Source organism: Peromyscus maniculatus, chromosome 3 (genome assembly GCF_049852395.1).
Source record: "Peromyscus maniculatus bairdii isolate BWxNUB_F1_BW_parent chromosome 3, HU_Pman_BW_mat_3.1, whole genome shotgun sequence".
NCBI classification, from domain to species: Eukaryota; Metazoa; Chordata; class Mammalia; order Rodentia; family Cricetidae; genus Peromyscus; species Peromyscus maniculatus.
Genome location: NC_134854.1, coordinates 56,025,687 through 56,580,763, shown reverse-complemented (window position 1 = coordinate 56,580,763; position 555,077 = coordinate 56,025,687). Strand labels below are relative to the sequence as shown.

Here is a 555,077-nt window from a genome sequence, read left to right as displayed (position 1 = left end):
TCATTTGAGTTGGGGCTGACCATTTATTGTAAATTGTCAGTACACTGAAGATCTTTTCATAACAAAAACGTAATATCCATGTAAGTAGAGCACTGTGGTCACATAACTACAGTGTCAGCTTATAACCACTACCCTGTTCTTTTTCTTCTCTCTCCTCCATTCCCCACTGACTATGTTGAAACAAAACACACGGCAGATGATACGTTTTGAAAAGACAGAGTGCTTAGACGGTCTTTTCAGGTAAAGAGAAAGTTGCTCTTTGCTTGTGCCTTCCTGGTGCTCTATAGAACACCAGAGCAGTACTTGATACAGAGAATGTAAAAGGCGGCTGGGGCAGAGCATGGCAACTCAAGTTTTGGTCTGTATGTGGGCTCTATTATTTCTGGTTGCTGCCAACAGGCCCCTTAGCCTGTTAGGTGTGGTTTCTGGAGGACCGTGTGGGTACCTCCAACATGAGATGTGTTTAGGGGTAATGTTGCAGAGACTTCTTAGCTTGTGTGTGATTTGTGTGGAATGTTGTGATTACCTTCAGATGACACTGTAGAGACGAATGTGCCCCTGAAATGCCTTTCTAGTATTAAAGGTGAGTAAGTTGACCAGTATTGTGAATCTGACATCATTATGGGAGAATAGAGACAAGACAGAAGAAGTCAAAGTTGGACCCTTTGCTACTGTTTTTGAACTGGAAGCATGTGTATGAACATGTGTATGTATTTTCATGTGTGTATTTTCCCCTGTTGCCTCCATCCCTGCCAGCTTGCTCTGGTTGCATCCTCTGAAAGGGCCCTGCAGCTATAACCCACTAATCCTTAGCATACCTACTTCCCTCTGATCTTAGTTCCTCGGTTCTTTTACACACAACTGGCAATGTTTAGGGAAATGGTCCCAGATCTGAAACAGATGATGTACAAGGTAAGCCTGAAGTATCTCCACCAGGCAGAAAGAGAGACATATCCCAACTGATGGGACAGAAAAGTTGACTTGAAGGAACAAATTCGGGATAATTTAAGAAACTAATTTTAAAAACAATGATGGTGATGATAGTGATAGGTTATAGGATATTGAATTTTAAAAACAACCAATCAAATGATAGATTTTAAAGAGAGAAGCAAAATGCTACAATGTCCTAAAATAGAAAAATAATTGACAGGAGAAAACACTTAATCAACGCAACTTTGTATGGAATTCAGTCCTTGACTTTTGCTTTATTACATGAGGTGACCAGATGAAGGCAGCTGGTTTCTGTCCCCTTTGTCTTGAACTTTCAGTCTTTGGTAGATACGGGAAATAGAAAACTTATTGACATTTATTCTATAGAACGTATGTTATATACTCAGGCAGGTCAGATGGCTGCGAAGGTAAGGACACTTCCTGCCAAGCCTGCGGACATGGTAGGCAGAGGGAACCAACCCCTCAGTTGTCTTCTGACTTCCATGTGCATGTTGTAGCACTCACATGCACACACACACGCTAAAGAAATACAGAACAAGAAGAGGTAAAGAGTCTTTCACTTTTTTGTTTCTTTGTCTTTGAAACTATAGCTGTGTATCAGACCAAATTAGCTTGTCTGCTGATGTCACGCATCAGAACATGCTTATGGTCAACATCACCTTTCAGTTGACTAAATAATGGAATTTCTCTCCTGATGCAAATATTTCTATCTCCTCTCCTTAGTATATTGAAGGGACATGACTTATTGGTGCTATCCAGCGGCACCTAAATTCTGCTTAATTGCTGGGCCTCCATTTCCTTGGATTTGAGCTCCTGCAGTAGGCACTTCTCAGATGTCTCTTGTATTATCACTCAGCTCAGTGTCATAGTCCAGCTTGAATCTAAGTGACTAGAAAACAGCCATCTTCCCTGCTGCTCCATGTCGCCTGCTGCTGAGACTTCTGAGGGCCTGTGGCCTGAAATGGATGTACCTTTTTGCCTACAACAGAAGCCAGATAGATTCTGACAGCATTAAAGGTTTTGTTTACAGTGCAGCTGGGCATTAGAATTTGTGTGTTCAGCTTTTTTGTCACTGGCCTGAGGAAAACAACTTAAGATTTCTTTGGCTCAGAGGTTTCAGTCCATGATCATTTGTCCCCATTGACCCCAGGTTGTGATAGGGAGAACATCATGGCAGGAAGCATGTGGGAAAGCAGAGGTAGCTAGCTGGAAAGGAAGAGGGCGAGAGAAGTGGGGAGAGGCCAGAGACAATATACACACTTCAGAGACATGCCACCAGTGACCAGGCTCAAAACAGGCTCACACCCTACAACTTCTATCTCTCAATAGTCCATTCAGTTATATCTCTGTCAATGCATTGGTACTTTTTATTGCTTCAGAACTATTCAGTTTCAATTTAATTTTAGTTTTAAAAAAAATAAATATTAAATCCTCCCCACCTTTCATTCTTTTCATATTTTCCCCACTGCTATTCCCTTTTAACCGTGTGTGTGTGTGTGTGTGTGTGTGTGTGTGTGTGTGTGTGTGTGTGTAAATTGCACTGAGTCTACTTAGTGTTGCCATATCATGTGCATGAGTGTGGGATCATCGTGGAGCATGGGTAACCTCTCAGGGACTGCATCTCTGAAGAAAACAGATTATTCCTCCCTAAGGAAGGATTTCATGACTCCCTCACCTACCCATGCTGAGACTTTTTCTGGCTTGCTTATGTGCATACTGTCCCAGCTGCTCTGCGTTTATGTGTCAGCCTTCTTATGTCCAGAAAAGACTATTTTGTTGCTGTCTATAACTGCCTCTGCTCTTACTTTCTTTCCATCTCCTTGTTTGTGATGATTTCTAAACCTTGAGAGGAAGAAAAGGTGCCACATACCTAGTTATAGTACATGGAGGATTCAAGCTGGTACAAATCTGGAAGTTTCATCCCTACTGGCTAACTTTCATAGCGATGGAAGATGCTATGCTCACTACTGGAGACAAAAATAACAGTTTTACCCAGCTGTGAATCCTGTAAGCTACAGTAACATTTGGCCTGGCAAGATATGCCCACTGGCACAATAATGGCATAAGTAACCAATCACTTTCTGATTGGATTCAAGACCCACTCCAGAAGATGTGACCCATGCCTGGTACTGTTGTGGAATAATCTTTTTGTACACTATGAAGATGTGTCATTCTTATTGGTTTAATAAAAAGCTGAAAGCCAATAGCTAGGCAGGATTTTCAGCCATACAGGATACTGTAAAGAAGAAGGGGGAGTTTTACCAGACAGAGAGGAAGCAGCATGGGCAGTACAGAGTAAAGGGAATAAAGCCATGAGACAAAAAGTAGATTGATTAAAAAAAAAAATGGGTTAATTTAAGTTGTAAGAGCTAGTTAGTAACAAGCCTAAGCTATTGGCTGAGCTTTTATAATTAATAATAAGTCTCCATGTCATTATTGGGGAGCTGATGGTCCCAACAATAAGGTTCGACTACAAATGGCATCTGATGTCCAGCCATGCATATCCACATAAGAACTGAGAAAGCTTAATAAAAGGTTCTAAACACACAAAAGCAGAACTAAACGTGGCTTTCTAGTCTTGTATCTCTCATGTCTGCCGCAGTACAGAGACACAGCTCCTGGCAGCTGCCTGTGTGCTTGAGCCACCAATGTGCCATGAGCTAAGCCACATGGCATGTTTAAGGCTTTGCTTGTGCAGACAGAAAGGTTACAGATATGCAGTAAAGCAGGTTCAGATGGGAAAAAACCTCTAACCAGGTTACAGTGTGATTAACAATGGTCATAGACTTAAGAAAAAAATTGGGTATAGACTAGAAAAATATTTTTAAAATAATAGAACAGTCTTTAAAGAAAGAATAATAATTAAAAAAGAATAAGCCAGGTAGAGATGGGAAATGCACAGGGAGTCTGGATCCCGTATGTTATTGTGCTGTTTTTGAATTTTTTGATTGCTGATGAACAAATGATAGCTGCTGAGAGACACTGGATTATGAAAACTGCTAAATTAAACCAACCTATATATTTAAAAAATGTCTTGACTTCAAATTGGAAGTAAAAAAAAAATATGTTGCATTGGAGAAGTGGTTATGCTTTTGTTTCCATAGAAAACGAAAGGCCATGGAATCATTCAAGGTTGAAGAGGATCAGGTTTAATCAGGGGAGACCTGAAAATTGTGGCTACAGACATAAAGAAATAAACCTAGAAAAACTATAAAGACAGGCAGCATGTATCTTACCTGTTCAAACATAAAACAACAACCAAAAAAAAAATCTCTGGCTGGCTTCTGTACAATGCACAGTATATACTTGTTAATGCAGATATATATGTTACCTTTGAAAATTTATGTGTTTTCAGAGCAAGGGGACCAGACACCAATGAATATGGATGACCCAGGTGATCCAGCCTTTCAGAGTGCCTCTGTTACAGTTTCCTCAGAGTTCTGTATCCAGAACAACTTCAAGGCTTCTGGCGGGGATGGTCCAGCCCCACAGACTATTCTAGCTAGAACTTGACCATTATCCTAATTTTCTCAGGGTCCCCCAAAGATTCCAGCACTCCCAGACAACAAGAAGCATTCTAGAGAACACAACACCCACATTCCAAAGAGATGGGATGGGTAGTTTTTGGTTGTTAAGAGGATTATGGAATTTGTCATCATTTATGGGGGTTGGTTAGAAGTTGTTATTTGCCATGGTCAGGAAAACTAAATAAAGGAGTTAGATTCAAGGATATCTTTCTGAAGGAAAAAAGGGGGCTATAGTATAGAAATGATGAGATAAAAGGGTGGATTGTTGAGTCTACTTTTAAATATTTGACTCTCAAATATTTTACATTGGTATGGGTTTTTGTACATTGATATAAATTTAAGGTTATTTTTGTTATGCTGTATATATGTTTCTATTCTTGTTTAAAGTAGTATACCTATGCAGCTCATTTTAAAAGGTTATGTAAAGTTTTAGTTTTGAAAGCTATTTAGGATAATAAATACAGGCTAATAGTCATCAATAACTATCAAACTTATGGTGAAGTTAGGTATATTTTCAAGGTCATACAGAGATATATTTTAGATATATAGGTGATCTTCAAATACTTCAAAGACCTATAGAATATGACATTTAAAATGTTTTAATAACGTAAGGCTTTTCATGACAGTGAGACATGTCTGCTCCTGGTAGCACCAGTTTACTTCAAAAAAGGAGGATGAGCATTGAGGAACTTCCATATGGAGTTTGCTTTGTGGCAAAAGCTAGCTATTTGGGCAAGAAACTGCCTTTGCCTCGACTGCTGACAGTATGCTGTCCGAACTGGACCAGCAGGATACAAAGGAAAAAGACTGATGAACTTTGCCAAGACAGGGGAGGACAGTCCTTCAAAAACTCCTGATTCACAGAAAAGTCTGTCAGTTATTCTAGGCCTGTAAGCCAAAGAAGGATGCCCCAACGTTGCAGAGGAACCTTGGATGATTGTCCAGGTAGTCAACTGTTTCATTTCTTTTAGTTTTGGAAGTTGATTGCTCTGCACTTCCTGTTTACTCAGGTAATATTATATCTTTCTGGGATCTTTGATGGAGTTGAAGACTAGATAGTTATAGTTTTCCTTAGTATGATAGAAGATAAATTAAGTAGAGAACTTTGAACTCACCAAGATAACATAAATAATAAAACATTTACTCCAAAATTGTCAAATACAAATGGACTAAACATTGTGAATGTAATTCTTACCTGTAATTGTTCTCATTATGTATAGCTTTACTGTGTTAGAATTGAACCCTTTCCTTTTTATTTAGACAAAAAGAGGAAAACATTGTGAAATAATCTTTTTGTACACTGTGAATATTTGTCATTCTGATTGGTTTAATAAAAAGCTGAAAGCCAATAGCTAGGCAGGATTTTCAGGAACACAGGATGCTGGGAAGAAGGGGGAGTTGACAGACAGATGGAGAGGAAACAGCATGGACAATACAGAGTAAAGGTAATAAAGCCACAAGACAAAAAATAGAGTTAATTTAAGTTGTAAGAGTTTGTTAGTAACAAGCCTAAGCTATTGGCTGAGCTTTTATAATTAATAATAAGTCTCCATGTCATTATTGGAGAGCCAGTGGTCCTGATGAAAAGGTCCAACTATATGGTATCATTAATTTGGCCAAGAACCCATGGCTGGGTAGATCATAGGCTCTAGAGGAGAACATACTAACACACAGTATGTTAAATGTACATAGTACTAAACTGCCCCCTACTTTTACTACTTACCTTTATACCTGCAGATTGATGGATCTATCTACCCTCATCAAATAGGCTTCTTTTTGCAATAGATGGCTATTAATGCAGAAACCCACAATTAGTCACCATACAGAAGAAGAGACTGAGAAGTACTCAACATTTTTATTATATTTATTATAACGGTACATGCATAACACAGTGCATGGAACATTGGGGACTGGGTCCTCCCCTTTTACCATATGAGTTCCAGGGATCAAACTGAGGTTATCAGGCTTGGTGGCAAATACCTGCTGAGATATCTTGCAGGCCTTCAGTGCATTCATCTGTTTAGATCAGAATCCTCATGATCTAATTACTTCCCCAAATCCCCATCTTAAAAAACAAACAAACAATTATTTTCTTTTAATTAAAATATAAGCACATAGTTCACTCCTCCCCTTTCCTCCCTTCAACCCCTCACATCTCCTCTCTCTCCAAAACCTCCCATGCCCACTGCCCTTACTCCCTCTCAAAGGTCATGTAATATGTGTATATGTGTGTGTGTGTGTGTGTGTGTATAATGCATAAGTATATAAATATAACCTGTTGTTTACTGTTGCCCATATGTACGTGATTTCAGAGCTGACCACTTGGTATTATACAACCAATTAGGGGACTAATTCTCCCTCTCTCAGCAGTCATTAGTTGCCTGGCGTTCTTAGTCTGGGGTTGAGGACCCATTAGATTTCCTACCTTTGTTGGCATGTCTGTTGGTATTGTAACTGTTCACCAAAGCCCCATCTTAAGTTGAGTCTTGCAGCAACATTTCACATCAGAACTGTAATATCTAAAGTCTTCTCATTTTGAAAAATGCAGTTTATGAAAATGCATTGATTTCCTTGAAGAGATGTGTTAAGTCAGCAACTCGCAGGATGTGACATCAGTGTATGTCCAAAGTACCAAAGAACCAGTGTCCCAAGGTAGATGTCATTCACTAGCAACCCTGTTGACTCTTAGCCAGGATGCTAGATGGCTACTTCTCTCATGAATAAGCCACCACAGCAGAAGTTGTCTTGCTGCCCAGTTAACTCACGATTTTATGAATTGCATAATGGTGGCTGCCACTCAATTGAGAAGGGCACTGTAACACAAATTACTGAACAGTCTTATTAATAAAAACCCTGGAGCCAGATATTGAGGTAAAAACCTGAGAGATCAGAGAGACAGAACAAGCCACAGCCAACCTCACCTCGCCAACTCCTCAGCTGATCTTGTTTCCTCAGACTGGAAGCCTGAGTCCTCACTGGATTGGATCTCAGCTGAACTACTGCTAAAAAGTCTCTAGTTCCTGGTCCTCAGCCTCCAGAGCATGAGTTCCTGTTTCCTCACACCGTATATACTCATGTCTTGCCATCTTACTTCCTGGGATTAAAGGCATGTGTGCTTCCCAAGCAAAGACATGAGATCTCAAGTCCTGGGATTAAAGATGTGTGCCACCACTGCCTGGTTCTGTTCCCAGTGTGGCCTTGAACTCACAGAGATCCAGACAGATCTCTGCCCCCGAGTGATAGGATTAAAGGCATGTGTGCCACCACTGTCTGGCCTCTATGTCTAATCTAGTTCTGGTTCTCTGACCCCAGATAAGTTGTATTAGGGTACACAATATATTGGGGGACACAATATATCACCACAGGGCACATGTGCCCAGTCGCCTTGCTTGGCCTCTACTTAAAAGGAAACATCACTGGAAGGCTTATTGAACTAGGTGGGCTGTTAGATGGAGCTGAGATTTGTATTAGTGAAAGGAACTGCAGAGAATCTACTGTTCCATGATGTTAAGACTAGGAAGCAGCTGAGAGTGGGCCTTGGCAAATGTAAGCACTGCACCAGAAGGCAAAAGCTAGCACAGAGCTCTATGCCTATAACTGAGGCCTTGAGCCATTTGGACAGAGTGCCCCAGGCAGCCTCTAGCCATAGCTTCACTACTGGTAGGTATCTTTGTTTCTGAAGTGTTCTGGATCCTGACTCTGATAGCACAGTGTATATGCAGCCAGAGGAGAATTGAATCATTTTTATTTCTGCACATGGACACTGGGGGTCAGTATTTATTCACAAATGCTCCTGTATTTGGCTCCAACCCTACCTCTGGCAATCTACTACAACTGGTCATGTACAGAGAAGCCTGGAATTCCTCTGGGGGATTTCTTTCTGTGGTCACATAACTAGAGAGCTCCGCCTATGTAACCATAAACACAAATAGAAACACTGGATCCCCATGAGATTTCAGCCTGGGAAAGAGGCAGCTAATACCAAGTCCTTCCCGGTTTCTGGAGACTTGTCTGGCAACACCGGCCATCTCAGGATGTTCAGCCAGCATCCCAGCCACCACCCGACTTTTCTCCTGATTAAGTGTGGTGTCATCATCCCACTTACAATTTTATCACTTCTCCATGCCCATTGCGCCTGCTTGAATAAAGCCTTCATCTCCTCCCCAGAAGTGTTTTCAGCAGCTTTATTGTCAAATCTTTGCCTCAACTTTTCCCACTGCTCTCTGGACAGGCGTCAGAGTCACACTTGCCAAGCCTGGCCCTGCACAGCCTCATGCAGACTCCCAGAAAGGCTAGTACCCTGCTAGGCTCTTCCCTCCACTTCTCAGCTCTCCCCATCCCGTGTGCTGTGTCATGTCTGTTCATCCTTCGGGACTGATAAGAGAAGTAGATAGGGCTGGGGCTAGATACCATGGGGAGGGGCAGCCCTGCAGTTCACTCTCACACAAGTTCATTTGGACGCTTGTCTCTTTGCCTGGCTGGCCAGGGAAGTGAGTGGATTCATGTCTGGGTACCAAAGCCATGCAAGCTTGCCCTCTAGAATTCCCCATTTATTCCCCTGCAGCGTCGGTGTGGTTTTTAAGGCATTTCTTATAGCCAGCCCTCGATCTTTAACCTGTCTAGACTCTGGTTAGCTACCCTCGATGCAGAAATGATCCCCTTGCTGCTGGTGAACCAGGAGCAAGGGAACCCTAACATATCATCAGCTCAGAGGATTTCCCCTCAGGCAGCTGCTGTAACACCAGCCAAACAGGGTATTTGCAGAGATCTGCCATGTTGTCATTCAAATTACAGAGTTACATAACAGTATGACTATTTGGTGAGTGGAAGGGATTCTCTAGGTTTGTCATTTATTTCATTATATACATTTCACGTGGATCCATACTTAACTCATATTCCATATTGCATTCTTTTATTTATCATAAGCATCTCTCCATGTTTCAGAGGCTTTATCCAAACGAAGTACACTGAATATTGTTGTAATATTTAAATAGAACTTAAAATGTCCTAGAGGCAGTACTTTCAATTTTTCTATAATAATATTTAAGAATGTCAATCAAGCAAACATACTGTTAAGTTATATCTATATCTATCTATATATATATCTTAAAAGATACACCTTCATAGTAAGATTTTAAGGTATGTAAAGCCATTTTATATGACTGTAAATCAGCAATGATGGCTGGTCTTCTCTGAAGAGGGTTTGTACATACTAAGACATGTGTGATCTTTATGTATGCCTGTGAGTACACTCGGCTGAAGAAATAGCATCAGCAGTAACTCCAAGGCAGAAAGAGTGTTTAAGAACAAGATAACTCTGAGCATTCAATCCCTAACATTACAACAGCAAAACGAAAAAATAAAAACAGATGACAGAGTCCGGAGAGGTGGCGCCTAAAGTAAAGCCCTTGCCACACAAGCCTAATGACCTGAGTTCAGTTCCTGGATCCATGTGAAGAAGAAAGGAGAAGATTTGCTCCACAGAGTTGTTCTCTGATCTACACAGTGTGTGCCTTGGCAGATGCACACACACACACACACACACACACACACACACACACACACACACACACACACACACATCTTCATGCACACACATATGCTCATACAATAATAAAATTTTTTAAGTAAATAATTGTTAGGATCAAGGTAGTGGCACACGCCTTTAATCCCAGCACTTGGGAGGCAGAGGCAGGTAAATCTCTGTGAGTTTCTAGGCCAGCCTGGTCTACAGAGTGAGTTCCAGGAAAGGCTCTGCCAAAAAAAGAAGGAGGAGGAGGAAGAAGATGATGATGAAGGTGAAGATGATCCGGGTAGTTTGGACTGGCATGGAATGGGATGGAATGGAGAGATTGGCCAAAGCAGACAGAACCATGGTCAGTTGTGTGGAAGAGGAGCCAGATCCCTCAGTAGAGGAGAGGCCAAGGGGCCCAAATCATTTTTGTCAATAAAGAGCTTCACCATTTAAGAATGCAGCATCTCCAACTCAGGGTAATATTATACCCCTCTATTATGAGATATAATTTCTATGAGAATTGGAAATCCTACTGTACTTACAAAGAGAGTAACAGGGAACCTTTAACTCTTCCCTGCCTCGAGCTGCACCATTTCCAAAGAGCATCCTAATGCTAGTGGAAAATGGCAGGAACTATTTGTATGACTGTTAAAGTCAGAGGCAAGCACCGTATTTAAGATCTTGATTTTAAGGGCTGGGGAGATGACCCAATGGCTAAGAACGCTTAAGAGTTTCTTTTTAAATTTTACTTATTTATCTATCTATCTTTTTATTTATGGTGTGTGTGTGTGTGTGTGTGTGTGTGTGTGTGTGTGTGTGTGTGTGTGTGCGCGCGCGCGCCATGCCATACCACATGTGTGGAGGTCAGAAGACAACTTGAGATAGTGAGTTCTTTCCTTTCACCATGTGGGTCCTGGGGATCCTCAGACTTTTAGGCTTAGTGGCAAGCACCTTTACTGGCTGGACCATCTCACCAGCTCCTCTGTACTGGTTTTAGTAGGGAAAGAAAAAAGACATCCACCCATGACTGGTCGAAGACTAAGGCTGTCCAGTGCAGCTACCACGAGCAGTTCCTTTTTCATTCCCTTACACATCAGCCCAGTGCCCCTTCAGTCCCGCAGGACGCTGTGTGGAGCCAGAGAGCCGAGATTTTCTCCTACATGAAATTGAAGTCGATGCTTTCCTGAGTGGCTACAAGTTTGCTTTCGTTCTTTTCTCAGATTATCTGTTTTGATATTTGGAGAATCCAGATCATGTGTGTTAATGTCTGACTGAAGTATAGAAATAGGTAGAAGTAGATGTACAAAGTGTTTGATATTCCAAAAGGGAAACAAAACAAAGCGAAACCGCGTTTTTTCTGGCATGGAGGGTGTAGAGGCAGTAAGCTCCAGCCTCAGGAAACCACCAGTGTCAGGACACTGAGAAATGGCAGTCACTGCCCTAACTGCTCTAAACTGACAAGGACATTAGGAGGCTCACAGACCCCCGGGGATGGCCACAGAGTGATGCCTGGAAGGACACACAGCTGAGAGCTGACTTGAATAACACCATAGGATTGCTCGGTGCCCCACGTGCCAGGCACAGATACTGCCCTCCTGCTGGCCATGATGGGCACTGGGTTCCAGGCACAGGCACAGGCACTGCCCTCCTGCTGGCCATGCTGGGCACTTGCTCTAGAAATTTACTGTTGCTATTCACTTAGCAGTGATTACAAAAATGGCCACACATTCCTTTCTCCTGTGCCCATCCATTCTCCCTTCTTGTGGAACTTTGTTTTCTCAGATGACATGGGACTCAGACACAGAGCCACCTTCTTTCTCTCTTACTGAAAGGCCTGTGCTGAAGCCAATAGCAGGGTTGTGAGCAAGGACAGGAGACTAAGACGCTGCTGCCGTGAGGGCCACCTACTGCTCTGCAGCGCCAAGCCCTTGGCTCAGCAGCTGCCGCACACACAGGTCCTTTGTCCAAAGTCTGACTGCTCAGGGTCCCCCAAGCTCCCGGCTGCCATTCACTTTTTCCAGCTACTTTCTTCTACAAAGTTAAAAGGTAAACTCCATAGCAAGAGATCCTGGGCAATGCAGACTGCCGAGGGTGCTTGTTTCCAAATCGGTGAGATGAATTTGCTCATGGACAGGCTTCGACCTCAGAGGCAATGCTGTGGTGGCAAAAACTGCTGGCCCTGCCCACTTCCTTCGCTTTATTCCGACTCCGACTTCAAGGCCGGCCTTGCCCAAGGCTCCTGCTGAGACCTGGACCTCAGTAACTCCAAAACACACACCCTTTTCAGAAATCTGTAATTTCATCATTTCTTGACCAAATGAATCTAGCCGCAGAGAGACACACACTTTCCATTGGGATTTATTTTGCCGCTCTATTTTGGCGAGTATGATTTTTTTCCTCCTCTCTTGCTTTGGAAACCCTATTCATTACAAGAAATATAGGTTTTTCCAAAACTGGCTTTTAAAGTAAACTTATTATTAAACACATACATCTTGCCTTTCTGTCTTTTAAATTGGTTTATAGGTTTGAAGGCTGGGATTCAGAACAGTCTATGGCTTAGAACATGAAATTCAGGTTGTATTTGGCCCCAAAACGCTAATCTGTGCTTTGAAGTCTAAAGAGCCAGGATGATCGCCTCTCCTTAGTCTCCAAAGCCAGACCCTGCTCATTAAATCAGGAACCTCAGCCCCCAAGCACCAGCAATCCAAGGCTTCCAGCTTCCAGCCGCAAGTGAACACTAGGAAATTTAGGAAGCAGGGTAGAATTGTTTCTTGTACAGATAAATAATTTATAACAATTAAGAAGTATGAAGTTAAAAAAAAAAAGCAATTAACCCAGAAGCAAGGCTTGTTGCAAATTTTCATACCAAAAGGGACTATAGGATGCAGATGTGAGGCCGTTTTAGAGAAAGAAGACAACGCAGAGCAATTATTACATGTGGAATAAGCTCCCTCCCACCTCTCTCTCTCTCTCTCTCTCTCTCTCTCTCTCTCTCTCTCTCTCTCTCTCTCACACACACACACACACACACACACACACACACACACACACACACACACACACACACACCATAAGATAGAAGGAATTCAGGAGCCCTGGGTAGGAGAAACAAGGTAAAGAGGGCAGAGATGTGCAGGGAGCACAGGAGGGAAGGGGAGGAGGGAAGGGGGAGGAGGGAGAGGGCAGAGATGTACAGGGAGCACAGGAGGGAAGCGGGAGGAGGGAAGGGGGAGGAGAGAGAGGGCAGAGATGTGCAGGGAGCACAGGAGGGAAGGGGGAGGAGGGAAGGGGAGGAGGGATGGTGCTGAGATGCTCTGGCACGTTGAGGCCGGCTCCTGGCTGGCTCTGAGCCATGCTGAGGGGGAAGGAGAGAATGAGAACTATAGGCTCTAATTAAGCCTCCCCCGCCACCCCCACAGTGTTCTGAGCTCACCCCTCAGCCCCCACAGGGAGGAGTCTCATAGTGTTCTCATTATGAAGCAAGAAATGAAGACTGACCTGACTCTTCCCTTCCTGCATTACTTGAGACCACAGGGGAGTTGGCAGAAACTGGGCAAGTTAAGATTCAGAGTCTCACAGGAAGAGGGTGGGATGGAAGGTGGCATCCCACCCGCATGTCCCTTTGACCAAGCAGAATTCCAGTAAAATGCACCGAGGGGATTTTGAGAACTGGCCTTGGTGACTCAAGCCTATAATTCCAGCACTAGGGAGGTTGAAGCAGAAGGATTTTAGCAACTTCAAGTCCAGCCTGGGAAAGACAACCTTGCCCCCACCAAAACAATCAACCAAGGGTTCGTCAAGTTTTACTCCTAGGTCCAGATTAAGAGGGAGAGATTTCTGCCTTTAAAATGTCAGAATGGGATTCAGTCCTAGAACTACCTGAGGATGCCTTGATTTAACACCTGATATCATCTTGAGATTTTCCACTACCTTAGGGAAACCATAGAAGACACCTGAAATTGTGTTAATCAGTACAGAAATCTTTCTGAAATCGCTAGAGATAAAACTTCGTAATGATATTTATTATTTACTTATCTATCTGGTGTGTGTACCAGCATGTATGTACATGCACAAATGCATTTGGGGCCCGCAGAGGTCAGGGAAGGAGTTACATCAGCTGAAACTGGAATTATAGATGTCCACGAGCTGCCATATGGGTGTTGGGAACTGAACCCTGATCCTCAGCAAAAGCAGCAAGTGCCTTTAACCACAGAACCATCTCTCCAACCTCTAGAGATAAAGTCTGAACAGCAAAAGCAGAGGAACAAGCGTCCTGAACACAATGAATAGGGAGCCAGCTGAAGCACAGGAGAATTACTAGCCACAGATCCCCCTTCTTGTGACAGAGAAGGGTGCTGATGAGGAGCGGTTGCTGCTGAAGAAAGATCTGGAAACAAAGTTGTTGACTAGTGGATTTTACAAGGGCTTGGCCTTGTTTATCTTCACGTGGGGTGGAAAAGACAGAACAAGATATTGCCAAGCTGGGTGTGTCTGTCTCCTTTGTCTCCTGGGCTGTTGGGGACAGATAATCGTGTTTGCTCCTGTGAGCATCTTGGTGCTTTCTTTTCCAGTGCCTTCCCCCACCCCAGCATGCCCCCATGGCATCATGAGTTGAGGGATATATGTTTCTGAGGCAGTTTACAGCACAGTAAAATGAGGTGAAATGTGCCTGGATACAAGGAACCCAGGATCTGGGTTGTGTCTGGGCTCTGCCACTGAGGGACTCTTGGCCAGTTGTTTCGTCTCTGAGCCTTAATGCCTCAAAAGTAGTGGCTCTAGCTGGGGCACAGGTCTACAATTCTAGCTTCTTAGGAGGCTGAGGCAGGAAGGTCACAAGTTCAAGGCATGTCCCATCTCCAGAGTGGGTTCAAGGCCAACCTAAGCAACTTAGTGAGACCCTGTCTCAAGTTTTAAAAAATAAGGAAAAGGAGGACAAGGAGATAGCTCAGTGGTAGAAAGCTAGGCCCTCATTCAGTCTTCAGAACTATAACACACACACACACACACACACACACACACACACACACCCCAAGAGGTGGCCCTAGATGCTGTTTCGTTTTGTTCTGTTTTGTTTTTCCTTCCCAAATTGTGGCACTTTCTTAAAAAGTAGGCCAGAGGATTCCAGAACTCCACCCCGATGCAGAAGGTAAAAGTCCGAATATCCCGTTTCCTTCAGCCCTAGCAACAAGGGTATCCCATAGGTTCGGGGCTCCTAGTGTACTGTAGAGCAGGCCCAAGGCCCATGCACAGGATCTAGGGCACGCTGATGCCAGAGGGCTTGGGCTCATCAAACAATGAATTTCTCTCCTGGCTACACAAGATGCCAGAGGGCACAGGAACTCTGGCATCTCCATTAAGAGTTCTCTGAGTAGGAATAGCTCGTATTCATTACAATCACACAATTTCCTGACTTCTTAATCAGACCTTTTTTGCTGCCCTAGGTGACCTCAGGTCCCTTTCTCTCTCTGCCATCTCAAGGGACTTAGACAATAAATACAGCCTCTGATGTTCCTACTGTGTGTCACAGTTGGCTCCTGATCACCTGATAGAGGTGTCATCCCTTCTTAGCCTACTCCTGCCATACAGAGAATGGAGAATGTCTCTCAACCTTGAGGCTACTTGCTGGCTCAGTTTTGGAGATAATTTTGGATGTGTCAATCAACCTTGCTGTGTTCCTGCCTTCTCTGTTGGCAATAAGCATTTATTGTGAACCTACCCTTTGGGAAGGCTGCTTATTAATCACCAGAGGGGGTAAGTGACATAAAATGAGACCTAACAAAACTTTTCCTTCTTCTTGTTGCCTTGTGAAAATCAGTCAGGCAAAGCCACATCATACATAGGAAAGAAGCCTGCAGACCTTCAAATGCCAGAGTGGGTGAGACAAAGTTGGTTTTGAGCAAAAGGATTTCTTCAAAGAAAGGTAAAGGAGGAGGAGGCCCCAAACTCCCTGTGTGTCCTATTACCCAGACACACAAGCCATGATGTGGATCTGGCCCAGGCATTGCAGCCTTTTCTAGGAGAAACAGCCATAAGGAATGGGAAGGACTGGGGCTGAGGATGGGTGGGAGACCCAGGGGCCAGCATTAGTCTGCTCTCAACTTGTCGGCAGTTTCTAGATGGGTGTACAGCCACATGGTCTGGATCCGCTGACCCAAACAGTCCGAGATTCTCTTCTCTCCTTCAGCCCACTTTGTTCTTGAAGCAGAGTCCGGCTTTAATCATCACACACACACACACACACACACACACACACACACACACACACACACACACACATTAGTGTATAAAGTATGTGCTATTATTAATGCCACTTTATAAATGGGGAAACTAAGGCACAAAGCAGTCACATCGTGATATAGCTTAGCTTCAAATCTAGGTAGTGTGACTCTGGGTCCCATAAACACTATGCTTCACCAATTCTGTGTTAATTATACAAACAATAACAGCAGAGGCTCAGGAACACACATATGAATTTCTCAGACATTCTGAATGAGGAGTCTGGAGCCCTTAGGAGGGAGCCACCAACAAGGAGATGGGTGGTGTGCTGTTAAGTTTCCTTAGGATGTGCTCAGAGGCTCATAGCCACTGTTTACATGAATTGCTGACATTGTGTCTATTTCTCACTTAAAATTAACAGCTACAAAGAAATATGAACATTTGCAACTAAAGTCAGAGAAAGAAGGAGAGGGGGGAGGAGGGAGGGAGAAAGGGAGCACACGCTATAGGAATCTGGAAATAATATCCCCTAACTCAGGGGACTAATGGCATTGGTTTAAAAGGGGCTGACTTTAAAGCTGGTATGTGAATTTACTGGGGCCATTGGCAGGGATGCTAACAATTTATGGAATGCGTTTTTGGAAAGGATTAGGGGGAAAACATGTTGTGTCTTACAAACCCAGAGTTAAGAATACAGCTCTAAGGGGTGAGCATTAAAAATCACGCGCTCAGCATGTGTAGTTTTTTTTTTCTTTTCTCCTTAAGGGAAATGGTTTGCCTTCTTTCTTTTTCTTTTTTTTCAGATCTTACCCTAAGGATCAAATTCAGGCCATACCGGATATGCCCAAATCATTTCCATCTGCTGCCCAGGACGACCCAGGAGGCCTGGCCTTGAGGAGCAGCTCCCAGTGAGAGCTGTTTATGAAGGGACCACATTAGAATCACGTCATTCCTTTCTATTCAGCCGGGTCCCGGGCCCCACCAGCCCTGGCTGGCTCCTGCCAGTTGAGTTTTAAAAATGAACTGCTTTGCCTTTTAGCCACAGATTAAAATAAGGAAAAAGAAGCCCTTCATCGCTATTCTGCCTCCTTCCCGTGCTCCCCTCCCCGGGATATAAAACGTCTTTCCCACAGAGTAGACGCTTAGAGCAGATGGGTAACCTGAGCTACAGAGTTTGGCTTGTGTGTCCTGGATTGGTCATAGATCTCTCTGTTCAAAGCAAAAGCCCAGGAAGCTATAGGAGTGTTAAACCAAAAGAATCTCAGGCCTTTTAACAACAACAACAACAATTTTGAAGAAATCCTTCTGTGGCTATTTCTAGAAAAGCTTCTGGGAGCGTTCCTGCCCAGATTTGTACTCATCTAACACAGAAGCTGTCCTAGCTCCCTGCTCACCTTCACGTTGATCAGACATGACCAGACAGAACACTCCTGGTAGGAAGGATCCCCAGCTGATGGCTCAACAGTTATTTCTAGGTGGCAAACTGGCTGTAAGAGCATGGCCAGCCTTCCATGTCATGGGATCCAAAGCCACTGATTCAAACAGCCTCAGAGTAAATGCATGTGCAGAAAAACTGTGTTTACGCTGACTATAACCAGACTTTTCATACCCCCTTTCCTTAAACACACAGCTCAACACCTGTTCCTTCAGTGTTACCATTGTATTAGGTTAAAAATAACCTAATATATATTTCAAAGTGTGTGGGAAGAAGTGTGTAGGTTATAGGTAAGTGTTACCTTTGGGATATGGGATTTGAGCATCCCAAGATTTTGGTATCTGTAGGGAGTCTTGGAACCAATTTCCCAAGCAGGTATGTTTATGAGGAGGGTGGTGTCTAATCCGAAAGGAACCTGGAAAAATGACCAGCAGCCCAAGGCTCTGAGCAGGACATAAATAGCTCCCCAGCCTCTGCTGGGTGGGGTCTCATAGAAGCTACTTTTTCTACAGCCCATAATGGCTCTGAAACAGACCTCTACATCCAACCTTGAATTTTTCTTTTAATATAAAAATTTGATGCCAGGACTTTATTTTCTCTCTGAAAGAAGGTCTCACAGTATAGCCCAGACTAGACATCAATTCTCCTGTCTTTGTGTCATTTTTATTTCTTCGTTTTAAGAGACGGTCTCAAAGTATTCCAGGCGGGTCTTGAACTCACTATGTAGTTGAGGTGACCTTGGACTTCTAATCCTACTGGCTCCACCTGCAAACACTGTGATTCTAAGTGTGCAGCACCACATGCCCAGTTTATGAGGTGCTGGTTATCAAAATCAGGGACTCGTGCAGGCTAGACAAGCACTCCACTGAGCTACATACATCCCCGGCCCCTTTGTGTTATTTTTGAGAGTAAAATGTTACCATTATTTTCAGTGATTTCGTTTGGGTACCTAAACTGAGAGACTACAGTGAGTTCTCTATGTCACATAAACCAGTCTTCTCAGTGCTGGTCACACTCCCAATCATCTAAAACTCAAACCACTTCAAGACCTATTTATTGGCGCTGGATAGACAGTTCAGCAGTCAAGAGCACTGACTCTTCTTGCAGGGGACCAGATTCACTCCCCAGCACCCCCATATCAGCTCACAACCATCTGTAACTCCAGTCCCAGGGGATCCAGTGCCCCCTTCTGACCTCTGCAGGCACCAGGCATTCACACAGTGCACAAATGTACGTGCAGGCCAAGAATTCATACACACAAAAATTCTAAAGTATTTAGAAAGCATCGCTTATCTGCCTTATGCCAGGGGAATTGGCAAGGAATGGATGGATCTCCACGGTGGTTTTTAAACTTTCTACTCTGAAATAATTTTTTGAGTTCAAGAGAATTGCTGAAATTCATGCCGAGGGTTGCTCTGCACGGTCCTCCACCTCAATTTTCCTCCAGTGAGGGTCACGCAGAACCATGGGATAGTGTCAAAATTCTTCTAGAGTTACAGGTTAAAAAAAAAAAAACATTCAGAACAGCTGAGAACTTGCCCAAAGTCTTACAAATGAGTGAGAGCTTTTGGTGATCTCCAGGGACACATCTTTCACCCCATTAGGGTAGGTGAGATGTGGTTGGCAATGTCAAAGCTTTGTTTGAATTTAGCTTCTGTCGTTGGTGAGCTGAATGATGCAGACCAAGTTCCTTAAACTCTCAGAGCATGGGTCTTATCTGAACAATGGAATTAAAGACAGTACTTTGTGGTGGTATTGTGTTCCCCAAAATATTGTATACTCTAATAAATTTATCTGGGGTCAGAGAACAGACAGCCACTAAATACAAAGGCTAGAAAATGGTGGCACTCACACCTTTAATCCTAGCATTCCAGAGATAGAAATCCCTCTGGATCTCTGTGAGTTCAAGGCCACATTGGAAATAGCCAAGCATGGTGACACACACCTTTAATCCCAGAAAGCCAGCCTTTAATCCCAGGGAGTGGTGGTAGAAAGCAGAAAGATATATAAGGCGTGAGGACCAGAAACTAGAAGCATTTGGCTGGTTAAGCATTTGGCTGGTTAAGCTTCAGGCTTTCGAGCAGCAATTCAGCTGAGAACCATTGGGATGAAGACACAGAAGCTTCCAGTCTGAGGAAACAAGACCAGCTGAGGAATTGGCGAGGTGAGATAGCTGTGGCTTGTTCTGTCTCTCTGATCTACCAGCATGGACCCCAATAACTCGCCTCAGGTTTGATTTTATTAATAAGAACTTTTAAGAATCCTGCTACAGTACTTAGCTGGAGGGATTGTTCCAAGAACAGCAAGAGGGCCAGGCAGTGGTAGTGCACACCTTTAATCCCAGCACGCGGGAGGCAGAGGCAGACGGATCTCTGTGAGTTCGAGGCCAGCCTGGGCTACAGAGTGAGTTCCAGGAAAGGCACAAAAGCTTCACAGAGAAACCCTGTCTCAAAAAACAAAACAAAAAAGGAACAGCAAGAGGTATGTACAAGGCACATAGAACAATGCCTGGCATATATCAGGCACCCATGTGCCTGGCTCCTTCCTCTGCTGCTACCATGGTTCTAGTTGATTATATATTAAATTATTTTATCTTTATAGAAAGCCTAAGGACACAGTTATTATTTTCGTCACCAGGAAACTGAGGCCCAAGGATGTCAGAAGCATCATGAGGGTCGGGGCTGGCACTCAAATCTAGGCCATCTGGGCTAGGACTGCCCCCCCCCCAGGTCAAGTGTATGAGCATCAGGGCTGCAGTGGCTGTCCCTGCATAAGGCCTCTCACCTGGGGGCACTGGCTTGCTGGGGCAGCTTCCCAAACCTCTCCCCGTGGGCGTGGGTCACGTGAGTGAGCTGCAGTCTAGGCACAGAAGTAGTTCCAGGCTGTTATCATCCAGCCAGCCGCCACTAGTCTTGAAGTGAAGCAGTGTTGCATTAGTTCTTCCAAGCTCATTGACAGAGAAGAGGCTCCTCCGCAACCAGTGTCGGGAGCCCCACTTTCCCTTCATCAGAAACTCCTTTCACTGCCTGGCCCCTTGTGTTGAGCCCTCCTTGTTTCAGAAGAATTCTCCATCGAATGATATGTTAATCAATGGATCCACGTTTCCATATCTAAAGACAGTTGTTCAAAGGCACTCACTCATCTTACCAATTAGAGGAACCGAGCGGCAGGGCCAGCCAGCACCATTACGCTGGGCTAACGGAATGCCAGCTCAAGGCAAACAGCAGTTGGCATTTTCACGAGCCTATGCAGGCTTAGCAGGCAGAGCCCGGGACTTCAGGACACCTTTACAAAACTCCTGAAAATAGATTGAAGACTCCTAAGGGTTTAGAAATCCCAGGGACTTAATCCAGTCCCTAAAGAGTCTAAAGATTTTGGAAAATCCCTCTTGAAATAGAAGTGCTCTTTATTATATGTGCTTTATGTCACATTAAGTCCCCTCTTCAATACCTTAATCCTATTGCCTTAAAGCTTGATCTTTACATGGGAGTCTCTGAAATTTAAGGCAACCTGACTGTACCAAAACATCTCCATGCACATGTGGAACCCAGGTGCTCAGTAAGTGTAGAAACTGTTACTTTAAAAATAGTGGAATGTATGCTCTTTGCTGGCCAGTGGGTTCTCTGCCTGCCCTCATGGCTTCAGCCAACTTCTGTCTCATCTGCCTGTAGTCTCTCTCCCAATCTTTCTTTAGGAAAGGACTGAGGTTCAGTGAGCACGTGTGTGTGTGTGTGCTGGTGCATGTGTACAGAGGCGAGAAAACAATCTCAGGCGTTCTTTCTCTGACACCATCCATCTTAACGATTTTTAAAAGTTTTATCTTTGACAATTTCATACATGTATACAATGTATCATGGCCACACATCCCCACTGCTGCTCTCTCTCCAGAACTCACTACAGTACCACCTCTCCCACCACCAACCACCCACTCCAACCCACCCCACCACCAACCACCAACCCCACCACCAACCACCCACCCCAACCCACCCCACCATCAACCACCCAACCCACCCCAACCTACCCCACCACCACCCACCCAACCCACCCCAACCTACCCCACCACCAACCACCCACCCCAACCCACCCCAACCTACCCCACCACCAACACCCACCCACCCCAACACACCCCAACCTACCCCACCACCAACCACCCACCCCAACCCACCCCAACCTACCCCACCATCAACCACCCACCCCAACACACCTTACCACCAACCACCCATCCCAACCCACCACCCCATCACCACCCACACTCCCCACCACCTACTGCCTTCATGTCCCCTTTTGCTCTTTGGTTTTTAAATAACTCACTGAGTTCCATTAGTGCTGTGTGCCGGCATGTAGGGCCGTCCACTGGAGCATGGGTAGCTTAGCTGGGACCATACCCCTGAAAAATTGACTTTTCCTTCCCCAGCAGTCATCAACTGCTAGTAGCTCCTCAGATAGGAGTGGACCTTTCTGTCTCTCTCCCATCATTCCGTCCTTCCTTCCTTTTTTCAAAAAGCAGGATCTTTCACTGGCCTGGACCTCACTAAGTAGATTAAGTTGGCTGATCACATTTGCTTCTCTCTCTCTCTCTCTCTCTCTCTCTCTCTCTCTCTCTCTCTCTCTCTCTCTCTCCCCTTTTCCTATCTTTTTTTTTGATGGGTCCCAGGATTCTTAACTCAGGTTCTCTGAAACATTTTGCTGACTGAGCCATCTTCCCAGTCTCAATGAATTTCTTAATGAATAAAATTTCAGAGCTCTGAAACTGGATTGAAATCATGCTATGCCATTGAGTAGAGAAGCCTCTAGAAGGTTCCTGAAGGATGGCTATTTTGCTTTCCCGAGCCTGGATGTAATAACATTTCCCTGGAAAGATGAACCCTCTGGTCAGAAGTCTTTCCTATTTCCTCACGTGGTTGTCACAGGCTCTCCTCCTGGAGTCATTCTGCAGCTATATGAGGCCAGATTTGACCCTTGGGAGGATCAACCCCTCTGGGACGTAAATACAGAACCATGGAAGACATGGGCAGACTGTTAGTTACAAGGTCCCTACTATTACAAATAGGGACTGAGGGTATTTTAAGAGTGAATATTCTGTTTAGTCAAGAAAACTCAGAGGGGGCCCCAGACAACCCCAGTGACAAACAAAATGACTGATAGTTTGCCTTCAGCCAGGTATCTGTAAGGGCCAGAAGGAGCAGCCTCTAAGGGTCAGGAAAAGAGACTGTCTTCTGTCTGGCCAGTCACTGTCAGGTGACAGGGTCACAGGGCCACTGAGCTCTGTCTGTTGAATTGTGAGTGACTTCTTGGAGAGAAGAGGAGAAACTCCCAGAAGGATGCCTTATCAATACTCTGGGGGTGACCCCAGGTGGCTCTGGCCCCACATGCAGCCAGTAGAACACTGCTGTGGATCTTAGGAGAGTGATAAGGACTCTCCATTTCTAATAGTGGACATGTGTGTCAACCCAAGACTATCCTATGTTGACACAAGCAACCAAGCCATTCCTCATCACCCTCAGGGGCATAAAAAGCAACATAAATACCCTCCTCCACACTCACATGCTGGCAGTCACTCTTAGCAATCACAGTTAAAGTCTTCTCCCCAGTTGACAAAGCACTAATACCCAGAAAGGGGAAGTGACGTGCCCCACCCAGGTGGGGAGCAAGGGAGCTAAGAAAGGCCACTGGGTTGATGGGAGCTGCTCTCTGCCCTTCACTGCCTGTCTCTGCTTTTGAGTTATGGGCTGGAATGAAGTGATAGATGCCAAGTGATCCCGCAGCCGGGACTTTAATCCTCTCTGTGACATATTTGGGGCTTACAAATCATCAAGACAGCACTTAGGCTTTGCCTCCTTTTCGACCCCAATACTGATGATTTTGTAGGACTAAATTACAAGAAGAGCATAAGGTGTACTTTGACCCCCCAACTGGACATCTGTCTTCCGGACATTGTTCTATAATCTATCCTCCACATTCTATGTTTGGCCTTCCCATTAAATCTATGGCTATAGGGCATTGTAGTTACAAGCATGAGAGCTGGGGACAGAGTAATGGTGCCCGGCCCTACCACAGTCCCTGTTGGCTGTGTGGCTTTGGACAAGTTTCTTCACCTCTCTTATAAGTTTACTGTATATGAACATTAAAGAAAACAAACCAGATCCCCATACGCAGACAGTGGTGGGGAAAGTCATCAAAAAGCCTTTTCTCTCAACTACAAACCAGATCCTCTTGTTTCTCTTGGCTTTGCTTCAGGGTGCCGAACTACAGAGGGAGAGGGAGGGGAACACAGGGACATTGAATTGCTGCTTTTAAGGAAGACAAAGTGGATGAGAATTTGGCCACAGCCCAGGTTCCCTCAAGCGTCAATGGAGCAGTCACTGGCTATGGATTTGATAAAGAGACTCATATCAAACCAGGAACAGTGAGACCAGCAAAGTCTGAAACCTCGGGCTGCATCAGCTGGGGTGGCCTCAGTAATGACCAAAGTTGCTTCAATACTAGTTTGGAAGCCATTTGAATTCAGGAACTTAAGTCACTGGGGAAGGACCAAGGGGTGTAGGTCTTAATTAGCACCTCAGAAGAGTTTTAGGTTAAGTTTTAGAACCTACGGTCCCAGGAACCTCTTGCTTACAATGAGGACCAGCTCTCCTTGATTTCTTTCCAGGCTGGACTTGTTTGCTAGAGAAAGAGATCACTCCCTCTGGTAAGGTGCCATCTCAGGGAGACAGGAAGTCAGCGGAGAGCAGACTATGGAGACAGGAAGTCAGCAGAGAGCAGACTATGGAGCGATGGCTTGGATGTGTCCCGGGTTTCAGACAATAGCAGGTCTGCTTTCCTTTTACTACTTTGTTAATGCTGGTGTGAACAGAGACTCTGGTGGTAGGAAAAGAAGAGGAAGACATCCTGAGGAAGGGCCCTCACTCCTCACAGGTCCTGTGCCTTAGAACAAAAGGACCCTCTGCCCCCAAGGGTGATGATAAACAGCTTGGTTACCAGAAGCAGCTGCATCTTCGGGCTCTGGCCAGCAGAGGCCCAGATTCTCCTGACAGCCTTCCTCTGAGGTCAAGGGCTAAGAATGAATTGCAAATAAAAGCACCAGCCTTCTCTGTAGCTGGCTTACTCCAGGTACCCTGGGAGTAGTCAAAGCACAGTCGGCCGGCTTGATTTTGGGCACGCACAAATTAGGAAATGTGTAGTACTAGATGGGCAAAATAATAGGTCGACTTGTTAACAGAGTGGATAGACAAATTTGGCGTTCTATGTGCTCAGATCTTCAAATATTTACAACCGAGAACCTTCAGGAGTGACCTTTCTTTAGAGACTTCTGCAGCATGAACTTCAGAGATCCCTTTGCTAAGCCTTTCTGTGATGCCATTCCACACTCTGTCTAACAAATATTGGCTAGATTTTCCTGGGCCACTTAGGAAACACTGGGTGGCAACATTTTGAATGTTTCCAGGCGCTTAGGCTACACCCAGACCCCAGTGGTAACTACTCAGTAAAGAGGTCTCTTTGCTCAGCAAAGCAGACAGGACTCAACCTATTGCAATTTTACACTCTCCAGAGCACTTTGTTTGAGGTGGATGCTGGAGAGACCTTCTAGGAAGTCCAGAAAATGTGGAATTATTTTGGGAACTATGAAACATTCGTATCCTTTTAAAAAAGTCCAAGATACCCCAGCTCCCAGTAAGAACTTTTCTCTAGTTAGTACATTGACTGTATCCCAAAGGACCATATATCAAAGGTTTTGTCCTCGGGATAATATGATAGAACCTTTGAGAAGTGGGGTGCAGTAGGAATTCCTTAGGTTACTCAGGACATGTGGGACTCTGATCTTCTTTTTGATTCCTAGCCATGAGGTTAGCAGTTTTTCTCTACCATGTTAAAATCATGACATGCTATCTTACCACAGGCCAACCCATGGGCCAATAGGTCATGGACTGAAAACTTCAAAACTGTGAGCCCTCCTCCCTGCCAATAAATGGATTGTCTTTGGGCTAGATGGGTGTATCAGTGGGTAAAGTGCTTGTGGAGCAAGCATGGCTTCCTGGTTTTGGATCATCAGCATTGGAGTAAAAAGCTGGGCAGTTGCATGTGCCTACAACCCCAGTGCCTGGGGAAATGGAGACAAGAGGATCCCGTAGGCTTTCTTGCCAGTCAGTCTAGCTGAATCGTGAGCAGGTTTAATGAGAGAGCCTGTCTCAAAAAGTGAAAAATGGAGAGTGGCTGAGAAAGACATCTAATATTGGTCTTTGCCTTCCACATATTACCCCCCAACACACACACACACACACACACACACACACACACACACACACACACACACACAATTTTGTTAAGAGTGATAAAAAGCTGACTAACAGAATGTTTCTTTGGGACTTTGGTGAGATTGAGAACTTGACCTTGCCAGTGTACCCTGGGTTGGGGAAGAGCTGACTGATAACTAAGTACACCACAACAACTGCCCCAAACCCTTTTGTCCCAGGACTCACCAGTGAGAGTTCTTAGCCTCTCCTGGCACACAGACCTAGGAGAATTAAGCAACTTTCAGGGCTAGAGATCTGATGGATGCCTCCCAAACCCCCAAGCCATGCTGTAGTAGATGATAGATGATAAGTGCCAAGTGGAACATCTTTGAGCAATTATGAAAGTAATATGATGCTTTTGATTATTGAAGAATGCTCTGCTAAGCCTCAGATCCCTTATCTGTAAGGCAGGGCTAATAACATCCACTCACAGCATCCAGATCAAAACTGAGTGAGATAACAAGTGCATTGAGCTCCCAACGTTGTTTCTTGGCTATAGAAGACTCTTAACACTCAACAGTTATGATTTTTTACTGTTAGAGTGGAAACAAAGAGCTGGGTTAGTTGAAGAGTACAGAGAAAGGGTGGGGGATCCTAACAAGAAAAAAATCAATGAGCTTTGGTGCTGTGGGATGTCTTTCTGTATGCTATGAATATGTTTTGCTCTGGTTGATTGATTGATAAATAAGCTACATTGACCTGTGGCAGGGCAGGATGGAGCCAGGCAGGAAAATCCAAAAGAGAGAGTGAAAAGAGAAAGAAGAGTAAGGGGAGACAGGCGAGCCAGCCGCCCACGGAGCAGCAAGATGCCAACAGACTGGAAATGCCACAGCCACGTGACAAAACATAGATTAATAGAAGTGGGTTAATTTAAGATGAAAGAGCTAGCTAGCAAGAAGCCTGCCATAGGCCATATGGTTGGTAATTTATATAAGCTTCTGAGTGGTTATTTTATAAGCGGCTGCAGGACCTCAGGGCCGAGCGAGACACAGGAAAACTTCCAGGTACACTTTGGGACCTGAAAATAAATACCAACTTCTCCCACTGAGACCTGACAGCTCTCTAAACCTACTGACCAATGTTAAGAATCATATTCAAGGGGTGGTTGCAAGAGACCAGATAGTGATGTGCTGTTTGGAATAGTCAAGCAGTCTGTAGAGCTGGGAACACAAACAATAAGGAGATGGAAAAAACTATAGTTGCCAACGTACCAAGGCCAGAAGGAGAACCCATTCTTTGTTTAACAAGTTGTAAGCATCCTGGGGCTGGGGGTGGGGTGGGGGGGGGGAGTTCTGCCCCTCACAGAGCAGCACTCCTGGGGTTGGAGAGATTGCAGTCGATTTGGGAAGACAGAAGAAGAGCACGGTAGAGTGTCCAGGATCGCCGAGGACAGCAGCGCAGCTGGAGGGCTCTGAGCAGAACAGCTTCCTCCCCTGATGAATGTCCCCCCAAACACAGCTGCGTTGCTAGGAAAGCTCCTGCAGATAGATAGGGTTTTACAGAAATGGTGGTGTTTGGTGTTAAATGCCGGTGCTGTCCACTTGCTTATAACACGTTTATTCCCCCTTAGCAGATCTACTGTTAGAAAGATGTGATTGTTCCTAACAGTCAACAAAAAGAGGGAAGCATCGAGGGGGGTGTTATTTTTGGTCCTCTTAAACTTACGCTGCTGTTGGAGTTCTTTAGAAAGGAATACAAAACAAAACAGTTTGCAATTTCAGAGTGCCTGGTGCCAAACATTGTACTACCCACCTCTTTGGAGTGAGTGCCTGGATCCCCTCAAAACAGCTCCCAAGTTTTGAGTGTCTGTAAGCCAGGGACCCTAGACTTCCAGAATCTATGAGCCAGAATAACTTGGGGAATGTGGAGGCTAACAAAAGGTGGATGTCACCTCGTTTTGCCAAGTCATCTGTTGTGAAAATTCCTTCTCATAAGGTTCCCCAAACAAAGGAAAGTAAAATTCCACCTAAGTTCCTCCTGGAGAACCAATGAATTTATTAGAGTTCATGCATTGTCTAACATTTAGAAAGTTTTTGGTATCTTTGGAGGGATAGGTGCTAATGTAAGTCCTCAGAGAAGGTTTAACACACACACACACACACACACACACACACACACACACACACACACTCACACACACACACGTCTTATTATATTAAAAGTGACTCTTCTTTTTGTAAAAACAAACAACCCCCCCAAGGATATCAATTTAATTTGAGGATAATATGGATTACTAGTTATTAATCTGATAACCTCCCTAAGGAATACTGCTGTGGATCAATCTTTTTGTATAATATAAATATTTATTACTCTCATTGGTTAATAAAGAACTCACATGCCCATAGCTAGGCAGGATTTTCAGGGCAGAGGAATGCTGGGAAGAAGAAGGGCAGAATCTTGGGAATCTCAAGAGACGCAGAGGGAAGCAAGATGAATGTGCCATGTTGAAATAAGGTATCGCCACATGGCAGAGAGTAGATAAGAAATATTGGTTCATTTAAAATGTAAGAGTTAGCTAGTAACCAGCCTGAGCTATTAGCCAAGTATTTATAAATAATAATAAGTCTCTGAATGGTTATTGGGGAGCTGCTGCTGAGACACAGAAAAACTCCACCTCAGAATACATATCATACATGGACACAGTCCATTCAGTACTTTTTCAATGATTCTGCTATTGGTTGAATGACCCTTTCACTATATAAGACTTTGGTCTAAATGATATAGCTTTCTTTACAACTCAAACTATCTTCAAATATGAAGTAGATATTGTGGAGTGAATAAAAGATCCCATTCTTTCTTTTCTTCCTTCCTTTTTTTTTAATCTTTTTTTTTTTTTGTCAGCTACATATTTTTGGGTAAGTACCACCAGAGGGCTTTGGTTACTTTGTGCTTTGGAAGTCATATGGATCTCTGAGGGGCTTCTGGTGAGGAGTGAGATAATGTATAAGCACTGCGATACACGGTGTGGTGGGGTGTTATTGATATTTCAAGTAATATGTATAGACTGACGAAGTAAAGATTTCTGAACATGTTTGGGCTCATGAATGTAAGTTGGAATAAATTTTTTGTCTTCACAAAGCAAGCAGCTTTTATTTGTCTTGAAGTACTAGCAAAAAAAAAAAAAAAAAAAAAGCTCAATCACACTATTACAACAGAGAGATGCTGGCAACTTGACAAGACCTTTAGCTGTTCTTTACCATTTACAAACACAGGAATGCTACTGAGGCTGAAATAAACGGGAGGTGCAGATTTAAAATGGAAAGTACCATGACAGGCATCTGAAGTGTCTTTAGGATTAATCTCTGATTAAAGAATGGAAAATACTTTTGCAATGAAAAGTCTTGTCGTGAGGCCAAAACCTTTACTGGATTAACTTCCTCAGAGGAGTCGAAGCTTGATCTTGTCTTAGCACCTTGTCTCTCTGGTGACTGACACGTGCAGCCAATGACCTCGGTATGGGAATCAAATTAAAAACTAGACTAGGTTAGGATTAAACTGCCCACGAACAACCCTAGATGCCTTCATATTCAACTTGTGTTTTAGTTACAAAAGTATAACATTTTGTGCATTTTGTATAATACATGCATGTTTAATTAAAATATGTTTACATGTTTAATTGCAAAAGAATCATTGTATGCTTTTCTAAAAATATGTTTGTATGTTTATTTATAAAAAACTTGAATGAAGAAAAGCATAAAGCACAAAATAAAAATTATCCATAATCATACTCTATTTTAAACTTACCTTGTAGGCCTTTTATATGTTATTTGTATATATCTTATATATATATATATGCTATATGTAATATAGACTTTTAATAAGCTTATATTTACAAATGGCTAGGGATGATCTTTTTTTGCATGTGTATGTGTATGGTATACATACATGCATTTGTATGTGTGTGGAGGTTCAAGGTTGATGATGGGTGTGTTTATTGGTATTCTCCACTTTATTTATTTAGTCAGGGTCTATCACGGAACCTCAAGCTTACAGACTTGGCTAGTCTAGCTAGCTGGCTTTCCCCAGAGATCCAGTCTCCGCCTCCTGAAGGCTGGAGTGACAGATAGGTTGGCATGCCCACTCAGCTTTGGATGTGGATGCTGGGGATCCAAACTCCTATCCTCACATTTTTATGGCATGTGCCTTATCTACTGAGCTGTCTCTGCAACCTGGAACTATTTATGTAGATCAGAAGCATTTCTCCAGGTCTTTGATAGTCTTCCTCTAGTGGCTGTAGAATACTCCTTCACAGCCGGGCGTTGGTGGCGCACGCCTTTAATCCCAGCACTCGGGAGGCAGAGGCAGGCGGATCTCTGTGAGTTCGAGGCCAGCCTGGGCTACCAAGTGAGTCCCAGGAAAGGCGCAAAGCTACACAGAGAAACCCTGTCTCGAAAAAACCAAAAAAAAAAAAAAAAAAAAAAAGAATACTCCTTCACACTGAGTTCTGCTGTGCTCTCTCTCAGGAGTTCAAGGAGCCCTCCGCCAGTCACACTGAGTCCACACTTGGCTGCCTACTCTGTGCTCTGGAGAATGTATGTTCAGGAGAGGGCGTCCCATGGAGGGCTGGCATGCTCTGCTGTCCCCACTGTCCTGCTCCTGGGCTACCCCGTGAGTTCCATGGAATCCATGAGCAGTTGCAGGGTGTCATGACTGGGGACCTTTACATCCTCAAATGACCTCTTCAAGGAGGGTCAGGGAGACTGTTTTGGGTTGAGGTTATCCTGCATATGAAGAGAGGTAGCCTAGTCCAGGAGTTAACATCAGAGGCTCAGAAGTCAGGCTGACTGGATTTGAACAGCTGTGCTATCGCAGACCAGCCGCTGAATCTTGGGCAAAGCTCTTACCCTCACCAGCTGAGGCAAGATAGTAATAGGAGTGTCTATTTCATAGAGTTTCTGCAGCAATTGACTAAGAAACCCAGACAAAATATTTTGATGATGTCTGACAAATAGGAAGAGACCAGTAAATGTGAGCTAGGATCATTGTTACCTCATTGTCTGAGTGGGGAGGAAAGTTTGATGAGGGAACAAGGTGGTCTGAGAAGAGTCACAAGAAGAAACCAAGTCTGTAGAGTAGACCCTGGTGGGAGGTACAGTTTTCTGTTTGCCATGTTGACTAGAATAGGCAGCAGTTCTAAGATATTTGGCTAAACAAGTCTAGATAGCACGATATAGTTCCTAGATGCCTAACATTTCAGTTATTAGACTTTGAGTAGATTGTCCTCCAAGGTGTGAGTAAGCTTCATTCAGTCCGTGGAAGGCTGATGGGGGGTGGTGACGTCCTTCCAAGGGGAATACATTCCACCTTCACACTAACTTCGAACTTCGAGCCGCGATATCAACTCTTCGGGGATTCCAGACTGCCTGCCCTACTGATACTACTTGGCAACCCCCACAATCACATGGCCCAATTCCTGAGAAGAAATCTCAGTCTCAGGTAGGCAGATAGATAGACGGGCAGGCAGACAGACAAACAGACAGACAGAGAAATAGATGACTGCTATTTCCTATTGATCTGAGTCTCTGGAGACCCCTGACTGAAAAAAGTAGTCAGCTCAAATGAGGAAAAGGGATGTTTTATTGAAGTCTGTGGAGGAAAGAAATGAAGGGAGAGAAGGGGATTGTTGGATACAGCCAGAGTAGGGAGTCAACTTTGATGTTCTTTGTAGCTCAAATACAGTTGCTGGTGTGTGAGCGCCCACTGAAAGAAAGGAGAAGGGAGGAAAGAAAGAGGACATAGGCAAGAGAAGGAATTTTCCAGAGTTCTGAGGCAAGACTCTGTTCTGGTTGTCACTTTCTTTTTCTAGTCCTTGAAGTAACGCAGTGTTCCCTTTCAGCATACATTAAAAAAGGAGCAACAAACATGGGTAACTTTCAATGTCTTCCAACTCCTTTGCTCCATTAGACACCTCTCTCATCTCTGCCACTTTGATACCTGGACAATGAGATTTTCTTTTTAAATGACTAAGCCTAGACTCTGCCTTGGCATTTCCCTAATGTGTTGATGATTATGGATTAGGTAGAGAGGTAGAAATAGGAAGATTAATGCCCAGATTGCTAGGCAGCTCTATCCTGACCACCAGGACTCCCATCAAGCCTTCACTTGATTAGACACATTGCCTTCTGTCCCTATCACCATCATCACCTGTGACCATCATCACCTGTGACCATCATCACCTGTGACACAGCCACATTCTTGCACAGGGTCCCGAGGATATGTCCCTAAGAGAACATCCCCTGCTAAGGCAGCCTAAGAAGGTCTGCTGGAGTGAAAGCAGAAACAGAAGGGGACAAGTTAATAACTTAGGGTTAGCTCGGATCCTCTTCAGAACCCCGGGATGGATTTCTCTTACGATGATGACATTGTAGCAATCTGGGGAGCTTGATGCTCAGACTCTTCTTGCCTTCTAGTCAGAGAGGCAATATTTTGGCTAAGATGGGACCTGAATTGAAATAACTACCCCTGGGGTGGGAATGGGGGGCACTTTCCAATGGAAGCAGGCGTGTCGAGTGTGGGGTTTTCACAATGGAGACAATGAAGATCGGAAAGGCATCGAGACCCGAGGGTGAGGAAAACACATCGCTTTGTGGATTATGTTTTTTCTGGGATCCCTCTCACTCCCTCACTCATGCAATTCAGTTGAGTATTTGTTAAGCCTAAAATAAGCAAGATGATCAAGTATGTGCCATTAAGGAAAAGGGTAGAAAAATGTGAAAGGAGCTTTAAACTCTCTTTCTATTGATAAATGAAGTTCTAGAAATCACCTAGGATTATTTCCAAACAAGACAGCACCGAGAGATAAGTGGTCCTACATCCATTCTCCTCTCTCTCTCTCTCTCTCTCTCTCTCTCTCTCTCTCTCTCTCTCTCTCTTCCTCATTTCCTAGATACGCAGCAGAACTGCTCTTTGCTAGTTCTGTTTCTGTCTACCTGAAGTCTATTCTTAACAGTCAGTTCCCATTGCAATTCAAATTCACCCACCACGGTCCTGATCCTCATCACTGGGAAGTAACCCTCAAGGACAATGTCCTTTTAAGAAGTTTAGTTGGTAATGCAGCTGTCTCCCCAAAGTCTGACCCTTCTGACTGACAAATGATGGTAAATTATAAATATGCATGTATGTTATGCATGTATATAATAAAATATACATACTATATTCATAGGCATATTTGCATACACATATGGCAGAGGGCTTTGAGGGCTGCAGAGTGTTGGGCCATACCGTATTTCTAAGAATACAGGTTTTATGGGACAAGAGCCCCGGGAGATGTGAACAGGTGTACTATAAAGGCAAAACAAAACAAAGCCTGAACTTAAAACAACGTAGAAAGTATGACACACCTTTCCTGGGGAATCTCTCCTATCCCAGTTTACCATGGAAAAATCTTAATTCCCCACAGTGAAGAAACTAATTAAGTTTTGGTATTGTTTCATACCAAAACTTCAACAGGGAGTTCTTTGACCCTTTATGGAAACATGGTCCTATAGGCCAACAGCTTGGGAAATACACACCTGTTTTAATGAATTTAAGAAATAAATAGAAACTGTGATATTTCAGATGACTTGGGAAAGTAGAGAAGAACATCTTGGATTGAGAGGGCTAGTTATAAGGGAAGGAAGTGTAGCAAGAACCTTAAAAGGTCTCATTAATAAAAAACTCAGGGGCCAGGTATTGAGGTGAACGCTAAAAGATTAGAGAAACAGAACAAACCACATCCAACCTCATCTTGCCAACTTCTCAGCTGATCTTATTTCCTCAAACTGGAAGCCTCTGAGTCCTCATCCAGAATGGATCTCAGCTGAACTGCTGCTCAAAAGCCTAAAAGCTTAAAAGGCTTCTAGTTCCTGGTTTTCACACCTTATATACCTTTCTGTTTCCTGCCATCACTTCCTGGGATTAAAGATGTGTGTCACCATGCCTGGCTGTTTCCAGTGTGACCTTGAACTCAAAGAGATCCAGATGGATATCTGCCTCCAGAATGCTAGGATTGAAGGTGTGTGTGCCACCCTTTTCTGGCCTCTATGTCTAATCTAGTGGCTATTCTGTTCTCTGACCCTGAGATAAGTTTATTAGGATACACAATATATCAACCACATTTCCCCTTTTTTGTTTAAAATAAAAAAGTTATAACTAATATAAGAAAAAAACTATATACAGTAAGTATATACAATAGATACAGTCAAGAATTACATTAACAATGTTTAGTCCATTAACGTTTGACAGATTCAGACAAAAAACTCCATTATATACTTTAACAATATCCAGTCCATTAACATTTGACAAATTCAGACAAAAAAAAATTCATTACTTATCCTATTCAAGACAAGTAGTTTCTTTTTAAAAGTAGATTCAATAATCTACCTTTTTATCTTATCAAGGAAGAGATTCACCACCGATTCAGTAGTACCTTGATGCCTCCTAGGGTGGACATCCTCCTTCACTTCCAACCAACCTGCCTATCCTTCTGCAAATTCCCCCCAAGCCTCCACCGCCTCTTCTGATGTCAGCCCCCTTTTCACTCAGGAGTCCATCAAGGAGCCCCCTTCTCAGCCCGCGTTGCTCTTTCCAGGCCAGGTTCCTTGGTGCTGGCACCAGCCGTGCTTTCAGTTTCGCACGCCAAGGGAGAGGGGGCTCGTTGTTTTTCCTGATTGCTTGGCTGGGTGCCTTTTTCTGGATACATTGTCGTATGTTACCCCCAGAGCACGGCTATACTTTGTTTCCAAGATTCCAGCAGGATGGAAGGTTAGCTTCATTTTAAGATTGTATGTGTGTACTTCAACTATTTAAAAAAGAAACTATGATGAGAAACACACACTCCTGTTTGACACACACCAGGTCTTAGCATCCTGGAGACCACCATTACAGTGGTTTTACTGCTGGGCAAGCTTGGCTCAGTTCAAACCCCAGAAACAGCATTTCTCTTGACATCTGTGTACATATTTGAATGTTTTATTGATGTGCCTTTGAATAGAGTCTGTATTTCTATCCTGATCTGTTCCTAAATTCATGTCTGTCCATGTCCCCTCAGGTAAATTATTCCAAGAGTGCACTCTTCATTAACACAGGAGTGGCCACACTCCATTATATCTTAGGAAAGCTTGGATTCATATGTTTAGTTACTGTGTTCTCTCAAAAGGTGGAAAATCAGCTGCTTAACAAGAGGACATGTAGCACATTGCACTGTGATGGTAGCATTTGTAGTGGTTTAATGAATCACATTGTCCCCTTTTTGTGCCTTCATAAGCATTATACATAAATATGTCAATGTGTGCAGCAGTTTATTTATTTTTATATTTGACTCCTTTCTACATTATATTTTATAACAGAAAAAGAATCAAGATTAAAATGACACATCTGACTAGAAACTGAAAGCCATTTGTGGGAAAAAGAGGTCACATAAAGACAAGCTGCCCATTACAGTTATTTCTCATTTGGGGTCACCTTTCATGTCCTCAAAGTCTCTGGACACACTTCACGTAGTAAAAATGTGCAAATAGTTTCCTGTGCCTGCCAAGGGAAGGCCTGCTCTAGTCTTTGGACACAGAATATAATGAGATTATTGGCATCCTGCAGTGTTACTGGGGCTTATTGTTCCTGGACTATGAACCCCAGTTACAGCTGACCATCAAAATCTATATGCCAAGTCAGAGTGGATGCTCTCAGAAAAAAATGGAATGTGCCCCTGGGGAAAGCTTTGCTAACTGTTAATTAATCATGCAACTGACAGCTGTGAAAATTCAACCACTACCATCTCCCAACAGGAGTGCGGCATGAAATTTAGAAGTGTTCACCTGGAGATCTCACTTCTGTGACATCTGCATAGCTCCAGCATGTGACATTTCGATTTTCTTTGGTATTATAAATCCACACAAGCAAACATGGGAAAGATTTATTACCTTGTAAAACTCTTGACATGTGCACAACAGAAGAAGACTTTTTTAGGTGTTTAGATGAGGTTTTATTATATTGTCAAATAAATTGGCAAAAAATATAAGCCAGCTGAACAAGCACCATGAAAACACTAGCATAGAAAATCCCCCAATGGAGACAGTCACACCAACGCCATTATCTTCTGAGCCTACAATCTCCTTGGGTGAGTGGGTATCCTCGGCTATTGACAGAATGACTGTGCCTTTCAAAACTGGTTTCAAATTGAGTTTAGGAAGGAACAGTAATGACACTGTGAGCTTTAAATTTTATTTATTTATTTATTTATTTATTTATTTATTTATTTATTTATTTATTTATTTATTTGTTTATTATTTGTGTGTGCATGCGCGCACACACACACGCACAATCATGCCATAGCGCATATGTGGCGGCCGAAGGGCAACTCTGTGGAGTCATTTTTCCCCTTCTATTTTTTCCGCTCAGGTCACCAAGCTCACTCAGCAAATGCCTTTACCAGCTGAGCCATCTTGCCAGCCTTACACGGTGTACTGGCTAGCGAGTTTTATGTCAACTTGACACAAACTAGAGTCACTGGAGAGCGGGGAGCTTCAGTTGAGAAAATGCCTCCATAAGATCCAGCTGTTAGGCATTTTCTTAATTTGTTATTGATGGGGAAGGGCCCAGCCCATTGCGGGTGGTACCATCCCTGGGCTGGTGGACCTGGGTACTATAAGAAAGCAGGCTGAGAAAGTCATAGGAAGCAAATCAGTAAGCAGCACCCCTCCATGGCCTCTGCATCAGCTCCTGTCTACAGGTTCCTGCCCTGCCTGAGTTCCTGTACTGACTCCCTTCAGTGATGGACTAAGACGTTGAAGTACAAGCCAAATAAACCCTTTCCTCCCCAACTTGCTTTTGGGCATGGTATTTCATCACAGCAATAGAAACCCTAACTGAGACAACACTATGAGCTTTAATGTTCAAGATAAATGATGAACCATAGAATTTACATTTTCACAGCAAAGATCAACACCAAATAAGACAAGAATTAACTGTTTTCATTTATTTATTTGTCAGTATAAAAAACACACTACACTGTCTCTTGGTTATAACAAGTTGGAGCAGTGAAGTTTTGTGTGTGTGTGTGTAACTCTTTTTTTATAAGTTTTTTTAAATTAAGAGATTTTCTATTCATTGTACATAACAACCACAGATTCCCCTGTCCTCCCTCTACCTGCCTCCAGGCTTCCCCCCCAACACACCCCCTATTCCCACCTCCTCCAAGGCAAAGTCTCCCATGGGAGTTAGCAGAGCCTGGTACATTCAATTGAAGCAGGTCCAAGCCCCTCCTCCCTGCACCAAGGCTACGCAAAGTGTCTCACCAAGGCACTAGGCTCTAAAAAGCTGGTTCATGCACTAGGAACAGGTCCCAATCCTGGGGGCCCCCTAAACAGTTCAAGCTAAATAACTGTCTTGCTTATCCAGAGGGCCTAGTCCAGTACCCAGGGGGCCCCTCAGCTAGTGGTCCACAGTTCATGTGTTTCCACTAGTTTGGCTAGTTGTCTCTGTACTTTTTCCAGTCATGGTCTTGATATCCCTTGCTCATAGAATCCCTCCTCTCATCGATTGGGCTCCTGGAGCTTCGCCTGGGACCTGGCCATGGATCTCTGCATCTGCTTCCATCAGTCACTGGATGAGGGTTCTATGATGGCAGTTAGGGTGTTCAGCCATCTGATCAACAGAGCAGGTCAACTCAGGCACCCTCTCAGCCATTGCCATTGTAGTCTATGGTGGAGTCATCCTTATGGATTCCTGGGGACTTCCCTAGCATTCTGCTTCTCCCTATTCCCATGGTGTTTTCATTTAGCATGGTATCTCTTTCCTTGCTCTCCCACTCTGTTCCCATTCCAGCTTGAACCTCCCACTCCCCCAGGCTCTCATCCCCTGTCCTTTGCCCTTCATTACCCACCTCACCCCTGGTTTGCTCATGTAGATCTCATCCATTTCTCCATCACTGGGTGGCGATCCATATGTCCTTCCTAGGGTCCTCCTTACTAGCTAGCCTCCCTGGAGCTGTGGGTTGCAGTCTGGCTATCCTTTGCTTTATATCTAGTATCCTGTCAGAATGGCTAAGATCGAAAACACTGAAAATAGCTTATGTGGAGCAAGGGGAACACTCCTATGCTGTTGGTAGGAATGCATATTTGTTGGGAAATCAGTATGGTGATTTCTCAGAAAAGGGGAATCAACCTTCCTCAAGACCCAGCTATACCACTCTTGGGCATATACCCAAGGAATGCTCAAACATAACACAAGGACACATGCTCAACTATGTTCATAGCAGCATTATTTGTCATAGCCAGAACCTGGAAACAGATGCCCCTCAACTGAAGAATGGATAAAGAAAATGTGGCTCATATACACAATGGAGCACTACTCAGCCCAGAAAAATAATGACATCATGAGGTTTGCAGGCAAATGGATGGAACTAGAAAATATCATCCTGAGTGAGGTAAACCAGACTCAGAAGGCAAACATGGTATGTACTCACTCCTAAGTGGATTTTATATATATATATATATATATATATATATATATATATATATATATCTTAGTTAGAGTTTCTATTGCTGTGAAGAGACACTATGACCACAGCAACTCTTATAAAGGAAAACATTTAATTGGGGCTAGCTTACAATTCAGAGTTTTAGTTCATTATTGTCTTGGCAGGTGGTATGCAGGCAGACATGGTGCTAGAGAAGGAACTGAGAGTTGTGCATCTTAATCTGTAGGCAGCAGGAATCTGTCCCACACTGGGCATAGCTCCAGCATAGGAGACCTCAAAGCCCACCTACCACAGTGACACACTTCCTCCAACAAGGCCACACCCACTTCATCAAAGCCACACCTTCTAATAGTGCCATTCCCTATTGGGGGGCTACTTTCAAACCACCACAATACTCTATACATATAGGTATAAATTGAGTCTTATACATATTATCTATTAAAACTAAACTGGGCCAGAGAGATTGCTCAACAGTTAAGAGCACTTGCTGCTCTTCCAGAGGACCCAGTTTGGTTCCCAGCCCCCACATGGCAGCTCACAACCTTCTCTAACTTTAGTCCCAGAGGACTGAATGCTGTCCTCTGGGGCATCTGGCTTCAGTTACACATGTGGTGTACAGACACACATGCAGGCAAAACACTCACACACATAGAGTAATAAAATCAATCTTTAAGAAATAAAAAATTTCTGTTGCTCTCTAGATTACGTCTATTGTACATTCTAAATTATTGAATACATATCCTATATTTAATTTCATGGAAGAGTGTTGGCAGAAAGTGCAGCAAGCTCCATGTGCCCTTCCCTCCCCCTTAGTGTCCCCTCACATCAGCATCTTGCACTAGTGTGGTATATTTGTTACAATTGGTAAACTGAGATTTAGAATTAGTTCATACTATCATTAATTAATGCCTATAGTTTGTCTTAAGGCTCCTTCTGTGTATGTTCTATAGATTTTGACAAGTGTCTATAATGGCATACGTGCATATCTCAGTGACCTACAGAATGGTGTCATTGACCACAAGATCACTGACATTTTAGTGATCTGGAAAATCCCAACAGAACTGGGAAATCCATAACCCTTTGCTCACAGGGGCAAATGAAGAACAAGCAATGAACTCAGAGCACACATTCCTCCCACCTGACACATTGTTCAACGAGTTTCATGTTTCTGCTCTGATCTGGAAGATAACAGGGAAGTGGGTAGGAAGTGGAAGTGGGTAGGAAGCAGAAGTGGATCGGAAGTGGAAGTGGGTAGGAAGCAGAAGTGGGTCGGAAGCAGAAGTGGGTCGGAAGTGGAAGTGGGTAAGAAGGTTGTGATGCAGTGCATCAGCCATGACTACACCTTGATCCCAGCTCATCACTCACCTCCCATCTCAGATTCCTGATCAACAGAGGGAAAGGTAGGACCTCATAACGGCAGAACAATTCCAGCTCCACCTGAGGGAAGGCATAGAGATTACAGGTGGGGCTGATGTGTGTTGAGAAGATTAGAAAACATTTTTCTTGAGCCCCAGGGATATTTTTTTTAATGCTGACCACATTTGCAGATTCCACTGATTTTAAAAAGTAGCCAAAGAGAACATAAATATAGAGTTTTATATTTTGTGTGGTTACAGACTTAACCAGGAAATAATATGCTTAGGCAATGGCTAAAATAAAAAAGTAACCATATAGATTATTCATAGTTAATAACCCAGAACACAATTATCTTCAGTTCACTTCAGTGCATGTATAGACTCTAAGCGGACCTTTTTCTTGTGACAGAAAGCAAGCTTGTTAGTAATTATGAAGATGCTCCCAGAACATGCACTCTTCTTTGCTGACCTAGTGAGACCATTCTAAAGTTGCTCCACAGTAAAGAGCATGAAATCCAAAGAGCAATCATAAATGCCTACAGATTCTGAAGCCCTAGGTTCTGTATCGAAAACATTTTTAATAGTTCTCCGCTGCGAAAGAACAGCACATCCAAAGAACCATGTAAACATAGACAGTTAATAGCAACTAACACTCACTTTAAGCTTTGGGTCCTAAGCACTTCACATGGATTACGCCCTTTTATCCACTCATCCATCTTATGAAGTAAATACTATTATTATCTCCATTTTATAGACATGGAAAGCAAAGCAGGAAGACATGAAGTAGCCTGTCCATGTTCTGTCTGGGACCTAAGCCTGGGCTGCCTGACTCCTGATCCCTGGTTCTAAACCACTAAACTATACTGCTGTAAGCTGTATATTTATATTTATGTCAACCTGTTTATTTAATGAGAAAGGAAAGACATTTTTATAAAACCATGTATCTAAAATGGGAGCAGAAACTAGTTGCCAAATAAAAAATGGTCTGTTAGGGACTTGGTCTAGGTTTAGAAATGCATGAACCACAGCCTAGTTGTTTTTTAAATTGAAGTGGGTCACTGTTTGGAATGCTTGCAATCAGACAACTTGGGCTATTGTTATGACTATGAAGAGCAAAGTCCTTCATGACCCAAGAATCTTGTGTCTTCTTCCAGTATTCACACACCACTGCGTTTAATTTGCTGGTTTGCAAGGATGAAATCGCAGGTCCTCAGAAGTTCTTGACAACTATGTGGATTTTTAATTTATTTTCTAAACATTTTGTCACCATTACGTAGATATTAGACCTATATGGACAACACTTCCCAAATGGGTCCTATTAAAGGAAAGACTCGTTGGGCCTGGAGGCACAAGTAGGTAATCCCAGCTACTTGGGAGGTAGAGGCAAGAGGATCGAAAGGTCAAAGTCAGTCTAGGCTATACAGTGAGGCCAAGACTAGCCTGGGTAACTTAATGAGACTATGTTTCAAACAATTTTTAAAATAGTCTAGGTGTACGACTCAGTGGGAAATACTTGCCTAGCATGCACAAGGTCCTAGGTTCAAGTCTCCATAGTGCAAAAAGAAAGTGAAAGAATGAAAAAGTGAAGGAAGGAAGGAAGGAAGGAGGGAGGGAGGGAGGGAGGGAGGGAGGGAGGGAGGGAGGGAGGGAGGGAGGGAGGAAGTTTGGGTCACTTTTGCTGAGAACCTAGTAGACTTTCCCATGCCTTCACAGCTGCTTTCTGTAGAGCACAGTATTATTCTGATTTGACAAATTAGGTTCAGAGACATTAATATTTCTCCCAATCCTGTACAGCTAGTAAATGTTAGAGCTAAGGTCTGGGGCGGTCCAGTGTTCTTTCCGCCCCCATTTCTTTTGATTACTATAATCTTAATTTTCTAACCAAATATGAAAAGACATTAGGAAATGAAAATCAATTTTAAAGAGAAACTGTGAGCTTTGGACAAAAAATAAGACAAGAGAGGTAGAGAAAGAATGAAGGGATAGGGGAGGCAGAGCAGGGAAAGTCCTTGCACCCTCACAGGGCAAAGGAAGAAAATTTCTAAAAGCCAGTTGGGGAGCAGGCAGGGCCATGGGACCGGAGGAATTCAAGGCAGTTCGAGAGGATTTCAAATAGGATACTCAGGACAAAGATTAAGAGGAGGCAAACATCCAATCTAAATAGAGTATCACCCCAACCATCAAGTAACAAGGGTCAAGGAAACAGAGTCCCCTGGAAGGATAACAGGAGGGGTTCAAAAAAGCTCCAAAGGGTGAACGGGAGCCGTTCTTCGAAGCACTAGAATTTTCTAACGGCTGCAGCCTTTGGACACCACCAAGTGTGTTCGCTTTGTTCTATGTGGCCACCATTAGCCTTGCCTTTGACCTTGAGAGAACTTCCAGGGGAGTGACCAGCAGCTACCTTGCTGGAAATGAATTTGAAGAGTTAGTTACCTGTTCATAACCTGAGATGCTCAGAACCAATCACCAACAGCTCCTGCAACGGCTTTGTATTTCCTTGCCTGTCTTGATTTGGTAAACTATGAATTGTGTGGAGCCTCGGAAACAATAAGAGTTGGATTTTTAACTTCCGTGTTGGATGGTATGTGTGTTACAGCACATGCGCAGTAGTTTTTAGCATGCCACCTGCACGCGACCCACTGCGTTCTCTTCTGTCTGGACTCACACCTTTCCTAGCAATATTCAGATGCCCGCTAACGATGATGGCGGGTGGAGTCTTGGGTAGCTCTCAGATGTTTTGTTTCCTGGCAGAGCGGGAGTGAAATAATTTGGGGAAATTTCACTTGGGGTGTGTGTGTGTGCTGCAAACAATGATGAATGGGTCTCTTATTCTGATGCATGGTTCTGTTTCCTATGGGGAAGGGGTGTAAAAGAACCACCCAGACAGACAGCTGCTAATCTGTTTTCACGAGCCCACCTTCCCCTCCAGTAGATCACTCACTGTCACGGTGCGTGGAGGTGAAGCAGAGTTTCATGTTATTCATTAGGCTTGAGTCCTCATTAGTTACTTCTTTATCAAATAAACACTGGACTCCACAGCCACAGGGAACAAGAGGCCACTTCATACTACACACAATGATAAATGTCTCCTGTGGCCCTAGATTCCAACTCTTAACATCTGTGATCTCCCCGTCTCCATGGCAATATAAAGTAAATAATAAAAATAGTCCAAATCCAGGAAGAGCACAGCAGGGAATGTCTGTCCTCAAGGAAAACAAATGCTCACATACCAGCGAGAGGACCCGTATGAAACTGAGCAGTTAATGGATGGGAAAACGTCCGTGAATGGAAAACAGGGACCGCAGCAAGCAGACCAAAAAAAAAGTCAGATTATTTGACAAAGCATTGTCTTCTTTCAGTGGGAGGCCTGAAGGGAACTCAGCTTCTTATATTCATGGGCTTGTACAGAATGTATTTTACATTTTGCACAAATGTGTTTTGAATTATAGGCTTGTTATGTTACATCGGGTTTAAAGGGAGCCGTAGATTATAAAAGTAATAGTATCAAACAAAGGGTTGAGATGCTGGTTTGGTCTTTGCCGCATAACTTCTTGCAAAGCTGTGCTCTGCCAACAAGACATCTGCGTCCCCCTGCCTTCTGCCTGATGCCCGGGACTCTTCCTGGAGTTTTGCAGAGGTCCTGGGTGCACACAGAAGCCTCTGTGGCTTTTCCATCTTCCCTGTGGTTGGGGCGAGAGCAATGAAACAGCCTTCAGAAGAGAAGAATGTGCCATTGGGGTGCAAGGGAACCCTGGGGATGGGCTAGTTTAAGAATGGAGATTTTAAATTAAGTTAACTTTCTGATTAACTATGTGACTTGGGACCTTTGCACGCAATGACCCTAGTTCAGCTCATCTAGAGAGGGAGGGAGGGGGGAGGAGTTGGGGAGGGGAGAGAGAGAGAGAGAGCATTCCTTGTATTCCTGCCGGCCCTAGAATTGTATAGCTCTATGACTTGAGCATGCTATATGATTTATTTTTTTTCAGCCTTTTGACTAAAGAGCTTGTAGCTTCTGGACTTACTATTTTACTATAACAAAAACTATGCATTGAATGCAACTGGTGTGTGTGTGTGTGTGTGTGTGTGTGTGTGTGTGTGTGTGTGTCTGTGTGTGTGTGTGTCTGTGTGTCTGTGTATAGTGAGAGGTGGGTGTGCCTTAGGGGAAAGCTGAAGGGTCTAGAAGCAACCCCGGCGACTAGCTGTGTATTTTTGGGAAAGTTACTCAGTCTTCCTTGGCTATGTGTCTTCATACCCATGGGGACAATGGTATTCACCTGGTAGCATTGCTGTAGGGGTAACTGTGGGGTTTAAAAGGCAGTAACTATTCTCTCTTAGCCGACTGAAGGCTAATACATCAACATTTCCATCATACAGACAGGATGCTAGGTATTTCTCGCAGGCAGCCTCAGTGCTTTGTGATGGGGTTTCTTTCCACTGGACCATGAATGTGAGCCGGCACTAAAGATCCACTGGTGGCTCTTCCTTTTGAGCTAGCTTTTCACTGTAATAGTTTCCCTCTTTCCCTTAGAAATACAGTGTAGTTAAGACAGCTGTAAGAGCAGTCCAAGGCTCTTAGTAAGGGGAAGCTTTCCTGTACGATTCCTGTAGACACGGGAGGTTTTCCCATGGAGCATTGCAATTGGAAGCCGGCTGGAAGAGAGGACACCTTTCCTTTGCTTCCTTCTTCCTCTCTAGAGTTTTCATTTCTCTCTCCTTTCTTCCTTCTAATCTTCTGGTCTCAGCATCATCTTCTTTCCCGCGCTGTGCTGTGTGCTCAGCAGTATGTCGCTGTCCTAAATCTTTCATTTCTCATCCCTCCTCCCTACTGCTCAACATGTCCCTCCCTGTTTGTTTCCTTTGTGCTGGGAGCCCTTTGGGGAGAGCAATCTTGGACAAATGGGCATGCTCTTTCTTCCTTCCTTCCATCCTTCCTTCCTTCTTATTCTTTTTGAATACAGGAAGATTGAACTTTCAAAACTGAATTTCCAAAGGGAGCCTATGTCTGAGAACCCAGCTGTTTTGGGTCTAGACCTATCACACTGAGACCTAACAATTGCCTGTGGTCACAGTGATCCAGGAGCTACCATACAAGGGAAGAGGGAGTCAGAGGGACTGTGGACTAGAAGGATGTGGTGGCTCAAACAAGAATGCCCCCCCCAAAGGCTCATGTATTTAAATACTTGGTTCCCAGTTGGTGGAACTGTTTGGTAAGGATTAGGAGGTGTGGCCTTATTGGAGGAGGTATGACTATGTTGAAGGAGGTGTGTTGCTGGGGTAAGTTTTGAGGTTTTAAAAGCCCATGCTATTCCAGTTAGCTTCTCTCTGCCTCCAACTTCAGGTAAGATGTAAACTCTTAGCTACTGCTCCAGTGCCATGCCAATTTGTCTGCTGCCATGCTTCCCACCATGGTCTTGGATTCATCCTCTGACACTATAAGCAAGCCCTCCATGATTTCTTTTACAATCTGTCTTGGTCATGGTGTCTCTTCACAGCAATAGAAAAGTAACCAAGGTAAAGGATAGGCGTTAACTGCAGAAGAGAAGAAAGTTGACTCGAGAGACAGATTTTTTTTTTCTTTTTTGGTTCATGGCTTCAGAAGTTTTGATCCATGATTTTTACCTCTGCTGCCTTTGGCAAGGCAGTACATCATGATGGCAGGAAGGAGAGAAAGAGGGAGAGAGAAACAGGTTTCAATATCCTTTATAAGAGTACAACCCCAGGGACCTAACTTCCTTACTAGACAAACCCCAAAGCTTAAGGGTCTTACCACCCCTCAGTACCAACATAGGTTGACAATCAAGCCTTTAACACATGGGTAACATTTAAGATCCAAACCAAAGCATTTGCATAATTATAACAGGGACTAAGTGAGAACACATATGTAAAATGCATCTAGGACATGCGGCATTTCTGTATCCAGGCCTGAGCTTTTAATATTTTAGGAAATTTTTATCTTGTGGGCATTGAAGGGTCAGTAGGACTTAGGGTCTTCCCCTAGTCCTCTTGTACCTAATTTGAGTTAGAAGTGAGATGGTGAGCTCTCAAAACCAGCCATACTTGGTACCCTCTGTCTTCGTTAGCTTCCCATTGCTATGTCAAAACATTATGACCAAAAGCAAGTTGGGTAAGGAAGGGTGTATTTCAGTTTACAGTTGTGTCCATCACGACAGGAAGTCAGGGCAGGCACTCAAGACAGGAACTTGGAGGCAGGAACTGAAGCAGAAGTCATGGAGGAGTTTTGCTTACTGGCTAGTTTCCCATGGCTTGCTCAGCCTGCTTTCTTATTATAACTCAGGACCACCTGCCCAGAGATGGCCCCACCCATGGTGACCCAGGCCCTCCCATATCAATCATTAATAATTAATAATCAATAAAATGCTAGGCAGACTTGCCCACAGGCCAGTTTTATGAAGACATTTTCTATCTTAAGAGTCCCTCTCCCCTAATGACTCTAGCTTGTGTCAAGTTGACATAAAACTACCCAACAAACCACCCCCATTCCCATCTGATTGACTAACAATGTAGGTTGTCAAGGCTAAAGGATCAGAAAACTGCAAACTCAAGCCGGTACTAAACCTCATGCCTGGTCTGTGTGAAGCCCCTTAGAAGGGGACAGCATGGCCTCCTAGGTGACATGTGGCATATCTGGAGACATATTTGAAGGCCCCAACCTTGGGGGTGGGGACCATGTTATTGGGGCATGGTGGGTGGCGGTTAGAGCTGTTGCTGGGCATTCAACGGGATGTTCCTGTACCAAACAACAACCATGCTGATATTAAACAAGCCCAGTTAGAGGTAGCAAAATCATTGAGGAAACAGAAAGATCCTCTCAGTGTCCATGTCCTCCTGGTTGTTAAGTCTGAGAAAAGCCTTGGAAGAGGACGCTTTCGATGGGATCTGCAAACCTTTTAACATTAAGCTGCTGTTATGAATTCAGAGGACCATGTTTGCCTTTTGAACAAAAACAAAAGATCTGTAGCCTCTTAAATGCCAAAAATACGCACAGGGCTTGCTCTGCAGTAGCGGAGAATGTGTCCATAAAAGGGATGGACTTTGCTGCCAGAGGGATTCCCTTCAAGGGTTTCCCTTGTGAGCCTGAAAAATCACTGGGAAATAGCGGGGCTAGCCAGCCGCTGAGTTCCAGCTGCTCGCCATAGCATGTTTAGATTTTCCCCCAGGGTGTGAGTGAAGAGGCTGCAGGGAAGGGAGCACTCTAGCCCTAAAAAGGCCTTGTTGAGGAACCAGCTGCTCTTTTCTTGGAGATTAACTAGCATTGCTGGGAAAGGCCGTTGAGAAAGGAACCCGGGATGTACACTCAGGAAGTTAGGAATGTAGACACATGGGGTTTGGGCTCAGCAAGATGAAGGTCTGGCCTCCAGCTCTCCAGAGCTGCGTCGTGACTCTGTGACCTTGCACAAAGAAAGGAAAATAACCAGAACGACTGAGCACCTACTGCAGGCCTGGGTTCATGTTAGTGCTGCATATGCAGAATGAGTTTGCTTTGTTTTTACAATAATGTGTTGAAGTGACTCGGTTAAATCATGCTGTCAGCAGCTAGCTAACTCAGCCTCGTCCATCTCCAGGGACCATGATTTTCCTCTCTACAATACTACCTCCCCAGATCCTCAGCCCCTCTGTGCCTCAGTTTTCTTTCTTGTTAAATGGACATATCTCGATACCAAAGGAGGGTAAGGAAAGAAAATCGAAAAAAAAAAAAAAATGCGTCGGTGTGAAGTTGTGCCTCCAGGGGGCGCTCAACATGCGGGCCTTTCCACCTTTCTCCCTCTTCTGCCCTGGAGGCTGACTCTGAGAACGTTAATCAGCCACTACAGGTGGAGGGAGGTATCAGTATATGCACAATCAGGGTCTTATGGTCACCCAGGCTTCTGGTGTCTGTATCTTCTTCCTTCATTCTGCATTTTCAGTCACCCCTCCTGAAACTAGCAGTTTAAGGATACAGATGAATTGCATTATTCCTGTTTCCTGACCAGGCATGATATTAGTAACCCCCCCCCCCCCGCAACACACACACACACACACACACACACACACACACACACACACACACACACTCCTAGGTTGTGCAATGCTCCCGCTTCTAACAGTTGGTGCCCTATGCATGTCAATCCTCTGTGCTCTGGTCTCATCCAACAAAATTCTACAACAAAAATGACAGGGAGGGTCAACTTGTTTCCAAGAGCAAAGGAACTCCTAATCCCCGGAACCTGTAAACGTTATCCCTCATCCCTAATGGGTATAACGGTCTTAAGAATCGAGATGAGCTCATCCTGGGTTATCTTGGTTGTTTATCTAGAATACCATCTTGGATGTCTTTCTAAGAGGCAGGCAGAAAGATATCAGACCCACAAAGGGACAGGGAGCTGTGAAGACAAAAGCCGAGACTGGAGTCATATGCCCAAGGAACACCAGATGTTACCAGCAGCTGGACAAAGCAAGAACTAGATTCTCTCTCAAAAAATTTTCCTGTATTTTCGCCGCTTCACTTAAAGTTTATAGTTTCTCTTTGTCAGCATCACTACTTTCCCTTCAGTTGGTATTAAATAAAAGAAGGCTACTTAACAGAAGGACTAAGATACTGTCTTAGTTAGGGTTTTATTGCTGTGAAGAGATGCCATGACCATGGCAACTCTTATAAAGGAAAACATTTAGTTGGATGGCTTACAGTTTCAGAGGTTTAGTCCATTATCATCATGATGTGACATGGTGGCATGCAGGCAGACATGGTGCTGGAGAAGGAGCTGAGAGTTCTACATCTTAATCCGCAGGCAACAGGAAGTGGGTATAGTTTAAGCATAGGGGACCTCAAAGCCTACCCCCACAGTGACATATTTCCTCCAGCAAGACCACACTTACTCCAACAAAGCCATACCTCCAAGTAGTGCCACTCCCTATGGGGGCCTTCTTTCAAACTACCACAGATACTAAGACAGTTGATCTGATCGTCAAATGCCCACAAAGTGACTAATGGGCAAATAGTGTAGACTGTGTGGACACCGTGGAAGGGACAGTTAGTTTATGTCCTTGGTGGAATGGCAGAGCATGAGATTTCATTACACAACATACAGAGTAGCAAACCATCTAAACATGTAGAGATGGTTTGTTTCTAGAAATTTCTTCTGATATATTCAGACAGCGCTGACCACAGATATGTGAAGGGGCCCTAGCGTGGGTGTGTGCCGTGACTGTGAGTCTCTGCCATTGTCAACCCCGAGTGGAGACATCAGCACCTTAGAGCCCATCCTACCTGCCTCAGCTCAGTCTCAGGGGATTGCAGGGCTCCAGTGAATGACGCCCTTTGCCTTCCTACCCGAGTCCTGACCAGAGGAAGTTCAGATGGGAGGAATGGCAGTAAGAGCAAACTAACAAGTAATTATTGATAAGAATGAGGGTTCCTGGTGTTGATACCAGGCTTTGAAGCCCCGCATTTGAACGACTCCCCTGAAGGCCTTGTCCTGTTGGACACCACAGACCTGGCCTCTCTAGACCTGCTGCTGAGAGAGAGGAAAGCTCAGCATGAAGAGGCAGAGGTGTGTCTGTTGCTACCCAAGAGCAAAGGGGGTGACTCTGAGGCTCAGTAGTGCAGAGAATCACTTCCTGTCTGAGTTACATCCAGGTAACTCAGCTCAAGTGTCTTTGGGACAAAATATTTTCTCTTGGAAACCAAAGAAGTGTTTCCTGATCCTCAATCCTCAATACTTCAATGCACTCATTGAAATCAGACACTCTATTTTGGATACTTATACTTTCTTCTTCTTCTTTTTATTATTATTATTAATTGTGTGTGTGTGTGTGTGTATTTGTACAGCACACTTATACCACAGCGTGCATGTGAAGGTCAGAGGACCACTTTAAGGAATCAGTTCTCTTCTGCTACCTTGTGGGATCCAGGGATTAAACTCAGGCCATTAGGACTGTGTACAAGCATCTCTTACCCACTAGTCCCTTTGTCAAGCTATACAACATTTTCCCCTCCTCTTCAGTGAAACACATAATGGATTTTATTATTGATAAGGCTGTTTCTGAAGAAAGAAACTTAATGATATCAGTTAAATATTATCATAATCATATAATTACTATACTTAACTCATCATCTTGATATCTAAGACAGAATATATGATACATATTATAAGTTTAATATATTAGTATACAAAATTGTAAGTAAGCATAAAAAAGTGTTATACAAAGTTATTTTTAGCAAGACATTATATTAAACTTTAAAAAGTTGCTGATATGAGCACTGTCGTGGCTGGTGCTATCAGACAGAAAGACCCTACTGGAACATATGGAACACAAGGAGATTGGTGGGAGAGAAAAGGGGCAACAAAGGCCATCATTATATTAAAATGTGTCCTATGAAGAACCAGTTCTTCAAATCATACTCAACATGCTGGATTTTTGCTTCTTTCGTTTTCTTTCCAATATCCATGAGGAAATCCATCCATCTTGTTTTTCAAGCATGCACCACATCGTACCACCCAAGACTCTTTGTTTAATGCCAACCATCTGGAGATGTGTTTGAGATGACTGTTTTCAGTTTTCATGAAGATGTGTGGTGTCAAGTAGATGCAGCCCACGCGTCTGTCTTTGAAGTGCCTGGGTACTGACACATCACCTCGGACAGCACGAGATTCCGAGTTTAGACATGTTAGTGTATTTGAAGGGATTTCGATGGAAAAACTCACTGCACATTAACAAACACCATTCTGTGTATTTGAATAACTGAGTTTAGATGGCTGTACTACTATGTAAACCTTAAAACTTATACTTGAGTGGTGATGACCACACGTGCATGTGATCTGGTGAGTGTATGTGTGTATCATGCAGCACACTTATTTGGATAATGCACAAATGTTCCTAAGGGGGTGATTTAATCCCCCCCCAGCCCTCCAGCCTCTGCATGTGTATGCTCCACCCTCTGCATATGTGTGTACAGCCCTGGAGGGAACTTCTTAGTGAAGCAAATTGACATACAATTGCCATGGGATTGCCAAATACTGCCCCAGGAACTCAGTTTACCATTGTTATTTCTCTAAGGGACATTAATGTTGAATTTAGAACTTATGATAACCTTTGTACCATCTGGTACTAGACAGTGCTGGGAAGTAGAGAAGGGAGTCCCTCAGAAGAAACTCTTGAATCAAATGGGTATGTCATCAAAAGCATGGCAATATTCCCAAGGATGTGACTGCATCTCTTGTTTCCCAGGGTGGTACTTAGATGAAACAGCCTCCAGGTGGAGTGAATAGTGCTGCACAAAAACTTAGGTCTTTGTTTTTTAATCCTCTGATAAAGGTATTACTTCTGGGGTTCCTGTAAGCCTAGCTGGGGTACTCACTACAAGGGGTCTGATGGAGTCTTGAACAGTATCCTATACAAAACACATCATGGGTGCTGATGCATGTCATGTTTTTGTGGTGACATTGGTTGAGGGATACTTATCCAAGAAAAAAAAAGAATCCCAACAAGACACTGATCAAACATGAGTAAGAGTCTTCATGGTGGACAGAAAAGGGTGCTGAGACGGGATCTCACTCAAAAGGAAACATCCTTTACCAGGGACTTGCGGCTCCAAAGCTTCTAGCTCACAGAACCTTCCTCGGGAAGTGGGAACATAAGCCTTCTCCTGGTATCTAACAGTAGAGGGGAACTGAAAGCAAATGTTGCCCTCCCTTTCATTTTGAGTCACAGAGACCCCAGAGTGAAGTCACATATTCTTTCAGGTAAACAAAATGACTTCCTTTTCCCATCTCCTAATGAAAAGCTAAATGATGCCAATGGTTGATGGAGTCTGGACTGACTGATGGTGACGTCAAGATGAATTTAACCATGGCCTTCAATCCTTACAAAACTGAGACTGATCATTCTTTGTCGGTAGGTACTTTACAGAGAAAGTGGTTCTCGATACATTTTTAGGTATGTTCCTCGGGGTTCACAACCTCTTCACTCTGAAGAATCAGTGAGTGATGAGATTTCTGACTCAGTCAGAAATTTCTGACTTTTCTAATCTATCTCCTACTCCCCATTCTTTCTTCTTCACTTTTAGAAATCCCTTTAGATTTGATCGAATCTTGTCGTACTTTCTTTTCTATTTTAACTTCTAGGATTTCCATCTCCTTATTCTGTGGGCTCAATTCTCTGTTGTTTTAGCAGTCCTTCTTCAGTAATTCCTCTCCAGCTCTCTCTACTCTTCTGTTTAGTCTAGCTGGTGGATTTTCCCCTGTGCATTTTGTTTCTAGGCTTTCTGTTTGGCTCTTTTAAACATCTGTCCTTTGGTCATGGTGCCCTGTGTTTTCCTTTGCTTTTGTGACATCCTTAATTGTTCTAAACATGTTGACTTGGTACTCTCTTTCGGATTACTCTGTTACTTCAGCTTCTCTCGAGGAAGGAACTGGTGTTGATGAATTCTGCCGTCCGTGGCATCCACTGGCTCTTGATGGATTGTTTCCTTCGGCATTTGTAATGTCTTTTATTGTGATCTCATCTCATGTGGGGCTGGAGTGTTCCTCCGACGTTACCTTGTAGTTTGAGTTGTAGAATGTCTCTCTAGAGTGTTTTTATAACTCCTTTTGCCAGACATTCCAAAATATTATTAGCCAGGGACCAGTTTTTACATTAATTTCTTGGCTTAAAAGTTTCTGGGCTATTTCAGTAAAGTAGTTTCTAAAACTAAATTTGTGTGAAGACCCAGATTTGTGAATTCCCAGCAAATGCTTTTTTTTCCCCCCACAAATGAGTTTCCACTCCATCTTGTGCTAGTTGCGGCCATTTCCTTCGCTGGTGCATAGACTCTCTGACAATTCATAGGCTCCCTGGCAGTTCAGGACTGCGAAGCTCTCACTTTGGGCAGGAATCTCATATCTTCATCTGTGCAGGCCCAAAGCCGTGTGTCCTACGGTCATTCAAATTCACATTTGATGTGAAGATGTGTGACCTGCTCCAATTCCAGGGAAAGATGAAGCGTCGACTCAGGCTTCCTTACTTCATTCCTTCTCCTGTGATTTCCCTTGCTCTCTTGTCATTTCAGTTTTGATTTAGTTTTTTGTTTTGTTTTGTTACATTTTTATCCTGCAATACTAGTCATAGCTGAAGGGAAAGTTTTCAAGTTATGTCAGCCTGCCATACTGCCATAATTCATAGATTCTGGGCTGTGCTTTGTGGGTTTTATCTGTACACTATTAGATTAGGATCTTATGACTTCATGTTAAGACTTCTATCGTAGTCCTCTGAAATACCTTCCTTCAAATAACCTGCGATAACATCTCTCGGGTGGGTCTTTCTCAAATACCACTTTAGCCATGTAATTTGCTAGTGTAGAGTTCTTAATGAGCCCCATGTTACTTGTGGAATCAAGTCTAGAGCCCCTGTCCTTGCATTTAAGGTAGACTATACCCAGACTCCAAATAAATATATTTTCTGTTAATTTGAGTGATTTTTCCCTCTATTAACAAACTATGCATACATTAAATGGCCAGATGGATCCTTAACTATAGTACTACTTTTTTTTTTCTATTTTAGAATGGATGATATCAAGCCTTGCGTTGCCCTAAATCTTAACACATGCCCTGATCCCAACAGTCCCTCCACCACTACCTGTTTCCTTACTCATTTTAAGATAGTCTATGTATTCCAGACTTTCACGAACTCTGATTTTTCTGCACCTGTTCAATTGTTGGTATTATAGGCATGTACTACCATGCCCTACTACAATAACTACTTTTCAAATTTAATTACAAATGGGCTATAAGTCACTAGATTGGAGGTCATGGACTTCTCACACATGGGGTAGAAATTCATCTTGAATAATTTGAGAAGCTTGACTGTTTTCTATAATCTGTAATAAATAAAAACTATGTTGAAAAGATCAGTCCATAGATTGTAACACGAATAGTTACAAACAGAACTCCAGGTATGAATAAAGCAGGCATGTGCCTGATGACAATACCTTACTTTAGACCTGGTTGTAGAATGTGTATTTGGGCAGTAGTACAGTGCAGCGTTTGTCTGTAGAGCCTTGATAAATAAAGCCATACAAGATTAAAGCAAACACACAAGGAAACAAGGCAATCAAGACAAATATACATGAGATGTGTGAAACTGCCAACAGGGTAACACAGTACACTGCTATACCAAAGCATTTTATGAGTAGAAAGGGCACATTCTAAAATTATAATTAAAAAGGATGGTCATGGGACTGGGGAAATGCCTCAGTCAGTAAAGAGCTCGGCCTACAAGGGTGATCACTTGAGGTCAGGTACCCAGAGCATATGGAAAGAGCTGGCTATAACGGTGCACATCTGTAGCCTCGGTGCTGGGAGGCACAGAGAGCTGGCTCCCTGAGGCTTGCTGACCAGCCAGTCCAGTCAGCTGGTCAGGTCTAGGTTCACTGAGTGTCCCTGTCTCAAAGCAATATGGTGGAGAAGCTGTCATGGACATCATCCACTGTCAGTCTCTGGCCTCCACATGTACATGTGCACATGTGAAAACTCACAGAAATACCCACATGCACAAACACACACACACACACAACATACATATACACACTAACTTGCCAGCCATACCCTCTTTTTGATAGTACATAAGCTATCACACGATATAAAAACTTTGATATGCCAAGGGACACATGGAAGGAAACCTGTCAATCAGGAACACTTAATGTGACTTTTGTGTGAATGGGGAACATACTTCTATCATATTCAGAAATTAGGGAGGCTCTTTGTTGAAGCAGATAAATAACATGCCAAATGCATCCTTAATGTTGAATCCTAAAATGAGACTGTAAGAAAGACAATCAAAGCTGGGTGGTGGTGGATGCCTTGAATCCCAGCACTAGGGAGGCAGAGACAGGCAGATCTCTGAGTTTGAGACCAGCCTGGTCTACAGAGTGAGCTCTAGGATAACCAGGGCTACACAGAGAAACTCTGCCTCGAAAAAACAAGCAAACCAACCAACCAACCAAACAAACAAACAAACAAACAAAAAATGACAATCAAATTATCAAATGGTATAATTTTAGCTGGGCATGGTGACACCCCTAATAATAGTAATATCAGCTCATGAGAGATAGATGCAGAAGAATCAGGAGTTCTTAGGCTAGCCTCAGCTGTGTAGCAAGTTTGTAGCCTGGGCTACATGAGACACTGTCTCAAAACATAGGAAGAACTCATTTTATTCTTAAGTCCCCTGTTAAACGATGCCACTTAGGTTCCTTATGAATGACTTGTATGTAGAAATTGATATCCTCTTAAATATTAAAAGAAATATTAGAACCTCAGAAAAAATAAAAATTCACTGACATTCAATAATCTCATAGACCCGGTGTATCTTGACATCAGTAAGTTATTAAACTAGGTATTGTTAGTACAAGAGTAAAATCAGGGTACCACTCAATGAGTTCAAAGCTGTTTGGAAAGTCTCATCAAAAGGACTAGTGAATATATTTAAGTATGCAGAAGGTTCTTCAACTGAACTGCTGGGCTAGTCTTTCAGCCTTGTTTTGATCAAAATATTTGACGGCTTCCCCCGCGAAAGATGTAGTAGGCATGCTGATGGAATATACTGAGGACACAGTCTGGAGGGCTTTAAAGAAAGCTATCAGATAGGTGACAGAATCAAGATTTGAAACCATCTTGACATGTAGATATGCTGGGCCAATACTAACAACATTAAATGTAGTAAGAATAAACACAAAGTCTTGGTTTTAGGTCCAACAATAAATCATAAAAACACAGGATAAAGATCATGTAACTTGGCAGTGATTGATGTAAAAAGGCCCCAAGGGTCTTATTTGACCCAAAAAGCTTGATTTGAGCCAATAATGTGATAGGGCTCTATAGCTAAAGTTTTCCTGTGTCCCCCTGGCCCACAGTCAGGACAAATCTCTCTCACCCGCCAGTCCTGCAGCCACTTGGACCCAAATAAACACACAGAAGCTTATATTAATTAACAGGGCTCAGCCATTAGCTCAGGCCTACCACTGACTAGCTCTTACATTTAAACTCAGCCCATTTCTGTTCATCTATATGTTGCCACATGTTCCGTGGCTTTACATGCTGCTCCCTGGATGGTGGGCTGGCGTCTCTTGACTCAGCCTTCCAGCCTTTTGGCCTTCCCACTATTCTCTTTGTTTGCTTATCTCACCTATACTTCCTGCCTGGCTGCTGGCCAATCAGCATTCACAGCATACAGAACGCTATCCACAGCAGGGCTCCATGAACTTAGACTGTATTAGCAGGAGCATGGTGTGGTGGTTGTGAGAAACACCAGGCTCTGAACTCTTCAGATGGAATCTGGAAGCTGTGTTTAAATTCTATGATGTTGGAAGGGTGACAAACAGAGACTACATAGTGGAGGCATTGAGGATGGTGAATACAGATGTCTTCTGACTCTGGTCCCAAGTATGCTGATGGCGACCTTTCAGTACATGTCACACTCCTCCAGCATTGTGACACACTAGATACCACCCTCTATTAACAAAGGGTTAATAATTTCATCGCCAGATGCTTAACAGTTACATTCATTGGGTCTTTACCAGATGCAAGGTACTTCTCTAAATGTTTTGTATGTATTATTTCATTCCACTGCAGTTTCATGAAACAGACTCTACAAGGGGCTCAACTTTATGAATAAACTGAGGTCTACAAGATGAAGTTTCCTAATAAATTATGAGGTCAGGAACAGATTCAGGCAGCTTGGCCTCTACCATCAGCATTCTTTATCCAAATGCTCTATGAATGCTCAATGAAGCTCAGAAACTCTCCAGCCTCAAGCACTCAACTCATGCACCATCGTTTTAATGGAAGGCACACACATAGCCCATAGAAACCAAGTCACAGAAAACAAACGAAGAGAGGCAGGCTACTTCCTGAGCTGTGTGGGTACTTGACTAGTGCCCACTGTGTAAGAGAAAAGGTACACACATGGTTCTGACACACCTAGACACCTATATTGACAGTCATATCAGCAAGAAGAATCTGATTTTTCTTCACAGTTAGCTTACATTTGACATTTTAAAAAAAAACCAAAACCCTGATGTCCTGTAATCCTTCAAATTGCCTTGTGAGCTCAGCATAACAAAGTTTGAAATGATGAAAGAAGCCCAGAAATGCTACATTTATTCACCCACTTACCTATTTATTCAATAAATATTCACTGTCTATTTTGTTTCAGGAATTTTGCAAAGATCACACGCACAGTACCAATGCTATTTCCCTTTCACAGGTAAAAATAAAACAAACAAGCAAATAAATAATGGGAGCACTGCATATTGTGTTAGCGCTGACATTGATGTATGGAAATGGCTATTGATGTTCATGGCCACACACACACATATGCGACATGTCCAAGACCCATGTTTCTAGAAGGGGTAGAATTGAAGCAGTCTGCCTTGCTGTCTCACGGCTAGATTTTAAGCACTAGTGTGCTGTGAAGGAGTTGGAATAATATTTAGTGTTTGAATAATTAGTAACTGAGGTCTTGATGCTTATTGTGATGTTCTCATAGCTGAAAGATAGGCTGTGTGAAAAAAATTCAATATGACATTCATGCAAAAGAAGGTCATTGCTAACAAAAGGGATAAATATAGAAATAATGAGATCACTCTTGGAGAAAGCTTTGTATCTTTGGGGAAATGTAATTGGTATGGGGAGGGGGGAGTTGTAGGGAGACATTTTCCCCTGTGGGCTCCAGGCACTCCAGGATTCCAGCTTTCCCAGCTGTCGAATGTCTCAGAATGTGTTTGAATCCCAGTGTGCTGTGAGCAGGAGAACAATAGGCCCTTGCCAGCAGGAGCCTGGTGGGACCTGTCCAGGATCTCTGATGTAACTTAGCAGGCCCAGGCCTAGGAGATAGAGAGTTTAAAGAGTCAGCAAGGTGGCTGAGTGAGTAAAGGCCTTTTCTACCAAGGCTGATGACCTGAGTTTAATCCCTAGCACCAATATAGCAGAAGGAGAGAACCAACTCTTGCAAATTGTCCTCTGACCTCTACATGCATGCTGTGGCATACATGTGCTGCACACACACACACACACACACACACACACACACACACACACACACCATAAATAAATGTAATAAAACTTTCCTAAAGAATAATTAGAAGCGTAGATGTTGACATTGCAGGCTCCTGGGAGCAGGGATCAGCTGGAGACATAAAGCAGACACAGATTTCTCTGCCTTTCTTACAAATATCTGCCACCTCTACTTAATTGCCAGCAAAGGCCATTCCAAGTGACTTCCCCAGCCCCTTCTCTTCTGAAAGGCAGAGTGGGTGTGTCACCGACCCTCTTCCTGCAAATGAGCATTTCTCTAAGGTTAGGACTGCAGAGAGAGCTGGGCAGTGGAGCCCCATGAGAGTCAACAGTGGGAAGACAGGCAGAGCAGGGCTCCCCCACCTCTGGGACTCCTGCAGCTTCTCCCTGCCTCCCTTTTTTGCCTCATTTTGCTTACCCTTATATAGCTGTGACCTGGTCAGTTCACACACACACACACACACACACACACACACACACACACACACACACACACACACACACAGGTTAATATAAAAATCTCCCAAGAAAGGTCTGATAAGCTTAGTAAAGATTTCCCCTACCTCCTTGGAGACCGTAGTCACTTCCATATTACTTGGAATTTCTTTTTTGTTTGTTTTTGAGAGGGAGTTTCATTTAGCCCAGAATGACCTTGAACTCACTATGAACTAAAGAGGACCTTGAATTTCTGATCCTCCTGCCTCCACCTCCTGAGTGCCCAGGTGACAGGGACATGGCACCATGCTTGGTTTATGAGGAGCTAGGAATCAAACTCAGGTTCTTGACCACGCTAGGCAAGCACGCCACCAACCAAACTACCTTTGCAGCCTTCTCAAGCATCTAAGCAGAGACTCAGGGAGGAAAGACAACTGTGTGGGTCAGCAGGTAGTCTTGGGGTTTAGCTCCCTGGCTTGGTCAGCTTCCTCTACAGGGCAGCATCTTCAGCTTTAAGTGCCAGAGAAGGTTTTGCTCCTAGTGAGAGGAGGAGGAGATCAGAGAGGAAATAAAAGCACAAAAATGAACAACAAAGAATTCCTAAAGGTCTCATAAGTAGTTCAACTATGTACCAAGATATAAATATTTAGCCAAATTAGTACTTCAAGTGCATCCCATTTCCAAAATGGATGTTTCTAAAACTTTGAAGCTTTTCGGCTCTTGACAACCTCAGGCAAATCTGAGAGGATCGGGGGCTTGGGGTTCACTTCTTCCTCTCAGAACTCAGATAACACTGACTTCTCCCCCATCTAACTCCCGGCAAAGCAATCTGGTTGATTGTTGGCCATTTCTTTCCAAACAGATGACTTCTGTCCGCAATGACTCAGCTTAGCATTTTGTCAATGAATAAGCAACACATAGCCACTCAGCTTAGCATTTTGTCAATGAATAAGCAACATGCAGCCACCGCTAGAAAACATTAGTGTGGAGCCAGCCGGCCATGCTTTAATAGTGTCAAAGGACATGATTACCATTGTGTAAAGACTTTAATTGGCTTTATTTTCAAGTCTAGAATTGGGCAACACTTCATTCCATGGGGGAGATTAAGTTGTCTGCTGTGTTCAGCAAAGGAGGTTGGTTTGTAGAGAACAGAAAAAAGCAGAAACAAAAAACAAGAAGCAGGCTAGTCATTTTCCTTGGTTAATAAGTGAAGGATGCGGAAGGGAGAGAAAAATGTGGAAAAATAACTAATTGGTTATCATTTGGTTATGCTTCTTGTGTAAGGTTTTAGGCAGAGAGATCTTGATTATCATAGCAATTGAAATTGCTGTGCCTTAGAAGGTTAGATTAACAGTTCAGTTTAGACCAAATGAACTCCATTTTTAAAAGTTTTTATTCTGGTGTATATACAAGAAGCTTAGTCCCAAACTATGGCAGCCTATAATGTTAAAAAAAACAAAAAAAACCAAAAAACAACCAACTATTCATTTATTTATTTTGTGTGTGTGTGTGTGTGTGTGTGTGTGTGTGTGTGTGTGTGTGTGTGTGTGTAGCTTTCTCATCCCACCAGCCAGCTCCCAAATCACAACACAGAGATTTCTTATTAATTACGAAAGCTCAGCTGATAGCTTAGGCTTGTTTCTAATGAGTTCTTATAACTTAAATTAACCCATATCTTTTAATCTATGTTCTTTTACATGGCTAGGTTATCTTTACTTTATAAAGCTCATGCTGCTTGCTCTGCATCCCTGGTGTCTCCTCATGTCTCCTCCACTCTTCTTCTTCCCAGAGTCCTTTCTGCCCTGAAAATCCTGCCTAGCTATTGGCTGTTCAGCTTTTTATTAAACCAACCCAATTGAAACATCTTCACAGTGTACAAAAAGATTATTCCACAACAATTTTGTGTGTGTGTAGAGGGGCTGTGTGCAACTAGGCATACATGTGGAGAGCAGAGGACAACCGGCAGGAGTCAGTTCTCTTCTTCCACTGTGTGGGTTCTGGGAACTGAACTCAAATCATCAGGCTTGGCAGCAAGCACCTTTACCCACTGAACCATCTGACCCTCTCTTCTAATTTTTAAAGCAGTGGCCATTAAACTACCTGTATTTCATGTGGTGTGTGTGTGTGTGTGTGTGTGTGTGTGTGTGTGTGTGATGTGTGTATGTTTTTGTATGTGCACACGTGTGTGCATAAGTCAAAGGTCAGCAACAGAAGTCTACTGCTCCCCACCTTATTTTTTGGATGGAGTATCTCACTGAACCTGATGCTCACCAGTTGCCTAGGTTGACTGGCCACTGAGCTCTAGGGGTCCTCCTTTCTCTGTCCCCCACCCCTGGGATTACAAATGAGTCCCTTTGACTTCTCATATGAGTGTTGGGGATTTGAGCTCAGGTCCTCTTGACCCCACAGCAAGGGCCTTCCCAGGGAAGCCATCTTCCCACCTCCAAACCCCGTTACCTGCATCTTCATCTGTGGCAATGCTGTAGCCTCATTTCACTCTCGCTGAATTTACCTTCAGGATTTGCATGGCTTCATTCCTGCAGTTTCTCCGGAATGTAGGATTTACCTGATTTGGCAGGGATCACTAGTTTCCTGTACAGAAGTGTTAACATTCATAAAAACAAGGAATATTTGCATATGATCTTAAAGCAGTTGATTAATTTCCCCACTACAGTCTTCAGGTAAATTCAGAAAGGGAAAAAAAAAAAAGGTCAATTGGATCCACTGTTAAGTGTTCAAGTCTAGATGGAGCTGGACCCCCCCCCCTTTTTTTTTTCTGCAGCAGCCATGGTTGAAAGTGAGGTCAAAAAAAGAAGGTACAAGAACAAAGCCCCCATGGTGAGCCCCTTGGCTGGTGGGACCTTTTCTCCAGTAGCACATCATTGTTCTTCAAAGTCAGAAGAAACTCGGTTATTCAAGAAGACAATGGTGCTGTTACACACACACAACTATTACTTTTCTAGAACAAGAAAAGTGGCCAAGAAACTATTCAAGTCGGCATTAGGGAATGAAATCTTTTGCTTTTATTCCCAGGATGCAAAACTAAGGTCTGCCTCCAGATGTTCCCTAATGGATGTAGTGTGGGGCACATCATGCTGGCTACTTAACAGAAAAAACTGGGGATTCTGCCTCTTTAGATGGTTGGGAGGATGGATACATTTCTCTCAGGCAATATTCCTGGTGTTCAGGGTGGGGAGTGATGCAGAGAGGGGTGGGTGGAGAGAGCTTGAGAGAGCAATTTCATTGTGGGGGGGGGCATATTGAAAGCACGGGTACACTGGAGTATATAGGCATGACTGGAATCAGTCTGAAACGACCATGGCAAGCTAATCAAAGCCATTTCAATAGAACAAGATGCTTTACCATGCATGGATCCGTCTAGTACCGTGATAACTATCTGCAAGTGCTTCCCTGAAGGGGTCTCATCTTTTCTTTGGTAAAATCTTATGTCCCTGCTCTGCTTTGGGGTGGCAGATGCCTTTCTCTCTTTGCTCTTGTGAGGGCAGTTGGAATGTCTTTTCTTGTAGGAACACCTACTTCCCTGGACTTCTCTGCAGACCCACAGAATCTGACTTGCGCCTCTTCTGACGTCTATGTCACTGAAGTATCTAGCACAGAGATTCGTGTTTGCATCTTATTTCTCCTGGTGATTTGCAAGCCTTCAGATGAAGCTTTCTGATACATTGTAGAATGCATATCTTTGATATTTTTAGAACCTGGTACTTTGTAGGCATATTGCAAGTTCATGTTTCATCAATAAATTAATGCATCTGAAGCCAGCTCTATAACAATAGCCTGTAACCTTTTACAGAAAAGAATAGAAAATGATTAAAACTCCATGTTGGCAGCTAGATGTAGTCATTCACAACAAGAATCCCAGTACTTGGGAGACTGAGGCAGGAGGAAGGTTTCCAGTTCCATACCAGCCTGAGCTACAAGTGAGACCCTGTCTCAAGAAAACTAGCAACAGAAACCACTATATTCTCAATTAGTCAAACAAACGCCTCTTTTTCCTTCTGTCACAATTCGGAATCAAACATTTTATGTCTGGTCAGAATTGATTGAGTAGTTTAGAGTTTAATAGTTTAAGTAAACATTTTCTTTTTCTTTCATTTTTTTCCCTCTTCTTTTGGAACAAATGAAGCTTTGCTGGACAAAAAGAAAAAAAAAATATCTGGGTTGGGAGAAACTGGGTGGGGTGAGTTAAGCTTGCATTCCGCTACTGGGTTTAGTTGAAAAATACCAAGCTCCGTCCGGATGCCTCCCTCGCACTGAATTCAGAGGTGTCTTCCCGAAGAATTGAAAGCAGAGAGATTTGGGGGCTGAAACTAATCTGAACAAAAGGTAACGTTTTAAATCAAAACATCTGCCAGAGTGCCAGAGGGGTGCATTTACCTCGGATTCCAAGGGGCTGCTGCAACTCAGCTCTCAGCCCTCACATTCTTCTCTGATAAAATTTCCATGCTTTTGTTAAATAAATAGATAAATAGATAGATGGATGGATGGTCGGATGGACAGACAGATAGGAAGGGGAGGTGTCATTTTGCCAATCTGCAGAAGTAGAAACTTAAAACACAGATCAGCTTCTTTTTGTGTGCTCTTAAGTCCCACCTCCCGTGTGCTGACTAGTGATGTGGTCACAATATGCAAACAACTCCTGTTTCCTGCTCAGCATCCAAGATTTGGAATGTTGTAGAAACCTTTTCATTGTAGGGATGACAGCAGCTATCTACTATGCTCTTGGGGTTTGATGCAGAAGCTTTGGTTATTTGGGGTTGGCTGGAGAGTCAGTGTGAAGAGTTGAATTGGGGTGGATATATCTCTGGGAATAGTACTTCTGGGGTTCAAACCTTGTATTCATATGTACAGCACTGATGTTTGCTATTGGGTGTTTCTCCATGCCACTGTCTGAATGCTTGCATTCTCTTAAAACTCATATGCTGAAATCCTGTTCCCCAAGGTGGACGGTGTTAAAAGATGAGACCTTGGGGAAGTGGTAGGTCATGGGGCAGAGCCTCATGAGTGGGATTCATGTCTTTATTTTCATAGGTTAGAAAGTGACCCCTTAGTATTTCTACCACATTAGGACACACACAGCAAAAGAGCCTTCAACAGGCCCCAAATCCACCTTGATCTTAGTCTTCCCAGCCTCCAGAATTATGAGATGTAAATTTTTGTTGTTTATAAACCTCACTGCTCGTGGTATTTTGTTATAGCAGTTCAAGTGAACTAATAAAAGCAATGTGGGGCTAAGGAGTCAATGTACTGCTTTAACACCTACCTAAAATACCAACATAATTCTGGATGCTAATCAGTAGAAGCTAGTAACATTTGGATAACCATGCTAAAAAAAATGCCTAAATTTGTTATGTGTGGACAGTTGGTGCTAGTGGGAACTCTAGGCAAGCTTCAGTCTTCTCAGAGAATGCCTCATGGTCTAGAACAGAGCTTGATAGAAATATAAATGGTTATGGCCATTCTTATGACTGACATCTCACACAAGGGAATGTTGGGAACAAGAGAGTCAGTCCTTGTGGCAAAATGTGGAGAAGTAGGCTGTTGACATCTTCATCCTAGAGTTTTGTTGAAGGTAGAACTTATAAATCATGAGAATGGATGTTTAGCTGAGGCAACTTCTAAGGACTGTGTTGAAAGTGTATTCTGCTGTCTCTTATCTGTCTATGGTAAATTACCAGAAGCAATAGGAGACATAAAGATAGAATTATTAATTAATAGGTGAGCAGAACAACATAGCTCAAAAAAATTATCCATCTGTTTACATTAAGAAAATGATCAAACTTGTTTGGAAGAGAACACAAGTGAAGCTGAGAAGTGTTTCACAAGAGGATTGTCCTGGTTAGATTTAACTGTCAACTTAATACAGCCTAGAGTCACAGGAGAGTCACAGTTCTCAATGGGAGAACTGCCTAGATCAGCTTGGCCTGTGGGGAGTCAATGGGGAGTTATCTTGATTGTTAATTGTTGTAGGAAAGCCCCACCCACCCTGGGATAATAGTCCTGAACTATTTAAGAAAGCTAACTGTTGTTTGTTTTTTAATTCTTTTGCTCTTTTGATGGGCCTGCCACCCAGCTCCCAAATAAATCACACACAGAGGCTTATTCTTAATTATGAATGCTCAGCCTTAGCTTGGCTTGTTGCTAGCTAGCTTAACTTTAAATTGTCCCAACTACCTTTTGCCTCTGGGCTTTTTTTTTTTTTCTATTCCTGTACACTTTTCTTTCTTACTCTATGGCTGGCCCCTTGCTTCTTCTTTGGTCTTCTCCATTCCTCCCAGTTTTCTCCTTCTGTTTATCCTCTCTGCCTGCCAGCCCTGACTATTTCTCTCTCCTGCCTCCATGTTGGCTGTTTGGCTCTTTATTAGACTATCAGGTGTTTTAGACAGGCACAGTAACACAGCTTCACAGAGTTAAACAAATGCAACATAAGCAAAAGTAGGTGGTGGCACATGCCTTTAATTTTAGCTCTTGGGAGGCAGAGGCAGGCAGATCTCCAAGTTCAAGGCCAACCTGGCCTACAGAGTGAGTTCCAGAACAGCCAGGGCTACACAGAGAAACCCTGTCTTGAAGCCCCCGCCAAAAAGGAACGTATCTTAATATTCTACAACAGCTAACTGTGTATAAAATCCCTGCAAGCCAGCTAGCAAACAGTATTCTTTGTGGTTCCTGCCACACTTCTTGAGCTGTGAAATGAATTCTTTGGATGAAGGTAATGCTGTTCGGAATAACAAGCAGGCCTGCCTTCAGGTCTCTGCCTTGACTTCCCTCAGTGATGAACTGTGATGTGGAATTATAAGATGAAATAAACTCTTTCCTCCCCAGGTTGTTTTGGTCAGAGAATTTCACCACAGCAACAGAAAGGAAACCAGAACCAGGATGAGTATGGATGAACATCACAATGGTTCTAGATGACCGGGAAACTAGCCAGGACCTGTAATCCAAGGCAATGGAAGCATCGGCCAGAAGGCATTCAGAGATTGTTAGGAAGTGCCAAGGCCTACCTTACACAGCCTTGTCAGGAGAGGGCCTCTGCAGCCCCGTGCGTCCTCACATCCAGTATGCCACCCCTTGATGTCACTCTCCATCACCACATCTCTTGGCCACACCAGATCTGCCTCAAAAGGACACGGTGTGGTAGGCCTTGTGGTCAGAAAAGGCATGGAGGTGTGAGAACTTCTACCTAGATTTCAAAGTTGAGTCCTGGGGCCCAAGCCAAAGACAAAAAGAATGTCTCCTGTTAGGATAGTGACCAGTAGAGCATCGTAGAGCAGAATATAGACACCAGGACCAAATGTGAAAGCTATCAGCTTAGGAACTGCAGCGTCTCCTCATAACTCCTTGGAAAAGCTGGTTCTCTGCATTAGAGCCATGTTTCAGTGATTACAGTTAACACAGTATTCAAGCTACTTCCAGGCACCTTCTCTCAGAAGGGAGCGTCATACCTATGCTTCTTAATATTAAAAAAAAAAAATCTGTCATCTGAAAGTCCAAGGCACTTGTGTGATTGTCCTTACACTTTACATTCCTAGCTGGTAAAAACTAGCCTACTTCCACTTTCTTCTGAAGACAAGACACAGTGTTGAAAATTCTCCCCACATGTGATTCCTATCTATGAGCAGTTGTAAGTCTTACTTCTGTACTACTTTGTCAACTCTTGGGAAAGTGTGACGGATTTTTCTCCCTCTGACCGGAAGTCACCTGTGCTCTTGTCTAACTGTCCACCACTGTGGTTTTCCCATCACCAGGTTACACATGAGGAAACCTTCCTGATGCGCAGGGCCATCCAGGCTCGCCTGTTGCTTGAGAACAAGGCATGCTCTTCCATCCCTTTGTTTCACCTTGGCGTTCCTTCCCATCATCTCTTTGAAAACACATGCTGCTGCGCTCTCCAGCTTATGCTGAACTTTATCGTGCACACTTGCCAGGTTAGGGAGACACTGTGGACTAACACAGGCTTTGGACTTGATTGACCGTGTCAAAGTCCCTGTCTTTCTTCTGATCATCCATATGTGTCCTGATGCAAGTGGCTTAACTTCTATCAGCCTCATTTTTTGAATCTGCAAAATAGAAACAATAATAGTACCTGTTTGACAGTACTATTTCTAAGATTAAAGAGATACTTCAGGGCTGAGGATGGGTCTAAGAGTTAGAGCATGTCTAGGATGTGCAAGTACCTGGGGGGTTCAAACCCCACGTGAAAGAGAGTTATTATTAATATAAAGATTTGGAAGCTGTATTATTTCCATCTTCTTTCAAATATTACTGAGGTACACATTCCCAGGTACCTCTCATATTCTCACTCACTGGCACAACTAAGCTTTGCTTGCTTCTGCAGGGACCACTACCAAAAGTTTATCAAAGTGGTGGTCTTCCGCCCCCTTTAATGTTTTCCCATCGCCTCTACTAGTCTCTGGCTTTTTCTGGCAAGAGTCTACTATTGTTTATATTTCAAACCATGGCTTTAGCTTCTAAATCGTAAATTTCATAATCATCTCTTTGACTGAATATTCAACTCTTCCTTTCCTCCCCAAGTCTCCACTGTCTGTTGAGAACGTTATCGGTCTATCGTCTGTAGGGTGAGTCCTTCAATTCCTTGATCACTTCTTATCAAACAGCATCATTCATGTGGCATTTTGAACTCAAGATGTGCCAACAGGAGACAGCAGGGAGCAAGTTAATGGGGACCCTTAAGCAGCAGTTGCATCAACAGGAACAGACCTAAGGACTTCATGGGGTAGCTCTCAAGAGCCTGGTGATCTGTCTTGGGTCAGCAACTTAAAAACAGAATGCTTGTTTCATATAGGCTAAAATGGGGAGTGTGGAGCCTGCCAGCTGTCTGCACTAGGCCAGGGAAATATATTAGAAAAAAAAAGATAAAATAATTCCCAAGCAAGTTGCTTCACATTCTTTGTGTCTGCCTTTGTTTATACAGTTCAAGACTATGGGGGATAAATGATTACTTTAGCATACAAAGGTTTGGCTTTCATGTGGGTTATCCCAAACCATTCAAATTAGGAAAGGAAAACTATATACTGTACAGCGGTGGCCTCATAAATTCATTCCTAAGAGGCAGAGAAGAGGTATCACGAGTGGGGAATTTCACATGTGTCCATGCATGCGCAGAGCTCAGGCTCCCAAAGATAAACGTGTCAAGAATGTGCAGTTGCTGCTGACTAATTACGCAACTTACATTTCTGCCCATAAATGCTGAGGCTGATTTATGTCAGATCAGACTATAAATCCATTCTTTGCACCAATTATCAAAAGTATACTTTACAGTCTTGCGTATATTGCTTTCAGAGAGATGAGATGTGAGTTGGATCTGTGCTGAAAACTCTCAGGGCTTAGGGTGGGACGGAGTGTGTCTTGAGAAGACACATCTTAGAACTGAGCATACCGACATGGTGAGGACTTTGTGAACCTTAAGCCAGAAATCTCCTGTAAGAAAACAGAGAGAGTGAACACCTTGATTCTTCTGGGGTGGGTGGGCAAATAATTTCATTTATTAAAGTAAAAAGGTAAAATTATTCTGAGGAAATGGATTCCATCGTGTATGGAGGCAACATGTTCTAAGAGTGGCCATTGCCCACTCCAGATTTGCAGGTTCTTGGCAGGGCATCTCAGTCCTGGAGAATATCTGGGGGAGCTTTGAAAAACCTCAACATTTGGCTCCATCCAAAAAAATGTTAGTTTCACTGGTTGGGAATCAGCCGGGCATTTCTAGAAGCACTGACCCCGCCCACCTGCCCCAGAAGTAGCCCCGGCCAAGCAAGGACATCTGCAGGGATTCAGACAGAGCCATAGGTGCCATGCTTGTTCTCTCCTTGTTCTTTTCTGTTCTTCTCCATGTTTTCTCCTTAGTTTTCTACTTGACAGCATTAGCTCTGGGGGTAGAGGTGCATGCGAGCATGTGTGCATATGTTGGGGTGTGTATTCATGTGTGTGTGTGTGTAGGTCAGCAGTCAACTGTTGGTGTTATCCTCAGGAACCATTCACCTTGCTTTTTGAGACAGGGTCTTTCACTGGGACTTGAGGCACATCAATTAGGCTAGTCTGGCTCGCCAGCAAGGCCCAAAGATGTGCTTGTCTCTGCTTCCCCGGTGCTGGGATTTTACACACACACACACACACACACACACACACACACACACACACACACACACACACACACACGGCACATCAAGCTTTTCTATGTGGGTCCTGAGCATTGAACTCCAATCATCATGTTTGCACGGCACATACTTTACCAACTGAGCCGTATTAGCAGCCCAGCATTAGCTCTTCACTGTGGATTGTCTCATGTCTGCTAACCTATAATTTTGTGCTAGGCGATAGGGGGCCTGTTCCTCACTGCACTGCTCAGACGTCACAGCTCTGTCTTTCTGAGTCTGTGTCCACTCGGTTGTACCTGGTGACCTCCAGAATCCTCACCAGCGTGGCAAACTTCTTTAGTTGCATTGATATGAGGCAGGCTTCTGGGTTGGCCCTCCCAGTTGGGCTCTGCCTTCAGGTCCCTCCCTTTGCATTGTCAGCTGTGACTTCCATGAGATGGGACAAAGTTCCTGGTCTGTCCATTCCAACAGCAGCCTTCTTGTCATAGGGGGTAGCAGCAGAGAACCTCTGAATGAGACTAACCTGGCTCGAATAATAGGTTGAATGATCTCAACAGAGGGAAAAGGAAAGAGACCAGGTAGTCAGAAAGTAGGGGCTTGAGTTATGGCAAGGAGGAACGTAAAAAGGAAGGGGGAGAAGGATCCATGGGTTCAAGTCTCCTTTAGGGAAAGCCAGCTGTGTATTGCAAATGTTAGTGTGAGCTACTGTGGCGTAAACAACTGCTGTTGCCAGTTTGAAGACTCTATATCATACCTTCTTTTTTGGCTATGAACTTCAGGGCTGCAGCACGTCTTGTTCATGACCATTTATAGAACCCTGTCTAAGGTGAAAGCACAGAATAGATGTATAAATTGAAAAAAATAAATGAACCAGACGTAGTGACTCATACCTTTAATCCCAGCACTCAGGAGGCAGAGGCAGGCAGATCTCTGTGAGTTCAAGGCCAGCCTCGTGTACAGAGTGAGTTCCAGGACAACTAGAGCTAGAGCTATATAGTGAGACCCTGTCTTAAAAACAAACAAACAAACTAAACTAAACAAAAGACGCCACCAAAGACAAAAAAGAAAAAATGAATAAAACCATGCATATATTCTCACTTCCAACAATTTAAACTGAAACACACATTGACCCTTAAAATTAACTCCTTTGGATCCAAGAGCTACTTCTGCTAAGGGACGTGTACTCCTTGTTTTACATACATGTATATGTGTGTTGAGAGAGATGTAATCATGCTTTATGTATGTTTTATATAAAAGGTATCATCCTATAATATAGCTTATTAAACTTCTCTCATATAACAGCACATAAGACCCACCACATATGGACCCCATTTGCCATTCTACTAAAATACCGAACTCTTAACTATAGAGAGTTAAACTGTTTCCAATTTATGTGACAACAAACAATTTTGCAATGAATGGCTTGTATGTATGCATGGAAGTTTTTCTTTAGGAAAGATCAGAAGTCCAATTATTAGGCAATAGGGCATATGTGTGGTTTATTTAAATGGGTATTGTCAAATTTACTCAAGAATGTGAGAGAATATCATCTCAACCTACTAAAGATTAACATTTTATTCTAAAATATTCCCTTTTTATGCTTTTAAATATCTTTTATTATTGGTGTGATAAAAATATACTTCCTTGTTGTTTGAATTTGCATTCATTAATTTCAGGTAAGATTAGACATTGATTATTGTTAGTTGGATTTTCCCTATAATGAATCTACTTTTCACATCCTTTGTCCATTTTCCTAGTGGATGGATTGTTTAGCCTTTCCTTTTATAGATATGTGTGCATTTTAGTCAGAGAAACTTTGGCACATAGTTCACATTGTCATTTACCCAAATTGCTCCCCCTGGTGGTGGGCAGTATGTAGCCTGTAGCTATAGTTCTAGCAATAGTTAATCTTTTGTGACAAATGCGTAAATATTTTATCTGTATTTTGTCTCTTGTCTTTTAACTGTCTTATGGTATTCTTCATAGTGGAGAAGTTATTTTTTGCTTTATCTATCTATCTATCTATCTATCTATCTATCTATCTATCTATCTATCAACTATTTTTTTTTTTTATATGTGTGTGCCACTGTGCACTGGCTGAGGTCAGAGGACAACTTTCAGGAGTTAGAGCTCTCTCTTTCCTTCTGCCATGTAGGTTTTATGGAAGGCTCTTGATGCTCTGAGCCATCGCACTGGCTCATGAAATCATTTATTGTAGTCACATTTATTAGTCTTTCCTTGTGCTATTTCATCCTCAGTCTTGTTTCAAACGGTCATTCCTACTCAAAGTAATAAAAGTTCCCTGCATTTCTTCTGATCACTTTCATAGCTTTATTTTTATGCTTATTATTTTAGTCCACATGAAAAATATAGGTGCATAATGTGCAATCGTGATCTCGACATTTTTTTTTTTTATCCAAGTGGAGAGGCAGTGGCCTGGATAGAGCTCATTCCCTTTACCTAAACCTCCTTCACTAGAAAGTTTTCACTTGTATCCTGGGTTCCATTTTGGAGCTCTGCTTTCTGTTCTCACAGCTCAAAGGATATTTGGAGAACTTGCTTAGTTAGCCTCATACACTCAACAAGTAAGAGGTTGAGATGGAAATACAAATCCTCTCTGCCTTGACTTCAACTTAGAGTCTGTTTATATTAGGCTGCGTATTCTAAATTACACAGAATTCTTCCATCTGAAAGAAGATCAGTCAACACCAACAATCCATTGTCATCATTATAAAGCCCCATATTAGAGACTGCTTCCTAGGTATAGCTGTAAACATACTGTGAGCCTCGTGAGCCTCACACAATTTCCACCCCACCGCCAGCTTCAACACATATTTAACCAGAGTAAATATACGGTGTTTTGCTGCATTTGAACAATAGCAATCTGTGCCGTTAGCTCTTTTTGTTGCTTATAGTTATCCAATAGTTATGAGATATTTTCCCACCTCCAGGTCTGCTCCTCACCCTCCCTCTACACTGCTCTATGCAGGAAGCTGTGGCTTCCAGATTCCTTGCCTTCCAGCTTCTAGAGAGAGCTGCCCAACATGAAGTATGGGGTGGGAAAGAAAGAAGGCTATCGCTCCCCCATCCCCTCCCACCCTTGCTTCCTACTCTGCTTCAGGGAATATCCCTGGCAGTGGCTCTGGTTCTTTTCATGCTGGACAGCCCTGCCCCTCATGGCTTGGCCTCTGAGTGCTTATCATACTATAACGGTTAATGTTGATTGTCAGCTTGAGAGGATCTAGGAAACAAACCTCTGCACATGTATGTGAAGAATTATTTAAATTAGGTTCATTGAAGTAGAAAGACCCTCCTTTAACGTGGGAGGCACCACTCTGTGAGCTGGTATCCTGGACTGCATTCAAGGAGTGAGGTAGCCAAGCCTGAGCATTCACCACGGCTTCCTGACTGAAAAGAGAGTGGACCAACAGCGTCCTGTTCCTTTCACCCAGCCTTCCCACCTTGAACAGTCATAAGCAAAAGATAAGACACAAGATCGTGGTGTCCATGGAAATGGCCAACTTGTTTTTATTTCTCTCTAAATGCTACGCCTAACTTAATAACCCTTTACTTGATTTAACTATATTCACAACGAGTTCATACACGTAAATACTATAGCTTTTACCTTTCAGTGAAGAGATTGTTGGGAACAACAGTCCAGAGATATTACAAACATGAGCCTTTCTGTAGCAGGAATCTTACAAGGTCTTATTAGTTAAATAAAACCTGAGGCCAGTTATTGGAGTGAACACTGGAAGATCAGAGAACCAGAACAAGCCACAGCCACCTCACCTCGCCTCGCCTTGCCAGATCCTCAGCTGGTCTTGTTTCCTCAGACTGGAGGCCTCTGAGTCCTCATCCAGTATGGGTCTCAGCTGAACTGCTGCTCAAAAGCCTGAATGCTTAACCAGGCCAAATGCTTAACCAGGCCAAATGCTTAACCAGCCAAATGCTTCTAGTTTCTGGTCCTCATGCCTTATATATATCTTTCTGCTTTCTACCACCACTCCCTGGGATTAAAGGCTCGCTTTCTGGGATTAAAGGTGTATGTCACCATGCCTGGCCGTTTCCAATATGGCCTTGAACTCACAGAGATCCAGAGGGATTTCTACCTCTGGAATGCTAGGATTAAAGGTGTGAGTGCCACCATTTTCTAGCCTTTGTATCTAGTGGCTGTTCTGTCTCTGACCCCAGATAAGTTTATTAGGGTGCACAATATTTGGGGGAATACAATACTACCACACCTTTCCATAATTATTATCGCCTTTAACTTTTGGTGAAGAGATTGTCTAGAACAACAGTCTAAAGGTATTACAAACGAGAGCTTTTCCAGGTGCCGTCAAAATGCCAACCCATGGCACAGCCTGACAGACCATAGATAGTGGCTAAACAGCTTGACTTGGCATCTGAAATAAGGTAGGCTAAGACGCAACTTTGGAAACACGTTTTCTTTCTTCCTTCTACATTCTTTAGCGGTTTGCTTCATCCAGAGTATCTGTTCTGTTTGCTCCATTTTGAAGACATGGTCTTAGAACTTGGCATGAATTTGGCCTTCATAGCCAGAAAACTGAGTTCATTTAATTCTTCTCTCTGGCCTTTATTTAAACTTAAGACTTAGACTAAGTTTATGGTTTGTTTATTGTTAAGTTATTGGTTATAAAAACAAAAGGAAGCCTATTATTCTCCAGATTGGCTTTCCATGTGTTCCAATTCAGTGGAAATTGGTCTGCCTTTGTTCTCCTTCCCTCCCAGAGAGAGTAGAATGTGAAGGACCAGCCTCCACAGCTGTGCAGTGAACAGCCGGGCCTTCCCTCACCGCATTTCCACTCGGTGCATATTTCCCTAGTGGGAAAGAACTACCCAGCTCTCCTTGCCTGGCTGTCTGTAGTGTCCAGTGTTCAGTGTCTCTGCCCCGCAGGTCTGTGGTCTTTGAAGACCTCTGTCCACAGCCGAGGTGACTCTCATGTCTCGATGTCTTTGAGCACTTCCCAGCCCTGCATTCTTCCGGGAGCTCGAGAGGCCTTCTGTGTGACTGTTTGAAAGTTGGCTTTAGAATGGCTGCCACAGGATGATGGCCCGCTCACTTGAATGAGACACCGTTCTTTTGGCTGTATGAGTCTGCCTACTTGATGACAGGACCAGGTTCATGTCTTGAGGAAACCTTGGGACGTGACTGGGAGCAGTGATTCTATTTAGTCAGGGTAACAAGCGTAGTTTGTATTTACCCCCCAAAGTATATACCACATGCTGGTCTTTCTGAGTGGTGCTGGCTAATTTGACTAGTGAGTGGTAACTTTCTTCCTAAGGCATGTATGGGACAACTCCCCGTGGTGTGTGTGTGTGTGGTGTGTGTGTGTGTGTGTGTGTGTGTGTGTGTGTGTGTGTGTGTGTGTGTTTTAAAGAATGCAGGCTGGGAGGTTACTGCCCATTAGAATGATGGGAATGGTTTAAATGGGAAACATTTCCCAGCTACATGTGGGATTCTAGCTGGCTGTTCTTGACTCTGGAGTCTGTTTTATTTTGTGAAACAGTTTCTTATCACGTTTATTTATTATTCCTCCAAGGGACTCGGGAAAGGATGGCCTTTGTTGCAGTGCTCATGTTAACATGGGAGAAAGCCGAGTTCACAGAGAGCTTGTCATGCTCTTCCTGGGAACAGACACTTAAAATAACCCAGGAGACCAGTGGGCTCCTGTCGCTGAGCTCAGCAGGCTCACCCAGCCCTTCTCCTCTTACCCTTCACACTGATGAAAATGACGTCACACGGAAAGTCCCCACAGCCAGCGTTGTTTATAAATCCCCATGAGGGACTGATTAGGCATTATCTCTGTGTGGATATTTCTGAATGCTAAAACAGCTTTGGGGAGATTCTATGGCTCTTTCTAACTAGTGCAATATGATCTCCATGTGTAATTCCCCCAAAGTACTTGGACATCAGACTCATTAAGAGCCACTCAGCAAGCTGGTTCTGTCAGCCGAGCTCCAGCACTGCAAGAGCTTACAGCCATGTCAGCGAGAGGCTGAGGCCTGTACCAGGCACTGCAGAAATGATGATTTAAAAAAGACAGAGCCACAAAGTACAGAATCGATGCTGAAAAATCAAGCGGCAGTTTAAACACAATGATTTTAGATGCTCACAGTGCTGTGGAGTAGGAAGGTACTTAGCTCAGACGGAGGCAGTCAGAAAGGCTTCCTAGAGGAAATCCTGAGGGGCCAGCTGGACACAGACATGCAAGACCAGTGCTCAGTGCAGACAGAATTGTATGTGTGGAAACCTGAAGACCAGACGAAGCAAGATACATTCAAGAGCATGGAAGAGGCTTTCGTGTGGCTAGAGCTTGGAGTGAATACTGAATGTGTGCATGGGCATGCAGGAGTGGGTGGGGTAGAGGAAGACCAGGGTGCTGCTGTAACGATGACCAGGAGGCAGATGGTGAAGTTCTCTTTAGATGAATAACCTTTATTCATAAGTCAATCATTTATTCATCCATCTGTTTACATAACCATGCACCAAGAACCAGTGCAGAGGATATGTCAAGGAGTAAACCAAAGACCATGGCTTTCGGGAGCTTCTGTTCTCATGAAAGGTAGAGGGAAGCCCACAGGCAAGCAATCCAATTAGATATATGCTGGATAAAGGGGCAGAAACTAACTCAAGGTGGGAGAAGCAATGTCTTCAATTTTTTCTTTTTCTTTTTTTCTTTGCTTTAATAGGTAGAGGCAGTAAGGTCTGGTTGACATCACCGTATTCCCCAGAGATCTGAGGAAGTGCAGGGAGAAGCCAGGCAAGCAAGGAAAGGGGAAGAACACTCTAGACAGGGTAAAAGCAGTCATAATGGCAACACAGTACTCACTCTGGAGGAAAGGGGTCAGTGGTCAAAAGGGATGAGGCCTGGGTGGGGAAGGACATTCACTCTAAATGTGGTGGAGAGCCAGAGGACAGTCCCCACCAGAGAGGTGACAGGGCTTTGCTGGGTTCTCGCTGCAAAAGAAGCAGTGATGGGGGGTGGGGGGCGGGTTGAAGTTGAAGAAGCAGAGGATGCAAAAAGAGTAAGTTCAAACAAAAAATTGGGGTGACCAAGCAAGTGCAGAAAGGGAAAACGTTACAAGTAGAGGCAGGAGAGTCAGAGACAGAGGGGTCAAAGACAGTAAGAGGCCGCCGGCCCTCTCCCTCGGGTCACACGTTTGCACGCAGCGTGAGAGCTCCCCTACCTTTTGAGTTTAAACTGGGGAATCACAACAAGTCAAATTCTGCTGCTGCTGTTGTTTTTTGTTTTGTTTTGTTTTTTTGTTTTGTTTGTTTGTTTGTTTGTTTGTTTGTTTTTGGTTTTTTTGAGGGGGGATCATAAAGGCATAGCAGTTGGAGACAACATTAAGAATCAGAATGCAACACAGCAATACCATTTGCACACATTAAAAGGCTTGCATGGACAACACTGCCCAAAACCTTGAAAGGGAACATGCAAAATAGCAATGGCACAGAAGAGGACGGTTGCTGAGAGCAGGTGAGGTAAGATAAGGGGTTGTTATAAAACAAAACAACAGAATTCTAGAACACAAGGATTTTTGTAGACAGAAAAATACCAGACATGATTGCTTCAGCAACTCGTAGTAATCCATCGGTGTAGTTTGGCACAGTTCTGAGAAAACAAGTCATGGGACCATTAGGTCCTGACAGTGACTGGTAGAGGGTGGGAGGCCAGACAAAGAATGCCAGGAGAGGGGTGTGCATGCAATCAATCAGGATGAACTCTTTAGAGCCTTAGGACATTCTATTTAAAGCTGGTTCTAAACACATTTTTATTTTTATTTCTTTCCACCCCAAATTCCCTGACAAGCACTTCCAAAAGATAGTCTATTCTGATAGTAATGAAAAACTTTGTGTTTTCCTCTCAGTGCTCAGTGGAATTTCACCAATTTCTTTGGAATGACAAATATCAGCAAAAGCTCTGTGGCTGTGAAACCAGTGTTCCATAGTCTACTGAGGGTCAAGGTCCCATAGCCAGGGAATTGGCAGTTATTAAAGTTTAAAATAACAAAACTCAGAAAGTGAGTTGGATTTGTATCTTCGGCTTTGTGTTAATGCAATCACTCATAGCTGAGCAGCCCTGTTTACAAGTATGTTTGCATTTATTAGTGTTTGTCCTTCATGTCAAGTCTGTGAGATGGCTCTAAAACTTTTTTACAAATGAGGAAACTAAAACTCAGAGTACTTACTCAAGTTGCTTAACTTGTAGTGTTCATGCTTTCTGTGTTCTAGAATTTTCTATGGCCTAGGTTAAGTTCTTCAACTGTCTTTGTTTCTCATCATATCATTTGCCTACTGACTTCATGGAAGTCAGATGCAAATGGGGACAATATTATTACTTTTCTCTTACACGTAAGAGAAAAGTAATAATAATATAGATGGCCCAGCTTCTTATTTTCAAAGATGCTAATAAGTTAATTAAATACCAAAAAAGGTAAGATATATTTATATTTTTAATATTTTGAGGCATTTGCAAGCATATCATTGTAGTTTACAACTACCTTAAAGAAACGGTATTTAGCATGGAGGTAGGAACATTGAAACTGGCTTCCTGTTCTCAGGCACCTTTCCGACAGAAGAGATACATAGAAAGGCCAGTGCTCAGAGAAAGATCCTTTATCTATTAGACTGAGCCTTGGTCTAAACCCAAGAAACATCCCATTGAGTTTGACTGAGCTAGAGTTGAATCTTGAATCTTCTCATTCCACTGAGAAAGTCCATTCCAAAGCCCATCCCAGCAAAACAAAGTCTTTCTATGACACCAGTGTGGGCAGTAGGAAGGGCTGGTCTTTCTTCTGAGAGTAGCCGCCGAGCTCCTTATTACTTGTGCCTTGCAAATGTCTCCATTTGCATCTGACTTCAGACAGATATGCTCCAAGGCTTAGGACCCTGCTTCCAAGAAGGTAGAGACCAGTATTCTCGAATTTAGCCAATTTCTAGTTCCATATTCTTCAGGGAAGGGGAAAAAATATTAGAATGCTAGGTTGGAAGAATTCCTTGGAGCTCCCTAGCTAATAATGCCCAAAGTAAGAAGGATCATTTAATCTGAAGAGGAGATAAAGAAGGCAAAATTATTTGAAAATTCTCTCATTCCATGATATTCTGTGCTAGTCAGACACTGAGCTGTGGAGACTAACACTTACTCATCTGTCTCCATTCTTACCCATGTCTGTATCTGTGTGTGAATCTCTACCATCATGTCTACTAGAGAGTCACAGACTGCGAGTCAACAACTGAGTTGTTGAAGTTCCCAGAACTTCTCCATTCCACAGACTGACTTACAGATAAGACTTACAAGGATAGATTCGCATAGAACCCCACATCAATTGAAAACAATACATAAATGCAGGATCTATAACTAGAAAAAAAGGCCAATAGAAATGGCATGCAAATAAGAGGCGGCCATTTTAGAACTTTGGGAAGAGCAAACTAGCACTTCTCCAGTATCATTTTCGGGAAAATAGATTTTTCCCAAGTTTGGGGTCTAGTTCATTAGACAGAAATATCACAAGGAGGGAAAGGTCATCAGCTACCCCAGGTTGCTGGGCTTCTTCCTCTACATCTACCACCTCCTTGACTCTGGGTCAAGGCTGTTACCATGCTTCACATGTATCTGGAGGGGAGCCACTATTGGGCAGGAGTCTGGCCATCCACCTCAGTTTCCTCTCTCACAATGCAACTCCTACTTTATTGGTTAATTGGCCCTCAAGTGTCCACATCAAGCCCTGGCCACACTTACGTGCTTTCTATTACTATGACTATCATGGTTATTCCTCTCCTACCTTTCAGAAGAATTCTGAGAACAATGTGTCTCCAGAAGGCCATACATGGTCTGTTCCATCTGAGGTATGCCTGGTATTCATGAGCATGTAGGAGGACCAAATCATTGGCTCCCCTCCTCCAGCCACCTGCACCTCTTAATTAGGGTATCGACAATGAAACTCCGGGGTTCCTGGCCTGCACCCAAACTCACACTCATCATTCTCAAAGTGCTGACTTCAATGCTAAGTTCTGGTATCGAGTTTACATACAGTTGAATATATACAACCTGTCAAAATATCAGTATTTTTTGCATTGCTAAATTATAGCTCAAAACGGTGGTTGAAAGGAAGAGAAATGTAAATGGGTACATCAGCAGTGATTATATAATGTGGTCCCTGTTTTTAAAAGTTCTGTGTTCTACTTTGCCAGCTACAATTCACCAGAAATGAATAGAATTAACAATACTCAGAAATATGTATTAATTAGGCATCATTCAATCAACTATTAATTAGCAAGCTATTACTTAATTAACCTATATAGAGACATCCTTGAATCAAAGCAAATAATTCAAGTCAGCAGATGATTAAGGCGCTGACAGTATTCCTAAGGTCATAGGGAGTCCAAGGATTAAGAGTTGAGCTCTGGAATTGGAGGGATTGGAGGAGGGTGCCTGGACATAATGGTGACAGCTGGGAAGGGTTTAAACAACTATGAAGGAATAGAAGCCCCAAAACATGGGTCGTGGAGGCAGGAGGAGCACTCTGTGACGAGGGGAAACGGGGAACTAAGCAGATCAAAGTGGAAGGGAGAGGGTCTGTGCTGGGAACTGTGAGAGAGGCAGACAGAATGGGTATTAAAGACCACCTAAGGAGCACAGCCGACCTTCGGCTTCATCCTGTTGGAAAAAAGGTGATATTGGAGACTTGCACAAGGCTGTGAATTCACGATGAGAGCAAGGAAGCAGGGGTAATGTGACAGTCTTTCTTTTGGCCACCAACCAGCTCTCAAATCATGACCCAGAAGCTCAGTACTAGTTATGAATGCTCAGCCTTGTTTATGCCTGTCCCACTGCCTCTTATAACTCATTTTAACCTGTTTGTCTTCATCTACATTTTGCCTTAGGGCTTATTTATTTATTTATTTAGTTAGTTAGTTATTTATTTAGTTATATATTTTGGTTTTTCAAGACAGGGTTTCTCTGTGTCGTTTTAGAACCTGTCCTGGATCTCACTCTGTAGACCAGGCTGGCCTCGAACTCACAGAAATCCACCTGCCTCTGCCTCCTGAGTACTGGGATTAAAGGTGTGTGCCACCACCGCCTGGCGTTGCCTCGGGGCTTTTTACCTTTCTTTCATTCTGTGTGTCCTACTCAGTGTCTGGCTGGTGGCTGTCTGGCTGGTGGCTGCCTGGCGTGTCTCTCTCTCTTTCTCCCTCATTCTCTTCTCTCTTTCCTTTTGAGCCTAGATTCCTCCTCTTATTCTCTCTGCCCACAGCCACATCCATCCCTCTACTGTCTAGCTATTGGCCATTCAGCTTTTTTTTTTTAGACCAATCAGGTGCCTTAGGCAGGCAAAGGCTCACATCTTTCCATCATTGAGCAAATGCCGCATAAACAGATATAACACATCTTTGCCTAGTTAAATTAATATTCCACAACAGGGTAATAGGCATATTGTTTATTCTATCATGCCTAATCTTAGCCAAAGGGCTGAGACTAACTATATAGTCATAATTTGTACCACAACCATCATCACCGTCAGGACTGAGAAAAATTTCCTAAGAAGTCATTGCATTTCATAGCTGTCACTCGAATAAATAGGTGGATTTCATAGATATTTGACCACATTACATCAGCCCTGTGAAGTAAACAGTTGCCACACTGTATTGGTCTCTAAGGAAGAGATCAGGTGTGGGCAGTGGGGTGTGTCTGCATTTAGGGGAACAAAAGCACAAATATAGCAAAAAATGAGTGTCAGGAGACACCAAAGACAGAGAGAACCAAGGAGGCTTGGGGGCATGGGACAGGTCAGCCACATAGAGAGCACCCATGAGAAGAGGCCTGAAGACAGAATGGTCAGGGACCAAGAAGGGAGGTCAAGGAAGGTGGGGAGGCAGGTCTACAGCATAAAATAACATGGAGAAATTTGACACTAAAGAAAAGAGTGAATCTAAAAGAAACAAAAGTCAGGCAGAGGGCATTTTCCCTTTCGCTTTGGACGTGGGTATGGGGGGGGTCAGTGGGAAAAGAGGGAGTCTGGAGTAACGAAGGTGCGTGGGAAGTGGGAAGTGGGGAGGCTGCAAAGGTGTGTCGTTTCTCACCGCTCCCCAGCCGGATATAAAACGATCAGCGTCCCTGCACAGGCCCACCAGTGGTTAGACACACGCGTGTCACGTGGTTAGTCTGTTGGGTCCACGCAGCCATCTTTCTCCTGTCACTGGGCTCTGATCTCTTTGAAAATATGTTTTCCCTCCTCATTTTTGGATCTTGGAAACAGTCTGCACCCCAAGAGAACTAACTGTGTTCTTGCTTCCCCTCCCCAACGACAGCCTGGGAGGCCAAGGCCACAGAACCTCACCCAAAATAGATCAAATATTTTAAATGTTTTCTCCTTTGCACCCCTTACAAATATGCCTGCAATGCAAAGCCAATTATGAGATTGGCTTTTCTCCCCTCGAAAAGAGTGAAGGATGTGTTTTTTCTGGTTGGGAGGTGAGGCCATGCTCTGCCACATGGTCTTGGTTGGAGTTCAGACATTAAGCCTGGGCAGGAAGACACAACATGCCCAGCTGGGTAAATACGCGCATGCAGAGCACAGAAGTCTCTCAAGACTTCTGGTCCTGATGCCATTTTACAGCAGTCCGAGATTCCCCATTAGCAAAGCAGTTCTTTAAAAGCAGGCATGTATTTTTAGAAGATGATTAAAGGCACGGAGCCTAACACTACACCTTGTAGCTAACACATGCTCAGATGGTAGAAAAGATGGATGGATGGATGGATGGATGGATGGATGGATGGATGGATGGATGGATGGATGGATGGATGGATGAATGAATGAATGAATAAATAAATGAACAAACGAACAAACTGAGAAAAATCCAGCTTAGCGTAGAGTGCCTCAGATGCTCACTGGAAAGGAATGTCTCATTTCTGTATTTTCTGAAGGTTGTATAAATCCAGGAGTTGATGCAAAGTGTGAAGACTGTAGAGACACCTATGACCATCCAGATCAAAAGTAAGGGGCAGAAGTTTCCCACAGGGAGGTCAAGGAATTGGCTGGTCCTGTTCTGTGATGGGGGTAGGGGTGCGCCATTTGTCCCAGGTGCCCCCATGCCAGGGGATATTTTCTGTTTACACGTTCTCTTTATTGTGTCAGATTGTCGTCCTTATTGCAGAAACCCTGGGCTCTTCTTACCCAGGAAGACACTGGACCCCTTGACTGGGTCTCTGCAACCTCATTCCAGCTGCGCTTTTCCCTCAGAAAGCTATTGTTTAGCAGTCCTCCCGGAGTGACTCTCACTGTGTGAGGTCAAAGTCTTGATGTACATGAGTGGCCACATCAAGGACTTCAGGCAGCGCAGGTCCACTCCTGCTGGTCAGGTTCTGCTTCTGGTCTGAGGAGAAAGGATAGTGGTCTTTCCCAGTGCCACGAAAGTGACCAGATACCAGTAACCTGAGAAGAGAATTCCTTGCCTAGGTAGTAGTTTTTTTTTTTTCCTCTCAAAAACATAAATCAAACAAACAAACAAAAACCCAGAAGTTAAAGATAATACAACAAATACCTGTATGCATGGCCTACAAGATTAATAAATGTGGTAGTTTTATTATAGTTACTTAATCTTCTTTTATACATGGTAGCTACACGGTGTGTGTGTGTGTGTGTGTGTGTGTGTGTGTGTGTGTGTGTGTGTGTGTGTGTGCATGCACGCATTTCCATGTCTGCACATACATGCAGAGGCCAGAATGGATGTCGGCTGTTCTCCTCTCTCACACTCTCCCTCACTCCCTCAAATCGGGATCTCTCACAGAGCTTGGATCCCACGCGTTCAGCTAGGCTGTCTGGCCAGGGAGATTGCAGGATCTTCCTGTCTCTGCCTCCCAGCACTAGGGTCCAGGCACCTGTAGCCATGTCTGACTTTTTACTGAGTGCTGGGGATTTAGACTCAGGTCTTCATGTCTGCTAAACAAGTGTTCTTGCCCACGAAGCTGTCTCCCCAGCCCCAGATTTCTTAATTCTATGATCAGTACTGTTCTCCATCCTTACACCACCAGCCACCATCTTGAACTTGGTTCCAGTTCTCTGATGCACCCATCCATAGATAATTCGTACAAAAAGGACCATTTCAGCTGCACTTGCTGCCCTGATATCTTTCACCTGGTATGCATTCAAGATCTAAGCACACATAGTTCGCACATTTTAGCTGCTGTGTGTTGTTACATCCTATGCACTATTCACACCACCGAGAGGAGACCTGTGGGATGCTCTTGGGATGCAGTCGTCCTCACGGTTGCAGACAGCCCTGGAATGAGCTCCCTTCGTTAACTATGACAATTTCCCAAGAGGATGGACTTACAGTGGCATCCCTGGAGAAAGAAAGCACATGACAATTGTCATGAGATGTCTCTAGGAACTGAACACACTGGTTGATTTCTTTACCTGAAATGTGTAAGAATGCATTGCTCTGTACCATCCAGGCCATTTAGTTTAGTATGATTCAAACTTATTTCTTTACCCATTTGTTGGATGTGAGACAGTTTCATCTAGAACTCGAGTTTTCCTTATTATGGACAAAGTGGAACCAGTTTGAGACCAGCTTTTGTGCTTTCTAATGTGGACTGTGGGGACAAGGTGGTGACTGATTAAGGGATGGGCTGCTAAAGTGGATAATTTTATCCTTCTTTCCTCCCTCCCTCTTCCTCTCCTTTCTCTTTTGGACTCTCTGTCTCTTATTTTTCTCTCTGCTCCCCTCCCCTCCCCTTACTTCCCCTCCCCTCCCCTCCCTTCCCCTCCCTTCTCCTCTCCTCTCCTCTCTCCCCCCTCTCCTCTGCTCTCCCCCTCTCCTCTGCTCTCCCCCTCTCCTCTGCTCTCCTCCCCTCTCCTCCCTTCTTCCTATCTCCTCCCCTCTCCCCTTCTATCAGCCTCTCCCTCCCCCCCATCTCCCCATCCCCATCTCTTTCAACTGACATATATCCTTTTATATTCTAGGCATTTCTTTTTTCTCTTTAAATTGTTTTGTCTTTTTGAGACAAGGTTTGTCTGCATAGCCCTGGCTATTTGGAAACTCACTCTGTAGACCAAGCAGGCCTCGAACCCAGAGATCTGCTTGCCTCTGCTGGGATTAAAGATGTGTTTAACACCCTAGGTGTATCTAATCTCTTGTCTTTATATATTAAGTTATTCCCTCTCGGTTGGTCTTTTTACTTAACATATGGTGGCTTTTGGAAACAGATATTTTTATAACTTAGTGCAACCAAATATCTTTTCTCATTCAATTCTTAAAGCATACTTATAAATATCAGCCATTTTTGTTGTTGTTGTTGTTTAAAAAAAAAAAAGACTCCAAAATCTTGGTGGCCTACAGCTAGAGCAGCTTGTCTCTTGCGCCTTTCCCAGGAGGCCTGGGCACAGAGCTCTCTGCTGGGCTTGGCAGCCTCTCAGACCCAACTCAGTTCCATGTGTCTCATCTTCTCATGGTGGCAACAGAGCTGGAGAGCGGCTACTAGCTGGGGTGTATTCATTTCCCGAGCTGCTGTCCCAAATTAGCACGGGCTGGGTGCCTTCAAAAAGCAGACATTTACTCTCCCCGAGTTCTGGAGGGAAGGACTCCAAAATCAAAGCTTGGGCAGGGTTGTGGCTTTTTCTGGAGGCCCTAAGGGAGAATCCATTCCATGACTCTGTCTTCGCTTCTGGATGATTGCCGAACGTTCCTTCTCCCCTGACTTGTCCCTCTCGAATCCCCCTCTGTCTCTGCTTTCCTTGTAAGGATCCTGGCATCAGACAGAAAGGTCCTCTGTATTGCAGCACTCAGGGGGGTGTGAGTTCAAAGCAGTATGAGTTATAGAGCAAGTTCTAGCCCAGGTTTAACTGGCTTTGTCTCAAACAATTGAATAAAGAAAAGGGAGGCTGTCCTTGTTGGATTAGAGCCCGCCTCCATGACCCAATGTTGTCTTCTTCTGAGTCTCTGTTAGAACTGAAAATACTCTATTTCTAAATCTAAATCTAGGTTCCATATCTGAGAGAAGGCATGCTACCTTTGTCATGACTCTGGTTTATTGCCCTTACCATGATGATCTCCAGCCCCACCCATTTTTCTGCAAATGCCATGCTTTCTCCTTTACCACCAAACAAAGTTGTGCGTGGATGCGTATGTCTTCCGTATCCACTCACTTGTGATGGATATCTTGGCTGGTTCCGTTTCCTAGCTGTTATGAATAGGGAAGCAATAAACACAGATATGCAGGCATCTCTGTGTGTGCTGATTGAGATTCCTTAGGATATTTACCCAGGAGCGGAATAGCTGGGTCATGAGTTGAGGAACCACCTACTGACCTCATGTGGCTACAGCAGTTTACTCTACCACCAGTGGCGAAAAGGAGCCCTGCACTCTCTCCAGCCGCTGTTAACATTTGTCTGGTTAATAATTAGTCCTTCTGGATGCAGTGGGATGGACTCTCAAGGCAGCTTTACTTAGCATTTCTCTGATAACTGAGGATGTTAAACACTTTTCCCCCCAGGTACTTATTGGTCATTTGTTTTTCTTCCTTTGTGAACTATTGATTGGATGATTTAGGGGCTTGGGTGTTTAACTTTGGGAGTTCTTTATAAGTCTTAGCTACTATTCTTCTGTTTGATACATAGTTGTTGGCTCTAAGTTCTAACACCCGGTTCAAAGCAATGCCCCTTGGCCTGGAGGAAACAACAGTTGTCTCCTGTCTCCACCATTCCCATCTTGTCATGTACTGTACACAGGGCAGGAAAATAACTTCTTCCCCTTGAGCTCAAAATCATCCAGTGGCTCTCTATCCTACTTAGAACAAAACCCAAAGTCCTTTCCAGCACTCGGAAGCTTTGGATAATTTGATGAGCCATGGGCTATCACTCCTCCCTGGTAACCTGGACTTGGCTTTTATTTTAATATAGTCTATGCACCTGCCTTTCTTGGTTAGGAGATCCGTCTACTTTGTATAGTCTCACTGGTGGCTGCTTATTCGCTTCTCTGTCTCTCTCTGTCTCTCTGTCTCTCTCTGTCTCTCTGCCTGTCTCTCTGCCTGTCTCTCTGCCTGTCTCTCTCTGTCTCTGTCTGTCTCTCTGTCTGTCTCTCTGTCTCTGTCTCTGTCTCTGTCTCTGTCTCTGTCTCTCTCTCTCTGCTATGTGTATACAGAGACCAGAGCAGTTCCTTGTCTTCTGCTGATCTTTACACTATTATCTTGACACAGTCTCTCAGTGAAGCTGAAAGTCAAGTTTTGGCTAGGCTGGCTGACCAATGAACTCTCAGAATCCTCCTGCCTCCACCTGTCAGTGCTGGGGTTACAGGCATGCTCAGTCATACCTGGCTTTTTATGTGGGCACTTGGTTACCAAATCACATCCTGATGTTTGCTGAGCAAAAGGAACCTTACCCCTTAGCCATTTCCCTAGCTCTCTGCTTTATTTATGCCTCTATTTTGAAAGTTCTTAAGAGAAAACTTCCATTTATCTCTTGACTTTTAACCTATCTCATGTTTTTTTTTTTTTCTTTATAGTACTTACCACTGAGTGATGTTTTATTGTTACGGATTAGTCAGTGTTTATCATTCCTCACCATCAGAGTGTACTTAGTTCATAGCATCTAGAACAGGCCTTGGCATATGATAGAAACTCAATAAATATTTGTCCAGTAAGTAAATAAAAAGTGAACTATTTTGTTATTCTTTTATGGATTTAGCTTCATATTCTTGAATAATACCCTGACTCTTTACTACGTTTTCAAATTCTCAATAGCAGACTACCTATTGACTCCTTACTAGACAAAACTTTAGCGCTCCTACCCACCGAAGTGCTGTCTGTGGGCACCTTCTTGTCGGTAGTCCTCCAAGCTCATTACATCATCATTGTTTGGGTGAAGTCAATAATTATGGCTCTAAACCTTCCTCATTGTTGAGCTACACTGTCCAGTGGTTACTGTTCCTTTCTTACACAAATGTCTGTCTTTCTGTTGGTTACTTTTGTTGTTGTTGTTGTTGTTGATATGTGAACCTGACACAAGGTAAGGACACCTGGGAAAAGGAAATGTCAATTGAGAAATTGCTTCCATCAGAATGGTTACATCTGTGGGGCCATTCTCTTGATGTGGAAAGGCATAGCCCACTGAGGGCAGCGCCACCTCTGGGTAGGTGGTCCTGGGTTCTATAAGAAAGCAGCCTGAGCAAACCATGGGGAGCAAACCAGTAAACAGCACTCCTCCATGGCTTTTGCTTCAGTTCCTGCCTCCAGCTTCCTGCTGGAGCTCCAGCCATGGGCTTCCTAAAACTAAAGGCTACACATTTCTGGATTCAGAAAGCTGTGGTCTCAATATGTGCCCCAAAGTTCCGGTGTTGGAAACATAATCCTCCAATTCCTGTGTTAAGGAAACTTGAAGGCAGGGGCTCTGGGAGGTAACTAGGGTTAGATGAAGCCATGAGGACGAGGCCTTCAAGATGGTATTAGTGGCTTTAGGAAATCATGTTCACTATTTCCTTCCCCCATTCTCTCTCTCCCCCCCCCACTAGGTATTGAATTTTTAAGTATCTTTTTAAGTTTTTATTTTATGTGTATGTTTATATGTGTACTTGCATGTGTGTATGTTACCATGTGTGTAAGTTATCTTTTTAAGTTTTTATTTTATGTGTATGTTTATATGTGTACTTGCATGTGTGTATGTTACCATGTGTGTTTTGTTGCCTGTAGATACCAGAGGAGGGAGTTGGATTCCCTGGGACTGGGGTTACAGGGAGCTGTGAGCCTCTGGTGTGGGTGCTGGGAACTGAACCCAGCAAACCGTCTTAGCCACTGAGCCACCTCTTCATCCAACTGTTTCTTTATTTTTAAGCTTTTTTCTCATCTTGCGTTTTTCTTCTATTTTTCTGCAGGATTATTTTTTGTAAGTTTATTTTTTACTTTTTGAATTGAATTTTCAAAAATTTCTGCCATAATGTTTTTTTTATTTACAAAAGATTGTTCTTATTCTCTGAAAAGGACCTCTTGATTTTATTTTTAAAGTATATTCATATTGTTAATGGACGCATAATAATCGTACATATTTATTGGATTCAGAATAACATTTCAACACACACACACATGCACACACACACACACACACACACACACACACACACACGCACGCACATACATACTGTGTGATATCATAATGGTAACTGGCACATATACCACATCAGACATTTGTCATGTTTTTGTGTTGGGAATGTTTGAAGTGTTGACTATTGACTATTTTGTAATAGTCAGTTCATTGTTGTCAACCATGATCATCTCATTTTACTATAGATCTAGCTTCTGACACAGTGCGGGGTCATGATGCACACATAGGCTCTATAACCGAATGTGAGAACTGAAAAAAAAGAGAGAAGAACTGTATGTACCATTAAAACACTGTGATTCTCAGGACTGCGTGAGTGGGGGTGTTTAAAGGGTAGAACTTGGGGGCCTTGACCCGCTGAGCCACCATCAGCTGAACTTCCATTCTGATGGCTTTTTGTTTTCCGCACAAAGTCTTCTCTTTACGTGATGTTCATATTTAAGTGTGAGGTTTTAAGCAATTGATGGGAAGTTTCTGAATGCATTTCACTAAAGGCCTCCAATCATGAGCCAGAAATGTCAGTTCCTGAAATGTCTGTCCTTTTAGGTATACCCCGCCCCCATGACATGCCAGTTTCCCTGGAGTGGAATCTTCTGGATTCTTTTCCTCTGCAGAGGACAAGCCTAGCTGGTAGGGTGCTGAGAACCCTGCACGGCGAGGGTGGGTGGGGGTCTGAGGATGTTTCAAGGGTTCTGGGAGTTGGTTTTCACTGGAATGCTTGCTCACCCTGTCTACTACCTCACCCTGTCTACTACCCTGGACTCTGTCACTTCTCTTCAGAGAATAAACAAAACCAACTTCCTGTTTTCCGGCTGATTCTGAGAGGACATTCACCTGGTTGTGCCTGGGGAGAGGAGGCCGTTTGGGTTTTACATGGACATTTGGAACCAAACATCTTCTCTGAGCCACTCCACACTTTGAGAGATTCCCAGGACTTCACAATCCTGGTTCTGAAGCTCGAATTGGCATCTTTTCATTAGCCTACCAATCCACAGGGCCAGATTTCAGCTTCTCGGCTGTTAAGTCAATTACCAACCATCTGTCCAGTTTCCATATTCCAAAATTTGGCTGGAATCTGGACCTCTGCTGGTTCCTTTCCAGGGCTCTTTGCCTTGTAGGATTTATTTCTGATCTTTAGGTCTTTGCTATCATTTTGTCAAGCTGAGAGAAGGAACAGAAACAGTTAAGTGTTGCTCCTTCAGTTTGCCATGTCTAACCGTATCCTCTAGTATATCAATATTTTCATATGTATGTAACACGAATTCTAAACGGCCTTTTAATAAAAAAAAATCCCAGAGCCAGATATTGGGGCAAATGCTGAAAGATCAGAGAGGCAAAGGAACAAACCACAGCCACCACCTCTTACCTCACCAACTCCTCAGCCTGAAAACGCCTCAGCCAACAGGCCTCTAGCCGAATGAGCCTCCTCAGATGAAAAGGCTTTCATTTCTGTCTCCTTACGCCTTATATACCTTTCTCTGCCCAGCCATGTCATTTCCTGTCTCAACCTTCCTAGTGCTGGGATTAAAGGTGGGTACCACCACTGTCTGTCTCTGTTTCTCTCTTAGACTGAATCAATTTCATGTAGTCCAGGGTGGCTTTGAACTTACAGAGATCCAGACAGATCTCTGCTTCCCGAGTGCTAGGCTTAAAGGTGTGTGCCACCACTGCCTGGCCTCTGTGTTTAATCTAGTAGCTTGTTCTGTTCTCGGATCCTCAGGTAAAATTATTAGGGTATACAATATATCACCACATTTTTGTGTTTTTATGTTTCATATCCTATTAAAAATATTCACCTATAATCTCTCATCATCGTTTCCAGTTCACCCAGTTTATTGCAGTCTGGGGTAAGAAGTTTGAAACCAAATTTATTGTTTCTGCGTAATTGTGACCTTTCCATTCACAGAGCAGTCATTTTTCATCTAATTTCAATGCTTCTATGACTATTTTTGTGTATGTCTTTGGGTTTGCTTCTAGGTTTCCTACTTTATTATGTTAATTTTTTCATTTATTTTTATGCAGGTAGCACTTGCTCAAACCCAAACTGCTCTATGACTATTACATTACCTATTCTGAGAGCTCTGCTTTTCAGGTTCGCTATTATTTTGTTATGTTTTACAAACTGTATCCTCTGGGAATTTAGTTGGCAAAGTTAATGTGTAGACTACTTTTCTATCATTACAACTTTGAGAGTTGTCATTTGTAAAAATGGCATGCATTACCATTTGTTGTTTTTCGTGTGTTTATTGGTTTCTGCGTTGTTTTTGAGACAAGGTCTTACTATGTACCCTTCACTGGCCTGGGACTCACTATGTAGACCAGATTGGTCTTGAATTCACAAAGATTACCTGCCTCTGCCTCCCAAGTGCTGGAACTGAAGTGCTCAGCTTTATTTGGGTGTTTGATGGCCTTAAATTAGGTTTGGGAACTTTTTATGCATCTAACTACATTAATTCAGGATAATATATTCTTTTTGTTGTAATTACAAACAGCATAAGTTCCCATTTTAAAAGTTAGAGATGGCTGGTTACAGGTGCTCTAGATTCTTGTACATTGAATTTTGCTAAGGTCTTTTTCTCAGCTTCAATAAGTTTGAAGTTCTTATGGTGGCTAATCTTGGCTGTCAATTTGATATACCTGGGAAGAGGCACTCTCAATGGAAGAATTGCCTCCATTAGACTGACCTGAAGGCACGTTGTGGACATTTTCTTGGTTGCTGAATGATGGAGGTTGGGGCCACTCCACTGTGGGTGGTGCCATCCCTAGGCAGGTGAACCTGGGCTGTGTAAGCAAGGCAGCTGAACAAGCAGATAAGCAGTGTTCCTCTATGGTCTCCACTTCATTTCCTGTTTCCAAGTTCCTGCCCTGTCCTGCCTGCCTTCCTTGTATGGTGGTCTGTAAACTCTAAAGTAAATAACCCTTCTCCTCCCCAAGTTGGTCTTGTTCAGTGTTTTATCAAGGCAACAGGACACAAACTAGAGCAATTCTCTTCCATTTTCTAAACAAATAATATTATCATAGCAAATAGAGACATTTCCTTTCCTTCCCTACCCCCGTGGCTCATCTTTCGTTCATAAAAGGGGCAGTAGTGATTCTTGTCTTTTTAGTGGTTGTAATGGAGTCACTTTTAACATGTCCCCAGGAAACATGGTGTGCTTTATAGATCACTGCTAAGTCTCTCAACATGTTTATAAAGATCTTCTAAGTTTTCTAGGAATTTCTCTACAAATAATTAATAATTTTACCAAATACTATCCTTTATCTTATACGATGATTTTTTTTCTTTCTTAAACATTTAAACTGCTAATGTATATTATATCAAAAGATTTTCAGATTTTGGACCATCTCTACATTGATTCTTTTTTATACTGTTGGATAAAATTTGCTAATTTTTAAACTTTAATTTCATAAGTGCAGATAGTCTAAACTCTCACTCACTCAGTCTTTTTGTGGGTATGCATGTATGTGTACTTTGTGTGTATAATTTGTAATCTAATTTTGACACCATGATTCTAATTTTATGAGTTTATAAGCTTGGGCATCTGGAAAGATTTCATTTGACTAAATGAATGTGGGAAGGGGTATTTAGCGCTAAAAAAATCTTGTCTGTTCAATAAAGTAGATTTCTCAAAAGTTGGAATTATGTCTATTTTTCATGAAGTAAAGGAAGTAAATTCCTGTTTTGAATGAAAAACATGTCTGTTTTTACTTCTCAAAGTCAAACAATGAACAAAATATAGTTGCTAGCTACTGATCAATATGACAATAAGTTCTAGGAACCGAAGAAGAAAAAACATGTAAAGAGTCATGGAAATGTTTCTAAAGGCCTCTTTATATCCATTATGGTTGAGCAGGTCCTGTGATAGACAAGCTGTTCTTTATCTGGGATGATCCTGGTGGAAATATATTCCATTGAAATTTCCTACATAAATCCTATATTTATATATATTTTTAAAAGTATTTTTAGTGCTGTTTACAAATGACCTTTGGAAAAAATAAATATTATGAAAGTGAGATTCCCATGGCAGAGATTGGGCAATATGCAAGCATGATTTTTTTCATTCCTTTTAAACACTTCTGCTTTTTTTTAGAGACAAAGAAAGATTTGTTTTCTGTTACATATATTTACATGACATGTGTTGAACTATTCTTCCAATCTATAGTTCTTCCACAGGAGCTCTCCTTCAGATATACAGATTGAACATCATGGCTCTCCATGTGCTATACTCCATAGATAAAATATCTAGGACTTATCTAAGGAAGCATACTTCTTTCCCCCAAAAGGCATAACCCAAAATATTCAGCTACTTATCTTCTACAAACCATATGAAATGCACATCCCTTCCATGTTTCCTGTTGATAATATTTTTCCCTTTTGCAGCACAACTTCTCTTTCCTCTGGAAAGCTAGCACTAAATAAATGAATTAATTAAAAATGAAAAAACCTCATAAACTACAGAATTTTGCCCTGCTGCTCATCACCCAAGGTGCATTCCTGGCATCAGTGGGGAACATGTTGCTTAGGATGTCATCTGCACCAGGGATGGAAAATAGCCCTTTCACACAGCCCTCTATGATCTGGGCTTAATAACATGCATCCAGGAAAATCTCTGGGCAGAGGACATATTGATGTGACTGAGATGTCTGAAGAACCTGATGTCTGTCTGCTATTGTCTTTAAGTTCATCCTTTTGCCAGACTAAGAAGTATTATTCTGTCTTTTCAACCTGTTGTGCCAGATACCAGATACAGAACTTCCCTAGCTGCAAAACTGGCTATGTTAAAAAAAAAAAAAAAAAAAAAAAAGTTTATTTTCAAATCATTTATCTGGGATCTGAAAAGATTTTCCCAGAAGAACAATTTTGTAAACAGTTGTGTTCAGTGATGCCTGGTTGAGCTACTGTGAACTTGAAATGCAATACCGACAGCATGATTCCCACCAAACAGTTATTTATTTTGTGTCTGGGGAAGTACATTCTGAGTTATGATTGAGAATGCTTGAGGCCCACATCTCCCTGGGCCCAGCAGTCTCTGCTGTCGCTTTTTGGGCCTGTATAGTAGAAGAAAGCAGGAAGAGCAGAGGAGGTATGTTGCCTTCCTATAGCACAGGGAGTCCATGTAGATATTTCTGGGCGACTGGTTAACAACTCAGGGCTGAAGAAGAAACTTACTGGTGTGGCCCAGCTGCTTCCCAAGTGTTCCCAAGGAAGCAGAAAGGGCAGGAGCTGCTTCCTAAATAGAGACACCGTCTATGTCAGAGCTTCATGAATAGAGAAGGGCTTTTCGGTAAGACTGTGTGTGTTGATTAAGCTTCTGGATTTGTAATTAGCCAGGGAAAATATTTAAAGCTTCTTGGTCAATGATGAGACAGGGTCTAAACACATACTCATAATGAAACATGGATTTTTGTGCTTAGCCCCAGGCCTGACAAACAGTAAGTATTCCAATTTTTTTAAAAAGTAAGTACTGACTGGATTCCAAAAAATACAAGACCACAATTGGATGCATGTGTGGGCCAGTGACCTGCGTTGTAGTTCAGCAGCTCTGAAGGATGACTCTCCCTTAGCACAGGCTTTCTAGAACTCACCAGAACATCTGTATCACCTGTGAGCGCATATGTGCCCGGCTATGGCTGCCCCAAAGCAGGTGTTGGTCTCCCCATGCACCTTCATTTCTAGTACAATCTCCCCATTGCTAAGACTGAGGAACCAGAGGAAGGTGGGTGTCGATGGGGAAAACCAGCAGAGCTATGTAAACCTTAGGATCCCATCTGACCAAACTGCTCACCCTCCCTTTATTCTGGCCAACATTATCTACTAAAACAACTGATACATTTTATCTATATTTTCTGTCAGTTGTTTTCTTAACACAGACATATTCTTGGCTAGAACTTAGCCTGGACAGCAGACCTGAGTCTTATCCGCTTCAGGTTTTTAACTTGCAGAATGATTTAAATTCATTTTGTAATGCAACTACTTTGAAAAGAAATACGCTATTAAGGCTTCCTCAACTACAAACGTCTCCCCGACTCCACCCCCAATCTCACCCCCATAAGTACGACTGACTGTCCACTTCGTGTTTCATGAACTGTACTTTCTTTTTAAAGCTCTATTTGTGTTCTACGAGACATCCTCCTTCTCCAAGATTAACGTTTCTTATGATTGTTCCTGACAATGGATTCACTTCCAGGAGGCCCTGCTTAGGATCACCAAAAAAGGGCATGGAGCGGGCTGGTTTTGGCAGCCTGCTCACAGTTTCAAGCTTTTTAGGACTTGGTTTTTCTGATGAGTGATGTCCTGAGCATGCCTAGGGAATGACAGGCATCTGCACGGGCAGACAGCATCACCTTGGCCGGGGTGTCGTCATTGGCTGCCTATTAGAAAAACTACAGCACAATGCATACCACCGCCTGCTGACTGTAAACATAGGGGTATGTGTTCACTTAGCATGGACTTCTGGGAGGGGCCAAGGAAGGGCGGTCTGCAGTTTTATTGAATAGAGCAGTGTGCATTAGGCGGTCTGCCTGCCTAGCTGCTTGCTCTCTTGCTGTGTTGCTTAAAGGGACCTCTGCTTCCTTTCTGACGGCGGCGGGCTCGACGATCTCCTCCTTGGGAAGAAGCTGCTGCCTGAGAGGTAGGACACAGGGTCTTTCTTTTTCCGCCTTCAGGGAAGCGGGAGCCGCTCCGCAGGTTTCAGGCAACATTCCAGGGAAAGGGTGCTGGATATGCAAACCCTTTCCAGGCAGGCAACAGACCGTGTAAATTCCCAAAGCCAGCCTGGACTTCCCTGACCTGCGGATGTTCCCAGAAGGTCAATGTGATGAAACTTCAAGTTTTGTTTCTAGAAATGGGACAAGAGGAAAGATCTTATAGTGACATGTTCAGGGAGCATGCGTGCCTTTGCCCAGGATGCGATTTTGTTTTCAAGAGGGACCTTGACTGTATACCTGGTATCCCCAGGATAGTGCCCGCGAGGGAGCTCTGCTGGTCCGCCCCTCAGGCAGTTTCTTCTCCATCTTCTACCAGCAGACATTTAAATAGGTTTCAGGTTTCGCTTAAAAAAATAACAGCAACAATTTTTGATATTGTTAAGACAAAGAGTGATTTTTTTTTTCTTAGCTAAATACATTTCTGTTACTTTGCTACTAGGATTTTAGAACTGGGCTTTCAGAGATAAAAAAAAAAAAAAAAGAAATAAGATCAGAGTTCTACACTAACACCGACGGAGCCAGTGGCCCTCAGCTGCGATTTGCTGAGGCAGAAGATGCTTACTGAGTCTGTCTTCTATAAAACTGAGCAGCAAGAGAATGCATGCATGTGTGGGTGTGTATGTAGAAATCATGGTCAACGTCCCACCAAAATATTTCTTGAGAAATCTTCATTTCTGTAGGAAGGTATGCCCAGAGGCTCAGAAAAGATGTCCGTGAGGAGAACGTTCCAGAAAGGAAGAAGAGGGGCTTTTATTTCCAGACAGACGTATTTGGGCATCTCAAACAGTAGTGCAAGTTGGTATCAGTCGGTAATTCCTTTTAGAAAGAGCTGGTTGTAAAGGGCGGGGGAGTTTCAGTGCTGTGGCAATACATGGTCAAAAAAGCAGAGAACAAAGTGCTTGGCATTCACAGATCCCTCCTGGTACTAAGGCTGTGTATATGGAGTTGTAAACGGAAACAGTGCAGCCCCTTAGTGTTAGGCAAAAACCAGACACGCATGGCTAGAACTCACTGAAGACAAGGGGCCCTGCAAAAGGAAGAATGAGTCTGATCATTTAAAAAATAATATCATATATTAAGGACGAGGAGCTCCGGATGACTGCTTCCATTTTATGCTATGCCGTAGACTATGATGGTTTGGACTAAGCAGTCCTGTGTTTATAAGTATTGGGCTAATTTCTTGAGAAGGGATGCATGAGAGCAGAGTGAATTTCCTCCCCTGGAACAGCTCTGGGTAAGAGTGAGAAAGGGTGCAGACCAACTCTCTATTTGACTATTGTCCTTCCCCGGGAGACATCAAGTTCCAAACTTTTCACAGGGTTTTTAGTGTCAATCAAAACATGAAGAGCAATTTCTTAAGTGTTCTCTACACCATGTAGGGAATGCAGTTCGGAAGAAAATCTATAATCTTGGATGTGAGGATAAATTCCATTTTGAAGCCAGCATCCCCTGGAGTCCCCCAAAGGGCAGTTTCTCCCATCCCCCTCATGAGCTCCCCACACCCAATCACTACAAAAACACATTTTCTAAAATAACACCGTATGTGTTCGCTACACAGAGAGTGAGGGAGTTTAGCTCACTGTGAACTTTAGGCAATTCTTGGTGCCATTTCCTTCCTGTGGAGAATGAGCTGGGATACATTTCCCCAAATAGGGAGGTAAATAAAGCTCAATGAAGCCACGGGCTGGAAACTTTTATTCTATTAAAATCATTTAATGAAAAACATAAAGGCAAAGTTCTGGGTAAAAAGAGAAAACGCAGGCTAGATCTTAGAACACATGAAGAGTGTACTTGACTGGTTTACAGGTTAAGTTTGGGCTTATTACCATATTTGAAAGTCAATAGAATGTGTATTTTAAAACATTCAAATCAAAAGATTGCCCTAAGCTTTTCATTTTTGCATCAAAGAGAGAAGATAAAGGATCCCATCTCAGACTGAAGGGTTTAAAGGAGACCTGAGACTGTATTTCCTGACAGTGGGGGTATTCCCAGTTCTCACTGGTTCCTGGGACTACTGGTCCCAGTCCTTTCCTGTTCTCTGCAGGTAGAATAGGTTGGTTTGGAGGTGTGTCATAGAAAGTTCCAGAATCTAGCTTGGGTAGTCTCTGTTCTATAGGCCTTTTCTTGAAAGTGCATACAGTTATGTCCATTTGTCATTCACGGTAGCATGATTCCTGGTTAGTCATTCTCCAATGAGACAAGACATGGCTTAGAGATGGACATGAGAAGGGTTTCCACCAGCTCCCCATGGCCTGGGTGTCTGTTGTGTGGCTTGGAAATGTGGTGGGCTGAGGGAGGTGGGGGTGGGGAAACCGCTGACGAAGTGGAATGCAAATAGCATGGTAGGACTGGGGAGGAGGCTAGGGAGATGCTGCCAGAAGGGTTTCCAAACCTTAAGAAGGCGTTCTCTGGGTAAATCTCAGGACGCCCCAAAATAGCACCATTCCCTTCTTAACGAAAAGCCCTTCATCTGTTCACCCCATCTAGACACTCATGGGCTCTGAGGAGCTGGCACATTTAAAGAGATACTCTTAGCTTATTCTTAACTCAAGAGCTCCAAGATGAGGCCTTGCTTCTGGTTCTGGTTCCTTTGTTTCAATAACCCTGACCTTTAAGGAAGGAACTCGACTCTTTGGCCTCCCCTGGCACGGCTGTCAGCATGCCGTTCTTCCATCCTGTAGGCGTTAAGATGTCCAAATGAGATGAGAGATTTTGTCTCCTTTCCCTAGAGGCCCATAGAGGCTAAATTTGAATCTTCAGGGTAGTCTACTAGCTAGCTCTAGGTGGTAGCCACCATTTCTTATCTTGTTTCCCTGAAGATCTCTCCTCCTTTCTCCTATTTGAGAATCTTGCATGGTACTTTGTAGAACCCCAATCCTAGAGCCTTAAGAAACTGGTCTACCCCAATGTTATCTGAAATTTGGCTTTGAGGATCAGAGACCAGGAGCCGAGAGAGGGTAAGAGAAGGCCCCCTGTGGCACATAGCAATATCCCGGAACCAGGAAATGCACAGAGCCAGGCCAACAGACCAATGACAAAGTGCTGACAACAGACAGGCCTTAGTAAATGAGGTGGCTTCCCTGCCTCCAGCCAAAAAGGATGGGATTAATCCCAGCTTGTCAGGCCTGGGCCTTGTAGGCAGGATGAGGTAACCAGCAGCACCTGGCTGGGGTTCCGGCCTTATTGAGAGCAGATTTCTCTAGGAGCTGTCTCTTACCTACGTTGACTTCATCGTCCAATATCTCCAACTTTAACTAAAGCCCAGCGCTACCCTCTTGCCCTTACCCCTTAGATGTCCAACTGACCAGCTCCCCAGCCGCCTAGCCAGACATGAGCGTTCCTGCGTTTCCAGACTTGGAAGCCAACGGGAGCTTAGCTGTGGGCTGGGACCCAGATGACAGCGAGTGTCAAACCCAGATAGCCTTGCATAGGGCACAGCCAGTTGTCTTCTAGACAAGAGAGAAACGGTTTAGATGACTTCAGATAGTGTCTCTTGCTAGCTAATCTAGTCTCCTTAGGAACTCACTAACCTCCTGCCTCAGCTTTCCAAATGAGCGCTAGGGGTGGAGATGTGGGCCTCCACACCCAGCTCAGGGGTGTCTTTTGTTTTTAAGATCTGGTGTGGGGGGGGGCAGTGTGAATATACAGATATGTAGAAGAAGTGTGCCTCATACAGCCTCCATTCCAAAGAAAAGGGAAGAAGTGCCTTTCAAAAGGAAGTTTGTCAGTGTTAGAGAAATTCAGAAATAGCTACTTACAAAAGTATCTCAAGAGAGCACCGAGAAATTAATAAAAGGCTTACTATGGAGCAGTGAGAAATGGTTGGACTTTAAAAAATATTTTAAGCAAATTGGGTGTTCTTTGTAAGTGCTCATCTTCATGAGTGTTATATACATATCACACACACACACACACACACATTGCACATACACAGCAATGATGATAGTTTGGTGACTGTTTTTTTCTTGTTTCCTGAGCCTTCTGGCATTGTGTTGTGACTATGCGGATGAAAGCACTTGATCACCAGGAAATCATTTTACTTGGAGAGGAACATATTAAGTAGGAGTACATAATTGGTTCCTTTTAAGCCCACATGGGACATTCCCTCTCCTGTCCCCTGAGACATTTTGCTGGGGGAGCTATATAGTCCTCACCTATGGACAAAGACTAGCAGGGCCAAGGTTAAGTAGCCACAGGGACGAGGGCCAGTTGCTTCCGAGCTGGAATGGAGAGTGTGCCAGCCTCGGCCAGGATGGGTAGAGATTTCAAAATAAGCTATGTCATGACTTAGAGCTGGGAGAGTAGAGAAGAAATAGTAAAAGCCAGAGGTCAAGCAAACTTCCAAACCAGGATCTCTCTCAGCAAGGCAGGGCCCAGAGATACGGTGAAGTACAGAGACAATTGGACTCAGAATCAAGGACCAGCGGGTCCTTCTGTTACTAAGCTTCAGTAGCTCAAGCGAAGGGGTGGGGTTTTAAAATACAGATGGAATAATAAAGTGGTGGGGGATTCAGAAGTCAAACAGGACACAGTCAACAGGGAGGGGGTTAAGATCCAGATGGGTCAAGGAAACCAGCAGGAAACTGTGGCTCTCAACGCTGTGTTCCCGTCATTGTAAACTCAGCTATTCGAGGCAGCTGTTCTAGCACCTGGAGAATTCCTTGTGCGCTTCAGGTCAGATCCTGAGAGCGGACATTGGATTGGTTCAGGTCCCTTAGCAGAGCAGATGGTCAGAGGCTCTGGCGTATCTCGGTCTGGCAGCCACCCTCCCCCATTGAGACTTGTTGTTGGCAAAAAGCTCTTGTATAATATGGCTCCTCCCTTAAATGAAGACAATCTTTCAAAGCCAGCAAATTAACAACTGAACAATTTTAATAAAGAAAACTTGGGGGTTTGGGAGATGGTTCAGTGGATATGAGTGTTTGCTGTACAAGCCTGAGGACTTGATTTAAATTCTGAGTATGGCCAGCTACCTGTGTCCCAGCACTGCAGAAGGCAGAGACAGGATCTCTGGGGCTTGAGGACTGTCATTCTAGCTACAGATCCAGTGAGACACCTTGTCTCAAAGGAATAAAGCAGAGAATACGAGAGAAGAATACTTGATATGCCCCTTTGTTCTTCGCAGGGGTGTGCACCACCCCACCCACAACACACACACATACACACACACACACACACACACACACACACACACACACACACACACACACACACACATACACACACACACACACACACACACACACACACACACACACACTACTTACATACAACACAAAACCTCACTTATCTCACTGTAAGTCACAGTTCTTCAGTAAACGGAATGCATTAAGCTAGTGTATTCTTAATCAGTGGTCTAGGTGATGCTTACCCTTCTGTCTCTCATTCACTAAACACTCTTAAGATGTCTATCAGGCAGGGGAACAGATGCTCTACATTCTCCCAGTTCTGACCACATTGGCAGCACCATGCTCTCTTCTGGGCCCCTCTTCAGATAAGCATCAACAAATATACAGTCAGGAATGAGCATCAAAGGCCAGATCAGGCGAACCAAACAAACAAGGACCAGCTAGGAAATCTGAAGGTCGTTATGCACAAGGAAATGGATGTGCATACATGTACGCATTCTGGTATTCGGAGTGCCTTTGTAGAGGGGTAGGAGAAAATACCTGCCTCAAGAGAGTATAAGTTCATGGAATTTTTAAGCTGCCGGTACTTTGGGATATTATTTAGCCCAGGGAGTGCATACTTGGGCTACCCAATTGTTAAGAAGGTTTCCTATGCCGTGTCCAAGTTCCCAGAGGTGAAAAATACTCCCGCTGATAGAGATCACAGAAAGAGGCTTGGCTGGTGAAGAGCCACGCTTGGCACGTTATCAATACAATCTGTAGGTTCCCAGCCCTGGGCCTGATCCTTGGAAGTCCACAAGTTATTGCAAAAAGCTAAACACATCTATATACATGAGAAGTAATGTTCGCAAACTGAGTAAATAATGTATCTCTCCTCAGCACATTTTTCTAATTATAGAGCTACATTATGATGATGAGATGCTAAATTATTAAGGAGTAATTGAATTCATAGTCACTTCCGTTTTTTTGTATTTTCCCAAACACTGGACCTGTGATATGTACTACTACTGTGCATAGGAAAAATCATAAAGAAGTTTGGGAGGTCTTAAGAAGAAAAAGATTTTTTTAAAACATAAAGGAACTAGGCTTGTGGATGTAGTTCTGTGGTAGGTCACTTGCCTAGAATGCAGAAGGCCTTGAGTTTGATCCCTAGCACAGAAAGATAAACAAATAAATATCATTAATCTACTTTTCATTTTCTAGATGAGAGACCAAAGTCTAGCAATACACACCAAGAAAAATTGTGTATGTACTGGTAGTGCCTTTGAGTAATGTTTAGCTGTTCTGTTAGCTGACAAGATGCAAAGAGCAGGCAACAGCACTTTATTAGTAGATGTTTAGTTGCCTGACATATATAGCATAATCCCAATAAATATTTGTTGAATGGAGGAACAATCCAAGTGAGTTGATCAAGGCCATGTTCTTTGTTAGTGGCAGAAATAATTCTGGAACGCACAGCTTTGAAGTTCCGGGCAGTTCTGGATAAAAGAGGATGCTCCACTTTAGCAATGCACAGATTCAGCCTGCCTGTATCAGTGGTCCTTAGGCAGCATCACAACCAGAATCAACGTCAGAACCTTTTGAAAAATACGTCTCTGGGACTCAACCCTGGAGGTTCCAATTCAGTAGGTCTTGCTGGAGTGGGCTCCAGGCATCTGCAGTTTGTAAAGGCTCCTTCCAGGCTCTGATGAAACATCCTGCCTCAGAAATAATTCTGGTCACTGGTGTTTACAGTAATTTATGGCACATGATGGAGGTCATTATTCCTCAGAAACTTATTTTTGTTTAGATGGTTCCCCCCTAAAAGTTACAGCTGTGGATCCCAAATAATCTGTTTCTCACCAAGCCTCTTTGGAAGCGCTAAAGTATTTCTCTGAACTCCTCTGTCTTTCTCTATCCTTTTTTGTCTAAGCACAAGACTATCAGTCCCATAAGGTCCAGCTTGCTGATGAGATTTCCAGTGCTTGTCTTTGTGAAGCACTGGAAATATGGCAAGAATAAAATTTCTCATGGTGTTTCCACATCTTATTCCAGTCACTGTTACTATGTGGAATTTAGGCTTTGGGGGAGGTGATTCCGAGAAATTTTTTCTTTATAAGTATTTATGTCTTCGAGCAACTTTAAAGATCAATTACTTCAGATAGTTCCCTTACACCTTCTCTATCTATCTATCTATCTATCTATCTATCTATCTATCTATCTATCTATCTATCTATCTCTATCTCCCTTCCCTCCCACCTCTCTCTATGTTTTTCTTCCTTTCCTTTTTGTAGTAAGGATAACAAATCCCGAATGCAACTTCTCCTGTACCTATGTCTCCAGACCCCCTAAATCTGGGACCGGCACACCCCCTGGTTTAGATGCTCTCTCTGGAGGCCCTTGCAGAAGCAGTTGGGCCACAAGGGACAAGTTTGCTTTTGCAGGGCAGAAAGTTCGCCACAAAGGGTTTCTGGTACTCAGCAGCTTAGACTATGGTATTGCTCAGAAGAATGTACCATATTCAGAACACAGAATACACATTCAACATCCACTAGAGATTTTACAGCTTAATGTCTCATGTGATTGGCCTGGTCCATTAAGAGGGTCAGGACTGAGCCCATGAGATGGTACAGAAGGTAAAGGCGCCTGCCTCCAAGTCTGACAACCTGAGTTCAATTCCTGTAACTTACCTGTTGGAGCAAGCCAACTCCTGAAAGTTGTCCTCTGCACGCTACACGTGTGCCGTGGCAAGTGCCCCATTTCCATACAAAGAAATAAATCCGTAATTGAGAAAATGAAGAGAAGGCCAAGACTGGTTCTATTTTTACACAAATGCCATTTGCTTTACAAGAGCAGGTGCTTTCAGGGTGTGCACGGAGGCAGACCTGTGGAAGAGAGGCTGAAAGGGAACTAACTCCCACAGTTTTACACCACCATCCCCTCTCTCTGTCACTGTCCGCTCTTTTTATGTACCCTAAATTCAGAGTGCCTCCCCAAATCTGAAAGTTAAACTTTCAAGAATTTTGGCATCTAGCTGTGAAACATTCATGACCAGTGTTCTAAAATTGACCACATAAGCTCATCATTCTGTATGTAATATTGAAAGATAAGTAGCAAACACTCAAAACTTACCCCTTCCTGATTAGTCTACTATATTTGGCTTTATCTGTCCTCTGGAGATCAGTTATATCTACCCAGTCTATGATGGGTAGATATATGATGAAAATGCATATGATGTAATGCTATGAAGCTTCTCTTCCCAGTTCCCTGTTCAGTGATGCCATGAAATTTATCACGAGTTACACAGCAAAGAAACTGGCACATACTAAAACACACACACACACACACACACACACACACACACATCCCACAGAGATTATAATTAAACATTTCCTGGCACACCATTGACCCTAGGGCGTGGAGTGTTAAAATTAGCCTTTGCACAAGAGAAAACCAGTTGTTCAGTGCTTCGAATAGTGTATGGCACGTGCCAACCAGTCTGTAGAGATTATTTGTTGGGTAAAAACTAGTGTATTTGTTAGGTAAAAATAAAGAGTAGTCTCACCAAATAATTCTACAAAGGAAGAGACCCAGTGCCGACTGGATGAAGTGACATCTAAGGTCACCACTGTGTGGAAGAAACAGGATTCCCACCTGGATAATCTGTCTCCATAGACCATAGGTTTAATAGCTATACTCTATTGTCTAGCTCAAATAAATCCAGGAGATGGGGACTCAATTTTTGCAGGTGACTCTTGAGGTGTGACTATTTGAGAACGAACTTTGGAGTCAGACAGACTTGAGTTTAAATTCCAAACTTACCACTTCCAGCCTATTTCTTCACTTGATTATAAATCAGGATAATCATCCCTTCATTCTAATGGTTAGAAGTAATAACTCTAAACTGCCTTGAACGTGACTAATACTAAACTACACGTTATAAGTTATCTACTGTGACTGCGTAGAAAGGCTCTCTAGAGGCACGTGACTCCCTTTACACTCCCCACCCTTTGCCACACACTTTCCTATATTGCTTCCTCCTTGGCCATCATATAGACAGAAGAAGCAGAGTTGATTTCTTTAATGTTTGGGCTTCCCAGGAAGGCAGACAAAGACCAACAGATACAAGTTCTAGGTCACCCTGATTCAGGTTGTCAAGAGCACGTTCTAACCAGGGCTGTCTCGGAAGCACAGGTCTCCCTGCTCTGCAGAAGACAGCCTCCACTGTCGCTGTCACCTGCACGGCTACGTTCACCCTTGTTAATAATGGGCCTGGAGCTGCCTTTTACAGTCTAAGAATTCTTCATGTAGTATGTCTAAAGAATTTTATTTTCCCTAGAGCTAGGGTTTAGATAGTAGATAGATAAATAGATAGATAGATAGATAGATAGATAGATAGATAGATAGATGATAGATAGATAGATAGATAGATAGATACATACATACATACATACATACGATACATAGGTGATAGACAGATGATTGATAGGTATAGATGATAGATAGATAGATAGATAGATAGATAGATAGATAGATAGATAGATGATAGAAATAGATGATAGATAGGTAATAGACAATAAATAGACAGATAATAGATAGATAGATAGATAGATAGATAGATAGATAGATAGATAGATAGATAGATAGATAGACAGACAGATAGATTTTTCAATGTTTTAGACTTATAATGGGAAATAGAAAAAAGGAGGAAGGGGACGGAGGAAGGCAAGGAGAGAGAGGAGGAAAATGAAGGGGCTAGGATGGGTGAGAGAGAGATGAGATACTGGGAAAAAACTCCTGAAGTTGAGAACAAGCTAGAGAGAGGACTATCACTGAACTGCTGGCTATCTTGGACCCTTCAGGTCCAGGATGGTTGCAGAGATGAACTATTTCAGCCAGCTACCCTACTGGGATGCCCACTGTGTGTCAGCACTTTCTCAGCAGAGGACTACCATCCAAGAACAGCAAAGTAAACCAAATAGCTGGCCCAAAGTGACATAAATGGCAGATGGCAGAGCAGGAGTCAACGCCCCTCCCTGACTCCAACCCTACGGCTGTCTGTTCTGTGTCTTCCCTCCAGAAAGTGATGGAAGCCAGAGCAGAAGGTTTCCGTAACCAATCATTAGAACTTGTCATTGAGCCATACTGCAGTTCAGCTAGACAGACAAGCACACTGTCACTCCCTGCCATATAAGGAAGCAGAGCTAAACGCCATTCCTTATACTACTGACTCAAGTCAGTAGCTCTGGTTAGAGGCAGATAAGAATTTTGGCTGGCAGCGACTAGGAAGAAACGAAAATTGAGGGCTGCAGAAATGAGTTTGTGTTTTCTTTTCTTGGTAGCCCAAAGATGTCAGCAAGTGGGTTCTATGCCTGACCAAAGGGAGACATCATGGAATTAGGTACTGAAGGATTAAATGACTTGGACAAACATTTCAGCTGTTTGGGTGTTCCATTGTGCCAGATTCAGATATTCAGAAGACGGAGCCGATTGTGTGAGAACTGGAGGGAGTGTTGAGGGCTCTGCCTTCACCCAGATGAGGAAGTTGGAGTTCGCTTGCCTTGCCGTCCGCTCTCAGAAGGATGTTTACCAATCACTCCACGTTTAAATTAGATCCCCTTCCCTGACTCAGTGCATTTGTGTGATCCCTCTTCAACGTTATAATCAGTCACAGTCAGCACCTAAGACTACAAGTCCAGTAGCCAGTTTCACTGGAGAAACTGAGGCACACACAATTAGAAGTATCTGTTCAAGATTGACCAGTCTAATCTTGCTGCAAGGAATGCTCACTCTTTCCGATAATTCTAAGATGACACATGGCCTCTTCAGGGAAAGTTGGGGTGGGGGACTGAACTGTCCACCCAGTTCCTCCTAACATGCATCCTTGGCCACATTGCACCTGTACACTCATCTCCAAGACCCACCCTAACAGAGCACTGCACACGGAAGCCAGTTTTGTCACAGGGCATCCTCAGGTGGTTCCTTTCCTGGCTGTGAGGAGGGCTATGCTGTTTCTCACAGCTGGATGGCTGTGTCCATGCTCCTGTGGCGCTGTCTCTGTATGAGCCCGGGTTCCCATCACCTTTCTTCGAAAGCTGTCTAAGGTACTGCAGCCCATGCTCATGACCTCTTTTTAACCTGATAGTCCCTGTAAGAACCTGCAAGACCCAATTTTGAGAAGGGATTAGCGCCCCAACAGATGAATTCAACCCAGAATATGTCCCAATTCAAAATCGGGCTAGAAACCCACGTTGCATATTTTCTGAAACTCCAGTTCCAGAAGACCCCATGCTGACTGGATTCTATCTTCTTTCTAGATCTAGGGCACAGCTTTGCTAGAAGTCGCATGACCTTTTGAACTTGCCTGTGATATTTACTTTCAGCCTTTCACAATATGAAATTCTGATCTAGTGAAAAGTCCAAAGAGGTCTCTGAAATGACGCACTGAGGCACAGCTTCGCTTGCTGTGGCCTATCTGTGGAAGGCTGGGAAACCACAGTGCAGACAGTCTGGTATGCGGCCATCAGGAGTGGGGGAGGGGCTGGTGGGAAGGCTGAGCCAAGGCATGGTCTGGGAGAGAGGTGAGCTACCCCGGAGCAGCCTAGGAGACAGTCACCACGGGGGCTGTGTGGGCGTCTGCAAGGGCTAGAAGGAGCCGGTGGCCATTTTCAGTCAGTTTTACAAAGGTTGGTCTCGGCCAGTAATCCTGTCAATACGGGGGAAAATATTAGGAGCCTACACATATTTGTGCTATGAATCATTCGTCTTTGTTTCTTCTGTCTCTTCTCTATTCAGGCTTCAAGCTCTTGCACGCTCTGCTCTCGCGGGTCATCCTGACTTTATCTGCGTTTGCTCTTAGCTTGTGTCCTGTCTCCGTTTCCGGATCGTTTCCTGCAGGGTTGTGCCCCTCTTTCCTTTCCTTCTCCGTGTGTGTCTCAGTTTCAGTCCTGTTCATCAGTCCCGTGGCTCAGAACAGAACTATGGAGGAGGGGACTGTGCCAATTATCCTCCAAACTGGGGGACTCTGGGAAGGGACAGGAAAAGCTATTAATAGCTTCCCTAGAATAGCAACCATAGGCTGGGAGTGCCCCCGGCATACTGGGAGGGATGTCCATCCTCCTAATAGTTTAGTCTCTCTTCTCCCTAAATCTCTCTCCTCTTCTAGTCACCACCCACTTTCTGTATCTTTCTTTAAAAAAAGCACTTATGTTCTGATTCTTTCCCATTTCCATTCTAAGAAACGGCGCACTGAACTCCTCACTCTCTCATTTTCCTCTTCGCACCCTTCACTGGCTCCCACACCCCCACTCTGTGGTACAGCCTTTTGTTTGGGTTTGTTGAATGTCATTTTCTCTCTCGGCTTTTTGGTGTGTGTTTTTTTTTTTGTTTTGTTTTTCATTTTGGTTTTTTTTTTTTTTTAATCAAAGGCATGCTATGTATACCACTTCAGGGTAAAGCAGGAATGGTACAAGTTGCTTGGGGTCCCAGGTGAACCCCAACTGGTCTATCCACCATCTCAGCACCTCTGCTCAGAGGTTGGAACAGTCCCTATACCACCAAAGTGCCTAAAACTCTCACGCACAGTTATTATGTATATGTATCTTGGCTCCCATGGGACATACTTTCTGTATGTGTACATATGTGGACACTAGAGTTGAAAATGACAGAAATATATGGCTTAAAGATGGAGCCCCCTGATTCAACTAGGTTGGCTGACTGGGGAGCTCTAGCAATAATCCGCCTGTCTCTGCCTCCCCAGGGCTGACATTACAGGTGTGCAGTGCCATGCCTGACTCTTTACCCAGGTACCAGGGATCCAAATTCCATCCCTCACGCTTACCCAGAGAGCAGTTTACTGACTGAACCACCTTCCTAGCCCCTCAAATAGGATTCTTTTTATGATCTAACCATGTGCAATTTCTATTTTGTTCTGAAAAATCCTTTTAGCTGTCAAGATAGATGTTAGGCTTTGGGTGGCCCAGGGACATTCTCAGCTCCCCCGTAGCTCCAAGGGGAGAAACAAAGCAAGAGCGTGATCCCTTTGAAAGTCGGTCTGTAGCTGTCTGAAGTACTCAGTGGTCCAGAACCATGTCAGCTACAAGGAGCCATTTTCTTCTGTTAGGTGCTTACTTTGGAGATTTGACCAAATAACTTCCTTCCTCCTGTTCCTTCTCTCCCTCCTCCTCCTCTTCTTTTTCAAGCATCCTTAAAATGAATGAATGAAGGAGACAATAAAGTAAGATAATTTAGGAAGGAAATAGGTTCTGCTGAAATTGCCTCTCTTCCCCACTCCTTCCTTGGTGCACACATCCCCTTCTGGTTTCTATTTCTTCTCCCCATTGAGACGTTCATGGTTGGAAATGTCCTGTGACCATCAGGGTGCCTTCTGCTTTAGTCCTGATGGCCGGTGGCAATCTTGTTTACATATATCTTTTTACAGAGGTTGATGATAAAAAGCTCTTCCCCACACTCTTCAGGGTAGGTATGCAGTTATGGAAATGGTGAGATGGAAATATCTACCCATCATTCTGAGACTTGATGACGTAGTTAGGATCAGCTGGCCTGGAGCTGCTGGCCCATCTGTGTTTGTATAAATAAGAAGCAAGGAGTGTAGGAGTTTGATGGTTGTTTTATTATTATTTTTTCCGTTTCATTAAACTTTCATACTCCATATTTTGGCTTTTACGTGTGCTGTTAAAAATACAACAGTTATTCTTTCCACTGGGAGTGGGTTACACCCTGATAATTCCTTTTCAAGGTGTCCCTGGTCAGGGTCAAGCTTTTGACACCTGAATTCACACTTTGTAGGGCCTCGGGTTCCAGGTAGTAGCCTGTGGTGTAAGAACTCCAGGTCTTTCCTCCTTACCATAAGTAGCGACCTGTGTGACTCTGACGGCCTCTTTGTGCCTGACTGTGAACTCTCCTTAGCCCAGCTCTTCCCTGAAATGCCCAGGTAGGGAGCAGAGAGCTTTCATAAAAAAAAATCTTCAAGCAGTAAGGTGTCTTCAAGCCCAGACATGGTTTTCCTCCCCTTTCCCTTTGAAATCTGAAGACTCTTGCTGGTTGGTTTGAGGGGTGAAAATAAATCAGATATTCAGTTTAGATTGAAAGTACAGATTTGAGGTTTCCAGCCATCATCCCACATGTGACAGCTTCAGAGGATGCCTTTCTCTAGGGTGCCCCAAGCCCAGGATCAAAAATTTGTAAAAGATGCGATGTATGTTTACTATAGAGACTCAGAAAACATAGAGGGTTACACTGTCACTACTGATACTGTCTTAGACTGTTTCCTCCACATACTTAATTCCCTTGGTTGGCACGTGATTTGCATGTGTTTACGGCCTCCCATATGCTGATTCAAAGCGCATAATTCAATGCACATATAACATTAGGGTTCTGGTTTTACCCTGGTCTTTAAAAGTCAGTATTAACAGGTGTGGGCCAGAGAGACAGTGCCGTGGACAGCAGGTGCCTACTTGCCATGCCAGCATGAAGATCAGAGTTCGGATCCCCGGGACCCACATACATGCTGGGCAGCTGAACACGTGCCTTCTGCCAGGAATGCTAGTGCTCAGGATGGGGAGACTGGGATCTCCTGGGACAAACAACACATGGACACCACAAACACGTGTAAAAAATCAAATCATATCAATATTGACAATCATCTTTGGAGATACTCTGAAACCTTCAGTACTGCAAAGGGACGGTTAAGACCGGTTACCATCAGATCCAAGCTTTTCCCCCGACATACACATCAGTGTGAATCTTTTTAAGCTTTGTATGAATACAGCACACGTAGTGAACAGCTGTAAGATCTTCAGAGTCTTGTTGTACTCAGATTTGTTAATATGTCTTTTGTCTGCATTTGAAGTTCTGAAACGTGAAATCACATATGTGAATATTCTTATGCTTGGCAATTGCTGTGACTTTAATATCTTATAGCTGAATACCTTCAAGTTTTAAAATACTCTAAAAGAATAAAATAAAAACATGTTGGAAGCCAGCAACCGTGCTTGGAGTTAAGCTTGCATAAGCAATCATATGGGTGGGTCTTTTTTTTTTATTCTTTAAATAAAATTTTATTTTTAAATACTTTTAGGTTTACAGTTGCAAGAATATTACAGAATTCCCATACCCCACACTGAATTCTATCCATTTTTAACTTTAGTATACTATATTTATAACAAATAATAAAATGATATTATTACAGTATTATTAATGAAACACCATGTTTTACATGGATCTTCTTAGTTTTTGTTCAGTGTCCTTTGTTTTTCAAGGCCCTTGGATCAATGTCTTTTTATGGGAAATTTTTAAAATGTACACTGTAGACCTATTGCTAGAACTCTACTACACAAGTGAAAATCATAAAAGACAACCCATTCCTTGAACAGATGTTTGCTGGACAGGCCATTTTCTTGAGGAATTTCCACCTGAAATGCTCTAGGTCTCCTCTGGTCTTCGGTTACCTTGAGACCACCAGCAGATTCTTCTGCCTGCTCCATTCTGATGCTAGACACTAGGACTCCTTCAGTAACTGAGGCTAGCCATCCCAAGACCACACCCAGACCCCGTAGCTTCCTCCTCCACACCTCGCCACTTCACAGTCGGAAACCAAAGCATCAGCATGAAAAGGTGTACGTGGCTGCGCAGCTTAAACTTTACCCTGAAAGTTTACATCGCATTGTACCCTGGTTAGTAACAGAAGAAAAGGAGAGAGGAAAGAGGAGAGGCAGGGTGGTAGTGTAGGGAGAGGGGAGTGGAGATCCATGTTCCCTCACATCTTGAAATCAAGGCTTCATGAAAAAGTACCTATTACTATCAAATAGGCTACAGAAGGGCCTGCTTTCTAGAAATTATTTCAATGTTAGTCATCCATCTGCTGATCTTCTCAATTATTTTTGGACTGTGAATTGACAGCAGACGACAACAGAAACAAGCCGTTGAATTCTATTTATACCTTTGAACAAGCTGATGGCATCAGGTGGGTGACTCACCTTTCCCTGACGTCAGCTCATATAGTGGAAGACTTAGACTAGACATCTCTCTCATCTTGAAAGTTGTTTGGTTCAGGGTGTCCAGCCTCCCGCATAATCTCAATGTTGTGCTTTTCTCCAAGGTTGCTTCTTTCCTGTTTGCTCTCACTGGCAGATCACTTCCGGGAGAAGAAAAAAACAGTGTAGTTCAGGTATTGGCTACAAATGATCTGCCTTCAGGGAAGCAGTTACTTCATTTGTTATAGCTGAATTGATACTGTGTAGAGACGCAAGCTAGCGTGCATATGCACCTGAATAAAGGTGAACCTATACTATAATGAGGAAATGTGTCTCTGTATCAAAAACTCAACTGGGTAGGAGGAGGCCTACTTATCAGTAAGTCAAACAATATTCTTTACGAGAAGAAGTTTCTTAAAATCTGATAGTAACAATATCAGAATGCTGAAATGACTAGTTCAGCATTAGTAAACCTACTAAGAGATCCCTTTCCTAAGAGAAGGATTGTGTCAACCCTCAAGTAGGAAGCCAAACCCTCCAAGTCAGGGAAGAAAATAAGAGCTCAGGGCTCGGGTGGAAATGGTTACTGGGTTTGGCACATCTGTTTTGGTCTTTTCTGGTCCACATGTAGCTATATAGTTTACATAAAAATATCTCCCCAGAGAATCAGAAAGGACAGATTTATGGAACCAGATGTGCGTTAGCATTTCTACAGGTGTGGTTCTGCAGCTGAAAGAACATGTTGTACCAGGGATGGAGTTTCTTCTTATGTAATCAATATAAATTACCACCCGACTTTACAGAGGTTGGTAAAGCAAACATGTGCCATTTGGGTTGGCCTTCTGGCATATAAAGAGACCTTGATTCACCTGGGGTCTATGTAAAAAAAATGTACCATTCAATATGTATAAAAGAAACTTAGTAAAGAGTGCCACAGCCATGATCAAGCAAGGTTGTTCCAGGTTGGGGACAGAGGGGATATGCTGGTGAATTGTTAGATGCCACTTTTATGTATCTTTCTTCATTAAGAAAAGCAAGGAATACTTGGTAAATATTTTTGAAGTCTCTTGATATCTGATAGAAAAGGGTCAGGACTGAGGACAATAATAATCATATCAAAGCCAACAACAACAAAAAGCAGAACACAAGAACAGAGGCACACTAGAAGAAGGAGGAGGAGGTCCCTTTGTTAAATGTAGAGGCTTTACAATAAACAAAAAATGAATACTTTCACTTGAGGATTTATAATTTGTTTAAACCCTTTTAATTATTATGTAAATCTATTCCTGTTAACTTTAAATTTCTTTTTAATGGTATCAGAGTACTTTTATAATACTTTCAAATGTTTTGGATACAAAGTAATTTAGTCTTATTTCTAATATTTTAGATTTTCTTTTCCATGGATATTCTTTGATCCCCTGTTTTCTTCTTTCCTTAGTTTTATTTACTCCCTTTTAACTCTTTGGGAGTGTAAACATTTCATTCCTATTTTTCTTCAAATGCTCATTTGTTTAGAGACATGGTCTTACTAAGTAGTTCTGGGCTGGGCTGGAACTTGCAGTATGTCCCATCCTTGCCCCCAACTTGAGATCCTCCTGCTTCATCCTCCAAGGACTAGAATGATAGGTATGTATCAACGCGTCCGGCTTTGTTCCTCTTTAAAAATTTAACAAGCAAATATGACAAAGTCCAGGCTTTGCTAACTTTTTAATATGTCCTATTCATGTGCAAGTGATCATTGTTTAATAATCTCTTTGCTTTGTTTTTAAATCTAAGAGGTTAGTTGCTGGCTTTATCATCTATCTATCTATCTATCTATCTATCTATCTATCTATCTATCTATCTATCTATCTATCTATCTACCTACCTACCATCCATCCATCCATCCATCCATCCATCCATGCATCCGTGTAAAATAGCCAATACTTACAATAATCTACCAATGCATTTTTATTGATGTAAATGGTTTATCCTTGCTTCCAACATACCACTAATCTTTTCTGGATATAAGCTCCACACTCCACCCCAGAGCTGGGTACCAAACCCAAGGCTTTTCACTTGCTAGGCAAATGCTCTTCTACTGAGCTACAACCCCTGCATACAAGTTCTTATTTATTCTTTAGAAATTCCTTAAAACACAATTTGGGGCAGTAAATTATTTGACCTTCAAAAAATGGATGTTTTGCTTTCTATTTAGTGCATACATGTGAATATTAGTTTATCTGTGTATAAAATATTTTGCTTGTGACTGAAGACATTTCACTTTCTTTTAGTAAGTATTGTTGTTTAAGGGAAGTTGGCTGTTATTCTCTTCACTACCAGTAAAATTTTTGTTCTCTGTCTTGTAGGTTTTTGTTGTGTTGTGTTCTGTTTTGTTTTATTTTTTCCCAGGTTGAAAGCTGTCATGTACCACTTGGGGGAAAGTATCACTTGGGAGGCATGTTCTAAGAAATGTGATATTGGGCAGTTTTGTCATTGTATGAACATCTTAGAACATATTTAAACTAATATGGCCATGATGTCGCCGAGTGTCTCAAGCACCATTGTATGCATATTTCATCATTGACTAAAATGTCATTATGTGCATGCACACTGAAAATAAAATTTTCCCATGGAAAATATTTAGAATTTAAATACACTATATTTATATTGTATTGGGAAATCCCAGTTGCTTACCTTGCAAAAGTTAAAAAACGACACACTCACTTTGGAGAACAATTTGACAATTTCTTTCACAAAAGTAAACTTATACCTAACCTTAGGCCCAACACTCACGTACACATACACACAAGATTAAGGTTATGAGAATTCCCTAGTCTCTTATTGTTTACCCTATTTCTTTCTACATCACTGTTTAACTTGCTGTTGTCATGAATTAAATATATCTATTCTTGAAATTCATATAAATAAAATTAAACCTTGTATTGACTTTGGCATAGTCTATTTCACACAGTGATTTTATGATTCATCCACATTGTTGCATGTATACCAAGTTCTTCTTGTTTAACTGATGAAAAAAAATTATATGCATAGTCTATTTTCCATTGTCCTATTAAGGGTCACTTACATTTTCACTTTGGGATAGTGTAAATAAAAATACTATAACATTCAAGTACTTTTATTCATGTAAAGGGTGTGTGTGTACAAACATACATTTTTATTTATCTTGAACAAAAACTTAGAAATGAATTTTTTGTGCCTAAGATTATATACATGTTTAAGTTAGTAAGAAATTGCCAAAATATGTTCATGCCATTTTCAACTTTTAGAAGTAATAAATTAGTTTCATGCTTTTCATGATATTTGAGGTATTTAGTCTCTTATATTTAAACCATGGTTTTCTCTTGTGGTTTTGCTTTGCATATGTCTAATGACAAATTACCAATTTTAAATTATTATTATTGCCATTAATACTTGTGTGTGTGTGTGTGTGTGTGTGTGTGTGTGTGTGTGTGTGTGTGTGTGATACGTGTGCAGGGGTGTGCATGCCACGGTATGCATGTGGAGGTTTGTTCTGATTGACTTTATGAAGCAGGTTATAATCAAGTTATTTGCACAATTTTTAAATGGAACTTTGAAGAAGACAGAGTTCTACCATGTAGCCCAGGTTGATCTCAAACCTACTATGTAGTACATGTCTGGCTTTCAACTCCCAGTGGTCCTCCTACCTCAGTTTTTCAGCGCCGGCGTTACAGGTATAGGCCACCATGCCTGGCTTAATTTTGACTTAGTTATTTTGAGGGAGTATATTTCATTGTACTTTTAGATATAAATCAAAATTATGTATTATGCATATTTTCTTCAAGACAGTAACTTGCCTTTCCACTTTTCAATGTTGTCTTTTGATAAACCAAAGCTTTATATTTTCATGAGATGCAATGCATCATTCTTTTAAATGTGACTCGTGTCTTTTCTTTTCTCTTTGAGAAATATATGTACGTGCCCAGGAGGCAGAAAGTCTCCTGTTTTCTAAGAAGTTTTATTATTTTGGTGTTTATGTTTAGGTCTATATTCTAGAGAGGATTAATATTGAAACATAATACCAGGTAGCCACTGAATGAAATTTTTCCATTAGCTCTCAACTGTTTCAGGACAGTTGACTGCATTCTTTCTGAACTGCATAGGCTCTTCTGTTGAAAATGAAAATGTTGCCTCCTATGTAGGTGTACTCTGACTCCTGTAGTTCTTCTGCCTGCTGTCTGTTCTCACTCAGAAATCACACTGTCTTGGTGGACTGTAGCTTTGTTTTGTGGGTAATGTCTCACACCACCTTTGTTTGGGAGATAAGGTTTAGCATACCTCTTTAATACAATCTCTCCCTTCTAACACACTGTCCTCCTTAGCCTTCAAACATCATTCTAACACATGAGTATTGCTCCTAGATGACCACATCCGATTACTTTTAATTGCTTTTATTACTACCTCTTACTTCCCCCACGATTTCATAATCACCGCCCTTCTCTTACTAGATTGGTTTTTTGTTATTACTGAAATCCCCCCAAGAGTACCTGATGAGTGTTTTTTTTTTTTTTTATTGCTAGTACAGCTAAACATACAGAGAAATTTGTCAATAATTATCTGTCTACAGCTACCTTTTCTGAAAACTTCTGGAAATTTTCTAGGTTTGTTGCACAGCTCTCTATTGTACGTCTTCACTTCTCAATCATCTCAGGAATTTCCTTTCTAAGAGTGAGAGGAATTTCCTTCATATGTGGGTGGAAATTTGAATCCTCCATTTCCTGGTCCCCACTCTCCCTCTCTCTTTAAACTCTGTTTTGATGGAGAAGATCACCCAGAAGATTCAGTGGATAAGCAAGCGTTCAGTGAAGATATCATTTTTAAGAACTTAATTAATTGTCCTCATGTAATGGAATTCTAAGGCCAGTGGTGGGGGTCCCAACATAGCAAGTGTGGCCACTGGATCGCAAAGAAAGCATGTGAAAGTGATGGTAAAGAGACAGGAAAGATTTTATTTTGCACAATAGAAATGAGATTAAACATCTCAGCACGTTCTCTAGGTATTGACTTGAGCTTTAGGAGGAACTGGGGCAGAGGGCAAGAGGTATGCTTTATAAGTAGTCTTGGTCAAGGTGTGGTCTGGTTGATCATTATCTCAGTTCTGGTTCTGCAAGATGGTTTAAAGAAGTCCTTATTGCCTGAGGTGACAATCCAGTTACCGTGAGATGATTGCTTCTGCTTGGGAGTGATTTCATCCTGGGTGGTCTGCCGGAGAAATGCTGTGTCTTGGATTCCAAGGTGACTGCAGGTTTAGGACAGTGAATAGAGATATTGTGCAGGTTTGGAACAGGAGATATAAAAGCTGACAGTAAGGTTCTTCAGTTACTCTGACCTTGAAGGAAGAGGAAATGAGTGGTGTCTCAACAGTTTATAGACATACACTCCTGGAGTGATCAATGCGTCTACATGTACGTTCAGTAGGAATTGGACCCAAAGTAAAGGAGACAGATACATCATGAAGACATGGATGCCAGGTTTTTATCCTGATTTTAGTTACCTTGTAGGTCCAAACAAGGAGTCAGTGGTTTTTAGCAAATGCACTTGCTATGTATTGACTCTATATCTTTATCTGTATTTATCTATACCACATACTTAAATAATTATTTGCCTGAGTATAGAATTCTAGACTGTAAATACTACCCCTAAAAATTCTCAAGACATTACCTGTATTATTTCGCTACCTCCTAGTTCCAGTGTTGATCCTAAAGAACCTGACGCCATCTTGATTACTGAGTATTTGTGTGGTGCCTGATTTTCCCCCCTTCTCTTCCTTTTAAGTATTTCAAAACTTTCTAATAGTATGACCTAGTTGTTAGATCTCGAGCCTGGGACGAGTCTCAGGCACCTGTGGCTTTCTCCCAGCACTCCTCACTCCTCCCCTACCCTAAACCTCTCCCTCCCAGCCTGATCCCTAGCTGAGTCAGCCATTTTGGCTATGGGGTCTCTTGGCCTCTTGGTCTGGGCCGCCTTTCTTGGTCAGCCGCTCCTCTCTTGTTCTCCCTCCCCCTCTCTCCTCTCATGGTCCAGTTTAGTCTGTCAGCTATGTTCAGCCTGGACTCTTCCCTCTGCCTGCTTCCTCCCTTAGAGCTACAATAAAAGTCTGCTCCATACTTCAGGAGGAGTCGTGTCCACCTCCTTTGATTTCATTTTTCATTCATTTGTATCCTTGAAACTCGTATTCACCCTGATGAACTCTTCATGGGCTTATTCGTTCTACAAAAATCCAACATGTAGCTCTAGGGTAAAAAATGTTTGTTATTTTGGTGACTATGGCACTCTGCTCTCTCATCTTATTTTGATATTTCTTTCATTCACTAATCTCATTTCCCGTGTTCTGCTTCTCTTTCTCTGGAATTATTGAGAAGTTGTTGGGGGGCGGGGCTGGGTAAGTAGGAGAGTTGCAGAAGGAGAAGACCCTTTTAGACTTAAGACAATTGCCTCTTAGAGGTGACCCAAGCTAACTTGCCTGCATACCGTTCTCCTGCATATTGTCTCCTTACGGGGGATGCCAATAATCTCCAATTTTTAAATGTGTGCCCTACACTCCACCTCAATACCAGTTGATCAGCTAAAACAGAAACAGGTCTCAGAGATTAAGTTCTGCCACATATACAAATATTTATTAGCAAAGAGGCACAAAAACAGCCACAAGATCTGCTCTTTGACCAGTGGTAAATTCCCCACTCTGTCCTTGTAAGTGGTCTGGTAAGTACTTCCTGCAAAAGGATCACCCTGCTGTCAGACATTACCGTATTCTGATGGTGGGCCAGCTCACTGTTCTAACAAGGCCACAGTCTTTCATTAAATAGATAGAGGCCTTAAACCAAATCCCAGATCTACAGCACAACTCCATGGTGAATTCATCAGATCTTCAGACCCCGTACACACCAGGATGAGAAGGTCTGAACCAACCTTTCTAGCCAAACCAATCACATAAGTTCAATACCCATTCATTTGCCTAGTGAAAAGTTTCTGCATCCTTTAGGCCAATTATAGACTTTTTGGGGTATGGATTCAGACAGTGGTATTTAAAACTCCAGTTTACTGTTTTCTGAAGTGTATACTCTTGAGTGGGTCATTCAGCTACTAACAACACTCCCCAGAATTAGGCTACAGTTAATTCTGCACACATGTGTAGATTACACTGTCTACACGAAAGTATTTAAAAATAAACTCCAAACAGCCCTGGTTATAATACTAATCCTAACTATGAATATAAGTGATTTAAAAAAAAAAAAGAATGATTTTAAAAAGTAATTAGAGCCTGGTGACATACCTCTGTAATCCTGGTACTCAGGAGGAAGAGAGGTAGAGTATGAGTTTGTGGTAAGCCTAAACTACAGAATTGAAGCCCTATCTTAAAACTAATGTAGCTTAAGATTTTATAATGAGAACTGAACAATTATAAGAAAAGAATACAATCAGTAGAAATACTATAACTCAAAAGGGGAGAAAATCTATATTTACTGAGGAAAGAAAGTGCAGGCTAAAACCTTTGAGGATTTTTGTTTCCTTCTTACCCCCAAATTTAAAGCTAAAGTCACAAATACATTTTCTGGGAGACAACTTCCTATAATACTGGACATACAAATAGCATAGAATAGCAGACTTACCCGTAGCTTGCTCTAGTCTCTTGAATCACAGCATTCTTCCTCATGGCTTCAGAACACCACAGTGAAGCAGTCTGAACATCTGCAGCTGACAGATGAGAACGTAGGAGAGAATGTTCATGTGGTGTGAAAAGCCCAGGAGAGTCCAGGCAGATAGTGAAGCTTTGTGCTCCCTTTTCCCCCTCTGTAGAACTTGGGAGGAAGATTAAATGAAATAAAATAAATAACTTAGCCCTGGGCCTATTGGGGCCCAATAAGCTTTAGTTCCTTCTTATAAGTTTTTTTTTTTTTTTTCATTTCAAGCTGGGTTGCCTTCAACTTGTCTTTCCTAGGAGAACTCTGTCTAGAACAAAATGTATGTTTCATTGTTGTCTATATTTTGACATGTCAGTTTTGGTCATGTCTGTCAATTTTTATTTTCCAGCATGAAAAGAAAAGTTTAGTGCAGTCTCTTTGGAAAACAAAGAAAATAAGATTAAAATTCCCTCAGATCAACTTTGGAGCCTCTTAGATAGCAATGCCTGGACAGCTTCCTCCCAAGCACCGAAGGCTCTGAGCCAGCTTGGAGCTTTGTGTTACAGAGGTGATGAGAACTTACTCTCACTGCTAGAAAAAAAATTAAACTATACAGACAGAATGGGACATGGGAGCCAAATTCCGCAAGAACACCCTTGAGTTTGGTGTTGTTTTTTTTTTCCCCTCCTTCTTTGGACAATGTTTAGAAAACCAGAGACTAAAAACTTGTAAAAGGAATCTTGGATGGCTTACAGAAATAGGAAGGTCACCAAAACACTTAGTAGATATTGAATTTTTATAAAGGTATTTAAATTGATTAATATTATTCTCTAAGGTAGAATAAACATTAGCATCATAAATGCTCACCAGAGGTGAACATATTATGACTAGCTGCTGGTGACTGAGTGTCTAATCAACTCAATTGGCCCAATCTTGCCTTTCCAGGGACTAGATTTAAATCCTATCCATATGAAGTAAGTCAAATGGTTGGAGAAAGCAAATCTTCCAAGTTATTCTCAGCTGTCTTAATCAGTGTTTCCTAAATCCTCCCATGTCTGATGAGCCTTTGAACGGCCAGATTAGGCCTGGCGGGGGATCTAGTCCCTGCTTTTCCATTGATTGTAATTATACCATGATTTATTTACAAGAATATGGGCTGTGATAGTCCACGTTTCCAGTGCCCCAGGATAACACCCGCCCTTTTAGATAGCTCCTCAGTGGGGGAGCCTCAGCAGGGACTGAACTGCTTAATGAGGAGACAAAACCATTGCCTTCATGAGTGCCACCCCCAGAGTGGCTGATGGTGTCTTATATCCACAAAGTGTGTGCCAGTGTTATTGTTAAGTGTCCCTAAAGCTTGTAGTCTGATAGTGGTACTTGAGGGTGGTGGAGCCTAGACAGAAGTCTTCCGGTCATGGATGGGATGAGGAGTTGGTGGGAAGCAAGCCCCTTTTCTCTGTCTGTGACATCTGGCTTGGAAATGAGTGGTTTTGTTCCACTCTGTACTCTGGCCCTGTGACACCACCACAGACCCAAAGCAATGGGACAAATGGATTGTGGAAAGAAATTTCTAAAACTGTAAGCTCACATGAACTTTTCTTACTTTTTCCCCCTGAGACAGGGTTTCTCTGTGTAGCCCTGGCTGTCCTAGAACTCACTTTGTAGACCAGGCTGGCTTTGAACTCAGAGAGCTGCCTTCCTTGGTCTCCCAAGTGCTGGGATTAAAGGCACGCACTATAAGAAGTATAAATTATTTTAGGTGGTTTTTTTTTTTTTTTTTTTTTTTTTTTTGGTTTTTCGAGACAGGGTTTCTCTGTGTAGCTTTGCGCCTTTCCTGGGACTCACTTGGTAGCCCAGGCTGGCCTCGAACTCACAGAGATCCACCTGGCTCTGCCTCCCGAGTGCTGGGATTAAAGGCGTGCGCCACCACCGCCCGGCTCTTTTAGGTGTTTTTTATAGTAAGGGGAAGCTAATGCAGTTTTTGAAGCATGGAGAGTTTCATGAAGCCTGAAGCTTTCTTGTGAGCTCTGCTTGGGCCTTCCTTCATTCTGTCTCTCTTTTCAGTCTAAGAATGCCTCCCCATTGCCTTTTAGCTGACAGCCCAAGTGTGTGTTGTGTATGGGCAAGCCTCTTGGCAACCCCTGGGCTGCAGAGGAATGCCTAACCACCCAGGTTGCCCACAGGTTTTCCCAAGCACACATCAATCAACATGTGCTGTCAGCTAAGGTTTCCTTGGTCTTGGATGCTTTTTCCTCGCCCTCTATTGATTGAAAAATCTATTTATAATTTATTTCATAGACTACACCTTGTTGCTGCTTTTACTGCTGACAGGATTTATTACTCTCTTCTCTCCACCTTACCAGAAAGCAGAACATTTTTTATTCACTGATATTTGAGTATAACCCACGTTCAATTCCTGTGTCAAGTACAACATGGAGCACAAAATACTCAACAGTGCCTAATGCAAGTCAGTTCGATGGGTTGAAGTCGAGAATGTTCCCTGACACTTGTGTGATGCCCAGCCTCCCTGGGAATATGGATTGGGGAGAAGGCCCAGGAGAGCAATCAGAATCCATTGAGTTTTTCTAAACTACAAAGATGGAGAATGCAGATTGGTTGAAACAACAAATTGATTCAAAACTAAACATAACATGTAAAGAATCCAACATGAGGCAATGCTGCCCCCTCACTGCAGCCTTGACTCTAAACATACGGGGTGTGTGCTTTGCACCACACATGCCTTCACATTGTGCCATAACAGTGAACGCTGCCTGAAACACCTCAGCTCAGATTCCAGGCTGCTGCACATTATGAACTGTGGGTCTTGTACACATGGTAAAGCGTAATGGCTCAATTACAGAAAACAAAGTCTTTCACTATTTTCCTGCTACCATTCCTCAGCGTGTGAATATTAAATTAGTATATCTTTGGGTTGTCTTAAGTTTCTGTCTTGATTTTCATAAAAATCATCTGATGGATTTGGGCTTGAAATTAGGACAGTTTCCAACAATTTCTGCAATCTCCCTCAACGTAATAATACCATTTTGTTTTGTATGTTGATATGAAGCAGCATTCTCAACACTGGCAATTGTAAAATGAGAGTATTGGTCAACTCCTGAAAATGTTGAAGATGCCCTATGTCTGTATCAGCAAATATTCAGCCAAGATCTAATTCTTTATGTAAAAATTAACAAACATATCCATCCCATTCATATGCAAATTGTCTTTGATGGTTAATCAAAAGTAAAATTATATGTATGCCCCAAATTAATCTCACTTTAAAATACATTTTTTATGATTTATTATCCATGAATGTTTGCTTTTTTTTTAGCTATTTTATATACCTATGTACCAAGGGTTGTATGAAATTTCTTGAGTGAAAAGGGATCACAAATAGACACTGTTTAAGAATCTCCAGTCCAAACTGTCACAGCTCACTCCTCACCAATGCTTATCCTGGTGGGGACTTCCAGAGAACTCTTTCTGCCCAGTGTACATCATTCACAATCTTTTATTTCCTCATTGTTTTTTCTGAGAACTTCACAAAGCTCATGTTTTTATCCCATTTAAAGATGAGCAGACTGCTAATTCCAGCACATTAGAAATACCTAGATGATCATAAATTACATTTAAACAAAACTATTTACAAGGGGTCCAGTGAAAATCTAGTCAGATAGACTACTCTCCATGTTTCCAAACAAGTTATAGTTGGTGGGCCAAATTTCCCCTCCCTGTTCATCACTCTGGCAGTCTTTGGGATATGTTCTAGACCCGATTTCTCTTACTCACTGGTAACAGAGAAGTGTGTTTTTGTTTGAAAGGGTCAAAACATTCAGAATCTGACATCCAAAATATGTGCCTTTTTTTCCCCCTTCTTGAAGTCAAAACCCCTGCAGTATAAATCCTTTTTAAATGAAGAAAGCAGGGCCAGAAGGAATGAAGCATTTTTGGTCCCTCTCCAAAAGAGAGAGATAGCATTGAAACAGGAAGTGGATGATTTAAATATCCACTCGGCATCTTGGCAACATATTTATGTTTAAGAGACTTAAGGTTAAAAGGTTTTAGTCTGGCCTGGGAACGCTCTATCTTCCTCCTGGATTTAGGGCTTTGGGAAAACTTTTAAGCACTGAGCAAATATTTGAAATTAGCTATTTTTCTGAGCCCGAACTGTGACCAAGAATGCCATGGGGCTGTGTTTCTGATGTGCACCATGCCATCCTTCCTCTTCCGATTTTTAGGATCATCTACGGCAATCTGGCTCAGTGTGGTCAGAAGCCATTGTTTTCTTTTCCGCGAAGGAAGAAGAATGCAGCCCTAGTTCTCATAGTGGATTTTCCTGGAGTGGGAACAACACAGAGCGTGTGAGTCCAGTAAGTGGAGAGTCAGCTGATTATGTATGTGCTGTAGTTCTCTGGGACTCCTGAGGGGCCCCATGTTTACGACTAGAAAGGAACCATGGTGGAAGTGTTTACACGGGGAAATCTGACCTTCCTTCCTCCTCTTCTTCCACCAGAGTTGAGAGCTTACTGTTTGTTATATAATCTACCATCACACCACTGGAAAGTGTCAAAAATAAGCTTAAGGTTTTTGGTCTAATAGAATGGAAGAATAAAGTTTCAATGAACTAAACTCAAGAAAAAAATATAGAAGGATGAACAATGGTTGTCTAGTTTAGTTTTATTATTATTATTATTTAAATGTGTAGCACAGGCTGGCCTCAAACTTGTGATCCTCCTGCCTCCACCTCCTTCAGCAAATCCTATTGGTGTGTGCCACTACAACTGGCTTAGTTTTAAACACTATATTTGATGTGACATTTAGACATCTCTAAAACGGCATTTTGGAGAGAAGTTCTGATAAAGATACATGCCAAGACTTAAGATGGGCTCAAAGTAATGGATATGATGGATGAGTCCTGTTTTGGGGTCATTTTTAAGGTACTCCACATCAGCATAAAGACTAGAAACTAGCAAAAGAAACCAAGAACCACTGTAGGTAGGAAGATAATCAAGAGAGTATGGTGTCCTAGAAGCCACGTGAAGAAAAAAACTCAAAGGAGGAAATGAATTGTATAACAAGCTAATAGATTAGGTAAGACAAGAGATGAGAATTGATCACTGAGTTTGACCATGTAGAATAGGGATAATCTTGAAATAGTAAAGAAAAGGTGTAACTAGCCTGTGATGAAGAGGTGATAGGCAGGGAAGAAATTGAGACAGACAACCCTTTGAGAACTTCTGTTGAAAGAATGGAGGCTTGTAAAAAAAGCTGGAAGTCACATGGCCTCATGCAGATCTTCTTCTCTTTTCTTAAGATGAAACCAGATTTTGGCATGCCCATACAATGATGGGAATAATCCAGTAGAGAAAGATGAATTCACAATATTAAGGAGAAGTGGTGATTGCAAGAGCAATGGCCTTGGGGACATGAGAGAGGAAGCCTAGAACTTAAGAGGAGGCGTTGACTTGGGAGAGCAGAGAACAAAGTAGATCTAATTTCAGGAAGGCAAACTGTCAGGATTCAGCGGAGGAAGACTGGGGAGTGAGGGGGTGACTGCCTCCATTTTCTAGGGGAAAGGGGAAAGAAATGCATTATCTGGGAAGGAAAGAAGCTGATATTTAGAGAGTTTTAAGAGAGCAGAGGAAGTTTGAATTTGGACACCAGAACAAAATTGCCGGGTAATCCTAACATTAGTGGCAATGAAGTTGAAGTAACAGCAGTCAATGGACATGTTTGCTTTCTCCCAACTGAGTTCAGCTGCCTGCTTGTTGCTACACAGAACACCGAATTCATCGTGGTGAATCATGGGATGTCAGTTGAGAAAGGAGGGTGGGCGGCTGAGGTATGTCGGAAGATAACATCGCAGAGCTTAGGAAACAAAGAGGCTGGGAGGATCACGCAGAGGAATACTGAATTATTGAGAATTATGGCAGAAATAATCTCAAAATAGTTACAAGCAGAGGCTAAGACTATAGAAATGAAGGAAAGTAATTCCGGGGTGGGCAAGAGGCTGAAGCAAGCACGAACAGTGAACAGTCTTGCTACAGAGGAGTGAAGGATGAAAAGGGCATCTGGGGAACGAGGAGGATGCTTCCTCCACCACTTAGCCAGCTCGGATGCAAAGTCTATGATGTCAGAAGGGCTTCTGAGGTGAAGAACAAAGCATGACGGGAAGAGTCAAAGAAGAGTTTGAAACACAGAACTTGACTGATGGCTGCCTCCCAGGGCAACCAGGAAGGGCATGCAGATCCTCTTAGGCAGGAGTAAACAGGTACTGCAAACAGGTACTCTTTGGAGTCCTGAAAGACCCAGAGTGCCATGTGGTCCAGTGGTTCTCAACCCATGGGTTGTGACCCCATAAGGGTCACCTAAGACCATCTGCATATCAGACTATGATTCATAACAGCAACAAAATTACGGTTATGAAGTAGCAACAAAAACAATTTCATGGTTAGGGGTCACCACAACATGAGGAACTGTATTAAAGGGTCCCAGCATCAGCAAGATTGAGAAGCACCCATGTAGACAGTCCTGATGGCCTCTCCATCCGTCTGACCATGGCAGTGAGACTTGCACAGTTGCAAAGGAAGGAAGAAATAAAAAAATTCTTTTCAGAGCACAGCCTGCTGGGGCTCCCCCTGACCGCCCCCCCCCATTCCCCTGAGGACTGGGAAAGAGTTGTTTACTAAAGTACCCCTCATTCCTTTGTGATAATCGCTCCCTTGCCAGACTTGCCTTGTCCTTGTTTTTCAGTCTTACTTAACACAAGTTGAAGTTCACTTTGCTCAGGTCTATGTCTCTCATTCTGGCATTCTTCTGGTCTTTGGAATATGCCAACAGGAATGAGTGAATGAATTAATCAAGGTTCAGGTGAATAACACACACACACCCCAAGCATTGGGGGGGGGGAATGAATTAGGAACACAAGAAACTGCTTCTGACCCCATTCAGGTCCCTTCCCAGCAGACTTCTATTGCCTCTTGTACTTTCCTTCCTTTTTTCCTTCTTCCCTCCCTCTCTCCTTCCCTTCCTTCTCTCCCTTCCTTCCTTCCTTCCTTCCTTCCTTCCTTCCTTCCTTCCTTCCTTCCTTTCTCTCTCTCTCTTTCTTTCCTTAAGATAGGGTCTCATGTATTTCAGGATGTCCTTGAAGTTCCTCTATAGTCAGGGATGCTTTGAATTCCTGATTCTCTTGCCTCTGCATCCCAAGTGGTAAGATTATAGGTATAAGTCACTCCACCTAGTCTTTCTGAATTCTTGACTCCTACCTACTGCCTCACACCATCCCTTTGTCTTCTGTTTTTCTGACTGGCAAGGAGAGGTGACTGCGGTGTCTAAGCCTTCAGAGCTTGGACACCCCACTACTCATCCAACTTGGAGAGACCAGAGATTACATGAAAGCTTTGCTTCCCACTGGTTGTTTTCAGAACAAACTCTGGTGAGCTATTACCCAGGGAGCATATTGGTGATCAAAATTATTTCCTGCTTCTTCTTTTCCACCTAAGGCAACCAGTGCTCATCATCATTGTTAACCTTTAGATACATTTAGTTAAATACAATATCTTGTAAGAGAATAGTATTCCAATTACCTTCAACTTGAGATCTTCAGAACAGAATAAGATGGCCAGCCAAATTTAGGAATTTGATATGGCTGACACTTGAGATTTATAAAAGGTTTAAGTTTTATATGTTAAATATAGGTCTTTTTAGAATGCTATTGATTGATTGATTTTATGTTACAGTAGCCTAAGAGATTATAGAGCAGAGAAAAGCTGATAACTGAGTGTTTGAATCTGAATGGAGACAGATGTTCATGCATAAAATGATAAAAAGAAGATACATCATTAAGTGACAGGAAACAGAGGGCATTAAAGGGAAGCTGTAGAACTTATTGGAGGTCATGGAGTTTTAGCTAGACCTTGAAAATGAGGTAAATACAGAAGAGGATAAACATATTTGGATGGAGGCATTTGTTCTAAATGCCAACAGTGCTGTAAAAGTGTGTTAGTCAGCTTTTCATTATTGTAATGTAAAGACTGACCCAGGCTACTGCAGAGACAGGATCATTTCAGAGAATGGAGGGCATGGTATCTTCATAACTCAGTTCTGGAAATGTCTCCATGGTGAATGGCAGATGGCAATGGTAGAAATTACTGTTGGCCAGACAGTCACATCTTGAGCTAAGCAGAGAGAACTAGAGTAGATAACACCTAGGTTCCCAAATCTGAAGTTTTTAGCTCTTCATAGTTCCTCAGTTTGCCCTATGACTGCTCCTGGCCTTTATACTTTATCTTCAGTTTTGTCTTGGCTTTACTTTTTATTTCTTTTTCTACAGAAAGAAATGATCATGACCTTGTGGTGAACGTGGGTTAAGCTGGAGTACCTGGGGCAGATCAATGCCCCTTAGCTATATCCATACTGTGTCTAGACATGTAATGCATAGAATCCTTAGCCTTTGGGCTGTAACTTTTGCTGGTCTCTGTGAATGAAGGGATCAGATTCTAACACACATAGTTATGGTTGGTGTTTATACTGTGCATAGTGTCTGTGAAGCCAACATCAGTTTGCTTCTATGTGTGTGAGACAGAGCAAGCAAGGAGAAATGAGACGGGGCAAATTATATATGTTGCCTCTTCAGATGGTTCTCAAGTAGACCATCTTTCTTTCCCAGTGCTAATGTTACTCTCAGAGGAATTTCCTATCATTGTTTCTAGGCAAGAAACATTCTCACTGGGATTTTAGTACACACCATTCTTGCCTTATGAATATTTACTAAGCATAGCTTTGTCTGTATATGTACTATGTATATATGTATGCACACTATGATACTAATCACCTTTCTGAAGTCTCACTATTGAGCATTAGGTGTTGTCTTCAGCTTATAACCACCAGCAATGATTTTAGAATGAGCAGTTAGGTAATGGCTTCACAGACCTTACTGGATTGGAGGCATAAGCATCACCATTTCCTAGACGTTTGAGGGTTAAAGTAGTGGTTCTCAACCTTTCTGACACTATGCTGTGACCCTTCAACACAGTTCATGTTGTGGTGAGCCCCAACCATAAAAGTATTTTTGTTGCTGCTTAATAACTGTAATTTTGCTACTGTTATGAAATATAATGTAAATACCTGTGTTTTCTGATGGTCTTAGGTGACCCCCTCGAAAGGGTTGTTTGGCCCAGAGGGGTCATGACCCACAGGTTGAGAACCACTGGGTCAAAGGGTTGTGTGGCTAAATCTAGTCAGATGCTTCAACTAAATGCATAGGAGACAATGAAAACACAAGTAGCATACTCACCACAACTCACACGCGTGTGGTATTTCAGAAGAGCCTACTACCAAAGAAAACATTTTAAATGCATCTATTAATTTTTATTTTATTAAGGCTTATTTTTATTTTGTGTGCATGAGTGTTTTGTCTGCATGTATGTATGTGCATCACGTGTGTGCAGTGCCTTTAGAGCTCAGAAAAGGGCATCAGATCCCGCAGAAGAAGAGTTAGAGATGGTTGTGAGCCACCATGTGGGTGCTTAGAACCAAGCAGGGCCCTCCGCAAGGGTAGCAAGTGCTCTAACCCCCCAAGCCCTCTCTCTGTCCCCTAACTCTGTTAATTTTAAAAACTGACCTATATTCCTGTGTACAGTGTTAATTACCAAGGATCTTCCCTTTACCGTGGCGATTGTTTTAGCCGGGGTGACTTGGTTCTGAACTTACCACCCCTTGACACCATCCAGAGTGCTAGTCTTGTTCATTACTGTCTGTTTTCCCTCAGCCTACCCACTAGTTTAGTTGGTTATATAATCTTCTTGTGGTGGGAACTTTTCTTTAGCCCTAAATTTCATTTTTCTGGAAAAATAGAAGTACATGTGCACCTTTCTCTCTCTCTCTCTCTCTCTCTCTCTCTCTCTCTCTCTCTCTCTCTCTCTCTCTCTGTGTGTGTGTGTGTGTGTGTGTAAATGTACATCACTTCTAATGCTCTCAAGCAGAGTCAGAATTGTCATGAGTATTTCAGGAGAAATACAAGGTAGACAGGTTTGCTAGAAGGTTTCCATAAGGCGGCCGTATGTAAAGGCATACATACATATATCCATAGTATGTATAGACCCGATCTTGTGGTCTCACTATGTCACTATGTAGACATTCACTTTCTTGAGCAAGTTAAAAAATCATCTTTTTCTTAGCCGGGCGGTGGTGGCGCACGCCTTTAATCCCAGCACTCGGGAGGCAGAGGCAGGCGGATCTCTGTGAGTTCGAGGCCAGCCTGGACTACCAAGTGAGTCCCAGGAAAGGCGCAAAGCTATACAGAGAAACCCTGTCTCGAAAAACCAAAAAAAAAAAAAAAAAAAAATCATCTTTTTCTTTATTTGTTCTTCATCACTGACTTTTTTTTCCATTTTGATGTCTGATTTTGAAATAATTGTAGATGAACAGGAAGTTTCAAAAATAGCATAGAAAGGTCCCAAGTACTCATATCCAAGTTTTCCCCAGTGACGACATCTTACATAACTGTAGTACAATATCAAGGCTCAGGAGATTCCAATCAGTGCGGTCTAGACCCTTACTCAGACGCCACAGCCTCTCCCTAGGACTGCCACTTTAATGGGAAAATACCTGCTTGTTTGTTGCTTATTCCACACACTTTGCAGAGGCAAACAAAATTATCCTCATAAGTCCAGACCCATTGCAGACAGATCAAAGCCACTGTTCTGCTTGAGGAGGTACTCAAAAGCTGGGGGATGAAACCCTCTACTATGGGGGCAGAGGTCTGTTGACACAAAGTGTCTGAAAGCTTAGTGAGCAGGAATTTCATGCTCATTCTGTAGTGAAGAGACAGAATATATTGGGTTTTTTCCCCATATGGGAGGAGCCTGAACAGTCACACGTGTGGAATTTTCAAATTGAGTTTTTGATACTCACCCTCAACCCATATAGGCATCCGCTCATCTATAATGAACCCAGACTGAAGCTTTTTCCTCTGTTTTCTTGGCTAACTCTTTTGAATTACATATTCACATTTCATATTCCTCAAAGAAAGAGGCAAGACAAACACACAACACACACACACACACACACACACACACGCACGCACGCACGCACGCACGCACGCACGCACACACACACCTTGTTATATTATTCTTTTTTCTTACAGTGTTCTGACTACAAAGAAAAATTATTATTATAAAGGAAATAGAATATTTTACTTATCAAGATTTGCCTTTCCTTCACAGTAAACTTAGCTTAGGCTAAGATGAGCACCATAAATGTGGAAGCACTCCCTTCAAGACAAAATGAACTCTGTAGCTAACATCTAGAATAGATTTAAGACTAATGTGAAGTTTCAACTAGAGTGTCGGTTCCAAACTGACACACTTTCTGCCTTGTAAGTCTCGATGATGGCCAACCAAAGAAGGAGGGACTCATTTCTGATAATGGAGCCTTTCAGGAAACCTTCTCCTTAAAGCAAAGATGCATTTTTATTCCTGTGCTTCTCTGTTTTTGGAGGGTTCAGTGTTTATTTGGGGGAGGTCTCCATCAATTATGTAATCAGAAGCAGGCCCCAGACTGCCAGTGATATTCTGGAATGCGTGGTCTACTTCAAAGGAAGCTCCACGTCTCCCTCCCCAGATGAAGCCAATTTTTTTGTAGAGAAGAACAAGGTAATTAGATTTTCTTTTTCAGAGAAAAAAAATTATTTTTAGACTGAATTCAATGGGTCATATTTCTCTGCTCAGTAAAAATCTTGCAATTATCACTATGCTCTGGAAAATATAACTCAATGACCCACCATTGTGCAGGGCTTTGGGTCACCACAGAAACAGGTCAGGTGGCAGCTGTGTCCAAGAGGCAGCTGGATGTGGTATGGACTCAGTGTCTGTAACACATTCTCAGCATGGAGACCAAGCAGTCAATGGTGGCAAGTGCCCACCTGCCAACAGTTTTGTTTGTTTATAATAGAAACCTTTAGGAGGGGAGACCAGAAGTTGGGTTCCAGTGTGCGGTAGATATTTCAGCCATATTCCTTCACTGAGGAAAGTCCAAACTGGCCCCCTTCAAAATGGGCCTTTCATTGAAAAGAGGGAGTAAGTACACAATTCCCTTGTATGCTCTTCAGATTTTGCACAAGGCAAAAGCTCCCAATGACAAGGAATCTGCCCTAGGGCAGGGGTGGGGAGTGGTGTGGAGGGGGGATGTTGCTAGGTAAAGCCAGGGACAGAATAAATGTCCTGAGTTGGAGACCACACTATATGTCCCCATGAGTGACACTGTGGGAAGTTACAATTTCCCGCTCTGTCCTAATGACTTCACTCAGTCAACTCCCATGCTTCCCTCTAGCCTCAGCTTTGATCCTACTTCCTCAGAAATCTCACTGTACTCTTTGACGTAATCCCTTTCCCTGTGCTCCAGTGAGGTCGGAAGCTTCTCCAGAGAAGACTACTAGACAGCATCATTAGTGATCTTTTTATATCTTTATCAGAGTGGAAGCTTAACAGGCATGTGGCCATGTCTCTCCTGTTCACAGTTTTATCTTTTTTTGTGTTGTGTCAGGCACACAGCAAATGCTTAATATGTTTGTGTTGCTTTGAGCCAATATCTAGAGCCAAATGAATACCCACATCCATAATGTCTGAAATACCCAGATGACTGGAAAGTGCCTAAGTACTTTTGCACCCTCAACCCAGTTCAACAGTGATGAAATCACCCCGCCCCCCACCAAGTTTGTAAAACTCATCACCAAGAAGCCATCATGAAGGGCGTTGTTGTAGTCCAAGATGGATGCACATAAAACCTCTGGACTTTGAGAAAGGATTAAGAAAATCATGAAAATTCGCATTAGCCTATATGTTCCACCCAGCTGAGACAGTAGATCTAACAAAATCAGGCACATCTTGAAAGCTTGTCAGGTTTATTTCACCTTCCTATTTATATGTTTTTCATGAAAACTCAGAGGGAATTTTGAATTCATGTCTACACAGATGGTGATCAGAAACTTCCAAGGCATTTCGCAATGCAAATTTCAATCCATCCGTCCTGCTTTGGGTGGCCTATGCACCGTGCCACAGGCTGCAGTGTCTGATGTGACAGGCTTGCATATGTAAGGACCTAAAATCTGTGTGTCTTTAGAGCCATTCGCTACCAAATACATTTGTTTACTCAGGGAACCAGTTCCGTTTTGTCAAAAAGAGGAGCAGCGGCTGGAGAGATGACTTTGTGGACAAGGGTGCTTGCTATGCCAGCCTGGAGGCCGGAGTAAAAAGTCTAACACGGCTGAGGGTGCCTGAAGCCCCAGTGACACACGGGACAGTGTTAGGAAGATTCTGATAGCTTACCGGCCGGCCGGCTTAGCCAATGTGGAGAGTTTCTGGGTCAGTGAGAGATCCTGTCTTAGAGGAATAAGGTGGAAAACAATTGAGGAAGGTGCCCAGTGTCCTCCTCTGGCTTCTGTATGTGCATACTTCTGCACAAGCAAGCACATATCCATATGCATACACCAAACATATACCACACACATGGGGGGGGCAGGGGGGCAATGATATCTAGGAGAAATGTGTCATACATAAAAGTACATAGAACATTTTGTTTGTTTGATTGTTAGTTTGTCTTTTTGAGACGGGGTTTCTCTGTGTCGTTTTGGAGCCTAACCTAGATCTCGCTCTGTAGACCAGGCTGGCCTCGAACTCACAGGAATCCACCTAGCTCTGCCGCCCGAGTGCTGGGATTAAAGGCAAGTACCACTACCACCAGGCCATAGAACATATTTAATCTCCCAGACTAGAACAAAAGTGCTTCCAGCCTAAGAGCTGCTGGCAGAAACATGAGCATCTATGCACTGGTGAATATGCCCAGGTGCCATATTTAAAGAAATGGACTAGTTCAAGGAGAAAGCTCATCTTCCCTACCTTTAAAGGCCCCAAGCCACTAAGAAGGTTGAGATGCTCTGAAAATGTACTTTGCACTGTAGCTAGAGTTTTTCTCTCCGGGTCCCACCAAGCTCTGGCAATCCCGTAGCCCACTTATAAAATAAATATACAGATGCTTATATTATTTAAACTGCTCAGCCATTAGCTCAGACCTACCACTGTCTAGCTCTTACTCTTATACTCGGCCCATTTCTGTTCATCTGTATGTCGCCACATGTTCCATGGCTTTACCTGCTGCCTTTACATGATGCTCCCTGGACGACAGGCTGGCGTCTCCTCCTCTCCGCCTTCCTGTTCTCTCAATTCTCCTCTCTGCTAGTCCCGCCTATACTTCCTGCCTGGCTACTGGCCAATCAGTGTTTTATTTATCAATCAATCATCCACAGCACTGCACCTTTAGAAATCTCATTTAAAATGAGATTCCCCTCATAAACACAAGGAGCCCAGAGTTGCCCAATTAGAAAAAGGTTCCATGTGTTTGTTTGAAACACCAGCCAAGGATTTGGCCTGGGGTGGGGAGCAGGCCATACCAATGGATGGGGAAGAATTTCAGAGAGTGCTGAATTCAAAATACACATTCTTGTTGTAAAGAAACATCCATCTTAAGTTTTGTAACTTCTTTTTTTGGGGGGCAAGGGTTCGAGACAGGGTTTCTCTGTGTAGTTTTGGTGCCTGTCCTGGATCTCACTCTGTAGACCAGGCTGGCCTCGAACTCACAGAGATCCGCCTGGCTCTGCCTCCCGAGTGCTGGGATTAAAGCTGTGCACTACCACTGCCCAGCCAAGTTTTGTAACTTCTAAGCTCTTTGTTAAATATATGTAGCTAATAGTTTCCAATTAAACTGTTTTGATCTGCCCATCTATTCTATATATTCAGAATTTCACTCACCAAATATTAACAAAAATTCCTTATGAATATGGATATAAGTAATTTTATAAATGGTCTTTGTATTCTTTAGATGTGCCCACATATTTTTGTAGAAGAGATGGATGCTTGTTTTAGCAATTAATTCTTGTAAAAGAACTGGGAAACTGCAGCACACTAAACTCTCCTGTTGGTCAAATGGGAATTATAAACTATAGCTTAAGGTATCAATTGAACCACGCAGACCATGCCCCAAAACTAACTGTGTGGCACTCACTGATTCTGGTTGGAAACATTGCTGGTCTCCGGTCAACACTTTATTACTTAGAGCATAGTTCCTGCTAAATTTAAGTTCTATGCTAAAAGGAAGTTAGAAAGGTTTAGATTTTAGAATTTTCTCTTTGATGAGGTACCAATAGCTCTCTTATCCCAGTGGCTCAGCCTCAGATGGGATTTACTTATACCAGGAAGTAGAGTTCTCTTTGCTTTATGGTGGCATCCAGCTTGCTTGGTAAGTGATGATGGGAAAATAGGATGAGGGAGACTTTCTAGAATTTTTCGGATCATGTCTCTGAACATGAATTGATTAGCTAAACTGTCAAGCCTGTTGCCCATTGGAGTATAAGTAACACAGTTGGTAAGCTGACCCAAGTTTCATTATGCAGTTGAAAGTCAAAACAGAGTGGTTTTTTCAGAAGAAATCAGACAAAATGTAAAGTTCTGTAAAAATTGTGTTAAAATAACATGAAAATATTAAGTTGCCTAGCAGAGTCCCAGAATGTCATATGCTAGTTCAGTACTTGTTGTTATGTGTGGGTAACACTCACTGTAAATAATCTAAGATGTTGAGACTTCCTTGTAAAAATATTCCAGGTTTCTAAGACATCTCATTTGAGCACTTCCTTTTCAAATGTCCCTACTCCAAGTCCCAAAACAATTTGTTCTACTTCATTTGGAAAGACGTAGGTGACTTTTGCATTTCCCACACTTCACTATCCCTGCTGTAAAATACTTGCCTGTTTGTCTGTTCCTAATATGGATGGTATGTTTTATTGGAGGCAGAAATTATGCCTTAATTTCCCTTTGTTTCCCTGCCTCTCTCTGCTGACTATAGTACTCCATCTGTGGGTGCTCTGAACTCAACACTTGTAGGACTGCCTTGCAATGAAATTGATGGGTGAGTCCATAGGAAACTGATTTCTCCATACATTACTCTGCCCACTCCAACTGTCCCCTCTTCTGCTGTCCTTCAAATGCCAGAGCTGCTGGAAGCTTGAGGAAATGTTGTTTTAGCATCCTTCTCTGATAGATACATAGACATCATCCCCAGAGAAAGGTGTCTACGAGACCAAAATCAAGCAAGTAACTGAAGCCCTAAGAGCTCAATAGGACCACTAAACTATCTAGATACTGACATGCCCTACCAGTTCATTTTCACCACTGGGCAGCAAACGTGCAGGCAGCATCAGAAGTCCGGCCATTTGGATGTCTGACTCTGAAGAGCCAAACACTGGGTGTCGTGTCATCCACACGTCTGGTTGATTGACTCTGAACTTGCCCCCTTTTGTTCCAGATGGCCTCAGCGACAGATAAAGCGTGGAGACTTTCCCACGTTTTACATGGTGCCTGTGTTGTAGACTTCAGCTTTTGTGCCGTTCCTTTTCGCCCCCTTGCTCTTGCCTGGATCTCATTAAAAACCATTAGTGATGTTATACTAACCCTATGGAATCTTAAACATGCTTTTTAAAACCCCGTGGAATAAAGACGTCCCCTACCAAACCCAAAATGCAGTGGGAATAGACAAAGTTACATTTCTTTAAGAAAAAATGACTCATTTCATAGTTTCCAAACTGTTTTGACTGAAGCCTCTCAAAATAAACTGTCTTCAATAGGCAGCCTTTGATGTCTGGCTCTGAAAAAAAATCATTTCTCAAAGATACATTTCAATCCTTTTTGGGTGTTCAGATATTTCTTTTGTGCAGAGTAACTCATTTTATTTCAACCAGTGAATGACATGATATTAAATAGCCATCTGACTAGGATGCTTGAAGTGGTCTTAACTCCTACATAAACCAAATATAAAGAACATGCCATGTGACTTTTTTAAAAATTATCACAAAAATAGAATCTCCACAACATTACCAGAAGAGGGATTTGGTCCATTAAAGATAACAAAACAAGTTTAAATGTCACGAAAGTGGAAGATGAGGACGGTAGGTAAGCTTCCTAGTGATATTTTTGATTCATATGCTATTTCCTAGGTTAGGCAACATTTTTAATTTTTCACAGTCTCAAACCTTAATCTTGGAAGGGTAATTCAAGTTTGAGAGCTCCCAGACGGCAATTTGTTTGGAGTGGCAATTTGCCGTTGACTTGCCTCTGGGCTCCTTCGTACTCTTACAGCTAGGGGACTGAAAGGTAGCCATTCATTAAGTCCAGGTCTACACAAGACCATTGAAACAAAGGATTTTTCAATCAAATCTTTTTTTCTTTTTAAAGAATAAACCAGGTTTTTTTTTTCAGTGGACGGGTTTTTAAAAAGACATCATTTGTTTCTGTTCAAACAACAATGAATGAAATTATAGAACTGAGCAACCTTCTCTTTTTTAGGTGAGAATTCCCCCTTGGAGGGGCAGAAGAGAAGATTAAGATTTAAATTCTAGTCATAACCCTAATGTTTATCTGATGTTTACCCAGTTTCTTAACTTCTCCAAATTCAATTTCTTCATCTACAAAGTGGAGGGGAAAAAAGAAAACCCCACTCACCCTGTGACTTGTTGGATCATTAAGTAGGAGATGCCTTGACTCAGGCACCCTTGGCCCGTGATAACGGTGAATTTCTAGTCTCGGGTCTTTGTTTCTTTCCCTGTCTACTGCAGTGGTCACTCCTCCATGAAAACACGAGAGGGATGCTTCCCTGGGTCAGATCTGAAGCCATGATGAAGAGACCGTGGTTGGAACTGGTGTTTATTTGTCCCTGAGATCCTAAAGCCCAATTTCTTTCCATTTCCTGTGACCACCCCACCCCACCCCACCTCACCCCCCACACAAATGCCTCTAGATTCTCCCAGAACTATGTGTATTTTAGGCCTGGTACCAGCATTTAAAGTAACTTATCCTGAGTGTTTAAAACCCACAATGTGAAAAATGTTCTCCTGTTGTTTGACTTGAAGCTATCACTTTGAAACGTGGAGATTTAAAGGAAGTGGGAAGGAGTGGGTATTGGGGAGACAAGCTTAAGAGAGGAAGTGGATGAACTAAAACACTTCTGGGAGACCCGAACTTGAGCTCCCGTTCTCTCCTTCTAGAATTTACTATTGTTCTGGAGAGATTCCTTGCTTATGTTGAAGCAGATCTGCTTTGTTAAATTGTTAAGTTTGCAAGAAGCTTCAGTTTGCATCTATTCCTTCGGAATGTTTATTCTAATAAGTGACTATAGTGACTGGAGTCTTTGGTGGCTACAGAATATCTAACAATTAAAGAGGGATATGGAAATTCATATTTTCCCTCTGTGTAAAGGTATTTTCATAATCTATCATTCATGTTTACAGGATATATATATATATATAATATATATATATAATATATATATATATATATATATATATATATATATATATATATATATCGTTTTGGAAAAATATGAAGACTTCCTTTCCATTGAAGTCATTTAGGGCTGACTGTTGGTGTGTACAATTTATAAAATTGTATTTGGTTATGCAATGAATGTACAGGCTACCGACCACACAATAACCCAAGGTCATTTTACACTCAAAATAAAAAATTGCCTTGGCCCTCCCCATAGATTAATCTCTGAAGTGATTTATTGGTCATTAATAACTCAGTACTTAGACAGAAGTCAGAGGTCAGGGTGCTGCAACCAAGAGAGGAGCCCTCTCCTGATTGAGCCGAGGAGGCTGAGGCATGCTGGGGAGAAATAAACGCACAGTTCTAGATCCCGCACACGCTCTGATGCCTCCTTCTCCACAGTTTCACTGTTAGCATCCTGACCCAGGTTCCAAACGTCTCCATACCAAACTCTGCACCTCTGGTTGAGTGCCATTGCATTCTGTATGCCCAAACTTTGGGTCTCTATTATCTGCTCCAGAGTAGAGTGCAAAAGTGACATCCAAGGACACAGTCAGTGCCCCTCTCCTCCCAGCCCCGACTCCCGGGCGTTTCCTGACTCCAGCTCACCTCAACTTGGCCATGTTTCTCTTCAGGTGGCTTTGCTCTTCCGTGTGTCTAAAACAGTCTCCGTCCTCTCTGATCATCCCCTGGATTTTAGCTTGCTAAGCCTCAGTCTTTCTTTTGAGGCTTTCCTACGTACTCTCCTCTACCTAATCAAAGAGAGCTGAGATTGCTGACCACACTCTGCAGCCCTCAACATTTGAAGAGGCTCAAGCAACCTGGAGAGTTTATGACTTGCCCAAGGTCACACGTCTAGTTAGGTTAGTAGTGTCACCAAGACTTAAAATTGAGGTCTTGTAACCCACATACTTTCCACACATAGCGACTGCTGTCCAAACCATCCAAGTAGCAGACATTTTTCCTGTGATAATATTCATAAATATTCAACCCAGAAATGCCTGAGTTATTTCTGGATGGCTCTTTCCTTTCAGATGCAAATAAAAATGGCGGCAGGATCTCCACCTTAGTATTTCTACGTACCCAAGAAAGAAAAAGTAATGAGTTGCCTCATGTCTTCCTGCCACTTCCTGTTCCAAATTTCTGTCACTTGCCTCACAGCCTCAGTCTTATCCTAAGACTAGAAAAGTACTTTTTCCTTCATTCCTGCAAAGCCACTGCTGTTGACAGATTTTGATGGATGGCTTGGGGTGATCAAGGGACAGAGCAGTGCAGCCCAGGCTGGATCACAGCTTAAAATTGTTACTTCAGCTCCTCACCTTACTTCTTTCCAAGGTGATGTGTGGGGTAGCTGGAGCCGCGCATCCTCACAGCCCGGCATAAGGTCAATGTGTTTACTGTGCATCTTTTTTTCACTTTGAAAATTAATATAGCATCACTGTGCAGAATGACTTGAAGTTGGAAAGAGGGTAAAAACAGAAAATGGGCATTGATGGCATGGCTGAGCCTTTTCCTGTCAGGCACCACTCTGGCCATTAATGTCACTTAATTCTCGCCACAGCCGTGCCAAGTAGATCTTTTCTACTTTCCTTTTAGTCTCTCAGCTAGCAAGTGACAGATCCAGAATTCAAACTTAGACTCTCTGACCCTAAGGTCCCTGAAGTGCCTAGCCAGATGACCATGTCTTTGTAGAAGAATATTGAAGAAAGACAGAAATAACATGGGAAAGGCAGCCACAGCCTCTGACCAATGCAGCCCAGACAGAATCCTCCTACTTGGGGATACTCGGTTGTACCCATGGTGAGAGAGGTGATATTCAGAACACACTGAGGTTTCAAACCCCCTAGAGCATGACAGTAAGAACTGTCAAGGAGAGACACTAAGGAGCTAGTGGGAGGGGGTGACTTAGGCCATGATGGGCCGAGGTACTGAATGGGTGTGAGACTTTCCTTTCATCTCTACAGCTCAAAGCTATGTGACTTTTACATAAACTCCGAGGACACTCCCACCTAAGCAAGCTGGGCATCCTCCAGTCACTTGGTTTTTATAACCCAAGAAGGGCAACATGTTCCTTAGACTCTCACCGAGAGCTTTATGGAAAGCTTTTATTTATTCCTCTTGCCCATGAGTGGGCATGGGGGCAGGTGTCTGGTTTTTGTTACAGGGTAGAAGAGCCATTACGCCTTCACTCATGTGGAGGAAGAAATGCTGAGTGTGAACTAAGATCACATCACATCCAAACAGAGGACTGTGTGGCACTTTTCTTGTTCAAAAGTTGTTAAGTGTGGCAATCCTTGCTCTGCTCCAGCCAAACATTTTCTTAGCCATATTAGGTTATATGGACATAAGCCAACATCGTGGCTGATGTATGCGTAGGACTTCTGACTTTTTTTTTTAGAACTTTTTTTTTTTTTTACTGGTTGAAAAGGAATGGAGACAAATGTGGCTCAGAGCAAATCTTGAAATGTGGCTGGAAAATGAAAACTCGCTGCTGTGAAAAGAATTAGATGGAGCAGCTGAGAGCAGTATCCGATTTTTTAAGATGAGAGGCATGGAGAAATGTGGATCTATTTGTCTCCTATGGAAAGGATGGAACAATGTATTAGAAGCTTAGCCAAACCTAGTACGGTTAGGAGAGAGGAGATTAGGAAAAGATCACACCCACTAAGCTCAAAATTCTCTTATTACCTAGTCTCCGGGGCTAGAAAACTAATGTGAGTTCTGCATCCGAGACATTCTGAGTGATTGGAGACTAACTAACCAGTGATTAGACTGCAGCTAACCTCATTGTCTGTCCAAGGGGGATGATGCGCCATCTCTTGTTGGGTTCTTCTGAGAATCAAAGGAGATAATGCCTGGTCTCAACAATCTCAGTGAAAGCATGTTGACATGCCTCCCATCCCGTCCTGTCCAAGCTACAAGTTGTAACAGCAGAGAAAATAGCTTTCAGGTTTTACCCCGAGCTGCCTTTCGTACTTTGCACATTCTGCTTTGACAGCTAATAAATATTCATCCGTCTACACCATGTGTTGACTACTTAGCAAGTGCCAGGATCTTAATGAATATCTTGTTTGCACATATATGATCAACTCATGAAGTCTCCCATTGTCTTATCAGAAAGTCTTTAGAAATAAGTTGACAATAGCCATTCATTCATTCCATATACGTGCATTTTTTTGAATGACTACTATGAATAATTATATGGCAGGCATCTGCAAAACACTGAAGAATTAGTAATAAGTAAACCAGACACATCCTTTAGAGCTTTCAGTCTTGTGGAAAAAAACAAAACAAAACAAAAGCAGGTATGGTTTGAAATGTCCCCTACAGGCTTATGTGTTCGAATAACTGAGAAGTGGTGGAGGCTTTGGGACAGAAGACCTGACTAGTGGATGTAGATCACTAGGGGCACCTTGGAGGGTTGTTAGCCCAGCCATCAGTCTGGTCTTCTCTCTGCTTCTTGATTTGCTCAAGATGTGAGAAGTAACAACTGCAAGCTCCCCACCTTGGGCCAAGGTGCTCCACCAGCTTTTCTGCGCCATGCTGGTACAATCACCTCAAACCATGAGCCAAAATATAGCCTTCCCCTTCAAGTTCCTTCTGCAGGTATTTGTCCCAACAATGAGAAAAGCAATGGCAAACATGAGCATCACTATCATTTTTGATTATCCATGAGGACAAGTGATAAGTCCTGGAAGAGAGAATAACACCGAGATTAAACCTTGAGACCCCGTGTATCTATGGCTACAATATTTAGTTTACTATGTTCTGGTGATAGGTGTATAGGATTCTTAAACCTTTATCACTGGTCTTGTGACAGTGCTTGAACACAAAAATTAGTGTTTTCTGGGTGTTACATTTCCTATTCAAAGGTTGTTAGTAGACTTGTGAACCTCGTAGATCTAAAGGTTTAAGATTATACAAATAATATGCATGTGATTCTCAAGAGGTAGTGTGGGGAGATGGTTTCTATCTTAAAGGACACCATGCCCCACGCTGTGTGGCCTAAAAGAGGTGGATCCATGCAAGACATTGAGGGAGCTAATGCAACTAGGTCACAACTGAATAGCATCCGAGGAAACAGATAGGTAGGCAGAGCTAGGTAATAACTAACCTAACAGGTCATAGGTCACAGGGAAGGTTCATATCTGAAGTCTGCATGCACTGTGAAACTAGTGAAATGTTTCCAGCAGGGCAGTTGATGTGACTGGGTGAATGTTTTTTACGAAGGTAATTGTTTACAGATGGTCAGAAAATTAGAACAGAGACCTGTAAGGAGGCCCCTGGAATGGCTAATATAGAATGATGGTGGCTTGGATTACAGTGGATGCAATGGTGATGAAGATAAATGGACCATTTCAAGCTAATATCCTAAAAGGAGAATTATGAACCTTTAGTCATTCGCTGTAGGAGGTGTGCTGGGGACAGGGTGGCGAGGAAGAAGGAAGTGTCTGGAAAGGCTCCCATGTCCAGAGCCTGAGCCGCCAGATGAATGTCGGTGCCATTCGCCGAGATGAGAAGAACACGGGACCATATTCAGTTGTCTTCTACTTCCTTTGAGAAGAGAGGGCCATGATGGAGGGTTGTGAGTTGCAGAGAAGAAGCAGGCATATAAAGCCTGATCTTTGTCTTTTGGTTTAAAAACCACTGCTGACACTTTTTTTTTGTTTGTTTGTTTGGATTTGTTGTTGTTGTTGTTTTCGAGACAGGGCTTTTCTGTATAGCTTTTGAGCCTGTCCTGGAACTCCTGTAGACCAGGCTGGCCTCGAACTCACAGAGATCTGCCTGGCTCTGCTTCCCGAGTGCTGGGATTAAAGGCGTGCACCACTACTGCCAGCCTGTTGACACTTTCTTAAGAGGCTTTCAAAGCAGGGCCTCTGCTGTGATGCTCTGAACCATTGCACTCCCAAAACTGACTCTCCGCCCTCTCCCCTCTGTGTGCCTACACACAGGGTGCTTGGCTTTAATCACTTAATCTGCTACATTTTAAAATCATCTCAGTTTTAAGAACTGAGTCTTTTTGTTTTAGCTATCTATAGCATGGGATAACAACTATTTTCTACAACAAGTTGGATATTTTTCAAAGTAACTAGAGAGAGCAAAAACTCCAACACATGGAAATGATTGATGTTTCAGGAGCTGGAAGAGCTTGGTACCTGATTATATGATTATATACTGTGTATATCAAATTATCATACTTTGTTCTATGCATGTGTATAAATATGATATCTCAATGAAAAAGTACAAAAACATAGATCCTGAGAACAAGACAGTTAACACAAGAGTAAAGGAATAGATGTATGTATAGCTAATGAAAGAAAAATTCTGAAATAAACCTACTAAGTTAGAAAAATGAAGGTTTTTAAAAGTCAAGTTTTTAAAGGCAACTTACCCCCTATCCTCTCCCATAACCCTTGAAACTTCTATATTCTTGTTAGTGGATGGGTGATACCAGAAGCCTTTGCTATTTTGTCTTATTATTACTTGTTCTAACTCAATGCCAAAGGTTTGGGAGGCATCACAATTAATGTTCTAACCCCCTCCAATTGTCTATTTGGAAATAGAAAGAATTTACAGAAAGGAACATGATCAGTTAGAACCTCAAGAGAGTCACTATTAGAACACACTGCCGTGTTTAACCACCCAAAAAGCAATAGATTTACTAATAAAGATTTATATATAAAGAAATGCATAAAACATTACTACAATAGCCTAATCCTGAGATATTCTCAGTGCCTAGCAGGAGAGGAAAGGGGACATGAAGCATGAATGTGTTAAACATACTAGTGAATGGCCTAGGAAAAACATCTATGAGAAGAGCTAAAGAGCTTAATATAGAACATGTAAAATTTGACTTTAAATAGAATTGCTTCCTACACATATGCCTGCGCATTGTGAGTTTTCCATAATGAGGTGCATATTTATATATTTTCTATAATAAAATATATACCTTTTGTCATATTCAGAGATAGATAGGGCCATACAGATCTTATTGAAACCTTTTTTTAGTAGTGAAATAGAAAGGAGTCTTGAAAGAATGTCAGTTATTTATTCCATCAAGAATGAATCCCTGAGCTAGGCATGTAACCCAACTGGTAGAGTGCCTGATGCATGAAGCCTTGGCTTCCATCTCCAGTACTCTATGAACATGGGGTGATGGTACACACCTACAATCCCAGCACTCAGAAAGTGGAATCAAAGTGTTGTGGAATAGTATTTTAAGATGTGTTCCATTTGTTTGTGCTGTGGAACATTGGTTTAATGATCCAAAGTTGTGTTGCATTCTCTCATGTTGCATTTGTTTAACTCTGTAAAGCTGTGTTACTGTGGCTGTCTAAAACACCATGATCTTGTCTCTAAAAGAACATTCAAAAGTTTTCCTTGTGGGGTGTGAGACATGACTTCAGTCTCATATACCAGTTCCATTCAGGCTATTGTTATGTCCACTTCTCTTCAAGCTGTGTCTGCATCTGCCATGGGGTCCACTGCAAAATGCTTTTTATTAATTAGTTGATCTTTTTCATTTAATTTAATCAACTCAAGTCTAAACGTTGAACCTAATGAGAGTCTGTTGGTGTTTTGCTGGCAAAGGAATAAGGAAACAATTACATTTCAAAATGCCTTCCTATGGACATACTGTGAGGTGTTCATTTTAGATATTAACGTAGAAATGGGTTTCATTGGCTCATCTATATCTGCATGCCATCGTTCACTTGGTTAAAAACATATTTTGGGGTCAGCAAGATAGCTCAATGGGTTAAAATGCTTACAGCTTGCCATGCACCCCTGGTGACCTGAATTCAATTTCTGGAACTATAGTAAAGGAGAGAACTTCCTCCTGAAAGCTGCATTCTGACATCCACACATGTGCCACAGCACAGGCATGCTCACATTCACATAACACACACACACACACACACACACACACACACACACACACACACGCATATACTTTAGAATTTATTTTTTAAATTATATGTTTATGTGTGTGGTTTGTTCATGTATATGCAGTGGCCACAGAGGCCAGAAGAGGGCACTGGATTCCTCAAAGCTGGAATTACAGGCAGTTGCAAGTCATTTCATCTGGGTGTTAGGAACAGAATTTGGGTCTTCTTCAAAAGTAGCGTGTATCCTTAACCACTGAGCCATCTCTCCAGCAATAATAGTAGCAATATTAATAATAATAATAACAATTATTTATTTATTTAAAAAACCATTTACATTTTTAAGAAAGATAGCTGTTTGGTTTTAAGTTGGGACTATAAGAGATTAAAGCTTGGATACTGTTCACATCTTATCATTTAGCTAGTGGAATTACCAATAAAAAGATTGGCACCAGACCTCAGTAAGAGATGGCTGGACACTTGGAATCAGCTTCATTCTGGTTGTAGGAAGGACACTGGATAATGATGTTTTCATCTGGATCTAAAAAGGGACAAGGATCAGCATCTGGAGACTTCGTCTGATACACATTGAGCAACTAATATGTGCTCAGAGTCATGCACGGCTCTGGGGAATGCAGAAACGAATGTGGCGTAAGTAGGTTAATACTTATTTCCCCGTGGAAGTCAACACTAGCTGTGTGAGAGCAGGGAGCTCACCTCTCTCCGCCCCTGCTGTCTTTAGCGAGTTCCATTTAGTGGCTGGAAGTCCAGTCCAAGCAAGACTTGACTCTGTCTCGTAACATAAGGAGAGTACAAGGTCTGTTGTTAAATTGTTTAATCCCAAGGATCAGTCTTCAGGTATAAAACCCAGAGTCAGGCATTTTTCCTCCACACAGAAAACAATGATGCAATCAAGTGAAAGTCAAGTTTATAGGATAATTTTGAGTCTTTTTCAATCACGTGGAACCTTGCATTTCTGATGGCATGTGTCACACATGACTTCTGCTGGGGATTTCACATGGAAAACACCTCACTGGAGACCTGTTCTGGCATTCGAGTGCCTTGAGGCCAGGGCAGGTGTGGAGAGTACCCACCACTTGGTCCACTCCCTGCCCCCCTCCATGTGATTACTGAAAAGACAAGCCAAACTTGAGAAATCACAGAGCATTTAACTCTTAGTTATTTTGAAAATATTTAGATGGTGATAGTGATTAGGAATCAAGAAATGAACTGATCCAGTAACTAGAAACAGAGGTTGCGATCTGTCCCCAAACATCAGGCAGCCAGCTTTTGCTAAGTGAACTTGGTTGACAAGTGGTCAAGGCAGAATGACATTCTATAAAAGAACAGATTTAGGAGCTGGAGAGATGGCTCAGTTGGTAAAACATTTACATATAAGCATGAGAGAACCTGAGTTTGGATCCTCAGCATCCATGCCCCCCCACACACACACACACAAATCAATGCTGAGACAAGTAAATCCTTAGAGCTTGCTAGCCAGTCAGGCTATCCAAATCAGCGAGCTCCAAGTTAGGTGATAGACCCTGCCTCAAAACAAGGTTCAGGGAGACTGAGGAAAGCAGTATCAACCTCTGGCCTCTGCACATGTACATCCCCATCCTACCCACACCCCACACCCCCTCACACACACACAAGGCAGGGGAACAGATTTATAATGCAACTCTTTCCACTGCCAGCTGAGAAGACTTGGGCAAATCATTTAGTCTCTGTTGACCTTCCTAGATCCCGTCATAAAATGCTTCCAGTAATATTTGTCTTACTGACCTCTGGAGTTGCCATTAAAATCCCTTGAGAAAGGGTGTACTGGCTAGTTTTATGTCAACTTGATACAAGCTAGAGTCATTTGAGAAGCAGGAACCTCAGTTGAGAAATGACCACACCATATTGGCCTGTGGTACATATTTTCTTGATTGATAATATAAATGGGAGGAGGACCCAGCTGGGCTGGTGGTCCTGGGTGCTATAAGAAAGCAGGCTGAATAAGCCATGGAGGGCAAGCCAGTAAGCAGGGTTCCTCCTTGATCCTGTATCAGTTTCCCTCCTCCAGGCTCCTGCCTTGAGTTCCTGCCCCGACTTCCCTGGATGACAGACTATAAGCTCTAATATGAAGTAAACCCTCTCCTCCCCAACTTCTCTTTGGTCATGCTGTTTTATCACAGAAATAGAAAACTAAGACACAAGGGACCCAAAAGTTCTGTTCATCATAGCTGTGTTGTTCTTACATTCTTAACTCGTTTGTGATGCCCCAAGTGTTGCTCAGAAATCAGTCCACAAAGGGTTGTTCTCATATGTGACAGAAGCGTAATTGCCTAGTGACCAGCTGCTTCATCCCCACCAAGCATTCCAGACATTTTAGTGCAGGAACAGGGTCTATGGGAAAAGTCAAAAGGAGACCTGTCGGAGGAATTCCACTGGCCGTTCCCAGGGCCCTGTGCACAAAATGGCCCCCTGCGCCTTGTTATTTTACTGTGGTTGCTGATGTCTACAGCTTCCCGGAGGAGAGCAAATGCATGTCTGGGTGAGAGTGAATGGGCAGCGAGTGTAATGCTAGCTAGTTTTCTAGTGCAAAGGTCGTGTATCTCATCTATGGGACTACAGCCTCCACTGGGTACTCTTTAAACTGTAAATGCAAACAGCGCTGGGCGGTCATTCCTTCAGATGAGCGGAGTGAGCGCTGGGCAGTCAGTCATTCTCTCAGATGAGTGGGGTGAGTGCTGGGCGGTCATTCTCTCAGATGAGCAGAGTGACATCTACTAGCGAACTTTCTCAATGCTCCACACTGGTGACTTCATCCCGTGCTATAGGACAAGGTGACCCTAGCTTCTGACTTAATCCTTGAGTCTTATAGCAGGCCAGATTGCTTATGTACAGAGCTGTGCTTAGCCTGGGACACCTTAGTACACAGTTCTGTAGTGGATGGCTACATGGCAACCCTGGGAAGCCCCTTCCATCTGGTTAAAGTGGAATAAGATTGCCCCTCTCTGGGTGCTATTTGGCTTGGCTTTTGGCTTGCTTTAAGCAACCGGACATCAAAGAGATCACAATATCTGGTTCTGTCCTTAGGTACTGACATTTGACTGTGAGTCAAAACCATTACTAGAAAAAGAGTGAAGACTTTGCTTTGTGGGCTGGAGAGACGGCTCCGTGGTGAAGAGCACTTGCTCCTCCCGCAATAGACCCGGGTTTGGTTCCCAGCACCCACATGATGCTGCACAGCTTTCTGTAACCCCAGTTCCAAGGAATCCAATGCCCTATTCTGGCCTGTGTGGGCACTGCATGCATGGTGTGTGTGTGTGTGTGTGTGTGTGTGTGTGTGTGTGTGTGTGTGTAGATAAAACACGCATACACATACAATTAAAAAGAATACTTTGTTTTGTTATTTTCTTTTTCATTGCGTGTGTCTATGTGATGTCATTTTGTGTGTATGTGTGATGTATGTGTATGCTGTATGTGTCTGTGTGTGCATGTGTGTAGGTGTGTATGCCAATTTGTATACATGCTTGTGGTAGCCAGAGGTTGTATTAGTACTTTTCCTTAGACTCTTCCCATCTTAGCTGTTGAGATCAGGGTCTCTCACTGAGCTTGAAGCTCCTTAATTCAGCTAGCCTGGCCGGCCAGTGAGCTCCAGAGATCTGTCTGTCTGTCTGTCCTCTAAATGCCAGGCTCTGTTTAGTCTGACCTTTTACATGGGTGCTGGGATCCAGGCTCAGTCCTCATGCTGTGTGCGAGCGCTTTCCTGACTAAGCCATCTCCCCAGACTCTGTGTTTTCATTTTTGGAGGTAGGCCTTTGCTATGAGGCCTAAGCCAGCCTTGAACTCATGGCAATCCTCTTGCCTCAGGGTCCTCATTGTTGGGATTGTATGAGTTCACCATCACGCCTAGCCCATGAATATTTTAGACAGAAACATTCTAGGAACATAAAAAATCTACACAGAAACTGTGCCTAAACTCTTCACTAAGTTGAGTGAAATGAATGAATTATCCAAGTGCTTTGATCACATATAGCTGTAAAGTAATAAGGCAGTACACTGCTTCTTTGTAAATATCCAAAAGTCCTCAATGCCAGCTTCATCTTTGAGATTGTAAGTACATTGGGAGTCATATATAAATAAGGAGTCCAATTTAGTTATACTGCTAGTTACTAAATGTCTTTTATTGGCTTCCGATTGTGTCAAATACAGCAGATAAAGTATCCATGATACATATAGTGCTTGGTTTTCCTAGACGCAAGTCATATTTTCTTGCTTTGCATTTTCTCAGCTTCACAGTTCTTCCTCTGAATTGGCTCTGTTAATTTAGGAAACGACACAGAGACGATTGGACAGAGGAACAAGGAGGATTGTATACATTGAATTGTTTTTTTTTTTATTTGTGGTGCGTGTGGTGTGTGTGTGTGTGTGTGTGTGTGTGTGTGTGTGTGTGTGTGTGTGTGTGTGTGTGTGTCTGTACACGCGCACATGCCACATATACCCATGCAGGCCAGAAGAGGGCACTGGATCCCTTGGAACAGGAGTAACAGGTAGTAGTGAGCCATCCATTTGGATGGTGGGAACTCAGGTCCTCTGGAAGACCATTAAGCTTTCTTAACTACTGAGCTATCTCTCTAGTTCTTCTGATATATATAAAATCAGAACATTCAAGACCTCACAGGTTCAAACTAGACAAAATCCCAGCATGGAGAAGGGGAAGTGGACAAAGTCCCACCTTTAACCAAGAAGCGATTCGTAATTAATACCTACTGGGAAAGAGAAAACCAGTTTTCTCCAAGGGAGTGTCTCTGGGTGTACCCACCACACTCCATGGCAGGCCCCGTGCCCAGGAGTCATCAGCCAATGCAAAATGGACTCCATGTTTTCTTGTGTGCTTTGTTTTGTGTTAGAATATATATATATATGGTCGGGCTTTTCTGTTTTTGTTGCTTTGGGGTGTTGAGAGAGAGAGAGAGGGAGAGGGAGAGAATGAAGTTGAGTGGGTGAGGAAGTTGGGAGGCATTTAGAGAGGGGAAAGAATATGAAAAAAAATTTAAATAAAAATCAGTTTTTAAAAAGAACCAAATGGTTAAGAACTGGTAAGACGACTCAGTGAGTGAAGGAATTTGCCATTGAAATTCTGACAACCGGAGTTTGGGACCCAGGTGAAAGTTTGGGTAGCATTAATTTTGGACTTACTGGGTTATAGAAGGAAAAAGAAGACATAAAGTTGGGCAGGAAAATGGAGGGGACCCGGTAGGGGCTGGAGGGGTGTGGAGAGTGGAGAAGATCCAAGCACATTGGGTACATATATGAAATTCTTGAAGAATAAATAAAAATTTGTTAAAGTGGAAGGTGAGAACACAGGAAAAAGTTGTCCTCTGACCTCCACATGTACACAGTGGCATGGGTGCCCCCCCCACCGCTCCCCAACACACACCATACCTACATATACAATAATAAATTTAAAAATGAAGTTCATTATTTCTTAGCACATTGGAACCCAGGCAGTTAACATCACACAAATGACCCGTGAAGGTTCAGCACTCACTGAGAATGATAAGGCAAAGGTGATCGATCATCGTATAGGAAATCCCCACCAGGGTGTCTCCACAGCCCTTGTGTCTCCACATCCTCACTTCATCCCTCGGCATGGTCAGTGGTGTGCTAAATGCCAGCTTCAGGTAAACAGTGACTCTGAATCGAAGGATGGCGTTTTCTCAGAAGTCTGCATCTTGCCTGCTTGTTTCCACAAGAAACTTATCAAGCACTGACATCAGCCACTTTCCCATGAGAAATCTAGAAATTTCATCGTTGCATAAATGACTCTTTCTTCCCTGTTTGCTTCCAACAAGTAGAGAACTCTTCATAGGGCTTTAAAAATAAACATCTGACCTTCATTCACCCTGCTCTGGATGCATTCTTACTGCTTCTCCAATCAGAAATCATCTTGCCTAGAAAAATCTACCCTCGTTCTTCTGTTAAAAATGGAAAGACCTTGGCTGAAGAAAGAACAGCATGAATTATTCCCAGTCAGTGGAAAAATAGAAAAGGGCGCAGCAAAGAGCCTCCTTTTAAGACATCAAAGCCCTTTCTCCGCATTGTTATGTGATCTTATTTTATTCTGAAAAGGAAAGAGTTCCCCTTTCTTCACACTTTACAAATAGGCTCCTCTGAAAACCCAGATCTAAAATCCATCCTTTGCCTTCCTTGAAATTTTAAGAATTTGGCCAAGTTTCCTTAGCTTATATCACTTATAACAGTCACGTGAGGACACAGAAATAGACTGGGGGAGGGGGCAGCTGTTCTGTTTTCCAGATGCAGAAAAACAATGAAGAGTGAAAAGAAAGAAGCTGATACTCATGGGGGGGGGGGGGGGTCCTAGTGTGCTGAGCTTCATGCTAGGCTCTTTCCCTGTCACCTTGTCCATTGACTGAGTCATGTACCCAACAGGCTTTTGTGAAGCATGTGCTATAGGCCAGGGAATGTGCTAACTACCTTGCCATCGAGAAGCTGCTACCTGGCCAGGTGGTGGTGGTGCACACCTTTAATCCCAGCACTCAGGAGGCAGAAGCAGGTGGATATCTGTGAGTTCGAGGCCAGCCTGGGCTACAAAGCGAGTTCCAGGACAGCCAAGGCTGTTGACACAGTGAAGCCTTGTCTCAAAAAATAAAATAGAATGAAAAAGGAGGAGCAGAAGCTGGTGCCTGGGGCCGAGGAGGTGGCTCAGTGGGTAGTGTTTGTCAGGCAAGCATGAGGGCCTGACTTCTGATTTCCAGCATCCACGTAAAAAGCTGGATGCTATGGAGGTGCCTAGTGAGGGGGGAAAAGATAGGAGGACCTTGGGGCTGGCTGGCCAACCAGTCTAGCTGAACTGGTGCGTTCTAGGTTCAGTGACAGACTGTCTCCAAATAATAAAGTGTCGAGTGAATGACATTGGCGTCTGACTTTGACTGACTTCTAGCCTCCCCACACACATTCATGTATGACGACACATGAACACACACACACATACACAGAGGAGGAAGGGAAGGAGGGAGGGAGGGAGGGAGGGAGGGAGGGAGGGAGGGAGGGAGGGAGGGAGGGAGAGATGCAGTGGGGGGAGGAAGGGAGAGGAGAGCAGTACTTTTACTTAGTGGTCCTTTCTTCCACTGAGGCATTAACAAAATGCTACAGAGGCGGAGGGAGGAAACACTCAAGGTGACTGTTACAATTTTCAGTAATAATTTGATACTGAAGTAACTGATATACAAAACGAATTTCCCTAAAACCACAGTTCTGTTAAGTGCAGTCTATATGACCCTACAGCCTGCATTCTTTCACAATCCCATGATGCTTCTTAGGGAAAGATCTATGCCCAATCCAGCTGAACACTTTGATGAATATATTCAATGCAAAAGGCCATGAGAATTCTCATTTTTATTAAATAACTATTTTTCTTTATGAAAATAATTTCCATAATTTCTTGCTGCATTAACTCCTTGGTAGCCGAGTTTCCTATATTAATTACCCTATTAATACAACTAAGCCTCTTTTCTACTCATTTATACGAATATTCTCATGTACGTAATTCCATAGTAACACTAAAAATGTGTTCCATGAAAAACAAGAGATTCTCATTCAGGCCTAAAAACCTATGCTGCGGGGCTGGAGAGATGGCCCAGTGGTTAATAGCACTTAACTGCTCTCACTGAGGACCCAAATTTGCTTCCCAGCACCCACATGGCATCTCACAAACCCCTGTCACTCCAGTTCCAAGGGACCCAACACTCTCTTCTCACCTCCTCAGGCTCCTGCCTGCAAATGATGCACACAAGCTTGTACAGACAAACACACACACACATATCATAGGACAGATAACTAAAAATAAATTTTAAAACATGTGATGAAATACAAGTCTACAACAGATGGAGTTTACCCAAAATACACAAGCAAAAGCTAAATATGGGTGCACAGTTTCCAAAGCATGGATAATATCTTGTTTAAGGTTTTGACACATATGTGGGCTGCTGGAAACTGGTTTGGGAAGGTGCTGGTGACTATGAAGAGGAGACATGGTAGACAGTGAGCATTGGTGGTGAAGCCTGGGAAATTCTGGAGCATCTTAAGATAAGAAGTAGTCCCGTATCTGAATTGTTTTGGAATGGACCAGTTGCAAAGATAGCCAGTATTCCCCTTCTAAGGTGTGGCAAGCCAAAATACATATATGGAAAGTTCACCAAGTCATTGGTGAATAACCCAGTGTCGACTTTTAATTTAGAAGTAACTGACCTAATTGATCCCAGCCTTCCTTCTGTGGCATTGATTGGCATTGCCTTGAAGTTTTCTCTCATTGTTAGACCTTCTTTTTACCCTGTTATTTTACTACTGATGTAATAAATGGCTGACACGGAACCTTGGTGACTTCATATGCTCTGAGCTCACAAACTCCCTCTGTTTGTCATCCTCGAAGACTGAGGCTTCCTTTTGGCCTAGGCACATGCAATACAAAGAACCCTGAAATGACATATAAATGCAGAAAAGCACACAGCCCATAACTGCATGGTATGATGACTTTTCACAGAATAGATATGCCTATGCAGTCAGCATCTACAGTACCACTAGCACCTAGGAGCTCTTTTCATGCCCTGAGAAAGTCATGTCTTCCCTGCCATCATTGCTACCCCATTATTACCTTTTTCTGATCTCTAATGCCCAGTGTTCACATTTGAATTTGGATTGATGGACTATGGTGATTTTTGGTGTCTCATCCAACTTCATGTCTCTCAGATAAGAGAGAACCTGAGGCCTGCAGAGAACATTCTCAGTGCCATATTGTGTTTCATTCTTTGCTTGACAAAGTTCCTCTGCTTCGTGGTTGATGGACATTAAGGTTATTTTCACTGTGACTATGATGAAAAGTGATGCTATGAAGATTCCAGTCCATGTTGTCTGACAAATATCTATATGTATGGGCTTTTTGCTTGTAGACCTAAGAGCAAGATTTCTGTCTTCTGCAAATGCTGTCAAACATTTCTCTTGAGCCATTTTGGTGGTTTGCAACCTCACAGCAATGAATGGAAGTTCCAGTTGTCCACCAACACTGAGGGACTGGTCTTCAGTCTTATTTTTTTTTTATTCTAGAGGCATATGATCTTAGTGTACTGTCTTAAAAGATGGGGCTGAATGCTTCTTTAGGTGCTTACTGTCCATTTTAATATCCTCTTTTGTGAAGCACCAATTGGAAGTTGATCCATTTTCCTATTGGATTATCTATTTCTTATTGATTTTCAGAAATTCTTTATATATTCTGGATTCATGTACTTTGCCCTATATATATAATTTTTTTTTGAGTCAAGGTTCTCACTATGTAGCTCTGGCTTTCCCAGAACTTGCTGTGTAGACCAGGTTGGCCTCAAACTCACAGAGATCTGCCTATCTCTGCCGCCTGAGTGCTGGGATTAAAGGCATGTGCTACCAGGCCCAGCTATTAGCCAGATGTTTATTAATCTATGCACAGACCTTTGTTTGTCTCTGTGGTTCTTAATTTTGATGTAGTATTTTTTTCCTTTATACATACTGGCATTAATTTTTTTTTTTTACTTATTTTTACATCTATTTGTTTGAGGGGAAGTGTGACAACTTGTGAGATCTGATCCTCTCTTTCTGCCATGTGGGTCCTGAGGATTAAGCTCAGGTTGTCAGACTTGGCAGCAAGTGCCTTTACCTGCTGAGCCATCTTGCTGGCTGGGTATCTGCTTTTAGTTGGTTGAGACGTGCATGTGTGTATCCAATGTGTTTTGATCAAGTCCACGGCACTTCCCTCTCTTCCCATTCCTCCCTCATCTCCTCTCGACTGTATTTCCCAACATCATGAGGTATTTGTTTGTTTCCCGCTGAGTCTGCTCAGTGATGCCTGTGTGGGAAGGGGTTGAGGGCCAACTACTGGGACATGGGTAGCCTCTAAACCAGTGTTTCTCAATCTGTGGTTCACGACCCCTTTGGGAGCCTTTCATGGGGGTCACCTAAGACCATTGGAAAACACAGATATTTACATTATGATTCATAACAATAGTAAAATTACAGTTGTGAAGTAGCAATGAAAATAATTTTATGGTTGAGGTCACCACAACATGAGGAACTGCATTGAAAGGTCAATCAGGAGGGCTGAGAACCACTGCTCTAAGGAGATGTGTCCTTGAAGAAAACCCCCTCTCCCGGCAACCATCAGTAGCTAATAGCTCCTCAGCCAGGGGTAGGAGTTTATGGCCACCCCTCCATTCCATGCTGGGACTTTACCTGGCCTGATCTTGTGCAGATCTTGTGCGTGCTGTCACAACCATTGTGAGTTTCTGTGTGACTGCCCTGCTGCATCCTGAAAGAAGGTTTCCTTATAGCCACCCACAGCTTCTGATCCTTACAATCTTTCTACCCTCCTCTTCACCCAAAATCTCTGAGCCTCAGGAGAAGGAGGATGTGTGATAGAGACATCCTGGTTAGGGCTGAGCACTTAGTAGTCTCTCATTCTCTGCATGTTGACCAGCAGAACACCATCTCCTTCTATAAGCAGCTTCTTTGGCAAGGGTTGAGTGATACACTAAGCTAAAGGAAATAAATTGTTAGGAGTTGGTTCAAGTTACACTATAGAGCTATAGTAATAAACCAGCATGGTACTGGCATTTAGACAGACAGATTGACCATAGAAATAGAATTGAGGTCCCAGATATAAGTGCACACACCTACATCCACCTGACCTTTGACTAAAAGAAACACACACACACACACACACACACACACACACACACACACACTGTTGAAAAGAAGATATGTTGAGCCTTGAAGTTCTGGTTACTGCAGCAGCTTTCCGATGCCGTAGGAATGACCTTCTTATATTTTATCCCAGTTTTTCAGTTGTTTCCGATAATAACATGGGACTGCTCCATGCTGATCTACTCTCGGTATCTCCGTTGGTCAATCTACACTCAAAACAAACTCATCAAAAGCCTGCTTCACAACAGTTTTTGTAACCAGTCTTAGAAAAGCCTTGGAAGCTATGAAAACTCCAGGGGTTCAGCCAGGGAGAAAGCTTTGGAGTAAGGCATTATGGGTTTCATTTCAACTCTATCATTTATTAACTGTGCAACAATGAGCTTGAATCCGTTTCTTTACTTTCAGATGGAAAAATTAAACAAGAGAATACATACCAGGTTCCTTGTACATAGTACACACTCAGAAAGCTCTCAACATTGTTATATGGAATGTTTTTATTTCTCAGGGAGATATAAAACATATTTATCTTACTTTAAGCCCAGCATTTGGGAGGCAGAGGCAGGTGGATCTCTATGTGTTTGAGGCCAGCCTGGTCTACAAAGTGAATTTCAGGACATCTGGGGCTGTTACACAGAGAAACCCTGTCTCAAAAAAACAAAAAAGAAAGAAAGAAAAAGAAAATGAAATTCAATTTCAGAAACATGTATCCTAGGCCAGGCATAGTAGTTCAATCAATTGCAGCACTTGGGAGGCAGAGGCAGAAGGATCTCTAAGTTCGAGGCCAGCCCGGTCCACAAAGTGAGTACCAGGACAGCCAGGGCTACACAGAGAAACCCTGTCTCAGAAAACACACACACACACACACACACACACACACACACACACACACACACACACACACACCTCTTAGAAATGACGGGGATGGGATAGGACCAGGTGGTCTGGGAAAGGAGAGTGCAGTTGGCTTTTTATTTATAACTACAGGGTCTTTCACATGTGTTGAGATACATAACACAGCTCTTTCCTTAAAAGATCATATGATCATATATAAAGCATCTGAGTTGAAGATCTCTTAAAAACACACTCCAAATACTTCATATTGAGCTGAGAACTGAGAGACCAGGGGTGGTTAAGTGACTTGTTCAATATCCATCTACTCATCGGTGTTTATTTAAATGGCCTGAATGCCCCAAAATTCCCTAGAATTCCCTCTATTCTAACAGACTTCTAACTTCCATACCCAATTATAATAGTGAGAAAGAGACAAGCATTAATGTTTTATTGCCACCGACTCATTTGGACTGAACTCCACAGATCTATTTTTAAATATTTTATTTTAATATCCATCTCCACAAGGTACTTGACTTCCTGCCAACTGAGACTAAAATAGCTGCCTCCCATTCCTTTCCCATTTCAAGCATTGTGTCCCATAGCTCTCACCCCTGTCATTAAATAATGTTCCATCTTATTATCTAGAGTGGAAGACTCAATGGAATTTGTGTAAAACCACACAAAGCACTCTTCTTGTTTCCCAAGTGTGGAGAAGTGCCTCTCAACATAATCTACAACACAAAGTATTTGTCGTCCTTCTGGGCACTAAATGGAACCCTCTTATGGGTGGGACAATGTCACCAGCCACCCATACCCTCGTGTTTACCAGCAAAGATAACACTTCTGAAGACCCCTTCTGAGTGACTCTCCCTGAATCCCTGGGGGGACCGAACATTGTGGATGAGTTTCACAATCACAGTAGTTTGATAGAAATCATAATGTTGACATCAAGGGGCCCTAATTCAGCTGTGGAAGGTAACATGTTAAATTCATTCTTCAACTGGTTCTTCATGATGGCTAAAGCACCATCTATTTCTTATTAAATTCCTAATTTAACTTTTGCAGTGATCCCTGGTTACAGTAAGTCATTATCTGAAACTCTCCCTTGGCATCCATTTTGAAAATCATACCTAAGAACATTCTTAATAACAGAAAATTCACATATGATTATAGAGCCCCCTGCATATGGTTTTAACCAATTTTTACCAAGAACCATGCTAATTGCTACTTCTTGTGTCACCAAAAAGTTCACTTAGCCACTTCTTCAGGGCCCAAGAAAATCACTGTTTTAGGAGAGCTTAAAATCTGATGCGAAGGAGACAATCTCTCCTTTGCTTTCATTGCACACCTCCGTTCCCCCATAGTGAATGTTTTCATGTAAAACCCATTTCTCCCCACGCCTGGGTAGATGGTTATGTCCAAGGAGCGATAAATAGTGCCTGGCTGTTTGCCACCAGCTCACTAGGGTCTGGGGAAGGAAGACAGGCTCATTGGACGTGTGTCTAGCTCCCTCCCTCCCTCCCTTTACCTTAGCCTTTTCCTTCCTTAACTACGTCTGGTCTAGACTCAGCTTGGCAAGTGCTTCAGAGGAAGGTCAGCCAGAATGTCTGTGCCGGGCACTGCACCGTCAGCTGTGGCTCGAAGTGATAAGGTGAGGGCTGGTTCCCACTGACAGCGATTACCCTGAAACAGAGCAGAAAATCCATCGACTCATTTTTAGACGTGCAATATGAGCCTAGCACTCTCTTGACTCTCTTTTAGTTCCTTTGTTATTTACTTTGTTTTTCTGTCTCACTCACAGGACAGATCACACACACGCACATACCCACTAGACCAAAAATGGGCTTTCCACCTACACATAGCATTTTCTTCCCTTTACTAACTCTGTTTTTTAAAAAAATTAAAATACCAAAGGTATTAGGAGCAGAGAAACAGAAGCTAGACAAATAATGTTGGTCCTGTTAGAGCAGATACACAGCCATGCATCCTCTTAGGCCTCATCATTTAGATTCTGTAATTATTACATTTATTTTCTTTAAAGTGAAAATGTACGATAATCCCCTCCTTGTGTGTGTGTGTGTGTGTGTGTGTGTGTGTGTGTGTGTGTGTGTGCAAGTGCATATGGCTTATTCATGTATATGTGATGCATTTGTGGAAGTCAGTGGACAACCTTCCTGCCAATTCTCACCTTTCCACCATCCTTGACCAGGGTTTCTTTGTCAGGCTAGCTGGACAGACAGCTTCTGAAGATTCTCGTGTCCTCAACTCCTATCTCCCCGGGATTACAGTCCCTTGGATGGCTGCCTCTACCTTCACTTGGGTTCTGAGGATCCACACTCAGGTGGTCAGGTTTTCACAGCAAGCACCTTTACCAGCCCAGCTATCTCCCCAGTCACAGTAAGCATTTGTATCAGGCCTGTGTTCTCTCCTCAGCGTCCAACTACCAGTGGTACCCGAGAGGGAACGGGTGTTTTAAACACACACGCTCTAGAGCTGCTGAGACGGCTCAGTGGGTCCAATACCTTGCCACCAAGCCTGACGACCCACATTCAATCCCCAGAACCCTCACGGGTCCAAGCTGTCATCTGCCCTCCACTCATACGCTGTGGCACACATGTGCCCACACACTCACAAAATAAATAAACAAAGGCACAGGAATGAATATCTACTCTACACGAACTACAGGTTATTTATTCTACTTATCTTCCGATCTTCCCTTTTATTCCAGATAATCAATAACAGATTTCAAGATCATCCCATTCAACCCACGAGAGTTGGTGTTCAAAGACTCAGAAGTAGGCATCTGACTGCTTCCCCGTGAGTAGAGTTTGTTTCTTTGGGCTCTGCTTACAGGAGTTGTACAACCTCTTTACCTGACTTGCTAAATTTTTTGCATGCAACGGTACATCATGAAAAACCAGCCTGCCTGCTACAGCCCTGGTCGTTTAGTTAGCACTCAGTGGATCGGGTAGATGCCATCGAGGTTTTAAGGAATGTTTTCCTGTTTTGTAATGACTTTCTGTCTTATTTCTCCTTTTTCAGTAATGGACTCTTTACTCCCTATGACTAATACTATCACCTTGAGGCAATAAAGAGGATAGCAGAGCCACGTGGAGCCCATAAGCTCCCTGTTGCAAAAAGGCTAGTGATTTCCGGAGCAATACGCGGCAACCAGTTACTTTTCTGTTGTTGTGATAAAATACCTCAGCCAAAAGCAGCTTGTAGACAAAAGTGTTTGTTTCGGCTCTTTGCTCCAGAGGGGTGAGAGTCCATCATGCAGGGACACATGGCAGCGAGGCAGGAGCAGGAAGCTGAAAGATCACATTTCAAAGGTAAACAGGAAGCAGAGAGTGAGCTGGAAGTGGGGTCACGCTAAAACCCGCCCCCAGTGATATACTTCCTCCAGCGAGGTTCCATGTCCTAAAAGTTCCATAACCTCCCCAAACAGCACCTCCAAACAGGGACCAAGTTTTAAATACATGTGACTAGTAGGGGGCGGGGGGACGACGGACATGTTTCCTATTTAAATCGCCACAAGACTGCCAGCCAAAGCACTGGAGGAGTGCAAAGAGGAGCTTCCTTAGACAAGATAGAGAAGGCAGAGGAAATGGAGGGAGGTAGGGTGGCCTTAATTGAAAGAAGGTTTTTTTCAGGAATTTAGCACCATTCTCCGGCAATTATTGCTTCAGGATTATATCAATTGTCCCCTATTCTTCTTCCTTCTTTCTTCCTTATGTCCTTGGTTCTCTTTTAACAGAACCTCTCTTGAGGGGTGGGGTGTGTGTGTGTGTGTGTGTGTGTGTGTGTGTGTGTGTGTGTGTGTGTGACTATTGGCAGGAAAGGCTATCTGAGGTCTACAGCACCTTCTCTGCATACTCCCACTCTTTCAATACCAGCTTTCTTCAAGTACTTACTCCCACACTTCCTTCCTTATGGTCCTAAAGTAGCCAGGAAGTAGATGCCCATTGCTGGGGAGGTACCTCAAAATGCCACTGACACTTGGTTCTGGAATTTTACACAAATTTCTATTTCTATAAAAGAGGAAAATTTGGAAGAAAGAGCTGTGCCGGGGCCTTGCAGTGAATGGTGGCCGGCGGCCAGCATAGGTTCCTCCCAACTGTGCCTCATTAAGTCCAGTCACCTGACAGGCTTGAAGGAACAGACCACTTTCCTGTGAGCATGTGAAAGACGGGCTTTGAGTTGTAAGCACCCAGAAACCTTTGCTCTTGTTTCAGAACATCGTGAATGAGAGACTTTATAACCACCATGGGCCAGTATGTTAAGAAACAGTTGAGGCTTCAGATGGAAAGAGAAGTTTGGGAATTTGTTTTCTTCCATTTTCCTTGAATTTTGCAGAATGAGTTCGCTTGGACATGCCTAACAAAGTGTTTGGTCTCTTAGCTCAGATTTGCTCCAATGTGTTATATATAATAGGATTTAAATGTAAAATATGGTGTTTCCTAGTGGGAGTGTTTGTAGAATGAGACTTGTCGGGGAAGGCCTGGAACCCCATGTCTATCTAGGAGTCTCCCCTACAGGAGGCTGCTCCTGGTCTTTACCGTGAGAATCAAAGCAGGTCCAGAATGAGCCTGGATGTAGCCATACTTGGCTAGGGATTGAGGAGAACGGGAGCTCGGGTTCTCAGGGTCTTCCCACCTGGTTGGTTAGGAGAGTGAGAAGAAATCCTAGCTTCTCACGTGGACACTTGTAAGCTTGGCTAAATGGTGGTGTTTCCCCGGCCAAGAAGTCATACTTGGCCTTCAGAGGAACTTCCATGAGAGCTCACACCCTTGCCCAGCACAGCTTCTAATGGAAGAGAATGCCAGGGTTTCTGGGCAGAACGGGCACAAGCAGCCGGGGATAAGGCAGATGGATGGTACCAGGAGCCCTGTCTACAGTTCCTTTCCAGCCCTGGTTCCCATATGCGCAGTGAATATTCAGCAAAAAGAAAGGAATGATTGAGCTATTTATATCTGAAACATAACCGTCGGAAGTCTCACCTGGAGTTCCAAAATGGTAAGCTCTGACTCCATGGACTCCTACACTTCTTTTACCTCTGTCCTGACTCAGCGCCACAGCCCTCCAGTAAAAGAACAAATGCTCAGCTTGGATCGGGGGCAGTGGGTTGAGACAGTTTCCTTCCTACTATTCTCTATATCCTAAGTCCAACAATGCCAAATTAAATCTTAATTCCATTGAGTTTTCTGAGAGGAAAGGGCAGAGTTGCATTCCCTGAAATGGATATTTTGGGCTAAAGTTATTACTTGGAGGGAGATCCCCCCCCCTTTTCCTAATTTTAAACAAAAAGTCCATCATTCATTCTAACACCAGCCTTTAAGAGCTGGAGACAAATGGAGTCTGAATATTCACGCCAGTGTGGTATAAATGAGCTGTGATCTCAGGATGTTGGCTGCTCTGCTGACAGGGAGAAAGAGTGGTTTAATATCTTTGGCTGAAAACACTTTCTTAAAGGATGGAGAAGGCCAACATTAATATCGAGTCCTGTTATTTAATAACTAAAAATGATATATTGTGGATGGGGGCATCCGAAGACCGGAGGAGAGCGTATTCCTCAAATCCAGAGAACGCAGAATGGGAGCAGATGCCAAAGTGCTGGGCTTGAAGGCAGGAACCATGCTAAGAGCATTTTCCTTGAAATCTTCAAAGACTAACCCCCATAAGTATTTATAACCATGATTTTTAACTTGATTTCATTACAGATTTTCAAAATTTATAAATGCAAGTGGTCCCTGACTTACAATGGCTGCATTTAGGATTTCTTACCTTTCCAATGGTACAAATGCCACATGCATTGATTAGAAATTGTGTTTCGAGTTTTGTGCTTGGATCTGTTCCCAGGCTGCAATATGCAGTCTGATACTCTAGCACTGCTGGGTACCACAGCTCCAGTCCCACCTGTCCATCATGAGATCCAACAACTGATGCATGAATGGACGGAAACACTGATGCTTGGTAGGCCAGAAGTAAATACATCTTCAAGTTACAACAGCTTTATCAGGATAATGTAAATTAAGGAGAGTTTATCTAAAGACATTTGTCACAAAGGGAGACTCTGGGGACCTTTTAAACTGCCTCTCCCAGATAAATGGCCAGTAGTTTGTAAATTAAAGTCGTAATTGTAAGTTGAGGGTGGTGAGGAAGGCTGTGGTTACCATTAGCTGAAGCTTCCTCCGGCATTCATCTTGCTTGTTGAGTCATTCATCCGACAGACATACATTGAATGGGATCAGCTTCACCTCAAGTGCTATTTTAAGTCTGGGCTAGCAATTCTAGTATTCTTCCCTATGAAATGAACCCTTTTGAAAACTCAATGCGAGGGAGAACTTAGTGAATCCAATAATGTACTCACTGATGTAAATTGTGGTGTCTGATACTCTTTACATAGTTTTCATCAGCCTCATCTTGGCAAAAGGGTCACAATACTTTAAATTTCCATGTCCCCTCATCCACCTATAATACATCATTGTGTGGTTATAGGCAAAACATTGTCACAAAACATGTGTCATTCTTTTTCTGAAGTCATTTTTTAAAGTGACATCCAATTGTCCCTACATTATTTGTTCCCATAATTCTGATATCTGAATGGCATTTAAGAGGACCATAATAATTGTTTCTAATGAACTGAAATAAAAAGGAGAGGAAGGCTGCCTTGGCATTTGAGTCAAATGTTCATTAAAATCAGAGGTGAGGGACCAGAAGCGGCCTCTTGTGAAGGCGGTGAGTCCTCTCATTGGGATGGGGCCCGGCCCCAACTCCAGATCTAATTTCTTCCAATTAATGTCATATCCTGTCTCTTAAATGAGATGTACAAAATAACTCACAAACCCTAGATCTCCCCAGAAATGGACACAGATGAACTCCCCTGATTTGGATTCATGTCAAAAGCTAATTACGTGAGCATAGCAAAGACGTGGCCGAAGTGTGAAGTGTGGTAGTTTGTTTTCTTAAGGTTTTAGAACGCATTCAGCTTATTTTCTCAAGTGTCTCCCACTTAAGTGAAATAATAAATCAGTTTGCCAAAGCACAAATGAACACAAATAAGAGATTCATTTTTACTTCATTAATAAACATCAAGTATGAAGTTACCCTAATAGCAAGCAAGCCAAAATCCTCTGACAGGAAATGGCTCCTGGGAAGATTGTGTAGGCACATCTAAACTCTTCCAGACTGTCATATGATCATTTCATCACTGAAGTCCTTGTTCCTGTCTCTCTTCTTTAATCCATTTGCAGGTCTTGTGTAGCTGAGTGGTACAGTTGAAAACACACACTGTGGGACCAGGTTACCTGATTATTAATCCCGAGTCTACCACTAACTAGCTCTATGACCTTTTGTAACTAACTCACTTTCTCTGAGTTTTGATATCTGTGTATAAGAAATGAAGACAATAAAGATTGTTACAAGGACATAACACTGGCATTTATAAACATCTATTAGCTAAATCAATGTTTTGGTCTGAGTTAAGCTTGTATAGGATTATATTGAGTTCATATGAACACATCATTATGAGTCTGTTCTTGGAGCTTCTTACTGAGGTGGGACTGGCCTATGGTTAGATATCATGAAAAATAAGGGTCACAAACCAGCAACTGGAAGTCCATGGTGCCCTGAAAATGTGCTTCCTTGCATAGTATGTTTTTGATGTTTTTTTTTGGATGGGTGGGTGGGTGGGTGGTTGGTTGGTTTTGGTTTTGGTTGTTGTTGTTACTTTATTTGTTTGTTTACATTTTGAATTGGGATGTTCTTGGGGATGCATATGTTTTCTATTTCTCCAAAAGCCACCCCTTCTAAAATATTTACTTCTTTAAAAGCATTTTGTTTGTCATGCCTGGTATAAATGAATGATGACATGATAAGCAAGTATTCCTAGGATGAGTAGCAGTTTTCTAGCTCATAGGAATAAGGAGATGAGCTGGATGAGAAGTGAACTATGGGGTACGTTAGAGTATGCCCCAATGCTCTAAGTGCAGTGTGCCAATGAACCCACCTGCCCCTACTTCTATACTAGAAGCTACAGGAAGCAAATGGGAACTAGATGAGTGGAATAAGTACTTGCGTGGAAGCAAAGAAGCACATTATTCAGTGTTTTTCAATAAATCCAACTCAGCAAATATTTCCATGCGTCTACAATCACCTAGCAAATACTCAAGAATGAAAGGGGATATCAAAGCCCTAACATTGAACAGCCTCAGATACAGTCAAAGCAAAGAGAAATTAGGAAATACTTGAGTAGCCAAGCTGTGTAGTATTAAATATTAAGAACAATATTGGCAACTGTGGTCATGCCTATAACACTAGCATTTGGGAGGCAGAGGCAGGAAGATGGCTACAAGTTCCTGGTCTATACAATGAGTTCTTTGTCAGCAGGGCTGACATGTCAGTGGGGAGAAGGGGAGCGATGTTCTGTGTTAATATAAGAGTTGAGCCAGATCCTGCGGGGGGTTGGGGGGTGGGGGGAATTATGAGATGTGGGGGGACAAAAGAACATTGGGCTCTTCAGGACACAGGAGAGCAAAAACAGGGCTCAGAGGTTGAAATGAGAATAAATCGTTCCAAGACGCATGAGTTCGGTCTGACTGAGAGTTGCGTTTGTCTCTGAGGGTGGAACATGAGAAACAGCCATGGGAAGGCTACTGTCTTCAGAGGATGGTGGCCCATGTGAGGGAGGTTATCTGTTCTCAGCTGCCTCCTCAGACACCTAGACCTCCCAGTCACTAGCCCTCTCAGTGATATGCACTCTCCAAACCAGGATCCTAGGTGCCCCACAGCTCCCCTGACCTATGAGGCTTCACTAAATGGGGACAGTAGTGATCCTCAAGTTGCCCCTGCTTCCTGTTTTCAGGTGTGTTTTGATCACTCCTCCTGCTACCAAAGGATAGCCAAGTTAAAGTGAGACAGCCTCTCCTTGCTAGGGTCAGTGCAAACTTTTTTTTTTTTTTTTTTTTTTTTTTGCTATGTGACATCTGTTTTTAAAATTTGTCTGAGACCCTGACTTAAATCTGTTTAACTAGAAAAACAGCAAAAGAACATCTTGTTTTCGTGAATGTCCAGGGCCTGTGTGTCAACAAATAAAAGATCTGTTTGTAGTATTCAGAGTGGGAAAGCTGCTTGTGAGATATCCTGCCACACGGATAAATTTCTTACGAGCTGTTCTTTTGCTGGAATTGGGAAGCAAACTTTGAAAGCATGATGGACCAGCTTTGTCTCAATCAGCAAATGTCTTCTTGCTGGTAGGTGAGAAACATGCTTGTAATTGTCAGAAGGTCATTGACTTGGATGGAATAGAGAGCTGGCCCCTCTTTCCTGCCTCTTACTCTAGCTGATATCTTACATGGATTCCTCTTGTCGGCATGAATTCTAGCAGACAGTGTTCTGTGGGTCATTATTTTTGTATTTCTTAGGACCTGAAGTGGAAAAGGAGATGAGAGCAGATACTGTCCCAAATAGTTGCCCCCCCCACACACACCTACATCCACTTCTTTAGGAGAGAGGAATGGAAAGGATTTGTGTTTATCTGCACTTTGAGGGCCAGGTCTAGCATGTAACATGTGCCAATTTATATTTGATAAATGAATGCAAACTCTAGTGTTTACATTCCCTTTATGAGTGCCGCCCTGGGTATGGATGGAGATTACCCGTGTTTGATAAGCAGCTAGCACCCAAAATTCATTCTAACACCAAGGACACCATTAGGCCCTTCCCACAGCTCACTCTCATAGCAGCTTGTACTTAACTCAGTTTTTGTTTTGCTCGTTGCCTGTCTCCACCATCAGCTGCAAGCATGGTGGGTGCAGGTGGGGTAGCTACATTCACCCCTCACATCCACGCCATAGTTTGTTTTGTATAACTGCAATAAAACCTCATGACCAAAGCAACCTGGGGAGGAAAGGGTTTATTTGGCTTAGACATCCCAGGTCATAGTCCATCATTAAGGAAAGTCTGGGCAGGAACTCAAGACAGGAACCTGGAGACAGGAACGTGGAAACAGGAAGTAAGGCAGAAACTATGGAGAAATGCTCACTAGCTTGCTCTCGGGCTCACTTTCAGCTACCTCCAAAAACCACCTGCCCAGGGCTGGCACTGCCCACAGTGGGCTGGACCCTCTCACATCAGTAATTAGTTGAGACAATGCCCCCAGAGACTTGACTAAGGTTGATCTCATAGAGGTATTTTCTAAACTGTGGCTCTCTCTTCCCAGATGGCTCCGTCTTATGTCAAGTTGACAAAACAAAACAAAACAAAACAAAACAAAACAAAACAAAACAAAACAAAACAAAACAAAACAAAACAAAAACCCACAGCATATCACACAAAGCGTCTGGAACATGGCTGGCACTTCATAAGTATTTGTTGACTGTCTTTTGCTGACACTTTCCCTGTGGTGACAATTGTAGATCCTCAACTACTCTTGATTATAGCTTGGTTCAAACACAGTGAGGAAGACAATGGAGCTTATAATGGAACTGAACATATAAGGACTTTTTGTATGATGACACATTCATATTCATCTAACCATACATTCCTTCCATTACAAACGCCTACTGAAAATCATGGTAGGATGAGTTAGTCAAAGCTATCTGTATTTTCTCAACCTAGACTTGTCAGGTTGTATATACTATACAGGCTATAACTAATGTTATAAGATATCAGTATTTTCAGGCTGCTTAAAAACATTATTTATTATATTTGTGAGAGTTTCACCTACATGTATGTATGTACATGCACCATGTGTATGTTCAGTGCATGAGGAAGTCAGGAGGGGTCGTTGGATCCCCTGAAACTAGTGCCACAGGCTGTGGTTAGCTACCATATGGGCTAGGGAACCGAACAAGGGTCCTCTACAAGAGCAACCAGTGCTCTTAACTGCTGAGCCAACTCTTCAGGCCCAGCTTCAGATTGTTTTTAATCTCTCAGACAGTTAACTCATTCCAGTGGAACTGGATATATGAAACTTTATCTTTATTATCAAGAAATCCTGGCCTAGCAGCCAACCTGGTAAAGGCAATCAGTAAGATATTTTGGCAACTGATGGGCAGATGACTTAACGTCCACATCCACTTGTTCCGTGGTCATACTTCACTTTGAATGGGAACAGGGTAGTTCATTCCCTCCGTTTCATTTTCGCTGCTTATGTAGACAGGGTTGACATTGGAATGATTTGTGAGTTCTGACAGTTCCCAAGAGAAATGCTGGTTTGTTTACAAGAGGTGAAATTCCACAATAGTTTTATTATTGTTATTATTATTTGTATATTTGAAAACATTCCCAAAGAAACAAATGTGGATGCAGGAAAAATATTGGGGGGGAGAAAAGAAAAATAATACTCCGAATTCTGACCAATTCTATTTTAATAGGTCGAGCTGACTGCCAGCTGGCCACGGGGCTGACTACTTGTAATCTATACTTTTGGTAGGCCACATGTAGTTCTTGGAACTGTTTATATTAAGCTGCTGAAATTTAATTATTCTAAAATTGGCAGGACTCTCTTTGATTACTTAATACAAAATTGCTTAGTCATCTTTTTACATAGTGTGGACAGCTTTTGTTTAAGTGTGAATAATTGAAAAATGCAAATGAGATCCGAAAAAAGTTTTAGGTCAGGTAGAAAAACAAGAAATGATCTTAAATTTTTTTTTTTTTTTTTTTACAAAATCCTTTAGCAAGTGGTGGCCACATGTTTTAATTTGACAAATGAGGTACCTGTCAAATCGAGGTCCTTAATTACAAGTTCCTTTTTCCTCTTTCCTTTGTGGCTTTTGTCAGAAGCCAAACCTGCTGCCTGTGGCTGCTTAGGTTGTGTTCTGCTCCTACATTTTGCAAAGCATGGGCTTTCTTGCAAGAGGATAGAAAAATCAAGCATCAGTCCTGAGCAAAGAGCTTTCTTGTGCTCAGAGGCGAATGGGTATGTTACTGCGAGCTCGGTGTCACGGAGACCCCACTTTCGACTGTCTTGGATTGAATGTGGATCTTACCATCCTGGAAATGACTTACGTTTCAAATGCAGAGCAGCTTTACAGCCTGGGAGGAAACAGGCAGGCACAATGGCACTCTTCCCTGTATTTTAAAGTCTCCATGGTACCCAAGGTCTCCATTTTCTTTCTGGGAATGCCCATGGCAACCTCACACTCTTCCAGTGAAGATAAGAATTCTGTGACCACTGGTAAGTCCTGTGTGGCCACTGAGTAGTGAAGCCTGGCCTAGAAATGGGAGGCTCATAAGCAAACATTCAGAACCATGCCTTCTGTTTCTAATTACTGAGCATGGTTAGAGAGCGAAATCAGGCTACACTTTTTTTTTCCATACTGATGGAAGCATTTAAATGAGCTCTCAATGTCAGTGTTTTCTAGTTATGATGGAGGAGTGGCATTTCCAAAGGCCATGGAAACTCGAAGCTTTTCAGTTCAAGCCCGACTCCTGTCTTTTCTTATAGATGAGTGTCTTCTTTTCCTTTGTATCCTCTTCCCCTGATACAGATGTCTGCCTATACCCTCCTTCCCGAAACTAGGATGCTCTTCTATCTAGCACAAGGTTATTCCTCTACAGAGGAAAAAAAAAAAAAAACCACCACTGTAATCAAAGTATAAAACAGAGCTCCATTCGACCACCAACACCAACACCAACACCAAGGTCACTAGGGGTTACATTAGAGATGTGGCCTTTAGAAAATGTCTTCACTGTTCATCTGTGTACCAGTTAGTTTCCGTGACTAAGTAGTGCCCTGTAATATATTGCAATCTACTAAGCATGAAGGGTAACAAAAGTTATCACCTGAAAGAAGCCATCATCTTCCAGGGAAGATAGACGTGTACCCAGTAAGTCACATGTAAGCTATACATGAAGTGCGTGGTAGGAATATGTTACTGGTTCAATGCTGGCCACAAGTCAGTGAGTGTGTTAGTTGTAAGCCAATGTGAGCCATTTCTTTTATGAAGAAAAGTCTAGATATTCCCCACTAACAAAGTAGTCGGACCTGCCGTTTGAGGGGCTCATGTGGAAAGAAGAAAGCACTTTCTAATTCATCTCATCTGTCAGTTTGTATGCTTGACTTATGCAACTATTGTGTCCAGAAGACTTAATGGATCATGTCTGTTGGTTTGGTTTCAGCGCTTTTCATTGTAGATTATAAATTTCTCGAAGACAGTTTCTAACTGGGTTCATAAATTGCAGAGATGCATTTGATGATCAAGACAAGTGGAAGTTGAAACATGTACTAAGGCACAAATTATGTGTGATTAATAGACTATCAGCCCTTCACAAAAACATTGCCCTAAACAAAACGCCCCTGGGATACACCTTGGAGTTGTTCCTGGTAACATAAATGGGTCTGCATCTTTCCATCTCCATTCTCTCTCCATTCCATCTCCGTCTCTGGCTATGAATCTGATATTTGGTCACCAAATTGGTAGTGTTATAGAATAAAACAAGCACAAAGAACAGACACATGTGAGTAAGTGGGCAAGTAAAATTATCACATATGACATGCAGGGGCTCAGAACCTTCTGCTCTTTATTTCCAAATAACCCACTCTGGGACCTTGTCACTCATTTGGAAGAATGATCTTTATTCAGCAACACCCTAGCCTCTTTTGAATTCGCCAATCATTTTACTTTCTCAATTGCAAGTACCTTATCCAACAATAATGACCACCCGAAAGACCCTCTACAGGACTACAGAGAGGGTACCAGAGGGAAAACCGAGAGAATACTTGGTGCTTCTGGGTGAGGATCTGTCCTCACACCTCACATCTGATTAATTCTTCCACATATGTGTATTTGCATTACTGCGTGTGCACATATGGGTCCACGTCTTCTTGGAGGCAAGAGACAACCTCGGGTGTCATTGTTCTGGAGCTTGCTACCTTGGTGTTTTTGAGGTAGAGCCTCTCACTGGGGTCTGATCAAACTAAGTTGTCTGCCAGGAAGCCTCAGGAATCTGCCTCTCCTGCCTCCTGAGCACTGGAATTATATATGATTGACCATTGACCTTTTTTTTTTAAACTCAAGTGCTCATGGAGTAAGTTACCTTTCAGCCCTAGTTTTTTATTTGTTTGTTTGTTTGTTTGTTTGTTTGTTTGTTTGAAGACAGGGTCTCACTATGTAGCCCTGGCTGTTCTGGAACTTACTATATAGACCAGGCTGGCCTCAGACTCACAGACCTGCCTCTGCCTCCCAAATGCTTCGATTAAAGTGTGTGTCACTATACCTGGCTTCATTTTCTTAATTTTTATGCCACCTCTAAACATATGTGATTTCTGAGCACTTGAAATGAGGAAAATGTGACACTGAGGAACTTAATTTTTAATTTCAATGAATTTTGATTTAATTTACATTTAAATGAACTGACTGGACAGCACAGACTTACATGATTAAAAATCTTCTTGACTTCAACTCTACACAAATGGCCGTATCACCTTGTATCAGTTATTTTTCTCATTGTTATGACAAAAGCAACTTAGAGAAGGGAGAATTTATTTTGACTCAGTTTAAGGAGGGATGTCGACCACTGTGACAGGGAAACCATGAAGAAGCAGGTGGCTGATCACATTGTGCCCACACTCAGGAAGCCGAGTGGACTACAGTGGAGCTGCCTATCAAACCTCAAGACCCGCCCCCAGTGGCTATGTCCTCCAGCAAGGCTCCACCCCCTAAAGGTTCCACAACTTCCCAAAGCAGCCCTACCAGCTGTGTTCAAATGCATGAGCCTAGGGGGACATTTCACATTCAAACCACAGCCCACTTCTACCCTACTCTGGCTAGGGATGGGCGTTCGCATCTCAGTAGTATCTCACTCTCTCAGTTGCAAGTACCTAATCAGTGAGAATCCTTATATAATTAATTCTATTGGTGCCGGCTCTCCCTTGACATCTGGATTATGTCTAATCATTGTGTTTATGCTTCTGCTATTAACATATACATTTAGAGGGTACATTCAGACCTTTTTCTCCTTTTTTAGCAAACCCGAATATTAATTTAAATCACATTAGTAGAGAACCTCTATCTTTGCCTCAAGGCTCCCTTCCGACACTGACTTTTTTCTGGGGTCCAAGAAAATATCTGTATCCATGCGCTGAGTCTTATTTGGTGTTAACCTGCCCCTTTCAGTCTAACTCTCCTTGAGTATATTAAGGAAAAACAACTCAACTTTTAAACAAGGGACAGAAGCATAGTTTTCTGTGTTTTCCCTTCTCCTCTCATTCTAAGCAACTTTCAGGTTGGTCCAGGGATTAGCCCAATATCAGTCCTGATTTCCTACTTATGTGCTATGGTTCAGAAGCTAGTGCCAAAGTTACCTATTTCTCAGTGTCGTTTCTTGAAATGGGAATGAATGTCCTCTTCATACGTGGGCAGATCAAATAATTTTAATCTCAGAGTTCTGAGAAACATAGAAATCCATTAACCATGTTGTCTTTCCAAGGGAGGGGATACAAACAGCACCATTACACAGTCCCACATTGGCCAACTTCCGGAAGGTGAAAGAGAGGTCTCAGAAATATTACCATGAATAGTGTGATGGCCAACAAGTCTCCTGCTTCACAGATGGAGAAATGCAAATGGAGAAAAGGGGCTTGGAGTAGACTGAGCAGTGAGAAAGGGAAGAGCAGGCCATAGCCTGTTAACCTTCTCTTAGAGGGCTTTGTACATTGATGCCCAGTGGTTACAGAGAAGAAACAAAAATGAGAAAGCAAGACTCCTTGGCCTGACTGTTTCAATTCTTAAAGCCATGTTGCAGGTCTTGAGAAATGTGGTCTGGTGATGACTGTATTTTTCAAGTAGCACATATTTTTAGAACAAGACAGTAAAGGTTGAGCTAAAGTTAAGTCCAAATTGTTCATTATAACCCATTTGTTTATTTGAATTTTTTAAGTCCCCAAAGAACTATTTGGTTTGGAAAGGAGCAAAGCAAGTTGATAAATTGATTTTTTTTTAAAGAACAACAAGTCTATTTTCTAAAGTCATAAAGCAAACATTGCAGATTTACTGTGGAACTAATGCAAATGTGCATTTACATAGCTTCTGAGATTCATATATAATCTAGTACCAAGGTCTTTGATTCACTTTATAAATGCTACAGTTAATAAAGTGCAGAGAGATAAATTTAGTATAGGAATTATATTGCTAAACTCAAAATAATGAAATCTAGTATAAAAATACATTGACTCAAACGAGGTGCAATTCCTATGGCCCAATCATGAAGGGTTTGTTTTTATATGACTATGTCTATTCTTAAGTGGCCTCAGGGATGAAAACACATGAAAAGTAAAATATCAATAAAGTGCTAAATGCTACTTAAAGAAAATAACTGATGAGCTATAGCAATGATGAAATTTTCAATTGTCAAAATGAGTTATGGATCCAAGGAGGGGGGGTGTTACTTTTAAGGAAGGTCTTCATTGGGCATCATGGAAGAAGAGATGAAATTTCAGTCAGGAATTAATGACTGGATAGAATCTGGATAGTGAAGAGAGAAAGGGAGCTCATTCCAGATGGATGGGACAGAATAAATAAAAACACAGTATGAGAAAATTGTAAAACACACTTGAAAGCTAATCCTATATATAGATATAGATATAGATATAGATATAGATATAGATATAGATATAGATATAGATATAGATATAGATATAGATATAGATATAGATATAGGTATATGTATATGTATATGTATATGTATATTAATCTCAGATGCCATGGCACTGTCAGCTTGAAAGAAGAATTAGTGATTTCTAAATCATAAGATTTTTAAAAGAATTCACTTTGTGTTTAAATCATTTATACTTAGAGAAAATATGGGTATGCAATGCTTAGCTCTTCATCCTTACTAGACAGTAGACCAGGAATAAAGCCATAGCATTCTATGGATTAGGTTTAGTCTTCAAATGTCATCTGGTCCAATTATCTCACTTACAGAGAAGAAAAACTCAGTGAGTTGGGGTTTTTTTTTTTTCACTTCAGTATCCAAAGTCTAAGTTCGGGATTTGTTTGGTAGAGGCTCCTAAAGGGCGACAGTTAATAAGTGAAGTAAGTAAAGATACTCTGGAGAACAATGACGGAGAACCTCCTGGGATGTCTTGTAACCAGAAATCACCCAATATCTATCTGATGAAGAAAGTATTACTGAGTCGCAGCAATGGCATGCTGATAGTAAAACAAATTGGAACAGACAAAATACGCCCCCAGCTTTCTCCCATGAAGCCCTGTATTCTGAGAACAGAAATCAGTGATAGGCATGACCCAAGGTTGACAGGTAGAAGATCTACCTGTATATTAGTCTAAGTTCTTCTGCCATAACAGAATGCCTGGGGCTGAATGTTTATAAAGAAGGAAGTGGCTTTCGCCCAGTCATTCTTGTGAAGACGTCATGGTGGATGGCATCACAATGGCCAGAGTACCTGTAGGTAGAGCTCTTCCCATGCTAAGACAGGAAACCAGGGAGCAGGAAGGCACCAATCATACTCTCATAGCTGCTCAGGTGAGAGAACAGCCAGGGTCCTTTGAGAATGACCTTAGTTCTTTTCCAACTTCAGGGTCTCAGAGACCACCTAACCTTCTACTAAGGCCCCCCTCTTAAATGACACCACCTCCTAATGCCACCATATCAGGGACCAAACTTGACCAAACCATAGCAACTAGAGTCAGACAAGCTTGAAATATGGGACTGAGAGAAATGTAAAGAAATATAGCATCCAGGAAGGCAATACTTCTTCACATTATTGCTGGGTTCTAGTGCTCCAGTTTTGAGTCCACCATGGTAATGGCGTGTAAATTGTTTATTGAATATTGTTTATGTAAGTGCTTTTGGGGGCTCCATTGGATGCAAAGCTGGTTTGGGTGTTAGAGTTAGATCAGAACCTAAGAGTGCCTGCTGCTCTGACAGAAGCCCCAAGTTTGGTTCCCAGCACCCACATTAGAAGCTTGCAAACGTCTGGAATCCAATACCCTCTTCTGGCCTTTTCCAGTACTTGACACTCAAGTGCACATACCCACACACAGACAGACACTCATACCCTTTTTAATTAAAAATAAAATGTCTTAAACACTAGCTTAAAAAGATCTTATTTAATGATGGTCATAAGTGTTCAAGACCAGAATTCCTTGCAATGGTAGAGAGATGGTTACACTGAGGACAAGGACATATCAAGTTAGCCAGAGAAGACAGACGTGATAAAGAAGATGTGATACCAGAGAAGAAACTTCAAGATATCAAAGATATGACACTTTGAGATATACCACTGTAGTGTCAAATATCTTACTATCCCATAATAATCCACACAAAGCACCAACAAGAGATCCTTTGTGACTTGTTAACTCTCTGATTTAAGTGGATGTAAGGTTGAAGGTAGGGCTGGCTTTAAAGAGCGTTCTGATCTCAGCTCTACAGTCCAAGAAGTAAACTGGAGGACTCTGACAAACATCATCTCAGAACTGTTCAGAGGCACTCCTAATCATTGAAATGAGAAACCGCTACCAGATTAGCCCAAGAACAGTACAATGATTGAGTACATAGTTTGACAATCTATATGATGGGGATGGTTATAACGGCTACCTCATAAATTGCCTTTTTTTTTTTAACATAACAGAGCTATCCAGTTATGGAAAGACTTGGAAGAAGTTGAACACAGTGGTGCATGCCTGTAGTCCCAGCACTTGAGGAGTTAAGGCAAAAGGGTCCATTCAGGCCGGGTTGGGCTACACAGTAAGTCTGAGGGTCTGAGCTATATGAGACTCGGTCTCAGAAAAATAAAGAGACACAGAAGAAATGTGAAGTCTTATTGTTAGTGAAAGAAACCAGTCTGAAGAGGTCATCCAAATAGTGAGTATTTGAGAATATGACATTCTGGAAAAGCCAAAGTTACAGAGGCATAAAAAGATCATAGACCAGGGTTAGGTGTGAGGAAGAAGGAGATAGATGGAGCATGGGGGATTTTTGTGGCAAGGAAGCTATCCTGTATGATGCTGTGACGGTAAATATATGATAACATGCATGTCACAAAACTGAAGAGCGTGTTCTCTATGGACTTGAGTATATACTAGCATCAGGTGTTAACTGTAGCACATGTACTATAGTCCTGCAAGATGTTAGAAACAACACGTTTGTTTCCTGTGGCTGCTGTAACAAAAGCCCCACAGCGCGGGAGGTTTGAGGTTGGAAGTCAAGTGGCAGGCAAGGCCACATTCTCTCTGAAGAGGAAGGAAGGATTGGTGTCCCTCCTTACTTTGCATCTTCTCACGGTGTGCTTTCTCTCTGGGTCTTCAAGTCATCTTTCCTCTGTGTGTGCTTCCCTTTGTACCAAATTCTCCTTCTCTCTTTTTCAATGAGGATACCCTTGTATTAGAACAGGGTCTGTCTTAATCTCCTTACCTTAACTACATCTGCAAAGACTCTATTCCAAATAAGGACACATTTTGAGGTATTGGAGACTAGAACTTTTAACATTCTCTTTGTCTGTCTCTGTGTCTGTCTGTTGTAGCTAGAGTTTTCCTGCTTTGCCCACAGTCAGGACAAATCTTTGTCACCCGCCAGTCCCACAGCTGCTCAGACCCAACCAAGTAAACACAGAGACTTATATTGCTTACAAACTGTATGGCCGTGGCAGGCTTCTTGCTAACTGTTCTTTTATCTTAAATTAATCATTTCCATAAATCTATACCTTGCCACATGGCTGGTGGCTTACCGGCGTCTTCACATGCTGCTGGTCATGGCGGCAGCTGCAGTGTCTCTCCACCTCAGCCTTCCGCTTCCCAGAATTCTCCTCTCCTTGTCCCACCTACTTCCTGCCTGGCCACTGGCCAATCAGTGTTTCATTTATTGACCAATCAGAGCAATTTGACATACAGACCATCCCACAGCACTTCCCCTTTCTTTTTTTTAAAAGGAAGGTTTTAACTTTTACACATCTCCAAAGTCAGCTTGGTATATTTGGGAATTTGGGCGTAGCTTCTCTTACTACTTCCTGCTGGAGGGGGGCGCTGTATCTTATGGGGACACAAAGAAAATTTTAGGATCATGGAGTAGTCCGTGAGACCATATCGTCTGAGCCAGTTGCCTTGAAACAATTCTGGATGTTGGATCATCTGGGCCATGGTGTCATCGGAGACCTTTCAGGTGGTCTTGGCTGGTCAAACCTGATGTATCTTAATCTGGAACAAATCCATAGCCTCTGGCTTTCTGTGGAAACAAAAGCAGAGCCTCTTTTCCAAAGCAACATATCCTTACAGCCAAATTTTGAAGTCAAGGTACCTTTAAAATATACATTTTGGCATAACTCAACAGCTTTTGCAATCAAATGTTTTTCTTCAGTTACGAATATCAAAGAGAACATAATCCAGATTCTCTCTGTGGTAGCCATCTTTATGTGGCTTATTTTTTATATTACCTTGAGCCTATTGCTTTAAACTGCAGCCTTTTAAGCCTGAAACGGTGCTGTGGCTGCTGGCTCCGCCCACTTCAGCTTCCCAACATGGCGGTGGTACGTTTTCCGCCAGCTATGGGAGCCATCGTGGGTCTATGCTTTTACCCAAGCAGCGTGTAGCCCAAAAACCTCTTTTTTTGTTTTGTACTAGCAAAGGCTAAATCCACTATGCAGCTTAATGTGCCACTTGCAGAGGCCTCATTCCCGCCATACTGCAGATCAAGCTTGCATGCTAGGAACCCGCCAGTAGCTCAAACCGGCAGGCTGCCGCTCATTTGAGAGAGACAATTAGGAAGCTGTTTTTAGCTCCATTTTAGAATCTTTTCTCAGGTTTTAGGTAGAAACTCTTGCCAACACGTTGGGCGCCAGTTGTAGCTAGAGTTTTCCTGCTTTGCCCACAGTCAGGACAAATCTTTGTCACCCGCCAGTCCCACAGCTGCTCAGACCCAACCAAGTAAACACAGAGACTTATATTGCTTACAAACTGTATGGCCGTGGCAGGCTTCTTGCTAACTGTTCTTTTATCTTAAATTAATCATTTCCATAAATCTATACCTTGCCACATGGCTGGTGGCTTACCGGCGTCTTCACATGCTGCTGGTCATGGCGGCGGCTGCAGTGTCTCTCCACCTCAGCCTTCCGCTTCCCAGAATTCTCCTCTCCTTGTCCCACCTACTTCCTGCCTGGCCACTGGCCAATCAGTGTTTTATTTATTGACCAATCAGAGCAATTTGACATACAGACCGTCCCACAGCAGTCTGTCTGTCCGTCTCTCTCTCTCTCTCTCTCTCTCTCTCTCTCTCTCTCTCTCTCTCTCTCTCTGTGTGTGTGTGTGTGTGTGTGTGTGTGTGTTTGTGTGTGTGTGTGTGTGTTTCCTCTTGCTTCAGTGGTACAATTTAACCTAAATGTAGAAGAAAAGTGTAAGCAAAGAGAGAGGGGGGAGTGTAAAAAAAAAAAAAAAAAAACTCTGCTCTTTTTTTCTACTTATTCTATGCTCTGAGAAACAAAATTTATTGATCAAAAGTTTAAAGAGCAAAAAAAAAAAAAAAAAAAAAAAAAAGCCCACTATATCGTATAGAATAGATCTAGCAAGTGCTCCCTGGGGAGGCTGCCATTGGCCTCTTCAGTGGCCCTGAAGCATCAGGTTTTATTCTAAGACAGCTGAGGAAATGGCCCCCACATCCTGAGGACTTTCTCTATGCCTGTCCATTATTTGATTTCAGATGTTTTGGAAACTGATAGGGCATAACTCTCTACAAAGGCCCCATTCCCTAACAATTGAGTGCTAGGTTGGAAACTCACCTATTCGTGATCTTTTTTCTGCTTTAGTGAGTTTGTGCGTGTGTGCAGGCATGTATGTGTGAACACACACGCATGTCCAAGGTGGCTTGTGCATGCCACATATCTTAATCTATAAAAAAGCAGAATCAGATTCACTCTTTTAAAAGAGTTTCAGGAAATAAACACAGTAAGGCCATATGCCCATGGAGGAAAACAATAATGATCTTTTGAGTGTAAAACAGATTACTAGATTTCTTAGGGCTGAGGAGATAAACTGTTGGTATAATGCTTGCCACACAGGTGAGAGGACCTGAGTTCAGATCCTAATCTAGGGAGGGAGATGGAGAAGTCAGGCAGAGGCAGAAGGATCTCTGTGAGTTCCAGGCCAGCCATAGCTATGGGGGTGGGGCATACACAAAAAATCCTACCCCCTACCCCTTTATGAAGGGGAAGCTCAGGAGACCCTGAGGTGCTGGTGAGGTGTGGAGGAAAGGACTCGGGTCCCATCCTGCCTCTCACCTGGACTGTGAGCTCCGCAGAATCTTTAGGCAAGGAAAAGACAGTGTGTCCATGCTTTCTGAACCCTGCAGCACCCACTTACTCCTTAATCATAGAGCAGACCAGCCCTTTAAAAACCCAGTGTGAGAAACCGTATTGGAAAGACAAACACAGCCCTAGGTAAGAACATATCTGTCTTGACAAAGACTGTTCACTTGTTAACCAAAGCAGTCCCATTATAGTTTTTTTGGTTGTTTGGTTGTTTTTCGTTTTTTTTTAACAGCATGACAGTAATCGCTGTCCCACATTTAGATCTCCCTAAAGTTTGTCAGGAATCTCTGCCACATCCATGGATACCTCCTTTCGCCTGCCTTTCTCTCTCGTGACACTCAAGAGCTTCATTGTTGCTAAGCTCTCTCTGCCTGGACATTTCTTCACTCTACTAGCTGGGGGAGGAGAGAAAGTGAGGCATTACTATCGGGGGACATGTGTGCTGCTGCTGCCCGAAGAAGGGGGAATTACTTAAAATTCTACTCAGACATGGCTTCTCCTACACAGGAGTAGAGTGATGTGAGGGTGTCCTGCATTAAGACCAGCCAAGATCCATTTTCATAAGTGCACCCCTCTACTATACACCACACACACACACACACACACACACACACACACACACACACACACACGGTGCACAGATGTGTTTTCATTTTTCCACCAGATATCCACAGAACACAGTCCACAAAGACATTGGTCCACAGAGTTACATGAAAGAACACGCTTCTGTGGTCCCTTCTCCCCGCCCCCTCCCCTGTGCCCACAGGCACATACTCAGTCTATACCCAAATCCTAAGTTTTTCTATGGTTAGGAAAGAAAACTGGCATTCAAGTAAGTAATACAAGGTGGGGCGTAGGAGGGCAGAATTGGAGAAAGAACTGCGGGGCACCACAGCAGCCACGTGGGGTTGTTGACCTGTGCCGGCTGTCCCTGCAAACTGGTTCTTTCTGGTCTTCTCGGGACCCAGGGCTCCTTGTTCACTGTTCTCTGACACTTCCAAGACACAGGTGTAAGTATAGCACTGGGACTGCCAAGATGCCTGCTGAGATTTGGTAGGCAGGAGCACCAACCATCTCCGAGGGGGCTCTCCCACTACTGAAACCTTTCAAAGCTTACAGGCAGGCCTCTTTCTCCCAGGCCGGTCTGCTGCTGCTGTAGTTATTCAAGATGTGGTTTTATACAACCAAAGACTGTATTAGAGGAAGAAAGCAGAGTCCCCCTGTCTCACTGCATCAGCGTCCTGGGTCCACTGTCCCCTTGGCTGCTTCCTATACCTATGCTTGGTCAGGAGATGTTTTCAGAGGGCCTCACAGAGACCTCCGATCACTTTGATTTTTTATTCTAATAATTATAGGGAGTTCAGACTAGAAAATGTGTAAAATTGTAGGGGGCTTGGTAGGAAGAGGGTTTTTTATTTTCCTCTCCAAGACAGGGTCCTACTCTTTAGGCCAAACTGGATTTGAACTTACAGTCTTCTTGCCTCAGTCTCCCAAGTCCTGTGATTACTTGTGTGCTCCATCACATGTGGTCTGAGAAATACCTTTCTGGTTGGTGAAATGTGAAAAGAAAACCATGTTTCCTCCATGACTGGAAGGTATTGGGAACACTCTCGTCAGAGTGAAACAAAACAATTGAGATTTTAAAACCTCCAATAAAAACCCAAATTCAAGTTTCTAGAGATCCATAAACAGTTTAATACCTTAGAGGATGCAGAAAGTGAGAAAAAATCCAAACATCACATGGTTTTGTTTTTGTTAGCTGAGATTTTATTTTTTTTTTTTTATGAATTATACAAGTGGTGGGGGCAAAAAACTTTTATGCCAATTTATTTCAGGTGTTTTTTTCCCCTGAACTCATTTTCAAACAAAGCTGCCATCCTGTGACGGCCCTGGGTTTTCCCACCCCAATTTTCTTGCGCAGGACAAGTAGCTCATCTCATCTACATAGAAGGCACTGGAAAATATTTTTGTGATCTGAGTGCAGCCCGAGCGCCTAGGAATCCAGAGGAAGTGGAGGCCTCCTGCTTCACAGGAAACCATCTTCCAGCAGGCCTTAAATGCCAGATTCCAGGCTAGTTTAACTAACCACTGACAGCTCTGTAAACAAAGCGAGGACAGGAGCCCGCTTCCCCTTTCCTGGGAGTCATTTTGGGTTTGGGGGCTGTGGGGGAATTCTGGAACATTTGACTGCATCCTGCAGATACCCAGGGGAAGACGGCTCGGCATTTGCAGAGCTGGAAATTCTTCCCAGAACCAAAACCGTCTCGGAGGAGGTAGGAAAGGGTAAAAAGGTTGGATTACATCTGGAGAGAGCCGGGATTTTTGAGCTCCGAAGACGGCTTGATCACAATTTAGCTGCCTTCTAAACTGCTGCTTCCTGGAGATACTTTTTTCTCCTATGATTTCTGCAGACATTTAAAACAAATCCCGACGCTAACACTTTCAGAATCTGCAAATGATGCCTGCTCTCCACATCTTTCCTTCCTTGCCAGTTTGCTTTTCCTTGTTCATTCCCCTCCTGCTTTTCTCTTTGTTCATTTTTTATGCAAGTGTTGTCTGGGGTTCAGCAACTGACAAAGGACAAGACCATCCAGTAGTTCTGAAGTCGCTCTGTCAATATTTCTGTCTCCCGAGAGTACTTCTTACCTTCTAAATGTAATCCTGGGCTCTTTCTTATCTTTAATAGTTTAAGAATGAGAATTGACCACTGGCGGCTTTATCAGTATTCCATGATATTTTTTTCTTAAAAATCAAGAAAAGATGAAGGGGCAAAAATGGGAAGGGCTAATACAGGGGCTCATGACTCCTTGGTGATCCTGACTCCGCCTCTTTCCTCGTAGATCCAGATACTGTCTGGGCTCCCTAAACTTGCAAACCTCACGATGGACGATTTTGAGCGTCGCAGAGAACTCAGGAGGCAAAAGAGGGAGGAGATGCGGCTGGAAGCAGAGAGGTAAGGTCCACATTGATAGACATTATCAGCAATGGTGGTTTCCAGTCACAGTGGCTCTTCCCTCTAAAGGGCCAAATGTGGCCATATTGTACATCAAATGATTTGTTAAAAATAGTTATGGATGTAAAAGCAGTTTTCTGTTAAAAGTCTAAATTTTGCATTCGCAAAAGAGAAAATAAACAATTTTCAAGAAAAAAAAAATGAGATTAGAGAAGAATCAAATAATTGCATTTTCACCCAGGCTGTGCATTGCAGAATTTGTAATGGTAAAAGGCAATGCATGGGCAAAGGCTTAAAACCACTAGTAATACTGAAATAATAATAATAATAATAATAATAATAATAATAATAATAATAATAAAATCTGAATATTGACTATTGGAAGCAGTCTAGCAAGCCCCAGGTGAGTCTTATTTCAGATTTTATTCTTATTAGAAAAAGCATCTGTGCCTGGTCATCTGCATCAGAAAGGCTACTACTGATGGTCTGAGTTACTGGAGAGGGTGCCATTGGAAGCTGTTGTAATATATAAGGTCTTTGAGGTGGTGACCTGGAGGGCAGATTAGAAAAATTAAGCATTGACATGTGACACACAGGGTGGAGATGTGTGTCTTAACATCCAGGCCTCAGACCAAAGGACAGTGGCATCTAACGTGCCTTTGATCAAATGTTCAAGGAAAGCAGACCAAGCATTCACAGGAAGAAAACTGTTGCATGGTTTTGCATGCCAGTAACTCCAGTGCACAGATGCAAAGCATGTCCCCCTTACAACCTTGTAGTACAACACTGAAAACCTAAACCTGTAACAGAAAGTACCCTGGGCTCATGCTCTTCTATCCTACTGCCCTGTATGAAGAATCCCAAAGAAAGTGGAAAATCTGGCCTTGGATGAACTTAGCTATTCATGGGAATGTATGTCTGTGAATATACTCATTGCACTGTGGACTGGGGGCACATCGTGGCTCTGCCACTTAGCCACATTGCTCTGAGCAAGTGACCTCCAAGTCACAGCTGTCTTACATACAATCAGCATAATAGCCACACAGCTTCTGTGGTTGTTGTGAAGATTGTTGAGCTTTATGAATGGCCTCACCCCATAGCTGACATGTAGTATGCCCAGCTAGTCAGCTGCCATTATTGTTATTAATGGTATTCTTAACCATCACCACTAGTTAAGTAATAACCAGCAGCTACATAACTGGAACTAAATATCAATGCCAAGAGAAGGAAAGACCATTGTCATCCTGAGATGAAACTAGTCACAGAATACTTTGGCAGGGAGTGGTACCCTGTGGAAGAAGCAAAGATGGCGATGAGAAAAATGGAAGCTATCCAAATCAGGAGAGGGAGTGTGAGAAAAGGAGGAAGGGGAGATGGGGGCAAGTGTCCACCATGCAAGATGTATCTATCCAAATTAAAAGTAATAGTTAATATGTAAAATTTTAAAACACACAAAACTAAGGAAATAGCCAAAGGACCCGTGGTTGCCAGGAGCTGGAGAGGAGAGAGGGAGGAATGCGTAGATGGAACATGCCATTTCAGACCAGCAAAACCATCTGTGAGATGCTGTGGTGGCAGGTGCGTGCTGTTGTGCTTGAACTTAATGCAAATTGTGGGGTCAGGGTGAAATGACATATGAATTTATATATAGCCATCGTCATCCACCGTGACAAGTATAACACTGTGTGTGGGATGTAGATAATGGTCGAGGCTGTGCATGGGGAGGGGATAAAGGGAATATGGGAACTCTGTCATTTCCACATAACTTTTCTGTGAACCTAAAATTACCATGAGAAATGCAGTTTATCAATAGAAAAAAAAAGAGGCGGGCAGAGGAGGCTGATTAGGTGAGAAAATGAGACACATGAAGCTCACAGGGGAAAGGATCTGCTGCAGGGAGGCTCTGGAGGGCTTGAGAGAAAGGTCTGAGGCATCTTGGGACCTTAACAAGGGAGCTGTGTGGGAGGCGAGTGTGGTGATAAAAGTCGGATACAGAGGACTGAGATACAGAGACGCCGATACCAGGAGAGTTGGTATCAAGCATTGGGTCATGAGAGCCAGAATCAGAGCAGTGACTGGGGAAGGAAGAGATCCCGTGTGATAATTAGCAAACTTGTCAGGAGAGGAGAAAATCCGAAGACTCTAAGTCCTAGATTTTGAATGGCAGTATAGTGACTTAGCCTGAAATAGAGTGGTTCCAAGAGTCAGGGCTACGGACGCATTCATCCGTTCCCAACACATTTTTATCAGGCATCGCCAAGAAAAGTCTCTGCCTTGTCCCCAGTGGGGAAAGGTGAGAAGACTCCATTCTTGGTGGTCATGGGACTAGTGTCAAATTTCAGGTAGAAACCACATCAACATGGGGATTTTCTCCAGATGTTTGAAGATAGGAATTTGGAATTTTATTTAGAAAGGAAGAGAAACTCTTATAAGAAAGGTCCATTGGGGGCAAACCCACTGTTGTGGCAATATAAAGGGTGAAGTCATATCCCCCCAAAAGCCAATATTAAAGAGTAAGAGGTCATAAGGGCATAATGGAAACTATCACAGGAAGCTAATTAGCAGAGAGATGGAGGAAGCCCAGGGATGGATTAGACCTGAAATTGAGTGGACATTAGAGGTGTGTGAGCACCATCCAGACAGGGGGAGCACACCTCTTACTCTGTCTAATGCAGTGCTAGCTGGCCTTGGTTTCTACTGGGCTCTCTCTTTACCCAGCAAATGTCTGTTGAGAACCAATCAGGTTGCAGTGTCTGAGCAGAGATGGGAGAAAAGATGGTGATCAGAAGACAGACACTTCTGTATCTCAAAGGATTGTAGGAAACAAGAGGACGGAGAATAGGGGAGCAGCGGAGCAGCCTGAGGAAAGCTGGGGCTGGAAGCACTCGGGAAAGAGTGGAGTAAGCGTGGCTTTACGTGGAGCTCTTCCGTTTCTTTGCTAACCACCTCATTGGGCGGTTAGGGAACCGATGGGAATGAGAGGAGTTGCTCACAGTGGTTTGAGCCATACTGTGATTTAGAGTGAATACGCCTAATTTCCTTACTGCCGGGACACTACTTAAGCATTGACCACACAGCTGCTTGAGTCCTTCTTTCCAGGGTGGTGGTGATGCTGTGTGAACAAGGATTTAATCTTCTGTTAATGTCAGCTGTAAAAACCCCACGCACCAAAGCTTAATTAGGTTCCTTAATAACCTAGAACAAATGTATACAAATTCATCCAAATATTGTTTAGCTAACATTTCTGTCTGTATTTCTGCTTGTGTTTAACTACGGCCTTATATTTGTACCGAATCTCCCTGTCTGTGTTTCAAAGTGTACTATGTAGTTCAGCTATGCTGGAATTAGGTAGACCCCTTCAGCATTTGGTAAAAACTGGTCAGTTATAGCAGTAGTGAAAGTTGGGCTTTATGGTGCAGCCAGCTTTCAATGCAAGTGCAGGGTGTGTCCAGGAAACAGATGGTCAAGCCAGGAATCAAGGGCTATCCAAAATCACAGTTCAGATCTGAGGACAAAGGGCATATGAGACCCTGGACAAGTCCCTCTTCCTTTGACTCTAGACCTTGGCTTCCTCTTGTCACAGCACTGGGTGTTTTCCCAGGGGAATTAGGGTTTACTTCCTTTGGCTTTTGCTATTGTCTACTGTATGCAATAGGTCATATATTGTTTGATTTGAAATCAAACAAATAATATGAAATTATACATTTTTTCAAAGTAATTCTAAAGCCCTGCATGATTCACCTAGGGCCAGGCTGGAAAAGACTTAACTTTCCATTGGATATGGGGAACAAGAAGAAGTCATCCCAGATTGAACGGTGGTAGAGTGACTTACCCTAAAATAGAGTGGTTCCAAGAGTCAGAGCTACAGATGCATCCACCCGTTCCCAACACATTTTTATCAGACATCTCTTCTGTTTCGGGCTCTACTTGGGGTACTGAGGGGAGGATGGAACAGAAGAGTGCAAAATTAGGAAGAACATGGGGCATGCTTTTCAACCTATATAAAACTAAGCGATGACCAGAAAACTGTTTTCGTCACCCCAAACATAATATGTACCCTCATACTGGTTTGTTCACTAAAAATAACATATGATCTTTGTATATCTCACCCCTGAACTCCCTTACAGAAAGTAACATAGCAGAACAACAACAACAACAAAGAATCTATTGGTTCTCCTTACCCACTAAGACTTGGCAAATAAAATATCTTGTTTTAGTTTGGTCTTACTGACTTTGATTAGAAGATATAATTCTGATTTTCCATGATAAATAATTAAAAACTTGTATTCTCATTGAGTGTCACAACCACAAATTAAACTAAGCCAGATTCCTAAGCATTTCGTTCCTCAGGAAAGAGTTTTTAAATGATCATTTTACAAGCCAGCAGCGAGGCTAGAGGGACCGCTAAGCATTTGCTGATTGATTGTAAAGACCGGAGCTTCCGGCACCCATGTCAAGCAGGTTACCAAAGCCTCTCCAAGGGATCTGACACCATCTTCTGGCCTCTGTGGCACCCATACATATTTGTGAACAAAGCCTCACACAGACATATGCACACAGATGTACACACATAAATAAAATAAAATTTAAATAAATGTAAATCTAACTCTAAACTGAATTTATCCAAAGCTCTCTTCACTTTGTCACACCTGGGACTCTAGGGAGCTTTTTTTTTTTTTTGCTGGTGATCCTTGTTTTTCACTTGGCTTTCTCACTCTAACTTTTTGTGATGATGCCTTTAGATTTGCTAAAAGGAGACACAGCATTCAATATATAGGCCTGTAATCTGAGATACCTTTATGAACATTATGAGTTCAAGGCCAGTGTGGGCAACTTAGTAAGATCCTGTTTCAAAATAAAAGTAAAGAGAGGACTGGGTATGTTCCTCATAGTAGAGTACTTGACCAGCATACTCTAGGCTCTAGGTTCAAGACCCAGTACCACAAAAATAGATAGGTGGATGGATGGATGATAGATAGATAGATGATAGATAGATAGATAGATAGATAGATAGATAGATAGATAGATAGATAGATGGATGAAATGTTATAATAAATACACATATACATATACAGAGAGTACCTATAAAGTGTAAAAATTCGCAATTGTAGAGACCAACAGTCATCTGCAGGGGTAGTAGTGTGCCAGGGGTCATGAAGCTCATATCTGAGGTGGAGTAGAGAACTCTTAACCAAAACAGAAGAAAGACTTTTCAGTTGGCAGAAAGGAATCTGTGGATCATCAGAGGAAAATTCTTAATGTATTGTTTCTAAGCAAAAGACATCATTTGTACACATTTCATATTCAATTACTTTTTTTTTATTATCAATTACCTATTTGAACAAATGAATGAGTAAATCAGTCAGAATTCACTTTTGCTGCTTTTACTCTCCACTAGCCTGACGGGAATAAAGCTACCCAGCTCCATTCTGCTCTTTCCGGGTTTTACTTCACACACCCCAGTTCTGCCGGCGACTCTGGCTTTCTAGGGGTGCCTCCTTGTATCTTCACACAGCTAATGCCACCTGCTTCTGCGTCACTTTCTCTTCGTCCCCCTGGATTCTCTGTGCTGATTGTGGATGTGCAGACATTTATGTCACGGAGGAATGAGTACCATCAGGGAAGGAGCTATACATTTTCAGAGGCCACTCTTTCCTACTCAAGTACAGAGAAGCTCTGGGCCTTTAAAATGTACCCAGTAAATATGGACCAATGAAAACACATGAGCAGGCACAGCTGAAAGGCAGAGGTAGATATAAATACAGATATATGTTGCACGAATCCTAATTGGTCTTATAATAAAAACCCAGAGCCAGATATCGGGGTAAATGCTGAAAGATCAGAGGAACAAACCACCTCACCAACTCCTAAGTGGAAAAGAGACTGAGCTCCTGTCTCTTCCCGCCTTATATTCCTTCTCTCTGCTCAGCCATATCACTTCCTGTCTCAACTTCCCTAGTGCTGGAATTAAAGGTGTACGTGTCTCCCAAGTACTGGGAGCAAAGGCATGAGATCCCAAGTGCTAGAACTAAAGGTGTGTGCCACCACTGCCTGGCCTCTATGACTAACTAGTGGCTGGCTTTGCCCTCTGATTTTCAGGCAAGCTTTATTTGTTAGCGCATAGCCAAAATACCATCACAGATATATAGATAAATATGTATGCTCTGTATAAATGAAAGAACGCCAAGAGGCATCGTGATCGAAGATGGCAAGCTTAAGCAGCTATGGTCATGGGCTTTGACATTAGGTCCCGTGGTGCCAATCCCGGGCCTGTCCCTTATTGGCTGCCCACTCTTAAGATGAACAATCTTTCAAATTTTTCTGCTCGTCCCCGTGTAAAATGAGGACATTGAAAGTATCCACTTCATAGATTTTTATTGTATGAGAAAAGATAATAATATGAAAGCATTTACACAATGCTTACCATTTTACATCAATAGAGATCACTATTAACTTGATTCTCTGAAACACACACACATAAAAAAACAAAATTAAAACTATGATTGTCTTTTTAATTGTTATCTTTTTACATCTCAGAGAATGCAAGCACCCTCCTAGGAAGCCAGAGTTTGCTCTTGTGTGATAACTGTGCGCGAGTGTGATGGGTGACAGGGTCCCATCAGATGGAAGAGTTAGCGAGTTCAAACTGAGCTCTTCTTTCACGTACAGAGGACAGGGTTCTGAGCTTTAATGTATCCCGAGAAACAACCTGCCGTGATACTTTTATCTGTGCGGAGATCTTTGGTGGCCTCACTCGTCTGTGTCTGGCCTCCTTTCCTCCAAGCAGAGGGCAATGCTCTCACTGTTCAAGTCATGAACTCACTACATTCCCGGCATACGCTTTCCACACCCAGCGCCAGCGCCTCTCTCCATCAGAAGAAAGGCCTTCATTGTAGAATTGTTATCAGATTCCAAGGCTCAGAGACATAAATAAAGGGAAGGAAAACACACTGGCTGTTTTCATCATTCATACATTTTTATGGGCTTCTGAAATATCCCGATGATTAGACATTTGAAAGTAAATATTTTTACTGCTCTAGAAAAACAAGCAATTTTTAAAAATCCATTTGATCCACAAAAATCCCCTTCTAGAACGGATCATTGACATTTTTTTCCCATGATTTAATACCAAGGCCAATCGACAATTAAACTACAGACAAGTACACATAAAAACACTTATTCAGAATGTTTAGATCATGACCTTGAGTCTCAAGTACAAGTCTTTTAAAATACATTTTAAAATGTCTGAACAGAACATTATTTTCCATTAGGAAGTTAAACGAAACATTCTTTGGAAACTGTATAAATCATTAACATAGTTACATTTGCCCAAAAATGTTCTCTTAGAAGACTGATTACTCCAGAAAGAAGCGGGGGAGGGGAGGCTAGCCTTTGGTATCAAATTTTGTTTCTGTATTTTAAATCAAAGTTCTTTCAGTAATTAGATTGAAAGCTATTTTTAAAACATTTCTGTAGAGTTTTATGCATGTTTTCTGATTTATTTTTATTTATGTGGTGTGTCCGTGTGTGTATGACACACATGTGTGTTGAGGGAGAGGAGTGCCCTCAGAGGCCAGAAGAGGATGTTGGATCCCCTAGAGCTGGAGTTATAAGAGCTTGTGAGCCACCCAACTAGGTTCCTTGGAAGAAAACAGAGGTGCTCTTGAAAGACCGGAAGTTGAGCCATCTTAACGGCTGAGGCGTCTCTCCAGTCTCCTTTTATGAATATTGTTTAGTTTTAGTCCAACCTGAGTGTAGGGAAATGGGCAAAAAGGATAATTTCCAGTTGCGGTTTGAGTGCAAACTCTCTCCTCCAGGCTCGTGCACTTGAACACTTAGTCTCTGGCTGGCGGAGCTGTTTGGAAACGTTGTAGAACCGTTTGGACATGGAGCCTAGCTGGCGGAAGCAGAGACAGAGCAGGGCTTGAGCGTGACAGACCAGCTCCACCTCTCTCTGCTTTCTGACCCCATGAGATGAGCAGGCAGGCTCACACTCCCACTACAACAGATAGGAGCTGGGTCCACTGCCTCGCCTTTCCAACCACAATGGCTCAAATTCCCTAAACCATGAGCCGGAATAAACCCTCTTCTCTTATGTTGCTTTGGCCGGACACTCTATTTGTACCTAGCCACAAACGAATGAAGTTAACATGCTCATGCCGAATTCCTGTCTTTCATTCCCCTCCCCTTTTTATAGATTGACAGCACCTTTACTCCTGGCATTTCCTAAGTCATGTGACCTGTCTAAACCAATCGGTACTAACCTAGTAATTCCTCTGGTCCCAAGAGTACCCTACACTGTAGGTAGCTCAGCGAAGCATCAGAAAGTGAGGCTTTACCTAAGCAGCACGTGTTAAGCTGTAATACCAGAACTCTTGGTATAAAGGAATTGAAATTCTTAAGAGCCCGACACGCTGGTCCATAACTTGATTCTCATCGGGGGGAAAAAAAAATCTGGCATGTCAGCTAGCCAAAAAGTCTTTAAACACTGGTGAATTTTTCTCTATGGCTTCTATATATGATGCTTGTGAGGAACCAGGCCTGGATCATCTGGGGAAAGACAGAATGGAGTGATGTTTGGGTATTCGGGCGCTAAAGTCCAACAGACCTGATAGCTACTACTATTTATCTTAAAAAACTAGGTCAATGTCTCTTGCTCTTCTGTCTTTAACAATAAGTGAGAATAATAAAATCTCTCTCAGTCATGACAGGTTTATTTATCCATGTAGAGAAATCAACGCGATGACAGACATAGATGTCCAGTGTTACTAAAATTACATTGATGCTTTGATAACGAAGTAAAGTTTTTCGGAATTTGAATATTGTGGCTTTGCTCACCGCATCCTCCCAGCAAAACTTCCTCCCTTCAGTGAGCTTGGTGTCCACTAAGATGTGTCTACGGGGGTGGGAAGAGCTAAGCCTTTTGGCTGTCCATGTCTAAGCTTGCTGTACGAGAATTGCAAAGTCATGTGTTGTAGTTGTGGTTAATTCTCAAATGCTTTCATGACACGTGCTTTATTTTCAGTATAATGTCTATCACATTGTTCAGAAAGTCACTTTAAAAACTCAGCTCAGCAAAAAAATTGTTCTTAAGCGGAAATAAGCACCAGCCAAAAATTTCATTTACTTTTTGGAAAAAGGAAACTGTCATTTGTTTACAATCAATCATGTGCCAGGTTCTGGATCACAGACCTCGGCTACATTGTCTTCAGTAATTGTCAAAGCAACCCTAGACTTCGGGCAGTGTTCTCTGGATCTGAAAGTTCAAATAGCATTTCCACTTCATTCATCAGGGGATGCAGTTCTGCCTGCCCACCCCAAAGTTTAGAACCTTCCTCTATAACAAATGTGGCAGTGGATATTTTCATGTTTTGAAAGGTTATCGTAGCTAAAGGTCCATCACCGCTCCATCTTTGCCAAATAACTTCACACAATGGAGAAATCATTCAAGACACTTGTGTGTTGACAGGCTGAATGAACTGTTCTTCATGGTCCCTTGGATAAGCTGCTTAACTGTGTAGACTCAGTCATTGTCCTCCTTGCCCTAAAACAAAAACAAAAACAAAAATAAAAAACCTCCTATGTGATTACCATGTCATAGAAATGGAGATAGAGAAGGTAAGTTTTCTTCCCCCAGCTAACCAAGGCTGTTGACTGTCTTAGAATGCCACTGATTTTTTTTTTTTTTTTTTTTGACTGTGTTCAGAACAGAGACTCTGTCACATCACTCACAAAAGTATCAGGCGATCCTTGGCCTTGTGGACCATCTACTACAGTGGAATGTTACAATTTCATTAGGGGGCCACAGATTACTTGGAGATTCTGACAAATACTATGGACCCTGCTCCAAGAGAAATGCCTATCTGTACCCACAAATCATGGCTGCCTACTTTTCATGGTACTGTGGAACTCTGTCCACAGACCTCCTGGCCCTATCAAGTCAATACCAAGAATCTATGATCTTGGGAATTTGGGCAAAACTTCATTTTACATTTGAAAACTTGAGTTTAAGGAGACTGGGTCCCTCAAGATCTCACCTGTCTACGCTGTGGCAGAGCCTGATGACAGGATGGATGGCTGATGGCACCTTGATTTTTCTGTCTGTAAGAGGCTGTTGTTCAGGAAAATGGGGCGTACTTTGGGGAAGAATTTACACTAATTTATTTCATATAGCCTTTTTTACATTTAAAAACAACTTACAGATAATATTTCTAAATAAAATTATATTAGGTCATATTATAATGAGCAAAGAAATTAAGGTTAAATAGGTGCTGGATCAATGGCTCAATGGTTAAGAGCTCTTGGTCCAGTTCCCAGCATGTACATCAGGTGGCCCTCAGCCACCCAAAACTCCAGTTCCAGGGGCTCTGACGCCCTCTTCTGGCCACCAAGGCATTGCACACATATGGTGTTCATATAGACAAGACAACACACACACACACAAATACATAAATGCGTAATTCTGTTAAGGTAAGAGGATAGGCCAAATGGGAGCAGCCAGCTGCTAGAAATCGAGAATCAAGCCTGAGTGATGAAGAGGGAAAAGAAACAGGGTTTGCAGTTGGAACTCTCTTTTCACCGATTTTCAAGTCTGTTGCTTGGCGTGATTTCTTTAAACAGTCCTCCATTACAGAACTAAGTTGCCAGAGTGCTCTGTCCTTACCCATTTCACAGCAACAAGTCAAACCCTCCAAGGGGCTTGTTTCTCTAAATATGTAAAAGGTAAGAGCTACTTAGATTCCTCACCAGTAAATTTATCTTTCACCTCTGTTGGAGGAGGGCAGAGCTAATGTGGGGCAGAAACAGACACCATCCAGAGAGTAGGAATATAATTACTTGGACTCAGGTTCAAATCCTGGCAAGGTTACCAAGTTGAAGTCCACTCATCCTCCATGACCCCATGTTATCACCTGGAAAACAGCTTCCTAATAGTCTTCTCCCACAGTGTCATGGAGGTAACAATGCCCCTGACATAGAGTACACAGTCAGCACTTACTCTTACTGTTTTCTCCATAGACTAAATTAATATCTTTCAAGAAACTGGGCCGATTGACAGTTGCCCTCCGGGGTATCACTGAACTGGGCATTGTCCCTGTGTTGTTAACCTAGTATCTAATTGCTACTTGGTTCAAGTCTGTTTTAGCCTGCTTGAAAGGAGCTAGAGAACCATGTATGTGAAAGAAAATGTACCTTTTTATTAAGAGTCTTTACATTGTTCAGTGGTTTGATGTTAAGGCAATAGTTAAAAAAAATAGTGTAGTCCCTAACACATTAGGCTTTATCTCCAATAAATGAATCTTTGTTTATTTTCATGTATTTTCTTTATATGTTTCAAATAAATTTTGCCTTACAAAATCATAATTTGCTTTTTCACATTATATAATCTGTGGCTTCAATACTATCAAAGCAACAATTAGAAATTTCTCAGCAGCAACTATATATATTATATATATATCTACATACGTGTATATATACTATACTAATAAAGTTATGTGTCTGATTTTTACAATTAATTTTGAATCATTTTATTCCAAGTAACTCTTTTTACCTATTTTAATGATGAAAAAGTTGACATATCCAAAATAATAGGATATAATAGAGATGGAGGGGTTCTAACTCATCGTAATGCACACCCCTGGGACTTCATAACTTCACTTTAGAGTCAGAACATTTGCTATGCCACTGAACCCCCTGAAGAAGGCTCCTCTCCAATGCCTTCTTTTGACTGTTCTCCCCAGAGTCCTGAATAATCCATCAAGTTAAAGCAACCTTCTGAATGAGGTCACTTGACTTAAGTGATGGCTTTGAGAGCCTTGTTGTGAGGCATTCAAAAAGATTGCCTGGAGGCTCCCAGGTAAAGATGTTAATGACTGTCCACTTGCCTGAGAGGGCTTGGAGATATGCCTTTCTGAATGCATAGAAGTAAGGGATTCACGTGTTATCTCCAGCTAGGAACGTAAGGTAAGCATGCAGTCCTGTGAACAGAAAATTTTCATCCAAAGGCAGAAAAAAAATGTAACAAAGAGTATCAAGATCTTTTTTTCCTCCTTTTTTTTTTTTTTTTTTTTTTTTTTGTCTATCAAGTTCTTTTATCAAGTCTATTACTTTGAATTTTCTCACTGACCAGTACATCTGAGAGATTCTCATTGGTGACTGTCATTTGGCCAAATGGACGGAGCAGGCAAGAATGATTGTAGAATATTCTAGAATGTTCATTAGGGGAACTCTCACTCAATTGCTTGGGAATGTTCTAGGAGGTTCTTGACCTTATCATCTCTGAGGTCCAGAACAGTGCTGCAAGACAATACCCTGGGGCTTGAAACCCTGGTGAGCTGGAAGGATGCAGCTGTAGAAGTGGGTTCCCATTCATCTGGGAAGAAGGTGAAAGAGCCCTAAGCGTGCTTTGTGAGTAACATCAGAGCCCGGCTCTGGCTGCCTGTGCCATGAACAGTGTTCTTTGGCAGTCTTAGAGACGTGCTTTAGCTTGTCATAACTCTGCATTAATTCCGACACCTCTGGTTTTGAGTTCTTAATTATTTATAGCAGGACTGTAGGAAAGTGTGACTTGGAACTATATGTAAATAAAGGATTTGATTAACATGTGAAATATGTAAGCTACATTCCAAGGCTTTGTTTTTAAACATCTGAGAGCACAGCCTTGTAAATGTTTTAAAAAGCCCCTAGAAACACTCACTTTTATTGAAAAGCTGTCATCCTGATCAGAAGTCGATTTTTCCCTTGCTCATTTCTTTCAACACACAACTGTTTCTATGTTAGTCTGACGAAAGTTACCAGATATGCTTGCATATTTTTCAAGGCAGTATTTCCGTTAACATGTCTCATCATTTATTCTGGCCTCTTCCTCCAGATAGTCTAGATTAGTGAGGTCTCTGATATTACATTGAAGGTTAGAACTGAATAACTAGTTTAGATCACAGGAGTCTCATTTCCATCTCAGCACCGCCTTACCTTACATACAGTTCCTTTGTTGGAATAAAAATCTTGGTAAAGTACACACCAGTCACTATAAATAGCACCGTAAGCCTGTGCATTTGGGAGAGTCTCCAGAGCGTACATTTTAAACCCACATTGTTTAGAATAGGAAATTTTTCTGGTGTTCATATTTTCCATTGTGGGTGACATGGATTGTCCCATGTCACATATCTTCCCTGGCTCCCATCTTCCTGTGCCACTAAGGAATCCAATTAGTGGATTCTAGAAGATCGCTCAATATGTACTTCAGATTTTTCCATGGGTGCCTTGGGAATTTCACGTACATCTTGGGGCTCTGCAAATGACACCTCTGAGAACTCACAGAACAGAATCTGCAGCTGCTAACAAAGGAGGCCTTTCTTTTTAGAGATGGAAGCTCACTGGTGGGCCTGCTGGGAATACCCACAGTCAACTCCATCTTAGATTCCCACGGCAAACCTGTGCCGTTGGTGGGTCTTTCTGGGGAACTCAGGAGACTAATATGGGAACTAACCGAGCAGGAAATGGGTGAGCACACAGGCGGCACGGGATGACAGGTTATCAAGCTGGTTCCAAGACCAGGGGCATCATCAGGTCTAATTACACAGCACCTTTCCCAAGGCGCTATTGGCAGCTCCAGCAAATATGAACCTCTGCCCACTCCTTCCTTGAACGGTTCCTCTGTTTCTATAATCAAAGCCGTTGTGTAAACCTTTATTTTTTTAAGTGGAGGCCTCACTTGGGGAGATGTAATGTTTCCTCTCTATTCCTCTTTCCTTGACAAATAAGAAAAGGACTACTGTTGAGGGGACTCAGCTTTGTTGGTTTTTAATGATGATATAGACAGAGTTGACATAAGCTTTTAATAGCCTTCAGCCCTCCTGTCTTACCATGAAAGCTAGCCATACCAATTAAATGTATTTCCTCTGAGCCAGTATCTGCATGGTATACCCTGGCTGCTCGGGAACTGTCATCACTACAGCTGCTCGGTGGCTCCTGAACTGAACAGAATGGAGATTTTGTAAAATTAAAGACTGCAGCATGGTGGAAATTCCCAAATCTTAAGCACCCCACATCATAGGCAGCTAGATAACAATGGCATCATTGCAGCACTATGGCAGAGCTGGACTGGGGGTGTAAGGGGCCAGTTTCCCTGAGAACTGTCTCAGGACTACTGATAAAGACTGATTCTGGTGTTCTACTGCTTATCGGGTCAGAAATGAACAAACTCAAGCTAGCAATCTCTGAGAAGGGGCTGGAGGTCCAAAACATTGGGCACAGACTTAGGAAGCAATAGACCAAAGAGCGGCCAGGAGCTGTGTAGGCCTCTTAGCCTACATGTTCTCCATGTTCTCCAACTCTTACTAAAGAAGGTGACTTTTAGTCACCATGCATAAAATTCCAGCTCCAAGGGATCAGACGCCCTCTTCTGGCCTCTGTAAGTAGCTGCACCCACATATATGCACATACCCACACACAGACATACATGCATACACATAACTAAAATGTGTTGTTTTATGTATATGAAGTATATGAAAATAACCTTTAGGTCAAGAATGACACAAAAGAGAGTAGATATAGCTTTAGAAGACCTGAGCTTTCTCATTTACACAATTAACATCTTTTGGGTAGCTGATGATGTGGAAAAATACCACCTAAGGTATAAATGGTACCATATGACCCAGCTGTTTCTCCTCAGAGCTTATACACAGAGAACTTCATACCCTCCCATAGACATCATGGAACCCATGTTCATTGCTACTTTATTTCCTACAGCAAAGAATTATAATAAACCTAATTGTCCATCAAAAGATGAATGGATAATAAAAATTATATATACAATGCAATACTATCCAGCTCTAAAGAAAAATGAAATCACAAAACTTACAGGAAATGGATTGAATTAGAATGTTATAGAGGTCACACAATCTCAGGGGAAAAAAATATAGGTTCCCCCTCATGTGTGGAATCTAGTCAATAATATACATCCATATGTAAACAAATGACACATGGGTGTAGAATAACATGAAGAAAGGATAACAAGAAAGACTAAATATTGGGGATGAGGAAGGACTGAATACAGGTAATGGAGATGAGTTATGAAAGATGATATAAAGCTAATTTCTCCCTCTCTATTTTTTTGGTTCTAACTGTCATAGATTTTTTATTTTCAGTGGTGGGTAAGTGTATAAAAATATATTTGCTAAAGAAAGTGTGAAATCCAATGTAAGACTCCTCCACTTCCATTCTGAATGGCTGCTATAACCATATATAATTTCCCTGAATTATGTTGTTTTGGAGTCTAGTTAATTGCAACATGTGGGGTTGTTTTTGTTTTGTTTTACATTTTTTTAATAAGAGGTTTTTTAGTTGTTTTGGTGTTTTGTTTTGTGTTAAGTGTGAAGGGTGATACAGGCAGACCTGCATTGTGCTGAAGAGGCTCGGTGATTCACTTCCATCAGATTCCTTTCTGTTTAACTGTGTTCTGGAGAGCTGCAGATTGTGTTCTGGTCGTATACTGTGTTTAAAGGAAACTAGAACTTCTCAGCCTGTTTTCTTCATCCATCTCACGGGCCTTCAGGCATTCCAGGTTGGGAGCAGAGAAAATGCTATCAAATGTCACTGCCCCTGGAGCTCATTACTTCTCCAAAGAGCTTAGGACCCAAAAGTCATTTTGTCTTCCCTTCCCTGGAGTTTGGAATGGAGGAGCAAATTAAAGAGCCTTGAAACAGCGAGGGCTATAGTGGTGCTCTTCGCAGTTATCCGTCTAGCTTGGCGTCTGAGCAGCCAGCAGCAGAGAGGAGGGCTTCGTGCCTGTCCCTACCACCAACCTCCTGCCCCGGCCTCTCTGCAAATTCTCCGTCACCTTGTGGGTTCAGACAGACACAGAGGGACTGATTTCTCTCCTTGGGCCTCACGTAACACTTTTAACTCATGGGAATTGTTACTGACAATTTTGTATTCGTTAGGTCCCAAAGAAACCCAGAACAAGCCTGCTGTGGTGGCACGAACCTTTAATCCCAGGCAGAGGCAGGCGGAGCTCTGTGAGTGCGAGGCTAGCCTGGTCTACAAAGTGAGTTCCAAGACAGCCCAGGCTACTACACAGAGAAACCCTGTTTCAAAAACAAACAGAAAAGAAAGAAAGAAAAGAAAAGAAAAGAAAAGAAAAGAAAAGAAAAGAAAAGAAAAGAAAAGAAAAGAAAAGAAAAGAAAAGAAAAAGCAAGCCAGCCAGGACAGTGGTTAACTGAGGTGACTATTCAGCATATCAAAGCAGACTCTGGCTGCCAGTCTCCCTAGGTCCCTGCTGAGCTTCCCTTCCCTCCCCCATCTTCCCTATAACTCAGCCGTGTTGGTCCTTTTGGTCTCTTGGTCTCTTCTCTTCCTAACTCACTCTCCCCTACCCCCACCCCACCCCCTTGGCCAGGTTTAATCTGCACCTTTCCATATGCCTCTGGCTAATGCCCTCCCTCATCTCTACAATAAGCCTTCTCCTCCACCATATCTGGGAGCAGTCATGTCCTCATTTTTTCACTCAGTATTCATGTTTATCCACAGACCAAATAGAAAATAGACCCTAGATCACAAACTACAACTTTCTCAAGCCTAGCACAGGACACTGAATGAATACAAATACTTCCGTATTCGGATCTGTGTACAGGCAGAAGAGTCAGAAATGTTAGCAACCTTTGGAGTATCCTCAGAGGAGTAACCATCAGGGTCTTTCCTGAAGTTCCATCAGGAACCACTGGATTTGAATTCCCTACCTGTTTCTCTGGACATATGAGGAGATGGGCAGCATTTATTCCTCGGATTATGGTTGGACTTTTGTATCTTATAATTTTGCGCATTTGCACTCAGTTAGTTGCATTGTGGGAGCACAATGATAAGAATAAAGGAAGAGTCTATTTCCTTGTTTGGCTGTAGTACTTAAGCCCTGAGTACTATTTGCAATTGCTCTATGCATTGTAAAATCAGATAATCATCAAATTGCAGGGTTCAGACCCAAGCCTCAGGAGTCCAGCAGTGAGCAAACTGTATAATCAAAGCTTTCTCTGATGAAAGGCCAAGCATGCGGTGGGAGCAGCAGAGTGCTTCAGCTAATCCCAGGGGGACGACGGGGAGCAGCAGATGATGACCTCACGCTAGTGCTTACCCACTCTCTCGGAAATACAGAACATCTAACGTGCGAGTCGGCTCTACAGTTTAGACTCTAAATGGTGCACTGTTTTCTAGTGTTGAGAAATTAGGATGGACGGAGTAGGAAAAGAACCAGAGGAAAAGCAATACACTGGAACTAAAACTTAAAATAAAAATCAAATTGTGCAGACTTTCTTCTTAGTGAGGAACTTTTTTCCCCCTTCTTTTCATAAATAGTCCTGCTTGTACTAAAGGGGAGGGTGGTGTCTAAATTGAGTTTCTTCATTACGAAAGTATACCTTGTTTAATTCTTTAACACAAAATCTGTAATTAAAGTTAATGAGCTAGAACACTAAGCAATGTGGTCCTTGGAACACAATTTGAAGAGCCTCAGAATTGTGTCTGTTAATTTTTAATTTAAATTTTGATTCTTGGACCCTGCTGGGAAAGAGTCAGAAGGAAAGATAATTTGGAGGTGTCCTAGAAAGGTTCGGGAGTCTGCAATGCCCGGGAGAATCTCAGGTTACTTCAGTTCTCTCCTCTTTGAACCATATTTTAAAAAGCTGTATTCGGATTCCATGTCATTGGCTCTCAAATTTAATATTAGTGCACGCTTTTAAAAAGTATCTCCATTTTATTTTCTTTAATTTGAAAAGCTTTCATGTGAGTTCTGGCTTATAAATGAGAAAAAATAATGGATATGACTTTGTCTCCAATGCCCTGCCCCCACCCCACCCCACCCCACCCCACCCCACCCCACCCCACCCCTGCCTGGGTCTGGCAAAACAAAACAAAACAAAACAAAAGCACCTTCCTAGTCCTAGTCTACAAATGAACAAGCGGGCTCTGGACAGATGGCTCAGCAGTAAAGAGTGCTTAGTGCTCTTACATAGGACCCTAACTGAGTTCCCAGCACCCACACTGGGCCGCTGATAACTGCCTTTAACTCCAGGTTCAGTACAGTCCTACACACACACACACACACACACACACACACACACACACACACACACACACACACACACACACAATTAAAATTAAAAACGCAGTCTGTAAAAGTAAAAACAAATAAATGAACAAAGAAAGTTCTCATTTGCTTTTCCTTCTTTAATAATAATAAGAATTTGATTTTATTGCTGAGTAATTTCAAGAAAAATTGCATTCTAATGTTGAAAATCTTTCTTCTAGTCTGCTTCTAATCTCCTGCTGGGGTGGGGGGCAAGAAAGGCACCTAGAAATTGTACAAAGGAGAGTTTTTGATGAATCTAACATGTGAAGTTCCAACGATACTGACAGGCCAGCCTGAAGCGAGTAGAATCCAGTTGTAATTTAGCAAATCTAAAGAAAGAGGGGATGAGAAGGAGCTACCAACCAAAGCTAGGGTTGGCACTGGACATGTCAGGATACCCAGATGACAGACTTTGAGTCCTGGGATTTTCTCATTCTGGTAACATCAGAAGCTATCACTCACTGTGAGATGTGTTGGCTTGTGTCTCTCTTTGCATGGGGTGAAGTATCCTTTGGGCTCACTTTTGTCCCTGTTCTGATTCCATATTGAGCAAGAAGTCTTTCTGCAGCTTCCTGGTATTATGGATTGGGAAACAAGAGATGACGTGGCCAGCGAATGAGCTCTGCAGGTACTGAAAAGCCAGAGCTTTTCTTCTGCCTTCATTATTGACATCATGATACACAGCACCATCTCCCTCATATGATACACAGGGCCATCTCCCTCATATGATACACAGGGCCATCTCCCTCATATGACACACAGGGCCATCTCCCTCATATGATACACATGGCCATCTCCCTCATATGATACACAGGGCCATCTCCCTCATATGATACACAGGGCCATCTCCCTCATATGATACACAGGGCCATCTCCCTCATATGATACACAGGGCCATCTCCCTCATATGATATACATGGCCATCTCCCTCATATGATATACATGGCCATCTCCCTCATATGATACACAGGGCCATCTCCCTCATATGATACACAGGGCCATCTCCCTCATATGATACACATGGCCATCTCCCTCATATGATACACAGGGCCATCTCCCTCATATGATACATACAGCCATCTCCCTCATATGATATACATGGCCATCTCCCTCATATGATATACATGGCCATCTCCCTCATATGCCATCAACCATCCTCCCTGAGACCTGTACACTCTGGAACTCCTAGGATTCAGTTCCTGAAGCAGCAGAGTTTCTAGGTACCATAAAATGCTAAAGCTGTGGTCAACTGGCCTTTTTGATGCAGTGACTATATTTTTGTCTCTCTTCAACCCAGGGAGCAAGTGTCAAATACTTAGTGTCTAGCTGCTGTATACTTGATACCATTCTAACCGTTATCAGGTGCCAAAAACTCTTAGGCTGAATCTCAGAAAGCAAAGAAAAAGTATGTAGAGAAGATGAATAAATAAGCAAGGTTGCATATAGGTACACATTTATTTCTAAAGATGCCATAATCATATATTGGCTATATGATATAACATTGTGAAATAGGATAGCACCTAACTCATACCACAACACATACAATTAAATGAAATGTCATTCATAGTAGATGAATAATGACCACAGCAACTATAGTATTCAAAACACACAGTAGACTATTTCTCTAGAAACAAATATGCTTTAATCCAGGTCTGATTTCCATAAAAAGAAATCAATGTTTTTTAAGACCTTATATAGTGTCAGTGGAAAAAAATCTGGATTTGATTAGAGCTATAAAAATCATGTGTAAATTTAATATCCAGGTGTATAAACTGGCCACCAGAAAAAGCACTTGTGGTTATGGGAATATCTATACACTTTGAATAAAAATAGTCCTCACCAATAATGTTGTGGTTTCTTCAAAGATATGGCCCTTTCTCCTGCATTGTAATATATCCTTAGCATCCCTGTGATTAGCTCATGATTTCTTTTGCCATTTAGTTGCATCTATGTACAATAAATCTACAAGGTACAATAATCTACCATATAACACTATGACTTGGAATCAGTTTCCTGTGTATGAAAGTCCTATAAACTCTCCTTTCCTAGAATCATACAAAGTAGATTACTATGATATGATGATGATGATGATGATGATGACGATGATGATGATGATGATGATTTTCACTGGGATCAGAACCAGGGCTTTGTAACAACCATTCATTCAAGAAACTAGATTGGGCCCTACCATTTCCACTGTTTTAAAAGGTGTGTTCCAAACTGGGGAGGGGGGTGCCAGAGGCTCGTCCCTTTCTTATTTAGTGTTGCATGTGTGCTGAGGTCAGAGAACAGCTTGTGAGCATTGGTTCTCTCTTTCCATTGCATGGATTCCAGGGATAGAACTCAGGTTGTCGGGTGACAGGCACGTTTATCCACTGAGCCATCTGTCCAGACCAGTGGTCCTTTCAAGATAGAAACTTTTCTCTCCAAAGTGGGAAGAGTGAGAAAGGGGAAGGGAGAGTCAAAGGAAATTATGCCTAACGTGCAATATATACCTGTAAGGAAAATTTAAGTGAAAATAAATAAAATTTCAATTAAAAAAGAAAGTAATGTAACTGGTTAAAACCTCCAGATTTAAAACAACAACAAACAAGCCTTGGTGAGAAAACCTAATTGGTGCAGAAGAATTTAAACAGAAAATCGGGGCCTTGAAGCAAGTTAACATGAAAGGCTGATTCATACATTGCCACATAAGTATTTCTCAAGCGCATACAAACTGGAGTGGTCCCAAGCTTCAAGCTCTCTCCTACTAGGGTGAGCAGTGACAAAGAAATAAAGTCCAACCCAGGAAGACTTCATGGAGCAGAGAGCCAGATACTGCTTCTTCGAAGATTGCTAGAACACAGAGAAATGGTGGCTGAGGAACATGCTGTTCTAGATGGGATGCCTCTGTGATTATGGGGGTGTAGGCAGGAAATTATCCCATTTCATCCTCTGGCTATACCCTCTGGTGGTTCTCATGGTGACCCTATGGGGTGGGGCAAGAGATAGGTACCCAGGAAGAGCAAGAGACTAGCCCCACCAGATCCGGGCGAAGAGGTGGCGCTGCGTGCGAAGGATGAAGGTGTTATCGGAGGGACTTACAAGGGCACTCAGACACATGTTGTGCAAACAATTCTGTAGTCACCATTCTTTGGGGACAGACATGCTGCACTGGGGCTGTGATAAGGCCAAAGAGAGTAAAAAGAAAACTGGAGATGTAGCTCAGTGATAGAATACTTTGCAAGGCCCTGGGTTCAATCCCCAGGACTATCACAAAACTGAGTTTCTTAAATTGTTATTGTTGCCTCTCAAGTGGGTAGATTTCTGTATAAAATGAGCAGGTCCGTGTGCATACGTGTGTGTGCATGTGTATGTATACGTATGAGTATGTGGGGGTGGGATGCAACTGTGTTCATGAGAAGGCATGCACATGCACAAATATGTGTGTGTGTTCCATGCATTAAAGCAATGGACACAATACTCCCACATACCTCTTTTCCCTGGGGAATTGTTTCAACATAGAAGCTGTTCCTAAACAACCATTGCAGACCAGGAAGTCTGGAACAGATCATATGGCCCAGGCTCCTACCTCCGTGAAGTAAAGTTATTTTTTAAATCATATTTTATTAATAAAGGACCACCCTGTGGTGGGAGCTGTTCCTTTTGACCATGCTGACCTTCCCAGCCCAAATGTTTCTCTTTGATGAAACATTAAACAATAGAATGTGCAGACATGAAAGCAGCTATGAGCAATCTGAAGATTAGTTTCCTCTAGTTGGGGTCCTGACATATCATCTTCTGTGTGATGTCTACTGTCCTGATGGATGATGACTAGTGGAGTTAATGGTGGAGGTGGATGGTCCTTAGGTCAGCTCTCAGCCATACCAGTTCTGTAGGCTGGGCCCTCTCTGGCAACTACCAAAGCACACGTGCCTGCACAGGACCTGTGCCCACCCTCCCAGCTGATTCCGCAGCTTTGCCCCCTCCACCCCAGGCACTGGCTCTCTGATGACCCCTGGAAGCTAACGCCCACCCCATCCCGGCTTTGAGTTTCCTACTGTCTTATCTTTCTGCTCGCTCTGCCTTTTGTCTGCCCATCACTGACCTCTGTGCTCTTTGTGGTCCTTGCCGGTGTCTCATCCAGGTTCCAGACCCTCTTTTCACTATTCCCATTTCTATGCCTCCTGGGGTAGCACGATATGACACCAGTGAGTTTCACCATTGGGTACTTAAGACAGACAGACATTCCCTCCATGTTAAAAGCAGGAGGCCAGCTTGAGACGATTCACATGGTTTTCCTTTCCCTGTCTCTACAACTACAGAAATAATTGGGTGGATATTCTTTCTACAATTGTTCGTTAGCAGACCTTCAGTACATAAATGTTGGTGCGTGAGCAAAAGAATGACTGCATTCTAGCCTCCCAACCCTCCAGTAATGGCAAGGAAAGAGAGACAGACAGAGACTAAGACCACTAGCTTATAAAAATCACAGTTTTTTTTAAAATCTCTAGGCCACTGCATTTTAGAAGCCTATTGTGGATGTGTCAAAACTATACTTGCCACTCCACAGAACTGGAATGTGTAGGGATGGGAGGAATCAAGAGCTAAAATTGACTTCCAAGATTAAATGTTCTCTGTATTACTGCTGTGACACATAGCTACAGGTGTGCTGGTTTTAAGCACCTAGGACTCACCATCCTCAGGGCTATAGACATTTGACACAGATCCCAGCAGGCTGAATCTAGGTGTTGGCTCACAGCATTCTTTCTGGAGGCTGCAGGGAGAATCCATTTCCTGCCTCTGCGCATGCCCAGGGGCTATCACATTCCTAGCCTTTTCCCCTCCTTCCTCCAAAGCCAGCATCCGGGCTCCTGGTCCCCTTTCTCCTATAGTCCTAGATCCCTGTGAGCTCAGGCGGAAAGCCTTCTCTGTTTTTAAGCACCATGTGATGAGATTGAGCACATCTTGATATACCAGAGTAAGCCCCCCCCTTTTCTGCACCCACCCTTGAATCACATCTGTAAACTAACTTTGTAAGATACAAATATGAAAGATAACCTATTGTCAGGTTCTGGAAATTAGAGAATGAGGTGTGGACATCTGTGGGGGGGGGGGCGTGGGGGGACACTGTTCTGCCTATGACGGCAAGTCCCTGAATTCTATAAGCAGTAAAAGAGAATAAATGAACAAAATTAGGTAGGAAGGAGAGCAGCAGAATGCCTCAACACACATTTACATGCCGGCTCCGGTGAGACAATGGGACAAGCCTGTAATGCCAACCATCTCATGTAAAGGTAGACACATGTCACAGTTTGTATGAGTGTCTGCCCTTTAGTTAATATGTTGAGTGATAAAACGTATGGTTGGCAAAATACATGTACAGGAGTAATTAACTTTGAAGTTTACAGAATTACACTTACCAACTGTGGCGCTGATGACAGCCTGGGGAGCAAGCAGGAAAGCGTGGTCCGGCTAGTTGAATGAGGAGATTCAGCTTAATTGAATTAAAACTGCAGTGAGATGCGCATGAGAGAAGTTGGGTAGGTCCGCTCCCTGACCCCGTTTGCCAGTGTTCTAGTCTGTGTTCTTGTCTGTATGGGATGTGAAACCGTCCATCAGAGATCTCTGCAAAGCCCCTCAAGGACCATTGCTTCTGCTATTCGCCCCAAGAGTGAGGGAGCCCTTTGAGACAGTTGTCCTCCGACCCCAGTACCTTCGCTGCTATCGGAGATGAGGAAATGTATGCATACTGCAAGCCAAGATGGGATGTCGTCTCAGATACAGTCAACACCACCCTCTCCTCAGGAGCTGGAGTTTGGCAGCTTTCCAAGCTGTCTGCCACCAGCCTCCTCTGCCAGATTTGGTGATGAGGTCACCATCAGAGTGCCACCGATGCAGCAGGGCCTGCTGCTCTGGCGTGCTCCCAGGCCGACTACTGCCCTCCTCTCTCAGGAAAGAGCAAACGTGGGACACCCTGTAGGGTCCGGGCCATCGCTGAGAGACCCTGGCTCTTCCTCCTTTGTGTGTGGCTTCATTTTTCTGTCATGCATCTTTGCCTGGATAAAAGAGATGGCGGGCAGGAGGCGGGGCGGGGGGGGGGTCCTCAGATTTGATTTCTCAGTGGGAACTGTTTGCTTTGGAAGCCACCTACGCCAATGCTAATTGAGAACAGAGCTCAGAATGAGGGCCTGAGAACGGCACTGGATGAACTTTTTGGTGGGCTGATTTCTGTTCATCTTGTCAGAACTGGGCTGTGAGTACATGCCATAGTAGCAGGATCCACTGTTTCCCAAAGGCTGTGCACAGAGAGCAGCAGGTTTTCCCTTTGACTTGCTACCTAGCACAAATTAATTATTTACTTCTAATAGTTAAGCGTATAAAGTCTTCATTAAGAAAGCTCCAAGTCAAACCTGGCCCCTACGGGCCAGCAATTTAGAGTCTGCAACTCTCCAAGCACTCTGTATCCTCCAGGTCTAAATTTGATGGGCTTCTATTAGAGAGATTACAGTAAAAAATAACAATCAGCTCTCAGATGATCCTGTGTGGAGGGGAAGGGTGGGGAGGAGTAGATTTGGCCGAGGACAAGCCCAGACTTTCGTCACAGGGACAGACCCAAGTGTTAACACAAAGGGAAGACAGGAGCATCCTGCACCGCGCATTTCGGCCACAGATAACATGGCCTGTGCTCTGGCCCAGCCCATGCTCTGACCTCCAGGCCAGGTCCCCTACCTCAGCCACTCTCTGGCCAGCTCTGACCAGCTGCGGACATGCTTAGCGGATCCGGGTCCCAGGGAAGGCGCTGCCTGGCCACACTCTCTCAGTGAGTTCTGCACTCTGCTTCTTCAGCTTCTCTTCTCTTTCTTTCTTTTAGTTTTTTCCTCCAACAAAAGTTTTTTTTTTTTTTTAAAATTGTGGGAGTGGGGAAAAGAGAGACCGAGGAGAGAGAGGGAGAGGGAGGCGGGGAGTGTGTAAAAACTTTGTAATTTCAACTGCTGCGGGAGTGGTGTGGAGTCACTGGTGTTCTGGTTTTCTTCATTTCCATGTTCATGGTGCCTTAGCAGGGGTTTTACCTAGGACGTGGGTTTCTCTCTTCCAAACCCAGGCCACAGGGCATTGTGCTGCTAAAGATCTGCTGTTAATTTAGACCTGAGCCCTCCACCTCAGAGTCATCATCTGCAGAACTCGGAGATTTCCCTAAGCCGAGGTTGCCCAATCCCTAAAGTAAACAGCCCAGAGCCCTCAGCACACTGGCCATCTGACTGGCCAGAACAAGGCCCAGAGCATATGCTATTGATCAGGGGACTGCGCAGATAACAGGGGCTCCGAGCCTTTAGGATTGTGAAATCCTGGAATGTGAAAGTGAGAAGGGGCCTCTGGGATCCTTCGGGGTGATGCTGCCTTTCTGCAGACAAGGAGCCCAGAGAGATCACTCAGCTTACCCAAGCCAGGCCCTCTTCACACTGCCTTCTGTGAGGCTGGAAAACCCTACTGGGTCTTGGGAAGAGGGAATATGGAAGAGTAAGGGCACCCAATGGCCTTGCGATGAGTTCTCCCTATTTCTGAGAGTTTGGGCCCCATTCAGGATCACAGGCACCGGTCCAGTTGTCCCAGAGTTTACAGCGGTTGGTCAGATAAATAGAAGAGCTTGGTGGGGTCCTGAAAAATGAGACCCCCACACACACCCCCACACACAGTATTTGCAGGTTTCTTGGTTAACCAGTTTTTGTAAGTTGGTCACTCAAATGGAAGAGTTCAGAGGGACCTGGGAGGTTGTCTGTACAGTTCAGTGCTTGTTAAACTTAAAAAAAAAAAAAAAAAAAGAATCTTTTAAAGAGTGCTGTTATGTAACAATGGTGTTCTGGCGAAGTGAGTGTGATCTAAAGTCCTGAATTCCCATTACACTGTCCTGTCTCAGCCCATTGGGCATCTCTACCCCACTCTCCTTCCTGCCTCAAGCCAGGTCCAAGCATCCCTCTTAAAGCTTCCTTGGTATCCTAGGAGTCCCTAGAAAGGCTCAGGAACCACCGATCCTTCCCACCGAAGGAAGGCACATGGAGGTGGAAGGCACATGGAGGTGGAAGGCACATGGAGGTGGAAGGCACATGGAGGTGGAGGCCTCGTCCAGCCCCCACGGCTGGTCGGCAGGCAGCAGAGTCTGGGGTGCTATGGGAAGGCTTCCTGCCTCCTTCCCCTGCCCCCCCACTCTCCCTTTCACACCTGGTCTGCCCCTCACCCCTCCAGCAAGCCTGTGGTTCTAGCAATTTACTTTCTCCATGCTTCTCTCACTTCTACTCTGTCACTTCCTGACTTCCTGGTCTTGCACCTGGATGATGGAGATTTCCGTCCATCTGGTCCGTGGCCCTCCTCTGCCCGTCCAGGCCCCATCCTAGCCCATCTTCATCCGGGAGGCTGCTGGAGTCCACTTTCCTTAATACAGCGAAGTTTCCCTTCTCATTGGGAGCGCTCCTGCTCCAGCCAAAGTAGATAGATTGCTTGTTGCCTCCCAAACCAGCTTGTTGCCTCCCAAACCAGTGCTTACCTGCTGCCCCTGCCTCACCACACATTTGCTGCCTTCCCCACTGAGCATCCCTGATTCCTCTATTCTTTCCACCCTAACAACCCATGGCATCCTCCTATTGTTAGCCTGGTATCCAAGGTAGTGGACAACATGTCTGTCTTCTGATAGTAACTCATTTGATGGTAGGAACTATTTTGAATCTTCAGCATCCAGGATGGTGCTAATACTGGTTTATACACACACACACACACACACACACACACACACACACACACACACACACACACTACATATACACACATACCATACACACATATACACACACTACACACCACACACTACACACCACACACCACACACTACACACACCACATACACACATACCACACACACATACATACACACCACACACACACATACACCACATACATACACACACACACCACACACACATACACACACAAACACCACACACTACACACCACACACCACACACCACACACCACACCACACACACACACCACACACTACACACCACACACACACCACACACACATACACACACATACACACCACTCAAACACCACACACTACACACCACACACCACACCACACACATACACACACCACACACTACACACCACACACACACTACACACACACACACACACACACACACACACACACACACACACATAGATATGGATTCATATATAAACATATCCTTTAAGTTTTCCATTATGGAAGAAATCCAACTACTCCACTTTTTATTTCCATCATTTGAATGTGTATAAGGCCTCCGGACATTTTGCTTTGTAAGAATTATTAGACTAAATGCTAAATAAAGCAGGTGCTCAACCCAGTGAACTAGAAATTCCTGTCCATTTCTATCAGCTCATTTATCTCAGTTTCATCACCTACGGTGCAAGATTAGCACTGATCTTTTTTTTTAAGAGGTGCATTAAAATTCCTGAACACCAAGAACTACGCAAGGGCCGTGGTATGTTCTGGAGCAGGTGTGAATGGCTATCCAGTTCTTAAGATTCTGCACTGTGTTGAACTTGTCCCCAGGAGCTTAGTGACACATTCTGTCCCTTCCAGCTCCGTCTCTCCCCTGCTGCTTCTGATCATGTCCCCAAAGTTCATGAAATTTACTTCAGTCAAGAGTTGGGGTTTCCCAGAAGTATTTATTTTAGTTCAATAAGAGTTGTATTTCGTATTGACTTTCAGGGTGAAAGATCAGAGTTTGGTTTTTGTGTGACAAATGTGGATAGACGGACTTAAAGCCATGGAACCAGGGACATGGGGAAATGGTGTCTGAGGGAAATAATCTGAAAACATTGCAGTGAATTAGTAAATGACCGGCATCATTTTATAAGACTTTTTAGAAGTGACAGAACAAATTGTACCCAGAAATGTCATTGTTAATAGTACTGGGGGGCTAGGAAGATGACTCCATGGTTAGAAGCACTGGCTGCTCTTTCAGAGGACCCTGGTTTGATTCCCAGCATCCACATGCTAGCTCACAGTGGTCTGTAGCTCCAGTTCCACAGGATTTGAAGTCCTCTCCTCTCCTGGGCACCAAGACGCACATGGTGCACAGACCTTCTTGCAGGCAAAACACCTATATACATTAAAAAATTAAATAAAGGAATAAAAAAAGGATAGGAATGCCTGTTTCACCCACTGTGTCCTGGGAATATAACATTTTGATATCCCAATAGTTTCTGTTATTATTGTTTCCTAATAATAACAGAAACTATTTCTTTCCTCTTATAAACAATATTACAGTACATTGAAAATAATTTCCAATTTCTGGGCATCGTCATCATCAGCGTCATTCTTAGACATGCTGTAAAACAGTGATGCCCATCCCCAAATGTGCCCTCCACCACTCTGGATTACTATCGTTGCCTTTTCTAATAGCTGGCACTCCACTTGCTTCTCATGTCCCAGTCTGCTCTGCAGGAGCCCGGGCTATCAGGAAAACCATAGGTTAGAGAGACCAGAGTGAAAGTTAACAGTCCAAAAGTAGTGGCCTTTTCTCTTACAAAGAAAGGGCATGCACAATTTGTGACGGTTGCTTTGTATTACAAACTGGATTTTAATATATATATATGTATGTGTGTGCATCATATCACATATATCATATATATCACATGATATATATAATACATCATGATATATATATCTTTAAAAAACTTTTATTGTGTGTGTGTGTGTGTGTGTGTGTGTGTGTGAGAGAGAGAGAGAGAGAGAGAGAGAGAGAGAGAGAGAGAGAGAGAGAGAGAGAGAGATGTGATGTGTGTAAGTACAGGTGTATATATGGAGGTAGAGGACCACCTTTGGGAGTCAGTTCTCTCCTCCCACCTCGCTAAGGCAGGTCTCACTTGTTTCCACTGCCCTGTGCACTCCAGGCTAGCTGGCCTGTGAACTTCCGGCCTATTCTGTCTCTAAGTCTCATCTTGCCATAAGAGTGCCAGGATTACTGATGTGAGTCACCGCATCTAGCCTTCTGTGGGCTCCAGGGACCAAACTCGGGTCCTCTGGCTTGTGTGACAGGCCCTTTTGCCAGCTGGGCCATCTCTCCATCCCCAAAGATAGGTTTTAAGTGGTCGAGTTTTCTGGGCCTCTTCTTTGGTGCAGAGTAAAATGACACTATTTATGAAGCATAGGAAAGAAGGGAATAAAATGGATAATTTTGCTTTGATTCTTCTGTCAAGACTGTTGCAGAAATGTGGTTGTGGGGTTCCTGCAAGCCACCATGGAGACACTCTTGATTCTCTGCATGTGTCTGCCCTGGGAATGGCCAGTTCTAGGTGCCTGGTCGCCACAGTGGATGCTGTTTCTGTAGGTCTCTTTTCTTTTCCCTGCCTTGGTTTGGGGATAAGCCCTCGTTTTAGGCTGCTTCTCACCTCCCTCCTCACCCGTCAAAAGTGGTTCTGCAGAGGCTGCTGCAGCAGGCAGAGGGTACAGGCGCAGAGCTCAGCTCCCCTCAGGATGCTAACTTCCTCACAGGGGGGCGAGGTTGCGTTTCCCACCGGCACATAGCTTCACTTCTCTGCCCTAGTATCTGCCCACATATCTTGGGCTGAAAAGGTGGCTGTGGACTCTCTGGCCTGAGATCCCAGCTACCATGTGGAATGGTGTTTGAAGCGCCAGAACACAATTTACAAACGAAAGTTTTGGAAAGGCCTTCCTATAAATGTAGCACTGGCTGGATTTATTTCCAACCCTAATTGAATTTTTAAGAGGAGTCTTTTAAAATCTGTAAACCTCCCTCATTTCCATCTATTCATTCAACAAATATTCACTGAGAATTTCCTGTACTAGTTAGTCTTGTTGTATCGGGCACCAAGAACATCAAAAGGGACAAAGCGCAGGCTATGTTCCCAAGCTTTTGTCATTTTGCAACCTCCCAAACACTTCATAAGTGTTTGTCTAGCCATCCCCTACATCTACCATCCAGTACAAACACACACACACACACACACACACACACACACACACACACACACACACACACACACACACGTCCATTTAGGGCGGTGGCTTCAGTCAGAGTAGCACAGGTTCATAGTCAGCATTATCTACACCAAGGGTCCCAGCTTTCTTTTCTCATGACCTCTAGAAAGAAATTCGCTTTTCTTTATAGCCATATATGTGAGTGGACATACTATCTCTGTGTATAATATAAATATGTCAGCAGTGTCAACTTTTGCAATGTATAATAGCCTTTGATATTTTCTATGCCACTCTATTTCACATTACAATGTTGGTCCTGACCCACTAGAGAGCTTTCATGAGCTGCAAACAGGTCACATACTGAAGGGTGAAACATGGAGCATACTGAATGAACATCTTTGCTCTGGTCCCTACATTTTATAGCAGCTGGTGAACCTCTGTCCACCCAGGCTGTAGGACGAAGGGGTCAGCCTGAAGACGGAGGAAAAGGGATTTGAGATGGGAATCAAAGAGCCTCAGTTCTGGACTAACTTCTGTAATTGGCACCATAATCTCCAAAAAGTCACTTCCACCTGCTGTGACATGGCTAGGCTACTATAAAGGAAATGCTATCGCCTGCTCTGCCCAACTCAAGGGTGAACAGGGACATCCAACATCAAGGTATCCATGGAAGTATACAGAAAAGCATTAAGTACAAAACCAGCAAAGTTGTTGTTCAATAACCTTGCTTTCCCAATGAAAATTTAATACCAAAGGAACACTTAGGGAGCGCGTGTGTTCTCAATAGAGCTCAGCAAGATTTCTGAAACTGGTTGCACCACGACGCAACTTCCTAAGTGAAAATCTCAGGGTGGCAGTTGGTTGTGATGTTGTAACTAGCTTCATGGCTAGGTCACCTCATCCCTCTGCCCGTCAATACTTCTGCTAGTTATAAAATCAAAGAAGTAACTAGGTGGCCGGTGGGTTGTAAGTTCTGAGCCAATTTGTGCAAGGCACACTCTGCCTGATGTTATGTTTAACCCCACAAGGTAGGTCAACATTAGTTTCCACTGTGTTTAAGGCCACTTTTTTTTATTAAAGGCAACCAATGTTAAACAAAACTGTCTGGTAGGGAAAGTTTAAAACAATAAACTTAAAGATAAAATATGGCATTTTTTTTCTCATTGGTCTTTCACATTTCCTTTCTAATTTATTCTAAACCTCATCTCATGCAGATGCTGAGTAAAATGAATGTGTCTCTCAACTTGTGCTCAGTCCCTCCTTAGAGTTGGAATCATTCTGGACATTTCCCCGTCACAGGCTACCTCTGCCTGCTCCATTTCATTCTCTGTCTCTGTTTTCCCTTCCCACGGCTGCTTGCTGACTGTGTTCCTCAGCTTCTCATGCTCTGTGGCAAAAACCCCTGAGCTAATGAACTTTAAGTATGCAAAGGTCTGTGTTGGTACATGGCTTCAGAGGTGTTAGTCCATGATCATTTGGCCTTGCGACTTTGGGCCTGTTGGTGGTTGGTGCATTGCGGCACAAGTGCATGGTGGGAGAGAGTCTGCAAACTTAGCTGCTGGGAAGCAGAAAGACGTGAAATAGACATTCCCCTGCTAACTTCCTCCAAGTAGGTCCCACCCACTAACAGGAGTACCACCTACAGACTGGGACCAAGCCTGTAACTCATGGCTGCTGAGCAGAATGCCTTCAGTCATCTTTTCTAGAATTTCATCCAAACATTGCTCTGTCTTTCACTTTGGGAGTTGGAGACAGAAGATAAGGTAACAACCAAGTAAGAACTGTCTCCCCATCCCTAGGAGAAGAACAAGCAATGACCCCCTTTTGCACTTTAGGAAGTGAAACGCTGTTCACATAGAGCACTGAACTCTACCAAAGGCAGCTCATCACAACCCTGTTGTAGAATGCTATCTTTTGGGCCACCAACCAGCTAGCTCCCAAATCATGACATGGTGACTTCTTAATTATAAATGCTGGGCCTTAGCTTAGCTTGTCCCACTAGCTCTTAAAACTTATTTAAACCTGTTTCTCTTCATCTACGCTTTGCCTTGGGGCTTTTTACCTTTCGTTCATTCTGTATGTCCTACTTTCCTGCTTCCTCCGTGTCTGGCTGTCTGGTAGCTGCCTGGGTGGCTGGCCCCAGGCATCTCCCTCTCTTTCTCCCTCATTCTCTTCCTCTCTAGCCTAGATGCCTCCTCTTATTTATTCTCTCTGCCCACCAGCCTTACCTATGCTTCTACTGCCTAGCTATTGGCCATTCAGCTTTTTATTAGACCAATTAGGTACCTTAGACAGGCAAGGTAGAACAGCAACACATCTTTATATAATTAAATAAATGCAGCATAAACAAATGTAACACGTCTTTACACAGTTAAAGTCATATTCCACAACACCCTGTGAAGTTTCCAGGGGAAGAGAATAAAACGAACACTGTTAAGCAGTGAGTCTATGATGGCTATGATGTGTCTCCACACACACTCACCCAGCTGGTGATTGCTGTTTTTATGGGTTGTAGAAACTTGAGGAGGTGGAGCCTAAATGGAAGAAGGCCACTGGGTAGAGAAGGTGGGGATAAGGGGAGGTTTGGGGGATGGGTATCTTGTCCTGGCGGTTTCCTGTTGCTCTCTGCTTCCTGTCCACCATGAGGCAAGGTGAAGAACATCTTCCACTACATGCTTTCACTTCCATGATGTTTTGCTTGAGCTCACAGAGCCAAGCAAGCATGCACAGAATCCTATGTGAATCAAAAGTCGAAATTCTTCCCTGAAGGTATTCTCTCAGGAGTTTTGGTCACAGCCACAAGAACATTAACAACAGCAAATAAGGTGTTAATTTCACTGTGTCCTGACTTCTCTGTCTATGGAAAATAACATGCATTCCCTGCCTTACAAGCTAGCAAAAGTTAGAGGGACCGGCCAGCTCCCAGAGCACATGAGCCCCAGTGGAAGCTTAAATCAGCCTGGCATTACACCACAGCACTGCTTTTCTCTCTGAGCATTCCACTCCTCAGAGACCCCAGAGTCACTGAGGTTGGGGCAAATGCCACACAATTCAGTTTATGGTTGACCTGTGCTCATTATAATAGTCTACTGTCCAGAAACTTAGAGTTCTTTGTCTCTGATTTTCCTTGCGTTGTTTACTCACTATTGGAAAGGAGATTGCTCACAGCCATCCTCAGGGCAAGTCTAGTCTTAAGTACATTTGTTAAAAACTGACTTTTTAGGTAAAAGAAACAACAACAACAAAAACCCATAGAGTTTCTATTTTTCTTGTCCTAGACGGCATACTCTGGGAAGGAGAATATGGTAAGATTTGTTTGCTGTCAAATGCCACCAGTTCTCAAGTATTCTTGACACGTGAGGAGAGTATAAGTTAAAAATCCTGACTTCAACACCCTGAAACTCTTGGGGCTCAGTCCCATCGGTTTATTAGCAGTATGCCCCAGAGTGAGGCACTTAATGCCTGCGAATTTCTTACTACATTCATCTACAAAAAGAGGAAAATGGCTGTAGTTAGCACAGCTCCTGGTGTTTAGTAAGAGTTCAAAAGGCCTGGAGAGGGGTCGGGGGTGGGGGGGGTGGGGAGTGAGGGGGGAGGGTTGGTGGCTTACACTGAGAGCCTTTTGCAGGAGTCTGTTCACAGGGGATGAATGGAAGAACTGGACTGCTAGGTAATCCCCAAAGCAGGGCCGACTCTGATAAGGTGAGTTAGTTTCCTGGGACTGACGGGGCAAAGTACAGAGGCCAATGGGTGACTTCCAACAACAGAAACGTATCATTCTGGAGGCTGGAAGTCTGAAATCAGCATGTCAGTGTCTTTCTGGAGACCTTTAGGGAAGGGTCTGTCCTGGCCTCTCCCAGCTTCTGGTGGCTGCAGATATTCCTTGACTCATGGCTTCATGGCTCAGAGAGTTTCACATGCCATTCTTGATATCTCTTCACACAGTCCTCCCTCTGTGCATGTCTGTATTTGTGTCCAAAGGATACCAGTCGTACTGGATTGCATGCCACTCAGATGACCTCATCACCACCTCATTACATCTGCAAAGACCTTCTATCTAAGTCATGTGAGACACTGTGGGTCTAGGATATCAACATACCTCTGTGGGGAATGCAATTCAGCTCATCAGAGAGTGTGTAGACCTCCTAGAATTACATGACACTCAACAGGCTCAGCCATACTTTGAAAGTTTGCTAATGTCTCCACAAAATGGGCAAACCTCATGCATCCTGGAAGGGGCCTTTAGATAACCTTTTGAAAAGTGAGTGTTTTCTAACCACCAAAGTTCCCTGACCTAAACGCAGGAAGGGACTTTTCTCTTAGAAAGAAGGACACCCAGGAAGTACTTGTCACCTCTGTTAACTTCAAGGCAAAAAGCAAAGCAGACACAGGTAAAGCTTAGGCTTGTGTGAGCTCACACTCTCCTCGCTTTCCCTGCATCTATTTTAAATGACTGACCTCGCTTAAATATGCACTTTGATCCATGAACGATGAGCAGCCTGGGTCTCAGCATTGGTGAGTTAGGAGGAGACCTTGGAGAAACCGCTTCCCCAGAGAGTAGAGTATCCCTGTTACCCAACTTCTCCCAGGAGGCCTGGAAAGCTAAGGATTGTGAGCTCTGCTCAGAACTTCAGGTTAAACTCCCCAACATCCTCAGGTTTGGGAAGACTACAGGAACACAGCAGAATTGGAAAGTGAGCATGTGAAAAGATACAGTACAAGTTAGAGGCAGCATTTTAAGAATCAGGTAGACTGAGTACCAATACAATGTAACTAATCTTTGTCCTAAACATGTTGCGAATGTTCATTAACAAAGCAGAAGTGCTCAGTCCTTAAACTGGGTTCTGCATTGGCTTCCTGGGGACCTCCCTAACAAAGCGCCACACACTGAATGGCTTCAAATTATAGGCAAGCAGTCCTTACCTGGGTGAGTGGGTGGGTATGTGCCCCTCAGTGGGTGAGCAGAAGATACAGCCAGACATTGAAATATTATTCACTACTGAAAAAAAAGGGCTAAGTCATGAAGAAAACATGTCAGAAACCTAGGAAGTGAAAGTAACTGGTTTGAAAAAGCAACACATGATTTCAACCATACTTCACTCTGCAAAAGTCAGGACGAATGGAGACAGCAGAGAGATCGGTGATTGCCAGAGATTGCAGGGAGAAAGGAAGAGAGAGAGATTTAGGAGGGGTGAGTAAGCAGAGCACAGGAGAATTCTAGCGAGGGCGTATACTGTCACAGTAGTGACGCCTTGCTCAAATTCACAGAACATACAGCACCGAGACCGAAGCCTGACATGAACTAAGGACTGGACGGTCCTGCTGTGTCTGTCCATTCAGGCTCACCACTTGTTTTTGGTTTTGAAGCCCAGTTAGAATTTATTAAGAAACTGTTTCCATACATATTTAAACCCAAGCATTAAGGAACAGAACGGTGCTCAGGAAAAGATCATGTGCACTCAAGACCGAGTTTCAGGGTGATGAAAGAGCGAGTCCCACCTGGGTCCATCCATTGTAACAAATACTCTTCTAGTGGGGACTGTCTCAGGTGGGGTAGGCTATGGGTCTGGGGGAACAGGGGTGTCTGGGAAAGCTCTACCTTCTTCTGAGTTTTTCTTGAAACCTAAAACTGCTTTCAAAAGTTCAGTCTTTAAAATAAGTAAGTTCCAAGCACAGTTGGCTCCTGTGGAGGGCTGCTTCCCAACGTCTATCATTCTGCTAGCAGTCTCCAACATTCCTCGGCTTGCAAAAGCGTCACTCTGACCCTCTGCCTTCAGTGGCCTTCCTGTCCCATCTCTTCCCATAGTTTACTCCCTGTCCAGATTTCGTGCTGGATTAGAACCCACCCTAATGACTTCGTCCTAAGGCCTAATTTCCAAATAAGGTCACATTCCAAGGTACTGGTAGTTAGGTTGTCAACATCAGGTTTTTTGGAGGTCACAATGCATGACAAATACTGGAAGATTGTAAAATTTTAACATGACATTTCATAGCTTAATTCTTCAGCTATAAGTGGGGTAATTATTGAGTCTATTTAAAATGTCAGCTAGCTGGAGGATGATGAGGCAGTAGGGATAGCTGGAGCTTTCCCTGGCAGCCCACTGTCTAAAATCATTCCAGGGAGAGTTAGGAGCAGGCCCCTCCATGAGGCCTGGTACTGTGCCAGCTGCAAAGAGGCTCAGAGGAAGGGATTAGCCTCTCCCCTTTTTGGGAAGGCAAAACTCTGTTGTTAAATTCCTGTCAACACGTTAATGAGAAGTGGCATGGATTAAGGTAGAGACAGAGAAAAGAAGAGATAAAAAAGCATTCCATTTAATAGATTTTTAAAAAGCAAAAACAAAACCAAACAAGTAAAAAAGCAATTTCCCCTGTCTCCTTTTCACCCTCCAAAAAACAAAAAAGGAAACTGTGATGGGAAATTTGAGCATACACACAGGAGATAAGATCCACCCCCCTTAGATTTATTCTATGTTAAAACTGTAGTTTCCCAATTTCTCTGATATTAATGTTATCATTTAAAAGGAATTTGAGGTCCCTCAGTTGGAAAATTCCTTCTTGGGGCTCTGATGAGATGGCTCAGTAGGTAAGAGTTTGCTGTGCTAGCAGGAGTCCCTGAGTTCAAATTTCCAACCCCCAGATGAAAAGTCAGGCGTGTCTGCTTGTGCCTATAACCCCAGCACTGAAGGAATAAAGATAGGGAGGGAGGGAGAGAGAGAGAGAGAGGGAAGGAGGGAGAGAGAGAGAGAGAGAGAGAGAGAGAGAGAGAGAGAGAGAGAGAGGAAGACACCGTGTCCTCCTCTGCTCTTTGTACACACATACACAGGGGTGTGTGTACCAATACATATATCCCCACACACATACTACACACACAAGTAAATAAAATAAGAATCAATTTTTAAAAATCTTTCTTGGACAACCCTTCCCTTCTCATTGGGAAGCAACAGCATGGAAACCCTCCCTGTAGACACAGAGCCCATTTGATGATGATGATGATGATGATGATGATGATGTTGACATAAAAACGGCTAACACTCATATAGTATCTCTGTATGCTAAGCACTGTTCAAGGACTTTGAAAATGCTAGTTCATTTGATTATCAACACCACTGCATGGTAAGTAGGATTGTCTTCATTTTATAGAAGAGGACAATAAGGGCACAGAGGTTACTTCTCTTGCCCATCTCTCCGCAGCCTGGGAGTGGGTAAAGTATGGCTGCTGGTGACTACGCTGCGCATTAGAGCTTGGTGCTGAATGAATGCTGCTCCCTGTGTGTTTCCACAGCTCTGGCCTCTGGCCTTTGCGTGGTAGATCTGGCAGTAATTGTATCATTACATCACTTCCTGACTCGATGAGCAAGCTTCTTCTCCAGGAGGGGCAAGGCTGGAGCGGATGGAAGAAAATGGATCCAGGACCTTTGATCTTCCTGGATTCAATCTAAAATTACCAACCCAGGGGACAATACCCTGCCGCCAGGGGCCCAAAAAGTGATCATAAGTGTACCTCTTCCCCCAAGTGGGAGACCTAGACCCCCGCTGTATGAGTAGCTCCTTTAGTTTGACTGTTAGCCACACCACAAAACTTTTGTTATACCAATTAAAATGAATTCTTCTCTTAGCTTTGAATTTGCCCAGATCTTAACCTCTAAACCCTCTGCTGTCATTGTTAGAGAATGGACACCTAGAAAGAAATGAGTAAGTAACATCAAGTACGTTGAGGTCAGCTAGATGCCAGCTTCCAGACTCCTTACTTGAACAGAACCCAGAATTTGGACATCTTGGTTATAAAAGAGAGCACTGATCAGCAATGCTCAAAATGGTGTTGAAGCCTGGCTCTCAGTCTCAGTCCCTTGGCCCTTCAAAGCCCGTCTTCTCAGTTGTGAAGTAGACATGGCAAGAGCATCCATCTCTCTGGCATTATGAAGATAGGATTCCATGCTGTATGTGATGAAAGTGCTTTGTAAAATAGTTGTGCTCTGTGACAGCTTGGATGGCCCTGAGTTCAAGAATTGGCCCCAGAAACAGTTTAGCCACCAAACAGGATGGGATTAACAGGCAGCCCTGCTGACATAGATCTTAACAAGGAGATGTCTCATTCTGACTTGGAAGCACCTCTCAGTTGTGTTATTACTGTGTAGGAGAAAAGTCTGGCATGAATAGTGGTTCACTGTGAGATGAGGAAGAGGATGCAAGCCAAGGCTAGGGCCGGGGCCAAGAGAAGGTCATGGTGTGAGCAGGTGACAATCTGAAAGACAGAAGAGCCGGGGCCTGTGTCCTACTTCAGGTGTGTGTGTGTGTGTGTGTGTGTGTGTGTGTGTGTGTGTGTGTGTGTGTGTGTGTGTGTCAGAGAGGGAGGGAGGAAGAGAGAGAGAGAGAAAGAGAATGAGAATGACATCTCTAGGTAATATTCTCTGGCTTAGCATTAAGACAGACCAGTGTGTGTGAACCTCCCAAGACCACCCCTTACTGAGAGCAAAGCCTGGGTGCTCACAAATGTTTGCTCAGCTCCCTAGAACCCTTCAGATTACAGTTCTCTTAATTGCATTTCTCAGTTTCAAAAACACCCTTCCTAAGAATGCATTTTTTTTTTATTAAAAAAAAATCAGGATTGTGTTTTAATTTTGGTTTGGCCTTTAAAGAAAGTTTTGTTTTCCAAAGCCATAATTGTGGCCTTCTCGAAACGGATTGTCCTCTGTAGAGTGAGGATTTAATGTTTCCAGCCGCCCTCCCCCTTCTCTGTGCCCATTACTCTGGCTTCATTCTTATGAGCTACACATGTTGTTGAAGCCACTCCTGGGCCCTCAGACAGGAGCAGCCTCTGCCCTGCCCGTGCCCTAATAAGGCAATGTACAAGCTCCTGTGGGTGAGGTAAGGGGAACCAGGCGGTGGATGGTATTTTTGCTGATCAAGGAGGATAAGGTGTGGTTTGGCAGGTATCTCTGTTGGTTTGGCTGGCTCCTGACTTGGTTTCTTCTTTTGACAGTTCAAATGCTGTAAAGCAAACTTTAAGACTTGTCCTTCCTCAGCTCTTCAGCTGAGCTTGGAGAATATCATCCTGACACAGTTTATCTATGATTGGAAAAAAAGATTTGCGGTTATAGGTTAAATCCCCTGGGTCATCGGAATACATGATAATGATGTCAAATTTGGTTATGGAAAGAACCAGAGACCTGCTATTTGGTTTGTTCAACCAACGTTTTTTTAGGTTTTAAGAATCTATCCATGCAATGGTATTAAGACCTACAATTGCTTTTAAATATTGATATAAGTCAATTTAAAATGGAATGGAGGAAACAAGAAGCCTGGCATTAGGCTTATAAAGAAACAGGGATCATCTGTGTCCCCTCTGATGGCTTGAGTGGCTGCCTGTACCCCCTCTCAGTTCTATTATCTGAATGACTCTGTGCTGCCTTCCATCATAGCTGCATCTGCTCCAAACTCTTCCTGTGGCACTGGCTAGGTAAGGATCAGTGTTTCTCAACCTGCCTGCAGACTGGAATGGCTAAAGCAGCGTTGAAACGTCCTCATGCCCGGGCAGCAGCTCTGCTTGAACCGGGCTGGGGCACAACCGCTATCAGGGACTTTCGAGAGCTGCCCCAGGTGATTCTATTGTCTAGCTAAGGTTGGTGACCTTGAGATCCAAGTCCCCAAATGTACCAGGTGTTGTGTCATCTGCTTCCCTCAAGGGCCAGACTCTTTCTGACATTTTGAAACCTTTAAAGAAAATACAATATGTACAGGGAACGAGTTAGACAGGTTTCTTCTTGGGCCAGTAGGTTCAAGTCCAGTTGTTTTAAACTCAACAATAGAGACTTGTAGTTGAAATCAAAATCAGCTTCTAGACACATGGATATTGTTTAAACACTGTTTTCCACACCCAGAAGGAGTAAAGCTTGCTGCCAAACAGTTGAAAACGTGTATTCATTTCAAAGCTGTAATGTAGTTAGATTTTTCAAGTTTTCTCTGTTGTCCCGTAAGTTATTGATCTCTTGAGATTCAATTTAATTAATACATACTTCCTTGATTTTCTTCTAATAGTAAGCCAACTTCACATTGTGAAATTGTAAAATTGCTGTATCTAGCAAAGATAAAATGATACAACCAAGGGATTTTTTTTTTTAAAAAAAAATACTTACCCTTCAAAACTAATAGGTTATGAGAATACAATACGGCCTTGGGAAGAGTTAAAACTTTGAAAACTCATGGATGAGTCAGGTGTCTGAAGTAACGCTTTACTCTGCACTGCCTGGCTGGGTAGCCCATTTTCAAGGAAGACGGGAACATTTGGAAACTTGGCAGAGCAGACTAAGCTGGGACTATAGGTTGGACAATTAGCAGCCAAAGTAGACAAGCAGGTTAAAGGCACAGTGACATTACTCAGGGAAAGTGTGTTGAGCTAGAAGAGAGTAGAGAAAGAAACCCGTTACAGGATACAAAGGAAATTATAAAGCAGATGGTTGGCAGAAAATGTCATAAAGGAATGTGTGATGCTTTATGTGTAAACTCCACATTACAGCCTCACATTTTGAACACTTCTTCTCCAGCTAACAGTTGTGTCTTGGGAGGTGGGGCAAGTTTTGGAGGCAGTGGGCTGCTGGTGAGGAAGACATTGAGAGTTAGTGCCTGGTCCTACCTCCTTCCTGAGTTCTCTGTCTGCTTAGTTGGTGACTTGTGACAAGACCCAGCTGCTCTCCCCTTGCCATTAACTCTGCGATGACCTTCCCACCATAATGAACTGGACCTTTTCTTTCTTTTTAAATGAATAATTATTTTTAAAAAATAACTTATTATTTTTTTTAAATTTATATGTGTGCATATGTCTGTTTATCTGTATGTGTATGGCATGTGTGCAGTGTCTATGAAGGCCAGAAGAGGGCATCAGATTTCCTGAAACTGAAGTTACAGTCTGTTGTGTGTCACCCAGTGCGGGTGCTGGGAACTGAACCCAGGTTCTCTGCAAAAGCCAACAGCCATCTCTCTAGCCCTCACTGTAACTTTTCAAACTGAGAGCCAAAGTAAATCTTTCTTCCCAGAAGGGGCTCTTCCAGGATAGGTTGTCACATGTGCTAGAAAAATAAATAATACAGAAGATCTCATCAAATGAAAGGTTCTATGTAAAGTCCACTAAAAAGAGGTATTCAGGAGGTATCCCTGACTTAGGGCTTCACCACACTGATTTTTAATTACCCCTGATCACCTTTGCTTCAAAAAGTATTAAATTGAAAATTCTAGACATGACATTTATTATAGTATATCATTCTAGTTGTGTTTTGTTATTGACTATTTCAACATAAGTAAATACATAGAGGGTCTCATGCTGTATGTAGTATCAACCATCAGTGGGAGGCCTTAGACCCCATCCCCACAGATGAGAGGAAATAACTATATAAAGCACAACTTTATATACTTTGCTCCAAAGTATAGCTGTAAAGAGTACAAGACAATGTACAGTCTTACTCTGGAGTTATGACTACTAATACCTGGGTTGAGGATACCACATATAGTCAGTATAGTGTTCTAAGATACTTAATAGCCAGCCTGAACTGATCTTTTAATATTTAGATTGGCCAGACAAGTAGTTAAAATGAATGGAACTGAACAAAAATCCCTGGCCTCACATTAATGCATCCTAAAGTAAACCTGCAAAGTAGATTATACTAAGTTAAAAACATAGCCCTGGCGGATCTTTGTGAGTTTGAGGCCAGCCTGGTCTACAGAGCAAAATCCAGGACAGGCACCAAAACTACACAGAGAAATCCTGTCTCAAAAAACCAAAAACAACAACAACAAAAACAAAAAACATAGCCCTGAAATAAAATGTGAAAATTATAAGATAGCCCATGCTACGATGGAACTAGTCATCTTTGTGTGTCTTACAACATCCATTGGATTACAGATCCAGTTTTGGCTAGGGCCCATTAAATATTTCTAAAGGATTGGCTAAGTCCAATACACTGTCACCCTGAACTATTTTTTGCCTTCTAAGACATCACAAAAAGCCAAACCAGTGCCAGGCTTGCTAGTGGAGAAGAGAAAGAGAGTGTAGAGAATATAAGAAATCAGCAAGGGAGGATGATGTGGGGTCTTCCTCTTCCATGGAGAGGAATGACGTGGCCTAAAGCATCAAGAAAGTGAAGTACTGCTCAGTATTCATGAGCCAAGTCATGACCTATCACATGACAGAGAGAGACAGGTGGGTGGCTCGTACACATTCATATACAAACACACAGGAAGATAAGCCCTTGAAGTGGACCAGAGTCCACAGTGAGAAAACACCAGTTGACCCAGTTTGCCTTAGCTCTAATTATTGACTAGAGTCAAATCTGATATCTTTTCTGTTTACCACCACCTGTTCTTTTGTTGTTTGGTTTGGTTTGGTTTGGTTTGGTTTGGTTTGGTTTGGTTTGGTTTGGTTTGGTAGGGGTTTGGGACCTTTCCAGTTCTGAGCTCCAAGGGCATTTGAATAACTACCTCTGCAGAGAAAGAAGCATAAAAATGACAAACATATTTATGATAAATCCATTAAAACATTTGCATTCTAGACCAGTCTGCAAAATGTACCAGTCACTTATCCAAGCAAACACTGGAAAGAAAGTTTGTGGCCATAATGCTGTCAACATTTAGAGGGAAGGATATGAAAGAAGTGTGATGTGTTGGGGTTCTCGCTTTCAACATTTAGAGAAGAGAGTTTGAGAGAAATGTGACATGGTGGGGGAAGCTCTTGGATTTGTTGTGGATGTCTCCTGGCCATCAGGCCTGGCTTTGAAGCTGCTGCTGTCACTCTGTTGTGGTTTAATATGATTCTGCTTTGTCACCTCAGAGTCATGACATTGAAACTTGAAAGATATTTCTCCCCTCAGTGAAATTTCTCACATTCCAGGACTCTTTAGTTGCCTCGTTAGGTGCCATCAATCATTGTTTAAATGCCCTATGCTTTTCTTTAATGCACTTATGCATTCTTAATGAATGAATATAGGATGCAAAAGTGCATGGTGGGGAGCTAAACATAGAACTTCACTCTAGCTTTCAAAAAACATGTGACAACTGTAGTTGGACTTTCTTTTCCGCCACCAGCCCCAAATAATGACACAAAGACTTATTAATTATGAAAGCTCAACCTTAGCTTAAGCTTGTCCCACTAGCTCTTATAACTTTAATTAACCCATTTAACCTATGTTCTGCCATGTTACCTTTCTCTGTACTGCCAATCCTGCTTTCTCTGTGTCTGGCTGGCAACTCTCCACCTCTCTTCTTCCCAGAGTCCTCTCTATGTCCGGAAGTCCCACCTATACCTGCAGTCTAGCTATTGGCTATTCAGCTTTTTATTACACCAATCACAGCAATACATCTTCACACAGTGTACAAATATCCCACAGCATTTCCCCCTTTTTGTCTAAATAAAAGTTATATACAATAAGAACAATCAAGTAAGAATTGTCAACTAAGAATTATATTTACAATGTCCAGTCCATTTGTATTTTGCAAATTTGGAGAAATCACTCTATTATCTGTCTTATCTTGCTAAGTCCAAAGTTTTATACCTAAACCATTTTCTATCATAACTTTTATTATCAACCTAAAAATATCTTTTTAACTTAATACATTTTCTTAGGTTAAACAACTTAAGCTTTTATGTCTTTCAACCTTATATATTTTACACTTCATTTGTAAGTGTTTTTAAAATTTAGTAACAAGGAAAACTGTAACTATAACTATCTAGTCTTTAACCCCATAAAAGACTTGAGAAGGATATAATATTAGCTGAGTAAACAGGAAATACAGAGAAAACAACTTCCAGAACTGTAAAAATGACAGAACTAGCTGGCTGCCTGGACAGTCACCCAAGGTTCCTCTGCAATGTTGGGGCATCCATCTTTAGCCTACAGGCCTATTATATCTGACAGACTTTTCTGTGAAGCAGGAATTTTTGAAGGACTGTCCTACCTTGTCTTGATAAAGTTCATCAGTCACCTTCTTTTGTGTCCTGTTTGTCCAATTTGGATAGCATACTGTCAGCAGTTGAGGCAAGAGCAGTTTCTTGTCCAATGGCTAAATTTGTCACAAATGAAAGCAAACTCCATATGGAAGTTTTTTGATGTCCATCGTCCTTTTTTGAAGTAGATTGGTGCTTCCAGGAGCAGACATGTCTCACTGTCATGAAAAGTTTTAGGTTATTAAAACATCTTAAATTTCATATTCTATAGGTCTCTGAAGTGTTTGAAGACTACCTATCTATCTAAAATATATCTCTGTTTAACCTTGAAAACATACCTAACATGACTACAAGTTTGATTATTATAGGTGACTAACTACTAACCTGTATTTCTTAATTATACATTACATTTTTAAATGAGCTGAATAGGTGCAATACCTTAAACAAAAGTAGAAACATATATACAATATAACAAAAATAACTTTAAATTTGTACCAATATAGAAAAATGTCTTTAACAAGAGTAGAAACATATACAGAATATGTTCTAACAAAAATAACCTCAATCAATATATAAAAATCAATACCAATGTAAAATATTTGAGATTAATAGTTGCTTTTCAGTTTAAAGTAGAATCAATAATATACTCTTTTATACTTTTATTCTCATATTCCCCTTTTTTTCAGAAAGAGATCCTTGAACCTAATCTCCTTTGCTCAGCTTTCTTCCTGACCATGAACAATAACAACTTGTAACCAATTCCCCTAAATGACAACAAACATCTATAACCCACCAAATGACCAAAAACCATCCATCCCACCTCTAGGGAATGTGGGCATCATGTTCTCTAGACTGTTTCCTGTTGTCTGGGGGCACCAACACCTTTAGGGAACCCTAAGAAAAATGAGATAATGGTCAAGTCCTGGGAGAGCTAGCTGTATTATTATTATTATTATTATTATTATTATTATTATTTAGTCTCTGTGTTACAGGAAGGTGTAGAGCTTATCTGAAGTCTTGGCTGGAGTAGTCTGTGAGACTGGACCATCTCACCTAGCAGCTTTGAAGTTGTTTTGGATGTAGAATTTGGAGGAAACTGTAGCAGCGGCATTCTGGGAGGCTTGATCACCTTGTCTTGTCTTGTCCTTATTAATTTCTGGTCCTTTTGTTCTGAAATCACACAAACTTTTAAAGGCAACATACATAGCTGCATTAACAAGTATGGAATGTAGAGTGTGCATAAGTTAGCTAGAGATTTTTTGTTTTATGTTTGAGCAGCTAAAAGGCATCTGTTAACTTTTTAAGTTTGTTTGGACTAAACCTCTATCCATGCTATATGAAAGGATGGCATGTACTAATAAGTCACGAGGACTCTGGAACCAACAAGATTTATCATGTTTCATCCAGTCTCAGAACTGTTCCCATAGTAGAGGGATCAGCATATATCCCTGCCCTGTAGTCTTTCTTAGTTTCTTTTTTCATATTTATAGCCAAGATTTTCAGAAGATCTCCCCCAATTAAATCTGATCTTCATTAATTTTGAAGAGACCATAACTTTTTGTTTCCTGTGGAAATAAAGGTATAAACTCTCCCCCAATGCAATGTATATTCTGACTTCCATTTTGAAGTTAAGACATCATTAAAAATATATAGGTTGGTTTAATCTATCAGTTTTCATAATCCAATGTCTCTCAACAGCTATTGTTTTTTGTACATTAGCATTTACAAAAGTCAAAGTCAACAAAGCACCATACAGGATCCTGTGTATTTCCCATCTTTATGTCGCTTCTTCCTTTTCCTTTTATATTAGTTTACACTCTTTAAAGACTATTTTTTAATGACTTTTTTAATGACTGTCTATACTTACTTTCTTTCTTTTTCCTTTCTTTCTTTTTTTTTTCTTTTTTCACCTAAGCATGTTTTTAAACATACCATACCTTTTTAGAGGTTTTCTGTGTCTGGACATAGCTTTCTGGAAGTCTGCTGTGTTCTCTGACCATGGGAGACAAGCCTTAAGTGGTTAGGCTACTGCCACACAACTCTGGTGACTGGCTTTGCCCACCTCAGTTTCCTGAGAGCCTAGGCTCATGCCAGTGGTACTGGCAGGAACCATATTTACCACTCCAGCTCTGGGAAGTTTCTGGGTCCACATTGTAGTAGGCATTTCTACCGAGTCTCTCACCACCGAGTAGTGCACTTTCTGCTGCTCACAAACCCCATTCAAGTGCTCAGTAGCAGGGCCTCTTAAAAGAGCCTTGCCTCAGTACACCGCTAGCACAGAGCCTGCCTGAGAGACCATGATCACCAGAAAGCTTTCTCAGGCCTTATGGGTATATGTGGCCCCGTGTTGTGTGCCATTTGTCCTCAGACTTTCTTTTCCACCACCAGCCTCAAAAGTTGACACAGAGACTTGTATTAATTATGGAAACTCAGCCTTAGCTTAAGCTTGCCCCACTAGCTCTCATTAACTTAGATTAACCCTTTATATTAAGGGATGCGTTGAAGTAGAAGCAGTAAGACGAGGAATAGAAAATGGAGTTAAAGGGCAAAGAATTAAAGCTTTTCTGGCGTTGTCATACTTTCTGGCTGTGGTATCTTGCCTCCGTCCCTTTTTCTAGCCATGTGTCGTCCTCAGGGAGGAGCATGTGCTCCATCCCCAGAGGGAAGATCAGGGGTTAGGATGTGCAGCACATAGTGACTCACGGCCCCTTTATTCTTAGCTGGGTCAGAGGGTTTACATGCAGTAGGGCTTTCTAGTTTAAACTACATTTGTGAAAGAGACTTATAAATTGTACTTACAAATGTTCATGCAGAGGCTACAAGCAGAAGGGAATTTGCTCAAAATACAAGAAAGGATACACACAGGGAGAGAATGCCCACCCTGTGGAGTGAACTTGGAGGAGCACTTCCCCAGCCCCTCACCCACTCCTGTCAGCAGGCCATGTGAGGATCTAACAGCTTTTTCCTGAAGTTCGTAAGCTTTACTGAAACCCAATTGTTACAGTACACAGTTCACACACTTCAAATGTGCAAGCCCATGGTTTGTAGTCCCATTGCACGCCCATCACCATAGTCACTGCAGACCATATTCATCATCATCAGAAACTCGCATGGTGGAAAATTATGTTGAAAATAGCCCTTTCATTTCTGATTTTGTTATTGAAAAATATATAAAGGTGGTCTATTAAACAATCATGTCTTCATACTTAGCCTTGAAAAAAACTATTTCAAATCTCTCAAGGAAATCATTCAATAGATGTTGAAGCAAATTATTTAAAACAGTAAACACTTTTGCAAGGTTTTGAAAGGAGAAATGGAGGACATTAGTACAATTAGTACAGATACACACAGGTACTGGGGAGATTTAGTGTGTTAATGCCATGCTTCAACACACCAAGTGTTTGTTTCTTCCAGTTATACACATACAGTTTTCATAGGCTTGAAAGTAAAACTAAGGGGCTGGAGAGCCAGCTTAGCCTTTGAAGAGCAGTTGCTCTTGCAGAGGACCTCGCTTCAATTCCCAGCACCCACTGTGGCTCACAGCCATCCATGACTGCAGTTCCAGAGGATCTAACACCCTGTTCTGACTTCCTCTGGCACCGGACATGTACAATGGTGTTCAAATATAAGTTCAACCAAACACTCATACATAAAATTTTAAAAAAATCTAAAATAAACAATAATCATATAAATAAACTAGTCTGCAACTGTCATTGAAAGTTGAATGCAAGAGTAAATTGAACCTTGTGTTAGCTGGACCTTCAAATAACTGGCCATAGTGTGTTAAAACCAAGATTAAAGAAGTAATAGAAGCTTTATGAACATTGACCAATCACAATTCACTTTAATAAATCTGTTTCAGTATTATTCTTTTGCATTTCTTTTTGTGTTTTATAATATTATAACAATATCATAAAATAATAAATACTATTTCAATAGTACTGGATGTGTTTAGTTTGTAAGTAACTGAATCTATATAAATCAAGAGAGGTAATTAGTGGCCCCTGGTTTTCTGTAGTTATTGTGTTGTGTGTGTGTGTGTGTGTGTGTGTGTGTGTGTGTGTGTGTGTGTGTGTGTTTGTTTGTTTTTGAGACAAAGTCTCACTATGTAGCTCTGGCTGGCCTAGAATTTACTATGTAGACCGGGCTCAGGGAGGTCCACCTGCCTCCGACTCCTGAATACTGGGAATAAAGATGTATGTCACCAAACCTAACCCTGTTTAATTTTTGATGGGAACATACTACAAAAATTTGTTTTAAAACCATTGATATAGATCAATGACCAGCAAATAACCATGTCTGATTAATATGTTTTTTTTTAAATAGTGTTTACTTTCAAATCTGGGTGCTATGCAACTTCTGCCCTTAAACTCAGCTCTGAAATTGAAGTCCCAGATGAATCACAGGCCAGATGATAATTGTTCGTTCCCCCTAAAAATAACTTACAGAAAAGATGCATGGCCTGGGTTTGACCTGCAGGCTGTTGTTTGGCAGTCCCTGGCTTCCATGATGGAAGGCCTTTGTTAACTGGCAGAACACCTTGAGAAAATCCCTAGGCTAGGAAGACACCAGGGATGGGAACTGAAGACCTGGGCCAGTGCTGGTGCTGTAATGAGTGCTGTGAGTCACTGCCCCACCCAGATCCCAGCCTACCATGTGCAAAGGGGTGCTTAAATTAAAATAACCTCCTCAATTCCATCCGATTGTATCCACCTGGGCTCCTAAGCTTTGAACACCTTAACGCAGAAGTGGAGGTTCAGTTGGGAGTCTGCTAGGGAAGGAGTGAAATGAAAGTCTGTTCCGTGGGTACGCAGGGTGGGAGTGAGGCAGCGGAGGACACATCAGCAAGAAAGAGACCAGCGACTCCATTCACAAAGAATTGAAGGCCTAGCTTACTGCTCTTGAGAAGTCTGCCACAAACTACTGTTCTGAATGACCCAAGGATTTGCTGAGCTGAAGGCTCCTCTTGCTGCTGAGATTTATGGAGCTCTTAATATTGCGTAGCTGGCCCCATTTCTTTTATTTCCTCAAGAAAGCTGCAGAATGAGTTGAAACACCTGGAGTGGAGACAGAACTAGAAAATTCTCCTCCATATACGCTGCCATCCATTTAGGCCACGTTTCCATGGGGCTGGACCCTTTAGAGGGATCCTTTCTCAAGATCTGCAGATTGTCTGGTCTGCTCTTTCTCTTACTAGAAGCCATGCTTGGGTTTGTAGCATACACACCAGAGCTTCACTAATGCCCTTCATGCCCTGTGAGCTCTGGCCAGACTGAGTTGTTTGCTTTTCCATGTCCACATTTCCTAACTTTACAACCTTTCATTTGCACTCTATGAATGAAGAAAGGGCCTCTTCCCCCCTACAGACACCCAGCCCTAGATCTGGCTCAAGTGCCACTTTCTCCATGAAGCCTTCTCTGACCCCACAGTTAAAACTGTATTATCCATCCATTTCAATCTCTGTGTCTGTGTCCTTTAATATTTACCACATTTGAACTTCCATTACATCTTTGCACATTTCTTGGCTCACCTATCAAATTATAATTCCATTTTAAGGCATTTGTTCCTCTTGGCTTCCTTTCTCCATGGCTTGAGCAGAACTGTTCCGTCAGCGTCTTCTTAAGGATAGGTTTATTCTAGCCACCTGGTAGAGTGCATAGGCAGTCCCAGCCAGCATCCTATGCCACAAATCAAAACTCCACCTTGGTATCTGCCATATCCCCTGCCTCTGCCTCACATTCTAGGTGTCTACCTACCCCATCCTGCCCACGGTTCATTGCTCTGCTCACTCAACTAAACCAAACTGCCTTCCTTCAGAGTCAGGATCCAGATGGCCAGTGGTTTGGCTACAGAGAGGAATGTACACAAAATTAGAAACCCATATGCTGATGCTGCTGTTGCAAATGGTCATTTGTAATTAAACTATGTGACAGTTTAATAGTCTGTTGTCTCCATTGCTACAGCAGTGGTTGCTTTCGTGTCTAGTCACAAAACAGCATAAGCCTTCCGGGATAGTCATCTTTTGGAATATAGATCTACAAGTCCACATGAGGACTCTTCAAGATACTTTAAGTGCTCTACAAGAATTTCTCTAAGGCTCATATCGCCCTCTCAGAAGCTTAGTAGTTCTCTGGCCCTTCATCTGTCAGTGCTGCTAATTTAATTATATTTACAAATATGCTGCTTGGTTTTGAGTGATACCTCGTCTGTTAAAATGAGGACATTTTCACCTTGAAGGGCATCTTCAAATATGGAAACAGGTTGTCTTTGGTTTAGCTTTTACCAAGCGTAAATGAGGGTCAGCTCATCTCTATTTTGAGCAGGCCCTGTCTTAAGTAAAGTTTCCCCTGACAGGACCATAACCCACTAAGAGCAGAGAAGAATCATTGACTTCCTTTCCCAACAGCAGGGAGGCTAGACCCAGAGGTGGCTGCCAAGTCCCCTGCAAAGATACATGTCCTTTCCTTTGGGCCAAGTGTCCAGGATGTGGTCCTTCATTTTCCATTTCCTGTCTCCCCTCAAGGTTTACCTTCACTTGTAAACAAACCTTTGAAATGCTAGCATGTGGAGGGTAGATGCAAGCCAGTGGATTCTAGATGAGTTTGTGGGAGCTCTGGAGTCAGGGAGTAGGAACCACCCCAATATGCTTTCCTGTTAGAATGACAATCACACCTTTCACTGGTGATACTAGGAACCAGGGCCCTGGTCTCATGCGCCAGTGTATCAGAACTGTCTGGTTCCTGAGGGGAGCTGAGGGACACACAGGGAATCAAGAAGGGAGGCTGTGCCACCCGAGTGGAAAGGACGACTCGGGAAGGAGGAAATGAACAGTAAATCTTTTTCCAATTAAAACCGAGAGTGGAAGCAGAAAAGCTCTGGAGGGCACTTTTCATGGAGGGAAAGATCATAAAAGGTCTGTTATGAAAATCCATTATCCATAAATTCCCCCACATTAAGCACCGCCTGTCTGTCTGGGGAGGATGCTGACAGAGGGTCTGTAAGGACAGGGCGGCCTCCGCCTGCTGTGCACCATTTCCTCCGGGTCTGCAGTACCACTTTCCTTTGCAGGGATTCCCTTTAATTACTCACAGCCTTAGAATCTCCATTTAAGGATATCTTGTCTTCGTTTTTTCCAGTTCCTTTGTTTCTTTTGTCAAATGTTTACCCATGTGATAATGGTACCATAATTGAAAGCAAAACCATATGCAATTATGGACCTGTGTATTGCATCACATGAATTCTTCAAGTCTGGGAGAATGACTGGAGTTTTTAGATCACTCTAAGACTCATCTAAGATGACTTCATGTCTTTTACACGGGAGGATGGAAATGCGTGTTTGACAAGAATTTACTTTCTGATACATCTGTGGTCAGTTGTGGATGCAGCCACGTGGGCTCATGGAACTGTGGGAATCTCCCTACAGCCTTCGTTCAACAGGTGTTAGTCAGCTGTATATCATATCTAGCCTTTTCTGCAAGAAAGAGAGAGATGATAAATATGGTATTGCTAGTCATAGGCACCTGGGTTTTAGTTATCTTCTCATGTTTGACTTTAAAAATTGTCTACATTTAGCCTTATTGTCCACGCACTATATACATTAAAGCAAGATCCTTTGATAAGTATGACAGCCAGAGAGTGTTCCCAGTCTGATTCTACCCCTCTTCCTAGTTTTACTTTAGATTGCCTTTTTTAAAAGTCAAAGAACATTAAGATCCATGTTTTCATAATTCACATGTTCATATTTATGCTATTTGTATTTATTATTCATGATGCTTATTAGAGAATCCTAGGTTGGGATGTAAGACAAGCTAATGCTTGTGAAAACACAGGTAGTAGTTGGTATTAGCTACATTTATTTTGGTTGAATGTTAAAGTGGAAAGTGAGTGTGGTTAATTTCCTTTTAATTAGCTTCTCATCCACTTAATCATTTCCCTTTCTCCTTGTAATTCATTCTGACCAAAGTTTAGCTCAGGCACCAACTAAACAGTCTTGTAGATCTTTTCCATCATCAACCCTCTCTTCCTATACCTACTGTCTTAGTTAGGGCTTTATTGCTGTGAAGAGACACCATGACCATGGCAGCACTTATAAAGGAAAAACTTTTAATTGGGGTGGCTTACATTTCCAGAGGTTTAGTCCATTTTCATCATGGTGCGACATGGTGGCATGCAGGCAGACATGGTGCTGGAGAAGGAGCTGAGAGTCCTACATCTTGATGTACGGTTAAGAGGAAGTGGTCTAAGCTAGTTGTGGCTTGAGCATAGGAGACCTCAAAGCCCAAGCCCACAGTGACACACTTCCTCCAACAAGGCCACACCTCCTAAGAGTGCCTCTCCATATGAGCTTATGGGGACCAATTACATTCAAGCTACCACACCTACCTTTTTTTCATTTTGTTTTTTAAAGACTTTAAGTGTGTGTGTGTGTGTGTGTGTGTGTGTGTGTGTGTGTGTGTGTGTGTATACATTTGGGCAATACCTGCAGAGGCTAGAGGTGATGGATACTTCTGGTGTTCCAGGGTATTGCAAGCTACCAGAAATGGGTGCTAGGAACCGAACTTGGGTCTTCTACAAGAGCAGCTGTGCTCTTAACCATGGGGCCATCTCTCCAGTCCTCCTACTAACCCTTTGTAAACTTTACAAATTAAAAAGTGAATGTTTGTGCCTGAACAAACTTATTGTTTGGATATGGTAGGTTAGATGGGGTGGAACAAATTCATTCCTCTCCATGAGAACATGAATAGATTTCAGTTTATCTCAGGAAACTGTTATGGAATGGCCCTCCCAAATCTGAATTTAATGATACACTTGCTTTCTTTTCAAAAGAAACATGGGAAAAATAACAACTCCATGATAATATAAATCCAGGTTTTTATCCATTTTATTTTCTACTGAATATCATAAGCCATATAGGTTTTTTTTTTAAATTAAAGAAAGTGGCATTAGTTGAATAAGATTCTAGTCATTTATCCCATCCAAAGCTCCAATCTCAAGAAAGGTTTGGAAAGCATGCTTGGGTCCCATCTATCTTTATAAACTACATAGATTCCTATAAACACCAAGGCATGATGCTGTGTGAAAGTCATCAATCATGGTTTGCATATATTATTATTATATGAAGTTTTTAATGGGAAATACTTTTAAAATGCATTATTTGGGAATGCACACCATGGTGCTAAAACTACAAAACAAAAGCAAGAGGGCAATACAAACACTGGAAAATTCAGGCAGGTGTGATTGGGAGACAAAAGAGAGAGGAATGGTATTTAAGAGACGTGCATAAGCCTCTAATTAGCCTCTGGCCATATCTGAGTTGATAGGCATGTACATGTCAGTTTGTCAGTTCTATTATTACTCTTTAAAGTGCAGTTATACTATATTCATTTGCAGGTACAGCACAATTTATGATACAAGTTTTTAATCTAAAAACTAATTTCAATCTATTAGAATATTTTATTTAAATTTTCTAGTGACTATATGCATTGATTCATAAATACTTTGAGAATCTGTTTGTCCTAGGGTAGGACCATTTTAGAATGTTCTCAAATCTGGTGCCCTTGATTTCTTCTAACCAAACCCAATCTATTGGTCAGTTTACCCATAATGCTGATGTAATGGTGCTAAGAACCAGCCTTCTGGTTGTATATAGAGGTACATAGGTGTATATAGAGACAAGAAGATCTTGTTTTTCTTCCCACTGTCTATTGCTCTGTAGCACATAGCCTCATCATGGTCCATGGTTAGAGAAATTTATGTAACTATGGGATACCATCTTTGTATAAAGTAAATGATGGGCTGGTGGTGACAACTGATGAGGACATACATAAGAATGTGAACGTGAAAGTTTGCAAATATTATGGAAACCCAAGTAAATATGGTTGGTATACAAACTTTAGTGACTCAAATATATTCAAGGGACATGGGATGAAAGGAAGAGATGAATTGTGAATAATTAATTAATAAATAATTAATGAATAATTAATTGTCTTCAAAGTAATCTATCTCCTTGTGTGCCTTGACACCAGTAAATATGGCTGAACAGTGATATGATAGGTCAATAAACTCTATAATGAATATATATAGCACATGTTACTTTTCTAACACCACCAAAAAAAGTTCCTTTCATTCAAAGAGGCTTTTTTCCCACTCCTTTATTTTTACACACAAATCTGTTTTCTTTCCCATATTCTGACTGAAAATATTTTTATTTTCTTGGGTTTTATTTTCCCCCATTAAAGCTTTTAATTTCTTTCCTCTTAAGGATGCTAAGGAAAAACTTCAGAATTTGACTTTATATGTATTCAAACCACAATATTTTGCCAACACCACATGTAAACAAAAATATATTTAAGATCCTGGAATGTTTCAATAAACTTCTTTTAACTTCCAAAAATGCACTAAGGCTACTGAACACATAGGACTCTTTTTTGATGGCTCAGGATTTCCCCCTCTTGATCACAGCCTGACCTCAGACTCTCTGAAAGCAAATAAGCCATTTACAGTGCGGGTGAAATGTGCATGGAGAATCTGCTTGCATTTCATATTATGAAAGAAAATCCCTGGGGTTTTGGTAGAAAAAAAAATTAAAAAAAAAATAATAACGGATGTACGTGAGTCATGTTGCCTCCAAACAGTTGATGAGCATATTTTCAACCCACAGAAAGTTTTAACTCTTTAAATCAGATCCTGTCATAAGAACCTCATTAAGACAAGGACTTTGGCAGAAGCAGTAATTAATAATAATAATCCTTCTTGGAAGTTGTGAGGCCCGGGTCTCCTTCTACTAGATGTAGCCTGCATAGAAAGTCTACAGCTGTAAGAAGCTGGAAACGGGGCAGTGACATCTCAGTGACAAACCTGAAATCCCTTTTAAGCAGTATCACTTTCTCTCAGATGAATCACATGAAAGTGGAGGTTCAGTGAGATGCAGAAATATCAGAGCTGATCTTGGGCTCCATCAACTCTCTACCAGCCTTTCAAATCACAAATGATAGATTTCCATAAGATTTATTGTTACAGATGAGAAACGTATTCAGTCTGTTGGCATTTTAGGTGCATTGTTTTTAAGATATGGGAACATGGCAGGAACGATTAAGAAAAACAGATTACAAATTTTGATCTGAGTTAAGTATTTATAACTGATCTCATTATAATACCTTGAGCCTCTCATTTTCTGAGGCTTTTCTCATTGAACCTGTGGATTTTAATGCTCTTAAACATGTGAGGAAATTGGCTCCCTGCCTCCAACAAAAATGGTTACTAATTTTTCTTTTTTTTTTAATTAATACAATATGTTTTGATCATACTCTTTCCCTTCCCTCCCCTCCTCCCAGTTCTTCCCCACTTCCCTACCCATCCAACTTTATGTTCTTTCTCTCTCTGAAAGAAAGAAAGAGAGGAAGAAAGAAAGAAAGAAAGAAAGAAAGAAAGAAAGAAAGAAAGAAAGAAAGAAAGAAAGAAAGAAAGAAAGAAAGAGAGGGAGGGAGGGAGGGAGGGAGGGAGGGAGGGAGGGAGGGAGGGAGGGAGGGAGGGAGGGAGGAAGGAAGGAAGGAAGGAAGGGAGAAAGAGAGAGAAGGAAGGAAGGAAGGAAGGGAGGGAGGGAGGGAGGGAGGAAAGAAGGAAGGAAGGAAGGAAGGAAGGAAGGAAGGAAGGAAGGAAGGAAGGAAGGAAGGAAGGAAGGAAGGAAGGAAGGAAGGAAAGAAAGGGGTAAGGGAAAACAAAACAGACAAATTAAAAATCAGAAAATCAATAAGACAAAAAAAAATACAGAAACCAAAACAAAAATGCACAAAAAATATGGAGTCCTTTTTGTATTGGCCAACTCCTCCTGGGCAAGGGGCCTGTCCTGGAGTGTGGTTTATGTCCCCAGTGACACTGTGTTGGAGAATTTTCCCTTTCTCAGCAGGTATCAGTTGCAAACAGCTTCTTGGCTAGGGGTGAGGTGTGGTGTCCACTTCCCCTGCCCAGTGCTGGGATTTTGTCTGGTGTGAGCCTGTGCAGGTCTTGTGCCTGCTGTCAGTCTCCAGGAGAAACTGTAGGTATATTTCCCTGCTAACAGATCAGGGTTTGTTTTACTATTGTTGTTGTTGATACAATGCTGTTGACAGCATTTCAATGGAACTTTAATGATACCGTCCTGTAGTCTCAAATTAGAAAATTAGCAAACTGGAAAAAGCAAAGAGAAGCAAGAGTTAAATTTAAAAACAACAACAACAACAAAAAAAAAAAAACAAAGGGAAGAGGGGTATTTAAAAAAACATATTTTCTCCTTCATCCCTTTCCTCCCTCCCTCCCTCCCTTGTTTCTTTGTTTCCTTGGTGGTGGTGGTGGTGGTGGTATAGTGTGGTGGTTAGTGTGGTGGTGGTGGTGGTATAGTGTGGTGGTGGTGATGGTGATGTAGTGTGGTGGTGGTGGTGATGGTGGTGATGGTGGTGGTGATGGTGGTGGTGGTAGTGGTGATGGTGGTGATGGTGATGGTGGTGGTGATGGTGGTGGTGATGGTGGTGGTGGTGATGGTGGTGGTGATGGTGGTGGTGGTGATGGTGGTGATGGTGATGGCGGTGGTGGTGGTGGTGGTGGTGGTGATGGTGGTGGTAGTGATGGTGGTGGTGGTGATGGTGGCGGTGGTGATGGTGGTGATGGTGGTGGTGGTGATGGTGGTGGTGATGGTGGTGGTGATGGTGGTGGTGGTGTAGTGTGGTGGTGGTGATGGTGGTGGTGGTATAGTGTGGTGGTGAGGGGGTTAGTGCTGGTGGGGCTGCTACTGGTGGTGGTGGTACTGGGAGTTAAACCTACAGCCTTACATATGCTAGGTTAAGCACTCTACCACTGAGCTATATCCCTAGCCATTATTCTTCAGTTTTTATTTCAAGACCGCATCTGAATTGGTTGCTTGGACTGGCCTTGATTGTATAATACCACCTCAGCCTCCCAAGTACCTGGGAGTACAATGTGTAGCACTATACCCAGACTATCCTGTAGATACTGTGATAAGAATTTCCTCCATGTTGTGCAAGTCATGAACAAAAGTCAATGGTGACTATGGAAGGAGGAAACACGGGAGCAAGAAGACAGAGAGTATGTTGCTGAAGCCAGCTCTATGGTTCCTTTCTCTCGTCTGGTGTAGATTTAGTTCTTGATGGACTGATACAAAGAAGCTGAATCCTCAATGATTTCCCTGCTCATTGTATTTGCAATGATTTTATTTGTTTGAACCTATCAATCTGAAAAGCCCGGAATTTAACAAGGTCATATACAGAAGGTAGCAAAGTTCCGGTGTTAGAGACTCTTGGAACAGCCAGGCATTATGAAAGAGTTTTCCTGGCGTGGTTGTCTTAGTTTTCTTATCAAGGCCCTGACAGCAGGGCCTTTAAGCAATGGTTCTGAGAATGAAAGAAACACCAGCCCTTTACTTTTTCATGCTGTGGACACACATGTCAAGTAGCATGTAATTATTGTGAGCTTTGGGGATTGTTTGCACTAGTTTGTAAGTATTACATTCGAGTACGTGATAGATTCCCTCCCTTTGTCCCAAATATCTGCTGAGTCATTTTGCTCTCAGCAATACTGACCTTCCACTGGAAAGGTCCATCAACTTTCCAGGTGTTTGTGACGAGAGATGAGCAGAGGCAGTTGCCAAGAAACAAAGCACAACACTCCATTGTAAACCCTCTCACAGCCAGCATGGCTCAGGAGCTCATGGACCCCCAGATGTTTTATTTAATAGAGTGTTCCTTGGTGGACTTGGGGCTTGCCAGTTTTTTAAAAGTCACAATGACATGCATTTGATTAAAACTGTATAAAATGTAGTTGAGTCCTTCTCAGTTGGTTCAGAGGACCTCAGGATCCCACAAGGCTCCCATATCATCTGGGAAAGGTGGTTGCTTGTGTGCCGTGGACACAGTGGATTGGCTGATACTGGAATCTGCTGAAATTTCATGGAAGTAAAAATGGGTTGGTATGCCTCTCTGACCATCTGGTTAGATAGGAATTTTCTCAGTCAGCAGCATTTCAAACAAGGTTAAGGCTGATGTGTGGAAAATCAGAGCTGCTAACACTCTGTCTTTAATGGAGAACAGAGTTACTGCTATTGCAGATGGAGTAAGGATCCTCGTCCTTGTCTGTCTTTTTGGACAAATTCTGTGTCATGGTGAAGTGGGCATGCCCACATATCACTGGAATTATGTTAACTTTATCAGTGCTTCAAAAGCCTCCAAAGAAAGTGTCTTCAACTTCATAAACACAGAACTTCTAACTTCTGAGAAGTTTTGAAGTCCTTGTACCACTGCTTATAGGGGCATAAAGTTAGAGAAACATTTAATAACCAGCAGGAAAAATATTAGGGTATAGTATACCTACATAATTACCATCTGGTGTATGTAGATATAAAATACTGTTTTCATTGACGTAGTTTGTTAATGTGTTAAAATGTAGCCATGACTAAGTTTAATTAAAGGAACTGTTCATGAAATAATACATATAAGATGGCCCTACTTTATTAAAAATGTATTATTTCCATACCCAAGAACATATGTATAGAATACATCAAATTTGTATCATGTCAGAGCTTAGTTGACATGATCCTAAGCAGTTGATTTTCACTTTTATCTTTATACATTAGGTAACAGCCTAGTTTTAAAACACAAGAGTCCATTACGTTCAAAATCAGAAGAGCAAACCACTTGATTTTTTTTTTCAATAAGAAAAAAAAAATCCTAGCTGGGTGTTATAGCACATACCTTTAATCCCAGCACTTGGGAATCAAAAGCAGTTGGATCTGTGTTGAGTTTGAGGCCAGTCTGGTCTACAGAGTGAGTTCTAGGACAGTCAGAGTCACTATCTCTGAACCCCCAAGCTGCCCCCCCCCTAAAAAAGAAAAGAAAAGAAGAAATAAATCAGTGGTGGAAGTATAAAAGACAGGCTAATTTTAGAAGCCATAAATTACTTGGCTGTCTGAGGGCCAGTGTAGGAGTCTCACAGTTGAGGAGTTTGTCATCCACACAGTTTGACTTATAAAGTCAGCTGATAGGTTCTTTTTTGGCTGTGTGTGTGTGTGTGTGTGTGTGTGTGTGTGTGTGTGTGTGTGTGTGCGCGCGCGCGCGCATGTGTGCTCATATGTGTATAGGTTTGTGTGTACAAGGAGACCAGATTGATGTCGAGTGTTTTCTTCAGTCACTCTCCACCTTGTAAACTGAGGCAGGGTCTCTCCATTGAACTTAGAGCTTACTGATCCAGCTATTCTAGTTAGCTTGCTCTGGGCATTCCCCTGTCTTAGTATTTACATGGTGCTGAGGATTGTAACACCAGTGCTTACACTTGTGTGGCAGATGCTTACCGAGAGTGTACCACCTGCCTTGTCCTACCTGATACGTTCTTCATCCACAGACTGGGCCCGTTAGGACTGAAAATAGCCTGAAACCATGACGGTGCTTCTGTTGTTGTTTGAACGTGGTAAACAACTGTAATTCCTCATTTTATTAGCATCAGTAAAAGATTGTTCCCAAGCAATCTCCGGTAGCTGTGTCCCAGAAGAAGGGCTATAAGCAGCGAGTGGGTTCCGCACAGATCTTCAGTTTCAATAAGCAGGAAGAATTAGAAGAGACAGTGGAGATGGTCCATTTGCTCAGGTCACTCCTCCAATGAGAAATACAAGAGGATGGAAGGCTGGCCATGACCCGGCCATGGAAACAAAACAAGTTTATCTCCCAGCTAAATGCTGTCAGCACCTAGGAAGCTTTCAGAGTCGGTAGGAGAAAGAGAGTGGCATCTCAAATATCCTGGGAAACTCTGGCTTGAATCTGATGGCTTTGCAAGAGGGAGAGTTTTGCTTTTAGCATGGAGATGTGCCTTTCACATCTCCTGCTTGTCTCAAAAGAAGGCTTCAAAACAGACAGTGCTTTCATGACTGATCCTGAGATGGAGAGACCAAATAAAAAATTCCTCTTTAATTAGCTTGAGGAGCAGTTGTTAAGTACTCTTCTCTCCGCTGTGTTTGGAGCGGTCTACTGAGAAATAAGCCAAGGAAATAGTAGGCCAAGAATCAGGAAGCCAAGCCACTGGGAAGGGCTCTCTCCTGCATCATACCTGAATTAGAAGGGAACATTTGTATCATGTCATGTTGTCCCTTCACACTCAACACGTCTAAAACCAAACTCATCTTTGCTCACAAGGCCGCTCCTTAGCTGAACTCTACTAACAACAAACAAGAAGATGCCACACTTTACCGCGCTCTATTGTAACAGCCATTATTTCTAATTGATTGCCACTCTTAGGGACAAGGAAACTTAGGACAGGTTGATCAAAGGGCCACATATTCCTAAGAGATCAGTCTTAAAACCAAGTTTTCTGACTATTAATTTAGTCATACATTAATTCTACCATGTTACTCTTCCCTCCATATTTGTGGAAAATTACCAGTCAGTTTAATAGAATACATAGTAGATATATAGATAGAACATATACATACTTTATTTATATTGACATTTGACACACTAGCAGATTTTAGTGAGTATGAAGTCAGATTTTTCTGAAGTAACAAAAAGCAAATAAACAAACCTTCAGAAGTTTTAACATTCATAGTATTATTGAAGTAAAAAGAGGACACAGATAGAAGTACTGGATCTAAGGCCAAACATGCCTGGTTTGTAGATCTAAAATGAACAATCTACCACCAGTCACATGTGATGGACTGTTCACATAGGGTTCTGGTATTTGGTTTTCTTTCATTGGAAAATGAATTTATCTTTATAATTATATACAAATTAAAAGTTTGTGCCACTTAGGGACATCTCTTGCTTTGGGGTTGAGGAGATTGCTCAGGGGTTAAAGCTCCCACCGAATAAGGAGGACCGAGGTTCAGATCCTACATAAGTACAGGTGGGGTGGCCCACCTGTAATTCCAACCTGGAGCAAGTTAGCTAGCTGGCCGTCAGCAGACTCCCTGCTTCAACGAACAGGTGGAAAGCAATCAAGAAACATTCCTAACATCAGCATAGGGCCTCCACAGACATGTGCACACATGTGTATGTGCACACATATACACATGCAAACACACATGCACACACAGCACAGCATGCAGGTGGTGGGATATAATACATGGTTTAGTAAACAAGACGTTTTCATGAAGCAAGAACGAATACATGTTTTAGTGAACAAAAGGTGGTTGATATGCTCTCACAATGCACACACTGTGAAGCCACCTACCAATGGTCAATGATACACACACCCTGGAATAACAAAATCTGACCAAAGAAGATGTTCGGTGTCCTCAGTTTTAGGGAACAACTTGGGCTTATTAGCAGCAGAGTCTTGGTTTAATAGTAATGGTAACCGGATTCCTTTCTAATCTTTGTGCCAGTGCTGCCTCTAGTTCACACAATACACTGAGTCCTTTTTAATACATGTGTTGATTATTTGAGTTCAATACTTGCTCTTTCCACCTCTAAATCTTGCATGTGACAATCAGCTCAGCATGGAAGTCCAAATATGCTAACCTACAGCCTCCAAAGGCAGCCTGCTTTGGTGTAGATGTTCTGGTTTGTTTGATCAATGTAAATCATTCCCTGAGTCATTGGCTTAGTGCTTTTCAAATACTAAAACGTTGGAAAACAAACGGGTTGGGTTTCCAAACTTAAGAATGTGGACCATACTTTTAGAACCTGGCTCATTAGTAGCCATTCAAGGCTGCTGGGCCAGGACATTACTGACAACATTTGTCGGCTGGTGTGCTCAGGACCCTGTCTTTCTGATGTTGCAGAATCGCCTATCAGAGGAATGATGATGACGAGGAAGAGGCCGCCAGGGAACGGCGCCGCCGAGCCCGGCAGGAAAGGCTGCGTCAGAAGCAGGAGGAAGAGTCCTTGGGACAGGTGACAGACCAGGTGGAAGCCCATGCCCAGAACAGGTACTGTCCTCTTCTCAGTGGGGCATCTCTGCGTGGGTCTTAGCCTACCCTGTTGAATGGAGTTTGCTAGCAAATCATTGCCTTCTCAGACCAACTCAACCATGATTGTTTGGTTGGTTGGTTGGTTTTGGTTGTGTTAAGATGGGTCTGATTGGGTATCTATCCCAAGCTGGAACTCACTGTGTAGCCCAGGTTGTATGTGGTTTTGCTTTCTTTTATTTAGTGTATGTTCAGAGGAGGTTGCTAATAGCTCCATTAACTTGGTCTATTTAAAAAAAAAAAAATCTTCAAGGGAAGTGTCATGGCCTCTTCGGCTCATTTCCCAGAGTGGTCTTGCAAATGTTGAAGCGCAAGACAAGTTTAACAAGAAATTTAATGTTTAGGTAGAAGGTAGCAACCTTGGTCTTTGGTGATTAGTTCGGAATTGGGGAGGAAGTGTTGTCAAGAGAATGGAGGGGCAGGTATGATCACTGGGTTTCACTCCCTTTCTTTGAATCCCAACTTAACAAAGTGTGTTCCTTCACTGTACTAAGTACAACCATAGCTCCCTTTGAAGACTACTGCTCAGCTGCAGAAAGATGAGAGTATGTGTAAAACACCCAGTGCCCTGCACGCAGTAAGTCCATGATACAGTGTGCTCTTGGCAGAGTCTCACAGAAAGGGGACAGAAGCCCCATTCGCTGCCTTTTTTGTTTCCAAGCTGAAGGAAGGGGGCAAAATAGTTTTCAAAATGACATTTTGAGGCCTTTCCTGAATCTGGTTATCAGTGAGTGTTCAGCAATGGTTTTAAAGGTTACAACTGATTGTTTTGTTCTGCTTGCTTCTGAAAACCTTGCTTCTGGACTGAGATAACAGTGCTGTGCAGGTCTAGCATGTAAGGCTCTGGGTTTGAGCTTCGGCTCAATAAAAAAAAATCAACAGCCCATACATAGGTCTTGTTTCTACTTACATTTCATTTCTGCTTTAATTTTATTATTAGCTATTTTATGAGACTACCTAAATTTGCAGGTTCTTTTGCCAAGCATGATGGTGCACGCTTATCATCCTAGCATTCAAAAGGTTAAAGCAGGAGCAGGAAGGAGTTCATGGCCAACTTGACTTTTTAGTGAGTGCAAGGCTAGCCTGGGCTACATGTATCAAAAGAACTAAAAAAAAAAGTTTTTTTTTTAAATGAAATATATTGAGGTCTGAACATGTGATTTCTTGCAGACCTATTAATTATCTATAAATATAAAGTGCCTTCTTGGGGCTAAACAGCTCTAACTGGCACTTAACCATCTGCTGATGATTGTTACCATGATCTTTTTTAAAAAAAAAAAAAAGCAAAGAAAGGCTCAGTAGAATCTGTTGATTTCTTAACAGTATTTTTGTCAGGATAGCACTTTGGAATTTGTGGTACCTTTTTAAAACATCAGAACTCAGTTGATCCAAGCATCCTGTACATAGACCTTTTCCCTTGAACTCCCAGTTCTTTGTATTTCTGTGGACATGTCATCCATATGTGACTAATTCACAGAGACAGTGTCCCGCAGCAACAGCAGAGGCCAAAAGGCTTAAAATCTAGGATTTCCTTGGCCATATTTTGTTGTTAAATATGAAATGTATTTTTCCAAAACCAAGTGAACTTGAACATCAGAAGAGCCAAGTTTGGTATGAACCATGAAATTTGATGGAGTTTCTAAACATTGCAAGACATACGCTTCCAGCTCTGGTCACAGTTCTGGTCTCACATGACTGGTAATTCCAGCCAGGAGTAGCCAACGCCCTTGGTCTGGGCAGTGTCCAGCACTGGAAGAGTGAGGAGATGATAGACATGCTACAGTTTGGATTTTACATTTCTTTTCTTTTTAAGTAAACATTGGATTTAGCTAGTCTTTACCAATTGGAAAGAAGGAGAAAAAGTTCTTTATTCTTGGAAACCTAGACAAAGAAGTTAGATCAGCTCGATTAGTTATGGTAATGTTGCTATAGCAATTTCAGTATTTTAACAGTGTACTAATGCATTGTGTAAATTCTTGTTTACTAGATCAGATGCTTTCCACCTTATTTTTATTTTAATACTTTCATTTTTTTTATTATTATTTGTTTGAGACCAGGTGTTGTAGAATATTATTTTAAAGTGTGTTACTTTTTTTGTGTTGCATTTGTTTAACTCTGTGAAGCTGTGTTACTGTGCCTGTCTAAAACACCTGATGGTCTAATAAAGAGCTGAACGGTCAATAGTGAGGCAGGAGAGAGAAATAGGTGGGGCTGGTAAGCAGAGAGGATAAACAGAAGGAGAAATCTGGGAGGAAAAGAGAAAGTAGCCAGAGAAGGAGGAGGACTCCAGGAGCCAGCCACGCAGCTACACAGCAAGCCACTGAGTAAGAGTAAGATTTACAGAAGTAAGAGAATGGGAAAAGCCAAAGGCAAAAGGTAGATGGGATAATTTAAGTTAAGGAAAGCTGTCAAGCAACAAGCCAAGCCAAGGTCGGGCATTTATAAGTAAGACTAAGCCTCTGTGTGTGATTTATATGGGAGCTAGATGGCAGGCCCTCCAAAAGAGCAAAAACAAACAACAACAGGGTCTCACTGTGTATCCCTCGTTGTCCTGGAACTTACTATGTAAACCAGGTAGGCCTCAAACTCACAGTGATACATCTGCCTCTGTCTTCCAAATGCTGGGATTAAAGGTGTGCACCACCACACCTGGATGTCCACTTTTTTTTTGAAGACAGGGTCTTTCACCCAACCTGGAGTTCACTGATTCAGCTAGACTGGCTGGTCAGTGAGTCCCAGGATCCATCTGTCTTTCTTTCCCCCATGACTCTGTTACCCCATAAGGATCCAGAGCCTGCTGAACACCAAGGGAGCTGGCAAGCAAAGAGAATATACACTTGTTCAATTGCTTTGGTCTGCACACATCATTTATGTTCACATTTCATTGGTCACCTGGTCCTGTCTAAGTACAAAGAAGGGCAGAGGGTAGAAAATGCCATCCTTGACTGGCAATCACTACCCTATGAATTGTGGAGGACATTTAGATGTCTCCAAAGTGAAGACTGCTGGCATAAACGTCGAATCTCCACACTGTACATACTCTTCCTCCTCTAAATACCTCAGGCCCCACCAATCCAGATCAGGAATGCCTAGGTGGCGTGAATATGAAACCATGATGCTCACAGAATTCACTCATTATTCTGATTTGAGCCTTGTCATACTTGGGATCCACAGTGACCCAGATTCTGAAATCACAGTTTAAGTACAAATAGTTTGTAAGGTAATCCAAGGAAAAATGGTAGGGCTGTAGGTAAGTGAGCCAGGGCGGGCAAGGCAACTAAGTGAAGGTTGCTTTTTGGCATAAGTGGCCACTGTGGTTATCTGGAACATAACTCTGGTAAGAGCCATGACTGTAGAATTATCCTTCAAAACAGAGAAAGACCGAAGAGTTTATATGATGACACTCCTTAGCTTTTGTTGGATGACATTAATACTCAAAGCTCCTACAGCAGATTGAGGAGACACAGTGACCTGAGAAAGACTTGGTTAGGTGCAGTTGGAAGCCAGACAAGCAGGCATAGAGTGGTAACATCTAGGGGCATGTGAGCTGGACACTGCTAGCTTTGCTCTGGTTATGGGTGACTCTAGATGACTGGTTAACCAACAAGCTGTCTTTGGTGTTGTTCCTTCTGTCATCCAGTGTCCCTGATGAAGAGTCTAAGCCAGCCACCACGAACACTCAGGTAGAAGGTGATGAGGAGGCTGCCTTACTGGAGCGCCTGGCTAGGCGAGAAGAGAGGCGTCAAAAACGCCTCCAGGAAGCCCTCGAGCGTCAGAAGGAGTTTGATCCAACTATCACAGATGCCAGTCTGTCCGTCCCAAGCAGAAGAATGCAAAATGACATGGCAGAAAATGAAACAGCAGAGAAGGAAGAAAAAAGAGAGAGTCGCCCAGGACGATATGAGGTGGAGGAAACAGAAGTCGTCACCAAGTCCTACCAGAAGAACAGCTATCAGGATGCTGAAGACAAAAAGAAAGAAGAACAGGAGGAGGAGGAAGAGAAGCTGAAGGGAGGGAGCCTTGGCGAAAATCAGGTAGAGAAGACGGTAGAAGAGAAAACACCAGAACCCCAAGAGGAAGCCGTGGTAACGGTACTGGAAAATGGGCAAGTCAGTGCAGAAGAGTCCAAAATAGAGGGGGAGGGGGAAGAGGACCCAGAGGAGATAGCCCGTCGGCAAAGGATGGAGGAGGAAGAAAGAGAGAGAGCCGAGGCAGAGAGGCTGAGGTTGGAAGCGGAAGAAAGAGAAAGAGCCCAGGCTGAGCAGGACAGGAAGCTAGCAGAGGAGAGGGCAAGAGTTGAAGCTGAGCAAAAGGCTGCTGCGGAAGAAAGGGAAAGGAGGGAGGCAGAGGAGCGGGCAAGGGCTGAGGAGGAGCAGAGAAGAGCAGCTGAGGAGCAGCAGAGGGCCAGGGCGGCGGAGGAGGAGGAGAAGGCTAGGATAGAAGAGCAGAGGCGACAAAAGCAGCTGGAGGAGCAAGAAACCAAGGACAAGGGGGAGAAGGGAGTGGAGAAAGCAGAAAGGAAAGGAGTGAACGAAAGGAAAGCCCAAGAAGACAGACTCCAGACAGCTGTCCTAAAGAAGCAGGTACAGTAAGCACTGGGCACCCACTGTGTGATGCCTGGGCACCCACTGTGTGATGCCAGGGTCTCAGGAGCCATGCAATGCACACCAAACTGGGGGCTGAGGCCTCGTGCACATCACCTCACGTGCTTGATCATTTGGCAAGCTGTTCATTTTTTTTTTCCAGGCCATAGCAATACCCAAGCCTGAAGCAATCCAACTATGGCTAAGTATGCAATTAGCCAAATTCATAGGACAACCATTTATTAATGAGAAATTAATTGCTCTGTGCTTGGGTGTTATGGCTATATAAAAAAAAATGAATTAACCCAAGATGATGAATGTGGTAGGGCTGTGTTGGCTTGTCTCTGCGTCTGCATCTGAACCCCCTCTTTCTGATGTCTTTCCTGGGTGTACATGAGGCAAGAGGCCTATACTTCTCACCTCACTCTGGCGTTTGATAGTAATTTTTTTTTAATTATAAAATTAGGGGTGGGAGTTAATAAAGAATTAAGTTCCGACATTTAATATTAGCAAGACAAAAATATCCTTTGAAGTCAGCTGGCATAAAGGAGGGAAAGGAGACTGTTGGGACCTCTTCCCCCCCCCCCAAAAAAAAAAATACCTTCAAAAGCCTGACTTGCCGTCATGTAGACCCGGGTTTAATGTAGACTTGCAGGAAGTCATTCAGCGGGGTAGTGCTAGATAACAACTGATGGACAGTTAGGAACATGCAGTTTGCTCCTGTTTGCCATGAGGGCAGCCCAAGTTCATGTGGCTCTGGGAGGGATAGGAATAGTCGTTGGGTCGGGAAATGTAAAATATAAAAGTTTGGGGAGTCTTTTTTTCTTCTCTATCTGCAAGACTGCATTTACAACCCCTTCTAAGAGCTATGAAAGAAAACAGAAATGCTTGCACGTTCACCTTTGCAGAGTGAACCCTCCGTCACTGCAGTGTGCTGATGTGTTTTCCACCCCTGCTTCCCTACCAAGGGCTCATGCACACGGTTGTAATTGAGAAGGTCACGGGCAGGCTGTACACACACCTGGAACACAGTGCCATGTCAGATTTCAGTGAGCACAATGGGAGGCGCAGGAGAAAATAAAATAAGGTGGGGTGGGACATAGCACACACGCGGATAGGACCACTAGCACCAGGTACCACTGGCACCAAGAGGTCTGAGCATGGCATTAAGACAGCCACAGAGACATCAGAGTCCACGCGGAGTGATCCGAGCACCCTCTCACTCTTGCAAGCTAGCAAGGGCTTCTGTTCACCTGAGTGACCTTCACCATTCTTGACAAGGAAAAGGAGGAAGAAAAGGGAGCCAAAGGACAAGCTCAAAGACAAAAATCCCAAGACGACAAGCCTGCCCTCAAAAAGGAAGAGGTAAATGCTGTCAGTAATCAGACCGAAAGCCACACCCAGAGCAGCATCCCGGGGCTAATTGTAGCCCCTCTCCCGTGGTTTTCAGTCAACAGCTCATGGGTCATGGAATGAAGTGATAGTGTAGAGTGTCTCATAACTAATTAATCCGGCTGGAGACGTGGCCCAGTGAGTAAAGTGCTGGTCATTCAAGCAGGAGTACTTGAGTTGGATGCCAGCATGCACATTTAAAAAAAAAAAAAAACTGGGCATGGTGTAGGGGGGTGTCTGTAACTCCAGTTTTGGGTGGCAAAGACAGGAGGATCACTAGGGGACCCTAGGGACTCACTGGCAGCCATGCTAGCCAACTAGTGAGCTCTAGCTTCAGCAAGGGGCCTTGTCTCAAAAATTAAGGTAGAGAGCCATAGACAACACCCAGAATCAACTTGTGCCATGCCCACCCCCAAAATCAACCTGTACCTTGCACACACCCCAAATCAACCTGTACCTTGCACACACCCCAAATCAACCTGTGCCTTGCACACACCCCAAATCAACCTGTGCCTTGCACACACCCCAAATTAACCTGTGTCTTGCACACACACACACACATTCATACACACTCATACTCCACATACATGCACACATGTGCACGCACATTCCTACACACTCAAACACCACACACGTGTATACTTGATAATCACTAGTTCAAAAGAAAGAACGAAAAAGACATGGAATTGAAAGCATCTGTGGGCATGTAGACAGTAGTATAGCATTCTCATACAGATTGTCTTTCTTAGTGTGTCATAGTCAAGCACGCAGACAGCCTTGCTCCCCAGTCTTTCCAGCTTCCAGCCTCTGCAGTGTGACTTTCGTTTCCATGAGCCCCTCTCTGCTTGCATTTCAATCGTGGAAATATTTCCAGCTGGCTTTGATTAATGCTTTAACTTTTTCAAGAAAATACACCCTCCCCCAACCTAAATCGCAGTAGACAATTGACAAGCTGAAGGTGATAAACGATTTTCAAAAGAAAAGTTTGGCCAGATACCCTGCATTGCATTCGTGAGGCACACACACAGGGGAGCAGACGCCAGGGTGTTGGTAGGTAAGTAAATGAGGCTTCTGCACACTGAGTGCCACGGCACTCCAGCAGACGGGGCCGTGCAGAAAGCCCGTCTTGTTCTATCCATCCCGACCATGCTAGCCTCAGATGACACTACAAATCGCCATGCTCTCCAGTAAGTTCCAGGAGTTTGGATATGGAAAACAGAACCACCAGAGGTAGAAATGCCTGAGTTATGTTGCCCAAGAGACTGATGAAGTGATCTGTGGCCATTGGATACTGGCCCAAATGGATTCTTGCTACATTTCTCTGTTAGAGCATCCATTAAGAAAATCCAGAATTGCAAAGAGAATTCCATGTGTAGAAAATAGATGGCCGTACTAGTCGCAGGAGGGTGGTTTTCTTCAGTGACTTTGTAAAATTCACATAGGAAGGAAGAGCCTATCATTCACACAGCATGTTATACTTAAAGACTTTTGCTCCTCTCTGCTTCCATTAGAACTGGTGGTTTGAACATGAGCTCTGGCTAGCTAAAGGAGGGGGAGAGTGTAAATGCTGATGACCCCGAAACTGACTTTAGCTCTACCAGGCAGCTAAGAAGACAGCTGAACACACGGGAACATCTTCCTACAGGGGAAGAGGGTGTGAAATTCGCAACTCTGGTGAAATGTGGGGAAGGGCAGGCCGTAGTAAACACCCTCTGGTGGTGTGAAAGTTAATTCATTTCGCCAAGATAATGATTTTACTTTTAATGCCCAAAGCATCCCATGCCTGTGTATGGTGTCTGAGTCAGAAGAGGCTCATCCTCAGTCATCATCTGCCTCTTTTCAGATAAGGCCAAGTCCATGGTATCAGTCCAACACTCCAGGGGATGGCTGGTTTCAGACCTGCCATTATCCCTTTCCTGGTTTACCCCACAGCACATTCCAGCTCTCATAACTTCTGACTTCAGTTTTACACCAGTCTAGATAATCTCCTCCAACCAGGCTTTTCAGAAGATCAATTTTAATATTGTATAGATAAATTGCTGTCTATGGATAGAGCTTCCCCTTCCCAACTAGCTGGACTGGTGTGTTATATATAGGCAACTTTAAATCATTTTTTGCAAGATTCAGTCATTTTAAATAACCCCTTCCTTCTTTTTCTTTCTTTCTTTTTTTTTTTTTTTTTTTTTGGTCACATAAAAGCAAACAGAAACCTTCCCTGGCAGGAATCCACACAGCATAAGCAGGATAGTTCAACCACAAGTAAACACAAACATTCCACTGACCTTCCAGGGGAAACATTTCCCAAAGTCCCTCCAGTGCTTTAAAACACAAACAAACCAACCCCCTGTCTTCCTCCACTGCAGTTGAACTCTGTGGCAGCCCTGGAGTGCAGATGCTCTCCAACCTTGAACATTAACTTTTCTGTCTCTCCTCCTCAATTATGAGCTGTCTCTTTTTAGTTCTTTACTCAGTATCTATTTGGTTTTTCCCTCGGCCTTTAACAGAAAAAAACAAACAACAAAAAAACAAAACAAAACAAAAAAAAAAAAAAAAAAACGTTTCTAGCAGAGAGTTTTTTGTTGAACCTGATATTCCTATCACCCAGGCCCATGCGTCCTGAACCTTAGTGCGCAGATGCACCCTGCAATTTGGTTAAAGATGATTCAACTACTCCAAGCCAGGGTCTAAGCTCTCTGCTGAAGGTTTGAGCTGTCTGGGAACCAGATTTCAGGAGCAAAGAGTCAGGAGAACATCCATAGTGTGGAACAGGAAGCCGAATGAGGATTTAGGGTCTGAAGCTAACAAAAAATGTGCTAAATGTGGTCGGAAAGCCTGTAATTGATACCCAGTTCTTGCTACTCTGGAACTTTATCATGCAGAGGAGTAAGACAGAGACTGCTAGCTCAGGAAGGTCCGTCTGTTCCCTTGGTCTTTGGGGTTATGTCTAGCTTAAGGCCATGCCTTGTAAATACCTGCACCCCTACATGCTCATGTTTTCTCCCACTAAGTAGCCCAGCTGTATGGAGTCTCATCCAAAAAATGTCTGGAGGCGGTCTTAGAAGCACACCCATGTTACCTGTGAATGAAGCATGTTTACTCTTTCAGCATTCATGACCACTGAGTAACCCTTTAGCGGAGATCTTTTTCTGTGGTAACACTGCAACCTAAAGAATCTAGTTCTTTTCCTAGGGGTTCACAAGGCTGTGGGCTTGCCATGACCTTGCCAAAGAATCTAATCCATTGTATTCTTTAAACTAAAAATTGAAGATCCTGTAGAGCTGTTTTATTCATTTCTCAGGAGAAAATAATTCTCAGTCAAACTCAAGCCGTCATTATTAGATTAAGAATGTTTCTAAGAAAGTTTCCCACTGAGAACACGAGTAGGCCACCCACCATAACCCTTCCCAACAGAGGCATAGCCTGGAGAAACAGGGGTGGGAGGCTGCTCTTCTGATAGACATCCATTCTTTTACAAATCTATTTGAAGTAATTTTTTTGTCAGGAAATCTGGTAATACTTTAAAGTATTTTGGACTGCAAAATAGAAGAAATGAGTTAAAAGAAATTTATCTATGTTGTTGCCCCCATAAGCCATGAGATTTGACTCAGAATTTATCACATGGGTACCCCGGAAATAGCACCCCTCACCTCTGTGTGTGTATTCCCAGATATTAACCAGGATGGGAACTCTAGCCCATGGTTTCTGGGGCTCTATTCAGCAGTGACAGGCCAAAATGGAACTATACTGTCTCTTCCTACCTATTCAATGAATACTGATGTGTTCTAGGAGGCAGGGACAGCCGCCAAGCAGCCATGATCACACTGGTATACAGGCCCTGAGCTTCCTGCTCTTTGCTCATACCCCAATCAGGGGCCAAGAGGGCAATGACAGGGTGGGATTTGGAAAGGGATCATTTCATCCAGCTATGTCTTGATGAGCTTCCCAGAGAAACTGGGTGGCAAACAGCTCTAGACTCGAACACTCTCCTTAACTGCAGACAAATCACCCAGAGAGGACATAGCAGCAACATTACAGGTTCCCTCTTTAGCATTACTAAGGGACACCCAGATATACCCCACCTTAGAGGAAAATCAAAGTCTTAACTAGAGCAATGTCAGTGAATAGTCCACCCAGGGTGATTTAGTACCGTTTAAGGAAGATTATTAGGCAAAGGACTATAAAAGGTAACCTGTAACACCACGTTCTACCTTGTAAAACATGCCTTTTAGGGGTAAATATTCAGAGGGTGTCAAAAATCGCTGGAAAGCAGTTAGTAAAGGGAGAGAGTTCTCGGCAGTCAGGAATCCCTACGTTCTTATGGTCTACCTTTCTCTTCCAAGTGTTTCTGCAGAGCACTAGTTCTTTGCAACTGTCTTGAAAAGAACAATGGACACCACTTTCTCCTGTTCACATTTTAAGAATGGATGAGATAGTAATGTGAACTCTTTGCCCACCTCAGAAGCCACTTTGAAATAATCTGTTCCATCTGCCATGAGGACTTCACAACACAACCCCCACAAAAATGCTAAAGCTCCCAATTGCTCCACATATCCTTCCACTCTGTGTTACATAAAAATACTAAAGCTCCCAATTGCTCCACATATCCTTCCACTCTGTGTTACACAACAATCACAAACCCATGTCTGGAGGTCTAAATCTTTCCTCCAGTGGAAATCAACATGCACCCTGGGACTGTTTACATGGCTTCAGTCATGCATGGTTCTAAGTCCTTCCCCTAAAGGTAGGTTATGTGTTCCCTCTTTGTGTCCCCTCAATCATTTGACTGAAATACCTGGATCATAGGCCCCAGAATTGGCAGATCTGTGTCACCTGCTGGCTTTTCCCTTATTTCCTCCTTATTGGGCCATTATCAAAGATACTCCTTTTAGCCAAGAAGAAACTTGGCCAAGCTACACGGCCACTCTTCCATCCAAACCACACCTGAAATTACTTTTCTTAGTGAGAACTGCAAGCAACTATTCTTGGGTGGAAATCCTAGAACTTGATAGTTTCCAAAACTAACAACAATACTGCTTCCCCAAATAAAAACCCCAGTGAGATCAGCGATAGCTCTTGACTTCCTAAAATTAAGGTTCAGGTTTTGGCTCACAGGCCAAAGAAACATGGCTTCCTCTCCAATAATGTTCTTGATTTCCTTTCTATATCATGTTCTGGATGGTTGCTCTGCGTCAAGTCCAAAGACTTCTTTAAAAGTTGGGGTGTTGGTAATAACCTGCCCAAACCTAGTAAGATGTTTATAGTTATTTATCTTCCTGATATGTATCCTTGGTTAGATCAAAGATGAGAAGATTAAAAAGGACAAAGAACCCAAAGAAGAAGTCAAGAGCTTCTTGGATAGAAAGAAAGGATTTACTGAAGTGAAGGCACAGAATGGAGAATTCATGACTCACAAACTTAAACAAACCGAGAACGCTTTCAGGTAAGTTGTGACTATTTAACAGCCGCTGTCTCCCCATATGTGGGAGGGAGACTGGGTCTCTTTGTCCTACGCCTCCAGACAGAAAGGATCTGACCAGGCAACATTCTTCCCATTGTCTTAAAGATACAAAGTCAGCAAATCTTGTCTCCCTGTCACTAACAGACCAGCAATCATTGCTCAACCATAGCTTAATCCTCTTCTAGTTCTTCTTCTTTTTTCAATAGCAAGGCATATAATGCTTAGTCTTCATGTTTTGACAATATGCTCATATTGTATCAGTATAATAAGAAATATTATGACTGAGATTAATACCAGTGGTTCATGCTTTAGGTAGTCCAGACAACTTTCTACAAATCTTTCTCAGTACCATTTTTAAGAGTTCATTATGGTAAAGGTTGTAAATAAGTGTTTTGTGAAGCTCAGATTATTCTGTGGTCCAAAAACTTGGGGCACATTAGGTTAAACCAAATCACAGCCCTTTACCATAGGACTTTAAGAGCCCTCTATGTAAATTTGCCTTCATTTACCAATTTAGAAACACACATACACACACACACACACACACACACACACACACACACACACACACACGAGAGGAATCTATGAATATGATTGATATATATATATATATATATATATATATATATGAGAGAGGAGAGACAGAGAAATAGGTTACTACAATGTAATTTGTTTTTGTCAGTGTCTGCTAGGAGTTGATACCCATACAAGCAGAGAATGATACTCCATATACTCACACAGTGAGGAATACAGTAAGAGTCTCTAGCTAAATGCTTATTTACCAGCTGAGCTAAAAAGCAAGCTGTGTTCTTCATGGGCAAAAACCTGGTATCTGATTTTCCTTAAACCCAAAAAAGCCAAAGACAAGACAGAACTTTCTGGAAGGTATTCCCATATACCACCCTGGTGCTACAAGCCTGTCAGCATGTTTAGGCAGAGGCAGTATAGCCAAGGTCTTACTCCCGTTTTGGTGAAAGTTGACTTGATTCTTCATTTTTAAGATTAGAATCTTTTTTTTTAAATTCAGCCACCAGTAACATTTATCCCAGACATTCCTCTATGTTTACAATAGTTGAGATACACACACACACACACACACACACACACACACACACACACACACACACGGGATCGTACACTATGCATATGAGTGAATGCAATCAGAAAGGTGTATTTTAAATGGGTCTGGTACCATGAATGACAGACAGTGCTACAGAACCAGCTTTCTGTGCCAGTCAATCTAAGTTTGCACTTAGTGATGTGAGCGCATGCTCTGCAAGATGACTGTTGAACCAGAGCCTCGCCACCAACCGGCACTTTGATGACACAAAATAAAGACTGAGCGACACCTAGTGGAACCCAGAGAAGATTCCATAGGCCAGCGTCTTCTCAGGCACACCACAAGATCCGAGAGAATAAACCAGTTTCCAAAAATGCAAAGACCTTCCTGAGAGAGGAGTCAGAAGCTTGTGACTCTGTAACACTGAAAGCAATGTAAGGCTGTAAGAAACCCTTTAACCTTGTTTGAGTTCAAGATGAGAGTTCATCTTTAACCATCAAGAACCTGTTATACTTTATTATCTCAGCCCGCAGTAACAAATTGGATATCATAACCTCCCCCCCCAACATACATGTTTATAGCTAAAATAAGTTGTTTCAAAACATGGCACTGTCTTTACCTCTACACAATGCACTTTGATGTTTTCTCTTTCACTTTTTAAAATGTTGAGACCAATTTACTAAATTGATTTTATTTTTTAACCTAAAGCCTGAAAACTTTGTCCTAGAGGAAACAGTATGTTCTGAACTACTTCCGTGTTCAAAAGCATAAGGTATATAAAATAAGATCAGTAAGCCAGGCGGCAGTGGCACATGCCTTTAATCCCAGCACTGGAAAGGCAGAGCCAGGTAGATCTCTGTGAGTTCGGGGCCAGCCTGGTCTACAGAGCAAGATCCAGGACAGGCACCAAAACTATACAGAGAAACCCTGTCTCGAAAAGCCAAAAAAAAAAAAAAAAGAAAAGAAAAGAAAGATCAGTATTGTGCACTGCATTTCCTCGGTCACTCCTTGTTTCCTTCATTCTCCTACTCCATAGCTGGAAGCATTGTGCCATCCATTACACAGAATAAACATTAAACAGTGCGATTCATTGTTCCTGAGACAAAGGTGTCAGGCGTGGGATTCCTGTGCCTGGATCTAGTTAGTAATGACCTCACTGTGTGTTCATAAGTATTTAAACAGAAGCTACTCTACATCTCTGTCTCTAAGCGAAAGACTCCCTGTATCAAGACCTTCAAGAAGAACACCACTAAATTCTCCCCCAGTCCAGTTCTGGGAGGATCCAGCTTGTGTGATGTCACTAGCGAAACAGAGTATACTCTGTTGTTCCTCATTGGGCATCCATCTTGGTTTTGAGACAGGGTCTCTCACTGATCTGGAGTAAGCGGGGCTGGTTTTCCAAGCTGGCTGCCTGTCTCTGCTTCTTATCATGCCCAACTTATGGGTTCTGGGGGTTGAACTCAGGTCCCCATGTTTGTGTGGCAAACACTTTACTGAGTGAGCCACATCCCAGCCCTCAACCATGTTCTACAGTCTGGACAAAGTGTTTATTCTCTCTCACTTTACTCATAAGGTAAGAATTTTGTGAATACCAACACCTCCCCAGTTATCATGACTATTTAATGAGATAATACATTTGAAAACATTCATAAGATATAATGAATGACCCCTTTGATCTTCAGTAACCACCCTCATCACACCACATCTGTAATAATTTAGAGTTTTAAATCCTGACAAAGGATGCTCCAGTTGTGTTGGGGTCAGAGAGGGTAGAAATACATATTTTGAATAAGAAAAATTTCCCAGAGGCTCTATCAAAACAGACATACCTTATTGGGTTTAACTCATCCAAGAAACAATAGGGCCCAAATAGTGGTAAACAGCTGTAATCCAGCATTTAGGAGGCTGAGGTAGAAGGATTATGAGCTTGAACTAGAGGCCAGCTGTAGAGAGATCCTGTCTCAAAAAACAAGCGAACAAACAAAACCCCTACAGTTTGGTAGTGCTAACTGTATTCTCAACGTCCTCAACAGAGCTCCACAGTCATTTCATCCTGCAGAACTGGGATTCCACAGTCACACAGCCCCTCCTTGGCCACCGCCTATGCCCTAGAGAACCACCATTCCTTTTCTGTTTCTATGAATTTGATATTACCATAGATTCCTCATACAAGTAGAATTTTGAGGTATTTGTCCTTTTATAACTGGCTTGTCTCATTTAATGTAATAGCTTCAAGTTTATCCACATTGTAGCATGTGTTGGTATTTCTTTTGAAGGCTGAATAGTAGTATATCCATGGTGTGGATATACCACATTATGCTAATTCATTCATCCCACAATGGACTCAGATTGCTCCCACCTCCTGGCTCTTGCGGATAATGTTATGAATGTAGGTGTTCACCACCTCAAGACCTTGCTTTCAATTCTTTGGAGTGTGTGTCAAGTGGTCTGTCCAGATCATATATACAATATCATTATTTTCAGGACTGCACAGGACTATGATGTTTTCCACACACTAGGTGCTGCACCATTTTTACCTTGCCCTAGTAGAGGCTCTCATGAAGTCCTTATATTCCATGTAGATCCCCAACCAGCCCCAGGGCTGGTGTGAGGATCAGGTACCTGGGTATAGCGCCTGCAGACAGACATCCCCCTCCCTCGAACGGGGGCTGCAAGACAGAACCAGGTAACTACCTTGCCTTTTCTCCTCCCTCAGCCCCAGCCGCCCAGGAGGCCGGGCTGGTGGGGACAAGGAAGCTGAAGGTGCCCCACAGGTGGAAGCTGGCAAGCGGCTGGAGGAGCTGCGCAGGCGCCGCGGGGAGACGGAGAGCGAAGAGTTTGAAAAACTCAAACAGAAACAACAGGAGGCGGCCTTGGAGCTGGAAGAGCTGAAGAAAAAGAGGGAGGAGAGAAGGAAGGTCCTGGAGGAAGAGGAGCAGAAAAGGAAGCAGGAGGAAGCTGACCGCAAAGCTAGAGAGGAGGTGAGGGCTGCCTGGCCCAGCCGGGGGAAACCTGGATGTCCCCAAGTCCTTAAGTGCATGGCCCATGACCTTGTAACCCAGAGAGGAACAGTCCCTTCAAGTCCCCTGCCGCTCCTCTGAGTGTACACTCTTGAACATATAGTGTATCAATAACCAGCCTGGTAGCTCAGTCAGTAGAGTGCTCGCTCAGCATGCACACGGCCCTAGATTCAACCCACAGCAGTACATATACCCAAGTGGTGGAGCACCCCTGTAATCCTAGCCCTCAGGAGGTGGAGAAGAATCAGAAGTTCCAGGTCATCCTCCTTCACTCCATATCAAGTTCAAGGCTAGCCTAGATTATAGAAGACCCTGTCTCACAGTAATAATAACAGTCATTTATTATGATGGTAAACTGGCACGTTTCTGAACCCGGAATACTTGTGTCCCCATTTTCCAGATGAAGAAACTGAAGCACAGAGGAGTGTGTATACTTGTCCCACTGAGCCTCTTGTCCTATAGAGCCTCTCAATGAGGAACAGTGGGGAATCAGAGAGAGATGAAAGGTTTGCCACCTGTCACAGAACCAAGCTGGGAAGCAGAGTGGGTGGGTGGCTTCATGCCTGGAATCCTAGCACTGGAAGGCTGAGACAGTAGAATGTTGAGTTCAAGGCCGGTCTGGGGTCTATAGTAAGTTCCAATCCAGCCCCATTACACAGAGAAATTCTGCCTGCCAACAAAATACAACAAAAAGAGAAAGGAAAGAAAAACCTAGCTGTTGCATGATATCTAATATTCAGAGAGTCTTTGTAGAGATGTTTATAGATTATTATTGCTGGTGTGTGTGTGTGTGTGTGTGTGTGTGTGTGTGTGTGTGTGTGTGTGTGTGTACTATGTATGCATGTGGTGTATCTGTGTGTGGTGGTCAGAGCACAACTTTGTGGAGTTGAGTCTCTCCTTGCACATTTTACATGGGTTCCAAGGATCAGTCTCAGGTCTCCAGGTTTCTACCACAAGCACCTTTATCTGCTGAGCCATCTCCCTGGCCCTCAAGTTTCTCCAAGCAGATTAGAATGTACAGAGGCTGGAACGGTATCTGCTTTGTTCTCTACAGTATCCCAGGACCAACAGTGGCTTGCTGGGCCACCAGAGCCCTGCCACTGCTGGCAAAAACATTTGTCTCATTCTTAACACAGAACAGATCAGGTTACAAGGGGGGAAACGACCTCAGCACATGAAAAACCAGCTAGGTCAGCTACAACGTAGATCACTACGGTTTATAAAGTGCATCTTTCCTTTCATCCTAGGATACGTTCTTACTTTACAGGGAAAGAAACCAGGAATCAAATAGTTAGAGTGACTTGGCTGAAGATGTTTGACGGATAAGTGATGGGATAAGTGTGAGGACTCTGCTTTTCCAACTCCTGAGGCTAGAACTTTGCAGGCCTCCTATTCCCTCCAAATATGTGACAAGATTTTCACTCTTTCTTTTTCTGAAATGGATGGTGTACAGTTTCCCTAAGTTGTATGGAAAGTTTGGATGAATTATTCCAATGTCTCTTCCAACTCCCACTTCCAATGAGGCCATGACCTCTAACTGAAAAGTGACCGTGACAGAAGTTTGTAAGCTGACAGACCTGGAATTGTGTCCCGACTCTGCCACTGACAAGCTGGGAGCTTGGGACACCCTGAGCTACCCTGTCTTATTTTCCTTGTCTGTGAAATAGTATCTATTTTGCAGGATTTTTTTTTTATGACTAAGTAGATGGCTGTATTCACAGTAGCTGACACATCACAGGCACTCAAAAAGCAGGAACTGTCATGCGACATTGATTGCTTACAAGGGAATATCAGGACAGTAACACAAAGGATTCCTTCCATCTTGACCACCCTTGCTGGAAACAGGCAGGGGGAGCCTTCATATTCATTTACATATTCAAAAGTGGAAGGTTTTGTCAAGTGACTTACAAGATGGTAACATATCACCTTTAAAGGAGACTTGTCCAGCAGGATGGCCGTCTAAACATTTCACACAATTTTTTTAAATTAGGTGTCATGAACTTAGGTGATTGCTTGTGGTTCTGTTTTATAAATGAGGAAACAGAGGCAGGTAGTAAGTAAGATTAAGGTCACACTGATGGAAAGTACCCCTCCAGAGTGCAAACCCAGCCAGTGGACTCCAGTGCTCAGGGTTACTCTCTTCTGAGCACCCCAGAAGATTGGATAACATCCAATGTAGAGTTAAGCCGCCTCTGATTGCTGCTCTTGCGCCCACAGCACTAGAAGCAGATGGTGATGTGTTGCTATTTGCTCTGTCTGTCTCAGGAAGAGAAGAGGAGGCTAAAGGAAGAGATTGAAAAGAGAAGGGCAGAAGCTGCTGAGAAACGCCAGAAGATGCCGGAAGATGGCTTGTCCGAGGACAAGAAGCCGTTCAAGTGTTTCACTCCTAAAGGCTCATCTCTCAAGGTATGTTTGTCCTTATTAAAATTCTTATTAAACTTCCCTTCTGGTATCATAGTAATGTGATTGGAGCCCCTTTGTTTTTTGACCATCCAAGACTTCCTTTGCTTCATTTAACTCTTTGCTGTCCTATGTTAATCTGTTCAGGCTACTATATCAAAACATCTTTTTGACTTGGTAACTTATAAGTAACAGAAATGTATTGCCCACAGTTCTAAAGGCTGAAAAGTCCAAGATCAAGGCACTAGCAAATTCAGTATCTGGTTCTTTGTAGATGACACCACTTTCTTGCTCTTCTCATACAGTGGAAGGGAAAAGAAGGGGCCAGCAAGCTCCCTCTGGCCTCTTTACGAAGTGTACTAACCCCATTCAGGAGGAGTCTACCCTTTTATAGAGCACTTTGGGGACTGGATAGCACTATATGAATTTTAGAGGGCTACAGACATTTGACCACTGACTCTTTCAGATGCTTTTCATGTTAATGTTGTGATTTCTAAAAGCACAACTGGAATTAGTCCAGTGCAAACTGCAAAGCTCTTACTGTAGGAGATGAGCTGCAACGTGGATAGGGTCCTTTTTCCAGGAGAGGTAGGTCTTACTACCGCCTTCATGGAACAGCCTCTAACTCTTAGGACAGAAGTTCTTGTCCAGAGAAGAGAGGAGGAGCAAAAGGAGCTGAAGCCAGGGAGACCATGGAGTGGTTGAGACGTGGGGGGAAAGGCTACAGACTCCATCGGTCATTTATTACCAAGTCTCTGCTTGGCTTTGAACGCCCAGTACACTCACTACCTTATGTATTGAAGGTATTTGAGAAATATTTGCAGATGAATACTGAGTGAGTGAAGCCTCAGCGAACCTTTAACATTCCTATCCTGTCTTCACCCACCATTAGCCTAACTAGACTACAACCATCAATAATGGACAAAGCCAGTGTTGAGTCTCAACGAGGCCCTCATGGCTACATGTACATGGGTGTGTGAAAGTGAACAAAAGCCAGTCCCTCCACTTTACAGTTATGGCCTCTTTGTCAGAATGGTTTTTATGTGTATGTGAGGGTACACATGTGTGAGGGGACATGTATGCATGAATGTACATACCTGTAGAGGCCAGAGGTAAACTCGTGTTGTTCCTCAGAAGCCATCCATCTTTATTTTTTTGAGTCAGGTTCTCCTCTTAGCCTAGAATTGCCTGTCTCCAGGTTCCCAGAGCTGTAATTATAAACAAATGCAACCTCAGCTGGCCTTTTACATTGGGACCTGGGGTTTGAACTGAGGTCCTCAGGATTCTGGGACACATACTTTACCAGATGAATTGTTTAGCAGCCCTCAGAATTCAAATAATTTCACTTAGTTTTTATGATGATGTGGATGCTAGTCACAGGTTGGTTTGTTCCTTTGGAGACATTGCCTCACTATGTAGCCCTGGCTGTCCTATAACTTGTTATGTAGAGCAGGCTGGTCTCAAATTCACAGAAACCCACCTGCCTCTGCCTCCTAAGTGCTAGAATTAAAGGCGTGTACCACCATGCCCAGCTTGGTTGCAATTCTGATACTTCCTAAAGTACCATTGTGAATTGGGTAATATTTGGTTAATCACAGACCATATGCACAATACTGGTACATAATGACATTGTAGGTGTCTTAGTTTCTATAAGTAGGAATAAAGCATGATGCTCACACAGTGAAATCACCCAATGGACAATGTGTTTCTCAGAAGGTATCCTTGTTGCATGGAAATCTGTGACTTTTGTATTTGGACACTCATCTTAGGATCTACTATGGGAAAATCCAAGACCTACACTTAACAAAAATCCATTTGGCTCATACTTCTACATCGTTGTTCTTCATTGCAGAAAGTCAGGACAGAAGCTCAAACAGGGCAGGAACCTGGAGGCAGGAGCTGTTGCAGAGGACATGAAGGGATGCTGCTTACCAGCTTGCTCCTCATGGTTCACTTAGCTTGCTTTCTTATAGAACCCAGGGTCACCAGCCCAGGGATGGCGCACTCACAATGGGCTGGGCCCTCCCACATCAGTCACTAGTTAGGAAAATGTCCTACAGGCTTGCCTACAGCCTGATCTTATGTGGAGGTATTTTTCTCAACTGAGGCTCCTTCCTCCCAGATGACTATACTATAGCTTGTGTCAAGTTGACACACAACTAGCCAGCACACCAATCTAAGCCAGAGTAGGAATTTATTTTTTAATATCTGATATTTATAACATAACTAATCCATGCTGCATACTGTGAAAAAGAAAAGTACAAAATGAGGTTGCTGCCCCTTGATGGGAATCTAGTTGACTGCCTCACGGAAATGACTCAGGACTCACAAAGGGAACAACATCCAAGCCAGTGAGCCCTCAGAGCACAGCACAAGGCCTCCAGTAAGCCAGCTCCATCTCTGAACACTGAAATTTGAATTTTATGTAATTGTTTTATGTCATGAAATAGTTTTTCAACCTCTTAATAATGTAAATTTTTGTTAAAAGTGGGGACTGGAGAGATGGCCAGGAGTTAAGAATACTTGTTGCTCTTGCAGAGGATCTGGGTCCCAGCACCCACTCAGTAACTCCAGTTCCGGAGAGCCTAACACCTCTTCTGGCCTCCATGGGCAATGCATGCAGACATACATACATGCATGCAAAACACCCATACATATATAATTTTAAAAAAAAAACCTCAAAAAGAGTGCTTAAGGCTGGACATGGCAACACACTCCTATGATCCCAGCACTGGGAGACTAACGCAAGGGGATCATCAGTTTATGGCCAGCCTGAACTACCTGCCTAGTGAGTTCCAAGCCAACCTGAGGTACAGAGAAAAACCCTGTCTCAACAAACAAATGCAAAACAATAAAAAAAAATGTTTTCCTTTGATTGTTTGGGAGCTTCATGGCAAACCCAGTCTCGACCGTGGCTTGAGAATCACTGATCAACTAACCAGAAGAACCCTCCCTCCACTCTGCTTATCTCTGAGCAGTCACAGGGTGCAGCCTGTCCCCAGGTCTGCTCTCTTGTTCCTGGATCAACAAATAAAGAAAACAATGTTCTCTCTTCCTTTCTTAACATCTCTCCCAAGTTGAGCCTTCCTCGAACAGTCCTGATAACAAGAGAGCAGTCACGGAGACTTCTCGATCCTATCTACTCTGACTTCTGGAGAGGCTGGGCTTCCTCCCCTTTTCACTCTTCAATCATCTCCTTTCTACCAAGCCCCTCAGTGTCCTCGTTTCTCATGTCTGTCCTTCAGCTACAATCTCCTCCAAACTATTTAGGAAGCCCCTTTCTGTGTTCTCTCTCATGGAACTGCACATATCAACAGTCATTTAAAGTCAATGCATAGAAAGGACCAGAACGTTTTTAATTTCCACATAATAGGGATGAGCATGTAGGAATACACTATGTGCCACTTGTCTCGATGGCATGCTCCTTAAGGAACTGCCTGGGATTTTCCTAAATGCAGCTTATCCTGTAATGGAACCCAATAGCTAGCCATGCTCTCCAGACCACAGCTTTGGTTGTAACTGTTCTAACATAGGTGGTACTGTATAATGCCAATGGGAGGGGAACGTTTGAATTTTGACCTCAAAATAATACTGAATGGTATATTTTTGTATCACTTATGATTTCCACTGTCTGGGAAATTCTAAACATGAGTTCTCATTGCTTGAGTATGGAAGCAATGAATGATAACATACGCAAAGAATAAATTTTAAGTAGATTAAATCTAGAGGTCTTTGATGTTGTTTGTGTTTGAGTTTATTGATGGAGAAGTGGAGTGTGAAGTAAAGAAAATACACAAACTAATATCTAAAACTAGCAGTATTCTCTCTTCCTTAAGTCTGTTGAGACAGTACTGCTAGCTCCTGGTCATCAAGGGCACCAACGTCCCTCCTTAAATTCCTTAAGTATTGTACAGTGTTTAATTCATAAACTCCCCACGAACTGATTAGTTAGAGCAGACTGTTAAGGTATTTCCCAGCAAGAGTCAGTAAATGGAGGGTGAGTCCTCACAAAATTAGAAAATGAAGTCACGCTGGATTGACTCTTCAGGAGGAAGGGGAGTGTGACAGGGCCTGCGGCTTGAGTTGGTGTGACAGCAGGATGACTCACGTCACTAAGATGCTGCCAGAGCCACACACAAAACACAAGCCTCGGCTCTGCTCTGTACTGACTACACTGTACTTCCTGCCATCCTCCGTACTCTAAGTCTCTGTAAAGTATTTGAGTTACAAAAAAATCCCCTCTAATTCCTGCGTGCCTCCCCTCACTTTCATAAGTTCACTCGAGAAATTGTAAACCACAGAACTCAGTTCAAATATCAAAACTTCTGAAAAGCCTTCCCCCCCACCCCACCCCACTTCGTCTTATGGATGTAGCATCATGTTCCCATCTTTAATATGGCACCTACCACTGACATTTAAATGTTTTATTTATATGCTCTCCTAATATACTAAATGTGCATTCTCCTTAAAGGACCTCTTGTTCTCTTAGTCTGCCAAGGAACACACATGCTGAAAGGCTCCAAACCCTACCCTGTCCAGGAACCTACTATAGTAACCTGCCTAGGTCGATGGACTTCAGTGCCCCCTTCTCTCAAATCAATCCAGATAAATAGAACAGATTACTACAGACTGGATAGTTATCATTGCTGGGTGTGATGGCACATGCCTACCCATCAATCCAGCACTTAGGACACTGAGGCAAGAGAATCAGGCATTCAAAGACAGCCTACACTACATAGTAAGACATTGTCTCAAACAAACAAACAAACAACCAAAAATCCTCAAGCAGCTAAACTGAGTAAACATTTGTTTTCTACAATTTTGGAGACTGGGAAGTGCAAGGTCATCAGTATGTCAGCTCTGCTGATTCTGGAAAGGGTTTTCCTCCTCCCCCCTCCTCTCCCTCCTCCTCCTCCACAAATGGGCACATTCTTGCTGTCTCCTCAGGTGACAGAGACCAGACAATAGGCAAGCTCTCTTGTCTTTTTCATCAGTGTGCTAAAGCCATTCATGAGGACTCTACCCTCCTGACACAATTACCTTGCAAAGGACCCATTCCAAATGCCATCACAGGAGATTTGGATTTAAGTATATGAAGTTTGTCATTGGTCTATATTATGTAAGACCATCTTACTAGCTGTTTCTTGCTTCCAAAACTTAATGTCTCCCCCCAACCCCTGTCTCTGCATTCTTTATCCTCTTCCAATCCTATTCTTTCTTCCCCAGTGTCAAATACATTATTCCTAGTTTTCTCCCCATCTGGGTGCTGTGCCCGCCGTCACTGTAATGCCCTCACATGCTCTGTGGTGTTTTGATTTACTAGGTTCAGGAATGATAGTGGTGTAGTTGAAGGGCACTGTGAATAAGCTACAGGCCACAGAGCAGGACCAAAGGAGAAACTTGGGCCATTCTGGGCACGCCTTGCCTTCCAGGAGTGTTCTGAAGCTTTTTCAAAGGCACATCGGTGTAGTCTCCATTTAGCCATGTCTCATTCTGTAAGGCTTCAGAGCTTCCCACTGTTAGGACTTTGGCACATACTGTTCCCTCTGCATATTCACAAGGCTTCTTCTTTTCTATTTCTAGATAGAGGAACGAGCAGAATTTTTGAATAAGTCTGTGCAGAAAAGGTAAATACAATTGACTGTTCCGTTGAGACTCATCAGCTGTCACACACATGGAGAGATATCTTTTGTCTCTTATTTTCATGTCTGTGCTTATTTGGCAGTGGTGTCAAATCTACTCATCAAGCAGCAGTAGTCTCCAAGATTGACAGCAGGCTGGAGCAGTATACCAATGCAATTGAGGTGAGTGCTGTTCCCTGGGCACAGTCCTGTAAAATGGAAACAGGCTGTGATTACATATGTGGGTACAGGAACACTCAGGGTGATGAATGAGTCTGGCACCCTGATAATATTACAATATTAATAATGATCTCCACAACTATGAACTAGCTGTGGAGAAACACAGTAAGAAAGATGCATTAGGGACTCTTGGGTAGATTGTTTTTAACACTTATAGTCTACATTTTCTTTGAAGTGAATGGATTCAATAAATAGGTTTTCTTTTAGATTTTTTAATTTTATGTATATGAATGTTTTGCCTGCATGTCTATATGTGCACCCCTGGAACTGGAATTATAGTTGTGAGCCACCATGTAGATGCTGGGAACTGAACCTGGGTCCTTTGCAAGAGGAGCAAGTGTTCTAAATCACTAAGCCTTTTTTTCTCTAGTCACTAATGAATAGATTGATGGATGTATACATCACAAGTAGTCACAAGTACATCTTGAATTTTCTTTGCAGAAACATCCTATTAATAAATATAGTAGCATGAAATAACATCAAGATGAGAGCCAACTTGTGTTTAATCATCATCCATTTTACTTGGTTGGTTAGTATTTAAAGGGTCATAGTTTTATGCTTCTATCAATTCTGTTTTCTATTCAGTTGACCTGGGAATTTGATGATGTTTGGAAATAATGTATCTTTCTCATCAGAAGCTGAAAGAGTAGCATCACTGATCAAGATGTGATGCTGGGCTGGTCTTTGCATGGCCTTGAGTAATGGTTTTAACCTGTATCGAGCATCCTCAGTGAAGTGACTGGCTTGGATTCATTTGCTTCTTTGCCTCTCCTTTGTACCCAGGGCAGAGATGCCTATAAAGTAGCTCACAAATGGGGAGAGAGGTTGAGAGAGGGGCCTTATGATTTATCAAGCAGTTAATGAAGTACTAACACCCAAGATGTGATTTTTATTCACAAGATTGGTGTCCACTAAAATATGACAAACTATAGACAACTCATTTCTCTGGTTGGGATTGGTCCTGGCACTGACAAATGAAGCTAGGACGGTGGCCTCAGACTTGGCACAGATGTGTAAGGTCATTTTCTTATGGCTGCTGAAGATGTTACTCATCCCTGCCAAACTACTGGCTACAGATCAGGACTGATGGAGAAACTTGTGCCATCTGGGCTTGTCTTTGTTGACTGCGGGAAAGTTTCTCAGAGACACGCCCTTCTTGTGTGTATCCTTTGTCCCTTCCAGTGTATTCTCCATGCTGTCCTGCCTTGGCCTTTCAGCCTTGAAGAACTTCCCCACTTCAGGGCATCTGCACATGCTGTTTTTCTCCATAGAATGAAGACCCTTCCTATTCCCTTTCCCACTTCTGAGTCGCCAGTAGAATCTGGTTATTAATCTTACTTCCTCAGAGTATCCTTAGCCTGACTGATGTCCCCAAACTAAATACCATTCTCCTGTTAGGTGCTCTCTTCTAGGGCTATACTGCAATCCATTATTTTCATAGTGTTTACTACAATGCAAAATAAGTGCTAGTTAGTATACTGGCTACTGTCACTTAGCCTATCAAAATATAAGCTTACTGTGGCTTATGGAACAAACTGGCTGGCTTTGACAAACTCTACCAACGTTCACATAGTAGGTGCTAAAAACCTATCTGCTGGGTGATGGCTCAGCAGGTTGTGTAATCATGTGGGACTTGCCTTGTAATCTGAAGGCTGGAGTTCAGACCCCCAGCACCCATCTAAAAGCTGGAGGCATGGCAGCCTGCGTTTGGGAAGCAGACACAGGGACCCTGGAGCAAGCTGCTTAGCTAGAGCAGCAGAATCAGTGGCCTCCAGGTTCAGTGAGAGACCCTGCCTCAGTGTATAAAGTGGAGAGCAATCAAGGAAGACACTGGACATCACCCCTGGTTTCCACATGCACACAAACACACACACACACACACACACACACACACACACACACACACATGCACACCGCACACACACATACACATTTAAAAATAAAACAGAGCAGACTACCTTAGGCAGCAACTGCACAAGCAAAAGAGCCTAAGTTTGAGCCCTAGGACCCACATGAAAAAGCTAGGCATGGCTGCACACATGCAATCCAGTGCTAAGGGGGCAGATACAAGTGGATTCTTGGGTGTCGCCGGCCAGGCAGACTAGCTGAATCCATGAAACACCCCTCCCCTCAAAAAAAGTGGATGGCTTCTAAAGAACAGCATCTGAGTTTAAGACTTGGGTCTCCTGCGCGCGCGCACACACACACACACACACACACACACACACACACACATACACACACACACACCTCTGGCCTCCACATGCATGCACACATACACACACAAACATGCAAACATGCATGCACATTAAAAAAAAAAACTATCTGCTGAAGAAATGGAGTTCTCTGTCACCTTAATGATAACTAGAGCCCTAAAAAGCATATTTATTTTCTGAAAGATCATCTTCTCCAGCTCTGATGGTATGTGTGGAGAATCACATCATCAAAATGGAGTTGTACAACAGACACTACGAATCCCTTTCGATGACGTTTACACCATGGCATTTTTAGTTGATTGTGTAGAGTGAGATCAGCTTGCTGTGATTTTATGAGGACAAGCTTCTTAACGCTGTCTTAAAACATTTCCACATTTCAGGGAACAAAAGCTTCAAAACCTACTAAGCCTGCAGCATCAGATCTTCCTGTTCCTGCTGAAGGTGTCCGCAATATCAAGAGCATGTGGGAGAGAGGGAACGTGTTTTCATCCCCCTCGGCCTCGGGAACACCAAATAAGGTATGAGTGTGGCTCTCATCATCCTCAGTTTTGAAAAGTGGATTTTTCCTCCATTTGTATTAGGAATAGCCTTCGTTCACAACAAATGCAATCAAGAATGGACAATCAGCACTTTGATTTGAAAAAAAAAAAAGGCAAAATAAAGCAAGCCCACAGAGAATGTATTCATGGGGCTAGCCTGTGTACTCAGCTGTGGCATGGACCACTAAATGAAGTGCTTGCATTTAATTATCAGCCATTAGAGTTGGGATGGGATGAGGGGACATGGAAGAAAAACTGATACGCCTCTTTTTTAAAGATTTATTTTATGTGTATGGGTGTTTTGCCTGTGTGTATGTCTGTGCGCTGTGTGCACTGTGTGCATGCCAGGTGCCTGCAGAGGTCAGAAGAGAGCATAGGATGCTCTGGAAGTGGAGTTACAAATGGTTGGGAGCCACCAGGTGGGTGTTGGGGATTGAACCCAGGTCTTCTGGAAAAGCAGCCAGTGCTCTTAACCACTGAGCCACCTTTCCAGCCCCCTAATATTCTTTCCAAAGGGACAGAATCAATACAATAAATATACATTATTGTAAATTGACTTATGTGGTGGAGGCTGGGTCAACCATGGCTGGCTGCACGCTGGAGAGGCTGAGCACCCACTGAAGATGGCTGTTTAGCCCACAGCCCACTGTACTGGGTGCCTCGGCAGTCCCAATCTGGCGATGAAGGCCTGGGGGATGCCTGGAGAGCTACTGGGCTTTAGTCCACATTGGAAGCGTGAAAAACTGGGTTCTTATGTCAGCGAAGGAAGGCTGGCTACCTAAACCACCGGAAAGATGTATTCCCCAGCAAGCCGTGAGGCACACAGGCAAAGCAGTGCTTCTCCACATGCAGGGGTGGGGCAGCGAGTGTCTTCCTCATCTTCTCTAGTTACTCCCTCAATCAGGTTGCTAATCAACCACTGCAGATTTAAGGATACCTTGAAGTCGCTCGGAGGATTTCCTAGGTAAATGTACTTTTTTTCTTTAGTATTTGCGATGACTGGCTTTATTTATTTATTTATTTATTTTGCAGGAAACTGCTGGCCTGAAGGTGGGAGTTTCTAGCCGGATCAATGAATGGCTAACTAAATCACCAGATGGCAATAAGTCACCTGCTCCAAAGCCTTCTGTAAGTGGCTTGGGGGCATTTCTGAGTTTCTGGGATCTCACAACCTACACAGCAGAATAAAAGAGCAGTTAGTTGGCTTGCCTGCCTGGAAAGAATGGCTTTCTTAACCTCTGCCGCTGCTGAGCAACACACTGGTGGGTGTGCAGACCTAGAGCAGCCTGAGCAGCTGCACCAGGAGTCGAGATGAAACAGAGCCTGGCCTCTGCCTGAGCGAGAGGGAAGCTTAGCCCTAACACATGATGCTGGGGCAGTTTAATCAAGACCCGCTGCATTTCTCTCCTTTTTCCTTTGTTTATTTATTTACTTATTTATCTGTTTATTTGGCTTCTAGTCTATAAATCACACACAGGAATGTATAATCAAAATGCCATGTTAGTCTGGTTACTTCTCTATTACAAGTTTCAAAACTTATTCCCAAAAGATTGTATATTTTGAGCTAGGCCGCGGTGGCACACACCTTTAATCCCAGCACTTGGGAGGCAGAGCCAGGTGGATCTCTGTGAGTTTGGGGCCAGTCTGGTTTACAGAGCAAGACCCAGGACAGGCACCAAAACTACACAGAGAAATCTTCTGTCTCGAAAAACCAAAAAAAAAAAAAAAAAGTTGTGTTTTGAGGCCATGTTTTCTAATTTTACCTAATTTCTAAAACTTAACACGAAATAGTTATTTAGTAGCTTTTGAAATAATTGCTATTGTATATAATATAAATTGAATAATTTTTTATCAACACCTGCAAAGGAAAACCATAGAAAATTGGAATATTCCTCCCCCCATACACCATAACCAGTAAAAATGAAAATTACAAAAATTGACCTCATATTATTTTAGACCACTAAAACTTTCTTATTTGCTAAGTATAAGCTAGTTATACAAATACTCCTTTAACTCTTTCATTGAATACATGTAATCACCTTAGAGTTGTTACTAGAATAAATGAGCCATTTGTGGTCCCCATTCAGCCCGCTCTGCTAAACTGGCTCTGTAGTTTTATTGGTATCAAGGGAGCAGAAAGTGAATTGCCATAACCCACATTCATTGTTTTTAAGTGATTTAGAGAGAGAGAGAGAGAGAGAGAGAGAGAGAGAGAGAGAGAGAGAGAGTGTGTGTTTGAGATACAGTCTCTCTTCATAGCCCTAGATGTCCTGGAAATCACTATATAGACCAGGCTGGCATTGAACATAACTTTCATTCTTTAAGAAGAAAAATATCCCAGATACCAAGCCTTTAAAGAGTTAAGCCCCTGTAGCATTTCACTGCATCTGCTGGCTCTACATATAATCTCCAAAGTCACTAAATCCTAGCACTTCCCAAATTATAAAGGAGAGACGGAAGTGTTTACATTCCCTTCTTGGGTGCAACACGTTGAGCTTTTTAGTTAATATTCTACCTGAGTCTTTGCATAAGGCTTCACAGGAGGTATATGTCAGAGTGAACTCAATTTACAGTTGTGAAAACATTATACGTTGAAAAAGATACCCCCTCCCCCCAAGTAGGTAAAGGAGAGTCAATAAAAGAAGAAAGGAGGCAAGACACCACACCCAGATGTCTCTTTGGAGCCTCAAGTTTCACTACCAGCCATCTTGACATGAAAGTATAAATTACTTTTAAATAGAAATTAATTATGGTCATTTCTGTCAATGTTATGGCTCTAGACCCATGATTACTATTTTTTTATTTTTGAATTATGGATCCCTTTCATAGCCAAATAAAACTAAAGACCCTTCTATAACTTGTAAATTTGGGATGTTCATGGACACATACCCTTCTTGAGATACTCTCATGAGAGAAAAAGGAAAGACACAAAGATAAATGCTTTTTCTTTGAGTATGGCATCTTACCGCTATAGAGGAGATGATCATTCCTTTCCTCCCATGTTTACAGCATGTGTGGTCTAGTTCCTTCCTGTACCAGGTTGTCCTCGTGTGTTTGGTCCAGTGCTTTCTCTCTAATCTGTTATCAGTACCAGACATGACTAACTTCCCATCTTATATATTGCCATCCTAGTGGAAGGGTTTAAAAGATTAAATATAAGTGGAGTTATTATCATAGATATAATTGTATTAAGGATCCCACACCAAAGATTAGCAATAACAGTTCCTGGGGTTATTGATGGCCTCCTAAAAAGTGACAGGACAGAAAAGTAATACAGGGGACTTATAAAATCAATGGCTACTTCACCTCCTATTTTTTGACTTGTTGACTTATCTAAGAAAGCAAAGAAGGAAAGAATATGACAGTTAGTATAGATTTTAGTGATCACCTTCTTCTCATTGGGTTTGGTGGATTTGTGTGGCCTCAAATAAGAACCAGATTAGAAATAAGAAATACATATTTTATGTCATAAATAAAATACTAGTTTGGTTATACTCATTAAGCCTTTTTAAGTTTTGCACACATTCCTCTGGTAGTATTCCCTCCTATAATTTAGACCTAGCACCCACCATGTCAAATTACAGCTAGTCGTGTGGCCATCTCCTGGAAGGAGATAATGACTCGGAACCCAGCAAGGCAGGAATGGTGAAGCACTGATTCTGTGGTTCCAGCAGGAGGGAGGTAAAGTTTCAGTGTGGAAAAGGCCACCAGAATCCTGCAGATGTGTAGACTGTCAGACAAACCATCCAAGGAAGGTAGGATACAAAGATAGGTCAAACAGGGATCTTAGGTCCTGTCCACGAGGTGTCACAATGGTGACCTGCAGCTAAGTTCTGACCCACGCCGTGGTGGTTTTTACTTTTCAAGATATAATTTGGGCACTTTTTTGAAGTATGGAAACATACATTCTTAAATGTATTGGTTCCAGTCCTTCTTTCTTTTCTTATACCAGCCTCTTCCGACGTGTGTGTTTCCATCTTGGCCCTTCAAGACATCAAAGTTTGACCTTTGGGGCTCTGGTTAGACTGATCCTGAGCCCAGGATGTCAGAGCATTATCTGCAAGCAGCATCTAATAGGAGAACTCCTGATAGTAACTTCTGATTCTGGATGAGATACAATTCTCAATCCACTTTTTATTCTCACCATGGGTAGATAGAGGAGAAATCTTAGGTTTGTTGTTTGCAAGTATTTCTCTTGTGGCCATGAGAACAAAGTCAAAGAGAGATTTTTAAACAAAAGTCTTTATCCATAGTGAAACCCCCACAAGTAGAGGAGTAATCCACAGGACTATTGCTAGTGTGTTGAGTTCTAAAACTCCAGGGGAAAAGCCACACAAGACTTAATAGTTATGGCCTCATTTTCAGAGATGCCAAGAATTACAGGTGCTCAAAACTGTCATCATTATCCCCCAGAAAATAAGCATATTTAAAATTAAACATCGTCCTGCCTTGTGTATTTTTCTGGGACATTCAAGCTACTTATGAGTAAAATTTATAGACTTCCAGTATAACTTTGTAACTGGAATTCAATTCTGAATGTTTTAGCTGGTTTGTCTATTCTTTGTGTCTAAACTGCATGTCATGCAGCAATTGAAGGGCTAACTTGTCTTTCTTTTTGTTTAAAAAGAATGATGTCTTTCTCAGCTGGCTTCTCTTCTTCACTCTTTCGTCTCTGGTTGACTGGAAACCTGCCTTTCCTGCCTTCATTTCTCCCTCTTCTCCCAGAGTGGCTCTTTCTCTAACATATAGTCTGGTCAGGTAATTCCATTTATATTTCCTCTTTGACTTGAAAATACTGGCTTACAATGTGGATGTTGATATTTTCTTAAAACACCTTATTTAAACTCTTTAAGTGATCTTGAAAGATTCATCAACACTACTTCAGGGAAATGCAATCTATTTTCTTAGGTAGGAACACTCATGTGAAAGAAAAATATTTGTCATCTATGAATCAAATAAATAAGCGATTATGCCCACTTTTCAGAGCCTCTGCCAGCATGTTCCTTACTATACTTGCCAATGGTTTTAGGTCTTCCAGACAATTTGGCAACTTTTACCCACATTGGCAAATGTAGTGGAATTCTTTTTTTTTTCTTTTTAATATGATTTGTTGCCTAATGTTCCACGTTAAATAGGTATCGCTTTCTAATAGAAGATTAGGAATTCATGCCACAAGCCCATAAACTCAATAAGAGTATGACAAATCTTCATATGGCATTATTTAACAGTGTACATTCAGTATTGAGAGGCCAGTGCTCTGTCAGAAATATGTTCATCGAAACTGAGTATGTTCATCAAAACTGGTATCTATGGAAAACTACAGTTGCTAGCTTTCCCTTCCTAATGAGAAAAGGCATTGCCAAAGTAAGCAGTCCTATTTCAGTAAAACACATTCATTTTCTCCAAACTACCCGTGCCAAGTACTAATATAAGCAAAGGCTGGAAGAAAAGTAAGTGGAAACAGAAATTTGGATCCCTATCCAAATGAAATTAATTATGAGATAGTAAACAGGAACCCATGGCTGTATAACTATTATGGGTCATATTTTACTGTTTCCTTCCCAGGATTCATACATGTTCTTAACATACATCATCAATTGCCCACTTCTCTTAGGGTTACCATTTGTGACACGTGATTATTTTTGTGGGGCTAGGTTCTACTAATCCACCTCTGAACTATGCATTTGGCCATCAAGAAACAGAATGATTTTACTGTCTTCCTTCAGGTTGCCAGACCCTAAGATAGTGATCCTGTATAAGGGAGTTGTTAGGGCATGAATAAAACACTACAGGGAATGAGCTGGGGAGATGGGAGCCAGCAAAGAATGTATTAGAGAGCACAGAACTATGGGGGCCAGGAGAATCTAGTTCCATGCAGGCACTACAGAGGTCAGGTGCTTCCAAGTGCGCTCCCTAAGCCACAGTGGGCCTGAGAAGCACTCTAACCTTCCAGCCTGCCTCTTGGGTAGGCAACATGGACGTCTGTAGCCAGAGAGTTGTTAGTGAAGAACCCAGATGCTGTTTGCATTTCCAGCCCATTCTCATGAAACAGGCCAAGGTCTGTTCACAAATCAGAAGCTAGCGGTTCTTCCATTTTGGACAATAGGTGTGGTAGCTAGCTTACGTAGGCTTAGCCAGAAATCATGAATGGTCACCTATCATCTTTTTTTTTTCCTGTTTTCTTTCATTAGGACTTGAGGCCAGGGGATGTATCTGGCAAGCGAAACCTCTGGGAAAAGCAATCCGTGGACAAGGTCACTTCCCCCACTAAGGTAATATCCTGGGGGGGGGGGTTCCTGTGTCAGCAGTTGATTTTTTTTTTCCTAATGAATCATGGAATAAGATGTCCTGGGGTCAAATGAGAAATATTGCTGACTCACAAATCTGTGCTTGGACGGCCATCAGTTTCTAAAAGTCTTGTGTGTGGCTCAGAGAAAGGACAATTTACAAAGTCATTGACACTGCCTGTTTGTCAGGTTTACAGCATCAATGGCTCAGTCACGGAATGGTTTCCAGTAAGACAGTTTCTGAAGAGTTGTCATAGTTGTGGAAAAGCTGGCCAAGAGGCCCATAGGGGATAAGCATGGGCTATCTTTCTTGGCAGGGTCCCTGATTGGCTACACAGTTATTTAGGGGAAAACAAATCTCTTGGGACAAATTGTATGTCGCCTTCATTGGCTCCATTTCTAGAACTCTCCCAGGAGACAATGCCCACAGCCTCAGACTTCAGGCGGCTATGGGAAAAAAATGTTAAGTAGACAAAATATGCTATCCAGTGAAGACTAATGGCTAAGAATGCTTGGTCCTCTAGGAAAGGGGTTTGCATATTTTTCAGAAACACACTCTGGGTGGTGTTTAAAACACACTCAGAGAATAACCAGTACTGCTGGTTGTATAAGGAGGTAATGCATTCCAAATTGTGGCCTTTCCCCATTTCAAGAAACAGATCCAGCCTGTCCCCCAATAGGAGAAAATTTAGAAAGAGAACTCAGCTCAGTAATAAGGTAAGAATAGTCTGCTTCCAAGTACTGTAGAACCCTAGGATAGAGACTTCTTCAGCAAACTCCAGGCTAATGAGCTTCGTGAAGGCAGCTAGAGGACCACTGCGATCCACTGCAGTGAGGAGGGAGGTCCCCTTTTTCTGCATTCTGCACTCTCTTCAACCTGGTGCAGCTGCCCAAGTGTGCCGCTCCACCTTCTCCATCGGTTATAGATTGCTCTTTTGATCCAGTGAAAGCCACCAGCCCAGCCTCTCTACTCAAAGTGACTTCTAAATACTCCCATTATCCAAATGATTGCCAAGTATGCTAAAAAGGACCCAGTGTTGATCACCTGATCACCACTGCCAACCCCCAAGACTGAGGGAACAGCTACTGTTTGGCAGGCACCATTACTGTCTCATGTGATCCTCCAGCTACTTGTGAGAGGCAAGTGGTAGGATTATTCCCATTTTATAGCTGAGGAAAATGAGGCACTGAGAAATGAAATAACTTTTGTAAAGGAACTTGTTAGACAATGTGCGCTGAGGGGCAGGAAAGACGGCTCAGTTGTTAAGAGCATTTGCTGTTCCTGCAGATGTCCCAGGTTTGATTCCCGGCACCCACGTAGCAGCTCACAAACCTCTGTAACTACAGTACCAGGGATCGGTACCCTCTCCTAGCCTCCAAGGACACTAGGCATGCAGTCAAAACACAAACATAAAACAAAAATAAAACTTTTTATGTTCAAAAAATACCTACACTGATACTCAAGCACTCTGCTCTGAGCCTACATTCTATTTATTATTTATTTATTTATTTATTTATTTATTTATTTATTTATTTATTTATTTATTTATTTATTTATTTATAGACAGGGTTTCTCTGTGTAACAGCCCTGGCTGTCCTGGAACTCATTTTGTAGACCAGGGTGGCCTCAAACTCACAGAGATCAACCTGCCTCTGCCTCCCAAATGCTGGAATTAAAGGCATTTGCCACCATGCCTGGCTTCTGAACCTACATTCTTAACCATTATCCATATTGTTTTAGAATGCACATTCAGCAGAAAATGTAATATTCCCTTCATAATTTTCTATTGGTGGCAGGGGAAGTATGTTTTTTTTTTTTTTTTTAAACACAAAGAATGAACTTGTGGGCCTAAGACTCAAATCCTGGAAGCACAGATATATATCTTCCAAAGTAGTGGTCCAAGTATTATGGCAGCTTCCTTTCTGAGCAGGGGATGTTGACTATCTACTGTCACAGGTATCGGAGGCCCTGTGGTCACATTCGGGCTATGGAAAATAGAGCAAAACCACTCTGGAATGGTGGGACTGAAAGGACACCTCTCACATACATGACAGCATGGAGGGTGCACCTGGGATTGTGCAGGATGGTGGTCCGAAGTGGAGGGGTGCATTTCATGCTCCATGCCTCCTTCGCTAGCCTCTCCCACTGATCTCTTACAGTGGTTATAGTAAAACTCTAGACCTAGCTGATTTAATGAGCCAGCAGGTGAGGGGTTCCTGCTCCAAAACATCAAACTCCCTACTTATTGTGTGACCATTCCCTTGAAATGAAAATACACTGCACTTTGAAAATGCAATCTGTCACACATTAATATGTTATTGCCTCAGCAGGGACTTTTAGCACCTGGATGAAGGGGAGAGGAATGGGTAAGAATAGATTAAGGGTCAGATAAGTCTCAGGGCTCAGTGTGTGGGGAGGGGTAAGGAAAAAAAGATGGCTAGGGGTAGATGGGAGAAAAGCAGGGAAAAGCATACCCTCTGTCATAATTACATGTTGATGTGGCCTTGACTGAGCTAACCAGTCATGTAAAACACTGGAAATTCCCAGTCCACATGATAGAGCTTAAAAGCCATCTTGACTTTGAGTGTCCTGAGAAAAGATGAAGGTCAACATAGGAAAGGAACATCCAGGAGAAAGAAAAGGTGACCAAAAAATCAGTATAAAGATGGAGTGAGAGGTCCCATTTGAACAGAATGCCAGTAGTACCCTTCCCTTTCATGTTGCTTATATTTACTCCTATCATACCATGAGTCTTTTTAGTTTATTTTTCTGGCAAAATCTGTCCTACTGAAACACTGTGGGCTGTGATTTAAAGTTCTCTTCTCTCAGCAGGTTTGAAACAATCGGAGAAAGAACCCAACTGCAAGACGTCTTGCTGGGCCAGCTCAGTTGTAGGGGGCTAATTGCTCTGTTTATATTTATGTTGATTTACTAAATTGGGTTCATTTCCCTTTTTTTTTTTAAATTTTCCAATATCCCAGTAAACCCATGTATATGCTCACTATATTTAATAATCACAACTAGAGATGTTCATGGTCAAAGTACTGCTTTTGCAGAGGAGCCTGTTTCTAGAGAAACTCATGCTGTGAAATAGACTCGCTACTGTCTACTGTCATCTGTACAGTGACACCAACCACATTGGAAGTCAACAGAAGGAATTCGAGGTTAAGATTATCTGAGGAATGTATGCAGTATCTGGGGGGGGGGGGAATGAACCGTAGGTTTTGTTTTGTTTCAATAAAGACATCATGTTTCTGCACTTTAGACTAAAGCATGGAAGAAATTATTGAAGAAGGCAATTGAAAATATCTGAAAGTAACCCATTTCAGATCTGATATGGGGCAATGATTGTCTTTTTTAAAAAAAAAGATGTACTGTTGAGATATTGCTTTTTTATGTGCTGATTCATAGACCTAATTGGATGATTATTTTAGCTGACAGTGGTACTGATTTTTTTTTTCAGGTTGATTGCTTTGTGGATTTCTTTGGTAGTGATAGTAGCCTGAACCACATTTAAATAACACAACTATGTAATGTATGTGCATACATGTATACAGACACACTAATGGTAGACTTCTCTTAAATGTGCTAGACTATTATATTTAGTAGTATGTCCTTGTAACTAACCAATATCACAGCTTTTGGAGGTTAAATCACAATATTATATTAATATTTCATATTTGCCAGTAGAAACATGGAAGTTAGATATAGCTATGTTTTCAATGCCCAATGACTTATAAGAAAAAAAGTATTTGAAAAAGAGATTAGAAGTGTCAAAATCAGTTGAAATTTCTTATAAGACATAGTATTTAGTTTATAATTGAGGGCAGTCTTGAAGTCCAGTGTGAATTTTATTATGTCTACCATCTGGACCAAGCTCAAGGCCTACTTATTTGTAACAGTGAAGTTCCCCAAAAAGTGACCTACATGATATCTAAGGTTTATTCTTTCTCTACTTAAAGCCAAGCATTTTGGTGACAGTATTGCACAAATCAGAATTCATGTAGCCTAAAAAAAGACCAACTTTACCTCGTGTAGAAGCAGACAGGTAAAGTGAGCAAAGGCATGGCAGGGCTTCTATCTTTATGTACTCAGACTTTTTAAATTAAAATCTTCTGTCTCTATTAGTCAGTTGGTACTGTCCTAAGTTGACAATAGCTTTAAATTTCAAAACTGTATGTAAATTTTAATAGTGTTACTTTCCCCCTCAGGGGTCTTTAGGAACTCCACCATTAAGACATCATGTCTTCATTCTTCCTAGTAGATAATGAAAAGTACTCCAGCATCTTACAAAATGTTCTTATATAGGCCATCCTATGCATACAGTGTCATTGTACAAACTCATACCTCAGCTGACTTAACCCAAATTATCTTAGTCTCCATTCCTTCTGCATTGGGAGAGCCTCCAAAATAACCATTTCTAACCCACATATTTCCCATCAAGAGGGAAGGGTTGGCTTGAGGGGAAACTGCTGCCTTGAAAAGTCTATTTTTCTCATGAATTAGTAAGAGTTAGTTGGATTCCTTAGCTTTTAGCAAACTTGGGCCAAAGGAAGGAAAGCCACTAAGACTACACAAGTCATCTACCCATGACAGAGTAGACACAAGTCTATGATAAGATAAACTAGAATGCACATGGTGCACCGTGGAAATGACTTCCATCATTGGAGTAAAATGGATCAAAGTTCAATTTAAGGCTGATGGTGAGAGAACATGTGTTAGAGCTTTGAACAGAGGTCTTCTGACAGCTATTATCTAGATTTTTTTGTTTTTGTTCCTTTTAAGAAAGTTCAAAGTTGTGAAAGAATGTCTTGATCCTAAATTTTATTCCAATATTTGGATGACATGAGTTTTAGGGTAGAATTTTGTTCTGTTTGGATTTCATCTTTGGGAAAGCAAATTCCTCATTTACTTGTTCAATTACAGCTCTCTGTTATCTTTAAGAGAGGAAACTGCACGTTGAATAGCGTGTTCTGTGAATCTGCCATTGTTAAAAACATTATAAACACTTGGTATTTTTCACTGATGACTGATCGCTGCAATAAAAATATATTGTGAAATGCATCCACAATAAATGGAATTCTTCCAAATATCTCTGCCTCATGCATTTTTCTTTGCTCTACTGATTGTGAGAAATGTGTCTATAATAATAAAGAGGATGTCAAGGTGCTTGCACTTCACATTGAGTGTTGGTTTCACTCTATAAAGGAAAAAAGCATTTTGAGACAGGATTTCATGTAGCCCAGGCTGTCCTGGAACTCATTATGAAGCCAAGAATGACCCTGAACTCTTGACCTTCTTGCCTCCTCCTCTCAAGTGCTGAGGTTATGAGTAATTGTTAGCATGCTTGGCACAGATCAGATTTAAAGTATTTCTTTCTACAGGGAATTTTCTAACCAAATGCTCAAAAGTGTCCTGAGGTAGACAACTGAGAGAACATTTAAAAAATTCTCCTTCTAAATAAAAGTAAAGGCTAGGTGCCCAGCACAAGCTTGTGATCTGGGGTACTCGGAGGCTGGAGGCAGGAAGAGGCATTGTCTTGTTCCCAGCTTTAGAGTTTGTGTGTCAGCTCATCCATTCTCAGCTCCACAGATAATACTGACCACTTACTTCACTCCACTTCAGATTTAATAGCAGAATTTTTGCTGCGGCATGTTGTTTTAAGGAACACTCAATATATTTTATAAAATATGCACATCATATTATAGGTCTGGACAGGTCCCTGAGAGTGCATTTCCAACGATTCTGATGCTATGGTGGCTCTGCTGTTTTGCAAATGTTGCTTTGAGAAGCCAGTTCTTCCTCCCCCTCCCCCTCCTCCTCCACCCCACCTTCCTCCCCCTCCTCCTCTTTCCCCCACCCACTTAGGAATGTGTGAGAATGTGCTTCAAACATTGTCAGTGACGACAAATGAGAGCACTGACTAAGACCAACACTTAATGCTCATAACACTATTAGGTAGGTGACATTATATTCCTGTTTACAAGGAAACTGTGGCACAGAACGGTTAAAGAATTTATTTCAGGCCACCCAACTAGGTACCATAGTTTCAGAGCCGACACCTCTCCTGCTGTGCCAATGGCTCTCAAAATGGAGGTTACAACCAGGTCACCTGCCAGACTTGTGGAAACAGATATTCCCTCCAGTTTCTGATTCTATAGGTCTGGGGTGGAGCCTGAGAATTTACATCTTAAAAAAATAGCAAATAACATTAATGCTACTGGTTCCATGTCAGGATACCTGGAAAACCACTGTGTAATGCCAGAAGAGAGTAACAGCTGGAACTTGTCCTTCATGTTACGTGAGTGAAATAGAGGTAATTGCTTAGAACTTGATGTGCGCTTCACCCTTTTAAGCCTCTCAGTAATCCTACAAGAGAGGTACTAGTCTATTATCTCCATTTTGCAAGTAAATTAATTGAAACATAAAGAACTTTTAAAACTTGCCAACAGTCAGTGAGCTGTTAAGTCATAGAATATTTGACCACTAGTAATAGATTCCTAAACCCACACTCTTAATTACTACACTCCCCACTCTGGCACATGAGATTGCCAGATAATAACTGTGCCTTGAAGAGAGCTCATTGTGTGTGCAGATGGGGAGAGGAGGCCTGAAGAAGTTGCTCTCCTCAGGAAGTCCACAGACAAGCGTGTGAGACCAACCCTGTACGCAGTAACTTGACCAGGTAAAGAGACCTTTGTCCTTTTGGCCCTGGGATGTCTTAATCCCAAACCAACAAGAGGCAAAGACTCTTGAAGGGAAAAGAGAAGAACATAATGAAGGCAAGTTTATGGAATGATCCTTAAGTTGAGTCTTGGTTAGCTGCTGGGTGGGACAGATCTCAAGATCTGGGTTTGGGAAGACTTTGAGGGGTTTGGCCATTGAGTGGATCATCCTAAAGCCAGACAGTGCAAGGAAGGGGCAGCCTCTGCACCTCTGGCTGCATTCTGGCCAGCCTCTGGCTCCCCGTTCCCAGAATGGCTTCATCAACTAACCTGTGTGAAAAGACCTCTAAGTCCCCCTGATACCTAACTTTATGATGTCACAAAGAATGATTGCTCTGGTCACTTTGTTTTCTTATCTAGATCTGTGTTTAGTAAATTCTAGATGATGAATTATTCAAAATAAGTTATATTCCTAACATAACTTACATTTTTGCCATTTTACCAAAATGAATTTTCCTCCTGATGCCCATGCCGGAGATTATGCCTTCGCAGTAGTACAGCTTTAGTTTTCTTTTCCTTTCTTCTTATTCTTTGTTTTTTTTGTTTGTTTGTTTTTTTTTGTTTTGAATATTGTGAGTGCTACTGCTTTAGGAAAGTAGAATAGGGAAAGTTACTTCAGGCTGCATGTGCCTCCGGAAAAGGTACATACTGGCTGTATGAGTCTGTCCAGTAGCTTTCGGTGGTGAGATCACACACAGAGAAGGGAACAAAACTCAGTAAGTCTTCATGAGATTATTCCAGACCTCATTTTCATTTTAACTTAAGAGCAAAAAATTTAATTTCTAGCATGTGCTACTGTCTGAAATCAATTTAAAAAAAACTGTTAAATTAAAAATGTAAAACTAGGAGACAGATCAGTGGGAAAAGGCACTTACCACCAAGCCACACAACCTGAGTTCGATCCCAGGGCCCACATGGAAGGAGAGAACAGACTCCTTCCAGTGGTCCCCTGATCTCCACACATGCATTGTACCATGCATGCCCTCCCACAAATGCAATATAAATAATTTTTAAAACTCATTTTTTAAAACCTTTAAAGCAAGATGCTTCAAAAGCTATTTTAAATTTAATTGGAGAGGAAAATCCATATGACTTATCTTTCAAATGACACTAGCCCCAGCTAGGTTCTTTCATAGCCTCTGTACTTGCTGCCTTTTCCCCATCAGCAAGGTCTTCTCTAGTCATCCCCATGGCTTATTCTCCTGTTCAAACACCGCCTGGGCAGAGGTGATCATCCGAAAGAACTACACTGCCATGCCACTCACCTGCGGCACTTGCTATGTTCTTTACTTCTCTTCCTAGCGATTTTCATCTGCATGGTTCTATTGCTTTCTCTGCTTTTTTCCCACTAGAATGTAATTCCATGAAAAACTCTTCTGCTCCCTGCAATCGCCTTGTACTGCCAATAGTCTGTGATGTGAACTAACCAGTCAAGATCGGGTACATAGTGAATGAATGTGATTCTCAAAGTCTGGCTGAATTTCTCAGTCATTCTCTGATGCACTAACATCACTCTTCTCTATAAAGATTGTTGACATTATGCTAATGTGCATATATGGGCATATAAATGTAGATATAGATATAATTTAACTCCTGTCTTTGCCTCTTCCATACCTGGTTGCGTCATTTCTTAGAGCTTCGTCTTGTGAACCTGACAGTCTATGGCCTTTACCCATGACTAAAATCCAACAGGAAAGAAATAGATTCCATATATAAAGACTGTCTTTGCCCATTTACTGTTTCTAATAGCACAATACCACTGGCTGTGTAAGTTTAAAGAAAAACCGTCCAGTTTGGCTATGGTTCTAGAGATGCAGGTCAAGGGAACACATTTGGTGATGGTCTTGCTGGCAGAGTTCAGAAAAAGGAAGCATGTCTCCTCTGGTCTCTCTTATAAAGCCACTAAGTATTAATTATGAGGAGCCCACCTTGATGGCCTTTGAATGGCCCCACATATAAACACAAGTAGGGTTAAGTTCTGTCCTTACAATTTCGCAATGGCGAGTAAATTTCAGCACCTGGACCTTTGAGATTACCCTCAAACCACAGTAAAGATTTTCTGAGCAGGTCACCTTTAGTGATGTACATATGACATAAAAACCGAGCTCACCTAACTATGAAGACTAATTTTCAAATGATCATGATCTATGGTACACTTTATTTCCTCAGGTCAATGTCCAAAAAACCACTAAGTCCCAAGCTTTTGGATTGCTGACCCAAACACATTTTCAGAAACTTACCAAATCTCGAGATGCTAACCCATGCTTAAATAAAAGCGCTTTGTCTTTATTTCACTTTTCAAGCCTATTACCCCTGTTTCCACAATATTACAAGTCTGAGAGCATATAATGTGGCCCATGAGGGCATCAAACACCTATTCGTTCTTTGTCTTTATGGGTTTTTAACTCTACTTGGAAAATTGTTCCAACTCTATTATCCACCAAATTTAAAGATGACTAATAAATCAGGATGAGATGTATGCAAAAAAAACCCTCTTAATGTCTGTTATAGGATAGCTCATTGACTTAAATAAGGTTTTTTAAATTTTTTTTTTTTTTGCGTGTAAAATGTTGGCTAACAAAGAATTTCTAATTTAATGAGACTTTCTGAGAGTCTGCCCTCATATAACCATGACTCCTCCAAATCAAGCATTTAAGTCTCATTTCCAGGCTAAGGACGGATTACAATTATGCAGAATGGAAATCAACCTTTTAACTCCAAGTACAATTACTGCATTCTTTTTCTGGATGAAGAAAGTTTAGTCCAGAAAATTAATTAACTTGCCCACGGTCAGGCTGTTAGAAGTCAAGCGAGCCTCAAGACACAAGCCTTAAACAGCATGTTCTACTGCCTTCTCTGCGCAGGGACCCAGCAAACAAATTTGCTGTCACTCGGGACAAACTGTTGTCCCGCCTTCCCCAGTGCTAAGTCCTCTCTCCAGCCTGCAACACTCCAAACCTCTCCAAACCTCCAGAGTTCCCCTCGTCGCCCTAGCGTCCCTCTCCCGCCAAAAGCCTCACGCTTTTGTCAATCCCTGGAGCTGCCCGAAGTCTCGCGAGAGTACAGCCGTCGCCATGGCAACAAGCGGCCCGCTCTCCATGGAGGGCGTGGCTGCGGCCGCTGAATTGCCATGGTGTTTCCTCCGGCCCCGTGGTCTCCGGGAGCCTGGGGCACGTCCTGAAGTACTCTCCCGGCAAGGGTGGAACGACCTGGCTGGCTTGAAGAGGCCGAGGGAGCGAGGCGGGCGGCAGGGGAGCGCGGGAAATGCGCCCCTCAGCGCGGGGCGGCGCGGGGCCCAAGTAAGCGCGGAGGCGGCTCGGCGCGGGCCCCGAGCTCCTGCCCTCGGAGAAGGCGTGGCGCGGCCGCGCGGCTCCTCGTTCGCGTCCTCCTCAGGCGTGGCCCGGCGGCCGCGAGCTTCCAGCCCCCAGCGCTAGCCCGCCTCACCCGTGCGCGTAAGGAGCCGGCGGCGACCGGGCGCCTGGCCGGTTGTCCCTATTTCGAGCTGTCATCCGGGGCTAGAGCGTCAGCGTCACTCTGAGATGTCGTCTAGGAACAGCTGTCTCGGTTGCAGATGTTGTTTATGATGAAGCTTGCGAGGCCTTCTGTGCGGTCAGCGCCCCCCAAACACGCTCTTCTGTAAACCAAGGGCTGTGAAGTCTTGTCCGTTGCGTGCAGCCCACGCTCCTAAACTCTTGTTCTTATAGGTAACATAAACCAGTAGTTGTTAAATTGGTCAATTCCTTTGGTACCCTCCAAAGTGTAAAATCTTGGCCGGGATTTTTGATCATTTCGTTGCTTGGTAGCAGGCTTGCCTAGAAAGCAGCCGTGGTCATCTCCAACAGAACCTTCAGGTACATCAATGCTAATGATGTAATTGACTATACAGTAAGGATCAAAATTAAAGAGAAACTCAGGTTGTAGACACTGAAACTTTTGGGTCAATTGAAAGTTAAGGAGGAAGAGAAAAGTTTTTAAAGTATTGCAACATTTTATTGCCTGAATAATTATACTTTTTCTTGCTGCCTAATTTTTAATGCCTGGGGATAATCCTGAATTTATTATTGCTATGTAGTGTTTAATTACAGATATAAAATGTAAATGGTTTGGCTATGCACTGTGAAAGTTTTTCAACTAAATTATTTACATGATTTTTTTCAACAGACTTTTTTCAGTTTTATTTTTGTTCATAAAACATATTAACAGGATATAAATTTAGTCCCTCCATCTCCTTCCAGATTCACCTCCCCATTCCCTGTGTACTCATCTTTGTGTCTTCATTTTTTTTATTTAGTTAAAATATAATTACATCATTTACTGTCTTCCAACTCTCTCAGATTCATAGCTTCTTTTTCATTATTATTGTTACATGTGTGCAAATATATAAATGCAACATGCAGAAGTCTATTGAATATTGCTTGTATGTATATATTTACAGAACTAACCATTTGGTATTCGATAACCACTTAGGGGGTTTGTCTTTACTGTAGTAGTGGATAGTTTCTTCAAATCTTTGAAATTGTAATTAATTTCCTGTATCATCATTAGTTTAGTTTTTAGAGATCTGTCACTGTTAATTAAATACAATTGTATGTGTTTTGGAGTACTCATTTAATGTAGGATATATACACCTTAGCTTAAAAGAAAAGCTGTCAAATAATTTCCTTAGGACTTTGTCAGCCTCCCCACATAAGAAAAGAAAGTTCAAGGCAGACATTTGAAGACATGTCAGAAGATTCAGAGGAGGAAGACTATTCAGACAGAAGTATCAGTGATGACGATGAATCGGTATGTCTTTCTCTTTTCCTTTACATAATTTGAGATAAAATGTATTATAAATCATATATTCCCAATTAAAACATTGTAGAAATAATGTGATGTAAAAATAAAATGGAGGATGAAATCATTGTCATGGAAGTTAGAAAATAACTTGACTGAAAAACTTATTTTGTAATATACCCTAGCTAGAAAGAAATAAAAAGAATTGATTTTTCTTGAAGAGGCTGGCAACTTGAAAGTGTGGAGGGGGAATGGGAAGGGTTGGGAGGGATGAAAGGGGGTAAAATTTTACATCTAATTCTATTTCAATTAAAAACATTTTTTAAAATAGGAAAAAGGGATTTTTCTTGAGAAAATACTTGGGTAAGATTATTCTGGATTTTATTAAATTTACATATGTAATCATTAGGGGTTTTATTTTTACAATCCATATCTACCTAACTCCCTTATGTGCTAATCATGTTGCAGCATAATATGCACCCTCCTAGGACCACTGGTGGTCTTCCCGCCAGTGCTCTCGTGTTTCCCCAGTGTGGGAATGTGCCTCTCTAATAACAGGGGAAGGATGTGGAGAGTAGAGAAGGAAGAGGATGGGTGTAGTGTTTGTAAACCTGTAGCTGGTCCTACAACCTGTGCTAAGAGAGGTCCTTTTAAAAGAATAAATTATAATATATTTAAAGTCCCCAAATCATTCAAACGATATATAGTTCTCTAAGTCCATAACTTTCTGTGTTTTTGTGTTCTCGTTCTCCAGTTGTTTTTCCAAGGGTTTTCAGGATCTTTAAGCTTTATTCCTTCTCTGCAGTCATTATCATGGCCGTACCCTGTGGAAGAAGAGAAATAAAGATGCAAATTTTAAGGTTCCAGTGGATTGGAACTACTGCTTTGGGGCCAGTTACGCAAATAATTGTTGGAGTCTTCCATTTATTAAAGACAATCCCAAGTACTCAAGTAGATGTTAAACAAAACTCTGGATTTTGATATTATTGGCTCTTCAATTTTAAACTTCTTTTGTTTCAGGATGTGGATACATTCATGAAATTTGTAAGTGGTGATATTCATCAGTGTACAATACTAGCAGGTTTGAACTCATCTTATTTGTCTTTTCAAACTTCCTTTATCATGAAACCTTGAGTGGATAAAAAGTAGTAGAAGGAAACTGAAAAAAAAAATCCAGATTTAGTAGAACAGTGCTTATTTTGGTGGGTAGGGAGGAAGAAATATATCCACTTTGGAGTTTTAACTTTTCAAGATGGTTTTAAAGTAACCCTGGTTAATATTAGAAAGTAATGAATGAAATTAAATGAAAGCAGTGATTATTTGTGAAGGACTGTTCAACATAAGGAGTTACCTTTTCATTTTATTCAAAAAATAGAACTGTTCTTTAAAGGCATAAGCTATAACAAACATAAAGTATTAGAAATACATATTTATTTCAGTAATATATAGTTGGATAGTAGTTTTAAAAATAAGGTTATTCATTTTCAAGTATTTATATATGTGTGTGGGCATCTTGATTTATTCTGAATTTTTTAAAATGTAAACATTTATAGTTGTACTGACAAATTGTAAAATATTTCCGGTAAATATTTACATATCTAACACAGTCCAATACTGATGTTAAAGCCTTTTCACTTGTCTTTTACCACCATTCTAAAACAAATCTTCCCTTTTAAGATACTCTTCTTAAGTTGGTATGTGTCATTGCTAGGGTTTCTGTTGCTGTGACAATACCATGACTAAAGGCAGCTTGGGAAGGAAAGGGTTTATTTCATCTATTACTTTCAGGTCACACTCCATTACTAAGGGAAGTCAGGGAGGAACTCTAGGAACTGAGCTAGAGGCAGCAACCAAAGCAGAAGCCGTGGAGGAATGTTGTTTCCTGGCTTGCTGAGCTTGCTTTCTTATACCATCCAGGACCACTTGCCCAGTGATGGCAACTCCACCAGTGAGCTGGGCCCTCTTCCATCAATCATTAATCAAGAAAATACTCCACAGACTTGCCTACTTACCAGTGTCGTGGAGGCATTTTCTAAGGATTCCATCTTCCCAAATATCTAGCTTTGTGTTGAGTTGACAAACACCAACCAGCATAGTATGTATTTTTCTAGATTTTTCTCTTTACAAGTGTATATATGTGTATATACATACATGTGTATTTTATGTGCATATATAAAGTGTGTGTGTATATATGTATCTATATACATATACTATAGTAGTAGAAATTATATAGCACTGTTCTGTGGATGCTTCTCTGCTACCCATTTGGTTTTTTGTTTATTTTGTTTTTGTTTTTTTAGCTTTGCCATCTAATGGAAAACAGGATGTAACTCCTTGTTTTAACTGGTATATTGTCAGAGAAATTGAGAATTGTCTATATTCCTTTTTATGAATTGCCCATTCATGGTAATTTTTTGATTTTTGCTTATGTTGCTTCCATCATTTATAATTATTTTGGTGTGGTTGTGTTTATCAGTATTCATCTATGGCTCTTTATTTTTATCTTATTCAAATTACAAAATACTCTACTCCAGGGTCATGAGTATACTCATCAAAAAAATCTTAAGTACTTGTCTGTGTTAATCTGAATTTTGATATTTAGTTTCTCACATGAGTAGGCTTTATTTTCTAATATATAAATAGCAAGAGTGTCATTTTGTATTCTGCAGTAATTTTTATTGAAATTTGTCAATTTTTATCATTGATTTCAAATGACACCTTTACCACATGTTAGACATGTTAATTTTATCATGTACTAAATCCCATCTCTCCATCCCTTTAAATGTGATATTTTGGTTTATGTATATGTATTTGGTATAGGACAAGTATTTCTTCAGACTCTCTTTCTAATTGAGTCAAAAGTTAGAAACAATCTGAATATCCAACAATAGGAAAATTATTAATTAAATCACATCACATTGTATTCAAGGTATATATTGTACTATGCACTATAAGAAAAGCTTCTACAAGTGAAGATATAAGTAGTAAAGAGCCACAGATGAATTCTTATAGCCATATCAAAATAATTCTAAAGGATCAATGTAGATATTTATCTGTGATACATATTAAATAAAGTCACAGTCATATGTTTAAGGTGGTCCAATTTGGGTAAATCCTATTAAAATGTAATTTTGACACATTTAAGGAGATGATTTGAGCAACAACGATCCACAAATTGGGTGCTTAAAACCAGAAAGGGTTTGGAAATACTATCTAAGCTACAAATAAGGGAATGACTTAAAGAGTGACTTCATAAGCAAAGCAAAGATTTGATTGTTTAAAGTGGAGCAGAGAACTTAGGTGGATCCTAGTGGAATGTCCAGGTTAGTTCACAGGTTCAATAGTTATATAAAAGAAGGAAAATAAACTTAGAATTTCACATCAAACCGATGCCATACAATTACACACTGACAGAGAAAGGGCCACTGCACTGGCTGCTGAGAGGGTAGGCCCATGATAACTGTATGAACCACACTCCTGAGGTTGGGTCACACAGTGAAAAGCTTATGACTAAGAGAACACTAGCAACCTTTAGGAATGCAGTTCCAATAAGTGGTGAAGTTATAGTCAATGACTATATTTAACGCACTGGACAATTAGTATGGTTAAGAAGTCAAATATAGGGCTTGGAGAAATAGATCATTCGGTAAAGTACTTGCTTCACAAATATGAGGACCAGAGTTCAAACCATAATGATGCCTGGCATAGTGGTTTGCTCCTGTAATCCCAGCAAAGGAGAGGTCTGTGAGACAGAAAGATCTGTAGGCTCCCTGGAAAGCCAGTCCAGCCTAATTGGCGGGTTCTGGGCCAGTGAGAGACCCTGTCTCAGTGTAGGTGGACAGTGTTCTTGAGGATGAAACCAAAACAAAGGTCCTCTGGACTCCATAGGCTCTCACACACACATTTAAAAGTCAAATTTAGATGATCTGCTAGGGAAGCTGCAAGAAACAGACATTTTTAAAGTATTGGTAAGAAATCATTATAAATGATACTATATATGTTAACAAACATTTTTAGCTATTATGAAGATCAGTTGTCACAAAATTTCACTTCGATATTTAGAATGTTGTGAATTATTAAATAGTTAATATATCTATAAATACGTATAAATTTAGTAGATTAAAATGAAAAGAACTATGTGAAACATGTAGGAATTAGGGATTTCCTTGTAGTCACTCATGATTGTGTTTCAATCTTTTTTCAGCTGATGCTATTGGTGACCCATTCTTCCCTCGAACTACACAGATTTTATTGGAGTATAGGTTAGGAAGATGGGTACCACGCCTTCGTGAACCAAGGGATTTATATGGTGTCTCTTCTTCTGGTCCATTGAGCCCGACACGGTGGCCATACCACTGTGAGGTCATTGATGAAAAAGTCCAGCATATTGGTATGTTTCTAGAAGTTTGGGGAATTCAGACATTAGCAAATTTATTTTATTAGTCTGATGTTAATGAGGAGACTAATGATCTAACAACTGCATTCCAGAAGTATAACATAAGCCATATGTATATACAAAAATTTCCTACTAGCTATACAGCTTTAAAAGTGGAATTAATTTTAAAATAATAGTCCATTTAATTGAAGTATATAAAAATATTTCACTATCTTTTTGCTCAGAGTCATCCAAATCTGGTATGCATTTTATACTTATGGACATTGTAGTTCAGACAACACAATATCATACAGAACTCAGACTCTTCACATTTCACTGTGCTTAAATAGAAGGATTTAAAATGTATGCCAGAACTGGGCATAGTGGTACATACCTGTCATTCCAGCACACAGGAGGCTGAGGCAGAGGATTGTAAGTTCAAGGCCACCCTAGGTTGTATATCACTGGTTCCTATTTCAAATAAACAGAAGTCCCAGATCTATATTAGCTCCGAACAGTTCCAAAAGATATGACTTCCTAGTCAGACATACGGGGCCTTTACCAGTGTCAATACTTGTGAACTGTAGTCTCACTCACTTTTGTACCTCCATCCTTGCCCTCAGTCTCTTTTCTTCTCAGTGTATCTTTGCTGATGCTTGTCTTTCTCTTGTTGCCATTTCTGTTCCTCTTTGATTATCTAACTCCTTAAACCCCTTTGTCTTTGCCTTTTTTCCCACTTCTTGTTTCTTTTCTTCAGTGGACACGGATGGGCTGTAGGCTTATTTAAGTGTATTTTTTGTTTGTTTCTTTCTTTATGTGTGCATTCCCAAATTCATTTTCTAGTATCCTAGAAAGAGCTCATAGACTTAATGTCCATAGTCAAAGACAGTGGAATAAAGACAGTCAAAAAATCCTCATTGCTCTGCACCTTCCCACTGCTATTTTTCTCTTGTTGATTGTCGAGTCCACATATGCTATTACCATGTAGAACTCTAATAAAGTATTAGTGGTGGATAAAATTTAAAACTCTGTAATTATTACAGTGCCTACTGAAGTTAAATGCCACTCAGAAAGTTTTTTGTTTGTTGATTTTTTGTTGTTGTTGTTTTGGTTTTGGTTTTTCAAGACAGGGCTTCTCTGCATAGCCCTGGCCATCCTGGAACTCACTCTGTAGACCAGGTTGGCCTCAAACTCAGAACTCAAAGACCTGCCTGTAGGTGGTATTTTTCTGTGTCCCAGCAGCCACTCCTCAAATAACCACACAAAAATTTATTACTTATAAATGCTCAGCCAATTGCTTAGCTTGTCTCCAGCCAGCTCTTTCAACTTAAATTAACCCATTTCTGTTAATCTATACACTGCCCCAAGGCTCATTTACCTCATCTATGAAATTCAGTGTTGCTTGTTTTGTGTCTGGCTTGCAACTCCAGACTCTGCCCTTCTTCCCAGTGTTCACTCTGCCCGAAAAATCCTGCCTAGCTATCAGCCAATCAACTTTTTATTAACAATGAGAACAACACATTTTCACAGTGTACAAAAGGATTATTTCACAGCATTTCCCCCTTTTTGTCTAAAAAGGAAGGTTTTAACCTTAATATAGTAAACCTATAACAAAAACAGTTATCAGGTAAGAATCATAGTTACAATAAGTATCCCATTTGTATTTGGCAAAATTGGATAAAATACTGTACTTAATCTTTGTAAGTCTAAAGTTTTATGCTTAACAAGACTAAGGAAAACTATAAGTTTAACTATTTAGTCTTTAATTACATCAAAGACCCAGAAGGGTGTAATGATACCTAATGACATGGACATCTGGCTGTAAAATATTTTGAGATTAATAGTTGTTTTTGGATAATCTATCCTTTTTTCCTTTAGAAAGGGGTCTTTGAATTTAACTCTTTTGTTTAGCTTTTTTTTTCTGACTGTGACAAATTAACAACTTATAACCAACCCTCTTTAATGATAACAACATTCATAACCCATCTTTTGGGAATGTAGTTGTTTTCTCTAAACTACTTCCTGTTTTCTGGGGGTACTAGCATCCTTGGAGGACCCTGAGAAAATTCAGGATAATAGTTAAGTCTGGGCTGCAGTAGTCTGTGAGGCTGGACCATCTCAGCCAGCAGCCTTGAAGCTGTTCTGGATGCAGAACTCTGAGGAGACTACAACAGAGGTATTTTGAGATGCTGGATCACCTGGGCCATTTGTTTTCATTGGTGTCTGGTCCCCTTATTCTGAAAACACATAAACTTTTAAAAGTAACATATGTATCTATATTAATACAAGTATAGACTGTGCATTGTACACAAGTTAGTCAAAGATGATTTTTTGTTTTATGTTTGAGTAGATATAATATGCGTTAAGTGTTCTGTTGTTCTTTTAGGTTTATTTCTTTATGTAGCCAGGATTTTCAGGGGGTCTTCCTTGACCAAACCTGATCCATATCAACCTAGAATGAATCCACAGCTTATCATTTCTTGTGGAAATAAACGCATAACCTCTTCTCCAAAGTAACATATCTTCTGACTTCCATTTTGAAGTCAAGACATTTTAAAATATGGTTGTTTAATCTATCAGTTTTCATAATCCAATGTGTTGTGTCTTTATTAGCAATCAGAAAATCTAAAGACAACACAATAATATACAGAATCCAGATTCTCTGTTTATTTCCCATGTTTATGTGGCTTATTATATGTTTTTTATTTTTATTTTACTTCACTCCTTTTTAAGGACTTTATTATTTTTAAACTATTTTTTAATCTGTGACTGTATATACTTTTCTCTCTCTCAGGCTTATGTATATTTTAAACACATTGTAACCCAGTTAGAGATTTTTTTTTTCCATCTTGATCTGTCTTTACCGAGCATCTGAATTGTTCTTTGATTGCCTCAGGTGAATCCTAACTGCTATGTTAGCAGCCATTTGTGCAGCTTAGCTTAGTGCCTGGTGGCTGGCAGCTGACTCCTCCCAGAGGCAGCTGCCAGGAGATGCATCTCTGTACTGTGGCTGATATGAGAGACATGAGACTAGGAAGCCACGTTTGGCTCTGTTTCTGTGTGTTTAGAACCTTTTAAAGCTTTCTCAGGTTTTATGTGAATCTACATTGCCCAATGGTGGGTGCCATTTGTAGGTGGAGTTTTTTGTAGGCATGTGTAGGCAGCTGCTCCCAAATAACCACTCAGAGACTTATTAATTATAAATGATCAGCCAATAGCTTAGGCTTTTCTCCAGCCTAACAACTTAAATTAACCCCTTTCTGTTCATCTGTGTGTTACCCCAGGGCTCATTTACCTCATCTATGAAATTCCCATGTTGGTTCTTCGTTTGGCTTGAGACTCCTCAGACTCCGCCCAAATTCTTCCCAGTGTTCTCTCTGCCCAAAAATCCTGCCTAGCTATTGGCCAATCAGTTTTCTATTAACAGTGAGAGCAACACATTTTCACAGTATGTGAATGATTTTTGGGGGATAGGGTTTCTCTGTGTAGCTTTTGGAGCCTGTCCTGGAACTCACTTTGGCCTTGAACTTACAGAGAACTGCTTGCCTCACATCTTTGGTGCATCCTGTTCTTACATTTATTGTAGCTAGAGTTTTTCTGCCTTGCCCACAGTCAGGACAAATCTTTGTCACCCGCCAGTCCCACAGCCGCTCAGACCCAACCAAGTAAACACAGAGACTTATATTGCTTACAAACTGTATGGCTGTGGCAGGCTTCTTGCTAACTGTTCTTATAGCTTAAATTAATCCATTTCCATAAATCTATACCTTGCCACGTGGCTGGTGGCTTACCGGTGTCTTCACATGCTGCTGGTCATGGCGGCAGCTGGCAGTGTGTCTCTGCCTCAGCCGTCTGCTTCCCAGAATTCTCCTCTCTCCTTGCCCCACCTACTTCCTGCCTGGCCACTGGCCAATCAGTGTTTTATTTATTGACCAATCAGAGCAATTTGACATATAGACCATCCCATAGCAATTTATAGTACTTAATTTTCAACCTCCATTTAGCCCTTAGTGATTGACATCCGTGCCTCAGGATGGAGAATGTCTCTACACCCTGATTACTTGATACACTCCCAGTTTTATGCTTTCAGGTACCAATTCCAAGTGTGTGTGTGCGTGTGTGTGCGTGCGTGCATGCATGCATGCGTGCGTTACTAAACTCCTGTTTTCACCAATAGTTAGATTCTCTGGTGCCATGTTTCAGGTGTCTTGCGTGTTAAATAGACTTTGAGCTTTATGAACCCAGCGTCCCCTATGAATGAAGGTACAAACACTCCACAATGCAGGTGCAAATGCAGCCTTTCTCAGCACTGCTTTCCCAAGATCCCTAGAGTCATGGTGGAAGTTTTGCTGTTACTAGTGACACACTCTGCATGGTAGAATCATGCAGGGTGAGAGCTTTGGTAATGGCTGTGCCATGTTGTTTTGTTCAGTCTGTGTCCTATAATATTTGCAGGTTGTGCAGGTTATCAAACTGCAACATCTACTACATTCTTTATGTAGGAAGAATTGTAAATTAGCTCCTAGCTGTCTTGAACAGCTTTTGCTACATGCTGTCATTTCAGAAAGTCTTTTCCACGGTCTTATACATTCCTTTGAGATTGCTTTTTAAAACAAGATTAAATATTTGATAGGACATGAAAGACTAAACAATTTCGCTTGTAGATTGCTTTTATTTAAAGTTAGAAGAATGGTATAGCAAAACAAAGAGGCAGCCGGGCGGTGGTGGCGCATGCCTTTAATCCCAGCACTCGGGAGGCAGAGGCAGATGGATCTTTGTGAGTTCGAAGCCAGCTTGGTCTACGGCGCGAGCTCCAGGAAAGGCGCAAAGCTACACAGAGAAACCCTGTCTCGAAAAAAAAAAAAAAAAAAAGCCCAGAAGACATCCTGGTACAAGCTTCCCAGAGTCTTTATTCACACACACACAAACACACATGCACACACACACACACACACACACACACACACACACACACACACACAGAGAGAGAGAGAGGGAGGGAGGGAGGGAGGGAGGGAGAGAGAGAGAGAGAGAGAGAGAGAGAGACTGAGACTTCTGATTAAAACAACATGTATGCAGTGAATCACTCTGCCTCAGAAACTAAGGCAAATCAAAACTAAATTTTGTGCCTCTCCTATCATGTGGTTAAAACAGTGTGTTTAAATGTACTGCCAAATGAAAGCCATCAGTTTATAAACTTTTGGGGGTTACCAGAGCAGCCTAAAACCTTAAACAGTTCATCTACTAATGTTTCTGTCCTTTTCTTAGCCAAGAGTCAAAGCTAGACATCCAGTGTGCCATGTAGATAAACAAAACAAAAAAAGGGGGGCTTTTCTTCAGCCCAGTTGTATACACAATTGTCTATTGTGAAAGTCTTTCTATATTTGCTCATATAGACCAATATTTTATGATTGTTATGTTAGATTTCATTAAGTAAATGAACCATAATTTAATTGGTACCTTATTAATGTGTTTAGAACAGAGCTTAAAATATCACAAAACTTGATTTCAAGATAAACTACGAAGTTGCAGTAAGCAAAACAACATAGTAGACCTGGGGAAGTAGCTGGCTTACCCGTGCAAGGCCCTGAGTTTGAGCACTACGAAACAAACGGGTGGCACGGTCAGAATCAGAGGTGACCCAGAAATCCATCTACTCACAGCTAACTGAGTTTTTTTTTACAAAGGTACCAAGAACACACCCACGAAAAAAATGATCTTCATTAAAACAAAACAAAACAAAAAACAGGTGCTTGGAAAACTGGAAATACGGATAGAGCTATAGAGATGATGGAGGTGTAGATAGAGATACAGGTACAGGTACAAATATAGATAGATATAGGCATGGGGCAATAATAAAAAAAATCTCTGCTTTTTACTATTTCTAGAAATCAATTAAAATTAAATTCATCTTAACCTCGTTTGTTGTTGAGGCTTTAAGATTTATTTCATTTGAGTCATTTAGCTTCAATATTTGTTTGGTTCTTTTTAATATCTTAATTGTGTTGAGTTTTTTGGTGAGACCATGAATTGTTTCCTTCATTTTCCTGAATCGTCTATTTTCTCACATCTTATTGAATTTCCTCAGGATCATTATTTTAATTCCTCTCAACATATGGGTCTTGACTCCTTTGGAGTCAAATGACCCTTTTACAGAGGTTGCATATCAGATATTCTGCATATCAGATATTTAAATCACAATTCATAACAGTAGCAAAATTACAGTTATGAAATAGCAATAAAATATTTTTTTTCTTTTTTTGTTTTTGGGGTTTTGTTTGTTTGTTTATTTGTTTTGTTTTTCAAGACAGGGTTTCTCTGTGTAGTTTTGGTGCCTTTCCTGAATCTCATTCTGTAGACCAGGCTGGCTTCAAACTCACAGAGATTCACCAGGCTCTGCCTCCCAAGTGCTAGGATTAAAGGCGTGTGCCACCACCTCCTGGCTGCAATAAAATAATTTTATGGTTGAGGGTCACCACAATATAAGGAACTGTATGAAAGGGTCATAGCATTAGGAAGGTTGAGAACCACTGCTTTAAGGCATTTTTAGATGTCCTTTACTATAGTTTGTTTCCAGGCAATTTTTATGTGTTCTGCTTCTTTTCTGTGTTGATGTTTACATATCCGTGAATCCATTGCCTGTTCTAATTTTACAAATAAGCCTTCATAGTGAAAGGCTTTTTCCTATGATGAGTCAGATGTTGGTTTAATTTGGTGCATTGGTTCTTGTTTTACGTGGCACAGAAGTGTAATCTCCATGTTAATTCTCTAGCAACTGTCACTGTCAGCAGTATTTGGAAGTGTCTCAAGGGTTTAGACTATGGAGGTAACTGTGCAGCTTTGAAATAGATATACAGCAGCAGAGAGTAGACTAGAACAAAACTCAATTCTCATTAGAATGCCAACTAATTGCTTTCTAAAACTTGACATATCAACCCTAAGATTTATATGGAAACTCAAGAAACACTGAGTAGCAAAAAGTAAAAAAATTAAAAAATCAAATTAAGGACTCATATCTCCTTTCTAATTTTACTGTAAACTGACAGTTATTTAGACAGTTTGGAACTATTTTTCCATGAGAATATATAACAGACAAGTGGATAAAATTAAAAGTACAGAATTGCTGAACACGTGTGGTGGCACATGCCTTCAATCCCAGCACTCAGGAGGCAGAGACAGACAAATCCCTGAGTTCGAGGCCAGTCTGGTCTACAGAGCTAATTCTAGGACAGCCAGAGCTACACAGAGAAACCTTGTCCTCAAAAAAGAAAAAAAAAGTGCAGACTAAACCCACATGTTGGTGGTCACAAAACTATTCGGTAAGAGATTAATCTTTTCAACAATCGTACTGAGACAGCTGGATAAACAACACATGCAGAAGAATAAAATTTGATCCTTACCACCTAACACCAAATACAAAAAAAAGTATCCAAATCTAAATATACTATAAAAGCCAATTATGAAGCTGTATAGGGAAACATAAAGGAAAAACTCCAGAAGTTTGGGTTTGAAATGGATTCGAGATATGACTCCAAAATAAGAATAATGACAAAAAAACAATAAATTACATTTCATTCAAGTTGAGAGCATTATACTTTCAAGGAAACTATTAAGGTAGTAAAAATGCTTTCTGAATGATTTCCCCTTTATTCCTCCAAACATCATATTCTATTTCCTTACCTTGGGAAATCCTCTCCTCTCCTCAGTCCCTTACTAGCTACTTAACCTCTGTTTTATTTAGATTGTGACACGCATATCAAATGCTTAAAAGTTAGCATCCACATATAAGAGGAAATATATAATAATTGTCTTTTTAGGCCTGGGCTACCTTCAGAATATTTTTTTAATATACGTATATGAAAGGAATATGAATTGAGTCACCAAATAATAGGGAGGCAATGTCCCAACTAGATCTTAAGCCACCAAGTAAAACTTCCAATGCCAGAAATGGGTTACATCCTGTTGAGTTGTTGACCACAGGGGTCCTATAGCACTCCCCAGACATCACAGGCTACTGCCAAGGCTATTGGTTGCTCTCCACAACCTGATGGTAAGGCCCTGTTGCTGAGACAAAATACTTATGTCATTGAACATGGAAGAGTTGAGTTGGTCCCTAACTGGAAGTTTTATCACTAGAATTCCTAGTACTGGAAGGTACTCTTCATGCTTCTCGAGGAGGAATGTAATTATTATCAATATCACCCAGCTACAAACCCTGCAACCTACAACAGAAACCTGCCTACAAGCTATACTTGTTATTCATTAAGTGGCACTGTTTACTGTGTGAGGAAAGCCACAAGCTACAACGAAACCCACTATAAGAGTTTATTAGGAGAAGGAACAGAGGGGAATGTGCTTTAGGCCTATGGGAGGTTGTGCATGGAGAGAGAGGAAAAAGGAGAAGAAAAGTATCGGGGACTATTGGGGTCCAGCCCCTAATAGTCTCCTTTCCAGGGTCCGCGGAAGAATCTATCAACCAGCTGAGAATCTATTCTTTAAGGTCGGCAAATCAATCTACGCACGCAGAGTTCTTTGGTCCAATTCGCTTTAATCCTCCTTCTCGTCCCTTGCTTTACAGTTATATATCTCCCCAAAATCACAATCCTCCCCTCCACCCAGGACACTCAGCCTGAACTTCCTCAGGCAGTGATTGTCCGCTATCAGGATCAAATGGAGGGTTGATAAGAATTACAAAGAGGGGCACTAGTTGTTAATTACCATTTGCAACCCAAAGGGGAAGTGACTAATGAATTAACTAAAGGCTAAATACGGGTAATATCTAAGAAGAGGGATCTTATGTGCACAACTATAATCTTAAATGTGTTTGGTAAAAGATGTTAAAAATCTATAAGTTGCTAGGTCAATGGGAGAAAATAAAACTGTCTTCTTTTTTCCTGTGGCTCCTATCTGTCCAAGTTGTCTGCAGTTTTTTCTGCAGGGTGGGGGAAAGTGTGCTCAGTCTCTAGGCAACCTGTGTACAGGTAGATGCCTCTAGCGATAGTTAAAGGGAGATCTGGAACTGGAGGTAAGATTTGGGAAAGGAGGAAGTTAAGCTTAATTGGCACATCCGCCAGGCCTTTTCAAACAGGTAGCCTGGATGCTTAAGTCTGTTCTTAGAGAGTACAGAGGTATCTCTGATAAGGTACTTTCCTCCATCCGGTGATGGACCTGGCCGGATGCTACCAATAATGATAATTACAGGGAGGCTTGTACTGGGAGTTCTGGCTGAGCATAGCTGTTAGCGCAGAATGTTATCTAAATATTCCTAGAAGTGGTTAGGTAAGTAGTTAGAGGTCTATAAAGTTAGTAAGGCTGTAAGAAAGGAGGGGTCTGAGCTAAATTGTGTAAAGCTATTACTTAATGTCTACCTGACCTAGGCGGTGTCCGCTTGTGGAATTTACCTTAAGTCAGGAGACTCACCTGTGGGTTGTTATCACTGTTAGTCCTCGGAAATTGGGTGACCACCTGGGTAATGTCTCCTTTAGTCCTTGAAAGTGGCTAGAGGAGATATCTGATTCCAGAGAAAGCCTTTCCTGAGGCTGTTCTCGAAATGCCTGGAATGTGTATGTCTAGAGAGTGATCAGTTCACATTGTTAGCCCTTCTTAAAGAAAAATCAATTGGGAAAACTATGAAGGCACACATGATTTTCATAACAGAATACAGCTGATATATAACAAGCCAAGTAACACCAAAAACTCCTTGGGATTTGGCTTCCTCTGGAGGAATTCCCTGATCCCTCCAGGTAGTGACTTTGCCATAACCAGCTGAGTTCTTATGATATATTCCTGCGGCCCACAGCAGAAGAGGGGAGGAGTCTGTGACCCATTTTTTTTTTATGGATTTCCCTACACATGTGCATGTGGGCTTACAGAGCTACACCATGCATGCACATAGATTGCATGATCATGCTGCGCACAAATTACGTGATCACGCAGTGCATGGATTGCGTAGGATGTAAAGCCCCCTCCTTGGCTACTGAACAGCACATGTACAGTCATGTAGCAACAATACTGGTGCAATCATGACACAAAAGTTTGTGGGAATGACCAACCACTTTTTATTGGATTTAAGGCCCACTCCATGAAATGGAACCTATACCTGAAACTGCTAAAGTGGCCAAGAACCTGATACTAGATAGGTCATGGTCTTAGGGGAAAACCTAATATATTTTAGTTCTGCTATAGAAACATATAAATGTTCCTATAATAAATGACTCCTAAAGACATACTGCTGTCATCAGTGCCTCTCTTTAAAAATCCATGCAGAGGCCGGGCAGTGGTGGCACATGCCTTTAATCCCAGCACTCGGGAGGCAGAGCCAGACAGATCTCTGTGAGTTCCAGGCCAGCCTGGGCTACCAAGTGAGTTCCAGGAAAAAAAGCTACACAGAGAAACCCTGTCTTGAAAAAACAACAACAACAAAAAATCAATGCAGAGAATCCAGTAAGACATTTCTTCATAGAAGTTGAACAGACTGCCAATAAACACTCGAAAAGATATTTGACATCTTAGCTATCAAGCAATTGATATTACACTGGGATACCACTTTACAGGAACTAGGATGGCTAAGACCAAAAAGTCAGATCACAGTAAATGTTGATGAGGATGTAGAGAAACTAGAAGCCTGATAAGCTGGAGAGAATGTAAAGCTGTGCATTCACTTTGCAAACATTTTGGCATGAAAATCAAAGAGATTTGACTCAGCGTTTTCATGTTTAGGTACACCCAGAAGAAAAGAAAATGTGTACAAACAAAAACTCACAAATGTCAGTAGCAGTGTTATTCATAATATCCAAAATATGAACACAATCCACATGTGTATCAAGAGATAAATGGATAAACGTGGTGTAGCTATATAATGAAATATCAACTAACCATAAAAAGGAATGAAGTATTAAAAACATGCACAAGATGGATGAATCTTACAAACATTTCTGAGAAGGCAGAAAAAAAAAGATAAATATTGTGTGATTGCATTTGAAGATACATAAAGACAAAATAACATGGATAGAGCAGTCACGATGGCTCTGTATAAAGGCACTTGCTGCCATACCCAATACCATGAGTTCAATCCCCAGAACCCATGTTGTGGAAGGTGAGAACTGACTCCTACAAACTGTCCTCTGATCTCATGTACCCTGTAGGATATGTGTGCCCACATATACACAAAATACATAAAACAATGTAACAAAAATAATAAATAGCTTACATGGTTGCCCTCTACTCAAAGTTTGTGCATTCTGCTGTTCCCTTTCTCCAGATGTACTGGGTGTTCTAGATTATGTATCTTGTTCTATAGGGAAAAAATAAATGGCTCTTAATGGAGTTTTGTTAGAAGTTAATGAAGGCCAAGTCCAGAAGCAGGTGCTAACCCTCTGTGTCCTATATCCCCCTCCCTGAGAAGGGACTTTACACACTCAGGATTTATGTTAGTCTGTGGCTGTGCTCTTTTAACAATCAGTGGAGTTGACAACATCTTAGACAGACAGGTACTCAGGGTCTACTTTTGACTTTTAGATGCCCAGCTGCCTTTTCCCAGATTTTGAAGTACCTAGGTAGCCTGCAACTTCAGTAGATTCAATAAAATAATTTGGATTCATCCAGTTTGATTTTTTTTATTGTGAGGACAATGTCCTGTTTTTCTTCTATATGTCTCTTAGCTGAAATTGGAAGTATGACCGTACTTTTCAGAAATGTCATAACCTAAGTGTAATGTGCAATTTTAAAGTGGCTCCTTTTATTACTGGTACAACTGGTAAAGTCTTTATTGGGATCTTAGGATTAGACAGTAGTAACAAACCAAAATTATGGTCTTGATGGGTGTATTAATGGTCGTATAGGAAGATCTCTTCTTTGTTAGAATACATAAGTATTTGGAAAGGATTTAGTACTATTTTGGAAATCTCATTTTTTTTTAAAGATATCAGTTATCACCAAACTAATCCATAGATTCGGTGTAATCCCCAAAAAAGTTGCAATTGGAATTTTTGTGGAAGTCTAAGAATATTCACCCTTCCCGGAGAGAGAAGAAACAAATGTGTTTAGAAGTTTAAGGGATGACCACCAAACGGCTGAAGACAGAGGAAGCAGAAAATAGGAAGAATGAGCAAGACACTTAGAGGTGGGGTAAAATGGCAGGGAGGACTCGAGAGACGTAGAAACGGGACAAAATCACTGCTGCTGAACGGCACAGTAATTTAGAAGGTACACATCCGATCCTGAGTTTTGTTACAGTGTGACAATGTTATTTCTTGTGATGAATCCTTTGTAGAACTCTAGCCCTACATGAAACATTGACTTTTAAACTAGGTATATATCAATTAGTAATTTGAAAGCATATATTAAAATTTATGTTGAAGTCATATGCAAATGATGCCCCTTCTTTTTTCTAGAGTGGACTCCTTTTTTTCCTGAGCCAGTATATGTCCCGACAGGCCTGGAAGTAGAACCTGTTTACCCAAACTCCAAGGAAGATACTGTGGTTTATCTAGCTGAAGATGGTGAGCATACACTCTAACACATTGCTGTAAAATACACTTTGGTGCCTGGTTTGATGTCTTAGACTTTATCTGTAGAGGGAACTTCAAAGCACTAGGAAGTCCCTGATGTCTTTAAAATGTATGGCTACATATTAATGCAAATGTTTAATGCTGATTATTATTTTGAAGACACATTTAAAATATGCTGTCCATTAAATGGAGAGTTCCATACAGAATGAATTATGTTTTGTTTTCAAATATAAATCTAATGATGGTATCTACAAAATCATTATTCCCTCTCTATGTGCAGTTTACCTTTGTAGAATCATTCAAATGATTCGCTATTAATTTCATCCCTGTTTTGTGATTTTTTTTTAATGTTACTATCTTTGAAAGAAAAGAAAATAGTCCACATTGCAAATAAGATCCAAGATTATAGTCCAGGAATGTGTTCTTAACATACAAAATTAGCATTGGCATTTTGACAGCTCTACAAATACAAAATTCTTATCTGCCTTTATAATAGTGCATGCTGATAACCCAACAGAAGTCTGAGCCAGTGTCCTAATCTGTCCCTGAAGCACTAATATTAGGAATTATGGGACTTTTATAAAATTTCATCATCAGATTTTGATGTCTTATTGTTTCTATATATTAAAATAGTTTCCAGGGGATAGGCAAAAATGCCAAAAAAAAAATTCACCATGACTGTTTCTATACAGTGACAATCCTAGAAATCACATATTCACACATATACAAACACTAAGTGATAAGTACCTCTCAACTTTTAAACTTTTTTCATATATTTATTTGACTAATCTTAGATCTTCCATACAACTGAAATGAGATCACTTAACTATGATTAAGTGGTGTAGGTTAGTAAGGATCCTGTCAAAGTTTACATAAAGTAACTTAAGAGAGCTTAATGAAACTTACTGAATTTACAACAGAGTAGATAAAGCTGAGGGAGACAGTCACGGGAGCAATGGGAGGCTATCAGTAGAACAATGGCCTGGCTTCTAGGTCTGAATGAGTAAGAAAGTGTCATATGAAAGTGAAATATGCCATATTTAGTGAAAATATGAAAGTTCCTATTTGTCTACCTGCTGGTGAATTCCCAGATGTTCCCCTGAGCAAGTGTTGTTCTGATTTCTGTCAATGATCCTAAGCTTCCTAGAGATAAACTCATATAGCAAGCATGCCTTTGTGTGTGGCTTCTCTGGCTCAGAACTGTGTTCTTCAAATTCACCGTGCTACTTGATGCTCTTAGATGCCAAGTAATTCATCCCTGTCTAACTATGTAACAACTTGCTCCCTTTTTATGGTTGTGATCTATTTTGAATTTTTGTTTTTCGAGACAGGGTTTTTCTGTAGTTTTGGAGCCTGTCCTGGATCTCGCTCTGTAGATCAGGCTGGCCTCGAACTCAAAGAGATCACCTGGCTCTGCCTCCAAAGTGCTGGGATTAAAGGCGTGAGCCACTGCCATCCAGCTTGAATAATTTTTTGATGCATGACTTAGAATATAAAAGTTAAGGTTTATTTCCCCACATATATGTTTCTGAAAAAATTTCACCATGAACCGTTGAAAAGACTATCCCTTCCTCCATAGAAATGTCTAGCTACCTTTCTGAAATGTCAGCGCACAGTATACATGTCACATGTGAATCTATTTCTAGACAGTTTGTTCTGTGCTGATGTATTGATGCTTGTGCTAATAGCACACACTGATGATGTAGCTTTATCCATAGCAGAATACTTTGATATGAAAATAGCCATTTGAGCTTTCTTTTGATTAGTATTTATATACTGTATCTTTTTTCATTGTTTAAAATTTTTTGGTTTTTTTCTTTTTGATGTTGTTGTTTTTTATATGAGGCAGGGTCTTACTGTGTAATGTTGGCTAGCCTGGGACTTTCTATGTAGACCAGGCTGGCCTCAATCTCACAGATTCATCTGCATCTGCTTCCCAATGCTGGGATTAAAGGCATGTGCCATCATTTTATTTTAACATATTTTCTTCATTTTTAAAATTTAGGCCCATGCAGCATATAGCTGTGCTTTGCTTTTTATATAGTTTGAAGATATGTTTTTAAATTACTATAGTAAATATGTTTTGATGCAATTGGATTCAGTACTTACCATCTTGCTATGTTGTATTTTTCCTGTCTTTTTTATTATTACATTTCATCTTTTGCGATTAATTTGCATATATTTTGTCCTATTTATCACAGCTATTGATATATGGATACCTGTTTGGGTTTTTGTGTGGCCTTAGGTTTTTCAGTATATGTCTTATAAAAGATTCTCCTTGCAGCTTAGTGTTGGTGGCACATGCCTGTATCTTAGCACTTAGGAGGCTGAGTGAGAAGATGACAAGTTCAAGGCCAGCCTGAGCTACACAGAAAACTTGTCTCAAAAGTAAATTAACTGGAGATGGAAAGATGGCTCAGTAGATAAGAGCACTTTCTGCTCTTGTAGAGGATCCCAGTTAAGTTTGCAGCACCCACACTGGGTAGCTAACAACCACCTGTAACTCCAGTTCCAAGGGATACAGCACCTTCTTCTGGCCTCCATGGGCACTAGGCATACACATACATACATACAGGCACTCAAATATACATATAAAAGTAAAAATAAAAATAAATCCTTAAAAACTAATAATTTTAAAATAAATATAAAAATTACTTTCAAATCTTGTCATTTCATATATAATATAAAAATCTTATAAAATGCATTCCCAATTTTCTTTTTATCTTAGTTTCAATTTTTTTTTTACTTTTTCATGTGCTAGAAAAGTTACAGTTTCCTTCATTAGTGATCTTTTAGATCATTTAAAAAAAGAAAAATGACTATTTTACTTTTAATTTCTAGTACTAACTTCTTTGTGTGTTTGTGTGTGCATGCATGCACATATATATGAGCCTATGCATGTGTGTGGAACATAGAAATAAACCTGTGCATCATTTCTCAGATGCTGTCCACCTTGGGGCTTACAGCAGGCTGTCTCATTAACCCAGAACTCACTGACTAGGCTAGATTGGCTGGCCTAGCAAGCCCCAGGGATCTGTCTGTCACTGCCTCCCCAGTGCCTGCATTAGAGGCTCTGCCACTGCACCTGACTTAAAAATGTGGGTTCTGGAGATTGAACTCGGGTCCTCCTGCTTGCTCAGCAGACACTGCACTGACTGAGCCATCTAGCTTCCTGGCCTTCAAGCATTTTATCTATCTATGTATCTATGTATCTATCATCAATGTATCTATGTATCTATCTATCTAATTTATTGTGCAGATCCAAGTTTCTATCTAATAACACTTCTGCCTAGAAAACTTTACTATTTCTTGTAATGCAAATTTATTCTCTGTCTCAGAAAAAAAGTGTCTACTTGGCAAATTTTATCTTACAGCACTTGAAAAATGTCCCAAACTTGTAGCCTCTGTGACTCTTAATCCTTATTCCTACATAGATATGTTTTTTTGTGCCTTGAACTTTTTAAAACTTTGATTTGGTGTCAGTGACTAATGTCAGAATCTCAAGTATTGTTTCTTCATACTTTTCTTCTCCTAGGATTTCAAAGTGAATGTGTTAGGTTATTTGATACTGTCTAACAAGTCTTGGACCCAACATTCTTGCTTTGTTTGTTTTGTGTTACTTTTGTTTTTAGAAACTCCTGCTTGAGTTTGGGCTGTTTCTGTTCACCATCCTCATGTTTGTTGAGTATTTCCTTTGCGCTGTAAGTCTCCTGATGACCTCATCAGAGGCAGTTTCAGTTTTTGTAACTGCTTTTCACTTGTCATGTTCTATAGCAGATGCGTTCTTACATTTCCAACTGATCTCACATATTCTTTTACACTTGGTTCTTTAACTTATCTTACTCCTTCTGAATTTTTTACCTGATTGACCCAACATCTTCATTATATTAAACTGATTATATCATTTTCCCTTTGGACCCAGGTCTGTGGAATTGTCTCTGTGTATGTGCATGCATGAGCATATGTGTTGAAATTCTCTGTTTGGTAGCTGAGGAGATTATCTAGGTGGTAAGGAAAAGCAAATAATTTTTATGTGTGAAAACTGAAAAAAATTCCAGAGTCTAACTATTTAAGTATATATTATGAGATTGGGGGGTATTGATTCAGTCAGTTTGGGGATTAAGTTAGTATTAGATTTATTCTTGGTCTTCTTACCTTTATAGCACCACAGGATTCAGATTCCTCAACATCACCATTTAGGATGATGCAGAGGCATCATCTCAGTTCTGGACCATTCTTAGCTTTATATCTTTCCTTTATACTACACTACAGGGAAATACTTCTGAACTCTGCATTCCCCAATTCATAAATCCTTGTTATATTTTACTCATGTCCTCTTACGCTGTTTGGGGAGACCACAGAGTTCTGATTAAACCTCAGTCATACACCTTGTCCCTAGTTCTCACACATGAGGCATTTGCAGTGTGCCAGTGTCAGCAATAAAACATCTGGTTCCATCCTGTAATTCCTGCCTTTCCCCAAGTAATAAAGGATTTGGGATTTTTGAAAACAGTTTTCTTTTCCCAGATAATGTATATGAACACTAGTGCCCTAAAGATAACAGTGTTGGCTGTCCTTACTTCACAAGGTTTTAAGATTTTGTTACATAAGGAGGAGGGAGAAATGATCTAGGTAGGGTTTTATGCATTAGCCCACACTCAACCTTTTGATGACTAGTTATAATTTTTAAGAAGACTTATTTTTAAATTATGTGTCTCTTGTGTGAGTATGAACACACAAAAGCAGGTGCTAGTGGAGGTCACAAGCATTAGATCCCCTGAAGCTGGAGTTACAGGCAGTTGTGAACCACCTAATATGTCTAAATGCTGGTAACCAAACTCAGGTTCTCTAAAGAGCCGTATGCCCCTTAACCACGGAACCATCTGGCCAGCCCTAACTGATTATGTTTTAAGATGAATGTTCCTTGCTGAGGTCTGCACCAAGTAAGCCAGTACTCATGACCCATCTCTCCTTTAAGAGGGCCTTAGATTTTGAATTGGACATTTGTCCTGCAACCATAGATAATAGAATTTTCAGTAGTTCAAGAATAGTTGTAAATTTACTCACAGCATTTTTTTTTTCTGTTACAAGACTAAAACAATGCACTTTCCAGTGTTCTGTGTCCTAAGCAGAATCCAGAATTTGTTCTCCAATTTAAGTCTTTTGTAGTGTTTAAAACTTAGGAGCATTTAAAGCTGTAAGCTTTTCCCTAAGTTATAGCTTTTACTCCAGCCCACAAATGTTGATGCAATGTCTGATTTGCCATTCTGCTTAAAATACCATTGCCTATGCCTGTGATGCTTTTCTGTAGAGACATGTTGTAGATGAGATTACCTGGATATCTTACTGTCACTGATTTGGTCTTCTCTCATCAGCTTACAAAGAGCCCTGTTTTGTGTATTCCCGAGTTGGGGGTAACCGAACACCCTTGAAACAACCTGTGGATAACTGTGACAACACTTTGGTGTTTGAAGCGAGGTTTGAGAGTGGTAATCTACAGAAGGTAGTCAAAGTGTAGGTTTTAATTATTTTTATTAGAGGAAGTAGGCCATTAGCTATTTACTGTTTTTTAGATTAGGTATGTTAAAGTTCTTAGTTTCCATTACTTAACTATAATTCTTGAAGTATAAATGCTAACTAATTAGGGGTATTAAGGGTTTATTTTTATTTAACCCATTCCTAGGTCAGTATTTATAACTCTATGTATTTGAACATTTATAAAAAGCTATTTGGTAAGGAAACGTCACAATCAGAAAAGATTAGCGTGTAAATAAATCTTACAGTGAAAAGTGTTTTGCCTTCATTAAGTATCTTCAGTGACTAAGTATGGGTACAGATAGTTATCAGATTGCTTGGCTGCGAGTTCAGATTTTGAGACGTATGTAATTGTGTTACTTTACATGTCTTTCAGACCTTTCTTAGTGATAGTTATTTTATATTCCTAGAACTGGAATTATTAGAAAATGAAGTATGTGCTTGAAGGGGAAAAAATCAAACACTGATTTTTTACTCGGTTTCAATAACTCTTTACCTGTTTATTTTATAGGAAATAATTGCATTGAAACATACAAGATTTTATTGAATTTCTGCATTTACAAAGGAAACAAAGGCTACATATTTAAATATGATCAGTTTCTCATGAAATAAAACTTTCCAAACTTATTTTTTGTGGTTGTTTGCTATCAAATTCTAAGTATACATTGTTTCTTCCCAAAAAGGCTGTCTATAACTATATAAAATAGATAAAAATAAGATTATTTTTCTAATGTAACTGAAACTGATATATCATTCTTATGTGCTTTTTCCTTCCTTTTTGTGTATTAGGGCAGATTATGAATACCAGCTGACTGTGCGCCCAGACCTCTTCACAAATAAGCATACTCAGTGGTACTATTTCCAGGTCACTAATACTCAAGCAGAAATAGTCTACAGATTCACTATTGTCAACTTCACCAAGCCTGCTAGTCTCTACAATCGGGGTATGAGGCCACTGTTCTATTCTGAAAAAGAGGCCAAGACCCATAACATTGGCTGGCAGAGAAGAGGAGACCAAATCAAGTATTATAAAAACAACCTTGGGCAAGATGGGCGCCATTTTTTTTCTCTTACATGGACATTTCAGTTTCCACACAGCAAGGATACTTGCTACTTTGCTCACTGCTATCCATACACTTACACCAACCTTCAAGAATACCTTTCTGGCATCAACAGTGACCCAGTAAGATCAAAGTTTTGTAAAATACGTGTCTTGTGCCACACACTTGCTAGGAATATGGTGTATGTCTTGACAATCACTACTCCCTTGAAGAATAGTGACTCAAGAAAGCGCAAGGCTGTGATTTTGACTGCAAGGGTCCATCCAGGAGAGACCAACAGCTCTTGGATCATGAAAGGCTTCCTAGATTATATTTTAGGAGACTCAAGTGATGCACAGTTGCTTCGGGACACTTTCATCTTCAAGGTGGTACCCATGCTGAATCCAGATGGTGTCATTGTGGGAAATTACCGATGTTCCTTAGCTGGACGGGATTTAAACCGTAATTATACATCTCTCCTAAAGGAATCTTTCCCTTCTGTTTGGTATACAAGGAACATGATCCATAGGTAAAATAATCTTCAAATTGCATCTCTGCTTAATTAGTAAATTTGGTAATAAGAACTTTGCTCATACAATCTCATTCATTTCTTTTACACTAACTTTCCTTAAGGTAGTTCATAAGCAATTTTACTGTCTTTCTAATTCTGATCATATACCTTTCTGGCACTGTAAACAAACTCTTTCCCCTTAAAGATGAAACAGACTCAGAACATTTCAATGGCTTTGTGAAACTGTGAAGTTTGCATATTACAAACTTGATTTCTTACTAAAGCTTATAGTAGCCTTGATGGTTACACTGTATTTTTTATCATTTATATATGAAAATTACAGACCAAAGCCTTCTGGCATTTTGCTGATCATACAATGCTGAATGAGTCCTTAGACTATTAATTGGTATAGTTATTTAAATTTTCATGAATAATAGTCTCATTTGCCCCCAGAAAAATTTGAACACTTTTGAAATTTCTAAATCTAGGACAGTAAAATCAACTTAGTGCTTTAGTGTTTTTTGAAGGGTGAATTATCAGATAGAGACAAGTAATAACAATCAGGAATAGAAAGTCTGTTGGGAACATGACATCCATTCTATAAGCCTGGGGCTTAAACATACTATATTGGAGTTGACATTACATCATTTGCTACCTGTACACTCTTGTGCAATTTAAAAACCAACACAAGTGTCAGTTTTGTTGTCTCTAGAGTGGAACTAATATCACAAAGTTGAGAGGATTAAATGAGAAAAGTATTACAAATATGCCCAAATAAGGAACAGAACATTGAAAGCTCTAAATGTATTCATATGATTATGATTTCTCACATGCAAAAAGAAGTGTTATTAAAATTATATAGATATGAAAACTCATTGTAAATATTTAGTTACTCAGTTGTTATAATAACAACTCCCATTATAGAAATTACTGTCTTCTTATCCAGCTTTCATACCAGGACTTCTCACAGCTACAGACACAAGGTACTTGTTACAGAATTGAGGAACCAAAGGTCACTCCCAGCTCCTCAGAGAAACGGACAGAAGGTAGAGGCTTCTGGTGTGGTTATGATTGTCTCAGACAGTCTAGCCTCAACTTTCACTTTCAGATAAATCTTTTTATCTGCTTTGGAAAGTAAGAAGTACAAAACCCCATGAAAACCTGAAATCCTGTTTTTTATATAGCCTTTGCAAATGTAGATTCCAGGCCTCCTTGTAGCTGTTTGAGGAATGTTTAAGTAACAAAAGAGTAACCTATAATTTCTTTTATTCTGGGGATGTGAACAGTAAGAAGGGCTGACTACATGTAATATGTCCAGGATTCTGGCATAGAATTAAGGACATTGGTGGAAAAACTAATGAAATCAAAAAAGTTGGGAGGTTAGTTCATGGCAGTAATGTGCCAAGATTGGCTCCTTTGTTTTAGAGAGCATAACAGTTATGCAATATGCTAAGCAAAAGAGAAACTACAGAAGTAGACTAGAGCACTACTTTTAAAGCTTTTGTGTCACTCTTGTTATTTTAAAATGAAACATATATATAAAGGTAGCTGATGGAATGCCTATTACATTATCTATGATGTCTATTTAATGATCCTTGACATTAAGAATTCCTGGTCTCACACATGATGGATTACAAGCCAATATAACTTGGCTTGCCTCTATGGAAGCTAATTTAAATGTCTCAGTTCTCAAGTTGCCTTGTAGAGAGGTTAGGGCAGGAGTCAATTCAATAATTTCTGAAAGAATTTCAAGAAAGAGAAATACTTTTAATGCAGTTAATCAAGAGCAGGCAAGAAAAACAAGAAGGCAAGCACTTACGTATAGGAAGGTGACAGGTTGTAAGTCTACACAATATTAAGTATACTTAAAGCATGTTCACATAGGAGTGGATATTAGGACATTGAGTTCAAACATTTATAATACTTAATTACCAGTGGACAAAAAGAAAATCCAAACTGTTATTTTAATTAATGCAAGGGAAGAAATACTAATATCTCACTTTACTTCAGAGGTAATATTTCTTTAGGAATTAATTTGCATAGATGTACAGTTTTCTAATGATGCTCTTGTAGGAAGTTGAAATATCACCAAACCTCTGAATATTAGATTTAAAAATGTATGGCATGTTTCATATTTAATGGTCATGCTTTAAAATCTAGTTTTCTAAGAACTTGTAATGATGTGTTGATTGCTTTGTGTTAAATGGATTTTATCAAATAAAGTAGTAAATTAATGCACATCAAATTTTATTTTTAAATTTCATAACCATTGTTTATAATAAAAGTGATGTTTGATTTTTTTATAAATATATATGTATAATACCATTGTTAACATTTTAGTGTTTACCCTTCTAGCTATAACAAATAACACATGTAACTTTGATTAGGTGATATAGAAATGCCATATAAGGCCTGAAAATAGGACGAAAGAGGCAAAAATGCTAATAGGACCACCATAGTGCCACTTTTAAAGCCTCTTCTGAGGCTGGAGAGATGGCTCAGAGGTTAAGAGCACTGACTGTTCTTCCAGAGGTCCTGAGTGTGGTTGCTGAAGTTCAATTTCCAGCAACCACATGGTGGCTCACAACCATCTGTAATGAGATCTGGTGCCCTCTTCTGGCCTGCAGGGATACATGCTGTATACATAATAAATCTTTAAAGCCTCTTCTGCCAATGCACTTCATCATCAGTTTGAGAAGTTTGCTTTTTAATTTAAAATAACCCGAGTGCTAAATTGTACAGGAGATGAGTTGTCCTTTTAATGTATACATGATATTTCTTTTAAGTATTTATTAGAATTTTATTAGAAAAATTCAGTTTAAATTTTAGTGTCATTTTTCTCAGAATGGTGTTTTCAGAGGTTAACTATTCATTGTTTCCAGGACCAAGTTCTGAGGCACTCAATTTTTAACAAATATTTGGGTGCTTATGTACATAGCACTGTTCTAGGTGATTTTTAATCATTCCTCATCTTTAACAAGCTTAAGTACCAAACATGAAAATTTCCTAGACAGGTGACAAGGAAATAGTATGATTAAGGTGTTGCCAAGTTCCAGAACCATATCAGTTCTGCACTGAACTGGCTGGGTAGACACAAAGCTTGGTCTGAAAGCTGAGAACCTAAAAGATGAAGGAGGAAGACTGACTCTCCTGTCAAGTAGAACGTTTGTTAAGGTAATGGGCAAAGGAAGGGGTGATCTGTCTTATGTGGACAACAGAAAACCAAAGTACAAAGCAGAGAGGTCTGCTACAAGTCTTGGGAGTAGAAGAAATTTGCTGTATTCATGGAAAACTAGAGCATAAAAAGTCAAAAAGAATATATATTAAATTGTATTTGTTTATTAACTTGTAAATCTATAGTACCTATAGAAGATTCAGAGGTTAAAATTTAGTGACTTAGTCCTTTTCTTTTTGACAGGTTAATGGAGAAACGAGAGGTTATTTTATATTGTGATCTTCATGGCCATAGTAGGAAACAGAACATTTTCATGTATGGCTGTGATGGTAGCCACAGATCTAAAACAAAAGGATTATACTTACAGCAACGAATCTTTCCACTCATGCTGAGCAAAAATTGCCCAAATCAAGTAAGTACCTTTAAGAGTTTACCTTTCCTTTGGTAAATGCCCCTCATGTGGGAAAGTGAAGTGGGCCATCCTACTTGCTAACCTTTACTTTTTTATGTAGGTTTTTTTTATTGATTTTTACAAAACTATGATAAAACAACTATTGGAGTCTGTTTAATGCCCAATAATTTGGAAATATTTTCAAAAAAACCCAAAGCTTCCCTATTCTTACCTTCCAAGACCAGCAATATTTTACCTTCTGAAGTTTCCTCTATTTGTCATTTGTATTATCAATTTCAAGACCTAACATTTTTTAAAGATTTTTTGTGTCTAAATTAAACAGTCTAAAGATTGTAATCTTAAGAAATATACAATAATTTATTAGAACTTTTCAAAAAAATTTAATGACCAATATTCAAAAATACATAGAAAGTAGAATTAGAAGGGAATACAGTGTATTTATTTTTGCAAATGGTGAAAACATTGGAGCTGCTCAATTACCAAATTTTTGAAGTAATTTTACTTTTTTAGAGAAAAGAATTAATGTAACAAAAAAATCCTATAGTTCTTCAAGTTCTTAACCAAGCATTTTAATTATAAATAACTTGAGGGAAACACTGTTGTCTGAGGCTAATTGGGGCTCAAACATACCAAAAAGAAAGGATGACCTGATAGAAATAGCTATTTATTGAAAGACAAGGTTGGTTGCTCCAAGAATATTTATCCCATTGGAAAGATCAGAGAAAGAAACCCCATACCCGAATCTATTATTATGTTATGTCAGTACTCATAGGTGGAATTCATTATTCCTAAAAAATTATCCCATTTCTCTAAGCTATTTTAGCATATGTTTATTGATATGTTACTTAATTTCTTCAATTCTAATTAGTTGCGCCTTAAATGAAATGGACCCATTTTTTGAACACCATAACCAACCAATCTGCATTTAAACAGATGTTCCACCCAATACAGTGATTGTTTAAAATATAGACACCCCCAATTCCATATTCTTTCTAAAACATTTTCTCATTACATCTTTAGTGCAAATCTGCAATCAAAAGTGTAGATTTAAAATGTTTTTCTCAGTAAACAAGAACAGGTAGGTAGAAAACAGGTGAGATGTGGGAGCCCACAGAGGCTTCCTAGTGAGAACTTACTCAGGATCAGAGAATCTGAGCTTGCTTTACCCAGCAGGGCTGCATAAGGAGATGATTTGGCCACGGGTGTGTTTACCAGGTGTTTTGAAGGGTCTATGCTTGGCTGTACAGTGTGCTTTGATCTTGCAAGGGAGAGGTCTTTTGCCTCTCCCCTTGGCATATTATAAAAAGCCCTTTTGAATAAACCTCTGGGTTGTTGGGTATTGACCCAGGCACTCCCGAAGCTACCTTGTATTTCTGTCTTTCTTCTTGTCATCTAGATCTCTCTATCTGATATTTTCTTATCCCTCTGTCCTCCACCTAAGAACCCTTCAAAAGGTGGGAGTAGGTCAGAGCTGAACTCCACAGACTCCCACAGTGAGAAGATAGGTAAGAACTGACCAACACCAACTGGATTTGATTGACCGTTACAGAACAACTCTGCTGAAGAGCAGGATATACAATATATGTAAATATGCATAGAATAGTCATCAGTACAAACAAGATCCTGCCTTAAAATAAATCTTAACAAATAAAAAGAATTCAAATCATAAAGTATCTTCTGTGACCATGAGGGAAATAGACTAGAGATCAGTGAAAAAAAATGTCCAAACTCTTGGAAATTAAACCACATTTCTAAAGAGACCAAAGAGAATTTCAAAGAAGATTAGAAATGTACTACATTAAAAAAAAAATTCTGACCGGGCAGCGGCGCACACCTTTAATCCCAGCACTTGGGAGGCAGAGCTAGGCAGATCTCTGTAAGTTTGAGGCCAGGCTGGTCTACAGAGTGAGCTCCAGGACAGGCACCAAAACTACACAGAGAAACCCTGTCTTCAAAAGAAAAAAAAAAGAAAAGAAAAAGATAAAGAAAAAATATCCTGAGGTTCAGCTAATGTAGTACTTTACTGCTTAGAATAAAATTTGCAGTAAGAAAAGTTTATATTAGAATAAATCAGATTTCAAGTCAATGTCTAGGTTTCTACATAAGAAACTAGAAAAGGGAAAACAAACTAAACTGAAAACAAGCAGAATGAAGCAGACAATAAAGAAAAAGTTGGTGATGTTGGAAACAGAAATAATGGAGAAAACCATAAAACAAAGCTTATACTGGGAAAGGTCAATTAATACTGATAACACTTTACCAAAACTGACCAGAAAGAGAAAGATGACAAAAGATACTAACTCGAGAATGGAAGAGAGATATTAGTTTGAGCAGATTCTGCAGACAAGCACAATAAAAGAGTATCCTAGTGGTTCTATTCAAGAACCCTTGGATTTTTGTAATTTGATGAAACTTTTCTGAATTGTTATAAAACATTGAAATATTGTTACATATATTTCAATGAATAAATTTAGGAGACTTATACCATATTCTCAGAAGTTATATCGATTTTCTAGAAAAAAAGACAGTCATTCCATATTTAAAATTCCTAGGCCAACAGATGGCTCAGCAGGTAAAGGCACCTGTTGCTAAGTTTGATGATCTGAGTTTGACACCTGGCACCCATATGGTCGAAGGAGAGAAGAAACTCACCCAAGTTATCTTCTTGCCTCCACACTCATATGGTAGCATGTGCCAACGAGGACCTGAGGACATGGACTCTAGGGGAAACCTACTGCTATTATTCTGATAAATGGCCATAGCAATAAAACTACTGATGTCATAGCCATAGCTATACTCATAGATCCTTACATTGCTCAGTCCTTATCAGAAAAGCTTCTTGCATTAGATGCTAATCAACCCACAACTCTGTGTGTGTGTGTGTGTGTGTGTGTGTGTGTGTGTGTGTGTGTGTGTGTGTGTGTCTGTCCTCTGTCAAGGTACATGGGAAATCTGATGGAAGACCTTTCAGTAAATGGTATTGAAACAATTGGGCAGTCACATCTAAAATATCTTCCACCTAAATCTTACATTTTAAATGTTATATATAAAACTTTTGTCACATGAAGATAGGCAAAAGTTATATTTAATGACCAGAATATAGAAGGTAACATCTTCAGCTTTGAGAATTACAGTTTTTGCTGAGATGCTATTTTATTTTGTGTTCTGGTTTTATTTTGTCTGCTTAATTTTAATTGAAAGAGAATGACATCACTTTCTCCCCTCTTTTTTGCCTCCAGCCACTCGCAGCTACTCTCCCTTAAACTTTTTTATTTCCCCCTATACTTGTGCATATGTATCTGTATGTAACAAAATTAAACAAAAGGGGGCTTGTGTCTGTGTGTGATGATAATAAAGGAAAACAGGCTACCTGCTTGTTCCTCTTCCCAAAAAAGTATCCGTGCCATTTTTAATCACTGCTTCTCAGTTTTCCTTCTCAGCTTGCAAGTTTAATGTTCAGAAGAGCAAAGAGGGCACAGGAAGGGTTGTGATGTGGAAGATGGGCATCAGGAACAGCTTCACACTGGAAGCCACCTTCTGCGGATCTACTCTTGGTAATTGTCCTCGATGACCTCCTCCTGAACAGTGAATCAGTCTAGGCTTTGCTGTAAGAGTAATGACATGAACAGTTTGCTAGTGAACATGTTCTTCCCACTTAAAGGTACACCTTAGTTTGATCAGTCCTATAAGCAGGATGAATACATTTCTACTGTATGGTATCTCTATGTCATCATTTACTTTTGTTTATAAAAGAATGTTCTGGGGTGCACTCTTTCATTACTAATCTTCAAGTATTTGATGTTGCTGTTAAGGGAATTCCTATGGATTTTTAAAAATGGGAATTCCTGATGATGTCAAGAAAAAGCAATGTACTTACTTAAAATGTTTTTGTTTGATTTGTTGTTTGCCAAGCAAAAAATAGACTGGCTGTTTGCATTGTTTATTTCTTTGGTTGGTTGGTTCATTCCCTCATTTTTGTTGTCAGTTTATATTTGAAGGGAAGCCCTTGGTTTCTGCAAGGAAAAATGAAGCTATGCTCTTCAGTCTCACATAAGAAATAATTTGTCATACTTCGCATGTATTAGTGAAGTTAGAATATGGTGTATTACAGTGATTTTAACATTCTTAGTAAATAAAATCTAGGTTGTATGGTGGTATCTGCCTGTAATCTCAGCACTCAAGAGGCAAAGGCAGGCAGATCTTGAGTTTGAGGCCAGCATGGGCTACATAAAAGAACTTTTCCCATTTTGAAAAAGGAAAATGCTGGAAATCCATATATATAAACATATAAATAATTTCTACCTAGTTGTTGTTTTTGCTTTTGTTTGAGACAGAGTCTCTCTACATAGCCCTGGCAGTCCTGGAACTCACTATGTAGACTAGTCTGGCCTCAAACTCACAAAGATCTACCTATCTCTGTTTCTGAGTCACTGGGACTAAAGGTATATGCCACCATGTCTGGAGATCCCCTAATTTTATATAACCTGAAACTGAGGTAACATCATTCATGATGACAAAAGACATTTTCTTGTGGAATTTTTCTGAGTAGTTATCACTGTTAGTAACTGGTGACCATAACTGTAACTGTCTTACTGACTTTTCTTGTGCCTTGCAATACACATCAATGTATATTCAATAAGCTCTGCTCCAGGTTGTGGGAAAGGAATGAGCAAAAACCTGAAGCTGTTAAATGACCTGCTCCAGAGAAGAAAATCCAAAGGACAGAATGTGGAATTATACCCATGTTTTATTTATAGTGTCTCACAGTTTAGATTTATCTGAGAAGAAAAAATGAGTAACTCATTCTCCAGGGTGAATAAATTTTTTGATCTTTTAGGAAATAAACGAGGCACTCATTTCAGCACAAAAGACTTAGAGTCAATGGGATATCATTTTTGTGATTCTCTATTGGACTACTGTGATCCTGACCGGAGCAAGGTAAGTCAAATCAATTTGGGTAAATATCAGATTCAAGCTGTAGATGAATAACCTGTCTGCTGTCCTATGGCATGTTTTCCCTTTTAATATCCTAATGGCTTTCTGGGTTTCAGTGTATGTAGTCACCCAGTAACTCTTATTATGGATATATATGATCATTAAATTAGTTTAATTAGAAAGTAATGTTGTTCTTATAATGAATTCATTTATAATTTTTCCTTAGTATTTTCAGTGTCTGAAAGAATTAGAAGAAATGGAAAAACATATAAGCTTGGAAAGAGTCTTTGATGATTCAGATAACTCTCTAGTAGAAATTTCATTGGATGTAGAGTCTAGGTAAGTCAGGTTCATTGGAGTAATTGTTACATTGTTTTACTGAGCTTTTATCATAATACTCGGATGTTACTATCAGTTCCACACAGAAAATGCTGGCTAATATTAGGGAAAGTTTTCACAAGTGTAGTATTTTTGTCAAATATATCAAGGTTCATTTGATTTATTCAATGTGAGCACTGCTGTGTGCCATGTGTTTACTATATGTGGAAGACACACCAAATTGTTTTTGCACTCTCTCTCATTTAGAGTATTTTATATCCATAGTGAAACTAAGTAAACATGAGAAAGATTTCCCATATGTCCCCCATTCCTGTATGTCCAGAGCCTTCTCCTCCTTCTCCTGTTATCAACATCCCAGGATGATATATAGGTTTCAATGAGTGAATTTCATTAACAGACAGTTGTCACCCAGTGTCCAGTTCACATTAACAAATACTCCAGTCTGGACAAATTTATAATGACATGTGTCCTACCTTCAAAGTATAAGACAGAGTATCTTCACTGCATGGGCTCATACCTCCATTCATTCCTCCTCCTTAACAACTGGCAACCACAGATTTCTATCATTGTCTACTTAGTTTTACCTTTTTCAGAATGTCATTTGATTTGTATTGTGTTAGCTTTTCAAATTGCCTTTTGAAAATTAGTAACTTGCTTATAAAATCCCTCTGTCTTTTCATGGTATGATGGCACATTTATTTTTAGCTCTGAATAGTAAGCGTCATCTGAATATACCACAATTATCCACTCAACTGAAGAACATCTTAGTTGCTGCCAAGTGTCAGCATTATAAATAAAACTTCTATAAACATCCATGTGCAGGTTCTTCTGTGATATATTTTCATCTCTTTTTATTAGAAATCAAGCAATGTGATTGCCAGTGTAAATGTATAATTTATAGTATTGGCTTACTATGTTTGCCCTTTATAGCAATACAAGTATAGTGTTATAGATTTCACATACAAAATTCCAAGATGTACTTTGACTCGGGGCATATGGTGAAGCACTCAGGTCATGCAGAAAGGGCTTCTTTACTCAGAGATGTTTAGGGTTTGTTTTGGCTTGGGTTTATTTGCTCCTTTTAGCATTGGGGTTAGATATTTTCTCTTTACAATTAAATTTCAAGTGTTAAGAGCTTTTAAAAGATACCTACCTTCAATGAAATTTTAAGTTGACAGTGTATCATTGTTGATGATTGGTACAATATTGTACTATAGAACTCTAGAATTTACTCTTCTTCCTTAACTGACCTTTGTGTCTAATAACTAGTAACTTCCATTCCTTTTGCTTCTGCTCCTAACAACCACCATTCTCTGATGCTCTGGATTAGACTGTTTTAGATACTTAATATAGTAGAATTGTGAACTGCTTTTGAAAATGTTTTTATAAAACATTTTAGTGCTATTATCATGTCAGCTCTAGATTTGGGTTCTTGGATTGATGCCCATTCATGGGTATCATTAGTATTAGTCAGAGTTACTATCAGATTACCTAGTAACTATATTTTAGTTTTCTAAGAAACCTCCATACTATTTTTAATAGTAGCTACATCACTTTGAACTTTTGTGTTCGCACTATAAAAGTCCAGTTTCATTCTTTTAAATGTAGATATACAGTTTCCTAGAACCCTCTGTTGAAAAGTCTATCCTTTCCCTGTTGTATACCCTGGGTTGAATATTGTTGACAGTTGTGAGATTAATGCTGATTGTTAAATTGATTGGCTTTAGAGACATCTAAAAGATTAGTAAAGCACAGCCCTTGGTGCAATTGAGAGGACATTTCCAGAGAGGATTAGGTCCTAAGGGCTGTAACACCAGTTCAATCTAAAGATGGATTCAATTTGGGACTGTTGGGAGATGGTAGAACTGTAGAAGAGAGAGCCTAATTAGACTGTTGGGACCACAACTTTGAAGAATTTGTCTTTGTCTTTGCCTTGGCCCTTGCTCATTCTCTTCTCAAGAGAGAAGGACAAGAGGATGTTTATTTGTGTTAGGACAGAGATATTAAAACATGATATAATTAAGTAGGCTGAGGGTGACTCATTGTAGACCTTGAATGCCTCATTTGTGTATAGAAATTCCTAGAATTAGATAGAAGAATGCCACATATAGTCAGAACATTAAATACTCCCCAACACTGACTTGGTGTTACAAATAAAAATATCAAAAATTAATTTAATAATAATTAGTACAGCCTTGTCTTGGTAATCCAATTTTAATTTTATGACATGGACAGGAGGGAAGTCTATGATGAGAATTATAATTGCTTTATGAGAATACCATTTTCTGTCTAATACAAATTCTTCTAAAAGTGAGTCAGTGAATAATAGTACATGTTTTCTGTCTATTTCCTAATGTAAATATTTTATCTTCTTAAGATCTATTGTTAAATTACACAGTAATCATTAGGTTTTGGATAATCTAATGGAGTCTTTTTCATGGCTTAAGAACCATGTGTTATTGGTTATGCAATTTTTGTCAAATTCTGTCAATCACAAGTGCTACATACTCTCTGTTGACTTTTCTCACTGTTAGTTCTTATTGTTAGAGTTCTTTTTCTTCATATAGTTTCACCTATTACTACTACTATGTTCTTGCTTTCTTAAGCACAAACTACAACTATGCCTTTTATATACTAAGTTCCTCAAATATTTGGAAGTTTTCTTCTGAACTCTTTGCAATTCTCTATTAAAAACATGGTAGTTCTCATGTTCCTCTTTTAAAAAAGACAAATACGCATTATTACTACACAGAATATTACTGCATTTCACGAGTGAAGTTTCTTCATTGTGTATTACATAGTATACAGTTTCCAAAAGGAAAAATACCAACCAGATAATTCTGCATTCTATAGATTCTTATTGATAAGCATATTGGCGCTAAGAATGCAAAGTAATGTCTCAAATTTTTCAAGCAAAGCCAAGCTGTTTAAAAAGCAGTTTTAGTTAGGCATGATAGAACACAACTATAATTTCAGGACTTGGGAGCCAAAGCAGGAGGATTATGAATTTCAGACCAGACTGGACTACATCCTGATACCCTGTCTCAAAAAACCAAGGGCCATTCTAGACAACACATGATTACACTTTATTTGTACAGTGTTTTATGGTGCTAGATAATAAAAGATTTCTTTGTACATTAAAATGCTCAATCTCACTTCTCTTACCCTGGTTTAGAATTGCTATTGAGGATAGGTAGTTTTCCAGTGTCCTATCAACAATGACAGACATTGAGACTATGGAATATTATGTAGAAATAAGGAAAATCTGTATATGCTGATAGTCTGTTTTAAGTACAGAAAAGTTTTATATAGGTAGAATAATATCTTTTATAAGGAATAAGAATATAAAATGCACTTATTTATTCATATTTTAAAAATAAAACAATAAAAGGATAAGTCTTAAAACTAATAAAAGAAAAAAACCTAATGAAAATTTAACATTTGTCATTAGGAAATTGCAAATTAAAACAATGAGATACCATGACAAACATTTTAGAATTTCTTAAAATTCAAAGCACTGACAAAACCAAATGCTAGTAAAAATGTGAGAAAATAGGACCTCTCTTTTGATGGGATTATGTTATGTGACTCTTCCTGAGGAGATGTGAATAAAATTCTGTTCATCACAGATAGGATACCAATAACAGACCAAAGGAATAATTCCACTTAAATTTAGCTTGGTTAGCCTATGATATTGGAATTAGTAACAGAAGTATTAGTGACTCAAAGGCTGCTGCAGTACCAAAAAGCCCTTCACAGCATGCCTGACAACTCACAAAAGTTGCATCCATAGTGACCCCTGACCAGATTGTTGATATCTTCCAAAGAAAGTCTCCTCCTTCCCAGAGGTTGACTTCTTATGTAACCTGAAGTAGGGGTTTTATGAATCTTGTAACTTTCTGAGTTTCCTGAGCCGTGTAAATTTTATGGGCCTTGAAAGATTTCTTAGCTTCCTAAGTCTGATGAAACTCTTTCCAGGAGAAATGTTTTCATTCAGAGGAAATAGCTGTCCAGACTCCACCTTTTCCTCAGGCTCTTACATTTTTTCCATCTTCTCTTCCGTGTTGTTCCCTGAGCCTTGAAGGGAATGTCATAGAGCTTCCACAGCAGTCGTCACTGATTCTCAGCAACCTAACCATTTGTGAGTCTCCACTGTAACTATTGCACACCAAAATAATGAAGTATCTCTCTACATCAGTAAGCTATCTACAAAGAGAAGGCAGATGAACAGGTACATCATATTTGATTGGCAGACAGTTGCAGTTCAGATGCAGAATATTCCCTAATTGTCATGTTTCCTATACAGGCTATTATTAAGGCCTTTATTTTCATGCCGAATAATGGATTTTCCTCCTTCTATATTAAAGGTAGATTGAGAAGTATCTTCTATCATGTCACTTTATTCTCTCCTATTTTCCATTTTTCCTGCAAAATCATAGACTGACATGAAAAATAGCACCCATGTGTCTTTTCTTTATAATCCTTCCCTTAGTTGGACAAGTTCTTTATGGGCAGACAAATCAGTCTTAATTGCATGTCTTATCATCCACAGCAAAGGCTAAACCACTTATGCCATAGCCTCCTTACAATTCTGCCCCATACATGCTACTTTCTTTATTTTTTAAAATTTAAAGGAAAATTTATTGCAGATCTGAAAACAACTCCTACAGTAGTGACTTTTCTATAAAATTGTACGTACACAATGCATTGCATCTACCATATTAAAACATGCATTAGACAGAAATATGAACCTACCATTCTTCAACAATTGAACAAAGATAAAATGTGTAAGGAACAACAAGGGTGACTTGCAAAGGATGGGCTTTTTAAGCACGTTTAACAAAAAGAAGCACAAATGGATGAGTGTTCAATTACATGCACTGAAGTGAACCTTAGGCCCTAGGAATCAGCATTTTGTCATAGAGGAAACACATATTATAAAAGTGCATAGTGTCAAAGGAACACTACCAGCATTCAAAAGCAGCTGTGTCAACTAGACAATAATAATAATAATAATAATAATAATAATAATAATACTCTAAAGCAGTGGTTCTTAACCTGTGGGTCACAACCCCTTTGGAGGTCACATATCCACTATCCTGCATGTCAGATATTTACATTCTGATTCATAACAGTAGCAAAATTACAGTTATGAAGTAGCAATGAAATAATTTTAAGGTTGAGGGGTCACCACAACATGAGGAACTGTATTAAAGGGTCACAGCATTAGGAAGGTTGAGAACCACTGATCTATAGCATGTCTCTATTGTCCATCATTGAATACACTGGTAGAAACTTTGAAAGAAAAAAGAAAAGAAAAAAAAGAAGCTCCCTTTATTTTCTCTGTTTAAAATCCAGCAGAAAATAAACATCAATTCTGTTATACACTAACATCTTCAAAGTACATCATTTGTACAGAAGGACTAAGAACCAAACTCTGTTTACAGAGATCCAAACACGAGTGAGAGCACGCCCCTCACACGGCTTTCCGATGATACTCAGGAGGAACCACTTCGTAATCACTGGCACTGAGCACAGTTGCAGAGTTCTTCGCCAGGTACTTGAGGAAATCATGAAAATCTGAGAGACTGCAGTATGCTGAAATTCTCACAGAGCACCCTGATGCACCCATGTCTCAGGTCCATGGAGCGCCACATTTACTGAAATCATTTGCCTGGGCATCAAGTCCCAGGCATCCATGAGCCATGGTGGCAGCTTTCAGGACTCTTTAACTTCAACCCTGTTCACAGATGTTTCCTCATTTTCCACAGTAGGATCCACTTGGGCCCTCTTCCTCCTAGGAGGCTGAGGTGTCTCACTGGTACTGTCATCATCTCCATTTCCTGGAGTTTTCTGTCTGCTCTTTGTTGTTGTCACTTCCACATTTTTCTGTTGCAGGCCTGATGTCTTCTTACTGGGAGCAGCCCCTCTCCTCTTGCCCTCTGATTGCCTTGCTCCTGATCGATTGGCCCTTAAAGTTCTCACTGTTTCTGCAAATTGGTGTTCACGTATTTAAGTGCCCTGCTTTCTGGAACCCATTCATCCCAATATCTGTTCCAACCACTGTGATGTATGAAATATTTCCCTGTTTGTTCTTTTGGCCCTTTACATACTTTGCTTCATAGAGAAGTGGTCCAGGAAAGCACAGCACTCGCTCACTCTCCTGGAATTTAGACTTCGGGTCTGCTTGGGTACCTTCTCCTACCACACCCAATTACCACCACCTACTCTCTACCACATGCTACTTTCAAAGGCTGCAATTATAACGTCTAGTCCATCTATTTGGGGGTATCCTGATACTTGTGTGATAGACCCCATTAATCAAGGAGACATGTCACTCCATACCATTTAGAAGAAAATGGCCACTGGAATTGTTCCACTCTCAGATGTCTCAGCCTTGGTCGCATATCTTATCAGTCATGTAACTTCCACTACAACAGGGAGGTATATCATCTTAACCATGTATAAAATGTAGCCACATTAGAATTGCCCCTTAGAGTCTTTGCCCTTAGGCAGATCAGCCACAGTTGTATGACCCATTGTGGGGGTCATGAAACTACTACACCCCAGCTTATCTTTGTTTCTTAGGTTTAAACCAAATAAATTGAAAACAAGTTCCCATAGTATTTAAACAGCTTTATTTATAATTGCCCAAACTGGAAGCAACCAGATGTCCTCCAATAGATGAATGATTTTTTTAAGTATGTCCATATAATGGACTGTTATTCAATGATAAAAATAAGTGAGTTGCCAAACCATGAAACAATATGACAGAACAGAAACCTAAGTCCATATTATATTGCAATCACATACAGTGGGTTTCATCTTGATGAGTACAAAACCAAAACAAACATGGCCAAGAAATAATAACTAAGAAAGATTTGTTACCTGTAGCAGGTAAGGAGAACAAAAAGCAAATGGCTTCCTCAAAGACAGTGTGGGAATTTTACTTAGAAAGCCTGTAAATATTAATATAAGAAAGCATTTAAGGGGTGGACACTTTCCCGAGCATGCTCAGTAAATGAGTAGATTCTTGAACATGCTCAGTTTTAAGTCATGCTTTATGAAAGAAATATGACAGACACATTGATACATTCATGGCCCAGGGTCATAAAGCAGATTTGAAAAGGTAAAAATGGCAGACAGGAACACTTTGAGACTGCTCATTTTGCATACTAAAGATGGCACACATGCTTACTTTCATCACAAAGATGGTAGACAGAAATGCCTCTACGTGTATCTATCTAGCTTTGTTCATAAAGCTTCAGTTGAAACAAAGGAAAAGATACTTGAGTGGTAAATCAGTATAGGAGTTTGTCCCTAAATGCCTGCTTCGGTGTTCGTAACAGTATTGTTAAATGAAAGAAATCTGAACAGGCTGTGAGACACAATGGGCAAGATGAAACTAGAAGGGGAAAGGGTCAGTGGTTGCCAAGAGTTTCCTGGAAACAGAATGAATCATGGATAGTCAAACAGAATGTCTGAGACAATGTTTGATGCTGTAGTGGTGAAAGATACCTGTCTTTATAAATTTGTAAAAGAAGCCAGGCAGTGGTGGTGCACACCTTTAATCCCAGCACTCGGAAGGCAGAGGCAGGTGGATCTCTGTGAGTTCGAGGCTAGCCTGGGCTACAGAGGGAGTTTCAGGCAAGGCTCCAAAGCTACACAGAAAAACCCTGTCTCAAAAAAAGAACAACAGAAAACAAACAAATTTGTCAAAGCTTACAGAATATATGTTGAGTCAGCTAGTAAACAATAAATTTGCTCTCAGTTGTTAGCAAATTACCATGTAGCGTAACAAGCTAATAGCAGAGGAAAGTGTGCGCAAGAGAACTGTGAAAAATCTATTGTGAATTTCTGTAAACATAAAACTGCTTTTAAAAAGTAAAAATCTAGCTGGGCGGTGGTGGCGCACGCCTTTAATCCCAGCACTCGGGAGGCAGAGGCAGGCGGATCTCTGTGAGTTCGAGGCCAGCCTGGTCTCCAAAGCGAGTTCCAGGAAAGGCGCAAAGCTACACAGAGAAACCCTGTCTCGAAAAATCAAAAAAAAAAAAAAGTAAAAATCTATTAATTAACAAAATATATATAAGAAATACAACCCAGAAATATTTCCTTTCATGAGTTGTTTCTCAAGCAAATAAATTTTGCCTACCACTGTATTAAGTGATTATAATTAGAAATAGATTTGTGTTTGACCTTTTGTTTCTTAAGGTACTATGCTTTGGGTGGCCCTTAACTGTCTGTCAATAATATAGAAATATAGTGACATAAAAATTAATTTTAAGAGTTAATGATACCCATAAGAGTTAAGGAACTTCACAGATATATTGCTTATTTGTTTACTTATTAACAAAGAATATTGAGCCTCACTGTGTACCAGGACCAGGTGTTATTCCCACCCTAATGGCATAGCAATGAACCAGACAGAAAAAAATAAATGGTACTTTCATGGGGTTTACATCCCAGCAACATATTCCCAAGCATTTATAGTTTCTATCATTCAGAAAATAAAAATACCATTTCTGAGTTATATGGGACCTCCAAATGATAAATAACTTTTGTAAATATCATTCTCTTTCTAATTAGAATTGTCCTTTCAAATAAGATGATAAAGTGAAAGCAGTGTTGAAATTTTAAATTCTCAAAACTGTAATTATTATTACTTTCCTTTTTTAGTAGTCGAGGCTCTGAAAGTTCAGAGTCCAATGACACTCAGACTTATCTTCTCAAGTTGACCTCTCAGGTATGATTAACAAGTTTTGCTTCAGTATGGATATGTTAAGCAGGTACACTGATTATTGTTGTTACTAACAGCCAGGAAAAAGGTTTGTGCATCTATCATTATTGTGTAGTAATAATTGTTTTTCTGATTATGTGCATATTTTAAATCATAGAATTTTTATTCCAACCCCCTTACTTCATCTATGAGAGTATTAAGATCCAGGAAGTGAAATTAATTCTCAAATTCAATTCCACACCACTTGTTAATGTTACATGTGGTACCCTGACATACATCACCTTGTTATTAACCCAATATTCATTTATTTAATTACACATTTATTGTTAATAGTGTGCTCAAACCAAGCACTGCCTAGGTGCCGGAAACAGAACAGTGAAAACAATGAGTCAAAAAATCTTTCCCTTTGTTTTCATATATTCTAGTTGGGAGAGTGACACAACAAAATAAGTGAAACATGACTTAATAGATGAGATTTGTTTCCATAAAGAAACAATTAAAGAGTTTATATGGAGATCACAGTTGGCATGGGCTTACTAAAGAAAGATGATACTTAAGTGAGGGAATAAGCTCCTTTTCACTGTGACAAACAATTTCAAAACCTTAGTAATTTACAGTAAGCCTTTTATTTTCATAACCATATTCACTAACAATCCACTAGCCACAGTAAGTCATATGGCTAACCAGGCTCAACATTCAACAGAATGAAGAGGTATATTCCACTTATCATGAGAGGCCCTACAGAGCTCCACAGTGAAGACTAGGGATGCATAATCCAATTATAGAGGGCAAAACATGTGGAAGCAGTGGTTTAGCATTACACAGTTCACCTCTAGGTCACAGTTATTAACTTCCTGCCCAAATGCTAAATTTACTAGTATTTGTTCCCTTTCCAAAACACCCAACATCTCATCCAGGCATGGTTATCAGTCCTCCATCATGACTAGACCAGGCCTGGACCAAAACCTATAAAATAAGGCAAGTTATAAGTGCCCCTCTTATGTACATCTATAATAATGGAACAGAAGTTGGGAAATTATAATAGACATCCAATTAAAATTGAAGAATGGGTAGTCTATAACAGTCATAGAACCAAAACAATTCTGAGTTTGCATGCATGTGTGCTGTGTGCTGGGGACCAAAACCAAGGCTTTGGGCATGCTAGGCAAGAACCACAAATTTTTACTCTGCAGATATGAATAATCTTCTCTGCAGAGAAGAATAATCTTCTCTCCTGGGGATTAGGAGACATTTCTAAAGCCCCATTACTTTTTCATAGATTCTTGTGTTTGCTTTGCATGCATCTAGGGTGCACAGTTGCAGTGGGAAAATTACTCCATCTTCTAGGAAGTGAGTCTCAAAATGCCTGTGTTTAGACACTCAAAGTGACTATCTTTGACATATTCATTAAATTCTAATTTAAAATACTATTTTACCCAGGTAAAAAACAAGAAAAAGTATCTGAAAACAAAGAGGGAAAGAAATGCCACCCTAGCAAAGCGCCAGAATAACACAAGAGAGGTAAATCTTGATTACTGTAATGATTTGAAATGTTTTACATATGAATGCAAGAGAATAGCAAGTCATGTGGTCTCATTTTTCTTCAGAAAAAAAATCAATAGGACTTTGGTCATATTATTTGCTGTTTACAAAAACCCAAAAGATCTTTGACAGGTGATTGACAGGTCTTACTAAGATGCCATGTTTGAATTTCATTTGTATTTATTTTATTTCAAAATTATTTGAGAAAGCTTACAGAATGAATCCATAATATTTAAAAAGAAATGTAAAAACAAGGAAACCTAAAAGAACATGAAGGAATGAAAATAAATGGCGCTGAGAGATGGACAAATGACAGCCAAGACCTCGACAAACCCTTTCATTAGCAAATGGCAAACACTGCTTAACAAAGAAAGAACAGCCATTCAAAGGCTAAGGTTAGATGTGAAAAATAAGGTCAAAATGAAAAGATAGTCTCCTCAAAATCCTGACATTCATTGAAAATAGCAATCTGAGAATCCCAACTGTTCTTGTTCCACTCCTAGCTCAGTAAGGCAGAAATGCTACTGCAGAATAGTGCAGCCAAGAAAGTAGGTGGCACCTTTCCCCACAGCTACCAGAGATCTCTTCCCAGGAGGAACAAGGCATTGGTAATCGAGGGGAGTGCAGAGAAAAGGACAAAGAGGCCTACTCCATCCGCAGTTTGGGGCTAGAGGTTTCATCTTGGGTGCTGCACCACTGAATAACCGGGCCCTGGTCATTCTTGCCTTGCCTTGTAAAGTATGAGTTCAGTTCCTGGAGAGGCAATAGTGGAGACCTAAGGCTACTGTAGCCGGGTTCCAATCAGAAGAATGTCACTCTCTCCAGCCCCAAATCCAGAACTAAGGCTTGGGATGTTTGCCTTGAGGGAGAGCTGGGCTGTACAACAGAAAACCTTCTAGTCTCTTCCCAAAGAATTGATTTCATTTGCAACAGATGAAGAAAGCTAAAGCTTGGGAAATTCTTAAAACCTGTGCAAATATGGTAAAAAGAAATTAGGCAGAGATTGGTAGGTTGATTAGAAACACATACTAAACTGTAGCCTGGCTACTTTGCGAGAGAAAACTGGGGAGACAGCTGGGAGGAGCCCTTCAAAACTCAGAACAGACCTCATACACAACTGCTAGACCTGCCTATTCAAAGGAGATTTTAAAAAATTAACCTGAACATCAAATTATGACTTGGATAGGGTTAAAGACATTAGAGCAATCAGCCAAAAGTTAGTGGGAGTTGAACAACTACATATAGTCAGAGAAAACCCTTATCATTCCAGCAAGTACTCCTAACTACTAAGCAATTTCTTCAACCCCATAATCAAATTTGATTTTTATCTTTTTCCTCATTTCCATAGTGTCAATTATATATACAAAGAAATGGATTTTGTGTTTTAACTATTTCAAGTTTTGTGTTTGTATTCTGTTGTGTGTTGTTTTATATGATTATTTGTTTTATTGAAAGGTTTCACTTTGTTGCCCAGGCTGGATTCAGAGCTCTAGAATCATAGATGCTACACATTAACTCTATTTCATAGTCTAGTGTTGCTGAATGGTGTGTGCTATATGCTGGCAAAAATGCTTTTCATTTATCTTTCCTTCCTCAGACCCTTTTAGAAAATTCTTTATAATGTTAGACAAAGAAACAAAAGCTTGAAAATGTTTTTGGTCAGTGATTTGTAGATTATTCAAGGTTCACAGTCAAAAGTTCAGTATGTATCTTTTAGTCCAGTAAGTCAGATTTGTATTTACCCTCAAAAAAGAAAGCAATATACTTGAAGTTTTCTTTGTTTTGGAGTTCTTCACAAAGCTCAAGAAAATATCCTTTACCTTTTGTATACAGGCATAGTTCTGAAATTTGTTGGTAGATTTTTCACACAACTGTTTATATTTTCATCTTTCATACTTTCAACTTCTAATTTAAATAATTCTAATTTTAACATTTTTGTCTCTGTCAAGATACATGAATTCTATATGAGAAAAAAAATTCTCTTAGTAATGAATAAAAATATGGATTTTTCCTGCTCATTATTAATGCAAGACAGAAATAAAATAAAAAATAAATGTTTGTTGAAAACATATCAAATCATAATCATATAAGAAGCATACTACGGTTTCATGTTTATACTATATTATCTTTTCTTTCCAACTCTCTGTTCCATTAGGCTTATAGTAAAGAACGTTTACTCCAAAGACAAGAAGAATCAAATTCTGATGTCAAAGGTAAACTTCTGTCTTACCTTCTTACAAACAGTTCATTTATTCAACAACACTCATTTTATGCCGTAACTTTGAGGTCACCACTGTGCTTGGTGCCAAAGAGTCTAAGATGTATATACTGGCTGACGAGATGGCTCAGCAGGGAAAGGTGCTGGCCACACATGCCTGGCAACCTGACTTTGATCCATAAGACCCACATAAAAATGGAAGGTGAAAACTAAATCCACAAAGTTGTCCTCTGACCTCCACACACTCTCAGTGGTGTATACTCCCCCCATACACTTACTTCATGTATGTACACATGACACAATAATAATAATAAATAAATGTGTTTTTTTTTTAAAAAAGAAATATATGATGCCAGTTCTTCCTTTCAGGAGCTCCTCTTTTAACCAGGGAAGAAAAGCAAGTAAGCCAGCAGTGTGTTGCAGGTACGAGGTCTGTAGTATGAGCCACGTGTCCTCATTCTACACTACATGGAGCAATGACAGGAGCAGCAGTGCCGGAACAGCAGAGCCCACATAGTTGAGGCCACTCTAAAGGTTATGGAAGGTTGTCCTCAAAGGGAATATAGGGATTTCATGTTCTTAAACTGTCTGCTCCTGTCCTCTCATAACTTAATAGAAGTATGACCCCAGGGAAGAAAGGAAATCTGCAACCTTCATTTGTTTCTGCTGCAAAATGCTGTCTGATCTATGTCTTTAATTGATCTAGCTTTGCTGATATTTAACTTCTGTCACCTTATCCTTAAAGCCCCTTGAAGAAAAGTCGTAATAAGGTATATAATAAATATATAAGTATATAGATGTGTACTTTATGTAATATATGTCAATCGTGATAATTTACCAAAGATAATTTTTTAATTTTATGTATATGTGTGCTAATTTATTATACATTTATACCACTGTCATCCCCCCAAAAGGAGTTGAAGTAACCTAATTAAAATGTATATGTACATAAATTCAGTCTGTGAAGTAGGAAACTAAACAATGAAGATAAAAACCATACCAAGAACAGGAGAGGTTAGATAATATTCATTTCTCTAGAACTTTAAACTACCCATTCTTTTTGATAGTGATCACCAAGGAATTCAGTAATTCTTTATATATAACTTTTGTTTAAAATGTCAGAAATTAGAAACAAAGATAAACACAAAAGGGGCGAGGAAGACAGCTCCATTGAGTAACATGGTGGCTGCACAAACATGAATTTCTGATTTTGGATCCTCAGACACAAGAGCAAGCATCTGTAATCACAATATACAGGGTAAGGTAGGAGAAGTATACAGGAGAATCTCTGAAAGCTTGGATGCCAGCTATCTTGACATATGGTACATGCAGAAACAAACAAGAGACCCTGAGGTAGTTAAGGCATGTGCATGCCCACATGCATGTGCGCGTGTTTGTGTGTGTGTGTGTGCGCGCGCACACACACACAAAGATTTTTTAAAAGATAAAAGAAAGTAAAAATAATGTTTTAGAATACTTTTTACCTTTTTCTAAGATGCCATATCTTAATAAATGGCATAATCTTGTTATTTTCCATGTTCCTTTTTCATTTAAAATTAAAGGTTTTTTTTGTTTTTGTTATTTTGGGGTTTTTTAGTATTTTTTTGAGACAGGGTTTCTCTGTGTAACAAACAGCCCTGGCTGTCCTGGAACTCGTTCTGTAGACCAGACTGGCCTCAAACTCAGAGAGATCTGCCTGCCACTGCCTCCTAAGTGCTGGGATTAAAGGCATGCTCCACCACTGTCTGGCAAAATTAGAGCATTTTATAAACACTTTTGCATGTGGAAAAATGACAATAAAATATTTTAGTCTGTAAATCTTTTTTTTTTTTTTTTTTTTTTTTTTTTGGTTTTTCGAGACAGAGTTTCTCTGTGTAGCTTTGTGCCTTCCTGGAACTCACTCTGTAGCCCAGGCTGGCCTCGAACTCATGGAGATCCGCCTGGCTCTGCCTCCCAAGGCTGGGATTAAAGGCGTGTGCTACCACCACCTGGCTATTCTGTAAATCTTAATTTGTATAGCTAGGCCCATTATTCAACTTTTATTTTGTTTCTAAATTTCCTCTATTGTAAACAGCATGAAAATCTATCCATTTGTGTGTACAATTATTTCTTTCTAATAAATTCCTAGAGAAGGAATTATTGTCCCCAGAGGTATAAATACTTGAAATACAGCAAAAAAAATTATATTTGAAGATGTCATATGTTAATTTCATTGAGTTAAACTACTATTCACACACTGGGTATAATAGCATGTGCCTTTAATTCTAGCACTTAGGAGACAGAGGCAGGCAGATCTTTGTGAGTTCAAGGCCAGTCTGGTCTACAAAGTGAGTTCAGGACAGCCAGGGCTGTTACACAGAGAAACCCTGTCTCAAAAAAAAAAGAAAGAAAGAAAAGAAAAAAGAAAAAGAAAGAAAGAAAGAAAAGAAAAGAAGAAACAAACAAAAGAACCCCCTACTGTTCACACATTATTTGAACTTTCCATTTTGAAAGGAGATACAAAATATGAAGGAACTATAATCATTCGTTCATTTGCATTTGCTATGATCCTTTACCATCTTTTCTAGATCCAAAGCCAACTGTACCAGATGTTTATGTGGCTCACTGTTTCAAAAGACCATTGCCTAATCAAGGCTTGGGTGAGTAGAGAGGGCTCAGAAATGTGTGACCATCTACAATCTGAACATGTGCAATAATAATAATAATTTTTACTGATCAAGGTCTACATACTTTAAAGAATAAAATATTATCTTAAAATCAGATTACCAACCAGCAGTTCACCTTACTAGAGATTTAGGAGCTTATTTTTTTGCTTCTGTCTGACTCTAGAAATGCATAGAAAAAGCCAACAGAAATTGGTTATACATGAATTTGTTTTTAATTTTGTATTAACTTTCATTTGACAATGAAATATATTTACATACATATAAATACAGTTACTCTTAGCACCTACCCTCTTTTATCTTCCTTCCAGCCCCATTAATTCTCCTTCCTCTCTACAAATCCCTTTCCTACATTCATGTCTTTTGTTGTGTTTTGTGACTAAGTTTAACTGGAACTGACTTGATAGCCTTAGATTTATAGCTATCTATTGGAGCTTGTTTGGATTGACAGTGGGTACACAACTGAAGACAATGACTCCCCTTCTCCCAGTATCCAATAGTATCTATCAGTAACCAATAGTTGAACAGAGAGGGGTAGGGCTCAATGAGCCCCTCCCTATCCATGACTGATTATGGACATAGATCTGTTTCTTATAGTTTTATACTACCAAAAAGAGAACAGAATATTATTTGCATTTACATCTCATCAAATTCTAAGGCATAGAAAAACTTTGAGAGTACTCTAGTCTTATCCCTAATTCATTAGACCTAATTCATCAAGCTCATACAACTTTTTATTACACTTGATCCAAGTAGTTTATTAAATTGCAATATGGTTCATTCTGTTGCTAAAGAGTTTCAGCACTGAAGCAACTATTATGAAGCAGTTTTCAGTCAAGGATATTGAAAAGATAATGAGTACCATCCCAAGGCCAGTTGCCCTGTGCATCCCTTGAGAGAGAAGGCTAAATGACTATGTTGTTTTACTGACAATTAAAGGGCATATGTAACTAGTTAGGAAGATAGATATCTAAAAGTAGAGCCAGGTGGACATGGTAAGCCACTGTAATCCCGGTGCTCTGAAGGCAGAAGTAGGATCCCCAGAGTAAGCTGGCTGGCTTGAGTAGATGAATCATGAAGGTCTGGGTTCAGATGAGAGGCCTTATCTCCATATACAAAAATAGAATAAACAAGGAAGACACAGGATGTCAACCTCTGACTTACACAGGCACACACACATGCACACACAAACAATAGAGGTACAACATGTAGAAACTAATTTGAGATTGTCAAGGAAGATAAACTAGAGTAGAATTGGTTTGGACACTTAAAATGAACTAAGGAGACAGATCTACTCTCATATACATCCACAGTTAAATCTTTGAACTCTGTTCAAACACAAGTTACCCCCTAGATGAAGATGATCTTAGTACCTGACAAACTTCAGATTCCTAAAACATTGTTTATTAAGTTCTACTAAGTTTTCACAATAGATTCCACCCCCAAATACCCAGAGAGTGATACATACCCAATATACTTTTTACAAGACAGTTTAACTTAACCAGAACAAATCATTTCAAACTCTTCATGCAGCTTAAAACTAGAAATGTAGCCATATTTTGTAAACCTCAGAGCACTTACTCTGGGTTGCTAGACTATGTCCCAGGTGGCCATCCTCACTTTGAGTTGAATAAATCCTTCGTTTTCACATTTGGCGTGCCTTCATTTGCCTGTTAAGTTGACAGAGTCATCCTAAAGGAAAAGAAGTAAAGTAGACTTAAATCTTATGAATCTGGGATTGGACAAACAAGAACTGAATCAATTGAAAATATTTTCACCTTCCTCCAAAACAACAATGTTCAGTCAAAGTAGTAGGTGGTGAACTCACTTGCTTATTGCATGAGAGGTATGCTGGTCTCTTATATGGAGAATTTGAGGCTAGCCTGAACTATATAAGACCATACCTTTAAAAAGAGTTAAAGTCTATATCAGAGGGAAGAAATATAAAAGTACATTTTATCACTATCCACTAGTTAACTTGTTCTGCTATTAATTATGATTGCCACTGTTAACTAGTTCTATTGTTATTTTGCTTAAATAGTAAGATATAAATAATGTCAAAGAAAATAATATATAATTTAGGCCCCAATTTTTATATTAAAATATGTGCATAGTAGTTATTATACATTATACTTTACTTTGGTCTAATACATCTGCATCCTAGATCAACTCTCTAAAATGCTGACCATATTAGTGTATATGTAAATGTCCTTCACAGGTTTGTGGGGGTGTTTTGTTTTGATTTTTAGTGATGGTGGTTGTTTCTTCCTCCTCCTCCTCCTCCTCCTCCTCCTCCTCCTCCTCTTTCTCTTCCTCCTCCTCCTTTTTTTACTTTCTTTTTCTTCTAGAGTACTCAGAACCTCTCACATGCTAGGCAAGTCCTCTGCCACTGAGTTGAATTCCCAGCCCATAGATTACTTTCCAATTGGTAGTTAATATATAGATATTTTTCCTGTTTATTCTTCTCTTGGAACAGTCTTATTAAAAGGCTCACAAGAGGCATGTGTACTCATATATTTCATGTGTATGAACAAAACATCATTTAACTAAAGATGAACTAATTTATCTAGCCATTAAGTGTACATAAAGTAATTGCCAAGAAAATAAAAAAATTAACTTTTGTTGATCTTAAAATGTAACCAGCCGGGCGCTGGTGGCACACGCCTTTAATCCCAGCACTCAGGAGGCAGAGCTAGGTGGATCTCTGTTGAGTTCAAGGCCAGCCTGGTCTACAGAGTGAGATCCAGGACAGGTATCAAAACTACACAGAGAAACCCTGTCTTGAAAAACAAAACAAAACAAAAATGTAACCAGGTATTTTATGGTATATTCTCCTTTTTAGTGAAAATTCCTGAACATATCTTTTATCCCCGAAAAACGCGTTCAAGGTAGGTGAACTACTCTTGATTTCTCCTAACCATATTACTCTTTTTCTTCTGTCTTAGAATGTTTTGATTTTGAATTAAAGCAGTAGATAAGATTACTCTTTGAAAAAAGTTGATCAAGTTTATCTTTAGATCCTACCAGTCTAGATCACGCTAAGATGTAAGAGCATCTACAGATACAGTTTTGAAGGGTTCTGAGAGAATTTCAATATCCCCAAACTGTCCTTAATGGATACTTTAAAGTCTTAGCTAACTATTTATTTCTATGTGTTTACCATTGAATTATCTGATTTCTCATTTTAAAAATAGTTTATGGACCATTGGTCACACAGAGGTAAAACTATCATCCAAAGCCTGGAAAAGGCCCAGAAAGGGAAGTCAAAGATTACATTGGCCAGCTTTGAATCTTTGTCTGAACTGGTAACTACTGTTTCTCTATTACCTTTGGCCCATTTTCCTGTCCGTAGGAATAATATCAACCACTGTCTGGACAGTGACTTAGGTAAATCACAGATAAGCATCTGAGAATTCACTGAATTTGCACAACTATGTAATTTCACTACAAGAGGTGATAGTGTAACTTTTCTTCCTCCCGTGGCTTCTTTCTCAAGGACCTGATTTCTGTTTAATGACAATGAAAAGGGTTCTGTTTGAATGTATATTCTCTTACTTCAAAAGCCTAGAGAATTGGTTACATAAATGATAATATGACAAGCATTTTTGGACATAACTATACTTGGACCTAGAATTAAGCATTTTAAGATAAGATATCCTATGGAAAGAAATCAAATGATAAATACCAAGATAAGAAAAGACAGGGCTGAAGACAGATATCAGTAGTTAAAAGCACTTACTGTTCTTCCAGAGGACCTGTGCAGCCGACATGTGGTATACATAAATTCATGCAGACACAAACACATACACATAAATAAAAATAAATCTTTAAAAAGATAATAGGAAAAGCAGTGGAATTAGAAAATAGGACTGTTAGATTTGATGCTGCCTCTTATTACCTGTATGAGCATAAGAAAATTGCTTAATCTTTATTATCCTCCTTTTTAAAATGGGACTGTTACTAGCTCTTCTGCCTATATCACAGGCTGGTGAGAGCTCAAAGATTACATACTAAGGAATAAAAGACACATAGAAAAACTGCATTACTCTTGTATAAGTAGTTGACATTGAGATTACAATACTCAATTTCTTTCAGCTCCAGACGTATGAATCAGAGTCTTAACAAACACCAACGGACATATACTGTAGAAACTTCTAAGAGTCCAATCCAAGAAGCAGTTCAGTCCAAAGAAATCAACATGTATGAAAGTTGTTTCAAAGTGGCATCCTTGAAGTGTCCTATGAACAAACAAACTTCAAATTGGATTGAGAAGACAAGGATACCAACAGGTTTTTTTAAATTATTGTTTAATATTTTAATAAGTACAAAGATCCTTTATGGACTGGAGAGATGGCTCAGCAGTTAAGAGGACTGGCTGCTCTTCCTAGTGGTCCTGAGTTCAATTCCCAGCAACCACATGGTGGATCACAACCATCCTTATGAGATCTGATGCCCTCTTCTGGCCTGCAGACATACATGCAGGCAGAACACTGTATACTAAATAAATAAATAAATAAATAAATAAATAAATAAATAAATAAATAAATAAATCTTTTAAACAAATCCTTTATATTATGTCATCATACTAAATCTCATCCAATCGGGATTATAGAAACTACATTAGTAAACAGGGAATTAATAACCATTGCCCTCCTGTCTCTGAAAAGTACTTAGCTTATTTCATCTCTGAATGAGCACAATTAAAAATCCCTTTGTTTAATATAGTCTTGAAAAAATTTAATTGCATTCATTAAGATAGCTCAATTACACTACCCTACAACCAAGGAACTTTGTCTTAATGCTATGACCATATTCTGATAGTGAACATTCTTTAATTTTGTTTCTCTTAAAGTGGCCCAAAACCAGTTGAAAACCACTATAGGCCATAGTTATTGTCTTGAGATATGTCTATACTAAATTACCCCTTACAGAAGGCCAAAGAACATTGGCTCAGTTCTGATTCATCATAGTGACAGATGTTTAAGTTGTAGAAAGTAAATCTAAAGTCAACTTCCTTCATTCTACTTGAACAAATATAAAAATCATGTTAAATGAAAAATCAGATATAGGTGTAGTTGAAAGTTTTTTTGTGTCCCGGTTGGCCCATAGTCAGAACAAATCTCTCTCACCCACTGGTCCCACAGCTTCTCAGACCCAAATAAACTTATACAGGCTAATATTATTTTTAAACTATGACCATGGCAGGCTTCTTATTATCTAGTTCTTATATTTTAAATTAACCCATTTTTATAAATCTATACTTTGCCATGTGGCTCATGGCTTATTGGTAACTTTACATCTTGCTTCTTCTGGCTGCAGCTAGCAGCGTCTCCCCTGCTCTGTCTTCTTCCTTACTATCTCTCTTTAGAATGTCCCGCCTAACCTTATTCTGCCTCACCATTGGCCAAACAGCTTTATTTATCAACCAATCAGAGCAACACATTTTTATGGTATACACAATGACATCACCCATCACAGCTAAGGAGAAGGGAGGAAGTAAGTAAACTCCTGGGAGGTTCTTTCTTCACTTGTGGGATGGCTGTCAGAGATAATGATAGGGAATTATAGATTTTAAAATCAGATTCAAATAAAACTCTAGTAAGCTTGTGTTCTGCTCGGGTAATGTTTTTAAGATGATATGTTTCTTTTTTGTTTTAGATTTTAGGGCATTTTTAGGATGGAGTCAGGTCCTTCATTTTATTTTTATATGCATCTGCATTGGATTTACATATGTGTTTTATCAAGTTCTTTCCTTGAGTTTTAGAAAAGGAGATCCAAATTTAATGATAAAACCCTAAACTAATAAATATGAAATAATTATGAATCAACTTTTTTGGAATTTTAAAAACAAGAGCAGTGACTTAATATTTTAATTATGAACAATTACATAACAGAGAGCATGTTATCAGGGCGGTGGTGGCGCATGCCTGTAATCCCAGCACTCGGGAGGCAGAGGCAGGTGGATCTCTGTGAGTTCGAGGCCAGCCTGGTCTACAGAGCTAGTCCAGGACAGGCACCAAAGCTACACAGAGAAACCCTGTCTCAAAAAAACAAAACAAAAAAAAAAAAAAAAAAAAAAAAAAAAAAAAAACAAAAACAGAGAGCATGTTATTGTTCCAATCATGTATACATAAACTAATTATATGAACTAATTTTCTAAAGAAGATTGATTGTGATTCATGGATCATTAATTTCAATGGCTGTCCAAAGCCTGACATTCTACAACAAGTCAATTTCTTTTTATAACTATTTTAAGAAATGAAAATTTGTGATAGAATATGTCCATTTATTTAATGTTAGAATTGTAGTTGTTTACTAGTTGCAATGACTTTGAAATAATGTATCCTAGGGTTTGCATTTACTTGGTGAACTTGATTATTTTTTGTTTTTAACCCATTTTTTGTTTTTAATATATGGTATCATATATTTATTTAAAGGAAAATCCCTAGAGGCCAGAAAGATAGCACAACAGTTAAGAACACTTATTGCTCTGGCAAATGATCCAGGTTTGGTTCCCAGAACCCAAACTCACAGTTATCTTTAATTCCAGGTCCAACATCCTGTTCTGGCCTCTAGGCACAAGACATGTGCATGATATATAATATATAATATATATTATATATACATACATACATGCAGATAAAACATACAAATAAATTTTAAAAACAAAAAACAAAAAAATAAACCTTTACTGAAATGACAATTTCAGAGTTTCCAAAAGGTCAGGGAGCTAAGCTCAGCCCAAAAGGTATTCATATTTAAAAAATAGAACGAACTCACATTCAACATATACTTATTTATACTTCTTACAAGCATATTCAAAAGGAAACTCTATAGAACTATTTTATAAACTTATATTCATAAGGAAACTCTAATTTACAAACTTTAGCACGTATCTAGAAGAGATTTCTTAGAAGAACTATTTACCAAACTTATATTCAAGAGGAAACTCTATAGGACTATTTTACAGACATCTAGAAAGAATCTCTTAACAGAACTAACTTATTTTCTTTCAAATAAGGTAGAGAGTACACAAATCATGAGCACCATAGTAAAAATTATAAGTGAACTCAACACCGCTTTATTTCTAAGTTCAGAATTCATGGTCACCTTTGATATGAGACTCCTGTGGGTAGCCAGCAAGCTTTATTTGGTGACTAAGGGTACAGTTTTTCCCCCTTTTAATTTTTTAAAGCTGCTTTTTAAGATTACCATGAGTTCTCTTAATGATGCCAATGTTTCCATCTTGTATCTTAAGCACAACTCAATCTTGTAGGGTTTTTTTTCTACACCCGAAGCAATTTCCCAGTGTAAGAGCCATTTTCCCTTGTTTTGAAATCTAAAAGATTTCAAAGTGTCTTGTTGACAAACAGTATTAGCACATTAATTATCTCCTTAGAGGCAACCTGTTCTCCTGTTCTTAGTTCTCAGGAGGTAAGACTAAGCTTTCTAACATCACTTGGAAAAGAAACTGCATCTAGAGCTGAAAAAACAGTTTTTGGGCAATATCACCATTTTGAGCTGAAAAACTACATTTCCAAGACTGCCTTTCTCTATAGCATGATGCTATTACTACAGTTTCCAAGCTGCTTTTTGAACTACATTTCCCAGGTTGCCTTTCTTGGTCTGGCAGAAAACTTCCATTCACACAGTCTGTTTTCATACTAAAAATCAAGATCAAGTAAGCTTTTTTTTTTTTTTTTTGCCACAGGAGGTTTCTGTTCTCCTTAAGCTTGCTTTGGGATGCTTGTGTTACCTTTTGACAGGTGTACCTCTCTAATCAGAATTTTCATCTGACACTGTTCCCAGAGTGGGTCATGTCTATCTGCATACACTCAAACAGACGTTTTGGTACCCAAAGCAAAAACCCCTTGGGGCTTGCTTTTCCACCTCACTGGGTTAGTCAAAGAAAATGAAAGTTTTTGAAACAACAGCTTTTAAAGAAAGATTTACCCTCCCCTCCCTAATAGATCTCTTTTGTCCCTGCTTGTCCCTTCCTCCAGGATGCAGAATCCCTGATGCCCCTGCTGTGTGTGGCTCAGGACCCTCTCTTCTCCTGCAGTATGGCTCACCCAAGCATCTTGCAATACCTGCGCCTCCTCTGTGCCTCTTCAAATGCTCTACCCCTAGCTGCTTTTTTTAAAATACTGACTGGAAGGGGAGACAGGACTAGCAGAGAGGATTTGCCATATTACAAGAGATGTTTTGTTTTTTCTTAGAGCAATTACAGGTGATTTTCTCATTGTGATAGATGTTACTTCCAGGTGAGTTAAATTTTTGCTCTTACAGAAAGAGAAAAAAAATCTGAGAAAAGAAAGGTCTGAAAAGCTTTTAGTTTTTTAGAGAGAGATTAATAAGATTTTTCCTAAGACCTCTGTTCTCCTTGGCTTCATGGCCAAACGGAGACTAATTCTGATGGTACGATGTTTTCATACAATGGCAGCATCAGTGGAGCGAAGTTTTATTTTATCCACAACCACCTCAGGGAAAAATTCTTTCTCTTTCTCTCAGGGCTTGATTCTAAGCTGTCTCCAGGCCAAAAGCTTCCATAGGAATCTTTTTCTGCTCATTTTTTCTCATCTTTGATATATTTTTCTGATTCTTCCCCAGGATTTTGCATTAATAGCTTCATAGTTGGAAAATCAAGGGCATAGTTTCTCTGTCTTGTTGCTTATCTTATCCTAAATTTTTCCTTCAACTATATTCTTTACCCAATATTTCTATATTCTATACTATATTCCAATATTCTACCTTATATTTTTCCTTAATCTTTATAGATAGAGATTTAAAAAAGAGAGAAAGAAAGAAACCTAGATAGAAAGAAATATACACTTCAGTCTCACTTTTCAACTTTGGCATTCTACCACCCAACCTTCACTCCTGAGAATAAAGTACCATCACTTTTATCAGTTTCTTATTGGCATACCTTACACCCGCGACATCCCTTGACACCCCTTTCACCAAGTCCCTGGGTCCCTGTTCTGGCGCCATTTGTGGGAGACCCACTCCCACTTTTTTCCCCCAGGGTACTCTTGAGGAGTGAGGGATAAGAGATTTAGATAGAAATATAGAGGGGAAAGAAACAGATAGAAACACAGGATAGCCTTGAGAGGGCCTGGATCCCAATTCACTAGCCCATTCTGTCTCTTCTAAAGGGCTTTTTAAAGGAATGCCAAGGGGTGGAGCAAAAAATGTCCCCCTAGCACAACCAAGTGCAGACCCTTCCAAACACCTGATAACCACATGCATAGTCAATCCATCCCCTTATGCAGCCCTTCTGGGTAAAGCAAAGTCAGATCTCACAAGGAAACCTCTGTGGGCTCCCACACCAAAGCAGAGTGGAGAAGTAAATTGATAACAGAAACTGGCAAACAGTTTTATGTCTAAGACATCTTTTCTTTAGACTTGACCAACACAAATACTGTATTCCAGCATTACCCTCTCTTCTACTTATCCAGCTCTGGAAATAAGTAATGGCACCCAGAAGTCATTTCCTTTTTGGAATATTTCACTTCCACATATTTTCTGCTTATACTCTATAACTACATTTTCTAATATCATTGATATATCATAAGTATTGGTGAGGCCTAAGTAGCAAAAAGGAAAACAAATGGTTGCAGCTGAACGATGGGTTGAAGAAAGGGTTTCTCATTTTGTCCTCTCTCCATTGGGGAATACTTAAGTTTTTAAAAAGGAAGTCCACAAGAATATACCTACAAATGCCAATAACTTACCCTTGCCTTAAGCCCTCACACCTATGAATTAAAGTTTATTTGTAGACTGTTTCTGGGGTTCTTTTATTTTCTACTAATAGTCATGTTGCTTTTTCTTAAGAAAAAGATTTTTTTAAAGATGTATTTATTTATTTATTTATTTATTTATTTATTTATTTATTTATTTATTTATTACGTATACAGTGTTCTGCCTGCACACCAGAAGAGGGCACCAGATCTCATTATAGATGGTTGTAAGCCACCATGTGGTTGCTGGGAATTGAACTCATGACCTCTGGAAGAATAGCCAGTGCTCTTAACCTCTGAGCCATCTCTCCAGCTCCAAGAAAAAGATTTTTAAAATCATCCCATGAGAGTTACATCTGATTCATCTGCACTATATGTAACAGAAATGCCATCAAGTTTGTTACTCATAGAAATCCATAATCCCTACTGTTTTCTTTTGGTAGACAGTTTCTTCTTCATCTTCTCGGTGGGAGGCTATTCAGTGCTTGTAGTCACATCAGATGGCACTGAAAGTCAGAATCTAGGCATGTAAATATAAGCAGAGCTGGGCAGATAGGGGACCTATGCTGACCCAATTCCAAACTTAAGGGGTATAATTTATATTCCAGCTCTTGTAATCATATGTAAATCTCTTAATACATTCCATTCATTCTTTATTGTTTAATTGCCTGCACACCAACTATGATAGATATTCTTGGTTGTCAACTTGACTATATCTGGAATGAACTTAGCAATCAAGATCTTTAGAACTGTTTCTCTAACTCAGTTTAGGTTAGCAACTCTAATTCTAGATGAATCTATCTGGCTTTCCCTATCCACGTACTAGATTAAAGAGTTCTTAATTCTTAATAGATGACTTTAATTCACATTTCACACACATGCATGTGCACACACATGCAAACACACACCTAGAAGGTGATCTGGCAAAATGTCCTCAACTCCTACAATTAAAAAAAATTAACTTCATATCAATCAATGAATATCCTTTTTTAAGATTAATTTTCAAGGAATGCTCTGAACCCATGCCGAGCAATTTCCTTAGTGGTATAGTTTTAGTAACTATTTCATACCTTCCTTATGATCAGTAAACAATAAGCCCCATCCTCATATCATCTTGTGTGTACATCTCAACCTACTACAGTCTGGTTTCCAGTGTCGGAATATCAATGATATGATTATATCCACAGCCATCAGTCCTTACTACACTAGTTTTTTTACTCCTAATTATTTCTAGCATATTGTAAACTCTCTTGATTCATTGAGCTCTTTAAATTTTCTGTGTCATTACTCTGTTTTATTTCAGTTCCTCTGACTGCTCATTAAACCTGATGAAATATGTGAAAGAGAGCCCATAGAGGATGCTATGTCTATCTAAACATTAAGTCTTCTATTCTTTATCTCTCTTCTCCCCTCATACTTACCTTCTCAGCACTGTCCTCTGTACATGTCTTCAGTCAAAAACCAACCATTATAATTGTATATCTCCAATCTCAACCATTCCCCAGTTCTATACTTAACTGTCTGCTGAGCATCTCCATTTTGTTAACCTGGTCCCTGAGTATTTCTATTTACCTTACCATACTGATAATTTCTCTCTCCTCCTGCATTCTACATCTCAGTCAGTATATTGCCATCATCTATTTATCTCAGTAATACCCTAATCTTCTGAATCCCTGGTTATGTGTCAACAATAAAATATGAAAATTTATTCATCCTATGCCTAAGGATTCTCCCAGGTCTATTCACTCTATCCTCATACTATTGCTTTAATTCAGATCCTCTTTGTCCCTGTCCCTTGAATTCCTTCATTTACTATATTTGGTCTTTCTCTGTCCCACCTGCCAGCTCCCAAATAACCACATAAAGACATCTTATGAATTATTAAAACTTGGCTGATAGCTTCGGCTTGTTTCTAACTAGCTCTTATATGCTGTGGAATAATTCTCTTGTACACTGTAAAGATTTGTCACTCAAATTGGTTTAATAAAACACTCATTGGCCAGTAGCCAGGCAGGAAGTAGAGGTGGGGTGACCAAACTAAGGATGATGGGAAGGAGAAGGGTGGGGTCAGGAGTCACCAGCCTGACACAGAGGGAGCAGGAGATGAATGTGCCATGCTAATAAAGGTGCCACCATGTGGCAGAGTGTAAATAAGGAATATGGGTTAACTTAAAATGTAAGAGTTAGCTAGTAACAAACCTGAGCTATGGGCTGAGCATTCATAGTAATATTAAGCCTCTGAGTGGTTATTTGGGAATTGGAGGGTAGGATAGAACTATCCATTACATTAATTTAACTTACAACTTAAATTAACCCATATCTATTAATTTATGTGTTACCACATGGCTCATAGCTGTTAGCTCTCCTCCTGCATGTCTTGCTTATTCTCCATCTCTCGGCATTTCTGCCTTTTCTTTCCAGTGTCCCAAAAATCGTGCCTAGCTATTAGCTATTTAACTTTTTATTAAACCAGTCACTGTGACATGTTTTTACATAGTGTAAAGAAATATTCCACAATATTTCCCACTGTTTTAAATAAAAAGAAAGTGTTTTAACTCTAACAGACTAAAACTATAAACAATAAGAACAATTATCAGATAAGAATTACATTTATAATGTCCAGTCCCTTAGTATTTGGCAAATTTAGATAAAATATTCTATTATCTATCCTTTCTTGATGAGTCCAAAGTTTTGTACCTAATTTACTTTCTATCATAACTAAGGAAAACTGCAACTATAACTACCTAGTCTTCAATTTCATCAAAGACCCCTGAAGGATATAATATTACCTGAGTAAATAGGAAGTGCAGTGCAAGCCACTTCCAAAAACAACAGAGACCTCTCGCTGCCTGGACAGTTATCCAAGTTCCTATGCAACATTGGGGCACCCATCTTCAGCCTACGGGCCTAGAATATCTCACAGACTTGTCTGTGAAGCAGGAATTTTGAAGGACTGCCCTACGTTATTTCAGCAAAGTTCAGCAGTCGTGTGTGTGTGTGTGTGTGTGTGTGTGTGTGTGTCCTGCTTGTCCAGTTTGTACAGCATACTACTAGCAGTCAAGGTAAGAGTAGTTTCTTCCCCAAATGGCTAGCTTTGCTATAGTGAAAGCAAACTCCATATGGAGTTTTTTCAATGCCCATCATCTTCTCTGAAGTAATTTGGTGCTGCCAGGAGCTGATATGTCTCATTATCATGAAAAGCCTCAGGTTATTAAACATCTTAAATGTCATATTCTGTAGGTCTTTGAATGGTTTGAAGACCATCTATCTAAATATATCTGTTTAACCTTGAAAACATACCTAATATGACTACAAGTTTGATTATTATAGATGACTAACAATTAACCTACATTTCTTAATTATACATTATACTTTTTTTTGGGGGGGGTGGTTCGAGACAGGGTTTCTTTGTGTAGCTTTGCACCTTTCCTGGAACTCGCTTTGGAGACTAGGCTGGCCTCAAACTCACAGAGATCCACCTGGCTCTGCCTCCTAAGTGCTAGGATTAAAGGCATGCGCCACCACGGCCTGGCACATTTCATTTTTAAATGAGCTGCATAAGTATAATACCCCAAACAAGAGTAGAAACATACAGTCAGTATAACAGAAATAACTTTAAATTTGTATCAATATATCAAAATCCATACCAAAGTAAAATATTTTGGGTTAATAGTTGTTCAAAAGTAGACTCAGCAATCTACCCATTTATCCAATCATTTCTATACTATATCTTACCCCCCCCCCCCTTTTCTCTTCAGAAAGAGACTCTGGAATCTAATTTCTTTTGTTCATTTTTTCTGGCCATGACCAATAACAATTTGTAACCAACTCCCCAAAAAGATGACAAACATCCATAACACACTGAATGAGCAAAAATCACCAATTCCACCTCTTGGAAATGTGGTCATTGTGTTCTCTAGACTGCTACCAGGTATCTGCGGGCATTGGTATCTTTGGGGGACCCTGAGAAAATTAGGATAATGTTCAAGTCCTGGGAGAACTAACTGTTGTATAGGCTTGGCGTGATGGCAAAATGTAGGGCTTATCTGAAGTCTGACTGAAGTAATCTGTGAGGGTGGACCATTTGAGCCAGCAGCCTTGAAGCTGTTCTGGATGTAGAACTCTGAAGAAACTGCAACAGAGGCACTCTGAAGACAGGATCACCTGGGCCACCCATTTTCATTGGTGTCTGGTCTCTTGGCTCTGAAAGCACATAAACTTTCAAAGGTAATATACATTTCTACATTAACACAGGTATAGACTGTGCATTGTACACAAGTCAGCCAAAGATGATTTTTTTTGTTTTATGTTGGAGCAGGTAAAATATACATCACCTGTCTTATAGTTTTTCTAGGTTTATTTCTTTATGTCTGTAGCCAGGATTTTCAGGGGGTCTCCCCCAATGAAGTCTGATCTCTATCAACCTTGAATGAATCCACAGCCTTTCATTTTCTGTGGAAACAAAAGCATATCCTCTTCCCCAACGTAACATATATTTATTCCATTTTGAAGTTAAGACATTTTAAGAATATATAGGTTGATTTATTTTAGTAGTTGTTATAATCCAGTGTCTCTCAGCAACTATTATTTGTTCATCAGCAATCAAAAAATTCAAAGTCAATATAACACCATACAGGATCCAGACTCTTTGTGTATTTTCTGTCTTTACTTGTCCTTTTTATATTATTTTATTTTTCTTTTTTAAAGACTTTATCTTATTATTTGTAAACTATTTTCTATATGACTTGTCTATACCCCCTTTCTTTTCTTTTTTTTAAGCCTATATACATTTTTTAAACACACTGTAACCTGTTTAGAGGGGTGGGTTTTTTTCCTGTCTGGATCTGCTTTACTGCATATCTGTAACTTTTTCTGTCTGCATGAGCAAAATATAAACCTCCATGCAGCTTAGCTCATGGTATGCTGGCTGCTCAAGCCCTCAAGCAGTGGCCAGGAGATGTGTCTCAGTACTGTGGCCTACATGAGAGACTGCAGGACTAGGAAGCTGCGTTTGGCTTCATTTTTGTGTGTTTGGAACCTTTTTTATTTTGTTAAGCTTTTTCAGATCTTATGTGGAAATATGTGCCCCCACATTGGACACTGTTTATTGTGAGTCTTTCTCTGTCCTATCTGCCAGCTCCCAAATAACTACACAGAGACTTCTTATTAATTATGAAAGCTTAGGCTTGTTTCTAACTAGCTCTTATAACTTATCCTATTTCTATTCATCTATGTGCTGCCACATGTCTCATGGCTATTAGCTCTCCTTTGCATGTCTTGCTTGTTCTCCGTCTCTCAGCATCTCCACCCTCTTCTTCCCAGCATTCTCTCTGTCCTGAAAAATCCTGCCTAGCTGTTGGCCGTTGAGCTTTTTATTAAACCAATCACAGTAACATATCTTCTATTCCACAGCAAGTTACTTCCCAACTTGTCCCCACAACTCTCATCTCATTTTTTATCCTATCCTATCCTTCAGCTGTCAGCTTGATTTAAAAAATGTAAACTGATTATATAACGTCCCTGAACAAAATTTTCAGTGTTCTGAGTTATTCAATTCCAAACATATGCATTAATCATTTTCTAATCACAAAGCATTCCTGTTTCAGAGAAGCTGCTGAAAATATTATTGTTGCAAACAAATCTTCTAATTTTGAGCAACTTTATCACACTTACCTGACATATTAACCATTCATTCTAAAACAAATTTGTGCTGTTCTGAATGTGCCATGTTAGTCTTCTATATAGATCAGGTCTTCTTAAACTTTCCATTCATGCATGGCCCCTTTCACCTGAGAAACTTTTACATGATCCAAGGTTTATAAAATAGATATACAACTCAAAAGTTATGCATAATAAATTATAATGAAATTTATTTCAAAACAATTGTTCCATGTACATATGATTTTACCATTTATTAAAGATGAAAACTGTATCTGAATTTCTAATCAGTCTTATTGAATAAAAAACACGGAGCCAAATATAGGGGTGAAAGCTTTAGAGATCAGGGAAATAGTAAGAGCCACCAACCAACCTTACCTCACCAGCTCTGCAACTTCCAAAATGCCACAACTTCCTGTCTACCCAGGCTTTTATTGCCTTGCTGTTCTGCCCTCTCATTGGTTCTTAGCCCAGCTACCTCACTTCCTTGTCACTTCCTGTCTGTACAGACCACCAGGTCTCTATGGTTGGTACTGGAATTAAAGGTGTATGTCACCACACTTGGCTCTGTTCCCTAGTAGGGCCTTGAACACATAGAGACCCTGCCTGCCAAGTGATCAGATTAAGGGCATGCGCTACCATTGCCTGACTTTTGTGTTTACTTAAAGCAGCTTGCTATTTCCTCTGATCTCCAGGCAAACTTTATTTATTAGCATACAAATAAAATACCACATTTCAGTACAAATAAAATATCACCATAGAAAACATTGTCTGGAGAGAATGCTCAATCAGTAAAGTATTTGCTTTGCAAGGGAAAGGACCTTAATTTGAACGCTGGTACCAAGAAGCCAGGCATGGTAGTACACATTTGTAATGCCAGTAGAGGAGTCAAAAAAAGACAGATTCCTGGGGCTGACTAGCCAGCTAGCCTAGCTGCCTGGTGAATTCCAAGCCAGCAAAAGACTCTTGTCTCAAAAATGAAGAGGAGGAAGAGGAAGAAGAGGAGGAGAAAGAGTGAGCAGAAGGTGAAGGTAGAGGAGGAGGAGGGAAAAGAGGAGGAGGGGGAGGAGGAAGAAGAAGAAAAGTTGGAGCCTGAGGAATGACAGGCAAAGGTGTTCTCTTACCTGCACATTCATGCACACACGTACACATGCACCTGTACATACGTGTATATCTGACACATACAAATAATAGCAATAAAACAAATTTGCATAATAATATGAATGTGTTTTATTACCTGACATAATATAACCCAAAAATATATTAGATACTTATATGCTGAGGAATGATGATAGGAAAATATTAAAAGTCTTAGTTTTTATAATTAAACTATTTTATTTCTGTAAAAACAGAATACTTTGTGTGTACACTAATTTGTAACATACAACAGTTTTGAATCTGAGCTAAAGTGCTTCAGGCAGAGTTTGTTGGTGATACATGGCATACTGGCATGCACATGGTCAGTGTTCAGAACCAAGAGTTCAGTGAAGTCACACAGTGTAACACTGGTGAGTGGTGCCAGAAACACCTCAGATTCATTTTGCATCTGATTTTTAATGCATTTTTGGTCCTTGCATGTTCAGAAATCTTATGCTGTTGCCAAACTTTTCATGACCCCATATTACATATAATTCACAGTTTGAAATATTTTAATCTAGATCACTACTATACTTAGCCAGCTTGTTCTCATCTGTTAAGACCCTGCTGAATTATATATGCATTAGGAATCTTTCCTCATCCATTATCCTTTGTTCCCATCCATAAGTTCCCTAGAAGTACCTATCTATAACCTGAGTGTCCTAACTTTTCCTATAAGAACACATTTTGGGGGCTGGAAAAAATGGCTCAGTAGGTAAAGCATTTGGTAAGCTTGAAGAGTTGAATTCAGATCTCCAATACCCATGTAAAAAGCCAAGTGTGGCAGCACCTGTAACTTGAGCACGTGGTTTAGGGGGGATTATGAGAGGATCACAGAGACAATCAGATCCCTGGAGCTCTCTGGTTAGCCAGTCTGCCTGAATCAGTGAGCTTCAGGTTCAGTGAAAAACCTTGTCTCAAAAATAAGATGGAGAGCAGTAGAAGATACCAGAAATCTACATCTGGCCTCCACACATGCATACATGTGTGAGTGCACCACACACACATATTCATAAACATGTGCGCACACACACACACACATACATACATATATATATATATATATATATATATATATATATATATACACACACACACAAATCAAAAATAGAATTTCATTGATGCTTTAGTTGCTCTCTAGTCTTGACCCAACATAATGAAATTAAAGATTATGTTTTCCATATTTAATTACCAACTAGCCAAAGTGATAGATACCACAGTATGTGTCCAGTGACTGTTCAGCAGCCTAATAGTGGCTTCTAGAGATTCTCTATACAAGTTCATTTGTCAGCACTGACAGATATTGTAGTCATTATCTTTCAGATCCAGCTGGATTTCGTGAGTGCTTTAGTGTTCTGTTACTTTCCTTTTGGTAGTAGACAGCTCTATTTTAAAAACACTTCATTAGAGAATTTTTCAAACATAAAAGTAGAGTACAGAATAATGAACTCACTGGGCCCACCACCCTCCTTTATTAGCTTCCTGCTTTTTTGTTTTATCTGTATTCCCACCATGGTTTTCCTGGAGTATTTTAAAGCAGATTCTACAAATTATAATTTTACCTGCAAATAATCTAGTATATATCTCTAACTGGATAATCACTTTAAGAAACAATGAAGCACAGTGTGTTTTCTTGACTTAATTTTAAATGTGGTTTACTTTTCCTTATGCTGTTGAATAACAATTTACATATTATAATATAAATGATATTGCCACTTTCTTTAAGATACAAGACTAATAGGCAGCCTTCCTTCCAGGTCTTATCCACTCTCTTCCTAAGTATGATGACTTTACTTTAATTGTGATAAATTGTATGTAATTTAAATTTTACTCTCAACTATTTTTTTAAAGGTACAGGTTAGTTAAGTTCTTTGGCACTTATTCTGCAAACAATCTTCAAAATGCTTTATCTTAAAAAACTGAAACTATGCACATTAAATGGCTCTTTGTTTTTCCTTCTCTCAGTCCCTGGAAATTATTCTGCTTATTGTACCTAGACATTCCATATGGGTGAAGTTAAATATTTAGAAAACAGATATAGTATTTGTCTTTTTGTGGCTATTATTTTACTTAGCACCATGACTTCAAGATTTAAGTCAATATTTTATCATATTGATAAATGGTGTTTTTATTATCTATTCATGGGCTCTTAGATTGCTCCCACTTTGCGAATAATGCTGCTATGAACATGTGGGGACAGATGTGTCTTTTATGCCATGTTTTCAGTTCTTTTGGGATTGGTGGAATCCACTTGGAAACATGATAAATCCTCCACATTAGCTGCACCATTTTACATCCTCATCAACAGTGCACAGGGATTCCAAATTCTCTAAATACTTAACAATACTTGTTACTTTCTCTGATTTGGGAGATATTCATTTTTTAATAACAGGCTAAAAGCTATAGGGTATGATAAACATTTTTTTTAATGTTACTACACTGGGCAATGGTGGGGCCACCTTTAATCCCAGCACTCGGGAGGCAAAGGCAGGTCGATCTCTCTGAGTTTGAGACCAGCCTGGTCTACAGAGCGAGTTCCAGGAGAGTCAGGGCTACACAGAGAAACCCTGTCTCAAATAAATAAGTAGATAGATAGATAGATAGATAGATAGATAGATAGATAGATAGATAGATAGATAGATAGATAGATAAAGTTATTGCACTCTAATATCACAATTAACACTTCTTCCATATCTATGTTAAGAAAGGATTTCTAACATGTTCTTTCTACAGTGTCCCCTAACTCCTTCCCTTTCCTCAGATCAGAAGCTTTGCAAACACTATTCTTGTCTTATTCTTTTACCCCAGTCCAGTTCTTTAGAGAGTCCAGACATACCCAGGATCTCCATCCCACTTCTCACCCTTTTAACCACCTCCACTACCTGAATTGCTTCAGGAGTCTTACAAGCGATCTCCTTGCTTGTCTACCTTTGTCCAGTTTATGCCATTCCCAACTCAACAACCAGCATGATCTTATTAAAACAGATCTCAGACTGGCACATCTCTGTCCAAAGCCCTCCCATTAACACTCACAGTTCTTACAATGGCCTATGACAGTGGTTCTCAGCCTCTGGGTTACAACCCTTTTGAGGGTGGTCAAACGACCCTTTCACAGGAGTTGCATATCAGATACCCTGCATATCAGATATTCACATTATGACTCATAACAGTAGCAAAATTACAGTTATGAAGTAACAATGTGGGGGTCACCACAACATGAGGAACTGTATTAAAAAGGGTCACAGCATTAGGAAAGTTGAGAACCACTGACCTGTGAGGTCCTATATTGCCAAAATCAAGCTGCTACCTGAATTTATAGCTTCCCTTTTATTCACTTGCTTCAGCCACTGATGCCATATTGGGGTCCTCACATACTACCATATTCCTGTCTTAGTAAGAGCCTTTGCACTTAACTTACCTTTGTCTGAAGTGTTCTTTCCCATGATACCGATTTGGCTTAATCCATGACTCCTATGATATGTCAGAGTCATAGATAGGCCTTCTCTTAATACTTTTTGAATATGTAAGTCAACCATCTTCCCCCCAGAATTCTCCATTTCCCTCCCTAGCCTTATTTTACGCTGTAAACTTTATTACCTAACATACTATGTATTTTACTTATTTTTTACCCATTGTCATTAAACCATAAATTTTAGATAGCAAAGACCCACAGATAAAACTCCTGGTGCGGCATTTGGATTAAGACAAAATTGCTGAATGAATATATTCACATGTCTGGATATATATATGTATATATTTGTGGTTGCTCCCTAGAGTCACAACATGAATTGAAAAGGAAAGCAAAAAGACGCACATCTTTTCAAAGCAAGAGGACTGGGACAAACTGGACAGATGATGAAAAAAGAATCTACAGGGATAAAAGAATAGCTCAAACTCAGGAGATATTACAGTATTTACTCCCTATCGTGGAATCCTCTAAAAACATAAAATCGACTCAAATCAAAGACCTCTTCAATCCAGGAGCCGACTTCCAACAACATCAGTAAGTCAATGGTGTTCATCCTGCTTAGCTATGTATTGTTGGGGAACAAACCCAGGACCGTATTATGTTTGCTATGCAAGTGTTCTACCTCCAACTCACCCCCAAGCCCATTCCTTACTATTTAATATGGTTTTATACAGCTTGTTAGTTCATTATCTTTAGAAACAAACATAGGCTTTTAAAAATAGCATCCACTATATCACAAAACCCAAAGTCATAATTACATACCAGATATGTAAAGGATTAAGTTATTAGGCATTATTTGACCTATTACTTGCATAAAATACTTTAGTTTGTATCTATAAAGTAAGTGTACATAAATAAGATGTAACTAGAGCATGATTTCACAATTTTCTGATACTTTAAAACTTTATGCTCCTAAAGGAGGGGAGGAGGATTAAATAATGAATCTTGGCTACTTCAACTATTTGATACTCAGCAGAAAGTAATAATAAGACTGTTTCTTTTAAAGATGAAAAACAGAACTATCTCCAAGGCACAAAGGAAAACTACATAAATAAAAGTAAAGATAATAAAATCTGAAAATAACAAATATAATAGTATTATTGACAACATTTTATAAAATATTTCCCATGTGCTAGATAAGTTATATACTTATGACCAGCAGGGCCTCATATTTACAGTTTCCCCATCCCTAGATATAACTAATCTCAGCTCTAAATATATTTCTAGCGTGTACTTGGTTGAGTCTGCAGATACAAAACCCCCCAGAGGACAAACTGAGCTCCTTACATTTTACATATAGCAAGATTAAGATACAAAGACATTAAACAACTATTTCAAAGCCACACAATAGGTAGAAGAATTTGGATTTAAACACTTAAAAACTTTGATTCCAAAGTCCTAAGTACATGCCTACAAATTAACTAAGGAAAATTGTAGAGATTTTAAAAATGGGAAAATAGGCAAAAATTATAACCAAGCAATTCACAAAAGAAGTACTATGGCCAACAGACATTTAGAAATGTTCAGTCTTGCTAATTTGAAAACTACATATTAAATCTGTGATGAAACACCCTTTAATTTTTTGCTGTTCATTGGAAGAATCTGTTCCCTGACTGGGACACAAGTGGGTAGTTTCTGGAAGGCATTTCAACAGTATAAATGAAAACTCCTGACTTCACGTTGTTCTCCCTTCTTCCTCACTCTCTTTGTGGGGTTTGGGGTTGTGCCCAGGGCCTCACACATGCTCCTGAGCCACCATCTCACCACCCATCTTGACAAAACAAATTCCACTTTGGGAAGTTGATTTTAAGGAAAAAACTAAATAAGAATTATAAGACATATGTAATGTTCATTCAGTATTATTTATAGGAGTTAAAAATTAAAGAACATAAATGTTCAAGAATAAAAAATAGTTTAAATTAATTATGAAATATTATGTAGTACTTCAATATTGCAAGTGAATATTAATAGGAAATGATGTTCACAATATATGTGTGTAACATGGGTTATATACCCATTTTATTTGGTATGATTATGTTTACATGTATGCATGCATTATATATATTCAAATACAATTTAGAAGAAAAACCCTAGAAGCACATATCCTCAAGAATGATTATTTCTGAATGGGTATTAGTGAAGAATAATGTTCCTCTTGGTGATGTTAATTCCTTTACTGTATAATCATCAAAATCAATAGGATATAAAAATGGGCAGTTGGTGGTGATTTCTAGTGGAATGCTGTAGCAGTCATGATGGGAAAGGCCCTATTTGACAGGAATTGAGTACAATAATACAGCTAAAATATGAAAAAATAAAGTGAATCTAGGCAGGCAAACAAAGTATAGAGTATAATATCAGCAAAAGTATGTATCAGGGAGCTAAAGAAATGGCTAAGTGACCAAGAGGGCATGCTGCTCATGCAGAGGATTGAAGTTTAGTTCTCAGCACCCACATAGTGGCTCCTGGTTGCCCATAATCCAGCTCCAGAGGATTGAACACTTTCTTCTGGTCTCCACAGGCACATTTCCACACAGACATACAGATACACATGCAATAAAAAATAATATCCTTTTTAAAGATAATAAATGAAGGTTGAAGAGATGACTCACCAGTTTAGAGTGCTTGCTGCTCTTGCAGAGGAGCCACATACACTTCCGGCACCCACATGGTAGCTCACAACTACCTATAACTCCAATTCCAGGAATCTAACACCCTCTCAGGCCTCTGTGGGCACCTGCACACACATGGTGGGTATGCATATGGCAGCAAACGTAAACACATACAAAATGTTTTTTGAACCTACAAATCAGGAAAACTAATTACAAAATGCAATAGATATTGACAAAGAGCCTGAGAAATTTAGACTCTTAGAGTTAGCAAAAGGCCTAGGTAATTATTTTCTAGTTGATGTAATGAAAGAGTCCTTACATACTTCAAATGTAGAAATGCCCACAGTGTGGACAGGCCTGAGGCTGAAGGTGTTGACAAATACTATAGCAACTAGACCTCTTTGTTTACAAATAACAAAACCAATCTAAAATAGATTAATTTAAAAGCACACAGTTATAACAATAATAAGAGGGAAGAATTATAAGAGAATTCAAGATGATTTGTGGAAACAAAAAGAAAAGCAATTATCCAGGACTGGAACTGGGGAGGAGAAATCCTCCAGGGCTTTTACACTTTAGGTTCTGTTTATACCTCTCTGTAGAAGGTGGCCACAACACATTGCAGATTTGCATCTTACAAGATGTAAATTGTTTGTTTATAAGTGTGACTCACTATCTCTGATTCCCAGTTCTGGATTCTAGAGAAAGATGATTAGCAACTGTGCTAATAGGTGGAGGTCACATAGTTACTTAGACTATTGGAAGCCCTATGCTTGGTGTACAATCAAATTGTGCCTACAGCAAAAAGCCCTGGAAGTATCTGCTGTGGGTATGCAAGGAGCAGTAACAATAGGAAAGCAGCAACAAGAACATTCTTAGCAGATAGGCTCTCACTGCATATTTAAACATTATCAGGTTGGTTGTGGGTTTTGTGTATGTTTAGTTTTGTTTTCTTTTGTTTGTTTTAGAGCTGTCTTTCAGGATGTCTTTTCTCTGTTCTATATATTCTTGGTTTGACTGGCACAGCAGTATTCCACACTGTTACTATAGGTCCTAATCCACAGTAAAGTGAGCATAAGGGGTAAGCAAGAAACAAGAGCTCACTTTGCTAAGCTGTGTTTGAAATGAATATGTACATTTGAGCACAGAGAGACTGAAATGCTTAAAACAGCTTGTAGAAGTGTCAGGTGGAAGTTCTGACACTCTGCACATAATTATAGTATTAGCATTGTGGTTGTCTGTTCACTCTTAATCCAAAATGAATAGGGCGTGGGTGGATTACAGTTGATAAGTACTGAGATGGTTTGTAAGGCCTTACATTTACATCTGGTCAAACACTCATCAGAGTATGGATACTGAAGAATAAATCCATATTTGGCATTCCATTTAATGTAGCAGTAAAGATTCCTAAGAAGGATTTTGTAAATCAGAGTATAACTAGACTTTTCACATTTTGATGCCCTGATCTGTTTTCTCTAATCCTCCTGTCAAAACCCTGGGATGTTACAGATAAAACAAAAATAAGACTACTCCAAAAGATAGTGAGTAGCTGGGAATTTGAAGAGTCAGATAATGGCACAGTGGCAAATTTCTGGTTTTACTTTTTAACTCATATATCTAAGACTTGGAGCTGATGAAGACAGCAGTCTGGAAATACCCATGAATATAAACAAGTGAACAAAAATGCCAATAAAAGCCTAGGCTATACACCCAAAGGATCAGAAAAAAATGCAGCCTAACAGAACAGAAAATCATTAAGCAATAACCGTTCTGCTTCAGCTAAATACCGTAGATAACAATGACCCCATGCCAGCCTATGTAAGCAGATACTATGTGACAAGTGTAGACTACACTCGTGTGAAGCATAATGAGACATTTGTGTCCTAGTAGTATCAAGGAAGAACATGTGGAAATCAGAAATTTTAACACTGGTCTGTAAAGGTCACCTTTCCCCCAAAAGATACTGGAAACCACATAGGGACTCTACACTTCCATACCCACTGGACAGAAATGAGTTTCCTCTTTCTCTCCCCTTTGGGCTAGTGTCAGTGGAAGCCTACTAGAGAGTTAGGAACTTTCACCAAGGCCCAGCATCAATAAAGCCACCTCACAGTGTCAGCAGAGGCTAATTAAAGAGATAGAATACTTGTCCAACAGCAATTAGAAACCTCTGATGTCGACAGACTCCATGTGGGGAACATGGACTTCTAATTCATCTAGTAACAATGGGGTGATTTTTGTTGTTATTTTGTTTTGTTTGTTAGTTCTGAGACAAAGGGCTTGCTTGTATATCATAGGCTAGCCTTACCTTGCTATCCTTCTACCTGAGTCTCCCAGGTGCTAGGCTTATAGGAGTGCACCACCATCCTCAATAATGGAATCTTACCTCCCACTTCTCTTTCTGGTGCAGAGTGACAAAATGCTAACTAAAAACAGAAGATTTAAATAAGATCTAGAGCCTTTTAATATGAAAAATATGCATGTTTTAATCAGTAATAATAATGAATTGTCATATTAATAACTAGGAATTTTGTTTTTGCTTTGTTCTATTTTGGTTTGTTTGCTTTTTGTTGGCATGTTGGTTTTCTAAAGAGTTGGATGAGTAGGGAGGTGGGGAGCATCAGGGACAAGATAAGGGAGGGAAAACTGATCAGAATGTACTTTATAAATTATTTTCAAGAAAAAAAACAAGGAAGATCTAAAAATTAATTTTTAAAAGGTAGTTTCAAGATACAAAGCTGTCTGTGAAATTAGAATTCTCTGGCTCAATCTTAAAATAGTCATGATGAAAATGCTTCAGCAAACACACCTGGAACAAATAAAGAAAACAGAAAGCTGTAGTGGGGAAGAGAGAGGGTCCAAAGATAGTATGGAGAGAGCAGAGAGAAGAAAAAAGAGGGAGAGAGGAGAAAAAGAAGGAAGGGAAGAAAGAGGAGAGGCCTAGGAGAGAGCACAGAGAGGAAAACAAGAAAGGATGGGGGGAGGAAAAGAGAGAGAAAGGGGGAGAGAAGAACAGACAAGAGAGGGGAGAAAAGGGGAAGGAGAAGAGAATGAAAAGGGAGAGAAGTGAAAGGTAATTTTAAAAATACCCAAATGACACTTTTTAAACTAAAAAATACAATACTAGAAGAAAAAAAAAAAGCTCAGTTACAGACACAGCAGCATGACAAAAAAGAGTCCAAGGATTGACGAGAGAGATAGAAATTATTCAACCTGAACAGCACAGAGGAAAGAGACTAAATAGAGGAACTTGTAGGATGATTAAAATAGGGTCTATTGTCCATGTTATCAGAATTTCAGATAAAGCTGAAGGAATTCGAAGAAATAATTGCTGAAAAGCTTGAAATTTGGCAAAAAAAAAAAAACTCTTAAAGCCACAATCAGAAACCTCAGCAAATCACTAAGAGGATATTAGTGATATACCAGATTTTGGCTACAGAAAACAATATTGAAATCAGCCAAAGGAAATTCACATCTTTCCTGTAGAAGAGCAGTCTGAACCATGTGAGCAGGGAGAAGTGACTCCCTGCTGTCAGCTGTGGAAAAGGAACTGTCAGACTAAAGGGCTGTGTCCTGTGAAAAACAGAAATCAGTAAGCAATTGGATGAAGAAACCTCAGAGACTCTTGACTACAAGACTACCTCAAAAGATTTTCTCCATTAACAAATAGATTACAAAAGGAATATCAGGAAAAAAGAAATGATAAGCAGAAATACAGGTAAATATTGTTTTTCTAAATTATACTTGATTGTTAAGGCAAAGATTGTGTAACACTGATGTTTGTAAAGGAAACTTTTAAGGCAGTTATAAATGTGAGACATTAAGGAGACAGACACAAAGGAAGGAGGAAGGTTTCTGAGTTTCCCTCAAGCTCGCAAGAAACACTGGACCAGAACTACATAATTATATCCGGCATACATAGTACATACAAACCTTTCAAAAAGCTATTCAAAAAGGTACATTAAAAAAACACTGTAGAACCTGGCAGTGGTGGTGCATGCATTTAATCCCAGCACTCGGGAGGCAGAGCCAGGCGGATCTCTGTGAGTTCGAGGCCAGCCTGGTCTATAGAGCAAGTTCCAGGACAGGCACCAAAACTACACAGAGAAACCCTGTCTTGAAAACAAACAAACAAACAAAAAAAAAAACCACTGCAGATAGTTGAGTTTGGGGGTCATGCCTGTAATCCTTGAATACAAGGGGGTAGGGCAGGAAGAGTGTATTTGAGATTAGCCTGAGATAGAGAGAAGACATTGCCAAAGAAAGAGAAAGGGAGGGAGAGAGGGAGAAGAAAGGAAAGAACTATTTTTTTAAAAAGTTAACGTTACTCAGAGAGGAGGGGAAAAGACATATAGGCCACAGACAAGACTCAAGGCATTGAAATTGGAAGAAAAATAAGCAGGCTTGAGTCTAACATATCAGTAGTACTTCAGTGTAAACAGCTTAAGTTTAAAAATGGTTTTGAGATTCAGTCTTGCTATATATATTTCCTTGATCAGTTTGAACTTGTGGGTTCAAGTAGTTCTGCCTTGGTCACCCAAGTTTTGAAATTAGGTGTACATCATCACACCCAGATGTTTAAATAAAACAATGAAAGAAATTGACAAAATAGATTTTAAGGCATTGTTCAATGGCATGCAGTTCACATGAAATGCTTTCAAATATGACAGTGTAGGCAGGCTAAAAATAAAATGATGAAAGATGACATATTCAAACACTGACAAAAAATAAGAGTAGATAAGTTAATTTCAGATGAAGCCGATTTCAGACAAGAGTTTCAGAGACAGAGAAGAAATCTGTATAGTGATTTAAAAACCCTCTATACTAAGACTACATAGCAACCTTAAGTATATGCACAGTGCTACCGAACTGACTGTAAAATATGTGAAGCAACATTGGAAGGGAGAACCAGACACACACACTAGTAGCTGATGCAGAATATGTAAAGACATCAAAGAGCTCCGAATAAAAATAACTGGTAACTATAGAGCACTCTATCCAACAGTAACCCAACATACTTTCTTTTCAAATGTAGAACACACATAGGTCTTAAGACAAAACTCAATATATTTAAGCAATATCATCAATACAAAGTGCAATTCTCTCGTCACAGTAGAATTAAACTAGAAGTAACAAAACAATATAAGATAAAACCAAATACTTGAAAAACACTAAACAACACACTTCTGAATAATTTGAGTTAGAGGTAGTCTCAAAGAACATAAAGCTATTATATTTAAGTTTGTGAAAATGAAACTGCAATATATCTAATCTATGGGATGCAGCTAAAGAAGTACTGAATGGAAATTTATAGAGTTAAATACCTGTGAACAGAAGTCCCAGTGAGCCAGGTCAATGTAAGGGTACTTGCAACCAAGCCTAATGACCTAGGTTCCATCCCTGAAGTCCACATGATAGACAGTGAGAACTGACTCCTACAAGTTATCCTCTAGCCTACATACACACACACACACACACACACACACACACACACACACACACACTAATAAAGGTAGTTTAAAATCTTAGAAAATAACCTATAAAGGAAGAGGGGGAAAAGCCCCCAAACAAGAAGAGAAGTAACAATAAAGATAATAGAAACTAATAAAATTTAAGCAGCAAATTGACAGGAAAAAAAATCAGTAAAATAACTGGTCTTTACAAAAGAGCAATTGACAAACCCCTAACAAGACTGACAAATAACAAATTATGAATATGAGGAAGGAAATTGGATGTCACTAAAGGTCCTGCAAAAGGGGAGGAAAATAGTAAGAAACACTACAAACTAGGCTATGGAGGTAGCTCAGTTGGTAAAGACCTTTCCTTACAAGCACAAGGACCTGTGTTTTATTTCCACACCCATGTTTTTTAAAGAGCTGGGATAGGTGGTACATGTAATCCCAGCACCCAGGAAGCAGAGACAGGTGGACCTTTGGGCTCACTGACCAGCCAGTCTCCATCCATGGCAAGTTCCAGACCAGTCAGACAGCCTGTTGAAAGTGGAGATGGGGTGGATAGTATGTGAGGGATGACACTTGAAGTTGTCCTATGGTGTCTACATGCATGTGCACTTATTGAAGCCATGGGGAACCAGCCCCAAAGCTGCAGACAGGGTTTGCAGGAAGTCACAGCATCAGCAAAGCTTAGAAGCATCAGCGAAGCTTAAACTTTTTCTGTTGGAGCGGTTTTAGAGAAGATAAACATTCACACATATTCTCTTGGTGGTTTCATTTCTTTATTCTCTCATCTTGTTCTCATCGTGCTGTTCCCTCATGTTGTTTTCTCTCACTGTTCCATCCTCTCAAATCCTTTTACAGCTTATATATCCCAACAAAAACTTCATCATGCAATTTCAGAGTCACACAAAGGCCGCATTCAAAAATTAAGTGAATGTTTTAGAAACCATGACTTGTAAATATTTTGAACTAACTCCCTGCAATTAGAGAGTAACTGATGAGTGCTGAGTCTCCAGGCATGCACTAACATATACACACATGCACAAGAACACAAACACACACAAAGAAAACCACATAAAATGCAAATTTGATAAATTACAGAAGATCATTTTCTCAGAGTGTGCATATACACACACATGGTCAGAAGTTTCTCAGGTCCTACCAGGCCCCCACAATCCCATGGTCCACTTATAAAACAATCACTCAGAAGCTTATATTAATTATAACTGCTTGGCCCTTAGCTCAGTCTTATTACTGACTAGCTTTTATACTTAAATTAACCCATAATAATTGCCTATGTTTAGCCACGTGGCTTGATACCTTTTCTCAGTTCTGCCTTGACATCTTGCTTCCTTTGTGTCTGGTTGGTAACTCCTGACTGACTCCTTCCTCTTCCCAGAATTCTCCTCATCTGCTCACCTATACTTCCTGCCTGGCTACTGTCCAATCAGTGTTTTATTTATCAACCAATCAGAGCAACACATATTCATAGCATACAGAACGACATCCCACAGCACTTCCCCTTTTCTGTCTAATCAAAAAGGAAGGTTTTAACTTTAGTATAGTAAAATTACATATAATAGAACAGTTATCAAGCAAGGATTACAGTTACAATTTCTAGTCTATTTGTATTTGGCAAAATTAAAGAAAATATTCTATCTATACTATATTTATGAGTCTAAACTTTCATATCTATCATTATCCAAGGAAAATTATAGCTATCTAATCTTCAAATACATCAAAGACCCCAGAAGGACATAATATTACCCAAATAAACAGGAAATGCATTGTAAGCAACTTCCAAAGTTCTGGAAATGACAGAGACAGCTGGTTGCCTGGACAGTCACCCAAAGTTCCTCTGCAGTGTTGGAGCATCTATCTTCAGCCTATAGGTCTAGAGTCTCTCAGTCACTTCTCTCTGTGTCCTATAGAGTATCTGGCAGTCTCCTCTATGAAGCTGGAAAATGAAGGACCATTTCACCTTATTTTGACAAATTCAGTGGTCATTTTTCTATGGGTCCTACATGTCCAGTCAATACAACATTTTGTCAAGCAGTCCAGGCAAGAACAGTTTCTTGCCCAAATGGCTATTTTTGCCAAGAAGAAGATAAACTCTATATGGAGTGTCTTCAATGCCCATCCACCCCTTTGAAGTAAATCAGTGATGCCAGAAGTAGACATGTCTCACTGTCCAGAAGGTCTACGTTTTTAAAAATTTTTAAATGCCACATTCTGTAGGTCTTTGAAGTGTTTGAAAATTACCTACCTAATTGAAATATATCTGTGTATACCTAGGAAATTTAACTAACATTACTATAAGTTTGATTATCATAGATGACTAATTATTAATCTGTATTTCTCAACTATACACTATAATTTCAAATGAGTTGCACAAACAAAATACTTTAAACAAGAGTAGAAATATACATACAGTATAACAAAATTAACTTTAAATTTGCATCAATCAACTAAAATCCATAGCAATATAAAACATTTTTAAACATGTTGCTCTTTAAAAGTAGGTTCCATAATCTACCCTTTCATCCTATCATATCTCTACCTATCCCGTTTTCTTCTTTAGAAAGAGATTGCATTTATAATAAACCCCCTTTAAATAAAAATAAACAATTATAAATAATATTTTGGGATTGGAGGCATAGCTTCTCATACTACTTCCTGCTGGATGGGGTTGCTGGCAATATTATGGCGATCCTGAGAAAATTAAGAATTATGGTCAAGTCCTGACTGGAGTAGTCTGTGAGGCTGCATTGTCTGAGCCAGTTGCCTTGAAGCTGATATGGATGTTGGAACATCTGGAGACCTCTCAGGGGGTCTTTCTTGATCAAACCAAATAAGTCTAGAAGCAATCCATAGGTTCTCACCTTCTGTGGAAACAAAAGCAGAACCTCTTTTCCAAAGCAACATAGAGACACAAATTTTGAAGTCAAGATACCTTTAACATGTACATATTGGCTTAACTTAGTAGCCTTTACAATCAAATGTCTCTCTGCAGTTTAAAATCCCAAAGACAATATAATCCAGACTCTGTGTGTGATTTCCGTCTTTATGTGGCTTATTTTTTATATTACTTTTACTATGTCTTTAAAGACTTTATTTTTTGAAACTATTTCTTTATACAACTGTCTATATTCATTTTCCTCTCTCTTCCAAACCTACATACATTTTTATACACACTGTAAACCATTTAAAGTCTTGTTCCATCTGAATCTGCCTTATTGTGAATCTATTGCTTTAAACTGCAGTGGTTATTACAGAAGCAGCAGCCTTGGCTGCTTACTCCACCCATCTCAGCTTTTCAACATGGTGGAGATAATTCACCACCAGTTCTGGGAGCCATGCTCCCCACTGATTCTGAGAGGCAGTGGGTCCATGCCTCCATCCAGCAGCCTGTAGCCCAGAAACCTTTTATCCTTTTCTTTTCTTTGCTTTCTTTTTTTTCTCTTCCTTTTTGTCTGTACTAGTAAAAGATATATCCACCATGTACCACGCTGTGCGGCTTGGAGACACCACTGTGTACTGCACCAGAAATCTACCATGCTGCTTAGCTTATGGCAGCTGGCAGCCAGCTCCATCTCATAGGCAGCTGTTGGGAGATGAGTCTCTATGCTGCTGCTGGCATGAGACTGTGAGACTAGGAAGCCTAGTGTGGCTCCATTTCTCTGCATTTAGAATCTTTAAGCTTTCATAGGTCTGTGTGGATCAATGCCCCAGGTTGGGCGCTAATGTAGTCTGAAGTTTCTCCAGTCCCACCAGGCCCCTGCAGTCCTGTGGCCCGCTTATAAAATAATCACTCAGAAACTTATATTAATTATAATTGCTTGTCTCTTAGCTCAGGCTTATTACTGACTAGCTTTTACACTTAAATTAACCTATAATTCTTATCTGTGTTTACCTATGTGGGTTGGTACCTTTTCTCAGTTCTGCTGTGACATCTTGCTTACTCTGTGTCTGGCCGGTGACTCCTGACTCAGTCCTTCCTCTTCCCAGAATTCTCCTCATCTGCTTGCCCCACCTATGCTTCCTGCCTGGCTGCTGGTCAATCAGCATTTTATTTATCAACCAATCAGAGCAACATATTCACAGCATACAGAATGGTATCCCACAGCACACAGAGAACTATACTCTGTGGAATAGAATGTCTTCATGCCCCTATAGCTCAGTTTTTATTTTGAATGGTTATTTTTCATGCATTTACATCATTCCCACCTCTCCTCTGTCCAAATCCTCCCATGTCCCACACCACTCCCTCTTAAATTCATGACCTCCTTTAATCATTGTTATATGTTTGTGTGTATATGTGTAAGGAAACTGAACTCATAATTTTAACCACCCCAAAGGAATCTCATGAACCATATGGTTTCACAGCACAATTTCATAAAACATTTAAAGAATAATTAACACTAGTTTTATACAATGTCTTCCAGAAAATGAGAAAACAGTCTGCAGTTCATTTTATGAAGTTACTATTGGCATGATGCCAAAATCAGCCAAAGAGAAAACAAAAATGGAAAATCAAGAAATTCTGTCCTATTCATTCTATTAGCAAATAGAATTCAGTGCTAAATTTTAAAGGAATTATGATTTACCTCTTGGCAGTAGGTCTTATTTTAGAAATTCAGGAATGGCTCAATGTTCTTAAAAAGCAATGTAACCCTCTACATGTGCAAGATAAAGAAGAAAACCCACATTACACTATTAACTGGCACAGACACATGTCAGTGTTTGTGATGAAAATAACCCAGCGGTCAGAAGAGAAGGAACGGAGGGAGGGTCTCAGGCCACTTGATGGAGTCTGCTTTTACTACTCTCACCTGCTCACCTTTGTGCCAGGGGTTCTACTAGGCAAGAAGGAAGGAAAAACATCCACAGGAAGAAAGGAAAAACAGCACCTGCTGTTTGTGAAATAGTATTCTCTATGTAGAAAATCTCAAGGAACTTGTTTTTAAACTTCTTGAAAAACAAGCAAGTCCTCCCAGGTTTCAGAATATAAGACAATCATATAAACATAATTATACTTCTAGCCATAAGAAATAAACATGTGACCTCCAAATTTACATATATAAAACCATTGTCAACTTCTCAATAAATGAAGTACATATATGTAACTCTACAAAATCTGTGCAGATCTTACAGCTGAAAATAACAAGAATGTTGAAAACCAAATGTAAATAAATAGAAAAGGTAAACATGTTTGTGGATTAGAAAACTCAAGATGTCAGCTCTTCCTGTGGATACACAGATTCAACACAATTCCCATCAAAGTCTCAGTAGACTTGTTATAGACATAATTAAGGCTAATGTAACAAAAATACTAAACATTAAAAACAATTAGGCAAAAGAAATTGGCCTGTGGATTTCCAGAACTTTCATAAAGTGACAGCAGTACAACGGAGTATTGGAGGAGGAGACACATCTGTGGAATGGAGTAGATTGACAAAAATCGGCTGAACCACCTTTAAACAACAAACAAAAAATGCTTAAATCCATCGTTTATACGTAGGTTAATTCAAAATGGAGCATGGAGTCTAATACACAATATCAAACTACAAAACTTTTAGAAAAACACAGGAAATCCCCAGATCTAAGGCTAAGCTAAAATTTCTTATGCCTAATATCAAAAATACGATTCATAAAAGAGAAAAAAGTAAGTTGTACTTAAAATGTTTACTTTGAAAAAGACCCCTATAAAAAGCCAAGCACGGTAATGCATGCCTGTAATCCCAACACTTGGGAGAGTAAGGCAGGAGGATTGCTGCAAGTAAAAGTTCAGCCTGGGCTACCAACTGAATACCAGTCCAGCTAGGGCTATATAATAATTCTGTCTCCAAAACACAAAACAACACAAAAGCATATTTAAAATTCTACAAAAGGGGCTGAAGAGATGACTCAGTGGTTAAGAGCACTGCCTGTTCTTCCAGAGGACCAAGTTCAATTCCCAACAGCCACATAGCAGCTCACAGCTGTCTGTAATTAAAGTTCCAAGGGATTGGATGCTCTCTTCTAGCTTCTGAAGCTTCTAGCACCAGACATTAAGTGTACACAAATATGTGCAGGCAAAACACCCATACACATAAAATTTTAAAAAGAAAATTTTACTAAGTACTATGAAATAGGAAAAATTACTTAGAAACCATATCAAAATATTATTATCTTAATTAAAGAACCCTTCATGGCTAGAGAGGTGGTTCATCAGTAAAGTGCTTGTGGGCAAACAAAGACATGAGTACAATTCCCAGCACCCAAGTAAAAAGTTGAGTGGTTGATGCATGCCTATAATACTAATTAGTGTTGGAGAGGCAAAGACAGAGGAATGTCTGGGGCTTGCTGTATAATCAAACTACGCTAATAAAATAAATATCATACATTTTTATAGCAAAATGAAATCTTAGATACCCTCTAAGTCTATAAGAAGGTATGTCCTAGAGTGATTCCAACTTCAGAGTTCCTGTCTTGGAAAAAAAAAAAGGTGGAAAGCACCTGAGGAAGACACCTAATGTCAACATTCCAAAACCATGCACACTCATGAACATGTATATACACATATATACATACATAGACACAGAGAGAATGCTCCAATTCAATAGTTAGAAAAACATTTCAGGGCTAAAGGGATGGCTCAGCAGTTAACAGCATGAATTGCTCTTGCAAAGGACCTGTTTGTTCTCAGCACCCACACTGGGCAGCTTACAACCACCAGGGAAATCAGTCACCCTCTTCTGGCCTCCACAGGCACACAAACACACACACACACACAGGCATACATATAATTTAAAATAAATCTTCAGAAAAAAAACCATGTCATTAGAAAATGGGCAAAAGACATTAATAGGCATTTAGCTAAGCAATACATAGGTAGTACACAACTACAAAAAGTATTAGCATCAGCAATGCAAGTTAATACACAATAAGCTATTGCTGCACACATATCAGAATAGCTAAACAAAAACATGAAACAACTGGAACACCATATGCCAGTGAGGATGCAGACCTTGTGTCATTTATATATCGCTGCTGGGAACATAAAATGGGATAACAACTCTTAAAAAAAATTGATAGTCTCTTAAGTAAGTATCTCATGGCTGGTGTGATAGCACATACCTCTAATCCTAGTACTTGGAGAAGAAAGAGTTAGGAAGACTGTAAGTTCAAGTCCACCCCAGACAACATAGCAAGAGTCTCTTTCAAAAATAAAACAAAAATAAATATATAACTACCATATAACTAGCAACTGCTTTCCTGGAATTTAATCCCAGTGAGTAAAAAACAAGTTCACACAAAATCCTGCACATAAATGTTTATTCAGCTTTATTTGCAATACCCATAAACTCGAAATAATCCACAGGTCCTTCATTGGTAAATCATTAAATTATAGTATATATCCATGCTACTGACTACTACTCAAGAAAATTGATTTAAAAAAAATTAACAGGAGAAACAGAACAACAATGAATCCCCAAAGAATTATACTGGGGTGGTAGAAAAATTAATTCCAGAAGGCTGCACATTGTGTGGTTACATTTACATAACATTCTTGAAACAACAAAATGATATCATTTGGAAGACAAGTTAATGTTTTCCAGGAGTTAAAGAGAAGTCAAGACAGGAGAGAAGTGGGCCCATAAGAACAACAGGAGGGCATGGTTCTGTATCTTGTCTGCACCAGTGGCAGTATATTCACTGTACTGTTTCACTGAGACTTTAAAAAATGTCACATCTAGAGGGATCAGGTGAGGGGTATATGCAATCTGTCCCTATTATTTCTTCCAAGTGCATATGATGCTACAATTACTTCATAACTTAAAAGTTTAATGAAAGTATAGCTAAAATTCCCAGTTAAATAGAAGTCTAAAGAAAAATAGACTGTAAATAGCGACAAGTAATGATTTAAAAATCTCCCTCAAGAGGGAAACTTCTCTCTCTTAAACTCATTAACTCTTACTAGTTATCTAAAAATATCCTATACCATGTATAATCCATCTAGTCTAATGGAATAAACTACATTTTTTTCCAATTTTTTTTTTTTTGGTTTCTCAAGACAGGGTTTCTCCTTGTAGTTTTGGTGCCTGTCCTGGATCTTGCTCTGTAGACCAGGCTGGCCTCGAACTCACAGAGATCTGCCTGGCTCTGCCTCCTAAGTGCTGGGATTAAAGGCATGCACCACCGCCTATCTGGAATAAACTACATTTTAATGGCAAAGTATAACCACGTCCTCTGGGTGTCTAGAACAGGATTGGAGTAGAACCAAACACTTAGAACCAGAGATGAAGATTTAGCTCATCTTCATAAAGCTGAAGATAAAGTCTTAAGGGAAAGTGAGCTCACCCAAGGGAAAATATACAATCTGCATTATACCTAAGACCACAAAGTAGGTACACACTAGGCAAAAACTCATACATTTCATTTCTTTTCTAGACTTATTCCAACTGCTTGCATAAATATAAGAAGATACAGCACACCTTGGACACCAACCAGAAATCTCCCTTTTAAAACCCAAAGGAATCTTATGACAAATGCCTCAGAATGGCTCCGGTCTGTGCCTCAGGGCTCATTTGAAAGTTTATCACCCCTCTGCAATCTTCAGAAGAGGAAAAAGCATTCCGAACTCTGTGGCAGAGACACTGAAGATAAGACGCTTCCCAGCAGCAAACAGGAGACTGTTCCCCCACGTTCTAAAATGGATGCAAATATTGTCCAGGGCAACAGTCTTCAGCCTGAAGAGTTCATTCTGAAGAGCTCTGAGCAGATGGTTCCTCGTCCAACTAAAGGCAACAAGAAACCAAGTGAGAGTAATGGCCGCTCACCTTCCATCTGAAGCTCCACGGCAACAGTTCATCACGCTGACAGTTACTCTGAGAACTGTGGCTGATCGAGATGTGCTGACACAGTAAAAGTCAGCAGCCCCCCTCCCCCCTTCACATGCATATGTGGATACTGAACTACAGATTTTACATAGCCCATCTTCCTTAAAGGAAACATCTTTCAGAGGTTTTAAAAATCCAGAGGAAATATAGAAACGTTAAAAACACATATATTTAATTTGTATCAACATGGGAAAGAGCTTGAAACTGTTGATTTCTTCCAAAATTATGTGTGTATATAACAACAAAAAACTAAGACTTCAAGAAAGGAAAGAGATTTTAGTCCCTTTATTGAATCAGCAGCCAGCATCACTCCTGCATCTCTTTTAGATAGTTGGTATGCTAGAGAAAGCACAGGAGAAATAAACAATATCTCTCCCTTCTAGAAGAACATCATATAATTGTTCCTGTGAACATACATGATAGTTGGGCGTAGTGGCACACTAGTAATCCCAGCACTTGGGAGGTAGAGGCAGAAGGATCAGGGATTTAAGGCTAGCCTGAGCAACATTTAAAAAGCAAGATAATAAATACTAATAATAACTGAATAAGAATACATAGTAAAGCACTAATTTGTATACCTCCAGTTGATGAAAAAGCACATATTAAAAGATGCTAATTGAACAGACCAAAGGGAACCAAATGACATGGAAACATATTATGGTTTCAAAGTCATTTTACATCTCATAATTAAGCAAAGTTGTGAAAGATTAGAAGTCCCATTTTTCCTAGAGTCAGTGAGTGCACACCTCCAGCGTTTTATTCAAGTGGATACTTTGGAAGCAAGTCCTACACATCACATTTGTCATAAGGTGGTGAGCAGTCAGGCTAGGGGGTACAAGCTATAATCCCATCTGCTTAGGAACCTGACTCAGATTACAAGTTCAAGGCATGAGTTCAAGAGCAGTCTCAGCAACCTAATAAAATCCTGTATCCAACCAAAAGACTAAAACAACAAGGAGGGAAACTGGGGGTGTAGCTCGGTAGAGAGAACTACATGCCTAGTGTGGGGAGGCCCTAGTTCACACTCCAGTATCACACAAAAATACAAATAAAAATACAGTGAGTACAAGGAGAGATTCCTGCAGCATGTGCAAAGGAGTAAGTGTAGCAAGTGTGTCAGTCAAGATGAAGGTGAGTGAGCGAGGAAGCAGGAGACACAGCAGACACAGGTCACAGGTCTAAGTGGGATAAAGAGACTCTGCAGTCAGTGTTTCTAGTAGCTGAGAAGGACTCGAGAGCTCACTGCAGTGTTAAGAGAATAAACGTTATTTGTAGGGAATTCTGAGCATAAATTTCCTCAAGAATCCTTACACATGGTAGGAAACAACTGTTTTTCTCAGTAAGGACTGTGTTGTGGGGGTTGGTGTCTGGGATCCCAGGTCCCTAATTACTTTGCTAGGAATTCTTACCTTGGTAACTGACACCGTGATAGAGTATGAGCTCTAAAAAGTCAACCTGCCCCTGTTCTCATAAATCAGGGAAAGCTAAACTTCATGAAAATCTAAATTTTTAAATTGACATTTGTTCTTTGAAACTTCAGTTATAAGAAAGTTTGAGACTACAAACTCTAGAGTTGAACATCTTTGTGAGTATAACCAAAGTAACAAACTGGTCTCTTGGAAGACTGGCGTGTACAGAGGTATTTCCTTAATTATTTTGCCTTTATCCTTTCCCTTATAATCCCCTGCCTTGTACCATATTTTTTAATGTCTTATTACATTATTTTGTGGGGGGTGTGAATGCTCATGCACCATTGAGTCATGTATGCCATGGTACACATGGAGGTCAGAAGACAATTTGCTGGAGTCCATTCTCCTACCACATGGGTACAGGGATGGTACTCAGGTGGTCAGGCTTGGCAACAAGTGCCTATACCCACTGAGCTGTCTAATAATCCCTCCCCTTATCTCTTATTTGCTATAAATACCTGACATGTAGACCATTTTCACGTTTCCTCATGTTATAATATTTAAATTTCCTAAATATGGTCTTCCTTCCATAAAGACCATTCATTCCATCTGATTATTATGTAAATCTTGCAGTACAACTGGAAAGCCTGTACTTCTCCTTGAAGATTAAACTCAAAAGTTCCCTTCTCTGGAAAATCCCCACTAGATCTCTCAGGAATTTATAGTAATTAGATTAATATGCCAAGGCTTTGAGTGGAATAAGTAGGCACTATGAGAAAGGATGAGTAATATAGAAAGCTGTAAACTCTAAGAAACAATGGCTCAGAATTAAAGACACTAATGAATACTGAGCTCATCCATCAGTTAGGCTTTTCTCCATTTAGGATGATGTTGGCTGTGTGTGTGTGTGTGTGTGTGTGTGTGTGTGTGTGTGTGTGTGTGTCGTATATATGTTGAGCTATGTTCCCTCCAATCCCACTCTCTCTAGGACTTTTATCATGAACGCATGCTGGAGTTGGTCAAATGCCTTTTCTTCACCTATTGAGATGATCATATAATTTTTGTCTTTAAGTCCAGTTATATGACTTATTATATTTACTGATTTACAAATTATTTTCTTTAATTCCTACTCAGATTTTTATTATTTTTTTCCTTCTACTGGATTTGTTCTTGTTTTTCCAAATTCTTGAGATGCATCAAGTCATTTCTTGGGGTCCTTTCTGATTTTTTAGTGTAGGTTCTTAGAGCTATAATTTTTCCCTCTTAAGACTGCTTGTAAAGTGTCCCAGAGGTTCTGCATGTTGTATTTTCACTTAATTCTGGAATTTAAAAAATTTCTTTCTATAGTTCTTCTGTATCCATTCATCACTCGGCAATATGTTGTTTTAATTGCCATGAATTTGTGTAATTACTAGTGATTCACTTATTATTGATGCATTGTGGTCGGATATAATACTCAGAGTTATTTCAGGATCTCTGATTTTTGTAAGATTTTTGTGTGTGTCCTGGTGTGGGCAAAGCCTCCAAAATCAAGAATGAAAATTATATTTTCTTTCTTGTAAGTTTATTTTCAAAGGTAGTTTGCCAAAGCATTAGAAAACTAATTAACACACCTAATATACAAAAGTAAATTTCCACCCCATAAGCACCCCAGCAATGAACATTTAGAACTTGAAGGCAAAAATCACAAGACCAGGGCTGGAGAGATGGCTCAGAGGTTAAGAGCACTGACTGCTCTTCCAGAGGTCCTGAGTTCAATTCCCAGCAACCACATGGTGGCTCACAACCATCTGTAATGAGATCTGGCGCCCTCTTCTGTATACATAATAAATAAATAAATCTTTAAAAAAAAATCACAAGACCATTAACACCAAACAATAAAATTCTTAGGTGCAAATCTAACAAAACATCAAAATATATGAAGAAAAATTTTAAAAACTTGGAGAGATCAGAGCATTCAATAAATGGAGCTCTATTTTATGTTCATGGATGTGAAGGCCCAGTAGTGTCAAGATGTTAGCTCTTCACACCTTGATCCGTGGGTCAGTCTCAAAACTGCAGTGCATTATTTTGTGGATCTCAATAAGCTGTGTCTGGAGTTTATATGAAACAGACAACATTGCAAAAGATCTGAGTCAGGGGACTGACATTAATTGACTTCAAGACTTTCTCTAAAGCTACAGTGATCAGTGCTGGCAAAAGAATAATCAGACTAGTGAGACAAAATAGCCCAGGAAAGTTCTGGAGAAAGAAGTAAAGCAGTGTGATGGAGCAGTGCTAGAACAACTGACCACTCATACACAGTCTTGCTGTGTGTGGGCTCGTGCACCCACACTCACGATAAACCCAATAAATGAAAAGATGTGCATTCCAGAAAAGTTAGAGACCTCATAATAAATGCAAGGCTGTATCCACTTCCCTCCCTTCAGACTTCCTCCTTCAGCCCCTCTACAAGTTGCAGAGGCAAGTTGCTCCAAGCAGGTGCAAGCAGGTTAGAGACATCCCTTTGCCACCCAACCATAGTACAAAGGCTCTGCCCCTTTGTACTGGAGCTAGTCACCTTTGCCCAGCTTCTTCGTAAGGTAGAAGTTCCATATGGGAACTGTCAAGGTGAACAGACCAGACGACTGCCTCACCAGCACCTACTCTAAGAACAGCCATGTCACTCAAGACAAGCAACACTGTCACGAAGAGCAGCTCCACAGAAATAGCTCTGATATCAGGTCTCGGGAAAAGCATACATAAGAGCAAAGAGTTCCGAAACTCTTCCCAAGGAAACTTAGCAGAGTGTGGGGAAGTTCGAGGGCAAAGTGATGCCTACACAGCGAAGGCTTTGGCAGCAGGAGGTTAGTTGCTTATTAAAAGCAGTAAGCTCGACCACGGACTCGGTAGATCATCAGAACCAGTGAACAACCGAGCAAGCGAGCCCTGTTGGAATGAAAACAGGGAAAAAAGAGGAGGAACCAGACATGGTCTGTAATCCCAACCCTTGGGAAGCAAAGGCAGGAGGATTTCTGAGAGTTGGAAGCCAGTCTGAGCTATAAGGTGAGACAGACCGTGCCTCACAATAACAGAAGGAAAGACAGAAACATTGCAGGGGCAGGGCTGACTTAGACTCCAGTTGAAAATGGCACAGTGGTTGCACATTTAATTTTTTCTTTCCAAGACCTCACTAAAATGGCACTTTCTTTTAAAAGCAAAAAGCCGAGAGGGCAAAAAGCTTTGAACTTCCCAACAATAACAGCAAAGGTGGACAGTGTGGAATACAGTCTCAACACTGTATAGGAAAATGAGTTTAACCAAAAGTTCTGTCCAACTTTGAACAAGCTTAAGAATAAAATAAAGATCTTATCAGTTTGGCAAACTTTAAAAAAAAAAAAACACCTTTGGTGTCCCTCCTTTCTCAAGAAATCACGGAGATTAATTCTAACGAGCGAATAAACCAAGGAAGAGAAAAGTTTCTGATCCAGAAAAATAAGAACTCGAACCTAGCATAGAGGCAAAGAGAATCCCTAGGAAGAAGTAAGACCTCAGTTGGGCACAGGGTGTCCTAGAGAAAGGAAGAGAAACCCAAGAAGGAGCATTATTCGGGAGCTGTCTACTGTCTTTCCCAAGCTTTCCCAATTCCAAAGTTCCAGCGATCATGTGAGCAGCGAAGGCAAGTTGTAAGCCCGGGCCACAAGTCCCCTCCCTACGACTTTGAACTCAATGCTTTCTTTCTCTTTTAGTTTCAGATGGGATCACACTGCTCCTGTTGCTCCATAACTGTTGAGCATTGGCAAAGTTTCCAATACAGAAAAACAGTCCCCCTTCCCTGCCCCCCCAAAAATGGGTCCATGGTATATCTGCCTTCTGAATGAATGAGTAGAGGGGACCCAGGTTCCACCTGTGCGCTGGCTGGGGGCTTGGCCACATGATCTAAGGCCCTCCCTAGAAAGATTCTAGGTTGTGTTTATCTGGGTTACATCCCCTGGAGCTCTGGAAGCTGGCATCTACTTTCCTTTCGGAAGTTGGTGTGGTACAACCAGCACCCTCACCTGACTCACTGATCAGGTGGTTTGTGTGTTCAGGTATGGGTCATGTGCTCCGGTGAGCAACAAGAAGTTGTTTATGCTCTTTATTTCTGAAAAGTCATAAGACACAGGCAAGTTAAAAACCGAAAGTGAAATCAGCTGATAGTGACATCAGTCAGCACAAATGTACCAAAGTTCAGAGTTGTTTACTTGGACACTGCTGTGAATGCAGGCAGGACACTAGCTCCGAGCTGGGGATTGCAGCTGCTCTCCTCTGCCCTAGTTCCTGGAGCCTGACATCAGAAAGCAGCCCAGGAGAGAATCCATTCCCCGGAGTCGATTTCCTGTGTCACCTTTTGATGAGTGTTCGTGGGCTCTAGCCTTGGTTTTCGTAAGTACCTCCTCACAGCTCCACAGCAGAGACAGAGGTGTTTGGGGCTCACGGACTTCACAGTCTAACAAGCAAAGGGGGAAAGGCTTGCTGGGTGTTTGTGGCCTCCTCTCTACCGGGGTGTGTTCACCCTTTTACCTCTGTCCTACCCGCATGCTCTTAAGCATCATTCTGTGTACCTCTGCCTCAGAGACGATGAAGGTAACACTGGGAAATTGTTAGAAACACACAAGCTGACTGCATGCAGCCGCCGGGTCTCTGCACAGCCTGTATGTACCAGTAAATATCTGTGGCTGCAGGACACACTGCTCTCCAGAAATAGACAAACAAAACCAGGCCACTACAGCAGCAGCTAAACTAATACCAGGACTTCAGAAAACACCAAGGGAAGGTCTGTGTTCCTGGCTAAAAGAGAAGTATAGGATCTAAGAAACTTTAAGACCCTATGTCGTCAGAGACTGCATTTCAGCCCCCCAAAGCAAACTCACAGGGTGGGGGTCGGGGGTAGGGGGTGTCCCTTGGAACAGATCTTGAGAGTTTGGAGGTTTGGTTTTGTTTTTCCTAATCTGGGTTGATTAGTACCTTCCACTACACTCTTTAGTCTGTAAAAATCAAAGGAGTTGTTCAGTAAGGAGAGAAAGAAAACGGGGACAATCTTTCTTTTCTTCAAGACAACTGAGCACATTTTCAGCATTTTCTTCCCCTACCAGGTCTTCCTAATCTCAGGTCTGTATTTTACACACAACCTTTTCTACAGTTCTTACTTTGGTTCCCACATTATCAAATTACTAAGGCTATGGTGACTTGTTTTATAAATTTCACTTTTTTCACAAACAGCACATAATTTCGGGAAGATTTTAATGTAGTCCTCACCCAGAAATACCAATAGCTAGCCAGCACTGGGTCTTTAACTCCTTAGTCCCTCCTTAGGCTCTCTCTCCCATGCCTCTTTCTGCAGATGACTTATCACCGCAGGTGCTTCTGTGACCTTCCTAAAAGCTGCATGCTGGCTCATCACCTTGATGTGCCATAATTAACTTCTAGTGTTGGGGGTTCAAGCTGCCACCTGCTTTATGTCCGATATTGTGATACCCATCCTGTGTTAATAAACCAGGAGTTATATTCCTGATACTGTCTTGGGAGAAGGTTATAAAAAGTGGGTTATTAGGCCAAAATAAGTACAAACTTTACATTCAGAGTCACTGTTAGAAAGTAATTATGCCAGTTGGAATGTCACCGAGAGGGTTATCTGTAGTTTTTAGAGAGAAACACGCAAGTTGTTACTTAGCATACCTTGGAGGCATTAGGAAAGATAGATTTTTTTTCATGTTAGCTACATTCAATTGTGAATTATTTCTATTCCCTCATTCATTTTTATATCATGCAGTGTTTTTGATGTTTGCATGAACATTTCCATATATTAGGTATATTAATCACCTTATAGTTATCGTACTTTCCATGCTCATTGTCTTTTAATTTTGTATTACTTTTATTACAGGTGCACAGAAATCTCCATTTTTAAATAGCTAAGTCTGTAATTTCCTTGTAGTTTTGATTTAAGTTCAGAATGTGCTTTCTCATTCATAAATCAAAGTTTATTTATTCTAGATTTCATTTTACATGGATTCATTCTTGAATCCATGTGAAATTTATTTTGGCATATGGTATGAGGTGATGCCCTAAAATAGTTTGGGGTTTTTCTTTATTTTGGGGGGATTGTTAATAATCCCCCACTTTAGCATTAGCTAGTTAATAGAAGGTGCTCTCAGGCCTCAAACCTGATGTCTCTAGTGCATACAGCTCTTCCTGACACTCTAATATGGAACCATTGCATTACATATTCCCGCTGGTTTCTCTTCTTCACTTTGCCCTGTTCATTTCCTTCCCAAAGATTTTCAAAATGATCTCCTTAAAAATCTATGTGGTATATGTCTTACAAGCAGAGCACAGGCTCAGTTGAGGGGGGAGGAGGCATTTTGCTTGGCCAGTGTGTCTTTAATTCTTCAGGACCCCTGGCTCAAGGACCTCCCAAAGGCATCATTAGTGAGGTCAAGAGATGAAATCCTAGCCTGGGAAAGGGAGTGGCACCTCTCAGAACTGCAGGGAAGAGTGGCAGGGCTCAGTAATGAGAACCAGATCCCGGGAAGCCTGGTCCTAAACCTGCTGAGAGACCTGCCAGTGCAAAGTGATGGAGGTGCGTGCTCACGGCAAGGATGGCTGTCTACCTCCCAGGTCTCTGTAAACTTTGTTCCCTGCTGGGTTATGCCCTATGCTAGTGAGTAACAAAACAGTGGAACAAATAACAAGTAATATTAAAGGAGCCATTTAGTCAGCTACTTCAATGACTTGCCGTCCACCTCTTAGCCTAGACCATGCGTCCGGCTTTTTGTCACAGTCTCTTGGTGTAGTCATATTTCTGCTGGTCAAGCTATTTTTATTTATAGAGCAGGGCAGGCCACCTACACCAATAAATACACTCAAGCAATAACAATGCCCTAGCCCATTTTTGAAAAACTGGGACATGGACTCATATTTCTGCCAAAGGAAACATGACCCATTTCCCATTCTCCTTCCTTTCTATTCCTGTGAGGACCACACCTAAGCCACAAACACTAATCTTAAACATGTTTAGCCAGGGCCATTGGCCGCCTCTGACAAAGAAATGGGCAGCCTTGCTCTCCCTGAAGCTTGTCAGTCTACTGTTCTGACTTCACTCACTGCATACTCTACCCTCCGTCTCTACCTCAGTTTCCTTTTCGTCCCCCAAATCACTGCTTTAGCCTCAGGATCAGAGCACACATACACCTGCACTTAAGCATGTGCCAGGAACTGGTCCATTCACGAGAACAACTCATTTCAACTTCCCAAAGCCCCATGCAGAACCAGAAGGTAGTGACAAGAGAGAGACTTGAACCCAGGTGGTTGTGGGAAGAATTTTTTAACTGAACCAGAGGACAGCAGAGCGAGTCAAGAAAGTGAAAGAGGAAGAAGCTTATGAGAAGTCACGTGTGCCACTGCTGACATCCAGTCAACCACTCCTGTCATCTAGGGGATGTTTGTTGAGTGTGTTCTAGATGCCAGGAGCATCTAGAACAGAAAAAAAATGTAGATAGATGATAGATAGATAGATAGATAGATAGATAGATAGATAGATAGATAGATAGATAGATAGATAGGACAAATAGGTAGGTAGATAGATGTGAGAGGTAGGTGGATGGATGGATGGATGGATGGATGGATGGATGGATGGATGGATGGATGGATGGATGGGTGGAAAACTAAACCTAGTAAGGAGAAGGCTGAGTTGGTAAAGTGTTTGCCATATAGGCATGAAGACCTGAGTTGGGTTCTCAACGTCCACATAAAAGGGTGAAAATGGTGGCCAGTGCTTATAATCCCAGCACTTGGCAGAGATGGGTAGATAGATCCCTGGGGCTCACTGGCCAGCCAGCCTAGCCTAATGGGTGATCTCTGGGCCAATGAAAGACTTTGTCTCATAAATAAGGTAGATGGCATTCCTAAGGAAAGAATGGCATGCTCAAGGTTGTTCTCAGACCCCTGCACACACACACAGGAACATACAATACAAAACAGAACAAAAAAAAAAAAAAAACAAAGACAGACAAGCATTTGTTCCCCTGGAGTTCCATTCTGCTGGAGGATGGGGTAAGTGAAGTGTTTTACGTCAATGGTAACGTATGCTGATGAGGAAGGATGAGAGCACCAGGCTGGCCTCCTGGAAGAAGAGGATGTTGCGGTTTCCACAGTGCTAACCAAGGAAGATGTCCCTACATACAGGCAGGCATTTAAGCGAAGCCCCGAAGGGGAGGGGTAACAATGAGGAAAGTCCTGAGCTTGTCTGAGATTTCCAGAAACTACCAGAGAAACCAGTGTGGTGAGGGAGAGAGGAGAGAGCAGGCGTACTGCAAGGCTGGGAGGGGTGTGTGTGTGGAGTGGCACATGGAGGGTCTTACTGCTAAGAAGCACAAGGAAGGGCCAAGGATTTCTAGGGTCACCCAAGAAAAGAGAGCTCCTGGGAGCAGCAGTCCTTCACCCTACTTGGGAGCTTGCTCAGGGCACATGAACACCTGCCAGGCAGACGATATGACACTGTTCACAGATGAGGAAATCAAATGTTAGCCGTCTAGGTGGCCCATTCCTGGAGAGGGAACACTGACTGTGGGGACTGTCTGCATGCAAACGGCATTCCTTTTGGCACACTGTAAAGATTTATGAAATGAATGGAATGAATTTTCACTGGTGGTGGGTGATCTGATGTAAAAAAAAAAAAAAAAAAAAAAAAGAGCAGCAGACAGTTTTTCTGTAAGACTAGCCTAGACAGAGAAGGCAAAGTTCTGCATAAGACAACATAGAGAAAGGGGAGTTATGAGGCTCTTGAATATCGGGATGAGAACATGCTAGCTTAATGGTGATGAGGAGCAGTGACAGACTTGAAATTATAAGTATGTGATCAGGAAAGTCCCGTGGTGTTTAAGAATATAGGCAGTTTCGCATGAAGGAAACAAGTACCAGGAATAGCTAGGAATGGAAGCTGGTGCTACAAACCTCTGGGGCAGGGAGCAACAGACTCAGCCATCTGTTGGGGGACATTCAATCACTGTGAACCCCTAGTTTGCATTTGCAATAATTAAATAAAGTTAACTTTGCATCTATCGACTAGATAGAAACTAGTTGACAGAAAGTAATCATAGAGCATCCGAAGGCATCCAGGAGAGATAGAGACACAGGAAGTAGCAGGGAGGGATCTGGAGTGGTACAGCTTTTTCTGGTTTGGCAAAGCAGAAACCTGGGTCTTTTGGAGATGCCACCAAGAAGAGAGGGTTAGCTAGTTGCTACTCAGCCTCTCTGAGCTCACTGGTTTTTACCCCAGCATTTGAATCTCTAGTCTTATTTATAAATAGAATGCTAAAGCGACCTTTAGTAGCAGCATCAGAGCTGGTGCCTGTGGGAATAGAATTCCCATCAGGCTGTGGCCTAAGCAGCCAGGCAGCTGCTAGAGAAGCAGGCCGGTAACTGGAGTGGCAATTGCTGGCTGAAATAGCAGTGGATTTCAGTGCAGTCACTGTGCCAGGGTTAAAACAACAGCCATCTTAAGTAGGAAGCAAGTGTCAAAAGCAACAGTTATTCAGCCCTTCTCCAGTGTTCCTCATAGGCAGAAGGTGGCTCATCTTAGAGCCAGGGCCACACACCCAAAGCTATGCTGTGGAGAAGTTCTCTGCTTCATTCATTTCTCATCGTTACCTGGTGTGCAGGTTCCCAGGCCTCCAGAGGGTTGCTAAAATGGTCTTCAGAGATCTGAGATCTGTTTCACTCTTTAAAAATGATCCTGACAAGAACATAATTCAGGGTAAAATGATTTAGTGGCCATGCCCTTTCAGTTACTAGCCTATTCTCCACTAGGATAATTGTAAAGATGCTTCAACCAACCAACCAACCAACCAACCAACCAACCAACCAACCAACCAACCTCAACCTCAGATTAATCTTCCTATTTCCAGAACTGGGAATTCTCTCCCCTTCAAGCAGAAACCCCCACCCTCTGAGGTCATTCTCATGCTGCGGCCCTCAAATCAACACAAACTGGAACCTCAGCTCAGGGCTTAGTGCTGGGGGCCTGGGGCAGCAGGAAGATTTGTGGCCCAGCAACAAACAGTCTGACAGCCTTTGCATGGAAAACTAAAACTCAGAATAGTTTCTTTGGAGCAGTATAGGGATCAAACCCAAGACCTTGTCCCTGTTCAAAAGTTGTGTTTAAAAAGCCAAAGAAATCCACAGAAGCGATACGGATGGTCAGTAAACACTTGAAAATGCTGAACTTTCCTGTCTCTGAAGGAAGCATTGAGCAACAGTGACTCATCAATGTCTAAGATTAGATGGTTCAAGAATATGCAACATTTGAGAGGATGGGGTAAGATCAGCACTCGCCAGCAAGCAGCTCATGCCTGTAGCCCCAGTTACTCAGGAGGCTTACTGTTGCCCAGGAGCCCAAGACTAGCCTGGGCAGTGGAGTGACCTCATTTCTAAAATACAGTGGAGTTCAAAAGTCAAGCTGGAGCCTTGACATGGCTCAGTGAGTAAAGAGATAATTGCCAAGGCTGGCAACCTGAGTTCCATTCTCCAAACCCACATGGTGGAGGGAGAGAGCTGACTCCTGCAAGCTGTCCTCTAACCTCCCTGCATGTGCTATGGCACACACACACACACACACATGAACATAAAGTGTAAATTTTTAAGCTGCTGGAAGGATAAATTTATTTACAAACACATCACATAGTATTATTCATATGATTATGAGATAAATTATAAAAATAATTTATAAAGACTATAAGCTATGAGGGCTCCAGGAAGCCCTTAAAGATAACAGGAAACAATGGTAGGACATAAAGGAACACATGTGTTATAATGATACATGAAATGCACACCCCGATCTCTGTGTTCCCAGCTGCAGAGCGGGAGAGATGTGCTCGCTGGTCACTTTACCAGAAGTTGTAGATGATTTTTAATCTTTCTCCACACTTTGACATGTTTTGATAGTTTTCTGCAACCAACGTGCATTACTTTATTATAAACAGGAAGAAGTTTACCTAAAAATGGCCACCATGACTCAGCAGTCTCTAGAGCAGTGGTTCTCAACCTGTGGGTCACGGCCCTCTGAGGGGTGAATGACCTTTTCACGGAAGTCACCTAAGACCATCAAAAAACACAGATATTTGCATTATAATTCATAACAGTAGTAAAATTACAGTTATGAAGTATCAATGCAAAGAATTTTCAGGTTGGGGGTCACCACCACACAAGGAATTGTATTAAAGGGTCACAGCATTGGGAGGGTTGAGAACCACGGCTCTAGGGCCTCTTGCCCTTTGAAGGACACACAGGCTTATTACAGGGCATTAGGGTCCTTTTGTGGTGAGAATGTGATCGCCATGGTTGTTAGAGAAACAACACGGGGTAGGTTGCTGGGGCAGCTGGCAGAGTGTCATTGGGTTTCCAACCAAACACACAGGTACTCAGCGAGTGAGGTGAAGAGTGAAGCCTCGTTACCAGCCCCTGAAGTCTGTATTTCCAGGAGGAAGCCGAATGGACATCCCAACCCTGCTGGTAAAACGAAAGCCATACACAGGGCCCCTGAGGATGCTCTGCCATCTTGCTGAGATGTGCCCATAACACATGATGTACACCTAAGGATACCAGAGGGCATTTTCATTCATTCAAAAAAAAATCCTACCAGCCTAGCAAGATAAAAAGCGATGATGACTTTTCCTTAGGAACACCGATTCTAGTATACATCCCAACTTCTGGCCCGTCCAAAGAGGTTGGAAACTGGCTGAGTGTGGGCTGGAGGAAATAGGCACAGCCTAAGCAGAGAAGCTTGACCACAAAAAAGCAAGTGCAGAGGACAAAGGGACCTGAGCCCCCGTAAAATGCACGTTCTAAGACCACCGGATAGCAGAGAGCCTCAAGTGCAGGCACAGGAGCTAGGACTGACCTCTGCCTTTGAGGGCAGAGCAGACAAAAGTCAGGACAGGCCTTCTCCACATGCCTGGCCTGTGCTCCTTCCCTCCAGTCTTTTCTTGTTCCCCTCTCCATTACAGGCCTTTGGAATGTCGGGTGTGGTGGTACATTCCCATAATCACGGCGTTTCAGAAGCTGGGGCAGGCGGATCATAGGGTTTGAGGCCAACTTGGGCTACATAGAGAGACTCATTTCAGAACGGGGCAAAACAAAACAGTAACCTACCAAAACCTCCAAAAGGGCAGTTGAGAGAAAATGAAGCCATAAACAAAGGCTCCTGGTACCTGGCAGGCACTGTGCTGGGGTAACCATAGCCTCCTCTGAGAAGCCAAGTTTGAGGTCTGACAGAGTTTCAAGGGTAGTATTTGAACCTAAATACGCACAATTCAAACAGGAGCCTCCCAGTTCCCATCCTGGTTGTTCTGGATACTGCAGGCTGGGCAAGCCTTATTTCCTATGGCATCACTGGCTAAACAGGGGTTCCACACCCAGAATCCACTCCACATCCTGAAATACCCCTCGAAAAGCACACAAATAGACCTTGCAAAAATTTGCTAAATGGGTAAAACCATATAAAATATGTTGGGAATTTCCTCATGCCATGGCTACATGGAGTAAGTATTTCATCCTTCCAACCCAGTGACATATGGACTAATAAAGCTGCCTTTTTACGGTCTTGACAAATCTTTCTATAGCAAGCATCACTGCTTCAAGAATTTCTAGTACATTCAAACAGGGCATCCTTGGCCGCAGCCTGCAGGGCCTCTGACAAAAGCCTGAGGAACAGCAGCCAAGGCTGCTTCCAAGATGGTCACTGCTGGGCTCCTCTGGAGGGGAGGCCACCATGAGAGCCAGGAACTGGACAGGCTACTCAGATGGCCAGATGCTGAGGAGAGGCAATGTGGATTCCCACGTCAATGTTCTAACAGGCACATGTCGACTGCCAGGGAGCTGCTAAAACCCACCAATAAATCTCTATGGTGTCATATATTTGAAGCCTTTGGGAATCCCACACACACATACATTTTAAGGCTGGCAAGTATTCTTCCTCTTTTAATTCCTTTCTGTTCTTGTAAAACAAATGTGGTACACAGAGATTCCACTTCACTGTGTTAGAGGAGCTGGTCCCCAAAGGAGTCCCCTAGGAAGGTGAGCCACAGGGTCTCTGGGTCCTTCCCCAGAGCCACCAATGATAGGTTGCACCTAGCTCCCTGGATGAGGCCCACAGGACTTGGTGTCTGGGCTTTGTGTTTGTATCTCACAAGGTTCCCAGCTCTGCATTCCTAGCCACTCCTGGTGCAAATATTTGTTTTATTCCTGAGTGGAAATTGTACACAGAGAAAGGCACAGTGTGCAGACAGACTACTATTTTGGAAGCAATTTGAAAGTCCCTTCTGAATAAAAGAGTAATGAAAATATTTTTCTAAGTAGTGAGAATATAAAATAGGCACTTTTTTTTTTTTTTTTTTTTTTTTTTTTTTTTTTTTTTTAACAACAGGGTTTCTCTGTGTAGACTTGCTTGGTTGTCCTAGAACTCACTCTGACCAGGCTGGCCTGGAGCTCACAGAGATCAGCCTGCCTCTGCCTCTGCTTTCTGAGTGCTGGGATTAAAGGAGTACACCACCACCACCACCACCACCACCACCACCACCACCACCACCTGGCAAAATAGGCACTTTTATGTACACCTAGATGGTATTAGAAAGTTTTCTATAGGTCTGTCTAGCAGTATGCATTAAGATCACCAAGATAGTGAAACAAACAGCTCTATGGGCTGAATATGTTTGTTTTTTTTTGGGGGGGGGTTGTTTGTCTGTTTTAGGTTGTTGGTTGGTTGGTTGGTTGGTTGGTTGCTTGCTTGCTTGCTTTTTCTTTTTGGAGACAAGGTTTCTCTATATAGCCTTGGCTGTCCTGGAACTCATTCTGTAGACCAGGCTGCCCTCAAACTCAGAGATCCATCTACCTCTGCATCCAAGTGCTGGGATTAAAGGTGTGCACCACCACATCCAGACTGTGAATCAAATTATGTAACCATTTGTCACATTTTGAAGACTACTTCAACAACTATGAAAAATGGTCACAATAGTCAATGAACAACCATTGTGTTTAACAGTCAGTATGCTTTTTAAAAGTACAATCACGCTGGACAGTGGTGGTGGTGGTGGTGCATCCCTTTAATCCCAACACAGAGCCAGGTTGATCTTTGTGAGTTCGAGGCCAGCCTGGTCTACAGAGCAAGATCCAGGACAGGCACCAACACTACACAGAGAAACCCTGTTTTGAAAAACCAAAAAAAAAAAAAAAAAAAAGTACAATCACAATAGGGAAAATATTTGTGGAATATGAACAGTGGTTTTACTGGGGTGGTAAGATAAAGGATTGTTTTAATTTTTTCTTTAAAACATATTTCCAAGCCGGGCGGTGGTGGCGCACGCCTTTAATCCCAGCACTCGGGAGGCAGAGCCAGGCGGATCTCTGTGAGTTCGAGGCCAGCCTGGACTACCAAGTGAGTTCCAGGAAAGGCGCAAAACTACGCAGAGAAACCCTGTCTCGAAAAAACCAAAAAAAAAAAAAAAAAAAAAAAAAAAAAAAACATATTTCCAGAATTTTCTAGAATTAATAGGTTACTGTTGTTATGGGGAGAGGGTGGACAGACATGTAACAGAAATTGCTAAATGATCTTATTAATAAAAAAAAAAACCCAGAGGCAGATATTGGGGTAAAAATTGAAAGATCAGAGAAGCAGAAAGAAGCCAGCCACATTCTTACTGCTAGAAATCCTCAGCCAAAGAGAGTGAGTTCCTGTTTCCATGAATCCTCAGACTGAAAGCCTCTGAGTCCTCACCCCTGAGGGTCTCAGTTGAACTGCTCAAAAGCCTCTAGTTTCTGATCCTCACGCCTTATATACCTTTCTACTTCCTGCCATCACTTCCTGGGATTAAAGGCGTGTGTCCTTCCCAAGCAAAGGCATGAGATCTCAAGTCCTGGGATTAAAGATGTGTGCCAACACTGCCTGGCTCTGTTTTCAGTGTGGTCTTGAACTCACAGAGATCCAGATGGATCTCTGCCAGCTAGCAGAGAGGCTTGCCCTTCACCCCACACACATCCAAACCCACCTCCATGAGGATCAGACACCCCCTCACAGAGCTTCAGATGGCTTCTATCTATGTGGCTGTAAAGCCTTTGGCATGGGGGCTTCAGGCTTCCACAGCTGCCTGGGAAAGACCTCAAACCAGAGGTCCGCTGAGGATCTGAGAGTGGGACTTCCTGTCTGGGGAGGGCAGAGAGAACACGAAGGCCCGAGGGAAGGGCTAGATACTCATGGTGTGACCTTTTCCAGGTCCCCCTGCAAGCGCAGAAGAAATGGCTCTCCCCAGGCCATGGCGGAGCAACTGGCTGCCCTTTGTGGGCATCATGATCCTCGTGGCTGCGGTCCTCTCCCTGATGGCCTACGCTCTCCTCTGGAAGGCTGGTAACCTCACTGACCTGCCTCACCTGAGAGTCGGCTTCTACAACTTCTGCCTGTGGGAGGAGGACACTGGCTCCCTACAGTGTTACAACTTCCCTGAGCTGGAGGCGCTGGGGGTTCCCCGGGTCGGCCTAGCCCTGGCCAGGCTTGGTGTGTATGGGGCCCTGGTCCTCACAATGTTTGCCCCTCTGCCCCTCCTCCTCGCCCAGTGCAACAGTGATACAGGAGAGTGGCAGCTGGCGGTGGGCTTCCTGACGGTGTCCTCCGTCCTGCTGGCCAGTGGACTAAGCCTCTTCCTCTCGTACGTGTGGAAGTGGGTCAGGCTCACCTTCCTGGGGCCCGGCTTTCTAGCTCTGTGCCTAGCCCAGGCCTTACTCATCTTCTTGCTTATAGCCACTGTTATGTTCCCTCCGAGGGAAAAGAAGGACAAGGGCAAGTGGGAGAACTGTTAGCCCAGTCTAAAGACTTATGGGATTACAAGGGTTCAGTTCCAGCTGCGCTCACTCTAAGAAGGTGCCAGAGAACCTGTGGCTGGGTGGGCCCTCTCAACCACCTCGTTCCACAGCTAATGTTGAGCCCAAGCTCGGGCAGGGGGCCCACCCACCGCGTGGCAGGGCTGCGGTGTCAAGGAGCCCAGAGGCATCCTGGATGGCTGGGGTACCTGCAGCCCGCAGTGTCCTTCCTTACTCTGGAGGACTCTAAAAACCAAGTAGCTCATTAGCACGGGGGTCCTTGCTTCAATCAGCCCCTCTGAGCAATTCTCACGATAGCTTCACAGGTGAGAGCCTGACTGTCAGAGGCCAGAGTTCCAAGCTGATTTGCCAAAGTGTCAAACAAGAACTCTGTGAAAGTGTATGGCAACAAACGGAATGGTTAGAAGAAACTGCTTTACCATCAAGTCCTGTTAGCAAGCTTCTGTTCCTCCAGTGTGATGAGCCCCACACCAGAACTCTAGCCCTGGGGGTCCAGGAATAACCTCACAAAGACTCCGCTAAGAAACACAGGGCACAGAGAAGCCTTGCTGGCTTTGTGGGGTCCCCTAAATGGGCTCTTGGACCTGACACCACACTGTCAAATCATTCTTGTGACCCAGGAATGCAGATCAAGATTGCCAAAGCCTTGAAAGTGAACAGGACTTCATAGTCGCACACAAACACACACTGCATCCCCTCACCTTGCCCAGAACTGGAAAGGGCAGAAACACGGTCCTTATTATGCATTGGGGCATCATTATATTACGCATCGGGGCGTCATTATATATTTCTCAATGTCTGTATTGCACAAAACCTACATGGCAACGAGATCTTCATTCTGTGCTCTTGAAAAGCCACAATGAATAAAGAAACATGGACTCTGGTGTGAACTTTTGTCCTCAGTGTTTTCTGTCCCACTCTCCCTTAGAGCTGCACAGGGACCAAGGTGGAGGCCCCAGGTGGCAGAGAGGTAACAGGTGGAGAGGGCCCCCTGCTGCTAGCCTGGCAGGAAACTGTGGGCAGCTGCCAGCCTTTTCCGTTAGAGGGGTAGAAGCCGACTGCTGGACTGGGTCATGATGGAGACTGTTCATAGGCGTCCTCCTCAGGGCGAGATCTGGCTGCCTAGCTGGAATCCCAGTGTTCTCAGCAGCTAAATTTTTCTTTGCTTCCATGAGGCCCATGACCTCATTTTTGCTGGTACTTGAATAAAACACAGGGCTAGGATGCCAGACCCTCTGAGCCAGAGGGCAGTGCAGGATGACACTAAGCCTGCAATACCTCCCCCCATTCAGAAAGGCCCTCCAAAATGAAAGCCCCCGGGACTGGACGTTGGGAGCAAAGCCTGGTTTTCGAGGGTGCCAGGGGTGGGTAGTGTCCGCAGTTCTCAGCAGACCCCACTGCTCTTGGCATCAAGTCCAGTGAACAGTCCGCGTCAACTGAAAAATATCTCCCTGACATACTTTAACACATCTTCCTCCTCCTTCTCCTCCTCGGGGCTCCTGCTGCAGGGAGAGTCGGCGGCGGCTTCTGGCCCCTGGGAAGGGCTGAGGCCTAGAGCGGCCGAGCTGTTCCCACTGCCCTCTTCCTCGCTGCTGCTCCCAGGGGAACTGGGGTGAGGAGACGCGGAGCAGGGAGGGGAGAGCTGCAGCTTATCAGCGGCCACCAGAGTTGGCTTTTCCTGTTTGCGGCCCTGCAGAGTAAGAACGGGCAGGCTCAACACAACAGCTTGTCTCCCTGACGCACGTACGTCTGTCTGACAGGGGTGTGGACAAACTCTGAGTCAACCATAAAGCCTGGGCAGCACAGGACCAGGCCAGGCCGCGCTCCCGCCTCGCGGGCACCCACCCTTCCTTCCCCCCACTGCTCCCCACACCTCACGCTCAGGACCCCCCGGGGAAAGATGCAGGCCTAGGTATGAGCTGAGTAGACAGGAACAGGATCCAACTGAAAAACAAGTCTGGAGAGGCAAGAGAACACCAGGCGTCCAGCCACAAAACCCGCTGTGGCCGAACTACCGCTAACTGGCTGGCGGCACAGCTCCGGTTTCTTGGGACAGCAGTATCCCGGATCACTGCAGCCCTGAGTTACCATGATGCACCACTGCTGTAAAGCATGTGGAAAACAAGAACCCTGCGACTTCACACAGTGCCGCTCTCCCTCCTTCAGGAAGCCTGGGGGGGGGGGGGAAGACTTCCACAGCCTTCTGCTGAGAGGAGAGCTGGGAAGGAGCCCTCTCACTCAACTGGCACCCTCCCTCCCCAAGAGCACAGGTGAACACCCCGTGTGCCAGGGGTTACCCACACCCTGCCCGCACATGATCCACACCACACACAGGAAGTAGCTGAGGGGGAGCATGGCTGAGAAGAGCCAGCAAGAGGAAGAGGTGGGGTCCCGAGGCAGCCTAAGAGCACCTCTGTTACCAGGACCTATGCTAGCTTCAACCCATGAACAGTCTCCAGTCACAGAAGACACAGGGTTGACGGTACCTCAATCAGGATCTCCAGAGCCACATCTACCATTTCGGCTTCATTCATACAGTACACAGTCTTGGTGGCCGGGGTCCTGAAATAAAGAACAAAGCCACAGCTGAGGACAGAGGCACTCACAGGAGGAAGGAAATCTGGGCAGGGGGGAGGAGGGGAGATAATGCTTCCCTGGAGAATTTCCTCTTCCTGGTGGCCCAGGGACAGAGCACAGGGCTACCCACCCTCCATGGACTCCCTCACAAGGACCTGGGAACGGGATGACGGTCACTCCTCGAAACACACAGTGGACAGCCAGGACTTGTGGCACACACTAATCCCAGCACTTGGGAGGGAGAGGCAGGTGGATCTCTGTAAGTTCAAGGCCAGCCTGGTCTACAGAGCGAGTTCCAGGCTAGCCAAGGCTACATAGACCCTGTCTCAAAATCAAACAAACAATGGACCCAGCAAATGCAGCCATCAGGCCCAGTCTGTACCTGAAGGTGAGAATACATTCAGACAAAGGGTGCGGGTGGCCAGGAAGAGGCAGCTGGAAGCCTAGCGCCCCTTCTGAGACAGTGGCAGGGCTCTCCCCTCCCGCGTGATAACTAACGGCGACCTAAAACTCTCCCGCCCCCCCCCTCACCCACATCCACCTAACTCACACCCACAACTTCTGATTTCTTGACTGTCCACAGGAAATGCAGACCCCACTCAGGCGACCAGAGTTCAGATCCACTCATGTCGCCTTCTTAGAAGTTCTGTCACAAATGAAGGGACTAGACTAGCACTTTGGACAACCGGCTCCTCGGGCATGGCTTGTACAGACCGCAGGACCCCACCAGCCCAGAGACTCGGTGGTGCTCCTCTGTGGGCTGAGACCTCAGACACTGCTGGAAGGATGCCCCCACCTCACGGCCCTGCCCACAGGCCAGGCCAGGACACCCACTGAGAAGCAGCCTGACCCCGGGTTTCCCCACCTCGCTGCCGCCCCAACTTGCACAGCCGCCGTCCTCTTCCTTTTGGGTGTCCTCGCTGGCAACACCCTCCTCTCATCCACAGGGGCCGTCATCCATGAGGGAAGGACCCTTTTCTTGTTCTCAGATGCTAGGGTTTCCATGGCCATAGTTCCCACACTCAGTGACCTGCTTCTCTGGTGCAGCACCAAAAGTCACATTCTCTTGTCACACCAGGCTTATCTGTCCCCAATGGTCGCCGATCTTTGATGCCTACGGGGGGGGGGGGGGGGGGGAGCGAATCAGTATATTCTACTAAAGTCAAAGCTCTGTCAGCTACCAGCGACAATTACTGGTCAGAGTAGGGCAGGCTAGGGGTGAGCAGAGCCCAGACGGCAGAGTCGTCTGTATTGTGTCAGGTGGAGGAACAGCAGCAGGCAGGACTATGGAGCCTGCAAACAAGTTCTGTGACCTCTCCATTGCTCTGTGACCCTCACAGGCAGATGGTGCGACGAGAAATGCTTTCCTGTCACCTCTGCACCCTAGGAGGGAGGAAGGAAGGAAACTCTGGTCTCCCTTTCCTTTGCACCCCAAACAATCGTCTGTGACGACAGACTTCTGCAGTGATTTGGTTACTAGAACCCAGAGTCCTTCTGAGTCACAGATTTCATTAGCCAGTGCCCCATCCCCTCGGCCAAAATATACCATTTGATAATTTTAGTTCATCCAGAATAACTGTTTACAACTCCATTAAAAAAAAAAAAAAAACTAGCAGAGCATCATCCTAATTTGTCCAGCCACAGGAGTTGATAAGAGGAACACCAGCCGGTGACAATATACAGAAATGTATCAGACGCGGCAGTACGTGTATCATCGCACGTCCATTTTACAGACGAGAAACAGACGCAATTTACAGTTAACGTGCATAGAGTCGCAGAAAGCCGGGCATCAACCACCGAGCCGGCAGCCAGCTCCCACAGACCGCAAGGTTTCTGGAGCTCAGTGCTGTTGGGGCCGGGCCCGGGAGTCCCTGCGAAAATCTCACCCAGAAAACGCACGCGGGGCTTGGTGCACTGGCCGGGAGCTGACCACGCCACTCCCTCCCACCCGCAGAGGGCGCAGAGCGGGGACCCGGGGACAGGACCGGACAGACGACTAACAGGGCCGGGCGGCACAGCAGTGCTTTCGGCCGGTTCCGGGACGGGATTCAGAACTACGGAGCCCTCACGCATCCCACCGCCCGCCCCTTCCGGCCCCTGCGCGCTCCCGGCCCCGCGCGCTCCCGACCCGGCCGCTGGCTGGCGCGGAGGTCCCCGGGTGCCCCCTGCAGACCGCAAGCCACATGCACAGGCCCCGGGGTCTGTCCGCTGCGGAGGCTGAGGAGCCGCTGCTGGCTATTAGCAAGTCAAAGTGCCCGGAGTTGGGGACTAGGGGAAGGAAAGGGCTTCTGTTTTTGACGGTCCTGCCCCCGGATCCCCAAGAGGAAACCAAGTTCACCACGTGCCAGGGGACAGGGGACGAGGTGCCTGACAGTTCAGAGAGATCAAACTCCCGTTTACTGATGTTTAACATTCAGGTTGGAGGCCCAGGGTGCCCTCTGCAGAAGGGCGGGAGGCGCCACCAAGCTGCCCACGTTTCCCCGGGGGCTTTCAGCTAAACTCACTCATGATTTAGGGTGGCCTGAGGTGACCAGGAGAGGAGCCCTGGGGACAGCGTCACAGGGGAGGGCCTTCCCTGGCACGCTCAAGTAAACGGAAGCTCAGATCTGATTGTCTCCCCCAAACGGAGAAATCAAGATTAACTATATTGGATTTACAGCAGATTGACTAATCACACAGCAGTTTCTGTCCGGTGCTAGAACTACAATTTCTGGATTGGGGCACCCACGGCGCCCCTGTGGAGCTTGTTTTCTCCAGGGCCTTCTAGAATGCTAATCTTCAATGCTAAACCAACAGCCCCGGTCAGGAAATCTAAAGTCTCTTAGATGGCATAAACCAATGGCTTCCAATCCCCCCCGGAGAGCTCCAAAGGCCGGCTTAGCTGCTCTTGAACGGGGCTAGACTCCAGCCTTTCTGGGAGGGCAGCACCTGGCTGTCTTGAAAGTATCATTCCCTGACTGTAGAGTCCTCAACCTCACTGGATGTGAGGGTGGAAGGGCATGTTTCCGTTGATCCTTAGCATAACGCCCCAAGCCTGCACATTTCTTAAAACTTCTCCGTGGCCACCTAGCAAATAAGGCTTACGATCAGGAAGCTGTGTGTCTGCACACAGAGCCTGCTGCAGGGAAGAGCAAGGAACCAAGCCAGATGTGCCTGTGCTGGAGTCAACATGAGTTTTTATTATTTTTAAAATGAAAGATAAACTGTACGTGGTTATTGGATATAGTAACAAACGTGAGTTAGCTTCATTTAGTCAGCCTGCAATGTGTTTATTACTGTACTTCCAGACCTCGTGCCGAGCTCCTGGGCATTTGAACACCAAGGGGGCTGGGCTTGGGGCTGAGCAGAGATGGGTCCCTGAGCACATGGATGGGAAATATGGGTTTGCACCTGGCGGGCCAGGTTCTCAAGCCCTGGAAAAGTGGCTCAGAGTCTGTGGTGTAGCCTGCCTCCGTGGTTGCTTCACGCCGCCTCCACCCAAGACAGCAGAGGGAGCCTTACTTACTAAGGCTAAGGATTCCCAAAAAAAAGGTGCTTTGAAGGAAAAGGTACGTTCCAAATGCTTTGAGAATGAGTGCTCTTCCTGGGAGGGGTAGGGCAGGGAAGGACAGATTTGGGGGTGTTTCTCTGTCTCTGAGCCTTAAAATCGCTTCAGCAAGCTGTGGGGGATGCCGAGAGGAGAGAACATATCCTAAGACAGAAACTTTGGGAGGAAAAGTTAAACATGGGCTCTTGACTCAAATGAAACCCAGGACCGTGAATCTAGGTGAAACAGACGAGGCTGTGTCCAAGCCCAAATGGAGAAACAGCCCGGACAGAATCTATTCATGACAGTGTGAAGATGGGTAAGAAGAGATAACTGTGAGCTAGCTCAGCAGGTAAAGCCCCTGGCCATGCAGCCTGGCCACCTGAGTTTGATCCCCTAAACCCACATAAAGGTGGATGGAGAATCGTCTCCTGACCTCTGCTGTGGCATATACCCCCCTTCTCCCCCGACACACACACCAATAATAAATAGATAACCACTACTCTGGTCTTCCTATATATCGCTTTCTACTCTTCCTTCAGCCCCAGAAGGGAGCCAAGGCCACAGAATACCTGCTGCTTTTCCCAATGGAGGCACCTGGGAGTTACCCCACTCTGCCTCACAGCCCACGACTAGCCTGGAGCCCGAAGCTAACGAATGACTGTTCCAAACACTGTTCATGGAACTGGCATTCCCTAGGTAGGTAACAAGGTCACCCCTGCCACGTGTGGGAGTCCCAGGCCCGGGCTCACTGACCCTCCAGTGGCTCCTTCGCGAGGCTGGCCTCAGCAGAAGGATGTAGGACTGACTACAGAGGGGACTTTTGTTCCTCCACACTCTGCGGGAACCTGCCTCTTCATGGTCCTCCCAAATGAGGGGACAGAGCGCAGGCGTACAGATAGATCTGGTCCAGGCTCGGCGAAGCCAGGCAGAGGGTGCAGGAGGCTGGTATTATCCAAGCTCAGAGACCTCAAGCTGGACGCATGAGAGAGCCACCACATGAGAGCGTGGGACCAGAAGACCCTAAGGGAGAGGGAGCTGGAGGCCCAGACCTCAGGCCCCGCTCTTGTCTAAAGAACCCTCTTAACCAAAGGCAACAGCTTTCCAGTTCAGCAGAAGACACACTGATCTCGGCCTGAGCCCAGAAGATGGTATTGTAGTCCACATCTCAACTCTGACAAAGCCACAGGGAACCTAATGTGGTTCCGTCAGCAACATGGCAGCAGAGGCGGGTGAGAGCTGAGGTACAAGAACCAAGGCAGGAAGCCATGGCTATCACCAGGCCCAGGTGACTCAGACATTCTAGAAAGAGACACCAAGTGACTGCAAGAGCATTATCTCTCTCTCTCTCATTTTTTTCCTTTAAAAAAAAAAGAAAGAAAGAAAGAAAGAAAAGAAGCAGTTTATGTACAAAATACTGTCAGTTCCTCTTGGACCATGAGCATGGCGGGCACCACTATGGCTCCCTCCTTATCGTTCATCCTGTGCTCTGGAGCGTGCCCCGCTCCAGCCACGATTCAAGTCTCTAGGAAGCACGCGCAGCCTGCTCCATATACTCCTCCGCCAGCAGCTGCAGCCCGATGGCCGGGCCCCTCGGCAGTCTTTCCCTGAAGATCCACAGCGCTGACAGTGCGGAGCCAGAAGCACCGTCGCATTCTGTCTCACTCTCTCCCACCGGGGACAATCCTGTCTCCAGTGTGTCGCTCCAGGCAGGGCATCAGAGCTTGTGGGCTAGGAGGGTCGTCAGCTTGATCTTGCCATCCATGGAGGCTGTGAGGCACGTCCCACAGTCCATGGCAGTACTCCAGTCCACTGTGACCACAGGGGCCCGGTGGCCACCCAGACTCAAGCAGCTCTCTAGAACTTTCTCATCACTGCCCAGCTGCAAAAGGACGGGAGTGAAGGGAAACATTAGCAGATGAATACACACATACACTTCCATTCTTTTTTTCTTTTTCTGGGAATACACACATACACTTCCATTCTTTTTTTTCTTTTTCTGGGAATACACACACATACACTTCCATTCTTTTTTTCTTTTTCTGGGAATACACACACATACACTTCCATTCATTTTTTTTTTTCCTGGTTTTTCGAGACAGGGTTTCTCTGTGTAGCTTTGGAGCCTGTCCTGGAACTCACTTGGTAGACCAGGCTGGCCTCGAACTCACAGAAATCCACCTGTCTCTGCCTCCCGAGTGCTGGGATTAAAGGCGTGTGCTACCAGCACCCAGCTCCACATCCACTCACTTTTAGTGTCCAAAAACTACCTTGAACCTGGAGTGGCCACCCACCCCAATCTGAGAATGTGGCCTGGCCCACACCCCCACCTTTCTGGAAAGCCTGTTTAGATTTGCACTTTCCTGACTGTGGTCAGCCCACCTCATGTGAACATCAAGTCCCTAAGATGCTCTTCAAAAGACGGTATTTCCTCCGCTGCCTTGACCTAGGCAGGGGCAATCGCTCCTGCACCTCTCCTGTCTGTTCCCACAGCATTGCCTGCTACAGCATCAGCCGTGAGTCACTGGCCGAGTCTGCACTGTGCACCTATTTATTCATCTGAGACACCCTTCTCACCGTGGGCATGCAAGCTTTGGGAGGGCAGGGCCTCCATGATCAGCTGCAACACCCTGAATGGGGCCTGGCACAGGAAGGCCTCCATTAATGTGTGAACGAGGCGGCCCTCCAGCACCGTACCCTCATCTAAGAATGCGCACATGTGTGAAGGGCCAGATGCTAAGAGCTCTGGGAAACAGAAACAAGATGGCTGCTAGCAGCACCACTCTACATGACACCTGTGAGCAGGTGGCAGAAATGTCCGGCCGTCATGAAGAGATCGCTATAAAAGCCATTCATTTATTTATGGATCGTAAAAATGGAATCTGAAGTTTAGTGGACTCCCTGAGTAACTGGAACCATTCACGGCGGCTCAAAAATTACACAGCAAAGCCTGCCATCCCATCATCTGATTATAGAGCGAGTCTGGCTGCACATCACATAAAGTGATGGGGCAAAAGGCCGCCCGATTTACAACGAGATGCATACACAACCATTCCTCCACAGAGACAGTGAAGAAGACCTCACCGGAAGTCAGCCGAAATAAATCCTTACAGGGGAACACTAGGCTTGTAACCTGCAGTGTTCTAGAGCGTCTCGAAGGAGACTCACACGAGAGATCATGTAGCTAACTGTTGAGGGAGGGCGAGCAGACATGCCCTCTGCGGAAAGAGGAGCCTTGCCGATGGCAGACCCACATGTCACTGGGCATGCATCAGGTCAGTGTCAAGCTCCTCCCGCTCGGCCCACATGCAGAGTCTGCCCATTCTGGGGCCCCCGGCCTGCCCTCTTCCTTGTCTCCAACCCCTTCTCTTTCCAGACCGCAGACTGAAGCCTTCCTCTGGGTCTTCCTGAGGACTTGATCCCCACCCAGGGCCTCCCCTGGGAACTGCTCAGGACTTAGCTGTCTGTCACCTGTTTTCAGTGCTCTCTAACTTGTGTATGAGCCCTGGGAGGGCACAGATCACGTTTTCTATCTCCTTGGTCCACTGCACAGCACCGAGGTGCCAGGCCTAGCACACAACCGCTGCTCAGAACCCAACCTGTTAACTGATGAACAAAGGCATCGAGAGACACTGAGAGGACACCTTAGAGGACCCCTGAGTCTCACCTAAGACTAAACACCACGGGCAGAGAAGCAAGCGCTCACAAGTGAGACTGGAGATGGACTTGATGGTGGAGATGAACTCGCAGCACCAGAAACATCCTCCTGGGCTCAGTCCTCACCACTCACCCACTGGATGATACCAGGAAAAAGGACGTCACTTACAGCACATCATCGATTACACAGAACCCCACATCAAACCGAGCAGCGCTGACCTGAGAGGCTTTTTGTTTTTTTAATGTATAAACAGGTTCAAAAACAGTGAGGATTCCACAGGCCGTGGTAACGCCTTTAATCCCAGCACTCGGGAGGCAGAGGCAGGCCCGAGTTTGAGGCTAGCCTGGTCTACAGAGTGAGTTCCAGGACAGCCAGGGCTACACAGAGAAACCCTGTCTCAAAACAAACAACAACATGCCGGGGTGGTGGCGCACGCCTTAATCCCAGCACTCGGGAGGCAGAGGCAGGCGGATCTCTGTGAGTTTGAGGCCAGCCTGGTCTACCAAGTGAGTTCCAGGAAAGGCACAAAGCTACACAGAAAAACCCTGTCTCAAAAAACCAAAAACAAACAAACAACAACAAAACAATGAGGGCGTGCCAGCAAGGAGGCGCAGTGGATAAAGACACTTTCTGCCAAGACTGGGGACCTGAGTTTGATCCCCAGGAACATATGGTGGAAAGCGAGAACTGACTCCTACAGGCTGTCCTCTGACTGACACACACACACACACACACACACACACACAGTGTCACACATGGACCTACATACAAAAATAAATAATAAATAAATGCAATCATGTTTTTAAAAAGACAACAACAAAACGGGCTGGCGGCTCAGTGGTTAAGAGCACTGGCTGCTCCTGCTGAGGACTCGAGTCCAACTCCTAGAACTGCGTAGGGTTGTTCACAACCACCTGTAACTAATTCCACAGGAGCTGACACTTTCTTCTTGGTGCCACACACGTGTGCATAAATACATACAGCACACAAACACAAAGATAAAATACATCTTTAAAAATAAAATCAAAACCATGTAGACAACTTGTATCCTAGCTTCACAGAGCACACCCTCCAATTTCTGTCTCACATGTGGACTTTGGTGTACTGACCCACGGGCTTCCCATAAAACAACCTGTTCTAGATCAGTGATGAAAGGACTCCACCTAGCACAGACCCACGAGGTGCATTTCCCTGCCTACACTCCCAAGCCCTCTGCCCTGTTCAATGTCTTCTTTAGTATGTATTATTCCCAAGGAATAAGACAAGAAAAGGGCAGAATCTTATCAGACACAGGGCACAGGGCCACACTCATATGCAGGACACAGGACACACTCAGCCACGCAGGACACAGGACATGGGTTCACACTCAGCCGTGCAGGTCACAGGACATGGGTTCACACTCAGCTATGCAGGTCACAGGACATGGGTTCACACTCAGCTATGCAGGTCACAGGACACAGGACACACTCAGGCACGCAGGACACAGAACATGGGTTCACACTCAGCTATACAGAACACAGGACATGGGTTCACACTCAGCTATGCAGGTCACAGGACACAGGACACACTCAGGCACGCAGGACACAGGACATGGGTTCACACTCAGCTATGCAGGTCACAGGACACAGGACACACTCAGGCACGCAGGACATAGAACATGGGTTCACACTCAGCTATACAGAACACAGGACATGGGTTCACACTCAGCCGTGCAGGTCACAGGACATGGGGCCACACACAGCTCAGCTCAGCCAAGCCGACCCCCAAGGAGAAACCCCTGCCCAGCAGGACTCTGCCACCCAGTTACCTTGTAGATGATGCCTCCCGTGGCAGAGCATGTCAGCATGTAGTTGCCCTCTGAGTCGAAAGCGAAGAGTCGGCCCCTGGGAACTTGGACCTGCTTGTAGCCACTGTAGCCAGACAGGACGAAGGGGCCAGTGGCATCTGAAGGAAGGGTGTGCTCAGACACCTTGAGGCCACTCTTGTGGATGTTCCACTGGATGAACTGAAGACACAAGGCACCACAGGGGCTCCCTCAGACATTCGCCACTACAGAGGCCACTACCCAGGCTCCCTCAGAGTCCCCTACAGTGGCCACCACCTAGGCGTGGGAGGCAGAGCCAGGGCTGACCCCAGGCAGTGAGTGGCTGCAGGAACTGCCTCCCTTGCCAGTCCCAGAGCCCTGAAAAAGCCTTTCATGGCAGGAAGCAACCCAAGGCTGTGGGGACCACAGTCCACCCCTCACCAGTGCAGGGTTTTTTTTTTTTTGGGGGGGGGGTATTTCTAGAAAACAATGAACAACTTCACATCAAAGCTCAACCCTCCTCTTTCCTCCAGCCTGAGTTCAAGAGAGGACATGGGACAGTCAGCAGCTTTGCAGGGCCTCCTGGTCTCTTGAGTGGGGTGGGGGTGGGGATGCCTAGATTCTCCGGACCTTGGAACGAAGTATAGAGGGCAGATGGACAGATTCCAAACCCATTTTCAGTTTCTCAGCAGTACAATCACATGCTGGGTGGTTGTGTTCTCGGTCTCCCTTGTGATGTGGATAATTAACAGTCTACACTGTGGACCGGCTACTTGGCTCCCCTGGGAGTCTGACCCACACAACACGGTGTCCAGCTTTAACTTAAAAGCCCTACACAGAGTTTTCAAAGGAAGAATCGAAACACGACACTGTGGTACCCAGCTGTAATCCTGTCCCTATGGGAGACTGAGGCAGGAGCATCTTGGAGCCCAGGAAGTTGAAGCCATGCTGGACAGCACACTGAGATGTGGTCTCAAGATAACTTAAGTAAATATGTATCAGTACGGTTAGGTGTGGTGGGTCCCTTCTGTTATACCAGCACTTAGGAGGCTGAGGCCAGCCCTGGGCTGTCGAGGAAGATATGATCTAATAAATAAATATTTGTTTTGTAGTCGCTGTTTTCAGTGGGGAGCACGAACAGTGTAAAATCCCACGGGGTTCAGGAGAGGACATGAGACAGCTAAGTCTTCCTCCACCTCTGCCTCCCCTCACCCTCTGCCCAAGGCTGCTGTCCTTCCTCCACCTCTGCCTCCCCTCACCCTCTGCCTAGGCTGCTGTCATCCCTACTACACAATGTCCTTTCTGCAGAGGAACTCCACAAAGGGAGGGCTTTGTCTCCTACTGTCTAGGAGGCTGGGCTTTCCTTTTTACTTCTTTGGGCTTTGCTCAGGCCTGTTTCCCACCAGTGTGCCGACTCCACCCCGCCCCCAGCAAACTCCACGCATTGTCTTGTGACCATGACCACAACTCTCCAAAGAGTATCTTCCCCTAAATGTGGTTCCATCTATGGTGAGACGAGTCAGTTTTGCCACAACTGGGAAAACAGAGATGGGACTCCCATCTACAAGAACAGCCAAGTCCCACTGAACTCACTGAACCCCGCAAAGACGCTCAGAGATAGACTTCTGTGTATCCCTATTTTGCAGAAGATGCAAAGGAGGTAAAAAGAAGTCCCAGACGACAGAGCTCACGGATGGTTGGCCACCGCCAAGTGCTGCTGGTACCCACCTTGCCGTCCTCGCCGATGCTGTACACGGCGTTCTCGTCACAGCTGAACTCCACCGAGTAGACCTCCCCGGAGTGGGCCTTCCAGCTCATGGCACACTCGTTCTGCTGCATGTCTGAGAGAGCAAGACACGCCTGAGCCGCCGACCACACCTGGGAAGGGCGTGCACAGCAGGGCCCTCACCCTCCAGGACGGCCGCTCTGGAGGCCAGGGGTCTCCTGGACCAGAAAGTGCTGACCCTGCTAAGGCCACCTGCCTCCGAGCAGCCTCCTGACTGGGCCAAAGGGAGGGCTGGGGGTCCTTGGGGACAGCTAGAGCTTCCGGGGGGGGGGGGGGGGGGGGAATATGTCCTATAAGACACAGGGATCTTTCCTACCAGACCTCCATAACTGCCCCCCAAGACAACTTATCCCATTTTAGAACCTAGGCCGGTCTCCCTGGGGACAGAGGACAAGCAAGTGAATAGGATGGCACTCTTCTCCTGCGACCTCTTGCATTCCACACAGGTGACAAGGACTCGGGTCAGTCAGCTCACGGCCAGAGGACTACTGAGCTCTGTCCCCTCCATGTCCACAGACAGTAAGCACATACACGTTGACTGTATGTGCTGGAAGTTTTGAAAGCACTGAGCAAAGTCAAGCAATACAATGCATTTGAAACTGGGCTTCTGCACTGGCCTCGGCCGCAGCCGGGCCATTTAAGGAGGGGACCAGGGTTGCCCCGGCACAGCTTACGTACCAAAGAGCCGGATGACACCATCGGCCGCCCCTGTGACCAGCAGGTTCCCATTGTGGTTGAAAGCTGTGCAGTTGATGGCGATGGGTTCTGGGTCCAGTGAGAACTGAAGCTATGGACACAAGCAAGAGCACCATGAGCAGGCTAGGCCAGCGCAGGCCTGTTCTGAAGAAAGTGACCTGCGCCTCTGTGAAAGCACATGACTGCCTGGTGTGCTCTCTGGAGAGGTAACGTCATTGGCCTATAGACTCTCTAGTTCCTGTGCTGAGGCAATAATCCAGGCCAGGGCAGTTACGAGTGGCCCACATCTCAGCTGCCCATGCTTCCCTTCCTCAAGTGGACTCCAAGCTAAGTCTTCCTGAACATTCCTGGTGCCGTGAGGAACTAACAGTACAACTACAGGCAGTCCTGAGTGACAGAGGACACACACATCCCAAAGCTGCTCCAGGCCCTTCCTACAGAGGCCGGCATCTCCACAGGACCTAACAAAGTCACCTCAGAAGATGTAAATAAGGTCTACTAATCTGATAATAACGAGGAATACCATTTCCAAACATACAGAACCCTCCTAGGACTGAAACTGCGAGACCGATGTTAGATGATGTCATCCACACACGGGCACAGTGTTGAGCTGTAAACAAAGGGGTCCTCCAAAACCAAAGACAGGGGGAGCACAAGAGCCCTGTGGACTCGTGAATCCAATAGGCAAGGAACACTCAGAAGCCTGGAGCCCAAAGTGAACGGTCTGACCAAGTCCAGTGTTAAAAAATTCCCACACGCTGCTAAGACTCCAAAGAGCAACATCCTCTGTGCACGTCACAGAAAGTGCTAAGAAAATGCACCTCTCTGCCAAGCACAACCACAGGCTGGTGTGGGTTTCCAACCAAACTCACAACTCCTGTGTAGTCTGAGGATGGATTTCAAAGTTTTCAGCTGTTGGTGGAGCCCCCGGCCACCTGGCAGAAGTGAAGGCAAATCTTCTTCAGAGAAATACGCCTCCCCCCAACAAGCCTCACAGCATCCGCAAGGAGAAAGGGCCAGAGACGGGAACCTGAAGTGGAATTCACAGGACCTGGGAAGATAATGGGGAGAAGCAGGCATCCAGGGAGCCGCAACTGGGTGGGATTACCGGAACACTGCAGAATTTTCAGTACGTTTAGCAGAAGGCCAGAGAGTGCGGGAAGAGGAGACGGTAGCATGACCAAGCCAGTGTGTAAGGATGGCGCTGCATTCTTGGAAATGAGAAGCAGGACCTGAATGTCCCCACAGGCTAACTTGAAGATCGGGGACAGTGGGGAGAACCTGCTCTGTTAAAGCTGAGGAAGTGATGTCACGAAGACAGCAAAGGAGAAGACAAGAGAGAGCCAGAGAAATGCTAACACTGGAAAGAAGAGCGAGACTAAGAATTTTCCAGAACTGGTCAAAGACACAAATCCTCTCATGTAGGAAATGGAACAAATCCAAAGCTTCGATTTTATTTATTTACTGAGGTTGGAAATTTTATTTTATTATTGTTAATATTTTGTGAGGCAGGGTCTAGTATATTGGAGGCTAACCTAGAATTCCTGATCCTCCTGCCTCCACCTCCAAGTGCTAAGTGTACAGACATGTACCACCACACCCAGTTAGAGCTTTTTTAAAACAAAAGCACTTTTTAGCTTAGAAAATCCACACCGAGATACCCAGATCAGATCTTAAAACAGCCACTGAGGAGGGTGAACCGCACCGAGAGTCAGCCTCTTTGTTTCGGCACAGGCTGCCAGAAGAGAAGACAGAGCCAGAGAGTTAGGGGGCGGACCCATTTCCAACCTGAATACAGAAGTCTAGGAAAATATGTACCCTGCGATTCCACACACATAGAGCTTGAAAGCCCGTGGGGCAGAGACTGTGGTGTGTGGGGGTGTCTACCCATGTGCCAAGGCACCGTTAAACTCCTAGGAGACAGCCACTCCAAACTCAAGACAGGACATCTGTGAAAGGGGAAGGCAGCAGAGACCGGAAGGGCCCGTGAGTATAAGGACTGTTGGGGCCAACAAGAGGGCTCAGTGGGAAAAGGTGCTTGCCACCAATCCTGAGGACCTGAGTTCAATCACTGGGACCCACAAGGTGGAAGAGAACTGACTCCCACAGGTTGTTTTTTGGTACACACACACACACGCACGCGCACGCGCACGCGCACGCGCGTACACACACACAAACACACACTTTAAATGTTCCTTAGCTAAAGGAAGTACTGGTGATGTGCCACCTCTAAGTGGGGAGCGCACCCCACCGCTTTCTCATTTTCCTACATTCTTGTCTAAGTATTCAATATTTAAGGAAAAACTGAAGTCCCTAAGTAAACTTAAGGGTCATGAATCCTACTAAGAACTTTGGAGGAGGACCACAGAATGCCAGTAGAGAAGACTCGGGACTAAACTGGTATGGAGGACAGTGGCGGAGTCCCCAGAGGGGCCCAGCAGCTGCCCCACCAGGGGGTACTGAGGACAGGTTTAGAATAGGTCCCTAGAGACACGGGAAAATGGTCAGCTGGGAAGTAAGGTGACACTGTGATGGGGGGGGGCTCTGGGGGGGACACCCAACATGTAAGTGGGGCACATTTGCCAGGGAGTGGATGTCAAGAATCCAGGGTGGTCTATAGGCTTGAGAGGCCTGTGAGATGTCCCCAGTGGGCCCACGGCCTGTTTCCACAAGCAGAAGCACAAAGGTGCAGCCCACGCATCTAGAAATCGGCCCCTCTTAGACAGGACCCTCGAGTGCTGGGGACACCAGGGCAAGGTGGGCATTGTAAGCACTCCAGACTTCTAGGCATTGAAATGAGTCATGTCCAGGAGCACCACGCTCCACGGAGCACCACGCCCCAAGCAGGTGAAGTAACATCACTTCTCTCCAGGGCTACGGTAACAACCGCCGGCACTACTATTCTGGAGGAAAGAGGTCCTCAGCTCCAGGGAGGGGGGCCATGGCTAGTCTCCCTGCCAGCTGTCACCTCTGTCCTTGGTACTTCTGGCTGCTCCCGTGAGCCCCATGCAGCTTTAGGTCTCTAGTGGTTGGGAGAAAGACTAGAGCCGTCTCCTAAAACGTAGGCTATCTAGCCTGCTGGTGGTTCTGGGTAACCTAAGTCTACGGCACAGCACTATTGCTCATAATCTGCCATAATCATAAACTGGGGCATGATACTTTTCAGCACTTAAAACCTGGGAAAGTTCCCGAAAATCAAAATCCTCAGGTGAAAGCACTAGGAAGATAATAGTCCCCAGAAACTCAGGGAGTGTGGGCAGCGGCCTCCACACAGGGTGCCCTCCACAGGGCAGCATGCCCAGCCCCAGGAGACCCGCAGGCAGTCCTGTACCTGCTGCTTCATGGTTTTTGTGTCCCACAGCAGCAGCTTGCCAGGAACCTGGTTCATGCCTTTGCTGCCAATATCCAGGGCCGAGGAGTCCGCCTGGGAGGTGAGGCTCGGAGCTGCAGCTGAACAGACGAAAGAAGCCCCATTGGGGCTGCAGGCAAGAGACAGGATTCTGCAACACACACAGGCCGGGGGCCGACAGTCACTACCACAGGCCCTGAGGTGAATCCCACTCCAGGGGGTGGGGCTCCCAGAGCAACAGCAGCAACCTGAGGCCATATAGAACACGGGGCGGCTCCTGCTCACCTGGGCATGTCATCATTGATGTTGATTTCACAGAGGTTCTTCTTGGCTTCTGTATCATAAAGACGCACCGTCCCCACACCACTGCCCAGCAGGAGCTGGAAGAAGAAGAGGCAGGAGACTGAGGAGGACAGCACAGGGGGGAGGGAGGACCACCATGGTGAGAGAAGCCGAGACTGTTCCTGGAAGGTGTGGCTCTGGACAGCTGCATGGGCGAGCTCCTTACCCACTTATCCAGGCAGCCCGGAAACTCGGGCTACATTGGACCTCACTTAAGATGCCGTGAAGAGGGAGGGGCTGGAGAGATGGCTCACTGGTTAAGAGAACTGCTCTTCCAGAGGAGCCGGGTCTATTGCCAGCACCCAGACAGCTTTTTGCAGCCATCTGAACTGCAGTCCCAGGCTCTGATGCCCTCTGCTGCCTCCTCAGGCACCAAACACAGATGTGGCGCACAGACATACATGCAGACAAAATATAAAGATTTTGTTTTGTTTTTTTGAGACAGGGTGTCTCTGTGTAGTCCTGGCTGTCCTAGAACTTGCTCTGTAGACCAGGCTGGCTTCAAACTCACAGAGATCCACCTGCCTCTGCCTGCTGAGTGCTGGGATTGAAGGTGTGCGCCGCCACCATCCACCTGGTTAAATTTTTTTTTTTTAAAGAATGTCATGAAGACATCAAAGCCAACTTGAGCAGACACAAAACCACAGGTCATCTGCTTCGATCTAACTCCGGTCTGAGTGTCCTGGCAGCCTGGTCCCCAGTATTTTGATGAGAAAGGGGCAGGGCACCAGAGAGGAGGGACTAAGCTGACGGTGATTAGGCCACTGGGGGCATTGCCCTCAGGTGAGATTAATGATGGGCTCCAAGCGAGTATGTTCTCTCTCCTGAGGGTTGTTGAAAAGCGAGGTTTGCCCCTGACTCCCTTCCTGGCTCGCCCTGGGATCTTTCCCTTTCACACGAGCCACTGTTGTGATGAAGGGAGCCTTCACCAGGATCGAGCAGATGCTGGAACCATGTCCTTGAACCTATAGAACTGTGGGCTAGACAGACTTCTTTTCTTCATCAAATACCCAGCCTCAAGTATGTTGTTATGGCAACAGAAAGCAGTCTTCTGTGGTGTCTGGGAGAGGAGAATCATCCAGAAACACTCTGGCTGGTTACCTGAGACCCTTTCCTCCCTCCTTCCAGCTTTAAGTCTCAGCTGTCCCAACCCTCCCTTCTCACTCCTACATTTTCTCCCCTTCCTCAGGCCTGGCCCTGGCCAGTCTTGGGCTGCGGTGGCTGTTCTATTTGCCTTTACAGCTCTGGCTCCGTCAAGGCCTCAGAATACAGAGAGTATATAAGTATATACGCTCCCTGCCTCTGGGACCTTAGGACTCATTTGAGGAAGAGTACAGAAGAGAATAACAGAGATCTATGCCAGAACAGCCCAGGTCTGGGGTACCCCAGGAACATTGGCTAGGCCATGGCCTCTGCACCCACTTGAGAAGTGGACACCAGTTCAGGGACAGCACTGAGATGAGCGTACTATGAGGACAATTCCTTCCTATGCTTCCCAGACATCTGGAAAAATCAGTGTCTGTCTCTTGGGCTGCAAGCAATCAATTTGAACTCCTCAACTGCAAGCCCCTCTCTCAAATACAAAGTCCACTGGGAAAATGAGCCCTGGGCCACTCCCTGAGCCACCGGGCCTGTGGCGGGAACCACAGTCCTCTCACCGACATAAATCGCAGCTCTTTGTGCCGGGACGGGCAGGTCTCAGCAAGACAAGAGGGCATACTCATACCGTATTGAAAACACGGGTGTTGGGAGCGGGGAGGGCCAGGGATCCCCTGAGACAGACCAGCAGACAGGATCAAGTCTTCCGCAGTCTCCAGAATAACTTCACGGTCACTCCAAGTAGGAGCCTGCTGAGGTACTCCTAGATGTGTGGTCCTGGCGCCCCAACTGGTGGCGGCCAGGGAGGAGACTCAGCTTACCTCAAGCTTGACCCGTCAAGAGCCTCCGTGAGAGAACCTCGGAACTCGGAACGCAGAGCAAGCTCGGCATGCAAAGTGTCACTTACCAGCCTGTCTCGCTTGGTGGCCCACTCCAGAGAGAGCAGCGGTGACTTAGAGATGGAAGATGCTTTGGTCTGCATGATGGGGTTGAAGGACCACACTTTGATGACCCCATCTACGTCTAAGCTGGCGACTCTCCTACCAGAGCAGTCCACTCTGTGACAGACAAAGGGCGGGGTTAGTGTCCTGGCCTCATCCTCTGCGGCCAACAATGATACCATCACTCGCCCAACTTTCCAACGGCATTAAAAACTAAGGCTCAACACCTGCACTCAAAGGATACATGCAAACCACTCGAGAAACATTCATTCGTCCAAGAAACACGATCGGACACCAGAAACACGGCTCATCTTTCTGATAAAAGTAAGTAATGATACTTACTGCATTAGCCTGCTGAACTGACTCAGATCCCTGGAGCCCATGTAAGTGTGGAAGAACCAGTTCCCAAGAGCTGCCTTTGACCTCTATGTGCAAGCATACATTTACACACACACCAAGCACGCATACGCACAACAAGAAATATATAAATACACAAATGGAATACCGATACACACTGTGCCATGCAAGGCTGTGCCGGGAACATGTGAGATGAACAACAGCAGAATGTGCCCTCGGGGCACCTGCCATCTGAGATTTAGGGCATCCCCCATCAGGCTCCAAATCACCCCAAGGGCCAAGCACAGATCAGGGCTGTCCAAACATGCCTTGAGGGCACATGCCCTTAGAGGCTGTTCTTCAAGGCCACGATTTCACTACGCCTACCTAAATACACACTTACGCGTGTTAAAACCGAATGGTCTGAGGGAGACCACTAAACAGTAGTGTCCAGTCCAGCAGGACTCCACTAGCCCTCTCAAGGACACTTCGTGCCACCAACGTTCTCACACACGGCCTAAGATCCCAGGCCCCCCCCCCCCCCGGCCCACCTGCAGTGCATGATGGATGAATGGTGCTCCCCATACTCCTCCTGGCTCAGCACTATGAAGGGCTGCTCGGGGCGGCCTCCCTCAGAGCCTGCTGTGGACACCCGGGCCAGCGGCTCTACTGGCCCCGTGTGGAGCTCCAGGCAGGGCTCAGCTTCCGGGCCACTGCCTTCCGGCTTCTTCTCTGTGCACTGTGACCGGCAAAGCAGGGACAGGTCAGCTTAGAAAGGGTCTCCTTCACCACAGGGACACACTAGATGACTACAGGCGGTCACTGACACTTGAGGTCAGCTCGGAGCTTCGAGAGCTATGCACAGCTCCCCTGGGAGAGTGGGGTGCCTGCTTCCTGGAAACTGCAATCTCCTCAAGGCCCTGGTGGGGGAAGAGGGCTGGCTTTGCCCTCTCTAATGGGACTCAGCATGACTGTGTCTTGGCGTAGTCCAGACAGAGGGTAGTGTCTCCGTCAGGTTTACTATCACTGTGATGAAACACCATGACCAAAGCAAGTTGAGGAGCAAAGGGTTTATTTGGCTTCTGCTTCCACATCACTTTCCAAAATCAATAGAAGTCAGGACAGGAACTCAAACAGGGCAGGGTTCTGGAGGCAGGAGCTGATGCAGAGGCTATGGAAGGGCACTGCTTACTGGCTTGCTCCTCATGGCTTGCACAACCTGCTTTCTTATAGAACCCAGGACCACCAGCCCAGGGATGGCACCACCCACAATGGACTGGACCCTCCCACATCAATCATTAATTAGGAAAAAAAAAAATGCAGGGGTTCTCAACCTGTGGGTCTTGACCCTCAGGAGGGTCACATATCAGATATCCTGCATATCAGATATTTACATTATAATTAATAACAGTAGCAAAATTACAGTTATGAAGTAGCAATGAAATACTTTTATGGTTGGATGGTCACCACAACATGAGGAACTGTATTAAAGGGTCGCAGCATTAGGAAGGTTCAGAACCACTGTCCTACAGACTTGCCTACAGCCCGATATTATGGAGGCATTTTCTCAACCGAGGTCCCCTCCTCTCAGATGACTCTAGCTTGTGTCAAGTTCACACAAAACTAACCAGCACACCTGAAACCTTGACAATTTGACACACAAACACATCACTGTTAACCTACAACCTTTCCTTTCTTGGTCATCCCCACAAACACACATTAATAAAAACATCACAGTATAAAACATTTCATAAACTTAAAAAGTCCCCCAGCCTTACAAATTGAAACACTTTAGAAGTTGTCTCTTTAAAAATATCTGGTCTCTTACAATCCAAAGTCCTGTAAAACTCCAAAATCTCTTTTTTAAAACTTGAAAGTCTCATAGCTGTGAGCTCCTGTAAAATCAAAAACAAGTACTTTCTTCCTTCAAGAGAGAAGAACCAGGGCACAGTCACAATGTGAACAAAGCAAAACCAAACTCCAACAGTATAAATAACTCAATGTCCAACATCTGGGATCCACTCGTGATCTTCTGGGCTCCTCCAAGGGGCTTCTCCGGCTCCGCCCTCCGCAGCACACACAGCTGGTCTTCGAAGCTCAGGCCGGCTCCACTCCACAGCTGCTGCTGCTCTTAGTGGTTGTCCCATGGCGCTGGCATCTCCAAACTGTTGGGGTCTCTTGCTACCAATAGCCTCTCCTGGCCTCTCTTCATGGTGCCAAGCCTCGACTTCTCTGTGTGACCCCTTCAATCACGGCTTCAGCTGCTACTGAGGCTGCATCTTCACCAATGGCCTCTCCTGGCCTCTCACAGTGCCAAGCCTCAGCAGCACTCCATGACCCCTTCATGTCTTCAAAACCAGTACCACCTGGGTGGCTCTTATCTACCAAGTTTGGCTACCAGCCCAAGGTACAACCTTGGTCCCCTCTGGATCACAGCTTCTGGTGGTGACTCTCAGGAAACACTTCCCAGATTTCACCTCAGTGATGCCACCGGTCTCTTCTTAACCACCGCTAATGTCTCAGCTCAAGCTGAGCAAAGGTGTCTGTTCAATGGTACCAGTCTCTGGTAAATCCCAGCTGACTCTTTAGCCCCAACTGAGCAGAAGCACAGAATCATAATTCAAAATAGCAAATGTTCAATGGCCCTGACAGTCTTTAAGTAACTGTCAAATTTCCTTCTGAAACTTCACAAGCCAGGCCTCCACTGTCCGCATTTCTCTCAACATTCAGTTCTTCCAAGCTCCCACAGAACAGCTCACCAAATTTTGAACACTTGATGGATCTTCTTGCCCAAAGTTCCAAAGTTCTTCCACAATGCTCCCAAAAATAATATGGCCAGGTCTGTCCCAGCAATAGCCCACTATCCTGGTACAAGTTTCTGTCCTAAGTTTACTACTGCTGTGATGAAACACCATGACCAAAGCAAGTTGGGGAGCAAAGGGTTTATTTGGCTTGTGTGTCCACATTGCTTTCCAAAATCAATAGAAGTCAGGACAGGAACTCAAACCAGGCAGGGTTCTGGAGGCAGACGCCGATGCAGAGATCATGGTAGGTGCTGCTTACTTGCTTGCTCCTCATGGCTTGCTCAGCCTGCTTCCTTATAGGACCGAAGACCACCAGCCCAGAGATGGCCCCATCCACAATGGGCTGGGCCCTACCACATCAATCCCTAATTAAGAAAATGCTCTACAGGCTTGCCTACCGCCCGGTATTATGGGGGCATTTTCTCAGTTGAGGTTCCCTTCTCTCAGATGACTGTAGCTTGTGTCAAGCTGACATAAAACTAACCAGCACAGGCAGGGAACAGTTTAACAGAGTTGACTGTGGGTAAGCCCCTGTGCTGAGTGACTCAGTTTATCCCTGACTTACGTCCAGATGATGATGGTACCACCCCACTTACAGCTGTGGACACTGGACTGGGGCAGAAGCTAGGCACCTTAGGGCACTGGCTGGCAGAGGGGAGAACCTGGGTGTGAAGCTAGATCTGTTGAAGGGCCTTGGCAGTGTGCCTACGCCAGCCAGCATCTCCTCCTGATGAGGGGACCAAGGAAACCGAGGCCAATGGCCAGGCATGAAGTGAGAGGCCCAACGACCTCCGCAGCAGTCCAGCATCTACCTCCCTGTGGCACCAAGAATCCTTCACCACAATCCTTTAAATGGACAAGAGGGACCAACCGGGAGAAAGCATCCAAAAGGGTGAGCCAGTAAGTCACTTGGGCTTTTAGCAGAAACAGCTTACACTATCAGCAAGAGCAGATGCTGTCTCACAGTCTCAGAGCAAGAGACCCCTGTCTCCAGAGCTCCCCACAGGGACAATACGGCTATAGCATCTAACAGAGCAAGAACACGGCTGTCAGCACAGCAGCCACGCAGCAGGGACTCCAGGGGAGCAGAAGAAAGACGCCATGGGCCACTGTGTCAGACTTGAGGAGATCAAGTCCCATGCTACCACACGCAGGTCCCCCACCGGAAGGACAGGTACAGTGGGGTCCTCAAACTCAGAGAGACCTTTCTGGCCCCTCTTGAGGAAATGCTACCAGGAGAAAAGCAGGCAAAACAGAACCCAAACACCAGTGTGATAATAACCAACCAGGCCAGAGCAGGCTCTGCCTGCCAGCAGAACCCAGAGGAACCCCGAGGGGTCCTCAGCAGCCTGGGCACCCTATACCTGGGAGGAGGAGGTGGAGAGCAGCTCCCTCCTCTCCTTGCCATGGTCCTGCAGACGCCGTTGGCGCTGATGTGTCCAGCTGGCCTCCCCAGGTGCTGGCCCGCTCAGAAGGCTCTTCCCATCCTTGGCCCCGGGCACTGGGTCCTTGCCCTTGGAAGCCTAGAGAACGAGAAGCAGGATGTGAAAAGTCTCTTCCAGGTTGTCCAGGCAGTGACTCTGGACCAGGAAGGATGCAAATGCCAGGGAGCAACTTCTCTCCCCACCAGCTCTCAGGACCAAACTGAGCTCCTCCTTGCCAGTTATCTGCTGGCTTCAGCCTGCACTCACCAGACAGAAGCAGAGAGAATCCTTTCAATCCAACAGGAATTATCAATGTTTGTTACAGTGAAGGAACCCAGTACTTACTAGTAGGCCTCAGGCCTCACACTGGGGAATACCAGCATTTCTAAGTAACAACATTTAGACAATGTTAAGTACACGCACACACACACACACACACACGCACACGCACACGCACACGCACACGCACACGCGCACACACACACACACACACACACACACACACACACACACCAGCCAATCTCCTCTGCAGTGGAAAAAGAAACACAGTAAGTCTTGTTTGGGGCCAAGTACAGGACTAAGCTGGCTATTATGAACAAATAATGAAATGCTCAGTGGCAGGGTACTTGCCTAGCAGGCAAGAAGACCTGGGTTCAATCTCAAAAGCAGCAAAATAAAACAAACAAAAAAGCCAGAATCACTAAATCATCGGGTTTAAAAATGACTAAACCACCAGGCATTTTTAATAGAACTTATCTAGAAACGCAAGGATTTCAGTGTAAGGTAAATTAGAAAGGAAAGCCAATGATATTTTCCTAGCATTTTTTTTTCACACCGAGAGTGATAAGGTCCAAGTTGATAGCAAAGGGATGAATGTAGTAATTCACACCCACTCCACGACATCACTCCGCTTCCCATTAGAGAGGGAGGTGAGGATAACAGTTAGCGGGGAGTGCTGGGGCACCATGGTGTCCTCACGTGCCAGCCTTCACCACACAGAACTCCTGGTCTCCCATTTCCTGACCCAGAGGGCAAGGAGGAACTCCCAGAAGTAGTCCCCTGACCTCCACACCTGTGTTGCAGTAAACGCATGCACATGACTATCTGTCTCTTTTCCTCTCTCTCTTTCATACACACATACACACACATACATACACACACACACACACACACACACACACACACACACACACACACGTTTTAATTTTTTTTTAATCTGAACTGAGATTCCATTTTATACACATCATGCTGGCACCAGCTCCGGGCTTGGGCACCAGACGCTGCGGGTGAGGCTCTGGAAAACAAGGAACTCCCATCCACTCCCTATGGGAAGTGAGAAAACCCAAACGGAGACGCTAGGGAAGACAGAGTTCTTTATGCCACCCTTTCATAGGTCAGTGAGGTAGGTAGGAAGTGGGCAGGAACAACATGGATAAAACATCAGTGAGAACGAAGCCACAGTACAATCAACGTTAACGCCGTCAATCAAATCCCTACAATGCAGGCTGAGATGGAGTCCCTGGACGGACAGGGCCTAGAGCGACGACAGGTGCTGCTTGATGACGACACCTGCCCACCAGGACATTCAGCCCTTCTGAGAGTTTCTTTCAACCATCAAGCTCCCCTCACACTATCTATAATCCCCACCTGACAGCAGCCGGCAGCCTGCACGGCCCTGGCTATCGACAGCTAACCATGAGTGCAGGCACTGACGGTGAGGTGAGGCTGCAGGGCCCGCGAGTGTCTGCCAGGACAGCTCTGACATCAGCCACTCTCGTTCTAGGACAGGCTGGCTGTTCCCTATCCACCAAGCTGAAGACCAAAAGTGTTTTGGGTTTCATTTTTTCAACTTCAGAATATTTGCAGACATATTATGACATATCTTGGGGTTGTGACCTGCATCTAAACATGAAACTCATTTATGCTTCATATACTTTTTATACACACAGCATAGAGGTAATTTTATATAACAGTTTTAAAGGTCTGGGGATTTAGTGGTAGAGTGCTTGCCTATCGTGTGCACAGCCCCAGATTTGGCACCTGGTACTGGAAAACAAATAAAACAAAAACAAACCCCACCCTGGATAGTTCACATTCCACATTCCTGAACTACAGAGGCCTGACGTATATAAGGAGAACGTCTAAGGAACTATTTTGCTGACAATTTCATTTAACAGAAAGGAAAGGAAAAGATCCACCACACTGGGCCCATCACAGACTCACAAGAGAAGCTAGCTGGCTACGCTCATGTGACAAAATGTCTTGAGGAAAGGGTGACTCGGTCAGGATGTGTGAAGGAAACGGGATCCCAGCACAGGGAGACACGGGCTTTGGGAACATAGCTCAGAACATCCAGAGAAAAGAAGAGATTTTAAAAGGAAAAGGGTGCCCATGTGTGGGACAGCAGATCTGAGGGGAGAAACGCTGGTCACTGGATGTCCACAGAGAAAGCAAACGGTTCCAGGAATGAGTGGTGCATTCGAGTCATAAAGAGTAATGCAGACCTACCCGAAAGTGTGAGAACTGGGCTGCAGAGAGGCCTCCGCCGCACAGGCGTGAGGATCTGAGGTGAGCGCTACCACCCACATTTGAAAAATAAAACTCAATAAAGCCCGGGGTGGAAGTGTGTGCTCATGATCCCAGTGCTGGGGCAGCGGAGACAGGAGATCCCCGGGGCTCGCCGTCCTATTCATGAGGTCCAAGCCAGGTGAGAGACCCTGTCTCAAAAAGAGGTGGATGGCACCTGAGGATTGACACCCAAAGTTGTCCTCCGGCTTCCATGTACGCACATGTACACCTGCACACACACGCACCCGCACACACATCAGCAAAGTACTAGGTAAGTTAAGTCACAGGCTGTGCAGAAGCCCTGACAATAATAAGCTGAAGACACGGCTAGGGACTTGGTGTGGAGAAGAGAAGAAAGGAAGGGTCTATGAAGGGTTAAGATTGCGTGGCCGACTGATAACAGCTAAGGCCGAAGCACTTCTCCTCTGTGGATTTTCCCCTCCTCTCCTCACACATGGAGAATTTCTTATCAACTGTACTCATGACTGTTCCCCTCCAGACAAAAAGAGAGACACTGCCGGTCTGCTAGAAACCTTAGAGAGCAAGAACGGTAAGCTACACCACTCAGACATGGCCCATGTGAATTCCAAGGATTAGAAATGTGCCAATAGCTGTGGATGGGTCCTGGGAAGACACGTGCCAGTGAGAGCAAGTGTCTGCTCCTAAGACGGGCTTGGGAAGAATGGCGTGAGGAAGGGGTCTGTTCAAGTGGGGGGCACTGTTGAGGACAAGGTCTGCTGTGGCCACATGCTTCTTCAGATAATGATCTGAGGCCATAGAGCAGGCACCGACAGCCACATCACATCTCTAGACGGCTGCCTATCTCATGCCGTGTCTGTTATCCATGGACCACAGGGTACCCCGCCTCTGCACAAGAAGGGAGGGAGAGAGCACTGGGAACTCTCCTCTGCTCATTTATTCCCAGTGAGCAGTGTCCTTCCCTCTTCAACGTGTGGTGCTGAGGGGGCTCCATTCAGATGGTACGGAGGCTGCAGACTCTCTGGCTGGGGCAAGAGCCCTCTAAGACCTCCCCAGTCAAAGCAGAGCACCCGCAGCAAGACCCAGAGAGGTGGTGGCTCAGGTGTCAAGACACTTGTCACATATCCCCAATGACCAGAGTTAAGTCCCCAGAACTCACGGTGGAAGGAGACAACTGGTTCCTGAACACTGTCCTCTGACCTCCACACATGTGCCATGGTGTGTGTGCACGTGCACGCGCACACACACACACACACACACACACACACACACACACACAAATAATAATAATAATATATAGACATATATTATATAATACATATTTTATATAACATTGTATCATATAGAACATAATATACATTATATTTTATAATATAATATTATGATGATAATAATAATAATTTTTATCTTTAAAAAGAAAAAAAACCCAGCAAGAAATAAAAAGGGATCCTTCCCTCACAAGTAAGGAAGGCATGGGGGTCGTTCAATATATTACCACACCAGAGCCCCGAAATTTCTATTTTCCAAAATGAAAATACAAATGGGTATGAACAAAGGGGATACAGTAAAATAAGAAGAGGGGCCTTTCAACAAAAGAGTCATTGATACCAAGAGATCACGGGCCTAAGTGTGACTTCTCAGCTGAGGCTGGGGATGAGAAGACAGCGTCCTTCAACGCTAACTGTGGTGGGTACGAGATACCAATATAGCAGGTATTGTAAAGATACCTTTAGAAAGGAGGTAAATGTGTGTCTACATGGCTATAAATGTGTGCAACTTTAAAAAATGTTTTCCGTGACATCACTAGTCACTGGAAGTTTTAAGGACAAACCTCCTAAAAATCCTAGTGGATGGGGCTGGAGAGATGCTCGGGATTAAGAACACTTACTGCTCTTGCAGAGAACACAGGTTCAGTTCCTGGCACCCACAAAGGGCCTCACAACCGTCTATAACTCCAGGCCCAGGGTACCCAACGCCCTCCTCTGGCCTCTGCAGGCACCAGGCATGCATGTGGTGCATAGACATACTTGTAGGCAGACATACATAAAATAGGCCTTAAAATCAAAAGCCCTAACAAGTGGATTAATACAACATTTAGATGATCTAAATTCTATCCAGTCATAACCTGCCTGGCTCCCAGCAGTTCAGAAGAGGTGTCTGTAGCCTGTCTTTTGTGATTTGCTCCTTCTGGAGACAGACGCATGGTGACTTATCAGTGCCTCAGAACATACAGAAGGACTCCAAAATCACAGTTCCTAGAGAGTCGTCGAGCGTTGGTGGGAAACAGGTCTCATCTGAAGGCCAAGGTCACCCAGAAGACAGGGTCTCATAGCACCCACACTGTAGACAGGCACCCTTTCCCATCCTGCCCAGCTCCGTGGACACAGGCCCAGGCCAGCTGTCCCTCGCACTGGTGTCTCAGTGGGGAAGAGGGCATTTGCAGAGGTTGTGGGCGCTTTCTTTCTGTACGTGACAGCCAAATGGGGCTGTGTCCACAATACGGTAATTCCCACCTGCTGCCCCCGACTCACGGAGTGGGTGTGAAGGGCCCAGAATTACTGCTCAAGGGAAGGATGCAGAGAGCGGAAGTCCCAGCCTCCCCACTGTTGTTGACAATTGTTGGCTCTCACAGTTACAGAGCCCAGAAGACTTTGGGAACTGTGGTTTAGAGGTACCCCCCTCACTCCCAATTCTGCCTCCAGATTTCTACTGAAACCCTGCAGAGCGTGTGTCCACAATGGAATGAAGCCAGATGTCACGGCTCTGCCCTGTAAGCGCAGCACTCAGAAGGCTGAGGCAGGAGGATTGCCAGAATTTGGGGCCAGCCTGAGCAACAAGTGTGGGACTCCATCTCACTAATAATAACAATAGCAACAATAACAATAATTCTACGACCATTTCAGTAAGAGTGATCATAATTTCCATGACCTGTCATGAGCAGGCAAAATGCTGTGAGTAAAATTTACAGCACTCTATGTAAATAAAACTTCAAGGAGGAAAGTCTATTAACTCTATATGTCGCTCACTTAACAATAAAATAGCATTTGTGTTTTCTGTGTGCTCATCCTTTCACAGAGAAGAAAAAAGAATTCTGGGATGGTGAGGAAAGATGGAGCGTAACACGCACTGCTGGCCCAGCAAGCTGGTGTAGAGCCCTGTCAGTGCCTTCGGAGTCCACAGGGACACACGGTCACATCACAGGAAGTGCCCCACCATGTACTGCATTTGACTACAACACTATCTGAACATCACTTACGACAAAAGGACAGAGACATCAGAATGTCGTCGTCCCTCCCTCCCTCTCTCCCTCCTTCCCTCCCTCCCTCGCTCCGCCCCCCACAGGAGGAGCTCCGTATGGGAGGGATATCGCCATGGCAACCAGAGTAAACAGAAAGTGTGGTGGACAGAGAAGCTCAGGACACTGGGAAAGAGAAGGGTGGCTCTAAACAAGAAGCCCCCTTCTGTGTGGCCTGGGGGACAAGCTAAGGTCACCAAAGGTTTAACTCAGGAGATAAAGGGCTTGTACTGAGAGCTACCGGCAAGCAAATGCCCAGCTTAGAGAGCAGTGAGAGCCACAGCACAGGAGACTCCAGTCTGATGTGCAGCAGGACGGGAGAGGAGTGACCCTGAAATCTACTTCCAGCTCTAAAGCCCTGTCGTTGCCTGGAACCTCAAATCTACAAGTTATTTTTAGAATTGAAGCAAATGCTGAGCCTAAATAACCTACCATCAACTGGAAACAGCAAATGAGGATATTGGGGGGACGGCTCAGAGGGAAAAGTGCCTCCCACGGGAGCATGAGGACCTGAGGTCAGTTCCCTAGCACCCATGGTGAACTCCAGGCTCAAAAACTAAGACACTTGATGTCAACCTCTGTCCTCAATATACACACACATACACCCACACACTCGAGTACACGTGTACTGCAAAGAGACACATACATACAAAAAATTAAAAATAACAATAATAGAAAATGGCCTAGTCAAAAGAAGCCAAAACTATACAATGGAAAAAAGAAAGTATCTTCAACAAACGGTGCTGGCATAACTGGATGTCAACATGTAAAAGATTACAAATAGATCCATATCTGTCACCATGCACAAAACTCAAGTCCAAGTGGATCAAAGACCTCAACATAAATCCAGTTACACTTAACCTGATAGAAGAGAAAGTAGGAAGTACTCTTGAATGCATTGGCACAGGAGATCACTTCCTAAATATAACACCAGTAGCACAGACACTGAGCACAACAATTAATAAATGGGACCTCTTGAAACTGAGAAGCTTTTGTAGAGTAAAAGACATGGTCAATAAGACAAAAAGACAGCCTACAGAATGGGAAAAGACCTTCACCAACCCCACATCTGACAAAGGACTGATCTCCAAAGTATATAAAGAACTCAAGAAACTAGACATCAAAATACTAAACAATCCAATTAAAAAAATGGGCTAAAGAGCTAAACAGAGAATTCACAAAACAAGAATCACAAATGGCTGAAAGACATTTAGGAAATGCTCAACATCCTTAGTCATCAGGGAATGCAAATCAAAACCACTCTGAGATACCATCTTACATCTGTCAGAATGGCTACGATCAAAAACACTAATGACAGTCTACGTTGGAGAGGATGTGGAGCAAAGGGAACACTCCTCCACTATTGGTGGGAATGCAAACTTGTACAACTGTGGAAATCAGTATGGCAGTTTCTCAGAAAATTGGGAATTGATCTACCTCAAGACCCAGCCATACCACTCTTGGGCATCTACCCAAGGAATGCTGATTCATACCATAAAGATACATGCTCAACTATGTTCATAGCAGCATTATTCATAATGGCCAGAACCTGGAAACAACCTAGATGCTCGTCAACTAAAGAATGGATTAAGAAAATATGGTACATATACACAATAGAGTACTACTCAGCAGAGAAAAACAATGAAAGCATGAAATTTGCAGGCAAATGGATGGAACTAGAAAATATCATCCTGAGTGAGGTAACCCAAACCCAGAAGGACAAACATGGTATGTACCCACTCATAAGTGGATTCTAGATATAAAGCAAAGAACAATCAGACTGCAACCCACAGAACCAGGGAGGCTATGTAGCAGGGGGGACCCTAGGATGACTGTGGCTTATAATAAGTTTTGGTTTTACTCAATCACTGGGCAAGCCTCAATCAAACATTTCACCATTAGGATAAGAATTTATACTGTTTCAAGCTTATAATAGAAAATAAAATAAAATAAAAAATAATAAAAAAATTTAAAGAAAAAAAAGACTTAGTCAATTATTTTTTTCAGATTGTAGACAGCTGTGGTCTCCTTTAGGGATCTGGAAAGTGCACTGAATATACAACACAATGACCAAACTTGGGTGTGATTGTATTTTAGAGGCAGCTAACAAATGCTTCCATGAGAACTGCACATTTTTACCCTCACCTTTAGCTGTAAACTGCACAAAAAAAATACACCATGCCATTCAGCTTAACTATGTGACTCATAATTCCTGAACTTATCAAAACCATGGTCACGGGCCTATCCAAAACAGTCTTTGTGTTTGCTCTCAACCTGAATGAAGCTGGATTTCAAGAGACTCAACACTCCACCCACCATCTATCAAGCTTCTAAAATGCTGCCCGCTGAGAGAGACCCAGAAAGCAGACAGCAGAGCACGCCTAGCTGCATTCTGAAAGACCCGAAGTTCTACTTGTGAGATTTGAACTTTCAGAAAAGCAATGGCACAGGTACCTCTGACTGATTTATGACTGTCTGCACCCTCAGGGATGCTGAGGGGGCAGTCACGGGGGGTGGGGGGGGTGGGGGGGGCAGTTACACCGCATTGACAGTCCTTGAGATCTCAGGGCTGATTCCTAGGACCTTCAGAAGCCCAGCTCCTACCGAACTTCACTGTTTAGCCTCTGCTGGGCACTGCCTCTGCTGGGCACTGCTGATACCAAGGGCACTTCTGTCGGCTCTACTCCTTCCCTAAGAGTCAACACTGCTAATTATCCCAAGCAAACTGGGGAGAGTTTAATGAGCCAGAAGTAAAAAGAAAGTTGCCTGAGTCCAGAGCCCATGTTGTCTTCCCCAGGGTCCCGCTCAGTGTCTCCCGCTCAACAATATTAACTCATACACAGTCCTGTGGCCATCTGGTGCAGACTCCCAGCATGCTGGGCACAAGCTGACTCCTAAACTGCTCCAAGGGAGGTGGAGGAGGAAGGTATAGGCTGTGACAATTTGCCCTCTCAGTAACTAGTAAAAACACATAAAAAGAGAAACCGAGGTCCCTTTTACATCTTCTACGTGCTGACATCCAGTTATGCCAGCACCGTTTGTTGAAGATACTTTCTTTCTTCCATTGTATAGTTTTGGCTTCTTTTGACTAAGTCATTTTCTATGGTTATTAAATCAAGTGGGACTCTTGGCTGCTCTGGACATAAGCTGGCATCAAAGGCCTCTTACCATATACCATTCAATTGAAGGATGGTAGAAATCCTTTGCAGAATCAGCAAATACCACATTTAAATGAAGGCACGGACTTAAGGACAGCTCTTTGATTTACTGTTTGGCCCGACACTTGTTTTATATCACTCAAAATTCAAAACTCCATAACTGTCAGAATTCACACTTGAGCTACCTAAACACTCAAAACCCCTTATGAGTTCACAGGAAGCCTAAGCAAAGGGAAGGGACCCCTCCAAACCTCCTCTCTGCCACCATCTGTCACTTCACTAATGGAGCATGGCAGACTGAGAGTGGTCACAGACGTGACCGGGGGGGGGGGGGGGGGGGGGGGGGGGGGCGGAAGGCCGAGAGCGAGGGCCTGAGGTTCAATGAGCTCCACTGTGGGCATGTCCACGCACACGCTGCCCTCCATCCCAGCATCACGCCCTTCACTGCCAGCCAGAGGTGAGATGGGAAAGGGGTTTATTAGGTGGATTTTCTGGTTTTCCCCCTCAATCCCTCCTCTACAGTCTTATCTCTGTTCTCCTCCTGCAAAGAATGCCCGGGTCTACAAGGTTGGGCGGGAGGCTGGAAGGGAGAAGAAAGAAAAGGAGAAATGAATTTGGGACCTCATAGCACATCCAAAACTTTGGCCCTGAGAAAAGGACCCACGAGTTCATGTGTGACAAGGAGTCCTGAGTGAGACGGTAGAAGTATTTTGACAAGCACACAAAGGCAGGGCCCACACTCACCTGACTGCTGAGAGAGTCTTTCTTGGCTGAACTCTGAGTCTGAGGGGGGCCTTGGGCAGGTGACAGCCTTGAAGGGCTCTTCTTACTCTGAGGTAGCAGTGAGGACAGGAAGCCCACTCGAGGCGACTGGGAGAGGGAGGCAGTCCTCTGGCTGCACACCATGGCTCTGGCCAAGTAAACACACCACAGCGTTAGGGCCTGGAGGGGAATGAGGAGGATCCAAGAACATAGAACTCCCGGCCCAGGTCAGTGACTGGGGCCTTGGCTAGGTTCTGAGGCCTGGGCTTGAAGGTGGCACGATCTTTGGGACCATTTCCTGAACAAAGAACCAGAAGTTCATCTGCCCCAAAAGTGCAGTCTGTGGCTCTTAGAGAGAGACCCAGGAGAGCTCAGAATGCCTTGTCCGAAGGCTGCTGGCCGCACATCCACACATTTCTACCGAGCACCTGACTGTATTAATCCAAATGGGGATGAGCCGGGGCGAGACAGGATGGGATGCAAAGACTTAGCATGAAAAAAAAAAAAGGTAGGGCAGCTCATTATGTGTGGCTGTCATTTGCTCTGCACTGGGATAGTTTGAGAATATGAAGTTACATAAAATATGCCACTAAAATAAACTGTTTGTCTCCTTCTACTTTCTCTACGCATCTACTAAAAACCTTCTCATTGCATCTTTGATGAGCACTTGACTTCCAGCTACATAACCACTGCCTCCCTTCTATCACCTCAGACTTCTGCTTCAACTGGCTGTTCTTCAAAGGTCACTCCAACTTCTCCCCCATACTGCCTACCTCTTTACACCCTCAGCAGCTTCTCCTGAGGAACATCCCCACCTGTGGTGACCAATCCTTCCATCCCATGAAGCAGCTTCTCAGGACTCCACCACCACGGACCCTGACACAGCTGTATGGTTCTCCATCCCGGGAAAATCTTAGAGAACAGGGGCCTTACCAACTCGGAACCAGGTTTGCCAAAGCCCCCTCTGGCAATTCTCCCTCGGCAGACACAGGGGGCCACCAGGGAGGAAGTCAGTGTGATGTTCAGAAGAGCAGAGACAGCAGCCCCTCCCCCCCCCCAACCCTGACACCCTCAGGCACACTCACAGCTCCGAGTCCCCAAGGCGGTCCATACTGGAGACATAAGGTGGGAGTTTGTGTTGGACCAAGGCCTCTTCCTCTTCCTGCTGCTGCTCTTCCTTCTTGAGCCGATGGATTTCAGCTTGCAATGCAAAAAGCTATGGAGGGGCGAAGCTCGGTTAGCCAGTGACCTCACGTGACCTTCCCTCTACTCAGGGAGCTTCCCTGACACGCCACATCCAAACCCAGCTGTAAGGAACACTTCTGCTCATCAAACAGTGGGAAAATAAGAGTCACAGCTGATAATGGACTTCAGGGGGTTGAGAAAGCCAGACACCCTTAGACACCCAAAACCACCGTGTTGTCTTCTTTTTATCATTTGATTTACTTCCTCTAATCACTTGACTTGTTTCTTCCTGAATTCACTGGGGGAGCGGGGATCCTGCTTTGATGTTTGGAATCTGCAAAATGGGCCTTTGAAACTTGCAGAGAAAAATATTTTTAATGCATTATGGTATTACAGCATCTTTAGCCCTTGCCTGGAGACAACGAGGCAGCATCCAAAAATCTCAAACCCCCAAATAGCTTAAAAGCTTCCTTTTCCCAAAAATATCACTGACACGGATCTTCATTTCAAGATGGGGAGACTCCTCAGGCAAAATGTAAAGGCAAGCCCCGGCATCTTGGAGCTAGTCTTTCATCAAATATGTCGCTGAATCAGAACAATTGTATCCGGGTTATAAACAATATATGTGTGGCTCTAAGGAAAAAGACTGGGAAGATAATTGACAGATGGGGGCTGGAGAGATGGCTCAGCAGTTAAGAGTGAGTGTTGACCTTGCAGAGGACCCGAGCACCCACATCCAGTGGATCACAGGAGGGGAACTCCAACTCCAAGGGATCTGACACCCTCTCTGGCCTGCAGGGGCACCTACACCCGCATCCACACACCACACACGTCATTTAAAGGAAAAAGATGAAAACATCCAAGGTGTGCCGTGTTGCCAAACACACACCGTCTTTCCCTTTTCACAAGCTGGTTCTTGTTGCCACACTGCTCATGCAGCACACCCCCGATTCCAAGCGTGACTCTCACCTCTGGTTATCAGGGCGGGCACAGCCCCAGATCCCCAAGCCTGGTGACTCACTTTTCATCTGAGAGCAGTTCACCTTCTCTATATTTAACCAGCTCTCCGCTGCTACCCAGAAGCAGAAGTGCTTCCCAGCTGCCAACCTGACTCAGAACGAACCTTCTGACGCAGAACTTCATTTTCTTCTTGAACCTGGTTGGTCCTCTGGCACTCCGCATCGAAGTTCAGGATCACGGGGACAGGTGCATAAGGTTAAAGAATAAGTCTGCCCAGAAAGATTTCCAAATCCTTCCCAGTGAAACACTCGACTATGAGACACAGGGAACAGAGGAGAGAACGGGCATTGTGGGAAGGCAAGAGTCTCTTCCAGTCCCTGGGCCTGCTACTCCAGACCACCTGACTCCTTTGGACTCAGAGACACATGACCAACTGCCTAGCCATCCCTTGCATAAGACAGAAATCCAAACTCGGTCATTTCCCCCAGCACCAGCAGTAAAGAGCTAGCATTCAGTGGACTTCACAGTCTACCCTTTAGCAAGGTCAATGCCAGCAACCCAGCTAAAAGCCACACCGGAAGCAGGATCAGCCACTTCTCCAGGCTGTATCTCTCCCTGGCAAAAATTTAGATGGACAAACCATTCTGCAGACTGCATAGCCACACTCGCCCCAGGAACAACCAACCACACTCCAGCTTAGGGTACCGGTTCTTCCCCGCTGCTGCCCAGAGTTCTACTGGAATCACAGAGCATGTAGGGCCTGTCTTCGGAAAGCAAACTGTAGTTCCAATATGCATGACCTACTTTGCAGGGTCATGACCTGTTTTGCACTGAAAGGATAATGAGCAACAGGTTCCAGCTGCCCTGGAGAGCCCAGGTGGCCATGCTAAGTTCTTTGGAAAGTCCTCAGGAGAAGCAGGAAGGAGAAAGGCAGCTCTGGTAAAGGCTGGTTCACACTTATCCACAACAGGAAGGGGGAGAGAAAGCAAAGGCAGGAACCTCCATCAGAAAATGTCCTTCCAAAGGTCAACACAGCTGCAGTGGGTGGACTTCTACCACACCCAAATTTATCAGTGCCTCAACAGGCACCCCATTTCGATGAGACTCCCTTCTCTCATAGATTTTCAGCCTAGAAAACATGAACGACGAGACTTGTTCTCAAATCAGATCTTGGGCCTTCCACAAAGAGTTGTAGGCAGCGAGTTATAGTGATGTTTTCTCTCCCTCCCTCAAACCCCCGAATACATATCCGTAAAGCTACTCTATACTCTGGCAAGTTGAGGCACACTGAGGCCACTGTCCCAGAAAGTAAACCAAACACAAACTCAGACAGAAAGCTCCAGGCCAAGAAGTGTTTTCATTTGCCACCAAACCCCAGCAAAGGTAAGTGACACCCCCCAGAAACATGTGCCACACACCGAGAGGGTACTCTCAAGGCTGGCTGCTCCTAACCTTTGAGCTGACTGGCCGAGTCAGGTACCCAGAAGCTGCCAACGCCCCTGCCCATGCACACCAGCTGTTCCTGACAGCACAGATGCAGAACTAAGAATTATGACTCCCTGGACTGCGGACAGAAATAACCACAATTTGTCCAGGCCCTCAGATGACACACGTCAGTGATCTTCGGGTGTTCTGTGAAAGAAATGGCTACACTATGAGCAGGCCCCTCCTCAGAGTGTCCGGGGACCTCAGACTGTGGACACAGCCCCAGACAGCAGGAAGGATATGCATACACTGGAAGAGGACGCTCAGGAAGTTGTGCAGAGAGACGATGAACGTGTCAGCCCACTGCCGAGAAAAGTAGGTAGCAAAGGTGGGGTTGGTGTCTGGAGACGGCAAGAAGGGCAGAAGGAACCAGTCCTTCCATTCAGCCTGGTTCTGGAGTTCCGAGGCCTGCTTGGCAAAGAATTCCTGTGCCTTGTCATTTCTGTTTGTCTGCCAAGATACAAAGAAGGTTGCAAGGGCGGGGAAAGAGACAAGTCCACAGGTCAGGTTCTTCACTGCTGCTGAGCGGACAGCCTTTGAATGGCTCCTGTCAAGCCAGCGACAAAACTGTATCTACAACCTCCACAGTAAGAAGGAAATCATCACCCTGTTCTCGTTCCAAAGCTGGTTCAGTCAGAAGTTCTGGGACTAAGGTAATAGCTCACCCGGTTGGTAGAGCATTAGTCTCCAATGCACAGAGCTCTGGGTTCAATTCCTAGCACCGAATAAAACCAGGCATGGTGGCACACCTGTACACCTAGCACTTGAAATACAGAGGTAGAAAGAGCAGAAGTTCAAGGCCATCCTCAATTACATATCAAGTTTGAGGACACCCTGGGATCCACAAGACCCAGTTTCAAAAACAAAAATAAACTGAAGTTCTAATGACAAAGGCCACCCTGAAAACTAATCCCTGGCTGAAGTCCAAGTATCTGAATTAGTCCCCCAAGTCAGCTACATTTTGTTTTGTTTTGTTGGGACAGGGTTTCTCTCTGCAACCCTGATTGTCCTGGATGGAATTCACGCTATAGGCCAGGCTGGCCTCGAACTCTGAGATCCACTTGGGTGCTGGGATTAAATGCTTGTGCCACCACTATCTGGCGACAGCTGCATTTTTTTTATTTCTCAAAGTTTATATTCTTTAAAATGCTACACAAACTGACATACTTAAAACCAACAGGACATAGAACTGGGGAAACCAAATCGGATGATCGACAGATAATAAGACGTGGGAGACAGGGAAACAGTCAAAAACAAGAAGAACCTGGATCGTGTAGACAAGATAAAAGCGGAACAGGCTGGTTTTCAGTTTGTTGATGGTGGGTCGATATATGTCCTCCAAACGGCTGAAGAGCCTGCGCTCCAGGTAGCTCCAATAATCCCGAAGGGCAGCCAAGTCATACACCTGCATCAGCTGCTGCAACTGGTCCACAATCTTGTCCACCTGGTGAGAGACAGCGTCACTGGAGGTGGCCAAAGACAGAGGAAATGCCCACCTCACTACACACAATACAAATTTCGTATTCCTCCTGTAGCTCCCAGACGTAAAAAACGTAGACCTCAGATGGCAACCTATAAAATTTCCAAGATGCGTTAACATAACAGCTTTCCTAATTATTTTCTGAAGCTAGATATATGGCTTGACCCTCTAGCAAGCTCAGAAATTCCGGTAAGCAAGAGCTTCGGCTCCAGGTGTTGGGTCTCGTTGACCAACTTGTCCATGTCACTTTAACTTCGGTCTTGGTTGCCTCACATTGCAAAAATAAATAAGAGTGAAGACGCATTAGACAGCCTCCAGGGTCCTCCTCCCAGCTCCACAGCTTCAGGATTCCACGATCCTGCAGGTCATCAGCGTCCCACCCAAGCCTGCTCCCTTCATCGGAAGACAGTCACACCAGGGTAGACAATCTGAAAACTGTTTTGGATACCAATGTCTATTCAACTCTTTTGTTTTAGAAGTAGATCAGAGGACCCTGCTGTCTGGAGCAGGGAGACGCTTTGCTTTGCCACCAAGTAACCACTAACCTCGCACGGCAGGAACCAATACCCTAACTTCCTTCCGTCGCTTCAGCTACGAGCTTACTCCTCCCTCAATCCATCTGCCCAGGACATGCAAACATACAAATCACAGAAGTTCCAAGCACCTCTCAATGGAAAATAGTATCACAGAAGTTTGTGTTTTAAAACGTGCAGGGAGGTCTTCCTGAACTGCAGGATGAAAACTGCCAATGATCCCCTGATAATCCCCTAGAGATCTGAACCCAGACAGCGTTCTGGGCTGCAGCCCCCTTTGCTCCCGCTACTATAGAGAGACAAAAATTTGAGTATTTCTTCTGTCAGAACTCAACCTTGGCTCTTAAAGCGTCGTAGCCACGCCGGCCAACCATTGGCCAGCACCTGCAGAGAGGCTGGCATGGAGTGGAGCCCTGGACCAGGCATCAGGGACCTGAGCCCCGATGCTCCTGACTCACTGAGCAACTTCAGGCAAGCCACAGCCATCTCCCGTCCTCAGTTCCTCCTATGCCAAGCGAGGGCCAGACTCGAGATGTCTGCAGTCTCCCACCCTGCAGTGACAGCGCCGCCCTCGCCCCGGAGGGCAGTGCCGGAGCAGGAGGCCCGCTCCCCTATCTATCCGCCTCCGCCGCCCCTGCCGGCCCCTCACCCTGAACCCCTTCTCTTTGTCCGCCTTGATCTCCGCATCCAGCTGCCGCAGGGTATGCGTGAACCCACGGAAGAGCAAGTACTCCCGGACCAGCTCGTCCGTGCGTTCCACCGCCTCCGCCATCGCTGCGCGCGCGCGCGCGCGCCGCTAGGGACCCCGGCGGCTAAGGGCGGAGGGGCGGGGCCTGGCGGGACGGGGCGGAGCCGAGCTCGGGCGCCTCGTACGTCACGCCACGGCCAGCCTACCCATCGCGCGCCCCGCCCCCGCCGGCGCCCCGCCCCCGCCGGCGCTCCGCCCTTCCTCCGCTGTCCCTCTCGGCCGGGTTCCGGATGAGTCCTGCTGGGCCGAGTTTTCTAGGAGCCCTGGAGTGTCACCGGAGTCGCTGACACCGCTGCCTCGGTTCAAGGAAAGTAGGACTGGACCTTGCGAACGTTCCAGATAGTCACGGGGCGGGAAGGCACTGATGTTCCCAGCGTACTGGCATGACACTGCAGAATCTTTTGTCCTCTGCCCTCCCCTTACAAATGGAGAAAACCCGAGCCCCAAAAGGTAGAGTGAGCAGTGTGAAGTCAACTCCCAGAAGCTCAGTTTGCCTCTCTTTTTTTCTTTCCTGTGCTGGGGACCGAACCCAGGACCTCATCACACGCTAGGCAAGCATCCCACGGCCGAGCTGCTGCGCCTGCCTTCTGTTGTTTGCTTTGGTTTAGGTGTGGTCTTGGTTTTTCTCACAGTCTCACTAAATTGTCCACACACGTCTTGAACTTGGCAGTGACAAACCCCGCACCACCAGGCCTGTCTGTCTGGCCCTGAGTTCCCGAGTAGGAAGAATTAACTATACCAACCAAGATGTACCCTTAGAGGAAAAAAAGGCAAGTTTCAGAAGTGAGTGGCCTATGGTCCCAGTTTCTCATTTGTTTGCTTTTTCAGTTGTATTTTTGTGAACATTTTTTGAACTCGGGAAAATTGTAAAACAACTTACGTTTATTTCCTCTGAAGGACTTTCAGTTCCCTTTTCTTTTTCTTTTTTTAATTATTTGAAGTTTTTACAAGGCATACATATTTTGCCTTATTTCTTCATCTTCGAAATGACGATGATAAGGCCCACCTTGCAGAGTCATAGTGAAGATTTGATAAGATAGTGCCTGCAGAGCAGAGTGGTGGTGACTCACGCCTTTAATCCCAGCATTTGGGAGGCAGAGGCAGACGGATCTCAGAGAGCTCAACGCCAGCCTTGTCTACAGAGCAAGTTCCAGGACAGCCTGAGCTGCAACACAGAGAAACCCTGTCTCTAAGTAAAAAAGTAAATAACTTTTTTTTAAAAAGATAGTACATGAAGGCCTGGTGGTGTGTACTCTGGAGGCAGAGCCAGGAAGATCTGAGTTTGAGGCCAACCACGGCTACATAGTAAAGACCCTAAAAAAAAAAAAAAAAAAAAGGAAACAAAAAAGATTGATTGTGCACATGAGTGTGGGTATCTATGCAGGTGTGGGGACCCAAAGAGAGCACTGGGTGTCTTCTGTGTTCTCCACCTATTCCTTTTGAAACAAGGTTTCCCCCTGGAACTGGGGCTCTCATCTTGCTGGCTCAGCTGGAAGGCAGCAGACCTCAGCAATCCTGCTTGCTGGCTTTGCCCGCCTCAGAGCTGAGGTTACAATCTTTATAGGGACATCCAGCTTGTTGCTTGGGTGCCGGGACCCAGCCTCTGGTCTTCATGATTGCGGAGGAAGCACTCTTGACTGCTGTGCCTTCTCTCTGGCCTCGAGATTAGTTTTATGATGATGAAAATCAGTTTCTCTGTGCCCTCTCATAGTATCCTGGCTCAGTCTGGAATACCTTCAGGCACTCACAGGGATAACCAGCTGCCTTCCCTCCTTCCAGGCTTTGTTCAGATGTCACGTCTTAGGTTTCTGTCTGTTTTCCTGACAAAATGTCATGAGGTGGGCCACTCTGAAACAACAGAAGCCAAGTTCTCATGGATCTGGTGCCCGGAAAGTTGAAAATCAAGGCTCCAGTGTCACCAGAGTTGTTAGGATCACAGGCAGGTCCCTGCAGCTCTGCCAGGCTAAGTTCAGCCACCAGTCCTCTGTGGTCTAATTAAAAAAAAAAAAAAAAAAGGCAGAGAGGAGGTTTATTCAGTGCTGATGGGGGAAGGGCAAGGCTGAAAGCTGGTGCTAGCCAAAACAGGAGTTTCTCTCCCCGGAAGAGATGTCACTCATTTCTGACAACCGACATGACTGCCTTGCAGGAAAGGCTGGAGTTGAGACAGTGATGGCCAGTGATGGGCAGAACCACACCTTGGCCATCTTGGGAAGAGGAATAATTTTTTTAATCCAGTGACCCACAAATCTTTGTTGTCTTGACATGAGGTTTAGGTTTGTGTAATGGGCAACAGGTATGCATAAGTAATCAGTCCTGGTCAAGGTGTGGTTCTGCCCATCACTGGCCATCACTGTCTCAACTCCAGCCTTTCCTGCAAGGCAGTCATGTCGGTTGTCAGAAATGAGTGACATCTCTTCCTGGGAGATAAACTCCTGTTTTGGCTAGCACCAGGTTTCAGCCTTGCCCTTGCCCCATCACCAGATTCCCAGGGCAGTTCCACTTCTTTGGGAACCATTGTTTCTGTGGTCTGATGGCAGATGACAGAGTATGGAATGTCGCTCTTTAGAGTACAGACTCCTTCCCGGTGCAGGGCTGTCACACCAGCAGATTCTTAAAGCCCCACCTCCGAACAGCATCCCACTGGGGCCTGGGTTTTAACATATAACACGCAGACTATAATAGTTGACATCTTAGAGAGGCCTTCTCTGGCTGCTCTGTGCAAAATAGTATTAACCCGACCTCTAGTATTCTTATCCCCTTGCCTACTTATGTTTCTACCTAGTACTTATGACCATCTTACAAAATCAGTTTTTTCCTCATTTAAGGAATTCTCTGCTCTCCCTCAAAACATAAGCTGGAGAGATGGAAGGAGAGGTCATCTGTCTTGTTTACTGCTATATGCACAGAGCATTAAATAGCATTTGGCTCATAGCAGATACACTATAAATATGTATTGAAGGCAACATCAGTTAGGGCCCAGCCACCTTCAGGCAAAATTCTTGGCAGAAAATCTGAAGAAGTAGATATGGTCTTAGGTGGTTCAAGAAGCAACATGAGGACCCAGAACATGGCCACCCTACCTCACACCACCAGAAGCATCTGATAGCACTTTTATATGATGTCTATCAAATCTGGCCTCCAGCCCAGGCTTCTCTCCTGAGCTCCTACCAGATATCCCCAGGACCTTTCCACATGTCTATCCCATAATTGTCTGGAACTGAACATCACTATCTCAGACCAAAATCATGTGGAAACTGTAAGTTCAAACCTGTGACTGAGGCTTTAGTCTGGCTGTAGAATTGGACTGCAGATTTCAACTCCTCCTCCTCCAAGGTATAATTGGATCATTCAAAGATTTTACAAAATTGAAGCCAGCTGGGTCCCTCAGGCCCTGGTCAGCTGTTGTTTTTGTGGTTTGGGTTTTTTGGTTGTTTATACTCACCACTAGGAGAAACCGCTATAATCTAGGTCCTATCCTTTACAATATTATGAAGTCATTCAAATTGTTATTTTTTTTTAGTAACAGTCATTTGAGGAAGATAGAAATAGATAGAAGATAGAAATAGTTTGAGACAAGATAGAAAGCTAGGGGAAATTATGGAACCTGGGATGGGAGAGAAGACCCTCACTCTGGAGTCTGGTTGAAGCCTCTTGCCAGCTGAGAATCAAGAATTGCAACAAAATTAACATTTTAAAACAACAATAAACCAGGCCTAGTGGCTAAGGATATATGGCATTTCTCCTTTCCCAGCTGTAAGCCTGCCATTTTCCAGGAATCTTACAAGAAACTCTACTTTTCATAAAAAGGTATGTCTTAACTGCCTCATGCAACCACTTTGACTCCTGGTTTCATTTTACCAGATTATAATTCCATCGAAGGCACCCCTAGAACCACCCTATAATCTCATTTATTAAAAGGGAAGTAGAAAAGGTTTCCTATCAACCCTTAGTGATGTAACTTCACAGCAGCCAAATGGCATAGACAGCCACTTCAGCATGGCTCTCCTTTGAGACCCACACCCTCTCTCGAGTATGCCTTATTCGTTTTTCCCTGAGTGCCTTTCTTTCCATTAATCCCACATTTAAACGTGTTTAAAAATATTTTATGATAAACTCTAGCTCTACTTCAAACTGGTTGTTTCTGAAATTCTTTTCTGCAGTGATGTCAGAACCCCAGCCTTACCTGGGTGGGGGGCTGACAGGGGAAGTCCTCAGGCTTCTGCAGGCGGGGCTGGGCTAGGTGGCCTGCGGCACCAGCCATGACAGTTCCACTCCGTGTCTAAATGTATGGTCCACTCTCCCAAACTAGTCAGGCTGTTTCTCACAAAACCACAGATGAAAAAAACCAGTAATAACATGGCCCCATAATGACACTCTGAGGGGTTTTCCCAGAGAAAGAAGACATAGATCTTTAACATTAAAAACCAGTGCACATGGGCTAGAAAGAGGGCTTAGCAATTAGGAGTACTGTCTGCTTTTGTAGAGGACCCGAGTTTAGCTTCTAACATCCACATAGAAATTTACAGCCAGCTGTAATTTTGGTTCAGGAGTATCCAATGACCCCTTCTGGCCTCAGTGGGCATCAGGCACACACATGGTGCATATACATATATGCGGGCAAACGTTCATGTACATAAAATAAAAATAAATTGTCTTACTTAGGGTTTTTATTGCTGTGAATAGACTCCATAACTATGGCAACTCTTATAGGGAAACATTCAATTGGGGCTGGCTTACAGTTCAGAGGTCTAGTCCATTATCATCATGGCAGGAACCATGGTGGCGTGCAGGCAGACATGGTGCTGGAGGGGAAGTAGAGAGCTCTACATCCGGATCTGCAGGCAGCAGGAAGAGAGAGTGACACTGGGCCTGGCTTGAGCATCTGAGACCTCAAAGCCCACCCCCAGTGACACACTTCTGCCAACAAGGCCACACCTACTCCAGCAAAGCCACACCTCCTAATAGTGCCTCTCCCTGTGAACCTATGGGGCCGTTTTCACTCAAACCACATAAATGAATCTTTTTTTTAAATGGTATACCAATGTTTATTCATAGTAACCAAAAATGAAATAATTCAGATGTTCTTTGATAACACAGTTTTATTTATAGGATATCTTTGAAAAGGTGAAATATGACATAAAGAAAACTGTACCACTAATTAATGGTTAAGGAAGATGAGGAGATGAGGGTGTGCCATCATTAAAGAGGCAATAAAGGGATTCATGTGGTGGAATTGGTCTGCATCCTGACTGGTTGTGGATGCACCTGTGTGTGATGACACTCATACACATATAGACACAAAGAGATCTCACTAAATCGTTAACTTAAAAATATCAGTATTGGGGCTGGAGAGATGGCTCAGCAGTTAAAAGCACTGGCTGCTCTTCCAGGGCACCTGAGTTCAATTCCCAACAACCACATGGTGGCTCACAACCATCTATAGTGGGATTTGATGCTCTCTTCTGGCATGCAGGTATACATGCAGATAGAGCACTCACATCTAAAACAAAAAATGCATAAATAAATAAAAATTTTAAAAATATATCAGCATGGTCTCTGGTGGCAGACCAGACCCTGGGCATCTGCAGAGCCCTCGGTGGTAACAGGAGCCATGGATACCACTCCAGGACCACAGACCCAGACATGGCCCTCACAGTGGCAGCGACCATGCCGTGCCCAGATGTCTCTGTGGCCCTAGATGGCAGCGCAGGCCACCCAGATCAGCATGGCCCCTGAAGCGGCATGGTCCTCTGACACAGATATGGTTTCAGGTGGCTGACCAAACCCCGGTCATCCACATGGCCCTCAGCGGTAACAAGAGACCATGATGTCACCGGGGCCATACTGATGTGGGTTTGTGGACCTGCTGCAGTTGGGGTCTGTGGTGATGTCCATGGCCCAAGTTAGCACAAGGGGTCATAGGAACCATGCTGTGCTGAGCCGGCCCCGCCTTTCACTGGCCTTGGGATGGCTGGTCCTGGCCCTCTCTGGATACTGCAGTAGGAGAGCTGGTCCTGATCCTCAGGGGAGAGCTCGCCCCTGCACTCCGGAAAGATGGCCCCACCCCTCACCACAGGCATGCACCTCACCTAAGCAGCACACTAGAGCTGACCTTGTGGTCAGGGACTCAGGTGAGCCGACCCTGAGGGACTGAGAGCAGGATAGCTGATCCTGCCTCCCCCCCCATGTTCCCCCCCCCCCCCCCCCGCCATGTGGTAGTATGAGTGAAAGAAAGATGACCCCCCCATTATCTCCTGCAGCAGGTAAGAGAGCTGGCCACAGGGTCACAAGAGTGAGAGAACTAGCCCTGCCCTACACCAGCTACAGCACACAGGAGAGCGTCCCTGCATCCTGCCTGGGTACCACACTAGAGCTGACCCTGTTGCCTGGGGTGCAGGATGAGCCAGTTCTGAAGGGGGGGGAGCAGGAGAGCAGACCCTGTCTCCTGCCCCTCACACTGCACCCTGTATGCTTCCTACAGCAACTGGGAGACGGGGCCCTGTGCCTTACCTGGGCAAAACAGTCGAGCTGGCCCTGGTGATACGAGTGTGGGTGACGAGGATCTGAGGACGGGAGAGGAAGAGAACTGGCCAGTTCCTTGCTGCTGGCTGCATTGGTGAGCTAGCTGAGGACCAGTGCTGGAGAGCTCCCCTGGGTAGTGACGATGAGGGGAAGCTGGCGGGGTGACTAACCCGGGGGACCCAGGCTCAGAACCGGGCTATGAGTTGGCCCATCCCAACATCCACCAAATCTATGAACTGTTGGAGCATGTGAAGGGGACGAACCTACAGAGCCATACACAGCAGGGTCTCCACGACACAGGACAACAGGATATCCAGAGGAGCCCCAGTGAGAGTGCATTATCAGTGCTGTAGCAGAAACCAGAGGCCTCCAGACAGGCCAATGACTCCAGGCCCTGAAAACTTGAAAGTAAAGATGAATGGACTAAGGAGTTTAGTGTGTGACTCAACGGGCCACACTACAGCCTACACAAGGTTTTTTTGTTTTTGTTTCGTTTCGGGTTTTTTGTTTTGTTTTGGTTTTGGTTTTTCTTTTAAATTTGGTTTTGTTTTCAGGGGAGGTTGCAAGGGCAGAGGGCAGATTGGAGGGGACAGGGAGATGAGTGGGATTGGAATGCACAATATGAAATCCACAAAGAGCCAATAAATGTTAAGAAAAATAAAAATCTATCAATATCATGATTGTGTGCTACTGTGCTCAATTTTTGTAAGATGTTATCAGTAAGGAAAACCAAATAAAGAATACATAGGTCTCTCTGTATTATTCCTCAGGGTTGAATATTAAGTTATTTTAAAATAATAAGTTTAATGTTATGTATGCACATGTTTGTGTGTACATGCATTCAAGCATTCACAAGTACACATGTGTGTCGAGGTCAGAGGTCAATGTGGTGTCTTTCTCAATTGCTTTTCACCTCTTTTTTTTTTTTTTTTTTTTGAGATGGAGTCTCTCACTGAACCTGGAGCTCACCAATGGGCTAGACTGTTTAGCCAACAAACCCCAGGGGGCCTCCTGTCCCTACTCCTCAGTGCTGGGATTACAGACATGCAGCATCACTCCGGGCTTTTCATGTGGATGCCAGGGGTCCACACTCAGGTCCTCACGTCTGTACAGCAAACGTTTGACTAGCCACCTCCCCATCACCATTAAAAGTATGACATGAATCCTAGGTGCAATATCATTACTTTGGGTCATATTTTTATGCTCTCTATATGAACACACAAAAAATTAACAATTATTAGCTATACTGTATATAATAGAGGTATTAGATTTATAGGTGTTGCCTGAATTTTATATTTTCTAATACTGTTCAAGTTCCTTACTACAAATATATACTCAGCATAATTTATAAATATAGTGAATGAAATATTTCATAGTAGCATCTTCCCGTAATAGTTGTATCTTTTTTCATTCTTGTTTTTTTGTTTTTGTTTTTGTTTTTGTTTTTTTGAGACAGGGTTTCTCTGCGTAGCTTTGTGCCTTTCCTGGAGCTCACTTGGTAGCCCAGGCTGGCCTCGAACTCACAGAGATCCGCCTGCCTCTGCCTCCCAAGTGCTGGGATTAAAGGCGTGCGCCACCACCGCCCGGCTTTTTTTCATTCTTGAGATAGGTCTCAGTGTGTGGTCCAGGCTGGCCCAGAACTCCATATAAACAGGCTGTTCTCAAACTTGCAGTGATGCTCCTGCCTCTGCCTCCCAAGTGCTGGGATTATGGGTGTAAACCATCATGCCTGACTAAGTCATATAAAGCTCTTAACTAACCCCCCAAATTTTTACCCATAAACTGCTGTGGGACTAAAACTTTCCTTTTTATTTCTGTGTTTGTCTGTTTGTTTACAGTAGTGTGGGGGAGCTGAGCCGGAGGCTTCATGCATGCCAGGCAAATGCCCTGCTGCTGAACTGCAGTCTCCAAGCCTCATGCTGGAACCTGCTGGCAGCCTCAGTCTGGCTGCTACTAACACAGAAAATAAACCACTTTCTCTCAGATCACAGCCTGTTATCAAAACTTCCCGAGGAGTGGGTAGGATTAGAGTCGGAATCCGTTACCCTCTTAATTGCCCCGCCTTCCACCCCAAAGGCAGGGAATCACCATTTGCACAGGGCAGCAAGCTGCCAATAAAGCTGTTAGGGTAGCCTAACTGAACCTGTGAGTTTATGAGGTTGTAAAATGCATTACTTTCACTACAGAAACAATGTGAGTCTCCTAAGTTAATAAGTAGTAAGACCTTTGCCAAAGCCAACCGTGAGAGAGCGTGGGGGAATCTACCCTGTCTCGCAGCCTCTGCAATAGCCTGGGCAGAGTCCTCCCATCCTCCCTTCCCACTCCTTTTCCAGGAATCCCCTCTTTCACTGCCAGCCTCCTGCTCTTCCCCCTTCACCCCACAGTCTGTCGAGAGCCACTGGGCTTCTCCTCGGGAAATTTCTGTCTCCTTGTATCAGGATCTGGGACAGTGGCCCCGATCTACTGGACTCCACTGTTCTGTGAAGATGGCGTGTAAACCAGTCACCCAGCCTCCAAATCCCCACCATCCTCAGCCCAGCTTGCCCTATGCCTTCAAGACTTCCTCCAGTTTTCTTGCCGCTGCTGCCGGTTTTGTTTTTGTTTTTGTTTTTTTAAGGTGTTGGGGGTGGTGGCGCGTGGTTGTATCCCCAGCCGTCAGGAGACTAAGGAAGGTGGACCTACAGTTTGAGGTTAGCCTGGGCTACACAGTAAAAACAGGTCAAAGAAAGAAAAAGAGCAGGGAGAAGAGGAGAAGGAGGAGAGGAAGAGGAAGGGGAAAAGGGAAACTCACTTGTAAGCCTCACCTGTGGGTTCCCCCTTCTTACCAGCTTTCCTAGTATAGGCAGAAATACCTTCCTAAGCCAAGTCAAGTTCACCAGCTCTCTCAGGGCCAGAATAAACAAAACAAGAGCACTCTCTCTGTCTCTCTGTCTCTCTCTTTCTCTCTCTCTCTCTCTCTCTCTCTCTCTCTCTCTCTCTCTCTCTCTCTCCTCTCTTCCTCCCTCCCACTCCTGGCCATCAGAGTCCCAGGCTCTCCAGCCTTTGGACCCCAGGGCTTCCGCCAGGGGCTCCCTCTGCACTCAGGCTCCAGCCTTGAACTGACATTTGCTTCAACAGGTCCCTGGCTCAGAGGCCTTCAGACATGAAGTGGGCCACATGCTGCTGGCATCCCAGGGTCTTGAACCTGGAAACACCCTGCCCTGGGGTTTCTCAGCCTTCATAACCATGTGAGCCAAGTCCCCTAATAAATCATCTGTCTATCCATCCATCCACTTACAAGCATCACTCTAGTTTGGTTTGCAGGATAAAAGAAAATATATGAGTCTAAGGCCTCCACGCTGAAAATGGCTAGAAACCGGTTAGAGAAGGATGACTTGGCTGCTAAGAGCACTTGCTGCTGGGGGGGGTGGGGTGGTGGTGGCTGGAGAGATGGCTCAGTGGTTAGGAGCACTGGCTGCTCTTCCAGAGTTCATGAGTTCAATTCCCGGCAACCACATGGTGGCTCACAACCATCTATAATGGGGTCTGATGTCCTCTTCTGGCCTGCAGGTATGCACTCAGATACATGAAAGAAAGAAAGAAAGAAAGAAAGAAAGAAAGAAAGAAAGAAAGAAAGAAAGAAAGGGAGGGAGGGAGGGAGGGAGGGAGGGAGGGAGGAAGGAAGGAAGGAAGGAAGGAAGGAAGGAAGGAAAGAAGGAAAGAAGGAAGGAAGGAAGGAAAGAAAAGAGCACTTGCTGCTCTTGCAGAGGCCCTGGGTTCAGTTATTAACGCCCATATGTCGGCTCACAATTGTCTGACTCCAGGGAATCTGACACCCTCTCCTGGCTTCTGCCAGACATACATGCAGGCAAAATCCTCATACACATAAAAACATATAATTTTTTTTAAAAAAATGTTAATTGTTTTTAAAAGCCAGGGCAATAGACACAGAACCAAAGCAGCCATGTGAGTTAGTCTAACACAGGGATCTTGAAAGCTTTCTGTGAGGACTTGAGGCAGGACAGGAGCTGTGTTCCACGTGAAAGGAGGGGTCGGGTTCAGAGGACCGCAGTGGTCCGGACATTGCTTGGGCCCTGGAAGTCCCTACCATTGAGACGCAAAGCCGTCTGCCTCGATGCTGAGGAGTTGCCTAAAGATCTCATTTTTAATAAAGAAACCAGGCTGCTGTGGGTAGGAATGATCCCACCCCAGAGTTACATTCCTTCAGAGTGCAGAGCCGCCTCCATGGGGGTCAAAGTATAGAAGGAAGTGTGTGTGTGTGTGTGTGTGTGTGTGTGTGTGTGTGTGTGTGTGTTATTGTGTGAGGTAGGCAGGAGGGTTGGTAACTAAATTAAAGGCTGAGGCCGGTCAGATGTCAAAGTTTGCAAGCCTCCTCGTACCTCCCAGAGCAAAGACAAGGCTCTGGAAGACACAGGTTCACAAACACACTGCTCTCAGCAGCCCCCGCAGTACTTAGGGAGGTTTGAGCAAAGTCAGGAGAAAGATCACAGATGCAGGCGTGGGGACCACCTCAGAGACATCCTCGGGCTCTCAGCAACCCACACCAAAGGCGACCTGAGAGTCATGACCCAAGCAGAACGTTGAAGAAAAATGATACATTTTAGATTTGCCTCCAAGGGGGTAAGAAGCAGAGGCCATTTGGATGTGGTTTATGTAACAAGCTTTTGAGAGAGGGACTTGCTGCTACGCCTGCCCACACCACCTTTTTCCATATCATTCTGGCAATTCGCTGCAGCGTCTTCCAGTGTGCAAGCTCTGCTGGCCCGCCGTATTCCTGCTAGCTGGGGAGGGGGCTGGTAACAGGGTCTCCATGGGTCCTACTCCCTCCCGTACCTTGCGGACCAGCTGTTTTCTGCCAGGAACAAGAGCTTCACTTCCAAGCTCCGGCTAGCCGCCAACTTCAGGAAATTTTCCTGCCTCAGTTGCCTGGTTGATGACAGCTGTGCCCCACCATCCCCACTGGTCAGTTTTCGTTTTATTGTTGAAAATACACAGTCCACCAAAACCCTTTGAAAGATGACACTGTGACGCGCCAGAGTCAAATTTAAGGCACCCCGTCGCGTATTTTAGAGAGGAGCTCCTTGATAGCCACCACAGTCACTGTGAAGTAGATCCTGGACTGGAATCCAACTTCTGGTGCTACCAAAGCTTCTGCCACAGTGACCTCTGTTTAACCCCCGTGGAGGGAGGGCGGTGGTGGAGCGGCTCACCTCAGGTCAGACTGCAGGAGGCGCCCTCCCTCCCACTCACAGGCTGAGCTGCCCCTTCCAGGGGATTCGGCTTGCTTTTTTTTTGCTCCACAAGTGTGTGGTGGCTCTCCTAATATGTCCAACTGGTGTGGTGGCATCGGGACCATTGCAGATATCTCAGATACAAGGGAAAAAAGGCTTGAGGATAACAGTGCATCCAGGCTGGAGGAAGCCTGTTGCTTGCTCCACCGACAACCGAACATATCCTCTCTCTCTTTTTCTCTGTGTTTTAATCTGACCTTTAAGGTTCTCTTCTCTGCAAACTTAGTCCCATCCCTCCATTCCCCTCTCCTATTCTGTACATCTTCATTTTTTTTCTTCCTTGGGGAGGCTGCTCCTGGGACCTTGGAGGTGGCTTCTCTATCCCTCGAGAAAATGACAGAGGTGGCATTGCCCGAGTTGAGGCATGTGGGGACGGGCGTTTGCCGCCGCCTCGATGAGGTGAGAAGGTCAGCTCGCTCCTTGCGCATCCTCTGGCAACTTGTTACAGTGTCTCCAGCAGTGCCCACGCTCCCATTGGCCCTCCGCCGCACATCGCCATTGGTTGTGGGGGGTCGTGACAGGGCTGTGATTGGTCCCCAGCCTGGGGTACCAGGTCAGTTTTCTGCCTGAGGCAAGAGCCTCTCTTCACACTCCGTGACGGGCAGTCGGGAGTGACTGACCGGTCAGGGCTTCGAGAGACTTCTTTCGTGTTCCGCCAGCGGCGGGGGTGCAGCGGGCGTGCAGCGGGCGTGCAGCGGGGGTGCAGCGGTGCCTTCCTAAGGGTGAGTCCCCTCCAGCCTCTCGTGTCGTGAGCGTGGCAGTGGGTGCTCGTGAACGCATGAACTGATATAAAGAAGGGTAGCCGTACCGGTGAATGTTTAATCCGTGTTCGTAGGAGCACGTGTGTGTGTCACCCGCAACTCCTGGAGAGAGCGTGTGTGTGTGTGTGTGTGTGTGTGTGTGTGTGTGTGTGTGTGTGTGTGTGTCTGTGTGTGTCTGTGTGTGTGGTCACTCGAGACTCCTAGAGCATGTATGTGTGTCACCTGTGATTCCTAGAGCGAGTATGTGTGTGTGTTATGAACGACTCCTAGAGCATGTGTGCGTCATCCTCCACTCCTACAGCAAGCATATGTGTTTGCAACCTGCGACTCCTAGAAAATGTATGTGTGGGTCATCCGAGACTCCTAAAGCATGTGTCATCTGCAACTCCTAGAGGACGTGTGTGTGTGGGGAGGGTCACCCGAGACTCCGAGAGGATAAATGTGTGGGTCACCCGCGACTCCTAGAGGTCATTGAATGTGTGGGTCACCCGCGACTCCTAGAGGATGAACGTGTGGGTCACCCGCGACTCCTAGAAGATGTATGTGTGGGTCATCCGCGACTCCTAGAGGATGAATGTGTGGGTCACCCGCGACTCCTAGAAGATGTATGTGTGGGTCATCCGAGACTCCTAAAGCATGTGTCATCTGCAACTCCTAGAGGACGTGTGTGTGGGTGGGTCAGCTGAGACTCCTAGAGGATAAATGTGTGGGTCACCCGCGACTCCTAGAGGTCATTGAATGTGTGGGTCACCCGCGACTCCTAGAGGATGTGTGTGTGGGTCATCCGAGACTCCTAAAGCATGTGTCATCTGCAACTCCTAGGGGACGTGTGTGTGGGGGGGGTCAGCTGAGACTCCTAGAGGATGAATGTGTGGGTCACCCGCGACTCCTAGAGGATGTGTGTGTGGGTCATCCGAGACTCCTAAAGCATGTGTCATCTGCAACTCCTAGAGGACGTGTGTGTGGGGGGGTCAGCTGAGACTCCTAGAGGATGAATGTGTGGGTCACCGCGACTCCTAGAGGATGAATGTGTGGGTCACCCGCGACTCCTAGAGGATGAATGTGTGGGTCACCCGCGACTCCTAGAGGATGAATGTGTGGGTCACCCGCGACTCCTAGAGGATGTGTGTGGGTCACCCGCGACTCCTAGAGGATGAATGTGTGGGTCACCCGCGACTCCTAGAGGATGTGTGTGGGTCACCCGCGACTCCTGGAGGATGAATGTGTGGGTCATCCGCGACTCCTGGAGGATGAATGTGTGGGTCACCCGCGACTCCTGGAGGATGAATGTGTGGGTCACCCGCGACTCCTAGAGGATGTGTGTGGGGGTCACCCGCGACTCCTAGAGGATGTATGTGTGGGTCACCTGAGACTCCTAGAGGATGTGTGTGTGGGTCACCCGCGACTCCTAGAGGATGTATGTGTGGGTCACCCGAGACTCCTAGAGATCATTGAATGTGTGGGTCACCCGCGACCCCTAGAGGATGAATGTGTGGGTCACCCGCAACTCCTAGAGGATGAATGCGTGGGTCACCCAAGACTCCTAGAGGATGTATGTGTGGGGGTCACCCGCGACTCCTAGAGGATGAATGTGTGGGTCACCCGCGACTCCTGGAGGATGAATGTGTGGGTCACCCGCGACTCCTGGAGGATGAATGTGTGGGTCACCCGAGACTCCTGGAGGATGAATGTGTGGGTCACCCGCGACTCCTATGGATTGTGTATCACCAAAACTCCTTCCTATTAGATGGTGATATTGGGTTTTTTCTTTTACACAATCAGATTGGCATCGGGAATCAAGGAAACCCCAATACATTATCCAGCTTATCACGCCATTCTGCCTTCAGTTTGCTAATAAGAAAGGCTCACACTCAAATGTTTTCTAGAGATATTTTAAACTTAAAAGAATTAAAAGTTTCTTTCTGAAACCTGGAAAAAATTGAGACCACTTATTTTTATTTAATCCAGGGAATTTTAAAAAATCTAATTCATTTAGTTAGTTTAATTTAGTTTAGTTGGGTTATCTATTAGTTTTGTTTGTTTGACTGAGACAGACATGTATCACCACATTTGGCTTTTGGAAACTTTGTAAAATGTTAGTTTTTGTTAGTATTAAGTAGAATTTGTGTAGGAAAATATTTGGCTATGAGAAGTGTGTTTTGGCCCTTGGAATGGTGGTGTACACCACCCCAGCACTCAGGAGGCTGAGGTAGGAGGAGCCTGTGTTCAAGGCCACACAGGGCTACATAATGAGAGTCTGTCAGAAAGGAGGGGTGGGGGAGAGAGAAAAGAGAAGAAAAAAGTGTGCTTTGATTTATAGATGAGATGTTATAAAAAAAATATGGCCACGGCAGTTTGAATTGTCACCAAATGCCCTTTAGAAGAATATGTCAATGAAGCCACCATTTTGCTTTGTTCTACTGGAAAATTGCCTGGCAAGTTGACCCCACTGTGGCCTAACTCAACAGTAAGTTTTTGAGGGGGAAACTGTTAACACTCAGGCCTTTTTGAAATGCCTTATGTATTCTTTGGTGCTGGAATGAATGGGCTTTGAACACAGAAAGTGCTCAGCAAACATTTGTGGTCACTGAGCTTCAGGCCCAGAACTCTTTAAGATGCAGTGGCTCACACCCGACTCCTGTGCTGGAACGTGAATGGCCTGTGTCGATCGCTCTTGCTCCAGATAGATTCCCAACGGTGACCGAGTGAAGTGAGAACATTTAGACTTCAGTCTAGTCAGGGAATTTTCACCTCCTGCTTACGGATAGAGAAATCCAGATCAGGGGAGTTTCTCGGCCCATTCTGGGCACGTGGCTGGCTAACAGAGAGCCAGCATTATGACTCAGGCCTTCAACTTGTCCGTAAGCTGGCCTGCCTTTCCCCATATAGCACACACATTGGTTCTGTGTTATCTGTGAGTACATCTCCACCTCATCCACACCTGGATTTTTCCTCCCCCCCCCCCATCTCTTAATTTAGACAAAGTCTTACCTGGTATTGATTTTTAATTGATTTTTTAAAAAGGTTATTATACAAAATAATGAGTTCCATGGCACCTTTATATTGTTTTTGATTTGTTTTGGTTGGTTGATTTTTGTTTGTTGTGTTTCGTTTGGTTTGGAGAGAGAGGCTGTTCATTTGCTTGTTTGAAATGGTCTTGTATCACAGAAGGTAGCCTGGAGTTTATTGAATGAGTAAAGGGGATCTTGAATGTCTATGCTCCTGCCTCTGTCTCTCAAGTGCCATCCACCTAGTTTTATATTTCCGAGGTGTTTGAGATCAAAGCCAATGTTTTGTGCATGCTCGGCAAGCAGTCTCCGGATTGATTTATGTAGCCAAGCAGTCTCCCAATTGATCTAAGTAGCCAAGTAGTCTCCCAATCAGTCTAGTCAAGCAGTCTCCCAATCAGTCTGTGGAGCCAAGCAGTCTACCACTCGATCTATGTAGCCAATCCAAGTTGGGGAGTTTTTGAGATAGAGTCTCACTTTGTAGTCCAGACCGGCCTGGACTTCTTGGCTGTCTTTCTGTCCATGTACCAAGTACTGGGATTGCAGCCGTGAGCCACTACTCTTGGTCTGCCTGGGGTTATCATAAGTATTTTCATTAGGCATAGTAACACATACTTTTTGTTTTGTTTTTCGAAACAGGGCTTCTCTGTGTAGTTTTGGTGCCTGTCCTGGAAGTCATTCTGTAGCCCAGGCTGACCTCGAACTCACAGAGATCCACCTGCCTCTGCCTTCCAAGTGTTGGGATTAAAGGTGCACACCACCACCACCTGGCCCATACTTCTTAATCCTATTACTTAGGAGGCTGAGACCAGCTACAGTCTTGAGACTCTCCCTCAAATACCACCACCTCCATCACTACTACAGCAATCAAACAGATGTTGTCCTTCAGACTGTTCTCTCCACAGGGCATCCCTGCATCCTGGAGCATCTTAGATGCATATACCTTCATTTCCCTGGTCATGCCCAGGTTCCTGAGTGAGAGTGGGGTTTTCTGCCCCATGTGTAATCCTAGGCAGCAAATGTATTGCCTCTGATGGGCTCGTTAACACATCTCCAATTGATGGCCTCTCGCTGTGAATTCCACTGAGAACGGAATTCACGACAGGCTGGACACTTGAAATGCAAACAAGCCTTCATGGTTAGAGAAAACTAAAATGCTATTTCTTCCCATGTTTTCCTCTTAACCTTTCTTTTCCCTTGCCTTATTCAATCATTGCTTCTGTCCCTCCCCATGCCCGGGAGATTTTTGTCATCGTGGACAAGTCAGTAGGGTTCTTTGCTTCTGTCTGGAAGAGGCGATGTATAAAGGGGTGATGGATCAGCACATCTGCCTGCATGGTGCTATGTTTTGATGCACGATCGGGAGGATTCTGCCAACACCCGAGAGATGGAGCCTCACCGAGGGTCTCTCTTGTCTACATGTTGGGAAAACAAGATCAAGTTGGAAGTCAGTGTGGCTGACTGGCAAGCTCCTCGGATGAACTGAGACTTGAAAAGTAGGCCTTGAAGAACAAGCCAGCTCGGGATGGGCGGAGACCAGGGCTGGGGATGGAGGTGGGTAGTGTTACAGGGGACAGAAATGACAGTAGCCTGCAAAACGGAGGTCAGCGGGCAGAAGAGGGACAGTTTCTTCTCTTAAAGAACCAGAGTAGCTGGGGATGGTGGTGCATGCCTGTCATGCCAGAACTCTGGAGGCTGAGACAGGAGGAGAGTTCTGGCTCAGCCTGGGCTACTTAGCAGAATCTCACCTGCGGGGGTGGGGTGGAGTGATGAGAAGAAGTGGTCTTTGGGAAATGCTGGATTTTTTTTAGAGTATTACAAGCTGTTTTGCTATTCCTAGTGTTGGAGTTCCAGGCTATATACACTCTCTACTGATCTCACTCCTTACACTGCTGAGAGCTGATTTCTTAACACACCTTAACCTGCAAGGACCTTTAGAAGAGAAGGTTTTACGTTTTGTTTTGCTTTGTTTTGTTGTGGCACTTAGGCACACCAGCCAAGTGCTCTACCATTAAGCTATACCACCAGCTACGATATTTTAGAGGTTTATTGTATTTTTAGTTATGCGTACGTGTGTTTGTGGAGGTGGGGTGTTGGGGGCATGTGCAAGTGTGTGCCAGTGCCCCGGAAGCACAAGCTGCTCCTGGAGCTGGAGTTGGAGGAGGCTGTAAGCTGCCTAGTGAGAATGCTGGGCGTTGAACCTGGGTCCTCTGCAAGAGCAGCAAGCACCCTTGATTATTTTTTAAAGTTCACTTCTTAGTCAGGTGGGCACAGCTGAGTAAGAAGTAATGCCAGCATTCAGGAGGCTGTGGCCCTAATAACTTGAGTTCAAAGCTATCTTAGGTTATAAAGTAAGAACCTTTCATACCCATACACAGTCACTCCCTCATCTTAATTTTACTCTATACTGGGTCCCCTTTCACAGTACGCTCAGTCATCCATTCCTAGCACAAAGCTAATTTGGGTCCCGCCTTCTCTTTCCCTGCCCCAGGGAGATTTCTGTGGTGTTTTTCCTGGGGGAGGCCTGTCCACACAAACCACAGTTGCTAGTGACTGGCATCTGCGGGCTCAGAGGGCAAAAGGCACTTAGCTAGCAAGCTTTACCACCTGAGCTCTGCCCCGGGATCGTGTAAAGGTGAAGGAGAGAACTCACCCCATAGGGTCGTCCTCGGACCTTCACACGTGTGCCCCCATGCAAATTCATAGTACTAAAGAAAAATGCAATTTAAAAACATTCAGCTGGCCTGGCACGATGGCGTACACCTTTAGTTGCAGCATTCTGGTAGCAGAGACAGGTGGATCTTTGCAAGTTCAGGGCCAGCTTGGTCTACATAGCAAGTTCCCAAACAGCCCCCTAAAAGTTTGGTCAGGAAGATAGGGATCTAGGCCCCTGTCAGGGGCCACAGAAAACAAAATTCCAGGTCAATAGCAGTAATTAGGAGAGGCAATCTTTGGGGTGTCACAGGAAGCCATTGCTGGGGGTGACTAGGGGCCAGCAGAGAGGAGGACACTGAAGACCACTCAACTGTCCTCAGGCATCTACCAGGCTGGATCCTCCTCAGTAGAGTGAGAGTCCCCTCTTCTTGCTTCCCGCCCAGATCCTGACCTGGGAGAACTTAAGGTGATAGAAGGCGATGAAGGCCACAATGCCAGGTAGCTGGTCCGGATGCTCTGGTGTTCTTCCCACCCCTAAAGCTGGGCGGTGAAGGCTGACACCCCAAGGGAATGTCACAGACTGGGTAACCAGTCACCTCTTTAAAGCCATACCTCTGGTCACAATCGCAGCTGGATTTCGGCCTGAGTTTATCGGTCTGAATCTCCAAGTGATTGGCATACGCTAACGTTGGTCAGTCTCTTGCCAGTGTTGTGAATTCCCTGTACTAAGCCCAGGGGAGAGTGGACCCAGCAGAAACCCAGCATCCAGCACTGAGCACTGATGCGCAGAGGGAAAGAAGATGCAGCCCCTCTGCTCAGAGAGCTATGGGAGGATCTCTCTGTGGAAGGGGTGAGCCTCCGCTGGTGAAATGGGTAGTGCCTGAGTGAGAGAGGCCTTTGACCTCACCTCTCATTCACTGTCTATTCCAGGGGTTGGGGGCGCGGCTCAGTCGGTAGGATGCTTGTCTAGATTCCCGAAGCCCTGGGTTCTGTCCTCAGCGCTGCAAAGCACCGGGTTAGGGTGCACACCTGTAATCTTAGCACCTGGGAGGTAGAGGCCGGAGGATCAGGGTTCAAGGTGATCTTCAGCGACATCGTAAGTGTGAGGCCGCCCTGGACTGTGTGAAAACCTCTTGAGAAAAGAAGAAAAAGAACAAAACCCTTAACATATCAGCCTCAGAATCTTCTCTCCCAAGGAAAGACTCCTGCCTTGTAAACTCATCTGTATGAGTGTCAATACAGTGGTCATCTTTACAAAGTGACAGACAAGACATGGCAAAGCCTGGGAAGCGTCATGTAACTGCTTGCTTTCATAGGTTGTAGCATATTCATGGCTCTTCTTTCTTCCTGAGGAATAATAATATACGCAGGGAACAGTCCACAGGTCCACAGTGGGCATTTTGATGGAGTTTCTCTGGTTTTCATTTCCATTTGTAATCACTCCCTATACCAAAGAAAGGCTGTTCTTAAGGTTAGAAAGATCACACAGTGTGGAACCCAAGCTTGTCCGGCTTTGAGCATCCTGTGAAGGTCAAGCTCTCGAGGTTCAGGTGTGATCTTGGCTGCAGAAATGCATGTCTCTGAGTCCCTGTAATGTGCTAGCATCTTGCAGGGGCGAGCCCCAGTGCCCCTCAACTGAAAGTCCGCCGTAAGTGGTTTGTGATCTTAGGAATCAAGCTTCAGAAGGAGATCTGGGGTCCACCTGGGGTTTGCTGTGTGCCTTGTTGGCTATATTCACCACCTCAGGAACTGCCTTCATTCTGCCTGTCTGTCTGTCTGTCTGTGTGTCTTCCTCAATGTTGTGTCTTTAACATGCAGTGATAAAAGGGGTATATTGTGTTGTAGATTATAATGGCCACCCCTGGAGAAGGCAACCAATCCAGTGCTGAAGGGTCACCGCAGCCAGAGGTACAGCTGCAGCAACTTGAGCCTCGGGTGGCCCGCAGACGCCTGTCCCAGGCCCGCCACCGAGCCACCCTGGCCGGGCTCTTCAACAACCTGAGGAAGACAGTCTACTCCCAGTCTGACCTCACAGCTTCGAAGGTACGGGGGCCGAGGGCTGCAGGAAGCGTTTCTCCACATGGGATTGCAGAGTGAGGAAAGAGCTGGCCTGGAGTGGCCAGCCCTGCTGCCCACGGGCAGACTGTCAAAGCCATGCGTCTCCCCCAGCTGCAGAGCAGCCCGACCTAAGAGGGGAAATTATGGGTCTGAGGGAAATATGTGGTCACTTGGTGACTTTGTGTGTCCTGTTTGTGGGCAACAGCCAGCCTCCGACAGACACTCCAGGACCCTGTACATCTATCTACACACACACACACACACACACACACACACACACACACACACGCACGCACGCACGCACGCACACACGCACGCGCACACGCACACACACATGGACAACACCAGAAGTGCACACACATGCATGTGCTATACCGCACATTGCATTCATGTGCATGCTCAGTGTATCTGCACACATTGTGGGTTGTATGTATTAACCGGTTTGTTCCCCCAGGCCTTAGGGCTCTCCAGGTGCCCACTGATCTTTCCCTACTCTCTCTCTTTTTTTTTTTTTTTAAAAAAACTGATGCTGATGTTTGAGGCAGTCTCCATGGAGCTCAGGCTGGCCTGGAACTTTCCAGAGAACAGGCCAGCCTTGAAGTCACACCCTCCTGCCTTTGCCTCCCCAGGGCTAGGATGAGAGGCGTGCACCACCCAGCTCTTCTTCTTCTTCTTCTCAGCCATCCTTTTAGCTGCTGTTGAACAATACATTAGTTAATCAGCTGGCAGAAACTGAAGAAAGGCCCGGTAGATGGGGTTAGAAGAAATCAAGTTCATAACAGTGGGAGCATTACAGGAGGCCACAGCGGAGAGTCCTGTATTTCCTCACTCTCTCTCTTTTTTTTTTTTTTTTGGTTTTTCGAGACAGGGTTTCTCTGTGTAGCTTTGCACCTTTCCTGGAACTCACTTGGTAGCCCAGGCTGGCCTCGAACTCACAGAGATCCGCCTGCCTCTGCCTCCCGAGTGCTGGGATTAAAGGCGTGTGCCACCACCGCCCGGCTTTTCCTCACCCTCTTAACAGAAGGGGGGGGAGACTTGATCTCCTGTAGTAGAAGACAAGGCCAAAAAGAAGCTGTGTTCGCACTCCAAGCCCTGATGCTCTTTCCACGTCTCCCTCTCTGAACTCTTTGTCGTCTGGTGTCTCTTCCCAGCTAGTGGGCTTCCTTCCAGGGATGGTACCTTCAGCAGAGCAGCAGCCATGAACTTTTAAGGTCTTCTGTTCATAGACTTCCCAGAGGATTCTCATTTGGGGTCGGGGTAGGACGACACAGAAAAGCTCCTGAGCAGGTCCAGGCCTCTGGAAATTTTAAAAGGCGGCACCTGACCATTCTGTATAAAGCTCTGACTGGCACCTGTACTGTTATCAGCTGCAGGAATCCCACAGAGACCCCCACCTGTCCGTGGAGAAGGGTGGGGTTCCGGTGAGTTGTGGAGGAAAGCCAAGTTCGGCAACTCAGGATGCAGGTGCGGGAGGCAGACCTTTCCCCAGGCCGGAGCTCTGCTCTCATCCACTGAAGGCCGTAGGAACCTAGAGTCCCTTCAGAGACTAGTGCAGAAGTGTTCACAGACTAGCAGGACAGACAGACAGAAACGGGCAGCCAGGGCCTTGCTGTAAGCCCGACAGTGTAAGACATGCAGCTAAATTTGGAGACAAACCATGTGCACCCCCAAAATTTAGACTTCCTGCTTTAGCAGGTAAGAGCATGGCTCTTGAGTAGTCTCAGTGAGTGGGAGGCCAGTCACTTCTGGCCTTCGGTTACCACGTCTGTTAAACAAGGGAAGACTAATGGCTTCCTCACAGGTCTCGATGGGCCTTCCAAGACTCACAGGAAATGATGAGCGTTGCCGTCAGACGTTCATACTATTGTTTCCCAGCAAATTGAGTTATTTATTCCCCACATCTCTGCTCACATCATTCCCATTTTACAGACCAGGAGACTGAGGCCCTGAAAATTTAATTGTCTGCGTTGCATGGCACGGCCACAGTGCTTGGGGACCCAGCTGTCCACTGGGTTTCTTTCTTGGTTACTTGAGGGACAATTTGGGCTTCTGCATGAAGAAAGTCGCTCCGTGAGAGTGATGCGTGACGAGGTCCTCATAGTTCTCCAAGGCTGCCACAGAGAGACAGCAAACACGGGGTGGGGGTGCCTAACACAGCAGTGAATTGGCGGGCTTCTGGAGGCTGGGAGTCCAAGGCCAGGCTGCCCCTCCCTCTGGCAGCCTCAGGGGAAGCCTTTGTGCCTCCACGAGGTTCTGGCATCTTCCAACAATTCCTGTCGTTCCTTGACTTGTAGTGGCGCCACTCCAGCCACACGTCTGTGTCACCCCGCCTTCCTGTCATCTTCTCTCTGTGTCGCGCTGTTCTGTCTCTGTCCACACTTCTCCTTTCCATAAGGACATCACTCATATTGAATTGGGGACCAGCCCAAAGGGTTCCATTTTAACATGGCTACCCTATCCCCCAGATAGATAGATAGATAGATAGATAGATAGATAGATAGATACATACATACATACATACATACATACATACATACATAGATGGGTGGATGGATGGATGGATGGATGGGTGGGTGGGTGGGTAGATAGATAGGTAGATAGATAGATAGGTAAATAGATAGATAGATTGATAGATAGATAGATAGATAGATAGATAGATAGATAGATAGATAGATAGATAGATAGATAGATAGATAGGTAGGTAGAGTCACTATCACAGCTGCCAGAGGTAGGGACCTCAGCATATCTTTTTCTTTGTGGTGGTGGGGTGAGTGGGAGACATTTCAGTCCTAAGAAAGTGGGTCTACTGAAAGCAATTTAAAGGGCAAGAGAGATGGCCCAGCAGGTAAAGGTGCTTGCCATCCAGCCTAGTGACCTGAGTTCGATTCCCAGAATCCACATGGTAGACTGAGGGAAGGACCCCTGAAAGTTGTCCTGTTGCCTCTACATGGGCATTGTGGCACACCCCCATCATAAAAATAAATGTTTAAAAAATAGAAATGAGGGGGCTGGAGAGATGGCTCAGCAGTTAAGAGCACTAGCTGCTCTTCTAGAGGACCCAGGTTCAAGTCCCAGCACCCACACAGCAGCTCACAACTGTCTGTAACTCCAATTCCAGGGCTTCTGACATTCTCACACAGACCTCCATGCAGGCAAAACACCAATGAACATAAAATAAAAATAAATTATATATTAAAAATAGAAATGAAAAAAGTACTCTAGAAAAAATACCAATGTGTCTGGCTCCCCTGGTGCAGCAGGAATGTAAGGAGATGTGTGTCTCAGGTGGTAGAGAGTCTACCTAGCATGTACCATCCCCAGTACTATAAACCAGGCTTGGTGGTGCACACTTGTAAATTCAGCATTCTGGAAGAATCACAAGTTTTAGGTCGTCCTTGGATACACATGTGCTTGAGTTCACACTGGGCTACATGAGACCCGGCCTCCAACAAAGAGAAGAAAAGAATGCAAGGGGAGGGCTGAGGTACCGCTGAGCCAAGACAGGCCACTGGCTCTGGACCAGAATGTCAGTATCAGTATCGCAGACTGAGAAGGGTCCATAAAAGAAAATAGTCTCTGCAGGGAGAGGCTGTCTTTTCAACAATGTCTCTGTCCTCAGTGGCAGGTACTGAATAAGACGAAGATTCATATTCAGGAACTGGAAGAAACCCTGGATAATCTGCTGAAGCTCAAAGGCAAGAGACCCCTCCCCGGAGAAGGCGGGCTCAGGTTCCCACTGAAGGCAGAGACTGGGTTACACAACATTGGCAGATTCATGTTAGGAGCAAATGTATCAGGCACCGTGCTTGGGCCATAACTTGCCCATCCCTGGGAACTTACAGCCTGACAGCACGGGTCCCCAGGCTGTGTGGGTTTGATGAGTTCCCTCACGGGACACTGCTGGAGGCACCTGACCTCAGCCTTAGAGACCAGCGAGGAAGTAACCCAGTACTTGACCTGAGATCTCCCCTTATGTCTTGGAGGAGAGGTGGGAAATGGACTCTGCACTCTCTACACCAGGGAGAGTCAGGTTTTCTGTGCCCCCTCATAGGCTCCCTGAACCAGACAGGCAGGAGAGACCCAAAGGGTCTGGTTTTTCTCTTTATGACTCTTGCCCTCTCCTCCCTGATAGGATCCTTCAACTTGGAGGATGGGAATGCTAGCAGCTTAGAGGAGGTCAAGGAAGAATATGCCAGAATGTACTCTGAGGATGACAGGTAAGGCCTGGCAGGCACCAGGAGGAGGGAGCCTCTTGTCTTTCTCTGGAAGCCTTCAATGCTGAGGTACAGCAGCCTACAGTAAGCAAGGCCATCAGGGCTGCTCATTCTGGGGGGAACTCTGTTCTCCTTTATATTAATAACATGGCTTGGATATTCTTCCTAAATGATCTACGCTTATGACCGAAATCAGAAAATTACAGAAAAGCATGAAACACTATCATCTCACCTCTCAAAGAAAAGTCATGTTAACTCTGAGGGCTATCCTCCCATCTGGTATTTTTAGTTTTCCACACTACTTTAGAGAAATGAGATCATGGAGTTTACCCATGTACCTTGGTGTGTGTGTGATAATATATATATATTAGTTGATATATATCAACTAATAGCTTTATTTATAGGAAAACACCAATCCTGGCCTTTTCAAGTCGCATGGAAATACAAGCCAAATCAGACTTCTCAGAGCCAGAGCAGCCACGGTGTCTTAAGGGCAAGATGGGTGTTACAGGCGTGGAAGAGTCACCGCTGGTGTCCCGGTCAGACTTGAGCAGAGGCTGGCTTGAGGACTGTCCTTGTCCCATTGGTGGTTATTTTTCTCGTCACTGGGACTCAGATACCGGAGATGACATCTCCAAGGAGGAAGCGTTTCTTTTGCTCAGCTGCAGAGAGTTCAGTCCACGGTTGCTTGGCCTCACGAGCTTGAACAGGACATCATGGCAGCAGGAATGTGTGGAAGGGGAGGGCTGTCCACCTCGCAGAAGACAGGGAGCAAAGAGAGGGATAAGAAGGGCCCAGGGATGAGACCCCCCTCCATAGCCCCACCCCAGTGGCCTGCTGCCTCTAGCTAGCCCCTACAATCTTTTGTTTCCAGGACTCCCAAAATAGTGTCACCAACAGAGACCAAGCCTTAACACATGAGACTTTGGGGAGCAGTGGGAGGGGACTTCACATCCAAACCCTCACAGAAGTCGAGTTTTCCATTAAGATTCTCATTGCCTGTGCCTTTCATGCACGCTGGGTAGGAATCGTCTCCGCTCTGCATGGCTGTCAAAATATGATGTGATTCCCTTTCCCATGCACGGAACCCACAGGCTCCAGAGGGGCTCTGACTACATCTTAGACTTGAGGGGCAACCAGCAGGCCCCTGTTATCTCCAGGGGCCCCATGGCATACCGTTGGAGATGGCTCCAGTGGCATGATGGATGTCCAGGTTGGCCTCTGAGGAGACCCAGAGTGCAAGCCGTGTTTACGCATCCCAGAGAGGGCTACAAACTACGTGCTGTTACAGCCTACCCAAATCTGCTGCTTGAAGGGGCATTGTTGCTCACGGTTCGTGTTTGTTTGTTTTTGGTGTGGACACTTAGAACTTTTATTTTCTTCTCTATACTTCTTGCTCTGGTTTCCAAAATTTTATTTTATTTTTAAGTCAAATACCTGAATTTTTTTGTTTTGTTCTTATTTTATGTGTATGGGTGTGTTGCCTGCCTGTATGTCTGTGCGTCATGTGCCTGCAGTGTACCTGGAGACTGGGGCCTCGATCCCCAGGACTGGAGTTACAGACAGATGGTTATGAGCAGCCATGTGGGTGCTGAGACTGGAACCTGGGTCCTTTGGAAGAGCAGCCAGTGCTCTTAACCACTGAGCCGTCGCTCCAGTCCTGTTTTCCAGATTCTTAAACAATGAATGTATATTATACCCTATGGGAAATAATTATTAAATATATATTATTGGCTAATTTAATATTTAATATTAATTACATTAACAATATAATATTAAATATTAGATATATTATAGCCTAGTGGAAAAATTTATTAAAAATCAAGTTATACCTTGTGAAGACCTTAAAAACATGTCAAGAAGAAAAAAATCCCCTCCAATCTCCCTCCATACAGGCTTTGTCATGTTCCTGCTCACAGAGGAAGGAGATAAGCTCCTGGGTTTTCCTCTGTAGCCTGTGGATATGGTAAATTGACTAATTTCAAATGATGCACCCCCATCTTGTATTCCCAAGGGCTACTTGACAATTCTCTATACAGTTAGTACAGCTGTGTCACGAATTTCTGTGTCGTGTTCACTGACAGTGTGTGCCTAGCACTCTCTTGATTCTGACTCTCCCCCAGCATACTCCTGAACGGGTTTCCTCAGAACGTTTCCCCGCCGTGGTGCCTCACTGAGGCTCTTGGGAAGGATGCTGAGGAAGGAGGGCATGATGAAGAGAGAGAGGAGGAGGGGAAACAGGAAGAGGAGGAAGAGGAGGAAGAGGAGAAAAAAGTGGATCTCTCACAGTCCTCTGACAGTCTGTTGCCAGATCTCCTGGAATTTGAACGGTGCGTACAATGCGGTGGAGTGGTTTACTCCCACAGGGAGATTCTGCGGGGGAGGGGGGCAGATACTCCGACTGGCCTGTGCGGTGGCCTCCAAGCATGCGTGGTTCAGACCAGGTCCCAAGTCACCGAACTGCTGGATCTCCATGTCCCCGATGGAGACCAGCTCAGGGGCTTTGCAAACACTGTTGAAGTTACATGCGTGTAGCAGATCCACTGTTCTTATTGAGAATGGGTGTTTCTTGGAGGTCCCTAGGGAAAGAGGGTTGCTGATGGTAATTCCTAGTGTCCACCCCTCCTTCTACCACATACACACCTCTGAAGTCTACTTCTGGAGGCAGAGAACCAGGCCACATCCGCACTTATAGAGAGATAGTGACTGGCTTACTCAAACACCTCCTCCACAGAATTAAGTCCCTCCAGCAGCCATGTTGGCTTCCAGAGGCGTGAACTGGAGACAGGGAGGTTCACTCCATAGCTGAGTCTTTCAAGCCCAAAACTGAAGGAGTGTAGCAGACCAGCTACTTCATGGCCTCAGAATGTTCCATAGTGAGGGGAGTTAACACAGCCATGCTTTCCACAGGCAGAGTGCTTTAGGAGCAGAAGAAATAGGAGAGACATAAATCTGTGTCCTCCGTGGCCCTCAAGATGACTTCTGCATTCCTGGGGCCCGGGGAAGGCAAAGACAAAACTATGCTGTCAGTAAACCAAGGAATGGTAGCCATGAGCTGTGGCCTGATCATAAGGAGCCGGCTCCAGGTCTGAGGGACACACCTCTTCTGTTCCAGGTACCTCAACTTTTACAAGCAGACGATGGATCTCCTGACCATGAACGGCATCATCTCCCCCCAGGAAGTGACGCTCCCCATCGTCTCCGCGGCCATCTCCCACCTGTGGCAGACCCTCTCCGAGGAGAAGAAGGCCTGTCTCCTGCAGGTGTGGGAGCAGCAGAACAGCAGCTTCTCGGACCTCACAGAGGCCTGTCTGGAACTGGCCTGTGTGGAGGGCAGCGTGAAGGACAGCGGGGTAGACAGCCAAGGGGCCAGCTGCTCACTGGAATCCACCCCAGAAGAGGTGATTAGACCTGGGGGCGGGAGCCGTCCTTTGCCTCGGCTTTCTTAATGCCCCTCCGTGGGTGACTCACGGGAGGGCTTTGTGTATGTGAGGACAGTGAGCGGCCTGCCATGTGTGGACTAATTACTTGCGGTTAGCTGGGGGCGCTCTATCTGTGGGAAGGAACACAGAGTTGATAGACACAGGAGCACAGGCCCTTCCATGGCCCCTTTCCATTGTCTCTGAAGTGACAACAGGGATGTGAGGGAAGACACCAAACGTGTCCAGAAAACTAGCTGGATGGCCGAAGTCTCAGAGGCGTGTGTTCCGGGGGCAAATTGGGGAAGACTGTCGAGCAGATGCTCGCCCTCTGGGAAAGAATGGCGTATGCTGGGTAGGAGTGAGAGCCCCTGGCACACCCGCCAGCGCCCACCCAATCAGGGCCAGCGAACCCCTCTGGTCCCCTCAGGGTGGTGCCAGTGTGAGTGGGTGTCAGAGAAGAGGAAGCAGGTCCAGTCACACCCTTAGTTCAAGCATTTCTCCTGCAGTGTTTGGCGCCTTCTTACGCCAGTTAAGTATTAAGTCTTCTAATCTGTGATTCAAATTGACCTCGGCACCCTGTGTTTTTATTCGCTAAGTCTCCCAATCGGAAGTCTAAATCATATTTGTTTGAACACTTAACACTCTGCTTGAATCCAAATTCAGAAGAAGCAGGACCAAAAACTTGTAAACAATAAGATTCTAAGCTGGAAGTGCATTCCCATATTATTAATCATTGCAGTTTTTATCTTATAGCACAGTGAAGGAATGCCGACAGAGAAATAGGTCAGTGTGTCAGCAGTGTCTCTGCAGGATAGTTACTCAGTGATTCTTAGTTCACCTCTTCCTGGTTCAGAACTCCCACGATGTTCATGAAGTTTTTTTATGAAGCACACAATCTTTAATACCGTCAAAGTATTCGAGTCTTACATACATACATAATACATACATACATACATAATGCACACATATGTACATACATGCATATGTAATTCTACAGCTGCACTGTTGGCATTGGGAAATTAACAACAAACAAAATTGTTGACTCATGGTTCTGGGGGCTGAGAAAGCCACACTTCCTGTGCTGACCTCTGGCTAGGTCCTTCTGGATATGTCTTCACATTAGAGGGGAGGGGAGGAGGAAGGAGGGAGAATTTTACTATTTTATTTTTAATTATGAAAGTGTGTGTGTGTGTGTGTGTGTGTGTGTGTGTGTGTGTGTGTGCATGCGCACACACGAGTACAGGTGTCTACAGAGTTGAAAAAGCATCAGATCCCCTGGAGCTGGACTTAGAGGATGTTGTGAACTGTCTAGTGTAGGTTCCAGGAACCGAACTTGGGTCCTTTGCAAGAGCCTTGTGTGCTATTAGCCACTGGGCCAGCTCTCCAGCCTTTAAAGCCCAAGATCAGATATTAAGAGTTTTGGAGTGAACGGGATGTTGGACTGTAGCAGTTGTGACTTGTTTTATAAGAGAGAGTTTGAGAGAAGTACCTGCTGGTCTTGCCTTGGAAGTCTTGTCATCCCACAGCCTTCCCTTGTACTCAGCTACCCCGGATGAGATCGGGGTTATGTGCTGTAGACTTGAATAGATCTGGGGAGGTTTGAATGGTTTGGGTGGGCCTTTCCTGGCTGTAAATTGAGGCTTGGTTTTGGCCAATGCCTCTCATGTCTGAGTTGCTGCCATTTTTAGAAGGGAGAGGGTAACAGCCAGCAGCTCTTTCTCCTCCCTCAGTCACTCCCTGAGAAGACCACTGAGCAGAAAAACACTGAGTTTGGGGCGAGGTGTGACACGCGTGTGTTTCTGATGTGCAGGTCGCTAAGAAAGAGCCTGTGTGCTGCTCTTGGCCCAGCAGCCCCAGGCATGCAGTGGACGGCAGCGACAGTTCTGACACAGGCGATGGTGTGCTTGCTTTCTTCCAGGTCCTCTTTGAAGATGCTTTCGATGTGGCCAGTTTCCTGGACAAGAGTGAGTCTCAGCATATGCCTAACATCAGGTGAGGAAGGTGATATAGGAAGGTATGTGTGGGTGTGAGAGTACATCTGGGTGAGTGTGTGGTGTGCATATGTGAAGTTCTGTGAGTGTGCATATAGGTGTGAGACTGTATTGAGTGTGGGGGGTTGGGAGGGTGCATGCCTGCCTCATTCCTGAGATGTGCGCTGCTACTCTTCTGCATCCCACAGATAGACACATAACCACCAGAGGAGAAAACTCATCCTCCCTGGCCCGAGGCTGACACACCGCCAGTTATCTGCTCCGGGTTCTGAGAGCGTGCATCTTACTTGCCTGCTTTCCCCATGTGTCTTGGTTCAGCTTGTGCCTGCTCTGGGCAGTCACAACCCTACTACTGGTCCATCCTTGCACAACATACCTTAGAAACAATTGACAGTTATTGCTCAAGGTTCTGGAGGCTGAACTTCTAGGTCAAGGCAGAGACAAAGTCTGGAGGAGGCCAGTTCCCTGTAGATACCACCTTCTCTGTGTAAACCGATCTCTGCAGGTCCTCTTTTATAAGAGTCCTGATCCCCTCCCATCATTCTGCAGGTTAGGTATCAGAATATAAGTCTGAGGGAAAATGCTGACCTGTGGCCTATGAGGCAGGCAGTGGCACAGAGAACCTGGGCCAACTTAGGAATAAGCTTTTGAAGGGATCTCTAAGTTGTACAAAGAGGGGGCGCTGGTGGAAACAGAGGAAGGAGGAGCAGAGGAAAGGATGTCTGCACCACGGTGAGAAGATGTGAAATGGGAGCTGGAAAGATTTAAAGCAAGGAGCAGCTTGTGGAGACTTTTTTTCCCCAAAGTGAGACAGTCCAGAATGGAAGCTCTGCAGCTGCCATTTGAGAGGCTGTGGTCTTGACTGGTGTCATGGCTAAAAATATGCCTGGCATGTTGATGTAACCAACCGTCTTATTAAATAAGAAACACAGAACCAATGTAAAAGAGAAAGCTGAGAGATCAGAGCTCAGAGCTAAAATCTCACCCTTCCTCCTGCGGTGTCCCAGCTTCCCGAAAGAGAGCTATTTCCCTGTGTGTAAGTCGTTTCATAGTCATTCTGCCTTCTCATTGGTGGTAAACCCAAACACGTGACTGCCTCGTCACTGTCTGAATATACAGCCCCCCAGGTCTTAAAGGCATATGTCTCCAATGCTGGCTGTATCCCTGAACACACAGAGATCTATGGGGTTAAAGGCGTGCGCCATCACCACCACACTCTGTCTATGGCTCTAATAGCTCTGACCCCCGGGCAACTTTATTTATTAACATACAATCAAAATCACATTTCAGTACAATTAGAATACCACCACATTTCCCCTTTTCTATTTTAATAAAAAGAAAAAAAGCAAAAGGTTATAACTAACATAAGAAAAACTATATACAAAAGTACAATAACTATATACAAGTAATAAATACCTAAACAGGTATTTGACAAATCAGAGAAAATAATTCCATTATCTATCCTATTTTGGTAAATCCAAGATGTATCTAATGCACTTTCTATCCTAATTAATTTTCAACTATAACTAACTAATCTTCAACCATAACTAACTAATCTTCAACTCCCTCAGAGACCCAAGAAGGAAATAATATTAGCTAACAAAAATAAAAACAGGAAGTGCATGCAAGCAAAAATTTGTGAGTTGACAGAAACAGCCAGCTGCCTGGGCAGTCACCTGAGGTTTCTCCGCAGTGTTGGGGCATCATCTTCAGCCTATAGGCTTAGTGTATCTGACAGACTCATTTGTGAAGTAGGATGTACACAAGGTCAACAGTTCAACCTCACATTGGGTGAGAGCAGTCCATATACCAGAAACACCTGAATTCCACTAGTGTCCTGTCATGATTCAGGATTTTAAATTCTGGAAATTGTTGACAGTTTTTGAATTCAGCTGTCCATTCTTCTTGGCTGTGTATATATGGCTTCATCTCAGCATCCACTTCTTCTCCACATCCCTCTATTAAATGCCAGTCTACTTTCGAGAGGCATGAGCTTTCAGCTGCTGTTCCATTGCACAACAGAAGCCATTGGCCCTCTGCCTGTTCAGCTGCCTTCGAAGAAAAGGGCACTGTACCTTTTCCGGATTGCGAAGGCCACTTCAGGGATGGGGCCATATTGGCCTGGCCTCAGAAGATGCCTTTTGATAAAACCATAACCACACTTGTTTTGGCAAGAATCAGTAGTCCCTTGTTTCGTGTTCTGTCTGTCCATTTTGTCCTGTTGATTCGAGGATACTTTGTTGTCCAGTGGCTAACTTTTGCCACAATGAAAGTTGACTCCATATGCAATTTCTTCAATGCCCATATTTTCTCTGAAGTAGATTGGTACTGCCAGGAGCCGACATGTCTCAAAAAAGAAAAATTTTCTAAGTTATTAAAACATTTTAAATGCCATATTCTGTAGATCTCTGAAGGGTTTGAAGATGACCTGTCTAAAACATCTCTGCTCAATTTTTTTTTTCCCCGAGACAGGGTTTCTCTTGTGTAGCTTTGCGCCTTTCCTGGAACTCACTTGGTAGCCCAGGCTGGCCTCAAACTCACAGAGATCTGCCTGCCTCTGCCTCCTGAGTGCTGGGATTAAAGGCGTGCGCCACCACCGCCCGGCCAATTTTTAAAACATATCTGATATGACTACAAGTTCTATTGTAATGTCTAACTACTACTTTCATTTCTTTATATCCTAATAGTTGGTAATAATAACATTCAAGGATCAGAAAATTGCATTACGTTGTTAAATGAATGGTATAAATACAATTAGAAATATACATATAGCATTTTCTAACAATATCAGTTTCAAATTTGTATACAAAACAATCCAATCCAATGTAAAGTATTTAAAACTAGTAATTGTCTTTTTCTTTTCTTTCTTTCTTTCTTTCTTTCTTTCTTTCTTTCTTTCTTTCTTTCTTTCTTTCTTTCTTTCTTTCTTTCTTTCTTTCTTTCTTTCTAACAAGAACCTTAAATCTAATCTCCTTTGCTTAGCCTTTTCCCTAACCCTTGACAACAACTTGTAACCAACCCCCCTAAACACTGAAAATTATCCCAGATCCAAAACCCATTAAAAAGACCAAAAAACCACCCGCCCCACACCACCTCTTTGGGAATGTGGGCGTCGTATTCTTAAAATTGTTTCCTGCTGGGTATGGGCGAAGTTTTCTTTATCCTGAAAGAAAAATTTTAGGTTAATTGTCAAATTCTTGGAAAGGTAACTATATCCTTCATTATCCAGTCTGTGTGTAATGCCAAAAAGTTCAGGGTTTATCTCAAGTCCTTATTTAAGTAGTCTTTGAGACTGGATCATCTCAGCTAGTCATCTCAAAATTGCTCTGAGCACCTTGTAGTTCAAAGCTGATCTGTGGATGATGTTTGTCAGCTTAATGATATTGTTGTTGTGGGGCCCCATCTTCTTTCTGGAGACTTCAGTTGATGTTAGGCCTGGCCGTGATTTCCTGCAGAAAACTAATAAGAGACTTGAACACAAAGACATATATATTCAGCTAATTGAAGCCTTTTTTTTTTAGAATTAGTTAGTACTCTATATGACCATTCATATCTTAACAAAGTTTAAAATGTATATATATCTATATATGTTAATCTTATAAATTTTGATATAAAATTCATACTTTAAGAAAAGTTTAAAGAATCAGAATAGAATCAAAGAGTTGAGATTAGTAATAGAATAGTCCCTTAATTAATTTGGTTTTTGTCCTGTCCCATAGCAGAAGATGGCTCTTTTATTCTGGCATGATACAGGGAGTTTGCATTTTCCTTTTAACAACATGCTTGAGTTTAAAGAAGGAGAGAGCCATTCTCCAACTCCAAAGTCAGCTTTAAATTTTAATTGAACTGGGACTATTAGAAGACCAATAGTGTTAAATCTTTAGAGAAAAGCAGAAACAAACATTTAGGAAGACATAAAATTTTTTAGATAATATATACCCATACGCCATTTCACTCTGTTTCTTGGGATAGATGATTTGTCCCTTTTCTTCAATTGTCTCATTTGTCCAGTGTTCTTCAGATTCCTTAACCTTCATTCTCCTAAAAGACAAAAACAAAAACCTTTCCCCAAGACTAATTTTGGGGATGTTCCTTTTTTGGCAAATTATTATCTGATTAAATGAAAAGGCATGTGTTACTGGTACAAGTTAGTTTAAATTGGATGTTCATGCTGGTTGATGAACTATCACCTCCTCTAATTAAGAGGTTTCTCTTGTTCAAATTGAACCTTTATCAATTTTGATGGTACCCACAGCTTATCTTCTCCTGTAGAAACAAAAGCAAAACCTCGTTCCCAGTGTAACACATATATTGGTTTTCATTCTGAGGTCAGCACATCCTTAAAGTATATGGGCTGATTTAATTCTGTAGTTTTTTTCTATTATCCAATGTCTCTCTGCAGCTGTTGTTCCTTTCTCATTGGCAATGAGAAAATTCAAAGTTAGAAGAGCATTATGCAGTCTGTTTCTGGGGGTTTTTGTTACCCCTTTCTGTTTATTTAGCATATCCTTTAGAGTTCTGTTTGATCTTTCTATAACTGCTTGACCTGTAGGATTATGTGGTATGCCTGTAATATGCTTTATATTGTAATAAGCAAAAAACTGTTTCATTTTAACAGAGACATATGATGGAGCATTGTCAGTTTTGATTTGTGCAGGTATACCCATGATGGCCATAACTTCTAGCAAATGAGTGATTACAGAATCAGCTTTTTCAGAACTCAAAGCAGTTGCCCATTTAAATCCTGAATAAGTATCGATGGTGTGGTGTACATATTTCAGATTTCCAAATTCTGCAAAGTGAAACACGTCCATCTGCCAGATTTCATTCCTCTGAGTACCCTTTGGGTTACATCCTGCTGGTAATGGCGTTTGATTGTAGAAGGAACAAGTAGGACATTTCTTTACTATTTCTTTGGGTTGTTGCCAGGTTATGGAGAAATCCTTTTTTAAACCTTTACTATTGACATGATGTTTTTTTATGAAATTCTGAGGCCTCCAGCACATTTCCTATCAATAATTTATCAATCTAATCATTGCCTTGTGCTAGAGGGCCTGGCAGACCAGTATGGGATCGAATGTGAGTTATATATAAAGGGTGATTCCTTTTCCTGATTGTATCTTGTAATTGAATAAATAGTGAAGTTAATTCTGAAGCATCAGGGATAAATTCTGCAGTCTCAATATGTAACACCACTCTTTCAGCATACTGAGAGTCAGTTACTATGTTGAGAGGTTCTGAAAAATCCATTAATACCAACAGAATAGCATACAATTCTGATTTTTGAACTGAATTATATGGACTTTGAACCACTTTACTTAAATTTTCTGATTTGTAACCTGCCTTTCCTTCTTTGTTGGCATCTGTATAAAATGTACGAACTCCAGATATGGGTTTTTGCCATACAATTCGAGGCAAGATCCAATCAGCTCTCTTTATAAGATCAATTCTATTGCTTTTAGGATATTTGCTGTTAATTTCTCCCAAAAAATTACTGCAAGCTCTTTGCCAAGTTTCACTTTCTGTCCATAATTTTTCAATGTCCTCCTTAGTTAATGGTACGACAATTTCTGCTGGGTCTATTCCTGCTAATTGACGAAGTCTCAATTTTCCTTTCCAAATCAAGTCAGAGATTTTTTTCCACATAAGTTTTTAATTTTTTATTTGGTATATTTGGTAAAAATATCCATTCCAATATAATATCTTCCCTCTGCATTAATATTCCAGTAGGAGAACGCCTAGAAGGTAAAATAACCAAAATGCAATCCAGCTTTGGATCAATACAATCCACGTGCCCTTCATGTACTTTCTTTTCTACCAAGGCCAATTCCTTCTCAGCTTCAGGTGATAATTCTCTTGGACTATTTAAGTCCTTGTCACCTTCTAAGGTTTTGAACAAATTAGTCAGTTCATCATTTTTTACCCCAACAATAGTTCGTAGATGAGAAATATCTCCAAATAATCTTTGAAAGTCATTAAGAGTCTGTAGTCTATCTCTCCTAATTTGCACCTTTTGGGGTCTAATCTTTTGTAACTCTATTTTATATCCTAAATAATTAATAGAATCTCCTCTTTGTATCTTTTCAGGAGCAATTTGTAATCCCCAGCAAGGCAAAATTTTCTTTACTTCTTCAAACATTCTTTCTAAAGTATCTGCATTTGAGTCAGCTAGTAAAATATCATCCATATAATGATAGATTATAGATTTAGGAAATTTTTTACGTATCACTTCCAATGGCTGTTGTACAAAATATTGGCACAGAGTTGGGCTATTCAACTTTCCCTGTGGGAGGACCCTCCATTGAAATCTTTTAACCGGTTGAGAATTATTATAAGTAGGCACTGTGAAAGCAAATCTTTCTTTGTCTTTTTCTTGTAAGGGTATTGAAAAGAAACAGTCTTTTAAATCAATAACTATGAGAGGCCATCCTTTTGGTAACAGAGTAGGCAAAGGCATCCCAGATTGTAGAGAGCCCATTGGCTGAATTACTTTGTTAATTGCTCTAAGGTCTGTTACCATTCTCCATTTACCAGATTTCTTTTTTTTTTTTTTTTTTTTTGGTTTTTCGAGACAGGGTTTCTCTGTGTAGCTTTGCGCCTTTCCTGGAGCTCACTTGGTAGCCCAGGCTGGCCTCGAACTCACAGAGATCCGCCTGGCTCTGCCTCCCGAGTGCTGGGATTAAAGGCGTGCGCCACCACCGCCCGGCCCAGATTTCTTTTTAATAACAAATACAGGAGAATTCCAAGGGCTGGTTGATTCTTCAATATGCTGAGCATTTAACTGTTCTTCTACCAGCTCTTGTAAAGCTTGGAGTTTCTCTGTTGTTAAAGGCCATTGCTGGACCCATACAGGCTTGTCTGTTAACCATTTTAAAGGTAGAGCTGTTGGTGTCTTTGGAAGATCATCAGTTGTTGTGCCCTGTTCTTGTATAATATGGATGGCTGGTGACCACTCATTAGAATAATATATTCTAATATTTCTCTCAGTAACATGTGCTAGTTTATGATTTGTTTCTGAGATTGGAGGGATGTTAATCTGAGTATTCCATTGTTGCAACAAGTCTCGACCCCACAGGTTCATAGTTATGTTAGCCACATATGGTTTTAATTTTCCTCTCTGTCCTTCTGGACCTATACATTCGAGCCATCTTGCACTCTGTTTCACCTGAGATAATGTCCCAATTCCTAACAGTTGAACGTTTACCTCCTGAAGAGGCCAAGTTGGATGCCAAAATTCTGGTGCAATTATGGTAATGTCCGCACCTGTGTCTACCAGACCAGACAACAAAACACCATTTATTTTTATCGTTAATTTTGGTCTTTGTTCATTAATAGCAGTTTGCCAAAAAATTTTCTTTATGTTTCCTCCTGAATTTTCTATTCTCTCTGTTTCATCATTCTGACCAGTATGATTTATTCCAATGGGCATTTGGTTATTTAATCGCTCAGAGCAGGGATTTCCTCTATGGCTGCAGGAAAGGTTTGAACTGGATTTGCAATGGGGGCCTGCGCGAGGCCCCTCTGGGAGTTTCCCGAAGACTGAGGCAAAGGATTACCCTGTCTGTCCTTTGTTGATCTACATTCGTTGGTCCAGTGTTTTCCCTTACCACACCTTCTGCATACTCCAGAAGGAAGGGGCATTCTGTTGCCATTGTTCCTTGAAGAAACATTGTTTCTAGGAATGACCTGTTTACAGTCCCTTTTCAAATGTCCTTGCTTTCCACATCCAAAACATCTAACATTCCTCAAACCTTTTGAAATTGCTTCTCCTACCCACATATCATCATGCTCATCAGCCTCAACATTGACTGTGTCTCTAATCCAGTCTTCCAAAAGTGCAGATCATGCCCTTAACGGCCTGATTATTCTTTTGCATGCTGCATTCGCATTCTCAAAGGCCAAAGATTCAATTATTGCCTTACTAGCTTCTGAATCCCAGACCATTCTCTTTACTGCTGAAGCCAGTCTTTGTGAAAAATCTGTAAAAGATTCTTTTGGGCCTTGCATAACCTTTGTAAATGACTCAGATTTTTTTCCTGGTTCCTCAACTCTGTCCCATGCATTCAAGGCTGCCGTTCGACATAAAATTAGGGTTTGGACATCATATAAACATTGTGTTTGTACTGAAGCATATTGGCCTTCTCCAATAAGCTGATCCTGGCAAACTTGTATTCCTTTATCCCTCCATTGTTTTTCTATGTTTTTAGCCTCATCCTTAAACCATGTTAGAAACTGAAGTCTCTGGCTGGGTTCCAGAAGAGCTTGTGCAAGGTCCTGCCAGTCCTGTGATACTATCCTATTATATGTTGACCAAGAGTTTAACATTTGCTTTACATATGGGGAATGCATGCCATAAGATACTATTGCCTCCTTAAACCTTTTTAAATCCAACATTTCAATTTGAGCCCAAATATTTTGTGTAGCCATTTGACCAGGCTTCTGCTGTACGGTTACAGGATAAATTAAGGGTGACTGTGTGAAAACAGGCTTTCTTTCTGTAACCTTATGATCCAGACTTGAAACAACTTCACTGTTAATTTCTTCTGTCTGAATTTTTACAGGTTTAACAAGTTTTTCTAAAGCTGTCATCCTGGCACTTAAATTGACTATGTTTTTAAACTGCAAAAGGAGGATAAGCATAATGATAAACTGCATAATTCCAACAATACTAAACCTCTCATATAGTTGTTCCATTGTCAGACTGCCCAAAATTTCGAACAAAACCCAATTTTCTTCCAATGTACACATAAAACCCATTTTTTTTAATGTGGAAAAAAAATTCTCTTTTAAATAGTTTCCTTTAAAATATCTGATATGTTATGACTTACCAAATCTGCATAGAACAGTAGAAATCCGAGAGGATTTTCAAAACAGCCACCTAGTGTCCGAGGTATAAATCCAGAGAGAGAGAGAGAGAGAGAGAGAGAGAGAGAGAGAGAGAGAGAGAGAGAACACGCACGAGAAAGCGTAGCCGGCTAAAGCTTAAATCCATCGACGTGTTCCCTCTTGAGCTGAGTCAAGGCTTGGCTCTGGCTTCCTTAAGCTCCGACCACGTGTGTTGGCTTTACAGGCATGGGCCTGTTCGCCAGGGCAGGTCTGAGTTGTTTGTAGCACTGGCTTTAAGCAAGCAGGCTTTAAGTAAGCAGCTCACAGTTAGTCCGGCCTGAGGCCAAGCAGACCTAGACCCGGGCTAGGAAGCCAACCGCCCGGTCTGCCGCCCTTGCGGGAAAGCGGACCTGCCGCCAAGCCAAGTGTTTTTTAATGGATTCTTGTCACGTTGGGCGCCAGATGTTGATGTAACCAACCGTCTTATTAAATAAGAAACACAGAACCAATGTAAAAGAAAAAGCCAAGAGATCAGAGCTCAGAGCTAAAATCTCACCTTTCCTCCTGCAGTGGTCTTAGCTTCCCGAAAGAGAGCTATTTCCCTGTGTTTAAGTCGTTTCATAGTCATTCTGCCTTCTCATTGGTGGTAAACCCAAACACGTGACTGCCTCGTCACTGTCTGTATGTACAGCCCCCCAGGTCTTAAAGGCATATGTCTCCAATGCTGGCTGTATCCCTGAACACACAGAGAAATATGGGGTTAAAGGCATGCATCATCACCACCACACTCTGTCTATGGCTCTAATAGCTCTGACCCCCGGGCAACTTTATTTATTAACATACAATCAAAATCACATTTTAGTACAATTAGAATACCACCACACTGGCATGTAAGATTTTTGCCATGGGACTAAGGGTCAGCCACATCCCTATGATCAGAGTGAACGGTCTTCCCAGTGGCAGCCTGGGCTTCGAGGAGTCCTGGAAGCCATGGCCTGGGTGGCTTCAAGCAGAACTTTAGGCTGCCTGGACACCCACCTTAGTTCCTCTGTTCCACCCCCTCCCCCAGGTCTCACCAAGCTTGGGGATTTCGAGGAAGCTATGAAATGTGAGCTTTTCTAAACCACCTATGTGTGGAGGCAAGTTTTGTAGCAAATGGCTAGAACCTGACATTCCTACTTCTGCACTGGGTTTAGGTTGTAAAAACAACTTTGTCACAAAGTTGCCGGTGGTGTTAGGAAGTCCTCATTCCACTGAAAAGACAAACCAAACAAACCAAACAAACAAAAACATACCTATCAAAATGTCTTTTCCTGCCTTCCATTGAAAAGGATTCCTGGGCTAACTGGAACACCCTTCCAGGAAGAAGTGAGGCAGGTCTGTCCTATGATACTCACAGCCTCTATACTACAAGGCACCAGCTGCACAGGGCTGCCCCTGAAGATAGAGAGGAAGGAGCCCACTAAGTAGAACTACTATTTGCTCAAAGCTGAGTACCATGGGGAAAATACTGAATGGGGACCGCTTCCTGGCTGAACTCACACTATGAACAACCTGAGTTGCCTCAGATGGACCCAGAACCATGAGCTCTGCTGCAGGAGACTGACTGAGAGCAAGAAGGGCTCTCAGCCCTTCACTCAGTAGGTCACAGCTTAGAACACTGTTAAGACACACAGCAGGCTTGCCACAGTCACTTTCCGGGCCTGCCAGACATGGCATTCCAGTGAGGTGGTACACACTTTCCGGGCCTGCCAGACACGGCATTCCAGTGAGGTGGTACACACTTTCAGGCCTGCCAGACACGGCATTCCAGTGAGGTGGTACACACTTTCCAGGAACAGCCCTCCTAGGCTACTCGAGAATTCAACTGGGTGCTTAAAGTTTGCACATTGAGCCAGTTTTCAGGGCACGGATGAAAGGTTGGGATTCTAAATGGTTTCTATTTCTTCTGCTGTCAGCTCTGTGTTTGCCAACTACAACCCAGAAAATCCAGAGGAGAAATTTCAGCTCTACATCCAGATCATTGATTTTTTTAAAGGCCTCTGCTGTGTTAACACTCCACTGAACCAGGTAAGGTAGAGGGGGGACAGCAGGACCCCTGCACAACACCTTTAAGACAGAAAAAAAAGAGGTCTTTTAGCAGGGAGGGCACTCTAGCCCACCCTGACCCCAAGCACCTCAGGGGCTTTCAGGCTCTCGGTTTTGCTCCAGGGTTGTTCTGCTTCAGTCCAGTGTCTCCTGTGCAGTGGAGGATACCAGGGAACTGAAGGAAGAGGCAGAGGGATGTCCTCCAGGACAGATCTGTAGTTTTTTTATTTTACTCTTTGCTCTTTGGGGGCCCACCGCCCAGCTCCCAAATAATCACACAGAGGCTTATTCTTACTTATGAATTCCTGGCCTTAGCTTGGCTTATTTCTAGCCAGTTTTTCTTAAATTATCCCATCTACCTTTTGCTTCTTGGCTTTTACCTTTCTTTATTTTATATACCTTTCTTTACTTCTTACTCTGTGGCTTGCTGTGTAGCTAGGTGGCTGGAGTCCTGATGTCCTCCTCCTTCTCTGACTCCTTGATCTTCTCTTCCCAGATTTCTCCTCCTATTTATTCTCTCTGCCTGCCAGCCCTGCCTATCCTTTCTCATGCCTCAATATTGGCCATTCAGCTTTTTATTAGACCAATCAGGTGTATTAGACAGGCAAAACAACACAGTTTCATAGAGTTAAACAAATGTAACATAAAAGAATGCAACACATCTTTGCATCACCAAATGTTCTACCACAGAAACAAATGTAACACATCTTCAACTAATATTCCACAACACAGATCTGCACAGGAGGCCTTTGAAGCAGGGCCCATTCCCAGGGGCTGGCTCCTAGCAGTCACATAAGTACTGTGTAAGCTATTGTAGTCTTCTGTGACTGTGGTAGTATTGGAGATCTTTTGAAGGCTAACTTCTCTCCTGAAAGCTGACATTAGAGCTGATGGTGACATAATTCACGCACAGCCATGACACAAGATAGAGCTGTCTGTTTAGAACAGTAATATGGCGCTGGCAAACACTTGTGATGAGGGCACAGTTTCCATACACAGAGCTGTGCGTACTTTGGCCTGTTTCTCGCCGGTTCCTCACTTCTCCCTGCTCACGCCACTTTCAACCCCACAGGGTCAGTAGCTGTCCCTGAAGTCCACTCTGTTTCCCACCAACCCTTACATGCCTGTCCCATAGCAGCCACCCCACTCTGTTGGATGTAGCTAGTGTATTTTGCCAAGAGTTTAAAAACAGATTTAACCTCCATGGCAGAAACAAAGAACAGAAATTAGGAGTCCACACTAGGCAGAGTGCTTGAACTTGACCCCTCCCAGGGATCACCCTGGGGTTCCATTAGCCATTCAGATTCCTGGTACCTCACGGTCCTTGTTCAGCTTAATAAGGATGGGACCTTAGAAGTCCGTGTTTTGAAAGTGGTGGTGCAGGAAGACTTGGGGGTAGACCGGTGTGCAAAGGGAAATTTCATTCTCTGCCAAGTGGCACCTCCAGCTCTCTGCTGGCCCTGTCACCTTCATGAGAGGGTGTGAATGAAGCTCTGTGGGCATCCCACTGCATTCTCTAAACAGTGACTTGAAACAGTCAGATTCACGCCATAGTTCTGGTGGCCAGAAGTCTGAATTGAAATGTTTAGCAGGGCTAGGCTGCTTCTGGAAGCTCTGGTGAAGAATCCTCTGGTGCCTTGCTCCAACTTCTGATGGTTCTGACAGTACTCAGCTCCTCCAGAGCAGCGGTAGAAGGGGGGATTTGCAGAGCTCGAATCCCACATCTAGGTATCACCCTTCGGAGCATAGCCTACTCTTGTTAGATGGTTGGCCAGTATTAGGATCCATAAGGATCAACCCCGATCTGCAGGGCTACCAAATAGCAGGGGTCACTTTCTGCTTGACAGAGAAAATAAAATAAAAAAATAAAATAAAATAAAATAAAATAAAAACTCTGGAATTAATTTTAAGGGAAGAGACAATAGAAAGTCCTGAGAGGGTGCCTGGCATCTTTGAAAAGAAAGAGAAGCCTTTGTGAAACACTATATTCTAAACTAACTACTAAACACTTAGCAGTCTTCCTTTTTTTCTTAAGTGTTTTTTCATAATAGGTGACCTCTACGTGGTATGAAATTCAAAACTTATTAAAAGATATTGAGTTAAATCTTCGTCTCTCTCCTGCCATTGTTCTTGCTCACTATCCCCTGCTTTTCCCCAGAGGCAATTGCCATGACCAGTTTCCTACACATCATTCCAAGGCAGTCTATGGATATTTATGTGTTCTTTCAAATACAATGGCTGCCTACTATGCACAGGGCCTTGCCCTTGGCTCTTTTCCTAATAGTCTGTACTGCAGATGAAGGCCCCATCACATTCCTTTTTTAAAAGCCAGCTGCATGGTCCATTGGTGGGTGCATCATGGCATAGGTTACCAGACTCTGTAGATGGGTATTTAGGTAAAGCTTTATGGTTTTCCCTCTCTTATGGGTGCCTGGAAATTCCACACCTGGGGCAAAAGCCCATTCTTCTCTGTCCTTCCTGGTGAACTAAATGGAACTGACCACGCCCCCTACCTGACCTGAAGCTGTAGGTGGAAAGTGGTAGACTGGAGAGCTGAGCCCACCCGGGAGGCTGGGACCTTCTTATCTGCCTGGATATGGGTTGATCCTAATTTTCAGCCTCTCATTCACAGGAACCAGATCCTGCAGTCGATGATGAAATGATGTTGCTCAAGTGCCTGGAAACCTTTGATGATGATGACCTGTAAAGCAGAAGGGCTGGGAAGGAGAGGGCTGAAGGAGGGGGTGGCTTTCAAGTTTGATTGCTAGTAGCTAGGTTACACCACCTTGTCTTCCAAGCCTCCTTGAGAAAGGCTGTTTCCAGAAGCCTTTTTGATGTTCTTCGTTTCTGGTTATTATAAAATGTTAAGAGAAGCATAACAAAAGTTGGTCTTCTGGGCTTATTGACTATAAGGAGCTAGTCTGTTGCAGGACACACAAGCACTGTGTCCCTGCTCAGAGATGGAGGGGGAGAGGTCATGTGTAGCCAAGGCCCAGGCCATGAGCTTTTCAAGAAGGCTATAAGCAAGGTCTATCCCTGTGGGTGCTGCAATACCAAGTCCTCTGAGCATGTTTTGGGCTCAGGACATTGCTGTGATGAGTTTTCCAGAGTCCTGAAGCTCAGTTGCTCATCTTATATGCTCTAGAAACCTGGGGGACAGTGCCCAGCTCAACCCTGTATTTCAGGGCCACAGAACATAGCCAGTACATCTGCTGCTCCTGCTTCAGGCCACGGGCTGGTTGCTGCAAAGACAGCCAGTGTTATAAGCACTTTGGGGTGAGGTTACTGGACACAGTGTGGGTATCCCTAGGCTTCCACACTGGAAGCTAGAGGGAATTTTGTGTCAACCTGACCAGGCTATGGTCTATATTTGGTCATATATCATTCTAGATGTCTCTATGAATTTATTTTTGTATGAGACTGCCGTTTAAATCAGTAGACTTTGAGTATGTCCAATCATGCTCTATAATGCATTCAGTTAAAGGCCTTAATAACCAAGGGCTGGCCTCTTGAAAGGAAGGAGGACCTCCATGGCAGCTCTTCCTCACTGGCAGCCCCCAAATGAATTTGGATTTGTACCTCCGTGATTGCATGAACCCACTGGTGAAAGTGAATCTCTGTCCCCTGTATGTGTAAAAACATGCAAGTCCAGTAGGTTCTAGCTCTCTGGCATGCTTGACTAATAGACTTGGTATGCAGAGAGGAAAGGCTTGCCTGGCTCTTTACAGTTTGTAAGTTCCAATGACCGTAACTCCTTCCACTGAGGGCCTCCCAAGCACTTTATGGTCCATCTCCTCCGTCTCCTAAGATCCGGACACAAGGAGATCCTAGGATGCCTCCAGATTCCTGGATTTCAATGGAGCCTTTGACAGCTCCACTGGGGGTGTACAAGGATTAGAGCTTTACCTGATACTTCACAGCTTCCAAATGATCAATCTAAAGAGGCAGCTGTCCAGACCACTAGGCAGCCAGGGTCTTTGCACTCATTGGTGGTCTAAATCATGTTGGAAATGAAAGGGGAGGCACTTAGCTATCTCCAGTCACTCAGCAAGTCCAGAATAGGCCAGCATGTAGAAGATATGAATCTCCCCAGAGGAACCAGCCTCCTGTGGCCCTAAGCAACATGCTCCAGTCTGGCTGGCCCCTCCCTCACTGTACTAGGCCCTGTCTTCATCCCCTTTCATCCAAAGCTGTGACTTCCTGGAACAGAATGTTGCAGGAGCACAGTAAAATTTCACGGGATGTTGGGTTATACCTCGTCATCAGAGCCATGTGCTAGAATGTGGTCCCCACTGTCATCAACCCCAGCATGCTTCTGCACCCTGCCCTCTCTCATGGCCCCTGCTGGATGTTGCATAACTAGGGCCGATTTTCTGTGTCTCATGATGCTTCTTCCCTGCAGCAGACCTTTCTCACATCAGTCAGGAATCTTCTGATGATGACCTTTCAGTAGGGTCATTGTGGGGTGGGGAGGCATGGCATGAGGGGAGAGAGGTTAATCTAAGGATTGGTCATGTGGCTGTAGGCTGTGGGATCTGCTGGTCTGAAAGTCTTAGCCATCAGGACAGAGTTCATTACTGAACTCTCCAGGCAAAATTTCTTATTCTCCAAACTCCATTCTACACTATGGCTTTCTGTTGCTGGATCCAGATGGCTCCCTCAGGGGAGGGGGTAAGAAGGCACAGAGTCAGTTGAAAGCAAACAACAAACTTGTTTATTTAATAAGTGGAAGGTCTTACATACTCTCCTCCCAGCACCCAAGCTGTGTCCCAATCTGGTGGCATTGCATGGTCATCCCTCACTGGCTGGGCATGATCAGGACTTCTGACAGCGACCAGGAACTCTGACAGTGCGTTGTCAGGTCCTCAGGCAGACTTCAGGGTGGCTCAAAGGAAGTACATTATGTGCATGCCTTGGCAACTGGTTTGAGCCAATTTCATCAACCCTATGGGCCTGTCTTACTACAGCTTTCAACTAACTAGATGCACCCCAACCACACTTTCAAGGGCAGTCTCTTAAGGTAGACTGATTGTAGATATCAGCCACATCTGTTATGTACCTTCATGGGATGCCTCTAAGTGTTTGGTTGGATGGTTGTGTACTGTAGACAGGCCAAGTTGATGGATAAAGCCAACAGTCAGGGGTATCCTGGGGGATTTCTGTTGTCTTTGTTGTTACAATGGTTCTCACATGTACATGGGGCATCTGTTCCTACCTCTGTTTGGCAGGAGCATCAGCAGTGGATTTGGCTGAACCTACAAAACTAATTAAGAAGAGAATATCATATTGCCTTACCACCAAGTATGTTTTTGATTGAAGACAAACTGTAAAAAATCTTAAGTCTTCTACTAAAGAATTAGGATGTTGCAGGAGTATGAAAGCAGCCATTAGAACCCACAACACTGGCCACACATACCACTCTGGGTCCCAGATTTACGCTGTAGGTTGCAACTTTCTTATAGAGTCATGGGGGAATCACATAACTTGAATGTGGGAGAGCTCTCTCTCTCTCTCTCTCTCTCTCTCTCTCTCTCTCTCTCTCTCTCTCACACACACACACACACACACACACACACACACACACACACACACAGCAACAGGGGCATGGCTCAGCAGTTGGGAGCATTTGTTTGGTTCTCCGCATCTACATAGTGGCTTACAACCATCCTAACGCCAGTTCCGGGGGTCCAATGCCCTCTTCTGAACTCCAAGGGCACCAGGCACACATTGGTACATGCACAGTCATGCTGGCAGGACAGTCATACACACATAAAATAAATAAATCTATACAACATTTGGAAATAGTGAAAGGTCTCTGCACAGGCAATGATCAAAAGTTAATTTGACGTCCATGCATAAGGAAACTGAAGTGCCTCTGGCATTGTCCGACCACATTGTGTCATGTGACTTCACTGTGGTTTTGCTTCTGAGCACACTTAGTGTACACTTTGCCCTGCACATGCCATCAAGTCAAGCAACACCATCAAACACTGCCAAAAACACTTCTGTTCAGATTTGAGACAGTAATGTTACAAATTGCTTTGTTTACACTGTGCATACATTTTCTGCTCTTATTAGAAATAGAGTATTTAATTATAGAAAACAAGTATTTTAATATCTTTCTGTTGTCCTTCATCAATCTATAAGTATCACATTAGTATGTCTTTGGATTGTGTTGCATTAGAATATTTGAATTTAAAAATTGGTACTTGCCAGGTGTGGTGGCACACCCCTTTAATCCCAGCACTTGGGAGGCAGAGGCAGGAAGACTTCTGTGAATTCCAGGCCAACCTGATCTACATAAAGAGTTCCAGGACAGCCAAAGCTACATAATTGAGATCCTGTCTCAAATAAATAAAAATAAGAAGTGCTACATGAGTTGCTGACTTTGGGTTTTATAAAAACAAACAAACAAACAAAAACCAGTTACATAGATTTTGGCTTAGGACTAGAGCAGAATTTTCAACAATTTCAGAAATGGTCTTGAATACACTTCTGCCATTCTTACTGTACTTATACAGAGTGATCTCAACACTGAGATTATAAAATCAAAATATCATTCAACTCTAAAAAATACTGAAGACACTACATTCTACAGTTTTGACTATTCATGCAGAATTCAATTCTTTATGTAAAATATGCACACCCATCTCATTAGTATGCAAATTAGCTTTAATCTTTAATAATAGTAAAGTTATATATATAGTAAAGAATTGGTTTTTTGTTTTTGTTTTTATTTTTTGTTTTTTGTTTTTTCAAGACAGGTGTCTCTGTGTAGTTTTGGTGCCTGTCCTGGATCTCGATCTGTAGACCAGGCTGGACTCGAACTCACAGAGATCCACCTGCCTCTGCCTCCTGAGTGCTGGGATTAAAGGCATGTGCCACCACCGCCCAGCAAAGAATTGTTTTGAAATAAAATTTTCAATGGTTTATTAAAAGTAAATGTTTGATTTGTGTATCATTATCTCTGAAAATATCCTAGGCAAAACCAAACAGACAGACAGACAGACAGACAGAAAGATAGATAGGTTCAAGAAGTCTTGCCCTAGATCTTACCATAGATTGGTAATGATGAAGGCACAAGAGAGAATGTGATGGACCAGGGAGGCTGGAGGCTGTAAGCACCACTGGACCTGAAGATGGTCTGCAGATTTCGACAGTGGCCTTGGTCACAACAACCATGAACACCACAGATCAGTAGTTTCAAAGCACAGATGGTGTGTGACAGGAGGTGACTGGGCTGTTGACGGCACCAAGAGCTGAGGCCACCTCTAGTTGGACTAACTGCTTTTCTGGTGCAGGTTTCACCAAGATCATACCCCATACCTGAACCACCTGCTAGCTCTCGCCTACTAGCAGTCAAGGGAGAAACATTCCTCTGATCTTGACTTTGACCGAGTCTTTACAGAAAAATATCTTGATGAAATGTCCTTCCTCTATATGCTTCTTACCAAATTTCCTTGTCCATGGAGCCCTGAATCCAAGTAGCTGAGGGAGGACCAGGGTGTTTTCCAATAGAGGAACTCAACAGTCCACTCCCATTTTTTCCTGCACCGGCTTCCTGATGACTGTGTTTTGAAGACACACTTGGAAAACCAAGGCTGGCTGGCTATTTGGTGAAAACACATGGAAGTCTTAGAAAGAAATGGAATGGTATGATTGGACAGGCCTTGAATGGCTACAGAGACAGAAAGAGGAGGGCGGGAGGATGTAGCTGCTCTTCACTGGCTAGAGAAGCATCCTGGGCCCCTCCAAGCAGCTGAGCCTGGTTCCTGGGTTTGCAATGTATTTATTAAAGCATGATACAGGACGCAGATCCTATTACTTCAAGCCTACCTTGTGACACTGCTCACAACAGAAGAGGATAGTAACATATGTATATATATATACATATACATACATACACACACACACACACACACACACACATATATATATGGAGAGAGAGAGAGAGAGAGAGAGAGAGAGAGAGAGAGAGAGAGAGAGAGAGAGAGAGAGAGATATGCTGGCATAAAGTAGTAAAAGAAAATTTAGTGATACAAGAGGGAGTCTTGCTGCAGGAACACCTTTGAGTGGGAACAGGGAATGGGCTCTGTAGCTCAGAAGAGGGATGTAGCATGAATCTTAGAAGGTCTTATTAATAAAATCAAACCTGGGGCCAGGTATGGGTCAACGCTGGAAGATCAGAGAAGCAGAACAAGCCATAGCCACCTCACCTTGCCAGTTCCTCAGCTGATCCTGTTTCCTCAGACTGGAAGCCTCTGAGTCCTCATATCCAAATGGATCTCAGCTGAACTGTTGCTAGAAGCCTAAAAGCTTAACCAGCCACATGCTTCTAGTTTCTGGTCCTCACGCCTTGTGTACCTTTTTGCTTTCTGCCTCACTCCCTGGGATTAAAGGCTCATTTTCTGAGATTAAAGGCATGAGTTACCATGCCTGGCTGTTTCCAATGTGGCCTTGAAGTCACAGAGATCCAGAGGGATTTCTGCCTCTGGAATGCTAGGATTAAAGGTGTGTGCTACCACTGCCTATCCTCTATATTTAATATTTTAGCTGTCCTGTTCTCTGACCCCAGATAAGTTTATTAGCGTGCACAATATTTTGGGGAACACAATACCACCACAGAGGGCCCCAGCTTGGGAGAGCCCAGGGTTCTTTCTGGGGGACACCTGAGGATGCAGGTCAGAAACTAGGAGGTGAGGAGATGACATGTGCCCCGGTCCTCTTCTGCTGGGTCCCTTAGGGATTGCTCAGGGATTGGTGGAGAATTTGGGCATTGCAGGGGACAGAAGGGAGGAAGGGAGACTTGAATTGACTTGGGAAGCAATTTAGGGCCCACATGTGAAGTTCAGGGTCATGAACCTAAGACCACAGCCCAAGACCAAGGACGCTCAGTTGCGTATTCTCCCCAGTGACAATGTGAGTGAGCCACAAAGAGCCTGTGAAGACTGGTTCTGGTCAGTAAGGAAGTTTGGCCAAGAGCCGATGATGAACAGGGAGCAGACCAAGAACATTAGGAATTCAAGGTGGAAGGCTCAGAGGTTAAAAGCACTGGTTGCTTTTCTAGAGGTCTTGAGTTCAATTCCCAGCAACCACATGGTGTCTCACAACCATCTATAATGAGATCTGGTGCCCTCTTCTGGCATAAAGGCATACATGCAGGCAGAACACTGTATACATAATACATATACATAATAAATAAATCTTTTTCAAAAATGCAAGATGGAGATGATTAAGTGAATTAAGGTAGTCTCAAAAAGATGTTTTCTCTCATACATTGCTCTTAGATTTTATGTAGATACATAACATTACTTACACACACACACACACACACACACACACACACACACACACTCCAGCATGAAGTCTGAAAGCAAATTTGTCTAGAAGAACAAAGGCAACTAATAGGAGAGGAGGGGGTGAGAGAAGCTATGAGGGAGAATGTGCTCAGCATCCAATATACACTTGTGATGTGTCCAAAGTCTGGGCCCCCAAACATCACCAAGAGACAGAGTCCAGTGCAAAAACAGAGTCTGTACTAGGAGTTAACTCGCCTCTCTGTCTGACTGACACAGCGGCAGAACAGGAGAGACCTGAGCAACACCGGGTGAAGGTTTGTGTAGAGCTAGAAAAGGGAGGGGGGAGCTCATGTGAGGTGCGGGGTTCATGGCTCTCTCTGTAGCTAGGGCAAAAGGTCAGGGGCGTGGCTTCTGATTGGCCCTCCCTGTGAGGTGAGGAGTTCATGGCTCCTGATTGGCCCTTCCCTGAGTGAGGTGTTCATGGCTTCTGATTGGCCCTCCCTGTGGGATGAGGAGTTCATGGCTCCTGATTGGCCCCCCGTGAGGTGAGGAGTTCATGGCTTCTAACTGGCCCTCCTTGTGAGGTGAGGAGTTCATGGCTTCTGATTGGCCCTCCCTGTGAGGTGAGGAGTTCATGGCTTCTGATTGGCCCTCCCTGTGGGGTGAGGAGTTCATGGCTCCTGATTGGCCCTCCCTTTGGGGGGGGTGAGGAGTTCATGGCTTCTGATTGGCCCTCCCTGTGGGGTGAGGAGTTCATGGCTCCTGATTGGCCCTCCCTTTGGGGGGGGTGAGGAGTTCATGGCTTCTGATTGGCCCTCTCTGTGAGGTAAGGAGTTCATGGCTTCTGATTGGCCCTCTCTGTGAGGTGAGGAGTTCATGGCTCCTGATTGGCCCCCCCTGTGAGGTGAGGAGTTCATGGCTCCTGATTGGTCCTCCCTCTGCCTCTAGTCCTGCTTAGGACCCTCCTATGTTCTGGGGCCTTTCCCCATTTCCTTCCCTCCCTTGAGAATCAATAAAGAAAGCTCGTCTTCCATTTTCTTTCTTTTAAAAGCTTGTTATTTTTCATTTTATCTCTGTGTGTGTGTGTTTGTGTGTGTCTGTTTGTCTGTCTGTGGTGTGTATGTGTGTGTGTGTGTGTGGTGTGTGTGTGTGTGTTTGTGTGTGTGTCTGTGTGTCTGTGTCTGTGGTGTGTGTGTCTGTCTGTCTGTCTGTCTGTGGTGTGTGTGTGTGTCTGTGTGTGTCTGTGTGTGTGTCTGTGTGTGTCTGTGGTGTATGTGTATGTGTGTGTGTGTGTGTGTGTGTGTGTGTGTGGTAGTGGTGGCGACTTGGGGAAGTCAGCTCTCCCCTTCCACCGTGTGGGGCCTGAGGCAGGAAGTCCGCTCATCCGCTCAGCAAGCGCCTTTACTCGCCGGCATCCGGCTGGTCCTTGTCCTCTGTTCTGAGCTGAGCTTGTCTCATGGTTAAAGGGCTCTGGCCTATCTGTTTAAAGCCTGTTTAGTTGTATCGGACTCCATCCCTCATTTCAATCTCTTTGAAGCTGGAAAGTTCACTTTGCTGCTGTTGTTAAGACAGGGTCTCACTATGTAGCCCTGGCTGCCTGGAACTTGCCATGTAGGCCAGGCTGGCCTGGAACTCACCGAGATCCGCCTGCCTCTACCTCCCGAGTGCTGAGGTTACAGGTGTGCACCACTAAACCTAGTCTGGAAATTGCCATTTGTAGTGGTAATCCTCCCCCCCCCCCTCCTCCCCCCCCCCCCAGCCATTGTTACTGTGAGGTCAAGTACTCAGTTGTTTCAGGAGATCGAGTCTGCTCTTCTCTCTGAAGAGGTCTCAATGGCAGTTCTAGAAGCTACAGGCTATGGGTTCCATGTACCCCAAGAAGAGTCCGCAAGAACGGCCTTCCCAAATCCACCGCCTGGTAAAGATGCCCATGTATTTTAGCTCGTTGGTGAATGCACACACCGAAGGCCTCTTCTCCATCAGCTGCAGCTCAGGGCCCTGCCCTTAGAGTCCCACAGACTGCCTTTTCCTCCTGTAGAAATCCTCCTGTGTCCCCATCCCCAGCCGCCTGGACCCAACCTCCCCACCTGGTGATCTTTCCCCATCCCAGGGTCACTCAGAGTGGGGCTCTGGGAAATTTAATGGAGAGAAGAAAAGCCAGCGCAGGAAGGGAGAGCATCGGCTCTCTCCACAGCGCCCTCCACAGGCACGCTGGCACTCGCAGCAGGCGTGGTGTTTGAATCCGCGGCTCACATCGCCCTTGGTGCCCCCTCCAGCTCCTCGGCTAACTCACAACACACCTGCCCCTCCCAGCACACCCTCTTCCTGCTCGTTCTGATCACAGCCTGGGCTGTCACCAAGCGCTGACAGGAGTCGGTCCCTCCCACCCACGGCCAAGCAGAGATGAATGAATGGTGGGGTGGGGAGCGGAGAAGGAAAGAAAAGAAAGTGGCCTCTGGAGCCAGATGTTCCCCGCCCCCACAGCGGACCCCTGCCCTTCTTCCTCTTGAAAGTAGGAACAACAGAGAGGTTCTGGTGGGGAAGGTGGGGTTAGGAGAGCCCATGGATCCTGTCTCTGCCTCACGTGACTTGGTGCCTATCAAAATGGGGAGCCCTGAGCCTGATGCCCCCTGGGGAACAGTGGAAGGTTCTGAAGGCGTCCCCAATTAAACGCAGCTGCCCAGGGCCTGAATCCTGCTCTGGCAGACACAGCCTGCGGGCTCAGGGGAGCCTGATTCCTCTCCTCCATGCGAGGGCTGTGTCTCCATAAAAGGAGTCTGCTGTCCACTTCTCCACGGCCATGAGGTCCAGGCCCTGTTCACTTCTGGAGCGGAGACTGAGGAGCAGAGATCGAGATCGGGAGACTGGCAGGCTTGTGAGAAAATGGGGTGCAGCGGTGTGATGTAGCCATGGGTCCAGCCTTAACTCTACCTAGATGTCTGAGGCCAGGCCCTGAGTCCTGAAGCTGGGCAGGTGCTGGAAAGGATCTAGGGGTAAGGGGATGCTTGTTATTACTTTTCCAAGTGAGGAATCAGCCACAAGGAGAGCTGGAAAACCACAAGATCCCTTCCTCTGGGGAGAAGGGTCCAAAACCATCATGTCAGCCCCCCCTCAGTGCTGAGGTTTGAACCTGGGTCTGTGCACATGCTACAGAAGTACTCAACCACAGAGCTACATCTCCAGCTTGCTTTTTTACTTTTTATTTTGAGGCAGGATCATGCTAAGTTGGGCCAGCTAGCCTTTAAGTCACTCAAACCCTGACAGGCTTTGAGCTTCTGATCCTCTTGTGCGGCCTTCTGAGTGCCGAGGATTACAGGCTGCCTGGCCCCATTGCCTTTTAGCAAACAGCCTGCCCCTGTTCAACCCCATGCTCTTGCTCCCGGTCTGCCAGAATGCTGCCGAGCATTGTGGACTAGCAGGCGTTCGTGTCAATCTCAGACTCACTGCCCACACTCACACTGGAGCTAAGGGACAGCAGAAGGATGCCCTGGGGCCAGCCTCCCACGTATCATGCTCTTCATCAACACTGCTTGGCCACCACAGTGCGCAGGTGTGGGAGGTGCTGGGAAGGACCCTTGTGCACCCATTTGTGAACAGAGATCCTTGCATCCTGCAAGCAGGTGGGTGGCCAGAGTTCGGCCATGAGGAGATGGGGGTCAGGCAGTTCTCCTCACATCCTGGTTTCTGCTACACTCCGCAGGTGCTTTCCAGAGGAAGTCTGGGGACCCAGAGTGAGCTGGCTCACTCCCACTTCATCCCCATGGTGGTCTAGCCTGGGCCAGAAGGGGAGGGCTCGGGTACAAGAAGATGTGCAGAACTTGGTGCCAATCCCCCAGGGAAGGCCATAGATCTTCGAGGCCTTCGAAGTTTCCTCAGATTCCTCCTGGATTTGATTCCATGCCAAGAGGCCTCTCTCTTCCAGGGTGCCTGAGAAGCAGACAGAAAGAGGTCAAGGCAGCCCCCTGCTTGTCCTTCCACATCTGCCCCTTACAAGCCTTGGCAGGAACCATGGATCCCCTCCGCTTGTTAGACAGTCTCAGCGCCCCAACTCATGTGGTCCCCAGCCTCGGGATCAACCATGGAACCTCAGGGCTCCCCTCGGCACACAAGAGCAGACCTGTCCACGTGTGGTTGTGGCCTGCGGGCACACTTTATGTTTGGTGGGGAGTACAGTGTGGGAAACAGAGTGCATGAAGCAGGTGCAGTCACAGAAGTCCTTAGGAGAGGCTGGGGGAGGCACAGAAGAGGAAGGTGGGTGTGGATGTCTCCCCAGAAGCCACAGCGATGGGACCTCTATTCTCTTTGTGCCTGCACCCCGGGTCAGCTCATCCCAGGCCTCACCATCATCCTCTCGCTTGTCTGTTTTCCTTCGTGACTCCTCTATTAGCCTGTGCATTGTGGAAGGCTGAGGCGTATCTTACTTCTCTGTATTTTCAGTGAGTGGCACCTGCTACATACTTAGTGGATAGTTAGAAATATGAATGGATGAATGAGTGAATATGTGTGTGTTTTCCCCCACCAATTAATTATATTATAGGTTCAAGAGAGCCAAGGCTTTCTCCTTTTCCAATTGTGTCTGGTGTATCATTCATTTTAGGGCCCTGCTATGGCTGACCTGTATCCCTTGAAAAGTCATACATGGACAGCCTAATCTTGGGGGTGTCAGTGTTTGCCAATAATGTTTAAAGAGGTAAAGATGTTGTAAACAGATATTTCCTGTCCTGACTGCCAGTTCCCAAATAACCCCTCAGAGGCTGAATATGAATTATAACTGCTTGGCCAATAGCTCAGGCTTATTGCTAGCTAGCTCTTACATTTAAATGAACCCATTTCTATTAACCTATCCATTGCCATGTGGCTCGTGGCTTTACCTGTCCTCTAGCATCCTGCTTCCTCGGTGGCTGGCTTGCATCTCTTCAGCTCTGCCCTCCCCCACCCCCCTCCAGCATTTTCAGTTTGGTTTTCCCACCTAGCCTTATTCTGCCTTGCTATAGGCCAATCAGCTTTCTTATTAACCAATGAGACTAATACATATTCACAGCATATAGAAGGATTCTCCCACAGGGAGAAGTTACAAGGAGTCTGTGGGTAGAGGCTCCAGTCTGCCTGGGCTGGCATGGAGCTCACAGTGTGGCTGAGGATGACCTGGAACTCCCGATTTTCCAGTCCCCACCTCCCCAGCACTGGGACTACAGGTCTGCATCACAACTTACACACTGGTGTAGGCGGAGCTAAGGCTCTGCATCTAGACAAGCCTCTACCAGCTGAGCCGCATCCCACCCGGCCCTGTCTTCTTTACACAAAAGGAGATTGTGACACCCAGAGAGACCGCAGGCATATGCCAGCACAGAGCAAAGGCAATGTGAGGACGCCCTCTGCAAGCCAAAGAGAAAGGTCCTATGAGGAACCAACCTGCCTCAGAGTTCCAGCTTGGGGGCCTGGGAGAAGCATGTGTCTTTTTGCTCACCCTGGTCTGTGATGTTTTCCTGCAGCAGCTCAAGCGGACTAGTGTAGGCCATGTCTTAGCCCGACTCCAGCCCCAGGGCCGATTTGGGGTGCTGTGAGCAGCCCAACAGGAGCCCATCGCGGCCCAGATGCCCACAGGCCCAGCTTCAGGTGGCTGCAGCCTTACCTGGGATGGTGTTGTCCAAGACAAAGCCCAGGAATCCACCGACAAACATGCCCGTGGTCAGGAGCACCTGGATGACCTGGTCCAGCTGGAGAACCCCTGGAATGAGACAAAGGCGGCGGTTCACGGGGACCAAGGGCCGCCCAGCTTCACACCCATAGCAGTGACCGTCCAGGGGCGACAGGACTCACCTGTCTGCAACTTCTCAGGGTTCTCGTTCACCCAGTTGGGGATGGCAAGCCCACAGTAGATGGAGAAGCCAAACACGAAGAGGTTCCTGGATGAATTCATGTCCACGTACTGTGGGAGAAGGGGTTCCTGAGTTCAGCAGGCCCCACAGACGCCTTTACACATGCGCACTGTGGCTGGTTTGGGAGGTGGGACTGTTTCTTTCTTGTATTTGGGGTTCAGTGTGTCTCCTGGCACCATAGGCAACCTCCCCTCCCTCCCCCTCCCCCTTTGCCCTCCCCCTCCCCTCCCTCCTCCTCCCCCTTTGCCCTCCCCCTCCCCTCCCTCCTCCTCCCCCTTTGTCCTCCTCCTCCCCTCCCTCCCTCTCCCCCTTTGTCCTCCTCCTCCCTCCCCCTCCCCCTCCCCCTTTGCCCTCCCCCCCTCATCTCCCCCTCTCCTCCCCCCTCCCTTCTCCCTCTCCCATGCAGCCCATCCCTGGGGCTCCTCTCAGGCTGGATGGCACTGTTGCTCACTGAGGTGCCTCACCTGCAGGTTGGAGATCCCCACCGCGCTGATGACCCCGAACATGACAAGGAACATGCCTCCGATCACCGGGGTAGGGATGGTAGCGAACGCTGCCCCAATCTTCCCAAACATGCCCATCAGGAGCAGCACGCAGCCTGCAGTGACAATCACCAGCCTGCTTCCGACCTGCACACCCAGAGAGAGGGGATAGGGGCACCAGGCCAGACAGACGCCCCGGAAACCTGCTCCTTCATCCTTCACACCGCTGTCGTGAGAGCCTGCAGAAGCCATGTATGCTAAAACTGCCCCCGCCCCCCAGGCAGAGATGGAGGAGGAACTCGGGTCCTGGCTTCAGCCCTCATCTTTCTGGCCTGCCTCTCTCACGCCTGTTGGGTACATTACTAACCTCTCTGAAAGTCAGTCAGCCTCCACAGCTACCACACGAAATGAGGGATAGCACACAATTCAATAGGACAAGGCCTGCGGATGTTTGGAGTAACATGCGCTGGGCACGTGGAATAAAGGGAAATGGCAGGGGACAGAGGCACAAGGCTCTTCTGCAGCAGAGGCCCCTCTGCATGTTGCTTATGCTTGGCCCACTAGGAAGGAAGATCTCTGTCTCCCTACCACATCACCTGCTCCTCCAAAGACGTGACTCTCATTACAACATCCACACCTCCTCCTTGTCCACAGCACCATGTGGACACCTGGTACCAGGGACACTGTCACGGAAGGCCGGGGCAGGAAGGAAAGGAAGAGGGTACCTGTACACACCTCTCATTCTGTAGAAGAGAAAACTAAAGAGAGGCGCCCAAGGCCACACGGGAGCCCTGTGCCACGCCAGGGTCTCCAGTGCCCGGCAGGGCATCGGGTTTTATCCACAGCACTGCACATTCACAGCTGTCTAGGTGTTGGGTTTACTCAATATCCAACTCCATTCCCATGCCATCTGGTGCTTCATAAGTGGGGCGTCTCTGCTCCCCGCAGGAGAGGCACGTGACAAAGAGGAAATCTCACGAAGGGAACAGGAAACGCCTCACAGCAGCCCACGGTGTGTTCTGAAGAGTCACAGGACAGTGGCCACTGGGGGAGGCTCTCTGGGGGCTGGCCAGTCTGGCCAGCGGGGACAAGTCACCCAATATACAAGAAAAGAAGGGAAGAGAGAGCGCCATGAACGCAAAGGTTTGGTGGCATACGTGAACTCTGTGGTGGGAAAAGCCTGGGTCGTTTGGAAGCACAAGGAAAACCAGTGTGCCTGGGCCGCAGTGCCCGGGACAGTGGTGGGAACCCAGAGCAAAGGATGGGCTCCATCCTTCAGGGCCCTGGGGGCGGGGGCGGGGCAGAAACAAAATGTGGCACAGCCGCACAGTGAGGTATCATTCGGTCCCCAAAGACAGTACCTCTGACACCTGCTGAGCCTCGTGGTGCTCTAAGTGAAAACTGTCCCCAGAGGGTCACACTTTAAACACTTGCTTCCCTGCTGGTCGTGCCCTCTGGGGAGGTTATGGAGCACTTAGGAGCTGGAGGATCTCCGGATACAGGGTGGGCTTTGAGGGTTTACAGCCTTGGTGTCCTTCCTCAGCTTCTTTGCTCTCTCTTTTCCTCCCCTCCCCTCCCTCCCTCTCTCCCTCTCTCCTGTCAGTGGTTAAAATGTGATCAGCCAGTTCCTTGCCCCGGCCTCCATGCCATGCCTTCCTGGTCACGAGGGCTCCATCGCGCTGGGACCAGAGGTTAAAAGAAGCCCCTTCTTCCTGAAGTTGCTTTTGGTCATAGCATTTTATGGAGACACAAGCCAGTCACAAAAAGTCAGACAATAGGTCTCCATTCACACGAGGTCTCCAGGGGCCTCAAAGGCATGGAGATGGGAAGCAGGAAAGGTTGCCAGGGACTGGGGAGGGGGACCTGAGGGCGGGGCAGAGAAGAGGATGGGGGAGGGGCAGGAAAGGGGGGGAAGAGAAACAAGGAGTAGAGAGCATGAGAAAAGGGTTGGAGGAGGAGTTGGGGGTCCTTCGGGGTGGGGGAGAAGGATGGACAGGGCCAAGGGTGGCACAACAGGGCCAGTGAGCTTATGCCCAGTGCTGCGGCCACACTGTTCCCAGCATTCGTGAGACTGAGGCAGGAGGTGCAGACATTTGAGGCTACATGCTATGGGATGTCTTTCTGTACGCTGTGAACATATGTTGTTCCCAGTGGTTAATGAATAAGCTGCTTTGGCCTATGGCAAGGCAGCTTAGAGGCAGGTGGGAAATCCAAGGAGAGAGACAGGAAAGAGAAAGGCAGAGTCTGAGGAGACGCCAGCCTGTTGCCCAAGGAGCAACATGCCAGCAGACTGGTAAGCCATGGAACACACTGCAAAACATAGATGACTAGAAATGGGTTAATTTAAGATATAAGAGCTAGCTAGAAAGAGGCCTGCCATAGGCCATACAGTTTGTAAATAATATTAAGCCTCCGAGTGATTATTTTATAAGCAGCTATGGAACTGTGGGTCCAGGAGGGACTGGAGAAAATTTTTGACTACAGCTACATAATGAAATCCATTATCAAAGCAATGGAGGGGAATAATGTCAAAGCATACTATATGTGCATGGAATTGTGTATAATAAACGAATTAAAATATAAATAGTTTTAAAAAACTACCACACTAACTGTTTAGAAATGGCTATAATGGTAAGTCTCATGTTATAGATCTTTTAATACAGTAGAAATAAAGGCAAGAGAAAGCTTCATTCCCTTCACTGGAGGGTTTTAAAGCAAAGGGGTGACGTGATGTGATTCATATTCTAACAGCTTCCTCCAGGAGAGGCATGTGTTATAATAACTCAGTAAGCGATTGCTACAGAACATGGTGAACTTTGACTTCTCCTTTGCCTGTGTAGAGGTTCAGTTAACATCCAAAACTTGTCTCACACATCATTGGCTGTTTGGATCCAGAACCTTAAAAGAGACTCCCCTAGTTCAGTGGTTCTCAGCCTTCCTAATGCTGCGACCCTTTAATACAGTTCTTCATGCTGTGGTGACCCCCAACTGTAAATTATTTTTGTTGCTACTTCATAACTGTAATTTTGCTACTGTTCTGAATCATAGTGTAAATGTCTGTGTTTACTGATGCTTTTAGGAGAGCCCCGTGAAAAGGTCATTCAATCTCCTAGAGGGGTTGTGACCCACAGGTTGAGAACCACTGCTCTAGTTCATTTCAATAGAGGGCTGATTTTTGCAATGGAACATGCTTCAGAATATACACACAGGCACACAGATACATGCACACATACACAGAAGCACATAGACAAACACACACAAGCACACAGACACACACAAAGACACATAGACACACAGAGGCACATAGACAAACACACACAGGCACATAGACACACACAAACACGAACACACACAGAAGCACATAGACACACACACAGACTCTCTCTCTCTCTGTTCCTCTCCCTCTCTCTCTCTCCCTCCCTCTCTCTCCCTCTTCCTCTCTGTCTAATTTTTTAAAGGGTACCACCACACAGTCCCATTTGTGTGAGATGGGAGAGGTTTTAGTTCTGGTGTGTAACCATGTGAATATACTAAACTAAGCTACCGAATAGTTAGGATGGGTGAGTTTCTGTTTTGTGCTTTTCCCACAGTCAGAAACTATTTTTAAAAGATACTTTAGCATCAACTAAAGTCCACTAATACGCAACTAATGAACAGATTACAAACTTCCTTATTCTTTGCTTTCTAGACTGAGTCCTCAGAAGTGCTTTGTTCTGTTACCACCTGAGCAGTTGTCTGTGTGGGACTGCAGGTACAACAGGTGGGTCTTCAGGTCCAGCCTGTGGTAACAAAGGTCTCATGGCATGGGGGTGGGGGTGTCATCCCCAAGCCCATCACCATGGAAACCTGGGTCTCCTTTGGCCTCAGCACTGACATGTAAGCAGGTAGCTATGGCAACCAAGAAAAGTGACAGGAGTTCTGTGGCCTTCGGCCTGATATCCCAACACACACACACATACACACACACACACACACACACACACACACACACACACACACACACACACACACACACACACACACACGAACCAATTGTTGCAATACCTGAAAAGGCCACAAGAGGGAGTGTGAGCCCATTAAAAACCAAGTGGCCTTTGCACCTCTCTCTCAGGGTTAATCTAACTTCCCCCTTGAGTCATAGCTTGCTCTGTGCCTGTAGGTCTTTACTTCCTGCTCTTTTCATCTCCCCTAAAAGGCCTCAGCTCAGAGACTATGCCCACAGAAATTTGTTTTGTGTACGGAATGTAATTTTCTGTTCTTCAGGGGACTTGTTTCCTTTAACGGGAAGGAAACCGTTTGCTGAACTTAGACAGCTACATTTCTAGTGTACTCACCGCCTTGGACAAGGGCCCTGAAAGCCTTGGGAAAGCATCAAAGGCTCCAGTGTCCAGAGAGCCAGGAGCTGCTGTGGAGGTGACTTGGGTGGGGATTTGGTGGGGGATTTCAGCTCCAGCAGTGGCAGAGGGTTTCAGATCGAAGGGACAGTGCCTCCAGGCTGCACCCTGGAGCCACCGAGGGAGCCATAGATAATGCAAGTTGGGACACTGCAGGGAGAGGACCTTATAATTTCCCGAGCTCACAAAACCCGCTGCAAAGATACACTGTGCGGGCAGCACAATGCTACTGTTTCAACACCATTTAGAAACACCATCCTGAGGATTCCTTCCTGGGCTCCCTAGCAGGAAGGGGGCTGGTACTTGAAGAGACATTAGGCAGAGATTAGTGAAAATTGGGTTCTAGAAACCAGACAGACAAGTCATGGAGGGAGTAGAGATGAGCACGATCCTGGGAAGAGAGAATGCTGAGGTCCTGCTGTGTAGAGGACAGTCAGTCTGCGGCACCCACCGGGGAGGGAGCAAAGGGGAGAAAACAGAACCCAGCGGACAGTTCAAGGACAGCGAGCAGTTAGAGACGACATGGGGGGCAGAGTGGGTTCACTAGGACAGGGGCTGCAGAAAAACGGAGCGTATGTGTGTTTCAGAGGTCTCTGGGCGTCAGGGGCCCTGGGGACCTGAGCAGGGTCTGGCTAGGGGCAGCTGATTATTCAGGGCTGGGCTAAAGGCAATGGGTGTCCACCACAGAAGGCCAAGTGTTGACATTGATATCATGACCCCCACAGAGACAGCCGCATCCTGGGCCCCTAGGCCGTGAGTGTGTAACCTTGCCATGCTTGGCAAAGGTACTTTGCAGAGGTGCCTGAGTCGGGGGCGGTGAGCTAGGGAGGGCCTCCTGGATCACACTGGGGGTCCAGCGTAACTTCATGAGTCTTTGTCAGCAGACAACGTTTCACATCCGTGACAGGGGAAGATGGGAGAAAGGGCCACAGACGATGGACAGGGCAGCCTGTAGAAAAGGCCTCCCAAGAGGAGTATTTCCCTGTCCACACCTGCGTGCGGTCCCATCTCATTTCTGACTGCCAGATCAGCAGGGTGATACTTGTCTAAAACCAGTCACAGCCACAACAGGGAACTAATTTGCAGGGACCCAGCCCCGCCCCAGGAGCCTCCATCAGCAGCCTTACCCTGGTGATGCCCAGTGCCCCGACGTTCTCGCTGTAGGAGGTGGTACCATTCCCGGTCCCCCAGGCCCCTGCCAGCAGGCAGCCAAGGCCCTCGATGCCAATGCCACGGTTGATGGCATGCTTCGGAGGGGGCGGGGCCCCGACCAGCCGAGCACAGGCATGGTAATCGCCCACCGACTCCACCATGGAGGAGATCACTCCAGCAATGATCCCAAAGACTCCAGCCAGGCTGATGGTGGGGAGGCCCCACTGTCCTGCAGAGGTAACCCAAGGGGAATGTCTGGGCAGAGGAAGCTGCTAGACCCCAAGTCATTTCAAGCCTGGGAAGCTCTCAATTGCCAGAGCTTCAGCAGCTCCTGCCCTCCCTTCCACCCTGAGGTGGAGCAGATGTCCAGACTTGGCGATCATAGCGCACAGAAAGGTAGCAATGGTGCTTCCTTCAAAGAGAGCCTTGGAGCCGTAGGGAGCTAAAACTCCACTAGAGAGACATCGTTATATCTACAATCCATGATCCAGACAGGCCATCCTTCAGCCCTGGCTACTTTTATATACTTTAAGGGGAGACCAGAAGTGGTCTAAAGGAAGCTCTGATCTCCCCCAAAATATTCTAACTTGAGGTCCACTGAAACTATCAGGAGATCCACAGATGTGCCTGAAAGTTGGGCCTCTCTCTCATCCGCCCTCACATACCTCAAGGCCAGGGCTTCTGGGTAACATGGAGGAGGGTGAGGGGCTTAGGCTGGCTCTGAGGAAGCTCCCGGAATAAGGCCTACTGTTCCCAAGGGCTTTTCAGAACAACCTGGGCTTAGTGTCTGAATTCCCAGCTTCTCAGGTGGTTGAGGCAGGGGAATCACAAGTTTAAGGCTCTCCCATCCTTCTGAGTGAGTTCAAGGTCAGCCTAAGCAACTTTACTGTTTCAAAGAAAAAGTAAAAAAGAGGGCTGAGGCCCTACAGCAATTTTGGAGCAAGCATGAAGCCTGGACTCAGTCCCCATTAACACACGTGCACACCTCACAACAACCTGGAATCTCCCTCCTCCTCCTCCTCCTCCTCCTCCTCCTCCTCCTCCTCCTCCTCTCCTCGTAGGAGTCTCGCTGGAGCCCATCTGCCCTTGCAGTCCCTCCCCAACCTTTTTCAACCCCCCATCCAGCGCCCCGAATCCCACAGACAGTCCCAGGAAGCACGTGTCCCAAACAAGAAGACCACCCATTTCTCCTCACCTGGATAAGGGAAGCGAAACCAAGGGGCCTGGCTCAGCACGCTGCCTTTGGTGTCCGTTCGGGCCATGTAGCCATATGCCATGGGGGACTTGGGGAGGGTGTTGGTGACAGTGAGCACGAAGCAGAAGAGCCAGGAGATGCAGAGGGCCAGCAGCACCTGCCGGAGAGAGCGGCCCTTCACACTCTGCCTGCCCCACCCCCCTCTGTGGGGGTGTGGGGGTGTGGGGGTGTGGGGGATGCTCTGAGACCGGGGTGTGCCGGGTTACAGACCCTGCTGCTGCTGACAACAGGAATCTGCTGTGTCCATGGATAAATTAGCAAGAGAGGCAGAAAACTCACTATGGGAAGAGACCTCGGGCGAAGTGGGACAGAAATGTCCGCACCGGGCAGAGCCTGGGGCAAAAGGGTCTTATCTGCATCTGTGCCATGGGGTTAGACCCACTCGTCTAGCAGAGCCTGAAACGCGCTGGGACCCCAGAACACTGAGTGGACGCTCCCCTGGGGAGACTGTTGGCTGAAGCCGAATGGTGCAGCGGGGATTGTTGCTTCTGGGGGTCAGAGAGAAACTTGTGTGGAAGTACCTCTCTAGAAGGCTCTGGAAAAGGGGGTACCCGTGAATCATGAGAGGTGCGGCGGTCATGCCCGGTTCTTGGCTATGCAGGCAGCCAGGAGCTAAGGCTGTCGGTTCCGTACAGGTGCTGAGTAGGAACCCGAGACTGTATGCCACCAACCACGAGGGGGCGCCGCACAGCCAACCGAGAGTGAAAAGATGGTGAGGGGTGGTTCTTACAGGGAAGACCTGAAACAGGTTGAATTTGGAGATGTGACACTTCTTCTTTCTTCCGTACACGGGCACAGGCACCACGACGTTTTTGAGGTACTGAGAAAACAGCACGATGAGGAAGATGGTCCTGAAACAGAAGCAAATGGCCACGCCCACTTGGTGGGCTGACTTCGTCCTGGTGGAGCCGGGGTACCCTTTCCAGGCTCCGGGAGTGGGCCAGGAAGCTGAGACATCATGTTCCAGTGGCACCCGTGGCTTCGCTGGTCCCTGTAGGAAGCACAGGCAGAGTCCTGCCATCCCTGAGGAGGAGTCAAGCCCCACTGGGAGACGCTGCTGGCTGAGGGGAAATGGCGGAGGAGGAGGAGGAGGAGGAGGAGGAGGAGGAGGAGGAGGAGGAGGAGGAGGAGGAGGAGGAGGAGGAGGGGACTGTCACTTCTGGGAGTGGGAGTGGGAGAGAAATGATCAGCTGGTAGCTGATCAAGCCAGCCATGAGAGCCACCGAGGCCGGAGTCTGAGATATCTCCCAGGCAGTTCTGCACATCTGATGCCCCTCACATGTCTCTCAGAGCACTGGGGGGCACAGAGAATGAGAACGCCACCCCTAAGCTCCCGTGTAAAAGCCTCCTGGACTGTCACAGCCCCCCACAAACACCCCAGCCCTGCACACACACACACAGCACCCTCTGACTCGCGGCTGTCCCCCAGTACTGCAGGTTATTGGCTCTGTCTTCTCACAGACTATAAACACCCTTGTAAGCTGGGGCCATCCTTTGTACCCTCCTCAGCTCAATGAAACCCTAGCTGGCAAGGGACCAGCAGAGTCAAGTCTTCATAAACACTACCTGTTCTTATACACTGCTGTGATAAACTGGTTTCTATGAGAATCAATAAGGTTAAAGTATCGAACAGTGTAATAGATTCTAAGGATCAACTGTTACACTTTTTAAGATAAGACAATGTGAGGCTGGAGAGATGGCTGATCTTTCAGAGGACTCAAGTTCAATTCCCAGCATCCACGTGGTGGCTCACAACCGTCTGTAACTCCTGTTCCAGGGGACCGGACACCTTCACATAGACATACATGCAGGCAAAACACTAGTGTACATTAAATAGATAAATAAATAAATTTTTAAAAAAGATATGACAATGCCCATGGAAGTATTTATAAGCCAATATCCTGGATTCCAAAAGAATTTCGTGGGTAACCTTCTACCAAACAGGACTGAGATGGCCTCCCTTTCTCAGAGAATACTTACAGAGCAGAAATCCCCCAGTGGATCCCGGCGTCATTGCCGGCAGATTCAAAGAGAGGCAGGGCCACCAGAGAAATGGTTGGGGCGATGGTCAAGGGACCGATGTAGCGCATGAGAAAGCCAATGAGACCGGAGAAACCCACCAGCATCTGGACACAGGAGGCCACCATGACAGCGCCCTGCAACTGAAGGAAAGTGTGGGCCTCAGTGGAGACCAGGCTACCCCACAGGGCTGGCTACAGCAGCCCATGGGCCGACCCGATTACACCTGCAGTGCTTTCTCAGGTAGTGCAGAGGCCAAACGGGACCCAAAGGAACGTAAGGGACGGGAGCTGACATTTTCATGTAACTGCCTCTTTCGGGACATAGCTTTCACAATTCCTTGTGGATTCGAGTCGCAATGGGGAGGAAGACTCCTCACAAGAACAGCAGGGCACTCAGCATCCTGCTTCTCTGTTTTTCTGTCTTTCACTCTCTGCGGCAAGTGCTCGGCACCTTTTCCCACAAACTTCCAGTTACAGTATTTTAGGCTCTGTGGCCCTAGGGCAGTGTGGCAGTGTTTCCAGGCAAGCCGTGTTCCATCAGAACTTCATTTCCAGGCAGTGACAATGGAGTTTCGAATAATTTCGATGTGCCAGGGTATTTTATCCTTCTTTCTATGTTTCTAAAAATTAGCACTTAAAACGTAAAAAACCATTCTTAGCTTGTGGGCTGTTGAGCGATTCATTAACAGGTCGGATTTGGCTCTGTGCTGCCTGATCTAGTGGACTGCATGAGTCTGTCTCTCCTTTTTTGCTTTAACAGGATGATGGTATCTCTTCTCTTTAAAATATTGTATTTTATTTTGAGACAGGATCTCATGGGGTCTAGGCTAGCCTTGAACTCACTATGTAGCTAAAGATGACTGAATTTCTGATTCTCTGCCCCGACCACCAGGGTGTTGGCATTATCTCTGGTTTACGGGCACGGAGGATCACACCCAGGGGTTCGTACATGCTAAAGCGAACACTCTACCAACTGAGATGCATCTCAGTCCCCTAAATGTATTCTTCTTTTTTTTTTTTGTTGTTTTTTTTGTTTTTTTTGTTTTTCGAGACAGGGTTTCTCTGTGTAGCTTTGCGCCTTTCCTGGAACTCGCTTTGGAGACCAGGCTGGCCTCGAACTCACAAAGATCCGCCTGCCTCTGCCTCCCGAGTGCTGGGATTAAAGGCGTGCACCACCACCGCCTGGCTAGCCCTAAATGTATTCTTACAGAGTTACTGTTAACTTTCTCAAAGTGAATGAATATATGGCTGTTGAGTTTCACATGTGAAAAAACCGTACAGGCTCACGTGTTTGAACACCCGCTCCCACGGCTCTCTATTTTCTTTTTCTGCACCCATCTCTTTAGAAACAGAATCAGTTCACTTTTCCTTGACAGTTCCTTCAGTCTTAGTGTGTCAGCATTCCTGCGGTTGCTCTCCTCTGTGGCTGGACCTGTGCTGCCCGGTCAGCCCGCTAAGCATCTTTGGCTTCCGCAAATGAGACAGATGTTCAGTAGACACAGGGATCCACTCCATCTCAAGAGTGAGCAAGACAACCAGGCACTCATCAAGTGAAGCAAAGAGGTTGGCACGAAAGAGCTTTCTCTGTTAGTCAACACTCTGGGAAACCTTGGTCATTGGAAGGATCTAATAATGTGGCAGTCCTGGCTTTGGGGCTCACTGTGCTGAGACTCCTCAGGACAATGTTAGGGAAATGGAACGTGATGGGCCACCTTGACCCTGGGCCACCAGAACCTGGCCCTGGGCTGTGTAGGAGTCTGTAGACTCTATCTGTGAATGGCCAAGAAGGAAAATGTTTAGATTGTGAGTGTCATGTGTGGTTTCTGACTTATATATTTTTTTTCCAAACAACCTTTTTGAAATAGAAAAGTCATTCTTAGTCCATGGCAATAGAAGAATGGGCCACAGAGGCTGGAGAGATGGCTCAATGGTTAGGGAGTACTTGCTGCTCTTGTAAAAGACCAAGATTTGGTTCCTAGCATCTACATGGTAGCTCACAACTACCTTTAACTCCAGTCCGGGGGATGTGAGGCCCTCTTCTGGCCCATAAGGTCACTGCATGCATGTGGTATGCATACATGCACGGCAGGCAAACACTTATAAAGATATATATCAATCAGGCCATAGATGGGCTTTGGTCCAAGACTCACAGTTTGCTGACTCCTGCTTTAGGGATCCCTGCATGTCACAAACACAAAAATAAATAGTCGACGCATTAAAGAAAATATGAATGTCTCTTGAATGCTGCCTCCTTGGAGCATGTAAGAGTGTTCTCAAGAAGACCTATGTTCTGTCTCCATGCTCTCCATCCAGGCAACTCCAAATCCTCTCCCGCCCATCACCCTGTTTTGTTTCCATTTTCTTACTGGAGTGTTTCTCTCTCTGTCCCTCCCATCATGTACGCACGCACGCACGCACGCACACACGCATGCACGCACACATCACGGACTGCCAGCTTCCTGAGGGCGGGCCCCTTGTCTGTTTTGTCTGGGTCAGTGGCTTAAGTAGAACATCTTTCTTACAGGGAGTGGGCTAACGATGAGCAAGTGAATCAACCCAGCAGCCCCTCTCCCGTTACCTCTCGGATCCTCTTTTGCCACTCTTCAATGAATTCAGGAGAGCTGGTGTTGACCTGGCTGGCATTGAGAGTCCACTCCGGGCATTTCCAGGCAGGAAGAGAGAGCATGGCCAGAGAGGGTGCCACAAAAGCGAAGGTCCCTCCTTGGAGAATGGGCAGCCTGAAGGAGGGGAAGTTTGTCACCACCAAGACCCTCCCACACTGCCCTGTTGCAAGCCCCCAAAGGGCCTTTTGAGCCCAATTCCTAGCACAGTGGCAACACATGGCCCCTGCTCCTTCAGTTGCAGGAAACTCTGCTGAGTTCTGAGGAGAGGCCATGAAGCCTGTGTGACTTTGGACAAGATGTAACACCAGGAGGAGGGACCCAGGCTCTGAGGCACCGTGTGAAGCCAGCAGGGAATTTAGAGAACACAGTATCTCTCCACCCCAGGCCCAGAGCATCCTCTGCCGACCCCAGCACAGGTCACACCATGCAGTTCTCCATCTCAGGCCCCCAACAAGTTATTCCCACACTGGTGGGACTTGTGCAGCCTCAAAACTAGGTTGCTGGATTCCTTCGTGCTCCTGTGAGCCCAGGGCAATCTCAGGCCTCTGCCCTCAAGTTCCATATCACAACAGGTAGATGTGTGACCTCCAGACCCGTCTGACTCCTGGAAGGCTTCTCCCTCTGATTGTCTGTGACAGCTAGCACGGCTTAGTCAGTCTGCAGAGAAACCCAGGCAGTAGGCAGCCCCCACAATTTGTTCACTAGCAGGCCAGGCTTACCCACCTTCATCATCTCTGAACATTGGAATCTGGGGGGCACAAAGGGCTCCCCCAACTTGGATGCAGCTGTCACTGTGACCTACTGAATCGGGGCACTTTGGTGGGGGTAGGTACAGATGTGGGGGCGGCACAGGTACATGTTTGTGCATGCGGAAGCCAGAGGACCATCCTGAGTGTGGTTCCTTAGGCACTATCTACCTGTCTCTGTCTCCTTGACTCTGGAATTACAGGTGTCCATCACCACAGCTGGTTTTTGTTTGTTTGTTTATGTGGGTTCTGGAAATCAAACTCAGTTTCCGCATTTTTGCAAAGCAAACAGACCCACTATGGCTCTTCACCTTTGGGCAGGGCAACATGCAGCTGAAGTTTAGACTCAAAAATCTAGCCATGAAGTTCCAAAGTAAAATAGATGGAATGGTGCAGAGAGGGTTGAAACACACGGATGGTGTGTTAATATATGTGCATGAATGCAGGTGTGTAACTGCCTTCATTTTAGAATCCTAAGCTAAGCATCAGGACAGGAAGGGGACAGCATGGTGTGCATTGTTGTGGGGAGGGCAATCATAGCGTACATGGCACAAGATACAGGACTCATAGTTCGTTATTAGCCATAATCTCGCGTATCTGATTCATTCATCAAATGCTCACTGAGTGGCAGGCATAAGGATCAGAGCCACAGTGGAGAGGCAACGCCCACTTGGACAGTCATCCATCCTTATCCACCGTTCTGTTTACAATGGTTTCAGTTACATGTGGTCAAATGTACTCTGAAAACAGTAATATTTGTCTCAAGTCTTTCAAAAGAGATCGTTATCATAATAAGGCATCATAATTATTATCATAATTCTATTTTATCACTGGATAGCATGTTAATCACTTACTGTGCCTAGTCATAAATCAAACTCCATCACTGGTACACATGTATAGGAAAGAACATATTTCAGAGTTCAGTATTAAGTGCAGTTCCAAGTGTCCACTGGGGTTTTGTAACTCATCCATCCCTTCAGACCAAGAGGAGCCCACACTTCTCTTGCTTCCGTTCTCTGCGTGTATGTAGCCCTGACCCCGCAGAGTGAGGATTCATAAGAACTTGCCCTCTCTGGTCCTCATAAATACTCTAATTACGGTTACAAACCACACCATGGCAGTGGGTCCCGGGGTCCTGGCCATTTCATTATCACCAGGACCCAGGAGAGCAGGAATCCTTCCCGTGCTGAAACCGCCACCACCAAAAACCTGCGGACACTTTAAAAAACCGTTTTGGTTTCTTCTCATTTTGTAGATATGTCATAAAGCTTGCACAAATATCCACTGGGTATTCATTAGGCTGTCGAAGATGTGCCTTTGTTCGTGTTTTTACTGTTGATGGCTGTTTTTACTATCTATAAACTCATTGCAGAATTATGATATTGTCTAACGATTCTTGCCGAAGAATGGTGAATTTACTTTTTCACATTTTATTTGTTTGTGTGTGTGCACCCATGTGTGTGGTGGCCAGTTAACAACAGCAGAAGCCGACTCTTTCCTACCATGTGGGTCCTGGGGACCAAACACGGGTCATCAGGCTTGGTGGGCAAGTGCCTTTAGCCACTGAGCCATTTTGCTGGCCCTAGTTTTCATTTTTAAAAAGTCTTTTCTGGGCTAGAAAGATAGCTAAGTGGTTACAGGCACCTGCTACTCTTCCAGAGGACCCGAATTTAGTTCCCACACCCATGTAGGGCCGCTCACACTGCCTGCAGTGTCCACCTACACTGAGGGCAGTGCTGGTGTTTGTAGGCTAATTTCTCTCTGTGTGAGGGTGTTGGATCCTCTGGAACTAGAGTTACAGACAGTTGTGAGTTGCCATATGGGTGCTGAGAATTGAACCCAGGTCCTCTGGAAGAGTAGCTAGTGTCCTTAACCACTGAACCATCTCTCCAGCCCCAAAATAAACATTTTAAAGAATAGAGGATATTTAAGATCCCATTTATTTCCTCACCTGAATTTGAATAAAAACTTGTCTCTAGAAGAGATAAGGGAGACAATCCAGGGTTTAGCCTCCATCCCTCAAAGGGCTAGTTAACCTGTCTTATAGCTAAATCAACATATGTTCTAATCTTTGCGTGATGGGAAGAAAACCCTCTCCCTGGGTTGGCCAATGTGTAAATAAGTTAAATTTCCTCTATCAGTTTCTGTTCCCTAGTGCCTTTGGAATACAGGATGCTGAGGGGGCAGGTTTGTGAGTATCCTGCCAGACTCACCATGGCATCTACCATGGCAGAAACATGAATACAAGTACGCTTCTCAGTGTTAGAGTTACAGGTATGCACCTAGGGACTGAGCCTAGGGCTCCCGGAATGCTATACAGGCACTTTACCAGTTGAGCGACATTCTCAGCCCCCTACCATTTCTCAAGTGCTCAAGTGCCATATCCTCTGTGTTCCTAAGCAAAGTCAACCATGTTCTTCTCTTGCTACAGCATTCCTTAAAATATCGCAGTATTATGTTGCTACATAGCCTGCAATTACTTATCCATATATTTGATTCTCTTTTTTAAAAAATATCTATATGTATGTGTGCCTGTGTGAGGGTATACGTCCATGAGTGCAGCACCCATGGAGACCAGAAAATGGTGTCAGGTGTCCTAGAACTGGGGTTACAGGCAATTGTGACTTGACTGATATGTTGGGAACTGAACTCCGCACCTCTGCAAGAACAGTATTCATTCTTAACTGCTAAGTCATCTCTCCAACTCCCAATTCCTCTTTTGAGACCCTAGTCTCCTTGAGAGGGAGAATCATAAATAAGTCCCGGCACCCACTGATGACAGACAGCCATGAGGCAAAGGACTAAAGACAACTAGTTACGCTGGCTTCAGGATTCACCCAAGGGAGCTACAGCAGCAAGGTTGGCAGTCATACCTACAGGAGACTGATTCAGTGGAGACCTTCCAGTCACTGAAGATCCAGGGCTTCCTTGACCAACAAGTCTTTCTCTTAGAAGATCTCTGTCTCTGTCTCTCTGTCTCTCTGTCTCTCTGTCTCTCTGTCTCTCTGTCTCTCTCTCTCTCTCTGTCTCTCTCTCTCTCTCTCTCTCTCTCTCTCTCTCTCTCTCTCTCTCTCTCACACACACACACACACACACACACACACACACACACACACACCCCGCTTAGGATGCTCCCAAGATGGAAGGTCTGTGAGCATTGTCCGCCTTTCCCAACGACTTACTTCTATGGAAGCTGACATGACTTAGTACATAGACCAAACGTTGGCACTCCCTCTAATTTAAATTTGTTCTGTCCTTAGCCTCAATCTGATGGTATCAAGAGATGAGGCCTCAGGGAAGGAATGGGGTTTAAATGAAGTCATGCAGATGAGGTTCCCCAAGAGAGGATTAGTATCTTTATGAGGAGAAGAAACAAGATGAGAGCTTTTCCACTACATGGGAATCTAACAGGAAAGATGCCACCTGGAAGCCAGAAGGGGGGGTCTCACCAGAGCTGAAGAACGCTTGCACCCTGTTCTTAAATGTCCAGCCCAGAACCATGAGAAAAGCATGGTTCTGTTGGGTGGACTGAAGTGTCCAGAGGACGGGAAAGTCATACATGTAAAGATGTTCTAAGACTGATTAACTGGTTCAAACTTCCTGGTTTTCAGGGCTGGGGAGATAGCTCAGCAGGAAAAGGCATTGCTACCCAATCTTGTAAGCCTGACAACCCGAGTTTGACCCCAGGAACTCACAGAAAGTGGAGGGACAGATGATGTAACTCCACCAAGTTGTCCTCTGACCTCCACACATTTTCCCTAATCAATAACAGTCATAAAATTGAGTGAGTACATGCAGTACCACGTTCCGATAGAAATTATCTTGGGCTCTTTAGATTACAGAGTAGTCACCCATTGCTCACCCTGTGTCTCACTCAGCATTCCTTGTGACTGTCAGGTAAAACTTTAGGGACTGTACCAACTTATCAGAGCACCAGCTGTCACCATCCAAACGCCAAGAATGTCATCAGAAAGGCTCTGAAGCCACAGCAGAGACTTCCTGGCCTCTCTGCCCCCTGCCTACCTGATGTTTCCACCAGCGTGTTTGAAAGCACCTGGGCTAACAACTTTCTTCTGTTGTGTAACTATAAAAGCTTCATGAAGCCGTTTCCACGTTAGAGTGCTATTCTGAGCAACCGAAATCCTCATTCCTGAGCAACGGATGATTGACCGTTTTGGTCGAGAATAAATTCTCTTCTTCCCTTTGAGTTCTGTGCTGGCAAGTGTTGAATTGCTCGGTCTGTGGTATTTTGCTATGGCAGCCAGAGCAGACTGGGACACTTAGGAACAAGATTCAACAGAAAACAACTGAGTCACCTCATCTCTTTGTACTTAAGTTTACCTTTCTATACAATAGGACTAACACTTACACTCGCTTCAAGCGGTGCAGGGGAAAGTATGCGTTTGTAGACCATATTGCACATGCACCATCATGACTGTTATTTTCACATGGGAGAGGAACCAATCAGGTCTTGGGTGGGCCCAGGGCCTGCCCCTAGTGTTCAGGCTGCATCCGCACCTCATCTGCAGTGACTCATGTAGACCTAGGGTTTTCTTCTTCTTCACATTGTTCCCAGTGGTTTCTCCTTGTTCCCATCCAGAGAGAGGAGGTATGAGGAAATGAAATACAAGGAAGTGTTTGTGTTGACAGGAAGGGCAGGCTCTGCCCATCTCAAAGAAGGTGGCCAGCCACCCAGAGAAAGACAGGGGAGAGCTGGGGTAATGAGGGGGACGGGCTGCTAGCGAGGTAACCTGGAGAGGGAATAAACACACCAAATATGTCTCTTCCACATTTTGTCAGTGCGCCCAAGGAATGCAGAAAAATACAAACACTTTGGGCAGCACCCTAAGATAAAAACCAAAGTTCAAGTGTGACTACATCACTGATAAGGATGGTCCCTGGTCATCTGACATGTGCTTTATCCTCCAAACTACAACTTCACAGATGACCTCATCGATGATCTATATCCTAAGTCCAAGATGGCACACTTCCGTGGAAAATAAGTCAAGAGGCCACCATCTCCCCTCCCTCCCTGCCCCCTCTGCCAGCCTCTTTGATTCCCTATCACCAATATGCCTATCACATACGGTTCTGTTAAAACTTGCAGAAGCCTAAGAGGCCCGGACCTGCCAGCACATCTGTGGGAGGATCCAAGAAGTCATGATAAGACTCCAGACGATGCTGATGAAGCATCCCAGGGTCCACCCAGTCTGTGTTCTTCAGGGTTGAGAGCCTCACTCGTGAGACAAGAAGGGAGGGGTCCCGCTGAGACTTTTGGAACTCTGAGCCACTCAGTCACTTAATAAAAAAAGATGAGCATCCTGGAAGCTGCCGTGATGAAGAAGCAGAGAGCTGGGGCCAGCAAGATGGTGCGGCAAGTGAGGGCCCCTGTTGTCAAGCCTGGTGACCTGAGTCGTACCCCCGGGACCCACATGGTAGAAAGAAAGAGCTGACCCCTGCGAGCTGTCCTCAGAACCATGATGTGTGCGGCACCTCCCCCAGGGAATAAATGTAATTTTTTAAATATAAAAAATAAAGGGGATCTTTGGTCCCATCACACTGTTCAAGGGACTATAAACTCAGTGACTTTACAGGAGAGGGAGAAACAAATAGCTGGAATGGGAGACTGCCAGCTCCAGGCCGGGAAGATGGCAGGACACAAGCTAAGCATCCCACACTGGGATCAGGGACCGTTTCCAAAACTGAAACCGAAAGTTTAAGTGGAAAGAAAAGTCACTGTCCGTCCCCAAGTGTTCTAGACAGGAGGGGCAAAGGGCACCCTGTCACACGCTCACTGTGACTCAGGCTCACCCAGTCAGTGATGAGCAGACAGAAAACCCAGCCTGACTTGGGCCTGTGCAGAATCCTACAGCAAGGAAGTTTCCTGAAGACTTAGAGAAGAATTTTCTGTAGGAAGCAAGTGCAATAGTGTGGGTGCTCATAAAATATAGAAGAGGACGCACTCCTAAATGACTTTGGAATAATTTTTAAAAACAAAACTCTAGTGGAAAACAAATGATTTTGCATGGATGAGACATATATACAACATGTTCCTTAAAAGAAAAATCCAACAAAGATGCCAGATATCTCCAGTTAATCTACTGATGGAATGCAAATGCTACCCAAATTCCAAGATGTTTGTTATTTTATTCAGTAAAGTGCTTTGAAAACTAATTCTGGAATGATGAAAAAAGCTAGAATACTTTAGAAATAATTTTTTTTTTCGAGACAGGGTTTCTCTGCGTAGCTTTGTGCCTTTCCTGGAGCTTGAGCTCACTTGGTAGCCCAGGCTGGCCTCGAACTCACAGAGATCCGCCTGCCTCTGCCTCCCGAGTGCTGGGATTAAAAGTGTGCACCACCACCGCCCGGCAGAAATAATTTTAAAGGAAAGCATGATGAAGAAAAACACACCCAACCAAATAAAAGTTTGCAACCAAGTTACTAATTTTAAAACAGTGAGGGCCGGGATGGAGAGATGACTGGGTCTTTAAGAGTGTCTGCTGCATGCACATGAGGACAGGAATCTGGGTTCCAGCAGACATGTAAAAAGCTGGACTGTCCCACACCCACCTGCAACTCCTTCAGTGAGGGGAGCAGAGACAGGCAGACTGCAAAGACTCGCTGGCTGCTGCCCTCGGTGAAATAGCATGACCTCCAGGTTCAGTAAGAGATTCTGCCTCAAAGGGACAAAGCAGAGTGATAGAGGAGGACACCTGGCACCTCCCTCTGACTTCTGTTTGAGTCATGTATGGTCAAGGGAACACATGCACATACGCCAGACAGACAGACAGACAGACAGACAGACAGACACACACACACACACACACACACACACACACACACACACACACACACACACTATTATGTAGTTTCTTCTGAAATTAAAGCCTTACATCTTGGAGGGAAACAAGAAAGGATCCTTACAGGGGAGTGAAACAACAGTATGTTCTAGGAGGAGGTGAACTACTTCAAGGATGCTCCTTAGGACAGGAAGTACATAACTCAAAATAGCTTCAGGAGGTCCCTGAAACTGATCAGATACACTAGGACCTTCCCTTCCCAAGTGCACATAAAGAATGAAGTCTGCTGAGAGTCATGCTCAGACAAGCCAAGCTGCAAAGAAGGCTTTCAGAAGCCCATCTGCTCGAAGAAGCAGAGACCCGCTGAATCACCCAGAAGAAACAAAGACCAGCTGAGCTGCTTGGAAGACCCTCAGACCAGCTGAGCCACCCGGAAGGACGCTCTCCAGCCTGTTGGGCTGCCTGCAGGCTGTGTAGTGTGCTCCAGGGTTCCCAGCTGTTTGGGTCTCTGAAGTGATGGGCATCAGGAATAGCAGAACTCTTGAGATGCAGATCCATGGAATGAACCACACAACTATAACAACATTCCCTGGTGTTTCCCTGAAGGTGCAGATTCCCATCTAAGAACAACCCGAAGGATGTAGATGCAACACATAACTGAGGACCAGCTTGGTGGTGAGCAAATAAATTTCATTTCATTTTCCCTCAGTGTTGTACAACAGTCTCCTCTGAAATTACAACATTCCATCCTACTGGGGAGCTGCTAAATCAGGGAGGTAAACAACTAAAAACAAAACACAAAACAGTTGCTCCAAGAACTCCCTGAAACTGACCAGATTCACTAAGACCCTCCCTACCAAGTAAGCAGAGCCGAGCTGCAAAGACTGTGAGAAAAGAGCCAAGACTCTGAGACAGAACAGCTGTATGGAATAAGCAGAAGCCAGCTGAGCTGCCAGGGTGAGGTTTAAACCAACTGAGGCACCAGAAAGGACACTCTAACCTCCTGGGCTGTCTGCAGACTGTGAAGTATGCTCCAGGTTCCCGGCTTTGTGAGCTGTCACCCATGTGGGGGTAAGCGTTGGTGATAAGCTGTCTTGGAGTCATTTCTGCTCCTGTAGCTCCTCACCCATATTCCTGTAAGTAACCTCAATAAAACTCATCGACTCACCAAGCTGGACTTTGGTGTCCATACTTTGTTCTGTTGTCAGTTCCCTACCAGGAATGAGTAGACATCTGTTCATGTCTCCCCAGGAAAAGTCTGTCACATCACACACACACACACACACACACACACACACACACACACACGCACGCACGCACGCACGCACGCACACACGCACGAACATACACACAAAAATAAGCAGTGAGATTCTAGTTGAAGATATGACTCCTCCTGGAAACACAGGCAGCTCAGAAAGAGAATGCCTAGGATACATAAGAATTTAAGGGCTGCCAAGCCTGATAACCTGAGTTGGATCCCTGGGACCCACATGACGAAGGAAAGAACTGACCCCCCACAGACTGTCCTCCTGATACCTACACATTCACTGCAGCACCTCCCCATCCCCCGCTAAATAAGTAAATAAAATATAAATTAAAAATTAGTATGAATCGATAATATATATTAAAAGCAATGTGTTTATAAAAACTGGGAAGATTATGGCATAAAATGTGAGGGGTGGTTGTCACTTGGCTAATATAATTTTGATTGGTCTGTTTTCTTTGTCCATTTTATACAATTTCCAATATATATACTATGTACAGGTAAGCAAAAAACACAAAAATGTGTGCTTATTTTAAAGAAATGAAACAAAAATGTATTTCATCATTACAACAAAAAAAGAGCTTAGTCTAAGGTGCACAGAATCATATTCTCTGTGAGAGATGAATGATTATGCAATAAATAATGCTGAGAAAATTGGTGTTTAGGGGGAAAGTGATCATTTTCAACCCTAGAAACATAAAACCTTTAGTGCACAAAAGTCTTCATTAAAATTAAAGATACACAAAATGTTTATGATTACTAATAGAGACAAAAATTTAATATTCTCATGATATATTTAGATAATATATATAAATTAAAATTCTGATAAAAATTAATAAAAACGTTGATTTATGAATAAAATTGTCCCCTCTTGAAACCACTAACCTGACATTAAAATATATTTCAGGGGTGTAAGTCCCAAGGATAAAGAGAATGGAGTAGGAAACAATTCATTTAAGTTTGGCAACTGAAGAGCAGATGGTGAGAAGTAACAGGCCGGCCAGCCCCGGGAAACAGATCCCACACAGGAAGAGGTAAATGGTAGTATTCCGAGAAGTCTCGGGACACAGTCCTCAATGTGGGGGTAAACACGAAGCTGTGACAGTGGGGTGTCCTGGCAGAAGGCTTGAGGTCTATTGGAGAGAACAAAGCACAGGGTCCCTGGGCAGGTAGACAGCAGGCAGAACTGGATGTAGGAGCCAGGGGGAGGCCATCCTGACATGGGCCTCTGGTCAGTGTGTACACATGGAACACTAACACCCCCAGTTCACTATCCCACTCAGAGTCTAGAATTCTTCTGGCCAGCTCCTGTCCCTCCAGGTAAGAGACTATGAAATCTTGTTCTGAATATTAAAGCAGCATGGGATGAAAAGTATAGAGCTGCTAAGAATGAGACTCCCCCAGCCCCACTGTGCCACCTACAATTAAGAACAACTTGAATCGTGGTCCTTGCAGGTGGGTGATGGTAATGCATGCATGTTGGGCTATAGTGAAGGCCAAGGACCCACTTCAGGTTCAGAACATCTGGTCAACCTCTTAGAACAGTAGTTCTAAACATGAGCAGATGAACAAGGATCATCAGCAACCAAGAAAATACAAAGGAAAAAGAGGCAAATAAAAGTGACTTTGAAGAACTTTGAAATTTTACTCCTCAGAAGTTCAAGGTCATCCCTGGCTTCTTAACAAGTTCCCTTTCTTAAAAGAAAAAAGGAAGAAAGCATTCCCACTTATACCTAAAAGACTTTGCAATCATAAATCAAAAAGAGTATAAATAAAAAAGAAATATTGTACTCAGAACAAAAATAGCTCTTGAAACAATATTGCAAAAATGAACTTAACAGGAGCTTTAAAGATAAAGCTGTGCCAGGTGGTGGTGGTGCATACTTTTGATCCCAGCACTCGGGAGGCAAAGGCAGGCAGATCTCTGTGAGTTTGAATCTAGCCTGGTTTGCAGAGTGAATTCCAAGACAGCCAGGGATACAAATAGAAACCTGGTCTTGAAAAGCCAAAGTAAAATAAAATAAAGTTGAACTTCTTCCCTCCAAACAACAAAACTACATAGGTATATAAACAAGAACTAAAAGATTTAAAAAAAAAAAATAGAGGCTTAGTCCATGGAAATCCAATATTTGAATAATACAAGTTCAGAAAGAAATTCAGAGCAATTAATGGGCCAGTATTTATATGTAGAAACATATTATTTAATATAAAGTACAATGGATGAAAATAAACTTGAGCCATGAAATATAAACAGAAATTAACAGGACTAAAGGTATAAAACAAAGTCACAAGGGCTACAGAACCTCAGAGTTGGAGTCCTTCCAGGTTCCAAGGGTGGGAGTGGAGGGATGCTAGCCAACACTTTGGGATTCTCAAAATCATGTGGCATGCTAGAAGATAATGTACTATTTTCAAAGGTCTAAAAGAAAATTACTTCTCACCAAAATTTCTATACCCAGCCAAAATATTGATCGAGGGTGAGAACAGAATCACAATATTTTTACAAAGTTTACTTCCCACACATTATCTCCCAAGATGCTTACAGGATTATGTGTCAAAAGAAGGAGAAGTAAGTGTGGAAACAGAATCTACCAGAAAACTGACATAAAGTGCATTCCCTGGGGAGGACGAGGGGGCATCTCAGGAAGACAGATGAGCACAAGGAACTGACAGAAACTATCCCAGAGCATGTCAGAGAGTTCCAGAAGACTGAAGAGAAGAAGCTAATAGACTATGTAATGTGAGTGGAATTTTTAAGAAGAGGTTTAGACAACAAGGCAAGTGTTTAAAATTTAACTAGAAACAAGTACACAGTGAATTAAGTATATTAAAACCAAAGTCTGGATAGGAAACTCACTATGTGAGCCAGCTCCAAATATCATTACAGTTCAATCACTGAAGAATGATCTCTGATGGCCAGATGGGAAGGTGGGAGCATGGAAAGCATGCTTGTGTATGGTAGAGCAAGGGGAAAGAAAATCAAATCCTAGTCATATTGGCACATCAATCGGCAATGCCTAAAGTGGAATCATTTAGAGACTTGAGGCAAATACCTAAACAACCAGCTAAGAAGCATGAGAGCATCTTCCTGTGCCTAGAAGAACAGAAGAGGAAAACCTCCCACATGGAAGGGGAAGCCTATTTGTCTTCTTTAAAACAGATGTAGTCGGGCTGGAGAGATGGCTCAGCGGTTAAGAGCACTGGCTATTCTTCCAAAGGTCCTGAGTTCAATTCCCAGCAACCACATGGTGGCTCACAACCATCTGTAGTGAGATCTGGTGCCCTCTTCTGGCCTGCATGGATATGTGCAAACAGAACACTGTATACATAATAAATAAATAAATCTAAAAAAAAAAAAAAAAAAAAAACAGATAATAGAGTCTTTAAAAAAAAAAAACAGATGTAGTCAGCCATGGTGGTACAGTAACACCGCCCCCCCCAACCTAGGAGTCCGAGGCAGGAGGACTGTGGTCCCAGGCCAGCGACTGTGGTCCCAGGCCAGCCTGGGCAATGTATCAAGACTTCTTTTCAAAAACAAACAACATAAACCATCCCTAGCCACTACCCTAAGTGTATCCCAGCACTCCATGTTGGCAATGGGTTGGGGGCTTTGTTCTAACATCGCACCGCCCTGTCTTTTTACTCTGCTCTAAAGGCAAGGATGCCTGACCCTGTTCCTCCTTGACATGAGCTTTCATGATGCTCATGAGAGACAGAGGTGAACAGCAGGTATAGTCACAAAGGAATCTCAGGCCAGAGCCTCAAACCAGAGCTAGTCTGCTGACCTCGAATTTGTTAAATGGTCATTGACGGCTTTGAACTCCTGATTCTCTTTGTCTCCACTTCCACTGAGTCCAAAGCCAGTCAGGACTGTTTAATAAATTTGAGGTCACCCTGGGCTACCTGCAACCCTGTGTCCCCATCCCCACCCCAAACAGACAAATGCTAACCAGCTCAGACTCAGCTGACCTCCCTGTGTACACCAGCCCCTGCTGCCTCCTCATCCGACCAATCCCAAGCTTGCCCTTCTATCCTCTATGGTTAGCACTGCCCCTGCTCCAGCCAGAGATCTGGTGACTGCAAGAATGAAGATATTCTAGAGACGCTTGTACCCCTCCCCTGGAATATCAAACTATTGAATCAGGCGACCCCAAGAAGTTGGAATTTGCCCCAGAGTCTCATGCTGGGAGAAGGAAAGGGCTGATTGATGCCTTGGTAGCAGCTAGGGGAAGAACTCATCTTCTAGAAAGAGAGTTCACGTAGCTCTGACAATTTGCCAGACCACCTTGCAGGAGAGATTGGAGCTGAGCCAAAGATGGGTCAGTGATGGGCAGAACCACACCTTGTCCAGGCATGCTTTGTTATTCGTACCTCTTGCCTCTGTTTTAACTTAAACCTGATGTCAGGCCCCTGGGGCTCTTCCTTTTCCCTATGTGGTCACATTGAATAAATACCCTTTTCTGTTTTTCAGTTTTATGTCTGTCTAATTGACCTACTGAGGACGGGTGGCTGAGCCTCGGTTGCCAGGGCTGCCAGGGTCTGATCCTAACAACTGGGTGACAGAATCAAGGACAGGGACAGAGCTGAGTCAAGGTGGGGCAAGATGGAGTTCTGCTGGGGCATGAGGGCATGAAGTATCTAAAGTACTCAGGCACAGGAACGCTTGTTCCATTTGTGGCATTCCAAGATGTGTGTGTGTGTGTGTGTGTGTGAGAGAGAGAGAGAGAGAGAGAGAGAGAGAGAGAGAGAGAGAGAGAGAGAGAGAGAGAGAGAGAGATTGCCTGAAACCCCTTCAGAAGAAATCCCCCAGTTAAAATTACAGCTAGGGCCAGAGACAGGGTTAACTCTGAAGCGACACACAGACAACCTTTTACTTTCTCCAGAGATTACCCCAGAAATGCAATGTCTTGTTTTGAAATGAATCGTTCTGTCTCATTTTACAACCTCGGTGAGTTTCTGAAGAGACCAGATAGTCAAGGGGGACACAGAGCCCCAGAGTCACGCCACAGATGCTGTGAGGGCCGCCAGCGGTTACAGCCACCAGCCCCACACTGGGAGAGTCCGTGTGGCCAGGTGCAGCTCTCAGGCCAGGTGCAGCAGGTATGGACTCTTGGGATTCTTTTGCAGTTTTATAACCGGGTTTGACTTGTTCTTCTGAACTCTTAATTCATCACCACCATTTCTGTGGGTCATGCAGAAAAGCACTGTGTCATCACTGACCAGTGGACTAACCGAATCTACCTGGCCTCTGACTCACTCCTAACTCATTATCTCAGCCTGCGATTCCCAGGCAGTTACTCATTAGGACCTGAGCGGGAAGCCCGTTTCCATGGGTGGGACTAAGCTCGGCTTGTCTTCTCCCACACAGCCTAAGGATGCCAGCATGTTCTACTTCTTCATTTCATTTCCCTGGGGTGTGAATTCTTTGAATTCCTTGACCCCTGACTCCTGGTTAGCTTGTGGGGCTTAAAGAACACCTTGACGGCAGGTTCACTCACTCCCGTAACCAATTGAAGTACACTCACTCTGTTGTCATAATGTTAGAAATGAAAGAGACTTTGGGACATCGTCAAATCAATTATTTCATTGTGCAGAGAAGAACATTCCAGAGTTAGTGAAGGTAAGTGACTTTCCACGTTCCCACAGCTCAAAGTCAGGACTAGAATTTGAACCTTACGCTTTTCCATGATTATAATTTATGGCAGCAAATGGATGTGATGAACCCATCCAACTGCCTTCCAAATATTTATATTTATGCCCATAGGTATATAGGGAGGCCCTCAGCTTTTGTCAGAGAAGCTTCTTCTCACGGTGGGTGAGGGGTGGCTGCCGAGACTCATGACTGGTCAAAATGTGGAGACTAAGGAACTCTTAGAGTGCTCAGCCCTAAATGGAACATCTCCATCACTCACTTCAAGGACCAGGGAACATCGTGGGGGAAGAGAGGCAGAACTGTAAGAGGTCGAGAATAGAGGGGACCTTTGGAGCACACAGTCTTCTAGTCATGACACAGCCGTGGCACCCATGAACTCGCAGCAGCAAGGGTTACCTGCACGAGACTGGTCCCGTCCACATTCTGCTATGGATGGGCAGGGGCTCACAAGGCCCCAGCCACTCCTGGAGGAGCTGTGAGTAACTAATGGTTGCTGGGGGAGAGGGACATGTTTTCTTCGGTGGTGAAGCCACTGACAAGATGCCCATGCTGCTACAAATAACCTCGGGTGTGCTTCTGTAAGCAGCCCTGATGCAGCTCACTGGGTCACAAGAAAAGAAAGAAGAAAAGGTGGAAGGGGAGGTGGGGGAGGAAGAGGGAGAAGAAACTTTGGTTGGAATGTAAAAAAAAATGAATAAATAAATAAATGAAACCAAAAAGAGAAGAAGAAAAAGGGGGAAATGAAAATCTAAGGGGAGACTAGTGAGGAGTATCGAATGTATCGGGAAGACTGGTAGGAGGGCAGAGGAGGGTGGTAGGCATGAAAATCATCAAAATGCAGTATATGTGTGTATGAAATTGACAAAATATAAAGTGTAAAAGGAGGCACAGTTCCAAAGTATCCTTAAAAAAATGAACAGCATCAGATGTTAGGGGGAGTGGGCTGCCCCAACCACAAGGGCCTTGTGTTTGTAACTCTCCCTGAGGCAGTTGCAGGGGTCGGGGTGGGGGCTCCTATGCAGCCAGGGGACATCAGGTCTCTGGCATGTGGCTGCTGCATTTTTCTTCTTCATTGTACTTTTGAGGGAAATGCCAACTCACGAAGAGGAAAGAGAGAAAATGGGAACTCATCCCAAACCTGAAACATCACCCATTTTAATTGTGGAAGAGCCCCGAGCGTGGACACTTGTGGCTGGTCTAGTCCTGGCTTTCTGGTGGGGGGCTGGGAAGTCACCCACTTCCACTGCATTGTTAAGATGTGGGCAGCAATCCTATCCCCTCTGTAGTAACCCCAAGGAACAGAAACAGACAGACTCTGGGAATGCCAGTCAGTGAGCCTAGCCAAAATGGTGAGCTTTGTCTCCAGAAAGAGACCCTGTCTTAAAACCTCAGGCGGACAAAAGACACCAGCATCCTCTTCTAACCTGTGCATGTGTGCTCATGGAGACACACACACCTGCATGTGCACACAAAAAAATAATAACGAATAAATATATATAATAAGATAAAATTAGTGATTTGCTGTCAATGATTACTTTTTTCTCTATATATATTCTCATGTCTACATAATTTCACATTCATAATTTCCTGTGCTTTTTCCTAAAGATGGCACCAAAAACCACAGCAGCGCCAGGCCGTTCGAAACTGGCTGTCTGTTCTCAGGACTAGGTGCTAAGAAAATGTCAGAGGCAGGAAGGAGGTGTACAGAAAGGTCAAGAGGTTCCTCAGAGAGGAATTCCCAGGCGGTGACTTGCAGCCTCTGCCCCCTCCACATTGTGAGAGTCAAGACACCCCCCTCCCCCCGGCACTTTCCTATGAACAGTCACATCGATTCATTTTGAATTTAACGAGGGCTGTCTATGTTTGGAGCTGTCCATTGGAACCCCGTGGACTCTGCAGTGGATAGACAACTGAAGACAATGACTACTCTCTCCCAGAAGCTATCAATCATCAATAGTTCAGCAGGAAAAGGCAAAGCCCTATGAGCTCTCCTGCCATCCATGACCTCGTGTTGATAGAGCCGGTCTTGTGTGAATGGTTCAGGAAACATCAGTTAGTGTAAGTTCGAGATTTTGTAATGGTTGTGTTGAATCTAAGGAATGTGATCTCACAGCCCTTTATATCTTCCAGATCACACAGACTTTCAGGCCCCTCTTTTATAAAGTTTCCTGAGCCTTAGGGATTTCTATTAATTACTTTAATGTGTCAATTTAACTGGGTTAGGGATGCCCAGGTAGTCAACCAGCGTGTATCAGTGAGGGTGTTTCTGGAAAAACTTGGTAATAGGTCAGCAGACAGAGCAAAGACATTGCCCCTCACCAGGATGGTGTCACCCATCCATGGAAAATCGACACAGCACAAAAGACAATGGGGGTGAATTCGCTTTTTCTCCCCTTAGGCTGGGATGCCCGTCAGCATCTCTGTGTGCCTGGTTCTCCAGGTTTCAGACGCATCGTGGTACTTAAGCCGCAGCTCCCAGCCTCCACTCACAGCCCAAAATATCATGTTTGGACTCAGTCCAGCTACATCACATCTCCCCAGGTCTCCCCAGATCCTCTGCCTCTTCCCGAGTCTGCATCACATCCCCAGTCCTGCCTGCTGAAAGCTAACAGTGAGAAACGTGAGCCCTGGGCCTAAGGTGGCCAGAGGCAGCCGTTGGGGGACTCTGGTCTTGCCAGGCGGAACCTGGATGTCCAGGCCAGAGTGTCCACGTCTGCTCACGGGAGACCACTTGCGATCTGGACCAAAGACTGAGGTAGGAAGAGAAGGAGGAAGGCCGTGGGCTGGAGGCTGGCCTCTGCACTGTCTGGTTCCATGCTGAGCTGCAGAGTCAAAGAAATCTAAGCTCAACTCGGGCCTTCCAAATAGGATGATGAGTTCATGGTTCAGCTCAGTTTGTCTGTCTGATTTAACATTTTCTAACATCTACTCACAGAGTGTCTGAGTCTTCAGGGGCTTATTCTTATCAAGGGCCTCTAGGGGCAGACCTGGTGTGTGTGTGTGTGTGTGTGTGTGTGTGTGTGTGTGTGTGTGTGTGTGTGAGAGAGAGAGAGAGAGAGAGAGAGAGAGAGAAAGAGACAGAGAGACAGAGACAGAGAGACAGAGACAGAGACAGAGAGGGCACCCTCGAGAGAGAGCTGCAAGGACTGAGGAGACAGCTCAGTCCAAAGTATGTTTCTTATACAAGCATAAAGACCTGAACTCAGCCCCTCCCATAAAAAAAAGTCTGGGTGCAGTGAGGCACACTTGTGATCCCAGCACTGAGAGGCAAAGACAAGTGGATCCCTGGAGCTTGATGGCCAGCCAGGCTAGCCTGCTTAGAGGGATCCAGGCCACTGAGAGATCCTGTCTCAAAACATATGATAAATGGCTACCAAGAAACAACACCTGAAGTTGTTCTTGGACCTCCCCCTTCACCACACATAATATATATGCATGTGCGTCAGGACATTCGTGGAGACTCAAATGGACATGCACATAAACACACATGAGAGAGACAGAGAGGCGGGGGTGGGGCAGAGAGAGAAAGAGAGAGAGGATCCACATAGCATTTGAGTCTGTGGTTCATCACGTCCCCTGAACTTCTCTTAGTTTAATCTTATAAGCGAGGAAAGAACACATTTTCCCCCTAAGCGAATATGGAATTTTGTTACCTTTAACCAAGCATCCTGGTTCATCACTTGCTCCTCCCTCCAACCAGCTTCCCGTTCTGTTCATCCCAGCAGCATCCAAGCAGACCCCACTGATACCATGGCAAATAGAACTCAAAATCCATGGAGAGCAGTTTCACCTACCTGACCCCTAGAAACACTTGCAGGAGGGTGCAGATGCCCGAAACGAAGAAAATGGTGCTGATAAGGTAGCTTTGGGTCAGGGGGTCATGCTGCAGGCACAGGTCCTTGGCCAGAATGAGCGGCACAGCTACAAGGCCCCCCAGGGCTGTGAGGAAGTGCTGTGGACAGAGCAGAAGGAGGTGGGCATGGGGACACTGCCATCTGCATCTTCATCCTCCAAGGCAGAAGCGCATCCTCCCCGGGGATGCTCTCCCAAGGCCAGGAGTGAAAACTCTGCCACTGGTCCCCGAGAGACTGACGGTGAGCAATGTGTACTAGGAAGTTCTATCCTAAGAAGCTGAGACCCAGCACAAGACCACTGCACTGGAAACTGATGGCCTGAGAAAGAAACTAAGACAGGGACATTGGCTCAGGGGGATAAAACAGGATCAAGATGGGGTCTTAAGAATAATATCACAGCAAGGGTGGGTATGAGCAAGGAAGACCCCAGTGTGAGCTTAGAGCTATTGGCCAAAAGCTCATCGAGTTCCACCTGTCAGGACAGAACAGACCCAGAGTTCAGAACAGGTTAGAAGTCATAGCATGCAGCCTCAGCTACCAAGGGGATAAACTGGATGGATGTAGGTTATAGACAGAGAGCAATTAATATGGTACAGGAAGGAGCCACTATTTCACACACTCTGGTCTCAGAATGGGCAGTCTGATGGGGTCTGGGGAACTGCTCACTCATGGGCTGCAGCTAGTTCTGTTTGGAGTCATACCAAGGGTCTTGGATGTTGGTCCAAGCCCACACAAATTAGACCCTTTGTATAGTTATCTATGTCCCCTCCTCCTCCTCCCCCTCCCCTCCCCCTCCCCCTCCCCCTCCCCCCCCTCCTCCTCCTCCTCCTCCAAGGGATCTTCTAGTCATATAGGAGGGTAACAAGAGGGTAGCAGGCAGGAAATTAACTGCCACGGCTTCTTTACGGGGCAGGCCCAGCTCTTGTCACCACGTTGAGCAATGTCTGAAAGGGACCTGTCAACCAATGAATTAGACACAGGTCTAATGAATCCCCTCAATGAATGTTCTGGAATAATCCAAACAACATGACCAGCACTGCTCTTGGACAGATGGGGTGGGGGTGTAGGGAAGCAGGGAAGACTTTAAACTCCCTGACAGCTTGCACGAACCAATGATGAACAAAGATGGTTTGGCTGCTCCCAAGGAAGTGACAGAGTTTTCAGGAAAGAAAGCAGGAGTATTTCAAGGCACGTTCTTATGATCTCCCATTTCTCCCGTGATCCCGTGGAAAATAGCACAAGTTTAATCCTTTACAACCCGTTTTTGCTGAGACTGTGTACTGAACACAGGGCCTCACATATCAGGTAAACATAGAACTTCTAAGCTACAGCCCCCACCCCCCACCCTCGATAGCATCTTATACACACTTCTTTGGCCTGCCGCCAGCTAGGCTAATAGAAAGCCACAGCATTCTCCAGGCCTGGAATCCACCCGTGTTTCCTTTCTCACTGACTGTCTGGTAACAGTGGTGAACGGCACTTATCAGGGCTAACTCCTTCCTGTTTTCCAATAATCCTCTTGATCCTGGAGTGGCAGTTCATGAAAACTGAAACAGGGAGGGAGACCGCTGACGGAGCCGCCTCTGTGGAAGGTGCTTAGCTGGTGCCGCTCTGCCTTCTCTGGGGCCTCGCCTAAGTGAAGTGGACCTTTAACCAAGAGTCACTTCAGAAGGGTTCAGCATCCTTTTCTAAAAGCCAACACTCATCCTGGCATGCTGAGGGAGAGATCTGGGGTCGGTGGGGAGGCTATGGCAGCAGCTGAGATTGATCCTGACTAATTAGATGGGTGGTTGTTCCATACAGAACTTCCCGGGACCCAGTGCTGGTAGGTAGTCTTACCTGGATCCCCAAGAAGATGCAGAGATACCATGGTGGTCTGTCCAGGATGCCGTAGGCCAGATGACTGCTGCTAGGGTACTTCTGAATATCCTGCTTCTTGCCTTGTCCTTGAGTGTGGGGGCTGAGCACATCGTCGCCCCTCTGCAGAAACAAGAAAAGAGCGTGTGTGAGCACTCCAGGAGGAAATAACTAGACTTCCTGACTTCAGCTGCATGGTGGGACCGTTCCAGACACAAGAGGCCTAGGACAGGCATCAGCAGGGCTAGTCAGCTAGGCAACACAGAGACAGAGAAAAAAGAACAGTGTCACCTTGTCCCCTACATCAGGCATCTGTGTTAAAGACTCTTAAGTCTTGGACTGTGGAAGGGGAGGGAGTTGACCCAAAGCCTTGGCAGAGAGACAACTTCGCCAGGGAGCAGATGGGAACATTCCTTCAAGTAAAAAACTAGGTGGTTTTCCTTTCAGGAACTGAGGGTAGCTCCAGTCCCTATGTCTAAAGACACCATACACTTAGGACACAGGACTCAGGTGACTTCAGCTGGATCTCACCTGAAAGCCTCTTTCCTACGATCTGGCCTTCGTGTTTCCAGAAAATACTTTGCAAGCTTCACAGGGAGGAAAGCAATTACACAGTACCCAGCTGCACCCATCTATGAACCATGACAATGACCAGCATGGCAAGACACCCCTAAAGGTGGCATCCACATGCCAGGGGCAACCAACAGCTGTTTAATTGGACTTAGGGCCCATACAACAGGAGAGGAATCGTGCCTGCTACCAGAAGCCTAGCCAGCTTCCCAGGGCTAGTGAGATCACGGACATTAGAAAAAAACCCAAACCTACTACCGTACCATCATTTCAGTAGACCAGCATGACTCCTTATTCTAAATCTTCTCCTTATACCACAGATAAGTGTAGCTACCACTCCTCATCCAAGAGGCCTCTTTTTACAGCAAATGGAGGCCATCCCAGACAGTCAAAACTGGACACAAGGCAGAGATCAACAGACTATGCAGAGCCCAGATCCCATGGATACATCTGTATCACAGCTCCTCATCTACGGCTCAGGGAACATCAGGGAAGAAGGAGCAGAAAAATGATAATAGCCTTGCTTTTCTTTATCACACCAGCTTGTTCTGCAGTCCCTGCCATCAATGTGAATTGAATGAAAATAACAGATTAATGCAAACGGTTATTAACAGAATAACCCAGAGCCAACAGCCAATTTGCATTCCTACAGTTTAACCAACAATTAACTTGGAATTATAGGTTTTTATTCCAACTTATTGACTGTATTGCTTATTCATCGTGGGCAAATTAATAATATTTCTGTCTCCATGTTCTTATCTATATAAATAAATCTAGGTGGTTGAGAAAACTACTTTGCAGCACAAAACACACAGTCCAGGGCTTGACACAGCCCGACCGTCTATAACTATTAACTGTTGTGTTCACCATGACCGTCCATAAAAGGCAGGGCTGACACATGCTTATGGCTGACACTGAGACACCTGATTGGAGGTAGAGGAACCTTGTTGTGGATATCGCTCTATATAAATAAAACTCTGATGGCCAGTGACCAGGCAGGAAGTATAGGCGGGACAAAGAGAGAGGAGAATTGGGGAAACAGGAAGAAGGAGGAGAGACACTGCAGCCACCGCCAGGACAAGCAGCATGTGAAGACGCTGGGAAGCCACCAGCCACGTGGCAAGGTATAGATTTATAAAAATGGGTTAATTTAAGATAAAAGAACAGTTAGCAAGAAGCCTGCCACGGCCATACAGTTTATAAGTGATATAAGCGTCTGAGTGATTATTTTATATGTGGATTGTGGGACTGCGGGGCTTGGGGAACCTGGAGAGAAGCCCTCCGGCAACAGAACCTGGAAACATCATCTCTGGTGTGGCCAGAGGTAGCAAAGCTATTAGCATGGGGATCAAGTCATTCTAGCTGATATGTCCCTGGGCCCTGGTCAGACCACAGGGCAGAGCCAGGACTGCCCTAAGGGTAGTGTGGGCAGCTGGAGACAGTCCTGCAAAGGTTATTGAGGTCACTTCCTCCAAGTCCACCTTCACACCTGAGTATCCCACGCTGCAGCCCCACCTCAGGGAACATCCCTGGAGCAGTGGCAGCTCATAACCTCATGGGCCGGCGTTAATCACATTGACCCTGTATGTTCCTTTCTTTGCAGGGAAATTATTTAAAATATTTGTGGATTAGCTTAGTAGGAAAGTGAGCCATGTGTTAAATTCCCTCAAAGTGCATTTTTCATCTGAATCTTTATTTAGCAACACCGGAGATCAAACCCAGAGCCTACGGGTCAAACCTAGAGCCTCCTCTGCGCTAGGTACACTCTGAACTACACCCCTAGCCCCTTCCATCTCATTTTAAAACAAATGAAAACATCTTCATGAGCTTCTAGAATACCAAGGACTGGAGCACTGTGTGTTCTCTGCCTAACGGATCAGTGGCTCCACTCCAGAGAAGTGTGAGATGGTGGAGGGTGAGAACAATATCAGATCAAGAACTGTGTAGCTGTTCTTAAACCTTCTGAAATGCCATCCCTACGGAACGGTATCCAGTATGCCCTGCTCCCACTACTGGAAGTCTCTCTTCCCAAGGTTTCAGTTATCCAAGGCCAGCCTTGGATATATAGCTTGAAAATATTAAATGAGCCGGGCGGTGGTGGCGCACGCCTTTAATCCCAGCACTCGGGAGGCAGAGCCAGGCGGATCTCTGTGAGTTCGAGGCCAGCCTGGGCTACCAAGTGAGTCCCAGGAGAGGCGCAAAGCTACACAGAGAAACCCTGTCTCGAAAAACCAAAAAAAAAAAAAAAAAAAAAAAAAAAAAAAAGAAAATATTAAATGAAAAAATCCAAAAAGAAACATGTTCATAAGCTTTACATTTAAAATTTTAATTTTATCATTTTTAAGTGTGTGTGTGTGTGTGTGTGTGTGTGTGTGTGTGTGTGTGTGTACATATACATGAATCTAAGTGCCCATGGAGGCCAGATAAGAGTGTCAGCCTGCCTGGGACTGGAGATACATGGGATTGTACGCTATCCAACAGAGGTACCAAGAACTGAACTTGGGTCCCTCTGCGAGAACAGTACGCCCTTAGCCCCGGAGCTTCCTCTCCAGTCCTGAGCTTTATGTCTTAAACTGTGCCATGCTGAGCAGTGAGATGGGGTGCTACTACACAGACCTACGCCCCTGCCTGGGAAGGGAATTATCCTTTAGTCTAGCATACCCACGTTATACGTGCTACCTTCTGGTCACTCTCTGAGTAGCTGTCCTGGGTATCAGGCCAACTGTCTTAGAATCACAGGACGTGTAGTCAAGCACCCCTTATTTTACCCAGTTAGGACCCCAACATACAAGAGTAGTATGTGAAGGAGCACAGAAAGACATAGTGATACCATGCGGTGGCATTGTACAGTGGACAGGAGAAAGTACACACACACACACACACCACAAATACATGTTTAGATGTGTGTTTATAGAGAGAAACGATACAGTTCAGCACTACCTGAAGTGTCAGGAAGGACTCCTCAGGGGTCTCAGAAAGCACCTCCACAAATAACAGGGACCGTTGTTTTCTCAGTGAGGTCTTGCAATCTCGGCACTACTGACACTTTGGACTGGAGAATTCTTTGTGAGCCCTGTGGGGTGGGGGCTGGAGGTGGCTGACCTATGCACTGTATTATGTTCAGTACCATTCCTGGCCCCTCCTCTCTCCTAGCCCTGATGACCCAACATATCTCTGGATGTTGCCAATGACTCATAGGGGCCAACTCACCCGCTGGCCATTGCTGTACGAGCAGTAACCACATTCCCCTAGAGAGCTCAAACTTAGGAGAAGTACTGGCTGGAGGGGATGGGGATGTGGAGAGAGAAGCCACACCGCATCCCCGGAGGTGCAGGAAGTCAGTCCCTCCACAGGGGGAGAATGCAAATACTCAACCTAATCCCTTCCTGGTGTATACCCACGTACACCAGTGCTAATGAAGAAAGCCCAGTGCGGCACACTGCGGGAGGGAGCCATGAACCAGCTTCATACTTCCTGATACGGAGTCTACTGAGCTCGCCTCAGCTCAGCTCTGCGGAACTATTTTGTTCCCATGTAAAACATTTGTTCGTAAATCTTCTACCACTAGATTCTAAAACAAAAACCTAAGAGCCTTGCTTCATTCTAGAACATTGTTGGCGTTCATTGAGCTGATAAAGCAGGTGGACAAATACATCAAGAAATGATTATGAAAGTCGTCTAATGGTGGGTTTTGTGTGCGCGTGTGTTGCTTTTAAATCTCTGCCCTTACATATTTAGAGAACTTTTGAAATCTCGTATCTGTCCAACTGTATTGATACTGCTTGGTCCTTGGGTTGCACATGGAAGAAATCTGTCCTTCTTCAAGGGTCAAAGCTGGACTAAAGAAAGAGAAGCTGCTGGAGGAAGTGGTGGCCTCTGGCCACATCTGGTGAGGATTGAGTGAAGTTATGTAAGAGCCTGTGAGGGCGTGCCGCTGAGAAAGGAACCCTAGGGAAGAGGAGGCAGAAGGAGAGAGCCTGTGGGAGACTGGTTGACTGATCCTGGGTGGGAAACTCAGAAAGAAACACAAACAGAGAAGTGCTGGGCACATGCAGCCTGTCACTCCCAGCATGACCGACCACCCCAGGCTCTGTCTTCTCAGCTAGCATCTAGGACACTCCTGGGGTGTGTGGTGTGGGGGGTGCCTTGTGCAGCCTATGAGGGAATGAGCTCTCGTCTGTGATACTTCAGTTCTGTGGCTACAGCCAGCAAATTCACCACACAGCCTTTCCAGGATCTCTGGGACTCCCTGGAAGGTGAAGAGACAGCAGACACTGTGACAGGCTGGGAGCCAACGTCAAAGACTTTGCCAGTCTGCGGTCCTCACAATTGTCTGAATTCTTTATGTCCACACAGGTCACCTCACAGTTACAGAAACTGCTTCTGTATTTGCTTCAAAACAGTCATATGAGAGCTGATCCTGCACGAGAAACCACATTTTTAAAAATAAGAACTTACGGGTTGGAGAGATGGCTCAGCGGTTAAGAGCACTGGCTGTGCTCTTCCATAGGACCCGGGTTCAATTCCCAGCACCCACAGGGCAGTTCACAACTATCTGCAACTCCAATTCCAGTGGATCTGACTCCCTCACAAGGACGTCCCAAGGATGGCTGACAGACCGGAGAGTACACTGCAGTTTCTGAAGCAGCACATACGGACTGTGACCGTAAGGGAGCTGCAGTTTTCCTGCCCCTGCTGCGGGTGATAAGCCATGCAACGAGGCTGTGCCATCAGCCCAGAAACAACAACAACAACAAACAAACAAACACGTAAGGAAGAATTATAACAGAAAAGAAAGTCAACAAAACCCACACACACTATTGCCCTCACTAGCCTCTAAATTGGGGGTGGGGAGAGCTGAAAATGAAGGGTCAGATGTCAATATCGGCTGGCTGGACAGCCACAAGGAAGCAGAGTACAAATAGATCGGTGTTGAACAGCCCTTCCTGGACTCCAGAAACCTGGAGTCCGTGGGACAAATCTAACAATGAGGAAGGAGAGATCAAGGAAGAAAGGATAGTGAAGGGCCTGAGCAGGAGAGAGGTGGCGAATGGCGCCCAGTTTACCGGGGCGCACAGGACGGCGTTTGTTGGCTGGAGAATTAGGAAGGAAGAGAATTCCGGCAGGACCTCCGACTGGCCCCAGGCTTTTGTGCATTCACTGAGCTTCACAGGCCGGGGATCTGGGGACTAGGTGACATAGGCTAGGATGCAAACTGGGCTTGTGAAGTACTAAAGCCATCAATAAGGGAGGAGAAAAAGAAAGACAAGGAAAGGGGACTGTCTGGGTCAAGAAGCATACACAGCAGCGTCTGCACGGAGCTGGGGTTTCTGGGAGAAAACTGCCAGACACTCAAATGCTGCGGTTGCCGGCCTTTGGAAAGCCCCAGGGTCCAGTGCAGATCACCACAGGGGCAGCTGGGCCACACTGGTGATCCCCAGTGTGTCCCCTGTCATGGAGGAAGGAGCCCGGTGGGGTGGGACCCACAACAGCCCCCTCCTAAAGGAGCAGCCCGTGCAGCCTGAGGCGAGGACCAGGCCGAGTGACAGGAGCCCCCCCCCCCTTAGAACTGCAGGTTTATTGGTCTCCTACTAATGTGCTAGATATTAGGGCTTAGGTGGATGCTAGAGCCTTGTGACCACCAGGAACATGGAGCGTGATGGGCACCAGTTAGTGGACGCAGAAGTAGAATGGTGTGTGCAAATAAATAAATAAGTAAATTCATTTTTTTAAAGACTGAACTTCACCTAGAAGGAGGCAAGTTTTTGCCCTGAGTACTCTGTTCACATTTCTCCCCTGGGAGTGGAGATTGTGTGCCCAGCTCTGGGCCCTTTCAGGAGCCAGATAGGATCAATTAAGAGACAGCAGATGGGAGCCTATGAGGGCCCCAGCTGGTTCAGGCAGGGCTCTGCTTCCTCTTGACCTGGCCTAGCCTCTTGGGGGTGGAGAGATCCGGGAAGGCACTTGGCACACCCTAGAATGAGAGCCAAGCATCTCTTGGAGATGGTGGGGGCTGACCTAAGCAGCGCCTCCCAAAGACACCACTGCAGCCAACATTTTCTGTGGGAACAGCTGACACAGTGAAGATGGGTTGTTCTGTACGGGCTAGGCTGAGCTAACAGTCTTCTTTAGTACCCCCTGAGTTGTTGACTCCTGAGACCCACCGGCACCCGCCTGGAACAGATGGCGCTAGATCGGAGACCCTCTCGCCCTCTCTGTAGATGGCATGGTGCTGACCTCTGAGTCTTTCACGGACTTAGAAAAGCATCTGAACGATGTGCAAACACACCCGAGAGAGCTCGGCTCACCCAGGGTCATAGGTCAGGCACAGTGAAATTCGTAGGAGCCTCGTGGTTTAGTGAGACGGAGATGATACCCAACGAGGTGAGTGAGAAAACCCTACAGCAGCTATGCCAATAAGATGTCAAAATAATGCTGGAAGAGTTCAAATGGAGGTACCCTGTGTGGGTGGAAAGAGATGTTCCCTAAAGCCATAAAGTCCTGGTGCCAGGGTAGGCTACCCCTCCTACGCCCACCATGAGTTGTTGACCAGGAAAGCCCGCCCCAGCCCACAGGCCCTGCAAACCATAAAGGCTATTGCCACTGCTGTTGGGTGCATGCAGAACTAGATGGTCAATTATTCCCACTGCTGAAGACACCTGTGTGTTTTAGCTACAGGACACGGAGAAATCCAAACAGGACTCCACTGGACAACCCCTCCCTGCTGATGGGTCTACCAGAAGGCATTCTGCGGGCTACTAGAGGAAGAAGATAATCAACAGTCCGCGGAGCTATGAGACACTCTACACTGTGGTGTCAAAGTGACAGACAAGAGGAACTCACCGATGTAAGAGTGGTACAATCATTGTGAATACAACAACAACAACCTTTTCCATTGGATTTAAGGCCACAGGGGGGAACTACTCACATGTGATGTTGTCGTCCAGGACAGAATCCTGGGGCTAGGAAAGCCATGGACCCCAATGGGGCAGCAGCAAATGCTGTCGTTTTACTGACTAGATGTGATATGCCTGCCCAATTGGTTTCTACACCTTTGTGTGTCTGCCCACAGCATTACCACCACTGTGAGCCTCAGTTACCACGGAAGGAAACCTTTTACAATCAGAAGTGTACTGTAGAGATTCATAACCAGTCAAGCCCCTGGGGCTAAGCGACCCTTGCTATATAATAGCCTGATAGCCTGATATTCAGCCAGAGATGGAAGAAATAATCATGTATCTGTGTCACCCCCTACAAGCTTGGAGAACATTGCTGAAGGGGGTGTGGTAAGGAGAATGTAAAGGCTGAAGGAAGAGGTGGAATGTTTTCAAGACCTTCCTCTGAACACAACCAGCATTACCATCTGCATCAGGGCACTTTCGACTACTCAGATCCACGAGAGTGGGCCTGTTGATGTCCCTCACGGAAGGATGAGTGGAGAAGGTCCTTAGACCCTCCTCTGAGATTTCAGCCACACTCTTTTGCACCTCCCTGCTACCTGAATGTGATCCTTCCCAGCTTCACGTGGGCTAGAGTATACAGTGTATGGGAAGTTAATTTTAGGGAGAACTCCATCTACACAGCTCCAGAGAAGTCAGCATCCATGACAGGGTAAGAATTTTCAATTATGACCCAAAGCTGCTTTTGGGTCACCCATGTTCCTGTAAGTAAGCCAAATAGACTCTTGTTCACTATGCTAGACTTGGGTGGGACTGGTCTGTCGTCAGTGCCCTATCTGGGGTGAGTAGACATTTGTTTATACCACCCCAGGAAAAGTTCATGCAAGCCCTCCACTCTCCATGAAAGATTTGTCTCACAGAAGTTCAAATTTAGGAAATTCAACATTCCTGAGGAGGAAATGGAATCTTCAGCATATTTCGCTAATTTTTTTAATCTCCCAAAAGCATAACAAAAATAATTGTGTGATGAGACCAAGTCTTTTTCTCTGAAGCTCCATTATTTTGTCAGAGAAGAACACTAGGGACCCTTGCCAGAAATATGACAGAGAGGATCAAGCCTGTGTTTGGATCCAGAGAGCAGACAAGAACCTAACTCAGCCAGGCAGCAGTGGCACATGCCTTTAATTCCAGCACTCGGGAGGCAGAGCCAGGTGGATCTCTGTGAGTTCGAGGCCAGCCTGGTCTACAGAGCGAGATCCAGGACAGGCTCCAAAGCCACACAGAGAAACCTTGTCTGGAAAAACAACAACAAAAGAACCTAACTCAGGTTCATGGTGGTCGCTATCGCCAACCAACCGTTTGGCTGAGTCTGAAGAGAGAGGCCCTTTGTCCCTGGATGGGTGATGGCAAAGACATAGGGTCTCCACTCAGCCTGCCCTGTTATGTTATGTTTAGGTGACCAAAACAGGTCCGGGAGGGTGGCGGGGCCAGGGTTCTGGGACTGGCTAGAGAGGCCTCCATGGGTTACTGTGAGCAGACTTATCTGGATCTCGGGTTTCTCTCGTGTAAAACAGAAAGAGAAGCACCTGTTGAGCCCGGGGTACGCTGTCTTCTGCTTCTCTCTGCTTGGTTCAGAAGGAACTTGGAAAGAAAGCCTCGCCTAATGCCCAGAGGCTGGGAAACACACAGGGGCTCCCATCCAGAGACCACTTGGTAAACAAAGCCTGAGCAAACAGAAGGGTGGGAGCATTGTGAGGAAACCTGGCCCCACCTTCTGCCTCCTCCCCATTCCTTCATTTTATTTACAGCTCAAGGCTCAGAGAAAGTCCGGTGTCTGCTGGGAGGGTGGCTGGAGGTAAATGGCCCTGGAGGAGCCAAGGAGGGAGAAGCCACTCCTGTCTGATGACATGAACCTGAAGGAAAGGGGTCAGGAGGCAGAGCTCATCCTGAGGCCTCTAGCCTGCTCCCCTCCACCCCCCGACCAGCACTCACCAGGGAGCTGGGCAACTCGCAGCTGATGACGGTAGAATCCATGGCAACCAGAGCAAGTTCTCCTTCTGTCTTCCCCTCAAGAGCCAAGACAGAGAATACCAGGAAGGGAGACGGAGCTCCAAGAGAGGAGGGTTAATGTAGTGCCTGAGTCAGAGGGCGGTACCTACAAATCTACCCTCACTCTGACCTGTGTGTGGCTGATGCCCCTCCAGCCTCCTGCTGTGGAGACCAAGGTGCATCGAGCTGTGGAAAATGCGTTGTGGCTTGATAAGTTTTGTGGACTCAAGAATAAGGACACCAGAGCACCTAAGAAACAGGGTGTGACTTGAGAACTCTTTCAGAAGGCTGGGCTCCCAGGGCAGGTGGAGGGAGGTGGGCAGGCTCACAGGTAAGCTTTGGGTGTTCCAACCTGAAAACTGACTGAGGTGGGATAGGGCTCCCTGAAAAGACGGCACACCCAGCAGGGTTGATGCGAGAATGAAATAATTAATGAGAGAGGGACATGACTTGTTCTGGGCACATCCTTTGGAGATGTGGGTCACGGCCCCTCCTGAGGGTCAAATGGCTCTCCCACAGGGTTGCTTGATATCTGAAAACAGATGTTTACATTACGATTCACAACAGTAGCAAAATTACAGTTATGAAGTAGCAACAAAAACAACCTTCTGGTTGGGGTCACCACAGCGTGCGGAACTGCATTAAAGGGTGGCAGCATCAGGAAGGCTGAGAACCACTGCTCCAGAGGCTCAGTAAGGAGCTGGGAAAAGCACTTCAGCCCTTCGCTTAGCGCTGGACAGTTTTCAGAGGGGGCTAGAACGGCAGAGCTGCCCTCCTCCCACGCAGGGGACCCGGAAGGACATCTCCCAAAACTCGCTCACTCACATCCCCATGAGAGCCAAGTCTAGCAAGCAGCAGCCACTCGTGGTGGTAGAATGTTCTGAGATAAGTGGCATTTACTTCCGCCATTCAGAACACATGGCAGGAGCCACAGAAAATTCCACGGAACTGGTCCCAGGGCAAGCCCCGGGAAAGCATGATGATAAGATGTGGAAGAGGAGAGGACCAATCTGGCTTGAGTGGTGACAGAAAACCCAAGATCAAAAAATGGTTAATACTAAGTAGCCATCTGCCGAGGACTTAACTCCACACCCAGCTACAAATTTGTATGTGTTGGTCTATGTTTGTCTTGTTTAATTGGATGACAAACTGAGCGTGCAACAAGTTACACCACAGGGCCCCTGAGAATGATATGGACCAGGCAAGCACTCTACCTAGATACACTCCTGACCCTTAAGTACCATCCTTTTTCCCTTCCTTCCTTCTTCCCTTCCTTCCTTCCTTCCTTCCTTCCTTCCTTCCTTCCTTCCTTCCTTCCTTCCTTCCTTCCTTCCTTCCTTCCGCTTGTATGTGTGTGCATATGTGTATGTGTGTTTGCATGTGTAAGGTGCAAGTGTGTGTGTGTGTGTGTGTGTGTGTGTATATGTGTGTTTGCATGTGTGAGGTGCGTGCGTGCGTGCGTGCGTGCGTGCGTGCGTGCGTGTGTGTGTGTGTGTGTGTGTGTGTGTGTGTGTGAAGGCCAGAGATCAACATCAGGTACTGTCCTCCATTGCGCTCCATCTTATTTTTCTTTTTTAGATTTATTTATTCATGTTTTTGTTTGTTTGTTTTTGTTTTTGTTTTTTTGTTTTTTTGAGACAGGGTTTCTCTGTGTAGCTTTGCACCTTTCCTGGAACTCGCTTTGGAGACCAGGCTGGCCTCGAACTCACAGAGATCCACCTGCCTCTGCCTCCCGAGTGCTGGGATTAAAGGCGTGCGCCACCACCGCCCGGCTTATTCATGTATTTTTATGTATACACCAGAAGAAGGAATCTGATACCATGACAGATGGTTGTGAGCCACCATGTGGTTGCTGGGAATTGAACTCAGGACCTCTGGAAGATCAGTCAAATGCTCTTAACCACTGAGCCATCTCTCCAGGCCCCTCCACTTTATTTTTTGAGGCAGGGTCTCTCACTTGAGCTCAGAGGTAGCCTATTTTGTTAGTCTAGCTAGCCAGCTTGCTCTGGAAAATGCCTTGTCTATCACTCCCGAGCACGGAGATTACAGATGAGCCACCACACACAGTCAGCTAGGGATCTGGACTCCAGTCTTCACATTCGCATGTCAAGTGCTTTTCCCACTGAGGCTCCTCCTGTCCCTCTTAGGTATAACTATTACACAGTGAGAGGCCGGAGAGCCAGACCAGGGCCATGACTCGCTCCTAGCAGCCCTGCCAGAGACCAGGCCTGTTTCCGTTTACTGGAGCTGACTAGTGCTGAGCAAGGAGTTCTAGAGGAAAACCACAACTGAGGGGCAACCAATCAGCAGGCACCTCACACCCTTCTGCTGGCTCAGCAGGTGCCCTCAGCCTTCTGCCAGCTAAAGATAGCTTTTCCTGCCCTGCTGCCGGAAAGTCCCTAACCACTAGAGCCACCTACCAATCCTATAAACCTTTTGTTTAAACCCACCAATCAGCCCCAGACTAATCTCTTCTCCCTGGAATCCCCCCAACCCTGCTTAAAAGGAGCCTTCGAGCTTCTCTCGGGGTCACCTTTTGCAGCTTGGTCAGAAGGTTAGACCCCAACATGCTGGATATTAATAAACACTCTTGTTGACTGCATACGTGACTGGTGGTCTTGGGACTTCTCTCGGACCCTAACAATAGCAAATAGAAACAACTGGCAGAGCTAAGAACTTAAACTGTTTCTGCAGCTATCAGCTTTGTTTTCCCTCTTTTGGGACCACACACGCATACACACACACACACACACACACACACACACACACACACACACACACGATACACTATTCTTTGACCTCATTCTTGCAGGACACTGACATTTCACCAGAGCTGCTTGGCAGCAGTGGTCACAGTAGGCGAGGTAAAAATTCAACTATGAAAACCAAAAGGGCGGCTGGACAGTGGTGGCACACGCCTTTAATCCCAGCACGTGGGAGGCAGAGGCAGGTGGATCTCCGTGAGTTCGAGGCCAGCCTGGTCTACAGAGTGAGTTCCAGGTCAGGCTCCAAAAGCTATGCAGAGAAACCCTGTCTCGAATGCCGGGCGGTTGTGGCGCACGCCTTTAATCCCAGCACTTGGGAGGCAGAGGCAGGCGGATCTCTGTGAGTTCGAGGCCAGCCTGGGCTACCAAGTGAGTTCCAGGAAAGGCACAAAGCTACCCAGAGAAACCCTGTCTCGAAAAACCAAAAAAAAAAAAAAAGAAACCCTGTCTCGAAAAACAAAAACAAACAAACAAAACAAAATACGAAAAGCGCTACGAAGGAAGTGAGGCCGGGAAAAGAAAGACACCTGCCTCCTCCCTTCTCACCCTCTTGGTGAATAACACCAACATCTACCCGGTGACTCCAGTCCTCATCCTGAGTCCATCCAGGCCAGCATCCCTGGTCTCCCAAATCTTGGCCAATTCACCTCCTAAATGTGCGTGTAATACTCGCCAATGATAGGAACAACACTAGCCTCATCCAAGCCTCCTTTTCGGCCCCTCCTCCCACTCTGCATCAGTGTCCTTACATGTCACATCATAGCCTTCTCTCCTTCTGATACATGGTCTAGGTGCAGTCTGAAACCAAAAGTTAGTCACGCTTTCCCTTAAACAAACAGACAGCAAAACCCTCACGCTCCCCTGAACCACAGGGGTGAAATGAAACTACTTGCCACACAGTCTATGACTGTTTCATGATTTCTCTCTTCTAAATCTGTAGCTCACCACTTCCTGTTACTGCAGCTGGGTCACACACACACACACACACACACACACACACACACACACACACACACACACACACAGCCAATAGCAAATGGATGCAGTCAAATTACCCAGGGTTACTCAGCCCTACTTAATCATTCAGCTGTCTTTCGGATCTCTTAAGCCAGATCTTTGTTGAGAAAGAGGTGAGTCTACAGCCTCTTCTTCCTTCCAGGGCTCCAGCTGTAAAATCGTGGGGATGGGGGTGGGCGTTAGCTCAGTATAGTGTTTATATAGTGTTTGCCACAGAGCCATGAGGACTGGAGTTCTGTCTGAGCACTGATGTAAAAGGCAGGGCGTGAGCTGGCCACAGTGGTGCACACCTTTCCTCCCACCTGGGATTACACTGGGAAGACAGGGGCAAGCAGATCTCTGTGAGTCTGAGGCCAATCTGGTGAGTTCCAGGCCAGCCAGGGATACATATGTGTGTGTGTGTGTGTGTGTGTGTGTGTGTGTGTGTGTGTGTGTGTGTGTGTGTGTATGTGTGTGTATGTATATGTATATATGTATGTATGTATTGTGAGATCCTGTCTCAGGAAATAATGAATAAATAAATAAACCCAGGAGTGGTACTATGCACTTGTAATCCAGAGGATTCCCCTAGGTTTCACCAGCTAGCCAGGGGAATGTAGACTTTGCTGGCCAGGGAATCTGGGTGCCAGCACATACAGAAGGCAAAAAATTGAGATAGTGTGATGCTGGATGGAGTTTCTCCTCGAGAAACTATTGCTGACCTTGCCTTTGTCCACTTTTCCTTCAATAATGGCCTCAAACACCCCTTTAAAGAAAAAAAAAAGGAATATCGGGCTGGAGAGATGGCTCAGCGGTTAAGAGCACAGGCTGCTTTTCCAGAGGTCCTCAGTTCAATTCCCAGCAACCGCATGGTGGCTCACAACCATCTGTAATGAGATCTGGTGCCCTCTTCTGGCCTGCAGGCAGACATTCAGGCAGAATATTGCATATATAAAAACAAATAAATAAATCTTTTTAAAAAAGAAAGAAGAAAGATAGAGAGATAGAGATAGATAGATAGATAGATAGATAGATAGATAGATAGATAGATAGATAGATAGATAGACAGAAAAACAGGCAATTTCAAAAAAAGGAATATATTTGAAAAAGAGTAAAGAATATTGATTAGAGAAAAATCTCAATAAACCATATGTTCCCATGCCCTTCTTTTTTGGCAGTGTGGTAGGAAAGAAAAACAGGCCTCAGAGTTGAGACAGTATGGACAGAAGGTGCTGGGCACTGAAGGAGAAAATGGACACAAAGAGATAATGTTTAAGAAGGTCACTGAGCTTGATGGTGGGGGTACTCTGAAGAGAAGGGCAACTCAACGTGGAGACCACCAAACCTTGACGTATACCTAGCTCAGAGGCCCAGGTCACCGACTGGACATTTCCCCGTGGGAACCATGCATTTGTTTACACGGCCCGCCTGGGACTGCCTTGGTTTGGTTCTATTTCTCAAGATCATGGAAGTGTGATATGCTGGACTTTTGTCTGCCCTCCATCACCTGTCTGGGGAAAATCTTGGCTTCTGTCCCAGGGGTTTTGGGAACATGATTGATGGAGAATTTCCATGGTGGCCCTACTCATCCAACCAAGCCCCGAGCAGTGTTCTGGGCACATCCCAACTCCTCAGGTACAACTTGAGAGTCCTGAGCCACCAAGTCAAGACACCGGCAGTTTCATGAAACTTAGCTTCACTGGCTAGGTCACATTCTCTGGCTACAGAGGGGTTGGTGGGGTTCTCTGGGGGTGCATATATTTGGAGGGTGGGGGGGTGATGACCTGAGCCTCTCAGAGTCAATGTGTACCTTACACTAAGACTCAGCTGTAAGCATATGGAGGCCACAAAGGCCTCAAGCCACACAGATGACCAGTGGAGGTGCAGTTGGAGAGGCCTTGGGAATGAAGTGATGATGGTCTTGGCATTGGGATCAAGGGCAGAAACATGTGACTAAGGCAGGAGGCAGGCTGTGACAATCCTTTGGGAACACAAAGGTTCCCAAACAGAAGCTACCTCCTCCAGCTGGACCTTCTACAGAGCTGGTTCACTGATCACGACGCTGTGAACAGTTAGGAGCGTTACATGCCCAGAGCCCAGTTATCTTGAATTATCTTTTGTCCTCTTAGCAGCTGTCTGTAGCTCCCCTCTGTAAGTGGCCTGACAGCTTCGTGACCGTTAGCTCATTTGGGATGTACAAGCAGAACACTGCTGTTCATTCTGCCGGAACATAGTAACTTAGCAGACCATGAGCTTCCACTAACTCAAGAGCCAAGGGTGTCGTCAAAGAACATCTGAGGCCTAAAGCAGAGGTTTCCCTGGTTCTCGGTAACCCACCTCTCTGCTGTCTCCATCAACGTATTTGAAAAGTGTCTTGAGTGATGACTTTCTTTGCTCGGTTTCTATAAAAACCTCATCAAAGTGGTTCCACATTGGAATGTGGAATTTGAGGTCACCTGTGTTCCTGGGCTGCAGTCACTCGTATTGGGCTCCAGAATGAACTGTTTCTTATCACCTTTGAGGTGAGGGTTGTGTTTTTGCATTTCTTTTGGATGTGCCTTTCCACAGGCATCCCGACGCAGGGAGGGTCCTGGCCGCTTTGCCTCTTGGATGAAAAAATCCATTTATATTTTATTATTTATTTATTTATTTTTGGTTTTCTGAGATGGGGTCCTCTTTGTTGCCCTGACTGTCCTGAAACTCACTCTGTAGACCAGGCTGGCCTCGAACTCACAGAGATTCACCTGCCTCTGCCTCCTGAGTGCTGGGATTAAAGGCATGGGACACCATGCCTGGCAGTCCATTTATTTTTTTAATTTGTCTTTTATTTATATTTTGAGGCCCGGGATAGTCTAACTCACTAGGTAGCCAAGACTGACCCTGAACCATGATCCTCTTGCCTCTCCACTCCAAGTGCTGGTGTTACAAGTGTGCACCCCCACACCCCATCTATGTAGTACTGGGGATTGAACCCAGGGCTTCATGCATGTTAGGAAAGCGCTCTTTCAACTTAGCTACATCCCCAGCCTGCTAAGCCAGTTTGAATGTCTCAGAGCATCTTGCTCTAGACACTAAAAGATAAACAGCCTGGCACTCAACACTGTCGCGCAAACCCAGTAATTAGTTTAACCCTTGTGTCCAGACAAGCGGCCTTAAGAAAGAAAGCCAGCTGTGCCCATGACAACATAAATCAGACAAGTAGAAATTTTTAAAAATGTTTCCAGGGGCTGGAGAGACGGCTCAGAGGTTAAGAACATTGGCTACTCTTCCAGAGGTCCTGAGTTCAATTCCCAGCAACCACATGGTGGCTCACAACCATCTATAATGAGATCTGGTGCCCTCTTCCAGCATGCAGGCATACATGCAGGCAGAACACTGTATACATAAATAAAATAAATCTTAAAAAAAAAAAGAAACTTAAAAAATGTTTCCAAGTGCTGGGGACATCTGGCTTAGCAGGTAAGAGTGCTTGCTGCTCTTTCAGAGGACATGCAGAGCTGAACTCAGGTCTCAGCATCCATGTCAGGCAGCTGTGACTCCACCTGTGATTCCAGCTCCAGGGGTTCTGATGCCTTCTGTGAGCACCAGCAGATAACATACTCACACAGACAGGTACACATAAATAAAACTAAGTCATTTTTTAAAGGTTTTGGATCCCGCCCCCCCAAAAAGAAATGGTGTGTTTCTGCTTGGTTCTTACTTGGGAGGTGCTTCATGAAGGAGATGGTGTAAATACAATAGAGGGAAGGATGGAACTGAAGGCTGGAGGGCAGCCTGGGGCTGGAGGCTCCCAGAGAGGCTGTGCCCACGTCCCCGTGGAAGGGGCTCAGACCACAGCTCAAAAGCAGGTTCTGTTGCTGGTGGTCAGGCTTTGGGACAGGCGTTTCCAGGGTTTGGGCCTCTTAATCCAAAGAACTGAAAACAGGAGTCTCACAGACTTGCCAAAGAAGCAAAATAACTTTATTCAGAGCAAATCGATAGCACAGATCCAAGAGGGATAGATAGGCCATCAAGACTGACAGCTGGCTACCAGAAAGAGCACACTCAAGGGCCCTGACTGTTCAGGTGTCCTTTTATGGGGTTCAAGGGGAGGAGGAGCTTGGTTGCTAAGGGATGTAACACCGACGGTTCTCTATTTGATTGGTAGATTGATAATACATTTACTTTTCCCACTGTGTGTACCCCTTCCCAAAATGCATCTGATTTTAATATATGCATACCCAATTGTGCATAGGCATAAACTGTAAGTGCTCCGGAGTCTCTACATTTTTTCTAGAGGACCACAAGATGGTTCCTGGGTGTACCTGACAGAATTACCATCCAGGAGGCAAATGTCTGGGTCACAGCAGGCTTGGTTATCTTCACTGCCAGCAAAAGCTATGGTCCTGTTTGTGAGGTTCCGGCACATGCCTGGGAGGACCAAGGTCATGTATATACTATACTTGAATATATCCACCCAGCCCTTAACCCTGAGGTATTGCTATTTTAACCTTCTTATTTGAAAGCATTTCTATATAAAAGCAATGTTGTCCCCATATCAGCAATCATTACAGCAGATGTTAACTGTGCTGGAATTCTTGCAGCTCAGTGGTCCAGAGGCTTCAACCAGACTTTGCAATGTGGGGCTCCCTTTTCTTCCCACGTCCCCATAAGATTCCCCGTCTTTCTCTCGTGTTTAGCATCAGCGAGCCTGTGCGGTGTCGCACGGTGACACCCTCTGCGTGTCCTGCTCAGAGGCAGTCAGTCCTGCAGCACCCGAGGGTGACTCCCTTCCTGTGGCACTGCTTCTCATTCTGACAGTGGCCCTGAGCTGAAGAACCCGGACCTAGGTCCACCTCCTTTCAGCTCCTCAAGTACCAGGCTGCTGTCAGGGCTTCATGGCTTGCTTTTGGGGGCTCAATGGGGTGCCAGCTAACAGTGCTAGCTTGTCCCCAGGAAGAGAGTGCTGAGACGTGGAGTCCTCAGGGGTGAGCACACTCACACCAACACACTGTGAAGACGTGGCCCCCAGAAGAGCCGCTGCCTCTCAACGGATCCACGAAGTCAGTCGTCTGTCTGTCTGTCTCAGTAACTCCTGAAGCCTCCATGGACGGCTCCTGCAGAGCACCAACAGCCTCCGGCCACTGTCCTGGCAGTCTGGTCTCTGTCTTCTGTACGCACCACGTGCTTGTTCTGGGCACAGTGAGCTCCCACAGTCAGTGCTGAGCCTCTGGGCGAAGGGGCCCAGGAGAAGGCAGGAGGACCGAGCTCCGCCCATGCTTCTCACACCTGACTGCTCAGAACCATCTCTCAGCTTGGGCATCTGCAGAAACAGTACGGGAGCTGAGGCGTCCGGCTTGTAGGACACAGCTGGAGGCAGGGGACTCCCCCAGCAAGCTTCCCTCCACTTGCGCCTCACCGCTCAAGTCCAACAGCTTACTTCCTGTCCTGGGGCATAGAGCCTACAAGGGCATTCTCCAGATTGACCCAGGTGATTCTTTCCCTGTTCTCAAGTTTGATGTGCGGGTTGGGGGGTGGGGTTGGGAACAGAGGATGGGAACAGGGTTTAGGAGTTACTGAGACTGACAGTATCCCTATCTTTTGACCTGTCACCTGTATGTAGCCTGTCAGAGCCTCAGGGAATAGACAACAGGACCACAGTGCCACCCAGTGGAAAAATAAAAGCCAGCGTCCTTCCACCGGGAGGCAGAAGCCTGAACACACCCTACCTTTCAGAACTGAGTTTGGGCCCTGTCTATGGTGCTGATATTCTAGGACGCTCTCTGGACTGAATGGGAGGGGCGGGGGAGGGAGGGAGGGAGGGAGGGAGGGAGGGAGGGAGGGAGGGAGGGAGGGAGGGAGGGAGGGAGGGAGGGAGGCATGGGGCATCTCTGTCTCTGCACTGTGTTCCTGAGCCAAGGCCTCTGTCCTGGCCTTTGTTAAAGGCTCTCCTCTTTAATCTCCTTAGGAACGGCACTGTCCTCAATCTACAATGCCAGATCCACTGGTTGAAAATGAGTCTCCCAGGCTGGGGAAATGGCTCAGGGAGTAAGGCATTGCCATGCAGGTGTGAAGAGGTCCTAATCTGGATCCCCAGCACCTATGACATTTCTGGGTGAAGTTGGAGGCCCACCTGTCATCCCAGCACTTGGGACGGGGAGAGGGGATCCCCCAGAGCGAGGTGGTTAGCTATACTAGACAAATGGGCAAGTCAGAGATTCAAGTGGAGAGTAGCTGAAGACAGCAGACACAAACCTCTGGCCTCTGCATGCATGCACACATATACATTCACACGTGCACACAAACGCACATGTGTGAACATACACCACACACATGAAAAATACCTTCATGACTGTTCCTTCTTCCAGGTAATGAGTATACCAGACTCAGCAGAATCAGACACACACATCCCCGCCCTTGAGGAAGCCATCACCCAGGGGAAGGGGAAGACATTGATCAAGTTAAGTATGGGATCAGTGTATCACCTCCACTGAGATGAGTGTCGAACCTTCTTGAACTGGGTTGCGACCTCAAGTCGTACGCCCGAGTATGGGGACGCTGATAGATTTGGCAACAGTAAAAAGGTTTCTAGACATTCAGTGACCAAAAAACAGTGGCAGTGGAAACTGGAACAAATCGAGGCATTTCTGTCAGCATTCACCGGGTAGAGTGCACGGCTTCCCTGCAGACTTGGTTCTGAGCATGTGACAGCTCACTTTGCACTGCGTCACCCCACGCGGTGCCAGTGAACGCTGCCTGAGACTCGAGACTACTGCACTCCACAAGTGGGGTGTTTCACCACACACACAGCGTCCTCTGCTCTGACGGAAACATGATAGCTTAAATACGGAAAGTCATTGAGTATTTTCCTACCGTTACTCCTCAGGATACAAGTATCCGACTAATATATTTTTAGACTGCACTGTGTCAGAATGTTTGATTTTAAATATTGCTGTTTGACGGGGCTGGCAAGATGGCTCAGCACATAAAGGCACCTGCTCCCAGGCTCGGCAACCTGAGTTCAAGCCCCAGGCCCCATATAATGGGGAGTGAGAACTGGCTTTTGCAAGTTGTCCTGACCCCCACATGTGGAGTGTGGCATGTGTGCACCCCTGGGCACGCGCGCGCGCACACACACACACACACATAAATACATTAACTAAAATATGATTGAATTTTGCTGCTTACTTGAGTTGCTGGAGCTGAGTTTCATTTAAAAAAAAGTTAACTGAAATTTGGCTTAGGATTAAGACAGAATTTCCAAAATTTTCTGAAATGCACTAAAACATACTTCTGCCACTTTGTACCATTTATTTATGCAAGGAGGTGTCCCCATCAGCGACAGTCATGGGACCGATGCATCAGCCAGTTCTGAAAAGTGCTGCAGATGCTGTGTTCTACAGGGCCAGAGACTCAGCCAAGATTTGGTTCTTAATGTGAAAAAGGATCAGGCGCCCATCTCACCAGTATCCAATTTGGTTTTGTTTTTAATAAACCGTGATTTTATATATGAGTGTGTGTGTAAATATATATGAATTGTTTTAAAATAAATGTATAATTTGTTATCGGTAAACATTTGGTTCATACACTTATTTCACATACTTATATTCCCAGGGCTACATGAAAATAGAGGTCAGGAGTGGGAATGGTCCAAGAAACTGCTGCAGAGGAGCAGTGAGTGGTGCCCTCGGACTCCGTCATGGGAATTCAGGAAAAGCTGAATTGACGTGTGTTGGGGAAAGGAGTGTCTGGAGGAGGCAGCCAGTGCAAAGGCTCTGGGGCAGGGGAGAGAGAGGGACTGAGGACCTAAAACAATACTGAAGCGGAGGGAGAGGAGGAGAGGAGTGTTAGCGGAGACAGGAGAGGGACAGCAGGAGCTTGCTGACCATGTGAAAAACCTGGATTTCATCTGAGTAGCGAGGGAAGGTCGTTGATACATTTGTGTTGGTTGGGTATGAGGGTGGGGAGTGCGAGAGATTATGTGGGACTTCTGGGATGTTTGATAAGGTGCAAGATGGAAATTTTTATGGAGTTAGAGCAAAATAGGTTTGGTGTGGGGGGATCATGAATGCATCCACTGGGTTCAAGACAGCTTTGAAATACTCAAGTGGATATCAAGGTGTATTCACCTCCAGAAGACCAGCTGTACATGTCAGTCTTGAGACTCAACTTGCTATAAATGACAACTGGAGCCACCATGTGATATAACTGTAGCCCTTGGGATGTATTTGGGGTATAGAAGCAGGAGGTTCAGAACTTCAAGGCCATTCCTCAGCAACATAGTGTGAATTTCAGGCCAGCCTGGAACACCCGAATCCCTATCCATGGGAAATTCAGTGTGGGGAGGCAGTCCGTCAGCAGAGACTCATGGGGGGCCCTGAGGTACCCTCTGTGCTGGCATGCCTGGCTCTCAGTGCACCTCCCCTAGGACCTGCTCTGCTGCCCTCTAGCAACCACCCAGGGTGCAACACCACACATGAGTCTGAAGTCTCTGAAGTGGGATCAGCTGGGGACTTATGCATGAGGATGCACAGGGGACTGGAACCTCTTTCTGCCCAACTGAGCCCTGGACCCATCACCCTGAGTGGCAGCTAGGGCTCTCCATGTAACACCCTCCAGATCATTAATCGCTGAGTGTGGTGGTACATGCCGGTCATCCAACACTTGTAAGGCAGAGACAAGAGGATTGCAAGTTCAAGGACAGCCTGGGCTATAAAGTAAGACACTGTCTCAAAACAAAACAGAAACACAAAAACCAGGAGCCTCTCCTGATACCCTCGGTCCCACAGACAGGAACACTGGCTAGAGGACAGTACACGCTAGGTTGTAGCCAAGTGACTGGTTGAATGGTGGCCTCTGGCCTGTACAGCAGCTAGATGAGGATGGTAGATTTGGGACAGTTTTTTATACCCATCTTTCTTGGTGTCCTCCAGCCCTGCATGGAGATCTCCTTTCGAGAGGCCTCCCTGCACAGCCCCACAAGGGTGGCCTTGCTTCCTGGAACATCATCCTTGTTTCTCCGGGCTGGGAGGAGCTACATCTGGGCTCCTGGCATGGTCCTGTGAGTACAGCCAAGGAGGCCTGGGCCATCCTCTCTGGGTTCTGCAATGAGTGTGGTATGGCAGGAGGGGGGCTGTCTCCCACCCACCCTGTGTTCTCCATCCTCCGCTGGGCCCAGAACGAGTCTTGTCTAGTTTGAGCTAAAAAATGCAGGCTCTCCAACGGAGGTCTGACGACAGACTCTGCCTCTGCAAACCGTCTTCATTCTGGCATCAGGAAGATTTCCCTCAGCTGCCACATGGTGTCTTGGGGAAGCTGAACTGGATAGGGGGATCTCAGGAAGAAGCATTAATGCGGGCACGGGACAACAACCTGACAGCCAATTTCCACTTTGCCCTTGGAAGCCGACTCCTTGAATTCTGTGTTCAAATGGGGTAGCACGGGGAGGCCAGACCTCGGCTTGGAACCACCCTCCCACCGCAGATTTCCTCATCGCTGTCTGCCCCAGAAGCCTGGGGTGCGTTCAAGCAGACGTCCCGCCCCAACAGCTAAGAGTGGCCCACTCTCTACCTCCCCGGCAGGAAGATGAAAGGTGGATGTGGAAGGACAATCAGAACACATCCAGCACAGCCACTAAATAATGGTCCATATAAAATTGTTCACGGCAATTGATGAAAGGCAGGCAGTTACAACAGAGCTTGATGTTATGATCAACAAAGCTGAAGTCCTCATAGACTGCTATGACGTCTGTTCAATCCTGTACCACATGGTGGCCAGGAATAACTGGAAAGCAGCTCCCAAAGGGGCCAGGATCTCCCCAGTGACGCTAACCTTAGCGTTCAGACTAAGACAAGAACCCAGGTCCACCCCTAGCCCATGGTTTTCCTCATATCTAAGCCTTTTCCTTTATTTGAACTGATGAAACCAATGAGCAAAATAGAAGACGGTTTCACACATTTTGTGTGGGAAGGGACTGTGGAAGCTGCTGGACATGCAAGCCTAGCAAATGGAAAAAGAAAAAACACCTCCATGATCCTCACCTCCGAATATCAGATATGAGAAAGGCCTACATCCCCTCTCAACAGAAGCCGGTTTAGGAAGCAGCTACTCACATGAAGACCAGAGAGCCATACCCCAGTAAGGTACTTGTCACTATTTCCTCCTTCCTTCCTTCCTTCCTTCCTTCCTTCCTTCCTTCCTTCCTTCCTTCCTTCCTTCCTTCCTCCCTCCCTCCCTCCCTCCCTCCCTCCCTCCCTCCCTTCCTTCCTTCCTTCTCTCCCTTCTCTCTTCTCTCTCTCTCCCCCCCCCCCTCTTCCTTTTTGATACAAGGTCTTCCTGTGTAGCCCAGGCTGGTCTTGAACTCTTGAGCCTTCTAAGCCTCGAGTATTAGGATTACAGGCAAGCAGCATCACGGCCGGCTCTTCTTAGTTTTTGTTTTGTTTTTTCCTATTGCATTTCCTTTTCCAACCCACTTGCTCAATCACCTAACTATTGCTCATTCAATATAGGGGAGCAGCAGCAATATGTCATAACCCAGGGCTAGGAATCATGGAGGACATTTTATCCTGTGGGCAGGAACTTGAAGCACAAAACCCTGGAAGAATGCCGCCTACTGGCCTGCAGAAATGTCTGTGGGGGCATTTTCTTGATTGCTAATGAGTGTGAGAGGACCCAGCTCACTGTAGGTGATACTATCCCTAGGCAGATGGGCTGGGTAAATAAGAATGTTAGTAGCTAGGGCTGGAGAGATAGCTCAGTGGTTAAGAGCACATACTGCTCATCCAGAGAACCTAAGTTTGGTTCCCAGGACCCATATGAATCAGTTCACAAATACCTGTAACTCCAGCTCCAAGATGCCCCTGGCCTCCTTTGGCACCTACACACACACACACACACACACACACACACACACACACATACACACACACAATTGAAATTTAAAAGGTTAGTAGAGCATAGGCTGGGGGCCAGCCAGAGAGCAAGCCCTGCCTCTCCCGAAGCCACTGAACTTTCTTCAGCTCATCTAAAGCTGGGCAGAGTCCGTTTGGTGAGGGACAGAATAAAAAGTAAGCATCACGACACCTAAATGGACCATTTGGGGAAGAACTAAAGGGAACTGTAGGAACTGGCCCCGGGACTGGGAACTTAAATGGGAACCCTGCACAGCTTTCCATGAAATGTCACTGATCTCGGAACATATGCACCAGAGACGTGGGTTTTTCCGGCTCTCTGACATGAAGGTGCCTGCTCCAGGGAGCTGTTCTCTCAGTCTGCGTCTTCGTTCAGCGGGCTCCGCTCACCCTGACAGTGTTGATGGGAACGGGAAAGGCGCCAGCTTCTCGTCATTCCCAGCAGATTTCTTAATTAGCTTGCTGATACTGTCGATGTTTTGGAGTGCAGCCCTTCCTCCGCTATTTTTAGGGGCTTGTACTAGGAAGCCACCTGTCAGTTAGCTAGCCTGTCTTCATGAGTGACATGCATAGGGGCACTACGGATCGCATAGGAAAGGCGCACTGGAGAGGCACCCAGAAGGGCCTCTCCTCACAGCTTCAGGGCTCTGGCCCCATATTCTCTTCCCACCTCCAGGGTTTTCAGAACAGCTCCTGGTCTTAAAGAGTGCCTCAGGGAGGAGGACAAACCAACATTCCGTGTCAAAGAGGACCAAGTCCCAGTGTGGACTGGCTAATTTTGCGGTATCCCCAGGTCTGACATAGCATCCATGTCTCTGGAAGGTTGTCTGGTGAATGGATAACATTGTCATAAGATATCAGAACGGGATCATATGAGGACAGGGAAGAACACCTCATGTTACGGGCACAGAAATACCAGCCCAGAGAGCATGGTGAATTCTAACTTACGGTGTAGTCACTTGGGTGGTGAGAGGCCAGAAGCCTAACAGGGCAGGATCCAGGTTTACCAACACCCATTGGATCATACATCAACACGTCAAAGATCATGTCAGCAAAGAAGATGGGGAGATGGGAAACCTCATATATTTGGGAAATTAGTCTCCACTGACAACTCCATCTCTCCAGTGGCCATCCAGTCCTTTCTAACTCTCAAGGGGATGTGGTTACAGTATTATTCTTGATGGCAAAGCTATATGAAACAAAGAGAATGCTTATTGTCCTGGCTAGTTATTGTCACCTTGACACAGCCTAGAGTCACCTGGAAAGAGGGAGACTCACTCAAGAGCTGCCTTAGTCAGACTGAGCTGTGGGGTGGCTGTGGGACACTTTTTAATTGCTAATTAATGTAGGAAGGTTCATCCTACTGTGGGCAGAACTACTCCTAGGTAGATGCGAGGAAGCTGGTGGAGCCCTGTCCAGGGAGCCAGCCAAGGAGTGAGCCAGTAAGCAGCATCCTGCTTAGTTTCCGCTCCAGGCTCCTGTCTCGAGTTCCTGCCCTCCCTACTTTCAGTGGCGGACTGTGACTCGGAAGCAAAAGAGGAAATAACCCCTTTTTTCCTCCTAAGTTGCTTTTTCTAAGAGTGTTTTACTCCACCAACAGAAGGAAGCTATTAACTTATTACCCAGAAAGGGGCCGAGTAACTAAGGTATGCAAACACTACTGCAATACAAGGCAGTTTTTTTTTAATTATAAAGAAAGTAGCAAGAATGCAAAGAACACTGGATAGCACAGTGCTATCTTTGTAGTGTATATATCCCACACACCGAGGCCCTGCTTCAATTCCCAAAAGGGGAAAATGCCACTCTCTCTCCATTGGTTCTTGATCCTAATCCTAATTTATTTCCCAGTAAACTGTATTAACATGCTTTAACACACATGGGCTTATGATTGTTAGCCTAAATGAATTAATGCCTGAATATCCCAATAATAATTGCATTGAATGCTAGTCACAGAAAATTATACATTGAATTAGGAAAAAAAAATAGGCAACCTAAGAGAAAAATTGGCCAATAATCTAAACAATGTGATTACATTAAGTTTTTAATGCTTAGGGAAAGGTGGATGGGAATTCTCTGTACTATTTTTGGAAGTTTCTAGAATACAAAAAATTATTAGTTTCAGCTGAGCATGGTGACACATGCCTTTAATCCCAGCACTCAAGGAGGCAGAGGCAGAGGCAGAGGCAGAGGCAGAGGCAGAGGCAGAGGCAGAGGCAGAGGCAGAGGCAGAGGCAGAGGCAGAGGCAGAGGCAGAGGCAGAGGCAGAGGCAGAGGCAGAGGCAGAGGCAGAGGCAGAGGCAGAGGCAGAGGCAGGCAGATCTCTGTGAGTTCAGGGCCAGCCTGTTCTACAGAGTGAGTTCCTGTACAGCCAGAGCTCTTACACAGAGAAATCCTGCCTTGAAAAACAAACAAACAAACAAACCAAACAAACAGAAAAGGTATTAGTTTCATACTGCCTCAGTTTCTCGTACTGCCACTGTGATAAATTACTGACAGAAAGGTTTCTTTGGCCAATAGGTCAAGGTGAAGTCCATCATGGTAGAGAGGTCAAGGCTGGAGAGCTGAACAGTCAGTCACCTCACATCCAAGATCAGGAACAGAGAAGGAATGCATTTTGCTGCTCAGCTCCTTTTCTCACAGTCCAGGAGCCCAGTCAGGGAGAAAGTGGTGTCAACCACAGCTATGAGTTTCCCACAGTGAGCAGTTTCCCACCACGGTGGTCTAGATGAGAGTGGCCTCCACAGGTTCAGATGACTGAACACTTGCTCCCCACTTAGTGGAACTCTTTGGGAAGGATGGGAGGTTTGGTCTTGATAGAGGAGGTGTGTCACTCTAAGTGGGCTTTGGGATTTTAAAAGCACAGGCCATTCCCAAATCTCTCTCTCTGTCTCTCTCTGTCTCTCTCTGTCTCTCTCTCTCTCTCTCTCTCTCTCTCTCTCTCTCTCTCTCTCTCTCTCTCTCCCCACACACATACACCCCTCCTTTCTGTTTGTGGATCAGGATGTGACTCTCAGCTGCTGCTGCTGCTGCTACAGCACTATGCCTGCCCGCCTGCCCGCCTGCCTGCCGTGGTTATGCGCTAACTCTCTCAAACCGTAGGCCCCAAATAAACTCTTTCTTCTGTAAGTTGCCTTAGTCATGGTATCTTGTCACAGCAATAGAGAAACAACTAAAATGCCACCTCAATTAAAGTAAGATAACCCCCCACAGGCATGGGGATTCCCCCAGAGGATTCTTGACTTTGTTAGAAGTTTTGCTATAATTAACACTAACCATAAAACTGTATAGTGAAAGATAAGTAACCAAAACCAAATATTAGTTACATTTTTAACATTAGCATGTGGAAGTAATGGCTTCTTAGCATTTTTAAAGGCTAATTTTTTTTTCCTGTTTTCCATACTGCACAGTTCTGACATGAAATGAACATTTGCCTTGTCCAGGAAGTGTCCCAACCCTAACCATAGTGCCACCCAGCTATCTTGCTTCACTTTTCACTCATAGAAACTGACTCAAGGAAAGAATTACTTCCTCTTCAAAGAAAGATTTGGTCAAGGGTAATAAGATTATGTCATTATGGCAGGACCATGACCATTCTTGGATGGTTGAAAAGCTGCTATTTGAGTATTTTCAGATATAAGGAGATATAAGACTGTTGCCTTGGTGATACTTTATGGAGCCCAGCTTACACACAGAATGATATATGTATCAGCTTCACTCACTCCCACTATTGTAGTCTCTAAGTCAAGCCATGAAATGTGTAGGACATTTCAGAAACCCTACCACAGGGCTTCCCCAACAATACCCTCTACCGTCTTCTAGAAGTGACATTCCCACCGCTGGGCCATCACTCCCACTTTGTGACATTCAGCTTCTTTAAAGCTGTTTTTAAGGTTAAATGTTTCTGTGTATGAAACAAGGTTTTATGTGTTCCTCTGCACCCCACTTTCTTCAGCCACACACTGCTGCTAAGAAACTAGTCTAATATTATGTAGCTATGGCTCGTTTGTTTGTGTTGCTACATCACATTCACTCTTTTGCTGTTGTTGTTGTTGTTGTTGAGACAGGGTTTCTCTGTGTAACTCAGGCTGTCCTGTAACCTTAGCTATAGATCAGGCTGGCCTTGAACTCAGAGATCCACCTGCCTCTGCCTCATGAATGCTGGAATTAAAGACATGTGCTACTGCACCTGGTCACATTCACTTTGAAAATTAAATGTTATTTCCTTTTTAGTCAACAGACAATAATTGTATCTATCTATGGGGTTAGTGTAACATTATGGCACATGTACACACCAATATAAGCAATACATTCACAATTTAGATATTTATTGTTTCTTTTGTGTGAATGTGCATGTGTGTAATATATGTGTGTACGTGAACACTCTTGTGCATCGGCACAGAGACTGGCTAGGTTATAGGCCCTGGGGAGAATCTTCTACTATTCTGGTACATGGACATAGTTCTGATCTTTCTACTGATAGATTAGTGCATTTCTCAACTCTTCAGAGCTTTTTGTTTGTTTGTTTCTAGTAGATAGTGATAGATACAAAAACCAGCACTCAGTCACATTTCAGAGACTAGGAGAATATGGAGTATTCATCTCTAAATGAGCCATTAGTATCACATCCCCTCCTCCAGGGTTCAGGAATCACTGAGGAAGAGAGCATGGGAAGATTGTAAGAGCCAGAATGGACTTGAACTCACAACACCTAGGACTCATGCACAAGGTGTTAACAAGTCCCAGACAGCCAAACTCCCAGCACGCACTGAGGAGGGCCTGGTGAAGTCCTGCCCCTATCTGAAGAGCTATTGGCAGTTAATGGATACTGGAAGAGGAAGAGTCAGTTTTCTTCAAGGATGTGGGCCCTGAGAGGCTGCCCATGCTCCAGTACACACACACACACACACACACACACACACACACACACACACGAAAGGTGGGCACAGGATAGGGGAGAGAACTAAAGGGGAGGTATGGTAGTTTGAATGTCACAGACCATTTCCTGTTGCCTTCTGATCAAGATGTAGCCAGTACCATGTCTGCCTGCATACCTCCATGCTCCCCACATGATGAGAATGGACGGAACCTCTGAAACTGTAAGCTGCCACCTCAATTAAATGTTTTCCTTTGTAAGAATTGCTGTGGTCATGGTGTCTCTTCACAGCAAAATAAACCTTAACTAAGACAGGAGGGAATTGGATCCAAACATATTATAAGAACGTGTGAATATTACACATTTAATTTAAAAAAGAAGAGGTGAGTGTTGGATCATACATAACTAGCCCTGGATCCAGAAAGGGCCTTGGTAGAATGCAACCATCCCAGAGAAGTACCAGGAAGGGGCTTACAGCCTCCCCTTCCTCACGTTCCAGAACCACACAGAACGTGAAGCCTGCAGAGACCAATAGCTCCCATCGGGCCCTCCTCACACAACAGAGTGGAGCCTGCAAGAGCCAGAGGGACCTGAGAACTTCACCTTGCAACTCAGTGCGGCTGCATCACCAGCTCGTTCCCTAGGTACTCTGTGTTTTAATTGTCTATTATTTAATCTCCACTCTTGCCTATGTGTACGACTCACCAGGGTTTGTCGCCTGTACGCTGCTCAGTCAGGTTTTAGGGTTGCTGTGTATGTCTCTTTACCCAGTTTACCACAAGGCACCCTTTACTATCCCTTCAGCCTATCTCATCTACTCCCCTGTATTCCTGTCTCCTCCTCTCTCCCCTCCTCTTTTTACTTCTTCATCGTAACATTTCATTTCTTTAACCATCTCTAAAACCTGAGGGCCCTAACAGTCTCCCAGCTTGCCTCTCCCAGCTATACCTCCATTTCTTTTCTTTGATTTTATACGTAGCCTTTCTCTTACCTAGCCAATCCTAATCTGGTGTTATGTTTTTGAGAAAGCGTCCACTGTGTAGCCCTGGCTGTTCTAGAATTCACTGTGTAAACCAGGCTGGGCCTCAAACCCATAATGATTGTCTTGCCTGCCTGAGTACTGCGATTAAAAGTGTGAGCCCATCCCTGGCCTCCAATCTTCACCTTCTGAAGCCTGAGGCTGGTCCACACTATCCTTGGTGGTTTATCCTCCAGCATTTATTGAAGCTGAAAGGGTGGCTGTTGTTAATTGCCTGGTACAATATTTGTATAGTGGGAATATCTGGCAGCTGGGTTGTTCTCAGACAGTCCTGAGCAACAAAGGAACTCCAGATGTATAAAGCAAATCCCAGCATAGCAACATCAAACACACACACACACACACACACACACACACACACACACACAGGCAACATAGCATCTTCATCCTATAGTAATGGCACTGGTGAGAGTGGGTTAGATGGAATCCAGACAGGGGACTCAAAATAATAAGTATGTTCAAAGAAGCTAGAGGAGAATGAACTCTTAACTGAGAACACAGACAGCTGACTGAAATAACAACAATGACGCAAGATACTAAAGAGGAATTGAACAGAGACGAAAGTACTGGAGGAAAACAAGTCTCCAATGCCGAGAATAAGGGACACGAAACCTCTGTAAAGTCTCACCAGCAGCAAGGAGAGGACAGAACGTCTTGGCTGGGAGACAAGGTATGGAAATCAAATGGAGTCAAGGACAGTAGAGGCCAGCAGAATCGAGATACACACTACGGCACACAAAAGCCGACCCTACGGTAAGAGGCACGGAAAGAGAAGTCTTCACTCTCAAAGCACGGGAAACACTGTTAAAAGAATCATCAGGGTTGGAGAGATGGCCCGGGACAGGGGTGGGGGTGAGGAGTAAGAACAATGACCACTGTTACAGAGCATCTAAGTTCAGTTCCCAAAGCTCATGTCGGGAGGTTCACAACCAGCTGTAAACCTCCTTCAGGGGATCTGACTCTTCTGACCTCTGTGGGCATCCACAGGTGTGTCCGTACACACACACACACACACACACACACACACACACACACACACACACACAAATAAATAAATCTGAAGAGAAGAAGAAGGAGGAGGAAGAGGAGGAGGAGGAGGAGGAGGAGGAGGAGGAGGAGGAGGAGGAGGAGAAGAAGAAGAAGAAGAAGAAGAAGAAGAAGAAGAAGAAGAAGAAGAAGAAGAAGAAGAAGAAGAAGAAGAAGAAGAATGGTACTGCAGAGGTGACTCAGTGATTAAGAGCACTGGTTGCTCCTGCAGAAGATTGGGGTTCAATTCCCAGAACCGGCATGGTGGCTCATAACCATCTGTAACTCCAGTTCCAGGGATCCATGTACCCTTCTAGCCACTTCTGGTGCTAAATGCATGTGGTGCACAGACATACATAGAGACAAAACTCTCAAATGCATAAAATAAAAATAAATAAATCTGGGCTGGAGAGATGGCTCAGAGGTTAAGAGCACTGGCTGCTCTTCCAGAGGTCCTGAGTTCAATTCCCAGCAACCTCATGGTGGCTCACAACCATCTGTAATGAGATCTGGTGCCCTCTTCTGGTGTTTAGGCAGACCTGCAGGCAGAATACTGTATACGAAAGAAATAAATAAATCTTAATAAATAAATAAATCTTTAAATTAAAAAATCCACAACAAAATTTCCCAAAGTTAGCAAAAGAGATGCCATTCCAGATAACTGAGGCCTTTGAGACACCAAACAGACAAGACCAGAAAAGAACTCTCCCAGTCATATTATAATTAAAATACTAAACAGATAGATAGAACAGAGAAAGTATATTGAAAGCAGCAAGAGAGAACACCAAGAAACATATACAGAATAACAGCAGATAATTCAACTGAAAATTTAAAAGCCAGAAAGTCTTGAAATGATGTATTTTCAGTTCTGAAAGACACCTCTATACCCAGAAAGCTTCCTACCATAATTGAAGGAAACATAAAAAACCTTCTGCAACAAAATATATATTAAAGGAATTTGTGACCACTAGCTCAGCTCTGAAGAAGATACTTAATGGCCTAAAGAGAAAACCAAAGTCCCCTCGGTCGTCACAGGAAAGAACAAACCACAGTAGAGTAATAGTTGAGGAGAGAGGGATGTGAAAAAGAAACACTACAAAATCAACAAGACGAAGGACTAATATTCATCTTTGTTTAGTTTTTGTCTTCCCGGGTATGGCCACTGGTAGGCTGTCCATGCTCAAGTGGGTAACACTACTTGGACTCAGTGGGTTATAAAAAAAAAGAAAAAGGACATGAAGTGGGAGGAGGGGGTCCTGGGAGCATGGGGGAGGGGGTCAGGGGTAGATATGATCAAGATACACTGTGTGTGTGTGTGTGTGTGTGTGTGTGTGTGTGTGTGTGTGTGTGTGTGTAATTGTCAAAGTAAAAAATATTTTTTAAAAGATTGGAGAAATATTTGTGCCATTTCCTGTTTGTGCCTATCACTTTTCTTAGTAACAAGAAACTCAGTTTTCCATTTTAGCACCTTCTAAATACTGAGCACTCAGCAATGTATGTTCAGTAGATAAATGCACATAAATGGTACTAGATTCAAAGCTAGCCTTCTCCGGATACACAAGGATGCACTGGAAGGTCCCTAAAAGGCTTCTCAAGCCTTGGATTCCATAAAACAATTTGACTCTCCTGCCACACACTCAGAAGGGGCATCATCTACCAAAAAGAAAGCTTTCCTTCCTTCGTGTGTGTGTGTGTGTGTGTGTGTGTGTGTGTGTGTGTGTATGCATGGCAGTTGTTATCACAACATGTGGTTAAGATTAGTAACTCTTCAATGTCAAATATAATCAAGGTAATTACTGAAGCTGTCAACTTGATTGTCTGAGGCAATCAAACCCCAACCATCAGCATCCCCCAGGAGGGCGTTTTTAGAAAAGTTCAAACCTGGGAGCCAGTGAAAGAGAAGATCTTTCAGGGAGCTTGTGGGTCCCTCTCCCAGGCCTGAGGTTCAGAGAACAGCGTGGCTTGTAAGGGCTGCCCAGATGCTAATCCATTAACACTAGAGAAATCTGTTCCATTCAGATCTCCAAACACCAACACAAAACACAGTAGCAGTACTTCAGAGGGAAAACCCACAAAAGCATTCCGCAGGCAGTTACTGCTGTGGCAATTCTCTGTGTCTGGGTGGCATTTCGGTTGGTTCTCGGGGTGCATTCATTTGCAGTACTTCATTTACATCTTGCTGCTTCAGGAGCAGAGTGATGTAGTCCACAGATGAAGAAACAGAGGCCAAAAATAGGGCTGGGTCTTTCCGAGGCCAGTGGGTAAGGGGTGAAACTCTCTGCTGTTACGTGTAACGGGGTCTCAGCTAAAGGCTGTGAACCGAGAGGTTGTTTAGTGTCATAGTAAGGCTCCTGCAGCAGGACTTGACGGATAATATAGCATCACTACTTAGAAGTGAATTCTAGATTAGGAAGGACTTTGCAGGTCATTTAGTTCAATCTTGCTTTTAAGTAAAAACAAGAATTGCCTTTCCTCTCTGTTCTCATGTGGCTGAATGTCCCCCAGTGACCCTTGGTCCTCACAGTGGTGCAGCATGAGGTGGAAGAACCTTCAGGAGGTAGACCTTTGGGGGAAGTCCTAGGCCACTGGAGGTACACCACTAAGTGTGGGTCTGGGAGCCTCAAGTCTTTCCTTTTCTCTATTTTGATTCTTGGCTCCTGACACAGGCTCCTTGCTCACTGCATACTCCCCCTATGGTGTGTGGCCCGCCCCAGAGACTTAGCAAATGGAACTCCATCCAAGGCCAAAAGAAACTTTTTCTAAGTTAATTATCTCAAGTATTTTGCAAGCACAACACAAAACCGACTTATACACTAATCCTTGGCCTTGCTCCTTTCCTTAACTGGACTTCTCTTGAATTTCTTCCTAAGTCTCATTGGGGCCTGCAAAAATCGCCCAATTCCTCTTCTTCCAATAGCTCAATTCCCTCAGTCCACTGATCCCCTTCTTGGGCCAGCAAGAACGGGATGTTTCTAAAATTCATTGAGCAGGTAAAATGCTAAGTACTTGATACAGATTCTTGTACGTATCCTCCCCACATAACAGATTCTGTACACCCTCTTAGCCTGAGTCTGCTCGTCTTATCTTGCCCAGTGTCACCACACTGGCAAGCACATCCAGGCAGCTTGAATCTGTGATTATCTAAAGCATCCACGCACACTCCATCTGTTCCCTCTCCACCCTTCTTCCTGCCTCCAGTTTGGACAGCATGTGGGCTGGTACCTCTAAGAACCAAGTCTTGATCCTCACCACTCTTTCAAGGCAATCAAATCATCTGGGGCTGCTTTGTATTATTGTCACTGTTGCGTACATTCAGCCCTCAGAGAACCACAATTATTGTCCCACAAACCTATCATACTCGGGACTAAACAGAATTGCTTGTGGCTGTTAAAGCCATGAACCACTGGGCATATGCTCAGCTTACAAACTTCACTCCACATCCCTCTCATTCATTGAGTCCCAAGAAAGAAGGGCTCTTCTCAGTGGTGTGTGTCCGGGTCCTTGTGGCAGGAGCTAACAGATTCACTGTGAATGAGCACTAAGACCTTCTTAGTGTCTCCTTATACATAATGCTACAATGAACATTTTAATGTATCCATGTATCAGAAGAGGAAGCACTGGGGTGAAGTGAGTGAGTGACTTCAGTTTTTAAACTGGCAGTTCATCCCCCCTCAATGGCTGCACCAGTTCATTACCACAGCAAAGATGGGTGAGATACTTCCTACAACCTTACCGATGCTTTCTGTTCTTAAGTGCAAGAGCCAAACATGTTCAGTGATCCTAATCCATATGTTGCCTTGGCCAATTTTTATTGCTTAAAAAAAAAAAAGATTGGTTTATAGGCATTATATATACATTTGGAATCTATTTACCTATGACAGTCTGCAGATACTTTCCTGCAAGCTGTGATCTCATTTTAAGGTGTTTTGTTTAAGAATGGTCTTAAATGTGTGTTGTGCTGGCCAGTATCTTTTTCTTTTTGGTGACAGGCATCTTTCACATGACATTGTATCCACCATTCACTGCCATCTCTATCACCTGCATATGTTCCCTAGGAGAGACATCTCTGTTTTCTTGCCAAGGTTTCCTGTAGCATCCTTGCTCAATAAATGCTTATTGACTAAGGAGAAGAGGTTGATGGGAATATTATGAAGAAAATACAGGCGCCCTTGGAAGAAAATCAATATACCAAATTTGTGGTGATTTCTTAATAAAAGAATGCACTGCATACATTCTGTTAAATCTTGCATCTATTTTTTTTAAGTGTAAACACAGGGTGAACTTGCCTAGTGTGGTCTTCTGTGAATAGTAGGTTGTTTAACCTCTGTGTGCCCAGACTGTGGGCATCAGTCCCCATCCAGACAGTAGCATTAAGAGCAACTCTACTAGGCTGATGAGATGGCTCAGCTATTAAAGGCTAGGCTCACAACCCAAAATATAAGAGCACCTCTATGGTCTAGACAGGACGCACACTGGGACACTCCCAACAGTCCACGGCCAGCTTTCCACCATTTGTCTTTGCAGAAGCTCCACCACCTCTTGCCTTCCTTTTCTCTAAGACTGACAGAGTTTCTGGACAATGTCTCGTTTTTTACTTCAGCCTTACTTCAGACCTACTTGAACCTGGGTGCCTCTTGCTATCTGCCTACTTCTTATCAGCCATCTTACCCTCTCTCCGGAGTGTTGCACATCCTTATGCTCTCAAACTTCTGACCCCATTTTCTGCCTCCTCCTTATACTGAGATGATAGGACCTTAGTGTTTCCTGCCTTTACCTCAGAACCGCCTATTTCTCTTGCTTCTATCCTGGAGGGAAAAGCGTCTCTCTTCCTAAGACTGAGTCCATACACATGCTTCGGACTCCAGTTCAGCTTTCCTGTTCCAATTCTTCCCACATAACTTAGTCTCCTCTAACTTGTACTTGGCTTACTAAGTCCTTGGCCTGACTTGTGCTGTGGCTAACACTTTGTCAGGTGGTTCCCTGGTCGAAATTCTTTAACTCCTCTCTTCTTCACTCTCCTGTCTACTGCAATTAGCTTCTAGCCCCACCAACAGCCCAAAAGCAATCCTTTAGAGACCATCCCAGATCTCTTGCCAATAAAGTGTGATGTTGCCTCATCACGCAAAGCTTCCTTTCTTCCTACAGTCATTCAAAAGAATATTAGGAACTGTGGCAAGCTGAGCGTATTCCCTCGATACTGGTATTTGTTGTGTGGTGTGGAGGTGACTGATACGGGCATCTGGAAATATCAAGGTCTATGGAAGCTCACCATGTCCTTTATATAAAAATGGCTCAGTGTTTGCCTATCACTTATGCACATCCTCCCTGATACTAAAGTCAGTCATCTCTGATTACTTACAACTATCTAGTGTGATATAAACGCTGTATAGTTGCATTGTATTGTTTAGGGAATGACACAAAAGTCTATTCAGTTAGAGAAATTGTTTTTCTTAGCATTTCTGCAGTTGCATCTCCTGATGTAGAACCCACTGATACAGTGGACCAAAGTATAGACATGGAGAACCAAGTTATAGTACAAGGCACATGTAAAGTATAAATGGAGATAAGATCACTAAATCAGTGGATTGTAAGGACAGTTCTCAAGCAGATGGCTGGGAGGGTGTATACATTCTGGGCTGAGAGAACAGATCTACTAGGGACACAGGCACAGACGACATGAAACAGACAGTACTCTGTGGGGAGGAGGACCAGGGTCCTGTATAGTCCCAGGCTCCGGGGTCGGTGGATCTGCACTGTGAAGGTATTGGGGGTGAGAAAGTCCATGGGGAGTTCTGACACGAATGATGGCACACTGCAGACACTCTAAAGCACGGGCACCAGCTTGTCTGTCTCCAGTCAATCATCAGCATCCTTCCGTGGTCTGCATCAGTCTTTATATCGTTGTCGTCCACAGCATCCCAGGGACAGCACCCAGGTGAAAACCTAGGTGAGTCAGGAGATGTCATCGTTCTCCAGGTGGCTGTGGTCAGGTAGGTGGCTGCTGACAAAGGCGGTGTCTTGGTAGCTTCTCCCAGAGTCCTCCTGGGCATCCTCAACCCATGCTGTGGGGAGCTGAGGGCACTTTGCTGGCGGATTTCTACATCCCTTGCATTTTCGAAGCTGAAAGCCTTTCCCACATGTTCCTTCCCTGGGCTCCTGATGAAATCTGACACCACTGTCATTTTCAGTAACTCGTGCCCTGAAACCATCCTCCTTCAGGTTGGTGGTCAGGTCTTCACTTTGGACGGGTCTCACCCCTCCCCGTACACAGCGAGCTACAAAACCTTAGTCTACATCAGGCCTGTTGGAACCTCAAACCAACAATTCCCCAAATAAGAACTATGTTCGTTTGGAACCACAGTAATTCTTTTTCACAAGACATCATTTCTTTTAACTACTATATAGAAATTATTCCAACAGCCTGGCTTGAGAGCACAGCTATTGTGTATTTCTTTCCCAAATCAGGGCAAACATTTTGGAAGTCTCTGTGTGCCAATAAAATGTAACAACACCGAGACTATAATGTGTAATGGGTTAGATGTGTTCTTGGCTCTCAGGGAACCAACAGGACCTGGGAGAAACCCAAGAGGGCTGTAAAATAGTTTGTCTTCCATTCTTTGTAACTTAGTAACTTGCAAAAGAAGTTTTTATACTTTTGAATGCTCTCAAATTCTTTGCCCTTCTTTCCTTTCTCACCTCCTTGTCAAAAATCTTCTTCACCTGGGCCTGGCTTTTAAACTTACCACAGCAAGGACAGTTTTATATTTTGATGAAACACACATACAGATGCAGTTTCAGTTCCTATGGGTACAGTTCACTATAGCCAAACCCAGATCCCCTGGAATTCTTTAATTGGCTCAAAGAAACTCTCTTCCTTATTTGCCATT

General features: G+C 43.6%; 7 protein-coding genes, 2 long non-coding RNA genes and 1 pseudogene across 61 annotated transcripts; 4 read left to right on the top strand and 6 right to left on the bottom strand.

Moving 5' to 3' along the window:
* Positions 1-93,772: 93,772 nt before the first annotated feature.
* Cald1 (caldesmon 1) lies at positions 93,773-279,829 on the top strand. 15 transcript variants are annotated; one of them, XM_042273048.2, is made up of 15 exons: positions 93,954-94,107; positions 157,480-157,568; positions 179,853-179,965; positions 241,735-241,881; positions 245,561-246,503; positions 247,791-247,868; positions 253,190-253,335; positions 257,130-257,394; positions 259,699-259,839; positions 265,417-265,460; positions 265,559-265,637; positions 268,291-268,428; positions 269,482-269,577; positions 274,641-274,721; positions 277,567-279,829. In XM_042273048.2, the coding sequence occupies exons 3-15, from the start codon at positions 179,895-179,897 to the stop codon at positions 277,573-277,575; spliced, it is 2,238 nt and encodes a 745-aa protein (XP_042128982.2). In that variant the 5' UTR covers positions 93,954-94,107; positions 157,480-157,568; positions 179,853-179,894; the 3' UTR covers positions 277,576-279,829. The 15 variants fall into 15 exon arrangements, with proteins under 15 accessions (XP_076422653.1, XP_042128982.2, XP_076422644.1 ...); XM_076566529.1 differs by having other exon boundaries at positions 247,785-247,868; XM_076566533.1 differs by having other exon boundaries at positions 93,955-94,107; positions 245,561-245,954; positions 247,785-247,868.
* LOC121827919 (uncharacterized) lies at positions 115,236-118,175 on the bottom strand. The gene is made up of 2 exons (XR_006070259.2): positions 117,917-118,175; positions 115,236-115,635 (listed from the first exon to the last, which is right to left on the bottom strand). It is a non-coding gene; the product is annotated as an uncharacterized LOC121827919 (long non-coding RNA).
* Positions 216,854-226,448, bottom strand: LOC143272313 (uncharacterized). Its single transcript, XR_013049773.1, has 4 exons — positions 225,033-226,448; positions 224,800-224,873; positions 223,991-224,197; positions 216,854-219,115 (listed from the first exon to the last, which is right to left on the bottom strand). It is a non-coding gene; the product is annotated as an uncharacterized LOC143272313 (long non-coding RNA).
* A 5,197-nt stretch (positions 279,830-285,026) lies between the features above and the next one.
* On the top strand, positions 285,027-389,364 carry Agbl3 (AGBL carboxypeptidase 3). 36 transcript variants are annotated; one of them, XR_013049759.1, is made up of 21 exons: positions 285,027-285,166; positions 286,129-286,247; positions 287,259-287,319; positions 290,443-290,628; positions 303,006-303,113; positions 308,498-308,636; positions 309,447-310,226; positions 313,627-313,795; positions 317,223-317,349; positions 318,633-318,733; positions 318,957-319,069; positions 324,517-324,626; positions 327,746-327,812; positions 329,247-329,327; positions 331,504-331,561; positions 331,936-331,989; positions 334,134-334,205; positions 337,072-337,117; positions 338,325-338,518; positions 354,539-354,767; positions 370,735-371,349. XR_013049759.1 is itself a non-coding variant. In XM_042273031.2 (20 exons), the coding sequence occupies exons 2-20, from the start codon at positions 286,185-286,187 to the stop codon at positions 371,132-371,134; spliced, it is 3,048 nt and encodes a 1,015-aa protein (XP_042128965.2). In that variant the 5' UTR covers positions 285,027-285,166; positions 286,129-286,184; the 3' UTR covers positions 371,135-371,349. The 36 variants fall into 35 exon arrangements, 14 of the variants coding, with proteins under 14 accessions (XP_042128965.2, XP_042128967.2, XP_042128969.2 ...); XR_013049751.1 differs by lacking the exons at positions 285,027-285,166; positions 324,517-324,626 and adding exons at positions 285,174-285,313; positions 360,332-360,563; XR_013049758.1 differs by lacking the exon at positions 285,027-285,166 and adding an exon at positions 285,174-285,313.
* On the bottom strand, positions 324,677-325,609 carry LOC102921576 (mortality factor 4-like protein 1 pseudogene; annotated as a pseudogene).
* Cyren (cell cycle regulator of NHEJ) lies at positions 387,122-393,170 on the bottom strand. 3 transcript variants are annotated; one of them, XM_016008663.3, is made up of 4 exons: positions 393,053-393,170; positions 391,917-392,165; positions 390,961-391,036; positions 387,122-390,164 (listed from the first exon to the last, which is right to left on the bottom strand). In XM_016008663.3, exons 2-4 carry the CDS (start codon positions 392,060-392,062, stop codon positions 389,907-389,909), a joined length of 480 nt encoding a protein of 159 aa, XP_015864149.2. In that variant the 5' UTR covers positions 392,063-392,165; positions 393,053-393,170; the 3' UTR covers positions 387,122-389,906. The 3 variants fall into 3 exon arrangements, with proteins under 3 accessions (XP_015864149.2, XP_015864146.2, XP_006990449.2); XM_016008660.3 differs by having other exon boundaries at positions 392,951-393,136; XM_006990387.4 differs by having other exon boundaries at positions 392,938-393,135.
* Positions 387,896-389,364, top strand: Tmem140 (transmembrane protein 140). The gene has a single exon (XM_076566543.1). It carries the CDS (start codon positions 387,896-387,898, stop codon positions 388,451-388,453), a length of 558 nt encoding a protein of 185 aa, XP_076422658.1. The 3' UTR covers positions 388,454-389,364.
* A 1,031-nt stretch (positions 393,171-394,201) lies between the features above and the next one.
* On the bottom strand, positions 394,202-429,040 carry Wdr91 (WD repeat domain 91). Its single transcript, XM_076566542.1, has 15 exons — positions 428,870-429,040; positions 427,472-427,651; positions 426,451-426,657; positions 424,886-424,969; positions 423,663-423,793; positions 422,560-422,725; positions 412,756-412,914; positions 409,139-409,326; positions 408,218-408,368; positions 406,156-406,250; positions 405,853-406,021; positions 402,504-402,612; positions 401,768-401,880; positions 400,043-400,240; positions 394,202-396,459 (listed from the first exon to the last, which is right to left on the bottom strand). The coding sequence occupies exons 1-15, from the start codon at positions 428,990-428,992 to the stop codon at positions 396,295-396,297; spliced, it is 2,238 nt and encodes a 745-aa protein (XP_076422657.1). The 5' UTR covers positions 428,993-429,040; the 3' UTR covers positions 394,202-396,294.
* Positions 429,041-449,053: 20,013 nt separating this feature from the next.
* On the top strand, positions 449,054-472,688 carry Stra8 (stimulated by retinoic acid 8). The gene is made up of 8 exons (XM_016008654.3): positions 449,054-449,248; positions 452,883-452,958; positions 453,396-453,480; positions 455,601-455,807; positions 456,593-456,878; positions 458,818-458,891; positions 469,675-469,786; positions 472,437-472,688. The coding sequence occupies exons 1-8, from the start codon at positions 449,057-449,059 to the stop codon at positions 472,509-472,511; spliced, it is 1,107 nt and encodes a 368-aa protein (XP_015864140.2). The 5' UTR covers positions 449,054-449,056; the 3' UTR covers positions 472,512-472,688.
* A 9,599-nt stretch (positions 472,689-482,287) lies between these two features.
* On the bottom strand, positions 482,288-526,687 carry LOC102919030 (solute carrier family 23 member 1-like). Of its 2 annotated transcripts, none has more exons than XM_016008680.3 (12): positions 526,546-526,687; positions 517,067-517,207; positions 515,168-515,325; positions 496,865-497,024; positions 494,246-494,427; positions 492,996-493,116; positions 492,206-492,362; positions 490,986-491,239; positions 485,447-485,611; positions 484,924-485,032; positions 484,736-484,831; positions 482,288-483,030 (listed from the first exon to the last, which is right to left on the bottom strand). In XM_016008680.3, the coding sequence occupies exons 1-12, from the start codon at positions 526,585-526,587 to the stop codon at positions 482,774-482,776; spliced, it is 1,842 nt and encodes a 613-aa protein (XP_015864166.2). In that variant the 5' UTR covers positions 526,588-526,687; the 3' UTR covers positions 482,288-482,773. The 2 variants fall into 2 exon arrangements, with proteins under 2 accessions (XP_015864166.2, XP_076422635.1); XM_076566520.1 differs by lacking the exon at positions 526,546-526,687 and adding an exon at positions 526,140-526,248.
* Positions 526,688-555,077: the final 28,390 nt, after the last annotated feature.

Bases quoted from the DNA above. Each gene is read 5' to 3' on its own strand.
- Tmem140 (XM_076566543.1), top strand. From the start codon at position 387,896: ATGGCTCTCCCCAGGCCATGGCGGAGCAACTGGCTGCCCTTTGTGGGC.
- Wdr91 (XM_076566542.1), bottom strand. From the start codon at position 428,992: ATGGCGGAGGCGGTGGAACGCACGGACGAGCTGGTCCGGGAGTACTTG. The intron at 423,794-424,885 runs GTTCGTTCTGAG...GCCCCTCCATAG, and splicing joins ATGAAGTTCTGCGTCAGAAG to CTTTTTGCATTGCAAGCTGA. The intron at 400,241-401,767 runs GTGGGTACCAGC...TTGTGTCTTCAG, and splicing joins GCATCGGCGAGGACGGCAAG to TTCATCCAGTGGAACATCCA.
- Cald1 (XM_076566529.1), top strand. From the start codon at position 179,895: ATGGACGATTTTGAGCGTCGCAGAGAACTCAGGAGGCAAAAGAGGGAG. The intron at 257,395-259,698 runs GTGAGGGCTGCC...TGTCTGTCTCAG, and splicing joins ACCGCAAAGCTAGAGAGGAG to GAAGAGAAGAGGAGGCTAAA. The intron at 259,840-265,416 runs GTATGTTTGTCC...TTCTATTTCTAG, and splicing joins CTAAAGGCTCATCTCTCAAG to ATAGAGGAACGAGCAGAATT.
- Agbl3 (XM_042273031.2), top strand. From the start codon at position 286,185: ATGTCAGAAGATTCAGAGGAGGAAGACTATTCAGACAGAAGTATCAGT. The intron at 331,562-331,935 runs GTAAACTTCTGT...TCTTCCTTTCAG, and splicing joins ATCAAATTCTGATGTCAAAG to GAGCTCCTCTTTTAACCAGG. The intron at 354,768-370,734 runs GTAAGTCAATGG...TTTCTTTTCTAG, and splicing joins GCCGACTTCCAACAACATCA to ACTTATTCCAACTGCTTGCA.
- Cyren (XM_016008663.3), bottom strand. From the start codon at position 392,062: ATGGCCATGGAAACCCTAGCATCTGAGAACAAGAAAAGGGTCCTTCCC. The intron at 391,037-391,916 runs GTGGGGAAACCC...TCTTTATTTCAG, and splicing joins CAAGTTGGGGCGGCAGCGAG to GACCCCGGCCACCAAGACTG. The intron at 390,165-390,960 runs GTACCGTCAACC...CTTACTCTGCAG, and splicing joins CTCTGGAGATCCTGATTGAG to GGCCGCAAACAGGAAAAGCC.
- Stra8 (XM_016008654.3), top strand. From the start codon at position 449,057: ATGGCCACCCCTGGAGAAGGCAACCAATCCAGTGCTGAAGGGTCACCG. The intron at 453,481-455,600 runs GTAAGGCCTGGC...ACTCTCCCCCAG, and splicing joins ATGTACTCTGAGGATGACAG to CATACTCCTGAACGGGTTTC. The intron at 456,879-458,817 runs GTGATTAGACCT...GCTTTCTTCCAG, and splicing joins TGGAATCCACCCCAGAAGAG to GTCCTCTTTGAAGATGCTTT.
- LOC102919030 (XM_016008680.3), bottom strand. From the start codon at position 526,587: ATGGATTCTACCGTCATCAGCTGCGAGTTGCCCAGCTCCCTG. The intron at 515,326-517,066 runs GTAAGACTACCT...CTCTGTCCACAG, and splicing joins GCATCTTCTTGGGGATCCAG to CACTTCCTCACAGCCCTGGG. The intron at 493,117-494,245 runs GTAAGTATTCTC...CTTCTGTTTCAG, and splicing joins CACTGGGGGATTTCTGCTCT to GACCATCTTCCTCATCGTGC.